This window comes from Columba livia, chromosome 13, assembly GCF_036013475.1.
Source record: "Columba livia isolate bColLiv1 breed racing homer chromosome 13, bColLiv1.pat.W.v2, whole genome shotgun sequence".
NCBI classification, from domain to species: domain Eukaryota; kingdom Metazoa; phylum Chordata; class Aves; order Columbiformes; family Columbidae; genus Columba; species Columba livia.
Window position 1 is genome coordinate 811,889 of NC_088614.1, and position 576,716 is coordinate 1,388,604.

General features: G+C 43.1%; 4 protein-coding genes and 6 long non-coding RNA genes across 24 annotated transcripts in view; 3 read left to right on the forward strand and 7 right to left on the reverse strand.

Moving 5' to 3' along the window:
* Positions 1–10,049: 10,049 nt before the first annotated feature.
* On the forward strand, positions 10,050–49,727 carry LONP2 (lon peptidase 2, peroxisomal). Its single transcript, XM_005504802.4, has 15 exons — positions 10,050–10,327; positions 11,536–11,770; positions 12,463–12,594; positions 14,384–14,506; positions 14,829–14,989; positions 15,662–15,756; positions 17,019–17,277; positions 23,000–23,141; positions 28,894–29,044; positions 29,545–29,671; positions 31,501–31,634; positions 37,971–38,113; positions 45,634–45,841; positions 47,059–47,249; positions 48,512–49,727. The coding sequence occupies exons 1-15, from the start codon at positions 10,095–10,097 to the stop codon at positions 48,731–48,733; spliced, it is 2,556 nt and encodes an 851-aa protein (XP_005504859.2). The 5' UTR covers positions 10,050–10,094; the 3' UTR covers positions 48,734–49,727.
* A 2,720-nt stretch (positions 49,728–52,447) lies between these two features.
* SIAH1 (siah E3 ubiquitin protein ligase 1) lies at positions 52,448–70,253 on the reverse strand. Of its 5 annotated transcripts, none has more exons than XM_065028583.1 (2): positions 70,119–70,253; positions 52,448–53,831 (listed from the first exon to the last, which is right to left on the reverse strand). In XM_065028583.1, exon 2 carries the CDS (start codon positions 53,827–53,829, stop codon positions 52,981–52,983), a length of 849 nt encoding a protein of 282 aa, XP_064884655.1. In that variant the 5' UTR covers positions 53,830–53,831; positions 70,119–70,253; the 3' UTR covers positions 52,448–52,980. The 5 variants fall into 5 exon arrangements, with proteins under 5 accessions (XP_064884655.1, XP_064884657.1, XP_064884656.1 ...); XM_065028585.1 differs by lacking the exon at positions 70,119–70,253 and adding an exon at positions 61,917–63,938; XM_065028584.1 differs by lacking the exon at positions 70,119–70,253 and adding an exon at positions 61,010–61,697.
* A 60,129-nt stretch (positions 70,254–130,382) lies between these two features.
* On the reverse strand, positions 130,383–151,140 carry N4BP1 (NEDD4 binding protein 1). Of its 3 annotated transcripts, XM_065028586.1 has the most exons (7): positions 150,802–151,139; positions 145,331–147,093; positions 137,530–137,660; positions 137,154–137,250; positions 134,587–134,694; positions 132,977–133,084; positions 130,383–130,894 (listed from the first exon to the last, which is right to left on the reverse strand). In XM_065028586.1, the coding sequence occupies exons 1-7, from the start codon at positions 151,045–151,047 to the stop codon at positions 130,561–130,563; spliced, it is 2,787 nt and encodes a 928-aa protein (XP_064884658.1). In that variant the 5' UTR covers positions 151,048–151,139; the 3' UTR covers positions 130,383–130,560. The 3 variants fall into 3 exon arrangements, with proteins under 3 accessions (XP_064884658.1, XP_064884659.1, XP_064884660.1); XM_065028588.1 differs by lacking the exon at positions 130,383–130,894 and having other exon boundaries at positions 133,048–133,919; positions 150,802–151,140; XM_065028587.1 differs by lacking the exons at positions 137,154–137,250; positions 137,530–137,660.
* Positions 151,141–151,157: 17 nt separating this feature from the next.
* LOC110360364 (uncharacterized) lies at positions 151,158–409,273 on the forward strand. 5 transcript variants are annotated; one of them, XR_010465861.1, is made up of 11 exons: positions 151,158–151,618; positions 228,677–228,758; positions 258,695–258,785; positions 319,767–319,832; positions 360,514–360,679; positions 362,754–362,891; positions 379,003–379,160; positions 391,599–391,943; positions 392,598–392,709; positions 397,233–400,905; positions 402,587–409,273. It is a non-coding gene; the product is annotated as an uncharacterized LOC110360364 (long non-coding RNA). The 5 variants fall into 5 exon arrangements; XR_002416200.2 differs by having other exon boundaries at positions 151,159–151,618; positions 391,599–392,709; XR_010465862.1 differs by lacking the exon at positions 392,598–392,709 and having other exon boundaries at positions 151,159–151,618.
* On the reverse strand, positions 392,091–423,393 carry LOC110360363 (uncharacterized). Its single transcript, XR_010465865.1, has 7 exons — positions 422,796–423,393; positions 421,835–421,927; positions 400,092–400,231; positions 399,352–399,447; positions 398,713–398,792; positions 395,103–395,221; positions 392,091–393,842 (listed from the first exon to the last, which is right to left on the reverse strand). It is a non-coding gene; the product is annotated as an uncharacterized LOC110360363 (long non-coding RNA).
* A 1,894-nt stretch (positions 423,394–425,287) lies between these two features.
* Positions 425,288–428,297, reverse strand: CBLN1 (cerebellin 1 precursor). Its single transcript, XM_065028590.1, has 3 exons — positions 427,676–428,297; positions 427,376–427,495; positions 425,288–426,269 (listed from the first exon to the last, which is right to left on the reverse strand). Exons 1-3 carry the CDS (start codon positions 427,940–427,942, stop codon positions 426,072–426,074), a joined length of 585 nt encoding a protein of 194 aa, XP_064884662.1. The 5' UTR covers positions 427,943–428,297; the 3' UTR covers positions 425,288–426,071.
* A 53-nt stretch (positions 428,298–428,350) lies between these two features.
* LOC110360422 (uncharacterized) lies at positions 428,351–445,450 on the forward strand. The gene is made up of 3 exons (XR_010465866.1): positions 428,351–428,484; positions 442,702–442,832; positions 443,810–445,450. It is a non-coding gene; the product is annotated as an uncharacterized LOC110360422 (long non-coding RNA).
* Positions 430,191–444,434, reverse strand: LOC110360423 (uncharacterized). Of its 2 annotated transcripts, none has more exons than XR_002416308.2 (3): positions 443,820–443,951; positions 437,455–437,563; positions 430,191–433,079 (listed from the first exon to the last, which is right to left on the reverse strand). It is a non-coding gene; the product is annotated as an uncharacterized LOC110360423 (long non-coding RNA). The 2 variants fall into 2 exon arrangements; XR_010465867.1 differs by lacking the exon at positions 430,191–433,079 and adding an exon at positions 444,303–444,434 and having other exon boundaries at positions 436,209–437,563; positions 443,820–443,964.
* A 38,070-nt stretch (positions 445,451–483,520) lies between the features above and the next one.
* On the reverse strand, positions 483,521–533,781 carry LOC110360413 (uncharacterized). Of its 4 annotated transcripts, none has more exons than XR_010465869.1 (10): positions 533,491–533,781; positions 525,034–525,167; positions 521,203–521,305; positions 513,495–518,895; positions 512,598–512,753; positions 509,778–509,922; positions 503,786–508,992; positions 497,033–497,215; positions 488,748–491,744; positions 483,521–488,046 (listed from the first exon to the last, which is right to left on the reverse strand). It is a non-coding gene; the product is annotated as an uncharacterized LOC110360413 (long non-coding RNA). The 4 variants fall into 4 exon arrangements; XR_010465871.1 differs by having other exon boundaries at positions 488,748–488,914; positions 489,319–491,744; positions 509,778–512,753; XR_010465870.1 differs by adding an exon at positions 528,144–529,331 and having other exon boundaries at positions 509,778–512,753.
* An 11,320-nt stretch (positions 533,782–545,101) lies between these two features.
* The window catches only part of LOC135575329 (uncharacterized), a 39,764-nt gene continuing 8,149 nt past the window's right edge, over positions 545,102–576,716 (reverse strand). Inside the window, exons 2-4 of the long non-coding RNA XR_010465875.1 lie at positions 573,474–573,538; positions 571,087–571,259; positions 545,102–545,617 (exon numbers count right to left, since the gene is read on the reverse strand). This is a non-coding gene — a long non-coding RNA (uncharacterized LOC135575329). The remainder of the gene's footprint in view (positions 545,618–571,086; positions 571,260–573,473; positions 573,539–576,716) is intronic.

Sequence of the window (576,716 nt, forward strand, 5' to 3'; positions counted from 1 at the left end):
CAGCCAACCGGAGCTGGATTCAGTCTGTCACTGGCCTCAGTTCGCAGGGACGACTCGCAAGGTCCTCTGCTAATGTCGCCATAAGGAAAAGGGACGAGATCCTCGTGATCTCCCATTTTTATATGAAGTATCACGTGAATGGGATGTTATACACAGTTGGTCAGTCTCTTGGTCACCTGTTTCTCGTTGCCCCTCTGGCGAGATGTGAATCTGTCCTTATCAATAACTTCACATTCCATTGCTGTGTTTACCAAAACATGTGTCTGGTTCTCCAGGAAAATGCAGCTGATATGAAGCTTTAGCTGACAGGCAAATTCACTAAAAGAGAAACTTGTTTTTAACAAAACCAGGACAAATAGCTAAAAATAACGGTACCTATATCTGCCATGTTTTATATATTCTCTACCATAATATTCTACCAGAGGGCCAACTTGGATAAAAATACCAAAATGTAGATGCTGTTGTGCTTAGCGAATACAATGATTTCTATGAAGAAGAAGGTGATTTAACTAAATATATGTACGTTAGAGAAATCAGCATGAAGTAGCAATGTTGTTGCCGCGTGCATGTGTTTCTACTATGGGAATTTCAGGATTTCACATGACGAGGTCAGTGGCCGCCTGGCCTGAATTGAGACCGCGATGTTAGAGAGGAAATGGGTTCTAGGAGATAATTTCCTGGGGCGTCCACATGGAGTACACAGTTATGATCACTTAGTGGCTTTAAATCAATGCAGCTGGAACAACATTTGTAATATTTGGCAGCTTAAAAATATATTTAAACATGAAATTATGGATAACATTTTGGCTAATGGTTCCGTTCAGTTTGTGTTGTGATCAAAACCAGTAATGCTGCATGTGTGTGTGGCACAGATTCTGCCCAATGACGGTGTGCAGGTACAATGACAATGACCAGTGTGAAAAGGAGTGTCCTGCTAATTCAGAGATAGGTAACTGCTTCTGTCCACCTTGATTTTTGAAGGGTTTTTGTCCCTGGAAAATTGAATAATGTAGATAAAATTTGGTTGAATAACTGAAAGCAGAGTAGGTCGTGCTTGATGGAGGGAATTGTTATCCTGCTGGTTTGAAAAGGATCAGCGACGGAAGCGTTCTTGAGTTGACCGACCTCCAGTGTGCAGTTAATGTGCTGTCAGACCACTGGAAACAGAGAAAAATGACTAAATCCAGACTCCTCAGAGCTCTTCTCTGAACAGGTAGGGTAGAAAGTGCATTATGTTGCAAAATGGAGAGAAGCACATACAGAGGGAGAAAGAGCAAAAATACGTGAGCCAAAGTGAAAAGGAAAGTAAAGGATCAAGGCCAAATAGAAGGAAGGGCCAGACAAGCCTGGTGTCAGGATTGCTGAACATCCTCGTGAGCTGCGGAACCTCTGCAAACACCGCAGGGAGGAGAGATCCAGGCAGGAGGAGTATCTGAACAAAAAATACTGCACCCGTGGCTGAAGGAGTAATAAGAACTAAAGTTGAAGGAGATTTTATACCGAAATAAGGTTGTGAATCCAAAAATGCCATACTAGTAGTTTATCACCGTGAATTTCACGTGAACACCAAGTTATCATGGCTTTAGTATTGATGCAAGCCCTATAATGCGGCACTGAATTAATACAGTAAATAAAATGGGCTATGTACAAATAATAGCAATCAAAACTGGGTTTGTTCTCTGGCTTGAATTTCAGAGTTAGGTTGTGAACTTGGGAGCGTCAGTGAAAAGGGCGGGTGAGCAGAACTCGCGGAGTGGAGGCTGCTCCCGCGCAGAGCCAAACCAAGCTGTGTCCATCGGCAGCACAGACGCGGCGCAGGAAACAAACCATCCCCTGGCACAGAGAGAACCCCGGGGTGTTAGAGCCTGCTTCGTGATTATAAATACTAGACAACCATTAAGTTACAGTGAGGGTGGGTGTAATCTCTTTTTTCCCGTTTTCTTTAAAAGGAACGTGGTTCCAAGTTTTAGAGGATCTCCCACCCCACAGCCAGTGGGGACTGCTTTACTAGACAAGTGGAGCATCGATTTCGTCCAGCATCCAGCTGTAATCACAGACTTTTTACTCACTTTTTGGTATCATCAAAGCTAGAAATTGCACATCTCTTTTTTTCTTTTTTTTGGTATTAAAAATAATTTACAATGTTTTACATTAATGCTAAATCAGTTAAAAGACAGCATTTCTGTTCTCATTATAGGCATGAAAAAATCTAGTATTCAGGCTTTGGACTTGCCAAATACCCCTGGTCTGAATAAGCGGCTGCTCGGGGGGCAGCAGCAGTTTGACAGTGAGAGCTGCAGCACAAGGCACTTCTGCTTCCAGTCCTTTCTCCTTTAATGTTGGCTTTTCAGCCTTAACAATATTTATTCTGCCTCGCTGGTTATTCCTCCTGATGCTCACGTCCCTTATCGCCTGCCACTCTCCGTTCTTCCTGCTTTTTTGCTGCGGGTTGTATTGTCCCCTTGCTCTGCAGCCATCGGGACACCTGCCACTTTCAATGTGCAAGGACTGGCAGCCGTGTCCCCTCTGTCCTGCTGAAGAACTGTCCCGATTTCTGGAAGAAAAAGCCAGAGAGATCTTGAGGTTTATGCTGAAAAAGCAAATGAGCTACATGACCCAGCCAAACGCTCTCTTTTGCAGTAGGATGCATGAATTTGGGAAGATGCAGTTCCCTCATCTCTGCTGAACTCCTCCAGAGACAACACAGTAAAAAAGCACAGAAAGACAACTTCGTAGCATCCTGTGTCAATAGCATGAGATTGAGTCCTTGTATCCTCTCAGAGAGCTGGCAAGCCTGGCCTGAGAGTGGCTGGTTTAGCTGCTGGATGTCAAGCCTGGCCTGGGAGTGGCTGGTTTAGGTGCTAGACATCAAGCCTAGCCTGGGAGTGGCTGATTTAGCCTCCAGATGTCAAGCCTGGCCTGAGAGAGGCCAGTTTAGCTGCTGGATGTCAGGCCTGGCCTGAGAGCAGCTGGTTTAACCTCCAGATGTCAAGCCTGCCCTGAGAGCGGCCAGTTTAGCCGCTGGATGTCAGGCCTGGCCTGAGAGCAGCCGGTTTAACCTCCAGATGTCAAGCCTGGCCTGAGAGTGGCCGGTTTAGCCTCAAGATGTCAAGCCTGGCCTGAGAGCGGCTGGTTTAGCTGCTGTTCTAAGAGCCAGGGACATGTTCGTGTCTTCTGCCATAGTGGAATATTAACCAGTTGCTAAGACGCAAAGGCAAAACTTACATTCAACCCCAAATTTAACTGCAGTTTGGTGTACATCCTGATTTTGATGACAGGCCAGAGGACTCTGTCCCACAGGCTGTGTGGGCTTTCTGTAAGGTGAAACCCAGGAGTTACTCCAGAACTTTAGCATACTATCTTTAGGTTGCAGCCAGCAAATTTCATCTGAACTATGTAAAATAAAAGGCTCCCTCTGGCCAGAGAAACATAAAAATATTACTCTGCAGCTCCTTCAAGCTGTGACTTCTTTAAAATATGGACTACGAATATGATTGAGTTTGACTCAGGAGAGTATTTACTTCAATAACTGTGGCTGTAACTCTGTTATTTTTCACATGTTTCTCTTCTTTGGTGGCTACATTCTTGATTTCAAGAGAAAATGTACTCCTCTTGGTTACAAGCCCCATTTTTTCCCGTTTATGAGGTTTAAAAAAAAGGGGTAAAGCTTACAAAACCATACCAAAGATATACGAGCCCAAACCTGGCCTGTTCGGCTCTTTCATTCAGTTACATCACACTAAGAAAACATATTTTTGTCTCTTCCTAGCAGTTCGTGTCAAAAGGCTGATTTGGCAGTATGCAGATTAAAGAGAGAAAAGATACCATAGAGCAGGCAGTGTGACCTCGTGTGGGTTCCTCACAGCTGTGTCCTCACCTGAGCACTGATCAGCGCTACTGGTGGCAATTCTCCAATTGCCCAGGGATATTCCCTGTCCCTCAGAAGTTTCCCCAAATCATTGTTTTTGTGTTTTGCGCCTGGTGTGAAAATCCCGTCTGGGCTGGCAACGCTCTGCCCCATGTCCTTCCAGCTCAGCTTTCCAATTTGAACAATACATCTGAATTTCTTTCTCTGTGCACCTTCCCCCGCACACCTTTCCTTGGAGCTCTCTCACATGTTGAATAAAAGATGAAGTCTTTTAAATCCAGCTGTTCTCGTGAGCTCTATTAGCGCTCACTCCTGAATGCGCTTTCCAATTGCCGTGGAAGAATCCTGCGCGCAGCTTTGGAAACTTCCAGAAGGTCTCGCAGTGTTCCAGGCAGGAACGCGCTGCCAGCCGTTCTTGGCTTGTGCTGTCTGTGCTCACAGAGCCAACCGGGAGCTGTTGAGTCAGGCTGATGTGAAAAACCAGAGTCTTTTGTGTGAAGAAAGAATGATTGAGGATACATAATACACTAGAAAAAAGGGCAAGCACCAGATTTTAACATTTTCACTGCAACCTTACAGTGAGTAGAAAAAATAGACATTAAAATATATGACCTTTAAAAGGCAGTTCAGTTATATTATGACATCCTTTGAATACCTTCACACAAGCTTCCTTCCTTCTTATGGTACTTTAAAGGTTTTGGAGGTGTTTGTGACACGTGCCAGGATGGTAGGAGGCAGCAGAATATACACTCCGTGCCTGCAAAAGGGGAAATATTATATTACAATTAATATGGTCCATCTTGTGCCCAGGGCATTGACCATGCCTCTACAGATAGAATTTTTCACCTCAGGAGACTGCAAAATATGTTTTTTCATCACATGTATTGCAAAATCCTGATGCTAAGTCCTTATGTGACTCCAGTCTTGCATATTCTTTATTGGATGTGTCATATCAACTGATGTATAGAAATACACCTTGAATAGATTCCAAGCATATTTTCATAACGTCTTTAAGCATAAGTGATTTGTTGGAATTGGAGCCAGAAGACGTGTTTGTTAAGAGAGGCTCTTAGATTTTCACGCAGTAGAGAGAGAATTTGAAAAGCAAATGAAACTTAAGAGAGTGTTCTTGGTTTAGAACAGTGTTTTAAATATTAATATGCAGAATGTCCCACTCTAGGCACCATGAAGCTGAACTATTTTACAACTCAGCTTTGTGAGCAAGTTCAAATGGGTGCTGGGATTAACCTCCACAGAACTTTCTATAGGTTTGAAGCTTCTACCACAACCTCCCCAAGAAAGAAATGTGTCTGGGGTAGATATAGGTTGGCAGCTGCAAAAATGACTTGGGCCGGTTTTACTGCGTTTAGAACAAGACAGGATCACTTCAGTCTGCCCTCAGATCACGAGAAAGGCTAATCCATGGAAATAAAGCCTTCATTTTTTATGTAGCCAGAGTCAAAGCATTTGTATTAGGGGAAATTTGAGGTCATAAAACTATGATCTGGAATAGAAAGACTAAAAAAAGTTAGTAGGCAGAATTTATGTCTAGTAGGTAAAATAAAAGTATCTCATAGGGATTAGAGAGAGCTAATTAAGGGCCCAGCAGCTCTAACAGCTGTGACACATTGCAGATGCACAGTCTTAGTTGAGCCCATCAAAATGCAAAGCAGTTTAAAACTCCTGTGCATCTGTAAGACTAATATTTGCTATCATTGTATTTTCTGTCTTTGTGTTACATTTCTGCCACTTTAAAGTAATGGTGTTATTGCCAAGGAGCAACAGGGGTTGCAAAATAACAGGAATGTGCTTCAAGTGAAAACGGGTAGATGTACAGCAAGTGCAGGATCTGTTTCAATTGGAAGCTTTTAGTACTATACAATGCAAATTTCCAGAAGTATAAAGTAGATTAATTACAAGAAAGCAGCTATCAGGTTTTTTTAAAGGAGCTCAGGTTTTTTTTGGAGGCTCTTCTCCAACATTTGAAGATGTTCGGGATTTCAAACGCCCCTCCTGGGAACAGGCAGGAGAACGGGCCCTGATCGGCTCCTGCGCCGGGGGCTGCTGGGCCCACTGGCTCCGACTGGGTGGGGATGGGGCGCGGGATCCAGGAGCACGTGTGGGATCTGCGCCTGCTTGGAAAAACTCGGACAATGATGATCCTGCAGAAAAGGAGACGAGTTTTCATACCAATAAGTTTGAATTTCCATTTGGATTTTTTGTAGAGTATATCTATTTCAGAATATTCAGTATTTCAGTTTGAATCAATTTTTATTTATAGTACAAATCAAGACTATGGTGTGAAACTTAAAATATGTGAGTTTCAAGTAGTTAACTTTCCAAGCATTTTTTCCCATTGGCCATAAATGTTGAGGCAAATGCATTTATATACAGTTGCACTGTCATTTATTTGTGTAATTAGTTTAAAGGTTAGCTCGAGTTAGGTTAATTTAGGCAATAATTTTATGCAATTCCCTGTTACAGCATTAATATGAACTAAAATGTCTTCATTTATATGAAAGTCAGTGTAGTGTTTGTGAAAACTAACAGCAAGAATTGTGAGAGGCTACAATTTCTATTTATCCATCATCTTGTTCTTCATTACAGGAATCACTGTGGAGTGGGTTGCTAAGGCCCCCAGGTGGGAACACCGTGTAGGGTGAGATGTATATATGATGCCCAGGAAATTATGAGATGTATTTAAAGTAGAGAATTCTGGATTAAGAATCCTGAGTGTTTGTCTGTGATTGTTCTGATACACGGTGTGCTTGGGGTATGGCTCTTCAGCAACGTGTATTCATGTCCAGCCTTCATTGTGAGGTACCCTGGTCTGGAGTTTCGGAGATACTGAACTCTCATGTTTGTGTAAACAGCAGCAGAGGTGGGGGAGAGAGGGAACAGTGATGTGAGTTTTACAGGTGTAAAATACATCTGTGAACTGCATTCCTTTTTGAAGAAGTCTGTCTTGTAGAAGATCATTATTGCGGAACGATTGGTCTGATCTTGTCCACGAGCTGAGGAAGAGCGTTGCTGTCCCCTCGGTCTCTGAAGGACGTGGCGGGAAAGAGGTGGGTTTGTGCTTTGCTGAGCTGGGGTCTAACACTGGTGTAGTCAATCAGAGCTCTGTGAGGTCCAGTTGTGTCAGTCCAGCTTCAGGAGACTCTGCAGGGCGCAGACTGAGCAGGAGCCCTGTGGTACAGCATCACCGTCCCGTGCCATGATTCACCACGTCCAGCAGTCAGGTTTGTGCCACATCCCTACCGAGGTGTTAGTACTGAGCTGCGTGAAGTAGCGCTACACCCTGGACTACAAACCTCAGGCTTAATTTCATAAGATGGGAATATTAAATGGAAATAGAGGGTATTACCCCCTTTATATGACATTTGCAAGACCAGCACTGCAATACTAGTTATAGGCCACCCACATTTAAAGGAGGATGAGATTTTATTTTATAAAAAAAGATAAATATGGCTAATAGAGAAGCTCAGAGTTAGAGTTAAGCCATGACTTGATCACGGACTGTTGGCCACATTCACAGAGGAGCAATTTTTCTGTTAGTGGGCAACTGTTCAGGTACAACAGAAACCAGTCTCTGGAAACCGAGACTATAAGCAAAGTGCAAAAAACGATTGGAAAACATAGCGATAGAGGTGGCGGCTTCCCGTTAGAGTCAGTCGTTAAGTCAAGGATGAGTGCCCTGAGAAAACCGGGGGAACTGGTGCTGAGGACGTGGTGCAGGAGTGGCTGCTGGAGCCAGAGAGGTCAGAACGTGTGGCCACTGTCCCTCCCGACCTCAAATCCGCCGAGCTGCAGGCACGGAATTGTCTCAGCACTTCACACCAGGCGTTCCTCTGTGTGTCGAGAAATGTTCCGCTAGTGCAGAGAAAAAGTTCCGAAAGGCTGTTGCTCAAATGTGATCCAGTTGTATTTAAGCAAAAAAACAATTTGGAGGATCAAGTGCAATCTAGACATCGTGATCAGGATGTGGCCCTATTGTAGTGCACACTTAGTACCTGCAGTAAAATATAGTCCTGGGTATGAACAGTTAATTAGAAATGGAAAGGAATTTTAAAGCAATCGCTGAGAATTTTGATACAGCTCCAGAATGAATCAAGAAACTATTTTTAATGATCACAGGGACTAGTCATGCTGAGGGAGTGAAAGAGCGGCAGCCTGGACAATAAACATGATCAGATTGGTAGATTCTTTCTGATGAAAACACTCAGACTGAGGAAATTCATCCCTAAATACGACAGGCAAATGTTTAACCTTTGGGTTTGGTTTGTGTTCACATTCCAAACTAACATAGTTAGAAACACTTAAACTTTGGTGAGTGCCAAACATATGTTTACAAAGTAATTATATTTAACATCAGGAAACTCATAAAACACTTTCCACATTCCTGTTTTATGTGCCCTTTTGTATTAATGTTTTCTAAATGCCATGTTGAATAGCGTACTAAATTTCAGCTTACTTCTAGGGTACCTGAGGTGGCTGCTTTAGAAGGTCTTTTTCTCAGCTATAATACTGTGATACTGTAATAACTTCTTGCATTTAAATTGGTTGTTAGTATTATATTTCCATATAATCTGTTAACTTGCATTTTTCAGTAGGCCAAGATATTGAGGTGTTAATAAACTGCACAATTAAGCAAGAGTTTTGCCGTAGCTGTACCTGTGTGTTTCAAATCCTCCATTTGTTGCCATTGTGATTTGCCCTCTGTACAGAATTACCCTTGTTCAAAACTGTTGTGCAAGCCAGCAATTCACAGGGGATTGGCTAATGGGGCTTGGTACATTGCGCAGTTTTGACATTGGACCTCTTTCCATCACGGGGGGGGCAGGGAGGAAGAAAAAAAAGGTAAAGTGTTTAAAACTGGCCCCAAATTTAAGTTTTTAAAAACCTCACCGGGGGTCCTGGGGACAGCAGGGCGACCATGAGCCAGCACTGGGCCCTTGTGGCCAGGAAGCCAATGGTACCTGGGGTGGGTTAGAAGGGGGTGGTCAGTAGGTCAGAGAGGTTCTCCTGCCCCTCTGCTCTGCCCTGGGGAGACCACACCTGGAATATTGTGTCCAGCTGTGGCCCCTCAGTTCCAGCAGGACAGGGAACTGCTGCAGAGAGTCCAGCGCAGCCACCAAGATGCTGGAGGGAGTGGAGCATCTCCCGTGTGAGGAAAGGCTGAGGGAGCTGGGGCTCTGGAGCTGGACAAGAGGAGACTGAGGGGGGACTCATTCCTGGGGATCAATATGGAAAGGGGGAGTGTCAGGAGGATGGAGCCAGGCTCTTCTGGTGACAACCAGTGACAGGACAAGGGGCAATGGGTGCAAACTGGAACACAGGAGGTTCCACTGCAAGGTGAGAAGCAACTTGTTTGGGGTGAGGGTGGCAGAGCCTGGCCCAGGCTGCCCAGGGGGGTTGTGGAGTCTCCTTCTGTGCAGACATTCCAACCCGCCTGGACACCTTCCTGTGTAACCTCATCTGGGTGTTCCTGCTCCATGGGGGGATTGCACTGCATGAGCTTTCCAGGTCACTCCCAACCCATGACACTCTGTGTAACTGCCATCGGGCCTGGGCGCTGGGAGCTCTTTCACCGGGCCGGTTGTCGCAGGGCTGGCTCGGGGATGTCGCCGGTCCCCGCTGTGCCCGGGCCGGTCGCAGCACACGCTGCGGGACGTGTCCCCGTGGGCCCGGCCCCGTCCCGGGGTTCAGCCCCGGCCCCGCTCCCCCCTCCGTCGGGGCTGCCCCAGCACCGGGGGAGCGGCTGCACCGCCCTGTGCTGGGGGACAGCGGGTCCCGAGCCCTGGGGCCACCAGCACAGACACGGGACAGCGGATTTGTGTAAAAACACGGGTTTCATTGATTAACCGGCCCGTTTAACGGATTATCCATTTGTTACACCCCCCGCAGCCCCCGTTTTACAGACCGCAACCCTCACGAAGCCCGAGCGCCGCCCGCCCCCTGCTGGCTGCGGAGCCGCGGCGCTGGGGAGCCGGGCCCGGCGCGAACCGCGGCGGCCTCTGCCCTGCAGCGGGAACAGGCACCGCGGAGCGCGGCCGCAGTGACCCGGGGTGACCGCCCGGGGCGGCGGGGCTGTGTGTGTGCGTGTGTGCGTGTCCGTGTGTCACCCCAGCAGGGCCCGGCGAGGCGGCGCCGCCTGTCCCCTGCGGGCGCCCGTAGCGGGCGGGCCGGGCCGGGCCGGGGCGGGGCGGAGCGGAGCGGAGCGGCCATGGCGGCGGGCAGCGCCATCCAGATCCCCAGCCGGCTGCCGCTGCTGCTCACCCAGGAGGGCGTCCTGCTGCCCGGCTCCACCATGCGCACCAGCGTGGACTCGCCGCGCAACATGCAGCTGGTGCGCAGCCGGCTGCTCAAGGGCACGTCGCTGCGCAGCACCATCATCGGCGTCATCCCCAACACCAGCGACCCGACCTCCGACTGCGACGACCTGCCCGCGCTGCACAGGTGCGGCCCGGAGCGGCTCCGAGCTGCGCCGTGTCCCTGCCCCGCCCCGCCCCGTCCTGTCCTGTCCTGTCCTGTCCTGTCCCCAATCCTGTCCTGTCCCTGCCCTGTCCTTTCCTGCCCTGCCCTGCCCGCTGCCATCTTGTCACCACGGGGCCGAGGGGGAAGCGCTTTTCCCTTCACGAAACTTCTCTCGCTGCAGCGGACCTGGCGGGACTGGGAGAGAACAACCCAGGAACAGCCCCAGGTTCCAGTAGAAGCTGGGAACGAGCTGTTGGAGAGCAGTGTAGGGGAAAGGGACCTGGGGGTCCTGGGGACAGCAGGGTGACCATGAGCCAGCACTGGGCCCTTGTGGCCAGGAAGCCAATGGTACCTGGGGTGGGTTAGAAGGGGGTGGTCAGTAGGTCGGAGAGGTTCTCCTGCCCCTCTGCTCTGCCCTGGGGAGACCACACCTGGAATATTGTGTCCAGTTGTGGCCCCTCAGTTCCAGCAGGACAGGGAACTGCTGCAGAGAGTCCAGCGCAGCCACCAAGATGCTGAAGGGAGTGGAGCATCTCCCGTGTGAGGAAAGGCTGAGGGAGCTGGGGCTCTGGAGCTGGACAAGAGGACACTGAGGGGGGACTCATTCCTGGGGATCAATATGGAAAGGGGGAGTGTCAGGAGGATGGAGCCAGGCTCTTCTGGTGACAACCAGTGACAGGACAAGGGGCAATGGGTGCAAACTGGAACACAGGAGGTTCCACTGAAAGGTGAGAAGCAACTTGTTGGGGGTGAGGGTGGCAGAGCCTGGCCCAGGCTGCCCAGGGGGTTGTGGAGTCTCCTTCTGTGCAGACATTCCAACCCGCCTGGACACCTTCCTGTGTAACCTCATCTGGATGTTCCTGCTCCATGGGGGGATTGCACTGGATGAGCTTTCCAGGGCCCTTCAACCCCTGACACTCTGGGATTCTGTGAAAAAAGTACACGTGTTTTGGGTGACTGTATTGTATTATCCTATTGTAGTTAGTGTTTCAGTTATTCACATTCAGATTTTAGGGTTTGGTTTTGTAACCTGTGCTACAAACGATATCGTATAGCTCAGTTGCTTTCCATGATAAGTAACTCCGAGCCAGGAGGTTTCTGCAACCCTTACCTTGGTTGCTTCTTGCTGAGCGGTACCGGAGATGTTCCGTGGAGTGTGACGGGTGACGGGCGGCCGTTCTGTGTTGCAGGATCGGCACGGCTGCGCTGGCCGTGCAGGTGGTGGGCAGCAACTGGCCCAAGCCGCACTACACGCTGCTGGTGACGGGGCTGTGCCGCTTCCAGATCCTGCAGCTGCTGAAGGAGAAGCCGTACCCCGTGGCCGAGGTCGAGCAGCTGGATCGGCTGGAGCAGTTCACTAACCAGCAAAAGCCCGAGGAGGGGCTGGGAGAGCTGTCGGAACAATGCTACAAGTACGCGGTGCAGGTAAATTGTTTTAATCCTGCGTGTGCTATGTCAGTATATTTATGGCGGCTTTGTTTGCTTCCTGTCTGCCCTTTTCTGTCTGTAGTTGTTATATATTTCAGTGACTATTGTTGTTATAGCTTAAGGTGTGTGTGTGGAGTTCCTCATTGCAGGATGAGTCTAGCTGTGTATGGTAGTGCTGTCATATGTGACAATACTAGAAACACACTCCACTTAAAGGAGTACCTTCGAATACTTTTTTCCCAGAATTAATGATACATACAATAGATTGATGTTTTGTGAGGTTCACTTTGTGGTTTTTTTTTAATTATTAAATAAAAAACACCCTTCTACAGCCTTGATTATAAACCGATGTGCCCAGGTATAAGAAATTTGAGTTTAAAGGATGTATAGAAGAAGAGTCATCATAGTGTTAACTGGGTAAGTTTTTAACTGTGGAGATGCAGGCATTGAGAAAAGTGCTGCTGACAGTGAAGATGCTTCTGAACTTCTCGAGCAAGCAGAAGGTCCAGAGTTTTGATTGCCTGCTGCTGAGGTAGTGCTGCTTCTGTGAACTTCTTAAACATGTATTTCAGTAGCTTTCTTGTTGAAGTACCTAGGCGTGTTTCGCACTGAAACATGCAGTCCTCTACGGGTCAGGTACTCAGACAATTTCAAAAGCAACACAGCTGTGCATTGTGTGCTCCTTGCAGCTGGTTGAGATGCTGGATATGTCGGTTCCTGCGGTCGCGAAGCTGAGACACCTTTTGGACAGTCTGCCCAGAGAAGCTTTGCCAGATATCCTGACTTCTATCATCCGTACGTCCAACCAGGAGAAGCTTCAGGTATTATCTTCTATAAACTTTTCTAAGGGGATGTAGGTGTTTGCTGGTTTTTTTACGGTTAATCACTTTTGAATAATTTTGAAATTGCTTACACTTGAGGCTGTACCGTGATCATGTTGTGCCGGGAGATTTGTGGTACGACTGAGCATGAATACTTATAAAAAGGTTTTTTTGCTGTTTTGAGAAGTGTTTATTTAGCTCTATCTCTGAACTCACCTAATAGATAAATCAGTCTAATTAGCACTGGAAATGGTTAATTTTATAAAACGGTAAGAAATACAACATGGACTTTTCCTTCCCATGGTCAGGATGATGAATTGAGTTGAAATCTTGCTTACTCGTCACAGCTGACAGATTACTATGCATCTCCAGTATAGGTTGGGAAATTACATATTAGAGAGCAGTGTAGGGAAAGGGACCTGGGGGTCCTGGGGACAGCAGGGTGACCATGAGCCAGTACTGGGCCCTTGTGGCCAGGAAGCCAATGGTACCTGGGGTGGGTTAGAAGGGGGTGGTCAGTAGGTCAGAGAGGTTCTCCTGCCCCTCTGCTCTGCCCTGGGGAGACCACACCTGGAATATTGTGTCCAGCTGTGGCCCCTCAGTTCCAGCAGGACAGGGAACTGCTGGAGAGAGTCCAGCGCAGCCACCAAGATGCTGAAGGGAGTGGAGCATCTCCCGTGTGAGGAAAGGCTGAGGGAGCTGGGGCTCTTTAGTTTGGAGAAGAGGAGACTAAGGGGGCACCTCATTAATGTTTATAAATATATAAAGGGTGAGTGCCATGAGGATGGAGCCAGGCTCTTCTCGGTGGCAAACAATGATAGGACAAGGGGTAATGGGATCAAGCTGGAACACAAGAGGTTCCGCTTAAATTTGAGAAAAAACTTCTTCTCAGTGAGGGTGGCAGAGCCTGGCCCAGGCTGCCCAGGGGGGTTGTGGAGTCTCCTTCTGTGCAGACATTCCAACCCGCCTGGACATGTTCCTGTGCGACCTCACCTGGGCGTTCCTGCTCCAGCAGGGGGATTGGACTGGGTGATCTTTTGAGGTCCCTTCCAATCCCAAACATACTGTGATACTGTGATACTTAATACCAACAGCTTCAGAATCAGGGTTTTTATGTCTTTTTAAAAATGTCTTGAAATGTGGAGTTTTTTGAACACTGAGACACTGGTTAAATTTGCATCGTATATCAAAATAACTTTATGCAAAAACGATGCTTATGGCTCGATGCTTCCTGGTCCCATTTCTGTGTTTGCTTGCTGCGTTCAGAAGTTTTGAGCTGAATTTTACCCTTTTCCACATATCAACATCATTAAACATGGAAATGGAGTAGCGTATAAAATTCTCAAAGACAAGCAAAACGAAACAAAACAACGAAACAAACCAAAACAGCAACAACCCCGACACTTCAGGCACCAGGTGGTTATTTCCTGTGTTAACTGTGCTGTGACTTTGTCAGAGGGCTCGCTCTTTCCTGAGCAGCACTAGCTGAAAAATAGAATGGTGGTAGATGTTTGCCACAGAAAATACACCTAAAATAAGAATGTGCTTTAAAACTAGACAGTAGAAAAGACGTTTTTCAATTTTGGAGTGTTTTGTAGTTTTGGCACCCAGACCCTTGAGGCTGCATTTTGTGTGCTGTGTTCTCCGGGCTTTTCTTGGTGCCTTTTTTCCTGAACCATTTATTCCATAACTCCGGTCCAAAGGCAGTAGCAGAACCTGCATGTTCCCCTCCCGCAGTCTGATGATCCGTCAGCGTGAACTCGTTGGGGGTTTGACTCCTTGCTCTTAGATTTTAGATGCCGTTCGGCTGGAAGAGCGGTTCAAGATGACGATACCGTTGCTCGTTAGACAGATTGAAGGCCTGAAGCTGCTGCAGAAAACAAGAAAGCCCAAACAGGACGACGATAAAAGGGTATGGACCTTTGAAGGTGTGATACTTCAAGATCTTAAATAAATATAAAGGTGCAATTAAAAAGGCTGTTCTGGTCTCTGCTGGTTAAGGGTAGATGATAAATACACTTAGGAAATACATAGAGTAAACTTAGGACTGTAACTTCTTTAAGTAGTACCAATAACACTTTGTGAAATTATTCATTGGAGATAATGATTCTGACTTATTCTGTGAAGGAGGCTCTCCCAGCCCCTCGAATGGCTGCCACTCAACCCCCAAATTCACACCTTATTTAAAATGCCAAACCCGCTACTATTCTCTGTCTCTCTTTTCCATTTGGTAGGTTGTAGCTATTCGTCCTAACAGAAGAATCAATCACATCCCAAGCACTACAGAGGATGAGGAGGAGGAAGATCAGGATGATGTTGTCATGCTGGAAAAAAAGATCAGAGCATCCAGTATGTCAGAACAAGCCCTTAAAGTTTGTCTGAAGGAAATAAAGAGGTAAGAGAGTTTCAAATGGTGGTTTCTTTTCTTATTTTATTTTTTAAACCAAATCCTGGCATTAACTTTTTCTGATTTGGTGAGTTGTTTGTGTTGGTTGTGTTTTGGAGATTGTTTTTTAAATTTAGTGGAGTGCCGGTTTTTGCCTGTAAATGTCATCATTTCATCTTTTGGCAACACCAGAGGTGATGACAGAGAATGCGGTTGATAGAGTAACGTAGCATTAAACTGTAAGCTCTAAGCCCCCATCTTATTAAGATGTCAAAAAAGCCCAAACAAACAACACAACTAAAACTGCACTTGTTAATAATTAATGAATAAACTGACCTCATTTTAAGTCTTTTTTTCCACTCCTTTTCTCTGGTGAGGGGATAACTTGCTATCCATGGTTATATGATTGTTAACAACCTCTTCTTCAGTGAGGACGCCTGTACAGTATTTCATGCATCGTCTATGAAATGTGTGCATAGGGAACTGACTCTTTTTTTCCCTTCTTTTTTTATCCTATAATAACCTATTACGCAAAGATTGATGGACTTGTGTTTTCAGTATTCTGGTTGTCAGAAGGTGTGAGGGTTTGCTGGTGACCTCAGGTTTGCCCATTGTCTATGTTGTGCAGGAGAGCCTTACTTCACCATTAATTCCTTACAAACTCTATGCACGTATTTCCAGATTAAAGAAGATGCCCCAGTCAATGCCAGAATATGCTTTGACAAGAAATTACCTGGAACTGATGGTAGAATTGCCGTGGAATAAGAGTACCAAAGGTAAACGCTTCTGTTACTGTTGATTGTCTCTTGCGCAGACGTTTCAGGCCAAGTAGCCATCCAGTAAACATTCCACATTTAGTTCTGTCTTGCAAATGTTTGTCTCATTGCCATTTTTATGATCAGGCAATGATGTGTTACTGCAGTTTTACGGTCTGCCCAGCTTGAAGTAACATCTGTAGACTGTAGTCCAGTTGTGCATCTAAGCATGTGAATTTAAAAAGTCTTAGGAGTACCTGCACAGAAAAATATGGGTGTTGTTACTTGGAATCTGTGCTAGCGTGTACCTAAAATAATGAAGAAAAGAGCAGCCAATTAGTTCCTATATGTCAGACAGAAAAGCTCTTGTACCTTTCTGAGGCATTCGTATTCCTGAAGAGAGTTCTGGTGTGTCTTAAGTCTGATTAGGAAAAAAAAGATGAGAAATCACAATTGTACTTCATTTTAACAATTACAACTTCTGGTACAATAAAAAACCTGAGTATCATGTCAGCTTTGTACCGCGGTTTTCGGAAGTTGTAAGTAGATGCTATGGGAACAGTAAGTGTAAATGGAGAGCGGGGAAAGCGTAGAAAATCAGACATGGTTTTTGCTACTGCCCAACACAAGTAGATGAAGTGGGCAAGTTGACTTTCCAGAAGGTTTACTGCTGCAGGAAAGGGTTTCATTCCTTCCAGCAGCTGCTGACCAGTGAGGCTTTTGAATAGCATTAAAAACAATCTGATCTTAAAAGAAATGTAACGTAGCACACCAGCAGAGGTGTTTGTCTGTCTTTTCCAGTTCTAGTGTCACAGGGTATTTTGTACAGTGCCAAATCACTGCAAGTGAATCCGCTCTTCAAGGCTCTTGCTCTCGGATAGTTACAGACTCTTATCGAAAGTAGATGATGAAGACAGGGGGATGAGGTTGTTCTTTGAGAAGACCTTACAGGATCACTTATTTCAGTGAGAAAGCAAATGCAGAAAAATTTGCGTATCACCAAATTGCTGTTCTAGAATAGAGTCTAAGTTCGTTTGAACCAGATTTCAATGCGTGACACAGTGACAAGGTGAGGCCTTTTAAAATCTCATTCTCAGTACTTTCGATCTATCTTATGTTAATTTCCTGATTGAGGGAGAATTATAATACCTTCATTTTAGGAAAACATCATCTGAAATGTATGTGCGTCAGGGGATTTCATTGGTGAATGTGTTTGTATCTATTGTAGAATGTATGGTTTCTGTTTTTAAAAGGAAATGTACTGATACCTCTTCTGTTGATAGATCGCCTGGAAATCCGTGCAGCTCGAATTCTGTTGGATAATGACCATTATGCTATGGAGAAGCTGAAGAAGAGAGTTTTGGAGTACTTGGCTGTCCGGCAGCTTAAAAACAACCTCAAGGGCCCCATTCTTTGTTTTGTGGGGCCCCCAGGAGTTGGTAAAACTAGTGTTGGGAGATCAGTTGCCAAGACTTTGGGACGAGAATTCCACAGGATTGCTCTCGGAGGGGTCTGTGATCAGTCTGATATTCGAGGCCACAGGTAACTACTTCTTCCTATTCTGATTGCACTTTGTTCTTTTGTTTGTTGCAGAATGTATTGATTATTATTATTGTTTAACTAATACAGATAAATTTTGCTTGTCTCAAACACTGGTAGTTAGTAATTGATTTTTTCTTGGCATTCAATTATTATTCAGGAGAGAATTTTAGTAACGGGAATGAATGTTCAGTGCGATGTGCCCTTTATTGTCACGGTGAAGAATGGAATTTCATCCTCAGTCATTTTGACACTGAAGTAAAATTCAGCAGAAAGTCTCATGGAAACTTAAATGGTAGATCTGGTTTTTCTGCTTTTTAAGAGGTGTGTAATGATGTAGTTACGCAAAGTAGCCTATGAGCAGCAGTGCAGTACTTTACACTTTGTGTTGCTAGAACAGGAGGAAGAGCTCAGGGTGATGTTTAGAAGTTGCTAGAGGATAACAACTGAGTTACTTAATATGTCAAACTTGTTACTGTACTATTTTCCCATTTCAAAAGGAAGTTTTTACAAGGACACTCAAGCTGGAAGATTTCGAAGGAGATTTTTTGAGTGAATTTCCTTAGCATTTATTTTGAGGGCGCATCTCTTTATCTACTCCTTAGTCTCTTAAACCATTTGTTTGTATCGGTCTGTTTCCCATTCCTTGCAGCTGGAAGCACAATGAATGGGTAAAGAAGTAACTGCCAAACATTAGTGCTGCATTTTTGGTTCAATTAAACATATTTTTATGCTTATTGCTTGCAGTGTAGGAAACTTGGAATAGTGAATTTATTAGTATTCTGAAAACCTGTAGAACCATGTTGTGGTTTTTTTTGTGACATTAATGAATCAGATTTCTCCTTAAAGCAGTACGTAAGTTATTGTGAAGCAAAGCTATCGGTTATTTCTTCGGTGCCGTGTAGCAGTTAATTTTTTGTGTGTGAGTACATCACAGCTCAGGAAAGAGATTGAAGTGCTGGAGCGGGTCCAGAGAAGAGCAACACGACTGGGGAAGGGACTTGAACACAAGCCCTATGGGGAGAGGCTGAGGGAGCTGGGCTTGTTTAGTCTGGAGAAGAGGAGGCTTAGAGCTGAGCTCAGCACTCTCTAGAACTACCTGAAGGGCAGTTCTAGCCAGGTGGGGATTGGTCTCTTCTCCCAGGCAGTCAGCAATAGGACAAGGGGCCGTGGGCTTCAGCTCTGCCAGGGGAAATTGAGGCTGGCTATTAGAAAGAAATTCTTTGCAGAGAGAGTGGTCAGGCATTGGAATGGCTGCCCAGGGAGGTGCTGGACTCACCGGCCCTGCAGGTTTGTAAGCTGAGATTGGACATGGCACTTAGTGCCATGATCTAGTCAATGGACTGGAGTTGGACCAAGGGTTGGACTGGATGATCTCTGAGGGCTTTTCCAACCCAGTCCATTCTGTGATTCTGTGGTCATGGTGGTGGAAGCTCCCAGTCCCAGGTGGACACTTGCTGGGAAATCTTGTGCTGAACACAGGCACAAACTTCTACAAATCTGAATATAATGCATTTCTAGGGAGCTAGTGCGTAACATAATATTGATCACTTCTTAGAACAGAACATTAGAGATGTAAAAGCAACAAACTGGTGATTTTGTACTTGATGACAACTTGTAAATTCAGAGTTGTTTCGTAACCCTTTAATTCGGCACTCTTGATAAAATAAGCAACGTGCATTTATTCCCATGTACATTCAGTGGCAAATTTTCAGGATTTTGGTTTTTCAGAGTGTTTAACGCTTACCTGGAGTTTGTAGCTGGAGGGGCTCATGTCTAAGGTTTTTACCCGTGTGGGTTGGTTGACGTACGCAGCCGCACTGGGTGTTTCCAGAAACATTGTTTTAATGCACCTTTTTTCCCGTGCAGCAGCTCTGCGCTCGTGTCATTGTCGGTAAGCCTTGGCCACAGCCCATTTTACCCATTTACATACACTGATGGAAACAAAGCAAACCTCTGTCCTCCTCCTTCACTATTGCTGTAATTCAGAAACTTCATTGTTAATCACTGTTTAATAAATAAGAATTCTGATGTTTCGGATTACTTATGGTGCGGATCCCAAAAGCACTTGAAAATGATTCAACACCATGTTGCTGTTTGAACTGAGACCACTAGAGGCTGTGGAATCCTCAGCATTACAGACTGAAGTCCCTTTCCAGGAGAGCAGGACCCTGTCATCACCTCTGACTCAGGTGCTGGTGGCTGTCGCTGTAGTATTTTTGAGGGCGTTATTCAATTATCAGTGCATGTTAGAAGCCAACCATTCTAAGTTCTATTTTGAAAATTTTCCTTGCAATTAGCTGATGGGAAGTATTTGATAAGACAGTTTGTTTTTTCATCAGCAAAGGAAAATTCTTCCCACAGTTAGCAAGAGTATCGTGTGGTTACTCTTTAACAAGCAGGTGTGGAGTTGAAAAACAAACCTTAGGGCAGTTAGTGTGAGCCCCTTGGCAAGCTTTTTGTGGGTAAAATCGAAACCAGCTGTTGCATGGAGTGGAATTACAGAGCTGGTGTGCAAGTGGAGGAGACACAGGCTGCTGTTCTCTGAGGTTTGCTGTTCATTAGGCCCATTTTCTAATATTCCATGCTAGAAGCCATTCTTGTTCTCCTTATGGCTTCTTATTAGGCTTTCAGGCTTAAGCTCAGGATTCCATTAGCGTTGCCGACTTGCGATCCTGTGTGTCCCTACCAATGTACTAAACATTAAAAGAAAAATGTACGTAAATGTACTAGAACGTCAAAGAAGAAGCTGTGGTTCGGTTTCACTTGCGAGCAGTTCTGAGTGCAAGGTGCAGGCTGAGAGCTGCAGCAAGCCCAGGCAACAGGGCAAAGTGAAAGCAAATTAAAAGAGTGTTGTGGGGTGCAGTGAGCGGGGCCAGGGGAGCGCTGGGTTTTGCCGTTTCAGGTGGTAAAGTGTGCTGGGCTGAACTGAAGAAACAAACTTCACAGCAGAGTCAGTTCTACTGTTAAGCATCATTCTTTATTTTCTCAGTGCTGAGGATCATCCTCCATCAGTGCTCCAGCGACTGGATGCTCTTGCGTTGCTTATATTCATGTAATTATTACATATGCATTACAATTTTTGGAAATTGTGACGTACATCTATGCTAAGAAATAATCGATGATGTTAGTTATGATTGTTTAGTTTCTTACTTACAATACATCTATTAATTATTAGTTAAATTTATCTTCACCTTCTGTCTCCCTCCTGTCGTGCAGAAGGATCTAAAACTTGAATAATATCCCCTTGTTCTGCAGGTGCTCAGAAAGCATTGATCTCATGTCAGTTGGTTAATGATGGGTATGTCTTTTGTACCTTAATCACAGTGTACATGAAGGTGGCAGCTGCTCTTCAGGGTCACATTTATTGTTAACTTGTATTTCAAAAAGAAAAACACAAAACCAAACCCAAAAAACCGACAACAAACCACCACAACATCAACCAACCAACACCCAGAAAACCCCATCAACCTAACAAACCCTGCAACAAATCCAGCCAAAATCCCAAACAAACAAAACCCCCTAACCCAGCAAGTTCTGAAGGAGAATTTAGGACCTTTTTCCAAGCAGCTCACTGCATTTAAGGTCTCGTCAGTACTGATATTTTGTTTTATACAGGGACTATATGATCTTCACTGCCACGTGTGCGTGTGACTTTCTGTTTTTGAAAGGAAAGCGGTAACTGTGCCGTTTATTTCTGGTGCTGGTGAGCTCGTGGGGAAACTCTGCTCTCTCCCCGTGTAAAGCACTCTGTCTTACACTGGTTTTCCTCCTTTCAACCCTGCCTAAAATAATGAAAATAAAGCCTAACATCACATTGCGTGGCTGCCGTTCACAAACTGCAGTACTGAGTTTCACGGGTTACAGATGGCCAGATAGATAAATGGCCATATTTGCTTGTAATCTTAATATATTCTAGTGGTTTTGTATGTAAATATTTGCAGGGTATGTCTTACCAGGGACTCCTGTGTTGAGGTGTGTTCCATAATAACCATTTAGAAAGGAAAAGAGGCTACCTAAGTCTGTATTTTCAAGGTAAAATACTACATTATTGTTTTTCATCATCCTACATAGGACATTTACATCAGCATTCTTTCCTTGTCTTGGAGACGTTGAGTCTTTGATTAATAGTGTAGCAAAATAGACATTGGTGCTTCTCTAATAAATGAAGATGTGTCACAGATTGAGACTAAAATGTATAGTTTCTGTTATACCTGATCAATTTACGTAAATAAATTTAAACATGCTTTATTTGAAATTTAGTGCATCGATTAACCATCTATATGGAGTTAGTTGTTTAGATTTACCACGTCTAGAGCTGCCGAGGGCTTTTCTCTTTTGTTAACACCAGTTCTGTGCAGACTGAGTGTTTTGCGGAACTGCTCCATGTTTCCAACGATAGTTCCTTTAATTTTGACCTTTGAGTTTCTTGAAAAGCTCTTGGGGCTGTATGGGGAACCCCTTCATCCTTTTTGTAGCGTTGGATCCGTTTCGCTCAGGCCGTGGTTTCTGTTGAAGTGTTCTATGCGGCAGCTCGTGACCCAAGGCTTGCTTTGGACAGGGGACGTTAAAAATACTTTAAAAAGGAGATTTTCTATCCCTGGTAGAATGTTTTTCCTATTTTCCTTTAGAAGCCTGTTTCCAGCTTCATCAACTCGCTCGTCAGAGCAGCAACAGGCAAACTGGAATTCTGTTGCATTTCTTGCTCTTTAGATCATCTTTAAAACTTCCCTTTTTGCTCAGATCTAGAATTAAATACAGTAACTGCAACTCGTTCTCTCAGCGGTCAGATACTCCAGGGCACTAACACCATTGCTGTGTGGTCTGAGGGCTGCTTGGTTTTAGTTAAAGTCTTCTCTAGTACCTTTTGAAACTACTTTGTGGTATTTTTGGTTTGTGAATGTCGTGGCGTTTGTTCCGGGCTGTATTAAAGCAGATCCCAGGGCACGGGCCTGTTTGCACATCTGCTTTGGGAGGGCCAGGCTCTGTAATTCAGCACTTCACCTATTTCTTCTTGAGTGACCAGCATTTCATACTCTTAATTATAGTATTTGATTTAGTTATGGCACAAGAAGAAAAGACTGTGATAAAGGCAGCAAACAGGGGATATATGTGCATGGAAAATGTAGTTGCTCTGTGCATTGTGAAGGAAGTTTTTACTACCTTTGCCAGATGAATTCAGACTCCTAACTTTGTTTATTCCTTTGCACTGTTTCAGTTTTTTTTATGTCAAGTTGAAATGGCGTAATAGAGTTAATTTTTGTGAGTATTAATTAAGGCATGCTGTACACACAGGGCACATTTTCAGTTCAGCGTATTTGGAACTTTGCCACAATTTGTAACTTGTTGTGTGGACCCTGTTTTGATGACAAAAGGCCCGAATCATCATCATTAAAATGTTGGTATTAATGAGGTTCCCAGATCTGATTCTGCATGTTCATATAGTGCAAGGATACTTGTACTGAATCATGTAAAATACCCACAAGCCATAACATTTGGATATAGTTTAATACATGTGTTTATCTTTCCAGACCACCATGGAACTGGGAGTTTCATCTGCTGATACAGTTGCTTATGTTAGTTCAGATGCATATTCAATGTTTTTACCAACTAGTTCCAGGAGGTTTAGCAAAAAAGCAGGAATTGTTACAATCCTGCGTATTGTTGCATTCTCCTCTGTGTTTTGTTTGCGATGTTTCTACCTGTGCTCCGTGTGTCCCTGCAGGCGCACGTACGTGGGCAGCATGCCCGGCAGGATCATCAACGGGCTGAAGACCGTGGGGGTGAACAACCCCGTGTTCCTGCTGGACGAGGTGGATAAGCTGGGCAAGAGCTTGCAGGGGGACCCGGCGGCAGCCTTGCTGGAGGTGAGGGCTCTGGCGCTGCACGCGTCGCTTCGTTGGGAGTTAATAGTAAAACACTGGACAGAAGGGAGCATGGCAGTGGCAGGGTTTGTACTGAAATACAGGTGCTGTGTTTTGACATGGTAGGTTCTGCCCGTTGTGCACAATGCGCACGGTTACAGAGCTTTAGTCTCAGAGGTCTTTACTTAAACACCAGGATGTATTTGTGTGATTTGGTACATTTAAAGACTGTTCAAGTCTTAAACATCACTTATTTGGAGGACTTCAAGGTGTTGGTTTTTAATGTCCAAATGCTGTAAGAAAGCATTGTAGAGTAGCCACGCAGTAGCTGGAATTTGTCAAGTTTTCCCTTTCTTTCATGGAACAATTTTAATATATTTTGAAGCTTTTGATGGTACAAGCTTATATTGGAACTAAGGGTTTTACCTAGTGTGTAATGTGGACTAGTTGCATGTTCTGTTAGCAGCATTTCTTTAATTAGTGTTGTAATTGCCTTTCTGAACTTAAGTATTTCATTTAAGTAACAGATCCCTGTTCCTTGACTGATTATGTTGTGGTGAGTGTTTGCTTTCTGTGAAAATCAGCTATTAAGTGTAGTTTTTCTGGAATTCTGGGACTCAGATCAAGGTATATATGAATCTAATTTTGAAGTGGATAGTGTAGTTATTTTATCACAAAATGTTTAGAGGTGTTAAAATTGACTTGCTTAAAGACACCAGACACAAGTAAGGATGATAATGTTGGAATATTTTGTAAACCCGTCAGCTGCTGAGATCCCAGAGTCCCAGCCTGGCTGGGGCTTCAGGCCCTCTGTAGATCCCCAGCCCAGCCCTGCTCACGCAGGGTCACAGAGCAGATCACACAGGTGGGTCCAGGCGGTTTGAACATCTCAGAGCAGGAGACTCCACACCCGCTCTGGGCAGCCTGGGCCAGGCTCTGGCACCTCCCAGCAAACAAGTTTCTGCTCATGTTCACATGGAGCCTCCTGTGTTTCAGTCTGTGCCCGTTGCCCCTCACCCTGGCGTTGGGCACCACTGAACAGAGTCTGGTCCATCCTCTGACACCCACCCTGAGATATTGATCCATTGATCAGATCCCTCTCAGCTTCTCTTCTCCAGCTCAACAGCCCCAGCTCTCTCAGTCTCTGCTCAGCACAAAGATGCTCCAGACCCCTCAGCATCTTTGTGTCCCTCCACGGGACTCTCTCCAGTAATTCCTTGTCCTTCTTAGACTGGGAGCCCAGATGTTGTTGGTTAAGTGGGCTGTTGGGATTTCCGGAGGCTCAGATTTGAGTGACGATGAAGATGATTGAGACTGGTGCATTGCAGGCTTTGTGTAGCAGAGAGCTGCCAGAACCGTCTTTCTGCCTTCATTGTCCCTGGAGTGTGATACAGGATGATACCCCAGCACAGTTCCTTCTTCCCCTGGCCTGCGCACTGAGCAGTTTCATTCCAGCAGTGTGTGGAGAGGCAGGAACGTCTCCCAGGGCCTGGGTGCCTTGTCCTTGCCAGCCCCGCGGAGCAGAGCCCGTGTCCCTCATCCTGCGCGGCACCGTGGGGACCAGAGGGCTGGCAGCACAGCCGGAGCGCTCGAGCACTAGTGCACTTAATGCTTCTGCTGTTGTGCGCATCTAGAAATGCCTCATACCGCTGTATTTTTACAGCCTCGCCACTGGTTTCTGTTCCCTCTGGTTGTCGGGGCTGCCGCCCGAGACTGTTTCAGCCGAGCTGCTTCTGTGGTTCTTTACCTGCTTCAGTCTAAAGGAGTTGGGCTAGTAAGAGATTTTTATCCAGTTTTATTGGCTCGCTTTTGCTGAAATGATTTAGGGCATAATCCTAGAAGCATCTCAGTTGTCAGACATAAGGTACAGTAACATCTGTAGGTGGGGATGAAAGTGGTTCTGCTAATATTTGCCTACAGAGTCGTTCTAATGACTGTTTTTGACTGACAGTGCTTGAATATGAAAAAAGCTGCTTAAATTAAGGTGTCATGAGCTCATCTGTATGCTGCATGACTTCTGCAAATGAAACGTCAGTTGACATTCTACAAATGTCATTAGTTTCTTCCTAGTTAGACAGTGTTAAAATGACTGTTTTGACAAGACCAACTAGTTCTTTGAAAAGCGGCGTGTGAACAGGTGATGGGTTGAGAGCTCTGTTTTGATCTTTGCATGTTAACATGAACCAGTGATAATGTAAATGTGCTAGCAGATACCATGGCTTCACTTCTTCAGCTTCTAAAAATGACAGTTATGGTCCTTTACCTCTGTATTTCTCAAGTGGGACATCGTACACATTCCCAGGGTGCATGAAAAGTCTCCAAGTGCAAGGAGAACAAGCAGGGGAGCGTAACAAACACTCAAAGGCATTTTCTTTGTACTTTCAACTTGCAGGATTTTATTTACTCCTTGCTGTTAATGGTAATGAGCTCTGTTTGTGAGTTTGCCGATACTACTTCTGTCATTTCTCCTGTAGATATGGAGCGAAGCTGGCTGAAATCTAGTCAGTGCGTGGATAAGAAATACCTGGCAGTCATTTTTTGGTGGCTGTTTGCTAGGCAGTCCCAATCAGTAATGAAGGAATGGCATTTCTTGGAACAGAATAGCTTTTTTGGGAGTGTTCCAGTCATTAATCCAGATCTGTACACAAATATTGTTGATTTCATGCAACCTTTGCTGTTTCTTGTCATTTATTTTTTCATTCCTTGGCTTGCAGTAGTGAATCACGCATTTCTCTTGCCCTTCTATCATGTCAAGTGTGTGAGTGCAAATGAAATTAATTTTAAAAAAATTATTTACGTTTGAATTTTTGATACTTTGTTGCTGCTTTGAGAAGTTTCTGGTTTGGGGATTTTAAAACCACATTCTAGGTGATATTCCCCTTGGCTCCGGCCATGGGTTATTGCACCAGGCTGCTCAGGTTGGCTTCCAGCCAGTCACTCATTCCAGTCACTCATTGCTAATTGACCATTAATTGCATCTGGAGGAGCAATTGCTCTCTTGCCAGTGTTGGGGCTGCTGCCCTGGGACTGTGATTGCTCTGAGCATCCCAAGGCAGGTGCTTCGCCTCTTCTGATGTTCATCTGCCTTTGGTGGGTCATTAACACACTGTTGGCGAGTCCATCTCAACGTGTAGAACACACAACAGCGTCACCCAGCTGGAACGTTTGTTTTTCAGACCGCTGCTTTTCCTTTGGTAAGTGCCGGCATTAAGTATAAAGGCAGGTCGTTTTTGCTTGGTGTGCAGGGGTGTTAGTTCTCCCTGGCTGTCTGCAATGGGGGATATTCAAGAGGAAAATTGCCTGTGAGCTTGGAAGCGAAGCTGGATGGTTTGTAATTGCCGGATACGTGTTCCCTTCCAGTGCTTCTGCAGAGTTGTTGCTTAAGCAAAACAGAACGTCTTCCTCTTCCCAGGCAGCGCTCGTCAACAAGGGGGTGGCTTAGTCTAAATTTGGATGACCTCTGTTCAAAACAGGAGAAAACAGAAATGCATCCAAGTGCCCGATAGTGAGTATTTGTATGCAGGGCAATTAGAGCAGGAGCAGAGCCAGGCAATTAAATGTGCATGGAACTTCTGGATTTTGTAGTAATAAAAGGCTGGTACAGAGAAGCCTTTGTGTGCGTGTGAGCTGCCAGCCATAAATGAACCAAGATGTTTTGTTCACTGAATGTTATTTTTGTACTTCATATTTTTGTATTCATTTAATGGCTTTGAAGACTTTTGAACTTGAACTTTAGCACGATACCTAGCTGAAAACAGTTCCATTTGCTTTGGAAAATCTGTTTGCAGTGCACAGGCATGATATTGTTTTATGTCTTCTTCCAAGAAATAGTTACAGAGACAACCAATTCTTAGTCCAGATAAATTCTAGCCCTTGTAGAAAACCTGAGATAATTAGCATTTTTAGATAGAATCCTGTGTAACCTCATCTGGGTGTTCCTGCTCCATGGGGGGATTGCACTGCATGAGCTTTCCAGGGCCCTTCAACCCCTGACACGCTGGGGTTCTGTGATTCTGTGATGACAGTTGCCTTTACCTTTATTGGATAGTGTGGTTTCCACATTAGTACAGCATCAATATTTTGCAAATAATATCATAATCACCAGCTTAGCACTTAGTAGGATTCGTAAGGGTTTCTAGTTGCAGACTAGAAGGAGAAATAGATAAAGATGCATGTAGATCAATGTTTCTAGAAAAACAACTTGGTCTGTCAGAATATCTTGTTTTCTTTGGAAGCGGTTGCAAATGCTTCAGCCAACAGACTGGAATTTTGTGGAAATACTGTGTTATCGGTGTTTAAAAAAAAGAGGTAAGTTGAATTAGGATTTGCTGTTTAAATCAGTTTTGAAAAACTGGCAAGAGTAGACTCTGAATGCAGCGAGCGGTGGGATTTAGGCGTATGCTTCGGTACGTAGTAAGGGGAACATATCATTTGCGTTTTATTACAATCACAATACATTTCCAGGTATTAGTGTTAAATGTGTGCAGCACTTCAAAATAAAGTCAGAAAGTGTTCTGTTTGTAAAAGAAGTTCTGCTGTGTTTATGGCATTTTGAAAAGTGTTTTACTAGTTTGTTGTGATCATATAGAATTAGTTTGTTGTGATCACATAGAATTAGTTAAGTATTAATAGTTGCAGAGTACTCAGGATGTTGAGGGTCAGGCTTTAGTGGTATTCGTAACATCTAATGAATGTAAAGTCAGATTTGAGAGATCCAAATGAAATATAATAAGAATGTGCATGTTTTATTTACTTCTAGTTGAGGAACTGTACCAATTCTGTGTTCTAAAGGTTTTTAACTTCTCAAAGACTGCACAGAATTTAAGAGTAATGAGAATTCAGAATTGTTTCTTTCATAAGCAACTAAGAAGTGCTCAAATTCATTTCTTTAGTGCTATCAACACTGTTCCTGGCTATAATTCAAGCTGCTAAGACAAGGGGTGCATTCATTTGGGTACAGGCAGATACATTATTTTGACAGCAGCGTGCTTTTTCTCAGGAGATGCATAGGTCCCATTATTTGTAACGTGAGAGTTATTGATGTCGGTGTAACACTGGTAATTCATCATTTGGGAAGGAGAAGTGTGGCGGTGCTGTAGGGGGTGGGATGAAGGTGGTTCGTAGGTGGTGATGCAGAAGCCAAGTGTGTTCATTGCTACATGCAGTGAGCTTTCAGTCTTCAGCACTGTTAAAAAAGCTACAAGACAGCATCTTAGTACATGATCCACATATATTTAATATTCATCACCCAATGCAGAAAAACAGCTTATTCGAGTAATAGCTTAAATATATGCAAGTGTTGTATAGCACACGTAAGTAGTACTGAAAGCAATAGGAAGACAACAGTGTTATTGCGTTTAAGTCATATTTGTGCAGTGAACTTGAGGCTGGTCAGACTGTGGTGTTATTCTTCAGTGCTTGTTTGATTTTTGTCTCTTTTTAATCACAAAATTTAGGGGGAAGAAAGGAAAAATGCAGAGGTGGTGTTAGGAAAGCCAGGGCTCCCCTAGAGTCAAGACTTGCGTGGGGTGTCTCGGGCAATAAGAAGAGCTTCTAGTAGTAGTAATAGAATTAGTTAAGTATTAATAGTTGCAGAGTACTCAGGATGTTGAGGGTCAGGCTTTAGTGGTATTCATAACATCTAATGAATGTAAAGTCAGATTTGAGAGATCCAAATGAAATATAATAAGAATGTGCATGTTTTATTTACTTCTAATTGAGGAACTGTACCAATTCTGTGTTCACTCTTGTTAAGGTCTTGGATCCGGAACAAAATCACAGTTTCACCGATCACTACTTAAATGTGGCCTTTGACCTGTCCCAAGTGCTTTTCATCGCTACAGCCAACACTACGGCTACAATCCCACCGGCTCTGCTGGACAGGATGGAGATCATTCAAGTTCCAGGTAGCACAACCATTTTCATTCAAGTGGCTGTTACAAGTCCTTCAGTGGCGTTGGGGTGTCTTTCCCTGAGCTGAAAAGCGGTTCCTTACGGTGAGTGCCGGGAATCCAGCCTGAGCGGCCAGAATCTAGAGGAGACTCATCAGGACGCCTCTGTCGTGAGAATGAAATTCAGCATTGCGCTTAGCAAAATTCAGTTCCAGGTATCTGGAGATACACGGGTACGTTCTCTAACCATATTGGTGTGTTCGTATGCTGACTGGCTGTTGGCTGATGCATCTCTTTGAGATTCCAATGAAGAAAGGAATCTTTGAAACACTAAAATTCTGTTCTTGTTACATGAAGTTATGGCTAACCGCCAAGTATCATACCAACAGCCTTTTAAATTACATCTGGGTTTTTTTGTTAAATTTGGTCAGTTACAATTATAAATGGTAAGAAATGTGATTATGTTGTAGTGTAAAAGCAAAACGATTAGTAAACATACACTTTTCCTTTTGTAGGATACACACAAGAAGAAAAAATTGAAATTGCACATAGACACTTGATTCCTAAACAGCTTGAACAGCATGGCCTGACTCCACAGCAAATACAGATTCCACAAGTAACCACTCTGGACATAATTACCAGGTAAATCTGTTATTCATTGCTTTAAATAATTTCTTTTTTGGGATAATTAGTAAATAATTTCTGAAGTGATAACGCAAATAATTTCTTAAGATCTATTGTCCTTGATAGCTTCAGGAGTTCAGCGCTCGATAATGTACAGAATTGCTCTTTCCTGAGCTCTGTGCGGCTCTGATACCCCAACCCATCGTTCCTGTCCCGAGGGTCCCGTGCTCTGGCTCTCGCGTGTCTCACCATGGGTTGGGTTGGCACAGCTGCCGAAGCGCTGTGAGAAACACGAACGCTTGGAGCTAGAATGTGATTTCCACAGCGCTCAGTGTGTGAAGCCGTGGTCTTAGCAGACAACTTTATTTTAAAGAATGAAGTTTTAGTGCTGTGATTTTCATAGAAAAAAATGGAAATTACGTGACTTGATGGGCCATGTTTGTCTAAAAATGGGAATTAGATAAAAAAAAACAACTTTTTTTTTAAATAGCTTGTATTTATTAGAACTACTTTTTTTTTTCTCAGGTGTGTGAGTAAAGATATTGATCAGAACATCTCTTGGACTTGAAAGTAGCTCACTTCCAATGGAAAAAATTCTATTCAATGAGTAGAAGTATTTTAGACCAGGAACAGCATTTTGGCATTTAGTGAGTGTGACTGTTGGGTGTTTCTTTTTAATTCATAGTCTAAAAGAAAATATTATTTTACAGTCAGTTCATCAGCTTCCAGTGAACTAGATTTGGAGGTTTAGAATGATTATTCCTTTGAATTTTTACGCATGTGAGAAGAGCTCGGTGCTCCTGGAGCGTTGTTGAGCATTTCCCTGCGGTTTGACGCCGCTCAGTCGTTCGCCTTTCTTTACGGTTTTATCAGCAAACCACAATTATTTGGGTAAAAGCACATGACGTTTCCTTCCTGTTTGAGTAGCTCGAGGTCTCGGTGCCTTGCAGACCTCGTCTTATTTGGCTATTGTCACGGTCCATTCAGTGATGGACTCGTGATGGTTCATTTACCTTGATCTCGAAGCGCAAAATTAAGGTGACCAAAATGCCAAGGGGTTATAATTCAGTCAAACAGTGTTACTTTATTATTTTACCCATAGAGCGGCACATGATAGAGAAAGCAGAGAAAAAGGAAAAGGAAAGGGGGAGAAAAGAATTGTCTACCACCAACCGAGTCCCAAGGCGTCCCTATGGTCTCAGGTCCCGTAAGCAGAGTCCTGCTGGTCCTCCGCCATGATCTGGGATCCTTTGGTGGGGAGATATCCGTGATGTCCAGTCAGGAACCATCTTTTATGCTTCTTCACCCCCATGAGTTGAGGCCAATCTCTGCCTTTGTTTCACAATCCAGGCTTAACTGCGCAGGCTTGAAGAACCCCTGCTTTGCTTGCCAGGACCTGTCTGCGCCTGCGTGGCCCCACGTTCAGGGCTCTCTTTCTGGTCCATTGGGTGACCTCAGGACTCTTGGCAAGCCTCTGCGCATGCTCTTCTTTGTTGGCCTTAATAACAGGGAGGAGGTGGAGGGCAGATCTGGCTGAAGCAGGAGGTGAAAATCCATCTTTCGGACAGCAGCTCTTGTCCCCAGGTCGGAGAGACCTGTAGAACACAATTCCTTTTAGGAGGTGGGGGCACATTTGGCTGAGGCAGCAGGTGAAGCCCACACAGCAGCCATTGTTACTGGGAGCCCCCGGGTCAGGGAGACCTGTGCAACACACTTCTTTTCCTCAGGCCTGTCTCCAAGTCACTGTCCAGTTCTTTCTGTCAGGGCATCTGTTCCCTGGTGGTGCTGTTCAGGCAAGTCCTGTTCTTCGGGCCGACTCAGAGCTGTGTGTTTCACGCGGTGCGCAGGTACACGCGGGAGGCCGGGGTGCGCTCCCTGGACCGCCGGCTGGGCGCGATCTGCCGGGCCGTGGCCGTGAAGGTGGCGGAGGGACAGCACAAGGACGCCAAGCCGGACCGCGCCGAGGGCGCCGACGGAGAAGGTTTGTGTCTTTTGCATGCTTTAGTAACAAGGAAACTTCTAACGTAGTCACTAGGACGCTGATTTATCAACCTTTTCTCCCTTTGAATGCTGCTTTAAGGGCTGTGTTTTTAAAAGCTTTGCAAATAGTGACGTTCTTATTATGCAGTGCTGAATTATGGCTTGAAACGTGAGTGATTTCAGCCTGCCAGGTGGGTAATTGAGAAGTGCAGTGGATCTGTTTCGTATCATAGGTATGGAATTATGATTTGTATATGTTGTTATATCTTCCTACGCTGTTGTACGTGAATCTTTCACCTTTTTCTTTAATAAAAGACTGAGCATGGCTTTAGTTATTGTATTTAAAGAGGTTCTTTAGCTGTGCTGTGCGTGCTCTGCCAGCTCAGAATTCAATCTGGTTGTTTTGTTGTACTTGAAATAAATGTCTACTTGAAGAGCTTTGAAATGTTATGGGGCTCTTTTGTTGTGCCTTTCAAGACTGCACTTATTCTAAGGCTCTTGGGGCTTTAGTAACTTATCAACTTCATTAAGTCTGTTCTTGTTTCCCATGTATACAGACAATAGTGATTTATCTATCTAAACTGGTTTGATGTTGTAAAACATTCCATAACTAAGCCAATGTGGAAAAGCCATCAGGTTTTAACAGCCGTACAGCTAGAACGGTTCTGGGCTGCTTTGGAGGACGACAAACAGACACTCAGTATCTGTTCCTTTAAAACAAGGCAACTTGGAAGTCTGAATGGTGCCCCCTCTTTCAGAGGGTAAATCCTGGGGGAGGAAATATAACCTGCATTTGTACAAACAGTGGTATTCATTAGAAGAAGAGTTTTACGCATAGTAGAAACTTCCGTAATTTGTCTCTGGAAGTCTGTTTATTGATGGTCTTTCCGCTTTACATTGCTGTTTTTCCCTCACTCAGTATTTCCCTTCTGAAAGTTAAATATTCTCTTACTCATTGAGTTCTCTAAAATCACCATGATGTCTGTGGAAACTGTAATATCAGGAGGTTGGATTTGGCCTGCACATCAGCGTTTGATCGGGGGGATTGAGCTCCGTTTGCTCTGAACCCTTGGCTTACAGCAAGTGAACTCTCATGGCCGTGCGTGTGTCCATGTCCGGTTTACATTAAAAGGAAGAGCTTTTACAACGTATTTATGAATGCTTTCCATTTATATAATGTGCATCTTTTCCACCTGCCTCCTCTGTGCTGGGTTTTTCTGAGTCCAGCACTGAATTAGTTGATACTCCTGTGGTACCTGAACTTGCTCTTGGCCTGGAGCACTGAGCCCTTGGGTCTTTGCCACTCTCACTTCTTCATAGGAATTTGACAAGTTGTATTTTTAAAGTATTTCTTTGCACTGAATGGTAGCTGTGTCTAAAATGTACTTAAAAGGTCTAATGCGATTGCTGAATCAAACAGTGTCATTCTGCTCTTCAAGCCTTCTGATAAAATAAAGTAGGTTCAGAGCACAACTCCTGATACTACAGGAAGAAACATTTTAATATTAAAGCAAAGAGCAAAAAGGAACTGTATTAGACTTCTCAGTCCAGCGAGAGAGGTATTTGCAATGTTAAAATTAGCACTTAGGTATTTAACGCTGTTAAAAATTACACGCTGTTAAAATTAGTGCTGGGTTTGCAGCTTGCGGAAGGTGGGAGCAGCCAGCTCAGTGCTTCCCAACAGGGCCAAACATTTGGGGCGGGACACAATTTGGGGTAAATCCAGGAGAAATGGGCTATGAAGAGTTGCCTTTGTACCTCTGGAGTGGAAAGTGTCCGTAAGAAACAGCTGTGTTGATGAAAGGGAGTCCAAGGGACATGTGGCTCTGTAGGTAAAGTTCGTATTACAGAGGCATGTATAGAATGGTGTAATCTGCAAGATGTGGTTTATTTTGTACTAATAATATGCTTCTACCCTGCTGTATTTTTAGCCCAATGTGTCACTTGGGAGCGTATGAGAGCAGGACACTTTAAAAAATATTTTTGTTTAATTTTCACTCAGTCTGTTGGAAACAACCAAGTATTTAAAATGGAACCTGGAAATATTCCCAAATATTTCCAAGTAGATGCAAATAATGGGATTTGTATTTATTTGGACCTTTTCTTCCTGTTGATTAGCAGGCATTTGTGCAGTTGCGCGTAGCAATGATGATTTTTTATTTCATATAGCGAATGGCTCTGGAAGAATAGTTGTTCGAGTTGTCTCTTAATGATTTCATTTCCAATTATTTCTTTTATATTTATTTATCTGTATAAAAACACCCGGGGGAGCGTCAGCTTGTGTCAGTCCTTGAATTCGTACAGTGAACATCAGCAACAGTCATCGTTTAGAGCTCTCCATGGAGTCAGCCTTGTGTTCATAACGCCATCCCATACGTCACTGAAGCTCTACCCTACGCTTATGAGATTTATGTCTTTGACACCAGAAGAAATTGTAGGAGTCACCAAAAAATGTGAAACTCTCCTTCCTATTTTAGTGCAACTGCCTTGAGAATATGAGACAGCAACTGTGCAGCTGCCGGGGCATTGGATGATACAGCGGCTGAAACCCAGAGTGAAAGATGATTTGTGTAATTCAGACTTGAGAGGAGGTTTAGGACAGGTAATATTTAATAACCAGAAGTAACTAAATGAGGATTCTATCTATGTTGAAACCGAGGCTTTCGAAACACTTCAATGTGTCCATAAGCCAGTTCATTGCAGTTTGTTCTGCTCCTGGTGGATGAACCAACACTTGGCTTTGAGTTTGAAAGCAAGTGTGGCTGAAATGGTCAGTGTGAACAGAAGCGTGTGGTCCTCACCGCTCTCCCGCTGCTTGGGCGTAACACATTTTATTTCACAAAACATGATTATGCCTGACTGGGGGGAGTTTCTTGGAATGTCTTTTCTGTTTTAGGCCGAAGAGGTGTAAATGCTACGAAAAGTTGGATTTATACACAAACTAATTTTCACCATGTTAACTTACCTAGATATTCCTGCGTGAAAACCTCAAATTCAAGTGCTTCATGTACACATCGTTAGTCTAGATCAGACTTGATGGAAGGTAGTTATTTTGTGCAAAGAGAAACTTTCTGATCTTGTGGGGAAAACGTGCAGAGCATTATATTGAAGTGCAGTAGGATCGGGGTCCCAGGCGGGATTTCTTTCCAAAATATCTTTGGGAAGTGACACTTCCAATACGTGGTGCATCCCACTGGAGGTGGACGATGGAAAGTTGCTTTTGAGATGGAGTTTGTGCTGTGCCGGGCTTTGGACCTGGACTCTTGTCAACAGGGCAATCCCGTCCTTCTACCTAAAGGTACAAATCTTTAGGTTGAAGACTTAGGTATTGCTGGTGCTTAATTTCAATATGTTTTATGAGCAGCTGAGAACTTGCTGCATCTTGAGGTAGTTCCAGGCTCTTTTATTTGCTCATCTCCGTTATATGTCTAGAAGAAAGCAGCAAGCTTAAATTCTTCAAGTTTTGTCTTTGTGACGTGAAATTCCTTTTTAGATTAAATCCCGAATTATATATAGTAGTTAATTGTCGGTATGTTTTCTTAGGAGTCTGATTTCTCACACATCCGATATTTACGTGCAAGGTTTTGTTTTGGGCACTTGCAAAGGCAGATTCGTGAGGATTGTTGCTCTGATCTTTGCTGAGTAGCTGCAAAGGGACCTGGGGGGACTAATGGACAGAAGCTCAACATGAGCCAACAGTGTGCCCAGGTGGCCAAGAAGGCCAATGGAATCCTGTCCTGTATCAAAAACAGCGTGGTCAGCAGGACAAGGGCAGTGATCCTTCCCCTGTGCTCTGCATTGGGGAGGCCACACCTGGAGTATTGTGTTCAGTTCTGGGCCCCTCAGCTCAGGAAAGAGATTGAAGTGCTGGAGCGGGTCCAGAGAAGAGCAACAAGGCTGGTGAAGGGACTTGAACACAAGCCCTATGGGGAGAGGCTGAGGGAGCTGGGCTTGTTTAGTCTGGAGAAGAGGAGGCTTAGAGCTGAGCTCAGCACTCTCTAGAACTACCTGAAGGGCAGTTCTAGCCAGGTGGGGATTGGTCTCTTCTCCCAGGCATCAGCAATAGGACAAGGGGCCATGGGCTTAAACTCTGCCAGGGGAAATTGAGGCTGGAGATTAGAAAGCAATTCTTTGCAGAGAGAGTGGTCAGGATTGGAATGGCTGCCCAGGGAGGTGCTGGACTCACCGGCCCTGCAGGTTTGTAAACTGAGACTGGACATGGCACTTAGTGCCGTGATCTAGTCAATGGACTGGAGTTGGACCAAGGGTTGGACTGGATGATCTCTGAGGGCTTTTCCAACCCAGTCGATTCTGTGATTCTGTGAAATTCTGATCTGAAAATTTTACAAGCAACCTGTTTTTGTTGGTTGTTTTTAGGATTTAGGAGGGGGGTGCTGTTGTATTTGTTGTGGGGAGGTTTGTCTGTTGGTTTTGTATGGTTTGTTTGTTAGTTTTTAAATGTTAAAACAACTCAGTACCGTGCTGCATTTGTGTAAGCAGTAATGTGGTATGAATAGCGGATCAGCGGGTGGTTCCTCTGATCTGTAAGATGTTGAAGCTGTTGTCCTAACCAAACGTTCTGTTTCTGCAAACTTGAATTTAACTGTCTTGCTTTAGATAAACGTGTCATTTAACTTGTAATGCGGTTTGTGGCTACTCGTCTGGGAACATGTATTTGTCGTCATTAAGTCTTAATTGCTTGTGTCTCTATAGATTCTTCATAGTCAGCATTTCTATAGAGGTTGCAAAAGCCGATGTGTTTTCCTTCAAACAAAAAGTTAGTGTTTGTAATTATATTTTCAAACATCACTGCATGTTTTTAGAGAGAATTAGGTAATGTCAGAATTTAGATTAATATTTTTAGAAGAGGTCTGGAGTTTGTTATTGTTACAGGTTATCAAATGGGGTCTACTGATTAGAGTACATCAACTCAAAGAGTTTCTGGTGCTTTTAATAGGGCAGTTGGCCTCAAACAACACCTGCTACTGTGAGAAGGCTGGCTGCTTCGGCTGTCTGGTAGAACTGGGTGAAAGAAGAGCAAACAGAGATGGAGAATTGCTTGTGAGGCAGTAAAATCCTGGTATAGAACAAAACCAGTTGGTTTTAAACTCACTTTATTTTAAAATATCAATTGTCATATCAAGTTGCGCAGGTTTTGAAGATCCGGCGTGTTGATATGTCAGTCTGGTGTGCATCATGTGGAAGGAGATGTTGTCTCTTCATCCATCCTGAGAATTACTTATTACAGGACGCTTCTTAATGTTCCATTAAACAGATGAGATCAGTGCTTTGTGTTTTTCTATAACTGTTGAAATTCCTGGATCTTCAGTTATTATTAATATGCAAAGGAAGACGGTTTCTTCGTTGAAAGTAAAAAAAAATTCAAAGAAAGGAAGCTACAGTAGGTAATTTCCCAAAATGTGCTGCAGAAATCTGGAAGCTCAACATATATATATTAGATATATATATATAATGTAGACTATGACTTTAAATGTGTCTCAGGCTCATGGTTTTGGGGTGGGAAGGACCATCTTCACTATATAATGTGTGCAGTGCTGTTCTGAACGGCTGCCAGGAAACTGGCGCAGAACCTGAGACTTCTGAGTTCTTCAGGTAGTTTTCATGTCTCTAAAATATTGAGAAATCAGAAATGTTAAGGGAATTCTGCTAAGGAAACGTTTGCCCAGGTAAGAAATACAGTCCTGCTGCAAATGGAGGCAGGAGAGAGCATGTTTTGAATCCATAACCATTGCTTTACTGATGTGATTGCTTCTTGACGGTGCTGGAGTTTATAGCATTTAAAAGTGTCATGCTAATTGGGTTTTTAGCCCTTGCTGAAGAGCGGATCGCGCCTGGAGGTGTTTCTGGAAATGCCTCATCGTTTGAACTTGGAGGGATTTTGGGTTTTTTGCAGAGTTTGGCAAATGAATGGCAAAGGCCAAAATGCACCTGCTTTATCTGGCAGAACTTAGTTGTTAGTGTTGGAAGTTAAGCATTGAAATCCTCGCAGAAAGAGACCCAGAGAGCACAGACATACAAAGAACACTGGTTATTAACCCTGCAATATTTCCACATTCAGCTCTGTATTCTATATTACACAACATTAAACACGAGCATCTCCCACAAATGCTGGTTTTGTGCATAAATCTGATGAAAAGTGCAAAATCCTAAATGAACTTAATGTTTTGCTGTTTGACCTCATTTAAAGTGCATTTGAGTTGCGTCTCTGGCAGTGCTCTGGATTTAGGATCTTTGCTGGACAGTTAGAACGTGTTTAGTCTTAATAGTTAAATTTGATGCCATATTCTATTTAATGGATGAGACTTTCTTCTCCTAGATTGCAAAGAGCACGTCGCGGAAGATGCAAAACCAGAATCCATCGGTGACGCAGCCGACCTGGCTCTGCCGCCTGAGATGCCCATTTTAATTGATTTCCACGCTTTAAAAGATATCCTGGGACCGCCCATGTATGAAATGGAGGTAACATTTCTTTCTGCTTGCCTGCTGTTTCTGTCTTGTTTGACCACTTGTCTATTTTATTGCTATTGACTGAGTTTATACCATATTTTCAAAAAACGTATTAGCAACCGAACTGTGCTGCTTTGTGTTCCAAGTGTTTTTTCACCTAAAGAAGTTCTATTCTAATTCAGTTCAGGGTACATAAATAAGCCGATGGGATGTCTGCTAGCAGAGATGCCTGCAGCAGTGCTCAAGAGTGTGTGTGGGGGTTTCAGTTTAAAACACCTTTGCGTTTGTTTGGGGATGTTTGGTGGAATCCCATCCCTTCACCATCCCACACCTCCCTGAACCAGCAGCTTTGTCATGTCAAACCAGCTCATTGTTCAGATTAACGGGACTCTTGGCTATTAAAACGTCGTATGATCCGTCGGGCAACTCAGGCATATCCTGGCCCAGCTCTGCTCCTCACTAAGGCGTTCTAGACTTTGTTCTGCGTTTCGGTCCGTGAGCTTGTGAGTTCGGGATCCTCTGTTCCCCGTTTTCCTGGTTATTACTCTCTGCATCGCTTCACATCCAGGTAAAGGGTGCGTGTGAGGGTGTGTGTAACCAGCACTGCTGATGTGACGCTTATTTTTTCTGTCTTTAACCTGGAAAAGGGATCAGTAAACCAGTAAGTTCTTGAGGAAATAGAAATGAAGGGAAAACTTTGAAGAGATAAAGTTCAAACTTCTAAGAAGTTTCCTATGGCACTAACCCCTTCCTGGGTGAGAGGAGATGGAGGGTGAGAAAGGGGATGAGGAGAAAACGGTTGCTAAGGAGTGAGCCTGAACGGAGGGGTTTGGATATGGAGATGTTCTCAAGGAAATGATTCTTAATGAAGAGACAGAAACAAGGAAGGAAGTCGATAGGGTCAGCGCTGCGGGCTGTGGTAGAGGGTGCTGATAGGACACCGTGCAGCTCTCGGCCGACGCTTCTCACATTGCTCAGTGGTGCTCTGATTTACTTCTTTTTACTTTCAGAAATTAGAAGAGATTGCTCGTTAGGCAGATGATTTTATTGTAAGCATTGTAGGCAAATGATTTTATTGTTCTTCCTCAGATGCCCAATAAAAACCTCATGCAAGGCAGTTTAAGGCCACTGTAATTGAGAAGGTAGTGTGGATATATTAATACTTGAGCTTGGTTTGGAATGACTCGCTTTGTAATAGTCCTATGGGAATTTTTACTAGGCTTTTTTTCTATCTTTTCCTCACTACCTGACTTTTAGAAACAACGACTGAAGACTGGCCTGCGGGCTTTTTGTAGAGAAATAACATTCTATCTGAATGTTCATGTTGAAGTGTGTTCTATACTGCAGACACTGGTCTTTGCAGGTAAAGTCCTGCAGGTTCATCTGGCTCTTTAGTGCTCGAATTGCAGGTGAACATTAAGCCATTGTAGAAAATGGAATGTCATATTCAAGCCAGCACTCGGATTTCTACAAACCGTGTTTATTGGTTTCATAAAGGAGCTAAAAGAGTAAGTTGAAGTTTGTGAATGTGTACAAAAGTTCTGGTTGTTGCAGCTGCACTCCCAGTTCCCAGTTGAGTAGAATTAATTCAAATAAATATGAACTTATCCTGCTTTTTAAAAATTTGTGTGTCAGCCAAGAAATGTGCTAATACGTGACTGTCCCGAGATGTTCTGCCTGGACACCTGAACTTTGATTGTTGTTGTAAACGAGGTGGTGTGGCTGTGTTGGCAAAGAATTGCTGCTGGTTTGTGGGTTTTTCTGCAGGAGTACGTAGTGCGAGTAACACGATCAAAGTGCGGTTCTTAATTCCAAGTAGTCGTATACCGAGTCGTTTTATTTCTTTGCATGAACAGTTGCCATGAATGTGCATATAAGCATTTCATGGGTCTGCTGGCCTGAATAAGTGGAATAAGCGTGACTGAAGACTTGGGCCTGTGCATCAGAGGCTTTTAAAACGTTCCATATTTAGCAGGCAGATGAAGTGGTGCATGAATAGAAGTGGAGAGGAACCCACACAGCATCAATTCCTGAGCAGCTCGGGATTTATTTTCATGTACTATTTGCTGTATTTATTAATGAGTGAATATTTTGCAGTAGGCACTTGATGAGTTTTTCAGTGTATGCTGCTCAGATGGCCACATAACTCCCGTTTTGGTGGATTTTCCCAGCTAACCTGTTATTTCTTTGAATTTTCTCAAGTGATTTCTCGATATTGTTTCCAACGTAGCTCCTGTTTGAATGACGGGCATTTCAGGTTGGCCACTGCTGGGTTTTGTGGTTCTGGAGCCCACTGTGTCTCTGTATCTCAAGCTTCACCCTTCACCTGCATTTTGCCCTTTATAATTAGTTGAAATAAAGATAAAAGAGGCAGCCGCCGTGTCAGTGCCTGGATGAGGCCGAGCAAAGAGAACTGGAGACACGACATGACTGAACTGACCCGCTGTCCTTCGGGGAATGCTTTAGAACAGGTGATTCATCTTCCCCCTCCTCAGTGCCTCGCGTGTGCGGGTTCTGCAGGGTCTCCCAGCAGAAGGCCGGACAGGACGCTCGGCTTCAGGATTAATTCATTTATCACCAAGAAATAATCTTGCGTGTCACCCTACAGAACAAATGGTGGAATAAATCACACAGTGAGGCTTTGGAAGAATAATCTTGACAGTCATTTGAAATGTAAAAGATATCATGAAATGTTTCAGCACTGCGTGCTTTGGGGGAAGGGTTTATAACAGAGCCAGAGTGTTTATAATCTGTTTCTCTTTTCCCCCCTTCTTCTTCCTTCTTCTTCCCCCTTCTTCTTCCTTCTTCTTCCCCCTTCTTCCCCCTTCTTCTTCCCCCCCTCTTTTTCTTCTTCCCCCCCTCTTTTTCTTCTTCCCCCCCTCTTTTTCTTCTTCCCCCCCTCTTTTTCTTCTTCCCCCCCTCTTTTTCTTCTTCCCCCCCTCTTTTTCTTCTTCCCCCCCTCTTTTTCTTCTTCCCCCCCTCTTTTTCTTCTTCCCCCCCTCTTTTTCTTCTTCCCCCCCTCTTTTTCTTCTTCCCCCCCTCTTTTTCTTCTTCCCCCCCTCTTTTTCTTCTTCCCCCCCTCTTTTTCTTCTTCCCCCCCTCTTTTTCTTCTTCCCCCCCTCTTTTTCTTCTTCCCCCCCTCTTTTTCTTCTTCCCCCCCTCTTTTTCTTCTTCCCCCCCTCTTTTTCTTCTTCCCCCCCTCTTTTTCTTCTTCCCCCCCTCTTTTTCTTCTTCCCCCCCTCTTTTTCTTCTTCCCCCCCTCTTTTTCTTCTTCCCCCCCTCTTTTTCTTCTTCCCCCCCTCTTTTTCTTCTTCCCCCCCTCTTTTTCTTCTTCCCCCCCTCTTTTTCTTCTTCCCCCCCTCTTTTTCTTCTTCCCCCCCTCTTTTTCTTCTTCCCCCCCTCTTTTTCTTCTTCCCCCCCTCTTTTTCTTCTTCCCCCCCTCTTTTTCTTCTTCCCCCCCTCTTTTTCTTCTTCCCCCCCTCTTTTTCTTCTTCCCCCCCTCTTTTTCTTCTTCCCCCCCTCTTTTTCTTCTTCCCCCCCTCTTTTTCTTCTTCCCCCCCTCTTTTTCTTCTTCCCCCCCTCTTTTTCTTCTTCCCCCCCTCTTTTTCTTCTTCCCCCCCTCTTTTTCTTCTTCCCCCCCTCTTTTTCTTCTTCCCCCCCTCCTCTTCTTCTTTCCCCCCCTCCTCTTCTTCTTTCCCCCCCTCCTCTTCTTCTTTCCCCCCCTCCTCTTCTTCTTTCCCCCCCTCCTCTTCTTCTTTCCCCCCCTCCTCTTCTTCTTTCCCCCCCTCCTCTTCTTCTTTCCCCCCCTCCTCTTCTTCTTTCCCCCCCTCCTCTTCTTCTTTCCCCCCCTCCTCTTCTTCTTTCCCCCCCTCCTCTTCTTCTTTCCCCCCCTCCTCTTCTTCTTTCCCCCCCTCCTCTTCTTCTTTCCCCCCCTCCTCTTCTTCTTTCCCCCCCTCCTCTTCTTCTTTCCCCCCCTCCTCTTCTTCTTTCCCCCCCTCCTCTTCTTCTTTCCCCCTTTTTTCCCCCCTTTCCCCCTCTTCCTCTCTTCCCTCCATTCTGCTCAGTTACCAAGGTGTCATTGGCGCCCCAGGAAAGCCCATCACAGTTACTCTGTGTGCTCGGGATGCGGGTGAGACTGGAGCAACAGCGGAATTGCCTCTTGTGGGAAAGTGCAGATGCCATACAATAAACGCTCTATTTTGTTGGACGTACACCATTCCGATTAAGGAACAAATTAGGTTATCTTTCAGAACCACAGCCTGTAGAAAGCACAGGTTTAGATGAGGCGTTTCGATATAAGGAATATCAGTCTTCTGGTGAAGTTTCGGGGAGATTCTCCTCCCCTCAGGGGAAGCTGCTCTCACGTACTTTGCCTGCAGCGCTTTGCTGGGCAATGAATCGAAGAGTGAACCAGAAAGAAGGTTTTGGGGGAGCCCATGGAAGGGACATAAAGATGCTCGAGGGCAGCGAGTGACTCAGGTCTCAGGACGTGCGGGTGATGTCTCATTTATCTTGGAATAACTTTAAATATTTTAAAATAAACGACTACACTAAATGTTAAGACTAATTTTGCACTGTTCAGACACGTAAAATGTATCTGAAACAAGTTCATCTACTTAGATAACAGGTAAATCATGGCTGGGTTGGTCTCATCTACAAAAATTTTCCAAAACCAAGACTGTTCATGTAGGTCAGTGGCCTGTTCGTCTCGTCAGCTGATTCTAATGCTCATTTTCAATGGAAGTTGTTATAAAGGTATAAGTAAGGATATTTTTCTCATTTAAATTCCTCTGACATTTTGCGAGAAGAAATGATTCAGAGGTGCCAGCAGTGAGTCTTGTGGAGCTCCGTGTAACACTTCACAGGTGTGGTTAGTTAATGTAATACAATGGATGGTTAACGTATTATAATGGATGGTTAACGTAATACCACGTACTCCTCTGAGCATTGTAAGGTTGGGGGCGTTGTGTCTGTCTGCCAACATCCCATCCAAAAAAGAGAAACCAAAACCCAAGCCAGCAAACCTTATTGAAACCATGACAATACACGATGGTCTGCGGCGGGAAGGTGAATGTTTCAGTGTTGTTTGGTTGCAGTGTAACCAGGATGAATTGGTTTTGTTAACCTGAGTTACTAAGCAATTACTGAGCTAATCAGAGTAAGTCACTGTAACTAATGAAATACAGGGAATAGATATAGACACTTAATAAAAATGAAAATGGTTGATAAGATGAGGTATTTGATACCATAAAAGTGAAATGCTCTATTATGTACAGTTTTCTTAAATGCTAGAAAAAGAAGGAGCCGTTCCTGTTAATTATGCTAATAAAAGCAAATGCGCGATGCTGTGGGGAAGGTGGAGCTGAGAGGCCCAGGAGAACCGAGACGAGCGGCCGCGCGGGTTCCCGGCTGCGGTGGGAGAGCGAAGGGTGAGCTTGGGCCTGGGAACAGCTCCCCCAAACCCAGACACCCCGATCCTGGCCACATTCCACATCTCGGGCGTCAAACCCTGGAGGCGGTGGCGCTTGGTAGTTCGGTCGAGTATGTGACAAAGCATAGGGAAAAAACTCGGCAGTCGTAACAAGCAACATGTACGTTTAATTTCATTTTGTAGGACTTTAAATGCTTTTTATTTTCTTCACCAACTCTCTTGCATGAGCAGGTTGTTCCTGTCATGTATCTGAGTTGTCTACGGCTACAAGATGCAGAATTTGTGTATTTGTAAATTAGCTTGTTTTCTTTAACGTGTGTCTTTGTTGAGGTTTGATTGCGGGGTGACAATCAAACCCTGGCAGGTGTATTGTTAACCTCCTCTCCCCCCTTCCCACTCAGCACAGGCGATCGGGAGGGAAAGAAGGACAGAGAAGAGAGCTGGAAACATTAAAAATGTTTTACTAATGCTGCTAATAAGAATAGAGAAAATAATACAAAATATACAAAACCAATCTGTAAAGTCCCAGCAACTGCAGAGCCGGCACCCGAAGTCCTGGACTGGACTCTGCAGCCAACCGGAGCTGGATTCAGTCTGTCACTGGCCTCAGTTCGCAGGGACGACTCGCATGGTCCTCTGCTAATGTCACCATAAGGAAAGGGGACAAAAGGGACGAGATCCTCGTGATCTCCCACTGTTATATGAAGTATCACGTGAATGGGATGTTATACACAGTTGGTCAGTCTCTTGGTCACCTGTTTCTCGTTGCCCCTCTGGCGAGATGTGAATCTGTCCTTATCAATAACTTCTCATTCCATTGCTGTGTTTACCAAAACACGTATCTGGTTCTCCAGGAAAATGCAGCTGATATGAAGCTTTAGCTGACAGGCTAATTCACTAAAAGAGAAACTTGTTTTTAACAAAACCAGGACAGTCTTTTTGGCCAGTGGTCAGGGTCACTCGCTGCATGAAACAGGAAAGAGAAACTGAGCATTAAGAATCGTGTGGTTTGGATTTTGGCTCTGTCCGGTGATGGGATGGAGTTCAGGCTCGTACTGAAGCGCTCGTGTTCGGGCAGAGATCTTGCTCCAATGGCTCACGGGAGCCACGTCTCTGTTTGTTCTGCCGCGTTGTTCTGCTCTTGCGAACCCCGGGTTGTGCAGCAGCATTTCTGGTGGCGTCACCGCCAGTGCTGTGCGGAGCCCCGTTGCTGGCTGCTCTGCCCCTTCTTGGGAGGACGCGAAACGAAGCCCTGAGCTTGTGGCAAGGTGTGCAGTGCAGAATGAGTTGATGCTGGAGGAGGAACCCGGGCGGTTGCTCTGGATTTGCCACTTCAAATGGAATTTAAATGTGCTTAGAAGGGGCAAAAATAATTTGAGAAGTTTTAATGTAACTAGAAATGCAGATTTCAGAATTGGAATTGGTACATTTCTGTTGTGAGGCTCCTTTGAATTGTTTTCTGTCCAAGAAATGCAACATTTCTGCAAATTCTGTAATCAGTTTAATGAATTCATCCCTTTCACAAATTAATCAAATTAACTTCAATTCTGCATTTCAATAAGAGACAAATTTATTTTAAAATGGGCCTATCACTTTATTTTAACAAGGAATATTTGTCTTTTGCTATGGTCACTGCCCAACTCGTCTTTTCATTATTCACAATTATTTACCAGCGTTTGCAGTGAGCAGACGCCGTGTGTGTGACGGTAGCGCAGGTGGTGCAGCTGTACTTACACAGGGTTTTAGGTGACACTCGGGAGCAGAGCTGGGTTTTCATACCAGAACAGTCGCGGCAAACCGACCTTGGGCAGATGGATTCAGTCAGCGAGCAGCCGGGCAGCGCGGGCTGAACACTGCAAATCCTTTGAAACGCCCTCATGGAACTGTGCGGGGTGGGGAAGGTTTCAAGGATGATACCCCCAGACGTTGGCCATCGCCACCTACAGCTGTTCTGCAATTAATGCTCACACATCAGGCAGAATTATTGCTCCGCCAAGATCAGACTTGGGCTCCACTTTTGTGTTTTAATGGTGCAACTATCAGGTTGTTTTTGCAAAGGTTTTGCTGGGGCTGTTTCCTAAACCGCGTTGTTTCCCCTCAGGTGTCTGAACGCTTAAGCCAGCCCGGCGTAGCGATAGGCCTGGCCTGGACGCCGCTGGGCGGGGAGATCATGTTTGTGGAGGCCAGCCGCATGGACGGCGAGGGGCAGCTCACGCTGACGGGCCAGCTCGGGGACGTCATGAAGGAGTCGGCACATCTGGCCATCAGCTGGCTGCGCAGCAACGCCAAGCGCTACCAGCTCACCAACGGTACGTGGCCAACAGCGGCGGCCCGTGTGATTGTTCGCAGCCTTTGCCCTCTTATGCAGGGGTGCATGTTAATACTGCGTGGAAATTAGGTGTCCTAAAACGTGACTTTTTCAGTAATTCAGCAGCTTGTAACGTTGCCGAGTACCAGTGGAAGTCACGCCTGTGCTTGTTGTGGTGACGTATCAAGTGTTGCTTTAACAGAGGGTTTTCTGGCAATCGGTGCTACACTGAAGACAAAACCCAATATTTCCCCCAATTTTGTAGACAAAACCCAATACTTCCCCCAATTTTGAAGACAAAACCCAATATTTCCCCCAATTCGTGCCAAGTTGTGGAGCTGGTGGCAAAGGGTCCGTCCCTGTGGCCGCTCCGGTGCTCCTCGGCTCTGGCACCTGCTGCCTCTTCCCCATTTGTACATCCAAGCTTCCAGTTGTCCTTCAGTGATGCACACATCAATATATGCAATCTGTAGTTTTCCTCTAAAACCGAGTCATCATTTCTGTTAAAAGTAGATTTTTGTAGTCTAAGTTATAATATTTGGAGCATTGGTGGGGCCGTATGGCAGCTGCAGTGCAATGGGACTGCAGCCAAGAAGCTTTAAGTCTTTTGTTTGAACCGTCCAGGAGTTCTGAGTGTGCTGTATGGTTTGATAATCTGCTGAGTAGTCAAATAACTGTCCAGCATCTGTCATCATTCCTGGAAGTTTAGATAGGTTAAGAAACTACATTGAAGTGGTGTATGAAATGCTGCCGGCATCAACCGTGTGTTTACCTCCAGTTTACACTGTTACATCCGACAGGTTAAGTAAGGTGAAAAGATGCAAATTAGAGATTTACTTTATAATTTGGGTATAATATTGGTACTGCTGGGTTGCTGTGGAGTGCTGATTTTGGGGCATGTTCTCTGAAAATTGACTTTTATAGTTTGCGAGATTAAAAAGCCCTATGTAGGAATTGCTGGTTTCTATATTAATCCCTCCCCTGAGTTTCCCAGCAGCTGCGAATGCTGGGCTGCTTGGTTAACGTGTTGTGCCTTTGTCTGGGAATCGGTTTGCTGTTTGTTTTTCCAGAGGGTCTGCGATGTCGCGGTGTTTTCTCAGCCCACTGCTGAAAACCAGCGGGTTTAGTTCTCTGCTGGGCTTTCCGAATAAAGACCAGGGACAAAAATGCGTTTAGGTTTTTCACATTCAAACCGTTCTTCTCATTTTTCCCCTTAAGCTTCTGGAAGTTTTGATCTCCTTGACAACACCGACATCCATCTGCACTTCCCAGCTGGAGCTGTCACCAAGGACGGGCCATCTGCGGGGGTTACCATAGCAACGTGCCTGGCTTCGCTCTTCAGCGGGCGGCTGGTGTGCTCGGACGTGGCCATGACCGGGGAGATCACGCTGCGGGGCCTGGTTCTGCCCGTACGCATCGCGCTGGCCGTCCCGCTGGCGCCACATCGCGCGGGAGCCGGGGCTGCTGGGCGGGCCTGGTGCTGCTCATCGTGTGTCTGGTTAAAAGGAAGCCTGGAAATGGGCACATTAAGATGGTGCCAAAATACGCGTTGCAGTTCCTCAGACTATCACTACAGAAATATCCTCGGTTTCTTTGAAAGTTGTTTCTTAAAGCTCTTATAGTAATTGCGGATGGGTAACTCTTAATACACGTGTTTTTAGGTTCTTCGTAAGTTTTGTTCCTTGTGTAGTTCAGCTGGTGTTCCCATAAAGCTTTTTCAAATGAAAGTTTCCCAACAGATCCAGTTTTGGTTTTCAGCCTCAGAGGGGCCTGGCGCAGGGGATGGAGTTACCATCTCATACCAAGGGATGGACGGAGGAAGGACCAAGCTCAAGTCAGTATTTAGTTCCAGAGGTGGCAGACCAGGTGAAAAATACACCTGGTGCAAGAAGTAAATAAATTGCCTTTATTGCACCGGTGAGCAGATTTTTCCTGCTGAAAGGTGGGTGATAAACTTTGACACCTGTAACTGCTCAACCACGTTTACCTTCCTGAGTGTTGTCAGAATCTTATTAGCACTAGTAACTGAATTCCCAGGGGCAGTTACAGGTTCCTGCTGTCAGATGGTCTTTATGCAGGCTTAGAAGAGAGTTCAAGGGGAAGAACCTACAGCTATGCCTAAGAGAGAAACTGCTTTAAGCCCCGCTTTGCACCTTGGGCCGCTGGCCGAAGCGACCCGTGTTTTTGTAGCACAAAGCCACCTCTGCAGGTTTGCAGCACAGGTTTGCTGCTCCGTGCCTTTTGTGTTGTGTAATTCCAGTTACTTATTGTGTGACATTGCATCCTTAAGACTCTTTTCCCTGTAAACCTGATACAGCCTTTATCTTGAAAGAGTCTGTTCTGCTGTGGGTGCAGCATTTCAGCAGTTAGAGCCATCCTGAAGAGGACGGACTTGTCCATTATTGATACTCTTGTACTTGCATTCCTAGATTAATATTTATTTTTTCCTTCTTCTTATTAACTGTTACAGAAAGGGAACTGTAGCATATTAACATATTTCCCTCATTAAGCACATAATGAGCTAAACTGCTGCATTCTTAATTGCTTTCCTAAATGACCAGGGAAGGGAAAGCCTTTCACTGAAATTTAACTCCTGATGTGATTTCTTACAATAATTAGCGCATTAGATTAGCGTCATGGATTTTCAGTCTCTATTTCTTCTCCTTATTAGGTCGGGGGAATCAAAGACAAAGTCCTGGCTGCGCACCGGGCGGGCCTGAAGAGAATCATCATCCCTCGGAGAAACGAGAAGGACCTGGAAGAGATCGCGGTGAACGTGCGGCAGGATTTGACGTTCGTCATGGCGAGCTGTCTCGACGAGGTTCTCAACGCGGCTTTCGACGGAGGGTTTGCAGTTCAGCCCAAAGGCGAGCGTTTGAATAGTAAACTCTAAGCAGACAAGCTGAGATTAGGTCTGTATCCCATTTAATAGAGATCAGTAACTATCAGCTGTGTACGCATCAAGTAGAACGATGAGCTAAAGGTGATTGTTTCAATGCGGGTGCAAAACGCAATCGAAATACAAAGCAGTTGGCAACCTGAAAACACATCTAAGAGGCATTTGCTGCTTTTTATCTTGAAAATAATAATCTTTTCCTGATAGATTTGAGCATAAGAGAGTGAAAGCTGTTAGAAATCATTCATGTCAGCAGCTGGTTACACCTCGAAAGAGGACAAACCCACAAACAGAATAATACACAATTCCATGAGCTCTATTCAGAGGACACAAATGGCAGCAAACGCAGCACGGCCAGAGTCCAATAGATGGGGTTGTTACCAAAAAGCAAACTGATTCAGCACAGAGTTCACTGATTTAGGAAATAGTGTTCGATATGCCAGGGAGCAAAAGCATCACAGGATAAACAAGGGGGTTGCAATCAAAAATAATGCAGCTTGACTCTGGGATGCCTGCGGTCACAGTTCAGCCTCTGAGAATTAAATCCACTTAAATGCCAAGAAAATACTGGATCAATAATCGCAGTCTGTGAGTCACGAGGTTTATGGAAGCGCATCAGCGTCCGTCTCGGCTCCGAGGACGTCACTGAAGATGGAAATGCAAACTTGTGGAAGATGCTGGAGTTCTTCGCTGGGTTTTATGGGGTCAACCACAAAAGAAGACGCAGGATGTTACAATTGTCGCGCTCTCGTTCTGACACAAACCGTGCTTATGACATGTAAATTGTAGCAGTGACAAAAGCCTAATCTAGAACAGCCTAAAATCAAAATAACAGCTTGTTTTGCTTTCATTTCCATAGATAGCAAGCTGATTTACCTGGAACATAATAGCACTGATAAGTAAAAAATGCAGTGGGTATTTCTGCACCTGCTTTACAAAGATTTTACAACTTTAACAGAAGGCTTCATCTAATAAAAAGATCAAAATAAAACGCTTGTGGTTCAGTATGTTAAGAATTCTCCTCTCGTTCCCTCGGTTCACGGTCAGGCGGCACACACGTCCGGGGATGCTCTCTGCCTTGCGCAAACACCTCCGCACAGCGCACAGAAACTCGACCATCCTACAACCCCGGAGGCTACGGGGACTATCGTGCTGCTTTGCCTCCAGTCAAACCCGGGGGGAACACAATTAGTTACCAACCGTAGTGCATCTCAGCTCACAGTGCTGTGCTGCTCTGCACTCGTGAGAACAGACACACGTGGAGTCCCAGGGCTGGCTGTTTACACGTGGAGAAAACCAGCATTTTTTGAAGATAGGAAGTACTGCTAAAAAATAGACCTTTTCCACAGCAACTTCACTACAGCAAACAGGGCGTTGTTCCCAAAAAGAGTGAAGCAATGACTTTGTCACCTCACTGCAATTCCTGAGCCCCATCCACACAGGCTGCAGGTGAGGGTTCATTCCCCTCTGGAGCCATTGGGCTCTACTTACAGCTCCTCATGTTCCTTCTTCTTAGTTGTTGAGATGATTTTTAAACAAAATTTACGCATTACCCCACTTCAGTACCTTTTCTTTTGCTTCCACTGAACGCTGTCAAGAACATCAACCTGTGCAGCAACAAGCCAGAGCTGTACAGAACTTTCATTTCAATACACTAGGGATTATTCTGCTTTGCAACGGACAAATGGACCTGATATTAAACATCCATACCTCAGAATATACCATAAGGTAGCTAAAGCTTACCCAAGGTGAAAAGCAAGCAGCAGCAGCACCTGTATCCACACTATCAATTGCTGCTGACAGTAACTACCCCACTAGTGCAGCTGGGGCTTGAATCACAGGAGCATCAAGGAAGCCCCTGGGTAACACCACCCAACAGCTCACCTGCTTTGATTCTAAAGCACGACCGCAAACAACCAGCAAGAAACCTCAGAACCCAGATACTAACATCCAGATTTGTCAATCATTTTCCTTCTAAAGCTCATTTTTTTTAAGGGCAATGACAACCAGCAGAGGTCCTGCTGACAAACAAATGCATGATCTGCTGCACTTCATCTCACCTGTTAAAGACACACGTGAATACTCTTTCCCAACACAGCAAAGTAAAACGGTGCTTTCTAAAATAAACAGCTACTGCTCAGACAATGCCAGGCTTTAACACACCATTTATTTTAGCTAAGCTCAAACTGTACAGATTTCTACTATGTTTGATTTTGTCATTTGCAACAGACTCAGCAGATCCTCCCGCTCTTTGGAGCCCCACTGAACTGGGTTTAACGCTGCTGAGGATCTGGGCCTGAGGATAATTTGCTTAATCATTCCATCTGATGACGGGCAGCAAGTGTGTTCTACACATTTTTTGTATAAACGGCAGCCCAAGGCAGCGGGGACTCCACCAGTCAGGCTGTTCCTCTAAAACACGGCGTTTAGCCAGTTTCTGTCACAGACCAGCACAGAAACCTGACGTAAATGTAGACAAGCTTAATTACTGACTTTAGAACACAGCAACCAATTAGTTGTATATTCATAAGGAAAAAAATGCTAGCTGGTGGGATGGCATTTATCTGTCACCAGTACATCTTTGAAATTAAATCTGTGCACAATTTGAACAGCCTAAATACCCAATTTTAAGAAGTGAAACTTTTACTCCATGTAGTCAACTATTTCTGTAGTACTTTATTAATCCAACCAGATGGATTTGATGCTCCTTACCTGTAGAACTACTTACCTCATCACACATCAAAGTAATAGGAACAAGAGCCGTCTTAATAGATCAACCTCTGCTAAGAGGGACGGTAAATAAGCCATAGTTTAACGTGTTACAAAAGGCAATAACCAGCCTGCCTCCCCAGACGCTCAGGTTTGACAAGGATTTCTCGCAGGTAGCTCAATGAAACAGCTTTCCACCTTCCTCTTTGTCGCGTAACACAAGCGGCACCGCGCACGGCGGGGCTACATCTGGCACGGCGGGGCTACATCTGGCACGGCGCGCAGAGCAGCGTCCTCCGCCGCCCCGCGGCCGCTGACTCGCGCCCTCAGCGCTGCCTGCACCTCCCTGCAACCACGCACAAAATCCCGTCACCACTGTTGCTTCGGTAACGACCAGAAGACGTGAGGACAAGAAACTGAGCAAGAATATCAGTGTCGATCTTTGAGCTAAAGCAAAAAGCAAAAGTGGGTGGGTTTTTTTTAATTTGCCAGATATTCTTTTAATGACAAATATAAAAAGGCTGAAAACATCTCATTCTGACTGCCTTAAAAAAAAAAAAGAGAAACAAATGGTCTGTTTTTAGAATTACAAATACTGTGTAAGACAATACCTTCTTCGTACTGCAAAACCAACAAACACAAGAATGCAATCAGTTTTCTAAGCATCTCTAAATTTGAAATGTGATTTTTTTTTTTAATTTGGAAGATTCTTAATAATTGTTCATTTTTGTTAGGAGATAACTCAAAGTACAACAACACCTCGAGCTGTTTTTAAAGGAGCTTTCTTTCCTGATACATCTCTGAACACAGGCACTCCTCTCGAGTTCAGTACATTCACAAAGCAGCTCAATTAAGGACAGTATCACCAATGAACTGACTACTGGAAGGAGACTAAATTTACCAAACATACAGAAATAGAAGCTTTACCATAGCAATTATGCATATCAAAAGATGACACGGGTAATGAGTTTTAAAAAGATACAAAAGAGAGAAAAACCTGAATTACAGAAAAGAAAGTCATATTTATTTAATGAAAAACTAGAAGTTAATAAAAATTAGCAAATACACAAAAAATATACACAAACAGCAGCAATACTATGTAGTGACTTACAAAGGGGGCGGGGAGGAGGGGAAGCAGCGGCGGACAGACCGCTCAGCATGGCTTGTCAGTCAAGGGGAGGAAAAAACACCAACGAAAACACGAAACAGTATCCTCGTCAACAGTACAATCAATCTACAAACGAGTTTTTAGAATTATTTTACAACATGTCCTGTAGAATCGATTCTTAATACAAAAGATGTCCATTTCGGGTGTATATATATTCTCAGTGGTTTACTGTGGACTTATTTTAAATATATTAGTGTTACTACATGCAACTGCTTCCTGTACTTTACCAGCCTCTCCTTTTATTTACCTTCATTTACGTCTACCCTCCATCTACCCAATAATTTGACAGTCAAAGATGGTTACCCTAGTTCAGCTAAATTAAACTCAACCTTTTTCAACACTGGCCTGAAGGGGTTTGATTGCCATTTCAACACATGGATATAGTTACGTTGATGCCTAAATTGCCGTTTTCTGCAAAGAGCTGTGCGATGCTGGTGTCAAAGACTAGGCAGTCACTATTCATGATGGCTGTCGCGATTCCCTCGTGAATGGAGCGAGGAGTCGCCTCCCAAGTCAGTCGCCGCCTGTGACCGTTCAGCTCGAGCCGATACGCAAAGTTTTCCGCTTGCTTGCGGGTTCCTATCAGCTGTACGATCGCAAAGAACTGCTGGTGACCATCATACTTCTCCTGTTTCTCCAATACTAACATGAAATGAAAGCCAAAACAAGACTGCATCATAACCCAGTCAACAGCACCAGGGAGGTTAATGTCTGTGGCGAGGAACACGATGTCTTCTCCCTGCAGCGTGGTGATGGACTTGTGCTGATGCATCAGGTGCGGCATCACGGCATCCAGGGAGCCCTGCCATTTACACGAGGCACCGGGGCACGGGCAGGAGTAAGGCCTGAACTCGCACAGCTCCTCGTGGTCTGCTTTTTCCGTGTGCGGCAAAGTTATCTCGCAGCCGGACGAGGCGTATTTACACGGGAATAGTACAGAATTGGCAACTTTCTCCATGGCCAGGTTGCGGATGGAGCCCAGCGGGCCACGGCAAGTCGGGCAGCACGTGAGTTTGGGGCGACAGTTGCTACAGACGAGGTGGCCGCTCTGACACTGCAGGATGGGCGGCAGCACATAGTCGAAGCACACGGGGCACTCGAAGAGGCTCGCCAGGTCATTGTTGGAGGCGGTGGTGCCGGTCAGCGCGGGCACCCGCTGCGACGGCGTGCACTTGGACGTACCCGTGGGCAGCGCGGTCGCCGTCTGACGGCTCATCTCTGCAACACAGGACACAAGGACAGTGAGGGGCTAAGCCAATCCTATGTTCCTCCGCATGCAGTATTTGATTTACAAAGAAGCTTCCAAATAAAATAGATACAGACAGAAGCAAAAAACCACATGTCATTCAAACTGTGGATATATTACATGTGGAACACCAGTTGTGCCACATCCAATACAGACACTGATACAACACGCAAACCTAACAGGTGAGGGAGGTTCTGCTAATCATTCTAAAGGGGAATTCACCTATTGGAAGCTGCAAGTGAGATAAGATACGCTAGAAATGTAACTGAAATCCTCAAAGGTGTTTGTTGCTGTTGTTTTGGGGTTTTTTAAATACTGCATTTATGAAATACTCCACCCACACCCCTCGTGTGTAACAACTGGGAGCGCTACGGAACAGTTTGAAGGCTGCATTTTAAGTTGCTGTGTATTTAGTGAGACGAGAAACTAGCCGTTTTTAATGAAAAACTAAACGTCCAGATGTGACCACCTCAGTAATCATGTTGCCTGTATACTGTGGGGGGCTTTCCAAGCCCAACCATGCCCTGATTCTGTGATTGTTTCTAAAAACTGGCAAACAGCAGCGAGGGAAAACACAGCTAAGAAGATTCCTGCGCTGCTTCTTTTCCCTGGATAGGATAGTGACTCTACATTTTCATTACTCTCTTACTAAGGCCTGTACTTTGCAAAGCTCATCGTTGCTTCAGCTTCATGAACTAAACCATTTGTGAAGACACCACTATGAAAAACAAAGCCATTATTTTACTGAATTTCCCAAATCAGACAAGAAATTCAAATGATCGAAAGTGAGAATCTGAACATGTCAGTCCTCAAACACTCCCAGTAACTCGACGAGATGCTCCTGACGGAGTTTTGCGGCCCGTGGAGTTCACACTGACGTTCTCTCCAATGTCTGCAGACAAAAGGGAACACCTGTCCGACCCAACCACTTGCTCAACCATTCAACAGATGCTTCACTTCTTCCTGCACCGCCTTTGTGCAAGAGACACTACTAGTACTACCAGAAAAAACAAACACTCCACTTTGAAAAAATAAACCTCGTCTCTGCAGTTCAGTAAAACGCTATCCAAAATTGGCTTCTGTTACACAGTAAAGTTCTCCAGTGCTCCTCTCCAAGCACACCAGCTCGGTCACGTATGTATAACGCTCTCAAAATAAACCTCATCTTTAATCTCCTTGCTATCTGACATGCGACTATTCGGCCATAGGCAAGCTTCCCATATTGAGCACCATTTCACCACAAATTCACTCATCGTTGGTGCCTCCAAGCAGCACGCTGTGCTTGTGCAGGACGTGCACTGCGCGAAGCACGGAGCCAGGGAACAACGGCATTCCAACAGGAAAAATAACTTATCTCTTGACATTAAAACTCATCACAGACGGGCAATTTCAAATCCTTCTACAGAAGCACCTATCCCCAGCCCAGAGCTGGAAAAACACGTGTGTCTAACATTCAGTATTCAGTCACCGATGCTGTGAGTCTCACATGCCCGGTAACAGCATCATCTCATCCCAGACGTACTAGAAATGTCCAGTTCTCACCTTAGGAAAGAAACAACAAAAAACCAAACATACAGTGGTTTTAAACACTGAGCCTTACTCATACCATGAAGGTATGACAGGAATGTTTGTATCTTTTGGCCTTATTTTCCTGCTTTCCAGCTCAGATGAGAAGTTGAAGGCACTGTGACAAATGGAACACGTGTTTGGGGAGGCGACCCGCAGCGACCCGCAGCGCCTCGCTGCGAGGAGATCCGAACGCTACGGCCGCTCTGCCAAGCGAGCGCTGCCCTGTGCTTCCCCAGCACCCACGGGTGGGCGGCTCACCGTGACACAATGCAGTTCTACGCTCTAGAACTCATTACACAGAGAACAAATTCTGATCCCGCTGTTGGCTTAGAGTGAGTTTAGCAATCCTGGACATATTCATATGTAAATTTCTAGAAGTGTTTCCCTTCAGATGTTGTAAACACACACATCTGGACAAGTTTGTGCGTGCTCCATCCTGCCGGAGGGCTGTTGGGTAACCGCAGACAGCGCCAGTGACACCCTCTGCGGGAGCAGCTCCCGGCAGCCCCGCCAGCTCTGCTCTGATCGCCCCTCAGCGCCTTCTAACAGAGAAATTAAGCAACTACAACCTCGGCAGAGGTTCTTATGCTTCCCACTCCAGCTCCGTGGGCTAGGGACAGGAGATCACGGATGCAGGGAATGGAAACGGGAACCTGCCACCCAAACCATCCCGATCGGCGTGCAAGGAACAAACTGGATAAAGCTACGAACTGTAATTACCAAGCCTAAGCCTGCTCGAAGCCTACGCTTTCATCACTAGTGTTAACATGAGGATGACTAATAAATACGTCATGATGGAAAAGTCCAACAAGTCCATTTTTTATAGCTATCTTAAAAAATACAAATCAATCCAAGGTGACAATGCAATACATTGAACCCACCAAACTATCAAAACCAGGCAATTACAAAACAAGTAAAAACAACCACCGAGCTGGAAATAAAGTTTGAAGATATTTTCAGTTACAAAATCCTTACTACACAGTTATTATTATTATGCTATCTTTGTTCACACAGACTGAGGACGAGTCTCAAAACAACAGTGACAAACGTACACTAGGTGTCACATTCAGAAGCATTAATTCCTACAACACAAATTACTCAAAAGATCGTGCAAATTTGAAAAAAACTAACCAAGAGAAAGAGAAGGGGAACATTTAAGATTTGCTTGTTGTAGATCAAGAAAAACTGTCCTTGTCGGCATCAGAACGCACCGACCTGTTGATGCAGCCGTCGCCAAGGCCATCCTAAGGCGGGGTCACGGGGATCCCCAGCCCGGCTCAGCAGTACCTGTCCCCCGGCAGGTGTCACCCCCGGCACGCAGGCCCGCAGGACGCCCCGCCAGGCGGACCTGCCCGCCATCGGCAGCGCCATCGGCAGCCCAGGCGCTCATGGCGGGCCCGCTGGAAGAGCCCCCGCGGTGCCCCGCGCTTTGCTGGTACCGCTTGGGGCCCGACCCCCCCATTTACTGCCGCGCACAGGCCCCGGCGCCCCAAGATGGTGCCCGAGCATCCCCCGCCAGGCCGGGCCGGGCCGGGCCGCGCTGGCTCCTCCGGCCCCGCCCCCCACTCCCCAGCCATTGGTTGCCCCGCTAGCCCCGCCCCCGCTAGCCCCGCCCGCCGACCCAGCCATTGGCTGTCCCCGCCCTGCCGCTGCCCGGCCCGCGGGGGCGCGCAGGGGCGGGCGCGGCCACGGGCAGCGGACGGGCGGGAGGGGCCGGGAGGGGCCGGGCTGGGCCCGCAGGGAACCGGGGACCTGCCGCCCCCGTGTCCGCACGCACGGCTCCCCGCACAGCCCGGGGGACAGCGGCCTGGGATCACACGTGCCACCACTTGTGCCTCTTCACACACTGATCTGACCATCTTCCCTAAGCAGTGATTTTTAAAATCTACAGATTCCATTCAAAACTCTTCTAATACACACATTCCACTGCTCGTTCCTGTTATTTCAAGGATGCTCCTCGAATTAGCACTTTCCACTGTGGGTCTCTACAGTACCCACCCAACAGGAATTTTTTCCGTTTATATAAAGATTATTCAATCACGCAAAAGCACAATAACCTCAACAAAAAGGCAAGTCCAACAGATTTGTAACAATGTGGCATATTTGAATATCCACATGGGCTATTACAAGAACTAGAACAGTTTAAGGATAAAGGAGTTGGAAACCCAGTCAGCCTGCTTGTGTGATGTACACACTGGGCTCAGCAAGGCTTGGGCATTATGGAATAGAGGTGTAATGACGATAAGGTCATAGAAGTACGCATTTCAGTGGAGGGAACAGAAGAAAACACTGCAATAAATTGTTCCAGTTGCATAAAAAGTAAGGCTACTGTATCTGAGCAAAGAAAATTACCTGTAAAAAGGCGCTCTTATTATTTGAACAAGTTGTGTTAAAGGAAGACTGCGGAAGTTTGTATCAGTGAGAATGGGAAGACACAACCAATTCACTGTTTGAAGTGCTCAGCCCAGGCACTTGGCCAAAATCCTCACTCGTATCAAACACAGCACACTTGGGTTTGACACTTGGTTTTTGAGAGAGTAGCTGAATATTAGTTTTGGGAAAAAAACCACAAAACTTCTGCATAGTCATCTTAATGGCTGGAAGGGGAAAAGAATGTCACTATATAACGCTGAAGAGTGATGCGAGGACAGAGAAAATGCCTTATCACAGTGTCTGTATGTGATGCAATAACATCTTCTTCAAACACATTTCAGAACTCACTGAACTCAGCTACTCCCATTCAAAATGCACTCTTCATGTATTACAGCCAGCAACAAAGTAATACAAAAATCCTTCAGCTTTTTCAACGGTACAATCATATCCAAAAATGAGCCCTGGAGACTAGAGCATTTTCAAAGCTGGAAACAATACTGACTGGTTGCTTTTTTCAAGATGCAATAAAAGCCAAAGAACTTCAAAACTCAAAAGCTAAATGAACTGTTGAAAATACTCATCAAAAGGTGTAAATAAGAACTTTTCAAAAAAATACACAGAAAGATCAACCAATATCACCAGTTATTTGTACGATTAATATTGATAACTTCTGTATATTATAAACAGTAAACCAAAGAGTCACCAATATTTCTTTGGCAGCAGAAGGAAGGTTTCATTAATACAACAGAAAAAAGCAACGTGTGTATAAATAAAAACGCAAGAAAGGGGCATGTACACATATCCAAGTACCCATGAAGTACAGAATATTGTGCACACAAAACCTCAAGTGCTACTGAAGCAAAAGTCTCAAGTGAATGTTATCTTGAGAATGAAGGTAATTAAAAAGCACACTTTGTTCTGATCAAAAAGTGGAACCAGTCTATTTTAAGTAGGGAACTTTCTTGCAATTTTTAAAGTAGTATTAGGTTAATTTTACATTAAAAATTCTTAGGATACCATATTTTTGCGCCACAGCCACTCAATTATGAAGCTTTGAACTGCTGAGGGCAACATCTCCAGCACAACGAAGCCAGATTTTAAACTACGCACACTTAATAGTTCTGAAAATAATTTTCCAAGGAATCTACCTTTTCTCTGCCTCCTCCGGCACTCCGAACTGTTCGCGTACAGCAAAAGAGAAGGCAAAAAAGGTCTAAGCAGGCTCCAGTCAAAATATTATGTATTGCCCTCGCCACCACACTTGAGCAATCCAACACATGCAACGCTAAGAGCATTATGCGCAAGCGTCCCAGAGAATAGCTTGTGAATATATTTTTTAATTAATCTTTCGATTTTCTGTTTAAATTGTAAAAGACACGTCAGGCTCAAGGCTCTTCATTCTGAAGTCTATGGATGCGTGTCCCGCAGCTCTCGGGAGATGCTGGACACCAAGGCCTGGCCGGTGAGCAGCACCCGCAGCCTGTGCACACAGCCCCTGCGCCCACTGCTCCGCTCCCACAACACAGTGCATTATATACACTATTAACCGACTACCTAGCACCTGTTAGCCTCTGTACACTCTGGTTTTGATTCATTAATGATGATTTTTTTCAACACACCATTGTCTTTAAAGGCCCTCAACTGCATGCTATGTGTTATTTCAGACACCTCGGGGCTTCTCTTTTATGATATCGTAACCAAAAGCCAGAGCAATCCAATGTAACACAATATTATAAAACAAGACCAAAAAAATTTTAGAAAATTGAAGCAAGTCTCATGATGATTTCCTTTCCCAAAATGTCATCTGTCCAGTTCATCTCCTTTTCATACCAAAAGACCACAATTTCCAGCACCCTGTAGTGACCCGGCCCACCTGAAATTGCAGGCAGTTTTTCTTCTTGCACCTCCAGACATTCCCTCCTAACCCCTCTATATCCAATCATCAGGAACGGAAATCCCACTGGATGTATATAATCACGCAGTGAGCCACCGGCCACGAACACTCCACGTTTCTGACGCTATCACGCGTTATCGCGGACACCGCACGATGAGCAGTGGAGTCATGGCTCGTGGGCAGCCCACAGCTCCTCCACACTCAGCGCCTGCTCTGTGGCACACGCAGGTACCAACAGCGCCGCGTCAACACAAACACTGTCATTATGCCCATCAAATGACGGTGACCTGTTTCTAATCCAACGCAAAACCCTGAGCCTCGGCTGGTGCTGTCTGACTCCCGCCTCATCACTATCATTAACTATTTCTCCTGTCTACCTATGCCGGAATATTAAATATCAACCCAGGAGGTGTTTTTTTCTAGCTGTCAAAGATTTTCTTTCCAACAACTTTATAACATAAAATTAAAAAGGAACAGTGTCCTGTAGAAGATACACAACAACATGAAATCATATCAGCAAGCAACTACTACCATGGCAGCATTAATTTTTAAATGCAACAAAGAATCCATTTTAAAAAGGGAATAACCCATGCTCTAGCCAACCAGCATTTTCCATATTCTAGATAATCAAAATCCGAGCTAGCATGGAATATCAGAGACTATACTACTGTGATACTCCAGGCTTGCAAAGAAAGACAAGCTGAGCAACAAAGCTCAGAGAAAAAAAACAGCTAACTGGTAAACCCCCAAATTTCATTCTAGAATTGAAAACTAGAAACGTCTGATCAATAGCAAAACCTGAGTTTGGACCACTCATTGTGTCGTATATGATCACAAAACATGTCTTATAAGTAGCAATAAATAAGAAAGCAGGTTGCTTTGTAAATTTGGCCCATCAACAACTTGTAGAGCAAAATAGGATGTTTATCTCCGCCAGCTTTTGAGCTTGAAAGGTGAGGAAGTAGGACAGAAAGCAAAAGCTAAGGGAACTATAAAGAAAATTCCTGAAAATTCAAGCTATACGAAAACCAACATATTGAATGCCAGTGCTAGAAAATGAAAATGCAGCAATACATGAAATAAGCTGGTATAAGTAACAATAGCAAAAATTATTGATATTGGGTTATCTATTATAATAAAAGTTAAGCTGCAAACTTGTGAAACAACCTTTTCAATTACAGGTAGTTAAAAATACAGAGAAAAATAATAATTCTTTAAATACAAAGCAAACCCAACCACTTGCATTAAAAAGATCATGGGTCAATTCCAAATTGGACACAACCATATTTTTCCTTTTTAAAAGCAAGCAAATACCTTATCTCAGTGCCCCTGCCGAATCCCACCTCCCGGAGAGGCGCGAAGGCGGTGCCACAGAACCCCACTGCACAGCCCGGCACCTGAGCCGCCTCTGCCACTAAAGTCACCTCTTGCCGTGTGTCCCCAGTGCGGCTTGGACACTTGAACCCCCAGCGTGCACACACATGGAACCTACGGCACGATAAACTATGGCAGGAACTCCCAGCTGTCCTGCGCTCACCCTCTCAGACACCAGACTCAAGGCGCCTTTCGCTGTAGTTTTGAGCACAGTGATAAAGCAGAAGTACAAGTTTCAAAACAAAGACGGCGGAAACCACAGAATCTAATAAAACAAAGAAAAACTTCATGTGAAAGTACAGGCAACTCTGTGCAAACAATAACAGGGACTACTGTTTGTGTTTTATTTTTCAGTAATATCTCATTTCCTTTCACCGTGCACAGAGCGCACTGAGCTGCACCAGGATGATCTTCCAACAGTAATTTCTATAAACACTGGCAGACATTTACCTCTTACCAGACATAGCATGCTGCAATAAAAAGTAAGGCAGGCACACAGGAGGATCAGCTACAAACTGAATTAGTAATAGCACTAGGAAAAAAAGCTAGTTATTTTTCATGCTGTAACATATAAAACCATTCACAAGTATCTGAAGCAGGAAGCACTTAATTCTGTTCTACAAGACACCGTAGATGGGCTCTGCATACAGTTACGCTCCATTAGTAAAGAAAGCCCTGTGTAAATGTTGACAGCAAATCCTACCGGCTGTACGGATCTGGGGGCTGTGTCTCTGCCCTGGCTCTGCTTTCGCAAGCCGGTGTTGCTCCTGCATACTGTAACTGCCGTGCGATGTTGCATCACCGCGCGGTGTCTGCGGCAGCGCAGGGTGTGCCGTGAAGCGCCTACCTTGGCTCCAGCGGGCTCCGCTCCAACACCTGCACTGCCATGCACCTCCACGTTCAAAGGCTTTTCTGCGATAACTCTTCCAATTCAAATTCCAGACCTGTTTTACACGCAATATTTTTTCCTGTATAACTAAACAGCACTAGGGAGCAGAGCACCAAAATAACCAGAGTTGATCAAGGAGGGCCTGGCCTATAAAAGAGACTCATCACCACACAGAAAGCAGCTCTGTAGGAGGCGGTGGCACAGGATTACATATGCTGCCTATTTTTATAAAGATCTCTCCATCTTGTGCATTGCTTGGGTTCGTACGTATTTCCACCTCAAATAATGATTTATTCTTTGCTCGGTGTTCCTGGAAGCAGCGCTGCTGACAGCGCAGCCCTGTGAAGAATGGCAACCTGACCTGCCGAGGGTGAGCGAACACGGAGGGAGGGCCCGCAGAGCTGAGATTCCAGGGTGCAGATCCTGAGGCATGTCAGACACGAAACCTGCACATCAGCACATTCAGCACCGCACGGCACGGAGCGGTGACACCGCAGGACTCACTTTGAACTCACCCGAAACTACTCATTTTTCAGAACTTCTCATACTAACCTACAAAGAATCTTTATCATGCACACACAATGCAAAGAGAATAAAATGCACAACATTTTAAATTCAGACCATCAACAAATTATAAAGCAAAATAGGATGTTTAAAAATTGACATTCCTACATCTTGGAAGTAACATTTTCCTTCTATGGATACCCAATTCAAAAGGAAGGCTAGGGAAATCTAAAATGGGACACAGGCTTTTGTACTTTGTTGATATGCTGTGGGTAGAAAATAAAGAGCATTGGAATTATTTGCATTGTAATAAATATACAACCTTAGTAAAAGAAGTGTGAAAACACAGTGGCATTTTCACAGTTCTGATGGTTCTAAACTTTCAGTACTTCATTTCTTTCAGTTCTCATCTTCTAATGTCTTTTATTTCTAGCATCCACACTTTGAAGTACACGTGCCTCCATTCAAACCCATACGGTTAAGTGACTTAATTTTTACCCGCTCATCAGTTCTGAATCAACTATTCCTGTAGTTTCTATAGTATTGTTGCACAAGCCTTCAACTGCCACTATTACAAATATTTTTTTCTGAACTGTTATTCGAATGTAACTCAAATTCTCAAACTTGGCTACTGACAAGTCTACCATGGCCGCACTCCCGCACAGAGCAACGGCACTGCTGCTTTCCAGGAAAACATCACTTTGAAAATGTGGCTTTATCTCACTAATAAGAGCAGTTTTCCAGCAAGTATTATCAACCTGAGGCAGAGCAAACAGAAAGGAGTTGAACTGCTGACTCCACAGACCACCATGTTACACGAACAACTGAGCATTCTTTGAAACCTTGGGGAAAAAAAAGGTTAGTGGTCTGTAACATGGGAGACCTGGATTTGGTTCCTGCTCGGTCACAAGTCTCTGAGTCACCACAGACAAGCGCTTCCCTGCCTTTTGCAGGTTTTAAAAAACCATCGGTAGCTGCGAGTCTCAGACATTAATGCAAAAGGGAAGGAATTAACTTGATAAGGACACCAAATTAACTCTGTGGACCCTATTCAAATTTACTTCAGGGTCGTAATAACTAAATATCATTATCCACTAAAAGACACTCTATTAAATTATTTAACATCTTGGTTCTTACAGTCAGCAATAGTCTTCAGTCCCTGTTTACTTCCCAGCCCCTGCTCACATACGGTAACTGCCCTCGATTCATTCCAGTGGATATCAAAGACACAACTTAGGCAACACCCTTCTCACTAATTCTGTTGTATCTAATCTGAAGGTCTCCTTCTGAGACAACAAGGCCATACTGACACTTTATGGAAAGCAAATAAAGGAAGCTTTCTTTGAGGGACCCTTGTATTGCCAAAAAAACTCCCTCAGCTTTCTCTGTGCAGATTCGACTCCCCAGCTTTTGAAGCAAGTGATGACAATGCGGCAGAAAAAGAGCTCCTGGGCAAGGGAATGATATGTTATTTTATTGCCATTAAATTCTGATCAGGTATGTCTCAAATACTAAGTAAAATGCACTCACTATGTCACTTATTTGTGTTGCTTGGGAAATGCTTCATGGCATACAAAATTAAAACTCAACCATTTTTGCTCTGAAGTCAGGCCTGAGTCTGCATCAGAAAACAGAACACAATATATTAGAAATGGTTCAGAAATGAGAGAAGATGTATCTTTCTGCTACTTCACACTTTCTTGATCAGCCCTTTCTAAATTCAAAAGCTATCACTGCGTCCTTCTCTGCAAAATATTGTCCTATCTTCTGTTATGTGCTTAAATCAAAACTTGAGTCTATGTTGTGGTGCTGAATCTTGAACATCAAGTCCTAACAATGACCAGCTACCTAGAGCAAAGCTGTAAACCTCCAGTACTTTTTAGCCTTTCTCTTTTACAGGAATGTTACAAAAATATATAAGGTTGGAAGATCTAGCATTCATAAATTAGGAAATAAAAAATTTCAAGTTTCACAGGCAACCCTAAGTCTACTTCTTCATAACCATATTAAGGAACGGCCTTCATGAAATGATCTTTTTCCCCACACTCACCGCCTTTAGTAGTTGAGCACCTGTACATTCACAGAAGAATTACCATTGCACAAGGAACAACTTTTCCTTAAATGGAACACCTGATTTTAAAGTAAAGCTCTTTAGGGTAGCAGCTGATTTTAATTCACATAAAAGTGCTCTTAAAATTCCTGCTTTACAGGTGCTGTTTTAGAAGAATCTCCATCTCAACTTCTGTTACGGAATGCACACTTTTTATTTGTAAAATCTCCTTTCTAATGACTATACTTGACCTAGCAAAAAGCCAGACTAAAATTTAATAGTACACCATCAACATCTGCCAGCCAATTTATTCCCTAGCCACACCTGTGCAACCAGTCTTCAAATTACATCCTTAATGGACTTGCGTAATCACACAGATATCGGCCATGGAGAGATGAACCCCACACAAATTAACTCGCAACCGCCTCGACACCTCCATGCACAAAAAAGGGGGAAAAATCCCCGTGAATGAGTCATTTTGTGACTCTAATGCTTTTATGTACATATTACACATATATAGTTCAAAACAAAGTCATTCGGATATCAAAATATTAGTAGAGCAGAGCATTTTGACAGCTTTTACAAGACAAAGGCCCAGCCACATAAGAAGGAAAGATACAAGACTTATGGCTCATATATAGGCAAAAGTGAACAAGTTGACCTGAATTTAAAAACTAGTCCGAGTTAAACACGAGAAGCTTGTCTTGTACAGCTTCAAGTAGGGTTATACACACAAACACATATCGAAATATGTTTCAAATATGATTAACATTAGGCTAACTTAATAGGATTAATATATCTGATCATAAGACTGTAGTAAATTCTGAGTCCTATCAAAAAATTGTCAGGAGGTATGAAATTTAAAAAACAAATAATCACAGAGTCCATTTTCACAGATCTGAGGACAGGATTCAGGTTTTGGTGCTAAGCTGATACAGAGAGTTACAGTCCTTAGTTTTCAAAGAGAAGTTGCAACATTGCCTGGTTTAGGGTTCTGAACTACTTCAACAGCACTTTTAAGAACGGGCTAGTTACAGGATTATTAATGAGCTTTCAGATCCCATTGCAAACAGCTGAAGAAAATGGTTCATCTGTAGCACAAAGCACGGCCTAGCAGACAGAGGCTCCAGGACTCCAGCCACACACACGGTGCCCGTGCAATCCCACCATTTCTACAGCTACCAACAGCAACCTGCCACCAAACCTACGAGTCCTCCCTCTCCCTCAGGTCACGGACTCAGCCAGATCCGCCTCGCACAGCTATTACACGTGAGTGCCCGCAGCAGAAGACGCCAAACGCAGTGGGCACCAGAGCACGAGCCCGCTCTGCCCCAGCAGTGGCAGCGGTGACATCTGCAGCGAGCTGCTCTGGAAACCGGGCAGTAGTTACCCAGGTGGCGAGTTTTCAACTAAGCGTGGGGTTAAAACTGGCCCGTTTCACATTCGGGGTGGTCATAGCGACGCTGTGAGTTACCACTGGCAGCCTGAGCAGAAACTCTTTACCTGTTGCAGAACTACAGCTCCTGCAGACCTACAACTTCTACTATTCTTTCCCAAAACCAATGCGTTAACAGCAACTAACCACATATTTTAGAACTAACGCAGGCTTTTAGAAAAATCATAGGAAAAACGTAACTTTGAAAACCCACTTCAAATTAGCAGCTACACCACGTTTCAGCATAAAGCAACATGTACTAAGACTTATAAAACAGAACTTAGAAACCTCATATTTGAGTTGTCATCCCCTTGCAAGAAACAGAAAACACAGAACCCTCGCTCAGGAAAGATCTGTAGTAGAGAATAAACAGAAACCACAAAGATAAGCCTTTTAATACACCTACATTTTTAAGCTCTAGCAATATTTACGTAAAGGAATTTATTTCCAAGCTTCCCCTCCTCTAATTTAACACTGAATTGTTTTAAAATGCTCCTACTCCAGTTAAAGCCTTTTCAGCCTTCGGACAACCTGTACATTAGCAAAATTTAACATACAATTTTCCTTCATATATAGTTTTCATTTGACATTTTTCATCTGAACACATATTTGGAAAGAAGCGTGGCATTCTAAATGCTCCTCCTTGACAGCATTCAAAGAAACAAACACTGAGACGCCACCGTGGTCTTTCTCAAAGACTAAATGAATTTTTGCTCCATTTAGCACTACATGCAAGAACCGCAGGAAATAACTTCACAATATTAACTTAAAGACACCATGCCACACAAACCAAAGTTCAAAGAACTGCTGCTTCACTTTACAGGAGCTGATGAGTAGTAATTCTTCAAGCAGCAGAAGTTATCACTACACTCTCCTTATTTTAATTCATATTTCAGCAATGTCATCAACTGTTACAAGAAAAGATACAAACCTGTTTCTAGATAAGGCAAACAAAAATGGAAATGGTCAACAACAACGGCCTGTAGATGAATTTGCTGCTCTTTTAAAACTGATTTCACTGTACGAATATATCTACAGTAAGCTTTAAAAATGCATTTCCACATGCAAAAGGACAAATACCATAACAATATTTTCCTTCCCCACTGAAAACACCGCCAACCTCAGCTTCCGAATGCAGTTTCTACACGGAGAAACAAGCCAAAATCAGAAGTGCACCATTTGGTTAACTATCATTATCTAGCACTTTATCTGATTAAAGTACAGTGGGATTAGTAACCAAATCTCTCATCGCTCCTGTGATAACACAAAGAATCACCCTTTTATAGATTGACTCAAACAGGCTATATTGAAAAATATATTTAAAACTATATTTAAAATAGTTGTCCTGGACATTACAGAAACATAGTATGCAGTCTGGATTAGAACATATATGAAGTGTGGCATAAAACAGAAGAGTACGAATGGGGCATTAATCTTTACCTAGTAAACAGCTAAACACACTATGGCATGGTATAAAACAACCCCAGGTCAATGACTTGGGAAGATTTCTGTTGCATACAGTTAAGCACTAACAGGAAAAACGGAGGGAAACCTGCAGTGACATCTCACAGTACCACCACCATATTTACATGTATATCTCCATTTCTAGCTCACGATGTGATACTGTCCACAGAAAACATTACACCCGAATTGCATTTTACCATGACGTGGTACATTTAAGACAAGAACAGTACATACACTTTGAAAAAGAATAAACTGCCTACAACGAATTCTCTTATTAATGAAACAAAACATCTTATTGAGATGTTTCTACCTGTGGTGTATTTCTGTTAGAGTCAAAATGGTTTTATGTTTGACTATTTTATTCCCAACTAATTTTCACTTAATGCTGATTTTCCTTCAAAAATCAAAGCAAAGGAAAAAAAAAAAAGTAAAGACAAACTCCCGCATTTATGATATTTGTGGTGTTTTAGACTGTAAACTTCACAGAAGGGATCCTAAGGTTTGGGCCCTCTGTGATGGCTGAGAGGAGCCAGGCTTGCCAGTGTGTCACCGCAGCAGGTGGCACTTGGCAGCACCGCTGAGGGCTCAGGTAACTACAGTCAGCAGCTGCAAACACAGTTTTCACTCGGGCTTCCTGCAGACTGGGTGCATGCATCAGAACCGAGTTCCTTATGTGCATGTGGAATTTCAGACACCACGGATTTACCTTGACTATTCTGCTTCAGCTTAGCTCCTCAAAACGCAGCAACCATTAAAGCAAGACACGCCGATGATCTGTCTGGCAAAACTCAGCCCAGCTTTTAAAACTGACAGTTACAAGACTTCGAACACTGTTACAAGCAGAAAAATAAAGCAAAGGGATTCTAACTTATCAGAATATCATGCTTCTCATAAGAGTTGCACGTGTTGTTTTCCATGTTTCACGTGAAGATAAGCGTTCATAAAGCTGTTTTCAGACCTAAAAGAGTTGCTTCTTGTGTGCACATGCCCAGGCTCGCCCCTCCTCCCTATTGGAGGCAGGTGTCTTTGGGCATTTGAGCAGTATCTCTTTCTCAATTCACACCAAGCAGACAGCAGCAAGTACACTCAAACCTAAGTATGGAAATCACTTGTGTTATTTAAAATACTTGCTCTCCTTACCTCACGCCTCCTTAGCCAGAGCCACTGAATTTCTGAGCTCACTCCTCCAGGACAGTCTAATTAGACTATCGCATTAAAACTTTACCAACAGAAATTACGAGTTAATGGACAAGATACTTGGTCATAACATGCACTTTCAAGACATAAACGCTCACCATTTCACCTGCTTCAGAATTCTTGGGTCGCAACAGATTTCTAACACTACACCACTGATGGATGACTCTTATCCTTGTGCCTTCCTGTATAATTTTTCACTTCTGTGAAAAGTGTTAAAGCTATTTAAGAACATTAGTTTCCATTGAAGTTAATGCAGTTATTATTTCTAGCACTCCATTTTTACACCAACATTGCAGTGTAAAATAAACAACAGAAGTAGAACTAATCGATTTATTCTTCAGATGTACTCCTCAAAGTTATTTTCTACAACAGTTGACTAGTCCTGAGATCCAAGTTTTATCCTAAAAGCCTCTGCATTAGTCTACCTGTATTCTAACACCTCAAACCTTCTCGAAGAGCAGCTTGAACAACACAGGCTGAGCCGAGTCCTTTCTGTTTTGCTTGCCCTCTGGAACGCACCGCGCTCGCCTCAGAGTTCAGAAGGGAGATAAGCAGACAACTGAAACTATGTCCCACGTGTGGAATATCCCCCGTCCTTCAGGACCTGCTCCAATTAGCTACGAGCTTCCTAACATCCACCCACCTACCACGTTCAGAAAACCAAGTCACTTTATCTACTTATTTAGTATATGCGAACTGCTTATTACAGGGAAAAAGTAGTTATTCAGCCCGACTGGTTGAAATAGAGACTGAGGAGAAAATACTGGAGAAATATTGTGTGTTTATGGTTACAAATAAAATGCGAGCTTAGAATAAAAACACTGCCAGCTCACCAGCGGAAAATAAACTTGGTTCTCCTGATAAACACTTAGGAGGCTTTGCCTTTCACTACAAACGCTATTGTTTAAACCCGTGGAGCCGGGGAAGGCACGAAGGTCTCCGGGCTTTTAATTCTGCAGGGAACCCGCAGGACGATCAAGAGTCGCCCCGCTCTTGGCTCCGACCGGATTAGAGCCGGCAGGCAGCGGCCTTCCCAGGGCATGTCACACACGGCCGACCCATTTACAACCTGCTTCCCGGGGCCGGGCCCGCTGCTGCAGCCGCCCCTCCCGCTGACCTTCTCCGGGCCCCGCTCCGCAGCACAAAGCGCCCGGCGCGGCGCAGCCCCAGCCCCACAAAGGGGCAGCCCCGCGGCGGGGCCTCCGCAGCAGCCGGGCCGGGCCGGGCCGCGCCTCAGCCCGCCGCACAATAGCCCGGCCGCAGCGCTCGGAGCCGCCGCGGGGCCGCTTCCCCCCGCCCCTGGGGACGCGGAGGCCCGGCCGGGGAGGCGCAGGCCCTGCCGCGCCCCGCTCCTCAGGCCCGGCGGCGGCGCGGGGCCCGAGCGCCAGCGGGAAACCGGGCTAGGCCGCGCCGGGGCCTTGTCCCCGCTCTCCTCCGCGGCCCCGCGCCGGAGCCGGGCGGGGAGCCGGCCCCTCGGCGGCCGCTCGGCCTCCCCCCGCGGCGCGCTTACCTGCGGGCGCTGTGCCGGGCGGGACCCCGCTGAGGCGGCCTGGCTGCCCCGATCGCGCTGCGGCCCGACTGGCTGCGCCGCTCCCGCCGACACGCTCGGAGCCCGGCCCGGCCGCGCGCCGCCCGCCCCCCTCGCGCCGCCGCCGAGACGCCGCCGCGGGGCCGCGCCCGAGCAGCCCTGCCCGCCACGCGCGCTCCCGACGCGCGCGGCCGACAGCGCCCCCGCGCACGCACACCCGGGGGGCGGCGCGCGGGCCGGGCTGCCCCGCCGGGGAACAAAGGGCGCGGGGACCCCGCGGAACCCGCCGCGCTCCGGACCCCCCGCGATCCCGAACGGGCCCGGGGCGGCACCGGCAGGCAGCGAGCCCGCGGCACGGGCCGCAGCGCCGGCCCCTCTGCAAGGGGGCTCGTCTGCGCACCGGGAGAGCCCCGAGGTGGCCGCGCAGGGGCGTCCGGTGACCTCAGGGGCTGCGCGGGAGGCTGCATTTAAATGTGAGGAGCAACTTGTTGGGGTGAGGGTGGCAGAGCCTGGCCCAGGCTGCCCAGGGGGTTGTGGAGTCTCCTTCTGTGCAGACATTCCAACCCGCCTGGACACCTTCCTGTGTAACCTCATCTGGGTGTTCCTGCTCCATGGGGGGATTGCACTGGATGAGCTTTCCAGGGCCCTTCAACCCCTGACACTCTGTGGTTCTGGGGTTCTGTGCTGCCCACAACGCAGACCCCTCCTGTGCTCAGGCCTGACACCCACCCGTAACTTCAAGCACACAAAGTCCATGAACACCGTGCTTACGTGTGTCTGCTGGAGCAGACCCTGTGCATCTACTAAAGCAATTCAGAGGTTTGCCAGGGGACAGCCACTGTTGAGTTTGTTTTCAGTAAAATATTTTTAAAATATGTATTTGCTCTCTTATTCCGACTTTTGAATGACTGAAGCGTTTTCTTGGCTAGTTTAATTGGTTATCCAGATGGTTCGCAATATCCTCCTCCTTCCTTTTGATGACCAGAAAGCACTTCATTTTGTACAGCATTTTATGTTGAATCTGCCAAGGCTGCTCTTATTCAGAGATTTTTGGGGGCTTAATTTTAAGGCAGTTCCTCAAAAATACAGCACTGTACAATATGTACCAAACCCACTGTTTAAGAATCATTGCAGGCATAGATAACATCAATTATTTATTGTCAAAGGATGCCAATTATAGGAGCGTAACTTCTCAGCACGTCATTTTTCCCTGTGCATCCCTTAGCTGTGAAGTGGTTATTGAGCCATTTCCTTTAAGTATTAATAAGGGGTGATGCATGTGGCAATGATCACAAACCCACAGCTGGGTTGGTTTACTGAATCCTGAAATACATAATGATTAGGTAAAGCATTATTTACGTTGCAGATAGGAAGGACACTGCTCTGAAGCAACATGTTATCCGTATTAGGGGGTGTTTTCCACCTTTGGTTTTAGAATCGTAGAATCATTTTGGTTGGAAGAGACCCTCAGGATCAGCGAGTCCAACCATAACGCAACCTAAGTCTGGCACTAAACCGTGTCCCTAAGAACCTCATATAAAATTTAATACAGAGCAGGGCCCATCATTTGGTGTATTTTTAAACACACAGAAGTCTATTCAGTAATGGAAACTTCAGAAGAGGTTCCTCCTATAGATGAGGAGAACAGCTTCTCTCATAGCAGCATTAGTATTTTTAGATACGAGAACCAGAACGCTTATCAGTTCCGCTAGTCTGGTTTCTTACAGAGAGTCTCTGTGGTTAAGGTTTTGATCCGGCAAACACCAACCTTTTGCTAAAAAAAGGCGAGCTGGCAGCCTTGCGGTGCCGTATCAGATCAACGTGCCGCTCGTTGGTCAGCGTTGCTGAGCATTCTTTCCGCAAACGGAAACCAGCTCTTTCAGTGAAAGTACTGAAGCCTTCCCTCAACAGGACCGCTTGTCTCTGTTTTCCTCAACAAGCCAGCACGACGCTTCACCAGAAGGTTACAGGAACGTCAGTGTCTTTGAGACCCATCGCTCCTTGCAGCTGGGGTGACGTTCGCCCAAAGCTCAAACAGGCTGGGACCAGGTGAGCTTTGACGGTCCCTTCCAACCCAACCCGTTCTGTGGGGCTCGGCTGGGGGCTGATGAGACAGACCCCACAGAAGGTCACACGTGGGTGAAAAGGTCTCTTTGGAGGTATCTAATCCATCCTCCAGCCCCGAGGGAGAACCAGCGATGCCTTCGTTATTCCTGACACACGTTTGTCCAAACAGCTCGTAGAAATCCTCCTGCAGGAGAAACCTCTGAAACCAGCTCTAGTGTTTTTCCTCTCCGTTACTTCATTTCTCCCCGTTTCTCTCCTCCACCTTCATCTCCCACTGTAATTTTAGCCCATTCTTGAAACACTCCAGTGAACACAGAAACATTTTTTTCCCTTCTCTGTTTTGAAGACTTTAACCTTCAGTTCCTTTCCATCACCAGTGCAAGCCCTCTGATCACTCTTCTGTTGCTGCATACTCTGCCACTGGCTCCTTTTATTCTTTTTTACTCTAGTTCTGGGAACTGGACACGACGCTCCAACCCAGGCCCTTTTAATGCTGATTAATAAAGGCTGACTCTATGGGGATGCCAGTAAAGTAACAGTATCAGTCAATATAACAACAGCAAACTGAAGTTAGTTCATTTTAATACCAACTTTTACTAATTATTAATTTACCGACATTACTTTTGAATGCATTGCTTAGGAGGAAAAGTACCTACCGTCATGGAAGTGGATAATACCACTGTGGTTGATAAAGTGATGTGTGTATGTAGGTCTGTAGTTTAATGGGGCTGCTGTGTTTCCTTACTAGACAGTAGTGTCTGTAAGTCCTCGGTTTCATATTAAGATGTAATAAAATATGTTTTTCTCCTCTAAACTTCAGACAGTATTCTCATTCTTAAAAGTGCTAATGTTTCGTGCTCATTTAGTAAACGGGATAAACTAGCTCACACTGAGTTGCTGTATTATTTTACAAAGTTCGGATATCATATTATAGCATACATGAGATTTGAAGCAAAAAGTAATCAGTGATGTTTGATAAGTTTCTGTCCGACACGTCCTTTGTTTCAAGAATGGCGAGTGTTGGAAACACATGGCGGCGTTCCCTTTAGGGGCGGAAATACGGTTACCCATGGCTGAACGGGACACTGCAGTTTTGGGGCTGGATTCTGGGGCAGAAACGCCTTTTCTGGTCATTCCCAGGAACTGGCAGCTCAGTGCCTGAGCAAACAACCAAACATAAACTCACGTCTAAGCTCGGCCTGAGTCCAGCAAAAACACACTGCTCAGGTGAACTTTCTACTTACAGCATTTTACAGTCTCGAAAAGTCATAAAGAATTAAATTTTACCCAGTTTTGAGTATCCACTAACTACTTTTTTGTATCAAAATGAGAACATTACGCCCTTATGAAAAATGAGTACCTAGTGTCCAACAAAACATACTTATTTTGAGGCTCGTATAAACGAAGTACCTGGAGATAACACAGGATGCCAGTTCCACACTAGTGATTACACAGATTACAAAAGGATATCTAAAATAGTTGTCCTCAAAGTACTAAATACAGTACGACTTTACAAGGAAAAAGCTTTTCTTCGCATGCAAAATGATACATTCCATCACAAAAATACAAATTCAAATATTTGTAACCTTATTTTTATTAGCCACTTAATACTGTCCCCATCTGTATTAGCACTGTTGGGTGCATTGCTAATGGTTTTTGCCACCCACAATTTCCCAGTGTCACAGAGAGGAAAATGACAAACTTTGAAAGTTTGTCTCAAACATTCAGGAGGATTCTTAAATACAATGATACTGATTGAGATGGGAGATCGGTTGCTGATCTCGCCTGATCTGTTCATCCTTTTTTTGTATTTATATTCTTCACTGCTAAACATCTCTGTTCCCAAACAGTTTGTTTAGGGACTTCCTGACAGGAAAAAGTAAAAGAACAGCTCAGCTACTGCAAGCAGTTCATTAAAAGAGAATCTTGTGTTTTCAGGTGAACATTGACGGCTGTTTCATGTGTTTGGACCATGCTCTTTGTATAGGCACAAAGTTCTGAGCTAACAACAGCTCCACAAGAAAGCAATTTGGGAATACACTGAAGACCTCCTCATATAGACTGTTGGACTAAATCTAGGACGTCAAAAAGCAACGAGGTTGTCTGAAATACGTGTGCTATCCCACGCTTAACCTGCAAGGCCTCACACATATACCAGACTGCTGGTATATCAATTTTATTGATAAATACATGACAAAAGGCTTGGGGATTTTTTTTTTTCCTCTAACATCTACAGCATTCAAGTGATTCCCTGAAATATAGACTTATACTAAAAGAAATGAACAAACAAACCCTTCAAAAATAAAAGCTGAAGTTTCGGAAGGCAAATAAATAGAATCCAAAGCTTAATAGTTAAAATAATAAATATTTCATTTTTAAGCTAATGTTACATTAGACTGGTTGGATTTGATGACCCTGATGTACCAGCCAACTTCATTGGATGTTCTCATAGAACCCATATGTCTATTATTAATTATGGTGCAGCTATGTACTGAGACTTCAAAGATGTAAAAGACATCAGCCTGATATTTTTTCAGGCTGATATTCCATATTTAATAATTACGATAATTGACTAATTTAACTGATCTCGGTTATTTTATAAAGAGACATTTTCCATTTTTGCTTTTGTTTGAACTTGATGCATTTGATTTATTTACCACCTATGTCCTTTGTTCAAGATTTATAAGAAGCGGAAATTGAAAGAAGAGGCGGGAGACGGGTTTAATTCAAAAACCAGGAAGAGAACAGGGTTTTTAGTTTAGCAATGCACACAAACAAAAATAATATTTTCAAAGTGAAAAAGATACTAAATTATTTTTAAAAGTTATTCTGGGTGGGAAAAGGTGCCTTGTTACCCTTTAAATCATAAAAATATACTAAAGTATATTACAGAACCATTTCCAGAAGTAGAGATTGTAGGCAATAGGAGATCTTTTAACTCTTCAGGAGGACTGTATGAGTTAATACAATACTTGCCTTCTTCCCCAGCCTTAAAATGAATTAAAATCTCCCGAATCATTCAGTTCTTACCATGTAAACATGCAGCCTTCATTTAACTCCTTCTGAGTCGAAAATTAGATGTTGAATTACATGACATTTGAAATGGTATAACGTCGGAAAAACTCTGTGCATACACAGCACATGACAGCAGAAATAACTTCATAACTACTTGGCAATTCAGTAAGTCGGTTACAAGACAAAAAACTGATTTTAAAATAGTGTGAAACATAGACAATAACTTCTCCAGTTTCCGAATTCGCATGCCCGTGAGGTTGGACGCGATAAGAAGGCGTTTGTGAGGGTTTTCTTTTGGCAAGGTTGTGCGTGGGTGTGAGAAATTAGTCTTACGGCAGGCCCTGAAGAGCAACCTAGGACAGTCCTAGGTAATTAGAAACAATATCAAGTAACAGGTCATCCGTTAAATAGTTGGGGGGGTTTTGTGGGGTTTGGTTGGCTGGTGGGTTGTTTTTTAAGTCAGAGACTATTACCAGATCTGAATTAGTTCGACAGATAACCTGTGTACTCAAATAATCAGGTGCCAGCTAAAGCCTGAATGGTTTAGAACCAACCTCAACATGTCTTTGGTTTTGTCCTGGTTTTGCTAAAAACAAGTTTCTCTTTTAGTGAATTTTGCCTGTCAGCTCAAGCCTTCATATTAACTGCGTTTTGCTGGAGAACCAGACACATGTTTTGGTAAACCTAGCAATGGAATGCAAACTTATTGATAAGCATGGATGGACATCTCGCGAGAGGGGCGACGAGAAACAAGTGACCGAGAAACTGACCAACTGTGTATAACATCCCATTCACGTGAATACTTCATATAAAGTGGGAGATCACGAGGATCCCTTTTGCCTTTCCTTTTCCCTTCTGCTTATGGCAGCATTAGGAGAGGACCTTGTGAGTCGTCCCTGCGAACTGAGGCCTAGTGAGAGACTGAATCCAGCTCCGGTTGGCTGCAGAGTCCAGTCCAGGACTTTGGTTGCCGGCTCTGCAGTTGCTGAGACTTTCAAGATCGGTTTTGTATATTTTGTATTATTTTCTCTATTCTTATTAGTAGCATTAGTAAAACATTGTTAATTTTTCCAACTCTCTTCTCTCTGTCCTTCTTTCCTCCCAATCGTCTCTCCTTAGTGGGAAGTGGGGAGAGGGAGGGACAAAAAGGGGGAAGTGGGGGGGAGAGGGGATTAACAATACATCTGCCAGGGTTTTATTGTCACCCCACAATCTTAACCCTCGACAGGTTTGACACAGAAACAAACTGCAAATAGTGTGTGCAGCTGGCACAAATAACTTAGTTTTCCATACAAACACAGTCCCACAACAAGTGGTTCCTATCTAAATTCTTACAGCTCATTACTCATGGTTCAGGCAAACAGCCAATATTTTGAGCCTTCCTAAAATGCTTCAATCAGGAGGAGCCTTGTCTAGGATTTAGGTACATCTTTGGCATAAGCCTATTTGTTTACAAAGTAGTTGCCTTGAACATACTGGAGGGAAAAGGAGAGCGGCCTCACTTTCCTTGCTTACAGATTGCTTTAATGCTGTTGTGAGGCACCTCCGAGAGAGGCGCACGGCTGCTCTTCAGGTTTTCTGACCTGCAAACACACACTAATCCCCTTTCCTAGACTCGGGACCAGTCTCCCGAGGCACACGGTGGGCACCTTGCTCAGACCCTGCCGCGTCTCCCAGGACACACGACTGTTCCCTTGTTCCCTTTACTGTGCGGCAGAGCACAGGCACAAGCATTTGCCAGAAGAAGAGTGTTTTGACACACCTCCAAAGAAAAGGGTCATGCTTCCACGCTTTTTTGTTTCCCTCTCTTCTTCGTCTGTCCATACAAACAGGAACAAAAAGTCTCCTGCTTTTCATTTTCTGCATGGATCAGTAAGAATGAGAGCGCTACTGTGGGGAAGCTTGGACAAAGCAGAGAGGTTTGCATTCAGCTTTAAATTAAGGGTGATTGGGGAGTTTTGATTTTTCCTCTTGTAATTTTTCAGTGGAGTTCTGTTGATCACCAAGACATGAGTTCAGCAAGATCATAAGGTACAGTGAGGCTCCACTTGATTCACATTCCTACTTATGTTCAAAATGCATTCAAAAATCATTATCATCACCAAGCAAGTCTCGTCACCAGAAATGCATCAGCAAATCACACACTGCCTAAATATAACCTCTTACGTGAGCTGTTCTGGAAACAGTAAAATTAAGGCTATTTAATATCAGGTATCCTTTGCCATGCGCCATTCCTGTTAATTTTACCAGGAGCCATGAGGATTATAGAGCTGGAGGGGGCGCCTCGCTGGAGAAGCCACAGAGAAATCTGATTGCGTGCGTTATCGCTGACACTTCTGATTTACCAGAGCCGAGGGGAAATCACAGAAGACAACACTCTGGTTTCCACACCTGAGCACAGACAGAGCTTGAGGCACGGGGATGTTCTTTGATACGAACGTATATTTGTATTGCACACGTCTATTTTCTCTCCTATTGTAACATCACTGAGCATCGCAGCCCTGGTGCTCGCAGCCGTCCCCACACGAAAGCTGTGGGATTGTGCAGGGGGGTCATTGCAGCACTGCCACCCCCACGAGAGAAAAAGTGTCATCAAAGCACAGCCTGCTTTGCAACAGGAAAATTCAAAGAATGTGATATGACAAGGACAGGTTGGCCATCCCAGTTAGCGTGGTGACACTGTCCATCAATAACGTCACATAATTTTCCCTATTAAAGATGTTGGGTTTTTAATTCCTGTTATTTTTGTGGGGTTGGGGTTTTTTGTTACATTTTCCATTTCTCTCAGTGGTGCGGAGACGGCTGCTCCCTTGCTAAGGTGAAACACTGTCTTTTTAGAAAGTTATTAGACTTGATTCATTAAAGATTAAGCACATACACCAAAGTAAGCCCCGAATTAAATATACAATCTCTTAGGTAGTTATAAATAAATCCATCCTTGTTTTGATTATTTTGTGCATTTGCTTCAAATGCAAAGCTCTTGGGAAGATCACACATTTACAGAGCTGCCGGAGAGAAAATTTATAGCCTGTCAGCTGCACGAAGATATCGTCTTCCAAAGTATTTTTGGGTGACATGGTAACAACACTCAGTAAGATGTTAAACAGAAATCCTCTGCAAGCCGTGCCTGTGTTCACTGTGATACTGCTTGAAAGTTGATTTATTTCTAAACGAAAGCAAGCGAGCACATCATTGGAACACCTGCACAGTGAAATGCGCACCCTTTCTCGGGATTCTGGAGCAAATCCTGGCCCGGATGGCGCAGCGGGATGAGGAGAAGCCTTGCAGTGGGTGTCCTCACCGCGGGATTCCAGCCGGCACACCCTGGGGAGGCACTTTGAGATGTGATAAAATACCACAGCCCTGTCTGCCTTAGATACGGACCAGGGAAACATTGGCAGGGAAAATTTAATGAAATATAACAAGGGCAAGTGTAGAGTCTTGAATCTGGGCAGGAACAACCCCAGGTTCCAGTGTAAGTTGGGGAATGACCTATTAGAGAGCAGTGTAGGGGAAAGGAACCTGGGGGTCCTGGGGACAGCAGGGTGACCATGAGCCAGCACTGGGCCCTTGTGGCCAGGAAGCCAATGGTACCTGGGGTGGGTTAGAAGGGGGTGGTCAGTAGGTCAGAGAGGTTCTCCTGCCCCTCTGCTCTGCCCTGGGGAGACCACACCTGGAATCTTGTGTCCAGCTGTGGCCCCTCAGTTCCAGCAGGACAGGGAACTGCTGGAGAGAGTCCAGCGCAGCCACCAAGATGCTGAAGGGAGTGGAGCATCTCCCGTGTGAGGAAAGGCTGAGGGAGCTGGGGCTCTGGAGCTGGACAAGAGGAGACTGAGGGGGGACTCATTCATGGGGATCAATATGGAAAGGGGGAGTGTCAGGAGGATGGAGCCAGGCTCTTCTGGTGACAACCAGTGACAGGACAAGGGGCAATGGGTGCAAACTGGAACACAGGAGGTTCCACTGAAAGGTGAGAAGCAACTTGTTGGGGGTGAGGGTGGCAGAGCCTGGCCCAGGCTGCCCAGGGAGGTTGTGGAGTCTCCTTCTGTGCAGACATTCCAACCCGCCTGGACACCTTCCTGTGTAACCTCATCTGGGTGTTCCTGCTCCATGGGGGGATTGCACTGCATGAGCTTTCCAGGGCCCTTCCAACCCCTCACATTCTGGGATTCTGTGAAACCTGCAGCATTGCCATCATCTTATTAGAAATAAAGTTGAAGGTACATCACAACAAGCACAGACCTGCCACAGTCTGTCTTGCTGTTTCTTAATGCACTATTGTGATACATGCTCCCTTAAAAATTTATTAAAAGAGGGGTAATGGACAAAATCTCTAGTTTGAACATAAGCTCTAGAATGTGGGAATTTCTCGCTGCAGAACTGTTCTCGCTGTTGGGCATCTTTGGACAGGTGGTTGGTGAAGCTACTGCCATAGCAACAGAAGCAGTCGTCTCTGTGTGGATCCTGAGCCACACTATTCTGGGACCAATTTCAAATAAATTGACTCCAGTCATTTCTACAAACATCTGTCCCTTTACTCGTCACATTACAGACAATAATTTTCACAGTCGACACGTTTTGTCTGTGAGCTTCCAAGAAATGGTGCTTAGCAGTGTATTACAATGGGAGGCCCTGGGATGTGACCTGTCCTGGCAGCGAACCAAAGCAGAATCCAACCCAGCTGCACATCCGAGCAGCTGTAAATCTGCTCTGAGCACAGACAAAAGAACCCAATACCTGATCAAAATTTCCATCGATTGCAATTCCTATAGCTCTGTATCCAAAGCTGGCGGTTGGTTTGTTTGTTTGCTTGTAGTGTTTTGTTGTTTAGGTGTTTTTTGGAGGTGAAGATAAATTTCAGTGTATTCCTGGAAAACAGGAAAGAACTTATTGATTCCAATTACTCAATCTGCCACCGCTCCCCATTTCCAGGTACATTTTCACAACTGGGCTTCCTCTTACAGTGACTGCTCTCTCTTGAGGAGTTTTATTCCATTATTCAGGTTCCAATTCTGAATTGTGCACTGTGTTTTTCAGAGGTGCATACATTCCTTTTTCTCCTTGCTTAGTCAGTCCATTAAGAAGCTACTTTAAGCCATGGCCATTTTTTTTCCCTTCTTTTAACTCCTTTTTTAAGCTCTGGATTTTATTGTCTTCTTTCCTGTTGCTTTCTGACAATTAGACATTGGAAAGCGAAATTGTATCTGGAGTTTCTAGCAAGAAGAAAGTCCCACCTGGGAATGAAAAACAACCCATGGCTGCTGCGTCTGCTGAATTCTAATGGAAATGGGTTTAATCTCGTTAGAGGACAGGCGCTGGAGCTTATTAGTGCCAGAGGCCTTCTGAAGTGTGGACATGCTTATCATAAATCCTCACAAATGATTTTAGATTTCATTTATCTTTGCAGCTTTCTAGTTTTGTAACTTGGTTATAGCGTGGCACTTAATGAAAGCATAACGAAACCCTTTTACTATGCAAAACTTTTCCCAACGTGATTTTATAGAGTGCAAACAAGCACAAAGAAGCGCTGTATCCCTGTTCATGTCAGTGCTGCTGAACACATCGTCTGTGTAACCATAGTTCAAATACCATCCCCAAAACCTGCGGACACCAAAGGGGATGGAGAAAAGACCGTATCGTAGAAAGGAGATAAATCTCCACAGATTATCAATACAAATGAAGCAGGGAGGTTATAAATTGCAATCTCTTGTGCTGATGGAGTAAAGAAGCAAGCAAAATGTCAATCTTGCCCCTAAAATTCTTGGTCCAAATGAGGCACTTTTAAAAGTCATTCCCATTTTATTGTGTTTTTACCTTGAGTTTTGAACTGCAGTTGCAACACCACCAAGATGTAAATACTGTGATCTGACTTAAGCTTGTTAAAATAACATACAACTAATTAATTTGGGACAGTAGGCTAAGAAATGCCGGTTTCTTTGCCTTTCAGGTCAGTTGCTGTATGGGTGTTTTTGTGCACCAACAGAGATCAGCTCAGACTAAGAGCTATAACTCCAGACTGTCACCCATACAGACAAATCACATGGCTAATGGAAAAATACAATTCACTGTTTTGAAGATCTGACACATATTATTTCCTACATCAAAAAGATTATACTATCTACAGCAAAAGACGCATAATCTGGGAATATCCTCTCTGAGGCGTCTCCTTTTGTGCACATACAGGACATACAGTACTGTGGTACATACAGTACCAATCTTCCATATTCTAGGATACCCTGAATTCAGACAGTTCACAAGAAAAGCAAAATAGGACCTGAAATCCTGTGTCTCTGTTCCCAAGAGCAGATTGTGTGTGTGTGCTGGGGGAAGATGGAACAGTCACTGCACTTCCCCGCTTGCAATTTTTCCATCCCTTTATGCGTGCATAAAGACTAATGTGTCTGATTCGTTATCCTCATAGTACCTCCAGGAGGACTAGGAAAATCCAGCTCTTCATGACTGTAATTCATGGAGCAACCCAGCCGAACACCCAGGACATCAGAAGGCTGATGGAGAACTCCTCATCCTTCTGCTGTCACAAAGGGACAGGCCCTGGGGAACACACGCAGCCCACGTGCGGCGGGCCCGTTCTGCCGTGGAAATCTGAATTGAGCTCTTCCTTTTGCACAGAGTGCAGCTGACCGCCCCTGCGAGTCACGGGACACCAAAGGGTATTGGGTAAAGACGTGTCAATTGGTGTTGTGTCGTGGTTTAACCCGAGCTGGCAATGCAACCACGATAACCACTCAATCACCCCCGCCCCGCACCCCCAGTTAGGGGAGACAATCCAAAGGGAAAGGAGAAACTTGGGTTGAGATGAACATTGTTTAATAAAATAACAAAATACTAATATACTACTAGTAAATATATATAAAAACAGAAATAAAAGATACTCAAGGCAATTCCTCACTGACACACCCAGCAGCCAGTCCCAGGACACGGCACCTGGTCCCAACAGCTGATCCCAAAGAGAGAAAAAGAGGCAGAAAGGCTCAGAGGCCTCTGCAAAATGGGAAAAGCTGAACTAAATGTCCCAACCAAAACTCCCCCGGCTGCACCACAGAGAGAGAGAGATATCGGAAGAGAAGGAGAACCAACTGGAAGGTCCTGATTCTCCTTATATACAAAGCATGATGCCAATGGGCTGGAACACTCTCGTTGCTCAGTCTGGGTGTCCATCCAGCTCCGTCCGTCCGTCCATCCCCTTCCCCGCTGCCTCACACCTGTGGGCAGAGCTCAGTGTCCTCAGCTCTCAGACCAGAGCAACTGAAAACATTAACCCTGTGCTGGGCTGTTATCTCTTGTCCTCAAACTAAGTCCAAATACTGAGCGTGCTGGCTATGGAAAAGAAAGTTTTCTAACTGCACAAAGAAAATCAACCCATTTTCAGTCAAACCAGCACAACTGGATTTTCAGAGATCTTGGTTTGATCATAGATTGCTTTATGTAGCCTTCCTAATATCAAGTCCAGTTTCACACCAGACTAAGTTACACAGATAACGCTGCTTTTATTGAATGCACCCGTGCCTATAAATCCTCATCACATGCCAGGGCTTCAGAGTGCCGGTTGTTCAACGAACATAAAGTTGGAAGGATATTCCTGCCCCACAGAGACCTTTGTGTAAGATGAGAGAGAGAAAGAGAATAGGGACAAAAGAAAGCGGCAAGGGAATAAAAGCTGGTGATGCAGGAAGTACTTACGGTGTGTTGACATCCTGGTATTTATCCTGTTTTGTAGGCACGGCCAAAAAATTTAAAAGGGCAAAAAGTTTACTGGGATTTGAATGAAAATAACAGAGTTTTGCAGGTGTGCAAAACCCTCTTCTGAAGCATGAATGGCATGGAAACGTGAATATTTGAATTAATTAACTAAAAAGGCACGGATCTTATTGTGCTGAGGTTACTGGGGGAAGGATTTGACCATTCAGTGCCATTCAGAGGTGACAGACAGTAGCAGAGGGGCTGTGAATGGATCCAAGAGGGAGGAGGGTCTGTTTGCTTGATGCGATGTGCAAACCAGAAACATGCGACCCTAGGAAGGGATCGTATCCTCAAAGTCGCTGTCTGGGAACAAAACAAACCAACAAACAAAAACCACACAACCAAAAAAACCCCACCAAAAGAACATTTTAGCAAGACAGACGTCAGCAGAGAGAAGTACCAGGAGACATATACCATGAAGCACACATACAAAATCTTACAAAGACAGCTTTTTTTCTTTCCTTAGCTGACATACTCTATTTGTTGAGTAGCAAATGGCTGTACTGAGAGTCAATCCTCACAATGTGGGTTAGGAAAGCTTTTCACATTCGTCAGCTATGTGTATAAGCAGAGGAATCTCTGGCATCACCAGTGGCTCGCACAGAGATTCCCTTAGAGCCGCTCCATGCTTCAGGAGGTGCCCACATCAGCCCTACCACATTCCTTACAGAGAGTCCTTGCTGACTTCTCCCTGCTGGTTTTTAGTAAGACAAGGTTTGTGTTTCCTCTGGGTCCAGCCATTTCCTCTTCATTACTTTATATCCCGAGGCGCAGAAGAGCAGCTGCTGCCTTGCATTGTGTTCTGCTGGGCGTGAGGAGCGATTCCCATGCTTGCTGTGTAAGAACCTCATTAGGAGAGACCCATTTTAGCCAGGACACCTCTCTGGTTTGGGAAAATATTAAGTTATTCTTTCTGTTTCATGAAGAAACTGTGTCAGGCCTTCCTCATTTGCTTCAAGTCTGCCTGAGTTTCATCTGCCAAAGAAGCAGATCTTCATAAGCTTGTGCTTATATAAACACAGCTACGTATTTGAACTTACACAGGACTGATTCCAGCTTACCAAAATCATTGGAATTCCCATGATATTAGAACTGTGTGAACAACAGGAAACATTTGTGCCCCATTCATGTTGTGGGGGCGCTGCCGTTTTAGCGTCCACGCAGCAGGGATGTAGGAAGATTCGGTGGCCAAGCGTGAATAGCTGAGCTACAGCCCAATGGATCTCCCAGGCTAATTCATACACTGCATTTGAAACTCCTGTTTCTGTCCCTCTGATGGTGGTGCAGTGGTGACGAAAAAGCAGTATGGATACTCTGCATCCTACTCCCAGTTTCATGGAGAGAATGGCAACTGCTGTCGCTATTCTTCTGTGCGTCTGTGTCAACAATCTGAGCTGTGATTCAGGGGAAATCTCACACAGATTTCAATAATTGGTGCAGAAGGGCTCAAAGTGTTCAGGTGTTTTACAATTTTCATCGGTAGTTTTGGGTGTTAACCCCGTTTACTCTCCATCAACACAGACACAATTTGTTGGACATCAGATCATCAGGGAGCTCCTCTGGTACTTGTTGATAGTCCTCGGGAAAAGTTCTATTTTATTGTGTTATTTTACTGAAAGATGGGCAAGAGAACTGCTTTGAACCTCTTCAGTTTTTAGGAGAATTTCTAAGAAAGCCTATGTTAGAATCCCCATGGCTTTAGTGATTTGAGCCTAACAGGCAGACTAATTGCTCAAGTTTTTCAATCTCTCAACTGGAAAGAGATTGCTACCTGTAATTTAATCTATTAACTGTGCACATACCCTTAATTCCCTGCAGGATAAGAAGGGGAATAATATATCATAAAGCCACATGTTTAAGTGGCTATGAATGAACTCCCTTGGTTACTGCATAATCCGTCATATCTTGCTTCTCTTTGCATACGACTGAAAAGCCCAACCAGATAAAAAGGGAAAGAAGGAGAACTTGTGAGGAAATGGAAAGGACCCCTGACACGTACACGTGGAACTGCACAGCAGGAAAGTAAAATAGCCAGCATCCAGGTTTTCGCTCTACCCTACCAAAATCTGGTGATTTTGCAGGTTTGGAGAGCAGGATCTGCACAGTGAGAAGGGACTTTGCAAGACACTGGACAGGATAGACCAGATGTGCTGTCTCCGTGTTGTAAAACATCTATTCAAGGTGGTGCAAATTGGCATTTGTTTCTTCACTTGAGAACAGAGAACAGCACTAGCATCTGCAGCTCTTGCCTAGGGCGTGATTTCCATAGGAAAGGAATACTCTTTTTTAAAACACAATTGAAGAACTTACAAATGATTAAATAATAAGGTCTTGGACTTCATTTAACCTGAAAGTTGTTTTCTTTCCAGTGACCACAATGTACTTTCATCTACAGTAAGATCTGAAATGTTTTCGTTACTGGAGAGATAATATATACGGCGCATCTGTAAATGACTCATGTGGGATGGAGGGAATGTTGTCATATCGCTCACACAGGAAGATGGGGTTGTGATAGATGTCATCACTTCCCACTCCATCGAACAGCGTTCTCCAGTTTAACGGACCCAGAGCTTCCTGGCTACATTGCACTTACAGCCCCTACAAAGGAGCAGCTCACAACACCACAGTAACTCCTTGGTAATAACTCGGTGAGGTTTCAAAGAGCATCTTTGTCATACTGACAAATTCCTCCCCCGCAGGGTGGCCATCGCATAAGTCTGCAAATGTAAGTCAGAGCTGGAACATCCAGAAACAAAAGGCACAGCCCCTCTTCAGCTTTCGAGGGACCATGCGGGCAGTATCCGTCGGGGCATTGTGAGCATCATATTGTTTGCTATCATCTTATTTTAACTCCCTGAATTGAATTGTCAGCATCATCATCCTCCTTTATCTCTTTGTCATCAGTCAAGTTACAAGTGAACGTGTTCACATCCTGTAATTAATATATCACTCTGTAGGGGAAATTTATGTGTTTGTATTACAATTTATAGTGCAAGAGAAAGGCTACAAGTGAACTTTATCTGCCCATCTGTCATCAAAATCTCTGAATCACATCTCATAATTCTGGTTTTCTCAAAAAATACAACTTGTGTTTCTTCTGTATTTTTCCAGCATTCTTTTTGGAGGGAGGAGGGGGAGCGTCACGGGTTCGACACGTGAACCAGGACAGATCCCGGTGAGCAATGCCGGAACAGCTCACCTCACCCAGCAGATGCACCCCACCGCGTTATGGTACAGGTGACCTTTTCCATTATTTCCCACAGAAAGAGTGGTTTTTGAAACTAAATGTAACCATATCAAATGCATATTTCTTCATTTTATAGATGTCAGACTGAAGAGTATTTAAAGCACTTTTTATTGTTATTATTAAGATAAAAGGTGTTTTCCTTTTAACATGTCTTTCATGTACTTGGATGTGATCTGGGAAACTAACCAGAATAAAAGAGCTAAATAGATTTATTTACACAGCAATATGCTGCCAACAAGTGTTGGATATGAGGGCCGAAGTCAAGATCCAATCTTCTGAGTCAAATCCACAATAGAAAATAATGTCACCACTCTGCGTTTTCTGGAAGCCTTGTCTGCCTTTTTTGCTCCCCATTTGTCAGCACTCCATCAAGCTTCTGCCACGCCATAATGAACTGTTAGCTACCTCAGATTATTTACTGTTATTAATGTAAGGTCTTCCGCTATTTGGCTAGAATTTTCTGCAGCCTCATTAGCAAAGGTTATGTCATTTGTGAAGATTTAGTCCTGGCAAGGCTTGGCCTGTTTGGAAGGCTGAGCTGTACACCGTACAGTAATTTTGCAAGTTATATTAGCTATACTTCCACACTTAGTACAACTGTGTTTATACCGGGTATTCTGTTGATATAAGAAGAAAACGTAATTACTAACAAATACTCACTCTGCAAGCAGTGAGAGCAGTCGGGTCCGGCCTCCGGATTGTCTGGAATTTGAGCACTTGTGGCATCTGATCACTTACTGTCACAAACACAGTAAAACACAAGCCCTACCTTCGTCACTTCAGTGGAAACCGGACAGTGGGGTGAAAGCTGACGACTTGAAAAGCAGCTGAAAGAGGGCAGGATCTCATAAAACTCATTTAACTGGAAGGCCGAGCAGACCTAGACCATTACACCATCAACGTGAATCGGGATTTAAGAAGAGCAATGATATTTAGAAATCTGCATATTAAATTAATATTATAATAAGTGCTTTCTAGCAACTGTGGAAAAAATAGAAGTTACAAAAGAGTGGTGAGATAGAATATGTCAACATCAAATGCTTCTTTTGAAAATACACTCAATATATCTGCTCATATCACCAACTGCAGACAGCTGCATAACGTGATACACACGGGATAAAAATAAGATAGAACTATGAAAATGTCTGCTATCTTCAACCTGCTGCCCTTCCACAGAACACTGCAGAGAAAGCCTAAACCCTGGAGTTGACTGAGATTTATTTTTCAGAGATTGTATGAGCTCCAGATGCTGTCAGAACACCTTTAATTTATCTCCAAATGCGTGAGCCAACTGTGCTTCGGTTGCTGCTGCATGTTTCCCACCATTCTTCCCGGCTGGCATTACACCCCGCAGAACCTGAGCCTGGTCTGCTGCAGCCGTTAAACTTCTCCTGACCCGTGCCAGGGGCCAGAAGAGCTGAATACACAGGCTATTTTAATTTCTTTACAGTCAGCTCGTGAAAAAGGTCAGGACGCGGAGCACGGGTGGGTCGGAGCAGCGCGGGCGCACGGGGAGGCGAGTCTGCGGGAAGCTGCAAGTCCAGTTCTTGTGTCACAGCACCTGCCATTGGTTTGGTTGATCCTGGGAAATAAATTGATTAAAAGAGGGTGGAACCATATCTACTTTCTTGGCTTTCCAGAGCAGCACAGTGCAGTGGCAGAGACTGTGGGCACTGGGATCGCTCTCACGCACCCCGAGCCGTCTCCTGCTTTCCGCTGAATTCTGTCCCAGGTCACAGCAAAAGCTCCGTCCATCCCACTCACCGTCTTGTCTGAATAGATCCCTGTCTATACATTTTGCTCTCAGAAGCATAAAAGTTTTATTTCGGCTACACAGAATCACACAGAATTGACTGGCTTGGAAAAGACCTCAGAGATCATAAAGTCCAACCCTTTCTACTCAGCATGTGTTCCAAGGAATATCAGTACCATTTGCTGAAAAGAAGGGTAATTTATATGATGCCTAAGCAGAGGCATATAACATCGCATAGAGTTACATACTATGATTAGCCTCTTGTTAAAAACAAGTTTCTCTTTCAGTGAATTTTGCCTGTCAGCTCAAGCCTTCATATTAACTGCATTTTCCTGGAGAACCAGACACATGTTTTGGTAAACCTAGCAATGGAATGCAAACTTATTGATAAGCACGGATGGACATCTCGCGAGAGGGGCGACGAGAAGCAAGTGAGCAAGAAACTGACCAACTGTGTATAACATCCCATTCACGTGAATACTTCATATAAAAGTGGGAGATCACGAGGATCTCGTCCCTTTTCCCTTTTGCCTTTGCTTTTTCCCTGCTGCTTATGGCAACATTAGGAGAGGACCTTGCTAGTCGTCCCTGCGAACTGAGGCCTAGTGAGAGACTGAATCCAGCTCCGGTTGGCTGCAGAGTCCAGTCCAGGACTTTGGGTGCCGGCTCTGCAGTTGCTGGGACTTTCCAGATTGGTTTTGTATATTTTGTATTATTTTCTCTATTCTTATTAGTAGCACTAGTAAAACATTGTTAATTTTTCCAACTCTCTTCTCTCTGTCCTTCTTTCCCTCCTGATCGCCTGTGGGAAGGGGGGAGAGGGAGGGGCAAAAAGGGGGAAGTGGGGGGGGGAGAGGAGGTTAACAATACATCTGCCAGGGTTTTATTGTCACCCCGCAATCTTAACCCTCGACACCTCTGTAGCAGCGTGTGCTTCCTAAAGCACAGGTGTGTAATTTGAACAAGGTAACTAGAATTAATCTTTGTATCCTAGCATGTACGGAAATGAAAACGTCTCCCAAAACGCGCTGTCTCAGCGCCTGATGGCTCTCCCTCTATTTCTCAGGTTGCCAACAGCAGCGTGCCTGCCCTCCCCAGGACACGCATTTATTCCCGTTTCTCGTGCGGTCCCACGATGAGGAGTTTCCCGAGGAAGGTTTCCAAGCAGCGCTCCGTGCCGGCTGGTGAGCTCAGCACAGCGGCTGGCACACCGGGATCCGCCGGGGTGACATATCTGACCCCCGATACGTGAGCACCTTGAACTCCGGGACATGTTGCCCGGATGGCGGGGATGACTCGGCCATGACACAACTCTGCTGATTTTGGGGGATTGCGTAGAGCTGTATTTGATTTGTGGAGCTCAGCGATGTTTTCATCTCTATTTTGGAAGCGTGCTGGAGAAAGACAACTCCAGGCTGCCTGATTAGCTCCATTTCTCTTTCCCCCACTGACAGCGCTCGGATAAATGTGAGTTTTAAAAACCGAAACCAGCAGCATGGCAGGTGGATACTATTCCCCTGAAGACAGGCATTCTGCTCTCTTTCTTGCACTCTCATCTTTTATACTTTTGCCATCTTCTAAATAGCTGCTACACTTTGAAATTATTACCCTTTCCCCCTTCTGTTTCTACCCCCGTATTGACTTCCTAACTTGTACAGGTAAGGACAGAGTATAATCACACTATAGACATTACAATCTAACCTTTCATATAAACAGCACATATGGATAACATCGATAAAATCATCTCCTGAGGAATTCAGTAGCAGTGTTGCAGTCCCACCAAGGTCAGTGAACATGTGGGAAAACTGCATTTGTCTCATAATAAAAATATCCCCACTATGCATAAACAAATGTTCTTCCAAGAGCCACTCAGTTTGTTTCAAATAAACTTTTTTTTTATAAAAAAACAGTAAAATATAGGCTGCCAATTACTTAGTTCCTATTTCCAGATTTAATATCCTGTGTTTGTGAAAGAGTTTCGAAACTGTTATCCCAACATTATAAAGAATAAAAGAATTTTTGAGTTGAAAATTCCCCTCTTCAGATGTAGCACAAATAAGTAGCACAACACTACTTCTTTGGGGTTTTTTTGGCATTTTTAGATAAATGGCAAATAAATGTATATTTTTTGTGGATGATCCTTAGAAGTTCAATGAACATTTTGTACTTGCAGTTTACAATCAAAACCATTTTTGCAGGATTTGCTGATTTTCCAGAAAGCTTGCAGACACTGTCCAGAACCTTCCCTGCTGCTGAGTGTTAGAAAAGTTGAAGAAAATTGTTATACTGGAAGAGTTAAAAGGACTGGTATAAAGGAAGAAGGTAAAAGCCATTATTAACCTTTCATTTCAGAAAGCAATAGCATCATCAGTGATTTGGATGAAGGAACACAGTGACTGTCAGTAGGTTTGCTGATGACACCAAGCTGGGAGGAGTGGTGACACTGGAAGCTGTGCTGCCATCAGAGACCTGGACAGGCTGGAGAGCTGGGCGGGGAGAAATTTAATGAAATGTAACAAGGGCAAGTGTAGAGTCTTGAATCTGGGCAGGAACAACCCCAGGTTCCAGTGTAAGTTGGGGAATGACCTGTTAGAGAGCAGTGTAGGGGAAAGGGACCTGGGGGTCCTGGGGACAGCAGGGTGACCATGAGCCAGCACTGGGCCCTTGTGGCCAGGAAGCCGATGGTACCTGGGGTGGGTTAGAAGGGGGTGGTCAGTAGGTCAGAGAGGTTCTCCTGCCCCTCTGCTCTGCCCTGGGGAGACCACACCTGGAATATTGTGTCCAGCTGTGGCCCCTCAGTTCCAGCAGGACAGGGAACTGCTGGAGAGAGTCCAGCGCAGCCACCAAGATGCTGAAGGGAGTGGAGCATCTCCCGTGTGAGGAAAGGCTGAGGGAGCTGGGGCTCTGGAGCTGGACAAGAGGAGACTGAGGGGGGACTCATTCCTGGGGATCAATATGGAAAGGGGAGTGTCAGGAGGATGGAGCCAGGCTCTTCTGGTGACAACCAGTGACAGGACAAGGGGCAATGGGTGCAAACTGGAACACAGGAGGTTCCACTGAAAGGTGAGAAGCAACTTGTTGGGGTGAGGGTGTCAGAGCCTGGCCCAGGCTGCCCAGGGAGGTTGTGGAGTCTCCTTCTGTGCAGACATTCCAACCCGCCTGGACACCTTCCTGTGTAACCTCATCTGGGTGTTCCTGCTCCATGGGGGGATTGCACTGCATGAGCTTTCCAGGGCCCTTCCAACCCCTGACACTCTGGGATTCTGGGATTCTGTGTGATTCATTAACCTTTCATTTCAGAAAGCAATAGCCACAATGGTATAGACTCCTGCAAAACGTTTTCCCTCTAGCGAGAGTTATAAATATGCTAAGAAGGAAGGGAAGGAGTACCAGTATCCTGGCTTTGCTTCTCACAGCGGGAGTGGGGTCACTGGTTTTGACTGGACGGTGGATAAAACTAGGAGCACAGGGACCAGAATCCTTTGTTTTCACTTGCATTGTTTGCATGAAGTCTCTGCTGCAGCAGCTAAAAACGTTGTTGAGATTAAATTTAGGAAAATAGTGTATATGTGCATATTTACAGGTATATGGGAGAGGTTTCTGTTGAGTAATGTGGAACAGCTGAAATGGAATTTCTGTGTGAGGCACACATTGCTATCATTGCTGGTCAAAATCTGTAATCTCAGCAGGGCTTTCCCCTGCTGAATTTCAAACGATGCCCTTGGTGACCCCGCTGGTCCCCACCATGGACCAAAAGCACACAAACGGGGTTTTAACACGCACGGCTGGCCAGATCAAACCAGCAAAATAGCACAATGCAGAAGCAGTTTGGTATTAGCCTGTGGTTTGTGCATGTATTATCTGTGCAATTCCTGTTAGTGCTGCAGGAGAGCAGAGAAGAAGGGAGAGGACAACGAGGTGTGATCCACAGCTGGTACATCAGGAGTCCCCCATTTGCAGGGAGACTATAAACATAATGAAGCTTTTTCAATACGGACATACTGCCCTATTCTTGTGGCAAAACCAGCAGCAGGTGTAGTAGCTTTGCTCAGTCATGGAAACACAGAGCAGCTCGGGTGCAACCCCTGCTCGGAGCAGGTGAAGCAGATGTGGTGGAACCCGCCTTTGTCCTGCGCAGTCCTGCTCTGGGCGTCTGTTCCAGTGCTCCATCACCCTCACAGGGAAAACATCTCATATGGAACTGGAATTTCCTGTGTTCCAGTTTGCCTCCATTGTCCCTCATCCTCTAGCTGTACATCTCCTGGGAAGAGTCACCCTCTAGAACTTTTCTGTATCTCCCCATTAAATAGATGTAGAGAGCAATAGTATTTCCCCTCCACTTTCTCTTCTCCAAGTTCAAATAACCCAATTCTCTCAGCCTCTCCTTGTGCATCATGTACTTCAGCCCCCTGGTTATCTTAGGGGCCTTTTAAGCCCCTTAAGGGCTCATTTAAGCTGTGTTAACTCCAAATATCCATGTGTTTCTGGTACTGGAGAGCCATTAGGAGGTTTCCAGTGCTCAGGTACACAGCCATGTATGCTAAGTGGCTGTGAAAGGCCTGAAACTCTTTCAAAAGCAGCAGTAGAACGTTTTACAAGTGCATCACAAACTGTCAGACTTTTGCGTTTTATCTCCTCCATCTTGCGCAAAGCTTTCACACACTACAATATACATGATTTAATATATATCAATACAAGAAGCTGTCAAATGCCTGTTTGCTAAAGTTTTTCTGCTGGAATTAGGAGCTAGAAACTAGGACACTTCCTGAGCAGGCTTTACCTTCACTCGCGGTAAGAAGAAATATTAACAAGGACATCAGGACTTTGAAAAGTGTCATAGCTTTGCTGTCCTAGATTTAAAAAGGAAATAGCAACGCAGTGTCTGCTACATCGAGACTGACTCCCAGGAGCCAGCGGGAAAGCAGATGAAAAGCACAGCTTTCTAAATTTAAACCTCCAAATAAAGAGATCTTGCAAAGATCTTAAAGTGATACCTTAAATACACACTCAGTTATTAAGATAGCTTTCAAACTCTGGGTTTTGCTTTTGTTTTTTAAACACCTGGAGGTAAAACGGGGATGGAAGACCCCTAAATCCCGTGTTAAATCGCTGACTAGATGACTCAGAAACACCAGCCCGCATTGTAGGCGCAAACTCTTTGACCTCATTTAAGCTACTGCAAAAACAGAAACAGAAATATGGCAGTGAAAAACATATTTAAAAATAGAGGCTGAGATAATCAGGCATCATGTGCTAAATGCTGTTTTCTTCACTGCCAGGGAGGGAGGGTGGGAATCAGGAGGTTCCATAAAAGCTGAAAATGACAGTGGCCTGTGCAGTGAGAAGGAAGCGAGACCTGATCCAGCCAGCTCCTCAGCCTGGTGACAAAACTCTTTCTGGTTGTTTCCTGTGATTCTCCCAAGAGTTTGACCCCAAACGGGTCAGGTTTTCAGCCCCCAGCAGGTCGCTGAGGCTGGTGGCGGGTGACAAGAGCTGGAGACCTGCACCTCCCTGCGTAAAAAGCTCCAGCTTGTGTGGAGGCATCTGACCTCTGCTGAAAGTCACAGCGGGCAAACCCAGTGTTGTCTTTCCATCACCAGCACTTGCATAACTTGGGCAATCCCCGGAACGCAAGCCCCTTCACAAAACACAGGGAAGCGAGACTAGAGCTGGAAATGACCCAACTCGCAAAGAATCTGTCCTTTTATTCTGCTTTCAGTCAGACCGAAGGAAATAATCGGAGAGGTTGTCGCTTCCACTGGTGTGTGTGGTGGTTCGGGAGCATCCAGCAGCTCTGCTGATTTTCTTTTTTAACTGTGGTATTGCCTGTCGCACTCAAATCTCACTTACTGGCAGGAGCTGGCGTTGTTTTCTTCAGCTCAGACTTGGTGCTTGTTTGCATTCTCCTCTTCTACCCTTAACTTTTGGGAAAGAAGATGCTAGTGGCATATCTAGTGTTGCAGACTTGTGCTGTGGCTGCTGACTGATACGCTGGTGGAGCTCTTCTATAGTATCATATGGGAAAATCATTGGGAAAAGGACTTTCCTCTGAAACACTTCAAGATACCTTGGAGGGAAACAAATCCACTCTGCAATTCAACAAGAGAAAAAATATTACAATCGATGCATGAAACTTGAAAATAAGTTACTTTTACCTCTGAAATATTGCCAGCGCCAATATTATGAATAATTTTCTGAAGGACAGGGTAAAACCTGAAACTCCATAGTGACCCAACCAGTGAAAACAATCAAAATCAGAGCCCAGAAAGTTGGTTTGGTTTGGGGTTTTCTTTAAGAACTACTAATAGAGAAAGAACGCACTGTTTTGTTTCAAACTGTTCTGTTCTTATTGTTTAATGAAATACTCGAGGGGCACACAGGTATCTGCCTCCTTGACACGATGCTCTTAAAATGGATCCCTGGTCTTGCCGAGCTCACCACATCGCTTTGGAACCTTAGTCTGTTGTGCTGTCAAATGACCCAAAAAAGGCTTAGAAATAAAAACACTGAAATGAATTCACAAAAGTCACAGGAGGAAATGGGCAGGGAGGAATCTGTTCCTTTTCAATACAACCTGTAGGAAGAGACAGAGTAAATACAGCACAATCTCAATCATTTAGATGCCAAGAAAAAGGATCAACTCTGTTTGAAACAAGTGATTTATTGTGGTTTATATAGTCCCTACAGGGATCTGGATCCATGGACCTTCACCTACTACAAACCGGGAAGGAAGCCAAGAACAGCCTTTCCACTGGCCTTTGATGGTTATCGTTCCTATCAAGCCAAAGGAAACTGCAGAGTGAGACTCAGAAAGTGAATGTATTTCTATGGTTCAAAAATCTGTATGGATTATTTTTGTAATCAGAATCTCAAAGAAAAACCCTCTTAAGATCCATGACAAGCAATGTTCACATAGTTGACCCACATGGAATGGATCCTGTATCCATGTTCTGCACACCCAGATTGCTGTACCATACAATCTTTAAAGATATTGTAAAAAAATGAATATGGAGCCCTTTGTGTTAACATTCACTGTTTGATTTCTGAGCATTATTATTCTTATATTTTCTCTTTCCTGCCAGTCAGTAAATATTTCATGGATTCCCCTGACATTGGGACATTTTAGGTGAAAGTGAGACAGCACACGTGAGCAAACGCGCCAGGAGTTGGGCTGATTCACCAGTTGGATCCCTCTGGGACAGTCGGGGCACAGGATCTTAGGATCACTCCTACAGCATTTCGCATTTAGAATGATTGTGAGACATCTACTGCTTCAAATTATTTTAAAATGTATTTCCATATAACAGAGAACATAAAGGATATCTGTTCCCTTATGAATGGGCACCTGGAGTAGAAGTGGGTCCTTGGTGACCTTGGGTCACCATGATGCCAATGGGTGTTTATATTTTGGCAACTGATTGATGCCCCAAAACTGAAGACCCACAACAGAGGTGAAGTAGGATGGAACATGCGGGATTTGTGCCCAGACTGAGCTGAGCCTAAGCAGCTGCGTGATCCTAACTGGATACTTTAGGAGGATGTAACAGTGCTTAATAAAACCGTAGGCAACACTTTCCACAATCAGAAAACTTCACAAAATTAATCTTTATAACCTGTAAGATATTGGCATATCAGAATTTCACAAACTGAAACGCAATTGTTTGATTTTCTTGACACAAAGGACTCACAAAATTTCAAGGAATCAGGATAGGAAATTTACTACAGTGGTTTATAGTCAAAACCAGAGAAGCTTAATATGGGCTGGAGCACACACGTCCAGCTGGACCTCCTCATCTCCTGACTCCCCAAATGCTTTGATTACCCATGGGAACAGCTTTCCATGTTGTTTATAAATTACAAAATGAACATGACTTGACCACGCAACTTAAATTCAATCAAGAAGGCCCATCACTTTGAAGTTACAGCTACATTTAAGGGTTTAAATTCATTAACTAAGCAACAATATCGATGTCCTTCATGGTTACTAATGCTCATGGAGGAAAACATAAATATTACAATTATCAAGGGATATTTCTTCATGGATTTACGCGCGTTGCTGTTTCGTGCTGTATTCGGTGCCTCAAAGGGAGGGACTTCTCCAATTTGGTCATAAAGGTCCAAATTCATTTATACATGGAGGAAATAAATAGGAATTTTGCCAAAGGCTGGCAAAGCAGCTTTACCAGATCCCTGTCACGACATCAAATGGGAAACAACAAAAATTGATTCAGAGAGAAAACTTCCACTCCCCAGGATCAGGAATTATTTGACTGCTGTATCTTTGCAAAGTGATTCCTGAACTTTTTGCACAACCTCTGTTACAAATCCTGTGCTTATTACACTGCAACATCACGCTGCACATTAACTTGAATTTAGTTTTCTATTTTTTCTTAAGATACTTAGTATTAAAGAGAATCAATTAGTTGGATTGATGGTGAATTTTATCTCAGAGGAGTAATGCAAACGAAGTATTCAAAGCTCCAGACACCTACTGCAGCGCATTGGAGAGCGGCCAGTTTTCACTCACAATGTTCTGTGACTAAATTGAATCCAGATGTTTACATGGAATAAAACATTAACAAATGTCTCCCAAGGGCAGCCAATCATTATTGAGTGCCTTAATAACCTAAACCAAAAATTCTTTAAGGTGACAACTAGCCTTTAGCCAGAAAGAGACTTCTGTTTATTTTACTCTATTTTTTTAATAATGTAGGGTGCATTATCCTAATTTAATTCCAGCTTGTCATCAACAAAATACTTATCTGGGGTAATTCTGAAAAAGCTGTGCAACAAACCATTTGTGAAAGCAGTAATAACTTAGTTCTCAACATATGGTTCCAATTTTTTTTTCTGTAAACCTAAATTACTTGTTGTAGTTTTATTTTTGTAACACAAATCAGATATATTTGAGAGATCAAGACATAAAAGAAAAGCCGTATTTACATCTTAAAACTGCTTCGGTAGTCCACCATTTTGTCTCTATAGCAAGGTAGTACCATTCAACAATGTTCTAGTTCTTGAAGATTAAATTCATCAAGAGGTTATTATTTAACAGGAATTTCCTGGGAAGACGTTTAATCTTTACATTTCCTGGGGAAATTACATGACACTGTCTAAACAAACTTACAGTTTATTTGTGTCTGCAGCTTGTACACATACAAATCTACATTCCAGAGTTCACAAAAGCCATCAGAAGTTGACCCGTGAGGACTCACTCGCATGTCAAGAAGCTGATGTTCGTTTCCAGTCTGCCCAAGGACACCCCGAGGTCGGGCGAGATTCTCATTTACATTTCAACCGCCTTCTTGAGTAGTTCGGCCTGATTTGCTTTATTAGGAACTTGCAATACGCAGTAAGTGATGCTCCATTTTAGTTCTGAAAAGCATTTTGATAACTAAAAATGTATACTAAATTTTCTTACGTGTTTAAAATCTATTTTTCTTTCAGGTTTTGAAAGGCACTTTCCAACCTGTATCCCCTCTAGTCCAAATACAAGCCAGGCTCCTGTCCTTGAGGACTAAGATTGCCCATTCCTGTCATACGGAGAAATCTTATCCTGAAGTGCCACAAAGTGTTTAGTCAGGAAATCTCCTTCATTACTAAGACCCTCCAGGTACAAATTCCTTTCTCCTTCAAAACTATGCTGACGAAGTTTGTGCCCTTTCCTGTCCCAGCTCTTGCAACCACTTTGCACACAAAGACTCTCCAGCCTCCTGATTCACCAGACATATTGACCACACCAGAGTGGGAAAACGCGGTTGTGTCCTGAGTAGAAACTTCTCCCAGAGGCTTCACGAGAAAGTATTTTTGTGACCCGGAAAACTATTTATATCACATGCCTATTAAAATGCAATATATGGATAGAAAAGCTGAAGTTCTGTGTGAGGCGTAGACACTTGTAGAGTATCTTTATACATAAAGCTGTGAGGAATTACCACGAAGTTCAAAGAACACTCAACAACATCAGACACACTGGAGAGTTTAACCGTCCTGTTTTATACTTCCCTAAAGCAAGAGATGGAAATGGTAATATCTGGGCCGTGTTAAAAGCTTTCAGTGAGTTTGCCACGTGAAGAGACAATGGAACATGCCGAACTGCCCCAGCTAAGGCTGCTGAGGAGCCTTCACAGAGGAACGCCGGGGAGACTTCCCCACTAGCCGCACACAGACCATGCCAACACAAACACAGATGGCGAAGCCCTTCTCAGCCCCTATCTGGTATCAAAGGCAGGAGAAGGTATCGAATGAATTGTGCAAGCTGAAAGCATGCAAGGAATCCAAATTCCTCGATCTGCTTTGCAACAACAGCGAAGTGCTGCAAACCAGACAGCGAAGAGAAGGAGACTTTCTGGTGCTGCTTTTTGGTTGCCGCCGGTGGCTCCGTTCAGAGCGGTACCGCGGTAACGCGTCACCAAACCTGCTTGCCCACAGCTACACGCGTGGTACCACCTTTGCTTCTGCTTTACTTTAACTTCAGATCAGTTACTGAAATGAGATACCAGACATGTCAATGGCAAAGTCCCATGTTACACTGACATCTGGATGTCCCAGGGTAGACTGGGTGGTGTCATGGAAAGTATTCCATATTTATACCTTTTGGAGAACAAGATGTAGGTCTACATTTTATTTTGAAGGCAGACGACAGAAAAGCAGTAACTTCCAGAAATGTCCTCAGACACTAGAGAGATAACTGCAGTACACAAATCTATACAAATCGGATTACATGTCACTCCTTCCAGGCGCCTCTCCTCCCTTGGGAATCCCAGCCTATTAGTTTAAGGGGGTTATGCCCTCAGGTTCCCAATTTATTTCCACGGGAACTCCTAATTCTTTTAGACCTTTTGCAAAGCCGTAGTCGGAGACAGATGGTACCACTCCTTTCAAACTGCAGCTGTCTCTCGCTTCCCCATTCTCAAAACTTGTTTCAAATGCCATATCTTTTAAATAAAGTTAACAGGATCTGCCCCATGTTTTTTTTCTTGATAGTTTAATGCAATCAAAAGAAGGGTGCTCAGAGAACAAGGTGTGCCTTGGTATTTAATTAATCTTCATATATTGTTAGTACCAGAGCATCTTTGAAATTTTTCAATTTGGAACTTAGATAACAGGCTGAGAGTTGCAAAGGAGTAGGATACCAACTATACTTATGGTCTGCAAGTGCTACGGAATAAAAGTAACGCGACTGTAGCATAAACAGACTGTAGCATTTTCACATGTGAAAAAACTCTGCAGCTGCTCAGAACTGAAAATATGTAATAAGTAATAAGAAGTGGAAAGCAGGCAATTTCTGACTTTGCTAGTAATGGCACTCATGTCTGCATGAAAGACAAAAAGTAGGTGAAATTACAATATTCACCCATGGTCTGACATTTTTGCCTTTGCCGTGTCACGTCATATAACACTTGTATCTTCTGTTGATTCTGGATTGGTCTGCATTTATGCAGGTGCTTTGGTAGGAAAAAGACCTTATTTTTTTCAGGTCGAAATATCTTATCCTGACCATTCATTCACAGTACCTCTAATCTCGAGGGAGTCAAGTAAAGAGAGCTCACGACTTTGCTTTTCAGTAGAGGCAAGCACTCGCAGTCCTTGAACAAAACGAGCACAACAAATGGTCAAGTCATTTTAAATTAATCACAACCAACAGAATTCCTAAGCACTTCAGAGCTTCTTGGTACCTCTAGATAAATAAATAAATAGAAATCTAAAGAATTTTATGTGTTCGTATCTTTCTACTAAGGTAGCCTCCTGCTTAGATTGTATTTGGAACCACACTTGCAGCTGTGAACTTCTACATGCCTTTTAGCTGCAGCTCTTTTGGGGTTATTGTTTTGCCCAGTTCTGCTTGGAGAGGGTATGTTCCAGCTGTCACTAAGGAAAAATACCTGGATGTTAGACCATCTAGCAGTGGTTTTGTTGCTACACACAAACTAGGAAAGGAAAGCAAAGAAGTTATCAAAATAGATGGCAGATTTGGGCACACGCACAGCAGTTAAAGACAAAATGCTGATAGCACCAGGGAAATCAGCAGGACGCTTGGCCTTAGATGGAAATGAAGAACAGCAGAGTGATTCAGCTGTAAAACTCAAGTTTTGATTTCCACGATGGTTTACCATCTTTGCTGGGCCAGATCCTGAAACAACGGAGCAGTTATCATTTGTTTAGCCCCTATCAGTTTATCTGCTCATGCCTTCACCTACCATTAGTGCATCCGAATACTTTCCATATACAAATTAGTGAAGACCAAAATCTTTGTCATGTCTCTTTCTAGTGAAATCAAATGTTTGCGAGACCTTTACTTAAAATAAAAAATATAAAATGTGATTTTTTTAAAAATAATCGTTTGGTGCTGCCTGGGTTTTCTTGGGTATCCAGATTATATGTATCATTGCAACAGTAAGAAGACTATTTCCATGATGCAGATCTTGCAGAAGCCCCCAGAGACGCTCAGTGCCTGGGTTTAGTCTGCCCTGGCAGCATGGCTTTAAGCCAGAACTACTTACATGAAAAGTCTTTATCCAGAACTTTGTGCTCTACATTGTCCCTCAGGATTGCAGCTGTTGCCGCAGCATTTCAGAGACTGAAATTCCAGCTTCAGTCTAGCTGTAGTTTGAGCTGTTAACTACTGTGTCTTGTCACCAGATTAATGAAAAAAACCTTAGAAGATAATATGTAATGTAAATTTAATCTGTGTAACAGCAGCATTATTGAGCCAAATATTACTACTGGGTAAATCCATATTTCACTGAACGTGACTGCCACCATATACAGTGTTCTGAGCTTTGTTTAGAAACAATCTGAACAGCCCCATCAGTTATATGAGACATGATAACGAACAATTCAAGCAGAGGATTGATGACAGGAGACACATCTAGAGAATATGTTTCATGTGTACTGTCCTCTCGAGAAGGAAATTATGCTGGTAAATAGGAACCACACAAGAGGCAAACTTCCTCTTGGTACCAGCACAGCTGTCATGAGGGAGGAATCAATGTCACGAGCAGTTTGAACTTCAAATAATAAAGTGCGTTAAACAGCAGAGGAAACAAGTTCAGATGCAAATACCTCTACCCCGTGCTCCACAGCCCAGACAAAGCGTGTTGCTTTAAGGCTGATACAAGTCTCCAAGGATATTGCTGGAGCTTATCTCCAAAGTTATCCCAGATGGTCCTTCTTGGCTGCACATCGCAGTAGCCGCCTCAATGACAGGAGTGATAAAACTCAGTCATTGTGTTAAGATCAGTCAGCAGCTCAGGGAGTGTTTCACCGCTTGGAAATGCCCCGGAGAGCCTCGGTGAGCCCGGTCCATGGCAGCTGCTACCAGTGTCTGACAGAGATCAGCACCGTGTGCTGGGACAAGCGCAGGGGCTTCCCGGGAGACACAGCAAATGGAGCCAACCCCCCCCAAAATGAGTAATGGGTGGCCACAGAAAAAGCCTTATTTTCAGGATATGCATCTTTATTAGTGGCCCTTTAGAAATGAAGCCTCATAACCAGAAACAAAGACCTATTCAGTATGAGAATAGCTCAAGAAACACACTCTGGAACTATTACATTCAGAGAGGAAGCAAAAATCCTCCTAAACTTTGACCCACAAACCCACAAAACCACTCTATTTGCCTAAACAAAGCACTTGAAATGGGTGTAAAAAGTCCCTTAGCGTTATTTTTTGTATTGTGACCTCCTGTCCTCCTCTTCTGCCCGTTACCATTTCTCATTGCATTGATGTTGTGTTAACTCGTAAGCTCCTTTAAGGCGTGTTCTGTCCCTGTCATGCACTACTTAGCTCCTGGTTGTAAGCTGTGGATAAATCCTGGCGTACTCTAGGAACACACCAGAATCCCATCACATAGCGACTGCGTGAGCATTCCCTAGTCGTGAACAGACTGGTAATAAATATCAACTTTATCAAACCATCTCATAGGAATTTTAGAACCAAATTCAAAGGAATATTGGCCTTTACAAAATTTCATAGGGACAGAATGATGCGTATCTTGGATATCATTCACATGAGCTTGTGATTACTCAAATGAGTCCTACTGAAAGAAAATAGTGTAAATGCATATTGAGGGAGAGCCAATATCTAATATTATGTGGTAGAAAGAAAAACTCCAGAACTTTAATCTTCCAAAATCAAAATGTTTAGAAATAGCAGAATTCTCATATTGTATTTGCAGCCACCTCAAGCATTTAATACATTGTGTTTTGAATTTTGAAACTTAAAAAGCTAAACATTGAAACCAAAACTGAATTTGCCCAAGTGAAAGTTTTAAGATTTAGTCCATCGAGAAATGTCTTTATGTATGAAAAATGTTCTTCTGTGAAGAACAACTTCTTTGGTAGCATAAGAGAAAAAAAACTCTCGGTAAATTAAATACATCTTGGGAAAAAATCTTTCAAAGGCTTCCTAACTGAACTTGCCTGGGTTCACGCTATTATTTGAAATGCCATGCAAACATTCGAAAGCCATTAGGAACAAGATGTCTCCAAGTTTTACTTCTTAAGAATTAGCAACAAATACCTATTGAAAAGACAATTTGTTTCTCATTTAGGAACAGAGGTGTCGTGTCTTTTTTAATGGTACTCTTACAGAAGCAAACCAAAAATGTGTTTCTTTTTCAAGCACTTTCAGCAAGTCTGCAGAGCCAACATAGAAAAGGTTCTAAGTATTAGAGGAAGTGTTTTTATTCCCTTTAATGAGGGATCAGTAATTGCCTTTAGGGTTGTCTTGGAATCAGTGATTGAGTTGGACTCAATGAGACTTGCGGGTCCCTTCCAACCCAGGGCATTCTGTGAGATTCCAAACACATTTTGGGGAGTCAACTCTTGCTGCATGTTCTCACACTCAAAACCAGGCCATCTACTTGCTCTGGATGAGGATATTTTAGACGAGCCCATTCCTGGGAAATCTGTCCTAGCTGCTTCTGTTAAGTCCTAAACATTTCTGAACAGTCAGAAGCACATCCCAAATCCTATTTCAAAATAAAGCAAGTCAGTTTAAACACCTCCACTGACAATGCTATGGTTAGTGCTAACTAGATCTGAACTTTCCCCAAACACAGAAAGTTTTGAAGTCAATTTTGGCTTTTGTCTCGGAAATGAGAATATTTGCATGAACTATAGCTTTGGAGCTGCCGCTGCAGTGTATTAACCGGAGAAACTACTCTCTCCATGTCCAGCTTTGCAACCCCACACGTGGACGTTTCCAGTAAAGAAATAATACAGTAGGTATAAGCCTATACTGAACTAACCAAGAATTGCACAGAAACATATTCTGAAACTCGCAACTTTTGTAATCTCTGACAAGCAAGTGCTGTGCAAGTTACTTGACCAGGCTCAAACCCTGATTTACTTATGCAGTCTGGGAGTTTTCTCCTTCCTCGTGCTAGAATGGGACTTTAAACAAAGCTACATAGCTGAGTTATGCTCCCACATCATCGCTTAAAAATAAACTTATAACTGACTTTTTGTAAATTCATTTTCAAAAGTTTTCTGTTAATTCGCATGGATTCTCAATCCCTCAGATAATTAAAATGCTCAGATTATAACCATTTACATAATTATTCGTAATTAGCTGGGCTATCTGTGTTCTACTTGTTATCTAGGACTTTCTGTTGATTACATGCACGCCAAAAAGTGGATCTCAAAAATAGAAGCTTCCATTTAATCTCCTCTGCATTACACAGAAATATTTGGCACTTGTTCATAATACATTAGCTTCTAAGTAACATAATAATAGAGCTGGCTGTCTGACTCGGGGCTATTTCTGCAGCTGCTAATTTGATTTTTTCCCAGTAAACAGAAAACTTTCCCCATTATATATACCATCATGTGGCTTTTCTGCTTGCAATGAATTATCCCAGATTGCTACATAACTAGATAACCTGATAAAACAAATTTTGTTTGTTTCAAATAACCTTCATTCAAAGCATCCACTTCATACAATGACAGATGCAAAGTGAGGATATAATGACTTTTTAATAAACACATCTTATACTTTTGACTGATTTATTTGACCGTAGTATATCTTAGGTATGAAAAGAAGAGGTGTGTGTGCTCCAGGGGCTCTGCTAACACAAATCTGTAGCACAGACAAGGCACAGATGGGCAGCTGCACACTCAGGGACACATTGGTGCAAGCTCATTGTGCAGGTGTAGTTGTTCTAGATCTACATTACTCTTGCAGATCTATTTACTTGGTCTACGTGAAGTTTATTTCCCCATATCTAAGAAAAAGCATCAATATTACAGTGTCCTTAAAAAATAAAGCATGCTGCATGCTAGTACAGCATATAAATATTCTTACATAAATAATGTGCTGCTAGTTTAAGTCACAGCTTAAAGATAAGCCCGGAGCTGTACACGTTCTGTCCCATCCTGGACTTGTTCCTGAGCTTAGTGGAACAATTTCAAGGAGAGATGGGGGTAAATGTTTTCATTTTGTGCTTAAAGAGCCGGTCAAGTAGAGCTGAGGGCCTTTAAAGGGGTAAAAGTCAGAGCTCTTGTGCAGTGAGTACATGGAAACTTACTCGGCAATTCAAAAATCTCAGATATAGGTTTTGGTTTCACTGTTAGTCATTGCAGACTCTTTCAGAACATGGAAGACTGAATTCAAAATCGAATTCGTGTCACTTTATTCACAGTTGTTTTTACTGTAAGAACTGGACTAGCAGTCCTACACAATTCAGGGAATGCAGTGCTATACAACACACTTGACCCTACACTTCTTCCAGTTAAAAACTCTGAAATTCATGTGGATTTTGCCAGTGAGGATGTAACTTTACCTCCCATCCCTGGCCCCAAACTGACAAAGATCAAATAACCCTAGAGTTCCTTAAATAACACAGATTGCATGAACAGGATGTCTGAGTAGATGAAACACTGGGGGTCCTCAATGGAGACTAGCCAGACTGTGTGCAATGAGAAGTATTTTGCCTTTTAGGTAGCCACAAATCAAAGATGTGCAGTTTCACATAACAATTTAGCTGTTGTTAATAACCTCCAAACATACCTCTTGGTTTATATTCAGCTGACATTAAGATGCATTTAAATAATAAAATCCACAGTAATCTGAGAATGTACTTCCGTTTGCTGATCCCACATCAGACAGTTTGTACAACCAAACTACTGGCTTTTCAAAATACAAATCTGAACAATTCCCGCAGAGGTTTTGTGTTATTTTTGTCAGTCCCTTAAGGAGTTGTAAGAAGGTGATTCAGAAAGATGGTCTGACCATTCAAATCCAGACTGAACATCATCACCTAGTGAATCTGAGAGACAGAAATGAAATCATTATGATACTGTGGTTAATCCAACAGTCACCTCCTTGGGCGCCAGAGAAACCACCAGATAGAAACCTCAGTCCCTCTGATTAGCACTGCAACGTTTGAGCACAATCCAGAGATTGGGAAAGGAGGCAAAAAGCGAGCCACAGTTTGTGTAAGGGAACAGCAGAGACGGTGCCCGTGCCGGTGGCAGCAGAGGATTGATGGAGAGAGTAGTACCTGAGAATTCTCCTATAGTGAGCACTTTCAGTCGAAACCTTTCCTTGCTAATGTTGCTGGCATGGGGTCCAGTTCCTGGGGACAGTGGGTTAACAATGCATAATTACATGACAACTCATATTTGTGCAACAGTTACGAAGCTTTCAGTACTATGACCACACTGCTCCTTCTGTGACTGAGAAAAGGACTTTGGCAATCACGTTTAGAATTCTTACTAATTTTCTCCATCAACTTCAAGAAGTAATATTTAAATAAATACATTTCTTTGTTTCACCTTTCACACCCGCTTTCATGAGGGGAAAGCAAATGAGTGCTAGAGACATCTTCATAGCAGATTTCATGGGATCTCGCAGAAGTGATTCTGATGTGGTGGAATGTCACCTCTTCACCAACGTTATTTTCAGAAAGACCGATCATCTGCAATCACAGCTGACAAGGGTGGGAAATGGAGATGCGGCTTTAGCTCTCTCCAAGTCACCAGCTCCCAACTGATGAGTTCTCAGAGAAACCCCAAATTTGAAACAAGCTGGGAACATTTTTTCTTGCTGGGCATGAAGATTCAGTGGAGCAGTTCAGGGACAGGAAAGAATATTAGATTGCCTCCTTCCAGTTCCTAAGGAGATTTCATCTACATACTTCTCCTACAGTTCTGTCTTTGTTCTATCCACTAGAAGATAAAATAGTAATAAAAACATTCATGCCACCTTATGCTGGAGTCCTCATATTGACCCTAAGGACCCTAAATACATATTTGCACCTACAGGCCACAAAGCAGCGCAGGACCTGGATTGAAACACACAAATACCACCCGTCAGCTGCTCTAGAATTTTCCACCAAGCTAACAAGGAGACGCATCATTTCTGTCCGGACAGAAACACACAGAGAGCGTTCAGGCATCTGGAGATGGGTAGCGTATGTTATGAAGGGAGTTGAAGAATAATAGATGGAAGTTTCTTGTTAAAGCCAGAAGAATGCGTGCCCCTAGGCTGCAATAAAGAACAAGACATCCCAGTTCCCATTGTCCTTAAGTAACCACCACAGCCATCTCCACAGACATCTTTGTGGCATTAATATTGTGCTTCCTTTCCCGGGTACACAGACTAAACCCTCTGGTTGCAGGTTTGCTCAGCTATGCTTCCGTATATAGGTCAGATAAGAAAAATTAAACTTGCAGAAACCAGCTTATTTGTGTTAAGGCCTCCAAGAAGTGCTTAGTTGGCATAATTCAATTTCTTCAGTGTTGTATCAACAAGAATTCTGCTAATAAAAGACAAAGTTTCCTGCGTGGTATGAAAAAAAAGATTTTATAAATGGTTCATTATTTGAAAAAAAGGCAGTTCCCCATATACAGAAAGATCAGGTCAAGCATCTCTTGTATGAGATTTTTTTAAAAATAATTTGGGTACCACCATTTCAGTAATTGTGTAGAAATCTGGAAGCAGTTTTTGTTATAGAAAATGCCTTATGAAAAAGGTCCTTTCAGGCTGGGAAGGAGTGTTACGCAAGCCTGCTGCTCCAGAAGCCAAAACCCTGCCCCATCCATTGCATAACCAGCTCCAAGGGAGATCTGAGCTCCGCTCCTTTAGGAAGGAGCCTCCATAGAAACTCAACAAGTTACCAGCCTTCCCAGGCAGTAAACAAGGCGTTTACTGTCACTTGCTATTTACTGGAGCCAATTGTGCGAAGTTTAATTTTTTCCCCCTTCTTATTTCACAGTGTAAACAAAGAAGCAACTTACAAAAAAGTGACACTAGGCAGCCTGTCTGCTGTTGACACCATTCTGATCTGGGAGTCGTGGTGCTCCTTTGAAATGCTGAACAAGCCTGTAGGCTGCGGGTACAATGCTGAAAGGAGGCGGGAGAGGAAGCAGCAAACCGAGATGCTCCGCGTCGGAATGCACTGAAGAAAACCAAATATTGCAACCGATATTTCAATTCCTCAAGTGTGGAACGAGGCCTACTGATCTCAGCCTTAACAACTGAAACCACTACAAAAAAACGTTGGGCTGATTTATATAGACATCAAAAAATGTCATGCTTAACTGTGGATCAAGAGACACCTTAACCATCCAGCTTTCACTGTGCTGTTCTTTCCAGCTTGCAGCTCTCAGTCCTGTTGCGGGCCATGCTGAAGTGTTCTGCCAGCTTTGTACAGCTGAAGAGGTTACAGAGGAATACAGCTGAAAATAACAGCCCGGCTTTCATTGCCCACATCCACCTGCGCTCAGTCTTGATCAGTATCAATGTTATTCTTCCTCTATGGTCAGCGCTGCCTTCCTCAGCCTTCTGCACACACATTGTTCTCATTTTCACTGGCCTGGGAGCTGATTCCACATGCAGAGTGCCGCACTGGGGCTTTCCCTTTGTAGTAGATCGAGTGCACCCTCAGGAAGTTTGCAGATGACACAAAGTTGGGTGGGAGTGTTGATGTGCTGGAGGGTGGGAAGGCCATACAGAGGGATCTGGACCAGCTGGATCAATGGGCTGAGGCCAATTGTCTGAGGTTCATCAAAGCCAAGTGCTGGGTCCTGCACTTGGGTCACAACAACCCCATGAACGCTGCAGGCTGGGGAAGAGCAGCTGGAAAAGGCCCTGGGGGTGTTGGTGACAGCGGCTGAACATGAGCCAGCGTGTGCCCAGGTGGCCAAGAGGCCACCAGCATCCTGGCTGGTACCAGCACTGGTGTGGCCAGCAGGACTAGAGAAGTGATTGTGCTGCTGTACTGGGCACTGGGGAGGCCAAACCTCGAATCCTGGGGGCAGTTTTGGGCCCCTCATCATAAGAAGGACATTGAAATACTAGAGAGAGTGGAGAGAAGGGAACGGAGCTGGTGAGGGGCTGGAGCACAAGTGTGATGGAGCGGCTGAGGGACCTGGGGGTTCAGCTGGAGAACAGGAGCTGAGGGGAGACCTTCTGATCTCTGAACTGCCTGAAAGGAGCTTGGAGCCAGGGGGGTCGGGCTCTGCTCCCCAGGAACAAGCGCCAGGAGCAGAGGAAACGGCCTCAAGTTGCGCCAGGGGAGGGTGAGGTTGGATCTGGAAACAATTTCTTCCCCAAAGGGCTGTGGGGCATTGGAACAGGCTGCCCAGGGCAGTGCTGGAGTCACCATCCCTGGAGGGGTTTAAAAGGCATTTAGATGAGGTTCTCAGGGACATGGGTTAGTGCTAGACTTACTTTATGGTTGGACACCATGATCCTGTGGGTTTCCTCCAACCTAAATGATTCTATGATTCTAAAAGGCAAAAGGAGAAAAGGAAGATTCAAATATCTCTTGAAATCTTGATAGCCCATTGGACAAGTCTGGTCTAGGGATTACGTTTTCCAGAGTCAAAACTACATAAAGGACTCATATTTAAGAGCTTGTATTTATAAGAACTTTTTCACCTGCTTATTTCTTCATGCCTTGTCCTTCCAATCTCATTCAGCTTGGAAAGCATGGCCAGAGGTTCTGCTCGAGAGCAGGCTGCAGTTCAGAATGGCAAATGTTGAAAGAGACAGGTAAAGATTGTTTAGATTTAGTTTTGCACAGAATTTTGTTTACCCTTGATTTTAAAACCAGAATTCTTAGGTCTGGCGTTACATCTTTCCAAACACCACATTTGTTGATTACTGTTTAGGGTGAAGAATTTTTGTAGAACAGGATGTAAATTTACATTGATTTCCTTCCAGCAGCAGTTTTTCAAACAATATCTCCTGGGAAAAGAAGTTTTGTTATTCATAAGATACATTGTTTTGTCAATCATTTTACTGCAAAGCATTTGGCAGAACTGAATGACCTGAATTCCATTTCTTCATTGATTTACGAAGAGAGTGAAGTATAGCAAGAATAATACCCATGTTTGAAGAAAGCAGCTGCACAGTCACCCAAAAGAAAAATTTACTCACCATGCTTACACCATTATGTGGCATATTTCACTTGAAAATAATAGCCACCGTGCTAAAAATCTAGCCCAATATATTTAAATCTTGATCAGCAATTAACTGTAAAAAGCAAAGTAATGCTGCAGTTTGAAATACAGAACCCAGCAACTAAAGATCTGTCCACTACCCCGCAGCACCTGAAGGACGGCCTTTCGAGTTTTCCGCTTCTAGGATTCATCAGGTGTGATTCATAAGATTAAAAGCGATGAAGTTGAGCATCAGCACAAATCCCCCTGTCCCTTGAATCAGATTGCACAGCACAAGTGACCGAGCAACACATCCTACCTGCCTTTCAGACACACGAATTGTCCGGGCCATGGCTCAGCGTGGCCTTTATAATAAACAATTAGACAAGCAAATGCAAAGATAAAAATCATAATATGACATACATGAACACGAGCATTATTCCACAAGGCACACAAGGCACAATGTAGCCACAAGAACTATCAAATGCTATTACTCAGCATCTACATGCAAACCAGCTCTGAGAACCTTTTCCCCTTCACAACTAATTTTTCTATTAAGTTATAATCATTAATCAGAGCCTGATGATCTAACATACAGAGCATCCCCTTTGCTTTGCTGCTCCTGATCACTTAAAAAAAATCCAGCTGCTTTCTTTGAGATGCTCAAGTCCCCTTGAAAGCCCATTTTGACCATACAAGTTCCTGGGCATCCTGGAAGTCACTTTAAACACTGACAAAACGAGGTAATGATTGAACAGAGCCCGGCAAAGGAAGGCCTTTCAGCCCTCACCTCAGCCCTCACATTGTTTTCTAATTAGTTACTGCATTTGAATCTATGCCAAACAACACACCCTTAGCTAAGCGCCCATTAAAAGTTTGGGCAGTAAATTAGTCAGGTTGTGCAATGCCTTTTAACTCTGTCAAGCCAAGTAAATATTGCACTTCGGAAGTGGAAGCACTTCGAGTAACATAAATAAAATGTGTTCAGAATATAAAAAAACCCTCTTGACAAAAGGTGTTCCAAAAGCACTTTCTTTTCCTTGAAATCAAAGGGAAGAAGCCAACTAGGCAGTTCTGAAAATTCCATTAGGTGTATCCCTGAATATTCAGTTATCAAAAATATCTTGACAGCCAGAATTTTCAATGAACTGTAGTGGTCTGGGTAAGCTGTTTATTTATGGTCCATTGTGGTAGCTAATGAAACGGATTATACTTCAAGAGACATGCATGTTCTAAAGCAAAGGGTATCCAAATGTATTACTTTAAAAATCTGAAAGAAGTCAATAGAGATTATATCATACTGTAATGTATAAATGACTCACTTTTTTGATATAAAGTATTATTTTCCCAGAAAAAAAAAAAAAAAGAAAAAGACATGAGGCCAGACATCTACAGACACATTACAGTTGGGCTAGGTCATACATAAGCAACCTGTGGACCATGTTTTTGATCTGCAATATAATTCTCAGTGTAATCGTCTCTACAAACTCAATTACACAGTCTGAGTTTAGTCTCCATCTAGGCACATGCAGTGAAATAAAAGAAATGACAGTGGTATCTAGTTACAGACAGGATTTGTGTAATGGTTACAGTCTGGGTCAACTTCTCAAAATGGAGTTATTTTATTATTTAATATATATTATTAAATGAGTGCAAATATGGGTTTTTTTTAAGCTTAAGTGTGTTTGTAATGAAGTATTCTCTGGCAGTGACTAATGAGCAGTAACTATTATTAATCTATAACCTAAGAGAAGATAAGAGGAAGAAGCTACTTCTTGTTTGATGGCTCGTCTTACCAAACCCTGACACAGTGTCAGTTATCCATCCAGTTGCATATAGAGCAGACTTGGACAAATATGTCTGTGTAATTTATAGGGGAAAACATCACTGGGAACTGTTTTATCCTGCATGTGCCAGAGCATTTCATTTATTATCATATATAGACGTATATGGTATATATACATGAGATATAGACAAGATATTTATATATATGTAATATTCTATTTGGAACAGGGAAATACTAAAAGGACTAAAAGCAGGCTGAGAACAGATCTTTAAACATAACTATCAATACTTGCAGGTTACCAGATGATCCATTCTCAGATTGTGCCATTTATGCTTGTAGAGGCCATCTAGACAGTTGTGCAAAATCTTTACAGGATGGCAAGTTACATTAATGATGCTAAACACATGGTTTGATGGTCATATTGAAAACATAACTGAGCATATTGCAATGTAGGCAGAAAAACACAAACCCACATATTTGAGGTGGAAGACATCCTGACAAGCACAATTCAGCTCTTCGTGCAACCTTGTCATACAAAGGGTCAGTAATACCTGGCTTAATCATTTTATTACTACGGTAGTTCTTTACAGGGGTTCTTTACAGACACTTTGTGTCTGTGCACACCTTTGGAAAGGCAGCTTCTTTTCAATTCTGATATCCACACTTCCAGAATGAGAATATTGTGGAAGGCTTAAGGCACAGAGGCCCCGGCAGTGACACAAGGGACATGGAGGAGAGCAAAGCTGAACTTTGTCGAGGAAAATTTTGGTAGGTGACAGTCAGTAAGCATAGTTATTTACACATTAAAAAAAGCTTTATGGTTTTGCTGTTAAACAGAAACGGATGCAAGAGAAAGCCACTGTTAATATTTCCTACCAGTGAGATTCCCCTATTTTTGATAAACATTTTTGTCAAAGTAAGTGGCACAAGAATCTCTCAACTAAGCGCTTTCTTACCAATAGATGGGCCTTAATGGCACTGTCTCTCCTCATTCTCTCCTTGCAGCATTTCACAGAATCACAGAATCCCAGAGTGTCAGGGGTTGAAGGGCCCTGGAAAGCTCATCCAGTGCAATCCCCCCATGGAGCAGGAACACCCAGATGAGGTTACACAGGAAGGTGTCCAGGCGGGTTGGAATGTCTGCACAGAAGGAGACTCCACAACCTCCCTGGGCAGCCTGGGCCAGGCTCTGCCACCCTCACCCCCAACAAGTTGCTTCTCATCTTTCAGTGGAACCTCCTGTGTTCCAGTTTGCACCCATTGCCCCTTGTCCTGTCACTGGTTGTCACCAGAAGAGCCTGGCTCCATCCTCCTGACACTCCCCCTTTCCATCTTGATCCCCAGGAATGAGTCCCCCCTCAGTCTCCTCTTGTCCAGCTCCAGAGCCCCAGCTCCCTCAGCCTTTCCTCACACGGGAGATGCTCCACTCCCTCCAGCATCTTGGTGGCTGCGCTGGACTCTCTCCAGCAGTTCCCTGTCCTGCTGGAACTGAGGGGCCACAGCTGGACACAATATTCCAGGTGTGGTCTCCCCAGGGCAGAGCAGAGGGGCAGGAGAACCTCTATGACCTACTGACCACCCCCTTCTAACCCACCCCAGGTACCATTGGCTTCCTGGCCATAAGGGCCCAGTGCTGGCTCATGGTCATCTCACAGAACGCAAAAAGCTGGACCCCAGGACAACTATCCAAATATTAGGTGAACTACAATTGCCTGTCATCTGCAGGCCAAGCTGTGTAATATTTGGCTGAAAGTACAATATAACTATCTTTACTCACTACATAACAGCATGCAGGCTAATTATGAACACAGCAGAATGCAAGCGGCTTCTGGAGAACCAGCCACAGTGATTCCTTGAATAGCAAACATGAAGTATTTAAAAATACATTACTTCATTACAATTAACTACACATAATGAAGAAGACAGGGTTAAAAAACAAGTCAGAAATTCACTTGGTATTCAGTAAGAGTAATTAAGTTGTTATATCAAGGTATCATTTTGCCTCAGGTTGCATGACAAATGGTAGTACATATTCATACACACAATAGCAGTATGTACCCTGAACAAACTTACAACATATGGATCCAATGAGCATGAATATTACACATTTTTCTTCCCTGTATCCATTAAGAATGTAACAGTATGCCCATAACACTGCCAAGCCAATCTTCTGCGTTTAGTGGTTAACAACACACATATTGAATAAGACAGAACACCAATGTCTCTATTATTATATTCAAGCGATTTACCAAGAAGTTGTGAAGTTAGTTGTTAGTATTTTCTCTTCCACCTGCAGTTTCAAAGCTGTGAAATTCAAGCCCTTTTGTGCTTTCAATGGATCTCTTTACATTTCAGAACATGAGCTACAGAACAAGGCCAGTGTGATTAAGATTATTCTGTTAAACATAATATTTTACATAGTGAAATACATGGTATACCATTTCCTATAAACCTCAAATGTGGAGAGCTATAGCTATAATACTTTAAGATTTAGTGACATCACCAGCAAAATGAGGATATTTCCAAGATACATTTGCCTTGAATTCTCTTTGTTAGGACCAACAGTAGCTCTTTCAGGCACATATTTTTAAATAAAGTAACTCATATTATTCAACTGCCAGACCAGACTTTCAGCAGATGGATTTAATTAACAAATGTAGCACACCAGGCAAGCAAAGAATGTCTCAAAAATCAGAGGTAAAAGCAAAATGGTAATCCACAGAACATTGATAAATTCCATAGCATTTGCTAATTGTGTGCTAATTAAGCAGATCTTGTCTTCCCCAGATTTACCTTGATGACTAAACAAGTGTATAATCTGTGAAATTTATACTCACTGTACCAAAAAAAACGCAGTAGCTTTCTGTTGGAAGCTTTTCCATGGCCTGTTTCCTGTTGATTTGTTCTACTTAGGTATCTAGCTAGTTTTCATTGGCAGGATTTTCTGTTGCTGAAGGACTGGAATGTTGAGGCTTTTACATTGACACACAGGTTTTCTGCGTGTGATCTCTCTGTTTTACATGTCCTGGCCGTTCTGAAAATGCCAAAGCAATCAGATTAAGATTTCCTTTCCTTAAAATATATGATGATGTGTCTGTAACTGTGTCTACCCACTAACATACATGCATAAAAACAACATGCAAAGATAATCCCACTAATAAAACAGCTGCACTTTAATTGTTTCTGGACAGAAAGATGTCATGCTTCTCAACTGAAGTTTTACTCCACAAGAAACTTAGTTGAACACTTTCAGAAAACACTTCCACAATCGCATCTAAACATGCAGTTTCATAGACTGTCATAACGAGAAAGCTCCTCAATATTTTCCACTTTATTGTAAACTTAGCTTAAAAAATTCCAATTTGAAGCCCCACCAAAACTGCAGCTTGGTTGGTGTCTGTGAAGTGGGAGAAGTGGGTCAGCAGGCTGATGGGCAGGACTCCATCCCGTGGGAGTCGGGCTGGAGGCCTGGGGCAGCAGGAACCTTGTGAAATTCAGCACGGACAAGTGCAGGGTCCTACACCTGGGCTGGATCAACCCTGTGCAAGAAGACAAGCTGAGGACAAGTCAACAGAAGCCCACAGTGTGCTCTAACAGCCACAATGGCCAATAGCAACCTGAGCAGTAGCAACAGGAATGGTGGAAGGAAGCAATTGTTCCCCTGTACTTGGTGTTCAATAGGCTGCATCCAAAATATTGTGACCCATTTGGGGTTCTCTAGTCGAGCAAGACATTGATAAACTGGAGAGAGAGAGTTCAGTGAAGGACAATGGAGACAACTGGGGCCTGGAGCTCTCATCCTGTGAGAGAAAAGAGCACTGAGAGCCCCTGGGGAAGGGAGGGACCCCATAGCAGCCCCCGGGACCTACATGTGATATCGTAAAATCGGCAAAGTGACAGACTCTTCAAACCACATTTTAAGGTTTTAAAAGTAGTATTTCTTACTCAGCACCAGGGCTGGAGTGAGGGTGTCCCTCCATAGGTCTGCTGCCGACTAGTTGGTCATACATGGCTTATGCTTACAGAAAAATTACATATTCATTACAGTTCTTGGAAACCATTAACATATTTCGTGCCTGTTCTAACACAAGCTATCCGTTAAGCAATGCTAAGCAACATTCCAATGTTTCTCAGTTACCTGTTTTAAAAGAATATGTTGTAAATCTCTGTCAATTTTAAGAATAGGGTGTGATTACTAAGTACAAAGATTCTATGTTTACAAGGTCTGCTTATACACAAGATCCTATGGTTACATTGTTGGTTAATCTTTGAAGATTGCTACCTTAATATTCTCCTTAACTGTATGTGTTCTATAATTCCTTAAAATACAGTTTAATAATTAGAAATACAGGTATCACAAGGATGTCATCAAGGAGACAGAAGCAGGCTCCTCATAGTTTTGTATAGTGGAAGGATGGGTGGTAAAAGACAAATTGAATTGAGAGAGGGTCATATGGATACGATGAAAGAATCTTTCACGCATGAGGACAGCGAAGCAGTGGAACAAGTCGCCTAATCTCAGTTCTTGGAGGTTTTCAGGGCCCAACAGAATAAGGCTCTGAGTGGAATGGTCTTGTAGCGGACCCTGCTTTCAGTATAGGGCTGGACCAGGTGATGTCCTCAGGTCCTTCCCAACCTGCATTAATCTGATGTTATATTGACTTAGCAAAACTAGGTCCTGTCTTGCACTAGTTGTTCACCAAATTAATCAGCAGGGAGAATAAAAGATGGTTGAGATCTTAGACTTCACAAAAGCATTCACTAAAGAGAACATTAAGAACATGAGTACTGATAAAGCCAAAGTAAATGAAAAATGACATTATTATTATTTTAAGAAGGAATAAGCATACTAAATGCTGGCTTTGTTGCTCTGAAAAGAGAAGGTATATAAATGTAATACTGTAATGTGCATGGAAAGACAAATTTCCACATCAAAATGTTTGTATTTATAAAGAAGGAATGATCTTGTTCCTGTCCTCCTCATCAAAGGAGGGCTCTGGAAAACCATCTTGGGGTCTGAGACACAAGCTTGGAGCCTTATTTTTGGTTCAATAACAGTAAGATTTTGCTGTTACTGTGTTCATGGGAAGTCTTGAATCCTAATTTGCATATATACAGGAGGATCCCTAAAGCTACACTGTGTTTTGTTTGCTTAGATACAAAAATATTCAAGGACTCTACAGAAGTATTTGAAGTTAAGCAGATGTAAGTTACTGTAGGCTGAAAAAAAGTTATCTAAGAGTAATTTTTTTCTAACATTTAGAACTTTATAGAGCAGTGAACAGCCATGGGGCTTTAGATGGATGCCTTGACTCTCTGGATGAAATGTATTCCTTTTATTTTCTTATTAAAGACCTTACATTTGCCATTGAGTAGAGAAATGGTCGGCCAAGCAGAGCTAATGTGCAGCATCATCACAAACATCATCAGCCTCTCCAATAATACATTTACTGGAAAAAGTTATGTCATTGAGACAGTTTTTTTTCACATCTAAAAAAATCCCCAAACATGCACGTAGTCCTATTAAGGTCAGCTGAATAAGTGCTGCAGGACCGGGCAGATGATCTGTGATATTACATGCAAATTTTAGAGTATTTAATAGACATTGTTAATGAAATTCACAAGGTTCTAAGCTTCCCAAATAGCTATTTCAGTGTCATGTGGATTCTTTCCAAAGATTGCCTTAGCAGCCAAGGTTTGCCTTTAATTTCTGACCTATTTTTGGAGAGAAAACAGTCCCAGTAAATAGATTACAATGAGAGCTGAGCCTCCTGGCTCAAATAATGAAACCTCCCACTGAGGGCCCAGGTATCCACACAGCCTTTCCCAGTGAACTCCTCGGTTCACCCCATAGATGAAGCAGCTGGGGAGGTTCTGCAGCGCTACAACCAACACCCTCTTGCACACCATATGCTCCTTCCGAGACCATCTGCCCTTTGTGACAGTCCCAGATTAACCCAGTTTGCGCGAACTCCAAACCCACACGTGGCACCTTTGTAGGCCATGGGGATAACACAGAGCGCCCTTTCCTCTCTCAAAAAAATCCCATTGAACGACTCCCCCAAAGAACCCAAGCCTACCCCTCCAAAATGCACCTCCCACCAATTAAAACAAGACACTCTGCCCCCAAAAAAGAACCCCCCACCATTTTTTTAAAAGCATTATAGACTTCCATTACACAGAGAAAGGAAGAGTTTTGTTTGTTTTGTTTTGTTTTCTTTAATCCCGGGGAAGCAGAATCAAGGGTGGAAATACTAAAAGGATATAATTTCTTTTCTCAAACCAGTTAAAATATAAAATCCCAAATTAGGGCACTTCCAAATTAAACCCAAACGGCAGACCAGTTGTGATGTCTCCGGAATTTAGAAATACATGCTTCTCTGCAAGTCTTCTTCAAACACACAACCAATTGTGTTTCACAAATGAAATAAATGGTACATTCAATATTCCATTTGCAAGTGCATCGGCTCTTGCAACTTAATTAAATGCCTCGCTAACTTCACACAGCCAAGCATTTCTGCATGGTTGCTTCATATTAAACCATTGGCAAGACACAGAAAATATCACACCACACTTCTTTAATCAGATACACCATTGTACTATAAATTACTTTTGTGTAATAGAAACTGTGCTAATAGAGACAGAGACAGCTGGTAGAGAAGCCTGTATGGTTAAACGGATCTCTCGATCACTGGTTAAGCAGAGGGGAATTCCTAAGGAGACAAACACTTGTAAGGAGCTTACCCCCCAACTGCCAGGCCAGGCGGATTAACGGCAGTGTCGGTCACACCAAATCACCATGATTGTTACTTCAGCTGCTACGCAAGCGTCCTCTTGCTTGCTGGCTTTGTATTCTAAAGCCAAAACAGCTTATTTTAAAAAGCAAACAAACAAACAAAACCAACCAAACAAAAAACAACCCCCCCTCCCCCAAACGAAACCACAACAAACACAAACCCAAGTTGTGTACCAAAATTTCAAGTAGACATTTATGGTTACTTTTGTATTGAACAGCAGTCACAAAAGGAGTTATGGCAGAGGATGAACTAAGGGCCTAGAAACTGCCAGCAAAAAAAAATCTCCTGAGGGAGACAAGGAGTTTGTCAAGAGCCTCTTTCAGGCTAAGAAGGCTCCAGCTTCATCCTACCCTGAGATGGAAGCATCAGGACATTTAACATGCCGAAGACATTCAGAATGGCTCTATGGCATGCCTCATACTGGGTAAGTATCACCCTGTGCCCCATTTACACACTTTGAAGTACACTGAAGCTTCTCTGCAAGCATTTCAGTGTTGGTTTCTGCAACAAGATAATGAACTCACGATCTTCAATGCTAGTGAGTGACAATTACAAGTCCTGATGCTCAGTATCTTAGGACTCATAACTTTCCTATAGGCTCATTGTTTGAGCACCAAACACCTGATGAACCCTCTAAAACCAATCTTGGTCTGCATCAACAATTGCAATGAAACCAGCACAGCGTTCCCTACATACTTCAAAACTCAGACTGCTTGACCCTGCTCAGCCACTGTAGCACAACCTGCTTCACGATTCACAGAAACACAGAACCCCAGAGTGTCAGGGGTTGGAAGGGAAAGCTCATCCAGTGCAATCCCCCCATGGAGCAGGAACACCCAGATGAGGTTACACAGGAAGGTGTCCAGGCGGGTTGGAATGTCTGCACAGAAGGAGACTCCACAACCTCCCTGGGCAGCCTGGGCCAGGCTCTGCCACCCTCACCCCCAACAAGTTGCTTCTCAAATTTAAGTGGAACCTCCTGTGTTCCAGTTTGCACCCATTGCCCCTTGTCCTGTCACTGGTTGTCACCAGAAGAGCCTGGCTCCATCCTCCTGACACTCCCCCTTTCCATATTGATCCCCAGGAATGAGTCCCCCCTCAGTCTCCTCTTGTCCAGCTCCAGAGCCCCAGCTCCCTCAGCCTTTCCTCACACGGGAGATGCTCCACTCCCTTCAGCATCTTGGTGGCTGCGCTGGACTCTCTCCAGCAGTTCCCCGTCCTGCTGGAACTGAGGGGCCACAGCTGGACACAATATTCCAGGTGTGGTCTCCCCAGGGCAGAGCAGAGGGGCAGGAGAACCTCTCTGACCTACTGACCACCCCCTTCTAACCCACCCCAGGTACCATTGGCTTCCTGGCCACAAGGGCCCAGTGCTGGCTCATGGTCACCCTGCTGTCCCCAGGAGCCCCAGGTCCCTTTCCCCTACACTGCTCTCCAACAGCTCGTTCCCCAACTTACACTGGAACCTGGGGTTGTTCCTGCCCAGATTCAAGACTCTACACTTGCCCTTGTTATATATAATTGAATTTTCCCATGCCCAGGTCTCCAGCCTGTCCAGGTCTCCCTGGATGGCAGCACAGCAGCACGATTGTGCCTCCAGCTTTGAGATTCCACCCACCTCCATGAAAGCAAGTTTAGTAATGATCAGAACGGGAACTACATCCAGTAAGCTTAGGAAGTCCATTACTGTGAAACCTGTTCTGTTTTTCCCCTCTCTCAGGGCACAGCGGGTGTTGCAGCAGCCCATAGCCACCTTTGGGGCAGTTTCATGGGGTGCTGCATGGCCCCGCGGCTGTGTTGTGCGTTTCCCTGGCATTTGACATACTGCTGCACATGGTGCGAATGGCACCATCTCCCACTGTAAATCCACATCTGATCTTCCTGTCCTTGGGCAGTCATGCTGCGGTGATGCTATATGGATGCAAAAGATGGGCTGTTCAGAAATGTGTCTAGGTGCTAAAGTGACACTTTCTAAAGTATCTGAAGCACTGTGGTCTTTCAAAGGTATTTATGTACCTATCCAATTCTGAATTTTCTCTGTTTTCAGACCCGCTAAGTGCCTTGTAAAGCACCAGAGTACACGCTGGAACCAAAATTGCTCTGTAAAAAAGCGTAAAATCAAAGCAAAAAACCCAAACCCAACCAATGAACCAACAAAAGCCAAAACAAAAAGGGGCTGCTGAAACTCCTGGAACACTCTCCACTATAACCGATGAGCTGGCAGTATGGAAATATATGTTTATATTTTCACATTGTCCACAAAATTCTTCTAAATTTAAAAAACAAACTCAAAGAAAAAAAAAACACCCCCCACCACCCCAAGCCAACAACCCCCCTCATAGCAAAACAAACAAACCAACCCCAACAGAGCATGATGGATAGATGAGTATCATCCCTACCGAAAAGCAGAACAAAGACAGATTGGAAAATTGAGCTCAGCTGGTTTGATTTCCTCAAATGTACATAATGTTCCCTCTTAAAAATTATTAAACACCTTCCTGTGTAACCTCATCTGGGTGTTCCTGCTCCGGTTGGGGGATTGCACTGGATGAGCTTTCCAACCCCTGACATTCTGGGATTCTGTGATTGTGTGACACTTGTCAGTGTGTAGCCTTGTTTCAGGCATCAAGGGGGACAGGGTATCCCGGGTGTCCTTAATTTGCAATCAGAAAGCTTCAGGAAACAACCTGGTTGGAGGAGGAACACAACCACCTGGTTGAAGGAGGTATATAGATGACATTTTTTCTTCTGAAATATGCACAACACCTGAAATACAAGCCCCTACTTCCAACGTTGTTCAGCATCACAGTGTCAAATCAAGTAGTGGAACAGATAGTTCTCAGGACAGCAGCTAACTCACATCAAATGTTAGAAGGTGTAAAATGTTAAGCCTGTTAAGCTTGTATTGTCCAGTAGGATGCCACTCAGTACCCAGCTCCTTCCACAATGACAGTCTGTCCAGAGTGAGACAATAGTGCTGTCTATGGCAGTTTGGGAAGTTGTACGACTCACTAACATAATCTGTTCTAATGGACAGCCTTTGTGCTTGTTTCACCCAGTAAGAAACCGGAAAGAAACCTTCATAACTTCAAACTACTACCTTTCTAGAACACAGAATCCCAGAATCCCAGCCTGGTCGGGCTGAAAGGACCTCTGTACATCCCCAGTCCTACCCCTGCTAGTGCAGAGTCACCAGAGCAGATCACACAGGTGGGTCCAGGCGGTTTGAACGTCTCAGAGCAGGAGACTCCACACCCGCTCTGGGCAGCCTGGGCCAGGCTCTGGCACCTCCCAGCAAACAAGTTTCTGCTCATGTTCAGATGGAGCCTCCTGTGTTTCAGTCTGTGCCCGTTGCCCCTCACCCTGGCGTTGGGCACCACTGAACAGAGTCTGGTCCATCCTCTGACACCCACCCTGAGATACTGATCCCATTGATCAGATCCCTCTCAGCTTCTCTTCTCCAGCTCAGCAGCCCCAGCTCTCTCAGTCTCTCTTCACAAAAAGGTGCTCTAGGCCCCTAAAATAGATAGAACAGCACACAACACCTACTGTTGGTTTTGATACCAAACAAGGTATCTCCTTGCTCAACAGCTTGCCTTCTTTTATTTAGCTGAATTCATCTTGTGTATGAGTGTTTCAGTATGTTTACAGAATTAGGAGATACCATCCTAATGACTCTTTTTCAAAGTGCACCTACCCTTTCCAAGAGGGAACGAATACATGCTTGCAACACCAGTGTTTAATCCACAACCACCTCAACTAAATAGCAGTCCTAGCAACAAGAAAGTGTCATGTATATGTTAGATGGGGAAAAAAAAAGAACTAGATTCTATTTCTGTCTCTGGCAACTCTGCCAGCTCTCCACTTCTCCTCCCGTCTGGTGAACAGACACACAATTCAAGGCAAATTCTTTACTTACTATGGATCGCTCACCATTCCTGCATTAGGACACAAACAGACAAGCAAGAGCCCGTCAGTGAGGAAAGAAATAAAGGGCCATAACATTTTTACAGGAACGTTACAAACTCCTTTAAGCTGCTTTATTATTTGTATGTAACTAAATATCATATTAAAAGAAATCATAACCTTTCCTAAATAGCTCCTCAAGCAGCAATTACATTCACCTCCTACCAGAAGCATTTGAATAATGTCCCTGAAATGCCCTGAGACTAAACCCACCAGATGGGATGGATGAGAGATCCTGGGCTTTTGCATGAATTATTTCAATCCATCATCATTTGGAAGACTCATAGCTGCTGTACTACTGGAAAGCTTAATTTGATTTCCGTTTATAAAGCAGGGCTTTGATGGATGCTGTAAAACAAAGGACAACCATTTAGCTATTATATCTGTATCTTCTCCACGATGTTGTTGACAGCAGCGAACCCAGGGCTGTGACTCACCACCCACAGCACTTTAAACCAATTTCCCAGCTGCTAATGAATCAGAGCCCTAAATAATTTTTAGTCAAAATTGACGTATTGAATGGTTTCAAACAAAAATATTCACATGATCACACTAGCATTGTCTTAAAATGTGATTTTTTAATGCTATGTCCGTATTAATGTACTCAAAAATCAGTTTCTGGCTCAGCTCTGGAAGGGAAAAAAGCTTGAGCATTGTGAAGCTGAGTGTTGATGTTACATATTTCACACTAAATTATGTTCAGGGAAGTTTCTGTTTAATGAGGTGCCAGCAGCTGATAGACATGCCTGCCAAGGGAACAAAAATTTGTATAAAGGTCAGAATATAGTAAATTCTATTTCCCTAATGTAAAGAATCCTTGCTACGAATGCAAAAAACATTAATACCAAAGCAGAAAACTTCAATTTGTTTCCAGTGTGTGTTAAATATGACTATTTTAGTGCCCCTTCAGTTCAGAATGTCAGGAATGTCCTTATCCGTATTCTTGGTGTTCTGCCAGTGGGAGATCTGGCAAAGGACTCGGATGTGCTCTTTTTAATCCAAGGCCCTCTGCTGCAAAGATCTCCCACAGAAAAGTATTTATAAACCACAATGTAGCTCCTCTTCCCTTCGGAAAGCATCGCCAGGCCTTTCAGATATTCCCAATGTTCTGTCTTTGCAAAACACACAACTGACTTGGGTTCGTCTGGATTCAACGTCCAAACAACAGCTTTCGAGTTGCAATTTTGAATTCAGAGAACTCGTATCAAAGGTAAACATATTGCCGCTATACCGATTTCATCAGTGTCTCAAAGCTGAGCTATTAGCAAACAGAAGAGTCTGAGCCAGGAAGCAAATGAAACCTGACATGCAGTGGTGAAGATACCAATAAAAGTCCACAATGATACAGTAAGACACACAGGTGAACTTCTGCACTACAACAGGGGAACTGTGCAAACACACACTATGTCCATACATCATCCCGTAAAGTTCTATATTCCCCCTAGAGGCCAAGGCCTCCTTTAAGCTGAAGTGTTAACAAGTGGCTCCCTCTGCTGCTCCCAACAGTCAGTACTGGGATTTCCTTCCAGAAACGGTTTTAAACTGGCTTGTGGCCATCAAAATCATTATATAAAGTTAAAGATATGAAACGCTCACAGTTTAGATTAATCTTCAACTTTTTGTCTTAAATTTAATAATATGAAGACTCACTACTTCGAATCTTGTATGCTAATTCAACAGCCTGGGAGAAAAATGATACATTACTTTGGATTTGAATCACAATGATTTCTATACTTAGTGACAAATGATAAGAAAATAAAAATTGATTGAAATGTTTCAGCAGAACTCTGATGTCTTGGGATCACAGTTTGTATTTTTTTTAAATTTAGAATATGTAATATTTTAGTTCTCTTACGTATGTTGAAAGTACCTTTCCTGACACGGCTGAAAATGGACTCAGTGGAGACTGAACCAGGGAACAAATGTATTCAAACCCAGTTTCCTCTTTAAAAACACTTCTTTTGAATTAGCCATTTCAAAAAGCCATCGTGCAATCTTACAGAATCTGGCTAGCCGTGAAGCAGACAGCACAACCTCATTTGTCATACCCAGCTGCAGAGTTTCAACAGTATGATGGAACCACGTTCTGAACATAAATGCATCCACTAACAGGTGAAAAATGCACGTATCCAAAATCCACCCGTGCTTTAAAACTCACCGAGTGCCTCTTCCTTTTACTTGAGTGTTGCAGTATTTCCGTAGCACGCGTAGAACTACTTATCAACACGTGTATAAAACCCAGCGCAGTAGCGGTCAGAGGCACTAGAACACTTGGAACAGAAGTAGTTGTGTTGCCCTAAGGCCCTTGGGCTCACATTCTGTGAACATATCAGAGACGCACCTACTTTTGTGACCAGACTCCTCCAAATACCAGAACACGCTACCATGGTTTATACCGCTTCACACAGCACGTTAGGTAGTCTTTGAATCTGCAAAATAATCATCATTTTAAACTGTATTTATGAAAATAACAGGTCCTAACATGAATGATAGTAGAGTTACAAGCTTCCCAATAAAACAGAGCCATCCAGAACATAAATGAGGCCCAGATCTAAACCCAGCGTTGTATGCAGCTACAAAAAAGCCCAGCAAGAAAGGCATTCATATCAAACACGAGCTCACAAACCAGCAGGGAACACCGTCAGTATTACAGACTGTATGATTCACTGTTTTCCATGGAACTTTCTCAGGCATTTGCTGCTGCAAAAGGCAGTTCAGAAATGCTTTTCCAAAACAGAGAAAGGAAAAACAGCAGCACTAGCACTGAACACCAGGACCCATCTGTAGCTTTGCCTGTTTACAATTGGAATAAAATGATTTACATTACATGAAGCCTATCTTAATACATAGAGAAAAAACTCAAAGTCTCAGGCCCTTACCGTGGAGACAGACATTTTATAAAACGTTGAAGGGAGAGGGGAACACCGTGTCCCTCACTCATAAGGGATGGTTCCCGTTATTTTCCACTGCTTCTAGTTGCGTTTTTTCAGCAACCAAAGGCTGAATAGCACAAAGCATACTCTGGGAACAAATTTTAGAGGAAGGAATAAAGATTACAACATAGGTATCTTCTCGCACCAGCACCTAAAAAGTTAACAGGTAAGCAACCAGGATACACATAAGTGCAAGCAGAAAAGTTCTTCAAGAAGGAGGCGCACACATGCAGGAGGGCGCTGGGAGTTTAAGCGAACTTACAGCTTATATCAGACCAAGTGCGAAGAGAAAAGGTCATTGCCCTTTTAGAAGCGAGAACAAACAAAGCCCAAAAATCACACTGGGGTTCTGTCTTCGCGTGATTAAGTAATTGTGTGACTTTGAAGTGATTCATCTATCCCTGATTAAGTCCAAACATGAATATTTGTCTTGGCACAAGAATGCAATACTTAACATTTTTCAGGACCAGAAAAACAAACCCCAAAAATCTCCACCATCAGTTACGGCAAACCAAATAATACGAACGGAAGCCTTGCAGTACACTGAGGAAAAAACGACTGAATCCCATCTCCTTTACTACAGAAAGCTACAGCGTTTGCACCATTACATCGCAGCTCTGACAGAAAACGTGTTTGTGGCTTTTAGTGAGAGTAGAGAAAGTGTAGAGTCTGACATCTGGGCAGGAACAGCCCCAGGTTGCAGCATAGGTTGGGGAATGACCTGTTGGAGAGCAGTGTAGGGGAAAGGGACCTGGGGGTCCTGGGGACAGCAGGGTGACCCTTGTGGCCAGGAAGCCAATGGTACCTGGGGTGGGTTAGAAGGGGGTGGTCAGTAGGTCAGAGAGGTTCTCCTGCCCCTCTGCTCTGCCCTGGGGAGACCACACCTGGAATATTGTGTCCAGCTGTGGCCCCTCAGTTCCAGCAGGACAGGGAACTGCTGCAGAGAGTCCAGCGCAGCCACCAAGATGCTGGAGGGAGTGGAGCATCTCCCGTGTGAGGAAAGGCTGAGGGAGCTGGGGCTCTGGTGCTGGACAAGAGGAGACTGAGGGGGGACTCATTCCTGGGGATCAATATGGAAAGGGGGAGTGTCAGGAGGATGGAGCCAGGCTCTTCTGGTGACAACCAGTGACAGGACAAGGGGCAATGGGTGCAAACTGGAACACAGGAGGTTCCACTGAAAGGTGAGAAGCAACTTGTTGGGGTGAGGGTGGCAGAGCCTGGCCCAGGCTGCCCAGGGAGGTTGTGGAGTCTCCTTCTGTGCAGACATTCCAACCCGCCTGGACACCTTCCTGTGTAACCTCATCTGGGTGTTCCTGCTCCATGGGGGGATTGCACTGCATGAGCTTTCCAGGGCCCTTCCAACCCCTGACACTCTGGGATTCTGTGAATTATTTAAAGATAGAAGTACAGCCTCACTTCATGTGCAGGCTGCTCCACACAGCAAGCTATCCACAGCTTGCCATCCCCGTTTAATACTGATATTACTATATATTGTCAAGCCTGGCGGTGCAGGCAGAGTAGGGTTAGAGTACGGGTAGATTTAGGCTCACCTGGAGCACATCCTGCGGGCTGTTGTCCCCACACGTCTGCACCCAGCAGGGTCCGGCTGTTGCTGCCCTGTCCCTGTGTTTTCCCGCCAGCCTCTCCCCAGCGCCCCACGCTCCCCTGCCCTCAACCTGCTGCTTCAGCTGCAGAGTGCGGCCGAGGCTCAGAAAACCAGCACAGCAGCCGCCCAGGCTGCCATACAAACTGTCCCTTGTCACTGTGTCCATCCCCAGACACCCTCCTGTTTCCCTCCCTGCCGCAGCACCCCTGAGGTGACACAAGATGGGGCCCTCAGAGGCCTCATCCTCCACACAGCGGGGCTGCCGTGGGGCGGGTTGCAGGTGGATGGTGCTGGAGCCAGCTGAGAGAAATCTTCACGTCAGCCCCGGGCCTGTGCCGGGGCACGATGGTGTCGTGGTGCGGTGAGGAGGGTTACCAAGGGCTGCCGCGGTGAGACTGAGGAGCTCGGCCACCACTGCCACCCGCCACAATGGGTTTTAGGCAAGTTGGTTCTTTCTCGTGCCTCAGTGTCTCTGTTTGAAAAATGGGAACCATTTAGCTGGTTATAGGTGTGCAAAGTTTTCACTGATAAGAAAAAAAAGAGTTTAATCAAATGTGCTCCTTGGTAATTCCATAGATCCTCATGCCAAAGCCCTTTTCTTCCATGTTTTCCACCCATTAAAACCTAAGTGTTGTCTCAGACCTACCTATAAAACTATGGGGAATTATGTAGTAATATTTGCTCTACAAATCAACCCTCTGCAGGCTCATTCTCTGCATTAAACGATAGGCAATTTACAATGATGTTGTTAGCTTATCATTAATTGATTAGCATTTTTTCAGCACCAAAAAGGACGCACGGACAGTTGCCGGACACACAGCGGGTCACCTGCTGCCACCGGCGCTCGTGTCCTCAGCAGACGTGCGGATGGACCTGTGCATGGCTACCTGGGGAACATCCTGCTCAGCCTGCAAGTCTCTCCTGACAGATTTTTACCTATTTGTATTAAGATTTTAATCTTTTTTTCAGTTTTCCCATGTATCACAGTATTTTGACATTTCTTCATATTTTTCTCCATGCAAGTTAGTATTAGGAAACAGTATTTTGCAATAATTACAACAGTATATCTCATATTTTTACACCGAGGTGCTTCTTCTCGTAGGTTCAGCCACCTCTGTCTTCCCGGGTGATGGGAAGGTGCCTGGAACACACAAGGCGTTAACGCCGGTAGGAAGGAAAACCCAAACACCACGTTATGGGACACGGTGTGACGACACTTGGTGGCACAGCGCCGGGCCAGCGGGAGTGACAAGGTCAGGTCACCACCCACGCAGGACTGGTTTGTAAACCACATCACTCACTGGATGCTGCTTTTGCCAGCACAAAACCCAATAATATCTCTGTTTGCTATGGAGCTGGGTGATTATACATATACACAGGATTTTGTGGGGTTTTTGTTGTTTGTTGCTGGGTCTTGGCGCCTTTTAATATCATGGATAAACTCAGGGCTGTCCCGTTCAGGCAAAAGCAGTTGTATGTACCTGGAATTATGAATATCTTATGCCAAACAACAAGGAAGTTCTGAGTAAGGTCAAAGAAATATTCATTTATCTTCCCATTTCAGTGGAAATAACAAGAAAGCAAAAACTGTATTAGCAATATATACCACCTTACAGAAGATGAGTTTAGTCTAGGGATCAGGAACATCGTGGCTACATTCGGACTTAGTCTTGACCTTTTCCTCTGCTCATTCCACTCTAGGCACTTTGTACAGTTGATAAAGAAAAATCACAGGCTAACTTTCTTGTATAAAAAGCATATTATTTTCAGTGACAACAGGCTTTTGGAAACACCCAGCTTTTATGGGACTGACCTTGGTGATCACAGAGCCCTTAGAAGGTCAGCGCTGCGTCTTGGCAAATGTGCTGGTCACAATGACCCTGCCCACCTATCTAACGAACTGCCCACTCATTTATAGAGAAGAAGAAATTAAGATTTGTCTATTTGGATGTAGAAACATACTGAAACCTTTTCTCCATCCTCACTTGTATTTCAGTCCTTTTGCTTTTAAGTGAAAACTGATTTCAGATCCCGGGGAACTGGAGAGAAAGCTGCTGTACTTATGCTTTAGGATAAGGCTCAGTATGACAGAAATTTAACATGAGCTTTGTAGCTTGCATTTTCTTTACAGTCTAATTTGGTTTTTCTAAGGTGAACACTTAGCACCAGAAACTGGTTAAAAGGAAGGTAAAACAGGCTTAAGCACGTACAGAGACACAGACACACAGTAATCGTCGCTCTGCTGCTGCTCTTGAAAGTGGTCCTGTCGGTCAGCTTCCCTCAACCGTGATCCTTTTTTCTCACCTTACTTTTGGGATAGATCCCAGCACAGATTCAAAGGGCTGGAGCTGACTGTTAACTACAGCACATGTGCTCCGCACAAGACAGAATGCCACTTCTACATCAACAGCATCACGTTCCTTAATAGCTTAGCACAGCATTTGGGTTTAGAACAGGCAGGCAAAGTCAAACGGGTAACAGCACAGACTATAAAAGATACTAAATTTATTCTGAAACAGCATTGATGGTAAAAAGAATTTCCAACTTCAAAACCAATGTAGGTTTCACATCTTCTAAAACATTACAAATATAGTCCGTTGAGGAGAGTTGTGTATTTGCACTTTCTAATTGAAACCTTCCCTCTCCCACCTACTCTAGCATAGTTTCTCTCAACCGGGTTGAACAGGCGAATGGATTTTCATGGTTTTCATGCCATTGGCACTAAGATTTTTCCCACATATACAAAGCTTCTTGTCTGCCTGTAATACCAGAAGGCTGCTTAGTATCCCCAAGTCATTCATATAACATACAGAATATAGAGTCCTGGAATCCTGTGTTGTCAGGGACCACAGGGATCACCTGGCCCAACCTTTCCTGGCACAAGCCCGGTCTGGCCAAGCTGGCCCAGCCCCTGTCCAGCTGCATCTTCCAAGTGCCCCATGTTGGGAACCCCCCACTGCCCCGGGGAGACGATTCCGAGGGCTGATTGTTCTCATGGGGAAAAGTTTCCCTGCGTGTCAATGGGAATCTCCCCAGGAGTAACTTGTCCCCATCGCCCCGCGGCTTTTCCACAGACTCCTTGTCCAACGGGATCTGCAGCTGATTCACAGCCTCCTTTAGATACCGGCACACGGTGCTGAGTGTCCCCTCAGCCCCTTTGCTCACGGCTGCTCCAGCCCAGGTCCCTCAGCCTTTCCTCACATCCTCGGATCATCTCGGTGGCCCTTCCCGGCCACTCTGAGCCTGTCACAGCTGCTTGGTACAGCGTGAACGAAAACTAAACACGGAGTTATCTGTAACACTCTTACAATTACCGTTATGCCTTGCGTGTCATCTTTCTTTATAGAAGAACGAGCACACCACAATTTCTCAGAGCCTTCCCGTTGATCTTTACGAAGCACCAGATGTGAATCGCCCCGTGTGGCCGCCCTTGAGTGGCACACGAACACCCGCTGCTCCCACAGTCACCGACCGGCTGCCACCACCTGCAGGAGCAGCGCCTGTTTCCACACTCCGCTGTGCGGGCGGAAGGAAAGGAGGGTCACACATACATTACATAGAACTCTTCATATGTGAAAGTATTAAAATGGCCTGTTTTATTTCCACGGAGAAATAGTTTGGAGTTTCTAAGTGCAGGAGGCACTAGCAGAGCACAGGTTTCCTATGAACCACCAGCAACGGCCTCTGACGGGCGCATGGTTTGTGTTACAGCGTGGTATGCGTGCCTTGGGAAATTGATCTGAAGCTGCAGGAGGAAGTTTTAAGCCTCTGACATGATTTTTTCCCATTTGAGGAAAGGGGTTTTTAAAAAGTGCTAACATGCTATTTAAAGTGATAACAGTTCTTTAGAACTGCTACTGCTTCAATAAGCAATTCAAGTGAAGCAGAAGATTCTTTTCTTTCACAGAAAATATTACTACAAATCTGTAGTAGCAGCAGTTTTTAATTTACCAAAAACTGGCATCTATTAGCAACAGAACAAAAAAATATCTTTGTTTTTACAAATAAAATTAGGTTCTGAATATTCACAAAGTCACTTTTTCTTCACATTGATATTCAAATTTAGTCAGATCAGTTGTGATAATAAAACCCCCGTATAAAGTTCAGTCAAGCACCATGGCAGACAGTGCGTTAAGATCTCTCATGAACGGATGATCAGCTAGGATTTGATCAATCTTCTGTCTCTGCTCATCATCAGGAAAGATGTTTATCAGGGCTTCTCGCAGCTGGACAGTTTCCAAGGCGGATCTCTGGGGCGGAATCGGCAGACAAGCCTTGATTGTTTCCATCGGCAGCCAAGCTGATGGACGATCAGCATCTCCCCTGTTTTTAGGCTGCTGACTGCTGCTGGGTGGTCTGGGGACTGGTACAAAGAATGGTGTCTTCGAAGAGTATTGTTCACTGCTCTGTAAAGTCTTTTTTGATGACCAAATACCTCTATGGAACAAAATACAAATTTGTATTAAATTAAGGTAAAGATGCCACCGGTCTGTACAAACACACAAAAGCAAAAATGCATGTAAGTCCTATAGGTCACTGCTGCTCGGCTACTTACTGATTGGAATCAAATGATAAGCATTTTTTCCAAGTGAAACAAACCAGCAGGTGTAACAGTTTTCAACTGGAATCTGGCACGACTAACAACATCACATAGGACTAGTTCCAAGATGCTGTGAGTACGTTACATGACTAAATACTGCAACAGTCAAAGCTTATTTTACGGAAGTATCAACATCAGCATTATTGAGCTAAATGGATAAAAAAGATACATTGAAGCCACGCAGACTGACTCAGGACATGTGAAAATGCTGACAGACCAAAGGGGCTTCCAGATGCTCCTCAAGACGAGCCCTCAGCTACTTCCGCTCATGACCATAAGCTGTGCCCACATTGAGGTGAAGCCCTTGATCCCGTGTAATACCCTAAAGGGGCAATGAGATTTTTCAGCAATTTCAGGATCTGAATATTCTTCCTTAATTACTGAGATTTCATTTCAGACTCTTCAGAGTTTGCTGCTCTAAACTGCGAGCGCTACAAAATCCAGAGCAAAGTCTACTGCAGATGCCACCAGGTAAGGCAGTGAACTGGGACTCCAGTTAGTCTGGTTTCCTACCACCAAGGGAAACTGTCTCTAAATTACAGAGCCCAATTTTAAAATCATTTAGGTTACGACACCTCCCATTACTCAACATGGAGAGGCTCTCTAATTGCCTGAGATCCTTCCAGGTTCTGATCTAATTCCTGGTGCCACTGGTGCTTTCTGCATCACTGAACTCAGGCAGAAAAGTCTCAGGGAAGGAATAAAATTAACTCTTTACACTCGCACCTTTTATCTGTCTTAAAAAACCCCACCACACATCCCCAAAAACCAAAGCCCAGTTCCTGGTTTAGAGATCGGAAATCAAGCTCTCCAAGTCCTCACAAAAGACTCTCTTTCCACATCTACAGCCACCGGTCACCTCTCTGAACACATTCTGGTTTCACTTTATTTTTCTTGCTCACAGGTGGCTAAAACATAGTGTTCCAAATGGTATCTCTTAAAGGTTATATATTAAAGCTTGAATACTTTCTCAGCATTTCCTACTGGAGTTGCTTTTTTCCTGTTAAAATTACATGCTTATTTTCAAATCAACCTGTGACCTACTGGTATATACATCTCACTTTCCTCAATTGTTTCTGTAGCTGAGATTCTTGCTTATTCTGGGTATTAATCCTTCAGTACAGCTTGCCTTTTCTATCGCTGATTTTTGATTACCTCTCTTGTTTCTAAAAGCTCTCTAAATACTCCTCACTCTCATTAGCATCTATGATTCCTAAGGTGGTGAAAGAAGAACAAAGAGCAGCTTATTTGCTTGTGCAAAAGAGCAAACCCATTCTCAAGTCTGGGCAGTTGATGCAAAGCAAATTCATCCTGTGAATATATGCACATTTTAAAAGTACAATTCTATTAAAGGAACAATATGTTTATTAATATTTAAAATTATGAATACAAATGCATTGAACAGCAATGCCTCTTTATGAACAGTACAGTACACAGTGACGTGAAATGCCTCTCCCGTGACAAAGAATGTGAGTGTAGAGTGTTTCTTTTGCAGCACCTATTGCCCCACTATGAGTAAGTGATTAACAAAGTAGTTTTAAATGACATCACCATAATTAACAGGATGCCAGACTCCCACAAACCAAAATCACTGGTGGTTCTGTGTGACCTTAACAGAGTCTGGACCACCTTTGTGCGAAAGCCACCACCATCAAAGCTCAGATGAAGGGACTGTCTTACTTATCTTGGCTCTGATAGAGATCTCGATTAGCTGCAAATGTCACCAGCGGTTTCTGAACAGACTGACGTAACAGGAAAAACATGGTTTTGTTAAGCTACTACATCCTGCAGTGTTCTTGCTTAATTTTACTGCACCTCTTCTGTATAGATCTAAGGAGGTCTTCAAGTGACCCAGGAAAACAGTTTATTTCAATACGAAAAAGTAACTGTCTCAAACAAAAGTGAAAACAGTCTTATACCTAGAACAGCCTTCGCTTCGAAGGAAGTCGTCTAACCCAGGTCCGTTTCTTCCCAAAGGGTCATCAGGAACCATAAATATATCACCAGCAAAAGTGTACTGGAGCAACCTGCAAGAGAGTTCTGTCAGTACTACCTGTTCCCAACGTGGGACACCGGACAGCCCCTCAACTCCGGCCAGGCCGGGCCGGGCTGCCCAGAGCAGACACTCCACACCACAGCAGGAGCCACTGAGCTCGTCATCCACTGCTCACTGTCCAAACCAGCTCATGGGAGCTTCTGTGAACTTTCCCCATTACACAGCAAGTGTTGAATGTCTGCAAATTTTTGCAAATGAGAGTGGAATTTTCTAGGTGATTAGAGAAGATTTTCAGGTTGTTCTAACTCCCCTTCCTCGTAAGGATCTTCAACTACATAGCTAAAATGCAGATGTTATCAGAAAGCCAGGCGACCAGCAAACAAACATCGCATTAGCTGTTTGCACTTAAGACACAAAGAAACGTTTTTCTTTCATTCTGGGAGGGGGGAAATCTGCATTGAAGGAAACCAGTTCAACTAAAATTTGTCTGCAAGGAGAGAATTTGGTATAGTGGAATTTCCCCAGAAGTAAAACTAATAGATGTTAACACAAGCTCTTAAAAAACCACAGACTCAGGATGACGTGCTAAGTATTCTTGCTAAAGTTCTGTAGGAGAACAGAACCGGACCAGTAGAATTCACTCAAGAAATAAATACCTACATGATGAGCCAACATCAATTCCATGTTCTCCCAGCTATCTTGTGAGAAACCAGGGCAGTTTTCAATGATTTATTTCGTTATACCTACACAGACCCCAGTGAATGAGGTAGATGTGCCCTGAGAAGAAGTCAGGGCGACTCTGAGGGATTAGTGGGAAATGTGGGCAACAGAAGATCATACCTTAATAGTCAAATGAGCTGATTTAACTGGAGGGGGGAGAAAAACAAAACAGAACAAACAAATGAGAAAAAAACCTCCAACCCAAACAACAAAAAGCAAGCAGGTGCACAGGAGAAACTAATTCCCAGAGAATCCCTAGGCTGAGGCTTGGATATTTGACAACTACATGAACTCATCCAACCCAAAGGACATTCATCAATTGCAGGGAAATGACTACAGGGATGTGTTGCAAGTATTCTTATTTTGTTTAGTGATGCTGATTCCTTATACTACAGCAAAGAGTGAGTGATTCTGGAACGTTGACACTGTGTGTCTGCATCAGCTTCATCTCTCCTTGAAGAAACGAGATGTAACCACGAACGCCTGTGAGAACGGACCACAAAGCGTCTGCTCTACAGGACCTGACACGGAGCTGCAGACGTGACATCGTGTGGCTGCTCCACCCTGCTCCCGCTTTTGTGAGCAATCAACACACGTACAGTGAAGAACGTGTGAATAACAGGGACACTGGACTAGTCAGCACACGATTATAAGGCCACGAATCAAAGCCGTGTAACACACATGGTATTTTGTTGGGCTCTACCAGAATTGCATGGCAGATGAATTAAAAATAAGAAACCTACGTGAAGGTCCAGTGCCTACAACTGTAAGGGCAGACAAGCTTCTGAGCTTTCAAGGGAACACAGTACTTACCTTTTTTGAATAATTTCTCTCCAGGCCAGTGATTCTGTCACAAATTCTCTGAAGTTATCATTAGTCACAATAACACCTCCAGTTTTATCAGCAAGGTGTAATAAAAACCTGTAAAATTAATTTTAAAGGCCGTTAAGACAATCTGCTGTGCTGAAAACTGCCCAAAGATGTAGGAAAACAAACCTCTCACCATCCAGGAGTGATCTGTGAAGTGCATGAAAACACGCACTTTGATGACTAGGAAATGGCTCTGTTTTGACCCACCATATAACTTTAAACAACATTTTAGGTAGGACTCATTTATTTAGTGAAGCAGAGTATCCATGGGAGGCTTTTTTTCCATTAAAAAACCCCCACAAGCAAAATCCCCAAAACCCACAGGATTATCAGATTGCAAATATTTGTAGAGTTAAATGGTTTGTTTTACAAAGGACTACAGTGTTCATTATACATTCCAAAACAAAGTTACTTCCATGTACTTTCGTGCTTAGCACTAATGTCGGTGTTCTGCAGGTTAGCTGTTTGCTCTGACAACGCTTGCTGTCACTTTGTTGTTAAATAAATGATGACAAAAGGTAACTTCTAATTTATTAAGGAAAGTCCATGGTTTTTTTTACCTGTCTGAAAACAAGCTTTTTGGCATTTGAATCTATTTTAGCAAAGAGACAGAATCACAGATAGAAAATGGATGGTGTCCTTCTAAAGGACCACGTACACTTTTGATGAAAGTGCAGCAACACTCATTTCCACAACTGTAAGTACTAGTATTCTATATGAAATTCCGGGTGTATATAAAACATCAGTATGTAAACAACACCAACTTGCTGCCTTGTACTTTTTTTTTTTTTTGCTACAACATTATTATTTCAGAGATCAGAATTACACAGAATCCCAGAGTGTCAGGGGTTGAAGGGCCCTGGAAAGCTCATCCAGTGCAATCCCCCCATGGAGCAGGAACACCCAGATGAGGTTACACAGGAAGGTGTCCAGGCGGGTTGGAATGTCTGCACAGAAGGAGACTCCACAACCTCCTGGGCAGCCTGGGCCAGGCTCTGCCACCCTCACCCCCAACAAGTTGCTTCTCACCTTTCAGTGGAACCTCCTGTGTTCCAGTTTGCACCCATTGCCCCTTGTCCTGTCACTGGTTGTCACCAGAAGAGCCTGGCTCCATCCTCCTGACACTCCTCCTTTCCATATTGATCCCCAGGAATGAGTCCCCCCTCAGTCTCCTCTTGTCCAGCTCCAGAGCCCCAGCTCCCTCAGCCTTTCCTCACACGGGAGATGCTCCACTCCCTTCAGCATCTTGGTGGCTGCGCTGGACTCTCTCCAGCAGTTCCCTGTCCTGCTGGAACTGAGGGGCCACAACTGGACACAATATTCCAGGTGTGGTCTCCCCAGGGCAGAGCAGAGGGGCAGGAGAACCTCTCTGACCTACTGACCACCCCCTTCTAACCCACCCCAGGTACCATTGGCTTCCTGGCCACAAGGGCCCAGTGCTGGCTCATGGTCACCCTGCTGTCCCCAGGACCCCCAGGTCCCTTTCCCCTACACTGCTCTCTAATAGGTCATTCCCCAACTTACACTGGAACCTGGGGTTGTTCTTGCCCAGATTCAAGACTCTAGGAATTGCTGTATTTTAACAAGGAAGATAAATTAAGTGCACTACTTGATATATCTTTGGTATATCAAGTTTTGCAATCAGGTCCCTGGCTGCACAATCTAACAAAACCAGGCATGCCCGTGATGAAAAACCTGACAATTTTGCAGTCAGAAAACGAAAGTAAGAACGATGATTAGTAGGAGGGAATCCAGTGTAGTGTAATGAGCTGCAAAACATCATTTCAAAGCTGTGAACTGCTCATCCATGCAGAATGCAGCTGGTTGGGGAAAAAAACTTAAGCAGTGTGTGCTTGTAACTGTGTCTCAAGACTGATAAAATCTGGTAATCTAAGCAGGTGGAAACTCCCCCAACACACAACAAAAACCCCTGACTGTTGTCTTGTTCACTGAAAGATAGTCCCCATGTTTTGAAGTTGAATTTTGGTGCTCAAATTAACTTGGAAATGTACTAATCTACACATTGTTACAAATACACTGCTCCAAATACATACCTATGTCTGTATGCCACAATGGCATTGAGGAATAAACCTAACAATATAGTCAGTAGCTGATTTATGCTAGTGCTCCCCAAACAGAAGAGAAAATTCAGGGGTAAACAGATGATCAGGAAAGCATAAAAACATTACTAGAAGACTAGTTTCTGACTCAGTGCAAGTGATGACATTTGAAATGTGTGGGTTTCTTTTCTGTTTAAAATTGCAATGAAAATTTACCATTTTCCATGAATTTCTGAAAACAGTATGTACAACATTATTAGAGAACTACATGCAGAAATGTTTCTTAGGACAGTAAAATAACAGAAGTAGAGCTCGGTCTTCAGTTGGATGCATAGCTCTCTGTCTAGACAGGTCGAAGAACCAGCTAACACAACCACTCGTGAAGTATTGAGCTTTTACAACCATTAGTCGCGTGTTTAGAAAGATTTTGAAACTATGTCCAGTCCATACCTGTCATCATGAGCAGCAATTCTTTCTCCTAAAACCATCCTGGCAGGGGTTAAAGACAATATTCCAACATCCTGGAGCTGTGTTAAGAAATCCTGCTCTGTTAAAACATGAAACAACTGTTCTTAAAAACAAAGATTTGGCCATTAGTCTGAGGTATGATTAGCAGAGAAGATGGGCTATTTAGTAGCTATTAATCTACAGAAATAACATTTCAGTGTCTCGCACTGTGTACGGAAACCCAATTACGCTGAGCAGCCAGGCTCCTGGTGCTTAATGTTTTATGAAGTGTTGCTTCTCCATTCATTCTTTACAGAAGCGTCCAAAGAAATAGTTACAATGCAATTTAATAAAAATATTAGGAAACTACTACCCTCACCTGTAATGAAAGGATCACGTCTTGTTCTCCACTGTGGAACGAACACAGTGATATTTCGGTGGCCACGTTTCCAAAAATAGTCAACAGCTATCGCAATTCCTCGACAGGAGAAGAATTTCCTTAGGCCATGACTGAGGGTGAAAGTAAGAGAACGGCGGAGAAATTCATTAGAGTTTTATTACCACTAATATAAAGAAAACAGAACAAGTCCTTGCAAAGTGAAGCTGGAAGTTACACATACGGCCCCACCGAAATAAAAGGGATATGGATGTTACAGATGAGGAATCTTAAAAGTGGAAAGATCCTCAGCAAAAGAAGAGAATAGAAACATCACCTTGCAGCTCCACAGCTCAGCTTCGTGGGCATGATATTCGAGTCATCACGAGTGGGTTTAGCTTTAAAAACAGGCCAATAGTGGTGGTTTCTGAAGTCCATTGATTATAGCTTAAAATGCCCATAATCCAGTATTGTGGTAGTTCCAAATACAGTCCCACTACAAACCAGAACAGCTCTGGTTCAACTGGTTGCCAAGGATCACATTCCAGAAGTTCTCTGATAATCTAAGATATGAGGGCCTTCACTCTCTTCATTTCCACAATCTGAGCTACTGTTTTCAAGCAAAATAATGGAATTTATTTGAAGAAAGATTTTCAAAACACTGTATTTTTGTGGCAACAATTTTTTTTTTTCCCATTTAAAAATATAAGATGCTCATGACCTGGTTTTGCAACTCAGTTAAGTGACTTCCCAGAAAAATCAGCAACTGTCTAAGACGAACATCACAGATATTGGAGCTGCTGATCTTGGGAGGTCCCAGGTCCCCCCCATCTGAACTAGCCCAATAACCCTATATGTCCATTTAACAGACAGCAGGAACTCCTCCTTTAACAATTCACTGTCTAAACAGCTTCTGGGAACTGGGCTTTGGGAGAATAACAGAATCCCAGAATAAAGCGCAGAAGACAGAATAAAAAACATCTCTAGAATAAATTCCTACAGAACACCTATTAGCATCTTACATAAGGCTAAACCCAGTTTTCACGCAGAAACTTTTCTGCTCAGGTTTTCACAGATTAGAGGCTACACTTGGACAAAACAAAGATGCACTTGGCTAGAAGAGACAGATTCAGAACTGATGGCACAAACAGGCGAAGCATTTCTTACGAGTTGCACGTACTCTATGTTTAGAGTTAGATGATGAGTCACTACAAAGTGCTCCTCATAACAGTGAGTAGTAACCAAGTGGTATTCATATTGTAAACCAGTCTCCTAGTTAACATGCAATTGTATGTTATAAGCCTACTAGTGAGCCTTCTTAGTTTGAACGGAATCTTATCTTTAAATCCCTACTTTAGCCTACCAGGAAATCTTTTAAAAGGAGAATTCTCTAAAACATCTCCATGGAAACATTTTTACAGTGAAACTCAGCCTTCAGCAGCACCGGCACACGGAAAATAAGGAAGCAATTGGTGACAGCCAGCGTGGCTTCACCAAGGGCAAATTGTGCCTGACAAACTGGGTGGCCTTCAACAGTGGGGCTGCAGCGCTGATGGATATGGGAAGAGCAAGGGACGTCATCTGACACTGTCCTGCATGACATCCTTGTCTCTACGTTGGAAAGACAAGGATTTGATGGATGGACCACTCTGTGGATAAGGAATGGTCACACTCAAAGAGCTGCCGTGAACAGTCTAAGTAGAGACCAGTGCTGGGAGGTGTTCCTCATGGCAACTGGCACTATTTGACATCTTTATTGGCGACATGGACAGTGGGATCGAGTGCACCCTCAGCCAGTTTCCTAAAGGCCCCAAGCTAAGTGTTGTGGTTGATGTGCTAGAAGGACAGGATCCATCCAGAGAGACATGGACAGGCTTGAGAGGGGGCCCATGAGAACCTCAGGAGGTTCAACAAGGCCAAGGGCAAGGTCCTGCACCTGGGCCAGTGCAATCCCCAGCACAGATACAGGCTGGGTGGAGAATGGATTGAGGGCAGCCCTGAGGAGGACTTTGGAATGTTGGTTGATGAGAAGCTCAACATGACTCAGAAATGCGCACTTGCAGCCCAGAAAGCCAACCGTGTCCTGGGCTGCATCCCCAGCAGCGTGAGCAGCAGGTCAGGGAGGTGACTCTGCTCTGCTCTGTGAGACCCCCTGCAGTGCTGGTCCAGCTCTGGGTGCTCAGCACAGGACACACATGGACCTGCTGGAGAGGGGCCAGAGGAGCCACAGGAATGACCTGAGGCTGGAACAGCTCTGCTGGGGGACAGAATCACAGAATAACAGGCTGAAAGAATTGGAGTGTTCAGCTGGAGAAGAAAAGCTCTGGGGAGACCCTACAGCAGCCTCCAGTACCTAAAGGGACCTACAGGAAAGATGGAGAGGGACTTTTTACAAACATCTGTAGTGACAGGATCACGGAAAATGGCTTTAAACTGAAAGAGGGGACATTTCGAGTAGATATAAGGAAGAAATTCCTCCCAATAAGGGTGGTGAGAGCCTGTCCCAGGTTGGCCAGAGAGGTGGTGGATGAACCATCCCTGGAGACATCCCAGGCCAGGCTGGACGGGGCTCTGAGCAACCTGAGCTGGTGAAGATGTCCCTGCTCATGGCAGGGGGCACTGGGGGAGCTTTAAGGTCCCTCCCAACCCAAACCATTCTACAATTCTATTCACACATCCTGTTCAAAATATAAATCTATTAAGGTTCTCTGAATTTGGAGAGGAATGTTTTATGTAGAAGGGCAGAAAAATCAATGTTACACCTGAACGATAAAAAGCAAGTATCTGACTTACTAACAGAGATTCTGGAGGGAAAAAAAAAAGCTATGCCACACTTGCCATAATAAAATTAAGTGTTCTTGATGTCAAGAGCAGTCAAATAAAGGAGCATAATTGTCACAGAAGAGTTATTACTTGTAAAACCTTCTAGGTAATGAACTTAGAATGCAGTCATCATCCTTCCACTTTAAGTTAGGTATCCTGTTCAATAAACTGGAAACCTCTGGTAAATACTTTCACTGTATTAATGGCTCTCAATTGGACTTCAAGAGATGCAGCAGTCTTGACGTTCATGTCGAAAACCGTGCCGTCCCTACCCGTCCATTCTCCTGCTTTGGAGCTTTAATCCTGCTGAACTAAACAGAGCACTCTGGTGTTTAAATGTTGACACCTAGAACAGCAGCTCTTGATTTGTCCTGTATGATCCAACTCTTGCTCTGCAGCAACTTAAAAAAAAAAGCTTAATATTTAACTTTAGCAAATCAGACATAGAATTAAGGTGAGCTGTAATACGCAAAAACATGTCATTGCTAGATAAGCAGAAATCTGAACTGCTTTATTTGAGCTAGGTAAACATCTGAAGGACGGCAAATTACCACAGATGGGGCATCCAACTCAAAGACTGTATCTGTTCCCCAGCTGCCATTGTAAATACCACTTTTGGCTGTCCCAGTTCTTTTAAAGAACACGGAAGACCCTACACAGGTATTTCTTAAGTTAAACAAGAGATGATAAGCAGCACAAAGCAGCAAACAGCAGGCTGCTTTCCAGGACATGTAACATTTTCCCTTTAGTTTTGTAACTAAATTAAGTACATATCATTATTTGCAAACAATTCTAGCAAGATATAATTCCATCCAATTGCTCTTTCATTCGGAGCTTCTTCCACATTTTAACAAAATTCAATTGATAACTACCCAAACAACTCCCTGGATGTTTCGGTCAGCCCTGACAGGCCTGTTTTCAGCACCTAAAAAGAGGCAATGTTAAAAGTACTTGTTAGCAGCAGAGTAAACTCTGGGCTTGCCAACGTTCGCCAAGCACACTGCAAGTGCAGCTGGCATTAATAGATCCATGTGATAGATTTAATAGATCCCTTTTCACTGGGTCACACATGCCAAGAGCAAAAATCCTTCGGCTTCTTGCAAATGTCCGTAACCCCAAGATACCGAGAAGCAAAACTGAAAACAACTGAAAGCAAAACTGAAAACAATTCTTCACTTTAAGACATAACAAAATCATGAGGCTTTATTTAGCCAGAAGGAAGCTGCTCAATACATTAAAGAACCCCAGGCCCCCATTATTTAGTAGGACATTTAAATATCTTGATGGTTCTGCTATTTTGAGGCAGAACCTGTTCTTTGCTTTTCATAAGCAGAGTTTTTCATGTGGTTAATCAACAAGAAGTCGGGAGATCACTGCTTATTCACCATCTTTTAATTCATTGCTTTCAGATGTATTTGGTTGTTCTGAAAACAAAACAAACCCCCAAACACCAAAGACAAAAAACCCCATAACAGAAACACGCAGAGGAAAAATAAAATCTCTAAATATTAAAAGAAAAAAGACAAAGAGGATGTAGTATTGTTGTTATTTTATAGATGACTTCAACAATTGGCATTTCTCTTCCACTAACACGTTTGGGAAATCGTTTTACAAAGCTTATGACTCAGCTGTGACTTGCACTTTTACATCACTATTTTCTAAGTAAGAGTCTGAACAATGAGAAAAGGAGTTTGTTTTATAAACTATTTCCTGCAACAAGCCACTGTAATTGAATTAAAGCGGTGACAAGAGTTATGGGTCATGCCAGGCTTCCCTTTTAAAGTTAGCAAGACTAGAAAATGATAGAAAACATCAAGCTATTAATTCAATTAATCCTCCAGTGATTGACCTGAAGAGATTTACTGTTGCCAGTCACTAAGGGACCAGCTCTGGGCTCTTTACCCCAGGGGCAATAAATTTGTAAGGACGATCATCACCTTCTTCACCTAATGATCCCTTGGTAGGAACAGTTACACGTTCAGAAATCTTTCCACATTCCTTCTCCTAAGCAGAAGACATTATTTAGATTGACTTTTGATGCCTTATCTGTGCTGTAGAGACTTTCTAGACTAACTGCAAACATTTCTATATCACTAGGTCCTTAAACTGCACCCAAAGCTAATAATCTTTAAAAACGTATGTTTTGTTCCGAATGGGGGAAAAAAGGGATCTAGCAGGGACACATACAAATACATGAGAGGCCTGTCAAAGAAAGAACAAGCAAAGCAAGATCTATTTTTATATGAATCAAGTTTCGTACGGATTAAGTTAAAACATCAGCGGAATTATTTCTGAATGAACAGGTCTAGGAATGTCAATCTGACAGTTTCCGTAAGTTATCAGCAAATACCAAGGTACAAACCAGAAATCCTCAGGCTGGGACTGTACATAAAGGGAAGTTCAGACTGATTCCCTGATTTGCTAAAATAATATTAACAGTTTTACTAGCGCTTCACAAAATGACAACAGGATTTATAATTTCCGTCCTCCAGCAAAATTCATTCCTATCACAGAGAAAAGGGAGTTAGAAGTATTTATTATCCCTAATAACTGAAGAAGTTTTGCTATTCCATCAATTCTGGTGAAAGGTTTAGGAGCTAAAGTAGATCTTTCATAACCAGAAAAGAACAATATCTCAGGGCACCTTTATCCCTCTCTGTGAATCCATTTTCTTCCCATTGACACAACAGTGCGTGGTGCACATGCAGATCTCATTCGCATGGTGACTGCTGGGAAATTGCACCAGCTGCCAGCCGCCCCAAACATGACATTCATTTTAGGCCAGGCTTTGACACCATTTTCTTACAATACATCACATTATAGTCTTTTAAATGATTATTTTCTTCCCCTGAACAGCATTTAAGCCCATTCTTTCGGGAAGCTTCGTTCATCTAATAGCTGGAAGTAGAAGACATATAATATATGTGTATCTGAAGCAGTCAGATGTGTTTTTTCCAGCCGAAGGGGATCACTGGTAGAACTCTGGTCTGTTCTTAGAGAACAACCTCGTCAAGAATCAGTTACAACTCAATACAATATAATACAGCCGATAGGAGGCTCTTCAGGAGTTCCCATCTCCAATAGTGAAATCAGTATTTAAAAGCAGTTCAAGCGTTTAAGAAAAATAGCCCAATCTTTTCCCCCTTTGTCTGGGGATACAGATGACGTTTCTCAGAATTGCTACTGTTTTGTTCAAGTGCTCCACTGTGGTTCTGGCAGCACGGTTTGCATCAGTGCAAACTGATTTCTGCGCTGGAAGAGTTTAGTTCAGCAGAGGAACTCAGAATGACCGAGCAAATCTTAACTAGCGAGTTCTCACAGTAAGTTTATTCTTTCTTATTGTTGCGTTGATGAGTGCAGCAGGAGTCAGGCAGTTTGTTCTTAAAAACTACCACTTCCTCACTAAAAAGAAGTATTATATTTGTCATTGCTTCTTTGCATATTCCAACAGGACAAAAAAAGCCCCATAGCAAACAATGACAAACCCTCTGGACATGCGTGCTTGCTAAATTACTTAGTGTAAAAAGAACAAATCCCAGCCTCTGCCTGGAGAACAGCAATCAACTCAGGGATAGCTGGGATGAGACAAGTGTTAAAGAATCAAGTGAAGCACAACATTTTATGTCTCTTCTAATTGATTTTTGCTATTTCAGTCAGTTATAACAAACTTGAAAACTGTAATTGGCAATGCCCTCCACAGTCATCTACAATAGAAACACTGCGGGGAAAAGAAAGGAATTAGATAATGTTGACAACAATGGAAAATCCCTGCATCACAGCCAATGAAGGGCATTTCTTGATCTTTTCAGTACTAACTGTGCCCATTTCACAGAGTTTGTTTGCACGGTACCTTGGCAGCCGATCTGTCAAAATTATCCAGCAGCTCTATAATTGCTACTATTGTTCTCCTACCCTTTTTCAGGAGGAGCAGCAGACAGGCGAGCACACCCATGCACACACTGGTCTCAAACTCCCATGCAGGGGGACACGATATTTTTGTGGCATGCCAACACTTGCAAAAAGTAACAGGACCCAAGCACTAACATGTAATGTTAAAGGGCAAATATGTTACTTCTGTATAAGAAGCTCCCCTTTAAAATTACAAGACACTAAGAGCAAAAGGTAAAGAAAAAAAAACCACAGACACCAAAAAACCCAAATGCTTTACTCTTAAGTGGATGGTAACTGGCCCAAAATCGCTTGTGATGGAGCACAGCTCAGTGCAGTTACTTACGACTGATCTCATCTGCCTCTAATGTATACCTACTTTTAGGTCTCATTGCCTATCCTGCTCAAGTGCTTTTTTTCAGATTTTTTAGTATTTGGGCTTCATAAATCTGAGTTACCCGTTTTTATACTAATTCATGAACTTCTACCAGAGCAGGAAAGTTAAGTCTTAATTGCTTGACAGAAAATATTTTCCAGAGCACTGCAATTACCAACCAAAGTTTAAACAAAAAATCAGGGATTTTCCTTATGCTATTTTAACTGATTATCGCATTTGTTCAACTTCAGACTATGTAGTTGTTTTAAGCCAAAAGTAAATGCTACAAGAATTATTTGACAATAGAATACCGTACAACCGCACTGTTCTAGCTGGATTTGTGTACTGAATTAAGTGTCACATAGTACACCTGCTAAAAACGTCTCAATTTCCTTCTACGCACAGTATCGCAAGAAAAAACAGTAACTCCAAACAAGTCAATTGAAAATTAATGCTGTCACCGAACGGAGACTAAAACAAAAATTGTTATGAGTTGGAAATTAATACGGCTACTGTCAACCTCACATAATTTTTCATTATCACGACTTATCATACCTTAGCAATGCAGCCATTACCAGAAGCTAAAACACGTGTACCCGGATGAAAAAGCAAGCTAGAAAAAACTTTACATATGCAACAGCAACTTCTTAGTCCCTATTTCATTTGAAAGTTCATTGACCGTTTAATAAAGAGATAGCTGAACAGAACAATACTTACGAAATGGCAACATTGCTTCCATCAATAATGATGTGTTTTAAATAGGGTTTCCCAGGTTCATTTTTCAACTCCAGCCTGTACGGCGTTTTCAGAGAGTCCAGGAATCGCTGCACTCCAGTGACGGAAGGGTCGGGAGGACGTCTGGGTGCTCCCGCCGTCTCTCTCTCAGGATGCGAGGGGTGGATTTGTGAAGACGAGACGTGCCCTGGGAGGGGATTTTCGGCGTTGCAGGGTTGGGAAAGGCGCTGGGTGAGAGCTCTGGCGTGAGCAGAGGAGCTGCCGTGGCCCAGCGGCTCCTCAAAGCCGGGATGACTGTTCTGTTCAGGGGAGGGCCCTGCAGATCTTTGCTGAGCTGCAGTTTTAGTCTTAGCTGAGATACACGGCACATCTGAGCTCCCTCTGGCTACAAAATCAACATCTTTGAGAGCTCCAGCTTGTACGGTGCCAATAGTTACCCCACCATCAGTTTCTAGATCACTTGACCTCGAACTGTGATTCTTAGCAGGGCAGTATCTGTCTCTCTGTTTACAGCATACAGGTGAATTTTTACTGGAAGGAGAAGCAGGTTTGCCCACCAACATCTGCATTTTATCTTCTGCATCAACGTGCAGGTTTGGTGAGTCTCTTAATTTGTGATATTCATTTTTTGTCTCCTTTGAAGTATGGCTGGATTTGAGTGGACTCTTATTGCTAGAAATTACTTTGTCTTCCAGCTTTTGTGAATTATTTGCTTTACTTCCTAAAGGAGGATTGATAGTTCTAGGCTTTTCAGACGACTGTTCATGTTCTTTTTGAAATTTTACATTTTCCTTTTCAATTTCTTCAAGCAATGTTAATGGTTCCACAGATTGTCCCAGGCTACCAATAACTTTTTCTACAATATTTTGGGAATATCCCATCGTTCTGAAGAAGTTCACAAGAATCTTATATTCCATTTCCTCACTGATATCATCACCTTCTTTAAGGCAACAACCGGGATCACCCGATTCACTGCAGCTGTCCGAAAGCAGATCAATAACTGCATTGCTGTCTGAGGGATTAGTGTGCGAAGCAGATTCCACCTCCTGATCATTTCCCCAAGAGAACTGCTTTTTAGGGAGCCTTTCCTCATCATCATCAGACCTTCTTTTACAGGACTGCCTTTCTTTAGACACCACGGCCTCTAACAGGGGGACATTTACGGGAACAAAACTTGTTTCAGGAGCATCAGAAAGCACGGTGTCCATTTGCTTTGTCAGCTCGGTTACGGGTGTCCCGGCATTGTTTCTGGCTTCCTCGCCATCTGCTCTTCCATCTCTGTTTGTAGCAATCGCTTTGTTTGGTACCAGCTCTGTCGGGCTATCAGGACCCGTGAGATCGATGACATTGCTCTCCGCTCCACAACATTCCGTCTGCGTGAGACTCAGGAGTTCTCTCTTCAGTGAGCTGGGCAAAATCAGTAAATCCATTGTATATTTATCTGCGTGTGCTTCCACAAATTGTCTGAACTGCTTTTTAACCTCCGATTCCTTGTCGCTTAGTAAGCTTTCATTGCTTTCGAAAAGCTTCACAAACTGCTGAACGTGACTTTGAGCCATAACAACAGCTTCTGCGCCCCCTTTAATGCTGAGCAATCCTATTTCCAGCACTGTTATATCAGCACAGGTATCCTGGATCAGGCTGTTGAGAAACAGGCTCTGCGCACCAACAAAGATGCAGTGGATGTCCTTTGGGTAGTGCTCCTTTTCTTCCAGTTCGGGTTCACAGAGTCCCTTGATATACTCCTAGGAGGAGAAAAAGCACAGTCAATAGTTGTGAAACGCTAATACCTACAGTTAGTTTTGGTCAGGTCAGGAGTGGGCGAGTGCATTCGAAAATCAAGCCAACTTAGCTTAAGAAAGGTGAGAAAGTAAATATTGCCGGTAAACTGGATAATAGAGACAAAACCACAGAGATCTGAAATTATTTTTAACAGATCTAGAAGGATAACTTTCTTTTGTATCCCATTGCTTATAAATAAATTTACTTGAAACTGCTAGTAACAGAGTATGTAAGTTGTAGCTCAAACAGTTTAGAAGACAAGTAAAGAGATTTACATTCCCACCCCCATTCTTTGGTCAAAGAGAACATACACTTCACGAACAAATGGCTTGCACTAAAGAATTCCACCTCGTCCATAGAACTGAACTTCTAAAAACAGTTTCTAAAGAGAATTTCCAAAGGCTCACCACAGCAGTAGCTATCGTATGTTTTAAAGGTGTCACTGTATGTTACTCATTCTACACTTGCTGACTAAAAGACGTGGATCCTGTGGCACAGCACAACATAACTAGTAGCCACAGCAGCAACCACCCGTTAAAGGATATCCTATAGTAAAAAAACAAACATGCCAAATACAAATGACTAACCCTCTATCTGGACTTTGATTCCCCTATTAAGGAAGTAAAGCATCTGTATTTTAAAACTACAATTGCCAGAACACCTACTTACAAAGAAAATCACACCCAAAAAGCTCAACAGCAAGGCAGCTTCCAACAGGAGCCTCTGAAAAGCAGCATTTTGAAAAACCAGATGATACTGACAAATGACTGAGAAACTCCAGCTCCAGGTACTTCTGTGCTCCAGAAGTTCAGGTTTTTAATAGATTTAAAAAGCAACAACCAATTGCTATTTCTGACACCTACAAAACCTTTTAAAGGGCAACAATAAAGATGTGCAATTATTTGTACTTTCTACACAATAAGCCCTCCAGATAAGGTCTGAAAACTGCTCTACGTGTAAGGTCAGTCAAGTCTCCCACACCCTTAAAAGTATTTGGAGTAGGAAATATTTTGTATGTTATTAGGAAAAGCAGAGATTAGGAGATGGAAATCTTGTGCTGTAATTCAGGCTTTAATTTTCTGGAAAAAAGGAAAGTTGTCCTGCAGCTACCTGTAAAAGTTTCTGCAGTTTTTGTGCCCAAATATACAAGCAAATAGGTTTACAGACAATTTCAGAGTCAAATAATTCAAAACTCTCAACATTCGTAGGATTTTCCTTGTTTATGCCTTACACAGTCAAGGAATCAAGATTTTGAGAGCGGGCTGCCCAGCCTGTGAATTCAAAATACATGCTGAGGATACCCGCTAAAATGTATGTGTATTTAAACATACAGACAAATGCTCATATATTGAGATTTTGGGTTTGAAAGCTGCCTTCTGCCCAGCCAGTGCCCACACTGCCGTCCTCATCCCATGATTCAAACAGCTATCACTGAGTAATATTCATTTCGTCATTACTGCTGAGCCCCATAAAGGTCAGCTGTACAACAGACTTAACAAAATACTTCTGCAAAGATACTTCACAGAATTGGCTTCAAGTCACACCAGGGGAGGTTGAGGTTGGATCTGGGAACAATTTCTTCCCCAAAGGGCTGTGGGGCATTGGAACAGGCTGCCCAGGGCAGTGCTGGAGTCACCAGCCCTGGAGGGTTGGACAGACGGACATGAGGTTCTCAGGACATGGGGCAGTGCCAGGGGTGGGTTATGGTTGGACTCCATGATCTTGAGGGTCTCTTCCAACCAAAATGGTCCTGTGGTTCACAGCAACAAGCATCACAGAACCGCAAACTGCCTAGACGACTCTCTCAGCTTGTTTAGTGGTTGGTTAAAAGGAAAACAACCTGCCCAGCAGTGAGGGGAGTGAAGCAGCCTGGACCTGCCAGCTCTGAGGCTGAGGAACATCAGCTCTGAGCCATGTCAGCAAGAGCTTTACTACAAAGCTCCTGCCCGGCATAGACTGAGGTGAGTCTGTAGAGCAGCTGTGAAACACTGCAACACCCAACCAGCCCTGAGGAACAGCTTGGCTTAGGGGTGAAGAAGGATCACAGGATCCCAGCCTGGCTGGGGTTGAAGGGACCTCAGGAGATCATACAGCCCAACACCCCTGCCAACGCAGGGTCACCAGGGCAGATCACACAGGATCACGTTGAGGCTGAGAAATAAACTTAACAGCAGAGTCAACTATGCTGTTAAGCAGCATTCTTTTATTAACAGCACTGGGGAGCTCTGGGGATCATCCTCCATCAGTGCTCCAGCGACTGGATGCTCTTGTGTTGTTTATATTCACATAATTATTACATATGCATTACAATTTTTGGAAATTTTGACATACATCTATACTAAGAAATAATTGATGATGTTAGTTATAATTGTTTAGTACTTACAATATATCTATTGACTATTAGTTAAATATAAACTAAGTGCTATGCTTCTAAACAATGTATCACTTCATCTTCTGTCTCCCTCCTGTCATGCAGAAGGATCCAAAACTTGAATAATATCCCCTTGTTCTGCAGGTGCTCAGAAAGGATTTATGGTTAACGATGGGTACGTCTTTTGTACCTTAATCACAGGGTACACTAATTTAGTGTCCAGGCGGTTTGAACGTCTCAGAGCAGGAGACTCCACACCCGCTCTGGGCAGCCTGGGCCAGGCTCTGGCACCTCCCAGCAAACAAGTTTCTGCTCATGTTCACATGGAGCCTCCTGTGTTTCAGTCTGTGTCCGTTGCCCCTCACCCTGGCGTTGGGCACCACTGAGCAGAGTCTGGTCCATCCTCTGACACTCACCCTGAGATATTGATCCATTGATCACATCCCTCTCAGCTTCTCTTCTCCAGCTCAACAGCCCCAGCTCATCGGAGAGATGCTCGCACAAGGAGCTCGACACACTGTAACCGCACTTTAACCCGCCCCTCGCCCGGTTCTCTCAGCTCCCCCCGCCCCGCTGCGCTCGGCCCCGCCCCGCGCGGCCCGTCCCGTGTCAACAGCCACACAACCGCTTCGGTTTCACAGAACTCCAGAATGTCAGGAGTTCAAGGGCCCTGGAAAGCTCATCCAGTGCAATCCCCCCATGGAGCAGGAACACCCAGATGAGGTTACACAGGAAGGTGTCCAGGCGGGTTGGAATGTCTGCACAGAAGGAGACTCCACAACCTCCCTGGGCAGCCTGGGCCAGGCTCTGCCACCCTCACCCCCAACAAGTTGCTTCTCACCTTTCAGTGGAACCTCCTGTGTTCCAGTTTGCACCCATTGCCCCTTGTCCTGTCACTGGTTGTCACCAGAAGAGCCTGGCTCCATCCTCCTGACACTCCCCCTTTCCATATTGATCCCCAGGAATGAGTCCCCCCTCAGTCTCCTCTTGTCCAGCTCCAGAGCCCCAGCTCCCTCAGCCTTTCCTCACACGGGAGATGCTCCACTCCCTTCAGCATCTTGGTGGCTGCGCTGGACTCTCTCCAGCAGTTCCCTGTCCTGCTGGAACTGAGGGGCCACAACTGGACACAATATTCCAGGTGTGGTCTCCCCAGGGCAGAGCAGAGGGGCAGGAGAACCTCTCTGACCTACTGACCACCCCCTTCTACCGCACGTATCCCCCCGGAAAGCGCTGACTCCCCCCCAACCCCCCGAGCCTCCTCCCCGCGGCCCCGTTCCTGTCCGGCTCCCCCGAGCTGTACCTTGGCGCTGCGCACGGCCTTCCCGCCGCCCTCCAGCTGCACCCAGATCCTGGCGGCGGCGGGCGGGGGGCCGGGCGGCGGGAGGGAGGCCCTCCAGTCCCCCTGCGCCCCCAGTACCGCCAGCCGCACCTCGAACAAGCCCTCGATGCGGCCTCGACTCCCCTCCAGGAGCCGGCTCTTCTCCGCCGGAACGGTGAACTCATCCAGCCCCAGCCCGGAGCCGCGGGCTGCCCAGCGAGCCGCCATCAGCGCCAGCCGTTCCGGCCCGCCATGGAGCCGGGCCGGGACAACACCGCGGGGAATCCCCGGGCTCCCTCTGTACCGCCCACGTCATCACCCTGCGACGGCACGGCCCCGCACCGGGAAGCAGCCGCGGCGCCATCTTTAGGAAGGGCGGCGGGAGCGCTCCCCTCAGAGCAGCCCGTCCGCCCCTCAGGCAACTCCCGCCCTCCTAGGAAACCTTCCCCTTTCCCAGGAAACCTTCCCCGTTTAACGCTTTCATAGCCCAAAAATTTGGGTTTAACACATAGCCGTGTTCTGGTGTCGTCTTGGATTTAATTTAAAAAGAGATGTTAAGTTTTATCTCTCGTGGTGAGCCAAGTGCAGCCCTCATCCCACAGCCTGAGCGCGGTAGAAAACAGAGGACACGTTTTTTACTTTAAAAAGGCTTGAAATGAGACGTGAACGATAAGATCTTAAAGCGTAGCTTTGGGGTTTCACCGGCCTTTTGAACGCTTGGAGTTGGCAACACTGACCAGCTGTGGCACAAAGAAGTAAATATCTTAATTTATTTCGTCTTTTCCCATCTCAGACCCAGGTAAATATCTTCCAAATTCCCCCTCTTTGATTCCCAGTTGTTTGTCCATCTCCTTATCATCACTGTGAAGTTAGTTTTTAGTAGGTGTTCATTAAATGTCGCCTCCTAAGGGAGGATGGGTCTTTTGTGGTCATGTATTTAGCTGTACATATTTTGGTTTACTGTTTATATGCTACAGCAGGAAAGGATTAATACAAAAATATAAAATATAATTTCCATGAAGCTACTTGTGTCCCTGTTTAGGAACTTTTAAACCAAAGCAGGGTTCGTAGTTCTTAGCACATTGGGAATTCACGCTCAGTGCTGACATCGAAGTGGAAATAGAGATATTTTCCTCTCTGAACGTGGTGTCTCCTTGAATCCAGTGCCATTTCTGTCTGTGGCGTGGTAAAACGTATGGACCTATATCTGTATACACACATGTACATTCTAAACAGGACGAGGTTTGGCAATGAGTGTCACATTCCAGAAGGATGCTGTACTGTTATGACGATTGTTTTCTTTTCTGGTTTTGTTGTTCACACCTTTGCATTTTGCTTTCCCAGCAAATTATTGTCCAACATTCCCATAGAAGGATGGAACCCAACAATTAGCCAGGCGGGTTCTGGAGGTGATTGGTGCCATCAGCTGTTAAAGCGCAGTCACTGCAGGCGTTGGTGCACGGTAGTCATTATTAATTGCGAATTAAATTTGAAGTAAGGAACTTCATAATAAAAATGAAGTTACTGGAATTTTGGGATACCGAGTATCATTAACAGCTGAAAGAAAATGCTTCTATTTCTGTCCACAATGTCAACACAGCATTTTGGAATATCTTAGGATGACTTAAATCTTACTGGTTTCTAAATAAAGTGGATACTGCTTGGTGCTGTGTATATTTTCTTGAGGCCTGTTTTGTCACGCTGTATGTTATAAAACCTGCTCTCGGTGCTGTATTAATTGTAATCTGTACAATTCTATATGTATTCCCCATAAATCTGTATGCAAAGGTCATTTACGTCATTCTGTTGTTCTGAAAGTGCTCTCAGGGAGGTCGTTTGGAGCCTGAATGGTTCTGTAAGACCATGACACAGTGTGCTGAGGTTGGGTAGGAGGTGACTCTGTAATGTCCAAGACAAACTAAAGCCCTTTTGAAGTGGTGCGAGACCAATGCTATGGAAAAGCTTTACATATCCTTACGAAGGTGGGGCAATCCTTAAAACAAGTTGGAACTTTATCCCTACATTGTTGTGACTAGAAAAAATATTTCGATTGTAGTGATTTTTGAAGTTTTTCTCTACGCTTAGGAGAAAATGCAAGAACAGGTGTATGAAAACAAAAGGTGAACTAAGTTGAGAAGACTAGAAACTCTCTTACATTTTATAATAGACTGCTTACAAAGAGGATTTATCAAGGGAAAAAAAAGATGTTTTTGGATAACAGCTTCTCGCAGTAAATCCAATGTGATAAACCTGTTTAGTTGGAGAGGACGTTTCAGTTTTCTGGCTCTTTGGTTGTATCTTTTAAGCTCACTTTAGGCAGGGGAACGTGCAGTGTTTATCTGCTAGCAAAGGAATTGGTTACACCTGGCGCCCGCTCTTGCATTTCTACTTGGAACACCAGTGAGGTGTTTTACATAGTCCCCTGAGTGTGATTTGTTGCCTAATTAATTATTTGTATCACTGTTGGAGAAATACTGTAATGTGTAAATAGTGGGTTTTTTTCCTTTTATAAAATAGCTTGCTTCAGCTGCCTTGTGCAACTTCTTGCTTTTAATTAAAATTTCTGCAGCCGAACACTGGTTGCATAAATGGTTTTGTGAAATTAGGCCTTCCCCAAATCTTTGGGCTTGAGCTGCAGGCTCGAAATACGAACTGTGCTCCTTGAAACAGTGTGGAAAACGAATCTTAAAACTGGCTTTCAGCTCCATGTTGCTTAAGGAGCCGTGATACTGCACTTCACCTGTGGTGCTCTGATCCTCGTTGTTAGTGCTGTGCTCTTCAGTGGGGTTATTCACATGCAGGAATTTAAATGTATGTTTGGTTGTTTGCAGGATGGTGACTTAAAATGCTAGGATTTAGAAAGTATCCTGCAGGAATTTGAATTATAGAAACTTTAATTTGTAGTCATAACACAAATAGTAGCATATTTTTTAAAAAGTGGTATCTTGAATGCATTTTATGTATTTCAGAAAGGAAAAGGAGCCCTGGCGAGAGCTCTCAAATCTTTGTGTGTAGTATAAACCTAAAACTTAAGACTGCCTCTGGTTGTATCAAGCTCTCACTAGAGGATTTTGGTGTATGCTTTAATTAAAAGTTTATTCATTTACAGAATTACAAAGCAAAAAGCCAAAAATGGTTTGAAATAAGATGACTTCGGGATGCTTTATAAAGACAAACTTCTAGATTTTATTTAAGGCTGTGAGTAACTGTGGTTATGCGGTGACAGACATTTATATTTGCTCGAAGCCGTGGTGCCGCTTGTGATTAAGAAGGTTTCCCTTTTGGAGACCTTATTGCAATGCTGACCTCTTAAAGAACTTCAAAGCTTTGGTCTTATTTCTTTAGTGTCGGAGCAAACTTTTTGAAAATAAGCCAGGGTATAGATTCTGTAATTAGTAGTTTCTATTAATGAAACTTATTCTGTCTCTTAATTTTAGAATTAATCACTTTTCTTTATTCCAAATTCCTTTCGAAAGAATCTGTTGTAAATGGAATCATTATGAAAGGAAGACAAAGCATTGCAATTCTACATGCATCAGCTGTTGAGGATGGGTAGGATTTTTCTTTTTATATAATGGAGTCCGCATTTGGGGTTTGAGGCTTGATGAGCATGTTTGCTTGAGTTTCTTAATTAGTAATAAAAAGCTGCAGGTGTATTGGCAAAGACTGTTATTTAGCCTGGGAAATGTTCCAGAAGACAATTTTGTGCATTTTTTTTTAATATAAATATTTAGCTGCATTAGTACCAGTCACTTTAAAGGTTTGAAGCTTTGTGCCTGCTGTGTATTTGAATAGTGAAGCTCCATTTGAATGACTGACAAAAGAAATGAGAAGGTAAGAGCACAGTCTTTATTTTGATGGAGGCGTGACCACTCCTGGGTGACTGGCAGCAGTGACCCGTGCTACCCGAAGCGGTGTCACCAAGTGGTACCTGAAGCGGTGTCACCGTCCTGCGGTGTCCCCAGACGCACCACCCAGGTGCTGCTCTGTGTCTCAGTTTAAAACTGGGCTACTTCATCAAAGCTTCTTCAACTGCAAAAATTAAAGCAGTAATCCCGTTAATCTTGTAACCAGGGATTTTATAAAGCTCTTTCAAGTGATTTTTATATAGTTTATCAAGAGGTAGACTTAGACTATTAAGCCCCTTTAAGGTTTTACAATTTCTACAGACAAGAGTATTTTTTTTAAATTTTCATAAATATTTTGCTCCCGTTCTGACTACAGGAGTGTAAAACCTTTTTGTAAAGCCCTAGCTTTAGTTTACAGAGCAGTTTTCTTGTGTGTGCTGGACCCGTGTGGTAGCTGACTGCTGATGAATAGGACCTTACAGCTCATTGCTGTTTGTTCTGGGAGCTTTATTTCAGTATAACAGAGTTAGTGGAGAGTGGCATCCATAGTTAAAAGGTACAAGGGGTGCAAGAAGCTTGAAAGATGTGCTTACAGGGGCTTTTTAATGCTTTGTGAGATGTGGCATGGAGTAAACCTAACTGCAGGGGCTTTGCTTTTTGCTTTGCTGTTTCTATTTGTGCAAGCAGGGTGAGAATAGGTGTAAAAACTTCAGTTTCTGAATGATATCAGATTGCAGATAGCTCGCACAAAATCTGTTATAAGGTTAAGACCAACAGAAATGAATATTATTCACCTTGATGTATGGTCCCGTTGACTTCGATGAGGCTGCTAAACTGATTAATGCTTTACATCTGAATGTGGGAAGAGCAGCGAAATGGGAGAGTGTTTTGGGACACGTAATCAATATGGACAAGCAGATGTACAGGAACAGATAAAATTGCAATAGTCCTGGTTGAACCAAATACCAAAAGCCAAGTAGTAACAACAAACAAGAGAAAAAATAATTGAGTGAATTGTCATCAAAGAAAATTAGATCATCTGTTAAGATTACAGGTGCAAGCAAAAGTAATTCTCTGGCTGGGCAATAGAGTCTTCAAGAAAATAAATAAAGTTATATAAGAGTTATATAAAGTTGGCTGAACTTTTGCATGGGTGCTCATTTACTTTAATAAGGCTTTCCAGAGCCTGGTCCGAAATTTTCATTTTAGTTTAATGTTGCAAAAATAATAGTTATGTTGGGCTTACACTTTTTTCTACAGAACAGTATTTTTAAAATTACAGAATCACAGAATCGACTGGGTTGGAAAAGCCCTCAGAGATCATCCAGTCCAACCCTTGGTCCAACTCCAGTCCGTTTACTAGATCATGGCACTAAGTGCCATGTCCAATCTCAGTTTACAAACCTCCATGGCCGGTGAGTCCAGCACCTCCCTGGGCAGCCATTCCAATCCTGACCACTCTCTCTGCAAAGAATTGCTTTCTAATAGCCAGTCTCAGTTTCCCCTGGCAGAGCTGAAGCCCATGGCCCCTTGTCCTATTGCTGACTGCCTGGGAGAAGAGCCCAATCCCCACCTGGCTAGAACTGCCCTTCCCTTTAATTCAAATAAAGAAGAGTATTTTTTTCCCTCTGAATATACCATGGTTTTTAAACTTGTAGGCTGGGCCAGACTACGTTTCACTCCATGCAACGATCTCTACTTGGTGCAAATGTGTGCAAATGTTTCTGAGCTATTGCCGTTGTAATGATGCTCTCTTGGGAGATGTGTATGCAAACACTGCCTCAAATATCAGTCTTTCTGTGAGAATCGGGTCTAATGTAATCATACTGAAATCAGGGGGATTCATCATTAGCTGTTGTAAATCAGAATATTTCCACCAGTTTCAATTAAATTCTACTGATGCCAACTGGGCGTGCTAGTTTTGTATAACAGTGGCGAAAGATGCAAATGAAGCTGACTTTCTTCACATAAAGGACAATGGTGCATTTACATTTGATTCGCGTGTGTTTTACTGAATGAATGCCTCAGAGCAAAGGCAGTTCAATTAAATACCTGTGGAGGGCTTTTTCTAGCCAGAGACCTCTGGAAATTGCTTTAACCCTTTAACATTTAGAAAGCGTATTCAGAGGAATGGGATGCTTCCCTTTACGTGCTGGCTTTCACAGCTAGGAAAATAGGAAAACGCTTTCAGGAAGATTATCATCCCATTTCGGCCACAGGCATCAGCTCTGAGTTTTGTTTTATGATAAAGACTCCTACATCAAAATTTAGGAAAAATAATTTGGAGGTGATTTGCTTTGTATGAGGGATGTAATTTTTGAAACTTCCATCAGTTATGTTATTCTCTTTTTCATACTGATGTCCTGTCAGCCTTCAGTCATCTCCAGACTATTAAATCCCAAACTGGCGCAGTTTGTTCTACATATAGAAATACATATAAGTCAGGACTACCTTCAATTGCATTTGGGTTGCACTTAAATGCAACTTTGCCATGGAAATATATATAATAATTAGAATTCCCCGTCTGGTCAATGTCTACTCTTGAATGTTTAAAAATAATTTCAATTTCTTATGCTCTGACAGTTACTAAGGTTTTTAGTTGCTCACACTCTACTGCAGGAGCATCCATGTAGGAATCAGATAAAATCTGGTCTTCTTGTATCAGCGTTTCATTGTGTGTTGAGTTGAAAATGGTCAGTGTGAGGTCATAGTAGTACTGTCTAAATAACATCAGAACACACAGTAGGATTTCTGATAAAATAGGACTTTGTAATTAAAAAGTGCCAATTCACGTCAGCTCATTAACTTTACTTGCTGATTTAATCTTGTTTATTTTTGCACCATAAACACTTGTGAGCTGCTACTGTTTCACTCTGCAAGCCTTGGACAAAGACAGGTGATAGCAGTTGTAAAATTTGATATGAACAGTCCTCTCAAGGGTGCTGAAGATCAGGTCATCAAAGGCAATAATGTAGCCAATATATATTTATGTAACGAGTTTACTTGGAAATAGAGGAGTTCAATCTGTCCAGATACCTTGAAGAGTCTGGGGATTATTTTTCACTTACACTGGTGGAAGTCAGGAGTTATTATTGATATTATTGGGCGTATTGTGGCTTAAAAGCAGAGCCAATCAAAGAGGCTTTGGTAATGGCTCTTCAGTATTTGAGCTCTCTCTTTCCCTGAGAAGTGTTTTGAACAATAACCCCGTTGCTTTCCCTGCACGTCAAGAAATTCATTCCAGCAGTAGCTGTGGACCCCGCGCTGACCAGCCGAGTGGGAACTGAAGGGGTTTTCCAGAGCTCGCATTTGTTGTCAGCTCTTCGTGAACTGTGTCAATGTGCCAGCGGCAGCAAAATCAACCCCATCAAAAACATCGTTACTATACGAAAGTTATTATTCGAAATCTGATGTATTCAGAAACACATCAAGAAAAGATATTGAATTAAATCTTAGTGCTTTCCCAGGTCTGAGAAACTTAGATGATACATTCACTCTGGCTGTTTGTGTTCTTGAGAGCCTCCTCCACAAGGCAAGACCCTTCATATATTTTAATTAAAAGCCAGAGAAGAAATAAATTGCCCTTGGCATATGTCGTGCTAATGAGCGCTGGTTAGTTAGAAAAGACATGTTCATTGGTTTTCTATGGTAATTTCCCTTTGAACCAGGCCTCGTTTCTGCTGTTTCGCCTGTGCCTGGAGCAGTAGGGGGCAACGTTTCGCTTTGGAATTCTGCAGAGACATTATGTGTGCAAACGGAATTTGCTTTTTTGTTTATGGCATTAATCCCGGGGTTAAGGTTGGCTTGTGGTGAGCAATAATAAGTTTAACCTTTGCCTTCGGACTATAAGATGTAATTTATCATTTCCAGACTCTTTTGTAAGTGCCATTACCTCACTTCTGCTTAAGGTAAATTGAGACAAGCGAACGCTTGATATTGGTGCTCTTTACATGCCAAACATAAATCTCATTTATTTATTGTCTGAGCTTAGTTCCTTAGCCTCTGATTATGTCTTTTAAATGCTACAAACATTTTTTGTTTGTTTGATGTGTTAATATGTGTTAGAGTTTTTGTAATTCATAGAATGTTGGGTCCTTCGCATAGTTGTCGAACCAGTGAATATAGATCCTGGAATGTCCAAATGCATAGAAACCTTATGAAATGTGGAAAGAAAGCAAGCAAGGTACTAGTATTCATAATATTTACTCGCTAAGTGACTGTGGTCAGGAAAACATTTTAAAATTAAATTTTAAAGCCAATTTAAAGGTGATTAAACAAGTAGCAGCATGTAAATAAATTGGTTTTGTAGTCATTGCCATTCACTAAAATATGTATGTATCTGTTATTTCCAAAAGTTCAATATTTTTTAATTTTAAGTGAAACAGTTTTAACTTTTAAAAATACTCCTTTTAAAATTTGCCTTAAATATTTAAGTTGCGTTTTGGTTTGAAGAACCAAACATGCATAGCAAGTTTAATACTCTCCATGCTCGTCAAGCCAGAAAAAGAATACACTTTGTAATTCTTTATACTATGAGTACTTCATACTTTTCTCCATGGTAAGGAAGTGCCCGTTCATCAAATACGTGTGCGTGGGGTGTGGGCTGTGAGGTCTGTGCTGATTTCGTAAGGTACATTTTGGTTCCAGGCAGGACGATTCAGGTTCGTGACCCTCAATAAGACCAGAACATTGACTTGCTCTTGCTTCCAGCTCAGGTCTTATTATGTTTTGATATTGAGAGCTGCTTTTATCATAGCGATGATCACATAAAATATTCCTCAGTATTTTTGAAGTGTGTGCAAGTTAAAAGGCAGAAAAAATTGAATAGGAATAAAACTTATGTAATGTTATTTTGGAAGAGTAGTAATGTTGATTATATTCAAAAATATATATTTCAGCCTGGATTTAATGCTTTGGGAAGAAAAAAAAACATTAAGTCACGCAGCTGTAGGAACTCAAACCATTTATAGGCCCTTCACGTGTAAACTTATACAGAAATTATATGTGTAATTGCATAATTTGCATGGCAGGGCTGCCCGTGATCAGTATATTCATTCTGCACAGCACTAAGGGCTGTTGATGGTAGTTGCTCCTCATTTTAGAGCAATTTAACCACGGAAGAGCCTGACGGTCTCCGTAATTGTGCTGGTCTTGGTTGTTTGGCTGATCGGTTCAGACCTCGCTGGCCAGCGACAGGTACGAGGTGGGTGGAATACGAGGGATCCAACGGTACCCGCCGGCTCTCGTGACACAACAGACACTGATGGATTGTCAGAGGAATTAGATTCAATACCATTTTAGAAGGATAATTTTGAAATCTTCCTGCAGCCTGCGTTGCGTAGATACACTTGGTGATTTCCCTTCAGTTTGAATTATTTTAGATAATGAAGAAGTAATAGTAAGAATCGAAGATACCATCATTTATGCTCGTTTCATACACTGCAGCTATGTTGGGTTGAATGTGCTTAAATGTGAGTTAAGGAGGAAGAAATTATGCTGGTGATACTTATGGAAAAAAGAAGGAAGAAAGGAAGTACTCTTTTTTTTTTTAAATATCACACATGTGACATTTTGAAAGATTAATTTATCTGTTAATAGTCTGGGCTGCTGTGTCTGACAACAGAAGAGCTGTGTGGAAAATGAAGGGTGTGTTGGTTGCTGGTGGACCAAGAAAATGTATTGTACTGAGCTATTATTCATACTGTAACATGCCATATCAAATTAAATGTTTGCAATAGATACCAAACCTTAAGGAGTGATGGAGCATCAAGGTATCGCAACTTCCACTTGAACCAAAGGAAAATTCTTCAGCTCTTTCTTTGCGTATTGGTCAAATACCTATGAAAATTTGAAATTTGGAGAGATAGAAATGTTTCTGCATGTCACGAGCCTGTGGAGTTGACTCATGAACCTATATTAATAATAAAGAAATGATCTGTTTTTGTGCAGCCTCCCAGTATATTAATATCTTTCCCGCATTGATTGAGAAAGTCATACCGGTAGTAGGAGGGAAAGGAATGGCAAGAGGGCTACTGGTCTGAACATGTCAGTCCTACATGCGCATGGCTGGACTTTTGTCCCGTATCCTTTCTCAGAATGTGTTGGACTGTAGCAAATGGCAGATACTGTCCAAAAATATCGTTCTGAAGCCTCTTGTTTAATTCAAATATTTTTATTTTGATCAAATGAAAGAGTTGAGAGAACAAGCAAAGTGTCTTCGTACTGGGATGTCTCCTGTGGGTAAGACATATATATATAATGCATTTCTACATACATAACATAAAGAAAATTTAAATATGTAAAAATAAGCCAACAAATTAACAAACCATTTTAAGGCTAAGGTCAAGTGGAAAGTAGCTCTGAGCCCTGATGAGCGAACATCCAACCTCATTTTTCTCATGTGTTTCTCTGTGCCCTTTTGCTACAGAAGTTGTAATCACTGAATACTTAGAAATAAATTTGCCATCTAGAGGGAAATAAAAAGCTTCCTTGTCAGAGGGTTTATATGAAGTCATGCGAGCATTTTCTTTTTGAAAATCAAACTAGTCTCAGCAGTGCTGAACGGGTATTGGGATCCTCGTTCTGTCTTCCCGTCCTGGTGAGTTTCTCCTGACTTAGAGCAGGATTTTGTAGGTCAGGAGAATGGTTGGCCTTTAAAAATCACAGGTTAACGTTTGGAGAAAAAGAAAGTTGTGGCTCATGTGGAGAAGAGAAGAACTTTGGCAGCTGATGATGAATCAAAGTGTCCCAGCAGGGACCTCGAATCGTTCTGCAGCGTTTCCGTGCCAGACACTGGATCTGGGTCCAGCCGAGTCGCGGCCGGACCTGAACTGCAGCCGCTTCTGGGGCAGAATGATTCCAACAGGAATAAATTCTGCTGCTGCAATTCCAGTATTTGCTTGTCCACACTACAAATGTGTTGGCGCTGCAGGCCGACAATGGCTTTTTATTGGGGTGTATTCCCTGTTGTAGGCAAAGACTTGAATGACGAAGAAATTCAGTGGGAAACTATAAAGAGAGTGAAAATTACCTCTCATGCAAATAAAAGTGAAATGCTGAGAATTGTTTTGCAATGGTCTTGTGTGGGAGACGCTGTACTAATGGTGGTGGTTTATTCTCTCCTCTAAAATCTGCGCTACCTTGGCCAGTGGCCAGGAGCAGAATTGCATTCTGACAGTTTTACCTTTTTATAGTCCTATCAAATACTCCTAACTACCCAATTAAGGCAGTTTCTCTTCCACTAACATGCTTTTTTCCTTGTATTTCCATCAAGATTTTTTTTCCAGAGTTTAAATACTTGAGTTACTGCTTCAAAAGGACAGTTGAACATTTTTAGATATGCTGAGATCGCGTTGGGTGTTTTTTTTCTGATAGGTTGTTATGGCTTGAGGGCTCTACAGATCCTAATGCAGTGGCACCTGAATGAAGTTTCTATGCATGCGGAGCCTGGCTGTGGTTTCAATGTGTTGTCTCTTCTCTCTATTCTTTTTGTAAAACACACACAAAATATTTCTGGGAATTTCCAAGGAGCGCAGTACACTTCATTTCTAGTTGTCAAGATAGCTGACAGTTTATTGTGGTACTATGAATAAATTATTCCACGGTTCACACTTAAAACAAAGGCAGAAATTCTTCCTTATTTTTCTTTTTTTCCCCGTCTCCCTTAAAGCTGACGTTTTGAATTTATCTTAAATATAGTATCACCTGGACACACACAGCATGAAAATGGAGAGTATTCAGAACTGTTAACCTAAAGCTTTTACCCCTTCTTAGATGCCCTGAAGTTGCTTTGCAGGATGGTACAGGGATCTGAATGTGGGAGCGAAGGGGGTTTTCCAGCGGATGCAGCCGGGCTGTGCTATCGGCAGATGTCATTGTTCAGCAGCGATTTTCTGTAAGAGAAGGTTCTTTATTGCCAAGCGCTATGCAGGGAGCTCTGACCATGTTATTGGGAGAACAGGAACGCTGTGCTTTGGGGATTCACTTGAGGTAACCGCCTGATATCTGGGGTAGCTGCAGAATCAGGGTTGTAGTTTAAATGTAAAGCTGTAATCCAGTTAGCCGCTGGATTTGGTACACCTTTTAAATAATATTTGAAGTGTGCTGTCTGGAGAGCTGCCAGTCACCATGCAGCTCTACAAAACTTTTTGAAACCATCATCTTGCTCGAAATGGAAAGAATCAGCTGTATAGATGGTATTTCAAATTAAAAGTTTGGTGGTAGGTGGTTTGGAAATAGCACAAGTGTACAGGCAGCAGCTTCCTAAATAAACATGGCAAGGTTTGTCTGTTGTTCTTCGATTTGTTTGTATTGGGTAAATAACCGAGGAGAATCAAGACAGATGGTACAAGTTCAGGAAGATTGTGGAATCATCTTCTCAGTGTCACATCACTGCTTGTCAGAAGGTGGAGGGTATTTTGGGCCTGATTCTTTTTTTCCACCGTAATTCTAGAATGGCAAAATGTATGGAGTATTTTAATTGGAAAGCTCCATAAAAGCACCATCACCTGAAAGCGTGGGAAGAATTTTCACTCCCTGCTGCTTTAATGTGTTTGTTTTAATGCCAAGACCTTATTTAAACAAAGAAAAGTCAAAAGCAGCCAAGTGACTAAGGAAAAATGAATTAATCCTGAAATAACAAAACTGTTTATATAGTTAAGATACAAGCCTCAAAACCCCCAGTTAATTGAAATACAGGGTTGGAGAAACTGAACTTCAGAGTTGGCCAAAGTTGGTAAAAAATCAGTGCAGTTGACTTAAGCTCTGCCTGTGATCATTTCGAGGATTATTTCAGGCTTCCTGAGCATCTCACCCATTAGCTGCCCAGTAGATTGTTTTCAGCCAGTGGAGTGCTGGAGTGTTCTCAGGAATTGCCAACATGATGATTACACAGAATCCCAGAGTGTCAGGGGTTGAAGGGCCCTGGAAAGCTCATCCAGTGCAATCCCCCCATGGAGCAGGAACACCCAGATGAGGTTACACAGGAAGGTGTCCAGGCGGGTTGGAATGTCTGCACAGAAGGAGACTCCACAACCTCCCTGGGCAGCCTGGGCCAGGCTCTGCCACCCTCACCCCCAACAAGTTGCTTCTCACCTTTCAGTGGAACCTCCTGTGTTCCAGTTTGCACCCATTGCCCCTTGTCCTGTCACTGGTTGTCACCAGAAGAGCCTGGCTCCATCCTCCTGACACTCCCCCTTTCCATATTGATCCCCAGGAATGAGTCCCCCCTCAGTCTCCTCTTGTCCAGCTCCAGAGCCCCAGCTCCCTCAGCCTTTCCTCACACGGGAGATGCTCCACTCCCTTCAGCATCTTGGTGGCTGCGCTGGACTCTCTCCAGCAGTTCCCTGTCCTGCTGGAACTGAGGGGCCACAGCTGGACACAATATTCCAGGTGTGGTCTCCCCAGGGCAGAGCAGAGGGGCAGGAGAACCTCTCTGACCTACTGACCACCCCCTTCTAACCCACCCCAGGTACCATTGGCTTCCTGGCCACAAGGGCCCAGTGCTGGCTCATGGTCACCCTGCTGTCCCCAGGAGCCCCAGGTCCCTTTCCCCTACACTGCTCTCTAATAGGTCATTCCCCAACTTATTGTTTTATTTTAAAATGTCTTATTTAAGTGAGATGATGCTGTCCTTCCCACTCCCGTCATCTCGGGGGAGACTCTGCTTTTATTTTTTAAATAATCATCTCCACAGTTTATTCCCTTACCTTCTTTCCATTTTGGTTGACATTTTTAACCTTGCATTACTTATTTTCCTCTCTTTATTGATTTATTTTTAAACTGTATTACTTAGAACTAACAATTTCTGAGTGCCAGTGCTATGTGACCTGTAATTCCTCAAGATCAGGCCTAAGTCTGGCATCTAGTATTACAAACAGGGGTAGAAATATGGTGCTAATGCCGTTTGAAGGGTTCTGGACTACACAGGTTCTTGTACTTACTCTTCGGTACCTTTACGGCACTATGAAGGTCCATTTGATTAGGTTCTTAGCTGCAAAAAGTTGAAATTTAGGAATTATTTTATGTCTTGTGGTAGCTGGGACTGATTTGAACTCGCGGTTTCCTTCAGCTGAAGTGCGGGATGTTGCTCTGTTCTTCAGTTGGAGTCGAGTAAGTCACAGGTGTGGCTTTAGGTGCATTGAAGAATTTAAATAAATGTGAATTTGAGTTTGAGAATAAAACCTGCAGGAATAAGCACAGTGCCCTTTTCCAGCTTTTGACTGTAGTCCGCTGCGCAGAAGCTTGAATTACCACAGATCAGAATGAATTAATAGCTCTTACTTTGTAATAATAACAATGTAACCAGGCAGGAGATATTGAAAATCTGACACAACTTTTGTTTACAGACCTATGATTCCCAGTTTCCATGGATGGTCATAATTTTTAACCAAGCAGTTATATATTTTATTTTTAAAAATATATGAACAGGTATTTTTTTCCCTGTGAAAGTCCAAAATGGACTTACTGCTGATCCGAGTGAAGGAAAATTAATTCCCCTTGATTATCAGAACCACCTTTAGTGTTACCGATGGAGAAGACAGTCAGTAAAATATATTTAATGTAAGCCACCCTCATTTGGAAGTCTCACTTTCCAGTCTCAATTCTGTTATTTCAGGGTTGCATGTTTTGTCAGACTCCAGAAGACATCATGGTATCAGCAAAAGAGTGTCGGATATGATGTTTCTTCGGAATCCCTATATTTTAGTACTATTTTCCCCACAATTTTGTTCAGCCTTCCATTTGCCATCTTCTGTTGGGTGGTATGAGATAACACGTCTTTCAACTGAAATGGGCTACCGCATCTGAGGTGGAGAATCTAAGAGGATCCTTATCATGTTGAAGAATAACATGTTTCAGGTCTTTCTGGTAAAAAGAACAGGAATAAACCCGGTTCCTGGGGAAAAAGTCTTCTCAATAAAAGTGTTTCTATTCCCTGTGAATGTCTCTGAGCTCTGCTGGGAGCGTTCCAGCTGCCGCCTTTGCTCACAGTTGGATACGGGGTTCTGAAGTGCTTTGGAACATTCTGGACATACAGAGGTACGAGACTGAACCAAACTGTGTTTCATTTGATTCCCTGAAATGATGCAATTCATTTTTCAGTGAATGCTGTTGCCAAAATGATCTGAAATCATTCAATTTAGGCATCTGACAGTGTCAACGCAACACTCTTCTGAATAGCTGATCTGCATCCTGAAGGGTAATAATAGATTACATTGGTATCATCAAGTTTGCTGATGACACCAAGCTGTGAGGAGTGCCTGACACTGGAAGCTGTGCTACCATCAGAGACCTGGAGAGAGTCCACCAAGATGCTGAAGGGAGTGGAGCATCTCCCGTGTGAGGAAAGGCTGAGGGAGCTGGGGCTCTGGAGCTGGACAAGAGGAGACTGAGGGGGGACTCATTCCTGGGGATCAATATGGAAAGGGGGAGTGTCAGGAGGATGGAGCCAGGCTCTTCTCACTGACAACCAGTGACAGGACAAGGGGCAATGGGTGCAAACTGGAACACAGGAGGTTCCACTGAAAGGTGAGAAGCAACTTGTTGGGGGTGAGGGTGGCCGAGCCTGGCCAAAATGATCTGAAATCATTCAATTTAGGCATCTGACAGTGTCAACGCAACACTCTTCTGAATAGCTGATCTGCATCCTGAAGGGTAATAATAGATTACATTGGTATCATCAAGTTTGCTGATGACACCAAGCTGAAGCTTGATGCTGATGACACCAACCAGTGACAGGACAAGGGGCAATGGGTGCAAACTGGAACACAGGAGGTTCCACTGAAAGGTGAGAAGCAACTTGTTGGGGGTGAGGGTGGCCGAGCCTGGCCCAGGCTGCCCAGGGGGGTTGTGGAGTCTCCTTCTGTGCAGACATTCCAACCCGCCTGGACACCTTCCTGTGTAACCTCATCTGGGTGTTCCTGCTCCATGGGGGGATTGCACTGGATGAGCTTTCCAGGGCCCTTCCAACCCCTGACACTCTGGGATTCTTTGGTAGAAATGGCCAAAAAATGATAAATGGTGGTTTTCAGCTGTAAAAGTTTTTCATTGTATGTAGTTGGGATTTTTCTCTCCCTAGTGTTGTTAGTGAAGGTTTTTACTACAACTTTCGCTAAGTGAAAAATCACAAACCCATAAAACTAGTGGGTTTACAGCAGCATAAAATACACATGTACATTAGAATTTTAGTGTGTTGAAATGCTGGAAGTTTTGCATGAACGTTATCTAGTGTTTTATATTTTAGTGGTTTGCAATTAAATGTGTATCTGTTATATCTTGAGCTAGTATTCCATGGCCGAAGTGGTGAAGAATTACATGTAAGGATGAGGTGGTATCCCAGTCATGTTCCTTTTGTTTCAGATATTTTATGCTGAAATCTTGTGCCGTTTATTTCCCAACTTTTGAGGTTTTGTTAGGTGTGCTGCAGAAAGCTTTTTCTTTTTGTGTTTTTGTTATTTCTGAACCAAAATCCACAGAATGAGCATCTCTGTATCATCTATGATCTCACAAGAGTCGGTAGCTATGCACTGTTTGACTAATTTCAGAAAAATAATTATTATTAAGAATATATTGCCGTGATGTGAAGTGCCTGTTTACTTAACCATCCACCAGTCCGTAATTTTCTGAGGTACTGCATATAAGAAGATTCGTTTTCTGTGGTAATGTTTTAGAAGGGTTAATAGAAAGGTGCAAAGGAGTTCTTAAGGTATTTACACCAAATATATTGTCCAGAATTCAGGTATAAATGGAGTCTTTGTTGATTACTGTATCTTGTGGTTGGACAGCAATGAATTTGTTCAGCTCGAACTGAGAACAGCTTTTGGATCGATGACTGTAGAAAGATAAACATGAGTTCAGCCCTGCAGTGAACATCCTCAGAACCAGCTTGAATTGCTATTGTGAACCTTCTGGAAACTTCACCTTCTGGCTTTAAGGATTCTTAGTTTTATAGGGAATTTTTCACGGTAACGTGGCGTTCACACTTTGCACTGTTGCCAGTGCTGACAGTTTCCCAGCAATGGAACGATTTCACATTGACTTCTCTGCCTTTGGGAAGGTTGAGATTCTGAAACAGGTAGTTCTGAACCTTCACTGCGATGATGAGAATGGTTTGGCCGTGTCTTGAGAATTTAGGCTTTTCCTTCTGACCCCTCCTGACTCTGTCCTGCTGACGTCCATATGAATTCCCTTGAAGTGATTGTGCCTGGAGCCATCCTGCTGGTCCTTACTTTGTGTGCTAATCTTGCTGAAATGGCAACAAATGCAGACTGCTATTAGGAATCTGACTGAAAATATAATTATATAGCTGTATTTTTCATTGTTTTTCTTTTCTTATCTCAGAGTTTCAGCAGTTCTGTGGAGTTAGTTTATTATACAGGAGTGATAGTGGGGTAGGAAGAGACACAACACAGTACATATCAGTGTATCAAGTTGCTGCAGACAAATGAGGGGAAACTTCATTCAGGCGCATTTAATAAGCATGAGAAATCATCTGGTTGATTGCAAATAATATATTATACAGAAAAGAGACGTATCTATCTGCTCAGCATGGTTTTATGTTTATTTTTTAATCTATTTAAGGGCTAAGGTAGATATGGCTTGATCGATGCATTCAAAACTGAAAGAGTATTTGCGTGGAACAGGGGAAGGACAAGCTTGGCTGCCAGGGTTTCACTGACATGTTCTCAGATTGTTCCTGCCGCAGGAAGGATTCAGTGCAAATTGGGGGGAAAGGTGAATAATACAAAGAAAAAAAGTGCATCTGATCGTACTCTAATATTTAAAATTAAGTGCAAATTTATTTTATTGGTGTGGAATTTAACCCCATGTCAAATAGAGGCTGCTGTCTTGGTTGGTTCTGGGAATGATCAAAACAGTTCCAAACCGGAGTCAGACTTGTTGACGTGACAAACGTGAGTGGTGCTCTGAGACTGAGCGGCACCAGAACACGGCTCTTACAAAACCAGCACGTCGGGTGGGCTGTTCAACTCGCACACCAGTGGTTTGTTGTCTGGAACCCCAGAAATTGCCATGTAACTACTCACAGTTTGCTCCCCTCTCTCTATCCCCGTATACTCTGTCATTCCGTCTCCCTCTCTCTTCCGTCCTTCAGACCTACTCTGTTGTTATCCTTTGAAAATTTATTTATTGGACATGGGATCCAGTACTTGTTGCAATATGTGTCTCCTCTTCTTCTTTAGTGCTATTGTTCTCTTCCCTTTTTAAGCTTTTCTTTGAGAAGCTTTGTGTTATTTTGTTTATGAAGAATGATGGGTAATAACACTTGAATCTTTCACAACAGCAACAACATGAAAGTATCAGAGCATCATGAAGTAAGAATACTAGCAGACCTATCTGGAAAGTATTATGGTTAGTAATGGACATAATATTGGGATGGTAATAAGTAAATGTCCTGGTATTATTAGGCAGCTCTGCTATTTTCTGTAACTGCTGTCCATTGACTAACTACTTAAAAACCATTTGCAGAACCTTGGATGCTCCTGATCTTTACTAAGCCGCTTCCCTTCTGCTCTAAAGAGTTTGAGATTGCTGACATCCCTCTCCATCCTTAACCCGAGGAAGTATGTACTTCTACCTCATACCTTCTTCATGCAGCTCTAAGACAAGATACACGTTTCCCATCCCCAGATCATGTGCGTGCAGATTTCTGTTCTTTCATTCCATACAGAAAGGACAGAAAATATTTATTTGGCTTTGTGACGTGCCCTGACTCTACTTCTGAGCCTTCTCTGAAAATCTATATGATGTAGAACAGGGTTTGGACAAAGAATATGTGCTGATACGCAGTAATCATCTGATACTGTCGGAATTCCAGGAATTTCTGAAACTCTGTTGTCTTCACTGCTTATCAATTAGAAAACCCAGGAACGACATTTCAGCAGAAGAACTCGGGGTGGTGAGGAGGTGACCCTGAGATTCTCATGTTGTGGAGCATCCCTGTGTTCTATTTACGGCAAAACAGAGAAATGGGCAAAGTCATCACCCTTGTCAGAACAAGCAAGACAAAATGGTTTGGCTCAGGATAACTTTCTGCTTGTGACTCTTTGTACAAAGATGGATGCATGAAATAAGTCTGTGTGTGTTCTCTAGAGGACATCAACCTTATTTTACCATTTTATCATTCTAAAATTAAGATCTTAATGTATGAACTATACAATACAATGGACTATAAGAATCTCATTTGCCAATTCCCATGTATAGAGCATGTAAGCCAGTAGTTTGAATATGCAACATTCAAGCTGAGTACCTGGCATTCTGACTACTTTGTAAAGCCCATGGTGGGCTCAGCCCTGCTCAGGAACCCTCGTCCTTTTGAGTGAAGAAGCCAGCAGTGCGCTGCTCTGCAAAACCTTTGCTGTTAGGGTTCTCAGCTGCATAGTCTGCTTGAAGCATCTACTCTTAGCTCCTCAGAAAAAGGCCTTATTTTTTTACTACATTTTAAAGTGGAATATCCAGCCTTGAGGGTGGATCATGAATGCAAGTGAAAATTTAGGAGCATTCACTAGCTATTTAGTAGAAGTACTTTAATAATTAGGCAATCTCGCAGTAGGCGTATTCTCTTAGAATCGAAAGGATCAACTATGAATGTATTATTTTGTTAAGGGTGCTGCCTTTTATGGAAACAAAAAAGATCTGTCATAGTCTTGTATTTTACCCATGGGAAAGTGTTTCCCAGCACTGAGAAATCCCAAACTTCCTTCTGAATCGCAGAGTATTTTCAAGTCTCGTGCTCCATTTTCAGCCCTGTTTAACTGAGTTACGGCAAAGTGGCCTCCGCTCTTTGTAAGGAGTCAAGTTGTTGGGCGCAGAAGAGCAAAAGTCAGTGTTAACAAGAGGCTGCATGAAGGATTTCCTACTATAATGATTTGCTGGGTTGTGTTTCTACCAGGGAGAAGATCTGCAGGGTCATCACGAGGAGCTGATAACTGTTCTCCGGGCAGCTCCAAGAGGAGAGCTCTGGGTCTGTCTGCAGCAAAACTTCGCTTGTGTTACAGACAGCAGAGGAAATACTGAGGGGGATTGCTTGGCATCAAGTTGATTGCAATTATTAGATTGAAAACGAAGAGGAATAATCAAACCAATCAGGGCAGTGTGCCATGGAACCTACACAAAATTTAAACGGCAAGAAATACAGGAACCTCAGTGAGGAAATGCATCATTTAATCAGGCTGGGAATGAATCTTGCTGGCATTTTTTTTGAGTTAAATTGCTTGTACAAAGTACAAAGCTGGTAGTCAGCAAGAAGCATTGGGATCATTTCTGGTCTTTATCAGATACTTTACGCTGGTTGAAGTTGAGTTATTTTAGATGGATCGGTTTTACAACTGTGTAAGTCCACACAATTGCTAGAGAGAGAGCAGTAAAAATGCTGGAAATAACATTTAAAGTGGTTTTCCACTCCAAATTTGTGAAGAGATAATATTTGTTTCCAGAGTGGTCATCCTCACATTTAGTGTTTGTCACAATTACTTTGTGACGAGTCTCTGCGATGTTTTGGAACAAGAACAATGTACACATTGTACATAGGAAGAAACAAAAGTGAAATTCAAGCAGGAGTCTCGAACCGATTCCTTTTCCATTCACTGAGCCTTGGTGAGAGGCTGATAACCTGAACTAGTTACTGTGAGCTGAGGAATAAAATGCGCTCTGCATTTATCACATGTTCATGTTTCAAATCATTATCCACTTGCTATTTTCAGGTATTTATTGTCACTACATTTTAAAAAATTCTTTCTCCCTTAGATTCATTTGCCAGATTTGCAGCTAATAAAGAACCAAACACCAAGAACGTCTTAATTTTCCAGCCAAGTTGTTTTCTTTCAAGTTCAATTAGATCCAGTGTTATTTACTTTCAAATGGCAAAGCCCTTGGATGAGTTTCAGCATCACAGTGACCAAAAGGCGGCACCTGAGCTCCCCATTGTAGTCGAGGTGTGTGTGAGAGATCCGCACGGGGAGATGCGAGAAGAGCAGGACATGAGCTATAACGTATTGATTGGGGTGTGGAACAGATGCTGCTTAGGAAAGCTCCCGTCTACTCTGCTTTTCAAAAGATCTAATGTTACTTTTGTCCGTTAACGCTTTTAAACTCCAAAAGTATAGATGGAGAGGTGTGTATCTTGTATTAGTTTGCAATTAGTTTGCATTAGTAGTTTGCAAAACAATTCCCACCCCCAAAATTCTCCTGCAGATTCACAGCACTATGAATTCGGTGGTTCGTAGGGTAATGTTTCTGTGCCTGGGCGGTCTGCGGAGTGAGAACCCACGCAAGGGATTCTCAGACAAGGCCTAAGCTTACCTAACAAATCACTTCTTAATAGCACAGCTTTAACTTATGAAAAACTTGGAGAATATCCACAGGGAAAATCTTTGGTTCTGCAGCTTCTTGTTTAGATTACAGTAGCTGGAAGTTAATTAGCCCTGCTAGCCCTTTTCTTTTAGGCTAATTAGTAAGGAAACTGGATATAAAAAAGTCAAAGTCATTTTGAGAGAAGGAACTTCAACATTTTGTACAGAACAGTCTCTTTGGAGGATATTATCTCCATAATGACCATTGGATGCTCTCCGTTCTGACACAACGTAGTTCTGCAGTCTCTGGACTCATTTAGACGACGTCTTAGTCATTAATGATTTTAGGCCGAGCTGCTTGCAATTGCCAGATGAAACCACATGACGTGTTGTTTAATTATGCAATGATCAGCAGCCTTTACATTTTAATTAGGGAGCCACTGTAATGAAGCCGTCCCACTTTACATATGGCTTATTGGGCTGAAAGGTCATCTTGACTAATTGGTTGTTTGGAAATGTGGTTTTGACACAGCAATACAGGTAGACTTCACTTCTAATGTGTTTCCTGATCTTTTTTTGATTTGGCTAATTAGTGCTAACAATTTAAAAGCTGTGTAGCATTCCCAAACTCCTGCTGTTTACTGTATGTGTCATAGTTTTGGTAGCAGATTTTAGTCCTGTTTATACACGGTGACAAACTCTAGCGCCTACTCACAATTTTCGTTGGTTTTGCAAGATTACGGGGACGTTAATGTCACATTTATTTCAATTAGCTGTGTGGGAAAGATTCCTGATGCAAAGAGTTTAAAGAACTCTGCTTTCATAACCATTTGCAGTACTCTTTAGAGAGCATTTGGAAATGTGTGATTTATTTGAGTTTAAGTTTTTCAATGATTAATTCATGAATACATCCGCAAGAATGCCAAGGTTTCCAACATAATGAAAGCCTATCCTTTCGCAGCGGTTTGTTTTCAGTTCAAATCAAAGCTGTCTTGTTTGTTTGTCTAGATTTTTAAAGAATAGTCTGTTCTTTCCACCGGGGTTTTGATATCACTTTGACAAGTAAAAGAATTAATTTACATTAAAAAATCAAATAGGCAAAGTTTCTGTCTCCCCTTGCATTATTTTATGGGATGTAATGAGCAGAAACATTTCCCAACCTGCTCCACCAATCCAGTCCATGTGTTCTGTACAGTCTCTACTTGTTGTTTCATTTTATTTCTAACAATAAAGGATGCAGAGTTCACCTTAGTTCTTCACAGGGATGGTGGTTTATGAGGGTCCTGGCTCCAAAATATTTGGCTCCGTGTCCTTTCTCCCTGAAAGCTACTTTTGCTTATATTCAGTTGTGCAAAAAAGAAGTTGCTTCAGTTCACAGAATCCCAGAGTGTCAGGGGTTGAAGGGCCCTGGAAAGCTCATCCAGTGCAATCCCCCCATGGAGCAGGAACACCCAGATGAGGTTACACAGGAAGGTGTCCAGGCGGGTTGGAATGTCTGCACAGAAGGAGACTCCACAACCCCCTGGGCAGCCTGGGCCAGGCTCTGCCACCCTCACCCCCAACAAGTTGCTTCTCACCTTTCAGTGGAACCTCCTGTGTTCCAGTTTGCACCCATTGCCCCTTGTCCTGTCACTGGTTGTCACCAGAAGAGCCTGGCTCCATCCTCCTGACACTCCCCCTTTCCATATTGATCCCCAGGAATGAGTCCCCCCTCAGTCTCCTCTTGTCCAGCTCCAGAGCCCCAGCTCCCTCAGCCTTTCCTCACACGGGAGATGCTCCACTCCCTTCAGCATCTTGGTGGCTGCGCTGGACTCTCTCCAGCAGTTCCCTGTCCTGCTGGAACTGAGGGGCCACAGCTGGACACAATATTCCAGGTGTGGTCTCACCAGTTGGTCAAGAGGCTGGGCAGGAGCGTTTCAGGCAAATGTTTTAGTCCTTGGCTCTTGGAGCTCAATTAAAGTCACACTAACATGGTTAAATCTGGGGTCAGTTCTACACAACATTCCCAACCCTTCTTTTCCCAGCCCTCCCGGAGCCCTGCTTTCGGGTTTCTTTCAGCAGGTTCTAACAGCTATTCGGGGTTTGCATCCAGACGCGCCTCTCTGAAAAGATTATTTCATTTAAAAGGTTTCCTGTGCGTTTCAGGAAATCAATCCCATCGCTCTGTAATCTGTTATGATGTAAAGTTGTTGGAACAGGGGCGTGTTTTACTGTGTGTTTTTATTGTACCTGGCAAAAAAAATATTTGAGCTTGATGATACGATTTTGCAACACTGGTAAGAATTAGTGGCAACCTATGAATCACAGAAATCTCACAAGAATGGCGAGGCGTGCTGGCTGCGGGTCGTCGTGTCTCTGTATCGTCAGTGGCTTCAGCTGGGCCAGCCACAGTCCTAACTTGCTTTGTAGGGTCAAGGCAGAAGGTTATCTTGGTAATTTCTTCCTCTGCTTAATTTTTTGGCCCTCTTGGATTAGCTTCCTAGTTGTGCAGCTCGATGTTTCCCAAACCTTTAAATGAGCGGCCCAAAGATGAGGATCATTATGTGTGCATGGAACACGGAATATCACACATAAGTAATAGCTGCATTTTTCAGTTGTGAGAAGGCCTTGGAACACTGATCATGCAAAGGACGATCTTTGCAGAAGAGCCCTCAAGTAATATGAGGTCTCTGGAATGCTAGAAAACATCCTTTTACGTTACGGAGAGATTAGGATTTGATTAGCGTGTTTTCAACCTCATGCTGCCTGGGTAGATTTTGATAACAGGGTGTAGTTCTTCCCTGTGTTTTCAGGTGTTTGGAATATATATTTTGATTAGGGTTTTCTCTGATGTATTTGGCCTATTTTTAGCTTTATAGTGACTGCATATAAACTATTTGTTAGTATAAAATCCTATTAATTAAGTTAAATAATACTGTAACAGGGCTATTTTTAAAATTAAAAGGCCAGTGCTCCTGCTTCATATAGCATCTTTGTAAGAGAAATTAAGAACTGTGGTAGTGATGTGTGTAGAAGTGTATGTATATGTGTATATATTTAAAGTTGATATCAATACATCGTCTGTTTTTGCTTCTGTAGTGCAATGGTTATTTTAAAATGTTGATATGGACGTTCCAGTGGACGAGCTTTATGTTATTAACACCTCAGCGAAAAATGGTCCCATGTAAGAGTTTTCATTTTACATTTAGCCTGTTAGAGTTTTCATTTACATTTGTGAGAGGTAAATGAGTCTCATTCCCACAGATAACCACAACATAAGCAGATGAGTATCTAATACACAGCACCTGAAATTCAGGTTCATGCAGTTTCAAGAAAGAAACCTTGCTGAGCAGAGATTGACACTTGTTTGGAAATATCTTACCTTTTAATGCCATACAGGATGTGATGAACTCTCTTACTTGGCTCTTTATAACTCTAAGCTCCTTATTTCCTTGGGTTACATTGGTGAATTTAAATATAATTAAATAGAAGCAAGTTGAATGTGTTATTTTTTTTTTAAATTCCCAGCTAACTAAAATACAAAGGAATTTATTCTGATTCTTCTTTTCTAGATATATATTGAATTTAGATATGTCCAGAGCTTATGATAAATTAAAAATCTTGCCTAGAGAATATTTAAGGTGCTTCCATATTTTAAATTGTAGCTTTTCCATTAAAAAAACACAAGACTATGTGAAAATATCCCCTAGATTTTTTTTTTTTCATCTATTCTTTTAAAATGTAGTACAGTGATAAAACAGCCTTTAGAATTACTGAGTATGATTGGCTGTAAACAGTATTTTCATCTCTTAGCAGAGTATTAGCTTATGACTAGCCTAGCCAGGTTCCAGTATAAATTGGGGAATGACCTATTAGAGAGCAGTGTAGGGGAAAGGGACCTGGGGGTCCTGGGGACAGCAGGGTGACCATGAGCCAGCACTGGGCCCTTGTGGCCAGGAAGCCAATGGTACCTGGGGTGGGTTAGAAGGGGGTGGTCAGTAGGTCAGAGAGGTTCTCCTGCCCCTCTGCTCTGCCCTGGGGAGACCACACCTGGAATATTGTGTCCAGCTGTGGCCCCTCAGTTCCAGCAGGACAGGGAACTGCTGGAGAGAGTCCAGCGCAGCCACCAAGATGCTGGAGGGAGTGGAGCATCTCCCGTGTGAGGAAAGGCTGAGGGAGCTGGGGCTCTGGAGCTGGACAAGAGGAGACTGAGGGGGGACTCATTCCTGGGGATCAAGATGGAAAGGGCAGTGTCAGGAGGATGGAGCCAGGCTCTTCTGGTGACAACCAGTGACAGGACAAGGGGCAATGGGTGCAAACTGGAACACAGGAGGTTCCACTGAAAGATGAGAAGCAACTTGTTGGGGTGAGGGTGGCAGAGCCTGGCCCAGGCTGCCCAGGGAGGTTGTGGAGTCTCCTTCTGTGCAGACATTCCAACCCGCCTGGACACCTTCCTGTGTAACCTCATCTGGGTGTTCCTGCTCCATGGGGGGATTGCACTGGATGAGCTTTCCAGGGCCCTTCAACCCCTGACATACAAGTAGATATTAGTTAAAATATGCTGTTTATTAAAAAAAAAAACCAACCCACAATTAAAGCTGGGCTAGTGCACATGAGGCGTGCAGATGAAGCAGATAATGGTGCTGATTTATCTGTTGATCGTCACTGCATTTCAGGTTTGTGACACCACCATTTGCCAGAACAGATTTCAGTTGGACACTCATGGATTCCAAAGCAACGATCCAACTCGAAACCAGCATGTCGACATTTCAGTGGTTGCGTTAGGATTTTTATGATGCTGAATTTTAATTCATCTGTATCAGCATAGCTGCTAAAATACCTGAGAGGCATCAACAGGATTATCATGCGCAATGGTTAGCTCAAAATACTAAGTATTTGCTGTCTATCTCATTTGCACATTGCACAGCACTGTCTAGCATCACATCAAAATGTCATCTAGCTTGCAAGCCAAGTGAGACTGGGGGGTATCTCCTATAAATGTTGAGCAAAGCCTGAAGCCAAAGTCCACCAAAGCCAATGGAAACACTTCTGTACATTTGAATTCAGTTTAAATCAGGACCTAAACGCTCCAGGATGATCATGGGGTCTGTAGGTCTTGGTCTCCAATCAGGTTCACTGAGGATTTCTGCAAGAAATGTCTGTATTGTGCAGCAGTGCAGGCGTGGAAATAATGGTGAAAACTCCCATTGCTTTGGAGCTGCACGTGGTTGTTGGCCATGCGAAGCCTATTTCTCCAGTCCACTTCCCTCCTTCTTGCCAGAGAGGGCAGAATATTTTATAATAGACTAATTTTTCCCAGGGTATTACATTTATTAAAAGTAACTCAGCAAATAAGGCATTAGTATACAACAACCAGAGTGCTATGTCTTGTTAACTATTGCAACTGCTTAATTTTAAACACAGAAAATATGTTTTAAACTAGTAGCTTCCATTTTAACTAGTAGAAGCAGTTGGTATCTTTTAAAAGATTATGAATGGCATGTAATCACCTACTACACAGAAATCCCTAAATGTGTGTTTGTTATGACTTCTCTCCTATTTGGGGAACATGAATGGTAGACACTAGGGTTAGTGATAACACTCATGACAGTGATCTCACGCTGTTCCACAGCATTTCGTGGGTCATGGCTATTAACACTTCATTGGCTTAAACCCGTAATTGAATTCCTCATCCCATTTCGACAAGGTTTCTAAGTCCATCATACTAAGCTCCGTCTTTCTTTTAACAACAGGTTTCTTAATTTCTTTTGATTGTAGTACACGACCAAACGACCGCGTAGTTGCTACGTTACATTAGTATGAGCTATCGTGCTGAAATTAGGAAGAATGATTTTTATAGATCTCTAAGTTAAGCCTGTGCCAGAGCCCAGGCAGGACAAACACGACAGCTAAAGCCAGGCTTAACTGGTGTAGTGGCCGCTGTTTCAGGGTGTCTTCTTGGTCTCTTTGTGTGTAATATTTACATGGCAGTTCAGGGCAGTACCAGGACCCACTTTATTGCATAATTCCTATATGTCCCCAGTGACTCTGGAGTCAAACACGGTCCTTGGTCACACAAAACGAGGCTCAAAATGTGCATCTGTGTCATCTGAAGGGGTGCCTGGATTAGTAATTTCTCTCTTTAGAAATACCTGAAAGTCTATAGCAAATTTACTGGGGTGTGTAGGTATTCTGTATAACCAACAGTCAGATCCAGCCACTCGTGTGGGAAGGTCAGCTTTCCCTTACATTCTCCATGCTCATCCCCAGCTAATGTTTGGAAATCATAGGGATTTAGTCTCTGGCAGGTGGTTTTACAGAAATAAGTCTGACAACACGTATATGGAAATACACTTTTCTCATATTTACTGTGTAAAGAGAATGAGTATCCCAGGTACCCTGAAAGTGATAGAGAAACCTTGAATGTTTTCAGCTTGTACTAAGAAAGATGCTTCACACTGCAGAACTGACCTTGGTGTATCTCCGAATGAACCTGTTGGGGGTCATTTGTACTGAGAATACTTTTGGTCATCAGGATTAAAAAAACCCTTAAAAATCACTTTGAGTAGATCAGGATGCTCTGCTGGAGAGTCCTTGTACTGAAGGATATGTGTGCGGTGGCCTGAAAAATGAAAAGTCCGCAGTCTGTTACTCAGTGTTACAACAGTGGTTGACAAACACTGTCAAAAAAGGTTGTTTTGATTGTTTCAAGCTGTTAGATACATAGTTAATTGTATCTCAGCTATTTAGGTTGGTTGACTTCATGTTAATCCAATTAAATATTTTAAGCAGTGACTTTATTAAAAAAACGTTTTTCTTCTGGCACAGCTGCCCCTGATTTTGGCAAAACAGTTTTGCTGCAGGAATGACGTTGGTTGTACAGAGTGGCTGTGCTGCTGGAATGGGGCACCGGGCTGCCTTGGTTTGTGAGGGGAGGGTGAGGCTGGATCTGGGGAACAATTTCTTCCCCAAAGGGCTGTGGGGCATTGAACAGGCTGCCCAAGGCAGTGCTGGAGTCACCAGCCCTGGAGGGCTGGACAGACGGACATGAGGTTCTCAGGACATGAGGCAGGGGTGGCCTTGGCTGGGCTGGGTTAACAATAGGTCTACTCCAGCCTAAATGATTCTGTGATTCTACATACTCTAAGGATAAGTGTGTAAATAATTCTTTAGAGTCTGTTGACATTTGCTGTATTTATTTTTTATGCTGTTGAATTTATTTTGTTTAGTTTATGGATTGTATGGTTATCTTTAATGCAGAATTCCTTAATATTGTTATAGCAATTCCCATGTGAGGAAAGGCGGAGGGAGCTGGGGCTCTGGAGCTGGACAAGAGGAGACTGAGGGGGGACTCATTCCTGGGGATCAATATGGAAAGGGGGAGTGTCAGGAGGATGGAGCCAGGCTCTTCTGGTGACAACCAGTGACAGGACAAGGGGCAATGGGTGCAAACTGGAACACAGGAGGTTCCACTGAAAGGTGAGAAGCAACTTGTTGGGGGTGAGGGTGGCAGAGCCTGGCCCAGGCTGCCCAGGGGGTTGTGGAGTCTCCTTCTGTGCAGACATTCCAACCCGCCTGGACACCTTCCTGTGTAACCTCATCTGGGTGTTCCTGCTCCATGGGGGGATTGCACTGGATGAGCTTTCCAGGGCCCTTCCAGCCCCTCACGTTCTGGGATTCTGGGATTCATTGCAGCACAGGAAAGATGCAACAGCCAAAAGAAACCTTGTTTTTTCTGAGCTTTTTGTGCTCCAAGCTGTTCTTGTTGGGTAAGGAGAAGAATCAGACTTTAAATTCAGTCCTACCTACCTACCATTGTTAATAGGAGCTTCTCCATAGGACAAGTGTAGTGTGAGTTCCTAGGTGCATTTTTTTCTGCAAACACAGACTTTTCTTGCCTAATGAAAGATATGTTTTCACCTGTGTGTCAGCGTTTGTTATTTAATTGATTCTCATTTACATACATAAAACTATTAAATCACTGGTACCAGTGAGTTACAGAAACCTTCACAAGTAGTGGATTTTTCAAACACAAGTGAAATATTTTTATAATTAATGTTAAAGGGAGAAGTGCTGAAGATTGGTTCAGGTAGAGAGAGAGAATTCAAGGAGTCAGTGGGTTTTTTATATAGTTAAAAAATAATAGCAGCCATGGTTTTCTAGGGGAAAACATGATTATTAGAGCTAGCAATAGAATAATACCACAGCTCGTCACCTCTCTGTTAATGAAGCATTTAAAATAGAACATTGAGATGTGCTGGACCGTCTTCTAAAAGCAATGTTTTGAACCTCGGTTCAATGACTCTTTTGAGCACATGCTTTATTTTAAGTATATTTTTAAAGTCCTTTTCAAACTTAAGTAATTTTCTTGAAAATATCATGAAGGGGAATGAACCTACAAGTATGGGAATATTTGTTTCTTCCTAATCAGAACCTCGTTGTTCTTTTAATTTGTGTTACTTTCTGAATGTAATTTTCCATTTTTGCAGATCAGCGTGGGAAGCATCACCAAACCCCATATTGTTTCTGCATTTCTGAAACATTTTCTACAAGGACAAAATTTTGGGGAGCTATTTGCCAAATAGTATTTTAAAGAAAAAGGGCATGTTTTGCCTCTCAAATGATTCTACCTAACAAATCCTTCCTGTAGTTCTTCACATCTTTGGAGGGCTGCTTTTGCTGGCTTGGTTGACTCCAAGGTTTAGCACATCTCTAGCAATAAACAAGCATGTTGGGCATGTTGTTTGATGAGCTTCAAAGATTTAAGCACTCAGCTTTAATTACTGATGGTTTTAGCAGCCGCACAATAAAGATGGGCCCCTGCTTCACTAAATCAAAGAAATGTGACTGAGGCCCTTCTGATCCAATTGTTCTCATTAAGCTCGGCTCTCACAAACATGGTTGTAAAATATTATTGTGGCTTGAGGTGACATGAAACACCATTGCCATCAATCAAATAAATACAAAAAAAAGTGTGAGAATCAATAACATAACACAAAAGTGGTGGTTTCAGCCACTTAATCAACTGCACATATTTTGCAATTTTGTTTCCCCCCCCTGCCCCTTTTTCTCTCCAACTTCTATTTATTTATTTTTATTTGTTTTTTAACACTTGTCATCCTGCAACCTGGTAGAGCAGAGCAGCTGTGGACATGAAAGGATCAACGTTGCCCAACCAGGATCATCCCAAAGCCACTGTCACTCTGTAACACTCAGGTGCTAATGTTCCTCAGTAAAGCTCTGTCCCTTTTAGTCCTTCGGTGATAATAATGATCTAATCTCCCTGCTGGTACCATTTCGCACCCTATATTGAATAGCGATGATTGTGAGGCTGGACCGCGTGCCGAGGTTGTGCCAGAGACCCTGCTCCAGAGACTCACCCAGGGCACTGAGCCGGGCTTAACAGGCTTGTTGGGTGAAACTCCGGGCCAGCAGGTGTCTGCTGCCTCCTAACACTGCTCAGAGACAGCCTGCTCTCAGCACGGGCTTTTGGAGGGGTCTTCTTGAGCTTTGAGGCCTGTATCTAGTGGAGTCCCTCAAGGGTTGGTACTAAGACCAGTACTATTCAATATATTCATCAACGGCTTGGATGAGGGAATAGAGTGACTGTCAGCAGGTTTGCTGATGACACCAAGCTGGGAGGAGTGGTGACACTGGAAGCTGTGCTGCCATCAGAGACCTGGACAGGCTGGAGAGCTGGGCGGGGAGAAATTTAATGAAATATAACAAGGGCAAGTGTAGAGTCTTGAATCTGGGCAGGAACAACCCCAGGTTCCAGTGTAAGTTGGGCAATGACCTATTAGAGAGCAGTGTAGGGGAAAGGGACCTGGGGGTCCTGGGGACAGCAGGGTGACCATGAGCCAGCACTGGGCCCTTGTGGCCAGGAAGCCAATGGTACCTGGGGTGGGTTAGAAGGGGGTGGTCAGTAGGTCAGAGAGGTTCTCCTGCCCCTCTGCTCTGCCCTGGGGAGACCACACCTGGAATATTGTGTCCAGCTGTGGCCCCTCAGTTCCAGCAGGACAGGGAACTGCTGGAGAGAGTCCAGCGCAGCCACCAAGATGCTGAAGGGAGTGGAGCATCTCCCGTGTGAGGAAAGGCTGAGGGAGCTGGGGCTCTGGAGCTGGACAAGAGGAGACTGAGGGGGGACTCATTCCTGGGGATCAATATGGAAAGGGGGAGTGTCAGGAGGATGGAGCCAGGCTCTTCTGGTGACAACCAGTGACAGGACAAGGGGCAATGGGTGCAAACTGGAACACAGGAGGTTCCACTGAAAGGTGAGAAGCAACTTGTTGGGGTGAGGGTGGCAGAGCCTGGCCCAGGCTGCCCAGGGGGTTGTGGAGTCTCCTTCTGTGCAGACATTCCAACCCGCCTGGACACCTTCCTGTGTAACCTCATCTGGGTGTTCCTGCTCCATGGGGGGATTGCACTGGATGAGCTTTCCAGGGCCCTTCCAACCCCTGACACTCTGGGATTCTGTCAAAACCAACTGACCGGGATTGAAGGGGGCAGCATTATCCAGAGGCAGGAGATTATATGTTCCCTGCTCTCTCAATTTAAGCTTGTGCTTAATGGATAATCTTCAGTCAAAACAACCACTGCCAGCCAGCCCATCTACTACCACGTAGATAATGCAAATAAAACTGGTGGAACCAGCCTGTTTGGTGCAAGAAGTCAGTGTCTGCAGAGAATCCAATGCATAGCTTATACAAGGACAGAGGCTTTCTTAATTTTTTTACACCCCCCCCCCCTTTTTTTAAGCAGTGCAACTTCTCATAGGAAGATTATCTCAGAATTCTCTCAGGTCATCGGATTTTTCTCTGATCTTGTTTTTTATGAATAACTATTGAATTCATTACATTTGTCCTAAAGAAACTCAAGTTACAAACCACATTTACATTTCTCGATCCCAAAAATCTCCTGCATATGTGTTTAAATACATGAATATACATTAAAGTATCTAAGCATAGTAAAAGTCCCTTGACTTCCTTGCGGTTTATGCACATGCTTAAGTGCATTTATAAAAGAACTGTTTTTTCATCTGACTACTGTATGCAAACCATTTGTTTTCTAACTGTAGCTATTCCAGAACTGAATAGAAAACCACAATGAAGCCTATAGTGTCAACAGCTGGAATGGCATTCCACCCATTAGGTGAGGACTGCCGCTGTTCTGCTGAGGAAATGCTCTGTTTCCAAAAAGATATGTTAAATTAGATAGATATTATTAAGTTTCAGAATAGTTGTTTAATATCTGTGAGAAAAAAATAGGGCTAGAAAAGCAGGAAGTAGCTGTTGAGCGTATCTGGTTTAATCTAAGTCTTGCGGATTCGAGATCTGAACCCAGATTGCTGTCTGGTTTCCTCATCTCAAAAACCTGATTATCTAGAGAGATGTGCCCGTGGCTTCTTGTCCTGGCAGCTGGGCTCACAGCCTTGCTTTTCTCTATGAAATCTTCTGTGGATCAAATATCTTCAAAATCATTCTGTACAGCTTTGAAATATTCCGATGTCTGACTTACCTGACTTTTCTAGATACCACAACGTGTCAGCCTGTGTGAGCTATTCCCTGGCAAACTGCGCCTCGGCGAGACGTTCCTCTGCACGAGCTGCTTCGGTAGCTCCCGAAAGAAACACCCATTTCAGATACCTCCAGAGAAGCCTCACCATCATCTGTGGGTAGGGCTTGAAAATTTACATAAAGCAGGCTTCCATGGGTTAGGTGAAACTTGGAGAGATGTTAGTGTATTTACATTGCATGGAAATTACAGCAGAAAGTCTGTGTTGTAATTCATGTTCTTCATCTGTCAGTGGAGGGGCAGTGGGACATGAGGAAAAGGTTCTTCACCCAGAGGTGCTGGACACTGAACAGGCTCCCAGGGAGGTGTCACGGCCAACCTGACAGTGTTCAAGAGACTGGACAACGTGCTCAGACACACGGGGTGACCTGTGGGGTGTCCTGTGCAGGGACAGGAGCTGGACTCTGATCCTTGTGGGTCCTTCCAGCTCAGGACATTCTGTGATTCTATGGTCTGTTAGCATACATTCTAGGTTATATGTTCTGTCGCAAACACATGTTCTGGAGTCGTAGTGAAGAAAGGCTTGTGTCCACGTGTTCTTGTTTCTAGCCCAAGGGGTATGTGCACCAAAGCTATGGACAGAGGTGACTAAAATAACTTCTGGCTTAAGTCAGAAAGACTTAATCCTCCCTCATGCTACCAAGGGTAGACTTTACATTAAGATTCAAGATCTTTAAGCATATTGGTTGATATAATGCCAGTAAATTATTTTTTTGTACTATAAATCTGGTATCAGTACTGGATGTCTGACACGGATAGCTTAGCAAGGCTTCTTTTGTTTAATGAGAGGTTGTATAGAAGGTGATGCAACATCCTCACGAAGCTGATTATTGCTCCACCGTTGCTTGTATTGTTATCTACCAAAACAAATGTCAGCCATGCCAAAAGCAAAAATCCCTTCTGAAATACTGTCTGCACTGCCTTCTCCAAAAATACCCCACTCAGTGCCCCGTGCGCTGTCACAGAGCTCATTGTTTCCTCCAGCCCGCGCAAGATGCTCCGAGTTTCTGCACAGGGGCCACAGAGGACGGACTTTGAAGACAAAAATGTTGTAGCCAATTAGCTGAAATGTTACAATTGGTGCATTCTAAGCTTGATGGGCTCATTAAGCATTAAAACTCCTTGACATTTCCCTGTTGTAGTGATAAATAGGAATGAACAGTTTGCTTTTTATACTTTACTAAATTGTATGTATTTTTGGCTGCTTTGCCTGTCATGTTTTACATGTTTAATTTTGCACCCATTTTATTAAGAAATTCAGCATTAAAGAGTCTTTCTTGCTTCTCCTAATTATCATCCTTTGAAAAACTCCCGGTTTTGTATCAATGATATTGTTTGGTTTTAAAGTTTAGTAGTTAATGCTCATTGTTAAATTGCCAAAAGGATATAGACTAATTTAGCATGTCACTGCTGCTTGGTGAAAATGCCATCATTAGTGATCCATGAGTTGAAGAGAAAAATAGGAAAGAAATAAGGCCAACAGTCTTATAAACACCCCAAATGATTTTAAGAAGTCTGGTTTTATTACAGGGGTTTTGCAGGGAGCCCTCCAAAGCTGCTATATTTCCTTGACACAGTCAAATACGCTTAAATGAAATATTTAAATGGAATTACAACTGCATTGCTTAATAAACAGCAAAGAACAAAAAGCAGATTGTTGATGAGATAGTGTAAGCCTTTTTATGTCAGAGAAATTAACCTCAAGATTACCTGCTTTTCTTTTTAAAAACGTATCTCCCCTTTTTGTACTATTCAGGTTCTGAAAAACCCCCACCTGGGTGGTTACTACAGGTGTGAAATGGAGAAAAAGGCTTAAAGTTTTATTGTCTTTCCTTTTATTTTTCCTTTGCTATTCACAACCGATGGGTTCAGAAATCCCCTGTTGCTGTTCCAAATGCGTTCTCTCCAGAGGAAAGCCTCCTGGGACCGCCTCGTTTTCTCTCGATCCTCACAGATCAGTAGCGGGTGAATAATTGCTGAGTGGTGCGTGGGGTGTCAGTGCAGGCCCCTGGCAACATGGGGACGATCCAGGGCTGCCCCAGGCTGGAATGTCCTGGGTTGGAAGGACCCGCAAGATCATGGAGTCCAGCTCCTGCACAGGACACCCCACAGGTCACCCCGTGTGTCTGAGCACGTTGTCCAGTCTCTTGTTGAACACTGTCAGGTTGGGCCGTGACACCTCCCTGGGGAGCCTGTTCAGTGCCCAGCACCTCTGGGTGAAGAACCTTTTCCCCATGTCCCACTGCCCCTCCCTGGCACATCTCCTGCCGTTCCCTGGGCTCTGTCACTGTCACAGAGCAGAGCTCACCCTGCCCCTCCTGCTCCTGCTGAGGAACCTGCAGCCCATGAGCTCTGCGCTCAGTCTGCTCTGCTCCAGCTGGACAAACCCAGGGGCTCAGCCGCTCCTCAGACACCTTCCCCTCCAAACCTTCCCCAACTTCGCAGCCTCCTCTGCCCCCTCTCCAGTAGCTCTATCTGGTTTTCACCCCGCAGTGCCCAGCCCTGCGCACAGGGAACGCTCCAGGTGAGGCCTCCCCAGCGCAGTTGCTGGATGGTGGAGCTGGCACGTCCCAGAGGGCCCGCAGCTCCTGGCCCAGCCCACGCTGGAGCAGATACGGCCCCGCAGGGACTCTGAGCTGTGCATAAGCCTGTGCCAGAGCGGGGTCACCGCCAAAGGGACTGCACCCTGGGCAGGACCCGTGTGGAGCTTGGGGAATGAGTGAGGAACAAGGAACACTGGCCCAGGCTGCCCAGGGAGGTTGTGGAGTCTCCTTCTGTGCAGACATTCCAACCCGCCTGGACACCTTCCTGTGTAACCTCATCTGGGTGTTCCTGCTCCATGGGGGGATTGCACTGGATGAGCTTTCCAGGGCCCTTCAACCCCTGACACTCTGGGATTCTGTGAACAGGGACGGGCCCCAGCGAGGGGCTGGGCCCTGTGGCAGCGGGTGAGCAGAGGTGTCAGGGTGCAGTCAGAAAGCTGAGCCTGCTATTTTCCCTAAATAAACATTTGTCTTCTTTGTTTTCCAACACACAAATCAATAATTAAATGTTTATGTTAACTGGCAAGAAACTAAGTTAAATTCCCCAAGCTGAGTCACTTTGCCTGCACCAGTTACTGGTGAGTGATTTCCCTGCCTTATTCGGCCCCGGGAGTTTCCGTGCTCCCCTGTTCCTGTTCTCCCCCTGGGTACCGGGCTGACCCACCACACCGTTTGCTGATCTCTTCCCTATGTACGTGTTAGTTCTGACTGGAAGACAAATTTACCTTTTGGCACCTTTATTGACATGTTGCAAAGTTCAGCCAAAGTACGTGATGCGGCAATAGCCACTTTTTCTGATCTACCACAGAATTAACTTCGGAAGTCTCTTGTTAAGTATACTGAGACCACTTTTCACAGTGCTGGGAGTCTAATGGGACTTAAATTGGGATCAGAATAGAGTCCTTAGACTGCTGGTTTTCACGCTAGCTGGACCATAGTAGTGAGCGAAGTGCCCAGCGGGTGCAGGCAGAAGTTGTTCCCGTGCTTGGTTCTCTGTCTTCACGCTGAGGGCTCCAGGCTCCCTTGACACCCCCTGTATTCTACTCCAGATGATGTACCCAGCTCATGGGATCCCTCTCCTTTAGGTGTATAGCAACTGCTGGACAGTGTTCAGTTCCAACCCCTGTACAAGAGACTGAATAAGCTTCCAAGGAGACTGAATAAACGTCCAAATAGTACTTTTCAGGTTACTCTTCATCCCCTTTCCAAGCCCTCAACCCTACTGCAACGGCAGCCGCTCCGTAGTGTGAATGACAACAAGGCCACAGCCATGTTCTGTGGGGTGGTGAGATGTGGTTATAATCTGACATGAATAATGTATGTGAGAAGAGGGACAGGTGGCTATGTTGGAAAATGTTTGTATTCGCTGTTTTAGATGTTTCAATAAGTGTAAATTACAAGGAAATTTTTTTAAAAACCGTCACAACAAACCACTTGTTGCATTATTTGTTTGGAGGAGTGTACTTGTTTTTTCTCTTTAAAATTCTACTGGTCTATGGTGTTGTCTATTACTACAAGCCATATTTGTCTGTGCTGATTCATCACTAGGTTCCCTGCGTTGTAACAGGCACGTTTGGCACCACTAACGTGATGTTTAAACTTCAGATGGCAGTTCAGTACTGGCTCATAGCAGTAAAGTGTTTTCACCTAAATGCATTAATTTTTCTATGTGTTTTTTAATCCTAATACAGACTCTCCTCCTCCAGAACAGCTTAGGAAGAGGCATCTTTGTTGAACTGACACACGTTGTCATTTTGATAGTGGGTCCTTGATACGCCATTGGAGGCTGATGAGATACTGCCTTTATTTTACACAGTATCCTGACCAGTCATGCTGAGATTTGAATTTGCTGCCATCGAGTGCAGTGGAATCAATATCTTAATTTTACATTTCGGTATCTACTGTGAGATGGAAAGCTTTCAAACAACAGTAGCCCTCCATCTGAAAGAGGGTACATGCACTAGATCAAAGTCTAGAACTGGCTGTAATACCAGAATAGGGATGCACAGCCCCTCATGGCTACAGCACACAAATGTCTTACATTTTGCCTTGTACTGACTGAAAATATGGACAATGGAAAAAGGAGACTAATGCATATTAGAGTGTGTAGTTCTTCCTAACATAAAACCCAAAGATTTTTGTGGTGCTTTTATTCATCACTGGGAAGTGTGGCATTACATAAGAGCATATTTCTTAGGTGAACCTACCCTGCCCTGCCTTCCCTGCCCATCCTCTCCCTTTGCTTGTCTCCTCCTTTCTCACCTGCTTTTTTTCTCTCCTTCTCTTTACCATCTTCTCATGGCCTTCTCCTCTCCCTCTCCCTCTCCCTCTCCCTCTCCCTCTCCCTCTCCCTCTCCCTCTCCCTCTCCCTCTCCCTCTCCCTCTCCCTCTCCCTCTCCCTCTCCCTCTCCCTCTCCCTCTCCCTCTCCCTCTCCCCTTCCCCTTCCCCTTCCCCTTCCCCCTCCCCTTCCCCCTCCCCCTCCCCTTCCCCTTCCCCTTCCCCTTCCCCTTCCCCTTCCCCTTCCCCTTCCCCTTCCCCTCTCTCCTCTCCTTCTCTTTTCTCCTCTTCCTCTCCTTTTCCTCTTCTCTTCCTCTTCTTTCTCCTCTTCTGACATTCTATTCTTTCACCTTGTCTTCTCTGACCTTTTCTCCCCTCTGACCATCACTTCTCTGACCATTTCTTCTCTGACTCCACTGGCTTCCTCTTCTGTTTTCTCTTAAGAAAATTGCACCATGGCTTGGTTGACCCAAACGGAGGAGCTTCTCTTTGTGGACAGGGTCTGCGCAGCGTGCAGGGACATCCATCCAGAGTGTGTCTGGTTATGTATAAACATGGGGTTCCCATCTTGTAAGATTTACTATTTATATTCCTCTTTTTATTCTATCATCTTAAAGCATTTATTTTATTAAGCCATTTGTTGTTGGATCTTTCTTCTTGAGACACAGAAAGAACCCTGCTGATTGTTTCTCTCTCTCACCTTCTCCCTTCCCCTGCTGCAAAACAACCACCTTTGACATTATGGTAACTATTTATCTCCTTGGAACTTGTCCCAACCTATCTTGCATTCCACTTTTTTTTAAGTGTAATTTTTATCATTTAAAGCACCTGTATATCGTTATGTAGTTCTATATTTTTCTTGGAAAAATTTCTACCATATATTAATACATCTTTGGGAAAGAGGTTCAAGCTATTAATCTGCTATACTGTGCATCTAACCATACAGTAGCCTTTCTGTATTTTGCAGAGAGAGTGAGAACAGGCAAATCCAGTTCAGGGAATGGATTTTCTTCTCCTGATGCTAAGTTTTGATTCTCCTTCCTCACAATCTCAAACTTCACGTTAATGGGCACTCATATTTCACCCAAGAAATGTCTCTAGCAATCCTAGCGTTCTAAAAGGAAAGCATTTGAAGGTATTTTCTCTGCCTTCCTATTTTAAATTGACTTTTCCTTAGCACTGCTTACAGTGGCTGTATTCATCTGTCATTGTGCTTAAGCAGTCACTCTTTAGGTCTTGATTACCCTTGCTTTGGGCAATCCCTTCTCTTTTAAATAATATGATGAAAGCAAATCCAGTGAGGCTTACACAATGAGACCTTTAAGGTGCTGCTCAATCCTATTTGGTCTTGCTGAGACAAAGATTGGTCTTTCACAGAATTCATGATCACAAATGCAGTTTTTATTATTCTTATAAAAAGCAGGCTATGCATGCAAATACATATTAACGGTGTCACCGGAATGGCTCTTTCTGGTGCTGATTGATTTACTATGAAGAGAAATGCTTCTTGGTTCCAGGAATAAAAGCATTTCCCTTGAGGGGGTCACTGCAGTCTTTCTGGACAAAACACTGTATTTGCTCTTAACATTCTTTTGATTAATGGTATAATAACAGAAATTATGACACAAGTTAAAAGACATTAAAATGTTAAGTGGGTTTTACTTGAATTGGTGAACCCCAAGATATTCAATATTCGCTGTGGTGGTTCATGTCCCTGAGCTGAATCGGTGTGGATGAACCCCATTACAGCACTGGGGTCCTCAGGTTGGATTTATTACTGACCTGTGATGGAAACACGAAAGCTGGGCCTGACAAAAATACACGGTTTTGTCTTGGATGAAGCTGATGAACCTGCGCAGCCATTTCTTTTGTCTTTGCTTCAAGAGGTTTGCACGACATAAACGGGCTCAGACTTCTAATGACAACAGAACAGTCCCCTGGTGCCACCGGCCGGCAGCTCCTTGCTCTGTGTTATCTCCGCGGTGGACTGAGCTTTGAAAGCCTTGGTTCATTGGAGAGGAAGGAAAGGTCAGCGATCTCTCTGTGTCCAACAGCGCCACGGGTTTGCTGAGACTGACAGGATGCTGCTGCGGACGGATGGACGGCACGAAGCTGCCAGCACGAGCTTGCAGAGATCAGCATTTCATACCAAAATAGCAAAGGGCTGATGTCCTTTCTAGGTCAAGGTGTGGTAGAAGTGAAATCAGGATCCTGATGACTACAAGTTGGAGAACGAACTATTAGAGAGCAGTGTAGGGGAAAGGGGCTGGGGGGGTCCTGTGGACAGCAGGGTGACCATGAGCCAGCACTGGGCCCTTGTGGCCAGGAAGCCAATGGTACCTGGGGTGGGTTAGAAGGGGGTGGTCAGTAGGTCAGAGAGGTTCTCCTGCCCCTCTGCTCTGCCCTGGGGAGACCACACCTGGAATATTGTGTCCAGTTGTGGCCCCTCAGTTCCAGCAGGACAGGGAACTGCTGGAGAGAGTCCAGCACAGCCACCAAGATGCTGAAGGGAGTGGAGCATCTCCCGTGTGAGGAAAGGCTGAGGGAGCTGGGGCTCTGGAGCTGGACAAGAGGAGACTGAGGGGGGACTCATTCCTGGGGATCAATATGGAAAGGGGGAGTGTCAGGAGGATGGAGCCAGGCTCTTCTGGTGACAACCAGGGACAGGACAAGGGGCAATGGGTGCAAACTGGAACACAGGAGGTTCCACTGAAAGGTGAGAAGCAACTTGTTGGGGGTGAGGGTGGCAGAGCCTGGCCCAGGCTGCCCAGGGGGTTGTGGAGTCTCCTTCTGTGCAGACATTCCAACCCGCCTGGACACCTTCCTGTGTAACCTCATCTGGGTGTTCCTGCTCCATGGGGGGATTGCACTGGATGAGCTTTCCAGGGCCCTTCAACCCCTGACACTCTGGGATTCTGTGACTTGAGTAGGGAAAGGCAGCTCCGGGTGCAGCGTTCCACCCGCTCCTCATGAACAGCATAGTCCTCCTTTCTTACTGTATAACAATATTTAAAGACACAAACACTGTTATGCCAGCCCTGATTTTAACAAATTGCAAATAATACAGTGCTCATCTTCATTTATTCATCTCTTAGATATAATACCAGTGAAATAAGAGCCGTCAGTGTGGACAGAGTTGATAGATCTTCCTCTCTAGTGGAATTAGTTTGACAGTGGCGATGGTCCTTTGAGATTTTTTGCTTATTCTTCCCCTGAAATGTCTTGTGTGTGTTTGAATAGACAGGAGGAGCACAGCTGAAGTACTCTGGAAGAATTTTAGATGTCTGCTATGGATTTAGAGAAAGAAAAATATTAGTAAAAGCATTAAAGATTTTGCCTGTTTTCCCCAATGTTCATCCCAACCATAGTGTATCTCACATGCGCGGGTGGAGCTGGAGGATTTCACGACGAAGGCAGCAAGAGGAGGAATCACTTCAACGGCTCCAGTTCTGAAGGGTCCGGCCCTGCTCCTCAGTTCACAAGTCTATACGTAAGGCCGCTGTTGTCTGAAGGAAAAGTCATGATCAAGAACAGGCTCAACAAGAACAGGAGCACTGAAAGGCCCTTTGAGGACCTCTTTAAGGCAGCTAATTAGTTTCTCTCCTCTAATTATTCTTTTTACCTATTTCTTAGTTGTTTTACTTTTCAGATAGTAAGAAAAACAAGGAGGTTCTGCCATTATGCAGTTCATAATATTTACTGGAGATGTATCAGCTTTAGTTCGATGCTGAGCACACTCTTCCTGGCTTTTGGCAAAATTTAAGGAAAATAATTTCTTTTTCAAAAGCTATTACAAACATTTGCCTTTCTACTATGCCTTCCTGCTCCTCCTTTGTAGAAACGAGCAGATGAGGTTAAAATAGCGGATTGTGCAGGTGGGTCGGCAGCCAGAGCTCCGCCTGGGAAGCGCTGGGGTGGCCCAGCAGCCCGGCGCCCACTGACACGCAGGGAATTGGGATCAGGTAGGAGAATCCTTTTGCTGCCAACTCAGCCCTGCTGCTGCCTAAGGCAGCGTCAAAGGAGACATACATTGATGTTTGGGCTTTATTGTGGGTATTTCTTAATTGTCTTTATTTTTATTTTGGTTATTTTTTGCCTTTTTACTCCTTATATTGTGAATCAGTTTGGGATTGTTGCCAGAGCAAAATACGGGCAGCAAATTGAGAATGTATTTGTGCATTGTGACTGCAGACAGAGGCGATGTACAAGTCTGCATTCTGAGGTCAGTTCACATTCCTCATGAGGTAAAACAGGAGGTGAGGTTATGTATTCAGATTTTGCTCCTCTCTTTGGAATAAATTAAAATGAAGCTTCTTTTAGAAAATCAAATGTATATCAAGCTTTTTAAAAATCGAATTTTATTTTCATTCTTTGCAAAAAGTCCGAGTCTTTATCCACAAGACAACTTGGAGTTGTCACCAAGCTGCCCGATAACAAGCTTATATTGTACAGGGAAATATATTACAATTTTATCTACTTGTACTGTTCAATAAAACATTAGTATCTCAGCATTTTTATTTAACAATAGTCAACCTTAGGCCAGTAATTATGCAACAATTATAATCATAAAAACTGTCCCCTGCTGCTCACCTAGAAACAAGAATATATTAAACCAGTAGTAACCGTCTAAAAGGAAAGCAACAAACTGCACTCATTTTTAATGCCCCTGCAGTGCACCATGGGAAGCTAATAATTCACCCTCTAATTAGTATCCCTTCTGCTGCTGTTGGCGCAAGGACAGACAAAGAGGTATCCGCTTCATTACAAACTTGCCTGGGTAATCTTTAAATGTCTTTCTTCTCTGCAGGCTGGATTCAGGGAACGGGGGCAAATAGAATGTGCAATTAAAGGCGGTTTGCTGGGATCGCCGGCCTGACCGTGCGGCCCAAGTCTAATGAGTGCACTACAAAATCCAAAAGAGCCATTCCAATGCGCTCTTTCTCGTTTTGACTGTCGTTCTTCATTTTTGTCCTTCGTTAGCTTCTACGTTGGCAGGAAAAAAAAAGGAATAGGCCAATGGGATAAGGATCCGCTATGTTCAGAGCATCCCTGCGATGACGGTGTCCTTCTGAATTTGAGCAGGTGGTAAACGTGACCAACCTAGCCCCGGAAAACGTGAGTGACAGCAGGCCCTAATTAATGCTTCAGAGGGGTCCGTTTGATTGTTTCAAAGAAACTGTATCAATTTTAATACGTTTCTGTTTTAAAAACCAGAATGATTTTGCCATGGGGTTTGAACTATACAAAGCACTTCTACATCATTTTTAGTGCTGTAGACATTATAGCGATAATACTCCCGATTACAGTGATAATACAGCGATGCTTTCCTTTAACTCTCTTGTTTACATATGCACAGTGTATTTGTTGATTAATTTAAGCTTATTAAAGAAGATGTTGCATGCCTGAGGGTATTTTCAACTTGCCAATACACAGATGACTGTAGTTATTATATATAGAGAAATGTCAGTTTCCACTGTGGCCTGCTGGTGCAGCAGGGAGCGAGGCCTGCCGCACACAGTGCCAAAAACCTGTGCTTCGCTTCAAATATCACCTAAATCAGTCATTTCATAGCTATGTAGTGATCTGTGTGAAGTCTCTTAGAAGCCTCATACCAAAACTAGGTGTTGCGAATATAGAAATTGTTGACTATAGAAATTAAGAGGCTGATCCAGCGTCTACTAAGGCTTTCTGGTATTCTCATGAGTGCTGCATCAGTTCCTAAGTTAGTTTTTAGTTTTAATTTTAATTAAAGGAACCACAAGGGAAGAGCCGGAGTGTTGTCTGTAGAACGAAATAAGATCTTGTTTTCTCATTCCCTCCATAAAGGTATTTCAGATTTTCTTATAGGAGAGTAAAAGGACATATGGTACATGTGACGGGAAAGAAGTCGATTTACTTCTATTAGAATAAAGCTTCACTAATTCAAATGTGGCCAAATTAATAAATGGAAAAAACTGGTATATTAGGCTGTGTGTACACTTGGAAAGGAAGTTGATGCCATTTTAGGCTATCTTAGGAATCCTGTTGTGAAATAAAGGAGCTGGAGATTGTCCTGGTTTAAAATCAAAGACGAGAAATTGCTGAAAAGCTTACAAGCTCTTATCAGAACTCTGCCTGTCTGGAGAATACATTGAGAGCTTGATCAACTGGTTCCATAAATATAACTTTAGCACTAAATTAACTTTAGAATGTCAAAATTGAATTTGGTTGGCACTCAGTCATACCAAAATTACTTTCTACAGACTTATGCGCAGTTTCTGTTATATAAGTATCTCGATAAGAAACTAATCAGATATAAATTATAACATGTTATTCTGGCGCAGCATGAAGCCACATTTTGTATGACTAAGAATGGAAGCAAAACCAAAATACCCTAATGATATTCTCTTTAAAACCAAACAGATGCTTGTAATAATGACTAAACCACGGGGCATTTGCTAAAAACCTAATGACATGGTAGATTTAATGGGTCTGGATTTAGCACTAGGACACTCCTATAACTTGCCATTAATCTCAGTGGAAATATTCTCTGCCTCAGTCATTATCGCTTATTGATCTGACACGACTAACCATAACTTCTCTTCTTATTATGTCATATAAATTGCTTCTCATCCAGTTCGGTGGTACACTACAGCAGGTTACATTGGTTTCCATAAAACACTATATTGAAGGCTCTATTTGTTAATACTGCCTGATAAAAATGTGTTATATATTTGGGACAAATGATTGAAATCATGTTTTTGAACACAGTGGCTTCTGTGGGACAGGCCAGTGTCTGCGAGGTGGGAGCGTCGACTTCAACCAGCCCCGCTACAGCTGGACTTTTCTGTGGAAAAAACTGTTGATCCTTTGCTCTGTAAGATTTTTGTCTTGAATCAAGATGATAAGCTGACCATCCCCAGTTTTTCTCCAAGGTAAAATTCTGGTTTTGAAGCATTCTTGCTCTGTGTGCTGTGAGGTGATTTACTCCTGGGCCTCCTGAGCCCCGCTCAGCCCAGGGAGCTGATTTCACAGGCGGATGAGCAGGCTGAGAAACTGGGTGACACAAAACAAATGTTATGGAGTCTAGAGAGTTCTCTGCTGAAAAAAAACCATGTCAAATGACCTATTCTTCACATAGAGTTTGTTTAGAATGTGATCCGTTGGCCATGTAACCCAAAGGATCTGGGGCCTGTGATGGCTGCGGCCTAAGGAAGCAGAGGAGACAGGCAGCTCGTCTTCAAGTCTTGACAGGAAAAAATGAGGAAAACAGAGAGTTTGACATTTCTATAGTGCTAAGTGTATTGTCAGCAAACTTCCCGTGTTTGACACACTCGTACTTTTGGATGGGCAACGGTTTTTCAATGTTCCCAGCCACGCAGGCGCTGTTGGCCTGTGCTTAAGCAGATGTCTGGCCCAGCGGAACCCGTGGTGGACAGACCCACCACCTGCGTCCTCGGTGAAACCTGCAGGTACAGCAGCCCTTGAGGGCCCAGAAAGCTATGGAATCCATATGCAAAAGTTGTGTTTTATTGTCAATCTTTTGCACAGAATCACGCCTGGCTCGCTCAAAACAATCTGTTCTCCGCAGACTCTGTTCCTTGGTTTCCGTGTCTCAGAAAGGTTTACACTCTGGAGGAGAGAACAAAAAAGCTGGGCACAAACTTCACATTTTATATTTTGTATCTCCATATATGTTGAGTCTCAAATGAGCGCTTCCCATTGATAGTCCCCGACATTCCGGCCAAACTCCTGGTTTGCATCTCCAGTGCCTTCAAAGTGTAACGCAGGGAATTGGAGCCAAACAATGAAAATGCCTCAAACATCCCTGCTTTTTCTTGGTTTTGTAATGGATGATGACGTCTGGGGGAATTATTATAATAGTAAATATATCAGAGTTATAAATATTGGTAAATACATTTGTATGGATTCCAGATTCATAGCAGCGATATTTTAATTATATTACTTTATATATGTTTGGCCTTAATCCACAGAAATATCACTATTTCTGCAAAAAATTAATCATGGAAATCAAATTAGCATTGATCATTTTTAATCTGGAGAACATTTTTTCCTAAATTTATTTCTAAACGTCGATCAAGATGATAAACAGCTTGGAGAAGGTTTTAGCTCAAGATTGGAGCTCAATTTTTAATATTATTGACTGTTCTGAAATTCTACTGTAAATACAATATTTTCCTTAAACGCACCACGTGATTCTGTTGGGTGAGATGTCAGATTTTTGCTAAGGAAAGCACAGCCCTAGAATTGTCTAATGCCTACATTGATCGTTACTTCCAGGAAATTGATTTTGTCTGTGGGTGAAACCCTCGGCGTGGCAAAAAGTGCAAAAATTTAATGGTGTGAAATTGTTGTTGGGAAGACAGAGGAGAACCATGGACTCCATCAACATCCTGTGTTAGCTTTCTGGGACAGCTGAATTCTGCTAGATCGCCTTCAGCCAGCACGCTCATTTTTGCCTCATTTTTGCTTTATAACATAGTCTTGTACCCTGTAAATCACTGCCGGTTCCCTCTCGTGGTTTCAGTGCAATTGGTTTAAATTTCTAGTTTCCGCAGGTGAGCCTAAGAATGAACAAACAGAGAAGAAAAGGGAATAGTAACTAATAAAGCAGATAAAAGATGGTCTTTTGACATCAGTCTTCGGTAGCTTTGTAGAGGCCAATACTTTGCATATTAGTTCATTATTATTCCATCTCATCTGTCTCAATTATGAAATAATTTGATTAATGGGATGCAATGTATAACGGACTGACAAGAAACAGACATCTGAAAATGTAATTAGTGTTTCCTAAGGTAACCGCTTACTGAAGTAGCCCCTCAGCAGCAAGTGTTTTATATGTTATAGTTCCTTTATATGCTATAGTTCCTAGACTACTTACATATTTTCACAAATTCTCTAGTGATAATCCACATATTGGCCTAGTACACAAAATTACAGAGTTTAAACCACTATTTCCCTCATTGTTTATATTACTTCAATATTGTAACGAGTACGGAGTTGCAGAATATTTTAGACCTAAACTTCTGAAACCCAGTAAATACACCCTTAAAGGAATTTTATTATGTACAGATGTTGGCATAATAATGCGCAGTGGAATAGTGAGTTTATAATCAGTGTTGTCACTTTGAGCTCTTGATCTGCGGCTTTGATCACGAAGTTTCTGCAGCTGATATGATTCCATTAAACCAGAATGTAATGTGTGTAACTGTACGGAATCGGGATTCCCAGCGTGTTGGGGGCTGATGTTTGGTGTGATCACTGGAAAGTCCAGACGTTCGTGGTGACCGTTCTGAGTATCTGCTCTGTGTATAGTGAGGACATGTGGCATTGTTAAAATGGATTTGTTCCTATTTTTGCACCGTTCTTGTTTGCAACTCTTCTTATTACTAGTGGATCATTTAACACGCTGCGGCCCCATTGTAAATTCCATTTCCTTTCTGAGTTTGGCTATTGTTACTGGGCTGGATATGCTGTGCATGCACAGGATCGAATGGTTATTAATAGTTCCAGTCTTTCCTGGGCTGCTCGCTGCACAATAATGAAAAAAGCAGCATGGTCAAGGTACAAATCAGAGTGAAACATCTCCCGTGAACTTCTAATTCTAAATTTATACAAAGCAATTAAAAAACCCCGTAGTTAACATATTTCTTTTGGACTGCACTAATGGTTTGGGAGTAACAAGGTAAGATAGACGTTCTGATTAGAAGAGACCAGCAGTTCCCAGATCAATAAGAACAGAATGTCCTAATACCTTCTGCACCTCTGCATGATGCGTTTTGTTCAGTTTCGAGGTACTCACAGAAATTTATAATTGTAAGATGAGAGTTCTTTGTTACGCAAATTCCAAAATAGTATACAATTTAAAAATATGTCTACAAATATAGCTGTCTTGCTGTATGCATTGCAGGAGGATTCCTGTGGCTCATATCCTATGAGCTGCACAAAGTTTTTGGTGGCAGTAGGTCTGTATTGTGGCTTTGGCAGGCAGGGGAGCTGCAGTGGAGAAAAGGACTCTGCATTCTCTCCTAATTCAGAAACGATTGCTGGGTGGAGAAGAGCTAGAGAACCCACCAGTTTTAGACAGTGAGGCATTTTCAACACATTTTCCATTTAGGGAAAATGAAAATGTTTTGTTACGAGAATTAAATAATTGATGGCGACAGTTTGGAATTAAATGGGAAAACTTTGTTGTTTAGTTTGCTTCTGACTTCCCTGCTTCATTAGACATGATGCTATCAAGCGTTGTTCACTTTTGTCAGATTTTTGGCTTGTGATTTTTTTTACATTGGCCGATCACATATGACTTCTTATTTGCCTGGTTTATTCCTGCTTTAGACTGATGAGACTTTTATTTTCTTGTAATCTGCGAAGTCATTGATGCAGCATCTTATTCTCAGTGACAGAAGCAGGCGGAGGGGTCGGGTCATGTGGCAGGATCACCGCGATGCATTACCAGTGTCTGTCTGTCTGTCTGTCTGTCTCACTCCTTCAGGAGCACTACTGGCTGCTGCCAGGTAGGGTAGTAATTATTCATTGATTTACTTCACTTCTTGAACCTCCAGCCTCCCCAATCCCTATTCTGCGAGATGAAAAGCGATAGTTTAGAGTAGTAGTTACCTAAGGAGAAGCAAAGGTTTTGATACAAGTAATGAAGAACTTGCATTATCCATCTCAGCGGCAGTATCTCTGAGATGTATTGTTTGAGCACCTGTGAAAATTAGCTGAGAAGCTGATTTCATCTCTGGAGCAGAGTCAGAAGGTGAGAGATGCCCGTCCCTGGACATCGCAGCCTCTTCCCTGCGGAATGCGCTGTGCTATTTCTGCAGCCTCAGAACCGCGCGGCCCGGCACAGACAGGCCTTGAACGCCGCGTCAGTTGGTCCTGCTGTTCCTCGCTCTCTTTCAAATGCGCTGCTCTTCAAACCCGTCTCTGCTTTTACCGTCTCGGTGCTGTTGCCTTTTTAGAGTCTTTCTGTGATTTTTCAGGTTCTTGACATGGTCTTTGACCCAGCTGCCTCCATGGGCTGCCGCTGCTCCCTTGGCTCTGCTCTTTGCTCTATTCCTGTACAGAATTTGTAGCTGGGTTGTACAGCCTCTGTCTCATCTTACAGTTTCAAACTCTGAAGTGATCTTTAACAGAAATACCTCAACCGCAGGAGTGCAGAATCAGAAGAGTGTGTGATTACTGCCATGTTCCCTCCTGCCACCTCTGAGATGCGTGTTCCACAAGGGTTGCTCCGCAGGTGGGGACAAAGCGGGTACAAAGCGGGGACAGAGGGGAGCGGGGTGTCTGCTGCCCCTCCTGTGCCAGCTCCAGCCCCGGGGCACAGGGGACACGTTTCCAGTTTGTCCCCAGGGGCTCCGCAGCAGGAGCCGCGGCACCAGCAGCCGCAGCTCGTGCGGGAAGCTGGAGTGTGCTCTCGATTCACCGTACTCTGCAAATTTAGCACCCGCAACTTCAGCAGAGCACGAGCCCCAGATATCAGCACAATATATTGATGCTCGGTGGGGAACCGCGCTGGTATGAAGTAGTCTGTCTTTCTTTCCTTCCTGCCCTGCTCACAAAACACCTGAAACAACACGAATCTTACTGTTCAGGGTATTTTGGTAGTTCATGAACTTAAACCTATTTTCTTGCCTGTAAGGAGCTATGAAGAGTTTTATTCTAAAGAAAATCTACTGTAAAATGTAAGTAGTGCTATCTAAAACTGCTGATTTCACCGTGGCCTAAAATGGCATATTATTATTATTTTTTTAACAATTGCTCATAAACTAAGATTCTTATCTGTATTTACTTGCTTTGAATTTCATGGAAGCAGCAGTTTCTCACTACAATAAACCCAGATCAAAACCTGTTTTCCTTTGAATTCAAATCAGCCAAATGGGCATCTCTTTCTGAACTCATTCATGCGGCTGATCTCTGATCTGCAGCATAGTTGGGAGTTTCATGTGCTAAAAGGGATGTAACTCATTTACACTGGATAATGTATGCATATATAATATGCGCAAAACAGCCAGAAGCCAGAGAAGTATCCTCCAGCAAACTATCTGTGGTTAATAAAAATTACTGTACTTTCATGGAACTCCAGTTTGACAAGGATATATTGGATATTTTTGACCTAAATTATTATACTATCAGATAACACCGCGCTACTGGTTTTCAGTGTGTTTGTTTTACAAAGGACTGCAAGGTTAGTTCAAAAGGATACTAATGATAATTTTGGATAACTTATGAATAACATATGAATTCCGTGCACCATTTAATAATCCATTAATTCCGGTCTATTTATTGAGATACTGAATACTAGTTCCTAAGAATTTCCATAGATATAGAAGACAAATGCAACATTTCCCATTGCAGTTACTGCTTCCTACAAGCTCTTTTCCTCTTCTATAATCTGAGAGTGCTTTCTAGAACTAAAAAGTCTTAGAATGTAGTTTTTTTCAAATTTCACTGATATTCTGTATTTTAAATGTATTTTTTCAGTCATGTCAGATTCTTACGGGAACCTCCGCAGAGGAAATGAAGGTCATTAGGCAAGTTACTATTATTAAACAATGCAAATCTTTATCAGATCCTGCTGTGGAAAAAGCTGCTGGGCCCATTAGTCATGGCTGCTGAGCACCTGTAACTCCAAGTGAAGGCAGTGGGAGGTGAAGGTGCTCAGACTCTCCCAAAGTAGGAGATATCGCATTAAAATAGATCCATCGTAGTAACTGGAGATGTTCCAAGTACAGTGAGGATTGTCCAACACTTTAAAACAGGAGCCTCTGGAGACGGGTGTCACCCCATAACCTGAGCCGCAGGTTCTTTTCTTCAGAGCAAACCCCCTAAGCAATAGGGCAGATCCCTGTTGTTCTGTCATCTCTTTTTTTGCAGACATCTGTGCTGCTTCTGCAAGCTGAAGGTGTCATTCCTCCGGTTTACCTGGTTAGGCGGTGTGTAAGTAACGTATTAAATACGTATTCCTCCAGCTCTCAGTTGTTGCTGCTCCTGGTCACTGCTGGGTCAGACACAAGTGGGGATGACGTGTTATACCGTGTGTGTCCCCACAGCTCAGCCTCACCGCCACCAACGCTGGGGTCCCCGTTTGTCCCACGTCTTTGTCCCCTGCGTGGGTCCTTACACCAGATTTGTGGCGACACCCTGAACAGAGCAGGGTGCAGCTTAGGGCTCCCAGAAAGCATCTGTGGGCATAATATGTATTTGACTTCCAGTCTACTTACCCTTATTTAGATGTGGCCGTTACCATCATTTATGCCATTTAAATGCTTCCCTGGAAGCTATTCTCTAATGACAATATTTGCTAATGCTCTGAACAGAGAAACTGTTACGTAAGTTCCCTTTCTTTGCTAATCAGAGTGAAAAAGATTGCTGAAACATTGTCAGACACTGGTTGTACAACCGGATGACCTGCATTCAACAGCTGACTGTGGTCAGCCTACACTGGGTGGCCATTTGGCAAGCCATGCCAGGTTTTCAGTTCATCCCTCTCAAAAAACAAAAGGGGTTTTAAAGGAATACGTATTGTCATGCAGGGGGAAATAATGGGCACTCGCTCTGAAGCTGGTGCTTTGCTTCCTCGGAGCCCCAGGAGCAATTCCTTAGTAACCCCTGCGGACACAGGGGTGTTTTGGTCAGTTCTGTGTGCCAAAAATAGGAAACAAACCCAATTCCTTTCCTCCTCTGTACCTCCAGCACGACACAATCTTCTGTCCCTCTTCTTTCTCTCAGGTTTGCTATTGAAACAGTATTTGGTTTGCTTTTTGTTTTGTAAAAAGCAGATTGGGACTTTTCTGTTCATCTAAACTGCTGTGTACTCTTACAATGATACAGTGCAGATGTAAAATCATGTTACGTCCATTCACTTAGCGTGTTTTAGCTAACGAGAGGGGGCCTGCCGTTGACAAAGATATTTCTTAAAATGTTTTTCATCTTGCATTCAGCAATTTGGCCCAATTGTTAATGACTTTGGGTTGTGGGCAGTGATCAAGTAACACACAGCAAATTCTTCATTTGCTTGAAACAAGCCTGTAGTTTAATGGTCTACTTAAGCCTGTCTTAGACCTTTGTCAATATCTCTCTTACTGAGAAGGATTTTTTGGAACTGATTTGAAGTGGAGGTTTATAATATTTGCCCTGAAAAGGAGCTGTTGTGCAGGAGAAGCTCCCCCAGCATCAGACACCTGCCCTTCTGATACTGCAGCTTGAAATGAAGAGGTAAAGGGGAAAAGAATGTATTCTTCTTTAGGGTCCCTTCCCTATAATGACCTTTTGCCTTTATCCTTCTATGCCCTTCATCATGCTAATTAAGCAAAATGTTCAAATGACTGATGTCAAGGGCAGTTTCTGGAATAGGATGGTACATTTTAAGAGTCAGCATTTCCTTGGCGTTAACACTATAGTTTCCTACATAAATTGCTCTGTGTTTTCGAGTGTAGGTGTTTAAAGCCACGCTGCCCGTGTCCTGAAGCGGAGGCCAGCGGCTGTGCCTGCTGAGGACAGGACCTGTCGGTTCCAGAGAGCCAGCAATATGTTATGTTGAACATTTTGCAATTACTAGAATGTGCAGGGAATGGAATTATCCTAGTTTGTGTTTTGTGCAGGCTCTTAGAGTGACTTCTACATCTGGAGTCTGATGAGGAGCGGCTGAGGGACCTGGGGGGTTCAGCTGGAGAACAGGAGCTGAGGGGAGACCTTCTGATCTCTGAACTGCCTGAAAGGAGCTTGGAGCCAGGGGGGGTCGGGCTCTGCTCCCCAGGAACAAGCGCCAGGAGCAGAGGAAACGGCCTCAAGTTGCACCAGGGGAGGGTGAGGTTGGATCTGGGGAATGATTTCTTCCCCAAAGGGCTGTGGGGCATTGGAACAGGCTGCCCAGGGCAGTGCTGGAGTCACCATCCCTGGAGGGTTGGACAGACGGACATGGGGTTCTCAGGACATGGGGCAGTGCCAGGGGTGGGTTATGGTTGGACTCGATGGTCTTGAGAGTCTCTTCCAACCAAAGCGATTCTATGATTCTATGATTCTAGATACAAGGGCCTCCTTTGTTGACAGTTTCAGCAGGAGATGTTCTGTGTTGAATGTACTTGGCTTCGGCCTAGGAGCTAAATTTGTGATTAGAATTACCCTCAGTATCTGTCTTCAGGAGGTGGAAAATATGTCTACCTAAACTAATACAAAACACGACCATCGGCTTTTTCCGTGTTGCCTCACACAAGCGTATTTTGTTGAGGCTCTGCAGTTACCACTAGTTTCCAATTGCAGCCTAAGTACAAGTTCTTGGTTTAACCTGTGAAGTCCTAAGTGCCTCGGGACTGGGCCACCTCATGATATTCCTCTTGTGATATTCCTGCAGGTGCCATCAACAGATCCCATCATCTCTACAGGAGCTGGGGGAGCTCGTGCTGTCCCATTGTCCCCAGTTCTGGTCCATACTGGGCAGCATTGTGCTTAATGCCCTGTCTTGTGTTCCCTGTGCAGCGCTTCTGCAGGCGAGTTGAAGGAATTAAGCGGTAAAAAGGAACATAGGAGAGCACAGACTGTGAATAGCAAAACCTGATAGCACATTTCGAATGAATGCAAGCTTGTAATAAATGTAATTAATAGGATTTTTGGAGAAGCTCAGAATAAGTTTTATTCATGCTTGTCAGCTAGGCTGAAAAATCTGCTTATAATAAAGGCAAAAAGATAGGAATTGCCTTTGCAAAAGATACGAATGCACTTAAAATATCTAAACAGACGATTGTGGTTTATATTATGAGCAGAAGTGTGTCTCTGGAGAACAAGAAATGCTGGTTGTCAGCACGCTCCGGCTTGGATCAGAACTTGAAAAGATGCGAGCAATAGCTTATTTTTGATGGTTGAACTTGTGTTTCTTTAAGGATATAAAAGCAAGTTTGATGTAGTACAGCAGCTCCAGAATTTTTAAATATTTTCCACAAGTAGAGTCTGACAGTCTTGTTTTGAAAAATGTGTTTTAATAATTAATTCCTATATTTTGCGAAGACATAGACTCTTCGTTCGGCCTTACGCATCTCACTGAAGACAGCGAATTTATGTATATAGAGTTAAACTGCTTATATCTTTATGCTATTGAAGACTTTGATGCTATTTATTGTTTAGCTGCCCTGTGGTGAAACTGTCTTCTGAAACCAAAATGCAGAAACGTTTATAAAGGAGAGAGGGGAAAAGAAATAAGTCCTAAATGCATGAATACTTACTTGCCACTGAGGGTTTTTCAGCGAGCTTTAGAACAAAACAGTGATGGTAATTATTCATTTACTGTCCTTTATTTCCTTGATAATAAATTAATAGATAAGCTAAGTAGATCATTACCTCTGCTTTTACATAACCAGAGATGAACTATGAGGAACAGATATCCCTGCCTTGGGATGTTGTGTTTTGCACCGACCGTGTTGGCGCGAGCAGAGGGGTCAGAGCCATTAGCAGATTGATCCGTCTCTCCCCCGCTTTATGGCCCATATCCATTGTTAGTTCCACTTCAGTGATTTTACTATTTCTCTTTGAGTCCAGCTGATTTAAATAAACAAAGTTTGGGGTTTTCAGCTCCGACGATGTGCCGCGTTCTCTCTCTGTAGTTGGCTTTTCTCTGAGCCGGCTGCTCTTCAAATAATCTTCGTTGTTACCTCCTGGCTTTCTGCTTTTCAATTCTTTTTGTTATTTTTATTACTTTTTCGATTGGGTAGAAGTGTCTTATGTTAGATCACCTCTATTTATTAATTTTGGAATGAGTGTGTTTCCAGGCTCTGTTCATTTTTCTCTTGTGGAAAGCCATACATTTCCTTAAGCATCTGCATTCAGCAAAGAGACCCAATTGTCATTTAACACACTGTTATTAGCAGCTTTAATTCTCGAGAATCTACATTTATTTCCAATTTACATGCCTATGTTTTAGTCATTCATCTTAGACTGCAGCTACAATGAGATAGAAGATGCTTTACCATAAAATTAATATTTATCCTGGCAAATGTGACTGGATTGCTCATCGCTCAGAACAATGCTTGATCAAACTGCCAGTCGTTCAGCTTATTAGTGTCAATGTTCGTTACTGATTCCTGTTGTTCTTCAAGCAGTATCGGTTTCAGTTCACCCCCCAGCACCCTTCGTTCCCAGTCCATCCTGGCGCAGTGGGGAACCAGCACCGAGTCCACAGAACCCGCTGAAATTCGGTTTATAGAGCCACAATGTAATAGGGAAAGGAAAGGAGAAATATGTATATGGGCTGGGGTGGAGTTCGCTTCCCTCATATATCCCTCGTTAACTTCCCTGCATGTATATGAGAATAATATCACGCATCGTATGGATTTGTATTTTCAGTTTTGGTCACCACATCTCACAAAGAGTATAAAGGAAAGAAAAGTAGCTCACAGAAATTATGGTGGTCATAACCAACTGATATTTTGATACTATAAGTCAGTCAGGCATAGAAAAAACCCCTTTGAATTTTATGTTTAGTGCAGTATCACAAATGCATATTAGCCCAAGGCCCTGTTTGGGTGCCCAATGCAGAAGAGCTTTGCACACACTGGAAATATTAATAAATCAAATGAGAGCTGTGTATGTGCGGTTGTGTTTTCTGCACAATAACAGGTGTTGAGTGCCCGTATCGAGGCACCTGTTTTATGTGGCTGTTATTGTCCAGAGATGCTTATTCATTCTAAATTTAGCTGGGCTGTGGCAGAGCACGGGTTCACTTGGGACTGGGAATCTGTGAAATATGCTCGCACTGGAGCATGCTGAATAATTTAACTCACTAAATCTCTTTTCCAGCTTGCCATTTAACTGTGAATAGATTTCAATTTTGATTTATTTTGTTCTTCAAGTTATTCAACAAAAGGTTTATGCAAATCCCTGGCAGCCTGAGGATAGCTCATATATTACTCAGTGACTCTGGCTTCTGCTGACGGGACCCATTCGATGCTCGTTGGAGTGATTGGAAAGGCTCCTATACATTGCACTTACAGAATCCTACAGACGATTTTTCCACTGGTTTCAGCGAGTCTGGATGAAGCTGTGTTCTCAGCTGGCTGCTCGCGCTGCGTGATGGGCCCATAGCTCATATCACAGGGTTTCTGCTGCTCCGCGAGCCTGGAAAATCCAGCGGGAGTTGTTAAAAATTGCCGTGAGACCGTGTTCTCCAAAGAGGCGCGTTTCTTCACGCTACAGCTTTCTGAAAAGTTATTTGAAACACATGCAGACTTACAAAGATGTTTGTAAAAAGTGATTTAACAATTCCATGGCACCTTCGTAATTCATTAAATGTCTTTTTAGTATCTACCGATTTAAAATCAGCTTAAAGCGTACTTATAGGACCTTATACATTATATAAAAGGCACAGTCTAATCTGGAAAGAATTTTTACCGTAGCAATAAAGCCTTTCGAAACACTTATCAACAGCATTGTTTCTAATGTTTAGGAAAGTCCCTGCTTTATTGTTAGCAGCTCAGAAAGTTTAGATTTCAGTTCTTATAGCCAGAAGTCCTGTTGGGAAATGTGTCTGGCTGAGAACCACAGGCCGCAACCTTGCAGCTAAAACATCCATACGCTTCTATATTATTTCCTTTAATGTCTGATGATTTTTTTTCCTACAAGATGAAAACGTGGAGATACAATGATCTAAAGTAAAATCTCTTGAGAAACTTAGGTTTTTTCCAGTGCTTATGATTTTTAAGAGCAATGTGTTTATTTGGATTCTGTAGCGTCAAATCTAAGAAATACCCAAAGGGTGTTTCTGAAGCTGATTTTAGGAATACTAGGAGGCCTTACTTAGTTCCTTGTAAGTTTAGAAAAAAATTGCTTCATTGTTTTCAGTGAGTAACTCCAGAATAACCTCTGATCATACAAATTGCTTAAGCGAGTGGAAGATTTGGTAATGTGGACCTTTCCTTTGTCACTTGACGTGTTTTATGGCAGTCGCTTCTTAGAATTCCCTCCTGACATGACTGATGATAAAGCATTTGTATAGAATTCATATGCGTAGGTATCATTTGATCTAGCGGTATTATTTTGGTTTGCAAAGTCCATAATAGCTCATCAGCACTTTCTCCATAGGCCGGTGTCTGTTTGACTGGTGGATCTGTACCCCTGCTCGCTCTCTGGAGGTAACGGCTGGGTTTGCAGTGGAAGGTCTAGAAGCCCTTGGCTTTTCCAGTGATTACTGAAGAGATTCATGTTGTTCAACCTCATTTCCCTCAATCTGTTCTTTCAATACCACAAAAACTTCTTTCCATCCCCATCATTTTTTCAGTTGTTTGAGATATATTCCCTTTGCATGCTGGTGGGGTGAACCCTTGGCAATCTCTTTCATCACGTTTCTTTTAATGCCATATGCTTGCACTGCTGGATTTTGGATTTCCTGGGATATTCACAAATCCAGTAAATATAGATTTATTTTTTCCTGACAAACCTCATTGCTTACACGTTCTGGGCTTCTGTTTTCTTGTGACATTTTGCAGCCAACAGCTGATTCCCCTCTGGCCTGTTCCGAGTACTCTGCGCCCATGTGAGCTTCTTGAAACCATCATTGCAAACAGTTGAAAGGAACAACCTTATTTCTTTTGTTTCGTGACTAAGCTTTTGAAACGCACTTGTGGCCAAGGAAAAACAGCAGGCGCCAAGTGATTTGAAGTGTCTGTGCTACAGCAGTTTTCTGTTAAATAAACCGGACAAGAGCTCGTCCATGTACAATAACCAGCTGATGAGAGATGATTTTGTTGGGCTGTGTTTTAAAGAGCAGAGTTAATTCAGTAGATGGCACTATTTCTCCTGAGTCACCGAGCTAATAACCCGGTAACGAGGTGGTTTTCCACTCTCACATGTCATCCTTTCTCTTTTTTTTTGTCTTTTTTCAGATGATACCGAATAAAATTTTGAGCATTTGAGGCCAGTAAGAGTTCCCATGAGATTATTTGCAAGAACATGGGAAGTTTTCTTCCCACATTCCACTGTGATTGTTAGATTCAGATAAATTTATAGTTGTATTCTTCCATATCTGAGCAGTGCCTGCACCCTTTTGTGTCCAAGTTTTCTGAGCAATGGCATGATGAATATGGGATTTCTACAAATCATGAGGCCTGCAGAACCTGTTACTGTTGCTTGCTGCTCGGTCCCAGCCGTCTGCTGCCCTCTGGTAGTTCCTGGTGGGCTGTAAACACTATTGCTGAATTCTTTTGGAAAGAACATTTAAAACTTGCTCTGGAAATGTTTCCAAATGGGCAAATTCAGGGCCTGGTTGAGGTCCTGCAGCTGGGGAGGCCCTGGTGACACAAGGGCCATCGTGTCATCAGGCCCTGATCCCTGATCACAGAATCACAGAATCAACTGGGTTGGAAAAGCCCTCAGAGATCATCAAGTCCAACCCTTGGTCCAGCTTCAGTCCATTGACAGATCATGGCACTAAGTGCCATGTCCAATCTCAAGGCAACAGGACCGCGGCTTCCTGGGGGCTGTGAACGTCCAAGTTCAAACCTTGGGCAAAGTAGCATTTGTTAAGAGAATTAAATAATGAGAAAGAAAAGTTGGATGTATTTTGTTTTTCTGTCCTCAAACATAAGCAGCAGCGTAGCCACAGCACTTTGAATAAGAACTCATATTTGTTGGTTTGGATTTTTCCCACTAAAATTGGGGCACTTTTATTGCACTTGTCTTGAAGGTCATGATTTTTGTTTCTTTCTTCCTGATTTAAATTATTCTACTTTGTTTGGTGGCTGTGAGAGTAACAGACATGGTGACAGTTTCATTGCAGTTATTCAAAGCTGCCAGAATAAATCCCGACTCTCTCTTGAAAACTATTTCAAAATGGGAGGTGAATAAAAGGAAATGAGGTGCTCCAATGGACTCAACCAATGGTCTCTGAAATACATTTCATCTCACCAGGTGTGAAGTTGCTTCTTCCATACATGAAAGACTTAAAGGATGTGGTAAAAATTTAATACTGTCCTTATTTGCAAGTTTAACCACAGGACTGCTCACATGCATGAGTAGTTTTTGCATTTGTTGCATTGTTCCCTACTAGTATCTATGAATATAACATATGCAACCGTGTTCTACATAATGTAGCTGCAACTTTTTAAACCAAGTAGAAAACAAAGGCTATTTTAGTGTATACATATAGACAATAAAAACCATTTTCCTTCCTTTCAATTATATCATATGACATCATCTAAAAAAGCCCATAGTTGTAAATAGTAAATGAATTAAGATAGTTGAGCATCTTTGAAAGGCAAGAATGGAATTGCTGCTGTGGCTCGAAGCTGCCGAATCTGCCGAATCTAGAATTCTCTTTAATCATACACAAATGTTTGTAGAGATGGGCTTTGGATACTCACGCATTTTAGTTTGTACAATAGCGACTTGTCTCCTGTAGCCACCTCCGTGAGACAGACGTCAGCGTTCGTCACAGAGACAATGATCTCGGGTTGTACGTGCTCAGGGCACTTGGATAACCTGAGCGCTGTTCCCAGTTTGGTTTCTAAGGTCAAGTTAGTAATTCAGCTACTTTATGCAGGTTGCACATGCAATGTTATGGAGCTGAGTGCTTGTAACACTGGGAGCTCCTGTGCCTGTTCCTACCGCCTCATGAAAGTGAGTGATCTTGTATCCGTATTCTCACTACACCTTCAGTACTATAATTTAGTTCTCCTTTCACTAAACAGGACTTCTTACTTTAGGAGGTTTTTATAAGTTTAACATGTTTAACTTTTCTGCTGTGATGATATGAGCAACCTCTGTTTACTATATTGACATTAAATTTTCCTAAATCAAAGGAATGATACCTGATAACAAACATGTGACAAATAAGAAAATTATAGTGTTTTTTTTCCCCCCTCAAATCAATAGATTTTAAATTTCATTTAGATCACAAGTAATGAAATGTAGACCTTTGTCTTTATTTTATTGGTAGCTTGGTCATATCCTCCTGTTACTGTGCCATGACCTAGAAGACAAAGTAGTATTGCACAATTCCGATGTGTAAATATCATGAGCTTCATTTGAAGTAATGAACCTATTAAAAAAAAACGCACACGCAACAAAATACCCACAAAAAAACCAAACAGCAAAACCTATAAAACTATTTCCTCAACTCTAAGTCCTGAGATTTGTATCTCTTTTACTTTTTCTTGAGTTTGAACCAAAATCAGCGTATTCCATTCAAACAGTATATTTCAATAGGAAGGTCCTCTAGAATAACATGAGTTGCCATAAAATATTGTGGCTTGTCAAAGCTGAGGAGTGATTCAAATACTTGTTTTAACTTGGACTATGAACCCCACTGTTTTCATCATATAAAATAGAATTTATCTTCATTTTCTGTGTTAACTGTTTATGTGTTCATGAGGATTAAAGGGAAAGGATGTACCTTTTTTTCCTTCCCTTATGTATATTTTGACATAACTGTCTATCACTTGGTGTTTTATGTGGTACAAATAGCAATCACCTCCATTTCCAAACTGGTAAAATAGAAACCAGGTAGTTAGCACTGTTTTGTATTATTTGCTCAAGGTCCAAGCAGTGATCCCCTATTGCATTAGATGCAGTGCATACAGTACTAAAAGTCTTTGCCATCCTTGCTCTGACACAAGTGTTAAGAGTTCTGCTTGTAGCAGTACAATAAATGACCAGATTTGCATTTTCTCAAATTAAAAATACCTACATTTCCAACATGGTGCCTGTTGTTTGTTCTCAAAATGTTCAAAACCAAAGGAGCCTGGCAATAAATACATTTATTTCCTGTGCAAAGCAATAATGATTTTCCTCGCATTCCTTCAAATTCCTCCTGAATGCTGTCACTCTGTTGGTCTGAAAGGATCCCGCATGGATGGAGCAAATGGCCATCGAACGCATCCTTCCCTTGTTTCTGTTGTTTAATAAGCTAATAGCGGCTCTTCAGTCAGTCCTTTCTGTCAGGTTCCTGTGTGTTCTTTTGAAAGCAGCTTCAAATTCCACAGATAAATCTCTGTTTGAGCTGTCAGCGTCTGCATTGTGTAAGACCAGCTTCTGCAACGTTCCCAAGGCAAAGCAATTAAAATGCTGCATTTCCCTTTAGCCCTTCTGGCTCTTAATGGCTCTTTAGATTTTCTGGGGGGGTGATGGAAAAATGATCAGATTTGCTCAACATCGAGCAGTGGCGTTAAATGATACTGACCTTCTTTAAAAATGCATGTTTTGTTATGCTGGGTGCTCTCTTATCCTTTCAAACCACGTTTGGCGCAGCAAATTTTTGTCCTTGCAGACAAAAAATGGTCCAGTGCTAATGAAGACTTAGTAGCTTTTTAGCTCCGGTGAGAGAAAGAAACTTCCATCCGCAGTTGTGGTGGCCGTGGAAGGCAGCGATCGCTATGGCTCCTGGCAGAATAGACCCATATGGGTGATTTAGAGTTAATTGGAGCTGCTGTTGAGGCCCTGAAAGCTTCCCCCATTTTTCCTTCTCTTTAGGGATATCCAAGGTTCTCTTGCTTCGCAGTTCGAGTTCTTCCTCTGTGTGACAGCCCATCCTCATGAAGACAAATCACTGTCTGGCCAAGGTCAGAGCTCCTCACATCCACGAGTTTTGGCAGCCACATCGCTCAGAAATAGCAGAAGTCCATCACCTGCCAGTCCCTGTCCTGTCCAAAGCTTTTCTGGACCCTGTTATGTCAGTTAGAACAGTTTTATGATGAGTATGCTGAATTAATTTGGCCAACATTTAACTGATAAAGGGATGAGAAGGATCAGAAATTAGTTTGAAGGTCCATTGTTGAAGAATGTGACTGAGAAAAAAGCAAACTTCAGAATTTTCCGGTAATGAATAACCAGGATATCTAGAAATCATTGTAGACCTGTAATTCATACGTTTAGTGATTATGCAAACTCAGAACCTCTGAAAAGGATCTATTAAGTAAAAATAAACCTTGAAGAATCCAAAGGGTAATTTTCAAGCATTTGTAGCTGGAGACAGAATTTTAAAAGCTCTTAAGTCCTATTGGGATGTAGAGCAGGACCAGGTTTTCAAATAGTCACCAGCCCAGTTCCCGTTGTGACACCTACGCCAAGAGGTCTCAAAGCCTTTGCCGCTTGCACGCCGAGTTCTTCTGAAAATGTGTCTGCAGCTGGGCAGATGTAACACAACTTCTCTCTCTGAAGTACAAACATCTAAACCCCAGAACGAGGGACATCTCGTAGAGCACGTTCCTCAGAGTTTTGGGGGTGAGTGAAATGGATTCTCCCATTCTTCTGGTATTCGCTCCCTCACATGGGGATGCCTGAAACTGCAGAGACTTTATTGAGTACCGGGAGAAATAAGATTCAAGGAGATGATGTAAGAATAATTCTTCATTCATCTGTTTTTGAGTGAATCAGGGAGAGTAGGGACCTCCTGCTCGAGTTTCTCCTCAACTTGTTGTGTTGCTTGTATTCCTTTCGGATCCTCTCCCTTTGTCATCAGTGAGACCAGGACACCCTCAGTACAAGTCAAACTGCAAAAATATGTAATGGTTACATTTAAAAATGTGCATTTCTGAAGTTGCTCGTCGACAACACAAACACCATTCATTGGAAAGGGGGCTTTTTTGGGTTCACTGCAATAGGGGCCACAGATTGTTAAGTTTTTGAATAAAAACTTGAAAGCAGCTGGCTTATCAGTAATGTCCTCCTTCCCTAGGAACTGTCAAATGAAGCATTCAGAAATTCTTTACTTTTAAGGGTAAAGGGGGCAAATTTGAGAAGAAACTTGCAACTGGAAAAACTTCCTGTATTTCTTTCAGTTATAATATACACCTGTACTAGGAGAATGTGAAGTATCTTAAGTGGAAGACAAGATGTTAAATCTTCATTTTCAATGGCACGCTAATTACAAAATAATGTACCTTGAATTAACATCAATATTTTTTTCAAACCAATGTGATTTTTATATTTCCCTTGTAATATTTAGCAGATAAAAGAGGTAGGTCTTTATACATTCTAAAATTGTATATGGTTCTTGAATGGAAACTAGAACTCATATGACAGAATGCCCTGAGTGTGTAAATATAATTAGTCTGGCTATTATGAATCAAATCCTTGGTAATCCTGGTACATACAGAGACTGAAGGATGGGATCTGTCTGCAGCTACTAAAAGAGAGCTAATTTGCAATGGCTACGCTAATTTAGCTTATCTATAAAATGAGCACATATTACAAGTGCCATTTTATAGTCTTAATGTGCTGTGATTAATTTCATAACTAATTTAAAGGCTTGGACACTAATTGGTTATTGTGCATGCACACACACAATAGACTGGCAAAAATCACACTTCCGTAAAACCTTGGGGCATGAAAATGCACCAGAGTGTCTTGTCATCTCTTCTCCTTGTTTGATGGTAATAAGAGCAACGTGCACTGTGGAAGTTTACCAAGCAGTAAAACACGTCGGTAACCGTGCTGTCCCGGTACGTCTGCTGCATTCCTTCTGCATGCCTGAAGTCACAAATGTTAGTACATCTCCAGATGGAAATACAGAGTCAAAGCCGTGGAAATACACCGCTTAGAGCTGTGTAAGGAACCTGTGGTTCCCCTCCTCCCCCCCACTATTACATTGTTACTGAGTTGAATTAATTATTTGAAGTAAATAAACTCACCCATGAAGAGGAAAAGCAACAGAATGAAAGCTGTATGGCAAATACGCTGCCTGAATATAGCCAAGCATTTTTACCATGTATATTTGAAGATGCGAATACCTGCCTACGTATTGACGTGGCAGTTTCCAGGGTGTCAGCACCGATGGGCTGGGGGAGATAACTTCTGTATCATTGGATTCGGTCACCTGGGTTTGATTTTGGCCTCAGGAAAGCGGTTTGGCTCTTGCGTGTTTAACCACGTTCTGGACACATGGGGAATTGCCTGCAGTTTTCTTACGGTAGCAGATGAAATAAAGCCTTTCAGAAAACTATGCATGATTCAAAGGGGATGATGTAAATTCATTGTTTTAAAGATGAGTAGTGTCACTATTTTATCTGACGCTTTTATTTTTTAGAAAGTGCTATTTTCATTGCATATAAGTAATTGTCTGAACATTTGCATTTGTTTTTTACAGCCGACGTAGGTTACTCCTAAAATACTGTGTCACTGACAGGTTTATAATTCTGCTGACATAGGTTGGCAGATAGATGAGCATCTCCCATGGAATATAAACATAAATTTCAATGAATAAATAGAACAGGGTCTGTTAGCACAGTCATCAAAAGAGAAAAGCCCCATAAGAAAATAACAGAAGGCTTTTGACCCTTTAAATTACAGCTCACCAGCCCAGTGCTGCCGGCAAGCGAGCTCCCCAGCGCCGGGGCTGCTCTGACCGGCCGGCGCCTGCTCCCCTCCGCCGTCCGTGGAACCTCATCCTGCTCCCCAGGTGAAGCAGACACCAGACTGCCCACATAGTCCAGGTTCTAGATCAGAGGAATTACTTGATGCTGTTCTACACTCAGGGTTGTCCTTAGCGAGCCGTAGGGAAGAGGAAGATATATTTGAATATATGCGTGTTTTCTGTTAAACTTTTGTAGGAGAAACCTTGAAGAGGTGAGTTAGAATAAGTAATTTGAATGAGCATTAAACAGGGAGGTGGCATAATATTATTAATTAGCACTTGTTTTCTCAGAAGTGTTTCTCAGGAGTGGGGTTAGAACTGTGGCTTTGCAGGGCTCAGCTGGCACTGGCTGCCAGATTAGCTGCTGCTGGGACTTCAATGAGTGTTTCTAGTGAGAAATACTGTCCCAGTCCTTAACTTCTAACACATCTTTGAGCATCACTTCCTTTTTAGGAATTAAATATTATTATTATTATTATTATTATTATTATTATTATTATTATTATTATTATTATTATTATTATTATTATTATTATTATTATTATATTAAGCGGAAGATGAACAGTATCAAGTACTTAGGTATACTGACTTCAGCAAAGTTGATCCTGCCTACACTGTTTGTGAATTTAGCCCATCAACGCTGACATAACGTTCTCCTTGCTAGATGAAAATTTTCTTTTAGAGCTAAGATTGAGCTCAGAAGTTGAAGACAATTATTTATCAAGCTAAGTCATTGCACCTTGTTTACATTTATACATAATATATGTACCTAGAAAACATCTATCTGTATATCCAGAATCCAAACATGGGCATGATGTGACTATGGCAAATGCAAAGAAGGGTTTGTCTTGGAGTCTTGAGTTTGGAATCCTCACATCTTTGAGGGTGTAATTACCATAGTACAGGATTATGGGTATTTTTTTCCCCTGTTAGGCACTTGTGCTTGGTCTCTGTCTGGAGCTCAGCCTGCGTTAGGCCTCCGAGGGCACTGCCACCTGCACTGGGACACTGTCCTCAGCAACAGTGACACATTTCCAGGGGCTTGAGATATGACTGTAAACACACCCAAGCTGAGTGAAAGCCAGCTAATTGCAGACCCGAAGCAAATGAACCCACCAGATGAGGGATCTTGCCTGGGCTGTTCCTGTCCCTCAGGACTCTGCCTCCCACAGGTCACCCCGTGTGTCTGAGCACGTTGTCCAGTCTCTTCTTGAACACTGTCAGGTTGGCCGTGACACCTCCCTGGGGAGCCTGTTCAGTGTCCAGCACCTCTGGGTGAAGAACCTTTTCCTCATGTCCCACTGCCCCTCCCTGGCACATCTCCTGCCGTTCCCTGGGCTCTGTCACTGTCACAGAGCAGAGCTCAGCCTGCCCCTCCTGCTCCTGCTGAGGAACCTGCAGCCCATGAGCTCTGCGCTCAGTCTGCTCTGCTCCAGCTGGACAAACCCAGGGGCTCAGCCGCTCCTCAGACACCTTCCCCTCCAAACCTTCCCCAACTTCGCAGCCTCCTCTGCCCCCTCTCCAGTAGCTCTATCTGGTTTTCACCCCGCAGTGCCCAGCCCTGCGCACAGGGAACGCTCCAGGTGACGCTGCCCCAGCGCAGAGCAGAACTGGTTTGTACGTGTTCACCAGCGTGACCAATATTACTCCTTTTAGAACCTGGTTTTACTTTCCTGATTGACTCACAGTCCCTTTACTGCTTGCACCGTTCCTCCTGATTGTCGTTTTCATACCTGTTACTTGTATTACTCCCATTACCATCTTTAAACCTTCAGTGAAAGGCTGGGCTGTGTTGTCAGAACAGCAAATGTGGGAATTACCATAACAAGAGACCTTTTGTGAATCAGCTCATTCAGTTATTTGCAGTGAGTGCCTTAACGCAGAGGAAAAACAGGGGCAATATTTTTTCTTGTGGAAATGCAGTATAATTCTTAATGTTTGTAATGGTTCCAGAGGCTGGAATTATTGAAGCTTTCATAGTAGATACAATAATATATATGGGAAAGCCTTGTTTTTCCTCTAAACAGGTTCAGCCTGTCAGCAGGACATTCTCACAGTGCTGGTTCTTTGATGTCTTGATGTGGGGTTGTGCGGGTTTTGTTGATTTACACGTTTTCACAGGAGTTACTGTAGCATTGCCTCTGGCTGAAATTTGTCATTGCCACTTTGCCTTTTCGTTATTGACAGGTATTTTTGAAAGGTTTTGCATATTTATATACCGCGTTTCTTAAATAAGAGTATGTTAGGCAGGTTAGGCACAATGCGTGGAAGTGTTCTTGAAGAAAATAGAGTTGGGAAATTTATAATTAATAGCAGAAAAGCTCTTTGCAAACAATTGACAAATAATAAAATAGCTGATAGATAAAAATTGTCTATATGTAATACTTCAGTTTTGTTGTAGAACAGACACGCTTCCTTAAGGGAAACAGGTCATGCTGAGAGTTGCAGTTTTTAGCAGCATTTGTAGTGATCTGTGCGGTTTCTTAGGGATGTGCTCCTTGCAGTAAATGTTGTGGTGGCTCCTGCTGCCACGTCCTGCCTTTGTGAGTGGGGTTTGTAAGGGTTTCATTAGGATTTTGGGGTGTCATGCTGACACTGAGCTGCTGTCAGCGTGCTGGCATAGCTCTAGTCCATTACCTCGGCAATCATTTCAAATATCCTTTGGCATTTATGAATAACACAATAAAATGCGTGCAGACTAACGTCATACTGACAGGCTTCCCACCTGGAAAAGGGTTCAGTGGTGAACCTTGTGATCCTCATCCCAACTAATCTTTTTTGTTGAGTTCTGTGTTAATGGCAGAAAGATGCTTTGGGTGACACCTTCGGCTGGCTTCAGTGTTTCAAATATCATCAGTTTTCTTCTCTCCTTTTTACTTCTCTTCAAAACACAGACTTATATCATGGGTTTGTATTTAATGGGAGATGCTTTCTTTGTCTTTTTGAAAATGTCTGTGTTGGATAAACATCCCATTTCAAACCAGGTGCACCGTAGGAGTCCATGTGAAGATGTAACGGATGTGCAACAAATCAAATCCAATTTACCCAGGGGTCAAAGGCGAAGAGATAGCGAGATCAGAGAGAGGAGAACAGACTTGGAAAGCTGTTCTCGTGTTTCATTGACCACGTATAATCAGGGCATGCTATTCTTCTGTTCAGAACTTTAATTACACATTTCATGTTCCTCGTGTAGGGAAGTTGTGTAGATAACTTGTGTTTGAAAGAAGGAACTGTGTTTTCACGCCTGGCCACTCCTCCTAATTTTTGAGCCCTTGTTTTAAATTCCTGTGATACAGGATTTGGGAATGTTGGGATTGCCCAGGCACAAATGTAAAAATGTGTTGCCGTTTGTAGCAACAACTTCCAGCCCCACAGTGGGTCAAGTAGTAAACTGAATCTAAGCAGTCATGTTCCATTTCAGTAACAGTATACAATAGGGCATTAGGACCATTTTCTGGTTATTACACCCACACATCTGCAGTAAGGTGAATAATGAGACATGAGATGAAAAGCAAATGCTTTCAGCAGCTACATAAGGGTGGTTAATACATAATGATTTTTCACTCTGGAATAGTTTATCCCTGAATGAGATCAAATCTGTGTTGTAACGTACCAGGATTTATGAATAAATAAACCCAAATACACTCCTATTTATGAGCACTGTGAAACCCTAGAAGCTCAAATCTTAAACATGGCAGCATTCTACTCACTCCTGCCGCAACCATCCCTCGCCCAGTCACTGATTCCCTCACTGCCTCTTCGCTACTGCGTAAAACCTTCTTTGTAATAGCAACATCTATTAATATTTACACTTCTTGGAGTTTACTTCAAGTATTATAGCCAGTGGGAAATTAACAGCATTTGGATTAGGCCGATAGCAATTTCTAATCAGTATTTAATGTTTTGCTGATGAGATTGTATTATAATAGCTTACTGTGGAAAGCCAGAACGTTCTGCTCCTGCAGACTGAAGTCTTGTCCAGGGGCTGGGGATTCCCTCTGAAGCTCTTAGCAGGAGCTCTGCTTAGAAATGAGAGGGGGCATTTGATGTTGAAATCTTTATCTCCCCAAGGCGGTTGTAAAGACAGCCCTTGACCTGACGGAAACAGGAGTGAGTGTTCAGTCTGTTCTGGCAGGACCAGCTGGATCAATGGGCTGAGGCCAGTTGTCTGAGGTTCAACAAGGCCAAGTGCCGGGTCCTGCACTTGGGTCACAACAACCCCATGAACGCTGCAGGCTGGGGAAGAGCGGCTGGAAAAGGCCCTGGGGGTGTTGGTGCCAGCGGCTGAACATGAGCCAGCGTGTGCCCAGGTGGCCAAGAGGCCACCAGCATCCTGGCTGGTACCAGCACTGGTGTGGCCAGCAGGCCCAGGGCAGTGACCGTCCCTGTGCTGGGACCTGGGGAGGAAAAACATCGAATCCTGGGGGCAGTTCTGGGCCCCTCAGCTCAGGGCTCAACATGGTGACCTCAGGGGCACCAAAATCACCTCAAAGCACAAAATGACGGCCCCAGGGGCACCAAAATCACCTCAGGGCCCAAAATGGCAGCCAGAGGGTTGGTGGGATCACCTCATAAGAAAGCCCTTGAGGTGCTGGAGCGAGTGGAGAGAAGGGAACGGAGCTGGTGAGGGGCTGGAGCACAAGTGTGATGGGAGCGGCTGAGGGACCTGGGGGGTTCAGCTGGAGAACAGGAGCTGAGGGGAGACCTTCTGATCTCTGAACTGCCTGAAAGGAGCTTGGAGCCAGGGGGGTCGGGCTCTGCTCCCCAGGAACAAGCGCCAGGAGCAGAGGAAACGGCCTCAAGTTGCGCCAGGGGAGGTTGAGGTTGGATGTGGGAACAATTTCTTCCCCAAAGGGCTGTGGGGCATTGGAACAGGCTGCCCAGGGCAGTGCTGGAGTCACCAGCCCTGGAGGGCTGGACAGATGGACATGAGGTTCTCGGGACATGGGGCAGTGCCAGAGTTGGGTAAGGTTATGGTTGGACTCGTTGATCATGAGGGTCTCCTCCAACTAAATGATTCTGTCGAGCTCTGACCCCTTTCTGTGCAAACCCGCACGTCACCTCATTGCTCTGCCCGCAGCTGATTGTCAGGAGCCACCATTACCTGCTTGCTGGTGACAGGAACAGAGCACTGGGTGGTTTTTAGTTGACTGTCTAGCACAATAGTCATAATTACCTCTACACTGAAGTTTGTAAATTCTAACCTACCAGAAGCAGCAAAAAAAATTATCACTAGGTTGAGTTTTCTGTTTAGTTTTCACCAAATGACAAATGGAAAATCCTACCAAATCTACATGCTTTTATTTTGCTTTCAGAGAGACAGAATTAGTTTTAGAGCTTATTTCCCCAAATTCTTATAGATATTAAGAAATACAATTTCCTTTTGCATTTGTGAGTTTATTGAGCTAGAGAACAAGAGGTTTCTTTAAGGCGCTGGCCTGGGATTCCCCTACGTGAGATTAGTTTCTGATGAGCTCTGAACTGCTTGCATGACAATAGATCAGTTATTACCTCATCTGTAAAAGTCAGTCTTAAAACACTTGCCTTCCTCTGTGCGGACTGACTTGTACCTATATTGGAAAACTGTACGTGCAGTGCCTCATATAGCTGCTATCTGAGTTTAAAAATCAAAACAGCACCAAAACCCAAACCATAAAGACATTACAATTATGCTATTGTAGGCTGCACGGTTCTGTTGCATTCAAAATGCTTCATCACACCAAGGTCTTTTTTGTGCTAGAATTTCATTTCCAAGAAAGAACAAAGTTTTGAAGTTGTTGATGTTTTAATGCTGATTTCATGAAGCAAAACTTTCATCCTCCCCATGCTTCTAACATCCAGTGAGCACTGGAGCTACTGGAAATACACAAAATCTTTCTCTATTCTCAATTCTCGATTAATTTAATATCCATTTTTTTCTGATCCTATTTATTTATCACCAAGTAACAAGCAGATGGAGCAATTTTTCTGCAAGCAGTTAGAGGGAGATCCATGGTTCCACGTGCTGTCACTCTGCTGATTTACAGCTCCAGATGTGCCTCTGCTCCCGTCAGTGCAGGAGACAAGGGTTTGCAGAGCTATCTCGATTTTATAGCATAACTTATACATTAAAAAATTGCAGTGAAACGTGATAGTGCTAAAGTCGGTAACATTTACTCAAATTTAAATGATCAGCTATTGCAGTTTTACAGAGACCAAGTTCTTAAGGCATTTTTCACTTAATTTTTAAATATGGTTCAGCCAGAGAGAACAAAAGATTAAACATCCATTTAAACAATGCCAATCTCCTTGTGCCAAGTGAAAACAAACTGTATCTTCAATCACATGAATGTTTGAATAGCTTCTGCACCAGGTCACTTGAAGATGATCGTACAGGCCTATTTTTACTTAAATTGCCACATAATGTTGAGATTTCTCAACTGCCACCCCTGGACAAGAGTTCTGATAATACACATGGTATTTTAGGTATTCAGAAAACCAGTTGTAGGTACTAAACAAGAAAGCTGGAGAGGGACTTCATACAAGGGCGTGTAGCGATGGAACAAGGGGTGATGGTTTGAAACCAAAGGAGAGGAAATGCAGATCAGATATAAGGAAGAAATTGTTGTCCCTGAGGGTGTTGAGAGCCTGGCCCAGGTTGCCCAGAGAGGTGGTAGATGAACCGTCCCTGGAGACATCCCAGGCCAGGCTGGACGGGGCTCTGAGCAACCTGAGCTGGTGAAGATGTCCCTGCTCATGGCAGGGGGGGCACTGGGGGGCTGGGGAGGGCCTTCAGCACAAACCATCTGTGATTTTCTGAAAGAAGGATCATCAGAAATCAGGAATTTCCATATATGAAACTCGAGCTATTGTTGTTTCAAATTTCTTATATACTAGGGCAAAAGTGTGCAAGTGACATTTGGAGAACAATTGGGACTGGGAAGTGGTGTGAAACCACAGGAAGAACAAACTGCTTTAGCATCTTTGGATCTGGTGGGTCTAGACTGGCTCGAATGATATTTATGATACGGTATGAACTTTTGTTGTAATAGTGATGGGAAAGAAGAGGAGCAAGTCAAGAGGAAATATTTGATGCATCATCCAGGTGCCCAGAAAATGTGCCGTTAAATTTGTATCAGGCACTTCTAGATTTCATACTAAATTGTGTCCTTACCAGGAATTGGAGCGGCTTCTATCAGGATAAAGAGCTGTAACCGCTTCCTGAAGGACCTGACAGGATGTTATCCACGACCTTCCCAGCAAACCTAGAGGACTGTGGGCAAATTTGCTCTGGCCATGTGAGGTGGAATGCAGATAAATACCGATTAACAGCATGAATGAAGATAGGAAAAAAACCCCACGAAAACTCCAAAACCTTAGGCGTTTTGTTGTTAGAATGAGAAATAAGGTTTGAACACATCCAAGGATATAATTTTGTGAAGTATTGAAAAAGAAACTACTGAGTGAAACTCGAGAATGGGGAAATTGAAATAAAAATAAGAAAATGCTATATTTGTAATAATGAGATCACCTATTGTACCAAAATGTTACCGCCTCCCACAGATGCTGCACGAGTGCATGTGTAACTATCAATATGCACATATATCCGTGCAGACAGTAGCGAGGGGGCTTTGGCTGAAGGGGTTACGAACATTTGAAGGGAATGCACAATACTTAAGATGTGCCATGGGGTAAGAAGTGGTATTGCTTCTTGCTAATGGCCGTAATACCAGAAAAAGTGATTAGTGGAACCACGGAGGACAAGATAAAGACAACAGAAAGATGGAAAGAAGGAGGGAGGGTGAGAATTCGGGAGGAAATACAGTGAAAGATACCGGCGATTGGTTTGATACAGAATGTATTGCTGTGGGTGAGAGCAGGAGGAAAATCAGCAATTCCAGCGGTAGGTGGCAACGCTCTGCTCCCATAGCAGCGTCAGGGACCCCAATGGGTTCATGCCTTGGCAGGACCGAATCTAGAAGACAAACCATATATTAATTCAGTTTCCTCATTCACTTCGATTTCTGCCGGCACCAGAAGACACTTTAGTGAATGTCTCCCAAGCGAGCTGATTTTTAGGGTTGTCCAGTATAAAAAGCAAAAGCAATGGAACTACTTCCCTTAACCGGTTGGACCGACACTATAAAACAACTTAGCAACCTCCAGACTTTGAAACCTGCAGAGAACAAACAGCCCAAGTTGTCCTTTGAAGGTAATTCTTAGGTTATTTTTGCAGCTGCAGGATTTCAGCGTTATTGTCTAACTTGCTCTGCAACCTGTTTGACAAACCAGATGGAGAATGGAGACGGATGCAAGGGCACCAAGGAGTAGGGGTGCGAGGGCAGCGGGCAAGGAGGGGAACATCATAGAGACAAATAGAAAAGTGAGGAAGAAAAGCCTGTGAGGAAGAAAAATTCTGAGACTTTAAGAAATAAATATAATCGATTGCTGTATTTTTCTTCTTAGACTTTAATGGGAACCTCATATTTACCTGAACAACACAAAGATTCGGGTGTGAGTGCATAGGTATATACTAATTTTTTGTGGAAGTATTTGTCCTAACGTTTCCAAATGGGCCTTTAATAGTTGTGGTTTAATTCTGCTTTCCTGTGAGGTTACATAGGGGCTTATTTCAAGTTAGTTTTCCCGTGTAGTTCCTTGAATTCAGATTGCTCACTGCAAAAAAAGCCCCAAACCCTTGCATTTCCACCCAGTATAATCCATATTCATTGTACAATATAAAATGATCAACGTGGCAGATTTGGTAGAACGTAATTTCATTCTGAAAATCTTATATTTATTTATTCAGAGAGATTCCAGAATAGTTTTGCTGAAGTCAGGGAAGTTACTCTGCCTTTAGTGTAAAGCAACAATACTGCCCAGTGTTTTGGTAAGCAGATCACTAACATTTGCTAGGTTTTCCCAGTATTTTATTTTTATTACTTAGTTTAATATTGCAAATTGGTGTTTGGCAGTTAATATAACCCATCTAATCGACATTCACACATCATTTTACTGATAATTTCATTAGCTTTAGCTGTGCTACACATTTTCATTACACTTTAATTCCTTTAGCAAGTATTTTTTAAAGGTTTGAGTGCAGTTATGATTCAGTATGATCAGTGGTTTTGCATAAGATTGCTGTTTATGTGTGATATTTAATGAAGTCTTAATACTTATGTAAGCACATTACTGGTGTGCATCCATTAAACTGTGAGACTTCAGCCCCTCCAAAGCCTTCTGGAAGAAGATAAGATGTCTTTTCATTGCTCACAAAGACTTCAGAATAGGTTAATTAACCAATCTGTATTGTAATGTGGGTACACTAACCAGGAAAGTAGCTAAATTGGGCTTAAGACAAATCCCTACTAGTTGTGCATTTCTAGCTCTGTTTGATCAGTTTTCTCACACACTTTCAAGATCAGAGAAGGATCACACCGCTAAAGAAGCATAATAATCTAATTTAGTGACGATGGGCAAAATTAACCTTCATTTGAATGTGCAAGCTCGTCTAGCATTTGGCGACTTAAACCCGACCTTCTCCAAGGGCACAGGGATGAAATTGCCCGTATTCTAACTCCAAACTTTCTTCTTAGAGGCTTTTACACACGAGTGGGTGCTAAATAATAATAATAAGCAGAGACTGAAACAAAGTGCCGGTATCTGAAGGGTGTCAGCGCAGTCAAGATAAAGAAGTGGGAGCTCTTGGAGGGAGTCGGGGTGTGACAAAACCTGTCCTGATGAATGCTGACATCCCGAATAAAATCACCGCGCGCCTTCACGTAGGTCAAGAAACTACATTGTTTCCCTGAGCCGCAATGACAGCGAGGTGACAGAGATTAATAGCTTTGTATTGACTGAGCAACTTCCAGTTCCTTATCTTTGTCAAGTCAAGGCTGTGTCCAAGAGCTGAAATTGTTATTAGACTTATAATTGCAAAGACATTTAAAGGGTTTCCCCTTAAGGGACTATGAAATCCAATAAACCTTTCATAAAACCTCAAGCATTCAAGTGCAAAACCCTTGTCTGGGAGACAGGCACGCTCACAGCCATAACAGGGGAAACCTTGAAGCCTCGTACGCTGAATAATGTTTGATTTATGAAGTTGGTTTTGAATTTGTATCAGTTGTTTTATTAAAAATATATGAAAGAATGTTTTAAATATGAGTGAGCTGTGTTCACTTCTGTCTTGATCAAGTACTCTGGTGTCAGAGCTGGAGGTCTGTCTTCACCTGTCACTTAGATTCATGAGAGCTCAGGAATACCCAATTTGTATTGCTAATTTAAGGCGCTTAATTCAATTTGGATGAGATGAAATCTCAATTCCTCACTGGAGTTTCAAAATAAAAGCTTTAAGGACCGGTCTTGGGTTCCTTTATTATTGTTGATTTGTAAGGAAATGTTTGCAGCATGTAAAGAGTTTTCAGTGCCGGGTGTCAGATTTACTTAATGAACCCTCCGAATGAGCGACTGCGGCGTTTGGAGCAGTAGATGTAACACTTCTCTCTGGTGCTTGCTTAGAGTCTGTTCCCGTACAAACCCGCGTAAATCGAGGGACGGCACTGGCCTCGGGTTCGTTCTATTTGTTTAAGAAGCTTGAGCTTTGCTGGGAAACTCCTGTGGCTTGTGAGCAATCAACTCCATGCTGGACTTTCTGTTCCACAGCCACAGCAGTGGAACCTGGCCGGCGATTTTAAATAAGGGAAATCTCACAAAACTCTACAGGGTTGCATTTAATAATTTAGAAACAGTTGATTTTTTTTTTTAAGACATTAAGAAATAAGCAGTTAACATAAATGCAAAACAGCTTCTTCGTAGCGATAATCAGATTGAAGAGCCATAACACACTCAGGCACACACCTTTCTATGAGCATTCGTTAATTCTTCACTCGCAGCAGAACTGGTTACTCCAAGTTTTACAGCTCTGAACCAGCAAGTGCAGCCACACCAGACTCCTCTTTAGGTATTTCAGAATGTATTGATGTGCATTATCTTCTTATTCCAGAAGAGCTTGCCAGCTCCCACAGTTACAAACCAGATCCCAGGACCATCAGGTTACACCTGATCTTCCATTTTGCTCCAGAGAAGACAGTTGGCGCTTTTCAACAATAAAATCTTGTTTTAGTTTCAGGGACCTGTAAACCCAAGTATTGAAATGACTGTTGTATCCACACGTATCCACTGGATTATAAGAAGGTTTGTTTTTTGTTTGTCCTGTGTCCACTTAATTCACATGCATGTGTTGGGTTAATGCGACCATTACCAGGTTCAAACCTTTTTAATACTTGCAGAATAAAGGACCTCAGTGAGATCACACAGTGTTAAATATCACTAAGAGGATCCTGTCTATAGAGTCTGATAGCTGGACAGACATAAAAACTCACAGTGGGATTTTAGAATTGACTTTTCTACCTTGGCTTGAGATTCAGCCAGAGATTTGCTGGCCAACATTGCTGGGCAGGGTAAAGAAAACCATGAATTTCAGTCAATATAAGGGCTACAATAAACACAGCTAAAACTCGTTTGTCTTCATGGCACTGAAGAGCCATAAATTGCAGGATTAGAAAGGGTCTCCAGACTGTTCCAACTGTTCGGGAGCATTTACAGATATAGAATGGGGCTGTTGTAGTTTGCCTTATGGGCAGGTTTCACTAAATATATTTTCCTTTTTTTTCTTAAACACATTTACCTTTATTAGAAATGCTCAGCTAAATAAAAATAGAATTAACCACACTTTTCTTTTGAGTCATCTTCAGTTTCTGAAGAACTCATGTGGCGATTAACGTAAGAAAAGTAAATTGCAGAAAGGTGGAGGGTTGTAACTGATATATTTCAGATGTCCAAAGGAGCTGGTATTCATTAATTCCTTTTTGACTTGACCTTTCCATAGAATGGCAAGTAATTTTCTTATTACCTGAGATTTTTTTTTCATTTATTTTCTAATTTGCTAAGTATTTTTTCCTCTAAGAATGTTCCAGTGTCTAATTCAAACGAGCAGGTTGTATTTGTCCTTTCACTATGGATATGTTTGCAGGTACATCCATACAGAAGCATGGCAGTATGTATTATAAAGAACCTCTATTCCAGCCTCAGAACCTTGAAATCTGCTTTTACGAATGATTATATAATTGCCTTATATGTAATGTATTAACAATTAGAGCTATTTTAAGCTAGTATTGAGCTGTTAAGCCCTTATGGCTTTATTTAATGCTGTCAAAAATATATATTAAAAATACAATTTGATTTATTTCATCACGTCTGTTGCATAGACATAGAAGAACAGGAAAAGATCACCATTATTTAAACCTTGTTTTATACATCTCGTGTGTGTGTGTTGTCTGGAAATCATCGAGATGATCTGAACACATCAGGAAAAACTGAAGTAAATGACATTCCATCTTAGCATGTGGTAGATGGAAGGATAGAAGGGTTTCTTACATTTGCACCACAGCACACCCTCCTCTCCTGAAATTCTGGAAGGAAAAATAGGAGTTTTGTTCTTAGGTGGCTACCAACTGGTCCTCCAGTGTAACGTAAGCAGCTTCTCCACCGCTGTCCCTTGCGTCTTGGTTTAGCATTGCTCGCTAAGGGAAGATTTGCCTTTGAGAAGGTTATTTTACCCCAAGATACCTTTCTGATCCAGCATTACATGCACGTAGTCGAAAGCAGATAAGCATGGGATCTTGTTTAGTGTGGTGATAGGAGCGTGTTGGAGCTCAGTGTGATGTACAACAACCAGCGCTTTACTCACAGGAGTATCAGGCTGTCGTACTTTGCCTGCTGTCTACACCCTGTTTCCTACAGTGAAATAATGGCCAAGGAGTAAACAGGAAGGATGTAACGATGGAATGGACACGATCTGGTGAAGAAAAGCCTCAGCGTTTTGTAGTTTGCTTATTATAATTGTCACCAGTCGCTGCAACAAGTGCAGAGCCAGGGAGCTGGTGACCTATTGATCAAATGACAACACAAGAATGGAGTGAATGGTTTGATGTCTGCGAAGCACAGGTCACATTCTCCACTCAGTTTTTTTGAAGCGAAGTTTAAATCCTGAAGCAACAACAGTTGTGTGAGAAATAGAATAAAAACTACGAGTTGGGTGGCTACTTAACTCGGCATAAAAGGCAAATTGGCAGCTGCCTTGTTGTTAATTATCTGCAGCTGGAAGACTAATTGCAGCAGTTTCTCTCCGTTTTTTTCCTTTAGATCCTTCTCCAAACATGGGTTTTATCTTGCTTCATCTGAATAGTGATGTTTCATACTTAGGGTTGGATTGATTTATTTATTGGAGTAAACACTTTAAATGCCAGCGCCATCCTTAATGAGACTTCTCTTAAATCCAGAAGGCAAAGGGGTGATTAGTCCGATAGTAGACTAATATTTTAGTGGCTATGTTTTGTTTTATCGAAACAATCACTGGTTTTAGAAATCCTTCATTTCTAGGCATTGTAGGAACAAAAGTTTCCAAACCCTATACCTGCTTTTTTATACCTGGAGGGGAGAATTAGTCAACGCAATTTCTGTTCAGCTCTGGGCTTTGCGCGGGTGTTCAAGAAGCCCATATAATTTCTGACTTTCTCTGTTATCTGTGAAATGTGGATATTATGTTAGTGACATACCTTGGAATCCATATTTAAGCAGGTCAAATAGCCACTCAAGATTTTATATAGTGCTTTTTCAACAGATTCTTACTTTTTGGGGAATAGAAAATAACATTAACATGGCCAATAGATAACTGGATGTCTCCCTGTCAAATATCACAGAATCACAGAATGTTAGGGATTGGAAGGGACCTCGAAAGATATTTCCCACAGGTTCTTACCAAAGCTTACGGATGGCAACATAATGCAGGAAGAAATGTTTTCTAGCATGAATAAAAAGATTATTGCAAAAATTTTCGGGTTCGTTCAAAATTGCGGTAGCCCTAGGAATTAGTTACGGTGCTCATTTGGTTGTCATTGCAGCATTTATTCCAACAGATGATTTACTTTTAATGATTTTTTTTCCCCTAGGATATGAAACCGTCATCACTCTGAAAGCGAAAAACCTCCAGCAGTTACCTCGCTGCATCGAATAAATAGCGTCGGCAATTTGGTGAGTAACTGGTATTCTTTTGGAGTACATTCACACCAGCCAAGGACGGCCCGGCCTGCGCAACACACTCGGTTCTGCTCAGATTTGTTTCACATTGTTTTCTTGTTCATCCTGAGGTAGATTTTATTCAAGCTGCTGAGTGCAAATGAGCTTTGCCAAGTTCCAGAGGGAGCTACAAACCAGTTCTACTCCGTTCATAACAATATTAATCTAACGTTACGGAACGGTAGAGAGGATGGGAAAGGACAGAGCAGAATTAATTGCACTTTTATCACAGGAAAATATGAGTTTTCTTCAAAAAGTTTGGATGGAAGTAGAAAGAGATGAAAAGGCAAAATTGTGCTGTTCTTCCTTCCAAGCCCTTGTTTTTTAGGATTGCACTTCATTAAGAAACCTTAGAGGACAGTCATTATTGAACCAAGTGGAGTTCCTGTTCTGTTCTAATAACATCAAGTGTTTCCTCTTCTTAATTTTGGTCATGCAAAACTTGAAAGATTGCAGAAAATGAACTTATCTTCTGCAACTGCTGCACATGTTATTTGTTGCATAAATATAAAGCTGGAAAATAATTGCTGTTATTGATTATTGATATTGCTTTTTCGGTGTAACGGAAAGCTCATTTAGGCCTGTGTGTCTGCTGAAGAGCTGTGCCGCATTCATGAGATGTGTCATCAGAGCTGATTCCTGCCCTGAAGACCTAATAGCCCCTAGGATTCAGTGACATGCACAAAATATAACTCGCATAAAGGCAATATGTTTTCAATATACCCACCACTGCACTGCAAATCCTGGAGGTAGGATGAGGACATCAGTGCTTGGCTGGGTCAGAAATGGGCTGTCATAATGGCAAGGAAACATAGCACTTTAAAAACATTTAGTAAAGAAAAACTTTTGAACCCTATTGATTGTTAATTTTTTTTTTAATATGGAAAGGGAGAAACAATTTATTTTCAGAAACTATTGACTTCAAGGATCCCTGGTCTGGGAGCAGAATCTTTATTAGTTTATATAATCAAAATGTTGAAAATGTTTCAGTTTCTGTAGCCTTAGTTCTGTTTCTACCTTAGAAGTAATAAACACTGTACACAGGAGTATTGCTCAGGTAGACTTGTGATAGCAACCTGGGGTGTTGGATAAACTTACATTGCTCTGGGAGAAAAATACAGGTATTTTTATGACTATTTCTATAGAAGAAAATACTTGGGAGGTGCTGGGGGAAGGGAACGGTATTTGAACTGCAGTTTTGAAATTGTTTGAACGTGTGGCATCATTTCTCACAGGCTGCCTAGGTAAACAGAATATTTTTTAATATATGTGGGATTAGCTGATGTACTAAAATCTTTGGAAATGATGCCAACTCTTCTGCTGACTTCCCTGCTATTACAATTTCCAAGAACAAAATCTTCGTCTCCACTTTTCCTGCCTCGCAGCCTTGCAAATTTGAGCTGAAGTTTTTAAAGTCAAAACAGATTCTCTATACATTGGGGAACGAGCTGTTGGAGAGCAGTGTAGGGGAAAGGGACCTGGGGGTTCTGGGGACAGCAGGGTGACCATGAGCCAGCACTGGGCCCTTGTGGCCAGGAAGCCAATGGTACCTGGGGTGGGTTAGAAGGGGGTGGTCAGTAGGTCAGAGAGGTTCTCCTGCCCCTCTGCTCTGCCCTGGGGAGACCACAGCTGGAATATTGTGTCCAGTTGTGGCCCCTCAGTTCCAGCAGGACAGGGAACTGCTGGAGAGAGTCCAGCGCAGCCACCAAGATGCTGAAGGGAGTGGAGCATCTCCCGTGTGAGGAAAGGCTGAGGGAGCTGGGGCTCTGGAGCTGGACAAGAGGAGACTGAGGGGGGACTCATTCCTGGGGATCAAGATGGAAAGGGGGAGTGTCAGGAGGATGGAGCCAGGCTCTTCTGGTGACAACCAGTGACAGGACAAGGGGCAATGGGTGCAAACTGGAACACAGGAGGGTCCACTGAAAGAGGAGAAGCAACTTGTTGGGGTGAGGGTGGCAGAGCCTGGCCCAGGCTGCCCAGGGGGTTGTGGAGTCTCCTTCTGTGCAGACATTCCAACCCGCCTGGACACCTTCCTGTGTAACCTCATCTGGGTGTTCCTGCTCCATGGGGGGATGGCACTGGATGAGCTTTCCAGGTCCCTTCAACCCCTGACACTCTGGGATTCCGTAACTAACCAGTACTAATGAGGATGCTCCAGAGCTGATGAAACTCATCTCCAAATAATTCCCTTTGTCTTCCCATAGTCACCCCAATGGAACAGGAAAAGAATTAATACAAAGCCTGTCAAAAAGAAAATCGTTATAGTCATGTTCAAGCATTTTCTGCTTGGTCACATTTTGACCCTGGACTTGAACTGAAGCAAATAACAGAGCAGGATGGAGCTCAAATACTTTATATTTATTGAGAAACTGCTGTAATGTATGCATACTTCTATTTTCTTACTCAGTTTAGCTATATATCGATTAGTCTTTAAAAATAACTTGTTGAATACTGTGGCTTGTGTTAGTAGTACTGTTAAAAATTTATGTCATAAGGATATGCTTGATAACAAGAAGTCTTTGGACTAACTGGAAAGTAGAGAGTAGAGAAATTGCACAATGTATTTCAAATAAAGGAATTAAAGTAACATTGGTTACTAAAATGAGTAGGTACTGAATCAAATAAACCAGGATTTATTGATCTGTGGCAGAACTGATATAGCTGTTTATATGAAATGATCTGGGATCATCTGAAATTCAGCAGCTGTCAACTGGTATGTTGGAACTTGAGAGATCAAATATCTCCCCAGGTACCAGAGGATGGTACAATTTTGCTATTTAGTGTTGTTTGTCCAAGCAATATACCAAATTTCCCTTATCTTAGTGAGAGGATAACCACCCTGAATGAAATACGGTTTATGTAGTTAGGGGCTCCTCAAGGGCAGCTCCTTGGCTGGGGTCATTGCAGAAAGAAGAGTGTTGTGTGTCCTTGGTGGGGCCACCAGCATCTCCCAGCCCGGTGCTGGGAAGTGCATGTTTTTTTAAAAAAGATAAAGCTTTCAGTTGCTAGACCAATAATCATTGCCCGAACTGATACCGTTTATTCTCTTTAAAGAAAAAGCAGCATTTCTGCTTTTCCCGTCCCATTTGCTGGTGCTGCAATGCACATTTTGGTGATCAAACAAGCAAAGCAAACTAGTGAAGGGGCTCTAAAGAATGAGCAACATCATTCCGTACAAACCCATGGATTTGCATGCAGAGGCAGTTATGGCCTAAAGGAAAAGAGGCAACGCTTAAAACAATGAGCAAAACAGCTTTGTCCGTTGCAGAGATACAACCAAGGGCTGATCAAATAAAAGGCATTTAGACGGGATTTTTAGGGATGTGGTTTAGTGCTAGAGTTGGTGAGGTTATGGTTGCACTCAATGATCCTGAGGGTCTCTTCACAGAATCGCAGGATGTCAGGGGTTGGAAGGGACCTGGAAAGCTCATCCAGTGCAATCCCCCCACGGAGGGGATTCCTGCCCAGATTCAAGACTCTACACTTGCCCTTGTTCTATTTCATTAAATTTCTCCCCGCCCAGCTCTCCAGCCTGTCCAGGTCTCTGATGGCAGCACAGCTTCCAGTGTCACCACTCCTCCCAGCTTGGTGTCATCAGCAAACCTGCTGACAGTCACTCTGTTCCCTCATCCAAATCATTGATGAATATAATGAATAGTACTAGTTCCAACCAAAATGATTCTATGATTTTAGTGGTTGCTGCTATCTCAGGAACAGGTGTTGCCTCAAGTGGAGGGGAGCTGTCTTCATCCAAGAAATTCACTGCTGCTAAGGCTTTATATAACAGTTCTGACTGAATATTCAAATATTTTACATTAGGTAAAAATACATAAAAGGGCAACTTAGTTAATTGTCTTGTTACTGGAAAATTAGGCAATGTTGTTGTCACCACAAGGCTACTTTTCTCTGATATCAGAGACTAATAATGGTAAAGAAATCTTGGGAGTTAAATGTGAAATTATGGTGAGTTCTTAATGTCCTAAAAAGGCTGCAAATTTTCATGTATTCCTCCTGCCATATGTAGCCAATAATTTCCATCACAACATCTCTGTGGAAATTTAACAAAATGTCTTGATAGGAGCAAAATTAACCCAGGTCACACATCACTCCATATGGCAAGTCGCCGTGCCAAGACAACTCAAGGTGCTCTGCAGTGGATGGAAAGTCACTAACAAACACCTTTCCCTGTCAAGCACTGTTTCTGTTGTCTAAAGAAAGTTTGACATCCGTATCTTCAGCCAAGACCCATCAGTGCTTTTCCATTACTTTATTACATTAGCTTCGTTTGACCTAGACGAAAATATAGATGCCTAAGCACAAGCTCAGTATCCTTGTGTACTCACCTCAAATACCTTGCGAAGGGGAAAAAACTTGGCATGGGAACGTTTAAAAATAATCATTATAAATTCCTCCTTGCAGTTCTGGTGCTTGACCTCTGCTGTTTTCCTCTTCCCTTCCTGCCTCTGTTCATCTCCCCCTTCCTTTGCATCCCAGCTGGGAAAAACCAGCCACGGGTGAGTTGTCGGCTGTGGACGGGAAGCTGCCTTCACCTGTGCGCAGGGACCAGGAACCACCATTTTTCTGCTGGCTGGTTCAGGCGCCCCAGGCTGCGATGGGCACGTTGTGTGACCCAGCGCGGCCAGTTCTGCCTCATAGCAGCGCCGAACAAAAGCTCCTCACTGAACTTCTGCCCACGGGGCCACGATTTTACCTCCTCTCAATGACGTCTTTCACAGAAATTTGTGTGTGAAAGCACTGCGGAGTCCATGCTCCATCTATCCTTGTGTCTGGAATTATTAAAACCCATAATACTACCCTTTGCATGGCGTTCTCCTGCTGTATCCTACATGCAGGTTTAGAATCTGTGTGTCTGAAAATGTCTCATAAATAAAGGCTGATTATGACACCCACATATTGATGTTGGTGCAAAGTCAAATGTAAATTTGCAGTATAAGCCCCTAAATGGTTTCTGGTTTGCAGAAATCACGTATTAGTTCTTAACTGGGTTTTCAGGAGACATTTTGGTATAACTCAGCTGCTCCAGCCCCTTCTGTGCACTGTGGTGTTCCTAACCTGGGAGTGTTGCTGTTCGCCAAGATTTGGCTGGGGTACTGACATAAGTTCTGGTGAGATGGTTTCAATGCTGGACGGCTTTGCATTGCTCTGATTAGATTAATCACATCCCACCCTTTTGGAGATGTGATTTCTCTAAGAACGTAGATAACACAATAGCACACTTCCTATTGCTGCTTGTAGGATTGTCAACAGAGGAAAGGTACATCTGTTCTGTGAACATCCAGTCCCCACATTTTTGATGAAGCTGATAGTGATCTAGTCCTTATGGCTACGTTCAACTGCCTTCGAAGTCAAAAAGAATTTTTCTGTTGCCTTTAATGAACTTGTATTGGACACAAACTCGATGCTAGTACTGAGTTGGGAACTAAAGGAGCTACGGAGTTTTAGTAAATCCATTTTAATATTGCTAGCAAATTTCAGGGGAATTTTTATCGAAGTGCAAATATCTTGTGTCTGTTTTCATGAATAGATGGTCAGGATGGGTAGAGGACTATATTTTCTAGCTAAGTAAACTACTCTGTATTGCCAAAAAAGTTCACAGGACTTCCACAACTGTGAAATTGATACAGAAAACAATGATTGGAATTTTTTGGTAGTATTCAGCATTGTGATTGCTTATAAATAGTTCTATTCCAAACCCTGTTACCTTTTGCATGTAATTGCTGTTGGAGACCAATGTTTGTGGACTGAGGAACTGTGCAAACTTCGGAGGTGAACATTTGAGGCACTGCAGAAAAACATATTGACCTTTCAGGCTGCTCACAGTGTGAAATAGAGGGTTATTCACTATATAATCATGACTCTAGGAATCAACATTAGAAATATTAGTGTTCTTCATGGGCTTGCTTATAGTCGCATTGTTGTTCTCATAATGCAATAACGATTTCCTGTATTAACCACCAACATTTCCTGTGTTAGAAGATGCATAATGACTAACAACAAGTCACAAAATCACAGAATCGACTGGGTTGGAAAAGCCCTCAGAGATCATCCAGTCCAACCCTTGGTCCAACTCCAGTCCATTCACTAGATCATGGCACTAAGTGCCATGTCCAATCTCAGTTTACAAACCTCCAGGGCCGGTGAGTCCAGCACCTCCCTGGGCAGCCATTCCAATGCCTGACCACTCTCTGCAAAGAATTGCTTTCTCATCTCCAGCCTCAATTTCCCCTGGCAGAGTTGAAGCCCATGGCCCCTTGTCCTATTGCTGATGCCTGGAGAAGAGACCAGTCCCCACCTGGCTAGAACTGCCCTTCAGGTAGTTCTAGAGAGTGCTGAGCTCAGCTCTAAGCCTCCTCTTCTCCAGACTAAACAAGCCCAGCTCCCTCAGCCTCTCCCCATAGGTCTTGTGTTCAAGTCCCTTCACCAGTCTTGTTGCTCTTCTCTGGACCCGCTCCAGCACTTCAATGTCTTTCCTGAGCTGAGGGGCCCAGAACTGAACACAATACTCCAGGTGTGGCCTCACCAATGCAGAGCACAGGGGAAGGATCACTGCCCTTGTCCTGCTGACCACGCTGGTTTGGATCCAGGACAGGATTCCATTGGCCTTCTTGGCCACCTGGGCACACTGTTGGCTCATGTTGAGCTTCCTGTCCATTAGTCCCCCAGGTCCCTTTCTGTCTGACTGCTCTGCAGCCACTCTGTGCCCAGCCTGGAGCGCTGCAGGGGGGTGTTGTGGCCAAAGTGCAGCACCCGGCACTTGGCCACGTTGAACTGTCACCTGTGTATTGCTCTGTCTGCTTATGTCTATAGGTAAATAAACACATAAAATATCCATATAGAAAATTTAGGTTAAAGATGGCAATGAAACAAGCTCACAGTGTGATAATGACAAATATTGCCTGATTTGCCATGTACATTACATAGACTTATTGGAAAGCAACTAATTGTAGGTTTGTATTCCTTCTGGTATCCAAATGAATACTTTGCAGAATATTTTGTGAGGTTCTCAGGGGAATTCTCTTTTCCCAGAGGGTCTGTTAACAGTAGCACCAAGGAGCAATATTTCCTGTCCAAAGTACTTTTGTATCTTTTCCCTTTGGTGTGCCGTTGAGTGAGGAGCAGACTGCACACCCATCCTCTTGTTATCCTGCATGTGGAGCTCCCGTGTTCCAACTTTGTAATCTCACAGTTCAAAATTAACTTCCGCTATGGGCTGCATTCATTTTAGGGGGATTTGCTCACAATATTGAAAGACGAGATGGTATAAATGGATTAGAACTCCTGGGTCTTGCTCCCCATACCATTCTCATTGTGCTTTGATCTTCTCTCTGCTTCCTCCAGGAAGCTCAGTATCAGCAAGAGAAAAGATTCGACCCATTAAGCGTAAAAGATCTCTGATGTGTGATGCAAGGAGAGCATCCATGTTGCTAATAGATTTGTCGGTGAGCTAAGCAAGTGCAGAGGTACTGTCTTTGTTCTCAGATAATACAGTGCCAAGTATATTTCTTATATATATATATGTATAAGAAATATACAAAAATCAGTACTGACACATGACTGCAGCTCCTGAGAATGTTTTTTATTTTACTGACTTTTCAGGGAAACTGTCCCTGTGACAATTATTTAGAAGAAGAAATACAAATGCTGTTCTGGTAACACCAAATCCCCAACACGCTGCTGGTTTATCCCCATTCTGTGCATGATTTTACCAAAGCTGAGCAAATCTTTCATGAAGGGTTCAAAACTTGTCAGCTGTTGAAAGAGCTAAAATGGGGGTCGATGCTCTTAATGTTGATTTGCTCACAGGCTACGACTCTTCTCCACAAATACATCCCTCCCATTAACAATCAGATGTCATTTGTCTGCCTTTGAATCATCCCATTCCAACTCATCCCTACCGGAAAGCCTGGATTTAACAGAGCTGCGCCTAAAGATTTAACAGATACTGTTACTCGGCACATTTCTCAGATTTTTATTGTACAGAACTTCTGAGAGTCTGGAGCCTCCTGTGTAATATAAGGTGTTAGAAACTCAGGTTATTACCAAAGTGGCAGCCTCGGGCAGGAGAGAAAATTGGCACAAGAAGACACACGCTGAGTCTTCTCCCTTTTCCTGCCTTCTGGCTTTTCCCTCAACCAATGTACCACAAACTTTCAGAACTCTGGTTTCTGAAATATAGAGACTTTTAATGTTCTCTTTCCTGTATGAAGAATGAGTATTTTAAATGGGGAAAAAAATGTATTAAAACATAATTGTCCATACTTATGTTTTTCTGTCATTCAGTCTATGAATTTTTACGTGAAATGGTAGCAGGATGACACAGCTACACAACAGTTCAGCCTTCAAGCACTTGCCTTTTCCTCTTTTCTTGCAACTTATTAGTGACACAAGATTATTCCTGCACACAAACAGCTCTTCTCCAAACCGCCTCCCCTGCCCCAGCCTCCCCAAAACCAACAAGATGACAGTTTTGTTTCCCTGAGCCACCAATTCAGTTCCTGCTGAAAACTGAAGCATTTTCACTGACTTCGGAAGGATCCAGGACGGCCTGTTTACAGACAAACCCCAAATCTCCTGCTCGATTAAACTAACGTCATACGATTAAAATCAGAAATTTGCCTGCTCCTTTGGGCTGATCAAGTATCAGAGTTTCATAAAGAGCCCTGAGAAGATGTAGTTGCTTGGCACCCAAGCCTCACAAGCTCAAAAGCTGAAAATAACCATGATTTTCCGTCTGTATCTCTCTCCTGGAACAACCGGTTCTGGTGTGTCAAAGTGCCCAGCTGGAGGGTCTGACCCATGAGCTGCATGAGGATTCATTTTCTCCCAGTTCACCCATCACACAGAAGTATAATAACCAGCCATAGTGCTACTTCTGGACTTCACACTGCCGCAGTTTTCAGTGCATTTATAGGTTTCCTGGCCTACCTCCTTTCCCTTTCCCTTTCCCTTTCCCTTTCCCTTTCCCTTTCCCTTTCCCTTTCCCTTTCCCTTTCCCTTTCCCTTTCCCTTTCCCTTTCCCTTTCCCTTTCCCTTTCCTTTTCCCTCCCCCTCCCCCTTCTTCTTCCCTTCCCCTTCCCCTTCCCCTTCCCCTTCCCCTTCCCCTTCCCCTTCCCCTTTTTTTACCCTTCCCCTTCCCTTTCCCTCCCTCTCCCCCTTCCTTTTCCCTTCCCCTTCCCCCTCCCCCTTCCTTTTCCCTTCCCCTTCCCCCTCCCCTTTCCCTACCCCTTCCCCTTCCCCTTGCCCTCCCCCTTCCCCTTCCTCTTCCTCTTCTCCTTCCCCTTTCTTTCCCCTTCCCTCCCCCTTCCCTTCTTCCCCTTCCCTTCTTCCCCTTCCCCTTCCCTTTCCCTTCTTCCCATCCCCCAGCTACTGGGTAGCTGAGGTGTTGCCGCTGTGGACAGAGGGAACCCACCGTTCCAGATGTGCTGCAGCGGTTCCCTGGTTAGTCCCAGCTGGCTGGGGTTCAATAGACGCGGTGGTTTCTCCAAGCGCAGCACCTGTCATGTCTTGTCTCCTTTTCATAACTTCAAAGATATGAAAGTCATAAAACCAAGCCCAGAAAGGGTCAGAAGTCACAAGCCGCTTTGATTGATGTTTTGTCATATTTTGGCTCATTACTTCACCGGAGATCTTCTCTTCTAAAATTTCAGAATTTATGAGCTCCCACAAAATAAATATTATTAAAAACTAGGCAAGAGGGTCGGAGTGAATCTAAACATGCGGGAATCAAAGCCTCGTGCCTCCAGGATACACTTGGAATAAGAAGATACAACAGAGATTACATTCCGTGCATTCGTTATCTATTTCTTTGACCTCACGGCCACCTTAGAGTGGCTGAACCTTTGTTGAAGGAAATGGTTTTGTTTGCTGCTGTGTACAGAAGATCCTTTTTAATGAACACCACAGGGTTTACTGATCGCTCTTAATGAGAGAGGAACAAGTGTCCTGCAGGTAAATTGTCACATATCTCAGAAATAAACCAATCAATGAAGACGATGTATAGAATGAGAGAGTTATCCGTACTTCTCTGAAAGAGAAAACAAATATATCAATGTTCTTAATGTTTTATATAAAAGAAACTTAAGGAGCTGGCAAAAACTCCGTGAGACCTGTTTTTCAGATCTTAAGAATCAATAACAGCGGTTAAGCTGAGATTTACGGACTCTTACAAACAGTACCAGCAACAATACTCAGAGAAAAGAAGAAACTGAAGGTTATCACAGGAAAAAATGGTTTGATTTTGTCACTGCTCCTCGGTGCTTTTATTCAAGAGTCATCTGGTGGGGGCAGGAGCTGCCTCTGGATGTTACTGTAGCACACTCTGCTTTATACAATAAACTCAGCATTGGGATTTACCAGTGATTTTGCCTTAATAATGTGTGATAGAAACCTGCTATTCTGCTACAATTCAACCAAGGAAATAAAAACCAATGTATACTTCCTAGCAGATGTATTTATTACTGAATATTTAAACAAGGATCTACTATTTATCACAGAATCACAGGATCGACTGGGTTGGAAAAGACCTGAGAGATCATCAAGTCCAACCCTTGGTCCAACTCCAGTCCATTGACTAGATCATGGCACTAAGTGCCATGACATTTCCATCATTCTATTGGGTTTGACATAATGGAGACATAGGCTTTTAATGTATAATACATTTAGATAGTTCTTTTTAGCCTTAAGGATACATTTATATATTTTTACATCTGCTGCTGAAGTAGAGGTGTTGGCCAGACAGCTTACGCTGCCTGATTGCAATCATAACGAACCCTACATTCCATAGTATTTATTTTAAACATTCCTTTAATCTGGGCCTCTAGTCCATGTGAGTCCATTGGAACATCTCTGGGAGAAGCCTATAAAACTGAACAAACTCTAACGTGCTCTCAGCATCATCCTACATATTTTGTGCATGATACTTAATACATTAACTCCCTTACTACTTTGCATTTTTGAATGGAAAACGATATTATTGTGCAGTTCTTTAAAATCTGCCTTTTTCACATGTGAGTGTCATTTTGCTTCATCAGATAACAGATCTGAAAGAACAAACAAGTTTTAAGGACAGAAAATGAGGATTATGTTGTGTGTGTTTTAGTGTAATGTGTCATCGACCCCCCTGCAGCAAGGGTTTTTCTAAGCTTGAACATAATTTCTTACATCTTTACATGGACTTTTTGAAATTTGTTCTATCAAACAGCATAAGATAATTTAGACTGCATAGCATAAACCCCAGACTATATCATAAATCCAGTATTACACGTGCCTTTGTAATTTTTCTCTTACATGTGAGTGTATCTCTGGTTTCTCGATGTTGGGATTCTTTTAACTTACTGTCGAGGGTTTAGATTGCGGGGTGACAATCAAACCCTGGCAGGTGTATTGTTAACCTCCTCTCCTCCCTTCCCACTCAGCACAGGCGATCGGGAGGGAAAGAAGGACAGAGAGAAGAGTTGGAAACATTAAAAATGTTTTACTAATGCTGCTAATAAGAATAGAGAAAATAACACAAAATATACAAAACCAATCTGGAAAGTCCCAGCAACTGCAGAGCCGGCACCTGAAGTCCTGGACTGGACTCTGCAGCCAACCGGAGCTGGATTCAGTCTCTCACTGGCCTCAGTTCGCAGGGGCGACTCGCAAGGTCCTCTCATAATGTCGCCATAAGGAAAAGGGACGAGATCCTCGTGATCTCCCACTGTTATATGAAGTATCACGTGAATGGGATGTTATACACAGTTGGTCAGTCTCTTGGTCACCTGTTTCTCGTTGCCCCTCTGGCGAGATGTGAATCTGTCCTTATCAATAACTTCTCATTCCATTGCTGTGTTTACCAAAACACGTATCTGGTTCTCCAGGAAAATGCAGCTCATATGAAGCTTTAGCTGACAGGCTAATTCACTAAAAGAGAAACTTGTTTTTAACAAAACCAGGACACTTACGTAAGATACTTTTTCTGAAAACAAAACGTTGTTTTACACTGTTCTTCTGTGTTATTCTTCATGCTGGAATGAATGCATAAAGAAGATGATTCTGGCTCTTTTCATGATCGGAAAAGCTTATGTTGGGATGTTTTATTGTTATGGCGGCACCTCTCTGAAATTCCTTCTTCTCACACTGTAAGGAGCAAGTAGACTAAGTTATTGTACAAGAGAGCTGCACTCCTAATTTGTTATCTAAACCATAATTACATCAGAAATGTAGAGTGTTGTAATGAAGACAGCATGAACACAGCTGCTTCTGACCTCAGGAACTGGAAAGAATTGAGGTGGTCAAAACTCTGAAGAAGCCCTTCGCTCTTTGTTTTGAACTGGAAAATTTTGAACCGGCTTTTTTGATTTTCGTGCATTGAAACTATTTTTCATTTTCGAAACATCCTTCTTTCCATCCTGTGATTGCAAGAATATGGAGGATATTTCGAATTTAGAGTGCTTTTCCTTATCGCTCCCAGATCTCTGGTTTCACGCTTTGTAACTCCAACAGAGGAAAAATTAAAGGAGAAAGAGGATGCTCTGAGCCAGCACTATAGAAACGTCAGCAAATTTAGAGTGGGAAGGCAAGAGAGAGGTGAGGCTGGAGGTCTCCAACAATATTCATGTGACTGTACTTGCCAGGCAATGGAAGAAGAAGCTCTTGGACTTCCCTGCGATGCCTTTCCATTTCTTGAGCGTCATTCTGCACCATTTGCTGTCTCACATTTTCCTTTAGAATGCTGGTGACAAACCTTTTTGCTGTTGGGTGCGGAATAAGTGGTAGAAAGCATTGCAGACCATAGTTGTTTGTGCCACATTCAGAGTGGTGCTGGTGGTGCAAATTTTAGTAGGAATGCCGGGTGTTTACCATCATGGCTGCAGAATATTCCAAAAAACACCTTCTTTCTTCCTTTTTAAACAATAGTAGAAATACTTTAGTCCCAGTGACAGAAGAACAGGCCAAGAGCTACATTTATTTATGCAAAATTACGGATTGGCATCGAATGTGTATAGATCTCATTAATCGGCATTTGCTGCCCCATAAGGAACAGAGCGCTCTGAGGTTGTTATTAACAGGTTTTTCTGACCTGGGTTTAATTCTGAGACCACTATGCTTTAAATCGTCACCTTGCATGAGAGTTTCCAAGCAAATAACTTTATTTTGAAGTGTGAGTGAAGAGCTCATGCTCGTCTCGTTCAGCGATGCCAGAACGTCCCGTAGATACTTGTCTTTTTGTTGTCCTCACTCATTCGGCTCAAGGGCGATTCATTGAGGTATATTCAGGGATTTTCTTATTGTTCAGATGCTCATTTAGTACATTTCTATGAGTGACGGACTTCCAAAGGAATCTTTGCTTGTCTGCCGTACGTATAAAGTTCATCTCCCTCTGTTGGCTTCTTTCTTGCCTGGAGAGACAATATGGAAAATGGTATTTACGGAAAAATATGTCCAGCATGCTGCATGAAAATGTCCTTAGTTCCATAGCGGTGGGGATTAGAGATGCAGACTACTCTTAATTTGCTTACAAATTTTTAGATAATAGATTCAAATATTACTTATAATTCGGTTTTGTGAATTCTGCTTGTCTGTGGAGAAGGCTTTGCGGTTTCCTAAGGTTTTGCTCTTTGGGTTTCAGTTCTGTTGGGTTGCAGAACATACCACATTATTTTATCTCCCACCATTTTTATTCTGTGTATATTTCTCTGTATTTCCATTTTTAAAATGATCTCTCGCACTGTGGAAGCACTAGAACATTTGAAATAGAAAATTCATGAGTGCATCTGTAAAAGGCACTGCTCTGAAAAAGTCAGAGGCATTCATACACACTTATTTTCTTTCATGACAGATGAGTTATTTTACAAGAGCACGACGGTATAATCTTACTTGGGTGTAATAGCTCGTTTTTTGTTGGCTCTGCTTTGTGGCATAGTTCAATTTTGATGTTATTTACCCACCTAATTATTCTGTAGAAGCTTGCGGGTTCGATTTAGAACAGAAGTTGGTCTGTAATGCAAGTTAGTCTCTGTTAGTTTTGGTAATGTTTACAGCACATTTACAGCCCGATCTTGGAGATACCTGTTCAAACGATGTGAATAATTGTATTAGTATCAGTCAACTCAGTACTACCGGTTGCAAAAGCTGATTTCACTTTGGGGAGTACAAATTTACCAAATCAAGCTTCATTTTAAAATGAAAAGAATTTGCAAAGAAAACAGTAACACGTGGATGAAACTGAGACTGGGACAAGGTGTGAGATACAAATCATGTTTATACTGAATGTGTAAGAGCAGCTCTTGAATGCTGTTATTATCTACAATATGCAGAAGCTCGGCATTCCACCTGGAATTTTTTCTAGGCTCTTTATTCAGGATAGAAAGATAATCTGGTCATTAGGGGAGCCTGGAATGCTTTGAGAGGATTATTTTGACCCCCACAGAAGAGAATAAACTTTACTTTGACTGGCTGTAGATATGAAGAATATAGCAAACCAATAGATTTCATATGAAGTCCATCACTTCGACAGGAGCGCTGGGAATACACTCCATTGTTAACTTTTTGATTTTGAAAGATGACCTAAGTAAGATTTGATTTTTCTCTAATTTGCTTTTCTTGTCTCTAATGAGCCCATGTTGTAACTGTTTGAATTGTAGAATAGCTGGTGTTTCTATTCGATCTGTTAGTTCAAATATACCACATCGCGCCCAGGAACCCTTGATTGATTTCCAGATCTCTCGCAGATGGATTTGCCAAGCAAACAATTTTCTTAGAACTATTTCCATGATTTTTGGCGCCTTGGATTAAGTGAGGACAGTGCAATAGATCACATTTTTATTAACATTTCTAAATGCGTGCATATTATACTGTATGCATCTACAGGCAAAGTCAATATTTGTGGAAGCTTGTTAAGATGACTGGTTATTGCCTGTGCCCTCCATTCCCAGCCATTCACCGACACCGACGGTTTGGCCTTAAAAATGAACTTACAAATGAACTGTCCTGAGTCTGCTCCCCAGCTTTGGAGACTCTGCTTCCTGAATTAGGGGTGTCGAGATTATTTTTCTATCAAAACAATATTGGTTTTATAATTGAGACATGTATAAGAGGTCAGACCTTTGTTTACTTAGAAAAAATTCAGTGTTTATGAACCAGCCTGACGAGTCGAAGTGTCAAATAGAAATACTTGAAATTGCTCAACGGAATTTGTTTCCTAAATCACCATGTTGGAGCAAAACAACAAGATTTCTTAAAAGCTCTTTGAAATAATCCATGTAACAGATTACAAAGTAAATACGGTTTCTGTTAATCTTGCTGCTGTTTGCTGTGTCCTCAGTGGGAAACAGGGGAATATGAAAATCACATTAAGAAAAAAAGAATCGACTGACAAACTGAACAAAACTTTCTTTTCCGTTCCTCTCGGAAAGGGCAGATCTGACAATAAGGTTATTTACATACACCAGAACAAAATCAATGAAGTAATTTTACTTTCTGGTTTGCTCCTCTGCTGCTCACAGGTGTAATAAGTCATCTTGACTGGCCGGGCAAGGAGTGATCTTGGAGGCTCCTCAACAGACTCGCTCTATATTCATTTTCTGCGTTAAAAAAACTGAATCCTACCCTTACAGAGATGATGCCCTATTGCACAGCACTTTCTGAATATCTCTCTTTTAGACTGAGGAGAGAATCTGACATTGGAATCTCACCCCGGTCACTGTTAAACCTCGGCAATGGTGCTGATTAGCAGAGCGTGCTTCCCTGCCAGTGGGGCTGAGCCATTTGATTATATTGATAGAATTAATAATACTGATAATATCACAGAATCCCAGAGTGTCAGGGGTTGAAGGGACCTGGAAAGCTCATCCAGTGCAATCCCCCTATGGAGCAGGAACACCCAGATGAGGTTACACAGGAAGGTGTCCAGGCGGGTTGGAATGTCTGCACAGAAGGAGACTCCACAACCTCCCTGGGCAGCCTGGGCCAGGCTCTGCCACCCTCACCCCCAACAAGTTGCTTCTCACCTTTCAGTGGAACCTCCTGTGTTCCAGTTTGCACCCATTGCCCCTTGTCCTGTCACTGGTTGTCACCAGAAGAGCCTGGCTCCATCCTCCTGACACTCCCCCTTTCCATCTTGATCCCCAGGAATGAGTCCCCCCTCAGTCTCCTCTTGTCCAGCTCCAGAGCCCCAGCTCCCTCAGCCTTTCCTCACACGGGAGATGCTCCACTCCCTTCAGCATCTTGGTGGCTGCGCTGGACTCTCTGCAGCAGTTCCCTGTCCTGCTGGAACTGAGGGGCCACAGCTGGACACAATATTCCAGGTGTGGTCTCACCAGGGCAGAGCAGAGAGGCAGGAGAACCTCTCTGACCTACTGACCACCCCCTTCTAACCCACCCCAGGTACCATTGGCTTCCTGGCCACAAGGGCCCAGTGCTGGCTCATGGTCACCCTGCTGTCCCCAGGACCCCCAGGTCCCTTTCCCCTACACTGCTCTCTAATAGGTCATTTCCCAACTTACACTGGAACCTGGGGTTGTTCCTGCCCAGATTCAAGACTCTACACTTGCCCTTGTTCTATTTCATTAAATTTCTCCCCGCCCAGCTCTCCAGCCTGTCCAGGTCTCTGATGGCAGCACAGCTTCCAGTGTCACCACTCCTCCCAGCTTGGTGTCATCAGCAAACCTGCTGACAGTCACTCTGTTCCCTCATCCAAATCATTGATGAATATATTGAATAACACCGGCCCCAGCGCTGACCCCTGAGACACCGCACTGGATACAGGCCTCAACTGGACTCTGCCCCATTGACCACGACTCTCTGGCCTCTTCCCTTCAGCCAGTTCGCAGTCACCTCACCACCCGATCGTCCAGACCGCACTCCCTCAGTTCAGCTGTGAGGATGCTGTGGGACACTGTGTCAGATGCCTTACTCAATGGATTCAAGGGTCTTTGTGAATGATCTCTCATATTATATCATTCTGGTTTTATTTCATTGTTTTAATATTCCCTGCCCATTTGCAGCTTTGGAACTTTGCCAAGGATCAAGCAGGAAGAAAAAGGAGTTCCAAAGGAGAGAACCTTTATTCAAAATATGTGCAACGATGGCAAAATAAGTACAGAATATTAATTGACCTAAATATCACTTTACATAAACATTCTTTTCTGAATTCTGTGAAAGCTGTTCCTTAATGTAGATATTAAAAATACAAGAGTACAGCATTGAATATCACTCCAATCTGTGGGAAATTTTCAGCTTAGGACCCCAAACAAATCATGACCGTAAGACAGAAAGGATGTAAAAAAATGTTGTTTTCATCAATCCCAGGTGAGTTTGCAAAAAAAGCCGATTCTGGCATTTATTGTTATTTAGGCAATTGCGCAAAATGAAATATTTACACAGTTGCTAAGTTTTGCATAGAGGCTATTTTTAGATATATCGCTCATTTTATTTTATCTGTATCATCCAGTTGATTCAAACTGGAGACAGAGCTGTAAGAACTGGGTAGTGTTCCCTTCAATACCAGTATCTTATGCAACATAAGAATTCTTCCTATTGTTTGTAATACGTGTTCATGTTAAACAGCAAGTAGGGACAGATACGGAACCTGGTTTTCTGGGTGTTTACTGGAAGCAATTGGAAAGAAAGGAGGTTTTGTGGGGAGGTAAATGAATAGATGCGGTGGATCAGCTGCTCTTCTGAGCAGGTAGAACGTGTCTGACCGTCTGCGTGATGGGGAAGGAGATCGTGTCCTTTTCCCGTCGATACTCAGCACGGGCAGCTCGCTATAGGGAGCAGCTGTTTCAAAGAGCAAGTGAAGATTTTGGTGAAGCTGCGGGAATTGAAGGCTTCTCTTTTCCAGCTGAAATGCCATATATGCTACAGAATACTTCAGTATCTCAACAACACACAGTATGGTCTTGGGGTGGAGAGGTTAATCAGTTTTCTGACTGTTGCAAACCACAACACACAGACCTAGGACACAACTCTTTTTGCAGCAGATGACCGTACCTACATCTTTTCACCCGCCAAGAATTCTTTCTTTGGATCAGGTATCACGATCTCCAACTTGTGCACTTCTTGGTGCACTGAACGTGGCTGGTGTCAGGGCTGCTTCTGGAGCAGTCATTTCAATTTTACCTGTGGTTTGAAGGATACAAAGGGAAGACAACAAAACTAATGTGTTATTAGGTATCAGAGACTCCACACAGACCAACCCTTGAGACATAAATCTCAACTAAGATATTGGGCTTTCATATTTTTGAGGCTCAGAAAATAATCAGATGGGGTTTAGGGAGGGTTTTTTTCCCTTCAGTTGAAAACAGCATCTATATACTTTGAATTGTAATAACTTCAGGCATTAAAACAAACAAACAAACAAACAAACAAACCAACAACATTTAAAAATTGCAATTAGATCTTTGATGAAAGCACTCAGGTCTAATTTATAACAACCCGAACTGAATATGAAATGGCGTTAAAAATAGTAGAGCACTTAGAAAACTGCAAAGGAATCACACAGCAAATGCAGATTTCCATAGTTCAAAAGAATGAATAAGGGTGGGGATTTGCTGCTGCTGTTGCTGCTGGGACTTCATCGCCCAGAGAAGAAAAGGATGAGGACTTCCCATAGAGTTTGGGGTTCAAGGGATACTAAGAGTGCGATTTGCCTTCCCTGAGTTACCATAGCACCTGGTTTCCCTGGTTACCACTGACCAAGGAAAGGACACAGGGGAAGCTGGAGGCTCTATCAGTTAGTTAGTTATTTTTTGAGGGGAAAAAAGAGAGGGGGGAGGTTAGAGAAGATTTTTGCATGTGAGAGAATGTGAGGATAGTGCTGGAGGATAACAGTTGGGAACAGATTTTATTTGAGATGGAATTGACAGATTTCTCTTCAGCATAATGAGCTGAGATGGTTGAAAGGAGAAGATTGGTTGTGAGAAACAAAAATTAGGATAAAAACTGAGGAAAAGAGCTGCTGTAAAGCTGCCTTCATCAGAGGCTGGAGATGAGAACTGGATTGTGTCAGTTCGGGTGTGATCTGAGCGGATGTTCCCTGGCTGGGCTGCAGGAGCACCGGGGGCTCCGGTCCTGGTGTGCACAGTCACCTCTGCCCTAAGGAGCACATTGTCCCATTTCTTGATCATCAACAGAGAAATGAAGTTAATAACAATTGTGGCATTGAAGAATATGACCAGGCAGACATGCAGAGCACTTCTGAGAACATGTTTTTGGAGCTCTTTTGTCAAATTATCTCGGAACCCTGCTTCAATACTCTGCGCACCAAGGAACAATCAGGTTACATTGTGCTCGGTGGTCCAATGGTATACAAGGACTGAGATTTATTATCCTGTCTGAAAAGCCACCGCACTATTTAGAAAGCAGAGTTGAAGTGTTCTTAAAAACGATGGAGAAATGCATAGAAGATATGACAGAAGAGGCCTTCCAAAAACATATCCAAGCTTTAGCAATTCATCGTCTAGACAAACCAAAGAAGCTCTCTGCAGAACGTGCTAAATATTGGGGAGAGATCATTTCCCAGCAGTGTAACTTTGACAGAGATAACATTGAAGTGGCTTATCTGAAGACCCTGACCAAGGATGATATTATACAGTTCTACAAGGTGCTGTTGGCAATAGACGGTCCCAGAAGACACAAGGTATCAGTACATGTCCCGGCCAGGGAAATGGATTCCTGCCTTGTTGTTGCAGAATTTCCATGCCAAAATGATGTGAACCTGGCCCCAGCACCGCCACTGCCACAGCCAGGTGAGATGGAAAGCATGACAGAATTCAAGCACAGATGAGGGTTTCTTTGCTAATCTTTGGTCATTCGTTTGGCTGGGACTGCTGAGTGGTTCCCAAAGGGAAATTTGAAAAGATCCCTTTAGTGTTTCCTTATGGCCAACTGTAAATGGAAAAATAAATATGGCATATTTATTTATTTTTTTATCATAGTATTGTTGAGTTCCCCTTTTGCTTTTGAATGTATGTGTTTCATGTCCAGAAAGCCTTTTCACACAGAATCACAGACTCACAAAATCAACTGGGTTGGAAAAGCCCTCAGAGATCATCCAGTCCAACCCTTGGTCCAACTCCAGTCCATTGACTAGATCAGGGCACTAAGTGCCATGTCCAGTCTCAGTTTACAAACCTCCAGGGCCGGTGAGTCCAGCACCTCCCTGGGCAGCCATTCCAATGCCTGACCACTCTCTCTGCAAAGAATTGCTTTCTAATAGCCAGTCTCAGTTTCCCCTGGCAGAGCTGAAGCCCGTGTCCCCTTGTCCTATTGCTGACTGCCTGGGAGAAGAGACCAATCCCCACCTGGCTAGAACTGCCCTTCAGGTAGTCCTAGAGAGTGCTGAGCTCAGCTCTAAGCCTCCTCTTCTCCAGACTAAACAAGCCCAGCTCCCTCAGCCTCTCCCCATAGGTCTTATGTTCAAGTCCCTTCCCCAGTCTTGTTGCTCTTCTCTGGACCCGCTCCAGCACTTCAATCTCTTTCCTGAGCTGAGGGGCCCAGAACTGAACACAATACTCCAGGTGTGGCCTCCCCAATGCAGAGCACAGGGGAAGGATCACTGCCCTTGTCCTGCTGACCACGCTCGTTTGGATCCAGGACAGGACACCGTTGGCCTTCTTGGCCACCTGGGCACACTGTTGGCTCATGTTGAGCTTCCTGTCAATTAGTCCCCCAGGTCCCTTTCTGCCTGACTGCTCTCCAGCCACTCTGTGCCCAGCCTGGAGCGCTGCAGGGGGTTGTTGTGACCAAAGTGCAGCACCCGGCACTTGGCCGTGTTGAACTTCATCCCATATTGAGCACTGTAACAGGCACTCAAACCGATGAACATCCCTACGCAGCTTCTGTTTTGGTGTTCAGTGGAAAGCAAAGGGAGGATTTTGTCCCTAGAAAGTGAATCAGAAAGGGAGAGAAGAAAAACTGCAGCAAGTCCCTCTCTTTGTCTGCCCCAGTCTGGGTCACAGGGCTCCACGATTCCTTCTCCTCCCGAGGATGATGAAGAGGAAGACAATGATGACCCACTCTTAAGTGGTTCTGGCGATGTTTCCAAAGATCCCTCAGACCCATTGGCACTTGAGCAGAGCTTAGATTTCCAGGGAGGAATTACAGAGGCGTGGAGAATTTTTTGACACCTTTACATTAGTAAAATAGCTTTTGGACATTTTAATGTTCTTATTCCACACAGACCTGCTCGTGCCAGGGAAACTCTTAACAGCAAATTCCCACAAATGCGGGAGCGTCTCTGCTGCACTAGTTCCAGTGTCAGAAACAGCTTAAATGGAAACACATTTCTGCTTTCTCCTCATGGTTTAACCATGGCACACATGTTTATTTGATTCCCTCATATTTGTGGCAAATTACAGATACTTGACTGGATCAGCTCCTCCCTATCCTTATATCAAGAGTATAGATAGGCTTAAATATAAGAATACTAAACTTTATTGTGCGTAAAGTCCTGCTTATGGCTGAAATAGTAAATCAATCTTTAATATGCTCTTTTAGTTCTTTTCATGCAGGCCAGATGGTGGGTAGCCGGAGAATTTTAAGCGGGTGATTGCAATGTTGTTAGTAAATGCATCATTTTGCCATATTTTGTTACTGGGCTTGTTGATGGTTCATTCAGTCAAAGTTTGGTAAGTAAGTTTTTTGAAGGTTTACTTAATAATTTTATTTTCAAGGTTATTTGAAATGTCAGAAAGACACTGCATTGCATGTCTTGGAAGGAAAAGACTTGGAGAGGGGGAGGGGAGGGGAGGGGAGGGGAGGGGAGGGGAGGGGAGGGGAGGGGAGGGGAGGGGAGGGGAGGGGAGGGGAGGGAGAGGAGAGGGAGAGGAGAGGGAGAGGAGAGGGAGAGGAGAGGGAGAGGAGAGGGAGAGGAGAGGAGCCCTTAAATTCATTGTTTCAAATGGGCTCTGGACTTCACCTTTAAGTTCAAGGTTCCAGATTCTCGATGACAATGGTGTGATTAATTTCATATCCTTAGGACTTCAGTAGCCTACAGAACACCTTCAGTCACAAAAGTGCTTCTGTAGTGCTGTTAGACTACCCTAACCGGGCTTATTAATAACTAATAAGTTACTAACTACCATTAGTTTGGATTAGTAATTACAGAGACTTTGGTAGACTTACCTGTGTGCAGGTTTTTTAGTAGAGTATATGAAGGTAGAATGATTCTTCAGATTTATTGTGCTCATATTCTCTTTTATTTGCCAGCATAACTCAAAATAATTTTAATTTGCTTCCAAACATGGGTTGAAATTCCCAAATGCTCTCAATTTTTCTTATTTATTAGATTTCCCCCCACCCTGTGTTTTCAAAAGGGTATTTCTGTTTTGATCCCGATTTGCCTGAGCACAATGTCAAATGTACACGTGCAAATTGGGTGTTTACAGCTGCATATGCTCACACATGCAGTCAGGTTTTGCAACAGCTGCAATGCAAACACAAACTAGACTCAGTATTGTCAAGATTCTCAATCGTGTGACGCAGATAAGAACTTCGTAAATGCTTTGGAAGAAGGTGTTGAGGGTGAACCCTGCTGGCCTTGTGGGCAACACGGCAGAATGAACAATGTGGCAGCTGGAAAATCCCAGAGGTCTGGACCAGCACCACAGGCTGATCAAAGGACAGGACCTGTTGGTCACACGTGCAGGTTCGTTATTCCCCAAATGCCCATTGTATTCAGGAAGAACTTGTGTCTGATTTGGTTGATAGACACCAGATAACTTTCAGTTAATATATTAAATACCTCTCTCTTGCTAAATGTTATTCCTTCCATGCTGCTGACAAATATTCTATTCATAATGTAACTTATTTAACATCTAATATGTGTAGATTATGTCTTCTTTGGTGGAAAGTTTTTTCCCTTTATTTTTCTTTCAACATCCAGTTGAGTTAAAAAAGAAAATAATTCATAATTACTTAACACAGTATACAATTTTCTAGAAAAATTGTCACCAAAAAGTAGAGTATATATTGGAAAGGACAGTCTTTTAGAATTCTGTCAAAAGGTTGCCACTGTTTTGTTTTTGCTACTTGTGCATAAATACTAATTTAATTTTAGTAATTTAATTTTCTCTTCTGTTTTGCTGACATATTCCAAAAATCTCCATCGGAAGAATGCGCTTTGTTGACCTTACCCTTACTCGCTACATTTTACAAGCACACTGATCATCAGTTCCCTTGAAAAGGATGTCGTTGCCAGTAATCATTGTTCAGCGTAACCCCAAATATTCCATACGTGGCAATAAAGTTTACCTCTTCAGAGGAACAAAAGCAAGAGAACCTGGGGTTCTGAACCCATGGGTCAGCAAAGCGGGACAATACTGATGTCACTCCTGCCCCCAGGTGTGAGGGGAGACCTTCTGATCTCTGAACTGCCTGAAAGGAGCTTGGAGCATGGACAGTGTTTGTTCTCTTGTCCCAAGTAGCAAACAATGGGACAAGAGGAAATGGCCTCAAGTTGCTCCAGGGGAGGTTGAGGTTGGATCTGGGGAACAATTTCTTCCCCAAAGGGCTGTGGGGCATTGGAACAGGCTGCCCAGGGCAGTGCTGGAGTCACCATCCCTGGAGGGGTTTAAAAGGTGTTTAGACGAGGTTCTCAGGGACATGGTTTAGTGCCAGAGTTGGGTTATGGCTGGACTCAATGATCCTGAGGGTCTCTTCCAACTGAAATGATTCTGTGATTCTAAATCCCAGCCTGCAGCTTGTGAAGTGGGTGCCTGATGAACACACCCAAAGCACCTGTGTTCTCACAGCTGACCTGTGTTTGTCCTCATGATCTGCAGGTGAAACCCATCCAAAGGCTGAACCGGCAGGTTAAACTGAGCTCTGGGAAGGGGTTGGAAGGGAGCATAATGGCAATCTGCTGCTTTTCCAGCTCTTCACCCAGGAGATCTCTAATTGCTGTACAAAATTTCTCCAAAGGCTTAGGAAGTATTAGTAATTGGTAAAAAGATGTTAATTTGTTTTCTGTTATGTGGCCCCTTCTGGGGAGAGAAATAGCTTTTATTTAACAGATGTGAAAATTAAAAGCTGGAAGGACAGGAAGGGGAAGTTTCCAGGTAAGTGTAACAACACTTATACGTTTTCTCTACAAATGGGCAAGAAAGCTGTGCTGATGGTTTGTTAGGAATATTTTAAAGGATTGTGCTGTGTGTAGTGTTTTTGTGAAGTGCAGTTTTTGTGTCCCGGGAGGCTGCGGAAGAGGTACAGGAGTAAACTATCTCACGTCAATTGCTAGTCTTGTTCACAAAGCTGGAGAGGCCTTACAGGTTTTTCAGAAGTGTCCTGAATGCTTTCATAGTGTGGTTTGAAAGTTACTGTAATTCATGGAAAAGATTTAGAGCATGAAGAATGAGAATGCTATGCAAGTACAAAAAGTTTAGAATGTGTGTATGTATAGATATATATACATATCTATACACATACATATCTATATCTACATATCTATATACATACATATAAATACTTATGATTTCCCAAATCTGATTTAAGTAGTCTTTTAAGTGTGATGAAGATCTGCAAATAGCTTATTGGTATTTAATATGCTGCCTTCCTATACATGATAGATAAGCTATACATTTTTATTGTTGGGGGGAAAAGGATTTCATATAAACACATTACATTAAATACTACAGTTAATCTTTTAATGACTGGTGCCTGAAGGTGCTTCTTACATTAAGAAGTAATAGCAATTGCTGTTCAATTAAAACCATCTTTTAGGAGTATGGAAACGTGCATCCAAAATATGAACTTTTTCTCAAGCGAAGTAGAGATATTGTTAAATGAAGGTGGCAAGATAGCACAACTCTGTGTTAGTATCTTCAGAGCCGCTTTGTTTTGCGCTTTCTCTCCCGAGGAGATCAATAATGGATGGCTGACATCCCTCATCCACCACTCAGAAATGAGAAAGCCGAAATGCATTTCTTTAGGGCAGGCATGTTTTCCATCCCGAGCTGCAAAGCCTGTAATTGAGTGAGGTTTATAAGTGTGACTGCTATTGGTGTGTGTTCCCGCCGACGTGCCTGTGAAAGGTTCCACTGGCATTTACCTGGCTCTGGGGAAGGTCGACCTCATCTCCAGCCCTGCCGGCATGTGAAATGTCTCTGCTGGGGGCACATCTGCAGAATTAACCTGGGGCTCAGCTTACGATCGCACTGGTGACTTTCTTAAAGTTTGCTGGTCCTGCATAATTTCCACGTGCTTTAATTTCTTATATATATATATATATATATATATATATATATATATATATTTTAATTAAAAGTAAAGATAGGAGATAACAGGTGCCCGTCCCCTTGCAGTGTTGACTTATACTTGTATCTTCCTGGTGAAGTGATTTAAGGCTTTATCAGGTTTGCTGTCAGTAAGAACACGGGAAAATTGGATGGTTTATTTACCGGGACTGTTCTGCTGCTATTCACAGGTCTAAAAAGTCAGCAGCAATGTGGACCTCTGGAATGATGTGTCTGTATAGACATGTTTGTAGCACAAGGCTCTAATTAAAGAACAGTTGCTGTTGTCAATACCGGTTGCGTTTAGGTCTCTGGTCATTAATACAAACAGAAACGTACCAAAATGGAAGTGGCAGGGACAAAGCCACAGGAATTCAGGAGGACAGGTTGAGCGTGAATCCAAAGTCACCCGTGTGGCTTGGATCCCTCATCTGTGCAAGGTGTCCGGGGGCTGCTCTCAGGGTCCCCCTGTGTCACCGGCCACCGAGGCCCTGGATGTGTTCCCTGCTGTGTGGGTGCTGGAAAGGGACAGAATGTTCTGGAACCTCCTCACTGAGGTGATTTTACTTTTACCTTTGGAAATCTTTCTATAATATATTTGCGAAATATTCTCCAGAATGTCTCATGTATGTGAGGGTCAGGTGGACTTTGTCACTGTTGAAGGCTTTTGTCCCATGTGCTTATTTCACTTATCTTTTTGTCTGGCTGGTAGTCTGCTTTCCATCGTGCACATTCCAGAAGTTTCTTGGAAAGAAAACAGCAGAATTCTGTAATTTAATGTACCAGTGTTTTCATCTGTTGATTTGGAAGGAAGTAGGTGAGACAAATGGGTTTGGAAGGTGTGTGAAATGGCGCCAGAATACAGAACACTGCACCGGGATACAAAAGTTCTTTACACAATTAATTAATAGTACTGAGAGAGAGATAAATGCAACTTAATTTTCATTTTTTGGGGGTGTGTTCTGTTGTGTGGGGGTTTTTATGACAGAAGCGATTCTGTGGGGCCTCTTGCGCATATTGGTTGGGTGTACGTGACTGAGGCGGCTGCGTGATACAAAATGAGGTTTAGCGTCATGGCCGGGCCCTGGCTGTCCCTGCATGGGCCTGTGGGGACTGAGTGGGGCTGCCCTGCCAGACATGGCTGGTTCTGGCCGGTTCCAGCCAGTTCTGGCTGATTCCAGCTGGTTCCGCAAGGGACACAGGCCAGGAGGAGCTGCCTGCGGCCTGTCCAGTTTGCTGCTCTGGGTGAGGGGGTGAACTGAGCTCCGGAGAGCTGGGGTTTGAATGTTTGTTTTACTTGCCACCTGTATCTATTTTAAACACTTAAGTTTAATAATTATCATTAATTTTAACAAATTAATTATAGTTATTTAACACACACACCCTCCCCCTCCCAGTCCTGCTGAGGGAGTGAGCAAGTGGCTGGGGGAGCTCAGCCCTGAGCCAGGCTTAGCCTGCTGGAGAGCAGGAGCTTTAGGCTTAGCCTACTGGAGACCAGGAGATTTAGGCTTAGGCTGCTGCAGAGCAGATTGTTCAGCAGTCAATATCGTGTCCTTCTGTGACTGAAGATGATGTTTTACCGTTAGTTGTGCATATAGAACTTGATCTCCAGTGGTAAAAGAACCCCCTAAATGCTGCAAACGGGCACATTTCTGAACCCCACCGTCTGCCTTTCTTGCTGTGTGAATTTGGTCCCATCAGAGCAGGGTTTCTGTGTCGGTTTTGATGCGCAGCGGAAATAAGTGCTAGTTCTCTTACGCATAAATATGCTATCTATTTGTGAATTGAGTTTCAAACTCTTTTATCAATGCTGATTGCTGCCTGGGGAAATGATTCCAATATATCAAAGTCTGAGAGAAAAGAAAGGCAGGAGTGGCTGGATAGTTCACAGCAGAATAAAAAATGAGCGCTAGAATTCACGACAAATAAAAGCAATTTGTTGTACAGAGGTAGACATATTAAATGCATTTAAAATATTGCATGTAAACAAAATACATGTCCAAGTTTAAGAAGGGAGGAGTGCTCTGCATCAGTGTTTAATAAGGTATTTGTAGGCAGTAAGAGACTTAGTTTGCAAATAAGGTTAATTTTTAAATGTGCAGAGTGAGTTATAGGTAATTTTTTCTTTATCAGTCACATTTACTCCTATTGAGTGATATTTTATTCTTAAAGTGGGCTTCATTTGCTCTCCCTCTAACATAAAATACTCTTCAGTGCTACAAACAGTGAGGAAAGATTTCTAGCAGCAAGACATTTAAAGACACAAAAAGGGAATATCTTTCACTTTATTATGGTGTGACAAGTACGGTCTACTAGAAATAAGGTGAACAATATTTTGGCTGCTAATCTGGATGACACTCAGCATTTGATTTTTTTTCTTAAGCATTTATTTTCAGCTCGTGAGTAAATCTATTGTATGTTTTCCTGTTTCCTGGTGATGTAGCAATGGCATGACAAAGCCATTTCTGATGAACAGAACCTTATTTCTCAGTGACAATTAGATAATTTTGGAAGCATGTGTTTTACTTGTAATGGTGTAACACCTACAAATGAAGCAAAATAGAGAAAAGTAATCTTTTATAAAAATAAATGAAATGACTGTATTTCTGGAACAGTTTTGGAGTGTGACTAGATTACATTGCTGTTTGTCTTAAACATTTTGGACCTGTAGAAAGACAAGAGCTAATCAGATGGATTTACCAACATAGTTATTTCCTGATGAGCAAGATGCTTTCTCTTCAAGTCTTTAAGATGCTTTTCATTTTAAAGACGTTGAGACAGCGATGCTTTCCACCATGATGTAGATGTTGTTTGGAATATGTTCACTTTTATTAGATTCCAATGGTGAGTTTTATTTAAGCGAGAGCCTGGGGGTTACTTGGTGATGTACGAAATGTGTCTGTGTATGAGGGTTGAACAAGCTGCCCCTTTCTCACTTCAAACAAAGAGCAGACGTCCAGGGTTCAAACCACTGGGTGCAATGGGCCCACGCTAGAGAAAATGACAATTAGAGAGCAATATTATCACTTGGATTTCATGACCTTAAAGTCTTTTCCAACCAAAATAACTTGATGATATTGAAATTTCCGGTTTCCTATTTTGGTAATATCTCTTCAGATTGCTCAAAAAACATCCCTGGTAAATCTAGATGTGTCTGTCTCTGTTCTGTGAGGAGTCTGTTCTGCAACCTCATTGTCACAAGTTTGGTTTTTAACCAAAATTGTTCTGTGATCACAATAAACACTTGTTAATCAGCTTTTCCTACTTTGCTGTGATTAAACTCTTGTCATTTTGTCTCACTTGTAGATAACCTATTTTTCCCTTTTCTGTCACCTTCCTGTAACTTCTGCTGTAGCAGTGTGGCCTCTTTTTTAAATTATTATTTATTTTTTAAAGAAGGATATTCCTCAGTAGCTATACTTTTGGTGGCCTGAGAAACACTAGAAGCTGCCAAGAATCTTTCAGCTCTTGCTGTTTTTCTTTTAATTTCAAAATTTCTATTTTTTTGATTAAATAAAGAAAAAATGGAAGCAGAAAATCTTCTGTGGTTTGGGCGCTTCACCAACTTTAGAGCCAGGTGACCCAGTAGGAAACATTCCAGCACTAGAGGGGCTCACAAGTTGATTTCAATCAGTTTTAATTATCGCCTGTACATCTCAAACTTTTAATAATTATTCCATCTGTGTTTAATAGGAGTAATTCTGAAAGCTTTTATTTTAACTGTGTAAAAGGACTTTTGGCTTAACTGCCCTGACAGTAAGACTGAAGTGAGGCAGAGTCTGGGCCTATTTTGGCCCATGTGGTGGTTATCCTGTGGGCTAGTTGGAGGCCTGTATCCAGTGCAGTGCCTCAGGGGGCAGTGCTGGGGCCGGTATTGTTCAATATATTCATCAGTGATTTGGATGAGGGAACAGAGTGACTGTCAGCAGGTTTGCTGATGACACCAAGCTGGGAGGAGTGGTGACACTGGAAGCTGTGCTGCCATCAGAGACCTGGACAGGCTGGAGAGTTGGGCAGGGAGAAATTTAATTAAATAGAACAAGGGCAAGTGTAGAGTCTTGAATCTGGGCAGGAACAACCCCAGGTTCCAGTGTAAGTTGGGGAATGACCTATTAGAGAGCAGTGTAGGGGAAAGGGACCTGGGGGTCCTGGGGACAGCAGGGTGACCATGAGCCAGCACTGGGCCCTTGTGGCCAGGAAGCCAATGGTACCTGGGGTGGGTTAGAAGGGGGTGGTCAGTAGGTCAGAGAGGTTCTCCTGCCCCTCTGCTCTGCCCTGGGGAGACCACACCTGGAATATTGTGTCCAGCTGTGGCCCCTCAGTTTCAGCACCTTCCTGTGTAACCTCATCTGGGTGTTACTGCTCCATGGGGGGATTGCACTGCATGAGCTTTCCAGGTCCCTTCAACCCCTGACACTCTGGGATTCTGTGACTTTGGTGTTACTGTTCAATGCATAATAATACAAATGAAGTGCTTAGGCAGGGATGCTTTTTTAAACTGGAGTTGTAAAACTGACAACAGTCAGGATCTTATTTCAATCATTATTTGGTCCTCGTAGCCAGCTCCTGTGGTACACACACTTTATAGTTTTGACTTGTCTGAGTTTCCCACACATTTACATGCCCTGTTGTTCATTTGTGAATGTTCTTTTCCAGTTGAACAGCAAGCTGGGAACCGCTCTGTGGTGAAAGTTCCAGCACTTCGAAGGACACGTAATCTGCTGTGCTTTTCAAAACTTCCGCACAGGTAAGACACAATCAAATTTTGTAGTAGGTTGTGTTTTGCCAGTCAGGCACCATTATAATTTGACAGGCGTGATGTTAGATGATGAAATCTGAGTGACATAACCCGGTGTGACATACCTGATATGCAATGTAGAAATTAAATAAATGTTTCCAATAAGCCTGCTGTACTTGGCCTGTACCATGCCCTGGGTTCTGTCGATATTTGAGTGAGGTGTTTGGTCTTAAACATTACAAAATGTAACAGTTTGCTTATTCATGAAGTGTAATAGGTGTTTTCATGTACCTTTTCGGGATTTTTCTGGACGTGAATAATGTTGCAGCTATTTCAGTATCCCAGTGTAGGCACCTGGAAATCATCCTGGTTGTAAGTGGTTGGTAGAGAAGCTGCTGAATATATGGAATCACTCAACCTACTTCCATGTCAACAGCCTGGCGCTGATTTGCTGTGTTGTGGGTAGCTATGATTGAATGTACTGCTTTCTGAAGTTCTTAGGTCAAACAAAAAGACACAGTGGCTTACTTGAAGAATTACAAGCAAGGTGTTTCCTCAGGTTCTCCTTCCCATTTATGTTCCTGCTCCCGTGAGCGGGTTCTCTTCTAATCCAGTGAAAACCAGTTGTGGTACAGCTAAACTCCCAAACCTCCAAAAGTGGTATTTCATAGCTAAAATTAACATATAATACTATTTTAAAAAAAAATCATTCATGCTATCCATTCAACCAGGTATCAGTTGGTCTTTTCTAACTAGTTAATGACTTGGAATCAGGAGGTTTTAAGTTTCTGTAGTCATTAGATTCTTTTGTTTTCAGTGGGAATTGGCAGCTTCACAAATGTAGCTCATAATTAAAATGTATTTGTTATCATATCTACATTACCTGACTGTTATATTGGAAAAAAAGCTATTAATTTGCACACCACAAAGAATATATTTGCAAATATTATTTCTAGGAACTTTAGATAAAAGCCTTGTAAATAATCTGTGATATTTTAAACAACAAACAGTATAATTAATAGCACTTATGAAAGAATTCCTTTTACAACCTGAATCAAAACTGCTGTATGGTTTCTTACTAATCAGCCGTTGTAAATGTTTGCTAGAAACGGGTTGGGTTAGAAATCAGAGGGCAATTGTTGTGCGTTACTTTAACATTTGAAATGCGGACTAATGGATCAGTGTAAACTAATTTGATATACTCCTATCACCTATTCAAAAACAACACTACATGTAAACCACTGCCAAATTTCACAGTAGTGTTTGGGGACTAAGGATAATACAAATAGGGATTCTAGGGTTCTGCTGCATGGACACCCCGCTTGTGTAAAGTCTTTTCAAAGCAAGGAATGAAATGATGGTTACATGTAAGCACACTTCTAGTTTTGAGGCTGAATTGTTGCTTGTAACTTACTATGTGGAACCGTAGGGGTGTTGTGGCAGAGGAGAGCTCCAAGAAGCATTAGAAGACAGCCCAATTCTTCTCCTTACCCAACAAGAACAGCTTGGAGCACAAAAAGCTCAGAAAAAACAAGGTTTCTTTTGGCTGTTGCATCTTTCCTGTGCTGCAATGAATCCCAGAATGTCAGGGGTTGGAAGGGCCCTGGAAAGCTCATCCAGTGCAATCCCCCCATGGAGCAGGAACACCCAGATGAGGTTACACAGGAAGGTGTCCAGGCGGGTTGGAATGTCTGCACAGAAGGAGACTCCACAACCTCCCTGGGCAGCCTGGGCCAGGCTCTGCCACCCTCACCCCCAACAAGTTGCTTCTCCTCTTGCAGTGGAACCTCCTGTGTTCCAGTTTGCACCCATTGCCCCTTGTCCTGTCCCTGGTTGTCACCAGAAGAGCCTGGCTCCATCCTCCTGACACTCCCCCTTTCCGTATTGATCCCCAGGAATGAGTCCCCCCTCAGTCTCCTCTTGTCCAGCTCCAGAGCCCCAGCTCCCTCAGCCTTTCCTCACACGGGAGATGCTCCACTCCCTTCAGCATCTTGGTGGCAGCGCTGGACTCTCTGCAGCAGTTCCCTGTCCTGCTGGAACTGAGGGGCCACAGCTGGACACAATATTCCAGGTGTGGTCTCCCCAGGGCAGAGCAGAGGGGCAGGAGAACCTCTCTGACCTACTGACCATGCCATACTATGGTATACCTGAGCCTATGGCACGGGAATGTACTCCCACCTCATCTCCCTGGATCTGTCTGGACCTGCCACAATGCGAACACAGAGGTGAATTTGGGCTGGAATTTAGGCACCAGTCTGTATTCAGACTACAGCATGAATATACCCAGCTGTTCTGTAAAAATAAAACTCTTATCTCCACATGACTCCAATTTTGAAGGTGCCTTATGCCTTCAAAATAACAGTATGCACGGAGTTGCTCTGAATACAGATTTCAGTTGAAATTCATGCCCTGCCTTATTATGGAATAACTTCATTGATGAAGGGCATTCAGGTAACTCGAGTCCTGAAGCGTCCTGGCTGAAGACAAGAATAAACTGTCCCCTGCGCAGGTACAGTCGAAGGGCTGCAGCTGTTCTACCCTGCCAACCTGACACGTCCGGGGTACCAAACCTCCACGCTCCTCCCTGCACAGGCTGGGGCGGCAGAGGTGGGCACTGGAACCTTTTCACAAGTAGCCAGATGGTCTGATTTCAGTCACCTGAATAGATAATGGGTAGCTCAGGAAAGAAGTGCACATGGTCAGCCGGGATGTAATCGCTTCTGGACACAGAATATCACCATTTAAATCTTAGTGGCTACCTGAAATAATTTTCTTAGGTGTGCTAGATTGTACAAGCTATTTAAATAAAAATAGGAATGGTACTGAATCATGGGAATGCTATTAGTGTATCTAGGGTTTTTTTTAGGAAACAAGCCTCAGGTACAAATGTTGTGATGTGGTATTACATTTAATGTAGTGATTTGTCATCATAATGCATTTCTGGGGCATTTTCCTTGAAAAGCAAGCCTTACAATAAATTTCAGTAAATTTGACATATCAATTCCTAGGGAAGAAGAGGTAAAAGACAGAATGCAGGCAACACTAGACTCTGCAAGAGTTTTGGGGTTGATGTGTCACTAATGAATACAAATCTTTGGAAGTTGTATTGAATGGTTGTGTTCAGCAAGCCCAAAATGTTTTATTCTGAAACCTTTAACTGTATTCATCTGTTTCAAGAGTCTCTAGCTGTGTTTTTGTCCATTTTCAGCCTCTCTCTTCTCTCTTATACTTGTGTCTTTATGGCTCAGCCCCACAAGGATATCCAGAGGTAGGAGCAAGACAAGTAGCATGGGCGGCTTTGCTGGAGCTGCTTCCAGCTCACTGATGCACTCGTTTTATTACAATAATTTCCTTTTTCTGTTCTTCCTCCTCCTCCTCACCTTTTGAAGATGATATGGTTCAGCAAACAATCCAGAGCTGCATTGCTAATTACAGTAGGTGCAGTTGATGTGCTTGCTGGCTACCAGCAAAACAAAAAGTGATTTTCACCAACGATCAAAGGAGCTATAGAGGCACTTTAGGATTTAACCAAAGGGCCAGATTCAGCCCTAAAGTAACTTCCCTCGACTTGGGCACGTTGGAACTGCTTAGTTTGCAACTCCATTACCTATCAAAACAGTTTCAAAACCCAGTGTTGTTATAATTAATGGCAAAACTCTTGGCAACACAACCAAGGTGAAACAATACTACAATAAGGTATTTAATTTTATGCATGTAGTAATGCAAAATTGTGTTTTGGAAGTGCTCAGTTTGTGTGAAAGGAGATGTGTAAGAGATGCTCACTGACTGGTATGATGGGGAAATTGCACGATGCGGGGGATTTGCCACGGTTCAGAAACAAATGCATTATTAATTGCCGCTAGTAAGAGACTCAGGAAGCTTGAAAGAAAAATACCTGGTTTCATGCCATTCCAAGCACAGGTTTGTTTACAGCCAAACGCCCTCCTGGTGCGTCTCCTTTCCTTTTTATCACCCCAGACGGAAAACCCACGTTCTGCTGATACATGCATTACGTGCATCTCCTTTGCTGAGGAGAGTAGAAGGTGTTTCAAAAAGATGGACCCGATTTCAAATTGGGCCCATCTTTTGAAACACCCGTTATTTCTGGCTTTTTACTTTACTTTCCATTCTATGGAAAAGTCAGTGAATTGACAATAGAACGAACCCTTCCTGATAACTAATGAATCACTTACGTGTTCTTTTCCAGATTTGTTAAGGGTTTGTCAGTACTCTGCTCTGATTATATTTGTATGTAGCGCTGGAGGAAAAGGTATTATCTGTTAAAGGTACTTTACACCTATACAAAATGCATCTTCCCTTGGAAATACGGACCTCAGTTGCTCAGCAGTGTTTATGCCATTGTTGCAAGCCTCATCTTCATGTGATTTTATTTATGCTATTTGCTATGTTGCTTTGCTATAGCTGTAACAAGGAGCTGCCTCCTTTCCCCCACCTGCCTCAATACAGACAAGCTCTAAGTTATGAATGGGATAATTAACTATATGCTACAACTCATTAAATATTCTTAATTCTGATGTGGGCACAAATGAAATTCATCATTAGCAACTGAGTTTTGGAGTGAGAGTCTATGGGTGCCTGGGAATATGTATAGTAGAAGAAATTTATGCAGATTAAATCCGTTAGCAATTTTCTGTACATCTCATTAAGCAAAATATCAAATCCCACTTAGCTCTTCTGCTGCTCTCATTAGACAATTTAAACTATACTATTCCACACCATGGAAATAAGGGACACTACACCAGGGATTTTTTTTAAGCGAATCTCAAAATGTATATGGACTAATGGTGTTGCCTCCCTGTGCTGTACGGTTGGTCAGGCTGGCAGAGATGGGCAGATTGTATGAAGGAATCAGTTACTGGGGTGGATGATGGTATCTCTGTCGTGGCTACATCTGTGTCACAGCCAGGTTTTAGCCATTGGTTTAAGTCAACAGCTGAAGTGAGTTCCCAACCTGCCCTGACCCCAGCAGCTCATCCCTGTCCTGCCTCCTGTGTTTATGCTGGCACAGAATGGACAACAAGGGGGACAAAATGGCTTAAAATCAACCTGACAAGGCTGACTTAGTTTTGATATAGTCAGGCTTGCTGATCTGGTTCACCCCCTGGCATTGCAAATACTCCAGCACAAAAGAAGGGAAGAAGGTGCAGGTTGAGGCTATGATGGAGAGGACAGAAAGTGCTGCTTTTAGTGATAATATTGTCCTGTGATGGTTTAAAATCTTGGTGAGACTGTGGCAATAATGTGATTGGCAGTTCAAAGAGAGCTCTGTAAGCCAACGTGGAACAAAAGTAGGTGGAAAACTTTAAAGGGATATAACTTAGTCTATACTGAGTGAAAATCTAAAAAGGATGGAGAAACTTTAGGCTTTCTCTTCCTGTTATTTGACTGCTCTCCCTGGTTTTGAGACCAAAAAGTGCCAAAGAGTTTTCATTTCCATGCCCAAACCACTTTGTCCAATGCAAGCTCCCACAGTCAAGAAGCAAAGTGATCTCTTAAACAGCAGGATGGTGGGGGAGAGGAACAATTCTCAGCCAAGCACTCAGTGTTGGGTGAAAAGAGCCAGAAAACACTAACAAAGGCACTTAGTTCCTCTCCATGTTAGGGCGGTATTTTACTTTTAAACTAGGTTAACTGTATTTTTAGCTTCTGTCCTCCTTGCAGATGCCAGAGCAGGTAGGATTTCTGGTTTTTACTTCTCACTGGAAACAGCCCCGTGTAAGAGAACAGATGAATTCTTGCAGCACCACATGTAGCGTCCTTTGATCCTTTGTCATTTTGATCGTTACAGTTGGAACAACGTAGCTGATCAATCCCCTCTCATCGCCATTCACACACTGCTCTATCAGCTGCCTTCATTTCCTTTCCGTTCAAAACTACAGTAAATGTTCCTGTAGGTCTCCTCAGCACTGGGTGTTCCTGCCACCAGCTGCCATCTCCCTCAGCCCTCAGGGGAGCTTTGGAGCCTCACCAGGGGTTGTGACTCCTCTGGGAAAGGTTTTGTACCTCATCATGCTTTCTGTGGGCAGAAGTGCTGAGAAAGGAGGGCCAGAGGAAGGAGTTGGCAGACAGGAAGATTTCTGGAGCACCGGCAAAGACTCTTGAACCCTCTCTCTTCCTCCATTCAGTCACACAAAAGCAGACCCAATGGGACAGATGAAAGTTTAGTGGTTTGTGCTTTTATTCACAGAGTCCCAGAATGTCAGGGGTTGAAGGGCCCTGGAAAGCTCATCCAGTGCAATCCCCCCATGGAGCAGGAACACCCAGATGAGGTTACACAGGAAGGTGTCCAGGCGGGTTGGAATGTCTGCACAGAAGGAGACTCCACAACCCCTTGGGCAGCCTGGGCCAGGCTCTGCCACCCTCACCAGGAACAAGTTTCTTCTCATCTTTCAGTGGAACCTCCTGTGTTCCAGTTTGCACCCATTGCCCCTTGTCCTGTCACTGGTTGTCACCAGAAGAGCCTGGCTCCATCCTCCTGACACTCCCCCTTTCCATCTTGATCCCCAGGAATGAGTCCCCCCTCAGTCTCCTCTTGTCCAGCTCCAGAGCCCCAGCTCCCTCAGCCTTTCCTCATAAGGGCTTTGTGGAAATGTATGGGGGTTATGGTTCCTAGATATTCTGGTGAAACCAGGTCAGTCCTGTGCGTGGACAAAGTGTAAACCTTTCCAGTTCTTTCTGTGCGAGCCCCTTGTCAGGCTGAGTCTCGGTCTTGTGGACCCCCCGTGTGAGGGAAAGGGCTTGGGGCGCAGCCTGGGGCTCTCAAAGCCACAGCCCTCTGGAATGATCTGATGAACTGAGTTTATTTCTCTAAAGACAACATCTTAGTGTTTTGTTTTGGTTTTCCTCCCTTGTGTCATCTGGCAGTCCAGCCAGGATCAGGCCCTCCCTCGGCTGCTGTGTGTTCTCTGGTTCCCCCGCTCTTGCCAAGGGAAGGGGATTTTTTCAGATGTTGGCTTATGAGCAAGTGCTCATAGTCATGGCTGAGCTCACGGTGCAGAACTGGGCCCTTCGTTGCATTGGAATCAAAGGAGGATGCAGAAGGACAGAGAGGGAAGAAGGAATCTCATCTTTGGTGTCAGGATTGCCTTTTATTCTGGACCATAACCCCTTCCAAATCCCTTTGTTTAACCATGAATGTGTTGCATGCTAACCAAATAATCTCTCCTATTATACTTTACATGCAATAGTATTCTTCAAATTCAAAGGTCACTTGCCAGACATGTAAAATGACTTCATGAACGACTTCAGCTCATTAATCATGCCTCAGTGTAGCAGTGGCTCTCCTCTGTTCATTAGAATAACATTTCTTTGCACTTTATGGCAAACCGTCATTATAATGCAGAGCAAGGACAACAGAGTGTGAAAGACTTTTTCTAATGAGACTTCATAGCTGCTCGTGGTGGGACTTCCCAGCCTGTTCGCTCTCGGAAGGGCTGACTGACAAGGGTTCGGAAGGATTTTGCCTGATGAAGAGAGTTTCCCATGGAAAGCCGTCAATGAGCTTACAGAAAGGTTGGCTGAGCTGTCAGCCTTCCAACAAACACAGAGAGAAAAGCTTTAATTGTACTCGCCACACATATGACATTTTATGCTGTATCATTGTCATTTGCAGCAGTTCAGGATCCCCAGGATCTTGAGTGAACGCTGCACTTAATAAGGACAAACTCTGTGCTTTAATAATTACCAATTATTGAAGAAAATAAACTCTTCATTAGAACCTCTAAAGTTCAGTTGCATCATCAATGCTCTTGCTGTTATTGTAATATTAGTCCTTACCTTGGATATACTGAAGAAATGGAATCATTCCAACAGTGCTGGACTGATACAACTAATTTAAATCTCCCTTAATAAATATTTAAGTGATGTTAATAATAATTTAGTATCTTTCTTCTTTGGCTGGAATAATGAAATTGCAAAAATGGCTTATAAAGTTTTGTGGGTTTTCATTTTTAATTAAAATGTTCTTCTCTGTTTTCCCTCAGGAATATAGCAACATTAAGTGCTAGAAAAGATGGCAAGGTTCTCACAAAAAGAAGCACCAGTCTGACTGTTGACCTCGTGATTCTTTAACTCTTTCATTTCCTGTCTGAGGCCAGTACAGGTTCTTCCTGCAAAAAAATATAAATACTTGCAAATCTAGACCCGCATCTTCTCTTCCTGCCCAATTTTCAACTCCTTTTGAAGGCAAATGCAGTTTTAATTCATATGGGAGCCAGCATGAGAACAGTTCTGCAGTATGCAGATAGAGGAGTAATAATATGATGAGATGTGCTTATAGTATTGCTGGCTTCAAGAGGTAAAATTGGACTTTATAGCCAGTGGAATCATAAGGTATTTGAAAATTGTGTTGTTCCTTTGGCCTGCCATCAGTTTTTATCGCCTCTCTCCAGTGTTTGTGACAGGCTATAGATACTATTTTCTCCATATACCTCTCATCTATCTATTAATTAATTTCTACATCTGAACTCCTAGTAAATTCTTAATCCTTGTGTCAGTTCCACACCTGTAAACCTTGTGAGAGCCTCCAGTCGCTGTGTCCTGCAAGAGACTCCCCGGTGGCCTCCCCAGCTCTGTGGGGACTGGCCCTGCAGCTCCTCTGTCACCAGCCCAGGTCTTGATCCACAGGCCAAGGGCACAAAATCATTGTCTCCTAGTCCTGGAGTCAGGAGCAGCGGCTGTTCTTCTCCACTCCAGTATTTCTGTCAACACTGGCTGAAGCAACAGAGGTATTGAAATGAAAGAAGCTGTTCAAAGGATAAAGTGTGGTTACTGAAATGCTCATGAGCTCCTTTCTTCAGCGGTTCCCTTCTTCAAATCACCAGGCTACTTTTTACAGTGTCTCTTGGTCTATTTTCCATCGTTCTCTCTGATAGGCCAAGAAAAGACCCTTTTTTAGCTTGTAATTTCTAGTTTCTTTCCCTCGTGTTGCTGTGATCTGCTTTGTCAAGTGATCAAAGTCCCCGAGCAGGTGAGCTGTTGCTTAGTTACCACCTGCTTGGAATTCACTCTTGAAAAATTGCTTTGTCTTGAGAAGTAGCCATGTCTTTGTTCCTTGGTGCTCCATTTAAATGGATGATCAAAGTTTATCAGCCTGCTCTATTAGCACTGTGTTCTGTGCAAAACTTTTTCTTGTCAACTTCTATGGATTTTAGATCCATCTGGAGAAAAAGAGATGGGAGAGAAGGCAAGGAGCTCTGCAGGTTAGGAGAATGTTTGCCAAGAGGAGTCTGACAGGAAACAGAACGCTTAGTGTCCAGCAGCAGACAGGCTGGACTCAGCCAGACATCCCAAATGATTACAAGAACCAATCAAGATATTTTAGTGTTGGAGTTTTAGGTTATTGCATTTAGAACTGTGTTTTCCTGTGGGCTTTGGGGAGAAGGTTGGTTAATTCCATTTAGGTCCACAAAAATACATCCCTATGATAACGTGTAAAAGTGCAACAACCTGGAATGTAGGTCGTCTTGCTCTAAATAGTGAAGCTTACCTAGAGAGAAATATCTGTACTACTGGTTGCTGCTGTTGCTCTTACTCTTTTCCAAATTACTTCTTGGAGCTGGAGCACAAGTTGTGTTTGCGGTGTTGCTGACAGTGTGCTACCTTAACTTGGTGCTTCCTTTTCAAATGTGCAACCAGGCAGATTGACCACCAGGGTTCTTCAGCAGCTGCGTGTTAAGAGACCCATTAATGTGCTTAGACCAGGCAGGAGATCAGCAGCAAACACCTGCAACAGCAGCATCAGAAGCAAAGGCAGAGTTTAGGTGAGAAATATGGTCATAGAAGAGCATTTAGCATCAACAAATGCGCAGGGCTGATTGTCACCAGGATCCCGTGTTGTACCCAGACCAGTACTGATGTGCTCTGTGCTAGATTGCACTTTATTAATTGTACCCAAAGAGATTGTATCAAAGCTGCCAGTGGCAGAAATAGAAACATCTGCTAGTGTTGTTCTCAGCCAGAAACCCAGCCCAGTGTGGTAAGTGAATGACTAATGTGCTGCTGAAATTCCTTTGATTTGTTTCAGTGAACTTGGTTAGAAAGGAAATTTAGATTTAGTGTTGGTGCAGGTTTTCTATCAAAGAATAATAAAAACTCCTGGTAATTCACTGGGTGGTGGAATTTGGATCATCTAGGCATACAGAATTATTTTTCAACCTTGGGAATAGTTCAAGTTAATTTGGATTTCTAAATCCGCTAGGTTTTCTTTAGTGAGGCTGAAAACCTGTGGCCTTGTTGTTTAAGAACCCTTTCTCCATCCTTTGTGGATATAGACCAGTACTGCAGAAAAAATATAGATGGGTTAGTTACCTCTCTTCAACATCTACTGTGTTCAATTTGAGCATTGCTATTTGAATTTACTCATCCTACCTGTATACTGGCACAGTTGGGTTGGCTGGATGAATAACAGGCATACTGAAGAGGTAGACTAGGTGTCTCAGATCTTTTGAAAGGCAGGATGTATGTTATTTGAGCCAAATTTTAAAAATACTTAAGGTTTGGGTGAAGTCCATAAGAGGTGTTCCCATGTCTTAGTTTTCAGTGCCTCTCAGTATAAAATTTATTGGAATACTTTGTGTACACATAGAAGATGCTAATGATTTTTTTGATGTGATGCAGTTAAGTTGATTATACTGACAAGTCTCTTATATTAATAACTGCTCTTGTCTTGATTTGATTTATTATACCCAGACCCACCTGAGTCAGAAGGTGCTGAGATGAGCTATAATTACAGCTCTCATTACCCTTGAGCAGTCAGGTTCAAATGCTGTTCTCACCACCGATCCAAGCCCTAGATGTGAAATATTGTGTCCAGCTGTGGCCCCTCAGTTCCAGCAGGACAGGGAACTGCTGGAGAGAGTCCAGCACAGCCACCAAGATGCTGAAGGGAGTGGAGCATCTCCCGGGTGAGGAAAGGCTGAGGGAGCTGGGGCTCTGGAGCTGGACAAGAGGAGACTGAGGGGGGACTCATTCCTGGGGATCAATATGGAAAGGGGGAGTGTCAGGAGGATGGAGCCAGGCTCTTCTGGTGACAACCAGTGACAGGACAAGGGGCAGTGGGTGCAAACTGGAACACAGGAGGTTCCACTGAAAGGTGAGAAGCAACTTGTTTGGGGTGAGGGTGGCAGAGCCTGGCCCAGGCTGCCCAGGGAGGTTGTGGAGTCTCCTTCTGTGCAGACATTCCAACCCGCCTGGACACCTTCCTGTGTAACCTCATCTGGGTGTTCCTGCTCCATGGGGGATTGCACTGGATGAGCTTTCCAGGGCCCTTCAACCCCTGACACTCTGGGATTCTGTGGTGCTGCTCCAGGTTCTCAGTGTCGTAGGGGGAACCTTGTTCCGAGTGTACCCGATGGACTTCTAGCCAAACGTACTAACAAAAGAGCCAAATGTCAACGGGTTCTACCTAGCACTTCAGTGGCAGTTGCAAGTTCCTGCTATTGTAATGTGATTACTGCAGTCTTTATGAACAAATAATGGCTTAAGACCATGAAATATAAGTAACTAAGCTTCATTTTATCATAAGTGTTAAAAGTTCGTAGACTCTGGCAGCGTTCTTGTCCTAAGAGTGGCCATTGGTATGTGTGGACTTCAGAATCAAATTCCAAGCACCTCAATAAAAGGGAGCAATCAGTACTTTTATAATCTCTAGGAATGTTTCCATCATGCAGGAAAATGGGAATGGTCAGAATTGGGATATTTCTTCCTGAAGGCTTTAAGTGTGTGCCCTGTCCATTGCTGTAAGGTTACATCATTTACAGAATGCACTGCAGCAGGTTTTTGGGGTATGATTAAACCTATTAAATTAACAGAGACAAGAGGGAGCAGAAAAAAACCCAAGGGTTAACTTCCGGATTATTTTTTAACTCCAAAATATGTCTCTTATAATGTTGCTCTTCTGTCAGTAGAGTACCTGTCTAATGTTAATGATAACCTATACCTGTGAGGCGTCTTCTACCTATGGATAAACCCTGTGCCAGAAATGTTCTTTGGCACACCTAAAGTTTCAGGATCAGGTGGTGCTTAGGCCAGTTCTTTCTCCTGGCTGGCACATTTCACTCTATGAAGTTGCAGAACACTGTGATGAGCTGCAGGATCAATTCTTCAAAATGAACTTGGATTAGAAGAGTTTTACAATTAATATTAAAGGCTTCGTATAAAACCAGTAACGTCATTGTGTGTAGATGCCTTTTTGGAAAAGTTAAATGTTGAAGGAGATTCTGTAGCACAATTATCCACATGCAAAAATATGCCATTGACACCCGTCAGCAACCATCAATGCGTGGGGGCCTTGCATTCCTTGAGTCTGGTAGAGATGATCTTGATAATCTGGTAGAGATAATCATGATTTCTAGACTCGAAATAGAGAAAGCACGGAACCCTTATATTCTGGAATTTGAGGAAAAAAACCAGAAAGGATTGGAACAAACTATTCCAACAGACCTGTGTGCTCAATCCTTCCTTCTCAACTTTTGGCGACCATCCATTTAGCAATATCTCACGTTGTTCCTCTGTCGTCTTTTATGTGGCTTATCCAGAACGGACACTCCTTCCCTTTTTCTGTCTACTTTAAGGTTTGGTTTTTGTATGTGTGGATGGGGGGTTTTGGTGCTGTGTGGCTTGTTTGGGTTGTGTTTGGTTGGTTTTTTGTGTGTGTGCTGGGGTTGGTTTTTCTTATTTTGTTGTTTGCTTAGTTTTGGGATTTTTTTGGTCTCACATGCTGGTGTGCATTTGTTTTCTGGTTTTGTTGGTTCATTTCCAAGACGCTTAGGTCAACTGCGATGCTCCAGGTGTGGCTCTGCAGTGTAAGCAAGCATTCTCCTAAGTCAATTTGTTTCCGAATAAAGCAGCCAGGAGGTTGCTTTTCCTTACAATTGAAACCAGACTGAGCTCTTGTTTTAGTGTTTCTCCCCCCCTTTATTTTATTTTCCCTAAAGAAAACTGTAAGTTATATTAACAGTCACTGAAAACTGTTCTACTTAAACCAGCAAGGAGCATATTCTTACCGCACTATTGAGCTGGTCCTGAGCTGTATTTTCACTGTATGAAGATATTGTAGAATCATTTTGGTTGGAAAAGATGTTTAAGATAATCACATCCAACCATTAACCCAACACTATCAAGTCTGCGTCAAAACCGTGTCCCTGGGAACCTCATCTACGCATCTTGTGAGGAACACACAAGGTTTTGATATTCTTATCACCCAACATATATAAATACTGATTTCTGTGACTGATAAATTAATCTAATATCTAAATATGGAATACATGATTCTCTCACACTTCTTTTTTTAAAATAGAACTATATTTTATGAGGAAGAGAATTTTACCAAAGTGGCACTTAAAACAAATGTGAGCTTCAGCTAACACATGCCATAACGCCCGGTGAATTCTCCTAACACTCTTTTTGTATTCTCTAAGGCTGTTTTTATATTAGTTAAATCTGTGTCAAGTTCTTGTTATACAGCAATTGCTGTAATTATGAATTTGTGTCTAGAATTATAGAATCACAAGCCAGTAGGAGTGTAGAGCAGCAGATGGCGATGCAGCCCCCCTGCCCAAAGCAGAGCCTGGAGGAGCACTTTGCTCGGGGATTTGTCCGGTTGAGCTCTGAGAAGTTCCAATAATGGAGATTGCACAACCTGTCTGGACAATTTAATCCAGTTTCTGTCAATCTTCACAGTAAAAAACAAACCAAAGTTGTTTTTCTTAAGGGGAATTTCCTGTGTATCAGTTTGTGTCTGTTGCCTCTCACCTGTCAACGTGCCCTGGATCCATTTCCTTCTTCCCATCAATAATTGATGTACGCTGTTAACATCTGAATAAATTTTAAAATATGCAAATCAAAACGATGATTCTGAGGTACAGCAAGATGTGCTGTAGACGTAGTAATATCCACTTTGCAGTATGGGAAACAAAAGCAGATAAAAGATTAAAACACCCAGTTAAGTTGATCCTTTGACCAATCTGTGCACCTGATTCAGGTGCAGCTGAGCAAGATTCTTTTTCTGCATAGCTAAATGTTATTGGGAAAAGGGGACGGTGATGGTATTAGCAATACAGCATCTGTTTGATATCCGTTACCAGTAATTTATTTTTTTACAGTGATAAATTTTGTGAACGATGAGGTAGTATTTAAGTATTTTTGTTAATTCTTTTGCATAGATACAATGTCAGCATAAAAGCAGCTCCTGTGGAGATCAAAGCTGGGAAGGATCAAACACTGGGAACATACTTTATTTCTGACAGTTTGTCAGAAATTACTAAGGATTGTTTCATATAAAGGTAGTACAGATTCATGAAGAACAAACAGTTTTGAAGAATATATCAAAAGAGATTTAAGTTGGAATCAAGAGTATCGATTGGAGATGCAAGATCCCTTAGATATGGGGCTTACAAAGCAGGTGGAAAAAGTGGATAAGACTAAGAGCAGCTTGTGAAACAAATGACAGAGGTTCAGAAATGGGGGCTGAGCCCAATCCTGTGTCAAGCACCAAATAGTGTTTATAGCACTGATTTCAAAAGCTCACTGAAGAATCAGGCCCTGTTCTGTTTAAAAGAGCCTGTCGGGCTCTGTTTTCCTCTTCAGCGGTGTTTCTCCGTCTCTGCCAAGCTCATGCAGGGACCCCAAGTGTTAAAGCAGAATTGCACATGGACTCTTTCTATATTAAATTTAGTTTTCATGAAGCAGCAAGATTCTGTTTAAGTTCAACACCTCACAATATCGGAACATTTTTGCTAATTTCTAGGCTGTAAATCCTCTGAGTAACCAACCGAGCACTTTCATTTTAACTCATGACAATAAGAGATACTTATTGGCTCTTGTTACTTTTGCTCCTAATAGCCTTGCAGAGTTTAAAAAGATCAAGCCTTGCTGTGGTTCCTTTGCCAGCTGATGTTTGCTGCATTTAAAAGCACCAACAAAACTTCCAGCCTTGAGGTTAATTACACATTTGGCAAACGCTTCTATAATTCTGATGTTACCATAATATTTTGCGTGATACCTGAATGTCGACACTCGGACTATGAATTTAACTAAAGAATGTCTTTTTGGCTTCTAACAGAAAATGTAAAGCCCCTTTTTCTGAATTCAGTGTGCCTGACATTATGTTCAGGTGGAGTTTGGGGTGCCTGGACCTGCTCTGCAGAGAGTTGAGCAGCTAGAGAATGGGAGTTTTGATTTAGTAAGGACACCCTTTTCCTATTTTCTCTAAGGACTGTTTGTTGTTCATTTTGCTCAGCTATCTCTGCTTTGAAATTATAAGTGGGCAAGATCTGTGTGTATTGTATGTAATCATTGGCAGCCCCTCAGAATGCAAGCAGGTTAAACAGAACAGCAAGTCTAATGGTTAATGCTGGTTTTTATCATTTCCATCTGCTGGCAAAGGGTGGAGCGGTTTGGTTGCCTGTGTTCTGCACTCACTTTTCCAAGGGAGAAGGGAGCCGGGCTCCAATCCTGCTTACCTACTGCCTTCTGAAATATCTGCTCTTTGAAAACCATTGTCAGGCACCAGGTTCCAATGTATCGATTAACAGAAACAATAGTTCTTGTGCTCAAAGAGCAGCTGACAGTGCCAAAGGCAAAAAGTGGCTTTTTATGGGAGCTCCAGAAACTTGTTAGGGATGCCTTCTGCTGTCTGGGTTGTTCATGCACAAGGTAACAGTGTGAGAACTTGGTGAATTTTGTCTGTTCTGTAATTACTAGGAGATTTATTTTTGCCATCACACAATTGAATTTTGTGAGTCATTTAATGTCTTACCCACTTCAGGTTTTTAAGAAATGAGGTGTACAATGCTACCTTCAGTATGTCTTCAGCAAAACTGCTTTTATTAACTTTGGTTTCAATATTGTTAATAATTTGCAATGGAAAAATTAAGAATACATCTCAACCAACTAAGAATTAAAAGTAACATTTTGTAGGTGGTTAATTCTTATAGCAGACTATACACCTTTGTTTTGAAAACATGAAGCCCAGCAACAGCTTTAAAGCAACAAAGGTATTTTAGTTTGGACTGTGTCTCTGCCTAAAGTACTAGAAGAACTGTTTCATAAAACTTCCCAGTCCAGTGTGCCGAATAAAAACTGCAGATATGTGTTTGGGTTATAATTCTGAGTATGGGATTCTATGCAGAGATGTTGTTGTCTTGTATTTCTCTTAATCCAACGGATGCATACACAGGTTGGATCTGCCTTGTCATGACTTCTGTCTTACAAAGCCAGGCCTGAGTGTTGTACGTTAGGCTGGACTTACACTGGCAATTTGCAGAGTCATAAATGCGAATCCGCAGCGTTGCTGAGCTGAGCGCTCGTAGCAAGATCTCACAAACCAGGGTGAGAAGCTCTCTTGAAGACCTGGTTGGTTCATTCTGAAGCTCTGGTTGCTCTGGCCTCAGCACAAGTTAGAGGAGTCCAAGGCAAGCTGAGAATTGCTAAAAGAAACCACAACCCTTTTCTCCTTGGCTGCTCGTGGGGGTGTGAACTCTTCCATTTGGAGACACCTGGAAGCTTCCCTGCCTCCATGGAGCAGAGGAAACACAGAACAGGTACATTTTGACTCTTCACACTGCTCAAGGGCACAATTTCAAATATAGAACAACGCAGCTTTTATTAGGACGTGTAAAAAGCATGTATGGATTGTCTTTTTTATCCACGGAAATGTTGGAATTTTTACATGAGACCAAGATTTCTAGTATTTATACTCTCTGACACCTCTCTAAATTATACTGGAGCGGTTTAATGCAAATGCACAGACCTATAAGAAAATAGAAAGCCTATTAATAGAGAAAAATTTGAAGTGTTGATATTGCCTGATACAAAATAGCAGCGTATTGAGTTTGAATCTGTGTGTGGGTGTGATGGGATGGTTGGTTGTTGTTTTGTTTGTTTGGCTTTGGTCTTTATGTCCTTTTTTCTGAAGTGGTTTTGTAAGGACAATCTCTTAGTTCCTATACCACTGTGCACACAAAAAGGCAGTTATCAAGCACAGAATAATTACCCAGGACCTGTTACTATACTGACCTTCAATTTTTGAAATTGAAGGTGTTAATGCACAATTGAGGGCCATACAAGAGCATCTTTTGTTCTCTTGAAACATAGGAACAGAAGACAAAAAGCTTCTGTTCCATCCCCAAGTGTTTCCATTCCTGGTGCGGAGGAGGCTGCAGATTGAGACGGTTTGGTCCCCAGACCTGCTGTCCTCTCAGGACAGCACGGATCCCAATTAATGTCAGCTCTGAGCGTGACTTTTAAGATGTGGGTTCTTTTCCACTCGAAAATGAATATAATATTATATAATATTCATATAGGGCATCGGAACAGCTGTTGAATTGTAGAAGCTTCCAACCAGTGCTGATGTGAGTCAGGTTTGAACTGATGACCCGCCTGTGAAAAGCTTGAGTCAGATTTCAGTCCCCTGAGTCATTTACACTGCCTGCAAGTGCATAATTAACATTTAGGATGCAAGGCTTTTTTTAGGAGGATGAAGGAAGGATGAAGGTAGCCAGTGTTTAACGATCTAAACCATCCTGGTGCAACACCGTGAGGAAAATGTCTATGAAGCTGGGAAGTGCAAGACTTGATGTTAAAAAGGAGATGCGTCGAGTTACGAGTCAATCAGTGTTTCACTGAAATAAATGGCAAGACTTTGTTTTCATGGATGGTTCAAGGTTTGGGAGGGAAAGAGCAGAGTGGTACGTAGAAGACTCATCTAAGTATTGGAAATATGTTTGATTTGTTTGCCTAAATAAGGTCCCCCATATCTCAAGAAAGGCCACACAGACGCTGATCTGTTCAGTGCAGGAGAATGGGGTCTCCTGCCCTTTTTCCTACATAGCGTCTCTTTCTGAAAGATTGAGTTCATCCTGGTGCAGAATGGGCCCTCTGGTTATAATCCCATGGGTTTTGTGGAAGAACTGGCCTTAGTCCGCTGAGGAAGAAGCGTGTACTGTAGTGACTTGGACAATTTCCTTCCCAACTAGTGATATTTTCTGCATGAAGCAAAGTTTCGTTTCCCATTTGCACTGGTGGAATTTCCACTGCATCGTTTAGGAGACTTTCTGATGGACTAACAGATTTTGGTGGTATTGAGGTTTTGCTGGTAAACACAGCAGCTATATCTTCTCTTAATATTATCTACGACTCCTAATTTTATAAACTCTTTGCGCTGTTTGGTTTTCTTTTGATGTGTTTCCAGATCTGCAGATTTTCATCACATGCCAGCAACAGTTATGGCCTTCAACAGTGACAGAAAGGAGGAAAACAATTATAACTTTTACACCGAAAGAAATGTATATCAACATATCAGGATAAACGAGAGGCAGTTTTCCATAAACAAGAGTAGATTTTCTTGGTGATATTTCATCATTTTGCTGTATTGAGTGAGCTGAGGTTTTTTATTACCCTCTTTCAAGCTCTTTGTGCGCCTTCTCAGTCTAATGCCCTTTCTGACGCTTTTCCAGCTTGAGTTCAACTTTCTAAACAAAGGTCACGATCAGCATTATAGATAATATTCCAGATAAGGTTTTATTTTCCTTACTCTGACAGAAATATGATTCAGTTTATAGTCTGCCAGTGTCACTGGCGGTGTCAGGATTTGGCACAGGTCAGAGAGAAATCTCCCTCCTTGCTAGAGCTGCAGATCTTCCCTCTTTCAATTTGTCTCATTGTTTCAATTACTTTTGATAATATACATGAACCAGTTTTTCATCTACAGGAACAGAAAGCAAACCAGAAATATTTTATTCATTTGGTTGTGAAGGATTTTTCCTATATTCTATCCTGAATGTTACACAAGATTAAGAAGACATGCGCTAACATTCTTTTTGTAATGAGACTGTGTATTAAGAAGCCATTGATGATCAATAAATAAGCAAGTAAACAGAAACTTTAAAATTCTTTTAAAATGTTTCTTTTATAAGTTTTAAACACACATTGCAAAGATGTTCAGTCTCTGCATGGGTGGGTGTGAAGTTTTCATAATAATCAATTTTTGGTAAACTAATTTTAGTAAGGAAACTAGTTGTAAGATATACCTGGTTAATGTACCTAGAATTAAGAAGCTTTTAAGGCCATGCTGTATGACTTTCGAAATGTCAGATTTTGCCATGGAAGCCTAAGAAATGCAGCTCCCCACTTTGTTTCATTTCATTCCACAGTTTGATAGAGGTAAATCAGATGGGAGCGAGTCCAACAAAAATAACTCTAGAAATTCATAGAATTGCTTGTGATATAAGATGCAGGTCCTACCTCAACTGAAATATAGGGGATTTTTCCATTGACATGATTAGGTAGATTTTCAATCGATGTGTATCATAATTGAGTCTTATGGCTGCTTGCTGTCAAAAGTAAAGTCACTACATATTTAATTTATTTACCTATGTTAAAAACAAATACTTTCTTTTTATTTAAATGCCTAACCAAGAAAAGTTAAGATTACATAAAAGACACAATACGAGATGAATGCTGTGGTAAGGAGGACGGTCCCACCAGGATGCACAGAGAGAAATGCTGAATTGGAAAAAAAAAAAAAAGTAAGGAAATCTGCAGTAATAATGATCTAAAAAAACCTCTGGAGGGGTCATTAATGAATGACGAACTACTCATAACGGCAGCGGAATAGTTTTCGTGTCTGCTCGTGAGGAGTCAGCCCCAGGTCAGCCCAGCACTGCGTCCTGCACCACTCGCTCCCGCTGTCCGTCCTCGGGGGAGGATTTGAAGCCAGGAGGATTCTTGGCCAGAGTCACAAACGCTCCACGAGCTGCAGATCTTGCCGTGAAGTGCCAAGCGTGGGCAATTCACACCGGTGGCAGCAGGAGCCTGAGAATCGTTACGAGGTTATGAAGACAGATCATGAGAAGCTGTTTTAAAAATGTTATTTATTCAAGTATTAATTAGCCTACTGTTAAGAAATGATTGTCTGGGTGTTACAAAAGCTCACAGAGTTGGTGTTTATCTGCTAGCTGTATTTGCCCTGCAAAATTTCGTATTATACTGGAAGGCAAAATGCAATAACATTCTTTTCCCCCGAGATCAAGTTGCCATGTTTTCATAGATTCTTGGATGAAAAATAGACACCAGTGCGAGGGGCTTTTGGGCAAGAGGGTAAACAGTCCGATCACTTTGGCTTTTATTTCATATCTTTGGTATGTAAATGAAACCAGGTAATATTTTAAATCTTTGCATTATTGGTTCACTTGCCATCCTGTCCTGCCTTGCCATGCAATATTTGGGTAATGGCAGTGCTTGGTACTTCTAGACCTCTTCAAATTGTGGTAATCTTCCTGCAATACAGAAGAATAGGGCCAGGAAATGTTAGGGGGGTTGTGTTTCAAATATTCATACTATCCATAAGTAGGAGAGGGTTAAGCATTATGCTAGTGATCTGAGAGATGTGCTTCTGTGGGGCAGTGGGTACTTAGTTCTGTCTTGTTGAAGTCACAACAGTAAGAATGACACATGTTTTGCCTTTTTGGTTTTTCTCCTCTGATAGTGCCTTTAGATGAACTTTCTTCTTTCTCTTAATTGTACCATGTTTTGTTATACATTGAACTTGTAAGGGAGGGGTCTGGATGTTGAACAATTTTAGTCAGAAAATATTTAGGCCACACAGCAATGACCCGAGGCTGGAACAGCTCTGCTGGGAGGACAGGCTGAGAGAGTTGGGGTGTTCAGCTGCTCTGGGGAGACCTTAGTGCAGCCTTTCAGTGCTTAAAAGGGCCCGTAAGAAAGATGGGGACAGACTTGAGAGCAGGGCCTGTTGTGACAGGACAAGGGGTGCAGGGAGGGAGATTCAGACATGAGGAAGGAATTGTTGCCCTGAAGGTGGTGAGAGCCTGTCCCAGGTTGGCCAGAGAGGTGGTGGATGAACCATCCCTGGAGACATCCCAGGCCAGGCTGGACGGGGCTCTGAGCAACCTGAGCTGGTGAAGATGTCCCTGCTCATGGCAGAGGTGGTTGACTAGTTGACCTTTGAAGGCCCCTTCCAACCCAAACTGTTCTCTGATTCTATGAGTAATATTAATTTCATCATTGCTGCTGAGCCCCCCTCTCCAAAGGCCAGCTGTACAAGAGATTTAACAAAATAACTCTGTGAAGATATCTCACAGCAAATAGTGTCACAGTCAGAGACAGAAACGGCCTAGACACCTCTCTCCTAACTCGTGGCAGGAGTGGGAATGGGTGAGCTTTGATGATCCTTTCAACACAAACTGTTCTGTGATTCTATGATGCAGGTTTGCTTGAAAAGTGTAGCATTTGTTCACTACTTGAACCAAAAAAAAAAATACTAGTGCTGGTAAGAAAAAGGAGAGACCGTGTAGCAATTTCTTCTATTTGTTCTTTTAAAAAATTTTATTACCGCATACGTTTCCTATCGCTTTTTTTTTTTTTTTTTTTTTTCCAAATAGCAGTAGAAGGAAATATAGGTAGAGAAATATCATCTCCCTTCCTGGCTGCACCTAAATCCTTTTTGAACAAGAGATAAGGGGCAATGAGGAAGGTGTTACTGATTCTTCAACAGTTAATTTCATTGCAAATGAAGGTCCCCTGTGAAGAGCAGCTCGCCTCACACGTGAGAGACGTTTCTTCTAGAAATAAAGTGTGTCTGGGTAACAGATCAGATCAAAGTGCTTTTGCCTAATGGAGACCACTACAAAGGAATTTCAGACAAAGGACTGGACTTAGATACGTGATGTGAAGGTGTGCAGTGTTATCTCTGGTACCTGCAAGGGAGAAATAGGAAAAACAGCATCAAGAAATAAGCACTCAATAACCTTGCCACCTTCTAGAGGATGTCGAAAGCAAACTCTGTGCCAAAATTTGCTGCCAAAATGTGTCTGGCCAACACAAAACCACTGGCTTCAGCAGTGGTGAAATGCTGGGGTGGTCTGAGTCACCTAAATGGCTTTGTGGGCCTGGTGGGAAGCGTGCTGCTGGAGCCCTTGCTGGCTGGCAGCGCTGGCACCGCTCTCGCTGTTGGTGTTAACAGATAAACCGGTGTAGAAAACACAGTCTGGTGCAGTTTTTCAGTGTTAAAGCAATCTTGGACAAGAACTGTAGTTTCTAAGGAAGGAGTTTGTTTTATACATCAATCACGCCAGCTGGCCGAGAGTCAAGAAATAATGAGTTTTTGTGTCCTCAGTAGAATTTATTTTCAAATTACAGGTGGCTTCAGATGGACTTAGTGGGTTGGGTTTTTTCCTCAATTAGTAAGATTATATCAGGACACACAGGAAAGTTACTTGTTGAAATTTATATGACTTGAGCCATAAGGTAACAGAAAAATAGAAAATGGAACGAGTTGAACTGCATGTTAGTCTGATCTGACGGCCGCTTAACCAAACGGCTCCTACACCAGCAGCATCTCACTGGATGCTGAAAGAAATCATTTACATTTCTGAAGGAGATGTTTAAACAAAAATACCGGTTATAATAATCATTAACCAGTCTGCTGAGGAAGTGCAGCAGGTGTTGAAAAGAAATGACAGTTAAAATGGGACAAAGATTAAATTTCTCGACCTCTACCACTGTTAGAGATGGACACGTGAAAAACAGCAACCAAACTGAAACCTTGGGGTTATGGATGTGCTATAATATGTCGTGTCAATGGATAAAGAGCAGGGTCTGAGCGCAACGTACTTTGTTCCCTTCCAGAACAGCAGAAGATGTGCACAGCGTGGAATAACACAATATTGGAAATAACAGTAGCTTGTGCTTTAAGTTTTGCTTTTTGTACATAGCCATTAAAAGTTTTAGGTAATTATCCTGTTAAAATGACACAGCAAACAATTGTGTGGCCCACTTAAGGAAGGTAAGGAGTAGCTGTAGTGTGCTCCAAGTAGGGTAAGTTAAAGTGTAGCCCCGTTCAGTTTATGCTGAGAATAATTTCAAGACCCAGGTAGCAGTAGAATAAAGAGCACAAAGGAGTTATGGGGACAGCTTGACTTACACTGGCAAGTTCCAAGATTACCACCCAAATTTAGTAGCAGAATTGCAGTCTGGTTCCAGAGCTGAATATCCTGGATTTCCTTTTGGCTGATAAAAGTATTCATTTCACATTTCACATTTGCTGCCAAGGTCTTTTAAGAGGGGGGAGGTGGAGAAAAAAGTCTAAAAGGTGCAAATCTGAAGTGCTTCAGCGCATTCTTGTGAACAAGCAGCTGTTTAAAATATGGAGAAAAAAGGTGACAACTTTATATTATCTATCCTGTGCTTTTGTTTTTCACTGGAGCATTATGTTTTCAGATTTTTTTCCTATGCGTAGATTAGATTAAGATCCTTATGAAAGATCAGCAAAACTAAGGGATTGTTTTGCATTTAAAAATACATATGGCCTCTTTGTGATGAAAAACGCATTAATGTAGAGATGCTATGCTCTTCGTTGTCTCATCTTTCACGCTGGTATCTTATATAGTGCCATTTTAAGCCCTGCTCTTAACTGTGTGAAAAGTGCCTTCAGACATTTGTACATCCTCGGAGCATCTTCACCTTTCCTCTGGTGTGGGTGGTTTGGCAAGTACTGCAGGAGTGATAACCTGTCATTTGGAAGACAGGAGTAGCTTTGTATCTTCTTTCCTTCTGACTTCGTTTCTTCTTCATTAATTGTTAGTGAAGAAGTTAGAGTGTGAAGTTGCATAAATCAGTGACTATGAGAGCACAATTCCAAAAGCAGGACCTAGTATGGCAGAAGGTGTTATATTAATTGTGGTGATGAACAGGGGGACAGCCACAGAGAAGCCTCTGTTATTTATTCGACTGAGAAAAATTAACACACCCAGCCAAACCAGTAACAGTTCCCGTTCTGCTGGGATGCCAGAAGTATATTGGCTTTTGTGTAATCCATAGCAGTGGCCACAGCTGTTTCAGAGGTGCCGCATTTTGCTCTGTAACGCTATTAACAGTACCATGTCCTACTCAAAGGACACAAAACAGAACATCCCTTGGAGCTTATGTTTTGGCATCATGACAAGTACAATACCCACTTTCCAGAAGTAGTGGGCAATTTCTCTCTAGTGAAAGAATTAAAAAGCACTGACTTGTTCAGACTTTTAAAATATACTTGTCAGCACCAGATACAGCATCTTTGTTAATCCAGTTTTCTTGAGTAGCAAAGAGGCTTCTCCGGAACCGTGAGGTGAACCTTTGCAATTAAATTGTCAATGCAAGAATGGAAGATGACTTGTGTTCTGGGAGCTTGGCTTCTCCCTTCTGACTTGTAGGGTCCACATTCAAGAGTCACAATTTGGTAGTGAGGCCTTGTAACTGCACATTTCTGAGGAGAAGAAGGGTTTCCCAAGGAGATATCATAGTGTTCTACTTGGAGTAGAACTAGCACCCTAGTGCACACATCTATGGACATCTTAATCTTTCAGTAGTGGGTTATATCATAGGGGCACTGAATTTGGAAGGCAAGGAGAAACCTGAGCCCCAAGCTCTGCTGTCTCATGCCTGTTCACTTGGCCTTGATCAAGGATGACTGTGAATTTCATTCTCCCATGCAGACTGAAGAAAAAAAGACTCAAATTATTGTAAATTAAGTGAGGTGGTACTATTTTTATATGTACCCGTTATAGTGCCTCTTAGTTCCAAAAAGTTTTTAACTTATTTAAATTTAGCCATATAAAATAGTAGAACTTCTAAACCAGGGATCTAGCCCATACTGCATTTTCTTTGTGACTGCGCCTAGAACAGAATGATGGTACCATAAGATTGTATATCCTTGACTTTTTGATTTATGATAAAAAAGAGGGGTAGGCTCTAGAAAATTGAAGCAACTGGATCCCTTCACTGGTTAACTGGGTGCTTTTTTTTTCTGTATGCGTAGCCAATTATAGTTACCCTGTGCTGAGTGAAGAACTGACTGGAGAGCCAGACCCAAAGAGCTGTGGTGAACAGAGCCAAATCCAGTTGGGGGCCAGTCATGAGGTTTGTTCCCCAGGGCTCAGTACTGGGTCCAGTTCTGTTTAATCACTTTATCAATGGTCTGGATGAGGGGATCGAGTGTACCCTCAGTGAGTTTGGACACCACACCAGATTGGGTGGGAGTGCTGATGTGCTGGAGGGTGGGAAGGCCATACAGAGGCATCTGGACCAGCTGGATCAATGGGCTGAGGCCAGTTGTCTGAGGTTCATCAAGGCCAAGTGCTGGGTCCTGCACTTGGGTCACAACAACCCCAAGAAAGCTGCAGGCTGGGGAAGAGCAACTGGAAAAGGCCCTGGGGGTGTTGGTGCCAGCGGCTGAACATGAGCCAGAGTGTGCCCAGGTGGCCAAGAGGCCACCAGCATCCTGGCTGGTACCAGCACTGGTGTGGCCAGCAGGCCCAGGGCAGTGACCGTCCCTGTGCTGGGACCTGGGGAGGAAAAACCTCGAATCCTGTGTTTAGTTTTGGGTCCCTCATCATAAGAGGGACATTGAAATACTAGAGAGAGTGCAGAGGAGGGAATGGAGCTGGTCAGGGACATGGGATGGTGGTGGTGGTGGCCTTGGCAGTGCTGGGTTAACGGTTGGTTTCCTCCAACCTAAATGATTCTGTGATTCTACATACTCTAATGATATCTATATAAATAATTCTTTAAAGTCTGACATTTGCTGTATTTATTTTTTAGGCCGTTGAATTTATTTTGTTTAGTTAATGGATTGTTTGAGTATCTTTAATGCAGAATTCTTTAATATTGTTATAAGAGAAACTTAATTGGGTGAATGCTAAATAAATATTTTTGGAGGCCCAGTTAACTTATTTCAGTCCCATTGAACACAGATTTCTTGATTTCTCCATTTTCAGGGGTTTACAGCCTCATCCAACTTCCCTCACCATTTCCAAGTATCAGGAGGGCCATGGAAGCTCTAAACTTGCAATTCGCTTTCTGCTACTAAGCTTAGTCAAATAATTAAAAATATATAGTAAATACATCTATGAAGAAAATATTTGAATTCATGCCGCTGTTGTTTACTTGTTAAAACATTGTTTCTGGATATAAAGTGATTGTTGAACATAATATATTCGTAGTGAAAGTCCAGTGTTTGTTATTATCCTGCAAAAGTTGCATCAGCCAGTCAGGGAGTAGAAACAATCACCAACTAATAACTATTCTGTTTCACTTCTTGCATTTTAGTAAATATAGTAAGTGTAAATATGGTTCATACCATATATAGTACTTAGAAGCTAAAACAAGCAATTTCTCTGCAGTCTGGGAATTTTCTTAAGTTCTTTGAACCCTAAAAAATATGTCATACTATAGAAATTGCAATTATTTCATATCACTCACTTTTACGTAAAAGTTGAAACTATTTCAATTTAGCAATTGTTTGGTCAACAGTTTATAGATGCTAATTGCACTTGTGTAATTCCTTCAGTGAAAATGCAGATCACATGGCTGGTGGCATCTGTACATTAGAGCTTTTAAAGAATACTTGGCCACTTTTTTTCCCCAAGTGAGATGTTATCCTCGTTTTAAAATGTATTTATTTATTGTCTGGCTGGTTAAAAGTACGTAGCTCCTGTTTAATATAATTTTCTTCAAACTTTCACATATTGTTGTGTTGTTCATACCAAAACAAAAAGAAGCAAACCCTTTTTTCCGATGATAACACGTTCTGAGCTTCCCAGGGTGTTGTGCAGGCAGAGAGGCTGGAAGGGCAGGAGGCACCAGCCTGACACGAGGAGCCTTCCTGCACCTCAGAGGCAGCGGCCACAGTTTTCTCCCTTAAAACTGAGTTTTGAAAGCTTGATATTCAAGTTTCCTTCCCAAGACATTTTCATTTCCCTACCAATCCACTGTGTTCTTCAAGTTAATATGATCTATTTGAAATCTACATGAGATGACCACATTCGCTGTATATATTTGTTGTGTATAGAGTGTCGTGGTTGAGACAGACAAACGGCATAGACCAAGTTCTTCCAGGATGAAAGTAGTGGATGCCATTTATTGCCACAAGTGCATTTTTATACAGTTTTACCAGTTCACGTGTCTGTTCACTACTGGTTACAAGTTACAGCAGTAACATCTCATTGGCTATTTTTGCTGTCATCAATGTTACTCTTTTACTTCCTTCTCTCTCCCGGGTACATCCTTAACATCTATGGATACTCCTTTACTCCCATCTTTCTCATGGGTAGGCCTTAATATCTTCAAGGCTAATTTCTGTTCCCATGCCCTCCGTCAGGGAATCCACAGACCCACCGTAGTCCTGCAATAGAGAATAGATTTGCACTGTCTGAGCAAGGAGGTTCCTGGCCCTTTGGGTTAGGGTAGGATCTATGGGTAGTTTCATATATGCGTTTAGGCTGGGGTTTAGGTCTTAACGCATTTTAGAAGCTTGTTTATTGTTTAAGTTTACTGTGCAGTCATTGAAGATAGAGAACTTTCAGAAGGTGATTAATACCACCTTAATGTCAATGTCAAAGCAACCGAAGGCCTTTCTCTTTCTCTCTTTCCATGTGTTCTCGTTGTTGGCTTTTGGGGTAACTGCAAACTAGCTTGCAATCAGGTTCCAAACTTTTAGATTAACTTAGGTGACATGTAGCTTTAGAGAACTCGGTATTTCATATCATCCATCATTCCTTGAGTTATAGTGTCTTGGCATCAACTGGATAGAAACCCTCACTTTTTCCTGAAGTTATGTCAGACTTTTGCCATAATTTTAAAATTTTCCTTCTCCCTTGACTATCTCCTTTTATTTAAGATTGCCCAACATGCTGCTAATTGGACTATATTTCATTTGATTAGCTTATTCTGGTGTGGACATATTGACATCAACAACATTTGCTCCACTATTCACATTTGCATAATGATGCGCGCATGAGATTTTTAAGGCTATTATGCAATAGTAAGCTATGTATTTCCATAATTATGTCATAAGCAATTTTGCTACAAGTCGTGTCACTGAAGTCAAATAGGAATGACAGTGCAGTCATAAAAACACTTGTCTGCGATAATATTAGTAATGACCTTACAGCTTCTGGTGCCCCAAGTGGAACCAGCTGGTTGCAGACTGCACAGTTTGGTAGGTGGGTACATCTATAAGAGGGCTTAGGAAAGTGGAAGGTTTTGATTGCGACTTTTTCATAAGACACAGTTGCTACAAGGGCTTATCCTTGTGTCGGTGTTATAAAAAACATTTGTAAAGAAGCAGCGAAATTTGGGTGTTCCTGTGATAACTTCGGGTCAGGAAGATGTGATGAAAATTCAAATTTGGAAGTGAATTTTTCCATTGAATCTTACCTGTCTGATGTATCAAAGAGGTCCTGTATCCCTCTTCCCTTTTTGTACCCTCGGCTGCTTTATAGAATCACAGAATCACACAGAATCACAGAATGGACTGGGTTGGAAAAGCCCTCAGAGATCATCCAGTCCAACCCTTGGTCCAACTCCAGTCCATTGACTAGATCAGGGCACTAAGTGCCATGTCCAATCTCAGTTTAAAAACCTCCAGGGCCGGTGAGTCCAGCACCTCCCTGGGCAGCCATTCCAATGCCTGACCACTCTCTCTGCAAAGAATTGCTTTCTAACCTCCAGCCTCTATTTCCCCTGGCAGAGTTGAAGCCCAAGGCCAGTTAGAGAATGGGGTTTTAATTCTTTGGTACAGACCCGTTTGTAATTTGAAAAGTTAAACGTGCCCCACTATGAGGCTTGTATGTTTTGTGTGTATTTTTTTTCTTTTTTTTTCTTTTTTTGAATTATTAGGGCTCTCTCTTCTTTAACTCAAAGGTTGGCTTTAATGAGACTAATCAGGATGTCAATTTTGTGCCTTTCTCTTCTATGGTTTTCTCTTTTAGTCTTTGTAATAAACATCATAAGAGATTAGCGATGAGTGACGTATGAAAATGATGTACACATCTTTAAAAGCAGCCATGTGGAAGCCCTGCCAGCAGTCAGCAGCTTTTAGAGTGAAGCTGAAGGGGAGCAGCAAGTTTTTAATCAGAGTAAATGAATAATTAGCTGACCTGCACATCCGATTGCTCCTTCCACAGGGCTAATGCAGAGACCTTGTTTCAAATAATGCTACGATATCACACCATTGCCTGTACGAGTATGCTTTATGATTATTTTTTATAGCTTTTTTATTTTGCTTCTGTACTTTATTTTGATGTTTACCAAGAATAGTAATTCTAGTTACGAATCAGTAGTATTTTGGAGTCATTATAAGATACTAAAATAATATGTAATGCAGCAAACTAGAAAACAATTTGTAGTCAAGATTATCTTAAGTGTACATGTTTGTTAATTTGGCTGTAAATGCTCACCCTGGTTTCAAATCTTGTGCTTTATTTAAGATACGATATTCAATTACTGAATGATCAGTTAAATATTATAACAATGACATTCCCCAAATTGTTACCGGGAAAAGACATTGTGGTAGAACACACACTGATCTGACATTATTGAAATAGTTACGTTGATGCTGCTTGTGAAAAGAGATGTTTCTGTTTAAAGAATTAAAAAGCTGTAGGGAAATCTGCTGAACCTTATCTACCACTTTTAATTTCTTCTAAACTAAGATACAATCAACGTATCTACAATATATTATAGTTAAAGGACAAGGATAGTCCCTTTGAGATTTTGAATACGCATACTTAGAAATATCCACGTTGGACAATCATGAAAATCAATAATTTTGGCTGTGTTCAAATGGACATTTAATCTGAACACAAACCAGGTTGTTCATACAACTGATCACGTAGCTTTTTATCCTGTTATGCTCATTTATTGCTACATATGAAATTTGTTATAGCGACTGCAAAAAACGACCCAGCCACACGCTTCTGTCTCAGATTTTGCCTGTGTGGAGCAAACTACGTATATAAAGAGATGACAAAGTGCAGCTAAGTGCACGTCTCTCTGAACGTTGCAGTAAGAGCGTTTGGAAGGCAGGGCACAGGCTGCCCGAGCACTGAGCCGTGCGCTAAAGCACAAACAGCGCAGGAAATGAGAACCCGGGGAGCAGCAGATGATGTGGGCAGGAGGCGCAGGTATCGCGCTCGGCTCGATCTGCTCCGCTCCCCAGGCTCCCCGAGAAAACTTAAACATTATTTACTCAACCGTGTGCCAGTTAAAACCAATATCTCCAGCCCATCTGTTCAGGAAGATGACCTCATGCAACTCGCTGCCCCGGCGTTACGTCAGTGTAATTCTGACTAATCAATCTCTGCTTGATCGCTTTGTCTCAGGGTTTCCTCCTCTGTAGAAAAGAAAAAGGTAGATGTAGATTTAACTGGATTTTTCAGCATCGTTTGTGAAATGGAGTTAGAGCGTTAGTTGTTATAAAGTAGCCTGACTCTGTCAGATCATCATATATACCAGATGAAGGGCTTGGTCATATATATTTAATGTATCAATCCTATAATTATACAGTCTTTCACTATGAAATGTGTTCCTTTTCAGCATTGTTTGAATCTTCAGGCTTTTCTCACATCTCACTCTTCTCATCCATTTATATATTAATATATAAATGGTATTGCTGTTATGAGAAAATATTGTGATACAGTAAAATGGTTCAAATGCTTCTGAACAGTGTTGACCTTGCAGTGTGAAGTGCAGTTGTGCATCATGGGCCTTTATGTTAAAGTGGCTATTTGTTTTAACAAAATAATCTTGCAATTAAATAAAGCAACAAGTAGGAAAACTGTTCAGTGTCCCAGCCATAGGAGTTTCCCAATGGGAAGAAGCGTGAAGGTTGCACAATGGTCTTTCAAATTCAATGTGTAAGTGCTTGGTTTCCAGTTTGGCACCAAAAGGGCTGCCTGATGAGCACCTAGGACTGAGTCAGGAGTTTTAATGGATTCTACCTCATCTATAGCATGGACGAGGTCACCAGCATCCTGGCTGGTACCAGCACTTGTGTGGCCAGCAGGCCCAGGGCAGTGACCGTCCCTGTGCTGGGACCTGGGGAGGAAAAACCTTGAATCCTGTGTTTAGTTTTGGGTCCTTCATCATAAGAGGGACATTGAAATACTAGAGAGAGTGCAGAGGAGGGAATGGAGCTGGTGAGGGGCTGGAGCACAAGTGTGATGGAGCAGCTGAGGGACCTGGGGGGTTCAGCTGGAGAACAGGAGTTGAGGGGAGACCTTCTGATCTCCGAACTGCCTGAAAGGAGCTTGGAGCCGGGGGGGTCGGGCTCTGCTCCCCAGGAACAAGCGCCAGGAGCAGAGGAAACGGCCTCAAGTTGCGCCAGGGGAGGTTGAGGTTGGATGTGGGAACAATTTCTTCCCCAAAGGGCTGTGGGGCATTGGAACAGGCTGCCCAGGGCAGTGCTGGAGTCACCAGCCCTGGAGGGTTGGACAGACGGACATGAGGTTCTCAGGACATGGGGACTTGGCAGGGCTGGGTTAATGGTTAAATTGATGATTTTAAAGTTTTTTTCCAGCCAAAATGATTCTATGATTCCATTCAAAACAGTGTTGGGTTTTTAATCTGTGTTCATACCCAGTATCCAAACTGATGAGAATAGTTTTGTTGTCTTTTTTCTGGATTTTATATTGTGCTTGTTTAGTCAGATCCAGTTCACGTGTACACACCTTCATCCTGCTCTCATGGTGAGCAGAATCTGATCTAACGTTCCCCTAGAAATGTTGTGAAAGCCTGGTCAGACATTCTAGCACTGACCCTGGTTTTACAGGGTATTTTCACATGTCCCTGTCACTTGTGTTTGTTCATTCACACCTTTGCTGCTCTCTGCTGTAGTTCCTGTTTGTTGCCAGGCAACTCCAGCTGTATTATTCAGGGTTCTGCAGTACACCCAGAGCTAAATTGCATTGCACTGTAAAGCAAGAACTGATCTCAGGCTGTACCTTTTCCCCTTGTTTTTTTTAATCACTCCATACCTTTGTTTTCCTGCTGTTTCTTTCTAATGAAGTGATATTTGTCTGAAGAGTGAAGAGTGTGTGTGTGTGTATAGCACAGTGATGTGTGGAGCTGGTGGCTGCTGCTGTTGTATCCATCAGACCTGTAAACTTCTTTAATGGATCTGGACAGGAGATTGTAGGGAATATATTTTGTGTAAGATCCCGGAAAGTCTGTCTAAAAAGACAAAAAGGAAGGAAATTTACAGTTGCATTTACTCTAATGCTGAGCGGGATAAATCTCACACAGGGGAATTAATTTACATAGTATTAAAGTTGACATGTTAATATCAAAGCATTAAAATATGTAAATAGCATAAGCATGCACAAAATCCTAATTAGTGCTTTACATTATCAACTCATTTACTCTTTATGCTGTTTTATGACTGATCAGCTGTGTCAGCAAGCAATTATAAAAACCTACCACAACTTGATGAGAACGCATTTCTGGATATTTCCTTTTGTTTCTGAACAATGTTCTTCCCGTTCTAAAAGAGAACAATGTGGAAAAGCCTCATGTTGCTGAATGTCCTTTTTGCATGAGAAACATATGCTTTGAGTTCCTAGCGGTTCAGTGCTCCCTCTTTTATCCCGCTTCCCAAAAAGGGCAGATTTATATGCAGGCTAATGAGAACTGACATTTCTTACACTATCTGCCACAGTTACAGTGCAGATTTAATCCATTGCAGGTGTTATATCGTTACAAAATAAGCTCGAGGCATATGAGCATTGAGGAAAAACTTAACAGCTATTATCAGAGAAAAAGATGCTTCGTTTTATGAAGCGTTGTACCTTTGCAGTCATAAAGTCTTTACAGCAGGGAAGAAATTTGTCATAAAATCTGTACTGCCAACCTGTTATAAGACAGTCTCTTTTCCCCCCCGCCAGTAACTTCAAACAGGTATTGACATCAGAAAGCCATAATGTGATATTTCTTGATTTCACTAGGAAAAAGAAATCTGAATTTTGATAGTGTTTTATTCATCTCAAAGAGTTGCCTTAAATTAAATGGACATGTCTTTTGGGATGTAACACGAGTCTCTGGATTTTTGATGGGAAACATTTCGCGTCACAGCAACTTGAGATACAGTGGATTGTGTGATGTCAGTGGCCTCAGTGGTGTCAGGGAGCCATTGGAAAGAGAAAACCCTGAATGTGGGGGCAGGTCCTAAACTGTTTGTATAGCAAACATTGCTGGTACAGTCAGGTTTGCGTGGTACAAACCTGGGCTGAACCCTCGGTTTGAAAAGTTTACTTCCAATTTAATTTAACTGGAAAAAACTAAATTAAAAAAAGTGTCCTGCAATGATTTTGATTAGTTGTTCATAGAGGTTTTATGTAAAGAGTTCAGTTCTTTTTGCTCTCCTGTGAGTAAACATGAAATAGTGGAGACTTGGGCTGTAACCGGAGCCTGCGATGTTCCTGAGGAACTGATGTGATAGAGAGAATAATGGGAGCCGCCAGATTGGCAGAAACACCTTCTGCTGAAGAGGAGGCTGGAGACAAAAGGCTCACACGAAACTGGTTTAAGCCAAGGGCAGATGACACAAGATTCAGAATTTAATGAGCCTTAAATGCCAGGGACTGTGCCAGATGTACAGTTACAACATACAGTCTCCGTGCAGTCGCAAACCTTCCCAAAACATTTTTAAAGGCCACTCAAAGCTCACACACTCACAAATTCAGCAGTACAGCCCAAGCCATCTCAGGTGGTTGCCGCCATCTAGTCCAGGTTAGGTGAATTGGATCTGTGGAAGTTTGCAGCTTGGTTTCCCTGCCGCCGCAGATCCCTTCTGCAGGAACATCCTTTGCATCCTCTCCCTGCTCACTCCATACGGTTTGGATCTCCAAGTACCGGTTTTATGCTGATTTTGTGCTTCAGTGCAAGAGTTGAGACTGATTTAGGCTGCTGTCAGGTTTGGTAGAGCTTGCCTGCCAATGCAGGTGATGGAGATATGTACTATATTCCATTGTTTGGAATGCAATCATAACCAGTGACCTTAGTTACCTGTCTGAATTGTTCTTTGACACTTTCATTGTGTAGGTGACACCAATATCATCCTGCTTCTGATGGTAATAAGCATTGTTGGACTACTACTGTTATAGATAGTCTGAAAACACTGGCTTTGAGGTATGGTATGGATAGGTATGCAAAGTTATCAACACTGATCTTTCAGAGGGTTTTATTTCAGTGGGCTGAAATGATCTGCTTGACGAGGCATTCAGCTGCAATGAGAAAGAGAATAAAATCCAGAAGTATGCAAAGTTTCTTGCAGTATTTTTCAAACACTGATTTTAAAATCAAGGGTGACTTTTTCAGCTCAAAATTGAGCCAATTTACAGGACGGGCGTAGGAGAATAGAAAGAAAAACACCATTTTACTTCAGGGCAAAGATTTCTGATAATGGGAATTTGTTTTCTGTTTTGTGACTCAACCACGAAGCCAAAACCAGTGCTGTCACATTCACGCTGCAGAAAGGGGCCACCAATGCTTGGAAACAAGAGCATAGCCTCTGTATATAAGCTATTTGTAATGGGAATAATGTGGGTGTGTATTTGTATTTTTGCAATTATACGATAATTTTTCGTTTTGTCCTTCAAGAATGGAATAGAAGCTCAACAGTAGATTTGGAAGAATATATGTTGCAGCACCTAAAATAAGGGAGAGTCATTACAAATGCGTGGAAATGCATTTTATGGCTATACCTTAAATACTATGTACGTGCAGTGGTTTTCCACACAGGTCTCAGTTCACATTTCGGACCTTAACAAAGAACGTGTGAAGGGGAAAGAAAAAGTGATGATGAGGTCAAAGGATGGATCATTTTATGCTTTACGTGCATATTGCCAGATCTACATATATCAAAACCAGTGAAAACATCAAGAGTGGAACTGAAATATGTGGGAAGAACAAACTTGAAACATACTGGACAGAACTGAGGAAGAGAAGAGAAATTGGAAGGGAGTGGAGCATCTCCTGTGTGAGAAAAGGCTGAGGGAGCTGGGGCTCTGGAGCTGGACAAGAGGAGACTGAGGGGGGACTCATTCCTGGGGATCAATATGGAAAGGGGGAGTGTCAGGAGGATGGAGCCAGGCTCTTCTGGTGACAACCAGTGACAGGACAAGGGGCAATGGGTGCAAACTGGAACACAGGAGGTTCCACTGAAAGGTGAGAAGCAACTTGTTGGGGTGAGGGTGGCAGAGCCTGGCCCAGGCTGCCCAGGGGGGTTGTGGAGTCTCCTTCTGTGCAGACATTCCAACCCGCCTGGACACCTTCCTGTGTAACCTCATCTGGGTGTTCCTGCTCCATGGGGGGATTGCACTGCATGAGCTTTCCAGGGCCCTTCCAACCCCTGACACTTTGGGATTCTGTGGAAGTCATTTATTTGCTTTAAAATGGGAAGTAGAAAGCGTTCTCTACTACTTGTTGGTTGTTGTTGGGTTTTTCTTCTCACATTTTATTTTACTCAGTGTACTTTGTTACACAGACCTTTCTTATGTCTCTTTAAAAAAACAACAGCACCGAACCAACCAGAACAAAACCAAACCACATTTTCTGAAGTAGAAAGCTACTTTTGCATGTCTGCACTTTGCTGTTATTCTGTGGGGTCTTGCTTTTCTGCAGTAATCGCCAGATGGAAGATGTGTGACTTGTGCCCTAAAATAATACAAATAAGATGCTACCAAATGCCAAAAGTCTGGAAACTGGGGGGGGAAAAAAGACAACTCGCAATCTCTCCTTAAGTTGTGCAGTTATGAAAACAAGGGTTCTCCACAAATATATGAATTATGGATAGAGTTTGAATCTTTACTGGAACTTTTTAGCTTTTCTTACCTCACATAAAAATCTCATTGATGAATAACTACAAATCTATGTACAACTAGGTGTGTTAGATCTATAGACTAGAACAATTAGCTAGGGAATATGAAATTTGTCATATAATCTCATGTACATCTCATATTCAACTCTTCTGCCACCCCTTCCAAACTAGATAAATCTAAGATTTTATCCTGCTATAGGACCCTGAAATTCAGTATATTTGTTCAATGGGGCATTGGCTGGGTTGGTGGAAAGAGAAAGCGGATGCCCTAAGTTTTGAGTGTTTATCTGCAATGTGCTATGCTGATAGCAACTAATTAATTACCTGTGAGATTAGGTGAGGAATATCATTCATGTGCAGTGGCTACAGGCCATAGAAGAGAGAGCTGAGTAACACTAGGCAATGATTCTGGGTTACAATAGAGATGAAATTTTCAAGGACTTTGTCTCCTGTTCTGTAAGAAACTTGAGCACGTTTGATACTTCAAGTATTTTGTCCTTGCCTGTTCAGTAGGCCATGAAATCCTGTACCTGTGGGCTCTATCACACTCACTGAGTCTGCTAAAAACATTGTGAAAAATCACCTCGAAAAGCAAGCCAAGGTAAAATCTTCAGGATTGTTGTTGTACTAAATGTATTTGAAACAAATCCCCTTTGACGTTGTTTTGGTTTTTCTGACCCTGATGGAATTTTTGCTTACGACTCAAAAATAGGTGCATGGCAAAGTGCATTTTTGTCCTGATCTCAGGGAATCTCTGTGGACTTACCTGAATTCTGCTCAAAGTCTTGATCAGAATGGATCATAACACAAACAAATGCAGTTCAATGAAAAATAAGCTAATCTTCAGTAGTAAATTAGTGTCTTGTCTTGGCATTAGTGGCTGAAGCATCGCACGTAAGTTGCTACATGGTGTTTATTGGGAGAAAATGAAAATAACTTCCGTACCACATAGCTAATAAGTTTCCAGCCATGAGTTTCTGTGCAGGACTGGGTTACTGCTGCATTTTTTTAACAGATAAAATAGAAAACCAGATTATGAAATTAATTTAATTGAAAGCGAATAAAGAAACGATATATTTTTAATCTGTAAATTCCTAAAATACACAATTGTTTTTAGAAGATGTGTCTGTGTTGTTCCAAGAAGTGAACTGAAATCAGAATGCTGAGTTGTCTCCTGATATACCCTGAGATTTGGCAGCAATTCTCCATTGGCTCCCTGATATTTGTTCAGTGGGATTACCATGTGCTTGAGAAGAGAGACAAACACAAGGGGGATTTTAATATCTGTATGACTTGGGCTTACTGGGTGTTTATCTTTTAGTCTTAAGCTGGAGATGCTGAAAGAAGTCTGCTGCTGTTGTGATGTGAAGCCCTGCCGGAGCTCGGGCACTGGCAGTGGGGTATTACCTCGGCGACTTCCACATGGCTATTGACATTAATCCACTGCCAAATACATATGAAAACCTCCTTACAGATACAACAGATCCAGCAGTATGAAGAAAGATGCGGATAACACATCACCACGTTAAAATGTTAATAAAATACTGGGCAGGGGTCACCGTTCATTTGGCGATGGACTCGTGATGGTTCTTTTACCTTGATTTTAGAGTGCAAAATTAAGGCAACCAAAACGCCAAGGAGTTATAATTCAATTAAGCAGTGTTACTTTATTAATTTGCCCCTAAAGTGGCACACGAGAGAGAGAGAGTAAAAAAAAAAGAAAGGGGAAAGAAACAGGGAAAAGTAAAGGTAAAGATGAGAAATGCGGTTGCGTTTATCACCAGTCCAGTTCCAGAAGCTCCCTCTGATCTCTGGTCCCGTGGAGTCCGGCCGGTCCTCCGTCGTGGTTTGGGATCCTCTGGCGGGAAGATCTTCAATGGTGTCCATTCTGGTCTCATCTTTTATGCTCCTTCACCCCCCTTGCTTCCATTGTTTCAGGCCAGTCTCCACCTTGATTTCGCAACCCAGCCTCATACTGCGCAGGCTCGAGAGATTCATGCTTGCTTTTGTGATTCATGCTTTCTTTTGCCAACGCTTACGTGTCCAGCATTCAGGGGTCTCTCTCTGGTCCATTGGGTGACCTCAGGACCCTTGATGAGCTTCTGGGCATGCTCCTTGTCATTGGCCATTGTTTGGGGGAGCAGGTGGGGGACACGTCTAACTGAGGCTGCAGGTGAGAACACATCTTGTGGACGGCAGCGATTGTCCCTGGGTCAAAGAGACCCTCATAACAACAGCCTTCAGGAGGCTGGGGCTGGTTTGGCTGAAGCAGCAGGCGGAGTCCACACAGCAGCCATTGTGAGCAGCAGCCGCCCCGATCGCAGAAACCAGTGCAGCACAATGCTGCCCCTCGGGCCTCTCTCCAAGTCAGTGTCCACGCGTTCTTTCTGTCAGGGCCTCGGTTCTCTCAGTTCTTGATGGCGATGCTCAGGGAAATACTGCTCCATCTTCAGACCGACTCTCACAGCAGACTGAGTTACCGAACTCACTATTTATTCTCTATTTGTTTTGTGGACAATTTGTTGTTTGTTACCGCAAGAGATCTGGGAGGAGTTGACTAGAGCGTGCATGTGGTGATACTACTGAGAGGTGCTTTGTACCTTACTGGGTAAAATACTTGTTTAATTATATAGAACTGGCTAGATTCTCAGATCAGGATAAATCAGTATGATTCACAATCTTTACTAGTCTAAGTGGTCAAGCAAATATCTCAGGTATTGTAATTGTAACGTACTTGTCACTGTGTGATCAGCTGTGTATCAGAACTTCACAGTTTGATGCACAGGGCTTATTTTTCCTTATAAAATTCAAAATTCTTCCATAAGCGTAGCCTTAAAAGTTGTATTTCTAACTGTCATCTTCTCTGGGTCATCACAATTAGATTAAAAACGAACCGGGGTAACTGTATCTGCGAAGAACTAGTTCAAATCATTTTAAAGTATGGTGTAACTTTGTATTTGAGGGGCCCGTGTACACTTGGAGGCTGGTCACAGTCTTCTGATGAGCTTCTACTCTAATTCTGTTCACATGGGAGAGCATTCATTAATTAGTTGTAATACACTTTCACTTGTGGTTTGTGAGAGAGGACTAGGCTAATTCTATCAAAAATGTCATAAACTTGTGGGGAAAAAATCAACAAAATATTGCATCATATTGTCTCATCTCTATTTTGAGAGATGAGAATCTTACTTTGAGCATGGTATTAATGGGCACGAGAAATCCTCTCCAATCAAACTGTCAGGAGACCTTTAGGTTTACCAGGGAAACAAACGTATGCAGGGTCCTGAAACTTTTCAAAGCAGTGAAGAAATTATGGACTTTCAGGAATTGTATAAAACCCCTCTGAAATATAATTTGGAATGCATTTCCTCACTTAGCTTATAAGAATGTAAAGCTTTGTGAAGTTTTACAATAATAAAATCAGTATCAGTGTTTATGCAAATTCACAGTGTGATGATGTTATCCTTTTCTCCCATAGCTCATCATTCAAAGAGAACTAAATTGAAATTGAGAGAACTAAATTGAATTGAAAGGGACCTGAGGGTCCTGGGGACAGCAGGGTGACCATGAGCCAACACTGGGCCCTTGTGGCCTGGAAGGCCAATGGTACCTGGGGTGGGTTAGAAGGGGGTGGTCAGTAGGTCAGAGAGGTTCTCCTGCCCCTCTGCTCTGCCCTGGGGAGACCACACCTGGAATATTGTGTCCAGCTGTGGCCCCTCAGTTCCAGCAGGACAGGGAACTGCTGGAGAGAGTCCAGCGCAGCCACCAAGATGCTGGAGGGAGTGGAGCATCTCCCGTGTGAGGAAAGGCTGAGGGAGCTGGGGCTCTGGAGCTGGACAAGAGGAGACTGAGGGGGGACTCATTCCTGGGGATCAGTATGGAAAGGGGGAGTGTCAGGAGGATGGAGCCAGGCTCTTCTGGTGACAACCAGTGACAGGACAAGGGGCAATGGGTGCAAACTGGAACACAGGAGGTTCCACTGAAAGGTGAGAAGCAACTTGTTGGGGTGAGGGTGGCAGAGCCTGGCCCAGGCTGCCCAGGGAGGTTGTGGAGTCTCCTTCTGTGTAGACATTCCACTCTGGGTTTCTGTGATTCTGTAAATTACAATGAATATCCTAAAGTGTAGAATTTTTGTGCCCCTAAGCAACAGAATATTGAATTCCATCGGTGCACAGGAGCAGGATTTCTGATTTACTGATGGTACGTCAATAGCGCCAATTCTTCAATAGGAGACTCAAAAAGCTATTAAGCGCGGCTTGTATTTTTTAAGTGTGCTAAATCCATAGTCTTGTACAGACTATAAATATAACATCTTTTTCATAGTTTATGCAGTAAAAATATGCAAATATCATTTTTTTTTCAAAAACCCCGGGGCCCTGCTGCTCAGAGCCCGCAGCTGCTTGGATGGGGTGATGCAGAAGCATCCGGCTGGATGGCTCGAGGAGCAGAGTCACCAGCCGCCCTCTCCAGCTTCCATCCCCAGGCCAAGTCACGCAGGCCTGAGTCTCCTGACCCCGCATGACAAAGGGGTTTGTGTTTCTGGGAACCTGCAAACATTTTCACTATTCTAGAAAAAGAGACATGCGCTACTTTGATTGCCCATGACTTTAACTAGATCTGAGGGTGCTCAGATCTTCATATAAACCCCTGTGGGTTTTGTGTGCCAGATTCGGTCTAGCTGGGGCCGTTGGTTGCTGTGTTGCTGAAAAAGCAATGTTTTTTAAAACACTGGTGCTAGCAGCAGCAACCATTAAATAAATGCAGTCAGACATGATCATTATTAACTTGCCTGCATTGCCATTGGTCTTGGAACAGCATTCTATATGAAAACTCAGTCTTTACTACTGAAACATGAACTTTCTTCACGGGGAAAAGCCGAATTATTTACAAAAGTCATTCAGATTAATCAAACTGTGATGAATCCTAGCAAAATTTGATGATATGTTTTTTGAATTCTGCACTTGAATATTCACATTAAATGTCATTATTGCTTGACACACCTTGGCAGATCAAATAAACTTCATGAGTACGGGCTGCGTTATGTTTCAAAAATGAACCTGGAAAGTCTGTTATCTAAATATACAAGTAATCCTTTTGTGACAGAAACTGTCTTACCCTTCTTGTCTGCAGTTTCATCAGGTCTCTGTTTTTGGCGGATTTAGGTAGAACAGCCTGTCTGACCATAGATCCTTCCACCACCGGGCAGGCTGTAAGTGACCCCAGTAAGCATGTGGAAGGAGAGGAGCCTGGAGCGACGCGAGTAGTTGTTTAGTGCTCTGGCATCCTGGCTGGTGCTGCCGGGAGCTGAAGGGGCTGAGCCTTTACTAATGGTTAGAAAACTTCTCATACAACTCATCTCAAATGACTAGTGAAACAAGAAAGATTGCTAAGAATTAACAAAGTCATGAGAAATAGTGTAACATAAACAAAGTTAGAAAACATTAAAATTCTTGAAAGAGAAGACAAATGTTTTCCTTTGATTTACTCCAGAAGCACGAGCAGATGTGGTGCCCTAATGGCCTTCTGTAGGACATAAAAACTGAAATGCCTTTTGTTCTGACAGTTCTTAATGAGCAGTGAGCTGTGCTTAGGGATACCAAGGAATATAGGAAAAAAGAACTGGAGCTAGAGGTGGTTTAGAGAACTATTCCAATACATTTGTGTGCTGTCTTACATTATTTATTATAAAACTTTACTGACTTGATTTGTTAATAATTTTATCTCACTGTGTTCACGATCCCCAAAGAAAGAATCGTGTTTCCTTGCATTAATGAATGATTAAACAATATGATATGGTCTGAGGAGTATATTAGGCAGAGTAACACTGAACAGACAGATTGGGATTGTGTCTCACAGGACAAAGAGAATGTTCCAAGTCCCCAAAAATGCACCAAGCCTCAGCTGGTTCAGTTTACGTCTGTGTGATTCTACTTATAGGACTTACCTAAGGACCAACAGAATGCACAGTGGACATGCCAGGTGAAGGTCCTTCTTTAAAGAATATTCAAGTAAAAGGAATCCCAGCATCCATAATAATAATAAAATGGAGGAGCAAAAGAGGCTGAGGGACCTGGGGGGTTCAGCTGGAGAACGGGAGCTGAGGGGAGACCTTCTGATCTCTGAACTGCCTGAAAGGAGCTTGGAGCCAGGGGGGGTCGGGCTCTGCTCCCCAGGAACAAGCGCCAGGAGCAGAGGAAACGGCCTCAAGTTGCGCCAGGGGAGGTTGAGGTTGGATCTGGGAACAATTTCTTCCCCAAAGGGCTGTGGGGCATTGGAACAGGCTGCCCAGGGCAGTGCTGGAGTCACCAGCCCTGGAGGGCTGGGCAGACGGACATGAGGTTCTCAGGACATGGGGTAGTTTAATGGTTGTACTCAATGATCTTAAAGGTCTTTCCCAACCAAAACTGCTCTATGATTTTATTCTATGTAACTGGTGCCTTCAGGTGGTATCCAGAAGAACTAGGGCTTTGATAGCCAATTACTTCTTTTTTCACCTGGAACTTCTGCGAAACAGTGCTGATGATTAACCTTGTTTAAACTGGTCACCTCGCCTGAGTGCAACTCCAAATGGATCTGCTAACCCTTTTAATTAGGCAAGCACTTAATCATATTGCAACAATGTTGACCCATTTATGTCTGAAACACACTGAACTACTCTGCTCTTTTTGTCCATATGCCTGAATGCTCATGAACAAGTCTGCAGAAAGATTTTTGACACGAATTTTTCTGAAGCGCCTCCTGAATGCTCTGCCTGGTTCCCCTTTGTGGAAATGACACCTTAAGACTTTGGAAGCCAGACCCGTTCTCTCAGATGATTCAGTAACTTAAACACAGCTTTTCTCAGACACCTGACTATGTGGCTGCTCTGGGTTTATAGTTTGTCTTTTCAAGGGCAGCCGTTAGGGATAACGTGTTACTCGCTTCATGTTTCTGTGTCTCTCTGGTTTCATTTTGTCCGAGGCTCCCCAGGTGAAGGGCCGTTTGTGTGCGGACTGAGCAGCAGAAGGAAATGACTGTTTGCTTTGGGAGTTTAAAATCTACGCAGACAATAGCTACACACTCCTGGACAAGGACTTAACTCCCTGGGGAACCTTTTTGCTCTAGAGTTTCTTGGACTTCGGTGGCACAATCCTCTGAGAGATCAGTTTTTCTGTCTCCCAGCTCCGTCTTTTCTCTAAGATTGACCATGAATTAAATCTTCCCATCCCTTCTCCCTCTGTCATCTCATTCCCACCGATGTTTGCCGTTACCAGCAGCTCGACCTGAACATCGAGTCACTGACCTGTACAATCTCTGTTGCTTTGAAGGCTATCATCAAGGATGGCTGAAGGTGTTTTTCTTCCAAACTAAAAAGTTTTCCGCTGCCTGAACCCCGAATTGACAGAGGAGAAGCAACTCAGCCATCCTGGTGACTTGTGGTGCCTTGTAAAAGAAACAAGTTGCGAGTGTGTGGCTGTGCTTCTCCAGTGGGCCTTGCCCTGTGGATTTCCTGGAGCGGGTCCAGAGAAGAGCAACAAGACTGGTGAAGGGACTTGAACACAAGCCCTATGGGGAGAGGCTGAGGGAGCTGGGCTTGTTTAGTCTGGAGAAGAGGAGGCTTAGAGGTGAGCTCAGCACTCTCTAGAACTACCTGAAGGGCAGTTCTAGCCAGGTGGGGATTGGGCTCTTCTCCCAGGCAGTCAGCAATAGGACAAGGGGCCATGGGCTTCAACTCTGCCAGGGGAAATTGAGGCTGGAGATTAGAAAGCAATTCTTTGCAGAGAGAGTGGTCAGGCATTGGAATGGCTGCCCAGGGAGGTGCTGGACTCACCGGCCCTGGAGGTTTTTAAACTGAGATTGGACGTGGCACTTAGTGCCATGATCCAGTCAATGGACTGGAGTTGGACCAAGGGTTGGACTGGATGATCTCTGAGGGCTTTTCCAACCCAGTCCATTCTGTGATTCTGTGCGATTATGGTGTGGACCTGTTGTTTTCCTCATTCTATTTTTTGTTTTGGAATGGAGAGCTCATTTCACGGGGCAAACTTGTAGTTTGTGGAGTTTTCTCATCATGAATAGCCACACTTTCATGCAGGAATTGATGCCTCTGTGAGCATGCACTAACTTCAGTTTGGAGGTTACACCAGAATGGTCTTTAGTTCGGATGCAGTTTAGTAAAAAATTCATGAAAGGCAAGACAGGAGGAAAATAGAGAAGAAAGGCCTGGCTGGAGTCCTTGTGTGGCGGTTCAGGCCGGTTTGGCCGCTGAGCCGCGGTGCCGGGAGCTGACAGGAGGTGCCTTGGCCAGTCTTAGTTTATTTGTTCGCATTCCAAAGCAAAGTCTTTGTCTTCAGTGGCGTCCCAGGAAAGTCGGTGTTTGTTCACCAAGCCCAGCCCTGCCACCCTCACCTAGTTAGGTGACGGCTTTGAATGGACTCGGACAAAACCGAAACAGAAGCGCTTTCAATTGTATTTATTTAACGCTGTATGATATCACTGTAGTTGTTCTTTCTGTTCCTCTACCACAATAAAACTGTAGACAATACTCTACAGGAAATTTTTATATGTTGTGAAAGGGCTTTTATGTTTGGAAGACTATAGTCCTCCACTTGGTGCTCTGTCTGTTAAAAGCAAACGGTGTTTTTAGTTTAAAACGCAGTTCAAATCAGACATTAGATACCTGTTAATGCCATTCTTGATTCTTGGACAAATGTTTTTGTGGACCAACCTGCTACATTGTACCGGAAAAACAATTTATTATATTTTTAATGTATATTGTATCATAATTATTCTGCTAAACATGATGGTAAAGAAAATATTTCTTTAGAGAAATGGAATAATAGGCGTGGAGCTGGGTCTGAGCGCAAAGTCTGCATGGTTTTTGCAGGCAGTTAAGAACTCGTTCTTCCCATGTACTTGCCCAACCAGACTGGAGGGAAGAGCACAGGAGAGCAGCAAACCCAAAATCAAACTGCTGCAGACATGCAGGGTCCATATGGACAGAGAGGAGAGAGGGGTCACAGGAGATGACACTACAGACAAAGCCTTGAGACTTAGAACAAGGACGTTTGGATGTTAAGTTGGATGCAACCACTCAAAAAGGTGGTTATAGTATTATTATAGTATATTATCAAGGCATCACAATCTACAAATTCTTAAGTTCTTTCTTTCAGAACAGATTTTCATTTGCTATATATATACACACACATGTTTTATATGTAAAGGCTTTTGGACAAAAGGCTGCTTAATAAAATAATTATATTTCTCTCCTATAATTATATTACCAGGATTTTATATGAATTATTCTGTTACGACCGTAAACTGCAGATTAATTTAGCCTAGAAAACGCAGTATATTTATTCTGAATCTAGCTCTACATTGTACATTTTTTTTACGCACCAGAGTATTATTATATATGTAATATATAATTATTAGGTACTTATAAAAAATTATATTTTGTTTTTTTTTTTTTAAGTGTGTCTACAGATTCCTGAATTCCTGTATCATGATACTTTAGAGTTAGGGTATCATTATATCTATAAATGCAGGAATTTGTAGAAATAACGATACTGTGGTTTTGTTGGTTTGTTGGTGTTTTTTTTCTGTTAGAGGCACAAATAACTGCCTGTATCTGAGTGGCTGGCAAATGTTTTTCAGAAAGGTCTCCTTGTGGACATTATTTGATCGAAAATGTTTTGTTTATTTTTCAAAGTAGGCAAGATACCCTTTTTTTGAAGCATGTATTCTGGTTTTCACATTGCATCCTCAGACACAGGGGCTGAGCTGTGGGGTGTTCTGTGCAGGGACAGCAGTTGGACTCCATGAGCCTTGTGGGTCTTTCCAACCCAGGATATGATGTGATTCCACAATTTCTTTTTGTTCATTGCAAGGTGTCAATCGAAATCCATAATTCCTCATCTCATTTCTACTTTTGCGTGTCTAGTCAGGGAGGGACAGTATATTATGGAATTGAGCTGAGCTTTGTGGTATGAAATTCTGGATTGAAGTGATGTCTGCCTCTGTAAAAGGATGATACTCCTTGACATGGGGTATGATCCAGTGTTTTAAATAAGCAGTTAAGAAAACATCCTTTTACTGTGCCAAAGAAGATTGTGCACGGTATTTTATAGCAGCTCAGTGTTTCTGACTAGAAGTTCTGTCAAGATAAAATACTTAGATGAGTATATTTTAGGCTGCTTTTTTATATCACCGAATCCCAGAGTGTCAGGGGTTGGAAGGGCCCTGGAAAGCTCATCCAGTGCAATCCCCCCATGGAGCAGGAACACCCAGATGAGGTTACACAGGAAGGTGTCCAGGCGGGTTGGAATGTCTGCACAGAAGGAGACTCCACAACCCCCTGGGCAGCCTGGGCCAGGCTCTGCCACCCTCACCCCCAACAAGTTGCTTCTCCTCTTTCACTGGAACCTCCTGTGTTCCAGTTTGCACCCATTGCCCCTTGTCCTGTCACTGGTTGTCACCAGAAGAGCCTGGCTCCATCCTCCTGACACTCCCCCTTTCCATATTGATCCCCAGGAATGAGTCCCCCCTCAGTCTCCTCTTGTCCAGCTCCAGAGCCCCAGCTCCCTCAGCCTATCTCCTGTATGTTTTCCATCCTATATCATAATATAGGATTCCATCGTCTCTTCTGTGACACCTGCGGCATGCAGTCTCATGCTCCCCTTTAGGTACAAGGAATTTTGTGGTGTGCAAAGCAGCACAGTTCACTGGAAATGTTTTTAAATGTTTGCTTAGAGTGTAGGAGGTAGGTCCAGGTCTGACAGAATGCCGAGCTGCTTTTCTGGAGTCAGTGGTGGAGAAAGGAGGAGCAGAGCACAGGACACTGTGCATCCAGGACACGTTGCACACCCCTCTTGTCCCGAGCACTGCCAGATGGGCATGAAAAGGAATTTATAAACACCTAACAACTACACTAAGAAAAATCGAGTGTTCCAAGAATTTGTGGCTTTTTGCTTTGTCAGAATATTCCTACTTGAAGTTGTAATAATAAGTGATAAAAATATTTACATTGAAGATCTTCTAGTTGATGCCTTTACTGTCCTGAATTTTACTAAATCAAATACATGAATATTTAATATTCCTCAATGTTTCCACAAAGCCTGTAGCCACTTCTAGGGTAAAATTCGATTGCCGCTGGCTGGCGCTGAAGAAGAGTTTCGTTTTGCAGCAGCTATTCTTAGCAGCAGCGCTGTGGAGCACGGAGCAGCGGAATTGCTGTGCGTGATGTTAGGGCAATTTCTTTTTGCCTCTAGGTGATCTGACCGGCTGACATTTCAGCACAAGGATCCTTCAGAGCAATGTGGGGAATTGGATGTGACAGTGTCTCTGAATCAACCACCGAACTTAAAAAAAGCGTTCGCTGTATAGACAACATATGTTCCAGCCTCTCACGTAATGCAAGAGTTTTCCCCGTCTCGTTTCCATGTGCAGTTGTCTCTTTGCTCGTTCTCATTTTTATTATCACCGAATCCCAGGGTGTCAGGGGTTGAAGGGCCCTGGAAAGCTCATCCAGTGCAATCCCCCCATGGAGCAGGAACACCCAGATGAGGTTACACAGGAAGGTGTCCAGGCGGGTTGGAATGTCTGCACAGAAGGAGACTCCACAACCCCCGTGGGCAGCCTGGGCCAGGCTCTGCCACCCTCACCCCAACAAGTTGCTTCTCAAATTTAAGTGGAGCCTCTTATGTTCCAGTTTGCACCCATTGCCTCTTGTCCCACCATTGGTTGTTTGACTGCAGTGTAGTTAAATGATCCCACCACACACTTCCCTGCCTTCCATTGGCAGGTTTATGCCTCTTCCCTTCCATTTATGGTTCCCCACCTCTTGCCTTTTGGTCGTTTTGCCGTATTTGCCGTGACTCTGGGCTGAGGGAACGTTGGACGTGCCGGAGCTGAGAGGGTGAGAGCAGGAAATGTCACCTCTGCCCTCACCTGTTTGCATTAGAGCCAGGTGGAATATTTGGCAAACGCATTGAAGACAAAGCAGAGCGTGTTGGAAGACTGTGGTTTGAACAGTTCAATTAGCAAAGGAACTATCAAACAAGTTTTTAGGAAGAAAATATTAGACAATCTTAGGTGTATGGCTTTGCTGACTTCCCATAAAATAAAAATATAAAACATTAAATACGTTTTATGTGAAAACGCACTTCATGTAATGTTCCTGAAAACTGATAATGTAATTTTTAGGGTGCTGAATGCCACAATGTCAGTGAATGGGATTGCGGGCACTCAGTTCTGTACATTAACTTGTCCTATTTCTGGCTTAGCTGCGTGGTTTGTTATTTCCAAATTCTTCTGTGGTTTATTCAAGAAGCTCAGTGGGTTCATCTGCTTTCCTAGAGCAAATAAGGTCCTTTTGGACGGGTGGAGAGCAGGAAAGTGGCAAGGCAGCAGCAATTCCTGAAAAACATGGATTTTTCTCCTCTGTGGTTTGAAAACATGTAGTCTGGTCAACACTGTCATATGTTGGTGAGAAGGTGAACGGAGGTGCTCTCCCTTTTTATCCATGCGAATCAGGGGTTGTGCAAGAGCAGGACACCGAACAGCACAGCAGTGACTTGAGGTGACGGTCCCTATAGGAGAACTTAGAAACTGGTGCGACCTTCTCATCATCTCCACATGGGTCACCCGTTCCCTTTGATTGCAGCGTTCTCTGTTTCCCGTGTTAAATAATGCATAGGTTATTTATGTGTCTCACTGTAATAGAGTCATAGCTCTTTGATCTCTAAGGTGGGTGTTGCTGCCTTTGGTAGGAGCGGAAAGCCTGAAAGTCATAAATGATTACTGTCCTTAACAATACCGTACAGGTATTTTACCATAAACCAAGGGGATGGGACATTCTGTAAATTTAATGGCACATCATTTAAAATATCATATAATTACAAGGCGTATGTTGGAATAAAAATTATACCTTTGCAGGTTAAGTAAAGAATCACTAATAAAATTGTAACGGACATACATTATTCAGCATGGGGTTCATAATGAATAATTGCTAGGTTATTAGTGCTTAACAGATTAAGGGTACTCCCATTTATTACTGTGCTCCACTAAGGAGGAGCGTTAATTTTTTTTTCAAAGCAAATTCACTGGAAACAGACAGTTTAAAATTTATGCTTGTAATGATTGCTACACGGTCCATTAAGACCACCTCTAAGTGAGCTTAATTTGTAGCAGATAAATGTACATGTCTACATATTTTTCAACGTAGTTTATGGTGCATCCTGCACAGCTGTGCCCAACTGATTAAATCCTCACAAAATTTAAATAGGAAACCCATTACATAGACAGTATTATATCCATTTATCATACACACGTTTTCAATTTAACTCTCTAAGCTTTTGTGCAGGATATTTTCACTGATTCATTAAATATGTATAGCAAGACCATTTTCCCTTCTGGTTTGTTTCGCCCTTTTGTTTTCTGGGTTTGTTTGTTTCCTACTTTTCGGTTCTATCATCCCATAATTAAGAACATCAGCAAACATCATCATTTACAACAATTAGCTCAGTAAGGATCCCAGATCTAGAGAGCTCTTATCTAGGGAAGAGAAGCAGAAGGTAGGGAAAGGTGATTGGTACCAATACCCTCCTTTAACATCTGGAGTGGCTTTGTCCTGACAGGTAGGACATCCCAGATCCTGAGCAAGATTGGGATTACAGGTATTTCCTCCCTTTCTTCAGCATTTCCCATTGATTAGCTCTGAGCATCTCCCTATTTCGTTAAAATGCTTCCAGCTTATCTCTGCCTCAGGTGTTCTGTGTCTCATATAAACCATAATTCTGGATTCTAGAAATAAGATTCAAAGCGTTTATCAAATTTTAGAGATCAAATGTAGCTGCTCTGAATTATTATCTTGAATCCCTCTCATCGTCATTGACCGCGGAGTGAATTAAAGCTGTTGACTTCACATGCCCTGTGCAAAAGAGATGGTTCGAATTCCCTGCCAGCCAAATCCCGCTCTGCTCAATTCCAGAGCATGGATCTTTCCCTGCATCTAGTGCTGTGGTAAAAGTCTAACAGAACACCACAAAATAAAGGCAACTTCCATTTAAGTTGTAGGAATATCTCTGCTTGTCTTAGAGTAACAAAAGGGAAACAAGATTCTAAAAGAGCAAGAATAACTAATTCTCGTCCATTTTTGCATTCCCCTAATTAAATGCCAGAGACAGGTTCTGTACTCCCCTACAGACTGAATAAATGTACAGAACCACCAGGAAGAGCTGCCCTCCAAAATCTTTGAGAACTGAAGATTTCATATGGAAATAAATGGCTGTTTGAATAATAGTTGACTGGTTGCTGGCTCTGTTTTCTTAATGAGTGTATAAAATTGAATTATATGGCTTTTTTTAAGCAAACATGGGTATTTTAGGGAGAAATGTAAAGGACTTATTAACTATTAATTGGACTCAAGCCCAATGGTTCAACTTCTCGCTTTGCTGCTTTTACTTTTAAAATGCCAAATTATCTGTAGGAAGCAAAGAGGATTCCCAGCTACAGAGCCCCAAATAGTGTCCTGCTGTTCTTCAACCAGGATCGAGACAAAGACAGTGGAGAACATTGGGAGCTACATCATGCTTGGAATGTCATGAGGAATGGGCTTTCCAAGTCTTGGAGAGAGAGTGGAAATGTCTTGGGAGTCTCAGGGCAAGGCAGATGTCCTTCATTCAAAGTGCAGGTGATGGAAGCAAATGCTTTTAAAATGTCATTATTTCCAACACTCGGGTGGTCTGGTCGTAGCCCCCACACCTCCAATCAGTGCTGCTGGCTCAGTGTTCCAGGTCGTTCCTCAGACAAGAAACATATTCTCACCCTAATTGTTCTCTCAGGGTATTCCTGACCCTTTAAACAAACTTTTGGAGAACCTGTTATAAAACATGAAAGTATATCTTGGAATAAGACCTATAAACGTGCTATTATAGATGGACTTGCTATCCTAGAAGATTAGTTAAATGCTTAGGAGTCCAACCATGGACAAATTACCCTGGCTATTCATTGTGGTTTGAGCATCCCACAGAAATAGGGGCTGGCTGGACTGGGCAGGTCTTGAGGAACCCATGGGTGGCGTCACAGATTTAAAGACCCCTATAGGAACAGGAGCATCAGGACCCGTGTCCCAGGGTCTGATGGTTGACTGTGAGATTGGAGTGTAGATACAGTCACCCACTTCACCAATAGGAAACCATGCGCTTGTGGTAAAACTGTTCTTTGTGTGTTTAGCGGAGCGACATTTGAACAGAAGCGTTTATTTCAAAAGGCATCACAGTGCACACGCAGGAACCTGAGGAGGTTTGTGTCACAATCTGTTAGTTTGAAACCGGACCAGGACCAACTCACTGCAGGGGAGTCTGGTGTGTTTTGCTGCTGGCAGCAAAATGATTAGTTGAAAAATAATCTTATAGAGAGCTGCTTGCTGATTAAAGAAAAAAGAGACTGTTCCCTGTGTTAGGAATCTTCCTCATTTTTGAGGAACAGCTAATGCATTATTGTTCAATAACCATTGCAATTTGAATGACTAATTTAGCTAATTATAGGTATTTAGGAACTCGTTATGTCTTCAGCTTGAAGTTAACTTTTTTGCAATAAATAGATGTATGAAAGAGGCAAACAAACTGCCTATCAGAAAATAGAAGGCTATAGAATCATTTCTGGAATATTTCCAGTGCAATGAAAGAATAATTGGTAACCAGATTATTAGAAAGAAAATGGCCCTTAATCTACTGAGGGTTTTGGAAGCAATAACGTATTAGGTCCAAATTATATTAAGTACTTAAATGTTTCAGTTCTTGGGTGCTTGGCTGGAATGTTGCCCCTATTCCATCTTACCTCAAGCTTTACAATTTAGATAAATTCACCCAAGTATGGCCATAGTCCCAGCAGGATCAGGGCAGGATCTTGTCTTAAAGCTGACCTAAATAATTCAAGTAAATGCAGTGAACAACCCAAAATTTATATATAGATTAAAATAAATCTAGAAAACATTTTGACTTTGTTTTGTTTCATTTGAGTTGGTTTGCAGTCAAATTGGAAGACATCTTCATATTTTAACCAAAAAAAAAACCTTTGAGCAAAAAGAAAATATAAATACAGCACCACTGCTACAGAGGGGGTTTGTGAAGCTGTTATTAAGACTATTTGGGATTATAGTCCCTGTGCTATTCCTTACGGTGTACGATAGTGGTTGTGGTTTCCATGCCGTTGCACCAATGGCAGTGTTACAGTTGTGTTCTTGCTTTGTGCTCCCCTGTGTGATATAGGATTCGCTTCTGATTTCTTTTTCTGCAATATTTCTTTTCCTCTCAAAGTGTTTGTTTTGGTCATTTTTTTCAAAAACGTAACTATTGTCTTATGTACCAAAACATTCCAAACATTGCTTAAATATGGTGGAAGTATGAAACGTGTTCACACAATCTAATACAAACATAATAAAACCAACTTCCTCTAAATTTAAGTCTCTTTAGAACATGTATTACTCTTATTTAGCTTTAAAACAACCAACTTTTTTTTTTTTTTAATTATTTTTTCTTTTTAAAATGGAACCTTAGTGATTGTCTGTAATTTCTTCCTTTCTGAATCCCTGTCTCCAAGTGTACATGCCTGGGAGGTTGGTGAGCTGCTTGGAGCAGATCTACAAGTCTGTCTTGTTTTAGGTGCTAGTCCCATTATGTGCTTACAATTTTGTGCCCAATTTTGACTGTGCAAAAACCAGAGTGCAGCAAGCGCTTTAGATCTGCGTGTGTGTATAAACAGGGCTGGAGAAGGTGATCCTACTCAGCAGGGAATGAACTTGGGACGATTTGGTGACTTTGCTGTGCTCTGGAGCGCAAGTTTTTTATTTGCTTAGAAGTTCTGGGGTCAGGACCAAATGTACAGAGCTGGTGAGTCCAAGGGGAAGGAGGAATAAACAGAACACGCTGGGAAGGAGGATGAGAAGTTGAGTGATAGAGGAGGGATCACAGAATCCCAGAGTGTCTGGGGTTGGAAGGGCCCTGGAAAGCTCATCCAGAGCAATCCCCCCATGGAGCAGGAACACCCAGATGAGGTTACACAGGAAGGTGTCCAGGCGGGTTGGAATGTCTGCACAGAAGGAGACTCCACAACCTCCCTGGGCAGCCAGGTCATAAACGTGCAAATTCTTTACATTTGGACACAAAATACACCTTTGTATTAAAGATCTAGATCCAGCATTGCCCTTTGAATTTATCAGCTTCCATTTCCTAATTCTTGGTGACTGTGTGCCCCGCAAGTTTGTGGATTTATCTGCTGGTGCTGATAGACCCTCAGAGCCCCCGGACTCTTGCTGACGAGCCTCCTTTGGCCATTTCAGTGGTGCAGGCACATCCAGATACGTTCTCTGCGTCAAAAACTGTTCACTGCTGAAGTGCCTTGTGGCCAGTGTCATCTTCTAAAGCACTTCTCAAGACAAGCTTATTCTTACTAAGGTCCCTTTGGCGACATGAGCAATAATTTCTGCTATGTTTTGTGGCTTGTGGTTTGAATCACCCTTTAAGGATACACTCGGGGCTGAAATTCTGTTTGCACTATTAACTCTTATTCTGTAGCAACTCGTTTAAGAACACCAGATAGTCTGTAAATAGACATTTTATTAATATTTTGTTGAAAAACGATAAATTCTGTTCCTGTTAAAACAGAGTTGTGCAGCCTCTGCAATGTAACCTTGAAATCTCAAAACTCTTTTAAAGGCCTTCCGTTGTTTTCTCTGATTAATTTTGCAGTGTAAGTATCGAAGTCTAATGTAGTTGGTCAGAATGAATGCTGTGTTTGGCAGTAGGAGGTGGTCGGTTCTTCCCAGTCAGGCTCCACACAAATAGAACAGGGACAAGAGGCACATCCATGTGCGTATCAGGACAATCTCAGGAGATTTTCCTTTTCATTCTACCCCACCATTGCACATGGCCTATTTTGTGTGAGAGTCTGATGGAGCAGAGACTGTCATTGATGTTGCTGGACCTCTGGACCTGTTTGTACTGTTATTAGAGACAATTTAAAGGGCTTTCATACATACAGAATGAGGATTTCCAAGAATTAAGCAGAAGCTCTAAGGGAAAAGGGACCTGGGGGTCCTGGGGACAGCAGGGTGACCACGAGCCAGCACTGGGCCCTTGTGGCCAGGAAGCCAATGGTACCTGGGGTGGGTTAGAAGGGGGTGGTCAGTAGGTCAGAGAGGTTCTCCTGCCCCTCTGCTCTGCCCTGGGGAGACCACACCTGGAATCTTGTGTCCAGTTGTGGCCCCTCAGTTCCAGCAGGACAGGGAACTGCTGGAGAGAGTCCAGCGCAGCCACCAAGATGCTGAAGGGAGTGGAGCATCTCCCGTGTGAGGAAAGGCTGAGGGAGCTGGGGCTCTGGAGCTGGACAAGAGGAGACTGAGGGGGGACTCATTCCAGGGGATCAATATGGAAAGGGGAGTGTCAGGAGGATGGAGCCAGGCTCTTCTGGTGACAACCAGTGACAGGACAAGGGGCAATGGGTGCAAACTGGAACACAGGAGGTTCCACTTGAATATGAGAAGCAACTTGTTTGGGGTGAGGGTGGCAGAGCCTGGCCCAGGCTGCCCAGGGAGGTTGTGGAGTCTCCTTCTGTGCAGACATTCCAACCCGCCTGGACACCTTCCTGTGTAACCTCATCTGGGTGTTCCTGCTCCATGGGGGGATTGCACTGGATGAGCTTTCCAGGGCCCTTCCAACCCCTGACCCTCTGGGATTCTGGGATTTTGTGACTCCTTAGAATGCTCTTGAATCCCAGCTTTTGTTGAGAAAATAGATGTTTTTGGTCCAGACTGGAAAGCAAAATGCAGACCAGTTTTCTTTCTGCAGGTCAGGTGGCTCCCATGCAGCAAAGAGTCAATGAGAGCACCCAAAACCTTCTGAGAATGGTTCAAATGAAATTGTGCTGTAATTAATGAACTGGAGCGTTAGCCATGGACAGCAGCAAACAGTTTGTCCAGTTCTGTGTGAGGAGGAAGCGTTTTTCCCTATTCACTCCTGTCTAGGCACCCGCAAAGCAGTTCTGACTTGGCTGCCAAACACAAGTTTATCTTGTTACAACACCTTCCTGAGCAGTCATGGAGTCCCACTGAAATATTAATATATCTTCTAACTGCAAGCTTAACGCTGTGTTTCTACTGTCGCATCCAATACGTTGCTATGAGAACTGTTGGTAAGTACTTACCTGGAATTATTGAAGGACTTGACCTTCTTCTGTGAAGCATTAGCAACATTATTGAGTTCTCTTTTAATAGTTTTTTTGTCATCTCTGCCCTTGCAAGTCCCTTCTTCCAAATCTTATAGCTTATTAGTTTATATGCTATTTTCATTGCAATTATAGCTGTTACAGGGATGTTTTGTTACCTTTTGAACACGTTGTCACCATGCATCATTTTTAGCCCCTCATTGCTCCTTATTAGAGGTTATTTAAGCTCTCGGCTCTAACTGGATAATGAAGCACGCTTAGGATATAAACTAGCAAAAGCTTATGTAAAGGTTGTCGCATAGGTGACAGTCTGCGGTGGTTTATTGGGGCTTTTGTGTGTGATCTCTTAGATTAGTTAAATGTAATAGAAATGTACATAAATGTCAGATAGCTGGTGCAGCCTCTGCTGGAAGGACTTCATGGATGTGCTGGAATACGTGAGCTCTCTGCAGCTCCAGCTCACCTCTGCTGTGCTGCCACCTTCTTCTGCTCTGTTTGCTTTCTTCACCATTGCACATCAAACAGAACAGGATGAATGTGTGAGGTGAATCGCTTTGGCTAGTTGAGGAAAACCTTGGGAGCCTAAAAAAAAATATTTCAGTTATCATTTTGCTTACATCTTGTTTGGTGAGTGTGTGGCCTCAGTGTGTATTAACCCAGCATGTCAGGATGTGGAATGTATTTATGAATTCTCACAACATCCTTGTGACATGAAGAGGTTTGAGGCACACAGCCGGACTGCAGAGATCCACCAGCACCATGCAGAGTACTTGAAAGGACCCTATAAGGATGGGGACAGACTTTTGAGCAGGGCCTGTTGCAATAGGACAAGGGGTGATGGTTTGAAACCAAAGGAGGGAGATTCAGGCTGGACATGAGGAAGGAATTGTTGGCCCTGAGGGTGGTGAGAGCCTGGCCCAGGTTGGCCAGAGAGGTGGTAGATGAACCATCCCTGGAGACATCCCAGGCCAGGCTGGACGGGGCTCTGAGCAACCTGAGCTGGTGAAGATGTCCCTGCTCATGGCAGGGGGGGCACTGGGGGAGCTGGGGAGGGCCCTTCAACACAAACCATTCTGTGACTCTGTGAGGACTGAGGACAGCCCATTGGTGGTGACATCCTGAGCATGTCCCTCAGGAGCTCCATGGATGCAGATGAAGCCCCACATGAGCCTGGTGCTGCCTGGGGAGCACTTGTGGGAGAGACCTCAAAGCATCATTAGCACAAACCTGTGTGTTCTCTGGCAACTGAGTCACTGAAACTACATCTTGAAACTGAATCCATGTCTCCTGAGTCCTACATTGACATCCTAGACCGTTCTTCTTTGCATCTCTACATGTGAGCTAATTTCACTTTGGTTTTCATCTGTCAGAGATTGTATAAACTTCAAAGTTTTCTGTTCACACCCTTTTCCTTCTCTAATTACACAGATTTCTTATGTTGTGCATTTTGAGAATTTACTCTCGGGGAATTACGGGGTGGACGCTGTGCTGCTTCCTAAAGCAACTCAGCATGAAGTGTATTGGCAGAACAGAAACCTAATCCCAGGCACTTGTACCCTTTAGAAGTGCCTTTAAAAGTTAGGGGCATCCACAAATTATCTCTGCCCATTTATTTGCAATGATTAAATTAATGAATTCCTCAGCATTCGTCCTCTTCAGTTTCAGGAGCAAGTTGCTACTATGGGCTGAATTGCTTGATTGAAATCTGCAGAATGAACCAGGGACTGCGGTACTGCCATTTCAAAAGGTTTTACCAAAAAAATCCAAGTAAAACAGAGAAATTAGCTGGTACTTGTTACCTGCTGTGTTGTGGGTGAGCGGAGCAGTCACATTTAATTGCAATAAGGTCCTCTGGCCAGAGGATACGGCACCGTCTGCAAGATATTGGCAAGTAAGCTGGTGTGTACTTCAAAATGTGCATCAGTCCTTTCAGTCTGCGGGAAGGACGTGGGGGTTAAAATGATATACTGAGACATCCCAAGAGACAGAGCAGAGTGTATGTTTCCAGAGCAATCTGTCATAGAAATCATGTTTGTGTATACTATTCCATAGTATAATATTTAATATTTAAAAAAATGCTGCAGTGGTAGCTTTCTATACGTTTTAGGACAGTTATAATATTCTGAAATATTATAGTGTTTGATTTTTAAAGTAATTCCAATAAAAGCTAATTACAAGCACTCTGAATCAATTCTGTCTGATTTTCCTGCAAATTAGTGACTATAGGCCAGGCTACACTTTTTCTATCAATCACTGTCAGATGTCAATGGATTTCCTGCTATATAACTCAGAGCAAAATGTGACCGTTTAATTCCGCAAACAGTAATAACAACAGTGAACACTAGAGAGTCTGTATTTGGATTCTGAGGAGTTGATTTTTCTCTTAAATTTCATTTATAGACTGTTGTTAATAGTATTGTTTCCTTTCTCGTCGCATCCTTGCGAGCGGGGTTCACAGACGCTCTTGCTCCTTATTATAAAATCCTTTTGCAGTGAAGTCGGGCCACCTGTGCTAATTACGGTACGGAGACACCGCCGTGTAATATACAGCGTCGCTTAAGCCCTGTTCATAAAGCCCTGATTTTCAAATGTTCGGTGCATTACAATAAGCTTTGGGTTGGGCTAAATTGCACTATTGATTTTTTTTTTTTGTAATTAGGTTCTAATGAATTGTATTCACTGAATTGTACGTCTATCAAGGGACTTGAAAGATTGGACGGTGATCATTTCATTCACTTTATTTATTTTTATTGTGTCTAACAGTAGAGAGCTCCTGGAAATCTTTTCTAGGTATCAGGACCTTTGGGGTTTTTTCAGCCTCTTTAAAGTCCAGCTCTCGCTTTTCTGTAGCATAATATTAATGGAATGTGTAAGATCATAGGAATTTCCTTGCCTGAAAGCTGTTGAAGTAATCCAGCTCGTAGAAATGTCTGTTTTCATACTGTTTTCTCCTCTGCACCATTTGGGATAAAGTGCTTGGTCAATAAGGGGTTTTGTTTGATTTATGCTCCTTTATGGTTGCTTATATTTGTTTTAATCTTAAGTGCTGGGCACTAAAAGCTGCTTTTTGTTGCTGATGCTTAATCAAGTATCATGGCAGCAGATAATGCCCCGTTCTGATTTGGTTACATGCACCATATTCTTCTACATACATGGATGAAATAGTACTTATACAGGTTAGTTTGTTCTTCAAAGGCCCACACTATCTGTTATCACTTTGTAATCCTGACTACGTTTCACTCTTCCAATGGCAAATCACATCTTTTCCTGAAATAGTGAAGTAGTTTTAAAATTCCTGTCTTTCATTAGTTATTTCTGTATGCATGTGTAAGCTTTTCTCATTTCTTGCCTAACATACCTGACTTTCCACTGTGCTGCACAGCAATCGAGTGGAGTCCTGGCTCAACTTGGGTTTGTTGTGGGTCCAGGTCAGTGTCCCCCAAAAGCAGAAGAGCTGCTGAATGCTTAATGCGATTACAGCTAATCCCAGCAGCACATTAACTCGTCCTTCCAACCACACCAGTGCTGAGGGCTCCGAGACCCCAGTTATTAATGGTAACGTGAGCTCGGATACGGGGCTGTGAGCATCTCAAAGTGGTTCTGGGGCTCTGCTGCAGCCCAGAATTGTTCGAAGGTACAAACCAACGCTAATGCATCCCACAGAGGTCTGGTGTATGAGCTGGACTTCTCTCCAGAGCTCTTGGAAGGGGATTTTGGGATGTAACACAGAGCAATACTGCGCAGGGCTGGAGGAGGGACCTTCGCATTGTTCTGGGACCTCAAGTCAACAAGTCACCGAACCTTTCCATGCTTTTGTTCCTCCTACATACCTTTATCCTGCCTTTTATAATAAATCTGTAATATTTTAGCCTTTCCTATTGAAAAAGCAGATATTTCCTAATCTATTTTACTGTTTTAACCATTGGCCATTGAAAAAAACCCCAAAATATTCCAGCTTTGTTTTATTCTGTGCGGTTTGCACTTTGTTAAGAATCAGTTCAGCCACATGCACAGGAATTCCAGCTTGCTGTATTTTACCATTTCATTTCAATAAACATGTTCATCGAGAGGATTTATATCCTTCAAACTAAATATTAGACATACCCTCAGTTCCCTGTTAGATTTAAGCAGCAACCCGGTGAATTGGCGCTTAGCTGGGAATCTGTTGTGTCTTCCAGAACTATTTGGTCAGAAGGGCCTGTATTGGGCAATTAAAACAAAGAATAGAGCTATTACAGCTGTGCCAAAAAACCACTTGGAAATTTGTGCACAGCCATTTCCACAGAGAAATACGCACTTCACACATGTGGCCGTGTGCTTTAGTGCCAGCAGTTTAGGTTTATGGTGTGAATGCACCTGTAAGGCTTGATTTTAAAATTTGCTCATGCAGAATTTTGCTTTTTAATTACGCGTTTTTTTTCCCCTCTGGATAAAATTTGCATATATTTGCATATTTGCGGTGTATTTTTAGAAGGGGTCATGGTAAATTGAACTGATAGAGTTAGGTATACGCAAGTATGGAACTTAAGTGAATATAAACCAGGATAGGTATCCCAAGGTGGAAAATTCAGATGTGGCTGAAATGTGGAAAATCTGTTTTCTCTTTGGCTAAGGAAGAAACTTCCAATCACAATAATGATTTTGTTATTACTGTCAGGATATTTAATACTGATATTAATTTGCTCTCTTTCTGGCCATGAACTAGTTTACTAATAGCGTCAGTTGTAATCATAACATAAGGGCCGTTTGTGCAAAATAGTGACAGGCTGTTCATTGGTTATTAGCAGCTGTTCACAAGCAGTGCGGGTAGTAATGATTTGTTTTCCTTTAGAACATTTTAATACAACATTAGTAATGGTGTGTATGAGCCTCTGGGGCGAGACATGGAGACAAGAACAGATCTGTGGAAGCAACAGCAGATGTTTCCACCTGAGCAGCTTCCTCCTTGTCTCCTCTTAGAAATAAAGCTTACCTCTGTCATACGTTTCATTTACAAATTCCTTTTCCTGTGTATTCCCTCAGTTTAAATCCACGCGATCGAGCAGGACAATACCTAAAGTGAAGTGAATGGGATATTTAGTGAAATAAGTAAATATTACACAGAAGCAACTCATTCTGCTCAGTTGCACTGGATGAATTTCCAAACAGGTGAAGCTTGAGTTTCTATAGATATATTAATACTTTTTAACTCTTGCTTCTGAACATTGTCTAGTCTGGTGTGTTCCACTGAAGCCAAACATGTCATTGAAGAGAGGATGAAAGTGGTAGGAAAACAATGCAACAAGGAAATGTAGAAGAAGCCGTTGTCCCCCAGCAAATAAAAAAGTCATAGAATTAAGAAAGTTCTAAATCAACAAGATTTACTTACATCATCTTGTCTATCCCTGTGTTAATACCAGAATAGTTCTTTCCAGCAAATTTGCAAATGTTCAATCCATGTTAAGGTTCCTTAGATGGCTGGGGTTCAACAGACGCGCTTAGGAGATCATTCCAGGCTCAGATACTTCTAGGTAATGTTAACATTTCTGTTCCAAGTTCAGCCTTTGCTCTGTTGCATCCTATTACTCCTTGGGCCACATTAATTTTTTCCTGTTCTTGGTATGTATGTACTTCAGACACCTAACGATGTTATCGTTGATCCCTCAGCTTAGAAACAGCTAACAAGAAAAACCTGCCTCGGTAGTACAGGACGTGGGGGACACGGCGTTTTGTACCTGCTGGGTACAGCTTCAACGGTACCACAATGCTTTTGCAAAATATAAGAGGAATTAAAATCTGGTGGCGTTTTTTTTCCTCTTCATTCTTGAGGTTTTTTTTAATTGATACGATCTTTTCAATTAATTTTTCCAATGGTTGGATCAGACTGGGATCTTTAAATCATCCAAAATGTGAAACTTGTCCTGCTTGGGAGGTTAAATACCCCGTTAAGTGCTGAGTTATTCCTGCTCAATCCTGTGTCACCAGGGGACCAAGTTCACCTTGTTTCCCAGTTGTAGATACCAAAATGGTTTTCCAGGAGGTTATTTACAACACACACACACACATGTTGCTTTGCTGAGGGTATCATTGGTTCCTTCCATTAGTGATTTTTCTGGTTTCCTTCTAACTTCTAGTTATCCACGTTGCTGCTTGTGTTGGAACTGCGGAATTTCCATAAGAGAAAGCGTGGTTTTGTCAAGGTAAGTGAGCAAAACTGTTAAGATTGCAAATACTCTGGTGGTAGGAAGGTTGGTTTGCCTGTGACACGTTGTGGTGCCGTTATCTGTGTGTAAATACCCCAGGAATGATTCAGCTGAAGAGTGAACTGGCCAGCAAACGGTGTTGGTTGCTTATGAAACTGATCTCAGAAAAGAAACGTATCAGAGCTACCAGCAAATATTTCTCCATAAACTGACAAATTTAACATTCAGATGACTATAATTTGTATAGCTTTCTGAAACTGTGTTATAACTAGCACAAAAGCTGAACACTGATGAATTTATCTATAAACTCCGAAGACATATCTTGGTCATTTCTCACAGCTCCCTCAGCTCTGAATACTCCTGGTTTACTCCCCAAACATTCTCTTCTGTTCTTCTTTATGCCATGAAATAGAACATCATCATTCTGTCAAAGTACAGACTAGTAATAAAGAAAAGAATTGAAGTTATTTGAATGAGGCTAAATAAATAACATCCCGTCTTTGATTAGCTGATTAGTTTCTGAATGTCTATTTGATCATTACCGATGCTTTCTTTTGCATGCGTTCTCTATCTGTATAGTTTTTAATACTGAACGAGCTATACCCACCGTTAAAACCTGAAAGCGCTGCAGTGGTTCGGTTCTGGTTCTGGTTCTGATCCAGGCCAGTGCTGGCTCACAAATAGGCTTTGAACTTGCTAAAATGGGTTTATGCCAATGGACCGGTGGAGTCTGGACAATAAGGCCCATCAGACAGTTTCCAGATACTGCTGGTAGCAATAACCGAGTTCCCCACTCGAGAACATGTTGGGAGGATATTTTAATTAGATTTGGCCCTCGCAGAAGCAAGTGGTGGCGATGAAATGCTGGTGAACAATGGGACAGGGAGGGAAGAAAAGGAAACAGAGGACTGAGAGGCTGTGGCGTAAAACTGGTCTATAGATTTTAATGGGTGCAAACACTGAACTGGAAGAGATCTCCTGTAGATAACTACTGTTCTAAACTTTCTGCTATCAGTGCTTTTTGGTGTTTAGTTCTGTTGCAAGTTTCAGTGGAGGCTTCTGTTCCCATCTGAGAGAAAATAATAGGTCACTGTTTTGGTGGGATTTTTTGCCTACTGAAATAAGTTAACTTATGACTGTTTACTGTCCTTCAGTACGAAAGAACTCATTTCCCTTTTGGTATTACTACTGTTCTCTGATTAAATGATCGTAACTCTTGCAATCACAAGAAAGAGTTAAGGAAAACACTGAAGCTTTGCGTTTCTAAAGAACATAACGGGATAGAATATTTAGGAAAGTGTAATCTAAGAGAGTCGTAAATATTAGTGGCATTATATCTAGAAACATAAAGCAATTTAGTAATTACGGCCCCAGTATGCCTTATATTTAATATATTAATTTTATTTGCATACATCAGGTATATACATAGAAACCCCAAAGTCATCTCTGTCAGATTGCCTGGATCTATGAGCCAGGTAAACATCTGCAGCCGGTACAAAAAGTGCGCTTAGCCCAGCGATTTCTCAGCGCCGCATAAAAAGTGCTGCTCACAAACCTTCCTGGTAATTGAGCCAGGACATAAAACAGCATCTGCAAATGGTTGACACTTGATCCCAAAGCAAGGAATCATCGCTGGGCTGCAGAGGGCACATCGAGCACCGCGTACCCAGAAATGCAGGACAGCAAACGGCCAAATACAGCCGTCTGAAATACTTGGGATAAGGCTGACTGATTAAGGTCTATGTTATTATTATTGTCAAATTCAACTTTATCCTCATTAAAAGACATATATATATATGGCTGATTCAGAAAATGTTATCCTGGCAGTAAAAATGAATGTCTGTCCAAGGCTGTCTGCCAAAGACGTCTCAACGTTGGCTCGTTTGTGTCTTGCTAATTTTAACGGTGATTTGTTAATGTAATAATTTTCAGAGTTGCTACTATAAACCAGAGCTAAAGTACTATGAGGAAGATGGGGAAGCCTGTGCATGTAAATGTAATTTCGGATGGTCTTCACCTGAGTCTAAGCATAGAATGAAAGTTTTGCCTAAACAACGTGTATTTCTCCCAACAAACCTGTTCTAAGAAGTTGCATCTTTAGCTGTGTAGGAAAGATTGATGCAGCCAAATAATTTGAATAAAAGTTGCTAATATTTTTCTAGATCCTTCGACAAACTAATATGAACTGCTTGTATAGGCTTGCTGGGTTTTCTCCAGTAGACACAAGGACAGGAATCTCAAGACAGTATATTAGTAACATAATTAAAACATCAAATTCAGAGATACCCAAACAAGTCCCAGCTGGCACTATCATTATCCCTTGAAATTACTTTGCTATTTAATAAATGTTATGTGGTGAGATCATGATCATGGGCATGTCCGATTGGCTGAACATCAGCATTTCACATGAAAATGGTCTTGAAGTTACTTGTGGAATGTAATTGTGACAAACAGTAAACCTTTCATGGTAATCAATCACCAAATTAAAGAGAAGGCTTTAAAAACTTATTTTTGTGACTATAGAATACAGATAATGGAGAAAGCATCTCTTTTTGCAGATCATATTCCATTTATGTGAATATGACTGCTGTAACTATTGTTTTTCTGATATTTTTTTTTTCTCTGATGGGTTTCTGAACTACGAAATGTATCTGGTTTTCCTCTTCCATTGGTCACCATCCTTCCTCCAGCTCCTCTCATCTCTGTCTTTTGGCTGTTATCACATTTTATAGCTTGCACATCTAGCACTTCTTCGCTCTAAGTTAGGGAATGACCTATTAGAGAGCAGTGTAGGGAAAAGGGACCTGGGGGTCCTGGGGACAGCAGGGTGACCATGAGCCAGCACTGGGCCCTTGTGGCCAGGAAGCCAATGGTACCTGGGGTGGGTTAGAAGGGGGTGGTCAGTAGGTCAGAGAGGTTCTCCTGCCCCTCTGCTCTGCCCTGGGGAGACCACACCTGGAATATTGTGTCCAGCTGTGGCCCCTCAGTTCCAGCAGGACAGGGAACTGCTGGAGAGAGTCCAGCGCAGCCACCAAGATGCTGAAGGGAGTGGAGCATCTCCCGTGTGAGGAAAGGCTGAGGGAGCTGGGGCTCTGGAGCTGGACAAGAGGAGACTGAGGGGGGACTCATTCCTGGGGATCAATATGGAAAGGAGGAGTGCCAGGAGGATGGAGCCAGGCTCTTCTGGTGACAACCAGTGACAGGACAAGGGGCAATGGGTGCAAACTGGAACACAGGAGGTTCCACTGAAAGGTGAGAAGCAACTTGTTGGGGTGAGGGTGGCAGAGCCTGGCCCAGGCTGCCCAGGGGGGTTGTGGAGTCTCCTTCTGTGCAGACATTCCAACCCGCCTGGACACCTTCCTGTGTAACCTCATCTGGGTGTTCCTGCTCCATGGGGGGATTGCACTGGATGAGCTTTCCAGGGCCCTTCAACCCCTGACACTCTGGGATCCTGTGATTCTGTGAACCTCTAAAAGGCCAAAAGGAAGATTCACGTAAGTCTGGAGACAAGTAGTCAGGTCATCTAGTTTATGTCCTTTACACTGACTTTTGCTCATCAGGTGAGCTGCCGCTTGATAGACAGCACAGTTTAATTAGGTGCAGAGTACATCATCCATAGGCAAGGTACCGTGCTTCAGTTTTAATGGGAGTCTTAGTTATAAACACTTTATCTGCCATTGTTAGGAGAAAGAAGAAAAAAGCTGGGGCAATAAATAGTTCATCCGGGTCAGCATTCTAGGAAGTTCCTTTTTGAGAAACAAAAATCTTATGTGCCATGCATAGACAACGAGTAGTCAGAGTATTTAAAAATGAGGGGTATTTCTTGTCTTTACATCCTTGCTAGTGAGCAAAGGGATGCTGGAGAGAACAGACCCACAGCAGTTGGGAAAGGAATGAAAATGTTCCTAAAGAGCTTTGCTTTCTACTACATTGTTTTAAAAATCTATTTTGAATTTCCAAAAGCAGCGTTAGAAGCAAAATAAAGCTCACTTTTTATGATACAAAAAACTCATGAAAAAACATAGAAAATCCAAGAACACTTCCAAAGTAACTGTCTCTACCCAATAAATCTGGCTTTCTTCAAACTGGAGACACTTTTATTTCGCTCCAGCTGGATGGGGTTCTGCATGAACTACTGGAACTGTCATTTGTGTGTTCTCTCCATAAAACCAGTTAGACATCCTGAATTGATCTTAGTGCTGAAAGTGCATCTTTTTTTTCCTTTTTCCTAGAATATCTGCTAAATTCAAAACGCTGGCAATATTAATGAAGATGAATAAATACAGGACTCCTTAATGATACAGACTTTTTAATTGCCACTTGAAAAATGTTCTGTTTGAAGTCTCCAAAATTTACTTAAGAGGGGAAATAATGCAGATTCAGAGCCTCACTACAATTAGTGTATATGACCTTGGGCTTTACCTGAAGCTCGTAAGTACTTACACACGGGATGCAGCCGTTTGTCCTGCTCCAAAGGAAGGTGTTTAAGATATGTCAGATAAATTCTCCTCTAGAAATGCCCATTTCTTTCCGTGAGCTGCAAAGGGACCCCATTCAGCAGAAAAATGGGAATAATCCCCCTTCTTTCTCATGATTTCAAGGCCTGAGCTCTAATCTTTTATCCTCAATTAACATAGGAATGAAAGGATGATTTTCATGTCCTTTTTACTTCTATTTTAAGAAAGGAAACAGCGGTTTTGAGGGAAATCTGGAGTTGGTTTCTGTTAGCGCCCAATTACGCATTATTTAGAGAGGGGTAAATATTAGGATTTGAGAATCCCACACACGAGCAATAGATTTTTCTTTCTCTATGGAAAATAGCCCGTTTGCTTTACTGCCAAGCAGCGGCTGTTTCAATATGTTCAAGCCTCGCAGGCTGTGGTTCCGTGGGGTCAGCAGCGTGGGGTTCAGCACCCGCATCGCTGGAAAATGTCCCCGGGATGCAGGGAAAAACATGCTGAAGAAATGCAAACCATCGTTTAGCCAATTAGTTGGGAAAACGTGGGGTTTTTCAGCACGATGGGAATTAGCTTTGTTCATTTTTATTTGTTCTCGTTAAAATTTATCCACACAGAACAAAATATTTAGTCACAGGGCTGTTATTTATGGTTAGAATAGTATGTATCAATCCAAATAAGATTTTGAATACTCTGTTTATTAAAGGGCTTATGTGTCTCCTAGGTGATTGTAGGAACAACATACTGCCTAAAAACAGGGAAAATCCTTATTGTTTTGTAATGTAGTAGCAGAGCCTATAGCATCTTTTGTATATGGAATTTATTTGACTCTTTTAAACATGTAAATCCTCATTACAAGACTACACGTATTAGATTCTTCATTCCTGGAACAGGATTATCAATGTATTGGGTTTGGGGGGAAGTGCAAGAGACTGTAGGAAAATGCTCCTCAGTTTTACAGTTCCTGCGTGATGAACTGGGGCAACCAAAAGACAGACCCATGTGGGTCCATTTTTAAAAGTATAATTATCATCTTGTTTCGTATGAGATGAAGTTCTATTAAGGTTTTCTCAGTCTCTGGATGAATCTACTATAGATGTGAGAACTTGCAGATCAAAATCAAGAGCGGTTTTACGGGGAGGACCTTCCAGGCTTTCCACATAGTGATGAAATGTGATAGAAAGCAGCACAGTGTCAATAAATCTCCAGGAGAAAGGTCAGGCTTACATCGATGGGCAGAGCCGGCAAATACATTTGTTCCTGCAATGTCTGTGTTTTAAATGCCACCCTCTGATGAACCTGGTGCAGAAATACACTTTTGGGTTTGATGAGATGTCAGTTTTGTTCAGCGCTGATCAAATAAGATGAATGAAAGTGAAACAAGAACAAAAACATTACTTCTGTCATTTATATTTTTTTCATGCATTACGGGAAGTGGGTCAGTCAGGGAGATTTCTCTTAAACAAATAGCAATCACCGCACACTATCACCCATTGATCTGTTTCACAGCAGGCAATGGCCTGTTTGTCAGAAAGGACATACAATTCAAATACCACGGGATACGTGGAAATGCCCATGACAGGTTTGAAAAGTCTCTTCCGCTCGTTCTGCTTGCCAAGCCGTCCCCCTCCATGAATCAATCTCGGCTGCAGAGGCAGCGCCTTGCAACATGCTTCCAGATCTACCCAAAAGCGTAGCTTAAAGATTCTCTAATGTAATCTAGCACTTAGCAAAAAGCATTTCTTTTTGATATTGTAAAGGTATAAAAACCACCTGGCAAAGTGGCATTTGCATGAGCTGAGCTGGCTTTTTGCCCCCCGTAGCAATTTGAAGGCCCGGTGCTTATGCCAAGCGATGTGTCCTGTCACTAATTCATCTTCACAAAACGTTATCAAATGCGAGGGTCCACACGTCCCGTAGGATTGTAAGTGTTCATTTAAGAAACAAAAGTGGATAAACCGTTTTGAAAATATGACACTTCCTTTTGCACTTAATTTGCTGGTGAGATTATTTTAAAGTGTTTAAATGTCATAATCTGCTCTGAATGATTCTAAGCAACTTTCATGTGTCTGGAATGAGACAACCAAACTCAAATATAAGCACCGAAATAAGTGGCTGGAATTCCTGAGCCTTTGTAACCTGTGTGGAGGTAAATGATATTGCCAGTTTATCACCTGCATGTCAGAACAGCTGAAAACAATACAAAAAATAGTGGTTGACAGTCAAATAGAGAATGTCTGCTTTATATGAGTTATATATTTGAATAACTAAATTACTTCACTTTGCCTGACAAGTTGTCTTAGTTGATCCTAAAATCCATATCTTCTTCTGAATATGTGTATTTGAATGCAGTGGCTCCCATAAGCAGAACAGGTTTGATTTAATTAAAAGGACTATTGTTTATTTCTTTGGCCTGTAATTTATGGAGGTCACATAAAAAACCTGTAAGTCATCGTGAATGTCTGAAATTAACATTCCTCTAGTAATGAACTGAGGTGGGTGAGAAATACTGAGAACCTCTCACCTTCCGCTGAGATCTGGGTTCACAGGGAGCCCATAATCTTCACTTGAGCATTTTCCTTTTTAGAGGCAATAAAACCGCCCCACGTTTCAGCGAGCAGGGAGGAAATAACAGCGCTTGGGAATGGGAAAGTTGGTTATAGGAGCAAGTTAAAATGAGGAGAAAGACACCTACACCACCTGGCTGATTTCTTCCTGCTCTGTCCGCTTGTTGGATTGTATACAAATAGTGAAGTATTTACTATTCAATATAAAAACACTGCAGATCTTAACCATGGTAACCATTGTATCACTTGCTATTTACTCTACCTGTCTTACCCTTGCAATGCCGAGAAATGCCATTATAAGAAAAGCCTCAAAAGTGTTGATTATATTGTAGAAGCTTTTGAGGACCAAAAAGTCCATGTATAGTTTATATTCTCAATAGTTCTCCCTTTTTGAAACATGAAGAGTCCATAATGACAAGGGAAAATCTGAGAATGACTGTTATAGTATGGAAAATCTAAAGCTTATGGGAATTACTTCTTTTTCTTTCTGCTCTTTCTCTCCACTGTGTTGTAAGAAAACATCATCATTTGTATTGAATCCTATAATCTATAAAAATTAAGTAATATTGAGATTTGGGGATTTCAGCTATGCTTTACATTATGTGATGCTGTATAGTATGTTTACTTACATAGCAGCATGAAATGAGATTGTTAGTGAAAATAAATACGTAACATTTAGGGCAGTATTACAAGATATGCATCATTATACACACTTGCATTTATTACAAAAATGAGGCAAAACCTGGATTTCTTTAAAGCTTTACATGTTTCACCCTAAAGATCTACTGTGAAGTTTTCCTTTTGTATGGGAGAGGCAAGAAAGAATCTCTTAAACATTCCTTAAACATTCCAGCTACTGGTCTGCTGGTCCCTCCCAGAAGTCAGAGACCATTTGTGTGCAGTGTTGCATAATAACCCTTGTTTGGCCCATTTGTGTGGAGCTCGGTGTCAAGGCCTGGAACACGTCCCCTCCATGGAGGGCTGGGCTGCCCGGGGCAGCGTCAGGCCCTGGTTAAGCTCGGCTCCTGAGGAGGAGCTGCCTGGACCCGCTGAGCAGCCCCATGGGGTCCCACCTCCACCTCCAGGAGCCAAAGCTTAACCTGAGGCCTTTGGGCTTGTGCCTTGTGGGTGCTCAGCGGCAGCCAGGCTTGTGTCCTGGCTGATGGACCCCATCCCAGAGATGGGACCCTCTGCCTTGCACTTAGACCTGTGTGGTGACCGGGACTTGGCTACCACTGGTTGTTCAGCCTGGAGAGGAGAAGCTCCGGGAAGACCTTATTGTGGCCTTTCTGGACTGAAAAGGGGCTGAGAAGAAAGATGGGGACAGACTTTTCAGCAGGACCTGTTGTGACAGGACGAGGGGTGATAGTTTGAACTAAAAGAGGGAGATTCAGGCTGGACATGAGGAAGGAATTGTTGGCCCTGAGGGTGGTGAGAGCCTGGCCCAGGTTGGCCAGAGAGGTGGTAGATGAACCATCCCTGGAGACATCCCAGGCCAGGCTGGACGGGGCTCTGAGCAACCTGAGCTGGTGAAGATGTCCCTGCTCATGGCAGGGGGCACTGGGGAGCTGGGGAGGGCCCTTCAACACAAACCATCTGTGATTCTGTGAGGACTGAGGACAGGTGACACGCTCAGGACTGTGGTGACTTTCTGAGTGTGTCCCTCAGGAGCACCATGGATGTAGATGGAGCCCAACACGAGCCTGGCTGGTGCTGCCTGGGGAGCACTTGTGGGAGAGATCTCAAAGCATCATTAGCACAAACCTGTGTGTTCTCTGGCAACTGAGTCACTGAAACTACATTCTGTGATTCTGTGGTTTCCCCCGCTGGATTTTCCCTGCTTGCCTTGCTCTGGTACAGTGGGACGGCCCTTTAGTCTGAATCCTCTGTGGCTGCCACCTTGTTTTCCCAGCGTTCCCGGCTGCTCCACCATGCTGGAGACATGGAGAGGAGCTCTCAGCTCCAGCCTGGACATGGAAAGGACAAAGCAGACCTGCAGGAGAACACAGACCAACCTGTGGACTGTAGGGAGCCTGGAGCATCACCTTGTTCAGTGACCTAAAAGATCTTACCTTTCTGTAGCTAGATGGAGATCTTCCAGGTACAAACCAGGCTGCCCAATGTGTGGAATCCTTCCCGTTTTCCCCCTCTGACACTGTCCACTAACTCCCTGATTTTTATCTCTGAGATCTCTGTTAGATCACTGCGCACTCTAAAGCACCTTCCTTCCCATCATTACCATGTATAACTGACCTTTTTAACAGTGACAGAGAAAGTGTTCGGTGTTCATTTTGTAGATCCATGCAGAGAGACTTTTGGCTGCGTCCTCTTTACTCCTGCAGAGAAGGTGGCTGAGAGTCTTCTAATGACAATGAACTTAGTGACTATCTTCAGGGCATATTAATATTTGTGAATATTTTGATGACAGCAAGCAGTATCAAGAAGGGAAATGTTCTTGCAGTGGCAAATAATTTGGCTCACCTTTGCTGACTAAGCAGTTGTTGTTATATACGGTTTCCATTTGTACTTTATAAATTACTTTAATTTACAGTGCATTACATGGCCATGTTTCTAAATCCCCGTGCAATAATTTGCGTCCTTTCCCTTGATAGTTTAATTGTTTGTAATTTTTTTGTTAAGGTAACTTCTTGATAATCAAATCCAATAACTTCTTTCTCTTGCTTCTGAATAATAGATCTTTAGGTGCTGTTTATTCAGGGTATCCTAGGTACTTATTTTATATCACTTTCTAATCTGGGTAACACAAACATTATTATTCTTCTTATTCCCTGGGGACAGGGAAAAGCACCACAAAACCTTATTTCTTTACATAAATAAAAACCAGAACATTTAATTAGGTTTGTTAGCGTAACTGACAAATGTCCTGTATGTACTATACATGGGGTACATATATTGTGTATTCTCACACTTTAGTTGGAACTTTACAGGATTTTAATGTATTTGTGTAAAGAACAGTTTTAGTTACAAAAACTAAAGCTTCATCGTAATCAAATCTTTACAGGAGTTTTTAGTGGTCTAAACTCCACGACATCCGTGGGATGTTAAATTTAGGTGAGAATATTTGTCTAAAGAAAACTGTGGAAAAAAAAGAATCTAGAAATAATGTATCTCTAAATAAATGTGGCTTAAAGTCCTTCCAGTTTGATCATGAGCTCTGTGATGATAGTCTAAGGAAACTTTGTCTTCACAATCTCATTAGAAAACTCACAGAAGAGCACGTAACGTAATGGGTACGGAACTTAAAAATAAAACATATTTATCATTTTTGAAGGGCAAGTCAAACCTGCCTCTTCATTCACGGAATTTTCATACATCTAATTTTCTACGTCTGACTCTGATGTCATTTCCTACCGCTTTAAAAATGAAATAGTTCATCTAATAATTGCTTTGACCCTCACTAGCTGGTGAAAAGATTTTTTTTTTAATTACAATTTTTTTTATTACTATTTCACCATTTAAGACTTAAGAAACTAATCTACTGGTTTGCATCGTTGCTAAATACCAAATATATTAAGCTAACGCCACAGCTCAAATCTTCTATTGAAGGTTTTAGGGTGTGAGAACGGTAGACCTGTCACGATTAGCAATACGTAGCAGCTTTTGTGACATTGACTTTTGTACATTTTGGGCAGTAAAACTTTCCAAAGTAATTACTGGAAAACTTGATTCACTATTCAAAGTCACTATGTGCCCAGTCATAAATAATTAGAGAAAGGGAAGAATAATATGGAGAAAGTCAATTAAAGTCTCACTGTGTCAGTTAGAATCAAACATAAGAGTAAATAATTCTATTAAAATAAATTATTAGAATAGAAGTGTTTCCTAAATTTCCACTAACACACATTTCTCATTTCCCCCCTCTATTCCTTTGCTGTCCGCTGGTCTTTGACAACATTTCCCTGTGTGCTTTTTCATTTGTTCTTACTTTCTTAGAAACCAGTCCCGACTTACTCGAAATGGATATAATTCATGGGTGAGAACTGCAAATTGACCAGAAGTTGGGTGTTTTGCCATTTAGCCGCCCTCACTTTGGGTTTTGGATGGCTTTACCCTTTATTCTCCAGGAGGGACGCAGGACCTTACTGGTTGTAGTCACAGTTGTGCAAATACAGCGTATCTGCCTGTGGGATTGAGTCTGACCGAGGTTAATAAACAAGGGAAGATTCTCGTTGGGGTAGGGTTTGGCTTGTCTCCAGTGATGTCCCATCACTTTAAAGTAGGTTAGTGACGCTGGGAATAGGAAAGGAAAGCTCAGGCCGTGTCTCTTCCCCTTCCCAGCCTCCAGAAAGTGCTCTCCTGGCAATGTGGGGATTTCCCTGGTCAGCTCAGCACAAGTAGCTGAGTCAGATGCATAAAATAACCAACCCACAGTCCCTTGCCAAAAGCTCAGGCGCATCGTACTCATTGTTTAATTAGTTTAATAGTTACCGGTTTATTGGAGCAATAAAATATGCTATAGCTGTAGCGTGTCAATTCCAAACCGCTGTTCTTTCTTCAGAAGGGGCCCGGCCAGAGAGTATCCAACTGCTCTTCAAGGAATGAGATGGCTCCATGTTGGTGTCAACATGGGGAGTCTCCATCTGCAGTTGCAGAACTTATCCCAGAGGAAACTGTGATTCAGAGATCTCATTGAATGTATCTACATTTTAAATTAAAAATGAAGAATTTGGAGACCTGGCTCTACTGAAATGTCACTGAATTACTCTTTGAGCAGATATGGCTGATGCCAGTAGTCGTTTCTGAACGCTGTAGAAGATGAAGGAGGAGCAAGAGCTGAGGGGCAGGTGGGAAGCTACCAAGACACCCCTCCCTTGTGGGGAGGGTTGAAACACCTGGAGGTGTTTAGAAGGTGCATAGATGAGGTTTTTAGGGACACAGGTGAATAGACAAAGCTAGACTATACATATGTTTTGTGCAGAAATAGCCATTTGAATACTGTGGTTTTATTGTAAACATTTTGGGGGAAAGGAGTCATTAGTGAAGATGAGAGTGATGTTCATACATCAATTCTTAACAACAATCCAACTTGTCCAAAATTAGCAAAGAACTTATGCTTCGTTGGAGTAACTCCTGTGGTATACAGGTGTACAGAGGGGAATGCTTCATGCCAAATAGTCAGTATTAGCGGTCCAGTGTTAATATTTTCCAAGAGGGGAAGATTTTTGACAAGTGCGAGTGACCTAAATGTCCCCTGAAAACTCATTAAATACAGTAACATTTCTATGGCTACTTTTGAATTTTTCTTTTTATTTCTTTTAGTATGAAACTCAAAGAATAATTTCAAATTCAATTTCTAAATGATGCCCCAAAACTTTACCCAGGGTAGAAAATAATTTAAAAAAATAGCTTTATCTGTCTGTGAATGAAAAAGATATGTTCACCTTGTTTGCTGTTCAAAACACATGTGTGGTAAAACCCCGAGCTGTCTGTTATTTTAGTTTGGCTTGTATAAATAAGGTAGCTCTGTTTAGAGAGAACTGTGAGCTCTGTTATTCATTATCCTTTTCACTCTGTGTTCTACACTCTTTGTCACGACCCTTTATTTGGTTTTCACTTTAAAGAAGAGTTGGCATCAAAGAACAATTTGCCTCTGCAGATGTGTTTGTGTTCATGTGCGACCATTGCCAGGGATCCAGATTGTAGGAGAGATTGAAGCATATATTTGACCTGGAAACTCTAGCTCTGTACATCTCTACCTATATATGTTCACAAGAGATGTGTATGGAACCTGGTCGGTGAAGTGCTGAGCCCATGGGGTCAGAGACAAGTTCTGTGCTGGCTGCAAACAGACCCATATTTTGGGCTCTAGAACACAATTTCTGCAAGCGCGAAGATGTGTGTTTCAGAGGAATATAGAGAATCTATTCCAGTTTAGGATGAAACGCAGAGGTGGTTTTGTTGGTGGGTGGAGGGGTACAAGGCTGCTCCGATGCTCACTTTTTTGGAAGGGGTTCAGTTCATTCAGTGGTACCATAAAAGGGCTGCTGAATTCTCTTTTGTCCCAGCCTAAGAGCACAAGTGGAATTTTCTTCCAATAGCTGAATATTTTTGAGAGGGCAAAAAAACCTGAATATCAGAGATTTGTTCTTCAGAACTACCTAAATGCTTCAGGAGCAGTAGTAACCTCGACTTGCATTGAATCACAAGTCTTTAAGTGCGCCTATTCTTTCTGAAAACGGGATTTCAGTGCTTTTGAAGGACTTCCCTATTAATTTACTTCATTTTAAATGGAACTGATCAAGGTAAGCTTGAATACTGTTTAAAAAGATTACTTTAGCGGCTTCCACATTTAGATTTAAGTTCAGAAAAATACACTTACAGTATTGGCAAGGTCAAACTCTTAATTCAGGTCCCATTAAACTCCATTTAAATTGAATGTAACCTTTATGAAACTGAGACAGATTGAATAAACAAGATCAGAATCGAGCCTAAGCCCTGAAGTTTATATGAACACAGGACATTATTGGCCATTATTTTTCTCCCACGTTGTACCTCTCATCACTGCTCTCAAAATTATTTGGTTTTCCTCAATATTAATAACCCAGTTCTACTTCACCTTGCTATCAGGAGATGCACAACCCTGCTTTTAAGGTTTTGAAAATTAATTTTTATTCTGTATCAGAATAAAAGTAAACTTCTTGCATTTATTTGTAAAGCAGAATAATTCAGAAACCCTTCTGAAACTGGAAGCTGAATTCATCTTTTTCAGTACCTACTGCACAAGGGCCTTGAAAGATCCTCATTTCTTGCTCTAAATTTCACACCATCTTTTTGCTCCTTCCCACAATCACACAACCCCATACCCTTCTTTTCACCTCCACGTTATCTTTTAATTCAGTATCGTTTTATTTTCGTCACACACTTGACCTTCCCAAGCCACTGCTGTTCTCAGCTGCTCTGAGAAACCCGCACGGAATGACATGGAAAAGGGAATGGAAGGAGAGTGTTGGTCCTGTGAGCAGCTCTGCTCCTACCTGGATGGGTTTCTCTTAAGGGCTCTCTCACAGAAAATTCTGTTAGGTTACAAGATCAAAAGATACCTGAGATTTTGTTGTGCGCCAGTTCTCCAGTGCTGTACTGAATTTTCAGTACCCTTCCAGTGCTCAGATGCTGCCATGGAGAAGATGGCAGTCGTACCCGGTGACAATACTTGTGTGTCTGGTACCTCCCCCAAATCTGGTTTGTAAAGTTAAGTACCATGTTCCTGATTGAGGTGCTGAGTTTACATTTAACACAGCACAGCACGTCTGGTCAGCAATGCTTGTTTTTCTAGCTTTCCCAAAAGCCGTGTTTTCATTTTTGCTGTGAAATGGAACTGGACATCTGTTCTGCAGCTGGAGCTGCCCACGAGGGCTCTGGCTGGGTCTGAGCCAGAGCCTGTGTCAGAGCTGGGATGTGGGAAGGAACAAAGTTACCGACTGAGGTCTTGTCCATGCTCCATATTCCTTGTAGATGCCTACACAACAGCTCTGTGCAGCCATGGGCTTTGGCGTCCTTGTGTAGGTCGGTGTGGGCTTTGACGTCCTTGTGTAGGTCAGTATGAGCTCTGGTGTCCTTGTGTAGGTTGGTATGGGCTTTGACGTCCTCACGTAGGTTGGTATGGGCTTTGACATCCTTGTGTAGGTTGGTATGAGCCTTGACATCCTTGTGTATGGGCTTTGACATCCTTGTGGTATGGGCTTTGATGTCCTCATATTGGTCAATATGGGCTTTAACGTCCTTGTGTAGGCAGGTATGAGCTTTGACGTCCTTGTGTAGGTTGGTATGAGCTTTGACGTGCCTGTGTAGGTTGGTATGAGCTTTCACGTCCTTGTGTAGAGTGGTATGAGCTTTGATGTCCTTGTGTAGGTTGGTATGAGCTTTGACATCCCTGGGTAGGTTGGTGTCTGCACAGAGTGCACTCAGCAGGACCTGCTTCATCATGACATACAGATGGGCTTTTCCCGGGGATGCACATCGATATGGAGTCCAGCTCTGCAAAACAGAGCGATTCTATTCATATTAATAGACTAGTTCTGTCTGACCATCCACCTGGCACCAGAGAGCTGGTGTCCCATTAAGGGAAGAACACAGATGATGCTGCATGCTTTAGCATGATCATTTTTACTCGGTAGACTTTAAATTTACTTGTGTTTCTTTTCTGTCTAATTTCCGCAGTTGCTAATCTTGTGAATTTGACATAATTTTGAATTTATTCCATGGTTCCTGTTCCCTCCCAACTCAAATACAATGTATTCCTTTCCTACGTTCTTTCTACTTATTTTATGAGAAATGCTAACAATGTGTATTTTTTATGCTCTGTTATAGTATTCCCGGCTCTTTCTGAACATTTGTTCAATTTAGTTTGCTAATCATGTTAATCAGTGGCCACACAGAGACCTCAAAGAAAATGGCAAAAAGCAGAAAAATGAGAATATGTGCTATGAATGTGCCAGCTGCCGTAATTTGGGAGATACCATTCAATACAAGCACCAGGACATTTCAGTCGAGTTTAAAACTAGACTTTAAACAAAACATCTTTTGCTAAAGTTTTTAATTGCTAATGCATATCTTTAGGATTCGTTGTTGTAGTAGTGTTTGTTATTTCTTGGTTGGCTTGTTCATTTGTTTGGTTTTAATTTCATTTCTAAATAGATGCAGAAGAACTAAGATGCTGTAAGAAATCGGCAAGATTTCCATCCCAGTCTTGAAAATCCACTATTTTATGATTTGTGTTATAAATGGAATGCACCTTGTAGTTCAACCCTCTCTTTTTAAGCATGTTTGCCCTGACACCCACTAACTCCTCACATTTCTCTTCTTCTCACAGAAGGTCTCAACCAGACTCTGAAGCCCCGGGCCTATAAATACCGAGAATTTTTTACAAGCCTATTTCCTTAATTTCTCCCATGCCATAATTGCTTTACTCGTTAAGAGATTGCTGCATTAAATTTATATTTGTGGGTTTTTTTACATCTCATATTTGAAAACCTGAATGTGTAATGTCTCCCTGGGACTCGGCACCATTGTAATGGAAGCTACAAGTGGAGTCTAAGACAGACATGTTTAATTAGTGAGCAAACTTGACATTTTCACTGTTTAGACTAGACAAGGAAAAAGCCAAGAGCAAAGTAACAGTTTGGGGTTACGAATCAACAGTTTGGAGACACGAATCAAAATGAAAATTCTCTATATTTGTAGTGGATAAAAGACCATTACAGTCAGGTTTCAATGCTTAATCACAAACCTAAATACCCTAAACACCGAAGTAGGAGCAAATATCTCATTTTGAGTGATAACCACTCAATTTCTGTGGGTGGAAATGGGAGACCTGCACCTTCGTTGATAAAATGTTTAATTCAGAGTCGGCCTCTATACAAATGCAAAATTAACTTCTCATATCTACTTTCTTCTTTTAATCAAAATTTGTTGCAAATATTCTTCTTTATTTGCTGTGTGATAGCACAAACCTTTACAGCATTATGTAAAGCTGTTAACATGGGGCAGGAAAGGAAGTTTTCAGCTATTTAATTAATTGGATTAATTTCACTTAAGTCAATTGGGACTATGTTTTAGTCAGCTTTGAATCTTTCACCCCCAGCTTCACATACATCGTTTTGGTTATATCCAATACAAGGACTAAGAATCGTGATTTTTAATTATTTTTTAAATTGATTGCTTTTAATAGAAATGTTGATCCCAATCTCAATCAACAGAAAAAGCGTAAAAGGAAAATATTCTTTCTTTTCAGTTTTTAAGAAATTCTTGAAGGCCCTAAATGTACATATCTGGAATTTTTCATTCAGAGTAGAAACAAATCTGATGTTGGCTGTGTTCTCTGTGGCGTGTAAAATAACTAAGTAAAGAAATGAAAGTCCCTACCCCACAGTGATCATCGGTGGAGTCTGCGACATATAGGGAAGGCTTTCTTTGGTGAGGTCTGAAATCAGCCTAAAGCGCTCGCTTGACATTTAGCGACCTGCTGAAATAGAAAATGTAACATGGAAAACCATCACATTCCTAGCAGTGGTTTATTACTTATTCAATAAAGTTGGCATGGTGTGTTATGGCATAGCATAAATCAATGAGATATTGGTGGAATGGTTCACATACAACTATTTTCAAGCTAATACATGTGTGTAGTGGCATTGTTTGATCAAATTTCCAAGAACTGCACTTGTTTGTTAAGGGCTCTTCCACTTTTGGCTTAAGTTCAAGCTATTCATATGTACATCTGTCAATAATCCCTTTGTTCGTCTCAGAAGCTGCTCTATTTAAAGTAGGACAGCCCTTCATTTAAACAGAACCAGCGTTTTGAGCTGTGCTTCCAGGACACGTGTTTGAGTCTGCTCAACCTTACCCGGGTACACGCGTCAGGATTTGAAATCCACTTAGACCAACTCTGTCAACCTCATTTTCTCTTTAATGGGGCAAATCATCCGATCTCAAACACAGCGTAATGGATTCTGGCCTGGACATTATTCACTGGCTGTCAGCAGGGAAGTTGGGAAATAAATGAATAGCAATTCTGTCATTTATTACTAGTGATAATAAAGGAACGTAAGGCTCTGTTATCTTAGCCATGTTTTTCCGTATTTAATATATATTAAGTCTAAGATTTGTCTAAATATTTCTAATTTGTCAAAAAATACACAGCAGACACTGCTTAGAAGCAAAGAAAGCCTTATCTTCTGAATTTCTCTTGATAATTGTGCCTTTTTCTTCCCCTTCTCTGTCAGTCTATGAGGTTCCTAATCCTCATAGTATCTTTCTTTGCTGCACTGGAGTCTTCCACCTTGGAATTAATTTCTCCCACCACAGAATGTTACAGGATCGGATCTATAGGATGTTTGTGAACAACTGTGTGACGTTTGGGCTGGCAGACTGAACGTCTTCATCTGCATCTACTGCCACTAGTTCTCTATCATATCAATATGACTTAGTAGGTCATTAAGGTGGGCGGTCAGGTTTTGGTTTCAGCAGCTGGGGACGTGGTTTTTCTCAGCTGACAATAGAGTTTTCATTCTTTGGAAGTCTGTTATTCTTTGGTGGGTAGAGTGGTTCAGTGGAAAGAAGCAGGAGTGCTTCCATTTCACATACCCTTCTAATTTAGGGTTAGAGGATGAAACAAGAACCTACAGCACCTGGGAGCTGGGGCCCTCAGGATTTAACTAAGGCCAACTTTCTCATCTGTGAAGTTGTGTTTTTCATTACATCTGACATTTTTTGAGGGTGAGTTTTGTTGCAGATTATTAGCCTATGGCACCGGGCTGGGAAGATGAGACTTCACTGAGATACAGAACACATAACAAAAAAAGCGAACAATTGAAATTACAGGGTTATTGGTATCTTGTTGTCAAGGTAGCTTGAGGTTGGTTTTGCACTGAGAGGAATTCAGCTTGCTTTTATGTCTGAGACTATGAAATGAAGTCAGTGCCCAGTGTGCCCCAACACTAATTATAAAACTTTCTAAAAACAAAGAACAAAACCAAAACAGTTCTTTCTGGCTTTCTTTCACTGTTTAACTCCTGTCCTGCATCCCTGGAACCACTGTATTGATTTACACAATTGAGGGCTTTAAATGGGATCAATTATTATATGTGTCTTGCTTCGTCCTGGATTATGTGTATTGATGGAAGGAGCAGAAAAGATCATTTTGCATCAGGGATGTTACTCAGACCACTGAAAAGTCAAGTCCCTGAGAAAAACAAACCAAAACCAAACAAAAATAATAACAAAAATTTAGATAAAATAAACCAGAATGCAATCCAACATGTATATATTCAAGCTCCTGTGTTTAGGAAAGATTACAGGGTGGGAATAGACGGCTGGGTAGCAGTTTGCATCTGAAGGCTGTGAGGTTAACGTGAGCGTTCAGAAGTGTTGCCCGGAGCCCAGCGGGTGTTCTGTGACATGTGGCAGCACATGCGTAACTGGGACTCAGAAAACTCCTTATTTTACCGTGTCTGTAGTTGTAAGACCTCACCTACAGTCCTAGGTCTGGTTTTAGTTCCTGCGTATGAAATAAAAAACTATGGGTCATCAGAGGAATGCTCTTGTCTCAAACCTCTTCAGTTTTCTCTCTGTAAAGCTGGATGGCTCCATTCTCTCAGCCCACTCATAGCTGTGTTTCCTGGATCTCTAATTTGTTTTTATCCTCCAAACTAAATCTTTAAATATGTTTTTTTAAAAAAGATCTATAAGAGGAAGGAAACAGTCTATTTGCTATATCAATGGCAATTGAACAACCAGTATTCGCTTTATAATGCAACAAGGAAAATGAGGATTAGTTACCAGAAAAAACCCTTTTAAAGGTAATGATTGTGATGCATTGGAATAGATTGCCTGAAGAGATTTTGGAATCCCCAGAGCTGGAAGTTTTTAAAAAGACAGTCTAGACAAACATCTTGGGGAATGGCCTATTAGAGAGCAGTGTAGGGGAAAGGGACCTGGGGGTCCTGGGGACAGCAGGGTGACCATGAGCCAGCACTGGGCCCTTGTGGCCAGGAAGCCAATGGTACCTGGGGTGGGTTAGAAGGGGGTGGTCAGTAGGTCAGAGAGGTTCTCCTGCCCCTCTGCTCTGCCCTGGGGAGACCACACCTGGAATATTGTGTCCAGCTGTGGCCCCTCAGTTCCAGCAGGACAGGGAACTGCTGGAGAGAGTCCAGCGCAGCCACCAAGATGCTGGAGGGAGTGGAGCATCTCCCATGTGAGGAAAGGCTGAGGGAGCTGGGGCTCTGGAGCTGGACAAGAGGAGACTGAGGGGGGACTCATTCCTGGGGATCAATATGGAAAGGGGGAGTGCCAGGAGGATGGAGCCAGGCTCTTCTGGTGACAACCAGTGACAGGACAAGGGGCAATGGGTGCAAACTGGAACACAGGAGGTTCCACTGAAAGATGAGAAGCAACTTGTTTGGGGCGATGGTGGCAGAGCCTGGCCCAGGCTGCCCAGGGAGGTTGTGGAGTCTCCTTCTGTGCAGACATTCCAACCCGCCTGGACACCTTCCTGTGTAACCTCATCTGGGTGTTCCTGCTCCATGGGGGGATTGCACTGGATGAGCTTTCCAGGGCCCTTCAACCCCTGACATTCTGGGATTCTGGAATCTGTCAAGACCGATATGTTTGATCTTGGCTTGGGACAGGGGCTGGATGAAATGACCTCCTGAGGTGCCTCCTAGTCCTGTTATGAATCTATAATGTTCGAGCTCCCAGGGCAGAAAAGAGCTGCCCAAGCACAGAGAATCTGCTACAAATGACCTTTGATATTTTCATTGACCAAAGTGTGGAAGTGGTCTGGTGTGTAGGCAGTAATGATGAGATAAAATTATCCAAACTAGCATTAATCTGTAGTTTCTTCAATGAGAACCCTATATAAATGCATTTCTAGGTCGTCTCTGTATGCACTGTGATTTAAGGCTTCTTGTAGGAAGTAAAACAGAGATTCTGTGTTTGCAGAATAAGGGTCTTAATTTAAAAAGTAAATAACATCTTTGTTATCCCGTTACCACAGAATTGCTCCTGCTCTCTCCAAGACAAGCTTGCAGAGAGAGCATACAGATAAATGTGACTCAGTCTGGAAAATGGTTTTCTGCAGAAAACTCTATTACTTGCTTGGGGAAGGATTGTTGTCCTTACTTCATGTCTATAGAGACAGCCAGAATTTGACTTTCAAAAGAGTTTGTTTATAAGGGTCTGCTCACTAAAGAAGCTCATTTCTTTCTGGAGTTCTCTAAAGCCATGGGTTTCAGCCTTTGACACTTTGAAGACCCTTAAAAATTCTTTGGAAGACGTTGACTCTAGGACAGTGACTGTAAGGTGATTAGCCTAAAGTCTGGTATTAAGGGAACTGCAACAGTAGTGGAAAAACAAACAAATGAACCAACCCAGCCTGAGCTCACAGGTGTCTGCATCACACATCTAAGACCAGCTCCTGAAGAGCTGGATCATATGTGGAGGGGAAATTGTCTGTAACTGGCCATAGGAAAAGAGCAAGATCTTCAGACAACAACCTCAAAGGTCCTATTCTATTTACCTTGCAGATGAGTCTTCTATGGGGAATACCATTGAAATGTAAGGGCAAATAATGAAAATAAAGAGGTTTTGTACAATCACAAGATATTTCTGATTGGAAGAACCCCCTGGTGGTCTCTAGTCCAGCCTCCTGCCCAAAGCAAGGTCGGCCATGGTGAAATCAGACCAGGTTTCTCAGGCCTTTAACCAGAAAGGTCTTAAAAACCTCCAAGGGCATAACATTGCACAACCTCTCTGGGCAACCTCTTCCACTGCTTCATCTCCTCTTGGGTTTGTGGGTCTTTACCTCCTTTAGACCCTTTCGAGGATGAAGGGAGATCTTTTTCTTAGTAATGACAGTGTCTATGCAACACCAAGAAGTTCTCAATATACTTTGGAAACATTAATCTTTGTTAACAAAAGTTGTGACTGGTCTTTCAACTGTCTTACGCTCGTCTGTAAAAAGAAATGATAATGCTTACTTGGCTTTGAGTGTTAGAGAACTTTTGGTACAAACTGTATTTGTGTTCATTAAGCTGTTTCTCCTGCAAACAAGGGTATTTTGCTTCTGCATAAATAAACAAAAAAATCCTCTCCTTTTTTACATTTGAAATATTCAAAACTGACGAAGTGTTAACTCAAGGACTAATTTAATAAGAAAATGCAACTACCATTATCTTTTACTGAATTAAAGGACGTTGAGACTATCAAAAAGATTAATCTACTATGTTGAAAAAAGCCTTATACATTCATCCAATTGAAAAAAATTGTGCTATTGATTTCATTGCTTTCAAATGAGTTGGTTCTGGAAATACAATTAGGTAGCGGGACACAGGAAAAAAATAGTTGATTTTGTATCATCAAAATGGAAAAACAACAAAGAGTTGAGTACACTCCCCATACATGTGAAAAGCTTTTCCTAAACAACTAAACTAATTCATCTCTACAAGAAAGCAACAGAGATAAATAGTTCCTCTGTCTTCAAAAAGGACAACTTTGCAATAACTAATATTCTTGAAAGAAAATTTATTATAATTCTTTTTCAAAGAGTATAATATAATTTTGGAGAATATTCCTTTTTCTGAGTCATTTACATAAAATATTAATTTCAAGCAAATTAATAAGGGTATCTCTCTTAAATACTGATCCAGTGTTATCAGTCAGTAGTTCAAATGAAGACGCTGTGAATAAACACACGCAAGTGCTGCAGAGCAGGAAAACAGTTGTTTAGGTCAGAGAGGTTCTCCTGCCCCTCTGCTCTGCCCTGGGGAGACCGCATCTGGAATATTGTGTCCAGCTGTGGCCCCTCAGTTCCAGCAGGACAGGGAACTGCTGCAGAGAGTCCAGCGCAGCCACCAAGATGCTGGAGGGAGTGGAGCATCTCCCGTGTGAGGAAAGGCTGAGGGAGCTGGGGCTCTGGAGCTGGACAAGAGGACACTGAGGGGGGACTCATTCCTGGGGATCAAGATGGAAAGGGGGAGTGTTAGGAGGATGGAGCCAGGCTCTTCTGGTGACAACCAGGGACAGGACAAGGGGCAATGGGTGCAAACTGGAACACAGGAGGTTCCACTGAAATATGGGAAGAATCTTCCCCTTGTGTTATAGAAATTTTCAAGTTTGGAAGAGTTATTGTAATTCATGATAAATCGCTGGACTGAACTTGTGTCTCCCTATAATGAATAGCGGGAGAAATGTCGTGTTTGCTGCCAGCGCAGCGCTGGCTCTGTGCTCGCTGCTGCACAAATGGTAAAGGACGTTTGACCTTATTTATTCCTTGGCAAGAGTCTGAAGCAAAACTGTAAGCCCCCTTGGGACACTCAACAGGGTTTTTCCATCACATAAAGCATGTTCTGAAAGTAGCAAAATGTTTTCTTGCCAGCTGAAACAGCTGTAATATGCTGCTCTCAATTTGTTGTGCCCTAATTCTTCTGCTTAAACCGTGTAAAACTTGATAGCCATCTAACCTACCTCTTTAAAAATTGTTTAGAATATGACTTAATATGTTCATTTTCTCTGTCCTGGTGCTGCAGTTTGTATCCTCCTCTGGAATATATATGAGCTTTTAAATTATTGATGATAGGCAATGTTACTGAGAAGAATATGAATCAAAATGGCAGACTTTGATAAATAAAATTACAGGATTTTTTTGCTCATTTTGCCACTGAGGAGAGAGAGAGAGAGGTTAAATGATTTTTCCTTAGGAGAACCCTATCAGAATAGGTAGTACATAGTATCAACTAGACTGTGGCTTTACATCTGTGATTAACTTTATTGCAATAAACGGAGGCATTTGCCAGCGTATTCAGTGCTGTTAAAAATTAAATCTTCTTTGATTTGGGCTCTAGTGATAACTTGAACAATAATATGTAGTAGAAAGGACAACCTGCAAGAATCCTCTCGATTTACACTTTCATTTCTCTCTGTTATTTTTCTCTGTGTCCTCAGGCTGTGTCAGGGTGACCAGTCTGGAGCATCTCCCATCCCACAAACAGACACATCCATGGGGAATTACTCTTACATCTTGCAGTTCTTTCACAATTATAGTTTTTAACCCGTATGTAAATAAGCTTGGAGATACACAAAAATGCGTGCCTGTCCTTTTTTTCCCCTCCCTCTGCTTCTCCAACAATCTAGAACCAGGAAGACTTACGTGTAGAATACAATAGGATAAAGGAGTATCAAATAGAATAGTATCAATGAGTATCAATCAGCATTAGGGTTCTGCAGCTGAATGAGGCTGCTGATCAGGATGCTAAAGTCAATAGCTGATCTCACAATTAACAGAAAGAGAAGGTCAAGGAGACTTTATTTCTTCTCTTTGCCTGGAGCTGTTGCTCCAGTCACGCAGGACAGACCAACGGACGCTCCAGCCCCCCGCACTGGGGATCTCTGTTCATCTGACAAGACTGGCGTACGTAGGGTTGGGGTTTCCTCCCCTGTGACATCTCCAGCAGCGTAAGACCCAAGAGAGCAGCTCCCCGAGCTCAGACAGCTTTGGCAATCAAGGCGTGTGGTCTGATGGACGCACGCATTCAGGTCTGTTGATCAGTGACACAATAACGAGGAGAAAAGCCATTAAGTTACTTTGTTGTCAAAGCCATAGAGGGCTTTGTTTTTATTTCTTACAGACACAGCTTATTTAAAAAAAAAAAAAACAACAAAACACATTTATGCTCTTGAGTTGCTCCAAGAAAAAGAGTTTTGAAAGCTTTTAAAATGCCAGCAACCTGAGGAAAAAGTCCGCTCCTGACAGCACTTTGTATTTGCTGCTACTCGCATTGAAGAACACGGGGACACTCGTTAGCTGGGGTAGGTATTTGGTCATTTGCCATAAATTCGGATACGTTGTTTGCTAAGTTAACCTAGAGCTGCTCAGACCCGGAGTCCCCATTAGTGGACACTGAGATGCACATCTGGGGCCATTATTCTTTGTTACAGAGAAGAGCTGTGCAATTATTGTTTTACAGATCATGGGTGGTTTTCCTTTTTAAAAAAACTGATTATCTCTCTAGCATGTAGATACATTGTAATCTCTATATATACTGCTATATCTTTCTGCTTCCTGGTAAAAATCCCATTAAGGGTTTAAGTTGCGCAATGATGCTTTTCTTATTATTTCCAGGCAAAACCTGGGAAATGAGAGATAGGAACAAAATGAGGGACATTTTATGTGCTTTTTAATATACTTTATTGTTTATCTGCTTTTTTTTTGCCACAATAGATGAGAGCAACCAAAATGCTGTTTTCTCTTTATTAAACTTGAAGCCTTTACTTTACACAGTGTGTGCAACATGAAATGTTTATTTTGGAACTACTATGTAGTATAGTAGCACTTCATATTAATAGTTCACCTGCTGTATCTTAGCGCTGCATAGGTGTGACAATATATTTAACTGTCCAAATGTTCACAATTTGGGATTTCTGTAATGTAATCATACTTTCTGTAATGAACTAAAAGGAGAAGTTCAGTTCTTCTTGTAACTTCAGGTGAATTCAAAAAAGATTGCCATGTTCTAAGGTTTGCAGCAAGCAAAGCGATGAAACTTGATATTGAAATATTCCTGGGAGAAGACTATTTTTTCTTTGCTTAGTTTGAAAGAAGAAATATTGAAGGAATGTTTTTGTATTTTGCAGTTGTCAAGGTTTAAGGCAAGGCGGCAATAAACCGTGGCAGACGCTCCCTGTTATCCCGTCATTTCCCGCCACCCCTTCCTTTAGATTGGAAAGATAAGGGGAAAGGAAGAGAGACTTAGACTTCAGGTTGCAGAGTTTTAAAGGGTTTTACTAATGCTCCTAATAAATAGAGAATATATATACAAAACATACCAAGCCGGTCTCAGGCGCTGGGTGCGGAGCTGCGTCACTGCGCAGCAGAGCTGGGGCTGCGGGGCTGGCGGCTCCAGCAGCTGCAGCTCCGGCCCCGGGAGTCCCGGGCGGGACTGCCCAGCAAAGCGGAGCCTGGCTGCAGGATGCGGGGCCTGAGGGCTGGGGATCACAGACAGACAGACAGACGGGGCCTCTGGATGCCGGCCGTGGGCCGAGAGAGCGTGACCCTGTGATCGCCCTCTTACATAGGGGTATGGCGATTATGGGATGGAATACTTCCGCTGGTCAGTTCTAGTCACCTGTTCATCCACCCTCCTCAAACGCCCCCTCACAACGGAACGGGGGAAAACTTATCAGTCTTTCTTGGCTACCATAGTCATAGATCTAAACACGAGCTTCTTCAGCATTCCCTTGGTCTCTTATCAGCACCGAGTGCAGCATCTGAGGAAAAATATGCAGCTAAAACTCAGGAAAGTACAGCCAGCTAAAGAACTGAGCTGAAAGAGAAATCACTAAAAGAGAACCGGTCTTGTTTTTAACAAAACCAGGACAGTAGTGACTGCGAGAAAATATCCAGATAAAATGAGAGTTCTACCTTTTCTTCTTTGGTCATTTATTTGCTAGTTTATTTTGTTTTTAAGAAGGAAATTCAATGCCACTGTAAACCCAGGTGCCTTGACAGGAGATGGAGGTTTGAGAGCATTACGAGTACAAAAGAATAGCGGTTGTTTCTCTTCCAGGGCTTTGCTAAGTGTATCATGTCCTGTGTGTGGCATTCTCAGATGGCCGTTCTGTAGGGAAAATTACATATTTTATGTAAATATACACACACATATATATATATATATATATATATATATATATATATATATATCTCTATACAAGATTTCTACTCGTGACTCCTGTCATTTGCAAGGAGCTCGCCCTGACCACCTCCATGGGCATCTTCCCCACTACACTTGGGGGATCACAGAAGTGCCTGACAATATGGATTTGGGGCTCCTTTTCTTTCAGGCAAAGAGAACATACCCATCAAAATTAACTTGAAACATCCCTATTTGTATTACAATAAATAGAATAAACCAAGACAATGTGGAAGCTTTTGGTGAACGTAGCAAATTGAAATAGGTGCCTATTTACTTCAGCACCGGTGGAGACTTCTAAGTAATAAATAAGATTAGGTAAGGGAACGACTCAAGATGTGAGAGAAACAGGTGTCGATTTTTCTCATCATTAATCATAGCCCATTGTTTTATTGATGACATAAGAAATTAGTGACATGAGGAGTGTAAGTTCTGGACACCTAAGAGGTTGTAGACTTATTGGATTCGGAGTATAGTCTCTTAAATTGGTTTATTTGCTATCACAAAGAATGTGAAATAAATAGCAATGTTCTTCGCCTTTTTACTCCAGAACAGGTAATTGAAAAATCTTTAAATATGTAATAAGTTTGTGCGGCAGGTCTGAAATAATGTACACGCATGAATGTCCCAGCACAGGTATGAAACCATGGCAATGGTGAGCGCACAGCTTGCGCTACCTGGGAGTCCAGAAATGGGAAAATGTACTTATTGAATCAAAAGATTCCACTGTTAGTGTGAGCTGCACAGAGGAATCAACCCCTGAAAAAGGAATATTTTACTCTTATGTAGTGCTGTTTTCCTTTGTCCCCTAAAATAAACTTTGGTTTATTGTAATTACATTTTCCATTGAAAATATGTTAAAGAGTTTAAAGCTCTGTGCAGCTTCCATCTCCAGCAGATCATACAACATGGTAAATATGTTTGAACTAAACACAAAACATAGAATGAGGCCAAGTTCTAATACTTATTGTAATCCATAAGTCATATGCACACACATACTAAATATAGATGTCCAACATGACTTTAATCTTAGACTGCTCCACATTAAATATGCATCTGAATTCCTGAGGGGATATTGTAGTCTTTTGAACAGTACCTGAGCTCTCCACCATGTAGTTTTCTGACCACCTATGATCTTATTGAACCATTTTCTAGTTAGTAGCCTCAGTGCTGGCCCTGATGTCCCTGTGCGTTGCTCAAGGCAAGACGCTCAATTCAAGAACTCCACCTTATCCCGACTCCTTGGGGAGGTTTGCAGAAAGGATTCACATGAGAAACGAAGGTGCTACTGACAGACTATAGACCTGCTTTATGAAAAGAATCCTAGTGCAAATAGAAATCAACTTTTCTATTTTAAAATGCTTCATAGATTTCAAGATATTCTTTTCCCAGCTCATCATTCACGTAACAAAACTCACAGGATTAAGCAATCTTGTCGATGATCATTCACTGTGGTAACTAATTTTTCTCTGTGTTCTATATAGACGTGTGGATATGCTCTAAGAAACAAATTCAAGATATAGCAGTTCGGCATCTGAGTTGTAAACATTCGGTGTTTCCTTTGGCTCCTGGAACAATAATGACTGCGTGTCCACAAATCACACAAGAGAGGCACAACTGTAAAGAACCGCGGATGATGAAAAACCAGAATTGCCCTTTTGCAATTCAGCCTGTGTCCCATTTTCTCTTTTTATTTGACCTTGCTTGAATAATTAATGTGGGACTGGCAAGCAGATAACTAAGGAAACAAATTCAACACGATGCGATTATGGAAAAATTGTTATTAAAACATAATATGTTTTCTATACAAAACATGGATTAATTGGCAATGTTGCACTAACCTCAACTAATTGGTCACGATGATTGGTTTGTGGACATCGCCTCCTCCTGGTTTTTGTTGGGGGGATTTTTCATTTTTTAATCAAACAATATGAAATTTCTGCAGTTGGCTGGGAAATGGTCGATGCTTTGTTCTTGCAGTTTCAAAGTAGCACGGAGATTAGTAAATGGATATTATCCTGTCATCTTCAGCCGATCTAATGGAGTCTGGTTGGCCGGAGGAGCAGCAGGTTTGGATTCTCGTACCCAAGGAGCGCAATCATGGAGCCCCACGGCACACAGACACCGCTGGAGGAAAGCACAGAGGTGATTGGGATGAGAGCTGAAGCTATAAAAAGGCTGAGTGAAATACGACATCGCTAGAACACATAGCAAAACTTGGTGTGATCTCCGTGCTGCTGGAATTGCATTCTAATTCAGCAGAAGTTTCTAGAAGGAGAGGAAAGGTCAGATACACAAAGCTGCACGGAGCATGAATATGTTTTAATCAAAGCTCGCTTTTATCGACCCAGTATTTCCTACATTTTAACATGGACATAACTCTTGTCCTTGTACTCACAAAATCTCATTTGAAATAAGATTTAGAAAATGTTGATGCCTTTCTGTGGCTTTGTAAGACAACTTTGAAATATTTCTAAACAAATGCCTGAAGTTGGAGGGAAAATTGTTACTTTAATTGCAGCACTCCTGATCTTCTGACATTAAATGGAGGTAACTAAAACACCCTTAAAGATACATTGCCACAAGTCATTTTACCTGTGGGTCCTTGTAGCACACAGCCTGAGATTCAATACTGAAGGAACAGGTACCTACCGGCTTAATTCCATCTAACATTTATTTTTTCAGAAGCAAATCTCTGTGATAATGTCTGTTTTAAGAGTTCACTAAGATGAACCTGATGCTATTCAGAAGGGTACGGTTGGCTTAGTGTCATTCCAATTCCAATCAAAGGGAGAAAAACAGAAAATAAAAGCTTTTCTCTTGCTTTACAGCTGGTAAATCCTTATGGAATAATAGAATATGCTGCAGTGTTTTTAAAATGTTAAACTTTGGGTGGTTTTTTTTTGTATCTACAAATACTTAACAAAATTTACATCACCTTTAAATCAGTCATTTGGGAGTAGAATGCCATGGTGAGAGGCACCATTCAAAGTCCATGTATCTTTAATGCACTAATTCAGCTGTATCTGCACACAGAGGTTACCTTGGTTCCCTTGGGATTTGTTGTTGCATTTTGTAGTGTTGCTGCAACAAATGTTAAGCTACAGTCCAAGCTCTTCAGAGCACACAGGACTTTAACTTGTGTGTTCTTGCCATTTATTTGCACTGAATACTCCTGATCATAAACCCAAATACTCCCATCAGGCGTACAGTTATAAGTGAGGCTAAAATGATTCTTGCAAATGATTGCAAGAGCATGTCAGTGACTTACTGGCCCTTGGAAAGTCAAATTGTTCCTGAGCTGGAATCCAACAAAGCTGAAGGAATCAAAATGTTCACAGTGAGACCTACAAATCCCCGTTTCATTTTCATGACTGATATGAAGATTTGTTTGACCCTTACTGAAGTTATTTCCTGAGAGTATTTTATACTGCAGAACACTCAGTGGGTCTCATCTGCTCCAGGGTACAGAGCATTGGGAAAAGAACCGGTTTTGGTAAGGCTTAGACTGGTGGTTTGTGGTTGCATCTTCTTTGCCAGAAGGAACAGCAGCCAGGGGAGTTATCCTTTGCCATAGGTGCTTATGCTGCCAGGTTCGCTCCTGTCTGGTCGCGATTTGGGTTAATGTAAAGGTGAGGAGAAAATATGTCAGCAAACTTGCCCATGTCTTTCTGAAAAGTATAGAATTCTTTTAAATTATGCCTCAGCAGGTGACTTCTAACTTGCTTGCGATTTGCTCACCAAAGCCCTGCCAAGGTCAGCCTGGGATCTTACTGTAGGAGCCGTTCTCTTTTGTATGTGGAAGAAGAGGCACTTCTTTGCACTTTTCTTGCTTATTTTCTGATCATTACCACCCCCCAAAAAAGGTAACATTATGGATTTGTAAAAATCCCTCTTCCACTAAAGTGGAGAAAGTAGTGAAGGTAGTGAGAATGAAGAAGGGAGCACTCGCCAGGTTCAAAAGAAAGAAAATACACAAATGAGCCACTTCTTTCTAAACTCACAACAACTCAAGCAACACAGGAGATACTGAATATTCCTCTGTCTTTACCTTCTTTTTGTTCTTTCTTTCTCCTGAAGTCAGTGTAACACACAACTGATGACTACTGGCAATTCTTGTTCCACACGCCAGTTTCCAAATAATGCTCCAATCTAGCTCTCAGAACTTTGATTTTTCCAGAATGAAATATTGGTGCTGTTTTGTACCTACAAAATAGCAAAACATGCCAGAATTTTAAAGCATTTAATCAGTTGGAACAGAGTAACAATAAGCTCTATTTGCTGAAATTTTCTTAGAAACAAACGCTAGTGGCACAAAGTCATTTCCAACCTCTCATTCCATCTAACCTAATCTCCACTTTTATTTGATCAGTATTGCCATGGTATCTGAGAAACAATCAAAAATCAAAAATAAGAATACTCCAACATCTGCCCCGCTCCTGACCTTCCCGGCGTTTATGTTGCTTAATTAAATTTCTGAAGGGTTTTCTGGGAGGAGTGACAAGAGCCACACTGAGAAGCCAGGCAAGGTGTCGAGCAAATCTTGCACTTGGTTCTGAGCTTAAGTGTTGTTCTCACCTCCAAAAAGCTCCTACAAAGTTTGATTTTTCCAACAAATAAGAGATGTGTCTCTTAGATCCTCACTTCTGAAGACACAAGGTTTTATTGCTACAGCTGTACTCCGGTTTATTGAGCTGAAGTGCGTAAAGAAATGCAGCATTTCCCTCCCTCGCTGTTGTTACCTGAATATTTAGTGCAGAGCTGCTGTGTGACTCTCTCCTTGAATTCCTAAATTGTGCTGTTCCTTCTTTATTAACACTTACTTACTTCAAACTGTAAGGGCTATTATGAAAGACTGCAAATAGTAAGGGCTCTCTACAGAAGACGATAAAATCTTTGTTCTTCACATAAGCTGATATATAAACACTACTGCAAAAATCCTCTTCAGGCTCTGTGACATTCTAGTACTTGATGTTACTTGAACATGGACTGGAAGTAGGTCAGGCTTTTGTAATCTCATTTCTTCAGATTTGGTTTGATCACCACAGAATTTCACACGAGACGCTCTGCCAGAGCAAGGCAAGTTTTAACGAAGAGACGTAACACAGAGGATTTGGGCTTTGCAGGTTGGTTTTACATAAAACGCTTTGTGTGCAGGGACTTTAGGACTAAACAAGTTGAACTTGCTTGTTTTTGCTGAAGTTGCCAGTATTGGTAAGGTATTTGGATAAATTATTTGAAGGGGACATTGTTTGGGGCCTCTTACTCAGACAGATAGGAGGTGCTAATGTCTGATGGTTCTGTCCACACTCTTGAGCTTCAGCACTTGTATTACACTTCTCCTCTCAAAATACCTCAGTTTTGGTTACACTAGCCATGCTAAGCTACCATCGCAGGTCTTGTTGGTTGAAGGCAGCTCTACTGGAAAGTGGATAGTTGGCTAACCTTAAGAAAGTGATGTCAGTTCTGAGCAGACAGGATAGACTTGGTTTTTGTTAGGATTAGCACAGGTTCAACAGCAGGGCCAAATAAAGCTGCATGAATTACTATCTCTACTGAGATGCAGAGGAAAGATTTACTGGGTGATATATTGACATAAATTGCCTTTTGTTCCGTTACCAGTGTGGACCATCCTGACCTATGGACTCTACATCTGGATGTACAGAACAAATTCATGTAGTATCTTAAAAAATAGTAAAGCTTCCAGCCATCTTGCAGAAGACTGACACAATGGTTGTGTGCTGTCGCCAAAGAAGAAAGCCAGAAGGTGAAAATCCAAAAGGAAGAAATGTGGAGGGCTTTGAGTTGGTCTCTTCTCTTTGCTAATCAAAGATGACATCAGCAGGATTTTAGAGCAATTTATTTGGTGCTGGTGACGTTCCACTGTGCAGTACCTGGATGGGAAGGCTTTCATTTCATGCTCCTCCATACTTGCAGCAGTGTTATGAGACTATGATCTGTTAAGGCTAAACTCTGTTTTATTGCTTTCCTTTCACAATCAAATTATTTTATGTAGTAATTAAGGTCTTTTGCAAAAATCATAAACATTAGCAAAATGCTAATTTAAAAAGCAGTTACTAAATAAACGCCTATCATGCAGTGCACATGTTCCACTGTGCACTTTGCTTATGTTGATATCGCTGTTTCCATCTTTGTTTCAGCTGAGTAAGAGAAGTCTACCCAAAAACTTGCTTTCCAATCAGGTGGATGGTCAAGGATATTTAAATAACAAAAGGGGGCACATAAATCACAACATTAGACACATAAATTGCAAACTTTGCCAAAGCAATCCACCTACAGTCCCTCGTAATTTTACTGTGTGAATTTCCATATCATTGCACATATAAAACACTACAGAGCTCACTAGCTATTCACATGCAAAGAAAACTCATTTTCGTGTACAACCACTGGTGCATTTCTAGGGAATGTACTGCTTCTAAAACTGTTACAAATGTGGCCCTTGAAGAAATCATTTCAGACTTTAGGGTTTATGTTTTTAAAGCTAATTAGGGGATTTTGGTGCCAAATTCTCATTTAGATCCATTTACTTATTTTGAAAAAGCTCATCTTCAGCAAGTATTGATTTTAAGATCTGAAATAAATAATGACAGCAAAACAACTACTAAATTTTCATGAAAGCAATGCCTGCTAACTTATGTTTTCTATAGAACTAGATCAGGATTGCTGTGACAAATCACTGGTATTCGACTTGCTACAGCTGGAAATAATCTTATCTATCAGATCTCTATATGACCAAAATTATCATATTTTATTGCTTATTTTCCAGTGTAGGTTAGCACTCTGAGATAGACATTGCTGACATTAAAGCTAATATCAAGATTGGGGTAATATTATTTCAAAGATCCCTATGAAATGATAACAGTGTGCGGCCTTGCTGACCCCTGTGATAAATAAGACTCCTGAGCGTCTCTTTTAATGTCCTGTATTGGAAGGTAGAATCTCAAGTTAAATAGGGTAAAATTATTAATAAATTCCTTCAGAAATGTTAAAAGCAACAGAATCAAAGTAAATTTTAGAATCAGTTGGGTTTTGCTATTGGAATAAAGGTCTGCATAATAATGTGCCGGCTTAGGGAAAACCTGTCTGCGTGGCCTTTGTTGGCCAGGCCGCCAGTTCTCCACTGTGCTTATTTTGATTCCACACTAAAAAAATATAAAGAAAAAGGTCCCAATTCTAATGTAACTCCTTACAATAAATTCTTTTAATCCCTAAAATGATTGATGGTTTTTTAGGGGAGTTATACATTGCTAATACAGATCTCGATGTTTATTGAAGATACTTCTTTTTAGTTACTCCTTGATGTCTAAAAGCATGCGGGTTTTATTAAATGTAAAATACTGAAAGGAGCACAGAATCCATATTACATGGCATGTCCTGCTGTGGTCTTGCTTTAGCAAAGAAATGTAGCGAAAACGTGCTGATAATATCCTTTGTCTTCATTATAAGAATCTGTGTAACTACATTCTTTCTGATGTAAGGCCATTTACCTTGACTCCCAACTACATTTAATCTCATTACATTCACTGTCATTATAGCAACATCTTTATTCCACTTGAAAGACTTAAAGCTCTGGAGGATGATATTACAGTGAGGGCAGAATATGCTTTATTGAGTAGGGTCCTGTGTAAATTCCAGATCTGATCACGCCATCCATTTTTATGAGCCTGCTCACACGATTCTGGGTTAATGCAGCAATTGTGATTCTTCCAGTTAAAATGGGGATGGGAAATCAGACCATGAATAAGCACCTTAAATATTTTGATATTGAAAGGACCACAAAACACATATGAAAAGATCTTAATATAGATCTTGACTTAAAAAATAACTTCTGTACTTTTCTTGCAAAAGATGCTACAAAACGAAAACGTGGATAAATACAAATACTAATGTTAGAAATAAGAGTAAATTAACTCCAAGACAGGAAATGACATCACTGCAACTTACCCTCAGTGTAGAACTCAGTATTTCAAGGATAATATTTTTTCTTGTACTTTTAATAACAAAAACTACAGTTCTGAATTGAATAAGCTTTACTCCTGGGAAAATAATTAAATGGAGTTTAGGCTGCTTGTCAAGGGATCAGCATTGGAGTGGAAATGTCAGCCAAAATGCTTCAGCAAACTGGAAAGCCAGAGAGGCAGAGTTGGGGTTTTGAATCACGACCAGCCCGTGGGGCTGCCGGGGTGTCCCTGGGGGTCCCTGGAGGTGGTAGAACACAAGGAGCTCTGCCCAGCTCTCCTAGGCCTATAGAATATATTTGTGAAAACACGTCTTAGTGCTGGATTACCTCTTTCACCCCCTGCATTCTCGTAGGTGGTTGTGTAGAATAACGAGTGCAAGGCGTGTGCAAAATTTCTTCGGGATCGGATAAACTGTGTTCTTCATGTCTTGCTCTAGACAGTGAAATAAACAGCTATGTGAAATTAATGCGTATTAAGATCTTGGTGGAAAAATAGTAAAAATGTCTTGGTGCACGTCTGAATAAAGTATTGTTGAAGCACTCAGCATGACCATGCTGATAAATAGAGTTATCCAACAACTGAAGGGCAAGTTATTGGTTCTTGCCTTTGGTCAGTGATAACGTTGTATGATCTTGTCATTTATTATGGTGGATTTTATTAGGTGTGTTATTATAGCCTGCCCATGAAATTTTATGTACTAGTAGAAAATAAAATTATAGTTTATCAGATTATTTCTCTGCCTCTAACTATGCTAGGTGAGTGAAAATAGCTTTGCAAGCTATAGAACTTCTTAATGAATACAGACCTAAAGGGTGATAATGTTAAAGATGACTCTCTCTGCTCTTGAGCCTCTTTTAGCAGCATCCAGTGCTGGTCCTGGACTGACCCAAGGGTAGCAGCAAAACCCGTGAGTTACATTGAGGTGGCTGCTAAAGTTTTCATTTTGCTGTGAGAAAGGCTAAAAATGTAAAGACTGGGTACGGATTAGGCCAATATATGCAGAATTATTATTTATTTTTAAGGGGCAAGCTTTCTGCTATATTAAGTAAATACCCATGTTGCTAATTGGTTCAGCTGGTTTAGGTAAATGGTGTTTTTTGAAGATGACTTAAAGCGCAAGATCAGTCGTATGAATAGAAATAATTGCCTATCTAGCCATTTCAGTAACTTCTGCTGTTCTCTGCCTTTTATCTCACCTCACAAAGCAACTTCATCAGGCCATAATAAGCGTTACTCACACGGGACATGTAAGTCTGGCTTTAAAGGGGCATATAAATGATGAAAGGAGACACAAGGCAGGCAGGAAATAGAACTGAGTGAGGTTATAGATTCTTGCAGATTTTTCTTCCCAGCTGTTACCCAGTGAAAAGATTTCCCCTTCCATCGTGCCGCAGAACCACAGCGCTGTGCTCCGTGTTCCCGGCTGATCCACGGCGCGGTATCTTCATCATCTTTATTGAACTGGGGAGGCGGGAGATCGGGCTGACACGGGGCTTCCTCACAAAAAGATTCATTGGTTTTTCTGCCGAACAGAGTTCTCATTACTGAGGAACACGATCTAATTTCCACTCGTACAATGGATGGGTCCCGCAGTTCACAAAAATATATGGAGGGGAAAGGCGGCGTACAAACCCATTGCTCTGTCTTTGGTTTCTCAGAGTTTATCCCCAAGTGAGTTCAACAAAATGCCGTTTGTGTTTCCTTTTCATATGTAATTCCATCCAGGCATGTCTAGAAGTGACGTTTGTCCCGGGTTGTGTGGTCACCGGTCTGTACAGTCTGTGCTCCTGGGGCATCTCCTCAGAATGATGGGTCTTTTCTCAATCACTCTTTACAGTAGTCTTTCTGTGCATTAGTATTACATTTCGTATTTGCTAGTTATTTCAGTATTTCTTTGCTCTGTAATTCAGCTAATGACTTCGTTGCTTCTCTCCTTTCTGATCAACCAGGAAAACAATTTCTTGTATTCCCACTCAAGTATGTTCTACTTTTGTGTAAAAGTTAAGAGATTTGATCCCTTGTCTTTCTCTTCTGTATTAGAATCAATCAGGTCTAGTTTAAGATGGACAGATACCAAGTAATCCCTGTTTAGAAAGTTTCGTGCTGCTCTCATCACTCCACTATCAAACAGTAGCAGGTTGGCTGGTTTTGCCACTACTTCTCCATCACGCTGCAAATACTCCAGTAAATTCTGTTGGGTTTGTAGTTCTAAGACTGGTATGGCTAAAAACAAATGGTTGATAGAATTTATTCTTTTGGGAAGAAAAAAATCTGAAAAAGGCAGGTGTACAGAATCCTAGCAACAGTTAAATCTACAGAAAAAGCTTGACCTAACCTTATTTTTTATTGGACTGCATCTAAATTTGATTATGTAGAAGCTGAAAAGAGAGAGGTACTAGGTAGACATGCTTTGACCTATCCTGACTCTTTTCAAGGATTCCTAAATTCACAATTTGGAAGGAGTATTCTTCTTTGAGAAAAAATGAGGTAGCTAAAACATTCTTCAGAGAAAATGTTTGTAGAATTGGAGTCCGAATTACTGGCTGACACACCATTTTCTCACTCCTCCTCCCAATTGCATTTTAATTCAAAAATCTGAGATATTTTTACAAAACTAATCATTTATTTTGATCCTGTGAATACATTCTCCTTGAATAAAGGCAAAATCAATAGGAGAAAACAATTGATGAGGGGAAGAAAAACCATTTTCCTATGCTCTAAAACTATAGCTGTCCATTGACAAATGGTAGCATATTCTACAATTAGCTTATAGCATATCTCAAGGAGAAAGATGCAGAAAAGACTTATGATCATCTCTCAGTGGGACACTGAGTATCTGGTTTGGGGGATGATTCAAACCCACTTTGTCCTCCACCACCTTGCCATCAATTTTCTTAACTTCAGCTCACTGCTGGAAAAGTTTTCTATTTGCCATTGATATGTGCAAGTTAATTGATACCATTAATCTGCTTTCCAGATATCTAGATATCCCCACTACTAATTCCATTTTTCCCATGCACTTGACAACCTATGGACTGCTGCATGTACGATATTATCTATCATTACAGTCTGATTTGTCTGATTATAAGAAACTGACTTCATCTTTACATTCTGTAGGAAATGCTTGGGCTTTTGGTAAAGGAAAAGCACCATATAATTCAGCTGACTGCCTTGAGTTTAATCTGCTCTAGATGATTTCCTAGAATTTCCACAGGTAAATCTGTCCCCACACAGAGCTCTTCTAACCCGCTGCTCCTGGAAGAGGACATTGCATTTACAACAGCACCAGTGTGGATGTCGCAGTTGTCTAATTGTTTCATCATAACTATTTCATTGTTTAATGCTGTATAATGAGGTTGGTTAGGTGTGCAGACTCACAGTAATGGTTTTGTTGTTGACTTTTCTTCCAAACGTACCATTAAGTGCTGATAACAGCATCGTTCCTCTGCCCAGCAGATGTTGCGGCCTACCAAGCCCGCGTGCCAGTGGAAGAAATAAACAGGACTATAGAAAGTCTTTTGATTCTAAATGTGGTTAGTGAACAGGTGCTCCTGGAGTACAGATGCTATTAAACAGAACTCTTCCACTTGAGGAGCCTAAGCCAACAATAATGCTCAATATCCAGACAGAAATTGTGTCAAAACCTGAGGCCGGGATGAGCCCAAGCGCTCCTGGCATTCCTGCGGTTCCTCTCTAAACATCGCTACCTTGGTATTAGAGGCTGCATTCTTTTCAGAGCTGGCACGTAAAAAAAAAAATATAGAAAATTGCAACTAGAAGCGTCTTCTGGGCACACCTACCAGAACAATATGTTTGGAGATAAGATTTATTAAGCATTAAATGGAGCCAAGTACATATTGCCCTGTGTTAATCATGCTTGGTCATCCTGCTGTACTATAGAGAATACTTTTTTTCTTAAATTTTTCATACACCTTTTGGGGTAAATATGTCATGATGCTGGTTGATAACACTGATTCCAACAGCTGAATCATTTTGCTTACTTTTTGCTCCAGGTATACTGAACAGTAAGCACAGACCTCATCTGTCTTTCAAATCCATTAAAAATTTCCATTGGAAACCTACTTTGAGCCCTGAAACACATTGTCAGTTGTGAAAATGATTTAGTCTGGGCAGGAACAACCCCAGGTTCCAGTATAAGTTGGGGAATGACCTGTTAGAGAGCAGCGTAGGGGAAAGGGACCTGGGGGTCCTGGGGACAGCAGGGTGACCATGAGCCAGCACTGGGCCCTTGTGGCCAGGAAGCCAATGGTACCTGGGGTGGGTTAGAAGGGGGTGGTCAGTAGGTCAGAGAGGTTCTCCTGCCCCTCTGCTCTGCCCTGGGGAGACCACACCTGGAATATTGTGTCCAGTTGTGGCCCCTCAGTTCCAGCAGGACAGGGAACTGCTGGAGAGAGTCCAGCGCAGCCACCAAGATGCTGAAGGGAGTGGAGCATCTCCCGTGTGAGGAAAGGCTGAGGGAGCTGGGGCTCTGGAGCTGGACAAGAGGACACTGAGGGGGGACTCATTCATGTTGACAGATACCTAAAGGGTGAGTGTCAGGAGGATGGAGCCAGGCTCTTCTGGTGACAACCAGTGACAGGACAAGGGGCAATGGGTGCAAACTGGAACACAGGAGGTTCCACTGAAAGGTGAGAAGCAACTTGTTGGGGGTGAGGGTGGCAGAGCCTGGCCCATGCTGCCCAGGGGGGTTGTGGAGTCTCCTTCTGTGCAGACATTCCAACCCGCCTGGACACCTTCCTGTGTAACCTCATCTGGGTGTTCCTGCTCCATGGGGGGATTGCACTGGATGAGCTTTCCAGGGCCCTTCAACTCCTGACACTCTGGGATCCTGTGATTCTATGAATTGAAGATTGACAGAGCAGCTGACAGTATGCACCAGATTGTTAGGTTTCATTCCCGGGTTTATCAGAGGAGTCTACAGAAAATAAAGATACACTGCATATCGCTCAGGAATAACTTTGAAGTTACTTGAGTGACACATTTCCTGACCTAATCCCTGCCAGTGTTTCCTAAAGGCAAACAGACCTGTAACAATTTGAGCCTGTCTTAAAGGCTGAAATACCAGTCCTTATGCTTCTCGTGGTCTGACAAGCTGCAAAAACTTGTGCAAAAGCATCTTCAGTTTTTTTCACCAGAAATTTCTACCTTTGCAGCTAAAACTATTAGTCCTTCAGATATATATTCTGCCTTGTTTCTTCTCAGTATAGAAGAAAAATATTAATTTCTCCAATTCTATTAAAAAAAAAATGCAAGTTGTTTCTTTTTGCTGGTTGTTTGGGGGGGTTTAAATGTTTTCCCTTAATTTGTGTTCATACCAGAATCTTACTATTCTCAGAAAAAAAAATGCAGATGTTTTTGCTTTCACTGTTATTTCTTGTGGGGGTCACGTGCTGCTTTTAATTACAACTTTATTCCCTACTGAGACCTGTGCAAGTGTTACGCAGAGCAACATTTTAGCCACAGCATTTAAACTGAGAAAAAAAGGGGGTTACTGTACTGGATTTATTAACACCTTCACCATCTTCACCGGTACTTTGAAATTCTTTGGCTGAAATTCATCCTAAGTGAAGTCAACCATAATGAATTCTCAGCCCGCTGGCTAATTCTGGGACAGGTGACGAGTTCTGGGGTACCACATGAAATTAGAGAGATATAACTGCAAAAGGAAAAAGTGGTTGTAAATACGCACAATAATTATGCATTAACAATGACTAATGAATAAATCAAGTAGAGGCTACAAAGAAAGGGTCCAGCGGTCAAATCAGCAGAAAGACTGTGCTTTGTGTTGTACATTCAAGGATAAATCTGTGCTTTTTAGTGAAAGTGCTCCAAATTGTTAGCTCTTTGTTTCAGAATGTAGCTTGTTTTTATGTTATATTTCATTAACTCTATGAAATATGTGCAGAAGTGCCAAGAAATTGATTCCTTCAGGTACGTTTATGTGGTGTCATTGATCTAAGTAGGAATCACATAAAGTGCCATTGATCTGAATGGGGGTCGGGTTGAAACGTCCACGGGAAGAAAACGGTACTTCAGTTCTATAGGAGCAAAACAGCCACTAGAGGAATTAATTCATGTGTACTTTTCCAAGCGAGTCACAAATTATTCGTGTAAGTCCTGGGACTGGAGACTTGTCTGTCTCACCAACACGCACATGAGTCTTGTATTTGTTGCTGCAGTGAGCAATAGATTAGCAAGAGCTGATACAATATTAACCTCCTTTAATTGCAGTCTCCTCGTTGTCTGTTTGCTCTGCTGTATCTATTTAGTTGCGCAGTCTCCGGGCGCTGTGGTGTTTCCAGTATGATCACAAATAAATGACTCTGCAGTTCATTTTCAGGCACCAGTGATGAATTTTCATCAGCCTCTAGTAACGCTTAAAGACAAATTTGACTGTTCCAAAGAATTAAAGCAAATACTTAAATTGGTTCCTATCTGTTTTTTCCGTACAGACTCTTCCAGGCACTGATGAGAGGTTAAATTCGGACTATAGATAATATATCATTTAAGCATTTTGCCAAATCCAGAAATGATCAGAGAAGACAAGGGAGAGGGCACAGATGAAAATGCAAATGGAAATCTCGAATCTGATGAATGGGAAGATGAGTGACTGAGCAGGTGGGACTCTACCGATATCCAGCTGAAATTAGAGAATACCTTATGGCTGAAAGGGGTGAATATTGGATGAAATGCAAGTTTAAGGTGCTGAAAGCTACAGTAGGTGGGGAATTCCCTGAGTTTCTAGCATATTCCAAACTAGGTGCTCTGTGTAGACACCTCATCATGATAATCAGCGCTTGAACCTTGATCAGATGGGTACGTGATGCAATTCTGCCTGAACTAACTCATCCTGCAGACCGAGTTATTTGCACTCTCTGTTGTATAGTGCTGCTGTACAAAATTAAATCACTGCCACGGTGTGTCTAGGAGACAGGATAATTTATTTGTGACTGAGAGAATGTAGTAGCATCACAGCTGATTTTGGGGGGGAGTTTCAAATCTACGTCAGAATCAGGCTGGGCACAGCCACGACTTTCTGAAGACGCTTCTGCAAGTGTGAAGTGCGGAATTACTGTGGAAAGTGATACACGCCTAAAATTAATTGCTGTGTAGCAAAGCCTTTTTATACTACTTGGCTGATCTTGAAACAAAGTTAGCGTTTCAAAAACGCTCACTGAAACCATCAGCTTTCTTGCAGTGCATTCCAGTTCAATAACTTTAATGAAGGGAAGTCATATCTTCACATTAAAATTCTAACAAGGAAAATATTTTCTAGTCATCTCTGACTCCAGAAGTTGCGGGTTTTTTCTTTGTTTTCCACTGAGTTGTATTGCTTTCCAGGAGGAAGTATCCATCATTCACCTACAATATCCTAACCTTAAAAAGACCGGATTTATATCTGTTTCCAGAGGTCTAACAGCCTGGGGCTCTTGGTGGGAAATGACTGGGAAACAGGTTCTATTGTATTATATGGCACGTTTTTGAAAGCCACAAAATAGCACAAGATTGACTTTTGCACATGCATTACTGATTGTTATTGTCTCCAAGGGTAATTATGCTGGCAGTATTTGTTTAACCGCTTAATACTTGACGTTGCAGTGCTCTGGTGCACATCCCAGGGTTGGCAGAGGGGCCACAGAGCAAGTGCGAGGGGTTAATTGACTCTTACTGAAGCAGTTTATAGCTGGCTCTGCTCTTCATCCTTAAGCACTACTGATCCACTGGAAACTCAGATCTACAGGGACAAAATTTTTAAAGGTGTTTAGTTTTCCACTAACCTATATTTTATTTGCGTCGTTTCATTTTTTCCCCAAGATACTCTAGTGATAAAAAGGATAAGGTCATTGTTACCGAGTCTCTTTTTCTTAAGGTGAACATATTAAATTCTCTTGCCCATTAAAGGGCAGATGTTGCGCATTTTTTTGGCAGAGAAATTTGCATACACTTCAGTTTGTGGAACAGAAATGGCATTAATTCAGTAGGCAGTTCCATTTGCTCAGTTTACATAAAATGCTGTAGGGAGATCTGAGGGGTGAAGTGTTACCCTTTTAAGTGATTTTTAAAATATCAAATCTTATTTCAGTTAATTCTAATGGTTTGCTACTAGTAGTATTTTACCATTATCACCGTTCTGCGTGTTTGAGATTTAGATTAAAGTTTTATGGAATACTCTTTTTTCTCATTCAGAGGATTTTATGGATTATTATTCATAACATCTGCTACTTACAGAAAAAAAAAGCCTTAAAATGCTCCTTTAATATGTATTTAATGGTTGTGATACCATTTTATATTAAATAAGATTTGTTTTATTTTAGCAGTCATGTTTGTGCAGCTGTGCAAAGATTTGTTTGCTCTAAAACCCCTTAGGCCTGAGGTTTATAGCTTGGCTATTAAAACTTTCATTACGGGGAAACTTGGTATCTCTCAGTATATAACATGTATATGTTTTTTTTGCAAAAGACGGAAGACTGGAAAAAGCATACAAAATACTTATTTTAATATTAACGAGTGCTTACTGGTAACTAAGTAAAGAAGTAACGTAGATCCTTCCTGTTTTCCTGCTGTATGTTTTATAAAACCATTTTCTCAAGAAGCAGAGCTTTGCTAGAATTTGTAGCTCCAGGAGAGATCTTGGGCGGCGTTCTAAGGGCAGACAAATCAAGCTGAAGCCCGTGTTTATTTTTACCTGCAGGAAACTCCCATTGTTCGGGTGCGTGGTTGACACTGAAGGGGCAGGTGTGTCCACAGAAGGCGCCCGGGAGGATTCGCGAGACCGAGTGACAGAACTGTGCGAAATAGCGGCGGTGGTCTGGCAGCGTCCGCAGAGCAGGTGGGTCCGAGGTGCCCGTCTCCAAAATGACAGTGCGGATAACTCCCGCTCGCCTGCTGCCTGGCCCAGGGGGCAGCAACATGCTTTCTTCCCCGCATTATTAGTCACCACGCTCCTCTTCTGTACATTTTGACGTGCCTACAATTGCCTTGCTCTTGATGTATTTGGGATGCAGAAATTCTGTGTGTGTATATATGTATGTGATGTATGGTGAACTGGAGAATTTGTATATACGTGTTGGGAGGCATAAATTTACACACAAGAGCAGGTGCTGATACTGATCTTTACTGAATACAAACAACAGTGTCCATTTAGAAGGTCTAGAAAGCCCTTTGTCCTCTTACATCATTACCTTTGTTCACCTGCATTTCCAAATGCTAATAAATTGATATGATATGATATGATATGATATGATATGATATGATATGATATGATAACAATATCACGTTAATCAGCAAGAGAGGCCTCTTTCAGAAATGTTTTTTCATCAGGAAAAAGACTGGTCAAATGGAAATGTCTAAGAAATCATGAACCTTACACTAGGGAACTTTTCCAAAAAGGATAAAGTTTGTGCTAAGTGAATAGTCTAGAACAGTCAGCGGTCTGATAATGGCACATTTATATAAGAGCGGTTGGGGCAATGCTTAGAATGTGGCCCTGAAGACCACAAGGTTGTGCCCGAGCAAAGAGGACATAGCAACTTTGAGGTGAAGTTTTCTTTCTCAAAAACTATGCATTACAAGAAGATAATTGAGAGTAGTCAATATGGACTTGAAAATGATAAATGATAAATGAAAATGATAAATTGTACTTTGTCAGCCTGAAACTATTAATCATTGCAATTAGCAATAGGACAAGGGGGCATGGGCTTCAACTCTGCCAGGGGAAATTGAGGCTGGAGGTTAGAAAGCAATTCTTTGCAGAGAGAGTGGTCAGGCATTGGAATGGCTGCCCAGGGAGGTGCTGGACTCACCGGCCCTGGAGGTTTTAAACTGAGATTGGACATGGCACTTAGTGCCATGATCTAGTGAATGGACTGGAGTTGGACCAAGGGTTGGACTGGATGATCTCTGAGGGCTTTTCCAACCCAGTCCATTCTGTGATTCTGTGAAAAGAGACCATGGTGGAGAAGGGAAGAGTAGTGAATGGAATATACCTTGATTCAAGAAAGACTTCACACTGTCTCCCACAGCATTTTCATTTGGAAACTTGGGAAATTTGGACTAGATGACTGGAGTATTAAAGAGCCTGAAAACTGGTTGCCTGCCAGGCTCAAAGGGCCAACCAGTACCTTGATGTCAGAGTATCCAGGGGTACACACTGAGGCTGTTTAGATTAAATACCTTTGTTAGTTATCTGGGTGATACAGGCAGCCAAATGGCAGATGACACTAAATCGAGGTGTGGCATGGCAGAAGATAGAGCTTCAGTGCAGATGGACCTGGAAAAACTTCAGAATTTGGCCAACATAAGCCTGGTAAAGATGAGCAAAGAGAAGCAACAAGTTTTGTAGTGGAATGGGAAACCCTGGGCCTTGGTACAGCCCAGGAACAAAGTGCAGTGGGTCCATCAAGGGGCTGTCAGGATTTGGGATCCAGAAAGCCCTGAGGTTGAGGGACATGCCCTTGTTCCACCTGGCCAAGATGCTACTAGCAGCCTGGGGCTGCTTGAACAGGAATTGCCAACATGGTGGAGTCAATCTCTTCTCAATCAATGGCACAAAAAGGGGCAACGGCCATGAACTGTGGTTTGGGGGTGTGAGTGAACCGTCCCATCAAGAGTGCCAAGGCATATACAGGTTGTGAGTGTGCTTTTCGTACTCCCAAACCTCATAATCATTTCTTTTAATATCTTTAACGCTCCAAGCAATTTCAGTTGCTTTTAACACTGAATGGGTCTAAACCAGGAGAAAACTTCCACAGTCAGTCAGTCACTCCCTCCCTCAGCTGTCTGCTGTCATCGCACTCTATTTAAGTCTCTTCTGGGAGCATTCAGATTTTCTTTTTTGAACAGTGGAATGAATTAAAGGTAAAATATCAACTTGGAATTCCCCAGGAAAGGAATTTCAGTCAGCTTTCATAACAGGCTTTAAGCAGATTCAAAGAGGGGTTTGGTTTATGGATTAATAGCACATGCAGAGCATCCGCATTGACCCAGCAGACACTAACAGCTCTGTCTGAGGTGTTTGAGTCTGTCGGGTTAATGATTAACTGATTAAAAAACCTCAGTACTTTTTGACATAATAGACTATCATATTCCATCAAGTAAACCATACAAGATTATTTAAAATTGCAATTCAGATTAAGAAGGACTATTTTTCCTAGCGTATAGTAGAGTTATGTGGAAAATAAAGCACTAATAGAATTGCCAGAATAATTTACCGTTGCATGACATGAAAGTGGCTTAAATCTCTGCTGGCAGATGAGCACACAGAGTAATGGTTCAAAGTGATCGTTACTACTTAATCACGGCACATTCTGCTGGAAGAGGTAGTTATCTTTCTCCAAAACGATGCATTTGTATTTCCTCGGCTCTTTCTCTTCTTCCTCTTTATGGCATATATCAAGTGACAAGGTGCATATTGAAATGAAATCTGTTTAAATTGTTGAATTAGTAGAAAAATGGCCATGAAATAGTTGTTTAAACTATCCTCAAATAATGAAAAGCATTTCAAATTGCAGTTATCACTGTTATCATCGACTTGAAAATCAGTGACACGTAATTCTTGTTTTTACTCCTCTTATTTATATTTTACATATATAGTTACAGATGCGATCAGGTAACACAGTGACAGTTTTGTATCATATTCCTAATGTTTGGGTTTGCTACATTACGTTTGCATTCTTTTCTTTTGCTGGCATATTGTGGAACAAAATTTAATTGTTGCTATTTTTAGTTTACCAAATTAACCTTCTTCAGGAAGAACACCTGCAGATGGACTCCCTGGAAAGGATATGCACATTTTTGCATATAGTACACAAATACCGTTGTGCATCTTAATACATGAGATGTAGTTTGAAAGAGTCAATAATAATCCATAAATCATGAAAAAATATGAATAAGATTTAAAAAATTACTAATATTTTGGATGCCACACCCAAGGGGCAATGGAGGACATGCCTACTATATTATGCCTAATAGATCTTCATGGAATTCTTTTGAATATTGTAATCAAAGTGGTTTGGTTTTCCTCATGGAAGTCATTATTTGGCCAAAGAACAGGAGTGCCCACAGCCCAGAGAAACACTGCCAGAGCTTTTCAGGGCGAGGAAGGCGGCTCGCCTGGATTCCTCAGTATCACCCTGATTCATGAAGATGACAAAGATTTGCAAGTTGGTTATAGGCTGTTAGACACCTCAGTGTTGTATCTCTTGTTATTTCTACTTAAAGAGCCAGCACTGTCTTCCAAAGCTCTAAAAATATCTACGTAACAAAAGGTATCAAGACATTTCCAGTTAATGAAAAGCACTGAATGATGGGTCATTAAGACATTGAAATGCTGGTCATGTGTGAAACTCCAAAACTATACAAAAGTTTTATATTTAATTCATTTGGTATTGATTTGTAAAGGTAATTTGCAAGACAACTGGTGAAGGGATGGACGCCTCAATATTTTGGTTATAATGGACATTGTCTTGTGTTAAAAGGAAGAAGATGATAGCTAGTGACGCCTTGTAAAGTAACTTCTGCCATGGAATTCTCTTTTGATGCATTCCTGGATTTGTGACAGTGACTGTTTAAAGTCTGTGTCTCGTGACTAGTGTTCCTCGTTGTAACAGGACCGAACCATTTCAAACATTCTGATTTCACAACCACGCAGGGTTTAAAATACAAATTTCTCCTGGATCTCATTAAGATTAGACAGAGTAGCTGTCACGTATGTTTGCAGGAGCAGATTGCTCCTAGATGGTTCAGTAGAGGTTTATTTCTTTTTTAAAAAAAAGTCTTATATTGAGCTTTGTTTTTCTTGTTTTGATTGTGTTTTCCTTCTCTCCTTTGAAGAGTCCTCCACTCTGACTCCTGGCCAGGATGGGGTGACTCTGCTCGTTCTGCCGTCCCCGTTGTGTGTCCGTTTGTTTGCTAATGTCAAACGTCCCCTGCGGTGCGTTAGCTCAAGCTGGATGAAGTCACGTCCAGGCTTCTCATACTACCAAACACATGGAAAATGCCTGTCCTGTAGGATCGTTGTAGAAATTATAACATTACAACATCTTCCTTCAAATCAGGTGTTCAATATGGCATAAGATCTTCAATGAATTATTTTGTAAATGTCTCCAAATATGAGTTTTCTGCAGACTATGTCTTGCTTATCTTTGCCTGTAAAGACCTTGTGTAAATCTTGAAGGTACAGGAGATCTACAAAATGTTATTGGGGGAAAAATTTAATGAGATACAACAAGGGCAAGTGTAGAGTCTGACATCTGGGCAGAAACAACCCCAGGTTCCAGTATAGGTTGGGGAATGACCTATTAGAGAGCAGTGTAGGGGAAAGGGACCTGGGGGTCCTGGGGACAGCAGGGTGACCATGAGCCAGTCTACTTAAAGAAGCTGATAACAAAACCAGAAATGATTGAATGGTTTGCTTACATTCAAGTTTCTTCCATTTTAACTACACTTACTTGCTCCTACTGATTTTTTGCTGTATCAGCAGCGCATTGAAAATCTTGTCCTACAGGGTGGCATCGGGGTGGATAATAATGGACAATTATTCTCACAAAAAACACCCTTTTCTAAGACTTAAAATTGAAATCCAACTCATGATGTAAAATAATAGATTGAAATCACTAATAGTTCTTCCAGGAAACATGGTTAAGGTTGTTATACCAAGCACATTCGGTTTTGACAAGACTAGGAGGTTTTCCCTTGAAATACATCACACAAATGCGTCCATTTAATTTTAGGAAATTCTGTACATTTTCTATACTGTAGCTGCTTTGGAAATTCTCTTAGTTTTCAGAAATGTGTAGAAAGAACCAAATCAATACCTCTGTCTGTCATGACTTATCCAATTAGCTGACAGGGCTGTGTGACAGGCTGCAGATATATTCAGATTTGACGCTGCTTGGTGCTTTCTCAGGTGTTTTTTCTGGCAGATTGTACCACATGTACAAAAGCCCACGTGGAGTTTGCTGGATTATATGGATTATATTGGATGAGCATGAGCCAGCACTGGGCCCTTGTGGCCAGGAAGCCAATGGTACCTGGGGTGGGTTAGAAGGGGGTGGTCAGTAGGTCAGAGAGGTTCTCCTGCCCCTCTGCTCTGCCCTGGGGAGACCACACCTGGAATATTGTGTCCAGTTGTGGCCCCTCAGTTCCAGCAGGACAGGGAACTGCTGCAGAGAGTCCAGCGCAGCCACCAAGATGCTGAAGGGAGTGGAGCATCTCCCGTGTGAGGAAAGGCTGAGGGAGCTGGGGCTCTGGAGCTGGGCAAGAGGACACTGAGGGGGGACTCATTCCTGGGGATCAAGATGGAAAGGGGGAGTGTCAGGAGGATGGAGCCAGGCTCTTCTGGTGACAACCAGTGACAGGACAAGGGGCAATGGGTGCAAACTGGAACACAGGAGGTTCCACTGAAAGGTGAGAAGCAACTTGTTGGGGGTGAGGGTGGCAGAGCCTGGCCCAGGCTGCCCAGGGAGGTTGTGGAGTCTCCTTCTGTGCAGACATTCCAACCCGCCTGGACACCTTCCTGTGTAACCTCATCTGGGTGTTCCTGCTCCATGGGGGGATTGCACTGCATGAGCTTTCCAGGGCCCTTCAACCCCTGACACTCTGGGATTCTGTGATTCCTGGGATTTTAAATTATAATTTATCAACTGAAATACCATTATTTACCACAATAGAAATTAAAAAATTGAACAAAAGCTAGTTTTTATATTTAAAAGAGGATCTCTACCAACCTGTGAGGTATCAAACACCAGGCCAGGCAGCATAAAAAAATGTTGAGTTTTGCCCCAAGTGAGTAATTGCTGAAATGCCTTGAAAAATCTGTCTCGACTTTAGGGTTTGTAGAATAATGCTCTCACTGAAAGTTTTCTCACCCAATCCTAGGATTGTAGGCAGTCAGTTAAGGGCAGCAGCAACTGGAAAAATCTAGAGAACCCGTGCTTTAAAAAATCAAGCAGCATTAATTTTGCAGTACAAATAAAATGGGTTGATATGTGATCCACAGAAAGTGATACTAATTAAAGGACTTATGGAGATCATGTCCTGATTTCACATTTCTGGGCAATATTGGGCGTTGCATTTGAGAGGATACACTGTGCTATTTTAAAGTCTGTGCACAAGATGAAAACAGTGAATGCAATGTTTTTAATTCATACAGATGGTTTTTATAACGCGTCATATAGTAAAGTTAGAATTAATTTACTCAATCCAAGGATTTAAATGATGTAGAAAAAATGATTTTGTTCTTTCAGAAAAACTACAGAGAAAAAGATTTAGAATTGTAGAACAGAGAAAGACAATTACTGTGGGCAAAATCAATGAGACTGTGCACAAGGGAGAGAGGGATACTCAGCAGGAGTGAAGGGTTAGTAGAAATAAGCCTTTAGTGTGAAATTCAATCCTGCGCTAAGTACCAACTCAGATGTGTCGCACGAACCAATTAAGGGCCGTTTAAGGCTGATGTACTTTTTCATTAAGTGTCTCTTAAATGTAAAACTTTACTAGGTCCCATCAGTCAAATATTCACTTAAAGGTGACCAATAAAGGTAGTAGAAAAGCTTTTCCTTTAAATTACCTTTTCTTTTCACCAGGAAAAATCTTGCTGGGAAGCTTGATGACAGTCTCTAGTAAGCGGAGGTTACAGAAGGTAGTCTGTGCTTTCACGAGTCCCTGGCTTATTTATAATTAAGAAACGCACTGAATTTTGCTCTGAAAGGCAGCAGTTCCTCATAGAACAGCTTGCAAATGAGTAAGAAAGAGTACTGATTGTTTGGTTGATCATTAATTAGCCATTCCGCTTTTCCATATCATCATTTAACTCCATTAAGCATAATGTTTATATATATACCATGATAATGATCTCACATACAGATAGCAGTGGAATGCATAGTGATTAGTGAAGCAATAATCACATAAAATATCATTAATTTCATCAGTGTTAATGTTAATTCCATCAATTTGCAGCATTACAATAGGGACTGGATCACAATTGGAGATGTATTTTTAGAGATGATAATTTTTTACCAGATAAAATTCTTTCCAGAGGAGCAAATCCCATGAAAATAACTGAAAACAACACCAAAAACTCCCCCAAACAACAACAACAACCAGAGAAGAGGCTGAGTGTCTAGTGACAGCAATATAATAATTAGAAGTCTCGGAGTTCTCATTTATTTTAGTCCTCATTTCGTGACATCATGATGATACAACAGTGATCCTTTTCAAGAGCCGTGTTCCTGTTTGCTACGTGTTCTTCCAAATCTTGATCGGGACGACTGAAATATCTGTGAAAACTCAATAAAGCAACAAAGCTAGTGGGGTGTACGGTGAGATATACACATAAAGACCACAGTGGTTCAGAAGGTACAAACTGATGCCCCTTTGGATCATTTACCAGCACTGGGATTCCCACCCCACAGTGGTTCTGTCTGGGAAGAGTGGGCAGTCGTGGGGACACAATTTGGAATAGTGACGCGGACATTCTCTGCATTGCACATCTCAGTGAGAGAAATGCGCTGTGGAATGAAAGGCCGGTGCATTTAGCACAAAGAAAATATGTTATGCAGAAAATAGTTAGCCCGTGGACTTTTCAATGGCAAAAAAAAAGACAGATAACATGTCTGTAGTAATGGGGATGGGTAATTTTTGTTTGCTAATACTATTTGTAGCTATGATAATACAGATGATCTAATCTCATGTGTCATTTCAGTCAGTTAGATGTCTTATGGGTATATAAAGCAGGGACATAAAGTATGAGAGGAGCTGTAGAACAGTAGATGGGCCCATCATGAGAAATTCTCTGTTACTTGCTCCGTGAATACCCAATCCACAGTGCCCAAATGTTACCAAAGTGCAGAAAGTATTTCTATTCTAAGAGTTAGTTTGTGCAAGCAAAGCTGATAAATAGAGCCAAAATAAAACTATGGAACAGAGCTAAGTGACCCAACAATAACATCTGGCAACTTTATTCATATGACACCTGATTTATACAGCTGTAGTTCCCACTGCTTTCAATGGTTCCTTATGATTTACATTCCTGTAAATGACAATGCAATCAATCCTTGCACAAAGAGGCACTTCCAGTTGAGATTTTTCTGTCTCCATTCTTTGCTGCACAGGTTCAAATGCTGTTTTCTCTTTTGTGGCTTTTAGGCCAAGACATATTCTCTGTAAAACGTTCTGAGAGACTTCTGTCACATTAATACTTTCTCGCTGAAGACATCATTTGCCAGAGCCTATATTCAGTGTCACACTCTTTAAAAGAATCGCCCTTGGCATCGCAGCCTAATGGCATTACAAATCCTGTCACCAGATCAACCGGGGAGCGGTAAGAGAGGTAGAAATATTAGAATGGGGATCCGTAGTCATAGAGCTTGGCAAAGAATAATCTGACTCATCCCAATGAAATGTTGTCAATCTCAGCCCTCCTGATTTACAGTCTGACTGAAGACCACCGTAATCAATCGTCACCTGTCCAAGGGGAGCAAAGAATTCCAATTTAAGTGCTCTGCAGTGTTCGAAATAAGAAGAAACTTGAACTTAGTGTGTGAAAAAATCAGTGGCATCATCACTTGTTTCAGACTTAACAAGGAAGTAAATCACCTTAGCGAAGTATTCTTTTTGGATAAATTGTAAAACAAGATCACAGAATCCCAGAATCCCAGAATGTCAGGGATTGGAAGGGCCCTGGAAAGCTCATCCAGTGCAATCCCCCCATGGAGCAGGAACACCCAGATGAGGTTACACAGGAAGGTGTCCAGGCGGGTTGGAATGTCTGCACAGAAGGAGACTCCACAACCTCCCTGGGCAGCCTGGGCCAGGCTCTGCCACCCTCACCCCCAACAAGTTGCTTCTCATCTTTCAGTGGAACCTCCTGTGTTCCAGTTTGCACCCATTGCCCCTTGTCCTGTCACTGGTTGTCACCAGAAGAGCCTGGCTCCATCCTCCTGACACTCCCCTTTCCATATTGATCCCCAGGAATGAGTCCCCCCTCAGTCTCCTCTTGTCCAGCTCCAGAGCCCCAGCTCCCTCAGCCTTTCCTCACACGGGAGATGCTCCACTCCCTTCAGCATCTTGGTGGCTGCGCTGGACTCTCTCCAGCAGTTCCCTGTCCTGCTGGAACTGAGGGGCCACAACTGGACACAATATTCCAGGTGTGGTCTCCCCAGGGCAGAGCAGAGGGGCAGGAGAACCTCTCTGACCTACTGACCACCCCCTTCTAACCCACCCCAGGTACCATTGGCTTCCTGGCCACAAGGGCCCAGTGCTGGCTCATGCTCATCCAATATAATCCATATAATCCAGCAAACTCCACGTGGGCTTTTGTACATGTGGTACAGTCTGCCAGAAAAAACACCTGAGAAAGCACCAAGCAGCGTCAAATCTGAATATATCTGCAGCCTGTCACACAGCCCTGTCAGCTAATTGGATAAGTCATGACAGACAGAGGTATTGATTTGGTTCTTTCTACACATTTCTGAAAACTAAGAGAATTTCCAAAGCAGCTACAGTATAGAAAATGTACAGAATTTCCTAAAATTAAATGGACACATTTGTGTGATGTATTTCAAGGGAAAACCTCCTAGTCTTGTCAAAACTGAATGTGCTTGGTATAACAAACTTAACCATGTTTCCTGGAAGAACTATTAGTGATTTCAATCTATTATTTTACATCATGAGTTGGATTTCAATTTTAAGTCTTAGAAAAGGGTGTTTTTTGTGAGAATAATTGTCCATTATTATCCACACTGATGCCACCCTGTAGGACAAGATTTTCAATGCGCTGCTGATACAGCAAAAAATCAGTAGGAGCAAGTAAGTGTAGTTAAAATGGAAGAAACTTGAATGTAAGCAAACCATTCAATCATTTCTGGTTTTGTTATCAGCTTCTTTAAGTAGACTGGTTCAAATGTTTACCAAAGAAAACAGTGAAAGCACTGATGGAAATAAACCTTCTCGGACAGTTGTGTTGTACAGATGCACTTAGTTTCCCTTCTGTAAAACCATCAGAAAACTTAATGGCTCCCTAAGGTATATTTAAATATCCTTTGATGAATTTTCTTGTGTCATGCTTGGTTGTGCATGTGTCGCACCATTCCAAAGATGTGTACAGTGGGAGCAATCAGTTCTCCTGGATAACTTTATATAGCTTCATATATAATCACGAACGATTTACACGTGTTAGATGTGTGCAGGAACAACCCTATTTGCTCCAGTCCTTCAGTGAAAAGATTCTTGTCCATCATTTTCTTATGCCAAGATTGTTACCTACAAAGCAAATGTTCAGTCTGAATGTAAGGAAGAGGTTGGGCCCTGTGTCTGTAGCATGTTTAAGTGAATTAGCAATGCTGAAACCAATGGAAGTGTTTCTTAAAACTCTTCTTTTTATGTGTCAACCAGTCACTAACTGAGGAAGCAAATGTCATCTTCTGTTGGACTCAACATCCCTGCGAACACTGGACAGCATCCCTGCCAATGACCATTGGTATAACGCTTCCTTCATTCTGCTAACGAGTTACTCATTACTCATTGCTGCTACCAACTTAAAATCATCCATTCTCCTTAGAGGTCTAATGTGATTTTCACTGGTTATCATTCTTTTTTTCCGCATGTGTTGTGCCAGCAGTGCCTGGTTAGCACCACACAGAACTGACATCCTCTTGATTCCGGGCACCTAGAAAAGAATCAACTTTTAACATTTTGTTAGAGGCTATAGAAAGAAAATCAAGAATCTTCACTAATTAAGATACCGCAGACAACTTATTTTCAATTTGTGACCTATATGCATAGAAATACATGAGAACTACTGCTTACATTTTCCATAGCATTGGGATTCTGGTGTCACATTAATCACAGAATCACAGAATCCCAGAGTGTCAGGGGTTGAAGGGCCCTGGAAAGCTCATGCAGTGCAATCCCCCCATGGAGCAGGAACACCCAGATGAGGTTACACAGGAAGGTGTCCAGGCGGGTTGGAATGTCTGCACAGAAGGAGACTCCACAACCTCCCTGGGCAGCCTGGGCCAGGCTCTGCCACCCTCACCCCAACAAGTTGCTTCTCATCTTTCGGTGAACCTCCTGTGTTCCAGTTTGCACCCATTGCCCCTTGTCCTGTCACTGGTTGTCACCAGAAGAGCCTGGCTCCATCCTCCTGACACTCCCCCTTTCCATCTTGATCCCCAGGAATGAGTCCCCCCTCAGTCTCCTCTTGTCCAGCTCCAGAGCCCCAGCTCCCTCAGCCTTTCCTCACACGGGAGATGCTCCACTCCCTTCAGCATCTTGGTGGCTGCGCTGGACTCTCTCCAGCAGTTCCCTGTCCTGCTGGAACTGAGGGGCCACAGCTGGACACAATATTCCAGGTGTGGTCTCCCCAGGGCAGAGCAGAGGGGCAGGAGAACCTCTCTGACCTACTGACCACCCCCTTCTAACCCACCCCAGGTACCATTGGCTTCCTGGCCACAAGGGCCCAGTGCTGGCTCATGGTCACCCTGCTGTCCCCAGGACCCCCAGGTCCCTTTCCCCTACGCTGCTCTCTAACAGGTCATTCCCCAACTTATACTGGAACCTGGGGTTGTTCCTGCCCAGATTCAAGACTCTACACTTGCCCTTGTTATATTTCATTAAATTTGTCCTTGGGGTCTGTTCTTCAGCCTGGGTGAGCACAGCCCATTTCGCTGCGACACCCAGGTCCCTCTCTCCTGAAATTTTCAAAAATCAGCCCAAGAGTCTTAGAAATTTCCTAGAAACTTACAATCTAAATTCTTCTGTTTTGTGAAGCTGTGAGCAATTGCTGGGATGACTTCTCGGTGGTAATCATTAACAACCTCAACAGGAGATGGCCTTTTAGCCTTGCCTTTCAGCTCTGCCAAATAATAGTTTTGACTCATTGTTATGCCTCATTATGCCATTAGTTCACAATATATGATTTCACTGAAATAGCCTGTTCTTGTTACCATGAAAATTAGTGACAACATCATCACCGCTGGCGCTCTTTTGCTGTGCTTTAAATTTATTCACATAGATCACTGGTATCAAAATATAGCTGTTGTACATCCACGTTTAAACGAAGTCTTGTAGAGAGAATGTATAAATGGAGGACTGAGCAGAAACAGCACTTTTTATTACTACAAATGCATCTTTTTTCTTTAAAAACAGGAGGGGAAAGTAAGTTCTTTGATGCTAATTCTATTTTTAATTAATTTTTAGGGTCATGAATTAACATTACCAGAAGGTGTGAAGACTGAAGTTTCACTTTGACGCTGTACATTAAGATTTAATGACCCAGACTTATTTACACCTAAATGAGTTTTTAATGGTCTAATTAACAAAATGTATCAGTTTGCCTCTTCAAACTAAGCCACTCTGAGGTAGTATCTTTTAGTAATTTCAAATGTTTAATAAAAGATTAAAGCCTTCCATAATTTTAAGTGACTACTTTTCTGTCAAGCCATTTCATTCTAACACACTACTGCTGCCTCAAAAAATTGGACTTTGCCTTCAGAATAAATTTAAATTAGGATAAATTCAAGTTAAATTCAGAGGAATTTGAGCTTTTGGTGGAGGAAAAAGGTAAAGAAATGTTTAGACCTTGATACGTTTTTGTATGAGAAAGTATTTCCAGTCTGTGAAAGTGTGTTGAGAAGAACGAGTCCTCTGTTTCTCTTGGCTGCTGAGTCAGACTTGATCCATGGTGGATTAAGTCCAGTTCTATGGGTTTGGTTTTAATAGGAAATCTAATTATGAAATAGTTGTCACTGATTTTTAAGCATTCTTTACAGCTGTGTTAGCTAGAATTCAATTTACATCAGAAGAACACACTATATTAATTACATAATCTTTTGTCTGGAGGCTTCCAAGTGCATTGCAGAGACAAATTTGACCCCCATTTTGAAAGAGCAGGGAGCTGGGATATGGGACGATTCAGGACTTGCCCAAGATCACAGAGAAAATGAGCTCGTCATTCTTAGCTAATTCTTACTATTGTGGCACAGGGTGACACTTCTGATGTGCAACAGTAACTTAGAGAAGCACAAACTTCAAGTACCAGAGGAACCCCACTGCTTTCCGTGGGGCTGCTGCAATGAATCAAGTTGAGCATTCACATAAGGTATTGGCAGGATTAAGGCTTTGCATATGGTGGAGAATCGAGCTTTCTATAAGCTTTAAATAGATCCCCACTCCTTTGTGCTTCCCATTGTCCCGCGCTGCCTCTGGCTCTGAAATAGGGCACGTCAGGCAGCGCGGCGCGGGGAACTGCAAGGGAGAGGCTGCCTCCTGTGAATTAAAAATCTAAAGGCTGACCCCCCAAATCATACGCTTCCGTTTCAATAACTTCCACGGCTTTGATATCAACCCTGTGAATCTATTTTGGTTCGGCTTCTGATTGTTGAGCTCCTGGGGCTGGCTATGCTGACATCATCTCTAAATCTGGTGGGGAGAGGGAAAGGCAAGTATTGTCAGGGCGAGGAGCCTGAGCAGCCGCGGCTGCTGATCCGCTCAGTCAACACAGGCGATGTTATCGCACGGCTGGAGATTGAAGGTTTCTCAACTATATTTTTAGCGCATTAAGTAAAAGCTTGTTTGTTTTTTGGCTGAGGTGATTATGCCCTTGATGAGGTGCTACTGCTTGTTCTGCAAAATAATAAAGACTGTTAATCTTATGATAAACTCAGGGGTGCAAGACGAGCGTCACTCAAACCTCTGTTATGTTACATTCATGGCCAGAATGTTCAGAAAGCAGACCCGCACCTCTCAAATTGTGATTATCTCTGCTTTAATGTGCATTGCATCAGTTACAAAGGATAAAAAATGAGTTGCCCGAGTCTCCTGTTAGGGCTGGGGAGCTCTGCAATTTGAGTAAATAATAACATAGAACACAGCAAGATCGGAACGGGGGACATGTCTGTTTATGAGCTCTACCTCAGGAGTATTTTTAGCCTTCCTTAGAGAAAGATTTGTAGCAAGAACTACAGTATGTTAAGGGAATCCGCTGTCATCTGAGCAGCACTGGAGGCCACGAAGTATTGTGGACCGTAATGAATCCTTCACCTTCCACCAGCGGCACGTCAGTAGTTTTGTGGCAGAGTGGTGAATTCCGGCGGGTTGTGAACCCCCTACCTGTAACGTGTTCCTTGTCAGTTCTATAGAACCCCCTGAGCTGCGGCTGTCCCCACACAGCCCCACGCAACATCACCCAGAAACACCCATCAGCGGGTGCGGAGCGAGAAGCAGGAGCCACCCAGCAGCAATAGCTCTGTGCAGGTTTATTGCTCCAATAGGAACAATACGTCAATACCACAATTCTGCTTTTAGTACCAAGCGAATTTGGAAGTAGCGCTGGGTAACACTGCGTTATGCTCTGCAGACATGTACCTGGTGAAATGGGACCAGAAAGGGGAAATTCTGGCTTGGTACTTCATGGTTCTTCAGTTGGTTCAGCATTGCACCTGTGTTTTTTTTACTGGTTTGGGGTTTCCCACCCACATCTGGGTTCATCCCACAGCTGATTTCATTACAGCCTATTCATTGTCATTCTTATTCTTCATCCAAGTTGTTTGGCAACTGTTATAAACTGAAGAATAAAAGCTAGATCTCTGTCTGTTTAGACAGAAAGGTCTTTGGGAGCAAGGACTGCCTTTTGCTGGCTGTTGCTATAGTGCCAAGCACAATAGGGGCCTGGGTCTGAGCTGGAGTCAATGCAGTATCCTCATTGTGGTAATAAATGTTCCTGAGGAGACAGGAAAATACAACAGCTGCTCTGTAATGCAGCCGCGCACCACAATGGCGTGAAATAACTCGACATACAGACTAGCGACATTATGTGTGGCGTTACACCTTGCTATGCAAGAACTTCTCGGGCACTAAAAATAACCCTTCGTGTAGCACTGACGATGTTGCAGTAACCCATATGGTTTTACAGACCCCAAGGCACTGTTTCACAGGTATGCAGAGAGCACGGGCTCCCACGGAGCGCTGAACTCAGGGAAACGCAGCCACACCGGGGACAACACGCAGAAAATACGTAACAGTGCCAGAGCTGCAAGACAGAATGTGGGCTGAAAAGATGCGCTCCGTTAATGTGGTGAGGTGGATTTAAATAGGTAGGAAATTATCTGCTGGGATGAATTTTGGCAAGAAGACCAAAGACCACTTCTTTGGCAAGAAGGACCCAATTTAATATTCCCTCATGTCGTCCAAAATGTGTCATGTCTGTCTGAATAATGTCCTCCCAGATGGAAATAGGCATAAATTTTCCAGTAAGCAATGCTTCATTAGAAAATGCTGACTTACTGAAAACAAAATTTAATATTTCTCAGGAAATTCACTGTGTCGTTGGGTTTTCTTGTCATTTGTTTGTTTTCTTCTTCCCTTTATTTCCCTCTGCCCCCTGCCAAAACTCAGGCAGCTCTCCTTTATTCATTGTTCTGCACCAAACCTTCCGTGTGTCTGTCCTGGCTCAGGGTGCCCAGCAGCCCAAACTGGAGCTGAACCCAGAGCTCCCGTACCTTCCAAATAGAAACTCTGAATTTCTGATGTCTCTGACACAAGCGGGGGCTCCTCAGCTTGGACTCCTCTCTTCACAACAAGTAATTTGGATGTCTTAATTACTGACCCCGGCCCATGGGGGTGGAAGCCCTGGGAGAGGGCTCAGCAGTTGCCTGTTCTTTGGCACCTCCAGCTCTGGGCACTGTAAATACCAGGCATGCTGGTTCAAGTGTGGGTGTCCACATTGCTGAGGTGAGAAACAATCAATCCTGGGAGCCCCGAGGCTCTCGGATCTGCTGCTTTCATCATGCAACGTTTCCTGGGTTCATCCAAGGTTTGTACAGTTGACCCCGTTTGTTTCAGACAAAATAATCAGCACCAAAACTGTCTAATTTTTCCCATGGAAAATTTTCAGTCCATTGGAAATGTTGAGAATCCTCTTTTTTTCTTCTATTTCAAAACAGAAGCGTGGAGCACAGACCTTGGATTTGAGCGACAGTATCTCCAAGCACTGTCTGGAGAGTCACTCGGTGCTCAGTCCTTGGACCAAGGGCTCCGTACGGAATTGGCAGCGTCACTCCAAACTCGTCAGCTTGCTGGTTTGCCGTCTGAGGCTGGTTAGGTTAGTCGTTCTCAGTCTGTGAGACGCGGCATCTCGAGAGTGGGAGGCTGGTAATGTTTGGCACTTAATGCTTGGTAGTATATTGTTTACGCTACAGCCATTAAATGTTCTATAACCTTCAGGTATCTTGTTTTTTAACCATGACTTTGATAGTGTTGAGGCGTGTTGAAGCGTATGTACAGTATGTTCTGTCATGGTGTGTGCAGAGTTCAAAGCTTTGTGACTCTGCTACACAAAGTCTCCCTGTGCCTTCACAGTTAGAATCCTTCCTCTTGACAGGAACATTAAAATATAATAGCTGTGCAAGTTAAAGATGCTCCCTGCTACCCATAACAACAACGTTTCGTTGCATCAGAGTTAATAGCTGGGGAAGGACTGAGCGCAGCTGCCCGGTGCTGTGAAATGTCGCTGTATTTGCATTGGATTTTCCGTCCTGTGCCAACGCGGGAGAACGCTGACAGCCCTTTACATTAACAGTCTCTGATATGCATGCGATTCGGATGAAGTTTGCACTGGATGTGGTAAATAACAATAATTACAGCTCTCAAAACACGCACTAAATATTCAAGAACTGTATTAATTGACCAGCAATCAATTGTGAGCAAATTTTGTTAGAAATCAAGAGATGTATAGCACCTGAATGTGCATATACGTAAAAGCCGGGGTGGCCAAGGCTGCAGATTGGTCCCTTGTCCCTCCGCGTAGACCAGGTGCCGTGGTAACCCTTGCCATGCCAAAGCTGCATTTGCAGGTCATTTGTAGGAAGATGTGCCTGGGAGCCCTGTGCCAGGGCACGTCTCGCTCTGCAGAACCTGAGAAAGCAAATGGATTTGGCACTTAACGCAGGCAAGAGTCCCGAGTACTGAACACCCACCACTTGGCCGTAGTAGGACTGCTCCTGTGTGGCAAAGTGTTTGCAGGATCAGGACTGGAAAAAGCTTCGACCAGGATTAGAATCTGTCAATTCCCAGAATCAGAAAATTCAGAAGATAGTGGAGCCCTTATTCAAGGCAGGGCGATGAAATTTCCCTGCCAACTGTTTTGCAAAAATTATATTAATAAACAGTTAATCTGGGAATTATTCCAGCAGATCATGCATAGGGACATCAAAAAAGAAGTGGTGCTGGCATCATTTTGTGTATAATGAGTGAGTTGTCAACATTATGCAGAGATTTGAGCGCTCTGGTGCCTAACGAGAGAGGAAAAGTGTATGCTGGGGGAAAGGGAGGACAAAGAAAAGTTCGAGAAGGTATTTGTTTAAAGAAAGAAATCCATCATATGGCTTTTTTAAATGAGGATAAAACTACTCTCTCCAGCTGCATACAAATGGGAGAGCATCTCACATATTAAAATGGAACTGGGACTTTCAAGTACTTTACTCAACATGCAGAAAGTGATACTGGATGTTGACAGCTTTTCTCCGCAAAGGAGACAGCTGTGGGGGTCCTTTTATTAGACAGTGTATTAAAAAAGAATCCTAAAGTGAAGTTTTCCCAAGCAGACAGGCAAATATTCAATAAAACAATCAAGTGCTGGTTTTATTTTGCTGTTCAGCATGGAGTTTGCTACATTTCCTGCAAATAGTACACAAAACAAATCCCTTTTTAGGACTGTGGGAAGTGCTCACACATGACAAATGGTGATTGGTGTGTGGATGTGCTGAGCTGGTAATGTCTGTGCTCTCCAGAGCCCGTGAATCATCTGACAGCGCCAGTGGGGTGTTACAGGAGAACAATATTCTCCTTTTCCATTCTGGAACACCCTGAACTTTCCAGAACCTCCCTTAGAATTAGAGATGAGGACCCACAAACCCTGTCCAGTCTCAAAATCTCTGTCTGGTTCCATGTGTGAGCTCAACATACTGCGTGTGTGAACTGTACGTCTTGCCCTTGTTCTTACACAGGTACCTCTAAGCAGAGGGCCAAATCCTGGCTTCAAACACTCAGAATTAAGTGCTAGCTGGCTCAAAACTGCATCATCCCCGTCACTTCATGGCTGGGACCAGTCTGGGAGCTGCTCCTAAGGGTAGGCTCGGGTTTAGGTGCAAAGTGAGACTCATGGAAGAGCGTTGGCCCAGGAGCTGCTTCTCCACGTCCCGCTCAGCCAGTGCTGAAAACGTTCATTCTAAACTAGTTTTTCAGGGATTTTTTGAGTCTTCTCCAAGAGCAGAGGGAGATGTTTGGGAACAGTTTATACTGTTGAAAGTGATGGTTGTGTCTTTCACAAAATGTTTATGATCCTTGTGTGAGCATCTGGGACACAAACCAGTTAATATGCAAACACCAGAGCTAACTGGGATATTAGAGAACATCAGCAAACATATACAGTGTAAATTTGACAGGTGATACATGGAAATGAAAAGCAGCCTGACAGCCCTTAATTTCTCTTCCAAAGACAGCTTCCCCGGGATGAAGTATGGCTCCAACACCCAGCTGCACTTTCCCATGCTTTCCCTCTCACAGATTCAAGAAGGGACTTTGCATTTCAGGAAGGAATGCCTTCTTCCCTAAAAAGCACAGATTATCTGCCATGCTTTCTCCTCTCTTATTCTCTTTCAGTCAAACCAGATGTTTCTTTGTTGTTTGTCTTTCTGTGTTTGCTTGCAGAGCTACAGTTCAACACCGATTACAACCTGGGTATGTGAGAATGTAATGGCATTCCTGTTTAACCCGCTTTTTCAAGTCTTGATAACGTGTGTCTTAGTCATAGCAACTGGTATGGCATGGAAAGCCAAATGTATCAAATATAGATGCTATTACATGGTTTAAAATTGCCGCTATTTAAGAAAAGCAAAAGGACTGATGAAACTGATATAGTGAGAAGGTTTTGTAAATCTCTGCAGGAATGCATTGCATAGTGCAACCTGAGTAACATCTGCAGCCAGTTCCCATTTGGAAAATCCTTACACAGATTTGAAAACACACCCCATTTTGTCTCCTTAACATGTGTCCTTTGTTCCTCACTTTCTACAGTGGTAGAAATGAGAGGCTAAAACCGTCTTCATGGCTTGTGGTGTGACAGGCTATTCCTCTAGTGCAATACAAGCATCTCTCTTTGGCACACGGACCCTGTGAAGCTTGCCCCGTTCTCCCTGGCTATTTGACTCCTGTGTCTGACCTCCATCAGCACTTAATCAAGGCATGTTCTCTAGCTTAATTAGCCAATACTGCATTTTCTGTCAAACCTCTCGTAACCTCTTTTGCCACCTCTATACAAGGCCCAGATCCTCAGCAAGGTGCAAACTGCAGCTGTTTTCCCCGGACTTACGTTTCTCTATTCCTCTTGTATACCCACAGATCTAACCCGGGTGAGACAACTTATTGCCACTTTATTGACTCTTATGCTGTGTTCCCACTGGGATTTCAGTGCCACCTGGGGCTTCTCGGTACTAAAATAACATAAATGTTTCATAAGGTTACTATTGAGAAGGAAGGGGAGCAGGTAAGAGTCAGGTTGCCACAAACGTTGAATAACGGGACTGGCAGAAATGCTGCGAGTCTGTAAGCTGCAAGCTTACATTAACATCTCTATTGTATAATTACATGGTGTACTCAACGGTTGTTAGCTTTGGTGGGCGTTGCACAGTAAAGATGCATTAGAGTAATTATATTGTAATGACAGAAGATCATGAGTTAAAGATGTTGTGGATCCTGTTAGTACACACATCTGAAATTGTTTGGAGCTGGTGCGGGAGGTGTATCCACATGGAATTTGATAGCACGATATTGTAATTAAAGCTGAGGAGAAGGGGTTTGTACTTATTTCCTGCTGCTGCCTGTGAATATTAATTAGCTGGTGTAACCACCTGACCCCAGCAATAATCAGCAGATAGAGCAGGGGGAAAAATGCGAATTGCCCACTTAATATTTATTGAGAAAGCCAAGACGAAAACCACCCGGTTGTGATAGAGAATAGAGGCTCCTGGAAGCCCAAGTGCCTCCTCCCCGCTGAAAGCAACAGCAGAACCTTCCCCATTCCCTCTGGCCTCTGCTGCATGGAGAACAAGGACATTTCTGGCACCATGCAGATGGCAGAAACACACCCGGTTTGGCACAAGAACGAGTAAGAGAATCAGAGGTCTGCAGAGATCTCTGGTTTCTGCAGGCAGCAGAGACTCTGTTTTCTGCTCGCCTCCCTGCCTGGGCTGTAGGGAGGAGAGGTAACTCCAGCAGGCCAAAAATGTATGTCTGAGCTGAAGAGCTTCCCTAAGTCAGGACAGACATACGTTATTCTTTCTGAGGGCTTCAGCATCACCCTCCAAGAGAAGGAAAGTCAAAGAGGGGATGAAAAAGTACGTGGGGAAGCCCTGCATTTTGGGCTGGGGAAAGCCCTGAGAATTAAACTAGATTAGACTAAAATTCTAGCCCTAGGCTCTTGGCTGCCTGGCGGAGCAATGCTTTTCACTACTGATAGTGCAGGCTTTGGGGATACCCAGAAAATAGGGTTCGGGGGGAAATTTGATGGTGTGCTTTTTAAAGATGGCAAGGAAAACCATGGAGAAAATGAAGATTAGTCTCTATCTGTAGCTCTGTTTCTCTCCCCGTCAGGTCCTGGTCTTGTTTGCTGCAGCAGCCACCTTCCTAATTGTTTCCTGATAAAACTTATTCTAGAGTTCACATTCCTCACATCTCCCTCATCTCTTCCTATCACAGTTCCCTCCCTCGTAAGGATTTGCTCCCCTGTGATTTACAGCCTTTGCAGTCTGTGTGGAGGGACAGGCTGTGCTAAAAAAGCGGTGTGTTCCTAATCACTTTAGGGTTGGCGAGGCGGTAATTGTCAGCAAAGGTGGTGGAGCACGATGCTGCTGCTGTGCTGAGTCCTCCTCCCGCTGCCCGACAGCACCGCGGCACCCGGCTCCTCATCGGTGCCCGTCGGACGGTGTCACAGGCTCCGCGCGCTCCTCGGAGCTCAGCACAGCACCAACACCTCCCTGCTGCTGGTAGCTTAGGTTACCATCACTAGGCTGAGCCGCCTGATCTAACGCTTAAATGCTCCAGGCTGAAATCCCGAGAAGCGTCGGCACCAACATGCGATGGGAGCAGGACCCTCCGCAGCCCTTCTGAGCCCCCGTGACTCCGGCGGACGCTGCCACCCCGTCACCCGGCTGGTGACAGCACAGACAGGAGGCAGAACTGCTGCTGGGAGCGGGGACACGTGGAAAAGGTCATTGCTGGGGCGGTTGGTACGATATTAGCCGCATCTGTTACAGAGAATGAGGAATTCCTGTATGTTTTCTACTAAAATATTGCATGCCTCTTGAGTTGTCTGATTTTAACTGGCATGATTTAAATCAGAAAGGGTGAAGGGGGAAACCTGGCCAAAATGAAACGGTGACATAAGGAAGAGTTCCAAAGGAAACAACGGAATAGCTGACTATGGGGAATAATTGTAGCTCCATCAAAGTTCGAGTGGTTTACTGTTCCCAGCGGTGAGTCTGGCATCAAAGGGAACCTGAAACCCTTGGGAAGAAGTGGGTTATCAGCAGAAACAGGTTCATGGAGAGAACTAAAAGAACATTTTGTGAGTGGGCCAGCCTGGCTTGTCCCAGCTCGGTGCCAGCGCTCCCCTCCCTGAGCACGAGGGGTCAACCTTGGCCTTTCGGACCTTTTAGCATGGGAACACGCGTTCCTCGAGGCCCTGTGTACCTTCAGTGCATCAATAACTAAGGCTTTATTTTTTAAAACATTCTGTAAGTTCAGAGGATCCTGCTGGGAATGTTTCCAAGTTCCAGAAGCAAGTTGGGCCTGTGGCGTTAACACAGGAGTCTGGGGAACCGCGGTCACCATGGGCACCGAATATTTACAGCGGCTTGATTAAACTTTGGGCTAAACTTTGGGCGTCGAAATGCTTTACAGAATAAGGGCCACCAGTGATAAGCTTCAGCAACTTGACTTTATCTGTTGGTTACCACTTTATGGACCCTCCTGATGCTGTTGTGTGTGGAAGAGAAAGAATTGATTATTGGAGCAACCCTGCTAGTAACAGCACAGGCAGGAGGCAAAGCTGGCAGAAGGGAGAGGTCATCGTTGTGGTGGCTGATGTAATATTAGTTGTGTATGTTATAGAGAATGAAGAAACTGGGTTTAATTAGTGTGGGAACGCAGAGGAGCGATGGTGGCGTTGCACTAGGTGTTCCAGTTCGGCTGGGTCTGTCCTCCTCCGCACAGAGGATCTTCATGTGCAGCTGTCGCGGATGACTGGAAAGCAACTCGCTCAAAGAGAGGAGCAGTAATGTGTTTTATTGAGGTAAAAGAATAATTGGACAGAGTCCGATAAATCTGATGGAATTTAACAAAGTTTAACAGTGGTTTACCAAAGTTCAGTCAGTTTGATTGCAAGGTTCACCTTATTAATTACTGCATGGAGGAAAAATACAAAGGGAAATTGAGTTAGAATGATTCACAGAGTGACCAGAGATACAAAAGGGTATGGAAGACGTTCTGATGGAGTCAGGAGGTTCAGAGTGGACCCCTTGTTTTCTAATCTCCTATGTGGCTGGGTCCAAACTTAGCCTCAGACTTGGTCAGTGGGTTGTGTCTAAGGCTAAGGAGTACAAAGGTCATAATAAATAATATTGAGTGGCTATATTACATCAGTCATCTTTTATTAGTGTCAATTCAGCATGCCGTCACGGTTACCATGGCAAAATCAAAGTTGCTGTACTACAAGGTTGTGTGGCATCGGTCGCTTACCAAAGATGGTAAAAGGTGTCTGTGCTCCGAGGATCAACCATGAGAGGTGTCCCAGCTCCAAGGGAGGTCACCACACACAAAGCCACCTGCTTTCCCAACAGCCGTGTCCTCCACAGCACAGTCCAGCACTTGGCAGATGTACCCGTGTCTCCTGTAGATGACAGAATGGCACCTTCAAGATGTCTCCTGCGAAACGTGCAAAAGGGGATGCAGAAATCAGCGGCGTGTTGGGTTTCTTTACAAGCGTAAGGCCATCACCCATTTGAGCTGTCGCAGGATTGAGACCTTGTTTAGAAACAAGATATTCAGTAAAAAATACTCCATTTTCAATTTAAAAACCTTATACAGATTGTAAATGTTTTGGAAATGGGAATGAACACAAAAATGCTCAAGTACTGCATATTCAGAGGCCTCAGCTCGAGTGAAATATTATGGTTTAAGAGGCGACCTTATAATTCATTTCAGCTGCCCCAGAAGTAAAAAGACAGTGGTGTTTCAGGGGCTGATTGCAGAGGTCACAACCTTCTGCACACAATATATTGAACAATTCCATCATTCCTGCCTTCAAAGTGAGTTTAGACTGACATAGCGGAACAGAAGAAAATGCTTAATAACTGAAGGGTTTTATTGTACACACACAGTCTCGTAGGTCTGTATTCAGAAAAGAGCGGGCATGGCTCTGAAACAGGCATGCTAAAAAAAGCCATGTTTGTATTAATATCCCCTTTCGCCACGCTGAGTGAAAAAAGACCTTTTCGGTTATTTTATTCTTCATTCTCATCAGCTTTACATTTGTTTGGCTATAGTAAAAGAAACCTTGTTATGCAGAGCGATGAGATGTGAGAGGATGGATGTTGTCTGGGCGCAGTGGCTGAGGTGTCCCCAGCCAAGGGGGCTGGGGGATGCTGCCCTGTGTGTCCCCTGGCCAGGACAGGACCTGTCCCTTGTGCCTCCCCCGGAGCAGCGAAGGCACTTCCAGGGGCCGACTTGTCACCCAGATGCTGATCAGCCCAAGAATCTGTAACTGCAGGAGAACGGGTCACACCGGGGGGTTTTCTCCTTGAGGAGAACTTCACCCTGTTCTAATCAGAGATGGACATTTCTGAGGTGTTCTGAACATCTTCAACAGGCAGTTCAGCGCGGTACAAAATGGAAATCAGGGCCGCGCACTTTTCACCTTCGGCATGAGCGTTAGTTAACCCTTTGATGTGATGAGGTCTGTAAGGAAAATCCCACAGGCTTTCATGCCCTTGAACAGACCCATAGCAAAACCCAGCCTTTAGCAGCCTGCCCTCCAGCGCGGCCCCGGGGAGAAAGAGAAGCTTCTGGATCCCTCATTTCCAGAGGAGCAGGTGAGCTCCAGGGGACCAAAACGTCCAGGACATCAGCACTTCTGAGACCATGGGCCCAACCGCCCCTCCAGAGGCTGGGACAAAGGATGGGGAGCAAAGCCTTAAATCCAAGGCCTTAATGCCTCAAATGCTGATCAGAAACACAGCACTATCCTTCTCCTATAGAGAAGTCCCTAGCTGTAAATAATTCTTCGTTACCGACACTCGTTTGCTAATTGCTTTTGCTTTGCAGCCTCACTGTTTCATTTTCATGTCGTACAGCCACCGCTACCTTACTTTTCAGCAGCATGGTGTCAGTCATATATTCGCTTCTTCTTGCTGTGTTGTTGTCAGGCTCTAAGTGGTTTACGAGTCCCTGCGATGTGAAATGTTGGTCTCGTTCGGTCTCCAGCTAACCCTGCTGCTCAGATGCAGGAATATCACATTTACCATACAGAGAGATTTATTTAAAAACCAACTGCGAATTACACTAAGGAACCTTCGGTAAACCATGGCAATAAGTAATGAGAGGATGTTTGCCTGGAGGACTTCTCCCTAATGAGGTTTGGTCTTCGGCAGGCATTCTGTTTGGAAGTCAGATACCTTTCTTGAGATTTTCATGTTTCTCCCTACATAACGGCGCTTTCTGTGAGATTTTGTTAATAATTCACCGTGGGGTCACTAATAATTACACATGATGGGAAAAGGCACGACCGTGAACATACTTGGGTGAAAAAGAATTTTCTGTACAATTCCAGTGTCTAATATTTGAGCAGAAAATCTCAACGAGGTAGCCCAGTTGTTTTGGAAGCGGGCACAGCCCAGTGTGCCAAGGGGAAAACATCCTTATGGTCCATGTTTCTTCAGAGAGGCGGTTCTGCTCTGAGGTGCACGTCCTGCTCTTGTTACAGTCCTGAGTAGCGTCTGTTCTCAAATGATGATCCCTCGCTTTGGTGGCTGTGGCGTCAGCTCACCCTCCCAAACCTGCCGGGATCTGTGGGAGCCACACGGGTGAACGTTGGTGCCCCAGGAAGTCCAACCGTTCAAACCTTCATCACTCTGTAAGGTGCACTAATAATTTCCAGCACGGTGTTTTGGACCCTCTATAATAATGAGATATATGTAATAGCATATGTACCGGTGGAGGTTTGTACGATGCAGGCGCAGGAAGATCTGTAGGGAATGGTGTATGGCTGATGATGTTTGGGGCAGATGGTGCCGTTCTGCTCCTTAAAACCCCTGGCATCCTGTATCACAAGCCTGTACAGGAATTTAACATCTGTTCACAGTAATATAATGTTTACTTAAAGCCTGATACAAATAAGAGAGTGAAGCAGTTTTTTTACCTGAACAGTGAGGGGCATGAGCGTAATTTCCGCGAGCCCCGGGGTCCCTGGGCAGTTCATGGGGAGCTCCTTACTGGGTGCTTCTTGGATTCTGCAGAACAGATGGACACCCAGTTAGTGGGATAGGAAAGTCACCAGACTTAAGGGTTCCCCTTTGGACAAATCCCCACCGATATTAAAGGGTAGCCAGAACATACATATGGCAGGACACAGTTATCTAAAGGTATGTGTATGGCAAACTCTTTTGGTTGGATCTTTCAAGCTAAATTAACCATCATTTTGAATGGATGTATCCAGGATGAATTCTTCCTTCCTAGATGAGAAATTTCACCACTGCTCATTAGTAGCTCTTTCCCATACTCAGCAGAACTCTCCTTAAAGAAGAGCAAGAGGGAAGAAGTATATCGCCAGATGCCTAAATGAGTAAAGCTCTCCCCTGATCTGAAGCAGCCCAAGCGTTTACATACTGCTGATTGCAGCACGGGCTCGAGGTACAGAGATCCGCAACGGGAAGGGTTGTCTCTTCGCCCCGGCTGCACGTCTGATGGGCCTGGGGTAGGGATGGAGCTGAACTGCTGTCCCTGGGGCAGGAACGGGGTTGAACTGCTGTCCCTGGGGCAGGGACGGGGTTGAACTGCTGTCCCTGGGGCAGGGATGGAGCTGAACTGCTGTCCCTGGGGCAGGGATGGAGCTGAACTGCTGTCCCTGGGGCAGGGATGGGGTTGAACTGCTGTCCCTGGGGCAGGGATGGGGCTGAACTGCTGTCCCTGGGGCAGGGATGGGGCTGAACTGCTGTCCCTGGGGCAGGGATGGGGTTGAACAGTGTCCGACCAGGATCTACACCGTGTCGGGTTGTTTGGTAGCAGCAGGTTCAGCAGCCACGTGAAAGCAGCATCACCCCCTCGCCTCTGGCAACATCTGCTCAGGTGACAAAGTGAAAGCTCAGGAGTTCTGCACTTCAAAAACCAGTTTGATGTCTGAGTTGCATTCAGTGCTCGGTAACTGCGCTTTGCACTTCCCGAACTGGTTTAATCTCTCACAGCGCAAGCAACTTGATAACGTAATAATCAAACGAGATTGACAGAGGATGCAGCAAGCTCAACACATCCTTCTGATTCTCCTACCGCAGAGCAATAGATACTTCAAGAACAAAAGAATTCCCCTAACAGCTTCATTGTTTTCCAGGCATCTTTCTAGATGAACTTTTCCAACGGTAAAATCATTACAAAGTAGAAATGCAATGTCTCTAAGGGCTAACTTGAAAACCTAGTCCAATATAAGGAGCTGTAATGTAGTAATGAATCCTATAGGCAAAACAGGACATGGGAGAAATGGGAGAAAATGTTGCATTAGGAGAGTTAAACTCGAGTGTTAGTTTTGACCTGCTAATTTGGGATGTTACAAACCCAAGGTCTTTCCAAAAGCTGGAGCCCAAACTCGGAAATGAAAAGCTCCCTGAAAAAGGCGCTCTCATCTATATTGTAGATTCAAAATGCTGAGAATGCTGATATTCGAATCTCAAACTGGGTTCAGATGTTACCTCTTGGTGTTAGATAGTGAGTAACAGATTTAGAATGAGGGGTCAGCAAACAGCCAGAGGTCTGCACAAAGTACTGAGAGTTAGACACACTTTTCAAAGAAATATTATTTGCTTTCATCCTTCTTAGGAAAAGAAGCAATTGCAATTAATTATGTTGTAATTTTAATACGGACCTCAAAATATTTATAAATTTACTTTGTGTTTAATAATGCAGCACTGTTTGAGAATTGCAGTTGTACTGGATGGACATCCGGGCTCGAGTCCTTGAGTTAAATGTGTGTGTAGTGTGAATGGGATTTCCTTTTCAGAAAGTTTGATAAAAATAGCATTGCATCTTCCTTCCTTTTTATACAATAAATGTTACACTTCTAGGAACAATATGTGTCCTCTTCCGATATTGCAGAAGTCATTATTAGGAGAGAGCATTTTTTAAAATGCATACATATATGTATATATATATATATATATACACACACAAGTATATATATGAAATTATATGACTTATACATTTGTTACAATTGTATTATTGGTATTTATATAATTTGTCTTTATATATTTATATGCATATATTTTATGTATGTACTATTTCTTATATTAGTATTTATACAGTATTTGGTTTATATGCTTATATATCATATATATAGTAGGTAAATATGTGTATCATGTTATATGTTACCTTTTCTATGGCTTCTATACATCTAAAATGACAATGTGAAGGCCACAGGTGCTTTCCACCTCCCTGGCTGTGTGGGAAGGGCAGGCGGTAGGAGCGAGTTTTGGTTTAAATGAGTCAGTACCAGCGGCCGCCTCCCTGGTCTAAGATCTGACTCGGTGGGGGTGACACGGGAACATGTGGGCAGCCAGCTCGTGCTGCTCTCGCAGGGTTTCACCGCGGTGGGTGCTGTGGGTGTATCTGCTTGCGTTAAGCACAGCTCTGTGCTGTACATCCAGGGGCGATGCTCCTGAACGAGCAGCCAGAACCTGCCCCAGGGCCATGAGGATGGGGACATCGGCTCTTGTCCAGGCCCACGGGGACGTTCGGCTGCTCGGCTGGGATGGGATGGAGCAGGATTTTGATGCTGCAGAATTCCCCATCTATTCTCAGGATTTAGAATTTCCTGCACACCTTCAGCGATCCAGAATGGGGAGGTGTTTGCCTCTTGGATTGCTCAGGTGACACAAGCCACTCCACAAACTGCAGAAGTGCCGTCTCCTCGCTGTGGTTTACAGCATTCACCACGTGCAGTTGTTTGGAACCGTGGCTGATTCTGAGGATATTTGCGGTGATTTTAGCTCAGGGGTTCTTTACTATCCTGAAGTGCCAGCAGATGGCACTGATCCCAGGCACCCACCCTGCCCCGGCTGCACTTTGCCTACTGTGCTCATTATTTACCAACTGGCTTGTGGCTCCAAGAGCACCCAGCTTGTCGTGGCTATGAAATGCTGGGATTCTGTGACAATGACGTGAAGCCTTGGGATTTAGATTTAATTAGCTTATGTCATATGTGATGGCTGTTTGTTTTTTTAAGGCCTGAGCCAAACTGTACAGCAGCACATGAAGACCAGACTGCGGTACGTCCCCTGAGAGCTGACACTGGTGAGTTCTTCTCAAGAGGTAGAACCCAGCAGCCGTGGGACACTCACCAGAGCAAGACTGGCTGCTGGAGCAGTGGCTGAAGAAGCGCTTGGGCCGCTGCTGGAACACAGCTCGCTGCTCTTCTCTCTGGAGCCTCCTCCTGCTGCCACACTGCTGAGGCCAACACAGCCGCTCGCTTCCTAAAGCATCTCCTGTACTTTAGCGTTAGACGCTCGTCTCTAGATTCTCCAGGTGCTCCCAGCTCGTTCAACGCATCTCTCATCATTTTGCTATAATGGTAAGATATTGTTCATCGCTGTTGGCCAAGCTGTGCCCTTCGGGCTGGTTGCAGCACCCTGAACGGTGCCCCAGCGGCTCATTTGACTGATGAGCTGCAGTAACTGCTTTGGAATCCCTGTGTTGTGACACCCTCACAAACACAGTGTATTATTTCATTCCTTTATTAAGTCATTTTTTAGACTTCAAGTTCTTTAACTGCATCAGAAAAGTTTCTGGATGAAACCAATTTACTGTCATGGTTTAACACGCTGCTCTTACATGGTTCATTTTCAGTAAATCCATGCAGTATGAAGCCTGCCCAACACTAAACCAATAGTCTTCTCATTTAACAAACTTCTAGTAAAATCAAATTTTTATTTTGCCTGGTTACCAAAAGAGAAAAAAAAAAAAATCCCACACTTTTCCTGGGTTTCAATCAAATTCTTAGTCAAGAGAAAGTATAAGGAATACAGACAGTACATAGAACAGATGTTTACGTGTAAACTTATGCCATTCAGCTCTTAATAAAAATGATTCGGACACCAACATATCAAAGGCGTCTCACTGACATATGGTGTCCGACACGCTCCCACAAATGAATACATGCTGGCTTTGATGACAACCACACAAATTGTATCATTCTGGGGGAACAGTCAGATTTGTGCCTGTACAGGAACACAGAACTTGAATTTCTTCAGGAGGCCGCACCACGTTGTAACCAGAGAGTGTCGGCTGAGGAGAACATGTCCAGTCATTCGCTGCCTCCTGTTTCTGCTCAGACCCAGGTAAGACTGGAGCACAAGAGCCCAGGAGGGAGGCAGAGCTGTTCTGGAGACACACTCGGCTGATGAGGAGACACTGAGAGAGCTGGGGCTGTTGAGCTGGAGAAGAGAAGCTGAGAGGGATCTGATCAATGGATCGATATCTCAGGGTGGGTGTCAGAGGATGGACCAGACTCTGCTCAGTGGTGCCCAACGCCAGGGTGAGGGGCAACGGGCACAGACTGAAACACAGGAGGCTCCATCTGAACATGAGCAGAAACTTGTTTGCTGGGAGGTGCCAGAGCCTGGCCCAGGCTGCCCAGAGCGGGTGTGGAGTCTCCTGCTCTGAGACGTTCAGACCGCCTGGACCCACCTGTGTGACCTGCTCTGGTGACTCTGTGTGAGCAGGGCTGGGCTGGGGATCTACAGAGGTTCTGCAACCCAACCAGGCTGGGATTCTGTGACCCCGCCTCCAAAAGCAGGGTCAGGGGAATGTATCCTCTAAACAAGCCAGACAACAGTGGCAAACTTCAGCCAGCCACACAAGGTTGTTTTTTTCCCTCTGCAGTGAAGATCTGCCCTAGTTCCTGCAGTGCCTTGGCATCAGTAAGAGCACAAAACCCGAGCAGTGTCTCCCATCAGTTGTCACAACACAGTCCCCGTTTGCTCAAACCATCCCGTACCACGTTACCCACCTGGAACAGCAGCGCACAGCATGGCTGCTGCTGGGCTGCTCTCCTGGGCAGGCAGAGGAAATCGGACACAACAGGCCGCTCCCCAGCTGTTCTCACAACTGATGGCTTCATCTCCTTGGAGTATGGTTGGTGGGTCCAGCCCGTGGCAGGTTACTCTCTTGCCATAGGAGAAAAAGGTTTATGAATATTGTGGGGATCTGTCAGGCTCATGTGGGGTGACACACCAAGGCACTCAAGTTCTGTCTAGACTTAAGTGTGTTCCAGCAGCAAAAGTTTCATTTCAGGTGCTGGGAGAGCTCTGGTGGCCAACACTTGAGGTACCAATGTGGAAGCTCTTGAGGGCCCCCTGAGTCAAACATAGGGTTAAAGAACTTTGAAGACTTCAGCTCGGAATTCAGTGGCTAAATTTCGCCTGCGTTCCTTTCTAGGAAGTCCTCAGGGAGCAGCTGTTCAGCTCAGAGCCTGTGAAAACAAGAATAAACTAAGCAAAAGCCACACTAAAGTTTACGCAGATACCAGCTGAGGAAGGTCAGGCTGTTGAGAGAGAGACTGTACTGTGCCTGCATTTGTCAACAGACAAGGAAAAAACAAAACCAAACACTTGCTTACAGCTAAATCAGCCCTACGGTCCTTGCTTCCCCAAAACAGCTCCAACCTTAAATTCAAGTTCCTGAGCGCTACCTAATTCATGTGTTCCAAATACAAGTTTTTCTCTATCAAATAACACATTTCTGTATCAGAATATCCTTAAGTCTAGCAGTTAATGCATCGTTTTAAACAAATCCATTCAACTGAGGGGGGGTTTCCCAGGAATGCACTAAATAAGGAGAAATTCCCAAGTTGTTCCTTCTCTGGCTCCATTTAGAGCCTGATGGGCACACAGGCTGATGGCAGCGCTGCTGGGGCATGGCTCTGGTCTCACAGCTGGCTCACATCTGTCCCTGCAGAGCACCGACACCACGCTGTCCTCCATCCCTGGGGACAAGAGCAAGGAGCTGCACACAGCCAGCGCTGCCCAGCCTTCAGCCCAGCAAACTAAGCTAGGCTTAGGCTGCAAGAGGGTCTGCCTTGATTTTTTCTGTTCTTGTAATCCCCAGCTTTCTGCCCTTAAATAAAAATACTGTTAGTGTTTATAGAATTTCCACAGTTTATTTTACCAGCCTCTCCTGTGTGTTCTCCCTGGCATAAAAAGGAGAGAAAAAAAAAAAGCCATATATTGTCTTCTAGTCACTAGCTGGTCCTCCTTTAAGGACCTTGTAAGACATTTTTTGTGTATTGTTTCCCTGCATATGTGGGCAGCTTTACTACTTCATCCCCCTCAGGACCACTTAACAACATCAGCAAAGCAATTAAGTGTAGTTTTCAGGAAAATGCCAGAGGCATTACACTGTCTGGATGGGAGTCTCAACCCAATTATTTTCAGCTAGTTGTGAACTGTGGAAAGTGGACTTTACTTCATTATAACTTCAGTTCCCACTGATTAAAAGTCTAGTGTGTTACAGACAGTAAGGAAAAATGAAACAATTAAACTTTCCATCAATAAAATTGCTGCATATTCTTCAACATAGGGGTTTACTTCTCTCTAGAGAAGTGATTAAAATGAACTGATTGAACTATAATTTGATTGACTGAAGAGCCTCAATCCATTGCACTAAGGCTTAAATTCCATCTTATTGCTCTATTTAACTCTGAATATAAAAAATTAGTGGCGATCTTGCAAACCCCTTGCGCAGTCATCCAGCTGAAACGTCGTGCTGCTCGCAGGCTGCGGTGGGTGGTTCTTTCTCTGCTGCGTGTGCGTGATTCACAACCCACTGACGCTGGAGAAGAGGCGATGGCACCTAAGAAATGACAGTAATCCAGCTTTCAAAAACAATAGGAAAGGTCTGTTCTATTGTCAGATATCTTGAACCAATATGTAAACATCTGGAGATTCTAAACTCAACCACAGACAATGTTAATCCAAGAGACTGGAGAAAATAATTGTCAGGTAATACAGTAGCTGCAGCAAAAATTAGCGTATTCTCCTGATGGAAAATGCAGCTGTGATGCACATTCCTGCTGCAGAGCTGGCGTCAGGCAAGGGATGCACAGGTCTGTATGCAAACGTATATGCAGCTCTTTCCTTCCAGGAGCACAATGAGGTCTGAAAGAAGCCAGGTAGGAAACAATGAGCTGCTGTCAACAGGCTACTATTGTGTTTTGATACAGAAAACACCCAGAATATCATTCCTACTCTGAAAATGTAATTGAAATGCCATTAGGAGGTTGCCTCTCTGGTGTATGACACCTGCTTTCTCTATTCCCACCTTGTATTTTGAAATAAAAGTATTTGACCTACAACTGCACCGCAGTTACATTAAGGCTACATTGTAGAGTAAGGTTGCAGCAAGAACACGTTATATTGGTAATGAAATGAATCAGGCTGGGTAAGATGTGCAGATAAAGATGGGCAACCGCTGGGTTAAATACTTAATGCACTTCCTTGCACAGGCAGCTCAAACTCCAGACCAAGTCAACAGATGCTTTTCCATTAACATGACCAAGAACGGGCCCGTACTCCTGAGCCAGAATATTTACCGTTTGCTGTCGAGCGCTGCACTCGTGGCTGTGGCTGATCTACAAGGTTGGCTCCATCGCTAATCAGGCCGCAGATGTGATTTGTATCTCTCCCAAACCTCAGACATTGTCAATCCCAGTTCTACAGCGATTTCTGACCACAGTCAAGGGTCAGTAATTCACCGAGTTCTTTGGTGTTATTGTTTAAGCACAGGGCATTCCACAATTCTTCATATTTGTTAGTCAAAAGAACCACAGGATCCCAGAGTGTCAGGGGTTGGGAGTGACCTGGAAAGCTCATCCAGTGCAATCCCCCCATGGAGCAGGAACACCCAGATGAGGTTACACAGGAGGGTGTCCAGGCGGGTTGGAATGTCTGCACAGAAGGAGACTCCACAACCCCCTGGGCAGCCTGGGCCAGGCTCTGACACCCTCACCCCAACAAGTTGCTTCTCACCTTTCAGTGGAACCTCCTGTGTTCCAGTTTGCACCCATTGCCCCTTGTCCTGTCACTGGTTGTCACCAGAAGAGCCTGGCTCCATCCTCCTGACACTCCTCCTTTCCATATTGATCCCCAGGAATGAGTCCCCCCTCAGTCTCCTCTTGTCCAGCTCCAGAGCCCCAGCTCCCTCAGCCTTTCCTCACACGGGAGATGCTCCACTCCCTTCAGCATCTTGGTGGCTGCGCTGGACTCTCTCCAGCAGTTCCCTGTCCTGCTGGAACTGAGGGGCCACAGCTGGACACAATATTCCAGGTGTGAAAAAGCTACCAAGACTGTACTGGAGTCACTGAGGCAACACTGATCTCATGAAATAGTGCCGCTATCTAATCTAGAAGGAACACCTTTGCCAAATTACATTTGGCACTTAATGATAGTCTTGCATTATCGGCCTTTTGTTTCCTCTTTCATTTTGATGACCAATTACTATAAACAACGTCCTCTACTCCACCTCACCACGTGTAACCTGGAATAAAGATGTGCAGCACCACCAGTACCGGCAGCGTTTCAAGGGAGCCCAGGGCAGACGCAGAACCACAGATGTGCAGGTGTCTCTGGAGGCTGCGCGATGGTTGTTCCCTGAGCCCGGCTTTATGGGGCTACACAGGGCGCCTGACGGCTTAAATGCTACTTAATGTCTAATTAATCCTTCAGTTCTTACACATTCTCTCAATTGTAATAACATATATATCTGTATATAAAAATAACATAAATATATATATATATAAATATAATAGCATAAAAGCTGCAGAAGGTGGTGTGTTTGAAGTAATTTATATCTCATTTTCTTTCAGGACAAAAAAAGAGCAAAAAGAGGAGTCCCATGTGTAAAACCAGCCCCAAGACTTCTCTTATTCCTAAATGAGAAATCGCCAGGGATCTTTTTAATTTTTGCTCTGGATTTTTGCTATGGATGCTGCAGATCACACAAGTGACTTCTCTGTGCTTACCCTCTTAGGGAGAGGGAGCAGAATTTTCTAGTTTTCAACAACAAGTTGATTTTGAAATCTCTAATTACAAAAAAAATGTATAAAAATGTATTAGCCAGCAGATTTATGTTTGAAAAATACAGCAGTTTAATTACAGAGATATCGTAATTCTCTATTTTTGAGGAAACGTGATTACTGCAATTTCTTCGTTAGGTTATAGTTTCACTAGTTAAAACATTATTTGAAAGGTATGGTGTAATCTGTTTATTCCACACTGTTGAAACCACAGCACAACATAAGCAAACACTTGAATACTCTCTTCCTAGCAACCAAGGTCCTTCATCAGAAAAGCAGCACATTTGTCTTTTTTCTGTACCTTGTATTAAGCCAAATTTCCAGTTTGCAATCCTTTGGGCCATTCAACAGCCATCAGATTCCTGGAATATAATTTTAGTTGAAAGTCTAAGCCAGTGACTAAGCCAATCATCTCCTTGTTAATTTTCTAAAAGAATTTAATTGAGCTTTCTTTCCAAAAACACCATGTGAGTAACTAGAGTGTCCTTGGGTTTAATGTTAGAGGAAAACCATCTATCAAGATACCCAAAATGACTTGGGGCCAAAATTCCACACTGGATACATCCAAATCTCTATCGGAATGCACTGAGCTGCTTTATATTTAGTAACCTGCCGCATCACTTAACTCTTCACATTCCCAGCAGCAGTTCCTGAAGTGCCGAGTTTCTGCAGGTCCCACTGCAGTGAGGACAAGGTACACATACCGAGTTACTCCCTCGGGATTTCGCGTTGTCTTTATAGGCTGGGATAGTGGGGATGGTTTTACTGAAGAAACAGGTGACAAGATCCTGACTGAGGTGACTTGTGCTAAATGCGCATTATCACACACATCCCCCAGCGCATTATGCGTCTGTTCGCCACCACTTCGCATTTGCAGAGCTTATTTCAGTATTTTTGCATTTTTTTCCACCCTTGATAATTTATTTATGAGTTTCGGATTATTAACAATTTGAAGCTTCATTACAAACTATCCTGGGGGAATCTCACCTGCTTCATCCCACTAAATTATTATTCCCAAATATCTAATTTACATTTAATAAGACATCAATTGAACATCAATAAAATAATAATGCATTAATAAACTACAGCCTCCCAGAAATACTAGTAGCTTACATAGGTAAGCAGTGCGCAGTCTGCAGGTCAGTCGTCAAATCTCTCTGCGAATATTTGTCAGAATCATTTAGTATTTAGCACATGATAATAAACCAGAAAAATATTTAATTCCTATGGTCTTCAACTAATTCTTGTGATGACTGTGAACCACACCAACCTGTGGACCTGCAGGGCAGAGCCGGGCAGTACCCAGGTGTCCCATGTGAGTAGCGCAGCCACCTCAGAACATGTAACTGCCTAAGAAATGGCAACAGAATTCTGGTTAGGGTAAATACTTTTTTATTATTATTTTAACATAATCTCTTAAACAGAAATACTTTATTTTTCTATACAGAAAGCTGAACTACACCCTTCTTTAAACTGACTTAAACTTCCGTCGAAGAACATTAAATTGCGTTGTTCAACATTGCTGGCTGGGTGTTCCGTTTTAACAAAATATCAACCCCAAAGATGAGCTTTGGCAAATATTTCTATCCAGACAAAAGTGGCATTATTTCACCTTGGAGAACTTCGGTGAAGGCTCTAACCCTATTCCAGCCTGTAGCTCCACAGCGCTGTTTATCCCTAACTGGTAACAACTTCCATGTGCATTTCCTGGGCTCGTGCAAAGCCCAGGAAGAAGGGGAAGCACAAGAGCCAAGGTTTTAATTCTGCATTTTTTTTTTTCTTTATTTCACCAACTTCTTATTATGTACTTTATGGTTCAAATTTTATCAGGGCTTGAAAAAGAGCCTCCGATGGAAAAGCTGCCCATGTTGGGCAGGCTTCTCCATCACAGTCACTGAGAATCACTTACCCTGTTCTGCATCATGATTCCTCTGGTGAGCAGAACTGCGCCAGCCTCCCACTTCAGTGGGATTTACACGGGGGCTGTAAATGCCCATCTGTGGAACTGAAGCCGAAAGACAGTATTATCGCTCTGTGACAGTCTGATTGTTTTAATGTTCATTGACTCCTTTTCATCCACAACACAACTGTCAATTTTTAACTGCTCATGTCCACTGTCTGGACATCTCCATTGCACAAGCAAGGATGAGAAGGCCAGCCATCCTTCATGCAAACATTACAGCCCCACTGCAAACCTTAATGCCGCTTGCAGTGTTTACAAGTCCACCGAGATGTGCTGTGCAAACCCTAACACAGAGAGAGGTTTTAGTTTAACATTTAAAATAAATGTTAAGGTCTAAAGGGGCCATCAGAAATGCCGGTCTGACTGCTTATATCAGATTTTTACCCAGTTAGTTCTGTTTGACTAAACCGCATCTTCCTGAAATACTTCCAGTCTTCAGCTGTAAATGGAAAATCCATCATCTCTTCTCAGCAGTTTACACTAGTGTTAATAACCCCAAGCATTTACACTAGCATTAATTAATCTGCTCCTCCTGAACAAATCCACATACATACCTTTTTTTGGGGCACTCTCATGCAGAGAGCACTTGCCCACAGCTTTGAGGGATGCTTCTAATTTTAGGGCAACCCACTTACCAGATTTTCCATTTCCTCTCATTCAAGTTTTGGAAGAAAAATACCACTCACCTCTCTTTTTTAAAAAACTTCCACCGTGGAAGAGTTTCACTGCCCTCATTCAATCAAACTACTCCATGACTTGAATAGACATTTTTCTTGAGTATGGAAGAATAAAGCCTTCACTTTCTGGGCCTTTTTCACAATGGAACCTGTGAAAATCAAAATAAATAATGTACACGGATTCATCCTTAGTGAGTGCAAAAATAGTCCCTCAGAGTGATAGGAATCGGCTTGTCTCCGGTGGGAGCTGTATAACCTCTTCTGTAAACACGACAATGAATAATGATCGGTCTCATACTCCTCTCTCACACTCTTGTGTGACAGACCCTTAATAATGGCTATTACATTATTAATTGCTTCAGAGAATTCTCCATGGCTAAAGCTGTGTTGTCTGGACATCAAGGACAGCATAAAAACCCTCCTTAGGAAAGCTCCTCAGAAGCATCTGCTGATGTTCAGCCCACCTAAGGTGTGCTCTGTTCTAGACAGAAAACGCATCGCTTCAGCTTGCTGCCTCCTACAAAAACTGATACACCACTGAAAATTCAGGGGAAGATTTCCACCTGAAAACACTGAGGGAAAGGAAAAGCCATTCTCTCACTAAGCTCTGAAAAACTTCAGATTTCTGTCATCTTAGCCTCTAGATCCTGCAAAGCTCACCCATCCTTAAGAAGTTCCTGACCGCTGGGGCTTGCACCGCAACAGTGCTAAAGCAGAACCACACATTCTGACTGTGTAACAGAAAACTGAACCAGAAACCACCCACTGAGGCACTGTACCACCAGCATCTATTACAGCACCACTGCTGGAACATTTTAATTGGGTATGTACAGCATTTATGGGCATCGTTCAGGGATAAATGTAACTCTGAGCTTCTACAGTCAGCTGGGAAGGAACAACAGGGCAGAATCAAGATTGTTTGCACCAAGCAATGAACGAATAATAATAATATAAACCTATTTATATGTAGGTAACATGAATCAATTCTTTCATAGTAATTACTAGAAAATTAATGTTAACTGCCTCTCTAGAGAATTACTGGACAACACAATCTTACCTTGTGCAGGGATGTAGATGCTAAAGGTAATTGTACGTAAAGGTGATGATAACAACATATTTGGTTTCAATTTGTTTTGGAGTATGTAGCAACTTCTTGATAGCCAACACCTTACAACATTACCTCTGTGGAAAGTAATGCCTGGCAATTAATCAATTCTTAAAGCTCTGTGCTTCCGCATCTTACTGTTGATGCTGCTCTTGATTTTGATTCAGCTGATTTTAGTCTGGGCTCAGCACTGTGCCTCATCCATGGCTCCCTCAGGATTTGCAAATACAAATTCCTACTTAATGAGCCTGTTAAAAAAATTAAGAACTGTATATGCAGCACCCCCCTTGTCTGTCCATGAAACCAGATGCCAGAAAGGCACGTGTGCACTGAAAGCTGCGGTTCCAAGATGAACCTTGCGTTATCCATGCTAAAAGCACGGTCAAGGTGCTCACGCACCTAAGCCAGTACCTGCCATGCAGGAAAAGAGTTTTCAGCTAAACCACATCTGTAAAGGTTTCTTCAGAACTTCACAGCCACATAGTGACGAAGCAAAAATAAGTAGATTTAAAACAGCTCTCTGTCAAAACTTAAGCCTGTTCCATACCTGTGTTATAATACTTTAGATGAGTAAAGCATGACTGCGTTCCAAGCAGAGTTTAATTATGTCACACATCTCAATTATCAAGAGGTGCTCCAAGCAATTGTGATGTCCTTATATCCTTATTGCGATACCAGTTCTGTCTTTAGCCCACAGTAACATTTCTCTGTGAACCTTCCCTTTCCAGTATCTCCTACCAACGTCATGGCAGCTACTCCATGGGCCACGTTCCGCAGCTTCCCACTGATTTACTCAGCTGTGGGGACGACTAAAGATCAGGTCTCGTGTGATTCTGAGTTCACAAAAGCGTTACGAAAAAGGACATTTCACCTATTTACAATTCTTGTTGCAGTTTAAGTCCTGCATAATATTTTTGAGGGAGTTTTGTGACTCCAAAAATCCACAGTCTAAGTGAAGGACTGGTTAAAAACTCCGATTTGCAACAAAAATCGATCTTCCACTGCCCAATTCCATTCTTAATGAAAGAGACAATTCAGAAAGCTACAGGAACATGCTTTATTGATTCATTCGCAAGTCACTAAAGCCTGCTGCCTGTGTTGCCTCCAATATGACTAACCACATAGCGCTTCCCAGGGACTGAACTGCAGGAAAAGACGATGACCCCCGATCTGTTCTGCTGGAAGTCCAGTGAGACTAAACATACCCAATAAATAGTAAACACAGCAAGCCACTAAGTTAATGATAAATGTGTGTAAGAGACAAAGAGACTTACATTTCCTCTTTATTATCCCTTCAGCTGAGCCGCTGCCTCCTCTGTAATTTATTTAGCCAGGACAGTTGGGCCCAGATGCAGAGGTGTTTTTTTCACGGAGGTACTTGTTTTTCTCGGTTTTGCAGGTGGATTAAAGAAGCCAGAAGAAGGCCAACCTCCGTGTGAGGCCACACGAAGAACTGTAATCTGCACTGCAGCAGGAGCCTGAATCCAGTCAGGTTTGAGACCTAATCTGGCACGAACCTGGTGTGTAGCTGTACTGCATTGGGTGTCTTATAAACACAACTTTCAATAATATGTTCTTCTTATGAAAGCAATAACAAGCGGTAAGAGGAGAAGAGCCTATACCCGGCAAGCTTTCCTATTAAATTCCACTAATGCGTCTCAGCCGTGACCCATAGTAATTTGGGTAACCCAGTAAGGCTGAATGCCCCTAAGAACCTGGGATGATGTACGGCCTACCTGCAAGAGATGAGGACGTACAAGAGAGCAACTAGACACCAAGTATCACCTTGCACTCAGAACAAAAGTGAACTTAAAAAACAGATGTAAGAAAATTCATTATCAAGAATAAGAAAACCTGCTTTACGTAGTCCTACAGGTGCTTTCAATGCCACCAACTCAGCACTCGTTTCCAATTGCAACATTACATCCACTGTCCTGCTTAATGGAATACGCAACACTCAGGTTACTCTCAGGCTTTATAGTAACTACAGTTATTCCAATACAAATACCTTGAAGGATCGTGTTTTCTCAGATTCATTCATGTTTCGCCAGAACCCCAAAGTCTTCTACCTTATCACACAATAGGTTTTAGAGAGCCCACTCCTCTTAAATCATTCTAATACTCTTCTTCATTTCCATATGCTTTGGATAAGTGTGCACAGACCCAGTGAAGCATTAATACTCTCTCCTGAAAAATTCATCTGCTCACCTGAATTATGATTTCAGGCCCTTAGCGGCTTAAGTACAACTCTAGGTAGGGAATGGCTTCGGGAAGCAGCCTCTGCTCTCAGGTTACTTGGGAAAATAAGGTAACAAGCAATGTAGTGGTGTAGGCAGGAATTACAAGACTTTTTATGCTCTTTAATATTTCCCTTAATTCTAAAATCAACCAAAGCCCCAGCAAAAGAATCACTTTTCCTTTAGAATTGTCTCTCAGCAGGGTAGTGCGCGCTGCCAAGTTATCGCTTTGTGCCATATCGGATTTTCAAAGCCATCCGTATTCAATGTGCTAAGAAGCGACACTGAATCCCGCAATTACAAATAAAACCAAAAGTTTCAAAAAGATTTTGGAATTTAGAGGAATATAAACGGCTGCTTTGAAGCTGCTTTTACAGATTTACATTTTAGTCCATTTTGAATGGATAAACAGACAAAAATATGTTTTGTAAAGGAACAATAAGATCTCCAGTTTAACACTTTCCATAGTTAGATAGTAAGAAATACCAGGAGCCACAGAAAGAATAATTTATATTCACTGTGTGGAATGCTTATGTTTCATTTCTGCTTATTACTTGAGCTGCTGAAAAGCACCTCGTTTTCTAACCTTAACGACTTAATGTAAGGCAGGAGACTCCTGCAAATGTACATTCCCACCATCATTTCCACCTTCATCTTTCCCACCCAACTGCAAGGATGATCCAGAACAATCAGGGCACGATTACTGTTCAGTCAAGAGATTCACAAAGTTTATCAAAGGTTTCTTTTTTTTTCTTCTGAAAGACACAGCTAACATTGCCAAAGCATCCATACACACTTCGAATTAAAGATGTGGAGAAAAGGGCTCTGAAAGGAAAATTAATTAGGAAGATTCATTCTCTAACATTGCTTGCTGTCACTTCACTCCTAACGATTGAAGTGTTTTCATGGTTTTCTGCATTCTCCCTCAGTGCTGTGTAATTTGATTTCCAAATCCCCTGAGCTTTGCCACAAACCTCCGGGGTGTCTCCGGGATGCAAAGGTCAGAGCCAGAGATGATGGGGATGGGGGATGCAGAGGACAAGTCTCAGAGCCTCTTGCTTCAAACCCATCGCTGCCACAGGAACCCGGGGCAGGGAAGCACACCAGACAATCTCCCAAAGGAAAATCAACCACAGCAGGAACTTCCCGAGGAAAAACCAGCCCTGGTGGTGACTGATCCTAGAGTCACTGCCAGCAGAATCCAAGTGGCGTTCCCTAAACTAAAGGAACAAGACAGCTTTCCCAGAGATCTTCTGCACGGAAATCAAACAGGCTCCCAGATTTCTTGAACAAAAATCCTACACTGGGAAGCCCAAACAAGTTAACTTGCATGTTTGGCTGATGTATTTAGGGAAAGGCTTTGGTGCTGTGTTCCACCCACCCTCCAGAGACACCCTTCAGCGCCAGCTCCTCCACAGCCCCCACATTCCCAATACGGTGCTGCCGTGGTCTCGACATGACGGGTAACCAAGTGCCAGCCAGCCTCTAGCTTAGGCTTCCCGAACAACCTTCTTTTCTTTTTTATTGGTTAATTAACATAATCACTTCTTAAGAACAACTGTAATAGCAGTCAGCGGAACAGGTGGTGTGACTAGTAAAAAGTCTATAAAGAGAAAAATCAATATCCCACCAGAGGTATGCAGAGGATGTACCTTTTAAGATCACAAATTCCCTTGTGGGGACCTAAATAATTCTCTGCCGCTTTTGCATGATGTGCTTCCGTTTTACCTTATTTGTTATTGTCTGTTTAATCGAGTTCTTCTGTAGTATAAGCGTGATCACCATTATGCTAATCTCTGCACTAGACATGCATATATATAAACATTTGTGTGCCAAATTATTAAGGTTCTGTCTATAATGTTATGCTCCTATTCACTATCTATATTTTATGTCTTATGGATTTCTAAACATTTAAATTTATATCAGTGCTGTCACATATCTGCAAGCAGAGACAGTTTTATGAGCACTAAAAAAGCTGCAACACACAGCCACTAAATACTAATGACATAAATGGTATCCACTAATGGTCTCTATTTTTATTACAATACAAAACTTCAATATATTGCAATTACCACTGCTCTCAGACGGAACCATACACACTGTATAATGCCAACTTCCATCTCTATAGCGTAAAATGGCATTATTTGTTGTATATAGTTCAGCCCTGTACTGTAGATGTTGACTGAATGCTCAAGTCAGCAGTTGTAGCTAAAATTCACTCTATTTACAGAGTCTTACTGTTAACTAATACCCTAAGTTGTCAAATATGCCAATGCATTAGACATTTTTCAAAGCCTGCTGCACTAATAGCATGTAAGTGTAGCACGTCTTGTTGTACCTGTCAACAGCCCAGAAACTTTGCAAAGGTAAAGCATGTCAAAAAAAGGAAATTATCTTCCTGTGCTTCTGTGTTAAAAAATCTTTACTGAGTGATTTTTTGAAAATATTGTAATACAACAGTGCAGTCAACAAAGCTCGCTCTCATGAAACTCAGCTCCTGTTTTACCTTTTTCATGTTAAATTTGAAATTCTTCATTCACAATTAGAACAGTCTCTCTTTTTACTTCAGCTATCAAAGAGACAAAAACTTGCTCTTAGGATTTTGGGACAGTGGAAACCTCAATGTTGTCCATAAAACTGGATGAAAAAAAGCGTACCGCAGAAATCCCTCATACGTGAACCAGGGAGGAGTGGAGTTAATCTCATTCCATCTACGCATTTTACTTGCCAGAAATTTTCACCCAAACAGGAGAGCTAAGGTCGCCTCCCGAGCTCTCTCACGCCTGTTTATCTCATGCAAAACAAGCCCTAGTTATACTCCCTTTCACTGACTTAGCTGAGAATAACCTCCAGAAGGCTGGAGTTCTGTCTGAACCAGGAGACGTTTCCCTATTCCCATGCAGCTGGGCAGTCACTTACCCAAGGAAAACGCTGGAGACAAAGTAGGTGTCAGACCTGGTAGCGTTTTACATGCATTTGCTGACACAAGGCAGACAACACAAACGTGCACGCAAAATATTTCCCGAGGGCTGACTAGTGAGAACAGCAAAAAACTGGAAGACAGTGTAATTACTGCAGAGTTACCAAATACTGCTTGTGCTTAAAAATACAATGCAAAGATCACCCTTAACTTTTAGTCTGGAAAGCCACTCCACCTGAAAGTAGGATTTTCTTTAAATGTTCTCACTCACACTGCGTAAATCTAAACACACATGACTGACTATACAAGAATGAATGATGGAAAATATGTAGAATAATATCTAAACCTCACAACTGGGAATACTGGTATGGTATCACTTATTTTTTCATCTTCCTTTTTCTGCCAATAATATTCAATATGACAAGTGCTTTCTAATGTCATCTGAACCCACTTCAGCGTGCTAATATTTTGACTAAACAGATTTTATCTAGGATCCCAGTCAACTCTGTTCTACAATTAATAAAATGTTCCAACTGAAAATTCAATGGCAGTTTAATTTCAGAATATGGGATTTATCAGGAGAACAAATTCATTAGTTTAAGTATTTGTATTAAAATACAGTTTTTCCAAATAAGTAAAATATTCTACCTCATCTTCTCAAGAATTTGAAATAATGGCTCACTTTTGCCATTCAAAACGTTGGGTTTTTTTCATTTTTAATCCTCTCCACGCATCTCAAAACTTGAAACAAACCACACTGACTGACTTCACTAATAAAAAAAGGAAACATTTGAGTCCATGAGAAGCATTTAATTTTTTAATGATTTCCCCATTTTTCTTGAGGAAACTGCTGGGTCACTACAACCCATTTTGAGGCGTATTTTTGGACATTTGGAAATGCCATCTTTGACAACCTGTATCGTTCACTGCAATTCTTTCTCCTTACTTAACAATCACATTGTACCAAGGGAGAAAATGAGCTCTTTTAAATCTGAAGCATATCAACTTGAAAGAAAATGTTGAAGTTTTTAATGCCTGCAACAGAAAAATAGCAATAGGTTGCAGGTCTGGTAATTCCAAGCCAACAAGTGCCTGACTCATTTTGTTTGGTTTTCTTTCTCTTTCTTTCTTTTATCCCTCCTAACTTGGGGTTCCCATTTTTGCCATTATAACTCTCGGTGCAGCAAAGCTCAATGTTATTCCCCCAATGGATGGAATTTTGATGAAGTCCCTAATTTAGGAAAGTGGTTGCCCTGGAAATGCTGTAATATCAAGTAGAGTGAGACATGTGCAGAGGACAAAGCCAAGGTCTCCACACCAGATTGTTCCCAGCTCCTCATCCAGGTGGCTCAGATACCCGAGTTATATGGTCTGAATGCAGCCCAGGATCTAAACTCTCCTCTCCTAAAAAATATGCAGGAATAAGTTTTGTGCATAGAATCATTTTGGCTGGAAGTGACCCTTTAAGATCATTGAGTCCAACCATAACCCACCCCTGGCACTGCCCCATGTCCTGAGAACCTCATGTCCGTCTGTCCAGCCCTCCAGGGATGGTGACTCCAGCACTGCCCTGGGGAGCCTGTTCCAATGCCCCACAGCCCTTTGGGGAAGAAATTGTTCCCCACATCCAACCTCAACCTCCCCCGGCACAACTTGAGGCCGTTTCCTCTGCTCCTGGCGCTTGTTCCTGGGGAGCAGAGCCCGACCCCCCTGGCTCCAAGCTCCTTTCAGGCAGTTCAGAGATCAGAAGGTCTCCCCTCAGCTCCTGTTCTCCAGCTGAACCCCCAGGTCCCTCAGCCGCTCCATCACACTTGTGCTCCAGCCCCTCACCAGCTCCGTTCCCTTCTCTCCACTCGCTCCAGCACCTCAAGGCCTTTCTTGGTGTGAGGGGCCCAGAACCGGCCCCAGGATTCGAGGTTTTTCCTCCCCAGGTCCCAGCACAGGGACGGTCACTGCCCTGGGCCTGCTGGCCACACCAGTGCTGGAACCAGCCAGGATGCTGGTGGCCTCTTGGCCACCTGGGCACACGCTGGCTCATGTTCAGCCGCTGGCACCAACACCCCCAGGGCCTTTTCCTCTAGGTCAACATCCCCAGATCCTTTTCCACCAGAATAAGGATTTCTATTTCAGCCTTAGAAGTGTCTGTTCGCCCGGGGCACTGACACAGCACCCAGCTACCAGCATAGCTGCCCCCATAACCAGAATGACAGAGGATGGGACGTACTTTCACACAGCAACGTGTCCAATGGGTTTCTGACCTCGCAGACTCACAGACACATCTCCCACACAGCTGCTGAAGTCTCTTCCACAGGAAAAAAAGACAGACAGCTCTACCCAGGTACACACAGGGAAACCTCTGCTGAAACAGTAAAAAACCCATGGAAAACAACAAGAGCCTTTCTGTGCACTCCAATGGGTGGAAGCCTCTTGCCTCCATTACCTGTTTGGAATACGTGGCTATAGACAGTTTTGTTTTCACATGTAAAGACATTATTTAAAAAGCACCCTGGGAAGGATGGCTGTCCAGATCTGCATTCCCTCCAAAGGGATTGGGGTGGAATATTTACACCCAAGGCTATGGTTTTTTAAGGTATTCCTTCTTATTATAACAACACAATGAAAGAGCTATAATATCTGGAAGGTTTAGACTTTTGTCTTGTAACCCTGCAGATGAATAGCTTCAACCTTTGAAAGAAATTGCAGCGTGAATGTCTGTTTTATTCCAGAGTTGTGTCTGAGCAGACTATTAGTAGAATACTGATAAATGCTACAATAACTATTCTTTTTCCCCCCCTTCTGCTTTTATGCCATTTCCAATACCTATTCTTCCCCTGGTGCTGTCAGCTGATGTCTGTCTCATAACTCTCCGGGTAACAGCATTAGAAGAAAAAGAAATTAAGTTCAAATAAAACTGCCAGGTAGAATTCAACATTATCAGATTACGGACTGAATTGTTTTCTGAAGCAGGCACATATATGCAGAGTTATACCACTAATGACCTACAAAGAACTTACGCATTAAAATTTAATTACTATAACATTATTTAAGAGAAGGGAAAAGATACTAAAGCTGATTATTTTTCTTTTTCTAGTAGCTCTGCAGTTTTTAATGGCAAGTAATAACTAACTTCATCTTCTCGGTATATTTGCTGGGGACCATGTTTGTAGCACCATACATTGCACCATGTTCACATGAAATCAACAGGTGTCATGACATCTTTGTAATATGTGCATGTACCTACTAGGACATTTAACAAGGCCTTTGCAAATCCCACCAGGCATTCTTATGCACAGAGTTGCATTTGTACAATTTCCTTGTTTGCATTTGCTCTTGTGTAATAAATCTAAAATGATAAGGAGCTGCAATTGTTGGTCCTGGGAGTAAAAATAAATCAGTGAGATTACGGAGAAGAACACGAAATATAAAGACTACACAATAATTAGTAAGGAATCAAAAAAGTAAATGAAAGCCATGCAAGTCAGAATAGGTGAGTGCTTGATGATGATACCAACAGCTTTAAATTATCAGTACAGAGTTGTACTTGTGAAGCGCCTTTAACATATAGCAGAAAAGTTATCTGTGCTGTAATTTATGTCACATATCTTAAAATCACAGTCAGATACTTCACTGGGATTGCAGCAACTGCTATCGCCATCAGAAACAACCGGCTCCTTAACTGGCTGTTTCAAGGAAGCCAAATAATGAAGTGCCATGGAGAACAAATACAGTGCTTGTTCCCCGCAGCAATGTCTTCACTGAGTTAGAGTAACAGCTTCATCCCAGGGAACCTTATAAGGCTGTAACCGATGCTTCATTTGCTTTAAAAATTTCTATTTTCTATAGGTCCCACACAATTAGGGTTAGAGCAAAAATAACACACATAAAAGACACGAAGAGAAAGAAAAATATTTTTTCTCAGAAATAGCCAAATAAATTTTGAAATATTATAAACGTCTAGATATTCATCCAATCTTAATGCAATCCAACACAGCAATATTTTGTTGAAAAGGCTCTAGCATGGTTAAAAGTAACAGTTCTACCGAGTAATAAGTATTTCTCTTTTAAGATGATGGTGGTAAGTGCTGTTGAAACATGCAACTTAGGAACAGCTCACGTTTGCCCATGGCTGGGAAGCTGTCGTGGTGCAGACAAACAATCTTATAAAGAAGCAGGACAGCCAAGGGAAAGAAGAGAGTATGAGGCAATTTGAGTTTTCGGGAAAGCCGAGCGAGCTGTGGCTCTGTTAGCTGGAAGCCTGGACAAGAAGAGACATCAATGGAAACCCTGCATGACTGCCCACCAAAAAGTATCTGACTTGTGGGGACTTCAGCGCACAATCAACAAATAACTAGACCCTATAACTGCATTATAACACTATTATGGGACTGAAAAATATTAGCAATGCTAATGGCTGAATGCCAGTGAATGCAAAAAGTGTAGGAAATTAGAGGGATGCAGTAGTCATGGTGAAGCAGATATCAAAAGATGAAAGAAAATCTAAGTAGATCTGGGAAGGCAGACAAAACTGATAAATGGTACATTAAACAGGAGCCAGCGGAAAAGGGGGACTGGCAGTTAAGATGCAGAAGAAACAAAAAGAAATTGGAACATTTATCAGGAGACTTACATAAAGTGATTTGTAAATATATCACAACATTTATAAAAGGCAAGGATTCCTCTTCAACTATTTTCTTTGTGTACTTATCTGTAGTTTTAGAGACTGTCAGTTTCAGAGATTACATCATATGCTGTACTAACTGTATTAGTCTTTCAACATACCGAAACATTTCTTTTTACCTTTCCTGAACAACAAGAGGTATGTTTATGGAATTTAGGCTGATTCACTGTAATTCCCAACCTTTGTCATCATATCAAATACCTTAAAGATACTGGGCATGCTCCCCATAGCACAACTATTTCAAAGAATGAACAAACTGAGAGGAAATAAACACTGGTATCTTTAATGATTACCCAAAGAGTCATTTGGAAATTGTGTTTTAAACGTTTTGGAAATTGGCTGTTTCTCTCCCAGACGGCACTTCTCACATCCCATGGCCGCTCACCTCGATTTCTGTTCCAACAAAACCCAAAACATTTGATTCTTCTAACTCAGGCTAAGGGACACTGCAAGGCACAACACAGGAAGCATTTGTGGCATTAAGCTGAGCTCCGTTGAAAGCTGTTCTCCTGCCCTTTCCTCAGTGGAAAATGCCTAACAAATGGCACTAAGCGAGAATACTGCTTTCCTTTAAGTTTGTGCACCAAAATGATCCCAGCCACACCCCCCACACCCCCACTTCTCCTTTACGATGGCTGAATCCAACAGCCACAGCCCGTACACAAGCAAGAGAGCTCCTGAGGGTGTTGAGACAGCAGGTGTGCTGACTGGTGAGCTCACACAGCACTCCCACCAGATCCATCGTATGAGCTCAGGAAAACCTCTGGTTCATTCCCTTACCCCATCTTACATTCATGTTGCAGAAACGGCATTCGAGTTTCTCCTCTCCCCATCCACACCTTTAACACTACAGCCAAGGAGAACACAAAACCACTGAAGCTCTAAACTGCGAATCACAGGATCGTTTTGGTTGGAAGAGACGCTTAAGATCATTGAGTCCAACCATAACCCACCCCTGGCACTGCCCCATGTCCTGAGAACCTCATGTCCGTCTGTCCAACCAGCCAGGGATGGTGACTCCACCCTGGGCAGCCTGTTCCAGTGCTTCGCACAACCTTCCACGAATAAATTTTTCCTAATATCCAACCTGAGAGCCCACCAGACAGCATCTGGCTACTTTTTATATAAATTCAGTCTTCCCAACCTGCGTTCACAGGAGTTAACTGGAGCTGACCTTCTACAGCCAGCTTCACCTAATGTCTTCTTCACTTCTTTCGTATTTACCTTAAATCCCAAATATCTGAGACATCTAACTATGGGAAGGAATTATATTTAAAGATGTCTGCACTATGAAGGTTAAGAACTGGGGATTTCTTCGCACAGTTGTGCACTAAGCAGTAAGAAGCTGAATGAAACGCAATCGTAAAGCAGAGCTGAACTTCCAAACGCATCCCCTGCACTTGCTGTCTCTCCTAGTAACAGAGGCACTGCTTGAAACCATAAAACCCAACTAGCTGGTATAAACTAACTTTACATAACCAGTTATGACCTAAACAAAGTTTGAACAGTACACAGCCTCTGGGTACTCTTGCCCCACTAAGACATTTTGAGTTTAAATTTAGATTTTTATTGCCCTTGGAATGCTGAGATAAACTTTCAGTCCCACTGGTGCAACTCCAGGAAGAGACTATATTAAATTTTGCTGTTCGTGAAGGAATGCGCCTTCCTTCTATTCATTACCAGGCATGCAAGCCACGTAATAAAGCTGAGCTGGTTTTATTCCTATACAATGTGCACCTTATTATGGCTAGCGGAATTCTGCAGTAGCAGCTCCTATTATTAGCAGGTGGGATCACACAGGAGCTGAGAATTACACCAGGGATCTGTGGGGTTGAAAACACAGACCTGACACACACCAGGGCCCATCAGGGAACGGTCAAACATTTTATTCTTCTCCTGGGATGGGTATCTTATCTCAAGCTTCCCTGTTTCCACAGCAGAACATTTAGAAGTAAAACACATATGAATCAACTCACTAAGATGGCAATGTGAAAACACATAATTAAACATATGAGTTTTGAAAAGCCAAACCTACAATTTGCTTATCTGACAAGAAGAGAGTCTTGAGTACCCTAACATTACTAACATGCATTAGTCTTAGGTGCCTAAGGTTTTACTAGCAAAAGAAAAAAGGAGACATTGTTAAAGCCCAAGTAGAAGTAACGCCTCTCACCCAGGAACGACCCCAGATACTAAAGAAATTAAAAACCCACTGTTTAGTCCAAGGTTTCTTGGTCCCTTCCCGAACTGAGTCTGTCCTTGACTCAAAACAGTTCAGTTAACTGGCTAGAGGTAAAGAGCAGCCTTTCTCTTAAAAGTCGCAAGAAATACTCACCTACTGCATCACTGTTCGAGTTGTGTAACTGCAAGAAACTTATTTCCAATGTAGCAATCCAAACTCTGCACAAGCCCAAGGCAGCAGGGTTAAGGTAACAGTTGTATTATGCAACGAAGCAGGGATTCCTGCACATGAGAACCAATGCAAACCATCATTTGCCTCAATAAACTCACAAAGCAACTTGCTCAGACAGATTCCAATAACCTAAAAACAGCCTTCGGGGCAGAATAATGGTAACCATCCCTAAGACAAAGAAACTAAGTGTGGCCTATCTCATGATGCAACCTGTCATTACCTTACTCATGTTCTCTCATGAAAACCTCATTCAGTTCTGCTTTTGTTTCAAACACAAGGCCATGGGCCTTCAAGGCACTGTGCCCATGCTGTGAGATGGGACACAAACAGTTCAGTTTTGGGGGAACCGGACAGAGGTTCTCCAGACCTGTACCTTGCCAACAGTGGCTGCAGCTGCTAGGAAATGCAGTGTTAGGAGTAGAGCATGACAGATGTAGTGCTCCACTGCATGGCTTGCTTTTCGAGGTGGTACAGAAGGGAATCCCTATGGTTTTAATTGTGTTCATTATCAGGGAAGATAATTTGTGATCTAACCTCTAAAGCTTAAAGGAGAATCTGTTGTTCTGACTGATCATTTTTTGACATTTATATTTTGTGGGGTCTGTTGGTTGGCTTTTTGTTATTTAAAGACAGAGTGGAAGTTTGAAGAGAAAGCTGAGAGCTGGTTTATTTCTGAAACATTGTCTCAGCAATACAGCCAAACTGACAGTGCTTTTCTGATCACCTTTACCCACAGGAAAGTTTGTGATTATCTTCTTTCTGCATCCATCATAAACCAAAATTGCTTAACATTCCCTTCCTCCCCAGTTCCTAACCTACTGAGCTAGAACTGGCTTAGATGGGTTTCTCTTTTGCTGGTTTGGGGGCTTCCTCCATCTTTAACTTCACTTTCAGATCCTTCCAAAGCTGTTTTTTTCCAGAATAGCCTGCGATCTGTGGTTCTGGTCCTGGCCCTTTCTCCTCTTCTACAGTATTTTGAAGTTTAATTTTATACCTTTTATGAGGCTTTTGATTTTATTATATATTTGTAACTCCTACTGTCTTTTCTTTATGCTTTTATAGACATTGATAACATTATGAATTACATTATACAGTACAGAAATAAAGCTCACTATAATTGAAACTCACTGCCGTTTTCTTCCAGTTTTTGCAAGGGGTTGAGACTCCCTCTGAATTTATTTAAAAATCTCCTTTAATCCTCCTGCCGGACTGATGTTTCCTTTCAGAAAAGGAGGACGCTGTACCAGCCAGAAGAAATGACATAGCATGAAGGGAAAGAGAAAAAAAGTCCTGAGTCATGAAAGAGAAGAAGAAATACAAGTGAAACAGAACCGAGAGAGGATTAAACTCCACAAACTGAAGGGACAGAAATGTAGGATGGAGCTCTAATTGAAAGGAAATTGAGGGCTGATTCCACATAAGGACCAGGGAGATCAAGGAGGGAGAACTCGAGCAAGGGAGAGCTGAACTAGAAGACACCTCTCACCTTTCAGCTCTCATCGTTATCCCTGTGTGCTGCTCCCGCGAGGGCTGGGACCCTCCTACAAACCTGCTCGGCCGTGGGACACGCTGAGGCTGGAGAGCAAAGCGCCCGCACCAGGAGCTGCTCTCGGAGGGTCACGGGTGCAGCGATGGACCTGCGCTCTCCTCCCACTGCGGGACGAACACCTGAGCTCCAAGGAACAGAAGTTAAGTTGGTTCTTGTTCCCACATCACTGAGCAAAGGGAAGATCCATACCTAAACTTTGTGAGTCGACACATTTTGTGAGTCTGTCCTTCCTTCTTTCCTGGTATTCTGGAAGCTGTGGAGGCACAAAACCACTGCTACGAGCTTGAAAAGGGCACTATTTCCTGTAATTGTTGCCATCAAACTCACGATTGGATTAAAAAAAACCAAACCTATGATCTTTTAACATTCATCCTTCTGAACTGGATGTTAAAAAGTAAATCCCTTTGAGCATCATGGCTGCACTTTGAAGATGAGTCCATATTTCCTATGGCTAATTGATATATTTTCTGCTAGTTGGAGAAAAAAAAAATATCCTAAGGTATGACAAGTTTGCTGTATAGGTGATATACGACAGTAATTGACAGCCTAACAATAGGAGACTATAAAGATATCCTGAAATTATTTTCTTCTCTATTTCTTCCCTATCTGCTCTTCCTCCTCTGTTTCTTCAGTGACCAGATTTGCCAGCGAGGCCATTTAATCCTCCAGGGCTAAAGAAAGACTTCATTGTCAAAGACAAATAAAAACTTCAACTGATCAGGGACAGAAAGCCCAAGAGGAGGAATTATCTCCTGACAGTGAGCTATGTTTTCTTATCTCTAGGAACGGAAGCAGCAGTATTCTGGAAGAAATAACATTGATTTAGCTAGAATGTAAGGAAGACCTCTTCTGTTTGATGTATGCTGCTTTCTGGACAAGGGTAGGACAACAGCCTGTATTCCCTGAACTAAATACCTCCCACTGTGTTTCCACTATCGTTCAGTGCAAAGTGTTTTATTTCCTGGTAACATTAAACTCTGAACCATGGGAAACTTCATGCTCAGTCATGAACCCGGATGGACGCTTATTTAAGGAGCTACCAACAGGGTGATTGTTCTGCACTCACACCATGTGTAACCGGGAGAGGGAAGAGCCATTGTCCTATCCTGTACAGGTAATAAAATAAACCATGCCAGCCAAAGAAACAGGTACAATTTACCTCCTTGGTAAAACACACACAGAACAAACCTCAACTATTGCCTAAATTTACAATCCAGAGCAACCTTTTGTCACCATTTTTGTCACTGCACGCAACAACATAGCAGAACGCCAACCAGAGTCAAGACAGTAATGTTTAATAAAGTAACTTGTTAGGCAAAGAAACAAACTTGCTAAATTGCGCTGAAATGTAAATACAGAACAAATCTCCACATCTGTCTTCTTCTCAAACACAAATCATTTGCAATCTTGTCAAGATGCACCTTAAGAGCAGCCGACTGTTGCCTGTGATTCCTTATAAAAGAACGTTCCAGTTTTTAAAAGGCCACTTTAATCTACTGGTTTAAATATAAAACAACCCTCTCACTTCTGCTATCTGGCCTGAAAGCATACATGGCTTGTGAGCTTACTCTTAAGTGCTTTGAGAATGCGAAGCACCTTGTTGCTTTCAGCTGGATGAACATTTTTCACATCAAGCACATTCTTAAGTGTTTTGCAAAACTGTCGGCTTCTCAACAGAATAACTATATTTATCGGTATCTGCCTGCACCATTTCCTGAGGAACCAATGAGAGATGTGGGTAGCCAATACTTCAGCCAGAATTACCATATTACTGGTTTCCAGCAGATTTCCTAATACTGTAGATCAACAGGGTTCTTCCAAACAAGAAAAAAAATTAAGTTAGAAAAGGAAAAGCCCAGCATGAACAACTTACAAAGGTAGTGGAGCAAACTGGAAAGGGCCACTAAAGGAATAATGATTTTAAGTGAACCTCAGCTATGCCAGGAAGCAGATATACAAAGAGGCAGACATCAACCCAATTAATGCAGTGAAGGGGTCTCCTGATTGGCAAGGCTGAAGTCCTGGGCTTTATGAGAAGAAAGACGACTAAAGCAGTTAAAACTGAAAAGCTGCACAACTTGGAGAGGAAAACTCAGCAGATGAACAACTGCATCAGATGGAATGTACAAAAAATGTCTCAAGATAGAAAGGACTGGGCTTCTACAGCACATTACCAAGGTTGTGGGCAAAGACATAAACGCTGTGGCGAAGGGTTTAAAAATCTACAAGCTGTCATGAGCGGCCAGACCTGGCCTTGCTTGCTCTGAAGTGCTTAATGCTTCCTACCAGGTAACAGCCCCTTTGCTTCCAGCTTGCAAAAATACCTTCCTGCTGCACAGATGCAGAAAGAAGCGTCTTGCGTTCTTCCTCCGACCCAGGAAGGGACAAAGGGCTGATGCAACCGGGCCGCGGCGTAACGGGAGGGAAATTTCCACAACCTGCAGAGGGAAAGGGCTGAGCGAAGAGCACTGTGTACAGCAGCCTTAGTGCAGGAGAATTCATTAGACACAGAAACACACTGTGGCATGATGTGCTGTCACCATTAAGGTAGGATATGACAGCTATATTCGGAAACTATAAAATATATTCACACAATTTCAAATTAAGAGAATACATGTGAAGCCGAGCTGAATAGAGAGTCCTCCCTTCTTTGGAACGTGCTGACATGAGCAGCACTAATCAGCCAGCTCCTAATTATATCAATTTAGAAACAACAGCCCAATGTTGTGTAATATTTGCAACATCATCCAGCTTTGCCGAAAACACATTACAATAAGGGAAACATTAAAAATATGCCTAAACGTTAAACTAAAATAATCATTCTGCAGTTGATCCGTGGTTATACAAGACTCATCTTCCCAGATAACCAAAGGGGTTTGGCTGCTTTACCAGCATGGTTAGCACAGAGCAGTGATGCCCAAACCTGCAGCTCTGGACTAGCTGGCCTGGAGAACCAGAGCACCAGTTTGCCCAGTCTTAGAGGAGCCAATAACACATTATACTATGACCATCTGAAAAGACGCAGAAATGTGTCAGAAACAAAAACTGGATTTCTGCCCTTGATATTGTGTTCTCCACACTTTCGTAAGCACTTGTTTTGACTTAAAACAGCTCCAGGCCTATCCAACTACTTCCTTTCCCATACAAGACAAGTATTGAAGTCTCCAGTACCATCTACATGACCGCTGGTAGACAGAGTAGAGATGGTTTCTTTATAAAACCATCTCTACTTTGAAGAGAAAATAGTAATGAATACCTTACTTGTTATGTTATGTTTCAATGCTTTTAACTGTCTTTCTTCTTTTTCTCATCTTTAATAAAATACAAATATTTCACGCAGGCAAATTTTGTCACAGAAATAGAACAGGTTATGCACCCAAAGCCCTACACTGATGGAACTTAACGTGAGCAGCACCAGAAAACACTGCACAGCTTCGACCCTGTAACATTACAATTGTTTTCAAAAAGCTATCCTAGACATCTTAATTTTTGGACAACTGCATCCTTCTACGATGCATTTGCCACTGAAACTATTAAATACCTCCACAGCTATCCAGAAATTTTACATGATCTTGAAAACATGGCCAAAATAATTCAGTTCAGTTATGTAAGGCCACAGGACAAGAAAAAACAAAATGGCAGAAGAAGAAATATGGATGTGCTCCTTACACATTTCTAGTTACCCAAATAATCCTTGGCTCACGCAAGGATATCTGCTGCTTGCAACGGCGGTAGCAGGACTGGGATGTATTTCTGTAATGACGCTGTTTCCCGGCTTCTGCCATAAGATCCCACAGGCAAAATAAGTTGCAAGAATTTGCACTGCAACACAGCTATGCAAATTTATGTCAGCAGAAAAATCTCATTTAACGACCTGCTGGAATTTAAAACCTTATCTTGAAAACTGAGCCCTGGCACCTCTGCTTTAACAATGAAAGATCCTCCTTTTCTCATTATAGAAAGCAGCTGATTCTTCTCTCAATGTATTTGTTCCAAAGCCTTTTCTAGTCAATTAAGTCTTTCCACTATGTATATTAGGAAAATAAATATGACTTTCACAGGTCAAAATGTTACGTTAAAGCAGCGCTTCAAGACTCAGTCATGTCTTAGCTTGGTCTCGGAAAACAATTTAATTCTGAGTTGGGTCAGACCTGCACAATTCTTCATGTATGCGATAAGCTAAATGCAAAGCTGGTAAATTTATGTACATTAACGGTGGTGAATTACTAGCAAGGCTCTCATTTAACTTAATCAAGCCACAAGAGAGACATGGGAATATCGCAGGCAACTCGGTGAAGATCTCTGCTCAATACATCACTACAAGACATTGGCCACAAGACAAACCGCACGGCTACCAGAATTTCTGTTGTGTATTTAATAACTGCTGAGCCTCAGCCCTCTATTCTGGACAGAACTGGTCTTGCCATTGCAGAGGAGGCGTTTCAAAACCAGAGGCTGCAATCCTCTGGGTTGTAAGAACAATCAGCCCTTTGGAAAGGCTAAAATAGAGAGATTAATCACTCGGAAAGGAGACAACAAAGGAACAATAAAACCAGATTAAAAAGAGAGACATCAGAAGCTTCTCCTTCCTTACACCTCAACCAACACTGAGCTCTGTTGACAGCTGGGAAATACAAAACCAGGTAAAGAAATAATAAAAACATTGAGAAGGGAGTTATGGATCCATGCCAATCAATGCCTTAAAACCATGACTCAACATATGCCCAAGAATTTGCAGAGAATCAAAGCAGGAAGGAGGACTGACCCATGAAATTTCAAGTCCTGTAGACCAGATTTTAACAATTATGAAATCAGGAATAGTACCACATGCACAGGAAAGGACAAAATGCTGCTCCATTCGTTCAATGGAAATGGTGTTTATCAGCTCAGCAGATCGGGCAGCCTGATCAATTTGCGGTGTTTCACATGAAATTTTGAAGGAAAGGACTGTTAAGAGTGAGCAATATGTTCATAATTTTTTAAGAGTCAGAAATACAGCCGTGCTTTGGTGACAGCAACACCCAGAACAACTGTCGTACAATTAGTGGCGTTGGATTTTTATTAACAGAAAAGGCTCAACATTATGTTCATTTTCACTACGATATTTATCTTTTCAAAACGGTTATTTGCTACTGACAAATTGGGAAACACTGTCAGTACATAAAAACAGCTCAAGGAGGATGGCCGTGACTTGAATGACCCTGAAACCCAAACCATCAAAAGCACATTAAAATTTATTAGCATGACGTACAACAATGAAATGAGAATTTCCACTATAAACTGGATGACTATTAATTGCAAACAAAGCAGGACTCCTCCTATGATCCTCTAGCCCTTGAATGAGTATTGTATAGAGAAAAAACCAAACAAACAGCCCTACTGCTGAATGTCTCTGGCAAGAAATTTTCAACACTTCTGATCAGAAATATAACTGAAGTTGATGCACCGATAGTTCTTCTAACATATTGTGCACAACATGAATTACTAACATGAATGACAATTATTCACATCTTCGGGCTTCATTTTGCTCAAACTCTTCCAACATCTTTTCCTCGGGTCTTCTTTCTTCTGACAGCTTAGCAGAATTTCACTGTCTCCCCCAGCTAGAATTACTCCCCAAAATTCACTAGAAACACACACAAGAGAAGGTATGAGGATAAGATCGAAATACGTATGACTTGCTACTCTACAGTAGAATAAAAATTAAAAGGTCACTAATAACAAGAGTGCGGGGAGCAGCACTGTGCCAGGAACACTCACGACCCTGAGCCCGTTTTGGTTAGTGATCTAGGCACAAGAAGCAGCAGATCCTTCAGAATCTTTTGCAAGTCCAGAAGCCTGTGCATGTCAGAACCGTCCTCCAATAGCTCCCCAACTCCTTCCTAAAGGAAAATTCCCCTAACAGGGTTTTCCAGCATCCCAGACATGTCCTGAGTTCAGAACAGCACCTGTTTCATTTCAGGAATCCCATGCTGTAAGAAACTAAATGCAAGTGGTGAAACGTAAAATGGCTCATTACTGGATCTCCCCATCGCCACAGGTATAAAGCTGCGGACGGACAAATGGCATCATATTCCTCACATGTCCAACAGAAGGCTCAAAGTTGCCACAGGGGAGAGGGAGAAAGCTCTGCGCCCAGATGTGCACAGCTGTTTACACTGGGATCAACACTGTTACCGACCAGGACGCCTGGAGCAGAGGCGCCCACTGCCCTGCACCCTGGGAACCCCGCAGGTGCTGGTGGAAGCGCGGGGGAAAAGAACCTAATTGGGGGACCCCCAGTGCAGACAACGCAGCCTCAAGCCCACACTGCATTTCCAGCGAGAGCCATGAGAGCAGACAGAACCAATGCCCCAAGACACGGGAAGTGATTCCTGCCAGCCTTGCCCGAGCCCTGTTCTCACAGAGTAAGGCACACGGCTTGTTTCACTCTGCACAAAAGCACAAGGCCTCATTTCTTTCTGAGCAAGCAACAAGAGAGACATTTTGGCGACTCAGAGTATACTCCATGCTTCTCCCACTGACTCTGCCCGAGGGGAGGCAACAAAATCAGCTCTGCCAGTCCCCCCTACCCCTGGGATCTCTGCACTACAGGGGTTCCCACAGAATCTGCACCTTCCCCCTGGTGCTTCCAGCAAAACACTCTGACACTCCCCTCCCAAACCACCTTCCAATTTAAGTGGGCAGCCCCAGAGGTCACCCTCGGGGACACAGAGCACAGACGTGGCACTGCTGAGGTACACAAACTGCTCCCAACTTGCTCTGCCCTGGTCCCACAGCGCTGTCCCCTCCCTCCCGGCCTCCAAACCCCAGCCGCTGGCTGCCCACGCAGCCCCGTCCGCTCCCTTACCTGAGCAGCCTTCACCCCGCTCCGGCCAGGGCTCCATCTCCATCTGCTCCAAACGGCCTCTTCCCGCAGAACTTATTGGGCTTCGAGCTGCACCTGGGGCGTAGAAGAGGAGAAATCGTTTCGCAATGTGGAGTGTGCGTTAACTATCCCCAGAGCTCGCTGCGTTCGACCTGTTCTTCTTTCGGGCCAAACTCCTGATGGAGTTATTAATCTCTACGTTCCATCATTTGTGCGGAAGCGAGTTGGTTTGAGTGTCTCTTTCCACCCCCTCACCCCCACACACACTGCCTAAGAACCCAACAATTAAAAACGTGGGGGTTTTTTTCCTTTAATTCCCCTACACTGAGTAATTATATTCACATTAGGAATCAATCAACTCTGGTCATTACCATTAGTGATATGCTCATAAACCAAACACTAGTCATGCTAATGAACCGAATGAAACATAATTTCTGGTTGTGTAAACCGATGCTCAACCCTAATCAGCACTAAATTCAGTCAGACGTTACTTACATCAACTGAAAAACACATTAAACCCGGGGAAGGCGCTCATGTCCGTGGGACGCGGGGACCCAGCGGGCTCGGCAGCCCCGCGGCTGCGGGGCCGGTTCGGGGCCACCGGCGGCGGGAGGGCCCCTCGGTGGCGGGGAGCGGGCGGGACAGGCCGCAGCCCCGGGTGCCCCGACCCGCCGGGCCGCGCCCCGCTCCCCTGAGCCCTTCCCGCCCAATGCTCACCGGTCGCGGCACGGCCGCCGAGAAGAGCCGAGGGCGACCCCGCCGGTGCTTCAGCCGCCCCGCTACCCGGCGGGGGCTCCACGCAGCCCGGGCCGCCGTCCGGAGGCCGCGCTCGGCTCCGCCGCTCAACATGGCGGCTGAGGCCTGCGGGCCAGGACGGCCTCAGGAGCGGGGCGAGCCCGTCCGAGGGCGGCCGGCCGGGCAGAGACGGTCCCGGCGCGCTTACCCGCTGCTGCACCCGGGCCCGGTTTCCTTCAGCTCGGTCACCCCTCGGAGACCGTTCTCCTTCTGGAAAACGCCCGAGGCCCCGCGGCTGGCCAGGCCCGGCACCGCGCCGTCGGGAAAATGGCGCCGCCTCAGTGGGCTCGTCTGCGCGCCCAGCGGGAGCCCGGCCCGGGGCGGCCCAGCGCCGAGCTGCGAGCGCTGAACCAGAATGGCCTCACGCACAGGGCGAAAGCCCCGGCTGCGCCCGGAGACGGCTGCGCCCGGCCGGGCCGGGGCTGCCCTGCCCACTCCGTCGGGGCACCGCTGGCCCAGGGCGCTCCGCCGCGCACGGCCCAGCCCCGCTCCCCCGGCGGCTCCGCGTAAGCGGGTCCCTGCGGCTGCCGCCGCACCCTCCAGCCGGACCTGGGGGCTCCTTCTTGGCCTTCCCCTCCCCGGGCCGGGCCCGCTCTCCCGACCGCGGCGGGAGACGGGGATGATAGAAAGGTGGGGGCTTTTTTAAACACAGCCCGTCCGCTGAAGTCAAAACACCCGGCGGCAACTCCCCCGCGGCTGCTCGGACGTTCTCCGCTTCCAGACCCCGCGGCTGGGGAATGTCCTGGCCGAGCGGGGGCGGGAGCAGCAGCGGCCGCGGGACGGGCCGCCTCCCCGGGGCGCAGGCGGCGGTCCCGGCGCGGCGGGCGGCCGAGCGCCACCGGGACTGCGGGGCGGCGGCTTTACCTCCAAAGGCGAGGATGCGGTGATGCTCTCCCCTCCGCGAGGGCTCCGGACGGCCCCGCCGCGCTGCTCCGCGCCCCGCGGTGCGCCCGTGGGCAGCGCCGCCCTCAGCCCGCGTTAATGCCCGCGGCGCGGAGCGGGAAAGGCTTTTCCAGGCAGCCACGGCGGCGTTTTGTACCAGCCGCAGAGCGTTGATTTGCTGCGATTGGAAGTAATATAATTTCCAGCTGCACAATATTAATGAGACTCTCGCAACCAGGGGAAAACTTTCAGCAGAAGGTGGCGGGTTTATTAGCTTCGCGTTAAGGGAGCGGAGAGAGGAAAAAAATTGAAAAGACAAGCATCAGCAACATCAGCCCCCGCACCTGCGCTGGCCGGGGCAGCCCCGCAGCCCGGGCTGCAGGCGGGTGAGGGCGCGGGGCCAGCGCGCGTTCTTTTGCAACCCGGTAATATGTGTTTCCCCTCCTTTTTAATTTTGTTTTCCTCACTTTACCCCCTCGCCGCGTTCAGAGGAGGCAGCAGCGGCCTCGTTCGCCTTGTCCGTACCCATCTCTCGTGGGTGAGCGTTGCCGGGCTGGTGCGGAGAGCCGCGCTGCGCGGAGAGGGGCGCGCAGAGACGGGCAGGGAGCACAGCGCGGTGCGGGAGCGGTGAAAGGCTTCGGGGGGAAGTAATAAAGTGTTTCATATTGAGAGAGGAGCGTGTAGCCCGGAGAATCCGATATGCGGGCTGTCGTGGGCAGGTTATAACTCCGAGTGAAAGCAGCCCGGCTGCCTGCCGGCATTAACCCTTCTTCAGAAATCTCAATTGTTTCCTTGCACGGCTCCTGGCCAGCGGCCGCAGGTGCGGAGGCTCCCGAAGAGCTGCTGGCGGGGGGGGGGGGGTCGCTCCACGTCTTCCCCTCTGCTGCGGGGCGACAGTCGCGACATGCACCAGTCGGCAACGGCGTGGCCCCCGCACCGCTTTGTGACAGAGGAGCAGGTGCTGACATGCGGCTGATGTGTTTCAGCTGGAAAGGAGGGACCGCGGCCATTCCCGGCTCGGACAGAACCCGCGCTGGGCCCGCTCCCCTCCGCGGAGCTGCGTGGAGCAGCCGGGCCTCGGAAAGGCTGATCCGGCGGGGCTGTGTCTGGGGCAGAACCTGTGAACAAAGCGAGGAGCGTTGCTGATTGTGCTCCTATTAATTCCCTCCTTGGAGCTAATTAAATCCCGTCCCCGCAGGCGGGAACTGGTGCGCCCGGCGGTTTCGCACCGGGGCGCGGAGCAGCCGCTCGCCGCCGCGCCACGCACACACCCAGGGGCTCGTTTCACCGGTTTATTTTACGTTAAAGTTTAGATACAGTCGAAATCCTCGTACGCACCTTTTAATAAAAGTAGTAATCTCTTTGAGTACTGCAAAATTATAGCATTTACATCTTTTAAAAGACTGTAAACAAAATAATACTAGCGAATAAATGATACCAGCATCGGAGTGTACATTGTCAGGTATTTTTAGACGGCCGTATAAAATGCGATCTGGTTTATAGAATATAATACAGATAAATGCTATAAATAAGCGGGGAACTTCCCAGCAACGAATCGGCTCGGGCTCCGGCACCGCCCGCGGGGTTTGCGCGGCCGCGCAGAGGGACCCGCGCAGGACGCGTCGGGAGGGGAAGGGGGAAGCTGCGCAGGGCGACACGGCCACGGCCGCACCCGCGGCCCCATCCAGCCCCACGCCCCCCAGAGCTGCTTCCCCCCGGCCGCCTGCATTGAGAAACCTTCTTTCTGGTTAAGAAAAATAAAAGTCCCATTGAAACTTTATTGAATTAAAGCAAAAATTAATTTTCGATATTCACACATATATTACAGAGTAATAGTAAAAGTTCAATATACTTCCTGGCGTTTAGTCGGGCCACATTGTACGAGAGCAAAAACAAGCATCAAAACATTTAGCAGCCTTAAATTTCACAATCACTCAGAATTACATAGAAATATTGAAATACTCTAGTCAGCCTGGGCTGTGAATAGTTCTTCGTGTATAAAGTTTTCCTTTTGCCAGCCAGTACACAGCAAGAATTGCATTTTCCCTTCCATCATGGCATCCATGTATTCAAAAATACTTTGCCTTTTTTGTTTGTTTTTTTTTTTTTTGTTTTTTTTCCTTAAAAGTTAAACTCAGAGAAAGAGTCAAGATTAACATGTCTTAAAAACAAAACTACAAAATATGCTGTAAAGGACAATGAAAATATCTAAAGTCTACTTGTGTGAGGCAGAAACCATGGGGGAATGGTGGCAGATTACACCAGTGACACAGAGATGGGAACTAATTTTGTGGGAGGAGAGAGAGAAGAATATAAATGGGGGGTTGATCAATTATAGCGTCTCCCGCCTGTTGGCTGCAACACAACAAAAATAAGTAGTAATTCTTCAAAGCAGATGTACACAAACCTAAGCAGGATTTAGCTTCTTTAATATTTGAATGTAAAAAGTCTGCTGTCCACGACTCCTTAAACCCGGCTACAACTTGGGAATTCGTAAGAGATTCTGACTGCCGCCTCTCCATTTTCTTGGATGAGAAGTGATTTAAAGCGGGAACACTAGAAATCCAGAGAATGTTGAATACTTCCAGCCTCCCATCAAGTTTCCTCTCTCCAGTTTTAGATAAGCTCTGTCTCCTTTCTCCATCTGAATGAGGACTCCATTGCTAGCAGCTTCTCGGGTCACATCTTGGTCCCCTGCAAAGGCAGAAATCACTGGCCACCCATTTAGCATCAAACTCACCTAAAGAGCAAGATAAAACAAAGCCCTCCGTCAATTAAAGTCAGACAATAACACCGCTGGGACTCACCTAGCAGGCAAAATGTTTAGTTAAGAAAGGCCTCTTTTGACAGCTGAAACTCCAGCCCCGTAACAATGAAATATCAATCTGAACCCAGCTAAGGTATGCACTCTAAAGGAAGAAGCCTTTCACCGCTGTTTTAGACCAACCACATCAAAACAGCCTGTGCATATAAAACAGGACATTGATCCTATTTTGAAGAATTTCAATAGGGTGCCTGTGTTTTCAGGCTATGAAAAGAGGTCTGCTCATACTTATTGAAAGATGGCTTTATGCAAAAGCTCAGAGGCAGCGAGGAGCAGAGCCACAGCCGCCGGAGTCAGCGTGTTTGAAGTGTATTCAAGAGGTAGTTTTCCTTTGTTAGGCAGCAAAGACAATATGCCACAACAGAGTCAATAAGCTCTGCTCAGCTCGCATTAATGATCCCGGGACTGCATACCCCACGTTAATAATACACTACCTGCCCACCCCAGAGGTGTGAAGCTGCTCACACCAGAACGGTGCCATATAGCTGTACATTCACCTTCGCATTGCTCTGCAGACAGATTTCCTGTCTAGGTTATGCTACCTGGCTTCAGGCCCATAATACATTATCCCTACCTAGAGGTGCGGATGCATCGAACCACACACAAAAGGCGTGTATAGAGTAGCTGCATGCATACACACAGAGCTATATTCACTAGCGTATCCATGCCATAGGCATCTCCCTGCACCCCAAATCCCTATGAAACCTTCTGCCACTCGAGAGCGGGTGCTGAGCCCCCGGGGGTGGTGGCTCCGAAGGGCTCAGCGCAGGGATGCTCCCCCCGGCGCTCTGCGGTTCGGGGCAGCCTGGGCAGGCTGGGAGGGGATGGCAGGTGGCCGGGGGGGTGTCACCTCCCGGCCCCGGACGGCTGATGCAGGTCGGGCCCGGGCAGAGGCCTGGTGGGACTGCACCGTCCCCTCGGGCAGTGCATTCCCCCGCCCGCACCGTTCCTGTTCTCGTCGGGCCGCGGACCCGGGTCCGCTCCCACCCGCGGCGCCCGCGGCGACGGCGCTGGGAGCTGACCTGGATGGTTTGCCTGTTGTACACTTTCACCACGTGAAAATTAAAACTGTAAATCCCTTTCCTGGGCGCGATAAAAGTGCTCCGCTCCGAGTCGAAGTTGCTGCCGATATTCACTAGTACCTGGAAGGGAAGGGCACCCACCATCAGCACCTCCGCGGGGCCGCCGCCGCCGCCCGCCCCGCTGCCTCCCCCGGCCCCCGGCGTTCCCCCCTCCCCCGGGCAGGGCCCCGCGTCCCCGGTCCGGCCCCGCCACCTTCCCCGGCAACTTCTCCCTGCCCGCGGCGGCGCGCCCGGCCCCACCTGGTCGAAGTAGATGATCATGGTGCGGTTGCTCATCTCGGAGGGCTCGTGGTTGGTGCTGCGGATGGCGGAGAAGGCGACCTTGGCGCTGCCGGAGCGCACGGAGATGCCGAGCGCCGTGCCGGTGGGGTCGGAGGTGGGGTTGGAGTCGCACACCACCAGGCACTTCCCCTCCAGCACGATGGGCTCCGTCTCGTTCTGCCCGCACGCCAGCCACGCCGCGCCCAGCAGCAGCCCCAGCCTCAGCCCCAGCCCCGGGCCCCGCATGGCGCCGCGCTCCCTTCGCTCCCGGGCGGCACGTCCGGGCTGCGCTGCGCTCCGCTCGCTCCCTGCCCCGCCGCGCTCTCAGAGCGGGGCCGGGAGCGCCCCGCCGGCTGGGAAGCGGCCGCGAGGAGGCACGGGAGCGCCGGCACACATAGCGCGGGGCGGCGCGGGCGGGCCGGCGCGCAGCGCTGCGGAGCGGTGCGGGGCTGCGCGGAGCGGTGCGGGGCTGCGCGGAGCCGCCCGCCGCGCGGGGCTGAGGGAGGCGGCGGGAGGCGGAGGCGGCGGCGCTGCCGGAGCTGCCGGCGAGCACAAAGACGGCGCGAGGCGCGGCCCCGCCTCCCCACCGGCCCCGCGCTGGCGTCAGCGCCCGCGCCCGCCCCGCCGCGCCCGGCGCAGCCAATGGCCGCGCAGTCCGTCTGCCGCCGCCTCGCGCCGCGGCTTTTGTGAGGCGGCGCGGGCGCGGGCGCGGGAGCAGGTGCCGAGCAGCCGCCCGCACCGCACCGCGCACCCACCGCACCGAGCCGCGCACCCACCGCACCGCGCAGGTAGGAGCGCCGGGCCGCGGCGACACCGTGGGGAACGCGGGGCGGGAGGGCCCCCGCGGAAGCTCGGCGGGGACAGGGGTGTCGGGCCCGCGTCGCGGAATGTGGCCGCCGCTCCCCGTGCTGCTCCTGGGCGGGGAAGGCTGGGAGGGACGGGGCAGTAGCGCGGCGGGACAAGGGCCGGCCGTCCCCCAGCAGGAGTAGCATCCCCGGGAGTGCTCCGAGCCGCGGGCGGGACCGCCCCCCGCGCCCGCCCCGCCGGCGATCGCGCCGAGGGACGGGGTACGAAGGGTCCCCCTGCCCGGGGTGCCCGATCTCCTTCAGCCGCCTCCTTCACCCCCTGGGGCGAGACAAACCGCGGGGCCTCCGGCTGGGCTTCCCGAGCCGCAACCTGGCAGCAGAAAGAGATTTTGCGGCCGGCAGAGCCCCCGCTGTCGGAGACAGTCGCCCCGGTGCCGGGACAGTCGCCCCGGTGCCCGCCCAGCCCGCAGCGCGGCTGTAGGGCCGCTGCCGTTTTCCAAAGTGCAAAGACTGCTTTGTCTCGGTGGACGTTGTGCGGTGTTCATTCTGGATGTGCTGTCAAAAACTCAGAACCCGGCACTGCAAAAGAAGAGATTTACTGATGAACCATTAGAAACGAACCACTGGAACAACATGGTTTTCTGTTTGCAAAATTTAACTTAGAGATTAAAATGTGTGGATTTGTCGCATCGTCCCTGGGAAATTTAACATCATCCGGTGCAAATCATTATGAATTTTGGTAAAGGCTTTAATTTGTTTGACTGTGCTGTTCCAGTTGTGTGATTCATAAGGTTTTACCTGAGAAACGGATCTCTCTCTGCAAACTGCTACAAATAAAACGTAATTCGCGTTACTGCCCTGTGAAGTGAAACGTGTCTGTGAAGTTGCTCAGAGGGAAGTTTGTGAACTCCCAGAGTTGGCCCGTGGGTTGGCACTGGCTGGCGCTGAGGGGACGCGATGGAGCTACGACCAATGGCATCATCCCTCGGGAAGCATCAGCACACCCCGCGTTATTCTAGACGTGGAGCAGTCTGGGAACCAGTGTGGTGGTGAAATGATTGCAGGGGAAGGAAAGTGGTCAGTAAGGAGCTGGACAGATAATAAAAGAGAAACAAAAACTCTCCTGAGAAGGAGAAAATGAGATAAAATGGAGTGGGTGGAGCCACAACCTGTTAGAGGGTGTGTTGTGTTTTACTGCAAGACATAAGGTCCTGATTTACAATGTATTATTAGTGCTGACCTTCTTAACTGAGCCAAAAATCAGAAACTTTTTAAAAATGAAATTAATATTTGTAAGGGGTACTAATAAGGCTAAAGCAAATAAAAACCAGAAAAAATGCGCATTTTGCATACTTGTCAATATTGCTGAAAAGACATGGAGAAATGCAAATGGAAGGAGCACAACTCTGCCCTTTTACATTTTTTTGAGTGCTTGACTGTGTGTTCTTCCAACATACATGGCTCTTTTTCATGTAAAATAAAATAATAGATTTCTCTTTTAAGATACTTCTTGTGTGTGACAGAAGCTGTTTCTCTTGTGCTATAGATACTTTGATTTGTAGCTTGTCCCTTTGAACCCAGGAGGTGTTTCACACAGGTTTTGCCCTGGGTGTTTGGTGGTGATCCCCTGGGAGGAGGCGGCGTCACGGGCGGAGTTAACGAAAGAACAAGAACAGATGGGCCTGGGAAAATGAACAAATCTGGCATTTTAGCAGGAGCGCGATGGGTCACAGAGGAGATGGGCGAGGGGGATGCAGTGTCCCATGCCAGACGCCGCGGGTGCCGCAGACTGTCAGCCCTGCACACCTGCAGCACCCAGCTTTAATAAAGTCACCCCAGCCATGCAAATTAGACGCTACTTCATTTTCATTAAGTGTCACATGCGGCGCTAGGCAGTTATGCTGGTTTTCTCTGCACTGACAACAGCCTCTGACTGGTGCTGGGAACAAAGAAGAGACGCTCAGCAGGAGCCTAGAGGTTCTGATATATTAGAATGTGGCGTAATTAGTGATGTGTGGCAGAGAGCTCCCAAACTTGGAGTGCAGATTTGCAAATCCAGATGTTTACACAGGGCAAGGAGTACATTCCCCCAGCTAATTACAAACGGCCTTGTTAATCGATGTCATTGAGAAACAATAGGGCAGTTGTCATTCAGATGCAGTTCTGTACCAAGGATTTGTCGAGGTATTGACAAACTGCAAGAGATGTAGATATTAGACTGGAAAGGAGGTATTTGTCAAGCAGGGCTTTTTGTTGGTTTGATGTTTGCTTTTGAGAAATGCTTTTGTGGATATGGAGAAAATGTGCTGACTGTCCATTGCAGGGTAACCAGCCATGACCTTGATGTTGACAGACTGACCACAGTCTATTAGTTTGTAGAACTCCCTTGATGTCTCACCTATGGTTAAAGAAAGAAAGAAAACCAAACCAACCAAACGAAAAAAGCTTTGAAATAATCTGGAGGGAAAAAATTAATGGAATCATCCTCCTTAGTCTCTGAGGAACCACTTCAGGACAGGTTACTATCTTGCTCAGATCATGAGAGGATTGCTTATTTTGTTCCAGAAAAAGAAAATTGAGAGACCCAAATAACCCATTTTTTTACCTCTTATAGAAGCAAGTTTGAAGCTCAGAGGCACTGAACCATTATCAGTAGAAATCAAGATGCAGTTTAGCCACAAAACAGTTTAAACCATGAGCAGCAGCGTTACCTGCCCTGCATTCCACTGGCAGTGAGCCTTAATCCTGTGTTAGCAAAATCATCCTTAGAAACTGGGCCTCACTAGACATTTAGCTTCAGCTTCACTTCTGAAGAAAGCCTCGAGGGGGGCAAGCGAAAGCTGCTCTCAAAACAAGTACAGGGAAATCTGCTGGAAACCTTCATTTTCCTTCAAGAAGATAATTTATCAAGGGTTCGGCTGGCTGTGTATAAACCCACCTTTTCACAGACTACTTGCCTTTTGATTTAATCCTTCCTGCGTAAGAAATGCAAGGCCTGGCCCATAACTGGATAACTTCTATGAAATGCAGTTTGTTCACAGTTCTGCAAATGAAGTTTGTTCACTGCTATATTAGTTTATGAAGTATAAACAGCAGAAAGTAATTCAGGGATTTATATATGCCCATATAAACTTAAGCTACTTGTCTTCCCAGGCATCTGCTGGGATTCTATACCGGGGCTGAAGATGTGTGAAAATGAGATTTAGAGCAAAACGGCTCTTGCTGATCCGCACTCTGCGCCATCTATGACCGTCTCGTTTGCTGTTGTAAGAGAGGTTTGCATGTGTTTATGGTGATTTGCTTCTGGTGTCACCTTCAGCTTCCGCGGTGAGCAATTAAGGAACTCAGAGAGCAGCCTGGGTTCAGCGAGAGCCCAGCAGGAGCAGATAACGGCGCAGGTGCCATCCAGCAGCAATGATCTGCAATGTTCCTCACCCCGGAGAATCAGCAAGGCCCAGAGACGCGCCGTGCCGCACGCTGCCAGCGCGGGGCGGACACGGGACAGACAGAGGGACAGACAAAGGGACAGACAGGCCAAGGGCGTTCTCTTGTCACGCCTCGTGCTTGCGGGGCAAGGTGGCATCACTGAGGGTAGAACCCATCAGTAGCACGGACACCTAAACAGTGCATGTGCTTTCCAGGGTGAATAAATGAATGTGAGAATAACTGCCAGGTGATCATTTGGGTGCGTTCGTATCCAAACGATCTGTAATTTTATTTGATCAAATGAAAGCAGGTGTCTCCCCCAAATTAGTCATGCACTCCTTCCTGCAGAGAAATAGTTCTGAGTTTTGCTTTCAGATCTCACCTCTGGCCAGCGAATAGAAAACAAAATAAGCTTAAGATTTTTTCCCCCGTACCTTCCTGTGTTTTGAAATGTTAAAAAAGATCGTCATAAAATATTGAAATAAAAATTCACCTTTTGCAGTCGCAGTCATGGAAACCTGAGTCTCACAAGTGGGAATTTTTGATGGGTATGGGTGGTTGCAAGCAGAAGGTCCAAGGGGAAACTACTACACAATCTTCACCAAACTGGGATTGCAGCAGTAAATGGATATAAAATGGTCTACCTTGGAGGATGACTAGGCTGCACAGATACTGGGGTTTGTATATTTTGAAGAACACCACAGTTTATTGAGGTAATGTGGATAATGTCATCTGCTGCTCTTTATCAACTGCCTGCAATACAGCATCTGACTTTTAATCTCCCATTTATATATTACAGAGGGCAGCTTTAAAACTGGGAAAGAATATTAGCTCTAAATAGAATATTAGCTGCTAAAGATATTTGAAAACACCATTCTTGAGATAACTATTATACTAAGCATTCTGGTTTACACAACCATAATTGTCCATATGTAGTATAGTGTTGTCAATCTTTTCTTTTGTAAGAAAGTAACATTGGTTTTCAGTCTTAGCTTAAGAGGTGTCTGCTTTCCAGCTCGATCTCTGGTGTTGTGTTCACTGATTACATGCAAGTTAATTCATTACTTGGATATTAGAAGGTTACAAAAAATCCCCAAGTGAGCGACGCTGCCAAGGTCAGGAGCTTGATTTGTTTTTCTCGTCGTGGACTTCTGTCAAAACAAGCACATTGTTATAAATAAATAACTCAAACTGGAAATTAGTCGCCATTCAGATAGGTAATTATATTTTAACAGGGCAAAATCCCAGCGCGGGCTGCCAGAGAACACTGAGCTGAAGCCAGCGTGGGCTGGAGCAGCCTGTGTGTTCACTGTAATTGCGAGCGTGGCCACCCCGGTCGTGCTGCCTCTTCAAACTTAAAAGAATTAAGACCAAAGCTGTCCAAATGTTAACAGAAACTCCTAATAATTAGGGGTTATTAGGGGCTGTTAGCTGGCTTTATTTTCTGCCACAGTACTCTTGTATTTGTGGATTCTATTTATACACAGAATTAAGAGCTCTGTTTGAACAGGTAATCCAATCTCCTCTGTGTAATTTAGCCAACGATTTTTTTTTCCCTGGCCCCTAATTTTGGCCGTGTTTCAGGATGCACGGTGAAGCTGCAATACTAAAAATAATCTCATTCAATGTATTTTATCTGAAAGGATAAAGCAAGTCACCTTACAAACGCTGGGTAAAATTCTGAGTGTTATTTTTACTCACAGAGGAAGCACCAGAAGTGCCGAGGGGATCTTCGTGTGCATCCTTCTCTCTAGCGGCTGCTCTTACAGAAAAGGAGCAACACTTCAGTGCGTCTGTATTGGGTACCAAGCGATGGGTTTGGGACGTAGACACAAACTTTTAGATACCAAAAAATTAAATCTTGGGATGAGCCATATCAAGACAAGATATCAATACAAGAACTATGGGTTTGACGATATTTTTGTGAAAAATGAGATGTGTTCTTGAAAGATGGTTGTAATTGTGATCACTGACATGCAAGACCAGCTTCTTGGCTGGCAGTCTCTCACACTGATGCTTTTTGGTGGTCTGCTTTGTTTTCTCATATACCCAGTGCTTGCAGGACTCATGGAGTTACAAAATACATCAGTAACAGCCCCTAAACCAGCTGTCCCTCTTACTGTCAGTTGTCATTCATGGGGATCAATATGGAAAGGGGGAGTGTCAGGAGGATGGAGCCAGGCTCTTCTGGTGACAACCAGTGACAGGACAAGGGGCAATGGGTGCAAACTGGAACACAGGAGGTTCCACTGAAAGGTGAGAAGCAACTTGTTGGGGGTGAGGGTGGCAGAGCCTGGCCCAGGCTGCCCAGGGAGGTTGTGGAGTCTCCTTCTGTGCAGACATTCCAACCCGCCTGGACACCTTCCTGTGTAACCTCATCTGGGTGTTCCTGCTCCATGGGGGGATTGCACTGGATGAGCTTTCCAGGGCCCTTCCAACCCCTGACATTCTGGGATTCTGTAACCAGGGGCTCTGTGGGGTTTAAACATCTCAAATGGAGTGGGTAGGCTGAAAATAAAAACCAAACTAAACCAACCAACAAAACAAAGGGGGAGAGAAAACATGCTGGAATTTCATTCTTGTCTCATATGAATGCCAAACTGCATGAGTTTTCCAGCCCTTCAGCTGGAGACACCTCTGTTCTCTCTGCTTACTCTCACTCATTGCTTTCTGCCCTTTTCCCTAGTTTCATGGCAGGGTTATTCTCTCCAGCCAGACCCATTTGTTCTGGTTCTGAACAGAACGGTCTAGGTGTTTGTAATCTACGGACTGAGATACTCTCCTACCACTTGTCATTTACTGCCCCGACAGAACATGATGACAAAAGCTCTTGGATACCCCCCTTTTCCCTGCACATATTGGACATCTGTGGGACCTGGCACAGAAATCATGACAGGACCACCCCAGGGTGCATCCTGGTGCACATTTCCATCAAAATCCAAATCTGACAGCACAATGATGGGGTTAACTTTTAACCATAAGCTACCAGCAATTAGCATCCTGATATTCATATTTCATTAAGGGCTTCTCCTTCTGAATAACTAATACACTGTTCAACAGTTAAAAGTGGCTATAGCCTTCCCAGCAGAATTTAGACTAACCCATGATTAAAGAATAAATCTTTAAAATAATGGATTAGTTTACAAGAACTTTGAACTTCTACTGGGACAATTCTTGCTGCGTTTATTTCTCTCTAGGTTTGGATGGCAAAATTATTAGTAGTTATGTGTATTTTCAGCAAAAACATGAAATGGTAAATTCCATCAAACACTGACTACAGCTACTTTTCATCATAAAATTTTACAAATTCCCCACCAGTGAGCTCATTAGTGTAAATGATAGAGCCTTATCTGTGGTTTAAAGTCAGCATTTTTCCTTAGCTACCAAACATCCTTCCATGGCATGGTAACGGAGGACTTTACTCCAGAGAGCGGGGAAATATTCCTCTCCGTTCTTGCAGGGCAGCCGAGCAGGGCTGGTGGAAACCGAGCAGAGCCAGTGGGATTGCAGTGCTGCCGGCAGCCGGGCAGCCCGTCCGAAAAGCTGCGGAGTCTGCGCCGGGCACATCGCACCACCAGCCTGCGGTGAGGGGCAGACGCCAAGGGACCGCTATTTCTAAAGAAAATATTACTAACGGGCTCTCCCTATTCTCCCTCCCTATTCTACCTTCCAAAATCTCTGTGCAAATCAGCACTAAATGACATATGCGGCAGTATCCTGGGATCACATCAGCATTGCTCAGCACAGGCGGGTACCTCGGTTTTCAGCTGAAGATGATGACTTCAGCGGCAGAGAGAGGGGAAAGGGAGGGCACAGCCCTGAGTACCAAGCAAATTCTCCTGACTTACGGCTGGAAATTACTTGTGACTGTGCGGTAAAGCTGTCAGCCAGCACACGAACCCCATTGCATCCCACCTCTTGGACTCTGCTTTTCATCGCAGTATATTAAGATAACAATGAACACGGCCAGGGCTAAAGCTGGATGTTCAGGGGGCTCGCCGTGTTTGGGTTAGGGAAGGGGATGTCATTCTGGCCAGTGTTATTTGCTGCTTTCTGAAATTGCAGTATAGCAAATTGCCATCATCTGAACGCTCCGGGGATCTGAATGAGAGCCCCATCCTCCAGTGCTCATTCAGGACGAGGGGTGCCTGGGGCAACGAGGGGTGCCTGGGGATGCTGAGGGGTGCCTGGGGGAATGAGGGGTGCCTGGGGCAACGAGGGGTGCCTGGGGATGCTGAGGGGTGCCTGGGGGAATGAGGGGTGCCTGGGGCAACGAGGGGTGCCTGGGGATGCTGAGGGATGCCTGGGGGACAGGCAAAGCTGCAGGACAGTTTCCTTGGGTGAGATGAGAAGGCACATCTGTTAGCTGTGGACTGGGGAGCCTTTTCTGGTGAAACACAAGCAGGCTCCAGCAGGGCAACAAACAAAATGACAACCAAGGGGATGTGAGCACGGAGGTTTTGCAAGTCTGAGCTAATAAAGGCTGGAGGGATGCAGCTGTTTGTGCTCTAAACTCAGCAAAGATTTCTGAAGGAAACCTTCTGTCCCTAGAGTCAAGTGCAATCTAGTTCAAAAACAAATCCTGAAAGGAAGAAGATACATTAGTTTGGGGAGGAAAGAATATACAGGGTGTTTCAAAAAGATGGACCCAATTTGAAATCACTGTCTCTTTGAAATTGGGTCCATCTCTTTGAAACACCGTGTATCTCAGATAGAACAAAAAGTCTTCATTCACTAATTGCAGCAATATTGTTTAAATGTTAGGAAGCTGTGAAACAAAGTATTGTTATTAATTTGGCTTGGGACTGGCTTTGGATTTCTCAGCGAGCTGGGCCTGCGTTTCCCCATTGTCCTTTCAGCTGCCGATTCCCTGTGAAGCTCCATCCAAAGCCCATCAGGCTCAGAGGCCATTTTTTCCTTCATCTTCTCTCAACCTTTAATTTACCTGACCATCTGTGGATTTGGGTGTTTTATGTCATTTCTGGAACTGCATTTGCACTACAAGATAGCGGGGGGGAAAAGAATAAAGAGAACTGCTTCCCATGAAGAGCAGCCTTTTAGCTATTTCCTTTCCTTTTGGGCTCGCAGAGCACAGGGGGTTGTTGCTGTCAGCTCTGGGCCTGCCACGAGGCTCAGGGTGGAGGAAAAGGGACTTGTTCATTTACTGAGCATCGATGGCACCGGTGTGGAGAGCGGCTGGGATACGTGGGCCGGTCTGCTCTTCCCCAGGGGCCAAACCTACTTGTTTGGGAAGCTGCTGATGTACGTGGACTTCAGAGGAGACCCAAATCGCACCTCATGTAGCCGTGCCCACCAGCTGGGCCAAACTCATTTACACTGGAGTAATTTTTGCATGTATATTCAATACCAGCGAGGCGGAAAGAACTGTTGATGAATGTGGGTACCTAGTTCTTCATCTCTACTACCTCCACGTGTGCATTTCATCCCCTGAAAAAAGAATTTCCAACTTAAGCCTGTCACAAATATCGTATTTTCTTACATATTCCTCCCTCTACCTGTACCCACCAGCAGACTGTCCATTGGTGCCGCCAGCAGCTCGTGACAAACTGCTGTTCCCGTAATTACTGCAGGTCTGTGCTCCGCATGGGATGCTGTTCACCGGAGGGGTTCAAGCCTGGAAAGACAGGCGTCATTATTTTTCGTTTGAAGCCGAGACCAAGCCCGAGTCACTGGGCCGGACAGTCACTGGCTCGGCGGATCAGCAGTGGCACCAAGCATATTGTATTTATTGAATGTTGCGGAGGGGAACAATGAGGTATAGGCTGGTCACAGCAGTGGTGGAAAGGGGACGAGACAGCACGGGGTAAGCAACCCAGTCAGGTGCTGGCCAGTCACCAGCATGAGCATATTTATAACAGAGATCATTTGAGGGTCAGAATCAGGACATAAAGGGAATCTGCTTTGTTTGCAGTCCCCTGCATTTGGAGTGATCCACACTTTGCCATCGCTCAGAACATCTTGAGGGTACAAAACTGCTTATGTGTATACTAAGATTTTAATTAAAAAAATATGTTTTTCTTTTTGCTCTTGATGCCTTATTTATTCTTCTAGCTTTTCAAATAAGCTGGGATTTCTTCACTCGGGTTATGTAAAATCTTCCCCTATGGAGAAGCCTGGCTGCGCCCAGTGACTCTGCACCACACCATTGTCTTACAGGGTCAGCAAAATTCTTAAAGGCTGGAGTGTAAAAATGGTGTTGCATTGCATCTGCGCGTTGCCTTTCCTTTATCCCCAGAAACTCACCTCACTTGCCCAAGTCCCTTTGCACACCAGGTTTTATTTACAAATTGGCAGTAAAGTGCTGTAGTCTCTTTGACAGTTTGCAATTAATTGCGCACAATCTGTCTAGGCTTCAAGATGCATCTTTCATAAACGATGATATATTCCAAAAGGCAGTCCAATTGGCTGCTTTGCATATTGCATATATTTTTCATATTTCCAGGACAGGACATATGCAAAATCATTTTACTGTGGCACAAAAACAGGAAAGATGATTTGGAAGAAAGGCCAGAGGCCAGAGGTTCTGATTCTCATTCTTCCACTCACCTCCTGCAGACTGTGGTAAGTCATCTAATATTTCTCTGCCTTTCTTCTGCATCTGCACAAGGTTGTTTATTCTTCTAAGAGCTGGAATTCAGCGAATGAAACTCTAATTTATTATTATTAATATATTCCAATAAATGGTTGCATTGCTTTGAAGTCAGTCAAATAAGTATTAAAGAAATAGTGAATTGTAAGAAGCGGCAGTTCAGCCCATCTGATACGTCTGCATTGAAATGTTACTTGTGGGATGACCTCCTCAGAACAAGAAACTCATAAAGCTGTGTGTGCTAAAAGCAACTTTTACAACATAAAGCATTTAAATGTGCCAGTAAATGCCTTATATTGGCATCATACCTATCACCATTCTTACAACTAGCTCTTACTTACTTTCATCATTTTCTTCTTCCTCCCACCCTGTCTTGCTGGCTTGAATTATGGACAACTCTTGGAAAAGTGACATACACTTTAATTATACATGTAATACTATAATTGAATTGAATTACTTTGTATCCCAAAAAGGCGATCCTTTATTTGCTGGCAGGCTGCTTGTTTGTGATGCTAGCTAGCATTGTCAGTCACGTCAGGAAAGCCATCTTAGTTATAAAATAGCTATTGTAGAAGAAATATTATTGGTTCCGTAAAGGGCTCTTTAGCAGTGATTATGTACAGCTTTTAGTAATTTTGAGAGTCACCCAAGAATCATTGATCCAAACCATTTGCAGTGACATGCAATGATGCCTGTGCAGCATCTTTACAAGCAAACTAAAACAAGACATTTTGGTGGTAACATGTAAATTAGCCTTGAGGCTTGCAATGCAATGCTCATCAAGTGTGTAACATTTAATTACAAGACCACTGAGCATGAGGGAGGTCCTCTGAGCTTTTTATCCCTACAACAGAAAGATTCTCCCGCTGAACTGACAATTTGGATCCTCTCATCAGATTTGGAGCCAGACTGGCGTTTATGGGACTTTCAGGACCCTGTTTGGTAAAGTCCTTCCTGGAGCTATAGGTGCTTGTTGAATCCCACCTGCGAGGAGCTGAGAGCTGCAACACCTGTAACCCCAGGGAGAAGAGCTCAGTCTGGGCCATTCTGATTTCTACCTAAATTGTACTGTGCTTCGGGGAACATGTCATGTGCAGTGTCTTTATAGATTCCCGCAGAACCGGTTGGTTCCGACGTGCCTGAGTGTTCAGGAGCACAGGGAACTCCAGCGGTTCTGTGTTCTGCTCTGAATCGGTGCAACTGCATCCGCTTGTGTGTGAAGTATGGATTAGATCTTTCATTGGCTCTAGCCCCCAGCACAAACAGAACTAAATCATTATTTGTCTCAGCTTTTCCTTCTGCCTGCTTCTGAAAAAGCAGTGAAGGTTTTATTGTGGGCTCTAGGTTTCAGGCTGGGTTCCTGTTTGCTAAATCTTGGACTCTGATGCTCGTAAGGTGGCTGGTGTGGCCAAAGAGTGGCAAAATAAGGGAAAAATGCCACAAGAGAGATTAAATACAGGGACATAGAAACACAGAATCATGGAATCATTTTGGTTGGAAAAGACCCTGAAGATCATTGAGTCCAACCATAACCCACCCCTGGCACTGCCCCATGTCCTGAGAACCTCATGTCCGTCTGTCCAACCCTCCAGGGATGGTGACTCCAGCACTGCCCTGGGCAGCCTGTTCCAATGCCCCACAGCCCTTTGGGGAAGAAATTGTTCCCAGATCCAACCTCAACCTCCCCTGGGCAACTTGAGGCCGTTTCCTCTGCTCCTGGCGCTTGTTCCTGGGGAGCAGAGCCCGACCCCCCTGGCTCCAAGCTCCTTTCAGGCAGTTCAGAGATCAGAAGGTCTCCCCTCAGCTCCTGTTCTCCAGCTGAACCCCCAGGTCCCTCAGCCGCTCCATCACACTTGTGCTCCAGCCCCTCACCAGCTCCATTCCCTTCTCTCCTCTCACTCCAATAAGTCATAAGAATATAATAATAAGAATAATAGTACAAATATTATAATAATAACTCCTAAAAGACATAATAATAATAAGACATAGGTCCTCCCAGCCCATTCCGAGCGCTATAACCGCAGTTCCCAGGTCAGGTGCCCGGGGCTGTGGATAATGCAGAGAACGAGCAGGTGCCTCAGAAGATGCCCCAAGAGGTTCCACTTGGTCATGGGCTCCCACCCAGACTGACCACGCGTGATACGTAATGAACAACCATCCTCCATCTGTTTCTGTTAGCAGCTGCTTACCCAAATACTTTCTATATTGTGAGCTTTGATTTGGGGCTCAAAGACTCTGTATGAACATGGTTTGGTTTCTGGCTGTGCACATAGCTCTCCAAGTGACACCCCCAATGGCTGCACTCATGGGTGGTTCGGATGAGTAACTCTACCAGCTTAGCAACTAAACTAGAAAAGTGGAAATTGCAAAGTATCTCACGTAGGTAAACCCTGTGGCAAACGTTTACAGCTTACTAAGTTTTACCTAGGCTGAGAATGAACGCCGTCACTTCATATGTGTTTTCTTAAAGTCATAAAGCTTGGACCCACATAAATATGCGCAAAATTTGGTCTTTGTTTTAAAAAAGGATAGCATGTTTCTATCCACATTTTGGTCTCTGTCTTTGATAGAGAGACATTTAAAAACAGACAAAGAAACCCAGAAAGATAAAGGGGGAAAGAAAAGAAGCTAATATTGTTGTGAAATGGTAAACTGTGTAAGAGTCTAGTCTTACTCAAAATTTGGGGGTTTTGAATACTAGAAGTTGACAAAATTAGCATGTCAGCAGGAAGGAAAGTTTACAAGAATTTGATTACAAGAATTGCATGAAATTATTTGACTTAACTTCTTGAATGAAGAACAAAATAGAAAATCAGTCAGCCATTTCAACAGCCAAACCTGATGCTGTTTTCACGTACGCTTGAGAGAGAAAAGCGTCTGTAAGTTCACTAGAGACAGGATTTTCCTTTTCAGTATCTATCTAGTGTAGCAAGTGTATTGTATTTCCTAACTTACTTGTTCAGACAAGATCGTGTGTTGTCCCAGTGCTCTAGACGCTGGAACTGAGCACCGAGGAACTGACTGCGGTGCGGGATGTGGGAAGGGTTGTGGCTTGGTCTGGGACAGCAGCTGCTAACACTCTGAAAAAATCTGGCTGCCCAAAAGCGAAGCGTTACCTTTCTATGCAAACAGGAGTCGCAGCGGCACGCTTGGTCTTTGCTATTTCATGATTAGTGTTCTCATGTGCAATCAATAAATCCCCAGAGTCTCTCCCTGGAATGGCCACTTCTGCTCAGTCTCTCCAGCAGAGGCATCTATTTAGCAGCAGTTTTTCAGCAGACCAAAATATGGAATCGATAGCCGGAGAATAATCTGCCTGCTTGTCCCTATGAAATATTTGTATTTTTCCATGCAAGTTCTAACAGACCAAATGACTTTTCCGATACATAAGGGTTTAGTGCCTCGTGTGGAAATGCAGCAACTACACAATTGCCAGCGCACTTTACGGGATCTCTCAAGGTCACGAGTGAACTGGCTGAAGAGCTTCATTAAAGCTTTAAAATTGAGTCATGCAGATAAAGAACAACCACTGAAATGGTGACGAGTTGCCTGGGAGTGACTCTGACAAAAATCCAAACTCTCTCTGCTGGCTATACTGTACTATACTATACTATACTATACTATACTATACTATACTATACTATACTATACTATACCTGGGGATGGAACGCTGATGCCAGCCGCTCTTATCAGGTGTTTTCAGCCACCTGCGTGGGCCAGAAGAGCAGCCAACTCCTCGGCCTGTCCCTCGAGCCCAGCTGGGGAGCACATCTGCACACACACCTGCATTCTGCCCCGCAGGTGCCCCTCTCTGCTTTTCACCATACCATGGGACCATTTTTTCCTTTGCAAAGTAAAGACCATAAAATCCATATTAATAATTGTAATAATAATAATAGCGATTTAAGAGGACTTAAAAGCTATTCACAATTAGTTTCTTTTCTTGACTCCTTTAATATAAGTCACAAGAATCCAGTAATCTCAACGTGTCTTTTCTGATTGGGGATATATCTGTTCTTATGGTGGTTTTCAAAGGAGGAGCCCTCAGCAAAGGGTCTGAGGTTACATTTTCATTTTTAGCTTGGTTTCCTAAGGAAATAAGGGTCATGCCATTGCTGTCTGTTTGTCTGTCCTTATTTTTCTCTCATGTTGTTGCCTTACAGGAACTTTTGAGCCAGGAAAAATAAAAAAGGCATTGTAATTCTCAAGAATAAATCCATGCCTGTGAGACTTCATGGATGTTCTTGGTTGAGGAGCAGAAGGAAACACAAATTAGGGCGCTCGCTGAGCAAAGGTGAGGAAAAGGCAGCCAGTGCCATTTATATAGGGATATAAATTATATTAATTCCTAAAAAATGTCTAAATGTTGAGTGGAATGTAATCTTGCTGTATCAAAAACATCCAGCTGTTCTCAGACAGGGCCTGATCCTTTATTTTAATGTCGCCAAAGCAAAGTTCTCATTGAGTTTAGTGAGGCAGGACCAAACTGGGGCTGTGCTGCTTGGTCTGTGGTCAGTGGATCTTGACAGGAGATTGTATGGAGAATCTCGTATAGTATAGATATTTGTATATACATATATGTATATATATAGCATATATACTTGTATAGTAGCATGTATACTTGTATAGTAGATCTTGACAGGAGAATATATGGTATATACTCCATATGTAATAGCACTGTGAGGTAGGCAAAGCAGTGAGAGAAATCCTCACAAAAATAATTAAAACCCCAAACAACTGATGGTAGCAAAGAAAAACAATTCACCATGAGAAAACCCCACAAAATCAATAGTTTATGAAGCTACTCTGAGGCTTCCACTGCTATCATCCCAAGGCTTTATTATCAAATATCAAAAAATCATTACCGCAATATCAAAACATTCATAGTAATAATATAAAAACTCCACTCAATCTGTTCCTGCAGGGATCTGATCTAAAAATCCACAAGAAAAAAGAATAATTGCTGTGCAAATGGCAGTTAGCCAGTTCAATCATTCGGCCAGCCTGGTTCTATTATTGTACACCAGGCTCTGCATTTCAGCGGGTAACTTCAAAAGAATCGCTCGGGCAAACAAACTATAACCAAATCAGACAAAATATGAAGCCTTTTAGAAAAGCTCCTGAGTGCTGTTATCAGGTGCTCTATTTGTGGTTTCGTGTCTTTTTATACCCAGCATGACTGATTCCCTGTCGTTTAGAAATGATCATTTATACACCCTACCTTGTGTCCTCCTGAAAAAGACCAATTCTTATCAACTCAACTTTCCCCAGATTTCCTCACCTCAGAACTCCAGACGGCACGGGGACGATGTTTTAAGGAAACCAGGTTTCTATGTGGAAGACTTCTATTGTTTGAGACGAATTCTGCACCTTTCACGTGTATTTATGCACAGTCCCTTCAAAACCAACGTAACTCCTTTTTGAACCTGCACACAAACAGAGCTTGCAGTTCATAATGGCAGTATTTGGCAGGGGGGATCGTTCTCCATTTGCTGGTATAACAAGAAAAGCAAAGAACATTTTCTGGTCCAGCTCATCCAGGGTGATCAGCTTCGTTCTTGTTTGACACTGAAACCCCAAGTCTGACTTGAGATTTATTAATATAGCCCTGCTCAGCTCTTTGCAGTGCACCATTGTATTTAACAGACATTTATAAAAGCATCCCGTACTCGTTGACAAATCATAGATACACATTAGTAACAGATGTTTGTCTTTCCTTAAGCTTAAAATAAGTAAAACACATTGTAACTTGTGAAATTTGTACCTTTTTTGGGTGGCTTTCCTCTTGAATGCGTGGGTAGCAGATGGCCCTTCTGTATCCCAGAAAATGCACGGGGTCGACTGACTGGAACCAAGCAAGAAGGTTTAAAGCTGAGGGGTGGACGCAGGGTTAAACCAGGATGCTTTCAGTTAGACAAGCTCATGCGAGCTCAGTGTGGTTTTACACAGGAGAAAAGACCTGTGGGAAAAGCACCCAGGCTCCCCAAAATGAGATCTTTGTGTGTGAGGAACATCAAATCAAACCAGGTTGTGAGCGGAGTGCAGATCTGCTTGTATCCACGATAAACTGCCTCCGCGTCCTTGGCTTTCCTTCTGCTCCAGGCGGGCTGGCTGCAGTCGCCCCCCAGCCTTCCGCGGATAATCTCCCCCCGACAATAACCAGCAAAAGGCTCACGTTGCGCCGGGCTCCAAACAGCCCCCGGCACGGCACGGGGTCAGCGTGCTGCTCGCCCGCCTCTTTATTTTGGTTGACATTTGCCTTTGTCGAGAAGCTGTTCCTTGTTATTCAGCACGTCCAGCCCTGCACGTATCCGATCTGTTTAACCGGCTTTGGATACAAGTGGGTATTTTCCCATGTCAATAAATGCTCTGGTGGGAAGCTGCGAGCTGGCCGCCCAGAGAACGACCCCCTGCCGGGGATCTCACTTCGGCATTGAGTTTTCTTTGTTAATCAGGTGCAAAATAAGAAGGCTTTCTGTCTAGCAAAAACCCATCATTAATTTTTCATATAAGCACTAAAGTCTTGAACAGAATCCTTGAGTGGCTTCAAAGAAAAAGGAATAATAAAACCAAGGAGCCACATTTTCCTTTTCCCCATCTTAGTTATTTGATATTTTAAGAAGACTTTTAAATGCAGAATTCCAGCTCTCCCTGCTTAGTGGTGACACATTCATTCTGAAAACTACATTTGACCTTCAACTTTGTCCTTCATTAGCAGGATTACACCTAAACACTCCTTCATTCTCCTGCAAATGAGACAGATGCAATGTGTATTCTGGTCGGCCCCAGCATTAGGATTATCCCAAGAGTGGCATTTATGTTCTTGTAGTTCTTCGGTATAAATAAATATCAAAGTAGGAAGACCAATCTGTACTCCGCTAGGAATAATAAACTAAAATAATATGGCACTGATTCTGTTTGGGTTGTCTAAATGTGTTTTTATGATTGTATATGTTTATGGCTTTCTCGCACAGCCACCATGAATTCCAGGCAATTAAAAAGGACATGAGTTCTGAAGCATTTTAAAAGGGGCTTTGCTTTCCAAATGGTGGGTATTAAAAGTAGAATATATATTTTTTGACAGGGCTACTGCCAAGTCAACAGTCCCACATTTCCCCTGCTCCAAATTTCTTCCCCTTCTTCTCCCACCTGAAACAACTCATTAGAATATTTCTGTAAGTCGAGTAGAAAGGGAAGGAAAGATCCCTTTTATGTTTGCACATATATTAAATGCATTGCAAGCTTAAAAATTGGCCTGCGGGCCCCGGATTTGACAGGAGCTCAGAGGGAGCAAATAGCGGGTTTTGCATTGGGTGTATCAACCCACCCACACGCTGTACCAGTTGCTTGTCCAGCTTGGACAATTCTGGTGTCTGGTTTAATTGGATAAATAAGTAATTCTGCTGGAACCTACCTTGAACTGCACGGTCTGTATGGCATCATGACTTACTGAACAATTAAATAAAAATAAGAGCAGTGACGAAGCAGAACTTTTGATCAGGCTGTTAAACAGTGTTGGCTTGCTTTTCTTATTTACATCAATCCAAATACAGAGTGAAGGGCCGAGAGGAAAACAAAACAAAACACAACTTTAAACAATTTTCCCATTATGAACTAAGCTCAATATCAAATGTTTGTGTTCAATAAATACTTTGGAAAACTAGATTTAATAAGTAAATCAAACAGGTAGATTTTTAAAAGGTAAAAATGCATTGTTCCTCCCTCCGGTCAAACTGTCCCTCACCACATGACTTTATACAGGAGAAAAATGGAAGAGAGAGGGTGATAAAACTTGATATTTTACTTTTTTCCAGTAATTTTTAGAGACGATTATGATTCCTTGATTGTAAGTAATCTGTACCCTGCTCCACAAAGTCTCCCACAGCGGTTGGGGGAACAACGCATGGACTTGTGTTAACAGCATAAAATTCCGAAATTTGGCCAGATTCATCATGAAGGGAGAATTTATTAGATCATACGGCTACGGCAGTCACTGAGCTGTTCACAACACACCTGGATAAGCACCTGAAATCCCCATGAGCTCTGGGCACACGGCATCGCGGTTCCAGCACCCGCGTCCTCTGACACGCGGTGGTTGTGGGTGAACACAGAGGAATTCTGGCTCAAGAGTCCACGATTCTGAAATTCTTTCAGAGTCCAGAAACAGCCGCATTTTATAGGAGAGTCCCTAAGGATTTCTGCCACTTCGGTCACAAAGCATCGCCTCTTCCACACTCCTCACCGGAGTCCATCTGCCTATTACATGAGTATTTTCCTGGGTGCAGAGCCATGAACACAGAATCCCAGAATCCCAGAGTGTCAGGGGTTGAAGGGCCCTGGAAAGCTCATCCAGTGCAATCCCCCCATGGAGCAGGAACACCCAGATGAGGTTACACAGGAAGGTGTCCAGGCGGGTTGGAATGTCTGCACAGAAGGAGACTCCACAACCCCCTGGGCAGCCTGGGCCAGGCTCTGCCACCCTCACCCCCAACAAGTTGCTTCTCATCTTTCAGTGGAACCTCTTGTGTTCCAGTTTGCACCCATTGCCCCTTGTCCTGTCACTGGTTGTCAAACAGAATGATTATCCCATTGTGCTTAAGCGCAGTGTCAGCTCTGTGAACAGAAATGTATCATCGTGCCATTATTCCATATGTATACTGTCGTAGCACCGAGAGACCAATCCTGTCAGGCTTCCTTTGGTAAACTTTTAACGAACGACAGTCCCTGACAAGCTGACCTGAGTCTGTGACCGAGCAGGAGCTGACACAAGTTTCTCGTGTTCACAGAGGATGGATGGAAATCCTGCCCAGGGCTCCTGTTCAGCAATGAGATCCCTTCTGGAGCCCCAGCCGGCCTTTGAAACAACCTCTGCCGGAGGCACCGCAAAGAGGGACAACCCTCAGGAGCCAAAAGTGGCTCCCAAGGCACGAAGCAGCAAGTCCTGTCCCCACGGGCAGGTTGGGAGCGAGGAAAATAAAATAAGCAGAATGGGGGAAGTCTCGGCTCGTTATTTGAAAATTACAGCTTGATTTTTACGTGTTTATTTAAACTGATTCCCGAGCCCAGCAAAATCACCCATCACTAATGAAGAGCTGGGTGCCGCTCTCCTCACCCGGCCGAACGGCTCTCGCTTGTCTAGTTGGGCAGGAAATGTTTTGAAATGTGAACAATGCAGGAGATGTGAGGGCAGACGGCACAGATAATGAAAAGAGAAAAAGAACTATTACTTGGAAATGATTGTTGCTTTGTCACTTTGCCTTAATTTCCTCAGTAACTGGTAGGAACCGTTCCTTAGAAAATGTTTAGGAAATAACATCCATCACACCATTTCCCTGCCTCAGTCTCAGCCATTGTTTCCAGCCTTTTACTTTTGATGACAGGTGAGTTTCAATTGTGGTCCTTTTTATGAATAGTCGGTGTATAAATTATGCAGATTAAAGTCTCTAATTTCAGAGTAAATGTCAAAGCTTCTCCTCACCTTGAGCTGTGTAACAACTGCGTAACTTTTTACTGTAGTTCTTCAAAGCCTTTATGATCAACATTTTTGTTTCAAACGATGCCCATAAAATCCCGACATTCACTTATGAAAACGGAAACTGGAAGGATTAAATAACAAGGTTTAATCTTCAGTTAATTTGTTAAACTCAGGTAAAAAATACTGCTGTTCACGCCGTAACATGTAATTTGAACGGAAAACTGCTTTTTTGTAGTTTTTAATTGGATAGAAAAAACTGACCGGGAGGCAGATCTTGGTGCAAAGGATTTTTGAAGTCAATGCTGCAAAAGCAATGGACATCAACAAAGAATTAAAGTATTATCCAGGCTCTGATTCTGGACAAACCCTTTGCTGATCTGTGGGAACTGCATGTAGGGGACAAGGATTCCGCTGTTTGGATTTTTAGGTTCAGGGCTCGAGGTTGGGAAACAATTTCCTGCGTTGACGGTCTCCTTTTTGCGCCTTCCCTGGCTGTTTGGTGCTCAGCTCACTGCCACGTTTCTCTGCAATACAATGAAGAATCTTTCCTCATCCCACAAAAAGGTTTTGGATTTTACAATAAACTTCTTGTCAGATGTTGGCATCTCTCAAAATCACAGACTACACCAGAATAGCAAATACTTCCCCAGGACATAGGAGGCCAGCTTCCAGTGGATACTTAATCAATGTAAAATGAAGCAGCTTGATCAGGAGCGATTGACCAAGGCTCTGCAGTGGGCAGGTAACTTCGTAAGGATGTGAAGGTGTATGTTTGTGTGTCAGGTTGAAACAGGCGGAGACACCTGAACAGTCGTTCTCTGCATTTCTTGCAGGAGTTACCCCCACCACCGACAAAGGCCTCGCTCTGTTTCAACCTTAAAAATCAGGATTTTGGCTCCTACCAAATGCCTTTGGCTTTAGAATTCGATGCTTTCCAATGACACACCATTTATTGGAACATTCCCAGTTAACCTGATTTGCATGCTTTGAAATTAAGCCCCAAAATGTTAATATGGCACCAAACCAGAAAAATATGGAATTACGTTGAAAATCACACGTACCTCCCTGTTTGTGTTGCATGACAGTTAAACAGCTGAAGGCCGCTGCAGTCTTACAGCTATTAGATGTGGATTGCTGTGCGTCAGGAGCCTTTTCACAAGGACCTGACAAATCTCCCTCATTAATAACAAACGACAACCTCACCGGTGCTACAATGCATGTTAGATTGGATCAATCTGTCATTTGTATTCATTATGTACTTCTCCTATTTTGAGTCATGAAAAATTGAAAAGTAATTACAACATGGAAGAGCATCTTGGATAACAAAGGAGATAAGATGAGAAAAAGTACTATTAATTGGTCAGTTGTGCTTGTCAGTACATTTAAAGTAATTAAGGCAGGGAATGAGATAAGACAATTTTATGCCTTTGAAGTAAAACAGAGCATCAGGATAACCACTGGTTATGACAAAAATTCAATCATCTAAACATAGACAGTCTTAAGCTTTAAAGAGCTGTTTAACTACAGCTTTTACTTAGAGAAGTCACAGTAACTTCCCTGAGTGCAATGTAATTGTGATGCCCGGTAGCATGACCATGCTATAAATAAGTCTGTCAGCATCTCCATTACCGCCCCGCTGCCAGGGGCTGCTAACTCGTCTCTTTTACATCTCAACAGCCTCGGAGAGGGCAAAGAAATTAGTGGCTCAGATGTCTAGTTCTGTACTAAAAAAGGAAGAACAATTTGAACTGGTTTTAAGCAAGAGAATATCAAGATGCTTACAATTTTTTAGGATTTCATTTGCATTTTCCTGTGAACCAGAGCTTAATGTAAGCATTACCTTAAAAAATGGAAGCGGAACAGTAAATGTGCCTGATTTAATCTTGAACGGAACTTTGAGGAGCTTACATGTCCATGGCCAAGCAGCAGCCCTGGGATGTGTCCTCTGTCCAGCCCTGGATGTACAAACCCAACTGGGCTCCCCAGCTTGGGCCGGGTTCAACCGAGCAGCACATGCACATTTAGACCCAAGCAGTGCAAGCAGCAAGCGCCCCAGGGGCGAGTCCTGGCGTGCACACTGGCTTGGGCTTCCTAAAAATGCAATGATGAACTTCAAATTGAAATATCCAATGCCTGAGATAGTGCTCAGAAGAGTAGAGTGAAGACTGGGCTGGTCCCAGGCAGTAGTGTGTCCACATGGTAGATCTTCCTGAAAAAAGAGTGGAATTTGAGTTAATACATCAAGTTCTTAATAACTACTTCTTGTGCTTCAGAATTAAAATTCATGCTTATAATTAAGCGTCAGGAGAGGCAGCGGTCAGAGATTCCTGCTGTGCAGAGTCACAGGTGTAAACTTGAGACCGTTTCTGCTGAACAGGGTTAAGGTTAAGGTTGAATTTGAGCAGAAAACAGAGTAAAGACAGAAGAACAGAAAAAGCCATGGCTGACAATCACTTTCTTGAGCAAGAGAACCACAGTGACAAGGGAGGGCAAAAGTGCTGAGGAAGGTGATGCCCGTATTGCTGTGACATCTGGGAAGTAGAGTTTGGTCATAAAAGAACTGCTCAGCGTTAGCAATTATAGTAGCTTTTCTTTGACATTGCCCCTGACGTTTAGAGGGAATATCATTGATTTCATAATGAAAGCTATTCATTTTGCAACGGTTTATTGTAAAGCGTCATGAGGAAAGGCATCCTCAAGACACTAAGAAATATAATGAGAAACCTGCAAACAAGTGTTAAGAATTCTAAATCACTGCATTGTCTAGATATTAATGTAAGTAGGTACTAAGTGCACCGGCTGATTAATGCTTCCTTCCGCTTAAGAAAGAAGAATTACTAAAACAACATTTAAAGAAATGCAGGAGTGAATAAAACCAGCACTAGCAGCATAATGATTACATGGGAAACAAGACCCAGTGCTAATGTGCTCTCTCAGATAGGATTTGATGTAGAAATTGATGGCTAAAGCTGTTCAGCTAGGCAACACATCTTTGTTACCTTCACATAAAACATTTTTATCACTACGTACCTTGCCAGCTGTGTGTGTGTATACACTGTACAGTCTTTTCCCCATCAGAAGTGGGGTGTGAAAATTCTTGACTTAAGTCATTCCAGGAAAGTGTTTCAGCTTCACAGGGAGCTTTTTAAAACTACTTGTTCAAAAGGATTGCAACTGTTTACTTGTCATCATCCTGTAGTCAAGCAAAGTGTTAGGGTGTTGCGAAATGATAGGAGTCTGAGCTTTCCAAAGAAGAGAGTCCACGTGCTCTGAAGACCTTCTCAAGGAGGACAAGGATGTCTGTGTCCTAGATACAGCGTTTTGTAAATAAGGCTTTGGAGAGCTCATTGGTATAAACAAAAGAGTGAAGGCAAAGCTAAAAAAGGCAGTGATATACAGGATAGGATTTTCTAGACTGGTGTGAACTTCAAATGGAAGAAGAAGAGTTTTTGGTGGTTTATAGGACATGTCCCCATCAGCCTCAGCACATTCTGGCTCCCAGCACCTCCCAGTGTTTGCTTGGCCACAAAGACCTTGATCCCACTTCCACGTGTCCAACTGCTGCATCGGCTCTGTATATTTTATATCCAAATGCATAACAGATATTTCAAGTACTACAAATCTTAGAGGGTGTAATTATCTAACTTAGGACCGTGCATCTGGATTCCTAAATGTATTAATATATTGTAGGTCTGGTGTTTATTTGGAAGGAAATTTATATATCAAGCACTCTGAGCAGTGGTACGTACTCAACGTCTATTGACTCACAGCTGGTTGGAAGTAATTATATGATTTCTCAATAAGCATCAGAATTCAGCCATAAAGTTCAATTATTTTGACACGAGAGATCAATGGCAGGAATCTGAAGCAATTACAGGTCCATGATTCAGAAGCTGCTTGGCTACAAATGATCACGCGGTGAGTGAGTCCCTGACTGCAGCCACAAGTTCAATCGGTGGTGTGGTTTTGCACATCAAAGCACATGTAAATCAATGGTTTATGCTATTAACATAAGCTGTTATTATTTTGCATTTCCAGAGCACACCTCGCACCATGGGCTGAACACATCCCTTCCCAGAGTAACTCTGAGTGGAAGATTGAGATCTGCCATCATTCCCATCTGTGCAAGGCACAGTGATAACGGTGTCTTTTCTAAATCAGCATCAACACGCTGTCTCACATTAAATATTGATGAAAATTCTGAGTCAACACATTTCACCGCTGAAGCAAACAGAAGGCGGTACTGGGGTGCCCAGCGTCAGGGCCAAGTGCACTGGATGCTCTTCCAAATGGCTCCCGCTGCCCTTTCTCCCCAGAGAGGGGACCAGCGGCCACAGCCCAGCCCTGCGGCCATGTCCTCCCCTGCTGCCACCTCCCGCTATCCCAAAGCGACACCGCCAACACCTCAAAGTGTCAGTAATGCAGAGGTACCCTCTCTCTTTAACGGCTGCCTCGCTCCTGGTGTCCTCTCCCGGTTCCTCGGCTGCAATGAGCAGACAGCTGGCACTAAACGCCGGTGGTTTTTCCTGAGTTTGATAACGATTTGACATAAAAGATAATGCTAGACGCAGTTAGGTACAGATGTGACCTTGGCAGTTTCCCTCCTTTCCAATTTCCTTCTGCTGTCTTTGAAACACGCAGGCAAAAATGAGCAATGAAGGATTGCTGCTCTCTATTTTCTTTTATTTACTAGTGCTGCTGCATCTGGGCAGAGTTCGACTTGTGTCTCATGTGGACGGGCCCAAACAGGATCCACCCTTAGGAAACGGAGACATTTCCACTTTTGCATTGCAATCGTCATATTCCAAGAATGTGGAGGAGAGTGCTGGAGTGCAACACATTAGCCTTCGATGCAAAAAAAGGTAAAAATATGTGTAATTTAGGCTCCACCATTTGGTGCTTAGGGTCACAGTATAGGCTGCTCAGTAATGTATTAAACAGCAGATGGTGTGTGTAACAATTTGACTAAGCAAACCATAGGGCTATGCTCAAAATGCAGTGCTCTTGACTTATTCAACTAAGTTAAAAAACCCCAACCTAACAACAAAAGCACCAAAACACCAAGCCCCCAAACATAAGAATGATTGATTTTAGTAGGTTCCATAGCTTGGATGTTGTCCTCCTTCAGAATGAACAAGTACTGAGTCCTTGCGCAGATAATTAGGAGTTTTTCCGTGTCCCTCTATGGCTGAAGGTCACCAGAGACCATGGCTGCAAAAAGACAAGACAATTGAATTAAGATAGAAAGTAAGCAAGAAGAGAAAGGTTTTTGTCTTGTTGTCAAGTTGACTATCAAGAAACCAGAGGTTTCTTTAGAAGCAACCAGAAAGACTGTGTGTAGACAAACACTTGAGGACTACAGCCTGCAAGGAAAATAGCATCTCTTACATTTTAAGCATTGCATCTAATACTGGTTTATACCCTTAAGAGCGATAAATGAAGTTGTTTGTTTTACACTAGTATCACCACAATACCAGTGTTGCCATTAGCATGTAAAAGAATTAATCCTGTTGGCAATTGCTAGCCTAAAGATATGTAAATCCTTTCAGTTTTAGGTCAATCTGACAAAGATAAAAGTGACTTGCAAAACACCTAATCACCAACTACAGACACTTCTGACCTTGCAGCTTTAGACCTCCTGGAGACCACACGATTAGTTGAGTCTTGCTTTAACGCAAATCTTGATACTGTTGGATAAAGTGTCCTTTAGCTGAACGTTGCTCATTATACACTAAAATGATTATGGAACCAGTATGCAAATGTGTAACCAACTGGCTCTTTAGGACTGCCCTGAGTAGTGATAGGATTTTGTATATAATGGCTGTTACTTTTCTTTCTGGTGTGCTGGCTTTGTTCCAGCATCCAGCCTTGTGCAACTCCGTAATAAACAATATCTCACCTCTGTGTGCTCAGTTTGGCTCATTTTTATGCGCACTGGGTCAAGAACCCTGGTTTTGGGACACCACCAGTGTGGTCTTCATCAGTCATCATAATAGCACATGTCTAATTTTCAAGTGTGGGTTCATTAACTGTTCAGAAAGGTCCAACTTAGAATCATGGAATCACAGAATCATTTCGGTTGGAAGAGACCCTTAGGATCATCAGTGTCCCTGAGAACCTCGTCTAAATGCCTTCTAAACCCCTCCAGGGATGGTGACTCCCCCACTGCCCTTGGCAGCCTGTTCCAATGCCCGACAGCCATTCCCATGAAGAATTTTTTCCTAATATCCAATCTAAACCTCCCCTGGTGCAACTTGAGGCCGTTTCCTCTTGTCCTATCGCTTGCTAGTTGGGAGAAGGGACCAACACCCTCCATGCTTCAACCTCCTTTCAGGTAGTTGTAGGCAACGAGAAGGTCTCCCCTCAGTCTCCTGTTCTTCAGGCTGAACAGCCCATTCAAATCGCACCCCGAAGCGACGTGGTTCTGTGCTGATGGTGCTGCCTAGGGACTTCTCAAGTTAGAGCTTTGTACATGGGACTCTGTATTGTCCCAAAGGCTGCTCCTGTCAGCCGCCACCCATGGGTGCAAGGTCACCCCAACAGCTATGTGTTGAGCTCTCCTGTGAGCAAACTTGCTCAGAGGTTCCCATGCCAGCAACGCAAGCGGCTGGGCAGCTCTGCAGAGGAATGTCCCAGGTTCAGCATCACCTGTGCCCTTTGTCCAGGGACAGAACCTTTGTTTCAGGAAACTGGAGCAACCCGTGTAACTCAACAGCCAAACCAGGTCGCCCGGTTGTGCCTCTGCCACCCGCTGCCAGGCCAAGGCTCATCCGCTCACCACACGAGGCTCCCGAAAGCAAACTCCTTTCCTGCCTGTCCCCACGAGCCGCCCGCTCCTCGGCTTTCCCTGACCACAGGGACACATGAGGCAGCAGAAGTGAGACTCGGACCACCTCTGCTAAAGGAAGGTCACTTCTGCCACTTGACACCGGGGTGCCGGTTTAGCACTGTCCTCTGTTTCTTTGCTCTTTCATAAATATTCATATGTGTATTTTACTTGTGGTTTTTGGTTAATTTGTAAAATTTGAGCTGGAGTTTTTGTACTTTTCCCTCCTTGGGCTCTGTGGAAGGTATCTGTGCTATTCTGATGGTGTGGGCACCAACAAATCCATCCCCTGAGAGACAACTAATTAGTCACAGAGAGGTTTAAGTCTCATTCCTAAGGAAGGGAGTAATTGTCATGGCAGCAAAATCAGCCACCTTTACCTGGGCAGCTTGAAGGGAAAAAGGCTGTTACTGTGCAGCCCAGTCCATTTGTGTGGCAGGGGAAACGATACTGACTTATCTAGGGTGGAAAATGTAATAATCGGAATATATTCAAAGATGAATTATATCTCCAAGCAGCACTAACATTTTCACAGGCAGCTGTTCCAGTGCCACAAACAAATCAGAGTATCAGCAACTAAGTGAGGGGCAGTTATTTAATGAGTTAATCTCATTAGGATATTTGAACTCTCAGAAGAGGCTCAACCCATTAGCTGTGTGAGAGCTTTGAAATAAGCCTTTCGAAAGGACAATAAGCATATATTAAAAAGCGGTTAAGGCACTGTGGGCTCTGTCAGGCTGGCCGGCAGGAGGGAGGTCGCCGCTGGTGGCCCTGCGGCCACGGTGGCCACGGACCTGTCATCCCACAGCCATCAAGTCACACCGCTAACAGCTGGGCTTCCTGTGCTTCTAAGGACAGATTTGATATTCCGTGCAATTTCACCTTGCTGCCCAGTTCTGAATCCTACAACTTTACCTGATCTGAATAGTTAAACCTGGACTAGTCTTACTTTGTATGTAAAAAAAAAACCCCATAATAGTAGTCTTAACTTAAAGTTACTTAATCTCACATCCTCCATCATGATGGCATCCCCTCTAAACCTTTCTTTTCAACTTGAATTTAATTAACATATACACAGATTCTAATTAACTAAATTAAGAAGAACAGCAGAGTCTCATCTAGAAGAACATCATGTTGCTACATGGATTTCAGTGGAATACCACAGCTTACACAATCGTACCTCTGGAATTTGCATTGTAAACTGGTTTCTGCTCTTCGTATTTATTAATACTTATATTAGCTTCAGTAGAATTATTCACATCAATAAAATGAACAGTATTTGACCCTATAACACTAAACGAAAGGCATTAATAGGAGAACCTAGAGAATGTCTTCCAGCAATAATTAAAACTCAGGGCAGAATAATTTTTTCCATCGTCATAAATTGCAATAAAATGTGGATACCTAATGTCTGATTATTCAGATCTTCTCCACAAAATAGACAAGAAATGTCCACCACTTAATTGCTAATTCTGATTGCATTTAGTCTATGGTTTTAAAAGCAGTGATATGAAAGGCTCATATTGTTTAGAGTATTGTAAAATGCAACTGTTAAGTAATTCATTTTCAAGAGTTTGGGGAACATTATTAAAGTTCATTTCCATGCTGCAGCTGCAGGAGTTGGAATTATGAAAGTGAAGAAGCTGTAAAATTGAAAAGGTCAGGAATGACATTCATCTATTCCAGCTGTCAAATCAAGGGAATGTTAACAAAACTAGTCTCTGGTAGAAAAGCTAATTGTCTACTTGTATTTTGACTGCCCCAATACACGTATTCTACTGTGGCTGATCTATAGGAAAGACCACACTGGAGCAACACGTCATTTTCTCAACAGGCCTCTTGTAAACAAATGAACCTCATTTCCCTAAATTAGCAAGCTCTAATGATTCTGTAACCCGAATCGGCCTACGAAGCAGCCAAATGTTTCCAATCAGTGTTTAAAGAAAGGAAGTTCGAGTATTCCTGGAAGCTGAGTTCAGTTGTCAGAGTACAGGGCAAATTTCACATTTTAGTCTAACGTAATGCAAGCAGCATTTCTACTGTGTCTCCTACCAAGGCATGCTCTATTATAACAACATATAGAAAAGTTTCTGTCACAGACCAGGTCTTTTCTAGCTGACCTGGATTTAACGATCTCCCAGTGTGAAGGACCTTCTCTTCAACAGCCCGTTTGCTCGAGGTGAGACAGGCCAGACGTCACACACCCAAACCCAGAGCCCCAGTGGAGATGGAGCCCAAGACCTTTGTTCTTGCGCGACAGACGCCTGCTGGGTGCGAGAAGAGCCCTCAGCAAGGAACAGAGGGACTTGGGCTTTTCATGATGGCCAAATGCTGCCCTACACCAAGAACGAGCCTGCGCAGCAACCCGAAGCAATGGCCACGGGGCTGCAGCACGCCACGCATCCAAGGGAATGCAGGGATTCATCGACACAACTCCATTGCAGGCTCCTCTGGCTACTTTCTGTTGCTCTTTGGGTTTGTGTTTTTACCCTACATGCTGCAGCTGTTACCAGAGGTCTGCACGTACAACCTGAACAACACAGGTTGCTGACACTGTGTGACGACTCAATTCCCACACTGCTCATATACACCACCTCAAATCGTGATTTGTCCTGTGTTATACCCAACAGATGTGACAGAAACAATCCAACTCGGCCTGTGATAACATAATATTAGGTCAGGATGTAGCTTTCTGGATGACGTTTTAAAAATGGTTCTGTTATCTGTCTTTTTTTCCTATGGGGAGGTATTGCAGAAGCTAGAAACAGTGCTGACAATTCATGAAATATTCAGGTGTACAGTTGCAGTCCTTTAATAAATGGAAGTGACCTTCAAAATGGACATCTCAAAGATTAAGAGAACTTCTCAAAAGATGGCATTTGTCACTAATCAATGACTTGAGGAATTTACACTCTTCCTAGAGATGAATACAAAAAAAGCCTTTCAGAATTACCCCACGTTAAGAGCAGATAATTCACAAAACCCACACAAAAGAACATTAATGAGCTAACAAAACAAGAGAACAAAACATCAAACAAGGAAATTGAAAGGAAAAATCCCCTTGTTGTCTATCAGTACCCACGTCCATGCCTGGAGTGCTGGAAAGCCGTCCGCCCGCCGTTCCCAGGGGCTGGACAGCGCTACCAGCATCGACTGCTTTTCTTTTAGTGTGATACTGTACGTCAAAATACTTAAAACATTTTACAAATGGGTTTCCTTTTTCATAGTGACACAGGTATCTTGGCTCTAACTGGGTCACTGTATTGGAACAGATGTAATCTCAGCAGAATTCCATGAGAAATCTGGGCTGCATTAATAACTGATCCAATTACAGCGGAAATCTCTAGAAAATCCAGATTTATTAAGAACCAGGAGATAATTAGAAGATACTTCTAAGGACGGGCAGATGGACAAGCCAGGCTCAAGCCCTTGAAGGGGGCTGGAGCTGAACTGGAGGTGCCCATGCCATTGCCTACGTAGCTGGAGAAATTCCCATTCCGAGGGGACGATGCAAAAGAGCTCTTCATGATTTCATATCAAGTCCTCTTGAAAAGCTGCATTTTCTCTCCTGAATAGGAAAGAAATTCCACCTTCCAAGCACCAACCTGATCCCACGCTGCAGTAAACCCAACAATCTACCACAGATTTGCACCCAGAAAAAAGAGAATGCAAAATACTTGAGAAACCTGAGTATAAACAGCTCCTTTTACCGCTCCAAAGGCAGTAAAGCTTCACAGCATCCCGTGATCTTGGTAACGGGCTTCATCAGAGGGACCTGCCCTCGCCTTCAGTCAGACTGCATGTCTGAGTAGCCCCGTTGAAGTAATTTGGATCTAAGAGGATGTCTGAGGTTAAACATTAGGTTAATCAGGAACTTTGCTAAATCAAGGTGATTTTTTGTTTTCAGCTAAATATTTTACTTGAAAAGATACATTAAACAGTAGAAGAGAATAGTTCTCATTTATAGATCTCCTCGCCTGCTCCCAGCTAGTAAATATTTACATTTCAGCCACTCTGATAGCTAATGTGACCTTTCTGTTGTACACTTTACACCTGTGCTGTATTTCACTTTCGGTGTTAACATTCTTCCTGGTCCATCTTACATTAACAAGCAGTATTTAAATATATGCAAATTTCATATTTCAGCTGATGTTTTAGGAACATTTTTAAGGTCACCCTGTTTGATCTATCACACAGACACAGCAAATTTATGCATCACATATCCTAGCTCTACTTGTTTTTTACCTACATCTGTCTTCTCTGATTGCATTTGAATGGGGTTATTTTCTCTTTTAAATAAAAGATTTATGCCTTAGCTGTCAGTTTGCCTTTATTTGAAAATTTAATTTTGTATCTAGAAGTCTAGATTAACTTATTAGATTTAACTGTCCCTTGTGCGTTGCAGCTATAGCAGAAGTATATTTTCCCTGGCGGATAGAGTGCATAAACAAAATGCTCTTGACTTAAAAATAAAGAACGTTATTACCCAGACCAATACAACACAGTCAGTCCAGGATACAAAAAACGGTGTTGCCATTTTTAATAATGACGGTGAGCAGTGGGAATTGACTAATAAATACAACAACTCGCAAATCCAGGAGCCTCCAAAACCTGGGAAATGCTGTGCAGGAAAGGCGCGTTCGCCTCAATGTCCCTTACACTGAGGTTAGTGAACATCCTGGGAGGAGTGGCTGATACGCCAGAGGGCTGTGTCACCATCCAGAGACCTGGACAGGCTGGAGAGTTGGGCAGGGAAAAATCTAATTAAATATAACAAAGGAAAGTGTAGAGTCTTGAATCTGGGCAGGAACAACCCCAGGTTCCAGTATAAGTTGGGGAACGACCTGTTAGAGAGCAGTGTAGGGGAAAGGGACCTGGGGGTCCTGGGGACAGCAGGGTGACCATGAGCCAGCACTGGGCCCTTGTGGCCAGGAAGCCAATGGTACCTGGGGTGGGTTAGAAGGGGGTGGTCAGTAGGTCAGAGAGGTTCTCCTGCCCCTCTGCTCTGCCCTGGGGAGACCACACCTGGAATATTGTGTCCAGTTGTGGCCCCTCAGTTCCAGCAGGACAGGGAACTGCTGCAGAGAGTCCAGCGCAGCCACCAAGATGCTGCAGGGAGTGGAGCATCTCCCGTGTGAGGAAAGGCTGAGGGAGCTGGGGCTCTGGAGCTGGACAAGAGGAGACTGAGGGGGGACTCATTCCTGGGGATCAATATGGAAAGGGGGAGTGTCAGGAGGATGGAGCCAGGCTCTTCTGGTGACAACCAGTGACAGGACAAGGGGCAATGGGTGCAAACTGGAACACAGGAGGTTCCACTTGAAGATGAGAAGCAACTTGTTGGGGGTGAGGGTGGCAGAGCCTGGCCCAGGCTGCCCAGGGGGGTTGTGGAGTCTCCTTCTGTGCAGACATTCCAACCCGCCTGGACACCTTCCTGTGTAACCTCATCTGGGTGTTCCTGCTCCATGGGGGGATTGCACTGGATGAGCTTTCCAGGGCCCTTTCAACCCCTGACACTCTGGGATTCTGTGATCCTTCCGTGACACAGCACTGCTGGGACACACAACTTGTTCTCTGACACTCAGGAATTCATTTAAATGAAGCAGGAATGAGAATCTGCACCGCTGTTTCCAGACTGAGCGTGGTGTTTCACATCTGCAGTGTGAAATGTCCTTTACCATCTCTCAGCAGTGCCGCACTCACAATATTGTTTCTCAAGCCCCGGATAACCCACTCATTGCAATCACTGCCTGTGGTCCTTGCAACGCCTGAACACCAGAGTTCCCGAGGAGGGGTAAGTGTTTGGGAAAGGTTCATATTTTCAAATGCATTCACACATTTTGACCCTTTTTCTCCATTTCTCAGTTCTATAAACACCTGGGCTTCTGACCAGTTCTGTTATTTTCCTTTCACAGTGCGACAACCAAGTAGACACGGACAGAACCTGATTTTAATCAACACTAAAAACCTCTGGCTTGTGATTCTGCACTCTCAATAATATGCACTGCTTTTGAAAGGAATTCAAGTGTTCCCGTATCAATGAAGTTCATAGTCAGGACCACCGAGATGTTCCAGTATAATGATGCCAAGAACAGAGAAAGCAAAAAGATGAAGGACGGGTATTTATTTGGCTCTGTTAGTAAACCCTAAGTTGCATAGTGGCAAACTGGGTCCTGACTCACTTTGTTAAATACTGAACATCAAGAGCACAGAGAAATAGGAATTCCTTATACGCAGGAAACGAAACCATGTAGATGATGGCTTTTACCATGCATAAAGTATCAGATAAGAGTTAAATGGCTACAAGGCCCTTTATTCTCCCATTCAAGGCAACACAGCAGCTATTTAATATAAACAGGGATGAACAGCAGCATGGCCACCAGTGAAAAACAAGGCATTTTAGGACAGGGAAAACAGGGCAAAGCTGAACCTGTTTGGCAGCCTTCAGTCTGTGCCACTATAGGCATAAAGTGCTGTCAGCTCCAAGCAACCACTGCAGTAACCAGTCAATCTTGACATCATCCCCGTAAAAATTGAGTGAATATACACAGAGCACATTCTCCACGTACACAACGCCGTCAACACAAAAGTGGGGCCTTCCCGACATTCTTGAAAAATCTCGTTAGCTCAGAAACACAGCCATGAACATGAGCCTCCCACTGTCACAGCAGGGACAGATACATGGAAACCTTATAATGTCACTTCTGGCCCAGTGTGAGCAGCGGGGAGGCACTGGGACAACTCACACTTAACTGCTCTCTCCATAGCAGGTTATCCTGCCAAGGGGGAGCCCATTCCAGCCCATCCCTTGTGCTATGAGAGCAAACATTTATCAAGCATGTGTTACGTTAAATCCTATGCAAACGGCCTTTCGAAGCACCATACGAGACAGAAAATAAAAGGGTAAGACCTGCAAAGAACTGTACACTACACATTTAAGGGTTCCTTCATCATGCTTACGAAGTAGGATATACTATAATATCATGACAATTATTTTGTTACAGAAAGCACCTTTGAGTACCAAATCAGTTGTACAAACCACTGCACCCACAGACTGCTCCTCCCCCAAAGTAATGTGGCTTTGATTTAACAAGTAATTAATGAATACATAAACCCTGGACAGAACTTCAATCTACCCCAGTGCCAAATAATTAATCATTCATTCCACATTTAATCCTGTTCTGATAAACGTAATTAATATTTCAGCGCGGCGCTGCAGAATAGAGCGGTACCTGGGAGCAGAGCCTTCCGTTCCCCCTGGCTGGAACTCCGCACTGACGGGCGCTGTCTGCAGCTGACAGCTCGTCCAGGACACAGGGCTCCTCTGCAGTCGCAAATTAGGGTTGATTTGTGGTGTATGTTGTGATTGCAACAAGGCTCTGACCTATAATAATAAAAAAAAAAAAAATCAAAATTAAAAGCAAACAAACAAAACACACACACACAAAAAAACCAAATCAAACCAAACAACCGAACCAAACCACAAATAATACCCAGACAAAACACAACTATGAAAAATAAGTCAACCGTTTTTCTGATCTGACAGCATTTGGGAAAACGATGTCTTGGTCTATCCAATGTCACTGAGCATATGCCAGGGCTGTGGGCAGAGAACAAAGCGTGCGCAGGTTGTCTGCTCCTGTCCACAGAGTGCTGTGCTGTGAGCAACAACGACGGCGGGGGAGGTTTAAGTCCTAATTTTACCGCAGGAAAACACCGGCATCTTTTCTGAAAGCTTGAAGTGCAATCACAAAATGTGTTGATACGTACAAAACTAAATTGCAGGAGACCCTATGTTGATTTTGTTCCGGGTGACACAGCTCAGGAATCCACGTATTTCTGCAAAGACTTTTGTGAGGAAGATTCTATAACCCAACAAATTGCCTTGGGATCCTGCTGCCCAATTACTCCGAAGCAGAGAGCCACCCCTTCAGCCTCATCTCCTCGCTCAGCATTCTCCCGTATGGCCACAAATTCTTCTCTCTAAACAAATTAAAACTATGCTTTTTTCTCATTTAAATGCAGAAAAAAACTGCCTTGATCAATAATGCCAGTTGCCCTGACAAGTTTTTACAGTCCTTACAAGAAATCCAGCTTGTGGCACAAAACTCCCAGCATCACGTACTGACACTCAGACAAAGGAGCTGGAATTTCTCCCCTTCCTAAGATCCTGTGTTATGCCACTATCCCAGCTATCATTAATCTAATTCTGCATTGTGTCCCGAATCAGCAAGGAGACAACTTTCAGATGCGGGTGGCTGATGGAGTAAGACTAAATAGAGCCACATGGAACCAGGCAGTTTGCATTTGGGGACCTGTCACGAGCCATTTTATATGCAAACTAATCTGCACAACTGATAACTGCTCATGTGCAGTGACTGATCTCTTTATCTTCTAGAGGGCAACTCTAACCAGTTATGCTGGACAGCACTTGCACATTTGCAGAGAACTTTGATTTTGGATCGCGGTTTTATCATCTGAGATTAATTTCAAAAGACTCTGTTTTCCACCAAATACTCTAAAAATGCATCTAATTTCTTGCTATTTGGATGTAAAACTGTTACGAACCCGACTCATACCCCTTTCTCAGAACAGTGTCGTGTGATGTTTCATATACATACGCACACATGGCACTAGTGTGTCTTTGCCATCACATGTGGATTTTATTTCTATTCATTCATTCTAATTATTTAAACTGGGGGGAAGATTAAATAATTGATAGATGCGAATATACCGTTTTACATTAGATTTTATGAGATTGCATTATGAAGAGTAACTCCTGCAGCAAAAACATATTTCTGCTTTGTAAGAAAAGCAATGTCAAATTGAAACGGGAGCTATCAGCCAAGGTTAGACCCATTCATGCTAATATGACCTTCAATTAGTGAAGCGCACATCTCGAGATCCAGCTATTTTATCAGTGTAGGATGAGGAAATGTTGGTATCCTTGAAAAACTCTACTTTGAGGTAACCTTCTATTTAGCCAGGCTCATTAGGCAAAACAAAAATAATTGTGCAGCTTCTTCCTTGTCTCTCTTTAGAAGGTTTACAGGAAACCTCGAATTACAAATAATGATTTAACACATGTATTCAGGCTCATCTGCAGCAGCTCAGTCACCACGTTCATCCCGTGCGGTTCCCCAGAGACAGTGGTTTACAGCCTTTTCTTTTACTCAGCACCAGCAGCTATTGCTTTTACTGCGAAAACACTACAAATCCACTTGGGTCCGGATTTTTGAAACAGTAAACACCATCGTGACATCCCTAAATCAGCACAGATGGACTCAGCGCTCCCCTTGTTTTCAGCACCCAATGGGTTTGTCACTGAGGCAGAACTGGTCGACCTCAGTGCTTAAGGAGCTGAATCATGAGAATTCTTTTCTTCTCATCCACAAATATAACACCTTTGACATGGCAAACAAGTAGATATCTATGTACTCCATTTGTAAGCTTTGTTAAAAAAAAGTTTGTGGCTGCTGAACGAATATTTATCCTGGCCAAAAAGCAAATTAATATGATTATCATGTGATTTTTCTCTTTTCTCTGATTTTCAGTTGAGCCCTTTGAGCAACATGCTGTGGGCAAGAGAGGAGTTACATGCAATGCTTATTCATGAACAGTCGTATTTCTTTTAAGTTACCTATTAAAATAAAGAGAATTAAATTAGAGACAGATGCTTAACTACGTAAGTAGAAAAGACAAACGCAGGCGAGAGATGTTAAGGAAACAAGTGGAAGGCTGACGAGTAGAAAACAACGAGCAGGGCTAAGAACAGTGCAAACTTCATGGGACTGAAGGGGATGTTCAATCATCCCGGACGCGGCACGGAAAGGCAGAGCTGCTCAAACAAAGGATTGCTTCCCACAAAAGAGGGAGAGCTGGCAGGGTGCAGGGGCTGCAGGAGGGAGACAGCCGGGAGACGTTGCCATTGCTCGCTGAGACACCACAGCTTTACATTAGACTCGAGGAGCTGGCTGTGCAAACCCCATAGATAACGTGCTGATGCAAATGGCCCATTTTATATTCTTAGTGCAGTGGAGAGAATCTGAAATCAACTTTGTTTTATAATACCTATACCCGTTAGTTTACTGGCATATCCTGAGCACCCAAGTATGTCACAATACTTTTCTTTCCAAACCTCTCTTTTCTCCTGAAACTGTTCCATTTATATCCCTCTTTGTCATCACCTATGTGCACAGGTTTGTGCAGCTCTTTCCCAGTCAGGTGAGGATGGAGACATTCCTGGCTCTGTTTCCTGGTTTTGTTTGTTTGTTTGGGTTTCTTTTTGGGGGGTGGGGTGGTAGGTCATTTTGTTTTGGTTTGTTTTGGGGTTTTTTTGTGTGTTGTTTTTTTTCTTCTCCCTCCCCTCCCTCCCCCCCTTTATTTTGTTGTTTGTTTGGGGGGTTTTGTTTGTTTTTGTTGTTGATGATGGTTTTTTGTTGTCGCTTGGGCCTTTGGATTTTTTATGTGTTGTTGTTTGTTGTTATTGTGTTTTGGTTTTTTGTCGTTGCATTCTGGGTTGTGGGTTGTTTTTGTGTGGTTTTCGTTTGCTTTTACTTAGTTAAATAAGTCCTTTGAAAACAACAGAGCACTGCATTTTCAGCATAGCTTTATGGTGTGCTTAATCAAATTGTTAGACACACAGATTGCTATTTAATACATTTTTGAATGAAAGTTCTTAATAGAATATTTACCACCTCTTTTTTTTCCTTCTTCCCTGAACGATATTAACTCTGGCAGCCCGAGAAACGAGCCGGTGACTGCACACCGGCCTCCCCGGTTTCCCGAAGCCGGCAGCCCCGCAGCCCCGGGCCGGGCGGGGGGGCCGGAGCGCGGCCGTTCCTGCAGCACCAGCCCCACCTGCTGCCCCGGAACCGCAATCACAGACTCATTTCGGCTGGAAAAGCCCCTCAAGATCATCGAGTCCAACCATAACCCACCCCGGCACTGCCCAATGTCCTGAGAACCTCATGTCCGTCTGTCCAACCCTCCAGGGCTGGTGACTCCAGCACTGCCCTGGGCAGCCTGTTCCAATGCCCCACAGCCCTTTGGGGAAGAAATTGTTCCCACATCCAACCTCAACCTCCCCTGGTGCAACTTGAGGCCGTTTCCTCTGCTCCTGGCGCTTGTTCCTGGGGAGCAGAGCCCGACCCCCCTGGCTCCAAGCTCCTTTCAGGCAGTTCAGAGATCAGAAGGTCTCCCCTCAGCTCCTGTTCTCCAGCTGAACCCCCCAGGTCCCTCAGCCGCTCCATCACACTTGTGCTCCAGCCCCTCACCAGCTCCATTCCCTTCTCTCCACTCGCTCCAGCACCTCAAGGCCTTTCTTGGCGCGAGGGGCCCAGAACTGCCCCCAGGATTCGAGGTTTGGCCTCCCCAGAGCCCAGCACAGGGACGGTCACTGCCCTGGGCCTGCTGGCCACAATATTCTTGATGCACATGTTGTACAAACATAGAATCACACTATCATTTTGGTTGGAATAGACCTTTAAGATCATTAAATCCAACCGTTAACCCAACACTGCCAAGTCCACCCCTAACCTATATCCCTAAGAACCTCATCTCTGTGTGTTATAAACCCCTCCAGGGATGGCGACTCCATCACTTCCCCAGGTAAGTATCCATCCTATTGCAGGTAAAGACAAGAATCAGACAGAAACATCTCACCCCTTCACAAAGTGAGTGTGTCGTTAGAACTAAGAAGGATGTGAAAAGAAAACAGAAGAAATCACAAGTATGTGAGAACTCTTGAATCCCACAGCTGCTCCAGGCCTGAGTCTGAGATGTCAAGTACTTGGCAAAGACAACTTTCAGGTAAGCCAGAGGTTATTCTGCATTCTTATCAGAACATTCAAAACTTTGTATTCTCATGTTAACAGCATCCTGACACTACGAGATTACAGAGCTATACATTATTACCATAGAGTCCCTGGAAATCCAGTCTCTTCTCTCACTTTAACCGTCACACAAGGGTCTGAAATACCCAGCTGGAGACAACGTCCCACAATCAGCTATTTCAGCACCCAGGACCTTTCAGCAAAGGTGACAGATGAGTAACTGGGCCCATCTAATCACTTGGATTAATTTATAGTGACATTGGCCTTGCATCCTTGTGAGGCAAAGCTCTCGATAACTTTGTATTTAGGCTTCACCCCAGACCTTTCCTCCAGCCTGGCCTTGCTTGTCCCGCCGCCCGGTCAGACAGTCTGATCCCCTTTGCAAAGCTCCTGCTGCTTTCAGGGGACAGCAATATTTACGTGACATTTTCCAGCAGAGCCGTTCTGAAAACTTGACTTTCTTTGCACTAGTGAAAAAAGAACAAAACCAACAAAGGAAAAAACCTCTGCTGTGATTATGATTAAGTCCAACCATTAATGTAAACACTAAAGCAGGAGCCTGTCAAGTCACTGCCCAGCAACAGGCCCGGCACCTCTGTCCCCTCTGTCCCCTCTGTCGGAGCGTCCCGGGGCTGGCGGAGCTGGGGGACGTGCACACCAGGACAGAAGACTGTAGCTGTAGTTCCTAAAATAATATTTCCAAATCGTGTCTTTAGACCAAAGAAATATCTCATCTTCCTAAGATCATGTTCGGTCAAGCTGCCACAATAATTTAATTTACCACCAATTAAGCGACATAAACTGCCAATTTCACATACACACACATTTTGCTTGCACTCGTGGGAATGCATGTGGGCTGGTTGAAGAGGAGGTTTTTGTCTCTTCAGCGCTGTTTGGCAGAAGGCCTTCTGATGTCTTCCAGAGCAGCAGCGGCCCAAGACCACAGCCGGAGAAACCGCCCCATCGATGGAGCTGCCGGGACCCTTCACTTATCAGCTGCTTGAGTCATTTGATGCGGGCTGATACTTGCTCTTGGCTTTGCTCTTTGTTGTGATTGTGTTTTGTTGTTGTTTGTTGTTGCCTTTTACTTTATTTAACTTGTGTTTATAAAAACATCTGTGGCAGCTTCTTTTATGTAGAAAAACATCAGCTCATGTCTTGAGCACAGGTAGTAAAAGCACTGATTTGCCAGTGTGGTGTCTTTCTCAAACTAGTTGGGTTCGTTTTGGCAACGTACTTTATCAAAGCTGTATTTTGCCTGCAGCAAGACAAACTGTCAGCTGTTAGAGAGGAATAATTATTTTTCATATTAAAAAGTGGCTATATGACAGTTCATTGTACCCATTAAACAGCAACCTATTCTTCAGGCTGGAACCAGAACTGCTTTCAGAGAGTATCCAGCTTGCTACTGAAATGATTTAAATAGGTCGAGTGTGACACTGTAAATATGATCAAGGCAAAAAGCCAGTCAATAAAACTGTCAGTTTTACCCTAATAAAGCAGGAAGGCCGTTGCTATTTTGCTGCAGCAGACAGTTTATTGTCCAGCTGTATACCACAACTTCAGGACATCTGGCCACTTAACCAATGAGTATGAAGTCCAGAATGCCAAAGGGGCCATAAGCAAAATAATCAGTGGTCTAATTCTTGTTTGCACTGAAGACCCTGCACACAGCTCTGACATCAACAGCCTGCCTGGGTTTGGTGTAAAATGCACAAAATTTCAACATTCCTGGGAGCTGTCAGAACGTGAGGTCTTCGAATCATAGAATCACAGAATAGTTTGTGTTGAAGGGCCTCCCCAGCTCCCCCAGTGCCCCCTGCCATGAGCAGGGACATCTTCACCAGCTCAGGTTGCTCAGAGCCCCGTCCAGCCTGGCCTGGGATGTCTCCAGGGATGGTTCATCTACCACCTCTCTGGCCAACCTGGGCCAGGCTCTCACCACCCTCAGGGCCAACAATTTCTTCCTCGTGTCCAGCCTGAATCTCCCTCCTTTAGTTTAAAACCACCCCCGCCTTGTCCTATTGTAACACACCCTTCTAAATCAAGGCAATGATGTTCTTTGCTGTGGTTATCCTACAAGCATCTGCTGCTCAGACCGAACATCCACCAACTTACACAACTAACACAACCAGCTCCTTCACCTTGCAAACCCTTCTGAAAGGCCTCAGGCAGTCCTGTGCACATAGAAATCCCCTTGCTTTAGCAAACACATCAAACTCTCACCTCCACTGCTACAGATTAGGGCTTAAAAATAGACTTGATATCTGGATTTTCTGGTTTATACAACAGAGTAAAGGTTCAATATATTGATATGAGCTGTAAGGCTTATTTCCTTCAGGGTGCAATCAAAGCATGTGGACGTCTCCAGCTGTGAGTGCACATCTTGGGTACAGCTGCAGGTACCATAGCTGGCGTGGTAGCCCGCAGGCAGCTGCTGTTAGCCCAGCCCGTGAGAGCACGGCGGTGGGTAACACAGGCACATCGCTGTGTTTTCACTTTCACATCCTGCGCTTCAACCAGCTTCCTCCAGGATCGTTCTGGAAAGCAATGATGCATCCTGACGACACCTGCCCCTGTCACCATTGTCTCAGGACACATTGCTCCCCCCTGGGTCTAACGCAGGGACCTATGTTGTCTCACAAAAAGGGCAGTGCTGGATTTGGAAAGCCAAGAGGCTTAAGTGATCTTCTTCCCACAGCTCTGCGCTGAGAGGCTCCGTTCCAAGGTGGCTGCGCTAACACAGGCACTGAATTTGCTGGAGAACTGATGAGAAGTGGTTACTGACTCACATGTTTAATTATTGTAGTAAGCGGTTACACAGCCTTCAGGCACCCTCAGAATAGGAGAATTCCAAAATATGGAAAGGAAGCACTAACTCATTACACAGAAGAGGAAAACAAGAGAAGGATACAGTGAGTACGGGGTAATAAATCCCAAACATCTCTCTTCTCCAAGTGAGTTCTTCCTATACTGAAATAGAGCTGTCCTTTGTCACCTACCATTTTGTTTGTGCTTGTTCCGTCATGGAGAATCTGTCTGATGAAATGAAACTTCTCCTCCCAGCAATGAGGTGGCTGCTAAGTGAGAGTGCTGCCTTCAGACAGTCGTCAAGGCAGACGCCTCCGGACTGAGCTGTTCCACCTGCAATGGCAAACCATTTTGCTTTTTTCCTTCCCACTGGGCATAAGTCTTCCCTGTCTCTCTGTTGTGCTAGTGAAAGCAAATTTAACTGGAAACTGAATCCATTTACAAATATTTTGACAGATTGACACAGTTGCTTAGGAAAAAAATGATTAAATGTATGCAGATAAAATATAGTGTCATGAGAACAGCTGCTGCACAGACCCACAGCCTGTGCGGACTTCATTTTATTTATGCTTTTTAAAGGATATGTAGGTGTCCCTGTAAACCAGAAACAAAGCGAACATTATTCCTGGTGGTGATAAATTAAAGAAAAACCTCAGATGATTAATCGTCTAAAATGTGCAGTGTTGACTTCTTTTTTTAACTTTCTTGGCAGGAAGATATACATGCAAAATTGCATGAGCACCGCTCTTGTATACACTCACACGTCTCATTCCACGGATCTCGTTGGCAACTCCCTTTGAGGCTGTCTCCATTTCTGACTGAAACAGGTCATTATGTGTGTGCCTCAATCCATCACTTTTGAAGTACCCTGCGAAGAGATTGCCATTAGAAGCCAGTGCAGCGAAACCAACTGTCTTCCATCTAAAACATGACTTGCATTTTTGTATCGCAGCTTATTTTTTTCTATTCCTAATGTTATATTACCTGTCTATAGAGTTACTTTCCTGTAGAGGCAGAGATCATGCTGTACCTGCTTTTTCTGCACCAATTACTGTGATTTTAAGACTGTGTAGAAATGTCTGCAAATAAACATCAGCTGAAAGTTCCTGATGCTTCCCCTGACACTGTCGTTGGAACATTATGACCATAAACCCCCCCTGCCTATAGCAGTTATAACTGATTTTGTTTCAAATTCTGGACACCTGAGCAGTGAAACACTCGGAGTGTTTCAAATACCAGGATCAGCCTATGAGCAAAGGGCAACAAATTTCAGATGCAGCTGTTGCACTGAGCGACACGAACGGCCAAACTGCTTCTCCATAAATGCCAGCGCTTACCGTAACCTCTCCTGCCCAGGCTCTACACAGAGTAATCGCCATCTGCACAGATCTGTGATGCTGACTGCATCTATACAGCCACATTTTCTCACCTTTACAGAACTTGAGATACATGTTTTGACACCCAAATTCACATAATCCAATGCTAGAAAACAAAACATCAGTGCGGGAGAAGTAGCTCACCGTGCATTGCTCCCTGAGAGTTCAAATAATCTTCTCATGCAGTAAGACTGCAATACACAGGTAAGAACATGCTAGTTCAGCTGGGTCACCACTTAAACAGAAAATGGGAGTGCAGGCTGCTCAGACAACAACCGTGGGCCATGACATGATCCGTGGGTGGGAGAGCAATGGACTCGGGAGTTTGCTGCCTCCTGCCCACCCCTGCCCAGCCCAGATGATGTTCCAGGGCCTCGCGGAGCCGAACCAGCTCCTGCTCTTCAGACAACCAGCACCACAGGACACCTTTGCTCTCACACACGAGACACCACGCAGCACCCAGCATGAGGCCGTACAGGATTTCGGAGGAAAGGGGATACACTCACCCCAAGGCAAACCTCGCAAGGATAACGTTGATTCTTGGCGCAGCGCTGCAAGTTTTTAAAGGGGCAACCACTTCATGGCAAAAAAGAAGCTGATAATAACAATATTCTATAAATGTCCTATTCAAATGTACAAGATGTCTCTTATTGCTTGCACTTCTGTTGTCAAATTCTACTTTGCGACTGATGAAAAAGAATATCTCCGGTGTTTCCTAATGGCAGGGCACAGCTGCTTTAAGTCTGCCAATGAATAAGAAGGCCTTGAACACCGCTCTGACGGTGCGGCGTTTGTTTGTCACATCAGGAAACAAACACCAAAGCACTTCATTCAGGGTCTTCTATTCATCAACCTCTTAAAAAAAATCAACAAACCAGGAACAAGGGACTGGGACTAGAAAAAACACTGTGGAACAACATTCTAAACACCAGTGCTGGCTTACTGGGGAGCTGCTGCTCGTGAACGGGTACGCCAGCTTGCAACCGTGCACAGAACAGGGACCATTTAGCCTATATTTTATTTTACCTTGAAGGTCTGGTGAGCGACACCTGAGCTCATATTTAAGAAACTTGTTCATAGGGTTGGCCACCAATAGCCAGATTATCTCTTTGTATTGTTTGTCTTTTGAAATTGTGCCATTCTATATCAAGTAATTTTGCGTTTGCCACCCCTTGATTAAAATGCTTTTTCAGATCAGGGTTGAAAGACAAAAAATACCTACATGTTCACACAGGATGGTAAGAAAACATGTCACATCCCAGCAAGGAGAACGAAGGGAACAGCTCCCGGTGTACCTGGGACACTGCCACTGAAGAGAAGTTCCTGAATTAATGTATACTGTGATTAAGTTATAAGAGATATACTGACATACAACAAATGCTTTCGAACAACCTGCAAAATGAGGGGATATTTTTCAAGTTCAAATCTTTTTGCATGACAAGAGGGAGACAAAAGATGAAGTGATACGTTGTTTAGAAGCAGAGTGCTTAGTTTATATTTAACTAATAATTAATAGATGTATTGTAAGTAAGAAGCTAAACACATAACTAAAATCCTCAATTATTTCTTAGTATAGATGTATGTCAAAATTTTCAAAAATTGTAATGCATGTGTAATGATTATGTGAATATAAGCAACGCAAGAGCATCCAGTCACTGGAGCACTGATGGAGGATGATCCCCAGAGCTGATAAAATAGAGAATGATGCCTAACAGTACAACTGACTCTGCTGTGAAGTTTGTTTCTCCATTTCACCAGCTCACCAACAGGCCGTGAGCAGGGACGGGCTCAGGGGCGGAAACCTGGGAACCCAAACCAGAATTCACCCTTTTGGTCCCTTCAGGGAAAATTCTGTGACTTCTAACCTTACAGCAACAGTTCCAAATTAATTTTATAAAGACGGCTTTCTGAGCCACAGAAAAATGTTTTTGTGTAGAAATACTAAGTGGGTGTATTTACCACAAAATTTCTTCATAACAACACATTCCAGCTTTATGAAGAAGTTTATTCTACTGCTAATTAAGATGAATCGTTTCAGGAGATGCTGAGGAAAATAACATCTATAGTCCTAAAACTTGATGACAACACCTGATGCATTAGAGAGAAAGTGATTACTCTAATGCATTATAATGCTTGATACGTGGTCTCACAGCTCTCCCCGCTGTGTTCCTTATAACCTAGGAACTCAACAAAGCACAGATAAAGAAACAAATCAAAGGTAAGACGCACATGATTCATATCTCAGTAAAGGGGAATTAAAATAGATAATGGCTCCCAGGCAACGAAGAAGAAAAAAAAGGCATTTCAGCCCTGACCCCATTAGAACTTTGTGATGCTGCAGATCCATCCTCCCTCTAATTAGTCCATACTTCAACTGTTAAGACTCACCTGGCTTCCATATATGTCTTCTTTTTCTTTCCTTTTTTAAACAACGACCTTGCTGCTTCCAGTTCTATAATAGTTTTAATCAGAAGAGTTTTCATGAGCAGTGCTTCCCATCTATCTCAAATACATTGTGGTTTTTGGTTTCTCCCCGCGGCTGTGCTCACCCCAGCATGGTGCCTTCTCAGCTCTGTAATGATGAACAGCCACGGGTGAAAGAACAATTAAAACATACCTGGATTGTCACGTTAATTTGATGGACATTATCTGCAAATATACTCAGCCTTCGGGAAAAAAAGAATATGTGCAAGGGACACATCACAACACAGGACCACAGGTGGGTTGGTGATGTTTGATATGAGACCTAGAGCAGCAGGGTTGCTGCTTTTAAATCTCATTGACTTCATTTGCATGGCCTCCTCAATTCACAGGTCTCTTTTGCCCTTTGGGACACCCTTCCTTGGACTTTGAGCACAGCTATTCCACAACAGACGATCCGGGCACCCACAGACAACTGTGTGTGGTAACCAAAGCGCCGTTAGGGGAAAGCTGAACATCTCCGTGGTCTTTAGATTATTGAGACACCACAATGGGATTCTTGCTAGCGTGGAACAGCAGAACTCAACAGCACAGTTACAAAAAGCACCAATCACTCCTGCGTCCTCTTAAGTATCAATCTCATTCATTGCAAAATGAAGTATTTTAGGTGTTTAAAACAACCGTTAATAGAAGAGCAAGAATTCAGACAGCAAAGGGGCTCAAACCAAGGGATTTTCAAAGCACTTGGCAAACCCACAAAGCCCCATCTGGTAACACCCCACACGGGTGGCAAACTGACACACGGGAGGTTTTAAAAGCCTGTAACACACATACACACAAGTAGAGCCAGTTTCTACTGTCTTGAACACTCCACAGCCATTCACATGGGGGTAAAGTGGGCTGAAAAGGATCAGAACAACAACTGTTAGTGCTGTTAAACTCTTCGTGTCAGCCTAAATACCTCACGAAATGCAAAAGAAAACCCTCCCCATAAACACTTTATTTTTAATCTTTTGAACGGCAGGAGAAAAGAGAAAAATAAACCAATTGGCAAATAGCACATTTGAAACGCATGTCATTCCTGGTTTAAATGGTCTGATGAATGTTTGAGAATCTCTACCTTTTGCTAGAGATCTACATCTTCAGCAAGCCTGAATGGTTGTCCTTAACCTCCCCCTCATCCCATGAAATAGTAAAGGGACCTCATTGAACATTGCTTTCCATTTTCATCTGCATCCTCCTAAACTCATCCCTCTCAATGGCAAAGAAACAAAGAGACTGTAGAATTGCTTAAATGAGCAGGTGAAAGGCAGAATCTGACCGCTTACCGACGCACCACACTAACAAGAATCACATCATGTACTCCTTTGTTTTGTGAGCGCACGGATTTGCTTTGGTGCCAAAGCTGCGATGGCACTGACAGCCTCGCGTGGGGCACAACAGCACCAACGCTTCTCCTAAGAGAAACCTCGGTAGTGCTGCCCAGGAGCCCACAGCTCTGAGTATCACGAAAAGGAGCTTTTCTGTACAACAGAAGTACTCACGGCTACCAGCTGCTGATACACACTTGCCAAAGACATCAGCTCCGCTCTCTAGGCAAGATGCTGGAAGTGCCACAGGAAACTTCAAAGGCTTTTCTGCGATGACTCTTGCTAATTATAACAGAACACATACACGTCATCATCGTGTTTAAATATGTCATTTTGGATATAGAATCATGTGCCTAGATACACCTTTTATTTCTCCTTTTCTCGGCACGATGCAGCAGGATGCACTTTAACTTATTCACTGTCTAAAACATCTATATGTGCATCCATGGCTCGATGATGGGATTCTGCTGAACACGTTCTGCACTGCATAGCTGGGCACAACAGAGATTAATTGTTCAAAATGTGCTCTCCCACTCCAAGGTAAACAATAAAAACTGACTTCAGTAAATATTTGTACTGTGTTATAGCAGCTGAGCATTTCACATGGTCTGTGTTAGGCAAATGAGCTGCCCCAGGGTATTAAGCTTCATGGACTGTTTGCAGTTCTGTAAAAGTCTATCAGCTCTCGCCACATCTACTCGCTAAAATAATTTGGGATATTGAACATTACAAGGCTCCGCAAGGCAAACAGTCATAGTTTCCATTGTAATGCGTATAGTTTGTCAGCTATGAGAGCACTTACTGGAATTAAACCAGGTGTGGGCAGGTGTTCTGCTTTTGTCCTGGGTGCTGGCGGGTGCTGATGGACATGTCTGGGGATCTGGGATAAACCACAGCAACCTGAAGCTGTTCCAGGCAACAAGGAACTGGGAACAGCAGTTTGCTGGGTTGTTACTTCAACTGCCAAGGGAAACCTTCAAACAAACCTTACATAAATGTACGCTTTGGTGACACAGGCACTTCTTTCCCTCACCCTGTTTCTGTTTCTGGACCTCTTTGTCTAATTTATAGAAAATAATAAAGTTAACCTGCAATAATGGCAAAGTCGCTCTTCTCTGCTTGCCTCATGTCTTTCACACCTCCTCTTCCAGAAACACCCAAGGCAAGAGGCTCGATTTGCAGTAAAGTCCTGAAATGAGCAAAACAAATGGGTAGCTGTCAGAAAATGACAGCTGAAGAGCTGGAGCTTGCTCCAAGCCGGCAGCCTGCTGCAGGTCCCGGCCCTCGGGCCAAGGTTTGCTCCGGCTCTTCTGCTGGGACTCCTGGGGACAGCAGCAGCCTTCAGTCTGTCCATACGGAACAGAGAGCTTGGCTGGGGACAGCAAAAAAAAACGACTCAAACACTGCTGAGAAAGCTGTGTGGGCCACTCACAGGGTCATAGAGAATTAAGGGAAAATTTCCCTGTTATTATACCTCTTTTCCAGATACAAACTGAGCAATACACTTTTCTCTCAGATGAATTATTTTGTGCAGAAAAATGTCCCTCATTGCTCACATGAAGTACTTTGCCAAGAACCACAGAGAAAAGGAAACCAACACTTTTATGTACAGATATATATATATATATATATATATATAATTCTGATAGTTGGGGTATATAGTTGGTTGGTATAAAGATCCACTCCAGAAACTAAAAAACAGGTGACCAAATCAACAAGGAGGACACAATGGCACGCTGGTGTGCTCGTATCTAAACTACCCGAAAGGAAAACTGAACTTTTCACAAGATATTTTACCTTGTGCATTTTTGCTGAGAAAAACAGACACTTGCCAGCATGTATCTGTAGTGATAACCCTTCGCATGTCTGGGACTACAAGAAACGCTGCAGGAGGGAAGCAGCAAGCCCTGGTGATGAGGTAGAGAGAAGAGCTATTTCCCACATAGCCCAGACCTCCATCTGCAAATGTATTTCTGGTTCAGAATCCTTTACCCTGCAGATAACCAAGAACAGAGCAGCAAATGAAAAATGTGTAGCAACAAACAACAACAGGCAAGGACTCTGTCCTCAATGATCAGGTCAGGATCTAACTCTGCCCAAAGTTCAGCAACATTCAGCTCGAGGGTTTTCTTCAAGGCCAAATCTGGGATAGAGAGAGAATGAAAGATCTCATTATATATGTCCATTGCATGGAAAAATCTCTTCGACACGGCATGTGAAACGCTTTATATTTGAGAAATCTATCAACCAGATCTAGCGCACATTGAAGTTAACAGGAAGCCTCCCACAGGCTTTACTGGGCTTTGGTTTAGGTTTCTGTGTTTTAATTCCTTTTTGCCTACCCCAGAGAAGCACAGTAAATTACAGAGGTTCTCCTTGTTCTGTTCCCCTCCAGCATCTCTCCATCTTCTTCCATGTTCATCTTTGATGGGGGCTCCATTCAACTCGCCCAGTTGTTACTGCTCAGAAGGATTTAATGACTGGTGTTCAACCCTGATAGCACTTGAAAATAGCATTTCACGTAAGGAATTTATGCAAAAATGGTTTTATGGCTTGCATGAGAATGTAGGAGCTATAATAGTAATAAACCAGACAGCAATGTCTTTTTTAATTCAAACTCTAAGGCAGGCAGATGTCACTACTCGTAATAGTCAAGGCAAGTGAAAACATAATCTTGAATCATAATCTCTCATAATACCATTTTCACAATTAAAATTCAGGAAAAAAAAAAAAAGCTATTTTCCTGTGCTTATCATAATGGAGATTATAGAAACATGTTGTTTAATTTTTGGGGTAAGTTATAGTGAATACCAGAAGAAATAAATCCCAGCAGCGTTCCACGGTCAAACCCCAACCCTCCCAAACTTCTGTATAGTGCCCTGGGGGCCAAGACTCCTGAGTGTTTGTAATCAAGCATTTTAAAAGACCAAAGATTGAAGTTTGGTGATTCAATGCCCCACTTAGCCCTGGGACAAGCGTTCAACATATGCTGCTTCTGTGGCATTATAGATTCATTTTATTTCATCACATCCATAGCATGTTTTATTACTTCTAAGCAGCATCCTCTAATGTATACAACTGCCAGACAGTGGGTCTGAAAATAAGAATTGGTATTTGGTGGGAAGAGACATGAGAGAGGCCATTTCCTGCTTTAAAGCCCAGTAGATGAATGACCAGTGAAATCATCCATTCCAAGGGAATTTTCTTCCTTTCCTACTAAAAGGTTTCATCCCCTTGCATAGGGTGCTCAGTTAAAGAAAAATGCAGATAGTTCTTCATGATGATGCACCAAACAAGGTTTGAGACCTTTGTTGTTGTGGTGGGTTTTCTTTTTTTCCCTTCCATTTTTGGTTGGTTGTTTTTCGTTTTGTTTTGGTGGGGGTTTTGGTTTTTTGTTGTTTTGTGTGTGCCTTTTGTTGTTTTGTTGTTGTTTTGTGTGTGTGTTCTGTTGGGATTTTTGAACACATTTGAGCATTACCAGGTTTCTAAACCAGAGCAGTCCCAAATGTCTCTCTGTGACACATTTTCAGGGAGGAAGCAGAGACCGTTCCTTGGTTTTCTTGCTATCAAGAAGTTTAGTCTGATTAAAAACATAAAAACAATCTTGAAGTACTTTTAGAAAGCACGCCCAGCCTCATCAGCATTAGAAACATTGCTCAGATCAAATGTATTTAAGCGCCCTTACACAACTCTTTGCAGCCAGGCTCCCTGCCATCTCTTGGCAGCTCCACGGGACAATCTACTTGCTTTGTTCCACGTTTTGACTGTCTTCAAAACCCTCTTGCCAACCTTCCCTTGGTTTAAATTCACCTCTCCCCAGGTGCCCAACCACACGCTGCCTTCTCTCCCCTCTGCCGCTCTTTCTCCGTGGCCACAGCTGTTGGCGCAGCCGAGGAGCAGCGCCGCTGAATTTTGCACGAGGAGAGCGAGCGCGGCCCCGGCTCCGCTCCGAGCCCCTCTGCATTATTTGTGTCCGAGGCGCTCAGATTTCCAAAGGGGAGAGGGGAATTAGGCAAGCAGGCAGATGTCTGAGTAAAAAAAAGCCCTTTCTTATAAATAAATCTTCCAAACTGTTGCTTACAAACTAGATTAATAATGCAACTACCAGACAGAATTTAGGGGAATTTTGAACAAAGATTTTTAAAAATAAAGTAATAAACCCCGTAGTATACAAACACTCTGTTTCACTATTAATGCATCTCACCTTGGTAACAGGAAGAAGTATTGCTTTTTTCGTTTAAAACATAACAGGTTCTCATCAATATAGACTACCACGCTATCCGGTTAACGGAGTGGTTTATGTCCTCTAAGCATCTGAGCATCTGCTCGGTGCTTGAGGATTGATTCACAGGCTGCCACAATGAGGCAGTAGTAAGTTGTGGTGAATGCAGAATTTACAGCACAAATGATGCTGAAGTGCTAATTAGTGCTAATTTGACTTGGCCCGGTTTGGATCTCTGACAATCACAGCACTTCAAAAGCAAGCAGGTCTGGCATATGCTCATCTAAGGAAAATCCCCCCCTCATCTATAATGATATTTCTAAGGCAAAACATCAAGAAATTTAAAATATCGGTGTTTCCCTAAACCGGCCCAGGCAGCTGCTACCGCAGATTGATTTCTACAAGAAAACTTTATATATACTTGGTTTAATGGGGACTGTCAAAAGTATTAGAGCAAAGCCAGGAAGAAAACCTCACTGACTATAGGTCTGTGTGTTGAGATACATACTTATTCAGAACTTAATTTAAAAATACCTTTTTTGTTGTTGTTTTCCTTTAGGTAAGCAAAAGTTGTTTCCCAAAGAGAGAGTCAGGATCAGGTGAAGCCCATTTCTCTGCTTTCATCCTCCGCCTTTGGGCCCTGATAACTGTACCTGCCTTCCCAACGTTTTCACTGGTGAAGGAAAACAGCTTAGAGATTCAGTGGATTCATCCTCTGAGAAACGTGACGCAGTAAACTCTCTTGATCGGGAGTATTTTTCTACTAAGGTGAGCTACATAATTAGGTTCCTTTAAAAAAGAGGACTTTGAAGCTACACTCTGCCTCCAAATACTTGTCATTTGACCCAGAAGGCAACAAATGAAAAATTCTGAGCAAATATATCAAAAAAGCTGACACATTTTTCTGGTGGTAAAGCTTTTGTGTGCTAAGGACAGGCTCAATTCCCAGGGCTTTTGATATCTGTGCTTAAATACTTTAAATACCTAAAGAATAAAAAATACTTCAATAATCCTGCTTCGTGTTTGACCAACTGCATTTGTGTTTTACATCTTCATCGTAACAAAAGGAAGAGGCAAAATGTTAGATAGATAATTTCTGGACAAACAATTGGTATTAAAAATGAGTGGCTCCAGCATCCTCACAGAGGGGTGGGAAATAAATAAAGATAAATTAAAATCACGAGATGGTGCATTGCAACATTTAATACATTAAAAGTGGGAAAATATTTTTGTTGATTGAAATCCTACAGATCCTACAGTTGAGAAGAGGTAATAGATATACACTGAATTAAAATAGAAATAATTTAAAAGACTATGGAACAGCATTAGGAATAATATAAATCTATTTTTCCATTTTTTCTGCTAAACTTACCAGAAAAAAAAAGCACTAAACTATGAAAGATGTAATTAAAACTTGTGTTGTTGTGGTGTTGTCCTAAGAGATCATTCTGTCATGTGTCAGAGCATGTTCATCAAACTCACCCAGGGCTTTTACATTGAAACATTTTCCCTCACGACAGGAAAGGCCTTGAGATGCTGGAGCGAGTGGAGAGAAGGGAACGGAGCTGGTGAGGGGCTGGAGCTCAAGTGTGATGGAGCGGCTGAGGGACCTGGGGGGTTCAGCTGGAGAACAGGAGCTGAGGGGAGACCTTCTGATCTCTGAACTGCCTGAAAGGAGCTTGGAGCCAGGGGGGTCGGGCTCTGCTCCCCAGGAACAAGCGCCAGGAGCAGAGGAAACGGCCTCAGGTTGCGCCAGGGGAGGGTGAGGTTGGATGTGGGAACAATTTCTTCCCCAAAGGGCTGTGGGGCATTGGAACAGGCTGCCCAGGGCAGTGCTGGAGTCACCATCCCTGGAGGGCTGGACAGACGGACATGAGGTTCTCGGGACATGGGGCAGTGCCAGGGCTGTGTTTTGGTTGAACTCCATGATCTTCAGGGTCTCTTCCAAGCAAAATGATTCCATGATTCTATGGTTCCACCAGTCTCGAGGCCGTTTGCTGATCTACGACAGAAATAATGCTCACAGTTGCCTTATACCTGCACTTAAACCTTTTATGCCCACTGCATCATTTCCCAGATACCTATACCAATACAAGCTTTGATGTGACTGTACCTGATACAGCTGTAAAGCGTTCATCACTGGATACGTATTTCTGTGTTTATGCAGAACTTGCAGTACCAGAACCAGCCCACCTGTACGGACTCGAGGCGTTGCATCGCTGCAGGATAACTCCTGCTCTCTTTGCTGAGACATAAAGTTTGACATATATCATACTTTGATACCTGAAAAACATTCAGTGTTCCTCAGCTAAATTGTACGTTTAGAGGTGGTTTCATTTTGTTTCGTGTTCTGCAGTTCCAGCCACCCAGGGAATCCAGGATGAAGGGGACTGCAGAACAGAGTAACACAAGGCAGAACACAACATTCTCTTTTCCCTTCATTGTTAAAAATATTACTTATGCAATAGATCAGGAACTGGCCAAAGACCATCTGATAAATTATCTCTGAAAACGCCAATTTGTGAAAATAAACATAGCAGCACGCATTTAATTGAATTTCAGGTTTTATCCTCTCCCTTCTTCCTACATAAATGCTTATTTTTCTGCCTTCTTCTAATGAGAACTATAAAAACATCAATAGAGGAATCTTTTTTGATGCATACACATGCACATACTGGTGATAATGTCCTGCAAATACAATGAGATTCTAAGTTTTTCTTTTACATTTTCCTTGACTCGGACAACCAATCCCTCCTAATGCCACACAAGATAAAGATACACAGGCTGGGAACCTGGCTTTGCAGAGGACAATGCACTTCAGCTGTTCTTTGTGGTTAAGTTCTATTCCAGCTTTCTGTAGTCTTGTACCATCTATGGCCATGGAGCACTTGTACCCCTGGAGATCCCTGCGAGCAGCAATGGGATAGCTTACACATCAGAGCATCCTTTCTCTCTGCTCTCTGAAGGATGAGATCACATTTTAATGACTCCAAAAATCAAGCAGTCTCCTCAAAAAGTAGACAAATACTGCGATAGCAGAAAGTCTTACAAGAAAAATTTGGGTTGCTACTTATTTTTCAGTGACCATAGAAGACTGCTAAATTAATTTCTTTAACATATTTGACAGCACACAAATTTTTGAAGCTCTGATTTCAGGTTTGCAGGTGTGAGGATTCAGTTGCACAAATGACTGTTACCACAGGCATCTAAGGGGTGCGTGCAAGGCAACGTGCTCGAGAAGATACTCACAAAACACCACCCTGTCATCCATATACTTTTAACGTTCCTAATGGCTTATGGGCTTTAGAGTTGTCCTGTGCAAAATAATACATCTGGGACTCTTGTATGTCCCCATTTTACACAGGAAAAAAGAAAAGGTGGGTTTAACTTGTAAAATTCGTGTTGTGACTCGGTAACACAGGAGCTCTTCATCCCTCTCAGCAGCAGGGGGCTCCTGGAAGTGAGAAATCCAGAGTTCACGGACTTCTCAGAAAAATGCTTTAGATGTGCTCGCTGCAGGACGGTCAGGGTGTCTGTGCTGCAGGAGAGATGCTCCGGGAGCCGGGCTGGACACCCACCACTGGCCCAGAGCTTCTCTTCATCAACAAAAACCCCTCGCTATGCACTAATGAGATGAGCAAAGCCCTTCTGTGCACACCTGAACTAATTCTCTTCCATATTTAAATCAGACAGTTCAGAGAGATGTCACCTGTAACTAGGACTAAAGCTGTCTTCAAATAAAGGTCTCACATGTAGAACATAAGACAAACCTACTGTGGAGCTGCTTGTGCCAACACATTTTCAGTTTTGGGCCCCTCACACCAAGAAAGGCCTTGAGGTGCTGGAGCGAGTTGAGAGAAGGGAATGGAGCTGGTGAGGGGCTGGAGCACAAGTGTGATGGAGCGGCTGAGGGACCTGGGGGTTCAGCTGGAGAACAGGAGCTGAGGGGAGACCTTCTGATCTCTGAACTGCCTGAAAGGAGCTTGGAGCCAGGGGGGTCGGGCTCTGCTCCCCAGGAACAAGCGCCAGGAGCAGAGGAAACGGCCTCAAGTTGTGCCAGGGGAGGCTGAGGTTGGATGTGGGAACAATTTCTTCCCCAAAGGGCTGTGGGGCATTGGAACAGGCTGCCCAGGGCAGTGCTGGAGTCACCAGCCCTGGAGGGTTGGACAGACGGACATGAGGTTCTCAGGACATGGGGCAGTGGTGGCCTTGGCAGTGTTGGGTTGACAGTTGAACTTGATGATCCTAAAGGTCTCCTCCAACCAAAACAATTCTATGATTCTATTCTCAGTCCCCTTTCTGCCTTCCATGAGTGTCTTTTCCCCACTAGTGCTCTGCGTTCAGCAGGTCACACCTATTTCTAACACTGGGTGCAAAGAGCACAGCTGCTGCACGGGTGTACAACCCACACACGTGCTGACAAGACGGAATACAGCACAAGTCAGAGAACGAGTTGGCAAAGATGATAAACAACTGTGGGCAGCTTAATTCAGGCAAGTCAAATACTGCTCCAAAAATGCCTCGGCTGAAAACAAAGCTTTAGGATAGGCTGAGAAGTGGACATCATTCACAAAGAACAACTGTTGGAATCCGGGGATATTTTGTAAAAGGAATTTTAAAAGAGGCAATAAGCACAATTAACCATGAGGATACATTTTATTTTAAAACAGAAACAGCCCAGACAACTCTCAGATCCAGAGTGCAGAAGCCATCTACATACACAACTAACAGTTTTCATGCCCAATGGCCTTGTTATTTGAAGGATACTAATGATTGCAATGCATGTAGGGTGAAATTTAATGCTCTGGGGAATAGCTCATGCATGGTCTAGGAGCTATTAAATACCAGTTTGCTGAGGTGTTAAATGAAACATTGCTTAATGGATGAATTCCGCTGGAGTCAAGTATTACCCTCTGTTGATGCAGCTCCAGGTTGATCAGCCCTGGAAACTGGGTACTTGTAATGCTGAATAAATGGCATTTCTAGAGATAAAACCTTGGCTCTGTTTCAGACAGGAATGATTTTTGTGTTTAAAAAACAAAATCAAACCCTAAACCAACAAAAAAACCTACAACAACAAAACACAACCAAAACCATGCATTTTAAATTCCTTTTGTGTGCAGGTGGCTTTTCCTCCAAAATATTAAATAAGCGTGAGGATGTTTTTAGTCCTTGTTGCTGCAGTGAACTTATGGCTGAAATCACTCTCTACTGACCTGCTCAAAATGCGAGTTTTGCTTCCATACGTATTGAAGAACTGGTTTTTAACAGGTAGGTCTGCAACAGAATTAACTGAAAAAAAAGCTTCTAGATCCAAACATACATTCAAAATTTCCAGTGTTCAGCTCATGGATCGAACATGTTCCCCTAAAACAGAACCCAAGTTACCCCGTGCATTCCAGCACCAGCAGCAGAGGCCGGGGGCCAGACTTAACTAACACTGGGGAAAAAGAAAGGATCTTAACACAATAAAAATATTGTTAAATAATTTTAAGCTCAACATCTTGTGCTTGGATTTTTAAAGAGCTCCGAGTGTGTGTCAGATGGGGGATAACCCATGGCGATACCGCTCGAGTGCAGTTTCAGTATGACCTGCCTCCACTTCTCTCTCCATTAGAGCAACTTTTCTTTTAAGCTGTCCCCTCTGCTTCTCAAACGCTTTTCGAGAAAGAAAACTAAAAGTTCTTGACAGTGCTATTAAGGCAAGTAACTCGTGCTTCCCGTTCCCTTCTCCCACCAGCAGCCTGACTCACCTCTGGATGTACATGTGCACACAGAAGCCACTTTGGTGCTTCGTCTCCTGAAGTCCCCACAGACACGTCCTCACAGATACACCTACGTGACCTTGTCACGGTCCATTCAGTGATGGTCTTGTGATGGTTCTTTTACTTTGATCTGAGGGTGCAAAATTAAGGCAACCAAAATGCCAAGGGGTTATAATTCAATCAAGCAGTGTTACTTTATTAATTTGCCCGTAAAGCAGCACGCAATAGAAAGAAAAAGTGAGAAAAATTAAAGGAAAAAGAAATGGGGAAAAAGTAAGAGTAAAGATGAGAAATGAGGTTGCATTTATCACCAGTCCAGTTCCAGAAGCTCCCTCTGGTCTCCGGTCCCGTGGAGTCCGGCCGGTCCTCCGTCATGGTTTGGGATCCTCTGGCGGGAAGATCTTCAACGGTGTCCATTCTGGAGTCACCTTTTATGCTTCTTCACCCCCCTTGCTTCCATTGTTTCAGGCCAGTCTCCACCTTGATTTCGCAACCCAGGCTCGTACTGCGCAGGCTCAAAAGATTCACGCTTTCTTTTGCCAGCGTTTATGTGTCCAGCATTCAGGGGTCTTTCTCTGGTCCATTGGTGACCTCAGGACCCTTGACGAGCTTCTGGGCATGCTCCTTGTCATTGGCCATTGTTTGGGGGAGCAGGTGGGGGACACGTCTAACTGAGGCTGCAGGTGAGAACACATCTTCTGGACGGCAGCGATTGTCCCTGGGTCAAAGAGACCCTCATAACAACAGCCTTCAGGAGGCTGGGGCTGGTTTGGCTGAAGCAGCAGGCGAAGTCCACACAGCAGCCATTGTGAGCAGCAGCCGCCCCGATCGCAGAAACCAGTGCAGCACAATGCTGCCCCTCCGGCCTCTCTCCAAGTCAGTGTCCACGCGTTCTTTCTGTCAGGGCCTCGGTTCTCTCCGTTATTGATGGTGATGCTCAGGGAAATACTGCTCCATCTTCAGACCGACTCTCACAGACCTTCACTGTGTTAATGTAACCCTAAACCGGTCCTAAGAAACCAGCTGAGAGAGCAGGATATTAAGCTGACACCTAAACCCAGCAATTAGTAATAAAATAAGTTAATACGAATAAGGGTCATAGATTTTAGGCACTTACTAAGTTAATAAGGTTCACAGGTGTGTTTTAGGCACTGATTTGGTGTTAAGTCACAAGAACGGTATTTGTTAAGATAAGCAGAAGGTTCGGAGACAATGCCCTTCTCTCAGAAGATAAGGTGGCGACACCAGCACAAGCAGGTTACAGCCGAATAACAAAGGAATGTAATGTATAGGCAAAAGATTTATTGGAAATGTAATGAATACGCATGATCTGTTCGGATATAACCTGTGTCTGGGAATTGTCCAGGGGCCCCACTAGGCAGAGCGATCCCCGTGGGTGTGCCGGTACACCAATAAGGGATGGTTGCTTGTAAAACCTTAAACCCTGGTTTTAGAAGTTTCTTCAATGAGCCAATTTTACGGCATCGAGCTAGGCAGGGTATTAAGCTAGGCAAGCCGACCATGGCTACACGTTTTTTAAGCCGGGACAAATCACAGGCAAATCTCACTCAAGAGCGAGTGGGTTCAAGAGACATTTTAGACTCACCTATACACAAGTAATGCATTTTGCCTTTACAGTGTGGTAAGGAAGGACTCCTCGTTTTACAAGGGGGAAGAAAAGTACGGTCAAGTTCAAAGACTGACCCAGCTGACCTGGGAAACTTCCAGAAAACTCTCAGCCTTTTATCAGTCACTCGTGCTGACCCCAGTGCCTCCCTGCTTTCCATATATATCCAGACTGCTCTTTAGCAGTACAAGCGATGCCATGTATTTCTTCAATAAGAGCAGTGGACACTAAGCTGAACAGAGTTCATAATTTCTCTTTTACTCTGTTACTGTCTGCCTGTGTAGAGTTTCTTGCCTGAAAAAGAAACCAGAAGGGACCAGTAAGGTGAGGTCACTGTCTCCAGGGTCCCGACTGCTCTTCTCCTTGGCCAAGGGAAACCCAAACCATCTGCATCTCTTTTAGTGCTCACACACTATTCACTTACTCTGAAACCAGCTACAGCCCCTGGCATGGGGTGCTTGGGACTCAGACACATGGGAAAAGAACTGACTGCAAAACCTCTCTCTCTGCTTAGAATCTCAATTGTAGTAACTTGTTACACCAGCTCTATTTTCTAGCTAAAGGTTAGTTTGCCCATAGCTTTGAAAATAGGCCTGATTCAGGAACATGCACCAGAATGTCTTAGACCCACCAGTTGATATTTCTATTTCGAGATTATTGCTTAAAGGAAAAAAAGTGGTAGCTTTTGATGAAAGGATTGAGATGTTTCTCCAAAAACAAGAAGGGCTTGCACCATGGGTGCAGACAGTGCTGCTATGGGGTGGAAGGCTGGACTCAGTTATTAATTTTGATTCATTTCCCAGCTCTCAGTTCCGAAGTCTTGTTGAACCCTTGTCTCAGTCACCATCCACTTCCTCCACCCTTTCCTGCTTTGCCTGTTTAGGTTGCAGATCCATGGAGCAAGAACATTTTATCCAGCAGCAGTACAGCACCTCACACAATGCACACCTTTTATCTAGAACATGAAGACCCACCTCAGGTATGCAAAGATGTACAGGAGCAGAGGCTACAACAGAAGCTGCTTGGCATGAAGGCTGAATGGGTTACCGAGTGGACAAGGAAATGTCAAAAGCGTTAAATATCATCAGTTAATGGAGTAAACTCCTCTCCCACAAAAGTAACGCGGGAATGTATAAAATATCCCTCACATCATTAGAAGAGCTCTCGTTCAGTTAACTGTCACAGTACTGCACATCCTTGTGAAGATTAAATGGACAATTCAGAGAATTGTCTTTTAGCTCCATGCGTAATTCTTTAAATAATTACACATGCAATAAATTAATGAAAATCAAAGAAACTGCCTGTGCTTAGAAAACCAGCTTAATTTGGCACGCTCTGCTGCACACTTCTGACTGCTCAAAATCTTTCAGGCCCCGCTTAAACCAAACGCGACCACGCTGTGCAAATAATCTTTATTTAAAAAATAGTAAATTAAATCTGGCGCTAAGTTAGGTGTGAAATTCTTAAGCTGCCTCCTAAGAAAGGAGATATTGGGGTCAGATAGGGGCTGCCACCCTGGTGTCTCCAAGCACACGTGTTTCTTTAGAAAGGAAAACTCGCCAACAATCGTTGTGTTAGGTAGAAAATAACTGTTGTTACACATGCCTCCTCTTTCCGCAAGAGTCACAGGATGGTGTTTGAAGTGTTCTTCTGAAATCTGCTCATTCCGTGGCTTGTACTGATGTGGCTGAGCTATCTGTGCTTGTCTTCCTCGAGCTGTGCTCCGAGGTGCCTCTGCCGGCTTCTGCTGCTTCGTGGATCCCCCCAGCGTGCTGTGCCACACTCTGGAAACAGAAAATGTCCCATTTTGCACATCACGCCTTTCAGTAGCTACCAGAGGACCCCTTCATGTGCCTTCGCTGTCACTGGGCAGCAGCTGGGCCTTCATCAGGGTATTTATTGAGGGAACTGCAGCTCTGCGGTGCCTCCCCACAGCCTGAGCCTGCGATCGCGAGAGTGGGTGGCACAGCCTGGGCACCCACTTGCTCGGTTCTGCACGCTGGGAAGGCATCTCATGGGTGTTCGGTATGATGGGGAAGTCTTTGAGACAAAAACAAACCACAAAAAAACCCCAAATAAAAAACAAAACAACATCCTCCCCTACTATAAAAAAGCCAAACAAACCATAGAAGGAGTAGAAATCTGATTAAAACATGACAGCACATCACTTCTTGAATTATAAATGTGCAGAACATTGTTTTTCCTAAAATCAAATACATTTAAAGAGTAGTATAGATATGGAAATAAGTAAGACTTGTCTGTTACCAAATCTAACAAAATATTTGAATTCTTGAACTTTGAAACACTCCATAAACACACGTTTAGACTGGAGACATGAAGGAGCTCAGAAGTTTTGAAGTTCTACCACTTCCAGGCCAGAACTTTTTCAGGGCTCTGAACTGCATCGATTAACATTTCAAATCCACGTGAGTCTCCCTGGGGTGCATGGAATCAGCTCTCCGTCTGTACAGTGTTTTCTACTTACAGGAGGCAAGGCCGGGAGGACCAGACGCTGCGTTGGCATGTCCACTCCATTTCAGAAGGAGTCTGACAGTGCGGTATCACTTAAATAATGAAGCGCACATCTGGCAGGAGATTGCTGAGGTTGGCAAAGTTTGTACAAGGTCAGTTCATCCTCTAAGCTTCTGCAGGCTGAAAATTAAGCAAGACGTTTACATGGCAACAAGCAGAAGCAACTGATCGATCTCAGGGTTTGTTTTCCAAGTAGTATGTCTTTCTTTTTAAATCGGTCTTTATTGTCTAGAAATAGGAGGGAGTACTATTGTATTGCTCTGAGTCACATATTCTGAAGCCTTTCATTAGTCAATGCATACCCACTCAAAAATATGTTCTTTTTCTTTATAAGGAAGGTAGAAAAATGGCAAAACGCCACAGAGGGTGAACTTAACTCTATTTACCCCATTATTGTGCTTTGCAAGTTATGGGCTAGTCTTAACAAAGGATGGATAATCCTTGAAGGAAGTGGAAATAATACAGGATCAGGCTTCAGAAAATGTATTTACTTAGTGCTTTCACTAAGTTTCACAGGATAATACCTGCTCAATACGACACATGGTATCCAGTGTCTTTACACCTGGTTATCATCTTACTTGATGGAAAATGATTGGTCCTGATGCAAAGTTTCACCTAGAAATTCTGTATTAAAAGAAAAAAACCACCACATTTTTATAACTCAGAGTAAATGAGACAACATAATAAACAATTATTTTTATCACTCAATAAATGACACTGATGGTTGACAGCATGAAGAAACAATTCAGCGAGTAAGGGGTGTAGGTTAAAGCCCAGATCTCAATGATTTTTCACATTCTAACTATTACCCAGAGCAGCTTTTCTTCAGCACTGGTGCAAAGGAGCTGTCTGCACCCCAGCTCAATGATTTAGCTGCAAGCAATTGTTTCGTCTGACTCTTTGACATTCAAAAAAGATACTCAAATCCTTCTGTTTTCTGGAGTTTGGTCCTGAAGTGACTGAAAATCTAGAGGAGAATCCTGACATAAACACACGTAGAAGTCTGAAACAAGGTAAATTTTTCCTTTCTTGGCTTTTTCCAGTGCTCTTGGTTTTATGTTACTATCCTGTGAGACAGGTCAGCCTCCTCTACACCCAGAATACTGAAATATGGACTTTCACACTGTAAGATCCCATTAAAACTATGGCCTTTTCAATGAGCTGCTAATCTTGGTTTTATGAGTCACTTAAAACAAATAAAAGCAATTCTGATGACCATGGGAAGTTCTGATATGTTGGCACAAGTCCATGGTGATGCCAAGTGACACCCCACAATGGAAAAGCAATCCGAAGGGTGTCTCACCCATGGTGTGCCTGGTGGTTTATCCCAGCACACACCCAGAGTATAGTCAAGATGCTTCTTTCCTTTGGGGTTCAAGAGCATCCTATAAACCTTACCACCAAAAAGATTATATTAATGCAATACGTTACCATGGAGAGGAGCCACTTCACACTTCTCTCACATTGAACTTCTTCCCTCTGTTTTTCTACCTTGAAAACAAGGACACTATATTCCTCCATATGTGGAAAGCACCAAGCACATTCATTTTAGCACCAATTTTGTTTACTCCTTTTTCTGTTCAGAGCAGCAAAGATCTACTGTCAGATCGGTTTGTGCTAACATTTGATTTCCTTCTTGCTTCAGCTCGGTCAGTCACTGACTAAAACTATTATTTTGCTTTCTTAATAGACAGTCAGCCGCTCTTGCCAAACTTATTGACAGTTCCATCTCCACTGGTGTCTTCCCTCCCAGAAAAATGGAAGGGGAAAAACAGCTGGAAAGTTACAGGAATAGGCTGGTAGCCCTTTGGAAAAGAGGTGACACAATTTAGAGATTCAGGCACCTACCATGCTCTGCAGCAGAAGGGCAGCAGCACCGCCAGCCCTGAGCCCCATGGCCGTGCTGCGGTCTGGTAGCCCTGGGGCTGCCGCTCTTCTGAGGGGCTGGAAACAACTTCACCGTAGCAATGACGATGCTGTAAAAATCACTAGTGCAGGGATGGGGTCAGTTTTGACAGGAAAGGTCTTGAGGTACTGGAGCGAGTGGAGAGAAGGGAACGGAGCTGGTGAGGGGCTGGAGCACAAGTGTGATGGAGCGGCTGAGGGACCTGGGGGTTCAGCTGGAGAACAGGAGCTGAGGGGAGACCTTCTGATCTCTGAACTGCCTGAAAGGAGCTTGGAGCCAGGGGGGTCGGGCTCTGCTCCCCAGGAACAAGCGCCAGGAGCAGAGGAAATGGCCTCAAGTTGCGCCAGGGGAGGTTGAGGTTGGATGTGGGGAACAATTTCTTCCCCAAAGGGCTGTGGGGCATTGGAACAGGCTGCCCAGGGCAGTGCTGGAGTCACCATCCCTGGAGGGCTGGACAGACGGACATGAGGTTCTCAGGACATGGGGCAGTGCCAGGGGTGGGTTATGGTTGGACTCTATGATCTTGAGGGTCTTTTCCAACCAAAATGATTCTATGATTCTATGACTTTGCATTGGCTTCTCCATAGTGTAACCAGGGACCTGAAATGAAAAAAATCAAGAGATTTTACAAGTGCTTTACCTTTTAAGGCTTCTGGACAGTGACCAAGAACCCTTGGCCTGCCCTGTCCATGTCTTCCACTCAGCACAGGAAAATCCCTGGGTCAAGGTCTCAGCTCTGCAGTTACATGCCAACAGCCATGAGCAGAACACATTCGTCCTGCCAGCTGCAGCATCAGAAAACTGCAGCAGTGCCACGTGGATCTGGAGAAGAACAGCCTGGCTTTGAGTTGACACCTTTATCTTCTGTGCTTCACCCACAGTTCACTGCTTGTCTTCTTTGCTGCAGAAGGGGCGGTTGGTGCTGCAAGACTGGACGAAGGCAGCAGAGGGGATTTCAGGGCGATGAGGGGATGCAAACCTGGTTTGACAGGAACGGACGCTGAACGGCTGTTGCCACCGCAGGGACACTGGGCAGTCTTGTCCCTGAAAAAGAAAAGCTCACTGTTTATACTTCTGAAAACTCTGCTTTGGGAAAGGTAATTTCACGTTGAGGCACAGCATGTGCAGACCAGTTGGCCATGGCATTATGGACAATGGAGGTAATGAATGTAATCTTTTTCCTGAATTAGACCTAACTGCAAAGAAGAAAATAATATTCAAACTACATGAAGAGAATAAGACCGAGTTTGCCTTGGTGTTGGGTGTGATAGGCAAGAATCTCTTGAGCACAGTGTACATGCTTAAACACTTCAAGCATCTCTTTCCATGTTGGATAGACATGAGGAAGGAATTGTTGGCCCTGAGGGTGGTGAGAGCCTGTCCCAGGTTGGCCAGAGAGGTGGTGGATGAACCAACCCTGGAGACATCCCAGGCCAGGCTGGACGGGGCTCTGAGCAACCTGAGCTGGTGAAGATGTCCCTGCTCATGGCAGGGGGGGCACTGGGGAGCTGGGGAGGACCCTTCAACACAAACTGTTCTGTGATTCTACTGCTACCTACGAATTTGAGAAAGGAGAAGACTGAGGCTCTTGTATCCCCCGTGAGTCAGGAGCAGGACCCAGAAACCCGCACAGCCAGGCAGAGTCCTTCACCGCTGCAAAAAGGAGCTGGTTTATGTTGCCAAACATGCTCTCATTGGAGCAATTATCTTTTGCAATCTCCGACAATAATTTTTAAATGTTCTCTTCAGTATCATCACTGAATTCAAACTGCATTTTTTTTTAATCCACTGTCATTCTCCTTTCCAGCTCTAATTATCTGGATTGTGTCCACACCATGAAGCAGAATTGTGACAAGAAAGCAATCACCCCAGAGGTTTCCCAGAAATTTGCTTTCTAATTGGGTTGAAAATGCCTCAGCTTTCTGCATCACATTTTGCACATAACTGGGTTTTCTATGAACATAATCTACGAAATGCAGGAATGCAATACTGTGATTATTCGAGCTGTCGCACCACAAGATCTTATGGTGCTGCACAGAAATTCAGGCAAAAAGACAATCAGTTCCTGTGCAAAAGAAATTAATATTTGAGGGCAAGATTTAAAACAAATACTGGAGAAAGACATTAAGAAGATAACATTGAAATGAATGGGTGTTGCACTGTAAGCGTGATCTATAATTCTATTGCAAAGAAAATAAACATCATCTGTTGAACAAAAGCCAGAACTTTCCAGACTGTTACTTACAGACATGTCATTTATGTCATGTAACCTCTCTGTCCCTTATTTACTTCTTGGTAGACTGGAAATAATACTTAATATATCTCCCTCGTGAAGCAAGATTAAATGTTCACAGTGCTTTGCAATCATTTGTTTGACAATATGGCTGTGGAATACTATTGCGAAAGACAAACTGTGCAATATTCATAGCTGATACAGTATTGACTAAGCTCATCTTTTCTGTTTTTCAAGTTTTAACTAAGCAATGCTTAATGAAATTTGCTAGACTAACGGCTCGTGTTGTCTCTGCTGGTAATGCAAAAGCAAACGGCTGTAAGTGCGGTACCCTGAAGGCAGACATTAGGAGTTTCTCTGCTGAATCCAGCAGAGAAGTTTCTTGCATCTCCGTTGAATGCCATCATGCTGTGATTAGTTAATCATTAAGTACATAGTGCTTTTAATTAACTGCCAACTCTGCTTGGGCATCTGTTCTGAAAATCACATCCGATCATGCTTTTCCCAGTCTGTGGCTATGGAGCTCTTCAATAATACAGTTGTTGCTCCATCCTCCAGCTCTCTCTGCTGCAAGACAGCTCAAGTCCAGAGTGTCCTACGTGAAATGAAATATAAACGAACTATTCTTCCAAGGGAATAAAAGGAAATGGGAATTAAGCAAAGTTATTTGCAGCAATAGGTAATAAATGTTGCGACTTAAAAGTAGATCAAGCCAACTAACGTGTTTATTGCAATTTTATCAGCTAGCCTTTTTATTTTTTCCCCACAAACACTAATCTTATCTGTAGAAAATAATCCTTTCTATTCTATAAGGTGCAGGGAGACCGATAATAAATACAACAGATTCTACAAAATATTTCATTTTACTTAAAGTGAGATAAAGATCCACAGTGCAAATATTCCCTTCCAAATGCTCAATTTCTCCATCTACACAGCTCAGCCTCTGCTGCCTTCAAAATGCTCTATTCTAAGTGTATTTTAAAATAAACATCAACATCTTTGGAGCATGTATTGCTGGAAATAATGAGATGGTAAGGCATATTAGGCAGCACATTCTGTTTGAAAGGCCGTAGGAAAAAAGCACCGTCAGAGGCAGGAGCACACGGAGAGAGGCTGGTTGTGCATGTCCTCGCAGAACCCATTGCCTGGCTCTTATGGTTGTGTTTGGTTTGGAGGGGAAGGTGTCTGAGGAGCAGCTGAGCCCCTGGGTTTGTCCAGCTGGAGCAGAGCAGACTGAGCGCAGAGCTCATGGGCTGCAGGTTCCTCAGCAGGAGCAGGAGGGGCAGGGTGAGCTCTGCTCTGTGACAGTGACACAGCCCAGGGAACGGCAGGAGATGTGCCAGGGAGGGGCAGTGGGACATGGGGAAAAGGTTCTTCACCCAGAGGTGCTGGACACTGAACAGGCTCCCCAGGGAGGTGTCACGGCCCCAACCTGACAGTGTTCAAGAGACTGGACAACGTGCTCAGACACACGGGGTGACCTGTGGGGTGTCCTGTGCAGGGACAGCAGTTGGACTCGATGAGCCTTGTGTGTCCCTTCCAACCCACGACATTCTATGATTCTATGATTCTATCACATACAGATCTGGGCTAGTTAAAAGGTAGAATTCATAAAGCTCCCATTATTTCTCTACAGAACTGTATGTCAAGGAAAAGGGCACCCTTTGTCAAGTACTGAGAATGGAGAAGAATAAACCATCATGAAGCTTGTGGTTCTTTCAGGAGTGGAGTGAAGAAACTCATAGCAACCTTGCAACATGGAATAAAATATTGCAGTTAAACAATAGCCAGACCACAGCACAGCGGCATGTAATGGTTATGGTTAATGTAACAAACACTCACTGCCAGCTACACGTTTTACATAATAACCCTTTTTCAACAAGTTCAAAGTCATTCTCTTGTTTGCTTTAAAAATTCCACTGTGGATGTCAAGATGTTCCAGCACACAGAAAAGAAGTATTTCATAATGATATAAAAACATGCATTTCTAATTGTTTCCATACTGAACTACACCGAGGGCAGCACTTTTATATACGGAGTTCAAGGTATTCCCGGGAACAGGCTGTTTTCTGGTGACATCATCACAACACTGTCACTCAGGCAACAACTTGCTGCCATGGCAACCACCGCTTTTACCAATGCTGAATGCCAGCGAGGTTAAAAACACCATTTGGAGATTTGCTAGTTAAAAGTTTGCTAATATTTGATGAAAGAAGCCACAAGGAGTCTGTTGCAGATGCACAGCTTTGTGCGGTTCTCTCCCCGTTATGGGGAAGCTGAGAACAATCAGTTTGATCTTCCAGCCAGGGAGTTCCAGGGGCAATCGCACTTCTAGACACATCCTTAAATGCCACTGCAGATAGAAATGGGCCCGAAGACCAACTTTGTGATCTGGGGGCAGCTGAAAGAAAACAACTCTTGCCTTATCTAAAAGAGTCCCCAAAAATGTAAAGATTTGGAGATCTAGAGATCTCAGAGCATAGACCACACAGAGTGTCAAGATATTGTACTAAGACATGTCTTTGGAAAACAAGTGGATTCCACCATACCACCTGCAAAGAATTATAAGATATGAGATAAAAACATCTGGTTTTGTAAGCAGTTGCTCTCTCTGCTGAGACTGCTGTCAGATGAAATCAGTTACAAAACGTTTTAAAACGAAAAGCCACATGTTTCTGTTCCAGGACTTTATGCATTTTACTAACCACAGGCAAATCTTAGAGCCTCTAGAACACTGTCAAATTAAAGACACCAACCTGGCCAATAACCCACCCTCTGCAGGACATCAGACAATTTCCTAACTTTAATCATTAATGTGTTCAGCTGGTTTTGTCCCCATCCAATACAACAGAGGTTCGCAGCCAACATTCCCAGGAAATCAAATTTCCGGTATTGAAAGGGTCATAAGCACAATCCAGTCGGAACCCACTCTGAAACCCGACTGAATATCAGCACACTATTTTTCATTTTGCAGCAGCAAACCTCATCTCACTGAGATGCTCCAGGAGCTGCCATGGGGAGGAAGAACCGGGAGGGGTGTGGAATGTACAGGTTTATCCCTCTGGCTTCTTTTCTTGGCAACACCTTACAGGGAAGGTCTTCACTGAAAACCTTAAAGTGGAATTTAAATGGGCATGTTAGAAGTGCAAAACCTAAAGTCTATTTGTTTATAATGTTTACTGCCACATTTGAACTAACTTGCCACTACCAACAGTCTCGAAGGAATAGCTAAAGCCAAATGATAACACTTATTTGTGGGGTGTTCTCAACAATGGGATACTGAGATCATGGAATCCCAGAGTGCCAGGGGTTGAAGGGCCCTGGAAAGCTCATCCAGTGCAATCCCCCCATGGAGCAGGAACACCCAGATGAGGTTACACAGGAAGGTGTCCAGGCGGGTTGGAATGTCTGCACAGAAGGAGACTCCACAACCCCCCTGGGCAGCCTGGGCCAGGCTCTGCCACCCTCACCCCCAACAAGTTGCTTCTCACCTTTCAGTGGAACCTCCTGTGTTCCAGTTTGCACCCATTGCCCCTTGTCCTGTCACTGGTTGTCACCAGAAGAGCCTGGCTCCATCCTCCTGACACTCCCCCTTTCCATCTTGATCCCCAGGAATGAGTCCCCCCTCAGTCTCCTCTTGTCCAGCTCCAGAGCCCCAGCTCCCTCAGCCTTTCCTCACACGGGAGATGCTCCACTCCCTTCAGCATCTTGGTGGCTGCGCTGGACTCTCTCCAGCAGTTCCCTGTCCTGCTGGAACTGAGGGGCCACAACTGGACACAATATTCCAGGTGTGGTCTCCCCAGGGCAGAGCAGAGGGGCAGGAGAACCTCTCTGACCTACTGACCACCCCCCTTCTAATCCACCCCAGGTACCATTGGCCTTCCTGGCCACAAGGGCCCAGTGCTGGCTCATGGTCATCCTGCTGTTCCCCAGGACCCCCAGGTCCCTTTTCCGGCACTGCTCTCCAACAGGTCTTTCCCCAACTTATATTGATGTATGAGATGTAACAGCAAGCTTTGGGAATTGCTCCTGTTCTGGGTCTGTAGGAAAGACATTCAACTCCAGAGCAATGAAGACAACATGCTTTGAACTCACCCACCTACTGTACTTCAGGTGCTTTTCCATATGCATCCTACTGGGCATTTTGTCGTGTTCAGGACATTTCCTTTTTGGTCCAGGAGAAGATGAAGGCCATTGCTGGTTTTCATTTCCACACATTATCCAGTGATCCTGGCTCCTATTGGTGGTGAAACACCCTTTCCACGCAATCCTCCCCCATCATCTGCGAGAACAGAGATGTGGAAGAGGCCAATTACCTTTTGGAGAGAAGGAAATTACTTGCTTATAATTGAGTTCTCTGAGCATGGTGTCCGCTATTAGAGCCACACTCATCCTCCAACCTCCCCCTGAGAGCTGGGGTTTTATTCCTATTTAAGTTCTAATTATTATAATTAGTCTGAAACGGATTTGGGAGTTAGGGGCTATGATATGCCATATAGACCCCTCAAGGCATCTTTTTGTACTAACTCATTATGACCAGTTCTAAACTTTACCATTTAATCTAGTCATTCAGTACCCAAGGTCACAACAGCTGAGACCCCCTGAGCATCGATCCACAGAGACTCCCACCTTCAGAGAACTACAATTAAAAGGTAAATAATTCCCTTGCTGCCTTCTCTGTGAGGCAATGCTATAAGTCAGAGAATGGAATCCAACCTCAGCCTAATTACTACTTCGGTAATTTACACGTTTGCAATGAAAAAGTTGGCAAACACTTTTTCATTTGTCAAAACTGAAACCCAAGGCCAGCTACAGCTCATTTCAGACTGGACTTGCCAAGACTCGGCCTTACAACAGTCAAGTTGCAAACTTTGTTAGTCTGTATTGCTCAAACGCCAAGAAATTCTGAAAAGCCACGCTCCAAGAGAGCCAAATCATCACCACAACATGCAGGCCATGCAACGGCATTCTTCACCATGCTAATTAAACATGCAATTGAATCAATACACTACAACTTCTAAATTAGTTGAATCAGACTGTGCGTAAAAGGATTTGAAACGCTCAAAGCTGAACCAAAGTATGAGCGAGTACAAATTTAAAAACACCATCACCCAAGTTGACAGATTCCAAGCAGTTCCACAGACGCTGGTATTTTCCTGAATGACAGCAGCCTCCAGGCCTGAAAACTCTAAAGCAAACCTTTGAGTTTCACAGGAAAGAGCATGAAATGCTATTAAGCACAGCAGCTTGTGACAGTGCCAGCAGCTGGAGCCCGGCACACTGAGCCAGTAATGGAGAAGGAGGCAGTTTCAAATTCTTCTATTGCTGATTCTTTGAAAGATAAGTGAATTACATCAAATCAGAAAAATGCATCCACTTTTCCACTAACAAAATACACTGTGCAACAAAGCAATTCTTGCTAATCATGCATACCATTAACCTCGAGTACAAAAACCAGTTGCTGAACTGAAGTCTTAGTGAAAAGGTGGCTCTTTGAATCAGAATTTAGACAGTGTAAGTAATAATGTGCACCAATTTCTTGATAAACAAACCCAAGTCCATTACAGAAAAAAAAAAAATAATGGTAAACAAACCGCATTCTAGATATGTTTTATAATGAGCAAATCACAATTTAGTCTATGTTATTGTAAGTTTATTACAATGCAGCGCATACAACTCCCGCACTGGTTTGGCCATGCAAGCTAACATCACACTTGAAGATCTGACAACTCTAAATCTTTGGTTGCAAACAAGTGCATCTAGAGGAGGGGAAAACAAAATAAGTACTGTATTTGTTCTCATTTTCTGCTAGAACTATGAGTGCCAATTCTTCACCCTGGCAGCAAGCTGAAAGTGCCCATGGGGTGCCGGGCACCATGGGGCAGCTCTGGCCCTAAGTAGGGACCCCAAAATGAATTCTCTGCCTCCTGGCCAACATCAGCATCACACTAGGGACCACTCTCAAGAAGTCTGCACTGTTGCTGACTGAGCTCTGTGTTTGCAGGTGACAAATAGACTTCAATGCCCAACATTGCTGGGTGAGGAATAGCCCTCCAATTTTCCTAAATTAAATTACAGGCTACAGTCATATTTGTAGCCAGGTACATTAACTACAGAAGCAATATTTCAGCTGCTGCTGTTTCTTCCTCTAAGAAAATAAAGTAGGAGAGAAAGTCGAAGGACAGAGGCAAGGGTGTGGGTCAAATATTGCTACCTGAATCTGGACATCAAGCTGCTCTTGTAGCTGTTCAAATGGCCGAGGCCCCATATAAGAATTGTGGCAAGACTAAAAATTAGTCCCAGCCATTGTGCTACTTACAGTTCCTGAAAATCAGTTTTTACTGGTGGCTATTCAGCTTTAATTAGACACACACAGACCTCTGGGGGCATCATTTAGGAGAGAACACACTTCTGTTTTCACCTGTTGACTGAGAAGATTGCATGTCACGGGCTGCACAAACAAACTGCACAGGCAAAAGTTACTTTCCCCTCCTAAAGGATGAGGAATGAAGTAATAAATTTTGTATATTGGCAGCCACAAAAGCCCACAGGAGGCTGGGGTTGCCCGGGAGACACGTTGTGCTCCAGGGAGGGTTGCCAGCTCTCCCGAATCTCCAAGCTGCTCCCATGCCTCCATCCTTCCCCCTCCGAACGGCACCAAAACCAGGAGTTCGGGAGGAGTCGTGTGCGGAATGCCCAGCAGATGCACAGGACTCAAGCAGACTATAATTCTAAATTCAAGGGGAAAATTAAGGTGCCAAATTTTTGATTTGTACTGCAGGCAGCAATGTGTCAATGACACGGAAAGCTGTGAGTTTGGTTTTTTCCCATATGTGGATTTACTTTCAACAAGAAGACAAACATGGAGAAAAATATTCCTCCAGAAGCATGTTTGTAGTGTGTTTTCTCAGGCATCATCTCCTCTTGTACCTATAGGTCACTTAAAGCAGAACTGCACAGTGAACCCAGGTCTTTTTATGAAGTCTTAAGAATCGATACCATGTAATATTCCCCTGTGTGCTGAAGTTCTCATCTAATAACAAATACATTATTTAATCTCTCAGGTCTGATGTCTAGCATATCATATAATCCTAAAAAGCCACAGGTCTCCCCCATAAAGCTGCCCTCGGTGTATTGTGAAGGCTCATCGCTATCGGTATCTCCACCCCAGCAGCAGCATTTTCCTTGGAGCTGCTCTGTTTCATCAAGCTATTAGATGACCCGACGTCCCTGGGAGCCCGTGATTAGTGAATCCAGACTTTTCTGTGAGTATTTTATTCCTGAATTTCCACCTTTGGAGGGATGGTTGGAGGGGAATGATTTTTCTGCTGCATCAAAAGACATATCGGTTTAATTTAACACATTCCTGCAAGCAGAGTCTGGTCTTCTTCATAAATAGCTACAGTTGCTCTAGGTTTTTTGCTTCATTTGTGCAAGGATAATATTTCACAAGAAAATTGTGAGCCAAATCAAAAACTAAATGCAGAAGAATAAAAAAATGTGAGCCAAAAGAGTTTCTGAGATGGCAATTATGGCACTCACGGCTGAGGATGCCCAGGCCGTGCAGGATCAGGAAGCTGTGACAAGGCCTATTTTTTGTTTGCTTATTTTTTAAAAAAGCAGGTGATACTGCAGAGAGAAGAATGCTTCTTTTCATATAACATTTGTTAACTGTACTTTCGCAGCATTTGTGGGGTTTAATGTGTGTAAATCACATGGTAAAATAGAAGCATGAAATGTGGATGTAATTTCATGAATCAGAGGGATTTAGAGAGTTACATGATAAGAAAGTGTGAAGAACATAAAGTTTTGCTTTGCTTTTAAACAGCCGCTATAGCAGCCTCTCCACACACAACGCTGGGTAAAGGTCTAGTGGCTTTTCAACACACACAAACCAAAATTAATTGCTTCACTTGCCTCTAGACCTAAATCTCTCACTTATTGTCAAGCTGATGCTTCCTTCTGGGGAAAGGTACCATGAAAGGAATTACCATTTCTCCTCTCTGAGTACTGCATTCATTTTGGGGGGAGATGGATCTAATCTGCCTCTGGAGTTTCTAAGGTCCTGGTGTCCTCAAGTAGCAGATCTGCATCCCCTGGGAAACAATGCTCACGCATGTACCTCCTGTGGTTGCTTGGGAATACAAAGGTAAGTGATTCTTTCAAAATATAAGATAGATAAGAAGATAAGATAAGATAAGATAAGACAAGACAAGACAAGACAAGACAAGACAAGACAAGACAAGACAAGATGCTAAGATAAGGGATAAGATAAGATGATTGATAAGATGATAAGATATCCAGTGTTTTTGCATACCTTCAGTCAAGGTAAAGAGCAGCACACTGCTAAGTTAGGCTTCTTTTAAATGCCTATTTATTCTGTTAATCAATACATACTGATAAGGATTATATGCCCTACACCTACATTTACCTTGGCTGATACCAGCAACCTGTTAAGTGCTGCTACAGCCTGTCTAAAGTATTAAAAAAATCTGGTACACTTTCCATACATTATGACCACTCAAACCATTCTAGTTTGATGAGTCTGAATATCCCAAGTGATTTATAACTCTGCAGCAAATGGACCAAATTATCCTTCCTGTCTCCCCACACCTGAGAGGGCACAAACCCCATCCCCACACCCTGGACCTGCCTCCGGACTCCTCGATATTTTCCATCCAGACAGGATTGTAGTTACATACGCCTGCCCACACTAAACATTAACAACACATTTCCAACTAATGTAAAGGTGCATTAACATTAGAGTAAAATCATTACAGGGGTGCTGGAAATAATAACTATAAGAACCCTTCCTGCTATAAACACCCAAACGGCAGAATTAACCTTAAACTTCCAAATAAACAGCTTTTACCAGTATAGAAATGAACAGGATTGATTCACAGACAATAATAACTGTGTGCCTTAGTGTGGGATGACCAATTTGGACCCATTCATGTTGGAAAAGAGTTGGTGGCTGTTTGGAGAAATGGCTTCTGTTAAAAAATAAAGGTATTAAAAAATAAAATAAAATAAAATAAAATAAAATAAAATAAAATAAAATAAAATAAAATAAAATAAAATAAAATAAAATAAAATAAAATAACATAACATAGCATAACATAAACCAACACTTTTTTTACCCTCCCTCCTTTTTCAGCCCAGAAGGAGGTGGTAGACAGTTTGGATAAAAGCACTTTGACATAAAATTATCTGAGGAAAAAACACTGTTAATTAAACCCCTGCAGAAGGTGAAAGCTTCACTTACTGAGAACAATCCAAAGTTATGTCCTTTGTTCCCTGCACAGCTTATAACTGTTATTTTAACAGGACAGATTAGAGGATTCTGTCCTTACAGCAAAGACTAAAACTGAGGGGAGAAAATTATTTGACCTGGGGAACTAAATGTTCTGAAAGACATGTGCTTAATTAATTTTTAATCTGTAAACTGAATTAAGTCTCTAGTTTAAATAAAGTGTTTTGGAATTATAAAAACATAGTATTATTCACACGTAAAAGAGAGGTGGGTGGGTCAACCCTAATTCACATGCAAAATTCAATTATTTCATACTTATGAAACCATGTCCAGTTTTTAGATAGTCTGTTCCCCCACTCCAGTTCAAGCTCATCCTTGTAGCATCTGCTGCTTCTGAGGAATGAATGCAAAGTCCTTTCTGGGCGCACCCAGCGGTGGTTAAAAGGGCGGCTGCCATTCGGACACTGCCAGTAATGCACAGGATTTCAAACACAGTAATAAGGAAAAGGTCAACTCCATCCCAACTGGCCTGCAGTTCAAGCTGCAAGAGGGGCCTGTCATTTCTCCAGGTCATTATTATCGCTGTTGGGTGTGGGAGAACTTAATTTGAAATTGTCTCGTATTTTATTTCTCTTCAATGTTTTAATTCCTTGGAATGAGTATCTTAAACATTTAGTTTGTAATTGTAGGATCTGATGAAAACTGCCTAGCCACAAAATGAAATAAAATTAAATTTAAAAAGGGAGAGGGAGAGGGAGAGGGAGAGGGAGAGGGAGAGGGAGAGGGAGAGGGAGAGGGAGAGGGAGAGGGAGAGGGAGAGGGAGAGGGAGAGGGAGAGGAGAAGAGAAGAGAAGAGAAGAGAAGAGAAGAGAAGAGAAGAGAAGAGAAGAGAAGAGAAGAGAAGAGAAGAGAAGAGAAGAGAAGAGAAGAGAGGAGAGGAGAGGAGAGGAGAGGAGAGGAGAGGAGAGGAGAGGAGAGGAGAGGAGAGGAGAGGAGAGGAGAGGAGAGGAGAGGAGAGGAGAGGAGAGGAGAGGAGAGGAGAGGAGAGGAGAGGAGAGGAGAGGAGAGGAGAGGAGAGGAGAGGAGAGGAGAGGAGAGGAGAGGAGAGGAGAGGAGAGGAGAGGAGAGGAGAGGAGAGGAGAGGAGAGAAGAGAAGAGAAGAGAAGAGAAGAGAAGAGAAGAGAAGAGAAGAGAAGAGAAGAGAAGAGAAGAGAAGAGAAGAGAAGAGAAGAGAAGAGAAGAGAAGAGAAGAGAAGAGAAGAGAGAAGAGAAGAGAAGAGAAGAGAAGAGAAGAGAAGAGAAGAGAGAGAGAAGAGAAGAGAAGAGAAGAGAAGAGAAGAGAAGAGAAGAGAAGAGAAGAGAAGAGAAGAGAAGAGAAGAGAAGAGAAGAGAAGAGAAGAGAAGGAGAAGAGGAAGAGAAAGAGGAAGAGGAAGAGGAAGAGAAAGAGGAAGAGAAAGAGGAAGAGAAAGAGGAAGAGAAAGAGGAAGAGGGAGAGAAAAGAGGGAGAGGAAGAGGAGAAGCAAAGAGAAGGAGAAGTAAGGAACTACATGACTATGACTTGTCTTGGCGGTGAAAAGTAAAGGAAGGTGCCAACCCACCATATTTGATCTCCGAGGCTCCAGTAAAAGCGCTTTAGTGACCATCCACCCAACTTCATCAGCTTCCTACAACTATGAACCAAAAGAGCAGGATCAGACATAGGACATTGGAACACTCATGCCATTTTTGTGAGGATCGATTTAACAGATCAAGAGACATAATACATTTTCGTTACCACAGCAATTACATCTGACGAACATCCTGCCTCTGCTTTATTGACACAATCCTTTAAATATAAATAATAGTTTTAGAAATTATTCCTGAATAGTAAAATACTAGTTTTTCCTCTTCTCTTTCATTTGAAGATAATTAAGAGATAATGTCAATGGAACAGAACCTTGCCAGGAGATAATGATCTCATGCTGATAGACAAATAGTAAGGTGAAAAAAGCATTTAGTGAAAGCATATTTTTTTAATCCAGTTATTTAAATTACTACTATACCAACTGATTAGCATCTAGGTACAACAGACCAGCAGATCAATGGAGTGACAAAGCTGGTAGCACAAACATTTATTGATTCATATTCTCATTGGAGATGGCAGCAGCCAGGCGAACGCTCACCTCAGCCACGCTGGATGATGTTCCTTTGCACGCAAGGGCATCTAAGGAGTTCAAATGACAAAAATTAAGCATCTTGTCATCAAAACACTGATTTGATGATTACCGAATTTCTGCACTCTTGCACGCTGAGGGAGGAGGAGACCTGGATGCCCCGGTCCTGCCTCCCCGCTCACTGGGGACAGACGGAGTGACAGCCTTTCGCGGGACATGCAGAGTTACCAACAGGCTCCGCTTTGAACCACTTTTTCCTTCTCGGTTTTCATCTAATTTCAGCCCTGAATTAAGGCCTGTTACTTCTCTATAAATACGACAAGAGACACCATTCTGCTCTGGATGTATTCGGTGCAAAAGCAATAGGAAATGCAGCAGGTCCCTCTAGGAAACCTGCCAAACATCAGTACAAGATCTCCCAGCCCAGCGCTCACCATTGTTCCTCTTACAACATCAACTCTCCTACAGCATCTGATCCACACTGTGGAGTGTCTTCAATACCAGAATGATATATTTTTAATATCCTGCTGGAAGAACGATTCTAAGACCTACTAGTATCATGGCAAATATTGTCTTCACATCAAATACTCAGCTTTTGCCATAAAGGACCTTTCAGATTAAAGGAATTGATGATTCATTCCTCTATCTCCAGCCTTTTGTGCATAGCTTGTAGGAGTAATACCGGCTCCTCAACTTTTCAAACGTGTGAGCAAAGCAGTGGTTGGGCAGGTGAATTCTTAGTGACATGGATGTGTTTGCATTTCTTAGACCCCATATGCAGGTATTTGTAATAAAAGTCGGTTTTGCTTTTGAGAAGTAACATGTATTTCTCACCACATAGTCATATTTCAGTATCTGTGGACATAGTGGACCCTATATACTGTCCACATTTGGGCAGGCGCAAGATGGCCTAAAATACTGACAACTAAGGTCAAATAAAAAAAAAAAAAATATATATATTTATATATATATATAAATTGTATAAAAAGCAAATGGAGACCAGCAAGAAAAAACATACTTAAAGCATAAAGCTTGAATTTTAACTATAAAAGTAGAACCAAACAGCACTAGCATTGTGGTATAAGATACACAGAGGCAGAGGATTTAATATTTGATAGCAGGCGACAAAATGGGAGCATACAATAGTGTGTGCAAGGGCACAAGCCAGGATTGGTCTGGGATGAATTCAAGGGAAAGTGAATATTAAGCAGGCATTAATAGCATTGCCCTGCTTCGTGATACACTACAGCTGGCTCAGGTGCTTGGAGTTTAGGAAAAGTGTTTAAAATATTAGAGGAAATACAAAGAGGCAAGAGAGGAATTAGAGGGTAAGATGTGTGAGCAGGGACTGCGGGAGCTAAACTTACATAGTCTCAAAGAGAGAAGACTCAGGGGGCCCCAATCACAGTCTATAAATACCTTCAAGGTAATAATATAAATGAAGGAAGGGAATTCTCCGGTCTCAGAAGATGGCAGGACAAGGAGCAATGGCCTGGAGCGAAGGAAGCAGGAGCGGGTGCCAGGGAACGGTTCTTCACTCCGGCCTCCGCTGAGCCAGATGAACCCGCCGCGGGGAGCAGGAATCGCTCTCCTCCCAGCGACGCCGGGACGGTGCCCACACACCCGCTGTGCTCGATGCATCCACGGCGTTGGAACCAGCCACACACCCAGCCGTACACCGCACAGCCGGGGATCCATACGTGGCGCGGGCTGTGACCGTCTGCAAGCGCGGGGTTGTCACTCTGGAGCGATTTCAGAGTGACGGCATTCATTAACCCGGCACCACTTTTGCAAGCAAAGAAATAGCGTTGCGTTTCTCCACGGCCGCACTTCGCTACACTGGGATTTTTTCTCCTTCTGACGGTTACAAGGGCTGGTTTTGCACATTCTGCAAAGGGTGAATAAAGCTCAAACCACATATTAGCTAGCACACACAGTGATTTGACTTCCATTTATGCACTTGGTTCAGTGGAGAACAAAAATTCAGAGCATTGTACCAGTTAAAAAGAATGAGCCCTCATGTGGCTTAACTACTCCTAGGATAAAAACACACAGTAAAAAACACGACTCCTCCATTTTTCAGGGAAGATCTTTCTTTGTCCTGGGAAAAGACTATCCCAGCACTTTCATCTTTTCTGCCAGTTTACAATCAAATCTCTGGCTATTTTCTTATCCTCCAAACCAGCTGAAATTGTGATGGTGGAGGAAGGACTGCAGAGACTGCGACAATAACTCGAAGTGGGCTGACTGCCATGGCTGGTGGTGGACGAGAAAGCAACCTAGAGAACATCAGCAAAGCAGAGCAAAAATAACCATAGCAGCAGTCTCAAGTACGGTGCGAAGGGTTCAAACAAGAGAGTAAATGAAAATGCCTCTTACTGCAGTGGCCCACAAAGAATTCACTGTACATTAAGGGGTGGATTCCCAACAAATCAGCTCCTCTCTTCTGGACAGAAGAAATCAACCTCTTCCATTTTCTAGGAAGCCCATTTCAGCTTTACTGGAGTCCTGACATAACACTCAACACAGAACGAAACAAAAGCCCCAACACTTCACAACACCTTGTCTATTCAATCTGTTTACGTTGCCCCTGCTCTGATCACAGGGAAGAAGTTCAAGCAAAGGGATATAACGTGTATGCTGCAGGCATTAGCAATGTTAATTCATTTTATTTAACAAGAGTTTCACTGTTTTATTCAGAAAACATCATCCTTCCTGCATTAGGTGCTCATCTACCAAGCTAATGTATCAGCTTAGTGCCAGGCGGGAAAGAGGTTGCAGTCAACCACATCATTTTATGTCCAACCAGATCACTCGTCTGTAACCTGGTCAGCCACGCTCCTCCTTAAATCAACAGTGGAAAGAGGTGAGGAAACACTTTGGTGTTGTACCAAGCTGGCTTTTTGAGCTCCTCTACATCTTCTGCTTCGCCATCTCCTGATGTTGTGCTTTATGTTTGTAACCTTGCTGGGAACTTGAATCTTGAATGCCTCAGCCCAAAAGCTACTACGCCTATTAGCAAAGATTTTTGTTTAAAAACACCTAAGCTGTTATTAATGACATGCAATTTAATTACGGTTGGACACTTCATATATGGTGCTTGGCATCTCTGAAAAAACAGACCTGTCCGTATGGCACTGACACGTGGAAAAACTCCACAGGCAGATTATTCTGAAGTGGAAACCTGGGAAAGACTTGTCACCTTGTTAAACATAATGGCCTCAAGTTGCGCCAGGGGAGGTTGAGGTTGGATGTGGGGAACGATTTCTTCCCCAAAGGGCTGTGGGGCATTGGAACAGGCTGCCCAGGGCAGTGCTGGAGTCATCAGCCCTGGAGGGCTGGACAGACGGACATGAGGTTCTCAGGACATGGGGCAGTGCCAGGGGTGGGTTATGGTTGGACTCCATGATCTTGAGGGGCTTTTCCAACCAAAATGATTCTATAATCACTCCCCACTTCAAACAGGGAGTCCGAACAGAGTCCCGGTACAAGATCTATTCATTTTAAAAGGTGGGGTTTGTGCTACTGTATTCCCCAAGTAAATACCGTTACTATTAAAAATCTTTGAGCTGCTGTTAAGACAGATATATTTGAGAGTTTAAAAACTGGTTTGTACATTTATAATTGAACATCCACAGCAGTATCAGCTCTAGTGAGGGCTTCCCAGTTGGTATTTGCATGCTGCAAGTTACAGTTTAAATGTACTAAAGTATATATTTGTACAAGACACCATCCCACAGACTGACTGAAAGGCTAGGCAGCCTCATAAATACACACTGAAAAAACTATCTGCCTTATTTGTGTGTTGTCAAGAGACTGGAATAACTTCTGGGTAAATAAGATGCATTTTTAAAATTATCTAATGATATACAGTATTTAACTTGAAAGACCTGTAGTCATTTGAGCCTCTTAGGAAAAAGAGCATACATGTTTTATAGCTCTAAAATAATGATTTCTAATAAAATATTAGGAAATATTGCAGCCTCAAAAAATTACATAGTCCATATTGGAAAGACTACATCAAACAATACATGAGAGTTTGGCTGGTAACATTAATTTTCATTCTGAATCCCTTCTTTTCTATAACTTCTTTTTTACCTTTAATGGTAGTAAGTAACATAACTTTTCCTTTATATATTTTAAAGCAGTGGAAGAAAATCTCTGGTTTTGGTACCTATCACAACATGGTAGCAGTGACAACTACTTTTATACTTAGCATATCCCAGAGATTTTCAATACACATAAAACACCACATAACTCAGTAGCAGCTCTTAACAAAGGACAGTTTTGTTTTTCAAATACCAATCACTGAATATGTGTCTGTCCTAAGTAGCTGCTCTGGAAAAAAAGATAGCAAGAAAACTGGCAAGCGTTTTAAGCTGAAAAACATTGACCCATTATTAGAGGTCTTTGTTTTATCATTTCGCAATCCTGCTCACTAGCAGCAGGGATCCAGAGCCCATCAAGTGATGCAAACTGATGCAGAACTATGTCACCGTCCTCTGACATCCATCACCACCCAGCCTCTCCTTGGAGCGGTATCCTCTGTGCATCCAGATTGGATTTTTATTTAGGACACATTTCTAAGTGGCAATCCGTAGTCAGAGGCTATCTATGTCTACCTTCCACCGTGCAGGGCACATCTCTCCAACCTGGCAAAGAAAAGGAGAAGAATAAAATGGGGGGAAAGGGAGAGAGAGAGAGAAAAATAATACGGCCCAGTAAGTACGGAGGGAATCTCAGGCCCTGGAGACATGCGTTCAACTCTCTGCTCTGCCAAGTTCCCTGCATAATGCGAGGAAATCAATTAGTACCTTATCTGTGAAATGGGGATACTCAACTACACACAAGGGGATTATGAGACTAAATAAATAGTCACAAATTTCAAGTGATTTAGACAGTACGGAAGTAAAAGACAAAACAGGACCAACCAACAGAGAAGCATATTAGTATTTCTGTTCTCCACACAACAAAATTACTCGGTGATTTTATCCCCTTTCACAGGAACAACGCCTCTGCACCATCAACTACCAGTTCCAGTGGCCCAGAAAGCAGCTCTCACATTGTGTCGCCCATGCCCAGCATCTCCAGGACAGGCAGCAGCATCAACCACTTTTAACACGGGTAACAGTAGCTTACCCAACCAAGAACCTACAGCAACGTTTCCTTCCTTGCAAAATTATCAGAAAGGGGAGAGAAGCTGCCGTCTCCTCGGCTTCCCAGGCGTGAAGCAGCTCCTGCATCTCCAGCTGCCAAAAGCTGGAAGATGATCTCTGAAAGCACTTGCACCCAAAACAAATTTCACCCAAGACCCCGGCGCCAATGAGACCTGAAGAATTACTGAGCTGCAGGTTAGACTGTTGATCTGAAAAAGGAGAACATCTCCAAGATGTACAGTGAAAAAAAATAGGTATAACGGGTGTCATTAAGAACTCACCGGTTCCCAGCGGCGAGCGGCCAATGTCCCATCAGCTGCTGTATCTGGAGTCAGCCCGGGCACCAACCCACACAGCGCCGTGAGCTGCTGCCGGCAAATGATCTTTTAATGGCACCAGCAATACGGGGTGGCTTCCTTTCAGCTACTGCATCGCAAAATGATGATAAATGATAATGAGAAATGATTACAACTATCAGAAGTATTAGTAAACATTCCTACTGCTTGGTGTTATAAATCCAGAGAAGTCTTCAAGAAAGATGTTGAACCACATGACGCACACCACACAATTAATTTTACAGCTGGTAACTTGAATTTGGGGAGAAAATTCTACACTAGTGGAGCAGGAATGTCTTATTTCTTTAGCATGCCATAGCAATGTTTAAGTCAGCAGTGAAGGAACTTCAAACACATGATGCAGTAGTATCTTGACAGTAAAAACTAGCTGAGGATTGGTGCAGAGGGTGCCAGCTTTTCTGTCAAGCGATAAGACTAATTTATGTCTTCTTGTTACGCCACCTCCCACAGCAGACACACACCCACGTTTTCGGTGGCAGCTTTTAAAATCTTCTTCGAATCACTGCATAATTTAGGTTAGAATGGATCTCTAGAGAACATCTGGTGGGAGAGAAAGAAGTAAGCGCGTGTGCTCTTGTAAAGATTAAACCAAAAAGCCCAGACCAACCACGACCTCCACACCCCCAGCTCCTGAGCCTCGGGTGATGCCGTGGCCTGGGCAGGGCCGTGTCCTGCTCCCTCGTGTCTGGCTCTGCGTGGGTCCCCGTGCTCCCGGGGCACAGGTGGGATGCAGTGAGACGCTTTCCAGATGGCTGAAAATTGTTTCCCTTAATAGCGCTGTCGCTAGGGACTGAAATCGGAAAGGCCTCAGTGTGGCATTTTTGCCCACCAAGAAAGGTCGTTTATTAGAAATAAATCATGGAATTATTTTCTTTTTTTAAGATGATGCTAAATAACCCGCTGACAAAATGTTTCCCTTTTTTTGTTGCTGTTTTTCAGCTAGTAAACCGTGTGGGCTGTTGGGGATTTTTCAGTGATCTGGCTACTCATTAAAACAATATAAAACAATAATCCAGCATTTTCAGGCACCAATAATTCAAACCAGGCATATTAATAGGTTACCTTATTCTCCAAACACTGCTGAGCATGCCGTAGGCAGCCATCAACTTGAAATGATGTTTATTAAAGAAGGATGTGTGTGCCTACAGCACACAACTCCAGAAACATCTCCAATGAGGCAACACGAAACCATTTAGTGACGACTACGTTAGAAAAAGCCAGCCAAAACATTACAAACCATTTGTAAGACATTCTGTTGCGTCTTCTTCTGTGTGGGTATCTGGCCCTGTCTTGGGGCAATATTACCAAGAAGGTGTCAGGAGCTCAGGTAGACGTTCCTCTTCACATGAGAGAATCCAAACTCAACATCAACGCCGCTCTCTCCTCAAAGCCCAGCACAGCACTACAGAGCTTAAATTCTCCCAGCTAGCATTTACTGTCATTAGAGCAGCTTTTAATTATCTGAAGTTATGACAACAGCATGTTAAATGGATTCCCATCTCTTATAAGCCTTGAAAGCAACTGTGTTTGCTTACTTTGTTCTTTCAAGAAAGATCACCTCTCAGTCCACTAGTATAGGGCTCTGAAATAATTTCTTTACTCAGGATGAGAAGCTGATAAAAGACATATTTGGAAAACAACATTCTCGCAAATTAAACTTAATTTTCAACAAGCTTTCAAACGATAATAACTACTGAAAAAGGACAGTGTTAGTTCAGGCTGAGATATATCTAGTGGAAATTAAAAATACTTATTGCAAGGCTGTTTTCCGTTTACCCCATGAATACAGATTACAGACCGGCTGCTTGGTGTTAGAGCAACTCATCTGCTTTTGCACTCACTTCTGCCTCGGAACAGACTGGTCAGAGATACAATGAGCAATATCAAACTGTAAGAGGGACCTCTGAGGGGAACCAAACCAACCCAGACACCCATGCCATGTGGTGGCTGAAACAACAGCTCCCGGTAAGCTTAGAAATTTGTTCAGAATTAGATTCAGTACTTCACTTTATTAAGACTTTGTTCCCCATACATGATTCATTGAATTTGCTGCCTTTTTATCACTGCTGAAATGCAATTAAAAATCATCTTCTTGAAACCACACAAGATCTGTGTTCAAATTAATGCTCGGACCTTGAACCTCTAAAGTACAAAGCCTCTTGGCTCCTCAGAATTGAGCACCTGAAAAAGCTGTGCCCAGTCCTCCCAAGGGTCACGTTAGAAGAAGTCTGAAATCATCGCACCGTGTGTTCTGGTTTTGTCACCTTCCTCATGGCACATCCTGGCCTCTGAGCTGGCACCAGCTCGGGCTCATTCCGGCCATGCAGAGGGGGCGATATTTTCAAAAACACGTTAAAGACCAAAGAGGTCCAGCCTTGTAGACCTAAATGGGTGCTCTTGACAACTGTTAACCACAGTTCAGAATACGCTTGCGTTTTAGAAGCAGCAAGATGACTGAGAAAAAAGGAATAACCACGGAGTTTTACCTCTGTTTGATATTTCATGGCATTTGGCAGTGATCCATCTCTAGGATCGTTGCCGTGCAGGGTGAATAGAATTAAAGAAGTGCTGCCAACTTGTGTTGTGTTTTATCAGCCTTAAAGAAGAGGTAAAATTCCTCTTGGTTTCTACATGACAGGCTGTTTCCAAAACAAAGACACCTTGCTTTCTCATCGGACACCAGCAGTTACAGACAAAAGCATCCCTTCCAGCTTTCCCAGCTACTTTATTCATGCCGTAACTCACCATGATGCCCATTTCTTACAGTTGAAATCTTGGCTCTTTCAAGACACAAAACCTACTCCCCCATATTTTTTGTGGGGGAGGGAGAGGGATTTCAGGCTTGAGAATGAGACCTGATGCTCATTAAGTATCCATCAGGCTTAACTTTATTTCACCAGTCTGAAAAACATTAAAACAGAAACAAGCCAAAAGTTAGAGATATGGAAAATCCATTTCAAGCACTACCGAAAAAACCTTCCAATACCTTGGAAAGATACTTAAACTATTCAGGAACACTGTGAACACATTTCTCTCCTCCTAATAGACAAATGCCTTTAAAAGACAAGACGTTTGCTAATTTCTCAAGATATTGAAGCAGAACTACTAACTACACCATGTGGTTGCTGTTCATCTCCTCCAGCCCTAACGCAGTGCTGGAGCCCACTGTGTCACTACAATAATATTACAATATATACATTGCATAGGAACCAACAACAGCTTTCTTAGGGTAAAAAAGAAGGAAGAAAAAAAACACACCAGGAAAAACAACCAAACAACTAAGGACATGATTATTAATTCAGGTCCGCCCTGCTGCTACTGCAATGTTTGCATCAGCTGTAGATTACACCTACATTTTATAATTATAATATATATCCAAGAAAACAAATTAATTGACCAAAAGCAATGGATAAGAAACTCAATTAAAAATAATATACTGAGTAAACCACCACAACGTCTCGATCACATGTACTTTCAGCATTTGTTTTTATCCATATCTATAGGGAGATATATGTGTGTGATATATTGAATTTATTTGCAAAAGATTTATTTTTCAAGATTTCTTCCTTGGAAAGTATTTGTTACTATTGACAGCAATGGTGACAACACACTTTGTGGTATGAAATACTATTTTACATTTACCTCTGTTTTATCCTTAAAGGAAAGTGCTGTCACTTGTGAACTTCCAGCTCAGAGGGCTTCCTGTATGCAATGAGTAGTTTCAGCACTTGATCGAAAGAGATGACAAAGATACAATGCGTACTATAAAATAATATATGCATTACTTTCTAATATGCATTTTAAAACGATCGTTCTCGAAATTGTAATGAAATCAAAATCAGAAGAAAAAATTCAGCTTGCTTATACATATTCACTCCCACCTCCCCCCCCAAAAAAAACACAATTAAGAAGGTATGGTTTTGTGGAAATCTTCCACTTTAACAAAATTCGCATTTTCGCACAGAATCTGGTTTTGATGAGCACGTTCTTGCAGGCAGCAGGGAACCATTCCGAAAAGCTGGCAGAAAACCCCCTAAATAGCTCGGGCAGAAATCAGGTCCACTCAAATCAAGACCTAGTGACTCACTCCTCTGCCCACTGATGTACCGCGTTACCTAAAGCAAACAATACAAACTCTTCAGTATACAAACGCCACACAACCAGCTTCTATTTCTTACTTACATTGCCCCAAAGCATGCTTTATATCAATTAACATTAAAAATCAACTTATAAGGCTTTCTTTTTCCCTGGGCACATTCATAACGTTGAATTCACTGTGCGTATCCATCCCAATACAGTAACACAGGAGAGAACAGCTAACAAATACAACTGTAGGAATCACAGCCTCTTAAAAGCAATCAGGATCAGCAATTATGTTTCATGGTTGTGTGCTCCAAATATCATTGTGCTCCAGCTCCTAAGGAGATCCAAACGCTTGGACTTGGCCACCCCTCTGCATACAGTGAGTGCTGAAGCAAACTGCAAATTCTTTATAAACTCATTCTGCTCAGAGTCAAGATTCCCTAAGCCAAAGACTTAGTTCTGCACGAAGGTGCTTTATTCAAACTTCTGTGTCCACTATAAACCATCAGTGAGGTCTGGGGGCTGTTAATGCTTCTATAATATCTTCTGTTGGTCTCAAAAATGCTGTTCTATTAAAGGGTAATTTACCCAGCCTGAAAGATGGAATGGTGGTTTGAGTTTCAATATTTTTAATAAGATTTCCCAAATCACACCTTCTGTTCCCCTCAGTCTAGCTCTTTTCCTGCTAATCCATCATTTAATACACTATTTCTGCTCTTAGACTAGATTGCACCCACCCTATTGCTGCCCACCCATAACATTACTGGTGCTGCTTGAAATCCATCGCAGCTGCCACTGCAAGGCAACCTGGGCTTCCTCTGTCCTCTTCTCCTTTCCAATTTCCTCCTGACCAGGGGTTACAACCACCTGATGCTTGACAGCTCTTATTTTACCTGGTGATATGAAAACAGGCCTCACAACACACCAGCTGACACATTCTGTGGTGTTTCCTGGGTCGAATGATGAGCGGATCTCAAAATCTGTGACCCCAAGTGTTATAGCGCCTGTGTCAAACCCAACTGGTGCGGACGTAAAGCACTCCTGGACTTCAGGTTCATCTCTAGGTTGTGCGAAGGGATGAGCAGATCCAACTGAAACCCAGAGGGCTTTTTAAAAGCAACAGGTAGAAAAGAATGAGGTTGCATTATTAAACAACGCATCGCAGCTCTGATTTCGACAGCTACCAGTATCAATTCAAAACCAAACTCAAAGTTAATACACCACTGATCCATTTACTTAAGTCTAAACCAGAAATGGATAACTTTGACCCTTAGAGAGACACCGGTGTTATTTTCGGTTTGGAGACCTAAAATCCTAATGAAAAACTTGGACTACACATTGTATAATAGTTGCAGGTACCATTACATAAATTACACTTAAAAACTTCCACTTTCATTGCAATGTAAGCATGTTTTTTAAGATGTCACAGGTGAAACAGGTCAAAAGAGAAGGGTAAACCCTAGCACAGAAATTAGTCTCTGTGAGAAATGCCAAGTACTGTTGTGTGAAGTGATTTCACTCAGCCTAGACAGCCTGGAATTCACAGCCTCCCCAGCCCTCCAGCAAAGTGGGAAAAGGGTTAAGTTTACCCAATTTGTACAGCGCAGGAAGATGGTGCTGAAGGGAAAAGAAGGATCTCATAAAATCCCCATACACAGAGCTTCGTGAAATAGCTTCTCTACGGAGATTCGCAGCAAATTCACAGTACCAGATAGCACAAAATGGTCTAAATATTAGTTCAAGTGGGGATGTGAAATGCGTGGTTAACCCAGCCATAACTCAATTTCTCAGTCTTCTAAGATGTTCTCAAACGGAAAACCCGTTCTGAGTTGTTCAGAAGAACAGCACGCACTGAAAGCAGTCCTCAAATTGGTGTTATAATTAACAGGTAAAACTGAGAGCCATGCAGTTCACTAACAAAAAGTAGAACAAAAAGAAAGTGATTTAGCTCGAACTAACAGAACTGTAAGAGAAGACCTACAGAAGAGCAGTTGGCACATTACTGAGTAACACTATGTGCTGTGCAAGCTTCCCAAACTACCCCCACAGAACTTGCAAGTTACAACAGACATTTCCTCCAGGCAAAAGGAGTTCAGCCCTACCTCTTTCCCAGGAATTCTCCCTAAATTGTCAGGGGTAAATGCAAAGGAATAAAACAAAACTTGAAATGTTCAACCACAGAGGTAACGATGCCATGGCCAAAGAAGTAAAAACATCAGTGCAGCGTGGACTAATACCTGCGGAAAAAGAGAGGCCAGATGAGCGGCATGCAGCAGTCTGTGTTCAGAAAGGGAAAGCCAGCAGCCAGGGTTCATGCTGGTACCCGCGAGACCCCAATAGTACCTGTGTTCCATCTCTGTGACAAACACACCAACAGCGCGGGCACTCCAACTCGGCTCACAACAGAACCAACGACTCACCAACCACTTGAGCGTTCATAGAAACACAGAATCATCTTGGTTGGAAGAGACCCCCAAGACCATCGAGTCCAACCATAACCCACCCCTGGCACTGCCCCATGTCCTGAGAACCTCATGTCTGTCTGTCCAGCCCTCCAGGGATGGTGACTCCAGCACTGCCCTGGGCAGCCTGTTCCAATGCCCCACAGCCCTTTGGGGAAGAAATTGTTCCCCACATCCAACCTCAACCTCCCCTGGCGCAACTTGAGGCCGTTTCCTCTGCTCCTGGTGCTTGTTCCTGGGGAGCAGAGCCCGACCCCCCTGGCTCCAAGCTCCTTTCAGGCAGTTCAGAGATCAGAAGGTCTCCCCTCAGCTCCTGTTCTCCAGCTGAACCCCCCAGGTCCCTCAGCCGCTCCATCACACTTGTGCTTCAGCCCCTCACCAGCTCCGTTCCCTTCTTTCCACTCGCTCCAGCATCTCAAGGCCTTTCTTGGCGTGAGGGGCCCAAAACTGCTCCCAGGATTCAAGGTGAGGCCTCCCCAGTGCCCAGGACAAGGGGACAATCACTTCCCTAGTTGTCCTGGCCACACTACTCTTGATGCACGCCAGGATGCCGGTGGCTTTTTTGGCCACCTGGGCACACACTGGCTCATGCTTACCGATTCACAAGTGTAATAAACTTACCCATTGCATTTATAAAACCACATCATGCATCATTTTTGTATTACATAAAACTAGAGCCAATATGGGCCATCCAAGGCTGTACAGAGGTATAGAGCTATAAACACCTAAACTTCAAGAAGGGTATAAAAACATGCCTATTTTGAGAAATGAATGAGAATTAAACTCCTTCCTGTGGAATAATAAAGAACTGAAACAGATCACTCGGGATGCTCAACCCCAGCCCAGCTCTCCATGCCGCTGGAGAGGCTCCATGCAGGTCACCCTGGACCAGCTCCAGGGATGGAACATGACAGAGGTGCCCAACTTGAACTTCCCAGGCACAGCCTGTCAGTGTTGCCCTTCCAGTCATTCTTCTGGCCTACAGTACACTGTTTCCCATAAAATAAGCCCTACCCTGAAAATAAGCCCTATTGCGATTTTTCAGGATTTTTGAGGATGTTCAAAACATAAGCCCTACTGCAAAAATAAGCCCTAGTTACAGTTCATTAAAAAGTCAATTTAAATAATGTCCAGGCAGCTATACATGTAAAAAGTAAGTATCTTTTGGAGCAAAAATTGTATAAGACCCTGTCTTATTTTTGGGGAAACGGGGTAGGTGCTGCACTACTACTGTGGGGCACAGCAAAACCACAGGAGCTGCTGAGCATTATATTTTCCCACAAACAAAAGCCAATTCAGTGTTATTTTTCTAAGATGAAGTAATCGCTGACATCTATTTGAATCAGAAACGTGAAAAAGCGACCACACCACAAGCATTTATATTAAAAGTCAATCCCTACAAAAAAAAAAAAGCTATCTGAAAACCTTCCAAAAACACCCTTTCATTCTTTATGAAGATACAGCTACTAGTTTGAACTGTAGAGCTGAGCAGTTTTTAGAAGTTTAGAGGTTATCTTACACCTATATGTATATATAGCGTTTATATAGTTAAATCTTTGATCTTTTGAAAAGAGATTCAGAGGTTTAGGTGAATGTTTTCCCTGCAGTTTCAGTTGTTTCTTTCCATCACCACCAGATGGGGCTCAGTTATAGCTGAAATCATGGGACATTACACAATTTTATAATACATTCACAGTTTATGTTGTAGGGTCACACACATCTCTCCTGCATGCACATGCATTTTCACAGCATATTTGCACACTTTTCATCTCATGAAAAAAAATCCATATTTTTAATTTACCAATACAACTGGTTATGGATTTTTTTTAATAACTATATTAATCTCAGAACTACTATTACACTGTACGGCCAGTTTAGATCAAGTTGATAGCAGCAAGAGGAGGGGTGTATTGCTCGAGAATTACAGTGCCAGATTTCTAACTAGTTCCCAGGTTCACAGGATCCATGATGGGGACTATCTCAAGATATACCTCAGAATTACAGAATGCTTTCAAACATGCTGCTTCCAGTTCCAGCGTAATCACTAGCAGCAAAATAAATTCCAATTCTTTTGAGCATTACTTCATTCCATTAAGGAACGTCCAATATTGTGTTGATGTACAAACATCCCTCCCTCCCCTTTTACTTTCCTTAAGGTCAAAAAAGGAGGAGTGAAACCTCTTGCTGTACAGCCTGGAAATTCAGTCAGGGAAATGCCCTATTTTTATCACCTACTTTCTCTCTTTCTGAAGGCTTTCCTTGCTATGTTATTTTCTCCCCTCTTCCCAGTTATACATGAGCAGGAATTCCCATAGAAAATAACTGAGCTTCCATTTTTGCTGTTTGAATTTCTGAGGATTTGGAGAGTGAGGAAGAGCCTGTTTCTTCAGCCCAGGTGAGCAGTGCTGGGGACTCTCCGGTTGGTGTCGATCAGGAAGGGACGGTGCTCAGGTCCAGCAGCAGCAGGGACACCCAAATGTCTACTTGATAGAGAGATGCTATAATGGCAGATAAATAAAGGAGACAAGAATTGTAAAATGGGACAGAATAGCTTAAAGTCCCTCAGATGCTTAGCCACAGTGGGGAGAATATAAAACTAAAATTAATGTAAATCCATGTTATTATTGATAGTTTTGAGACATAGTATATTAACAAAATTCTGTGACTTCATCGCCAGGGGGTTTATCACACAGGCTAATCCAATTCTGCATTAACAACTGGATTTCCAAGACGGTCTGGGAGCACCCACCGGGTTCACGTGGTACCTGCCGCTGCAGCGCTCCATCGATAGTTTTCAAACATTATCACAAAAGCATCTTTTCAGACAGGGAAATTTCAGACAGCGATTGATTAGCTCTCAAGACTCATCAGATTTTAGTTAAAATCTGTATGCAGAAAAGAGTCTTTCCTACAACAGCACCAACGTACGGTGACAAAAATCAGCCCTAAAATGACAAATGTTTTGATGTCAGTTCCTTCCTCTAAATGGATGCTGAATTCAACACCCCTCAGTCCTCGGACAGGGCTCAACAGAAACAGAGTTTGCAGATCACATCACTTGTTAAGGGGAATGAGAAGTTAAGATTCTAAATAATTAGGCACTTAAAAAATAGTCAGCTTCTAAAATATTTTCATTCAGTAGATGCTGGATTTTCCCCTCGCATTTTGAATTTTATTTCGCATAATTATACTTTTGAGATAAAAATCTCTGAACCTGTGAAGTCAGCAAAGCATCAGTGCTATGGAAAGTAACTCAAGACTTCATGATGATGCTTCCTCATTTCTGCCTTTCGCAAAATGTTGCTAGAGCTGCCCCACTCAGAGAGACCTTCATTTCCTACTCAATGCTGGAGAGACGTCTCTGACTGCTGAGATGCACCCACTGATCCCGGGCACCTCCCGAGCCCTTTGTCCCCAGCCCTGGCTGTCCCCATGTCACCTGGCAGAGGTGACAGAGGGCTGAGCGGGCCCAGTCTGCCACAAACATCACCCAGATACAGGATGAGGAAAAGAATTATTTTAAATGAGAAACATGGCCAAAGCTCCCCTGTAATTCCTCGCGAGGCAAATTTCCCTCGCACATTTCAACTTCTCAGCGTCGGCAGATAGTTAAAGAAGTTCAACAGTGACTGTCTCCTTCACTAGCAACACTGTTTTATTTAATATGTTATAATTAGAATGGATGTGGAGGGGAAAAATCAAAGTTATTCTGCAGCTAGTACAGCAGCAGAGATAGCCAAACACAACCAGTATTTAATTTCTCATATATTCCAAACCAAAAGTGGCAACAAAACAGCTGCTGTTGAGCAACTTGAGAGGCTGAATGAATTCACTGCACTAAACACCTTCAATCCATACCCCAGTTCATTTATTTCTGGTTTCGACCGGGCAACCCCACACCTGAAATCTCTGTTCCTTTCTTCTTTTATGCTCCGGATTGGCACAATCCAGCCCCACAGGTACATCTCTGAAATGGAGATGCTGTGTTGCTGGCGTATGCCTAAGTGGTCATCAGATCCAATTGCTCCCTTTTTCCATAACATATAAACATGTTTTTCAGCTTTCACGCTGACACCGTTGCTGCCTGACCCCTATGAACAGGGTGCCACGCAATCTGTCACAAATTTGTGTTCCACATTTGCATGACCGAGGCATTATTTCTCTCTCCAGAGTCCTGGTAGATAGGGCCAGATCCAGACAGCCGCTCTCAGCCCCAGCTGTGTCCTTCAGCTCATGACTCAAACGCATCTGAAAATGGGTTATCTTCTGATGTAACAGCCCTGTGGTAAGTTGAGCAACAGGAAAAGCTTTGACCGCTGTTGAAATATTTTATATTGAATTCATAATTTGGCAGTTAAGGCCATAAAGAAATCTTAGAATTTGGTCATTCTTCTGGAACCAAAAAGCAAGAGAGTTTGGCGCATCAAATAAACTTTAGCAGACTGACCTCGAACATTGACTTACTTTTACAGTGCACCAGTAGCTATAAAGAAACATTAAAACATAAAGCTCTTCCCCAAAGAGCTCACATTTGAATGCCTGACAAGACCAGGACGAGCAGTAGGAAGGCAGAGGGATGCACACTGAGTAAAGGAAGAATCACAGTAACAGCATCACAACTTCACTCAGCAAGGGAACAGTTTGCAGGTCTACGAGCTTTCCAAGAACTAATAACTGCTCTTGTGGGCGAGAAAATCAAAATGAGCACTTAAGAGTTTCAAATGGAGCTGAATAAACATGCAGAAAGAAATAACGTTGGAGGTGAAGTGTGAAAAGGAAAAGGTCTCGAGGCTCATCTAACTTACAGAGGAAGTAAACAAGAACTGATAGGTCACAGACACAGGCCAGGGCTGGAACCAGGTTTGGAGAAGGCAAGAATAAGCCGCAGCACTTCTCTCAGGGCTGAGTCTGAAAGGGTCAGAGAAAAAACACATAAAAAGCTCATTTTGAGACAATGCAATAAAGTACTAAAAAGGCAAGTACTGAAATGTGGCATTTGTACTGAGCACACTTGACTGTCAACGCAAATGCCATAAAGTTTAGCATTTTAGTTTGAACAGATGCTTAATTGTATGCACTTAATGAACCATCATAAAGCAGGAAGATTCCTGATATGGTTGTAAGCAACATGTTACTCTGCAAACGGCAGGGACAGATAAAGGAATCTCAACCTGATTGCAGAGAACGGGACGTGGCCGACACAACCAGAAAACTAATAAGGTCCTGATTTTTAACAAAAGCGTCCGCTTTGCTTTTACCCATTTTACATACTGGCTTCTGTCAACTTTTGGAACAGTTTGTTAAACTAAGGTCATGTCTAAAGGAAAATGTTCATGTCGCCAAGGCGTGCAGCACCAAGGGAAGGCAAGAATAGCAACAGGCACAGCCCTCAGCTGCAGCTGCCCCTTCCATAGGAAACCATCACACAGCGGAAACACGGCAAAGGAAGATGCTTTAAACGTGTCGAAGGAAAAACAAGAAAATAATGGAAAGCATAAAGACATGTGCTACTAGTGTACGAAAGTAACAGGCACTTGAATGTCACCCAGGACTTCGAATCATAGAATCACAGAATAGTTTGTGTTGAAGGTCCTCCCCAGCTCCCCAGTGCCCCCTGCCATGGCAGGGACATCTTCACCAGCTCAGGTTGCTCAGAGCCCCGTCCAGCCTGGCCTGGGATGTCTCCAGGGATGGTTCATCCACCACCTCTCTGGCCAACCTGGGCCAGGCTCTCACCGCCCTCATGGTCAACAACTCCTTCCTCACATCCAGTCTGAATCTCCCTCCTTTAGTTTAAAACAGTCACCCCTTGTCCTGTCACAACAGGTCCAGCTCAAAAGTCTGTTCCCATCTTTCTCATGAGCCCCTTTTCAGTCCAGAAAGGCCACAATAAGGTCTCCCTGGAGCTTCTCCTCTCCATACTGAACACCCCAACTCTCTCAGCCCATGGGATGCACAAGGAGGTGAGATGAGGTGACACAGAGCAAGCTGAAGCCCATGAGAGTCAACTCACTACAGGTTCTCAGGGTGAACAGCTATTAATTTTGGCATCACCTACATGCTGGTTTGCTATCAATATGTTGCACATTGCTGCATGAGGACATTACACAACATCTCAGGGCTGGATCGGCAAGACCTTGATTTTTCTGACCTCAGTTACAGATAGTATTAGATTTGTATCGTGAACACATGCACGTTATTAATAACTACATTAATTATCTGAAGAGAAGTTAATCAAAAGGTTACACACTACACTCTCACCGACATTGTTTAATTTTTATGTGCAATTCGCATACTAAACGAATCCGCAGCTCCTGCACCGAACAGCCAGAGATGCGGGACTCTAAAGATGAGACTGCTGAAGCAGGATCATTTCTCATACTTGAGCTTCAGCATCTGTGCATTTGCTGAAATCCTTTATTCTTTTTTTTGTTTTAAGGATCCAGCTATGGAAACACAGTTTGTCAAAGTGCTATTGATCTGTATGCACACCCCTTCACCCCCTTAAATGAGCTGCAAGAGGGAGCTGGGGTGCCTGTTAAACCTAAACCACTTAAATATATTTAAAGGGAACTTGTGACACGCACTTGAAGGAGCGGTTGCTCGGCATGTTTCCCGGCTTGCGGCTCCTTGATGCTCGGCTGCCATGCTGCAGGTGGCATTCAATCAGAGCCACCGCCACCGAGGGCCGGGCCGTTTATTTTATATTCCAGCTAGAGCGCAGGGAATGTAAAGCAGCAAGTGTGTACGGCACGAATAATGAGTTGTACTAATTCACAGAAATCCACTTTTTTTATTTGCTATCACACACTGCTCCTTTTTCTATAGACCAAGACTTTGAAAGTTCATTTTTATGTGTCATTTACTTCCCCAGGGTGTAACGCCTACTAAAAATATCACCATTTCTTCTCCTCTGATAACAGATTATTTATGCAAAGGCAGAATAATTATTCTGGACATACTAGAAGGCTCCCCCCCCTGAAACTAAGGTAGTTTCAAATGATACCTTCATAAAACACAGCGAAGGTCAATATTGTTGCCTAAAGCTCAACATCGAACGCAAGTCTTCTGAACTTGGAATACTAGAAGGCTTGTTAAAGGAAAGAAATGATTTTGCAGTTGTACAGGGCGTTTGATTTGAAAGCATGAAGGGAACATGACTGGGACAATGAGGTTTCTGTAACCAGTTACCCCATTCAACCCTGAAGAAAATGAAGATCTGTGTGGCGTAGAAACATAGTAGCAATTAAACCAGGCAGAAATATATGTGGGGGAAATCCTGACAACTGGCATCAAGAGGTTAACTCTTCTTTTCTTTTTAATCAGTAACTAGTTCTGTCATCTTTTGGTTCAGTGCAAAATCTCCCCAGAGAAGCGCCTCTATTCTTTGAATGTCCATAAGGCAATTAGGTTTTACATTTTTAAAACTGAAGGGTTTTACAGGATGAGCCAATTTATATGTTTCCATAATAAGAAAAGACTCAGGGCTACTGAAGTATCTATTTCAAAATGGCTTAGGTGGAGCGTTATTGAATCCTACAAAGCCAAGGGGCTTCCAGCTCCCAGAGTCTTTAACAGTCATTTTGAGGGAACTACCTGGGCAGAATACAGAACAGCTTCGTTTTTGGAAACCTGAAAAGCAGCCATTTGCTATTTGGAGTTCCTTCAATGGGAGGAGTGCAGAGCAGGGCCAAGCGAGCTCCTGGTTTGAAAACAGGCACCCAGAGGCCGGTCGGTGCTGCCACAGCGCTGGGCGGTTACGTTTCTTTTGCTTCTGAGCCTCTTTATTGTCTTAATAAACATTGGTCAAGTCCCAATCATGAAAAAAATCGGGTGGATATAGCTGTGAGCAAAAATGGGTGATAGCTTTCAAACTGGAATAGTGTAACAGCTCTATCTACCAATTAAAGCCATTCAGTGAACAAATCTGATGATTAACTGGATATGTAATTAAGCCTTTATTATTAGTCTAATTGGATGGTTAGGGGAATTATTAAAGCTGTTAAGATTCTGTGTAGCAAGCTGACTGTGCAGTACAGGCAATATGAAATTCAGCTCATTACAAGCAAGGCCAAACGAACATATTTGAGTGGAAATTCGAGGCAGCTGCATCCAAGTCTTTCAAAACAAACCCAAACAGACCTTAAAGTCACGAGTTCAGCGCTGCAGCGAGCACTGTGATGCCCCAATGGAACACGCATGGCAATGAGCCAAGCACAGACCCATTCCTGAGAGGCTGGGGGGAGTTTTTCCTGGGATGCTGCCTAAAGCATCTTCCCCAGATCCCATCCCCATCATTTCTGACACCAGCATAAGGAGGAACTTTGGCAAAAGCTAGGCAGATGAAATACAACTCCTCCTAAAGTGTTAAGAGGAGGGAAAATGTGATTCCTTAAAGAACTTGGTGCTCCAAAATCCAGTCTTGGGAACATAAAAGAAGGAAGGTACGTGCGGGCTGCTGTGTAGGCTGAGCAAAACATTGAGCTTTCCATGATCTTTTAGTCTACGTTCCACTTGTCCTGGTCCTATGTCTGGACTCAGCACTAGTAACATGCCGAGTTGAGTCCTCACAGCCCCCACCCATCTTTACCAAAAATTAATAATAAAGGAACTAATAAGGAAATTCCCAGCCTTACCTGGTGATTGAGATGCAATTTACGTAGCATGAATAGAGGAATAATGGCTGCTGAAAAGTCATCTCTGTTGGCCTCAATGAAGTAAAGCCTCATAGTTGTTGGATCAATATGATGCTAAGTGGCCTGGTACAAGCCTGTTGGAGGAAAAAAAAAATAATTGATTTTTTTCCAACAATGAAAGCAAACTCCCCCTAAATTAGTATGTTCACTGAACATGTCAGCTGTTGTCCTCCCATCTGAAGACGTGCAATAATAAGAAAGTATTCTAGAAGTACAAGTCAAATGAGCATAGATGGAGAACAATTAACCAAGAATAACAGTTGTTGGAACTGAAGATGAAACAGGTACTGATCAGCACAATCAGAAGAGCCCACATTCCAAGGACTACACTGCAGTACCGTCCTCCCTGCTTGCCTATCCTTCTAGACCCAGGTGCCAGCTCAATAAAACAGCAACAGAACTCCAAGTCCCAGTCACACATGTGCACACACACAGATTGTGCCCAAGGGAAGCCCCTCAGTTCTGCTATCAGCAGCACAAACACGTCACAAAAACCTACCGACCACAGGTATACAGATGTATTTGGGCCGTATTTCTAATAGCGACCTCTTTGCTTGCAATTAATGCCAATGAAACCCTACCGACCACAGGTATACAGATGTATTTGGGCCGTATTTCTAATAGCGACCTCTTTGCTTGCAATTAATGCCAATGAAACCCTACCGACCACAGGTATACAGATGTATTTGGGCCGTATTTCTAATAGCGACCTCTTTGCTTGCAATTAATGCCAATGAAACCCTACCGACCACAGGTATACAGATGTATTTGGGCCGTATTTCTAATAGCGACCTCTCTGCTTGCAATTAATGCCACACTCCCATCACAATCAAACTGGTTTACAAACACCGAAAGTGAGATGCTGAGGGATTGCGATGCTGCTGCAAGCGGAATGTGTGCGACCCTCTTCAGAAACCAGCGATGGAGATGATAACGCTTTAAACGGATCAGATAAACCTTGTAAGTGGCTGTAAAAATGATACAAAACCTTACAGAACTCACAGAGTGTGTTTTGGGGCTGATTTAAGTTCTTCTCTTCCCCTGTATGAGCCGCACGCTATCGCTGCTATGAACGGATTTCATTTAGAGGCAATTGTAACAAACAATATTACTCTCTGTGAGAAAGCCTGGCATGGACCAGGCATTGACACCTCCAATAAATAAACATCATGAAGCGAAAGAAAACAACACAAGGTTCTATTCATTCAGAAACTTGTTTTCTAGAATAACACTAAGAAATTGTAACTAAGATATACGGTGACCACAAATAAATATGCATAAAGAGCACACAATAATATTAATAATCAAAATCAAAAAAGCCTCAAATTTATCTATGCATGTGAGATTAGTTTTGTGTCGGTAAAGATCTCCAAAACCAAAATAATATGGTAAGGTGAAAATAAATTAAAATAAAAGGGCGTGTTCAGTATGAAAACAAAACAGACTTTCAGTTTCCATTTGCTATAAAGAAACATATAAAGATCTTAAAAGAAAAACCTTTTCTGTTGTCCATTAAAACACAACAGTTACTTTCTACTTTTATGTATCAAAATGGTTCCTTACCCCGTAGAGTATCATGCCACAAGGTTTACTGAAATAAACAGACATTGTTAGAGGGGGAAAAGGGGAGAAGAGAAGAAGGGGAGAAGAAGGGGAGAAGAAGGGGAGAAGAAGGGGAGAAGAAGGGGAGAAGAAGGGGAGAAGAAGGGGAGAAGAAGGGGGGAAGAAGGGGGGAAGAAGGGGGGAAAGGGGGGGAAAGGGGGGAAAGGGGGGGAGGGGGAAAAAGGGGGGGAGGGGGGGGAGGGGGGGGGAAGGGGGGGAAGGGGGGGAAGGGGGGGAAGGGGGGGAAGGGGGGGAAATAAAGGTAAAAGGGGAAAAAAAGGAAAAAAAAGGAAAAAAAAGGAAAAAAAAAGGAAAAAAAAAAGGAAAAAAAAGGAAAAAAAAAGGGAAAAAAAGGAAAAAAAGGAAAAAAAGGAAAAAAAAAGGAAAAAAAAGGAAAAAAAAGGAAAAAAAAGGAAAAAAAAAGGAAAAAAAGGAAAAAAAGGAAAAAAGGGAAAAAAGGGAAAAAAAGGGAAAAAAAAGGAAAAAAAGGGAAAAAAAAGGGAAAAAAAGGAAAAAAAGGGAAAAAAAGGGAAAAAAAATGGAAAAAAGGGAAAAAAAGGGAAAAAAAGTGAAAAAAAGTGAAAAAAAAGGGAAAAAAAAGGAAAAAAAGGAAAAAAAGGAAAAAAAAGGAAAAAAAAAGGAAAAAAAAGGAAAAAAAAAGGAAAAAAAAGGAAAAAAAGAAAAAAAAGGAAAAAAAAGGAAAAAAAGGAAAAAAAAGGAAAAAAAGGAAAAAAAAGGAAAAAAAAAGGAAAAAAAGGAAAAAGAAAAAAGGAAAAAAAAGGAAAAAAGGAAAAAAAAAGGAAAAAAAAAAGGAAAAAAAAAAGGAAAAAAAAAGGAAAAAAAAGGAAAAAAAGGAAAAAAAAAGGAAAAAAAAAGGAAAAAAAAAAGGAAAAAAAAGGAAAAAAAAAGGAAAAAAAAAGAAAAAAAAAGAAAAAAAAAGAAAAAAAAAGAAAAAAAGAAAAAAAGGAAAAAAAAAGGAAAAAAAAGGAAAAAAAAAAAAAAAAAAAGGAAAAAAAAGAAAAAAAGGAAAAAAAATGAAAAAAAAATGAAAAAAAAGGAAAAAAAAGGAAAAAAAAAAGGAAAAAAAAAGGAAAAAAAAGGTAAAAAAAGGAAAAAAAAGGGAAAAAAAAGGAAAAAAAAAGGAAAAAAAAGGAAAAAAGGAAAAAAGGAAAAAAAGGGAAAAAAAGGAAAAAAAAAGGAAAAAAAGGAAAAAAAAGGAAAAAAAGGAAAAGAAAAAAGGAAAAAAAGGGAAAAAAAGGAAAAAAAGGAAAAAAAGGAAAAAAAGGAAAAAAAAGGAAAAAAATAGCAATAAAATCCCAACAAAACCAAAACACACACAGTCCACCACCAAGATTTCAGTTTGGGTGCCAACTCATAATCTCTAGGGCAGGGTGAGTGTTCCTGAGCTCCGTCTGCCAGGAAGAAGCAGAAGAAGAAAGTAAAATTACCAAAAGGCAATTATGTTGCTGAGGCTGTGTTAGAACCGTGGAACGTCCTTCACAAAAAGAAGCTTCTTCAAGAAACAGGAATGGGTGGCTGGTGATCACTGGGCAGTGTGCTGGAAAACTCCAAGAAAACTATATGTCAATAATAAATGCATCTTTAAATATTGTTTGGCTTTTGCAGCTGTTAACCATAGTTTAGAAGCAAGGTAATTGAGAACCGTCACATAGAGCAATACCATCAATGTTTTCAGGTATAAAATCTCCCAGCATCCAAGAGATGACGACCGGTATACGCCAAAAAAGAGAAGCCACCCAGAAAAGTGTCACTGCTCAGCATTTCCAGGAGCCTCATAAAACTGTGAAAACAGATGTGAAATCACTAGAAATCCAGAAACGGCTTCTTAATCGCTAGATTTGTATCATTAACTAAAGTAACAGCAACTATGTATAGATGCCAAAGGAAAAAAATAACACTGGTTCAGCCTGCAAGCGTAAAGGGTGGTCAGAATTATTTTGATTTACTGCTTCTCACAGAAGAAAGATTTCAAGCCTTAAAAGCCTAGTCAGCGTTAATTACTCATGTAGATGAGATTTTATTTCTATGCCTCTGCATCCAGCACTCTTCCCAGCAATTCTTTTCTCAGGCTGAACTCCAGGACGTTAATTATTTTCCAGCCCGTTCCTCCCAATATCTTCATTCAGGAAATCTAGAGAAGTCTCTGCCCTTTGCTCTGTATCAGTTCTATGACCCCAAAGCTCCTGATAGCCACCTCTGCAGAAGGCTTCAGAAGCTCAGAATTGAATGTATTAATTGGGTACCAAACCATATTAAATCACTGGTACAGAGTTCAAAAATTTTGGCCAAACGCATTTAGCTATTTCTTGTCATCTTCCAGCTCAAACATTCAGCCAATAGGTCAGAAATTGAAAAAGTCTGTGAAAAGGGATTCCTTGTGTACTGAAGAGTTTCTGTCCTGCAATGCGGTGTAAATATTTAGGAGAAGCTGTAGGAATAAATAGCTACAATTCTGGCATCATGTTAAAAAAGACGTTTGCAAATCAGAGGAGGTACCTGTATGGTTCATGCACACGCATTGTGTTCATGTTTTGCTGTAAATCCACCCGTTTATTGCAATTGTTACTACATGCAAACAGCAGCTGTCAGGATAAACGCTTTCACAGGAGTGTAGTCTGAAAGTGAAGAAAATACAAACATTACTGTGAAGGAAAGACCTTGCAAGGTCAACTGCAGAGCGAGGGCAAAAGCAGCAGCTCCACGCAGAGGCACGGAGCTGCAGCCTGGCTGCTTCACATGCAGCACTCCAAGGAACTCCGAAAACTGTGGGTCAAAGGAGGAAAAAGGAAGAAGTATTGCAGCATCAGCTAGGTCATGGTCTGCATAGCTGAGCAGCAAGAGATACGTGAGGACTGCTGCGAATGAGGGGGGAAAAAAGGAACAATAAATCCCAAGCACTCTGCCAGCTCTTGAATTCAGTCTCAGACCCATCAGTGTCTTGTGGCTGATTTGTAAAGAGGGAGCTAGAAAGCGCTTAGCAACCACAAGCACCAAACACAGCACTGAAAGGTCAAGAAACATAGTATAAAAATAATCATCTCAATGTAAAGGGCAAATTCTCACTTGTGGTTTTTTTTCTGCTGAACAGAGCCGCCCCTTAATCAAGAACAGTTCAAATAAATGTACAGGGCAGCCTTGATTACCCCACCTCCAGTCACTCGACATTACAGGATAACCTAGGATATATTGCCCCACAATCACTGAAGCTACTTGTACAAAGAAAACTGTTTTTCTTAACGATCTTAAGAAATTTGGTGTGTAACATGGAAGGAAAAACACAAGGATATCCCCTAGTGTTTAGCAACAATAATACTTGCTGTTTCTATACAAAGCTTTCCAGATCCATGTCAATGTGCTTAAAGAAAGGCAGAAATGGGCCGGACCGTCGTGGTCTGAGAGCTGCTGTGTGGAGATACAGAGAAACGTGCTCAGCGTCAAGCACAGAAACACGCAGACCCACCTTCCCGACTCCAAACATGTCTCATAGACCGGGTGTAAGCCACATGGAGGAGCACAGCGGCTTCCGATCAGCACAGAGCGAGCCCAGGACAAGCACAAGATGTAAGGGCAGCAGCAGGTTGTCCTGTGCATGGCAGGGACGCCTGCGGGCACAGAGCGGTGCCAGCAAACCTGTATCCATTTGGGATCCATTTGAGTTACAAGTGTCTGCATCTGGGTCTGGGCAGTCCCGGTATCAATCCAGGCTGGGGGTGAAAGGATGACCTGTGGAGAAGAACCTGAGGGTGCTGGGGGATGAAAGATTGGACATGAGCCAGCCATGTGCACTTGCAGCTCAGAAACCACCTGTGTCCTGAGCTGTATCCCCAGCAGCAGCTCAGGGATGTGACTCCGCTCTGTGAGACCCCCTGCAGTGCTGCTCCAGCTCTGGGTGCTCAGCACAGGACACACATGGACCTGCTGGAGAGGGGCCAGAGGAGCCCCAGAAATTACCTGAGGCTGGAACAGCTCTGCTGGGAGGACAGGCTGAGAGAGTTGGGTGTTCAGCTGGAGAAGAGAAGCTCTGGGGAGACCTTATTGCAGCCTTTCCGGACTTAAAAGGGCCCATAAGAAAGATAGGGACAGACTTTTCAGCAGGGTCTGTTGTGACAGAACAAGGGATGATGGTTTTAAACTAAAGGAGGGAGATTCAGGCTGGACATGAGGAAGGAATTGTTGTCCCTGAGGGTGGTGAGAGCCTGGCCCAGGTTGGCCAGAGAGGTGGTGGATGAACCATCCCTGGAGACATCCCAGGCCAGGCTGGACGGGGCTCTGAGCAACCTGAGCTGGTGAAGATGTCCCTGCTCATGGCAGGGGGCACTGGGGGAGCTGGGGAGGGCCTTCAGCACAAACCATCTGTGATTCTGTGATTATGTATGTCATGCTGTAGTCACAGTACACACTCCATCCCCAGCTGCACCATGTTAAACCACACCGACCGTCACCACCTCACGGAGACTCTGTCCCCATTATACACACTGCCACAGCAGCTACTGGTAACGGACAACACTCAAAATATGGAAACAAGCACCCAGAAGACCCATGCCCTCCATTTTGAAAACTTAAATACCTTCATTTAAAAATAAAAAAAAGCAAACCACCTCACCATCCTCAATGTCTTCAACATGCACTGATTAGTTCAGTATCATTTACAGGAGATATTTCAATCCAAGGGGAGTTTTATACCCTGCATTTTTTTTTTATTTTGTTAGGTCTTGGTCATCTTCCTCCCTGGCCTTTGAGGTTAAACAGCTGTTAATCATCTCCCTTGATGAAGTTAATGAGAACACCACACCCTCAGCTGAATCCCATCTACTGAGAAAGAATCCACCACAGATCCTAGTCTAAGGGAGAGTGAAACTCTTCTGCCCCGTGTTAAACCTCACAATTATATTAAAGCCACACAATTATCTGTGCAGATAGCGGCCACCTGAGTAAATCTGCAAGGCCTCTCCCATACCCCGAATTATATTCCTTCTAAATACCAACTTCTCTCTTTCCCGAGGAAAACCTATTCTGTTTATATAACTTGTCCTTGCTGGTTATTCCAAAAGTACCTAAATTCTGTTTGTGTGTTTAGCTGTGAGCTTAGAAAACAGAGAGTCCTTTCATAAGAGTCTGAAAATACTCTAGAAAAACTATGTAAGTAAGTACATAATTAAAAAAAAATAAAGGCAGACAGTTCAAAGAAGTTTAAATTTGCATGAAAATACTTCATTAATGTCAATGGAACATTGTGGCTTAGTAAATATAAAAATTGTTTGCATTATGAAACAGGTGTGAAATATTTGCATTAATTACCTACCACAGCAGCCTGATTCTGAATTGTAACAATTTGATAGCCTGTAAACATAAATGAGTTTTGAAGGTGTAATTTATGCACATACACACACAGAGATTCACATGTAATATCTATGATAGGACCCAAATCATTGCTATGTGGACAGAAGGGACAGTGAGCAAGCCACATATACTGTGTGTTTGTATAAACCTCACATATACAATCTTGGCCCTCTTATGTTTGTTAACACATTTTATTCAGTGACAGGAATGCATACGTTTTTGTAACAAACAGATTTTGAAGACTTGGGTTTTTTTTAATTTACATGAGGTCAGTACTCCTCAAACATAACATTCATACAACTAAATAGATTCATAAATAGTATTTTGATGATCTAATTAAGTGCCAGAGCTCGCTCACACACATAAAATGAAGATAAGGTAGATTCTTTTGTCAAAGATGTATTTCAGATTAATGGCAAGCTGGCAGAGCAAATGGGTTCCACTGCACTCAGGCAATTACAGTAGTAGGTAAAGCGAGTGATAAAGATTTATTTAGTCCAAGGCTGATATTCATTAATCTCTTTAAAGCCCATGTTAAGGTTGTTTAAAGTACTGTAGCTCTTCTCTGGAAAGGTCTGTTGAATCTATGACAGAAAAGGCAGACCTGCATAAATGCAGTGCAGGTCTCCGCGGACTATGACATTTCTATACCTCCGCGGGGAGGCGAGTATTTCAGATTGGTTTGGTTAGCACTGCAGATGCAGCATGCTGATTTACTCAACTCTGCTGCAAGTTCCAGAAATAATTAGCTTCTCAAAGATCCACTTTCCTTCCTCTCTTTATTAGTGTGCTAAATATGGCATTGTTGCAAGGAAATCATCCGTCTCGCTAGTATTTGGATACTAAGCACAGACTTGTCAAAACTGAGTCTTCTGAAAGACGCTCATGTTACGTGGCTGACTAAACAAATGTCATTCAGCTGTATAACTCCTTTCACGCTATTAAAAATAATTTTCTAAAAAAGGAATTAGCAAGCATTTCTGAAAATCAAGTTATTTTGTTTGGCCAACATCATCACAACACACAAGCTTTTTATGAACCAGGTTTGAGACACCGCACAACAGACTTGTCGAATGGAGAAGAGGCTACAATGTCATACTTCTGTGGTAGAGTTTTTGTTACAGATATCATTTAGGAAGGCTTTTTTCCAAGTAAAAAAATATATATACGTTTTGATTTTGCATACAGAAAATACTCCCTTTACAATAGGTTAGTTCCTTCAGTGTTTAAAGCAAAAGTTGTTTCTCAGCACCTCAGTGAGAGAGAATATTATTTCAAGAACCATGGTCAAGGTTCTCAGATACCCCTGGCGTGCATATAAATAATCAGCAAGACATCCACTCCCCCTCCTAATTTTTTATCTTCAGAAAGCATATTAAAATGATTTATTTCTAGCCTGCTCCTCATAGCGAATGCAAGTCAAGCTCTCCTTACCTTGGCACTGACAGGGATATCAACGGAACCCCAGGTACCAGCTCCCTGGTGAATGGTGCCTGGGGCAAAATCAGCTGCAATCATTCCAGCAACTGGAAAGCAAAAGGAATGGTAACAGTAGAAGCTAATCCAGCACACACTGAAGTTACATCGACGGCTTACACTGTGTAGCAGATAAAAATAAACCCCACCGATCCTAAATGCAAAAATACGTTCCCCTGAGACCACGCAAAAGCAGAGAAACACATTTGAATCAATTTCAATTAGGAGATATTTCAAGTCTATATTAAGACTTCGTCGACTACTAGAATCATGGAGGAACGGAACTGTAAAAAACAGGTTTGCGCAGAAAATCAGAGCGAGTCAGCAGGTATCATCTTCATTTTAATAGTAATACACTAACCATTTGTTGTTGTTATTTTCTGTACTTTTTAAATAAAAGGTGTCATACTGCAGGCTTACTTAACCCAAGTTAGCACAAAATAATGGGGCTGGCCCACTGTTCCTCTAACATTTTTTCACCTTATCTCTTCCCCGCTCTCCCTCTCTCTATGTGGCCTCTACTTCATTGAAATGCCTTCCAGAAATGCCTTTTATTCCAGCAACATGAGATGGTTCCATTGTGCTGACAGAGTTGCCTTTTCCAAAAGAGCAAAATTCTCCGGGGACCGGGGTTTCCAGATCTGAATGCTTAATTTCATATTCCAGCCCAGCAAGGGCGAGGATTCAAAAGTACCGGCTCAGGTGATCAAACTACAAGAGCCAGTTGTGTTGAAATATTCCCTCATTTTCCAGCGCTGTTTCAATATTAACATCTAGCAACATATTTTTGAAGGTCTGTATTAACGTTTCATAAGCTTAATATCCAGCCTATCAGTGACCCAACCCACAGAACTCTGCCAGTTACTAAATGAAACTGAAAAGAAAGGATATTTTTACTGCACTAAAAATGTTTTCTAAAAGAAATAATAAACCAAACCAACCCAACAACACACAACACTCATAAACAAAAAAAGAGGCAAACTCCACACAAACACCAACAGCACTGCCCCCCCAGTAAACCCCCAAACCCCCAGTTTGCTAGTCAAACAACTGCAAATATTCGTATTGACCACCAGCTTCTTGTATCCCAGTTAGTACTTGCTTTGCTTTCCTTGGCGATGAGGTAAATAAACCATGTTTTGAATAAACAAAATATCAATTAAAATAATACAATAATAATAATATTAATAGTAATAATAATGAAAAATCAAACAAACAATACAAACTTTGCACTGAATCTAAGGACAAAAAACCCCTCAGCATCACATACCTCACGCCGGTGTTACAGTGAGATTGAATTGCCAACTTCAGTTTGCATTCAGCTTAGAGAATTTCTAATAATGATTTTTTTTCCCCATGTCTTCTATGGTGATTCTAATATTTGAAAGGGATCTTTATTAGTTGCCAGGCCAAAATCTAGAAATCAATTTATCTGACTGAACCAGAGTTACATAAAAGAATTATTGAAGTCTCTAATGAGCAAAATACTTCCTCATCTTTCAGGTTATTTCTTGAATGCTGAAGGTATAGATTATTCCAATGGAAGGAGAATTAGGTGTTTCATGTCATCTGTCTTCGGTTTCAAACTGTATCTCCAATAAAAACAGCATTATAAAAATAATTCCATGAATTACGTTTACGCGATCGTTACCAACCACAAAATATCCCTGCTTCTCAGCAACAGATAATTAAGACATTGAAAATTTTCACAGTCATCATTGCCTTCTGATAAACAATATAAAAAGAAATCTCCTAGACAACAACCGACCGATCTGTGTGACACAGGGCCTGCTTCTCAACACTGCCTTCTCAACACCCCTCACAGGCCCTTTTCTTACTTGAGATACCTCAGGTATCATAGCCAAGCATAAGCCAACTAAACAGCGAGGCTAAACAAAACCAGAAAAGCCATTTTTGTAAAACTGCACGTTGCTAAGGTCCCCTGAGGCCCCTCAGAGAGGCTCCGGTCCCTCCTCTGCGGCCTTGGCTGGGCCGGCAGCAGCTCCAGCTGCCGCCATCACTCCTGGCAAACACGAGAGGGGGAGAATTCACGGGGCTAGAGAAGTTGTTACGACAAATTAAACATGGTCGTGTTCCTCATCAAAGGTGAAATCACCTGTGAATTTCTTCATCAAGAGCGCTTGCCAAGCCACGGCGCCAGCCGATCACATTTTCTGTGTGAAGCAAATCATTTACAGAAAAGCTATTTTAAACACTGCTTATAAGAATTTCCAATATTTTCATGTCCCAATACCTCTCAAGTCAGGCTCCCTCAGTGCCCTTAGTCAAATGATATCAGCCGCGGAATGAGAGAAAGATTTTAACAAATACATTTTAGAAATCTCCAAGTGATTAAAGTAGTTTTTCTATGCATAGTAATGAGGCGGTTTTCAGGTTTGCTGTTAAAGGGCTCACAGCAAGTTTGAAGATGTGATCTCAGAGCTGAAAGGGACGTGCCCGCTGCAAAGCTGGTTCTGTCCCCTTTACATTATTTCTGACCTAGTGGATTTTAAAATACCTGACTTCAAACTCAGCATTACCACTAAAACAGACCCTGGGCACCAGGCCAAGGTTCTTAAGTCGCAAATTCCACTTGAGGAAAGTGGCAAAATATTTCCTAGTAGGTGGATTTGAAAAGATTGAATAAATAAAATACTAATAATTAATAAATCAATAAAAAACAATCATTTAAAGTCACACCTGAAGGTTAAGATCCGAAATGACAATAGCAGACTCATCACTCGCTAAAGGAGCTCGAGTATTTGACAAGCATTTGTCACCTGGCTGTGTAATTAGCACTATTTCTCTGCTACGTAGGCATTAAGTATTTATTCCAGAGACAGGTATCACTGTGCAACTATATGTAAAATAAACTCAATCCCAAGATTCAAAGGAATTACAAAAAAAATGTTTGCTAGAATTAGTTGTACTTTCTTGGCAGCTTTTTTTCGTATCCTTTATTTAAAAGGGATTTCTTGAAAATGCTGAAAAACTGCAATACGAAAAACCTAAAAGATCCTAAAAAAACAGGACAACCTCAGGCTTCTAGGTCTAGCTGTCAAGGTCAACTGATATCATTAGACTGACTTGAACTCAATTCGAGTTACAGCAGGGAAATCACGTTAGGAAATATGGGTCAAGTCATCACGCAGTAATAAAGCTGTTACCTCCAGACTCCGTTTTTGAAATATTCTTTAAAACCTGTCACCGTTTAGTATCTCTAACATTAAAGTCATCATTCAACAATAAAGTGTTTAGAAAGGGCCACTTAAATATTCATTTGGATGTTTCAAAGAAACAAACAAAAACCAAATTCCACCCCCCAAAACACATCAACATGCAAATCTAAACAATCTCTCAGTTTAGTCCACAACCATTTTGTCCCTTAACATGTACAAAGATAATGGTGTGCTTATGAACCCTGAAATAGCTGGATAAAGAGGTTCTTAAATGTCTATGTGGCTACGTGGACTGATACGACCACTCCAGTAAACACAGAAGGATCAAAGAGACAAAAAGAATAAATCCCATGTAAATCTGAATTACAGTGCCAAATTCAGACAGGGTGCTGAAGTGACATAATCAGGTAGCTACAGCACTAAATCTAGGGCACCCAGTTACTACCATCACAAGCTCGGTACAAAAATTAGGTTGCGGCATTCTCCAATGTGTATTCTCATTTCCAGTTGCGGGAGGCAGCTCCCAAGCTCTGCCTGTCGGCGTCACGACTCCCACCCAAGTCACGAGGACCTTCATGACTGGTTGTTAAGGAAGCAGGGTTAGGATGAGCACCCTTGGAGTCCCACTGTAAATGATTTACGTGGAGAAAACCCGAGCTCGTGTGGCATCCTTAGGATTATAAGCACCTCCAAGGGCTAAAAAAAGATATATTAGATACAAAGTGCATGGTCACAGAATGAGTCTGGCAGGGTTGCGGCCACTGCAAAAGATTTAGACACGTACAAAAAGCTTCTGAATACTCTCAAATGAGGTGCCAGACATGCTGACAGCATTTGAGTCAATCACAGCTAAATTGCTACATCTTTTTAATATTATCTTTGTATTTTTACAGACATGCTAAATGTAACATCTTTTCCAAGTTTGGTATGTAAGCACGTGCACGATTGTTCTAGATGTTGCTCATATTTAGGCCTCGAAATAATAGTTGGATCTCTTTTGCAGAAACTAAACACAGTGGAAGCCATTTAAATGAATTATGCATTTTCTTTTTAATGGAACAGCAAAGTAATATAAGTGGGGCATGTTAATTCCCAGGCATGTGAAATTTATTGTCACTTAGGTGCCCACTGGGAATAATTTCGGCATCCTCGATTAAGAAAATATTTTTAATTTGAATTTGCATCCTTTCCTCATTATGCCTGACCTCGACACAATCCTTTTGGAGGTGCCATGCCCTCAGGTGGGAGCTTGCAAAATGTCCACTTACCAGAAGAAATAAAGAAACAAAGATGCACATGTTTTCTAACAAGAGAAAGGAACGATCTGTTGGAGAGCAATGTAGGGGAAATGGACCTGGGGGTCCTGGGGACAGCAGGGTGACCATGAGCCAGCACTGGGCCCTTGTGGCCAGGAAGCCAATGGTACCTGGGGTGGGTTAGAAGGGGGTGGTCAGTAGGTCAGAGAGGTTCTCCTGCCCCTCTGCTCTGCCCTGGGGAGACCACACCTGGAATATTGTGTCCAGTTGTGGCCCCTCAGTTCCAGCAGGACAGGGAACTGCTGCAGAGAGTCCAGCGCAGCCACCAAGATGCTGAAGGGAGTGGAGCATCTCCCGTGTGAGGAAAGGCTGAGGGAGCTGGGGCTCTGGAGCTGGACAAGAGGAGACTGAGGGGGGACTCATTCCTGGGGATCAAGATGGAAAGGGGCAGTGTCAGGAGGATGGAGCCAGGCTCTTCTGGTGACAACCAGTGACAGGACAAGGGGCAATGGGTGCAAACTGGAACACAGGAGGTTCCACTGAAAGGTGAGAAGCAACTTGTTGGGGGTGAGGGTGGCAGAGCCTGGCCCAGGCTGCCCAGGGAGGTTGTGGAGTCTCCTTCTGTGCAGACATTCCAACCCGCCTGGACACCTTCCTGTGTAACCTCATCTGGGTGTTCCTGCTCCATGGGGGGATTGCACTGGATGAGCTTTCCAGGGCCCTTCCAGCCCCTGACATGCTGGGATTCTGTGATTCTGTGATTCTGTGAAGGAATGTGTGTCCTGGACAGCGGACACCCTGGGCTTGCAACAGGCTTTAGCTTTGTCTAGTACAATCAAAACCAGGTTAGATTTGATTCTTCCTTCTTTAAAGGAGACATTTAGTCAAGTGCAAGAAATCAAGGTAATTCAAAGATAGTATGGTAAATTCCAGCACAAGATAACAACTTCAAAAAAAAATCACAAAATCACAAGGGTCAAGGTGAGAGAGAAAAAAATTTTAATAAAATTAATGAACCAATGTCTCCATCATCTGTCATTACAACAAAATACACACCCCAGTAGCATTCAGGCTTCACCTTCCTTCTGACAGGTCTATGGAACTCTGAGATTTATGAAACCAGACTTTAAAATGTTCTCATTAAACCGCAGTCAAAGTCAATATCAAAACCTGGTCTCTCAAACATTCAGAAGCACATATGCGCCTGAAGTTTTAGAAACAATGATAGAGCCATTTACACCTCAAAACTACACCTTGCCAAACTTCAGGGTTCTTGTGGCCTCTATCTGGACGCATAGAGGGAAGCAACATTGGGAAGAAAAGAAGAATCGCCAAAACCCTTTACATTAAAGAAAAGCTGTTTTCTGGAAATCAAAGACATTCAACTCCAAATATGGAAGGATAGCCTGTGCATTCACAAGCATTCCTGAATAATCCAACATATTCTCCAAGCAGATTAATCCTTATTTTAACTACCAAAAGGAAGAACAAAATCAAAAAACAAAGAGGGGAGGAAACTGCCATGGAAGATGAGATGAAATTCCAGGCCACTTCAAAGGCTTCTGAAGTATACATTTTAAAGTTCTAACTGTTTTACTATGAACTTCCTAGAGAAAGAGGCCGTAATAAAAAATCTGCATTCTCTTAGCACTAAATCAATGGTGTTATAGTTTTACAGAACAATTTTGTAGACAAACTGCACTAGAAAATAGGCAGACTCTGCAGACCACATCATTTACCAAGCCCTTATTTAGAACTACCACCTCCCAAATATTAGGTTGGCACAAAAGTGATTGCAGTTTTGGACCGTGAATTTTCAGTCATTGTAAGTAGGCTCAAACACATCTTTATTAATCAGCTACACCCAGCCAGCTGGTAGGCACTGATTTTAGAAAGTAGTGCTCTTAATTCTGTGCATGCTTTCAGAAACCTTATATGACATGTTCTTAAGGTCGTGGAAACTTAAGAAGAATTTGGTAATGAAAAGCATGAAAATAACGTAATATGAAGATGCTACCTTTCTCCTCTTATTCTTTCACACGCATATTTGACCCATCCATACTGCTGCAGTAGATTATAGGAATTTCAAACCACACAGAGATGCATAGATTACTTAGGAGACGATAAGGCTAGAAAGGTACTGACAGTGATGCTTTGATTGTGGTGTGTGTGGGGCTACAATGGGTCCGTGGATTCCCTGACAGAGGGCATGGGAACAGAAATTAGCCTTGAAGATATTAAGACCTACCCGTGAGAAAGATGGGAGTATAGGAGTATCCATAGATGTTAAGGATGTACCCGTGAGAGAGAAGGGAGTAGAGTAACATTGACAGCAAAAACAGCCAATGAGATGTTACTGCTGTAACTTGTAACCAATAGTGAAGAAGACATATGAACTGGTAAAACTGTATAAAAATGCACTTGTGGCAATAAATGGCATCTACTACTTTCATCCTGGAAGAACCTGGTCTATGTAATTTGTTTGTCTCAACCACAACAGGTGTGCAATAGGGGATGGCACAGTAACGTGTTAAAGTTGCCTTGATAGCAAATATAATACCTTATGCAATATATTTAAAAAATGAAACTGAAGAACATCTTTTAAAGGTGCCTAAGAATTACCTAAAGCATGGGATGCTGTGGTTTCGCAGCCACGGCTTGACTCAGAAAACCCCCTTGTGCTCTCCTCGGCACTCAAAACTTTCTCATAGCTTCTTCATAGGCTACATCTCCTTTTCCGAATTAAATCCGTGGCAAAGTTCCTGAGCAGCACAGTATTCTCAGTGCCCTGGTGCGGCCCAGAGGAAACATTTCTACTGCCTCCGTACCTCACTATGTGCCTCTCGAGCTGATTTGGTTGGGTGTATGGAGATCACAATGGCAAAGCCAGGGAGCTTCATTAGAGGCAAACAGCTGCTGCTTTCACAGGACACCTTTCAACCAAAATACGCACAGCCCCTTGGGAATAACTCTGTATTTAAAAGCTCTGTAGAGTTAATTTACTAGTTAGACCAGTGGAATTACTGAACAAGGTATTCTTCACTTCTTGTTTACAACAGCACCGACAGTATAAATACCTTCTTTCTATGTGCACGTGTGTGTTTTGTACGTACATTGCTGCAGTTCAAAGCTTGCTTTACTTCATCATCGAAGTTTTCAATTTCCTGTAATACGTACCTGCCCGGGATTTCTTGCTACATTTCCAATAAATACTTATAATAGAGGGATGAAATAGACATTAGAAGTCCTACCAAAACACTTATAAAATGACATGTAAATGCCAGAAAGCAGTTCACAGGGGATGAAATGCATCTCTGCTCTAACCTGACAGTTTCCCCGCGACGCGGTACCCCAGCAAATCCCAGCTGCACAACACCTGAGAGAAAAAAGTGACCAAAAGAGGGTGTGATAACCAAACGGTGCCCTTAAAACAGATATCCCAAAATACACACCTGCTACACACAAAGCCATCCTTAAGAGTGCAGTGCAGAGTCTAAACCAGGCGTTTTCTCAATGAAAACTCCCCGACTACGCAACCGCTGCACTAGTTGAAGATTCCTTCCCTCCTCCTCATACGGTGTGTGCCACGTGCTACGAAACCTGAGATTCCAAAGGAGGACAATTTCATAAAGCCTGTAAGATCCCTGGGAATATCACCAATAGAAAAGCAGCGCTGAAAATATCTTTTACGTATTATTTCATGAATAACAAAAATCCAGGAACCGAGCCTGATTTTTCACATACACAGACACAGAACGTAGAGGTTTTGCTGAATCACTGTGCTTGATTCTTGCAAGTGCCCTTTAAAGAGCCATTCTTCCTAAGAATATCCAGTTTAACCTGATTTCCTAAGTTCCACATTTCTCTATACCATCTTTAGACTATTAAACAGCTTAATTAGAATCTAAATAAAATATACGTCATTTTCCACCTGGCTGAAAGAGTGAAGGATTTAAAGCATTTTCTTTTGATACATTAAGACTTGAAATAATAACCTGTGTCTACTAGCTTCAAAAAATGATTTGTTGAAAAATACATAGAACAGAGCGGTAAGTTAATTGCAATGAAACTTAGGCAAATAGTAACGGAAGTCCATTCTCATAAGGTCTTACCTAAACAGAAACAAAAATCTTATGTAAACTGAGCAAAGGAAAGAGGAAAAGAAGCAATAAGAAAAAAACTGAGAAAAATTAATAAGATAGAAGACGTTAGTATTTGTTTTATAAACTTATTTGTTCTTTTGCAGCATTTCTCCACTGAATCTTGCCAAGAAAATAGAGGTTAAAAGGCGTGTGAACGAAAAAAAACCCTCAGTCTTAAAAATGAATAATCTTGCAATCAGGATGTTTTGCCTAAAGGTTAAATGTTGTATGAAGAACGGTAAAGTAAAAGGTCTTGGGTGCAGAGCTTCACCTTCCTATGGGACTTCTCTCCCCTGACTCCTCCGTGGGAGGACTGAGCAGAACAGAAACTCACGGAGCAGCAACTTGGTGCTTCTGAAACCTGCAGGAGATAAAAGGTAAGGCCTTGGTTTTGCACTGTGATCACTGACTGTTTCCCTGTCTTCAAGAGAAAAGGTGATGTGATGTTGGAAGGGAAGGGATGCTTCTCAGCCTGGGTTGTCTGATCTCTGGGAGTTCTCCCCAAATGAGATTAAACCCATTTCTAAGACTCTGTCCTACAAAGTTATCGAAAAAAAGCACCAGAAATTAATCATGGAATGTAGAGTTTCTAATTCAGTTAGTTTAAAGACACACAAGCTATAAGAAACATCAAGAAAGTGGGAAAGGGAAAGGAAAAGGAAAAAGGAAAAAGGAGAACACAACATGGTACCAGACCATTGCTACCTAAGCCCTGTTGTTGTAATGGGGAGATGCTCACTGGCCACAACACAACAGTTCTTGCAAGGACAGGGTCACAGAATCCCAGAGTCCCAGCCTGGCTGGGTTGAAGGGACCTCTGTACATCCCCAGCCCAGCCCTGCTCACGCAGGGTCACAGAGCAGATCACGCAGGTGGGTCCAGGCGGTTTGAACGTCTCAGAGCAGGAGACTCCACACCCGCTCTGGGCAGCCTGGGCCAGGCTCTGGCACCTCCCAGCAAACAAGTTTCTGCTCATGTTCAGATGGAGCCTCCTGTGTTTCAGTCTGTGCCCGTTGCCCCTCACCCTGGCGTTGGGCACCACTGAGCAGAGTCTGGTCCATCCTCTGACACCCACCCTGAGATATTGATCCCATGGATCAGATCCCTCTCAGCTTCTCTTCTCCAGCTCAACAACCCCAGCATTTCCTGACCACCTTGCCCCAAGAAATGCTGCATGGCACATGACGTGTCCCTGTGTCCCATCATTGGCACCTAAATGTCCTGCCTGGTGCCAGCAGGACCTGCTGCTCCCAGAGCCGGTGGCTGCTCATTGGGGGAAAACAGAGAAATGGGATGTCCCGGCACTGAGGCAGCCCAGGAGCAGGACTGGGACTATGGGAGTCAGTCCGTCTTACTAAAGCTGACAGTCAGTTCACCTCAGTATCATTAGTTGAATGGATTTTACATTTTAGATCTTCGAAACCATTTGTGACTACTGTAAAACCCACAGCAAATTTTAAAACACAAGTAACTACAAAAATTTACATCAGCTACAGCCTAAAAAGTTGCATTTTGAACATTTTAATCGAATTCTCGTGGAGACTCAGAAGACAAACTGAGACACTTCTTGTAAATAATGATTTATGAAGCCCAATGGCCCACAGAACAAAAATTCATCTTTTCGTGTACCTCCCGGAAAAATCACCTCGTGTGCTGAGAGGACAGAAGACATGAAATCTTTCATCAACTTCAGAACTGGTTTCAGTTAAGAAAATAAAATAGGTTTAATCTTACAGAAGATGGACACTGTCTTGTTGGTCCTGTTCTTTCTACATGTAGGACATGCCCTTTATAAAGCGTTTTACTACTAGTTTACAACCACTTTTACAGGAAACAGACTGAATGAAAGGAGAAACCCTCCCACCAGCCCATTGCCTTCCCCAGGAAAGCTGGTCTAAATCCAATAGCAGAGCAGGTCTGGTCCTGGGTCAGCAGTTCACCCAATATAAATTGTCGATATTGCAGTTTTTGTAAGAAACAAAATTGTTTCATTTATTTTAATTGCTTAAGGAGTCACAAGCACTTTAGCACTGATACTGCCAGCCTTCCATGTGCTAAAACACAGTCCGGACTCGATCTTTGATGCATGTTACACCATGTGGGGGATTTGGAATTAAGTTCCAGCATTGCATATGGCAGAATATTAAATCATGCACAATGCACTATAAGCAATCCTCTGCTGGCCCAATCTACTCAAATGATTTATGCACGGAAAGTTTAACTGTACAGCAGGGAGACTGCTGCACATTTGCACCTTCACAAAGAACCCTTGTCAAGCAAGTCGCTGGTATAAATGCCATTTGGGCAGGTTTTAGACCGGCGTGAGATTTAGAGTTTTGAAATAAACCCACCTTCTTTCAATACGAAAGGACAACCAACATATTATATGGAAAGTATGCAGTTTCTTATGCACAAACATATAAATACATTTTATGGCAGTCACATAACAAAAAAACCCCCGTCAGCATTAAATAGAAGACCTGCCATAATGCAACCTGTTGTTACTCCTCAGAGTGATTAAAATATGACTTCACCACGATGAAGTGTCTCTCCTCCCCCCTACACCACAAACCCTTTCTTCTTCTGCATTTGTTATGCATTCTCATTCCTATTATCTGTCTAGCTGTCCAGCCTCAGATTGTCTCTGCTTAGAACAGGCGCTTCTCCTTCTCGGCCATTCAGTCAGCGCTGCAGTTGGCGATACCACGGACAAATATTAAATGAACCTCTCTGAAAAGAGACAACTGTCAGAGGGAATTCTATTGTGTAACACAAACGTTCCCACGGAAGAGAGCGAAGGTGCTTAACTGAACGAGTTTTTACTCAAAAGACTATTCAAAATATTTAAATGCTCCTCTGCACTTTGCTTGCACGGAGACATGCACGGTGCATTTTTAAGGGCCTCATCCTGACAGCCTTTCAGAAGCACAAGCTTCCATTGATATTTTAACAAGAGATGTGACTCGTGTAACTGTTTTGGGAAATGTAATCAACGCCTTTAAAAATAAGTCAACACCGGCAACGCCAGTTGGTTGGTGATTCCTCTTTAAAAAGCTGGTTATAGAGTACAGGAAAGATTTTTAAGCAAAACCATATTTCATCTTGCAAAGGGAACAGGGCATGAATGAAAAATGGGGGCTACCGGCTGACAGTATCTCTAGAGCACCTGCTTTCTGCCCTGCTGTAAATTCCAGTAACCTTGCAGCATGCAGTACCTCTGAAATTAGAACCTGTCACAAAAGACTTTCTGTGTTATTTGTGTTAGTGCCTGCAAGTTTAGCTTTTCTGTTTGAGGATCTCCATCTAGTTTTACAACATTTGTCAGAAAAGTTATTTCCGTGAAGCTAAAGGGGTGAAACAATTCCACATTTAAAAACCTCATAAAAAAAATAACCCAGGAGTTGTATGCAGGTAGAACAGTGAAAAGGGTACTCACAATTTTCTGTGGAGCAGCACAGAAACCCCCTCCAATCCAGTACCCTTTTGCCCTCAGCATCCACCTTCTCCCCTGTTGAAATCAAGAATGCAGAGTGAATATTGAAATTAAGTAGTACAGTAAGTGAACTGCAGAATTAGTGCCGGTCTAGCAAATTAAACAAGGGAATAACCTAAATTTTTTTCCACTTTTCTCTTTTTATTTCCAACAAATTAGAGGGCTCCAGTAGATTTTATCAAATACTGAGCTCCCCACACTCTTTCTCCAACTGCATAAATGCCTTGAACTCCCCGAAGAACATCACCATTCCTTAGCCCCGTGGAGTTCTCTCTCATTTACCCACTTCCACAGCACCATTTTCAAAGACTTATTTTAGCCAAAGGGAACAGAAGCGGAAATCCTGAAAGGAGATCTGCAGAATTTTCCAGAAATTTTCCTGCCCCCTCCACCAACTGTCCCCAAGAGCTCACCCCCCACGCTGGGACATCCTTTGTGGGTGACTCCTGAGGAGCCTGAGGATTAACACAAAGGACGAGCCTCACAAGTCTTGCACTGCGACGGAGCCACTATAGTTTAGTTGTCTTCTCTAAGCACAAAAGAGAAGCCAAGCCTCACCATTGAAGATGTGAACCTTAGTCAAATTCTGGAAAAAAGCAGACACAAATTACACGATGTAATTTATTTTGTGAAGTACAGAGGCACACATGCACTCTGATCGGATGCAAGAGCAAAACACAAACGACCAGGCTGGAAGCGTTTTCTTTAAAAGGTCGTACTACACTAAGCAACTCAAATTTACAAATAGCCTCATGAAGCAACGTTGTAAACATTGAGAAAAATAAGGAAAGGGTCTCTTTAATGCATAAGCTGTTCAAAATTGGGCCCCGAGTGCTGCGCGAGGCTGAGTACAATAGAGCGCCGGCAGGCTGCTTCACAACCACTGAATGCAAAAAAGAGCCACGGTGCTTCCACGGTGGCATCAGCTCCAATTCAAGCACTATAATAGGGCAGAGCATGGTATTCTTCACTTGCATCACAAAAGGAAAAGGCCAGCAATCCCGAATTTTGTCTACATGCCCTAAAACGGATGCTAAAAATCCCACAGCACAAAACCACAACTGTATTTTACACAGGACTCCCCACACACGAATTACAAACCTCTACATTATACATGCAACTGATTAATTTATTGCAAATCTTCCTTCCCTATACCATAATTTTCTTTGCTTTCAAATAACCCATAATTTCCAACCACTCCCATGGCACAACTTAACCTAAATAAATCCATTCAGGTATGCTTCCGTCATCAGTTATTTTGCAGAGTGCTAAATTCCAACTATGGATTACAGAGTGAATTTTGTACGTAGGTATGACATTAATTGGTGATACAAATAGGCCAGTTTCAGTGATAAATTTCTCCTGGTGATAGCTGAAAGTTTTACCTACAGCTCCTTCTCTGTGACTCCAGAACGGGACAACACGCTGTGCCCACGGTGGTACCTTGCACATGGAAAAGGAGAAGATTTAGAGAGATGACAAATCTGGCCGTGCATGGAGCCGATGCTACACGCTGCACCTCTAGAGTGGCAATGTCCTTCAGGATCAGGAAACAGCTCACTAAGTCATACAAACGCAGATCTCGACAAGATGGCAAGACTAATAAATACTGGGATGTCTTTTACCAAGTCTAAGCTATGCAGAACTGAGTGAGGCTTTTTTGTTTTAATCTGCAGAAAAGCTCATATCTCTGAAAGAAGAGGCAGAGATGATTTTAAAGAAGGAAGCATGGAGACCGCTGGAAACAGGAGTTCTGGAAGACAGCTGACGAGATAGATACAGTCTGATGGGAGCCTCTGCTCACTCGTTTGCAAAGAATCCAATGTCTTGTTTTGCAGCACCCCTTAAGAAACAGCCTATCGGTAACATGATGGCTGAGTGCAACAGATGAGCACGTGGGCTGATATCTTGATATAGCCATACATGTGTTTTTTAAAGCTAATAAAGAGCATTTTGATGATTCACTCTGAGGAAAAAGGACATAGACTTTAACTCAGCAACACCTCTGTTGAGCTCTCCAGATCTTAGAAACATTAGAACATGTCCCTCAAGAAAATTACGCTGTTTAAATCAAGACTTCAAGTGACAGAGAACCTACTGGGGCAACATGTTCCAATGGTTAATTACACTATGTTCATTATGGTACACAGGGCAAAACTACTCTGCTCAGGAGACATATTAAAGTCACTAGAGGACAACAACCTAATCTGCTAGCTCCAATTTACTTTGTGAAAGAAATTCAGGCTAAAAAGACAAGGCATACACGCTCTTTCTCAAAGCAGGAGGTGACATACTCTGTTCCACAAATGAGTGTAACCTCCTCTTGTCTCCTTAGTTATGACCAACATATCATCCATCTCTGTTTAAAATATGTATTCTTTCCTGTGTAACCCAATGTGAAGTCCCAAGTCTGAAAGGACTGTATAGTTCAGCATTTCAGGTTGGATGAGGCAGGGAAGACGACACAAACAAATGCTCTCCATCTACAAATATGGAATAGCATGCAAAATAATAATCTAATAACCTAATGCAATGCAAGTCCTCAGGAGCTGCAACACAGCAGCTCTTTAGCAACACGAACTGTTTAGGACAAGAAGAGATTAATATTTTATCCCAACTGAATTTCATGGGGAATTATGATAAGACTGTAATTTCCCAAGCTGACTAATGAGCCAGGGTTGTGAGGAGGTGTGACACCCCTGCGGTACGTGACGCAGCCTCCAATCTATAGTTCACACACACGTTAAAGTGCTTAGTTTCACATATCACCCAAAGTCAGCACTCCAGCTACACAGTGGCTGCTCACACTCTCCTTGGCACAGTTTCCAAGCAGCGTGCCATTCAATTTTGTCTTGAGCATCATCTAAATGCTTTGCACAAGACATTTATGCTAAGGGACATGCCAGATGACGATGCTCATCTTCTAAAATCTGGCAAGGTTACAAAAGAATAGCACGCGGAATATACTACAGAAATTTCAACTGGCTGGGTAAAATACCTGTTCAGACTTCTTCGTCTTTAGTTTTGACACATTGTGCACACAACATGCATTAACAATGGCATGTTTCAATTCAGCTGCATTGTGGTTATGATGTAAACATCCTGGTGTTGAAAACGAGAAACAAAATGATAATTTTACTGAAGACACTTTGATCTGAAATAAAACCCTCTTCAAAAGAAAGTAAATGCTTACAGAGAACAAATGAAGTGATTCTCATATCAATCCTTTTCAAATAACAGTTTTACATCTTCTGAAGCTGTTTTTTAATGGAAATCCTTTTTCTGTTACAGGCACATACGGGTTAATTAGAAATACTCTATGAAAGGACATTTTTGTTTGATTTCTCTGTAATTATACCTGTCTTCCAAGAAGTTTTAGTACTATGATTATAAATAAACATTTAACCTAACAGAGTACTGCAATTTCTGTACTGAAGCCTTTTCCACATTGAAAACATTTGCAGTGATGTAGGTTTATGCATGAAGTTATACAAATCCATACTATTAAATCACTTTAAGAGAGTAATTCAGACAGAAATTCATTCTAAAAAGCTTTTAGTGCACATTTTCGGATATTCAGCACAACATAACAAATCGCTGCAGTAGCAGGATGCAAAGCATTCTGTGGTCATCACATCACTCCAGTGGATCGATATCGTTCAAAGAGTTTTGAAGAGGAAAACCTCACAAGGATCATGTAAGTGCAATCTTCAGCCTGAGCATGTCTGATAGCCCACAGCTCTTTGCATCAGTTTCTTCTTATCCTCTTCTCACTATTAATGTTCCCCGACCATTCATTGTCACTTGATTTTCTCTCTTACCACCCCAGGGTGCCAGGTGCTCCCTCAGGTCCCTGCACACCACCAGACCCCAAACAAACTGGCCTCCAGCCCTCAACACCAGTACAGCTCCACTGGCCGAGCAGAGGCAGCGGTAAGAAAGAACATGTGGCTTTTGAACGTATTTCTCTATCTAAGAGGGGTTCTGGCAGAGCAGGATGAACAACTATGATGGTTTTCTCAAAAGGTGACATCTAAGCAAGCTGCCTACTGTTATGAACAGGACTGGCCCTGTATGGCACAAGGTGTGAGGGAGCAGATAAGATGAAAGGCAACCTGGGACAGCACTTGACTCTAGCCCTGGTGACATGGTAACTCGCTGTGTGCTCACAGCTCATCTGGAGGAATTTGTGATGCCGTGTGAGCAGTCAGGGCACTGACGCTGAGCTGCAATCCACTGACTAACGATCTGGAGAGCATCGATACACAAGCTTTACGTCAGGGTAACTACACCGATACACTCATAGTGGTGTCAATGGCCTATCATGCTGTGCTATAGTTTACACTCAAGGACAAAAATCCTGAACAACCCCACATGAACAACCCCCATACGGGATGCTATCTGGTAAGCATCAAAGCCCAGCAAACACCAACACATTATGTGCTGATTTGAAAAAGTACATTCTGTTAAGCTATTCAGTTTCACACAGAGGTCCAAAATTAGGCTAATTTCCTTGGCTGGGAAAGCAGATTGTCAGAAGAGTGTTGACCTTATAAAATAGGCACTCACGTGTCTGGAATTTCTTGTGCAGATGCCTTTTCAGATAGAAAAGTGAAGCCATCTTGTACTCTAGGTTCAGCCAAGATTTCCAGATATCCAGATACATCCCAGGAATACAGCCCAGGAAATGCCAGACAGGTTCAGATACATTTTTGCCCAGGTGGTCTGAATCTGTTCAGCAAACCCAGTATATTTGCAGCGTACTACATTTCTGTACACAATCAGCACGTCGGCAGTGATTTGGGTTTAAAGTCCTAAACACACAACAGGGTTTTATTCTAAGAAGATGTAAGTGGGTATCACGGTTCAACCCCAGCTGGCAATCAAAAGCACGACAGCCGCTCCCTCGCTCCTCCAGCCCCAACACACACCCAAGGAAGAGATCAAAAGAGTTTAATAAACTAACAAAATAATACAAATATACTATTACTGTTCCTAATAATAATTATAGATATAAAATAAAACACTCAGAAAGACCTTGGCTCCCAGACAACATCTACGAAAACGCTAAGTTCTTACATTCTCTCCAATTGAACTCAAAGCAATGTTTCCAGTTCCTTGGGTTGAGAACCTCAGTAAGAGATGTGGATGGTAAAGCCAGAATTCACCTTTGGGGGGGATATGTTGCAGGGTCTCACATTAAAAAGGAAATACCCATGTGATAGACATGTGAAAGCTGGATGCAAACTTGCCTTGTGCATTGGAGATACTTAACACAAACAAAATGTGACAATGATAGGATCAGTAATGCTTTATATCAATCCAAGGCACAATATATTCCTGGATCTCTCCTAAATAATAGTGAATGCCATAACAACAGGAAATTTTGCAAGTTGCTGAGCTTCTGCTGAGCACAGAATGTCTGTATTAAATAAAACCTATGCACTAAAATCTATATTTAAAAGCATTTTCCTTGTTGTTTTTAAGTTTGCTTTCATTTATGTTTGTTTGCTTTTCCCACCAGAAGGTAATGATCACATACCCAAAGACAATGAAATGGAAGCAATAGTGCTGATCTAGATTTTAGAAGTTCTATATGAACTACAATTTAAAGCAAGTTTGATTTCAGTCTTTATCTAATTAAGAAGATGGTCTATATTTCTTTAACATGTATAAGCTAGTAACCCACATTCCAGAGTTAGCAATTTAATGAACTGAAAGAACAGCTCAAAAAAAACCCCAAATTGGGGAAGATAGCATGACTTACTAACTCAGAATATAAAACATTATTATTATTATTATTATTATTATTATTATTATTATTATTATTATTATTATTATCAACATAGAGGTATCACATGAACTTTGAATTAAATGTCTATATTGAGCAGGAAGCCAAAGTAAACAGGGTATGGCATTTTACCATGCTTACTGAGACCTGTGTCATTGTCAGACTTCAAAACCAGCTACAAACCAGACATCTCGACAGGAAAAATAAAAACAAACTAAAGATTCCCCGCGGCTCAGATCCAGCCATCAGACATAAAGTCGAAGAATCAAAACCCGCGCAGCTGAATTGCTCCTTCACAAGTGGCCAGTAAGGTACTTTGTGAAAATTACTGCTTTTCAAATGATATTTAAGTCTTACTTCGAGAGGAAAAACTCTTTCAAAGAATAATAGATTTTTTTATTCTATCTTCAATGGTCCGATTTCCATAATATGAACTGCTTGATAGTCACTTTCCCTTTAAATTATTTTTTAACCATACAGGCAGTCACATCTGATTTCTGATTCTCCTTCCCTTACTTTTCCTTTCAATTACTTCAGTTCTTAATACGAACAATAAGAGTGCTCATCGCATGTCCTCTGTGGGACTCCTGGAACTTAGATACTCAATAGACAGGTGCATAGATAAGGATTCAAAGTCTTTGTTCCACTGTCCAGACAGAATATGTTTAATCTTTTTTTCTACCTTTTCTATGCCATTTAAACTTTAACCTAGTAGTAACTTTTACTGCCTTGATTCGCAATTCAAAGGTATAAAGATGAAAAGTCCTTGCCTTGGAACGTAGCTTGAAAACTTCATTCTTAGTCTGGATTTCTTTTGAACTTCTTCTTGTGGTTTTTGTCTTTATTTTTCCAGGGTGCCAACTTTACAGTACAGGACTTTCCAAACCTAACAGCAGGGCTGCTTGGAAGGAAGAAAAGTAGAGCAAATTTGCCCAGAATCAGCTCACCTTAATGGCAAATATTTAAATGACTGACCAGGGTTGATAAGAGCCCATTCTCCCTCCATCTTTTAAAACATGCCACTAGTGATGGACTCTTGCATATAACTGTAAATATACGCATTAGCCCACCAAGCATGGGACAAAGACCCAGTATAACAGTAATAGAAGAACCACACTGTACAGCGCAAAAAACATCACAACTAATTGTATAGAAATAACAATTTAAAATCACAAGCATGATATATCAGTAATGTATCTGGGTAGCTAAAAGAAGGAATGTTTTACAGTAGCTGAGATATTTAAAGCATACTTGTTTCAGAGCAGATAAAGACTCACATTTCCGGGAAGCTCGGATATGTCACAGGAGCACGAAAGTTGGTGCTGCCGTACGCCACAGGGACTCGTGCCCATTCACGACCTGGTGTCCTGCACCGAGGGACTGGCCACCAACAGAAGGACCGGCTGCCAACCAGCTCAGTTTGCCAGAGTCACCTGCGAGAGCCCATCAGGCCTTTTCGAACTCTGTACGGGAGCTAGTTGAGGAAACAAAAGGGTTGAGACCACACCTGGAATATTGTGTCCAGTTGTGGCCCCTCAGTTCCAGCAGGACAGGGAACTGCTGGAGAGAGTCCAGCGCAGCCACCAAGACGCTGAAGGGAGTGGAGCATCTCCCGTGTGAGGAAAGGCTGAGGGAGCTGGGGCGCTGGAGCTGGACAAGAGGAGACTGAGGGGGGACTCATTCCTGGGGATCAATATGGAAAGGGGGAGTGTCAGGAGGATGGAGCCAGGCTCTTCTGGTGACAACCAGTGACAGGACAAGGGGCAATGGGTGCAAACTGGAACACAGGAGGGTCCACTGAAAGGTGAGAAGCAACTTGTTGGGGGTGAGGGTGGCAGAGCCTGGCCCAGGCTGCCCAGGGAGGTTGTGGAGTCTCCTTCTGTGCAGACATTCCAACCCGCCTGGACACCTTCCTGTGTAACCTCATCTGGGTGTTCCTGCTCCATGGGGGGATTGCACTGGATGAGCTTTCCAGGGCCCTTCAACCCCTGACATCCTGGGATTCTGTGATTTCTCAGGTTCTTAAAGTCCTTCACCTCTCGCTTGTTTCAAGGAGGAAAGAAAGTAAAGTTGGAAATGGTGTATAATGCCCATTATCTGAACTGCTTTTCAAAGCTATTAGCTAGAAGAGATCACTTTTTTAGCTCGTTTAAGACCTTCTAAGACTGTCACTCAGCTATGAAAAGTGGTGTTGCCTGCCCACTGCCAAGGAGAAAACCCAGCGAGGCCAGGATGATGCTCTGCCCCTCTCCCAGCATAGGTCCCAGGAGCCCAAGTACCACGTCCCATGGTCGGGCCAGCTGAAGAGCAACCTGCACTTCTACGTAAAAATAAAACCAGCTTTATATAGCCAAAGCCAAGCGGTTGCGTGTTCCTTGGAATAAGGCAAGTAGAGATGGTGATCCAGGTCAGCTGCAGAGTTTTCCAGGGCCCTACAACACTTTCAGAGACCGAGCTGGGATATTTTCATCCATATAACACAAACAGCATTCATATATTTTCTCACAATGCAAGGATTTTAATGAGCACAAAGCAAAAAGTAGTTGTGTCCTTTAATCAATTACTATACTTTCCTGCCAGGAAACAATGTTCTATCCCCTCTCTTTAAAGAACTATCATTAAATCTCAAAATTATACGTGGTGAAATGTAGCCCAAGTATTGCTCAGCATCTTATTAAAGCTACTATTCTGAGAATAAAAACTGAAAGTCAGTAAGTTGCTTATAGATTGTAACACAGGATTTAAACTACTTCAGAGTTACTAGAGCACTGTTCATTACCGAAGTTGTCTTTCCCAATTAAAGGCAGAACAAATGAATGCCCCTTCAACAAGGTGAAAGCCATTGGGAAGGCAGGATTCCAGCATGCAGACTGTCAGGTAGCAATGTGATTACCAACATAAATCCTGAAGCTATAAAAAGCATTTAAAGTAATTATGTAAAGGATATGTCCTCACACTCTATCATTTAAAAGCCATTTAACTCATCATTTAAATTTACTAACAGATGTAAACTCTTTTCAAACACAAACCTGATGTCCATCACTGCATTCTCTGTGCCTTTAAAGAGAGCTCAGTTTTAATTTATAGAGCCATACATACTTCTGAAGTGCTTCACTCAGCGTTCAGTCTAGATTTATAACCAGGCAATAAAAAAATTAAAGGGCATATGAATACTGTACTTACCAACATCTGACATGAAACAAAAAAGCCATTAATATAGATCTTCCTTAAGTGTGAGGGACTTTGAGAACAAACAGTAGCTCTGGAGAAGTCAGAGGGACTATTCCACCTCTCTCAAAAATCAGAAGTCTTCAAAAATCTATTTAGAACAATTTAGAGTAGGAGTTAACTCGGTCTTTACTGAGGGGAAGTGCATCAAAAGTTATAAAGGAAAGGCATGAAAGGTTCCGGATCTTGCCTGGTGGTGTGTTCAGGCATCCTCCACACCCAGAGCATCTCCAGCGAGATCCCTGGATCAGCAGCTCCTCTTGCTGTTCATTTTCTGAAGGATGGGAACGGGCACTGTGGGTCTCTTTTAACCTCTTTCCTACCTGTTATTTAAATACCCATTGAGCAAGTGATGCTTGGTGAACTCTGGCCATTCCAAGTACCACTGCTCTGGTTAAATGCTGCTGCTCTTACTGCCCGTCGTGGCTCTTCCTTATTTTTAGGACTCTTCTAGACAGATGCTAAAAACTGAAGTAATTTGGAATATAAACTATTAAGAAACAGCCCAAAATACAAGAGGCAAAAAAGGGAAGGTTAAAGACCTGACTGTGACCCATAAATCAAATGGCCACGTTTCCTATGAAAACATACATCGACTAGTTTTAAACAGTTTGCTTTTCACTTGTAGCTCTCAGTCTGATCTGAAAAAGCAGTTCTTGGCTATTCAAACTAACATACAGTCCATACAGACTGTACAAAAATGAGGCCTGAGCCTTCCTCATTTAGATTTACACGATTACCTGAGAAACATGGAAGTTTATACAAAAGTATTGAATGAATTCTGAAAAAGTCCAGAGAGACCTTTTCAGTGCTCTGGGATGTCTATAAAGAAGGCTTGATGGGTATTAATTTACGTTATCTATTCAATTCACACCTGAAAATTTTGTAGGTATGTTAAGCCTATTCTTCCCTGGTTTTCCTGCTTGATTTAGAGCTGATACACTTTCAAATTAAAGATATTAATGAATATCTCTCAAATATTACCCAAAGATATGTTTAGGTATTTTATACATCGATATGAGTCAAAGAAATCCACAAAATTCAGATTTTAAATCGCTTATTCCCTTTGGCATACTCAGTCTTCAGTTTTGTTATGCTCACGTTGGCACCAATTCTTTCATTTTTCCGGCTTTCACAGAATCACAGAATCACAGAATCGACTGGGTTGGAAAAGACCTCAGAGATCATCCCGTCCAACCCTTGGTCCAACTCCAGTCCGTTTACTAGATCATGGCACTAAGTGCCATGTCCAATCTCAGTTTACAAACCTCCAGGGCCGGTGAGTCCAGCACCTCCCTGGGCAGCCATTCCAATGCCTGACCACTCTCTCTGTAAAGAATTTCTTTCTAATATCCAGCCTAAATTTCCCCTGGTAGAGTTTAAGCCCATGGCCCCTTGTCCTATTGCTAACTGCCTGGGAGAAGAGACCAATCCCCACCTGGCTATAACTTCCCTTCAGGTAGTTCTAGAGAGTGCTGAGCTCAGCTCTAAGCCTCCTCTTCTCCAGACTAAACAAGCCCAGCTCCCTCAGCCTCTCCCCATAGGTCTTGTGTTCAAGTCCCTTCACCAGTCTTGTTGCTCTTCTCTGGACCCGCTCCAGCACTTCAATCTCTTTCCTGAGCTGAGGGCCCAGAACTGAACACAATACTCCAGGTGTGGCCTCACCAATGCAGAGCACAGGGGAAGGATCACTGCCCTTGTCCTGCTGACCACGCTGGTTTGGATACAGGACAGGATTCCATTGGCCTTCTTGGCCACCTGGGCACACTGTTAGCTCATGTTGAGCTTCCTGTCCATTAGTCCCCCAGGTCCCTTTCTGTCTGACTGCTCTCCAGCCACTCTGTGCCCAGCCTGGAGCGCTGCAGGGGGTTGTTCACACTCTGCTCCACATACCCTCCAATTCTATAGGAAAACAAAAGGAAAAACTGTGACAAATAAAACACACTCCTTGGTTGACAGACAGGGCCCTTGGCTGTGTAGTACCTGAGCCCCTAACCAGTGTCCAAACCTGTGCTTTATAATATTGTCAGAGTGCTGAATAATTTTGGATAATCCCCAGAAAGAAAAACCCCCCATGAAGTTGGTTTCCAGGCCATTTATGATTCCCCTCCACCCTGTTCTCTCGGGTGCAGAGAAAACCTGCATGTTTTCTCCATGTTTCGAATCACTCAGGTAATACAGTCACTTCTAAGGCAATTCCGAACATTACAGAAATTTTAAAGTGTACCAATCTAAGTAGTAACTTGAGTCAAGCAGTCAACATACAAAAGCTAATCCTAAAAGTACAAAGATTTATTTGCATTTAGAGCCAGACTTGTCTATCTGCACTGACACCCCCCCCCCCCCCCCCCCCCCTTTTTATTTAACAAATGTGGTTTTATTTGGTAGTCTTGAGACAGTTAGAAATCAATGAATTGGAATCGGAGAGTGCAGTATGTTTTGTCTAACAAGAAGTTGAATATATTTCCTTGCAAGCATTCAGCAGCTTTAAAAAGTGCTTCCTTTACCCTTCTTATGAAAGCAAAAAGTCCTAATGAATATATTTCCCCCCATATTCATCCAGATACCAGACACTAATTATATCTCAGGCTCAAGCATCACTGCCTTGAACACCGAGCGAGTCGGAAGTGGCAGTCAATAGATGGATTATTTAGTGATTTAGTGATTCTTTAGCGAAGCTGGGACACGGCTTACAACTTACAGCTTACAAAACTGTCACCAGCAATATCAGTTCTGCAGATCGTGTCCAAGAGGTTCACGTTCATTCTGGCTTCACCTACGACTTTCCACACATTTTGTTACTACAGGCAGTGAACTCACACAACAGCCCAGCCCAGCTATGTCCTGTACTCTTAATTCAGAGACAGATATTTAGCCTTTTACAATCTATCCCCAAAGGTATAGCAGAATTGCCTTGTAAATGTACAACTATTGTGTTTTCTTCACATTACATTAGCACACAGGGCTGTGTTGCTTAGGGCTTAACCCGTTGAACACCAACACACAGAGAAAAACATAAAAGTCTGCCTCCCTGTTAAAAGTATCAAGCGCGACAGTTGTCTCAAAACACCCTCATAAAACCTGTATGATATAAACGGAATGAAAACTATATCTTAACCTCAAGCTGATTTACAATCCCTAAGCATGCAATGGAATTGCTGTGGGTAGTTACGACAGCACTTTCAAGGACAATCATTGACATCTACCAGTGTGCTCAAACTATGTTAAAAAAAATAAATTAATCATTACAGAGGATCATGAAGTTATCTAAAAGAGACGGCAGATTTAGTACTGTTAACCTGGTTAAATTGAGCGAGAATTGTACGCTGAGACATTTTAATCTCCTAGAAGGAATCACTGACCTGAAAAATTGCAGCACTTGGAACGGTACCTTCTGGTGTCCTCTTTCTCTTTGGTGATGTACACAGCAAAACCAGCCAAAATTCTGTAGGCTTCAAGATATTAACCAGATGTGAAACAGCACAATCCAGAAAAAGCAGACTGTGGGAAGGGTCCGCAAAAGGAGATACATCCTGCCCTTGGGTCTCCCCGTTGTGTCTGCTACTGCGTACTAACTACTGCAACAGGCACAGCCTTTGGTTTGAAGTAGTAATAATTATATATATATATATACATTCCTGTGTCCTTAGGGAATGCCGAAACCAGGTGAACGTGTCATTGCCATCAGCTGTGGTCACTGTTTCTTCTCAAAGGCGACTTGCAGGGTGTGAAGGGGGAAAAACCATAGCGCTGATCAGCAGGGCTCACTGGGCCCAGGCATTTTTTAGCAAGTAGTTTCAGCCCTATTTCCTTGACTTACTAAACCAACCATGGAAGGAACAGTTCTCTGCTCCGTGCTACGGTTGATGTATCCCAACAAACAGCTACCTCAAATGTAACGGACAGAAAGAGGAAAAAGTCAAAGGCAAAGGACATCCTCGCCTAGGGTAGCTCCTGATGGGTGGCATTCAAATAAAGCATATGGAAAACTGTACAACAGTTGGGCAGAGGTTATAAACTGATGTCTAAAATTTCCCCACTACTACGAAATGATAGTCCCAAAGAACCCTGTTGACTGCCTTCTCTAAACCTAATTATAGGAGGCAGCAACTTTTATTCTCTCGGTTAACGTGATCAATGTGTTTAATGCTTCTTGAAGTTTATGAATTGTAGCTGCTCCTGGACTAGAGCCAGACTGGTCAGTGCGGGTGAGCTGGAAGGGCTGGAGACAGTTTGTTAAGATTTGCACTTGTATTTCACAGACTAGTTTACTCAATTATGCTCAGCAAGGCTTTTGGATGAAAGATTTGATGCATCTGAAATAAGAGAAAAATACGTAGCACTTCCACCCAGATCTAGGCAGCTCCTGAAAGGTTTCCAATGGTATTTGCCATAGAACTTCCGGTGATCTCAATTTCCAGCCTTTTGTTTGTTTGTTTTCTTTGGTTTGGTTTTGTTTTTTGTTTGTGTTTTTTTTTAGAAGGATTGATGTGTCCTTTCAAGGTGAACTGCTTTGCTAAAGGGGTCTTCCGAATCCCTTGAGTAACACTGCAGGTCCAGAAAGCACATGGGGTGGGCACTCCTCTGATCAGTACTGCTTATAGAATCTGTACTGAGACAAAAGTTCTCTTTGTATACAGAAGAATTTCTGTTGGGTTTGATAGCCTCGTCCAAGCTTGAATATGCCTGAAGACCCTGTAATTTCTCTGTTTGAAACACAGTTACCTCATCTGTATTAAGAAAAAAACAAAGGCAACATGAATTCTACAAGAATCCCTCAAACCATCGCTGGGCTTCCTCTACCACAGATATTGCTTTCCATCTTTCACCTCTCACAACAGTAGAACAACTTCCGTGCAGCAAAGTGAAAGAAATCAAGTTAGTTTCCATGCATATGGTAAAGTTAAAATGAAACTCATATTGGTTCCATAAACTTGCACATACATCTTCTATCTAGTTTAGAGCCACTTTTCCATTCTATTCCATACTGCATACAGAAAGCATATTATAGTATGGCTGTACCAGTGACTGTTTCCAGGTTCAATTTCAAGTGTAGCCTTGAGTGTATAGATGCTGCTTTAACCTGTCAGACGCCCCTCTCTGCCTGGGTAGGAGGTCAGCATTTAAACATATAGGTGCTTCCCACGAGTCTGGGTCAGCAACTGGCAGCACAAAGCCCAATGCCGGCCACGTCAGCCAGAGCCTGAAACAGAACCCCAAAAGATCTTCAGAATAAAACCACATAGTGTTAGCCCATCATGTTCCTCAAGTGAGGCTTCCTGTTTGGGGGACAATTATAGGGGCATGAGGTTTTATTACAATATTGGTGCGAATCCCATTCCTGAAGAATGAAGAACGCGTGCAGCAAAGTGCCCAGGAAGCCCTGGAAAGCTCTTGTGCTCAAACCAAAGAACAGAAGATTAGTCACCGCCACTTTAAACACCACCACAGCAGTTGTTTGAACAGAAACCTGGTGTCTGATGTTCCCTGGGACTGTTTGCAGGAGGAACATCTAATTTCTAGAAAACTGGCATAAGCAGAAGCCAGCAACATTTAATAGTGTCACTCCCAAATGTTAAGAAAGTAACACTTGTCCATAGAAGGAAAGAGGTCAAACTTTCAATTTCACCTGGTATTAAATGAGCACCTTTATTAAAGACAATCAGTCCACTGCTTCACCACTTAAGGAAAAATATAAATTATATCAAATACAGTTACTTTTGCATTTCTTGTCATGTTTACTACTCTGTACATCTGTTTTAACCACCACTGAGTAAGCCAGCTCTGTAAGACCTGCCCTGCCTCCTGCACACCCCAATTAGGCATCTGATATCAGGGTCATTTAGGTTACAGCTGAATTACTCGTTGATCATGCATAAAGAGACTTAAGCCTCCTTAGCCCAGCAGCCTCGGTTATACCCAAAAAGGGTTGCAAACAGCACAATGAAGAGTAACATCTTCAGAATCCAAACCAGGACACCTCAAATCTCACACCACATGTATCCCCTCCAACACCCATGGGACCTTTCCCTGCTTAGTTTAAGAAATTCAGCGTCATGTTATCAACATGTGGTAGAATCAAATTAAATGTTAGAGTTTCATTTTTGCCTTTTTTTTTTTCCTGAACGATAACTGAAAAATCAAAACCAATGTTCAAGATTCCTTCCAGAAAGTCAATTTTCATTTTCAAAGGCTGTATTTCCAGAGGATGATAGTATTTGGTTTCTGAGGCTTTTTTAATCCAGCCTTTGTTCTTTACCCATTTGTCACATGGTCATGATCTGAAATGTTAAGGACAGAAAGACTTCATAAATTTCTTCATACTAATTAGCAAGATGAAAACGCTACAAAAGAAGTTCTATCTTGAAACAAGTAATTCTTTAAAATTAAGAAAAAAGTGTATGGACAGATAGTGGTGAGAATAAAGCTGATCTCAAAGAAATATTGTAAAACTTCTAGACTCCTGAAAACATAAAACAATCAGAGATGAGAGAATACCAGAAGTACAGATAAAAAAACACAGCGTAAAAGCTTAAGCAAAGAGGACGAAGAAAGGTAAAAGATCAAAAACTAAGTCAACCTCAAAGTAGACGCCCAATATAAAGAATTGAAATTTTAGAGTTTATGTAAGAGTTAGTAAATGTCCTTCTAAAGAAGTGGTTTGTAACTTTAAGGAACGTTTGCCCATTTAGCTAGAAGGCTTTTATGTGTTACTTCATTATTAAGGATTATCAAGAGAATTACAGTAAAAGCCATTTTCCTTTTACTTGAAAAGTTCATCTAGCATAGCATGTCCTTTAAAATTATTACAACTTTAGGTCCTTCTAGGAAAGCTTAAAAGGATAAGACTGAAGATAATACTGTACAGCCTCTATTACAGGGTGCATCAAAAACAAACACGACATGTTTTGAGGTCCCTTCCAATCTCAAACATACTGTGATACTGTGATACTGTGATGTTTAAATCTACTTTCTGTCTAACCAACTTACGAGACACTGTAGGACCTGAACTAACTGAGCTTTATGGTTTTTATTGAAAAGACACTGATAAGATGTTAAAGAAATGAAGAAAACCACACAATAATATATTTCTTTCATGCAATAAAAATGAGCTGTGTTGAACTTCAAATGCTCTCCTTCGATCTCTGCCTTCGAAACATTACACTCTTCAGTTTAGCTGCCAGTGTTGTGTTGTCTGTCACTTCAGTTAATGAGCCACAGAACACAAATGGGTAAAACAAATGGTGAAACAAAGCTCTGAAGTACAAGTTCACTTCCTTGGGATGTGATGAAGAGTAAAGCTCAACTTAGTACTGTGCAAATGACTTTGTACTCACCATACAAGACAGCAATCTAAATACTGCCCTAATTTTCACTAGCAGCCATTTGCTGCTGGTAAGGATGAAAAAGGCAACTGAGAATGAGTAAGACCTATGGAATCTTAGAATAGTTTGTGTTGGAAGGGACCTTCAAAGGTCACCTAGTCCAACCCCAGTGCTCAGGCTCCTTCACAGCCACGTCTGCTCACACTAGCAAGGAGAGCGCATTAACCGTTATATAACTTAACAAATTATCTCGTGGAGTTCCTTTGGTTGTCACTCTGCTACAGCACAGCCTATTCTCACTGTGCAGCACGATTCCTCCAGCTCTCCTTGAGTAAATTACACGTTGAGTAATTTCCAGCATAAGGCTCAATTCAGGCACATGCAAACCACCCTCCTCTGAAGCAGCAACCACAAAAGACAAACCTGCCAACAGAATCCCGTACTCTCTTCTGTTGCTTCTCTTCAAAGTGCTCCTGCCTCTTCTAGGCTGTGACAGCTACAGCTTGCGACTTCTGCTCCTTTGCTTTAAACACAACACCAGCAAGCACAGCCCCAAAATGTGAATTCAACAGTGCATTTGTTTTTATTTATAAAGACTTTGTCAGAATAGCAAGCAAGAGCATCCAGAGCAGCAAGCCCACCAAAGTCTGTTGCAAATTTTGGAATTATAAACAGAATGAAAAGCTCAAGATCAGCCTGCACTGCATATCTACGATGGGCTGAAACACACATTCAGTGAAGACCTACACATTGCTTCCCCCTCCAGGTTGCTCAGAAGTCATTTAATGAGGAAACTACACCCACACTAGCCTACAAAATGGGAATGATGCTTAGGGAAGTGCAATGGCAAATTTAAGCATTTTGCAAGCAAGGTGCAGGCTAAATCGTTTTAATTCCAGTAATCTCTCAAAACATCTTTCCTACCATTCTCAAAGAAGGACAGAAACATTTTCCATGACCCAGCAAATATAGACAAATGAAAAATTCAAAGCTAAAGCATCTAAATACACAAAAAAGACAGGGATATGTAGCTAGAAGCAGGGATGACTGCCTTATCTTCCAACAGCTTGTTCATACCAAAAACTACTGCAAATGCTTGTAAAAAGCTTGAGAAAGAAAAGGCAGCTGTCTCATTTAAGGTGGTGTTGCAAGACTGCAACAGAAACTAGCCAAATGCTCAAAATTGTAGTCCATTATCATAATCACAAGGCCCTCTGTAATCTCTGATCTTCGGATTAATAAACTCACTTGAACAGGCACTGACGAACACCATCCTATGCCCAAAACCCTGGATGCTTTGGGAACAGCAACACAGCCAACATGCAATTTTTCTGAGCACTCTTAAAGACAGAAAGAAGGTTGCAAGTTACACGGTGTATTCTAAATTATTTTCTACTGCGTAACGGGAGGTAGAACTAAACCTTTTTCTTACTTTTGTCGACTTGGATTATTAATTTATTTTATGTCACTTTAAACATGCTGAAGGATGTTAAAATGTATCTAGCAACTGACATCAAGCACATGTAGTGGAATCTTATTCACCTGAAGGGAAGGGAAGGGAAGGGAAGGGAAGGGAAGGGGAAGGGGAAGGGGAAGGGGAAGGGGAAGGGGAAGGGGAAGGGGAAGGGGAAGGGGAAGGGGAAGGGGAAGGGGAAGGGGAAGGGGAAGGGGAAGGGGAAGGGGAAGGGGAAGGGGAAGGGAGGTATTTGACAAAACCAGAGTGGCCTCAATATCTCAGGGTAACCACACACCCAAAAAACCCCAAAATACCACCAAAAATACCCCTCAAAACTCAAAGACATTTGAGCTCCAATGAGGATTATACAAACCCAGATGAGGAAACATCGCCCACACAGGCTGGAGTCCTGTGCTCAGACTGACAAATGTCCAGCAAGGGGAAGAGCAGAGAATGCTGCCCATGAAAGGTGCTCCACAAAGACTGTGTGTCTCTTTATTGCAGGGCCCCTCCAAAAAAGTATCCAGCATGGCTTCAAAATGAATTTATGGAAATATTCGAGCCTGTACTGTTAAAGGACTGCATGAAATGGAGAAAGAACTAGACTACTTATGAATAACTGGCTGTGCCCACATTGTTTGTATTTAGCCTGGGGAAAGAAGGGTTTTATTTCTTTGGGGGGGGGTTCACGAACGTTTGAATACTTGCTAAAGCAACAGTTATTGCTGAAAATACCTTCTTTGAAAACACAGTAACAGCTGTGTGTTCTACAGCCATACATTGCAGTGAAAGCTGCTGGTTATTTAAACGCAAAACATAACCCCCACAAGCGAGAGAGCTCTCTAAATTCTAATAAAAAGTGCCGGCAGTGTGTAGGAGCAGTGAGTGCGCTGCAATGGTGCGCACGTACACACACCCACCGGTGTGGTGAGGGGAAAGAGCTCCTAATTGGGTCCTGCAGATGCAGCGTGTGAGCTTTGCCAACCTTGAGAAGATCTCTGCAGGAGACACCCACCACAGAGCCACATCTGTGGACTTCGGCGCCACAAAAGTAGTGGTCCTTTGCTGCTTAACAGAACTCGGTGAGATTAAGATAAAATGCTTCCTCTCTACGTGGTTCTTTTAACAAATCAAGGATTTTGCATGTGACAATAGACAGTTAAACCATTTCTTTCGTCTTTTTATTTCTTTTTGGTAAATGAATAGAATTATTTTAATATTAAAAAAACTATACCACTTGTGAAAGCAAAGAGTATACCTGCAGTAGACAGCAACTTCTGAGAAATTAATACATGCAATTAGTGAATATCTTATTAGCTGAATATACTCTCCCCTCACAAAAGAATACCAATAAGATGGTCTTAGTTTCACCTCATAGTTATTCACCAGAGCTGCATGTAAAAGCCTTCTCTTCACCACAGGATCCAGAAGTCTCCCCTTGAAGAATTCAGTAAGTGATGTGCTGGGCCATATTTGAAAAGAAAATTGACACAGTGCACAAAACAGCAGAAAACACGTTCCAAAGAACATTTCTGTTACAGAAGAATCATATTCAAACTTTCCAACAGACCAGTATTATGCACAGTTTAGTACAACCAGCCGATGGCATTTTGGACTTATCAACTGGAAATACACAGAGGTATGTAGACATATTGATTGAGTAATCCCATATTTTATTATCTGTTCCCTACCCAGTTCAAACAGCGCACTCAAACTAAAGGACAGTCTGCTAGGCTGCACCTGTGCTAAGAAGAGGAGAACATTGCAATTATTTTTGAACTTTGTTGCTTTTCTAATAGTATTAGTAGATTCAGTAGTAGGTTCATTGACTATTGTGTCTCAGGTGTAATGGAATATTTACATTATCCATGCCTTTAGAAATCTGTTTCTGGAAAGGAATCGCAGTTTAAAATATAATGCTGCTTAATGGAATAAGAACAGAAGAAGAGCGTGTCGCAACAGGACAAGGGGTGATGGCTTTAAACTAAAAGAGGGGAAATTTAAATGAGATGAGGACTAGAGGATCTTTAAGGTCTCTCCCAACCCAAACCATCCTATGATTTTACGCTTCTTCAAGCATAAAACTCCTGTGTTCTAAGAAAAAGAACGTGAGGTGCGGCCAGCCCAACCATTGGGATTTGGAGGAGGTTTTGCTTTCTTCAGCACAAGCAAGAAACCCCAGCACCTACAACTGCAATGGTGCAACTACAGCAGCATCTTTAAGGTCTTTGCTACAACAAATGCAAGGGTCTGACTGATATGATAATCAGTGAGGACCCAGTACACAGAAGTAACTAGGTTCTTATTGTACTGAGCCGAGTGACATCTATCACATAAGTACTATCATGATGGAAGACTTTCATACTACCTGCACAGTCATATTAGGAAGGATACTGGCTTTTGAAGAAGGAACAGGGAACACATTCCCACATAAACTACTACATGCTTTTCAATAGAAGGCAGAAAACAGAATTGCTGAAAAAAAACAAACAAAACAACACAAACCCCACACAACTGACCTAACAGCAGACTCACGGATCCTGACTGTTCAGGGTTTGGGCACTAAGGAGGTTGTACTGCAAGTAAACAATTAAAGTATAGCAAATCGGATGCTATGAGAGATTTCAGAATTGATTGTTCCCATCCCTAAATTCATTGTCACGTGAACAATTCCAACTAGAATCACTCTTCTGAACAACTACATGGAACTGAGATTGCTACATACATTTAGGTGACAACACTTTTTAACCACAATTGTGAGGACAGTGTCTGATCTAGTCCAGCAGGCTAGATGGCAGCTGCACGTTAACAGCACACTCGTTTTCATCCCTGGGACTCCAGGACTAAAATTAACAGCTTTCCTGTGACCTCTTGCACTATCCTGGAAAACTGGATGTCCTATGGAGAACACAAAGGGTGACAGCACACCTTCTCCACGGTGCAATCCTTCCTGGAGCTCATCTTGAAGCAGCATAAGTTTTCTCTACTCTTAATGCAAGCCAGTGCCTTCAAGGAGGGAGGCAGGGCCAGGGAATTGCTGCTTGCCCCCAGTAATTTAATCTGCGTTTCACAGCAGTCTCACAATCCAAGGAAGTTGCCGCTTGCTGCTCCAGAAGTGCTGAATGGCTCTGCTGGCCAAGGAGGTAAGCAGATTTTTATGATCTGGTAAAACAACCATCTTGTTTCCCCAAATCCACAAGTTTTTCTCCCCCTAAAGCAAACAGTGTTATAAAAACTCAGCAGTCAAGTCTATAAATTAGAGTCATCATTCTAAGATCCTGTTTTCCCCAGCACATAACTGCTAAACTTCAAACATTTTGACAGAAAGAATCCACTTGCTACTGATGTTTCCAAGAGTGGGGAGTTGCTGGGAGGGTGGAGAGGATGTGACAACACACATTGGGCACATAATGAAATCTTGTCACCAAGAAGCTCCAGCATTAACGAACTTCATGAAGGACTTGAGAAGCAATAAATAAGGCTCACAAAAACAACCTTAACATACTTCAGTGCTGTTGCTTTGTGTGAAACGATGAAGGCTCTTCTGAAGGCAACGTAACGAACAAAAGCAAAACATGATGGCTACTGGTGAAACTCACAGCTTGACAGAAAAATTAGAAATTAAGTTTCCAGATGTCTACTGTTTCTATGACAAGGCTGGAAGTGGAAGGCGACAAATAAATCCACAGTCACAGAGCATTCTTGAGGCACGATCAACAAGGGAGCCTAGATCCTCTGTCACCTTGATACAGTCAACATCTCAAAACCAATAGATAAATATCAAAAGTGTTATAATTTTTCCAATCTCCCCCATCCTATATCGCTCCTTTGCCTAGTTTAAAACCCAAAATATTTCAGGAGACAGAAGTTCAGTGCGTTTTGAAATAAGGTTTGATAAAACAATATGAATACAGATTGCTATGGTTTTCTGTTATCATGAAAAACAGTTAATTGCTCGGTCTTATTCTGCAGGAATTTATACTGTGCTCATCCCTGTGAATCTTGACCAGTCTTAACTGTCCCAATACAGGTGGCAATATCAAAAGAGCAAAGCACAAAGAAGTTTTTGACAAAAATAGAGACAAATCTCCTACTTTAAAACAGTACACCAAACGTATCGCCTCAATTTGCACTTATTTTCTGTGTATTGCGTAAAAACCAAAGGTGTTAACAAGGAGAAAGAGAACCCTATTTCTCTAAAACATTCCACATTAAAAATGGAGAGGAGTTGGAAGTGAAGAGTTACACGGAATGCATCTCACCAGCAGAGTTTTCCATCTAGTAAATTAGCCTGAATTTAATTCAGGCACTGTGATAATAAGACAATCTACCTGCTCAGCTACCATGAGAACGATACTAATGGAATTACCTAGACAATCTGGACACATCGAATATACTTGAGAGGCTGTTTCACAGTGAGGTCACCCAGTACTAAAGTCTGATGAACTAATTTTGCTAAGAGATTTCAGTGCTCTAGTTTACAGAAGATTGTGTCACTTGAGAAAAATCTCCTGGGAAACTTGGCCTTAGGAAAGAGAATGTCAGTAGGTGAAGATTGCTAAAGCTGGGCAACTGGAAGCAGATACTGTTCGTGAAGCATCTTTGGAACAAACCATATTAAAGGACCTAAAAATTGCATGATGATGGCCATTAGAGAGCTTTAACATGTTAACTCTGGAATCAAAAAGGCAACCTAACAGGCAACCTCAGCCTTCCGCGGTGGTTTTAGAAATACGGATGGTACCGGTGTGAAGTGCTACAAATGGGATGGTCTGAAGATTTTTGACAATGGCTCCAGGAAGTCAATATGCAAAACAAAAAAGGAAGAAAGCAAGCAAGCTAACACAGAAACCCCACCAGTTCGCTTTAGTTGTTAGAGGACATTTCTAAAAGTCACGGGGGGGAGGGGGGGCGAAAAATAGGAAAGCTGTAGGAAATACCTTAAAAAAAACCCCAAAAAAGTCTGACAGAATCAGTAGGGGACGCCTGTAACTAATGAGAAAATACAGGCATGCTAGAGAGGAAGATCAGGTCAGAAATGCCAGATATGATGGAAGAACTGAATGATGTGACAGTGGAGGCCCTGGAGACAACAGACAAAGGCAGAAAAAGCAGAGAAAGAGCCGGCGCTCGAGAGATGGTGCCGAGAGAGAGAAAAGAGCGGGTTTTCTAGCAGAGAGAGGGGTGTGGGGGGGGAATGCTGAGGAGCCAGGGAGAGCCGATATCTAAGAACCCAAAACTGTTTGCCAAGCCTATTTACAGTGGTTTAATCACGCAGAGTTGACAGATCTCAAACTAGGAGCGTGGTGGGGAGGGAACAGTGAAGATAAGAACAGGCAAGAAGGTAGATGGTAGATTGCGTTAAGTTTTTGAAAGAGCTTTTGCTAACGCAGTTTTAAAGAAAGGTGGCCACCATATGCAGCAGAGATCTTGTGAAGGATGAAAGGAAGAAAGAGCGAAGCTGCAGATCATGCTGATGCCAAACAGACAATGAGCGTGGAGAAAGCGGCCTCAGAAAAGCCAGAGAAAACACTAAACCCAAAAAAGAGGGATAAGAAAGACCACCCAAGAACATGAGGAATCAAAGTACTAAAGAACAGCAGATTAGAGGACAGAAAAGAGACTGTAGATCAGTGGCCAGAAGCAGAGAAATCTCATTTTATAATCTGTGCTGCCTGAAGAGCAAACAGGCAATACAGAGCTAGAAAAAAAATTTCATTATAATACCGTACAAGAAGGAAATTAAAGTAGCATTAAGAATGTCCATGAAAAAGCCCTGCCACAAGTACCGAAGAAAATTAATTAAAAAGTTATTTTATAAAGGACTCAGGTCATCAGAAAAAGAAAAGCAATGTTTAGTTGATTCTCCACCTATTCATTTGTTTTTTAATGGGAAAGCATCAAACTTTCAGCTTGTCTTCTGGACTTCAAGCTCCCATGATTTTCTTCGCAGACAGTAGAGTATGCCAGCAGCAGTCATACAGGTACTCAGAATTAAACCAGAATTAAACTAAAACTTACATTAGAATAATGGATACAGGCTGTATCCCTCTTCACTACACTTTTCAGCACCATAGAAACACAGTTGTTTAATCAGTATTGGGCCAAAAACAAATGAGAAAAACAAACCAAAAACTCAGCTCATAACTGCCCACATTCCCCAGGTCTTACGGCGGAGATCCCAGCTTAGGAAAGGAAGGAGGGATGTTCAGTTGAGAGAACAGCTGTAATGTGAAGCATGTTAAATGAATCTTAAACATTTGAAGGAGAAGAGAGAATTAGGAATCTAAAGACTACACACAGCTGATTTTGCTGTGAAACATTACGTCCTCAAATACAACAAAACCATTGTTCATGTATTGCTACAAGAAGGTGAAAAAAACCCAACCAAGCAAAACTGAAAATCACACGAGAGACAGAATCACAGAGGTAGGGGCACTTTTGAGCAACAAGTGTTCACAGAATTTAGGCAGTTACTACAAAGAGACACTTTTGGTAGAACACAAAAGCACCAAAGTGGAGCAATTCCACCACCCTTGCTCTTACAGGGAGCATCACAAACTGCCCTTTATCAGCACTTCTGTTCTCCTGAAGAAGAAATCCTCAGTGTGAGCAACGTCACTGCATCAGGTGTCTCCTGAGTCATGACGCTTCCCTCCACAAATAATCAGAAATATTGATTGAGATGTAATTTAGAAATAAATAACTTAGACGACAAACATCAAAGCATACAGAAAATTTCAAGACTAGCTGCTGGTGACAATTGCAGTTCTGTGCTGCTTGAGAATCACCTAAAGCAGCTTTAGCACTCTGCATGCTATGCGACAGATCTTATGGAGTGGGGAAAAGCTGTTTGGAGTTTTTAGTGCTACAGCTGAAGGCCTGGATTCGCACGCACACCAGCTGAGTGAAGAAATTCAGCTCCACTCAGTCTTACACTGGTGAAGATTTCTCCTTGATACAGGCTGGGTGAGTTTTGTAACAGCTGGCTATGCCTGTATTTTTATTTATCTAGTAACACCTGAGTAGTACAAGTAGATGTAGTGTATTTTAAAAAAATGCAAACTAATCACCCATCGGACTGTTGATTTTATAGATAGCATCTGAAACTGCTCATTTTTATACACAGCACAAATTAAAAGCAAATTCCACCTCAATCTTGTTTCTGTAAAACTTGTTTCCATAAAGTCTTTAATGCAGGCACCAACGGCTGCATAATGTGTGTGCACTACTAAATGTGGGTGAATTCATACCAGCTTCTCTCACACACGCAGTTGCTTTAGGAGTGACAAAAGCCTTTCCAGTACAATCAATGCAGTGGAACAGTAGACTCCCACCAAAGGGATGGTTCTATTCCCACACTTTCCAGCCCCTCCCTTGCATGAGATGTGGACATCGTGCCATCGCTATATAAATCAGTTCTCCCACATGACAGAAGACTAAATTTCTGCTTAGTTTTGGGGAGTCTAGTTTTCTATCAGATGGGCTTGCTGGACCAATCCTTCTCCCTCCTGCATCCACACCACTGGATTTTACGCAAAGGGACAGGCGAGGTAAACGATAAGCAGAATGGGAGCAGAAACAAGCAGTGCAGCTCCTTTCACTAGGAACCTGCAGCTGCTCCGAGCAAAGGGAAACAAGAAACAACACTGGAGTACAGGTGCAAAGCTCTGTCAAAACATACCTGTGTGTAAGGCCGGGACCTGCAAACGGAGTCACGCTCTTTACTTGCAGTCTCCCACTGAAACATCTCTCCTCACTCAGGTCCTTGAGGAACCTTTTCCAAATGCTGGTTCTGCTTTACAGTGTGTAGTTAATAGCAGCATTAAATAAAAAATATTAAAGACATGAAAACATCTGCAAAACAAATTCACAAAAGAGCACTTTTAGTTTGTATTTATTTGTCTACCTCTGTTCTACTCTGAAGCAAACAGCCTTGTAACAGCTGCATGAATAACATCACTGTCTCTTGGTTAAGACTTGCTCTTATTCCCTAGTTAAAAATGCAATAAAGTACGAATGCATTTACATTTCTGGAGAATTACTATGCCATCTTATGACCAGTATGTACAATTTAGACCAACTGTTTGTATCACTGTTGCCACATGAAGTGAGAAAACTCATCTCTACCGTAATAGAGGAGTAGGATTCACGTAGCCAGGTACACATTAAGTGCTACCAAGGCCTGTCAACACACAGCAGAATTACCTCTGAGATGTACTGAAAGGCCCGTAAGAAAATACAAGTTACCCTCAATCCAGAAAGAAAACCTGTGCAAAGAGCAGGACTAGCACGCAACAGATACATCTGGACACCACAGTAAGAACTAGCTGTCCCACACCAAAGAATATATATGTATATATACACTAGGAATTTACATTACAAGCCTGTACACATCTTGAGTTGGTGTGCTTTGCCATTCTGACATACGAACATATTTGGGTTGACTGAAAAAATGCAGCGCCTTTTGAAAGGCTGTTTTGTGTCACTGCAAACATCTGCTGCATATATTGCTCCCCATAAGAATAAACCTCTAAAAGGAACCTAAATTCAGTGGATGAGCCAGAACACCTACAAGACAAGACACAAGCAGAGGGCAAACCCCACCACAGAACTGCTGCCCGGGCTCTTTGGGCAGAGGGGCTCACATGGAACTGTACCCAGGATGCTCAGGGACAGCCTGAGCATAAATACATCTATACACAACTAGGACCTGCTAACTGCCAAACCCCACAAAAAGTTGATTTGTGGCTAATGGTTACACATTTTAAACCTTTCCCTCCCTAACTCCTCCTTCATCCATGCTAGTTTTTAAGGCAACTTACTCCTTCTCAAGATTATACAGGACACTTACTCTACTGATTCCTGATCTCACCTCTCCCTGTCTCTGTATCTCTGACATTTCTTTCTGGATATGCCACCATTACCTTCAGTTTACCAAGCTAAAAATCAGACTACTTACTCTCTGTCCATAGGACTGTCATTTTTTTTGCTGTATTTCATTTACTGCTCTCCCTAATAATGCAGATGTTCTGCTCTGCTCACCGTGATTACTTTCAACATCAAAAATATTATTATAAAAAATGCCAAGAACCATCCTGCATAAACCATGGGAACATAGTAACCTTTCAATGATCATCTCTGAATCCAGGTTCAGCGATCTCACTCCTCGCCCACCCTACCAAGCTATCCCTTACTGCTCTTTTTCCAGCTTTTTCCACTCTTATGCTTCTCTCCTAAGCCAAATACCCCCTAGCACCACCTTGCCAACCCCTCCTCTGCATTCCTGTCATCCTGTTTTCACCGAGTGTCATCTTTTGTTTTTCTACATCAGCCCCGAGTGACCACACCTGACCCAACCTCCGGCGAGACCGACAGTTCTTAGCATCTTTTGTAATAACATTTTTAATGTTGAAAGAAATCAGGAGTTGATGAACAAGCAGCTCCTGCTGGGGCTCTGTTTCCAGTTGGGTACGTCCCGTCCGAGGCTGTGTGAGGGTACAGGCAGGTATTTCAAAAGACAAATGCAAATCGAGATCTCCCAGACCCCCAGAAAATGTAAATTTTATGTCATCTTTAAGTACCTTACATTTACCCCTCATTTGTGGGGCCATCTTGTTCAGTGTCCATCTTGCACATGCCTTTTCACTCAGGAGCCTTAAATACCCTGGGCCTCAGACTTTTTTTTTTCAGTGTTACAGGTTAGAAACTCCTACTTTATTTCAGCGGCATAGTCCTCTGCTGTCATCACAGGAAAATAATACAAATACTTTAAACACTGATCATTAATAACTCCTAACACAAACAGTGGTTTTCACCTCCTTCTGCAAGTATGAATTAGCGTATTTGGGGCTGCCAGAGAGATTTGGGTTTCCTAAGATTACACCTTCACCATTTCCCAAAGCTGTAGGCTTCAAGAGAGAGGGCACAGCAAACATCATGTTCTCCGTTTTGCAGACTGCCCGGCAGCCCCATCGCCATCTGCCTGCCCCTCCTGTTTATTGTAAGGCTGCATCAATTCCTCCCGACATCTGTAATTCTGTTCTCCATTAGCTCCACCAACTGCCATACCTTCCAGTGTAATCAGCGTCACTCCTGCCTCCACAATCTTCCTTGGGTTTCTCACTCCTGTTAACCTGAAAACAGATGAGAAAGAGAGTTAATACTGACACTAGGAGCATCATATTAAAGGCCTTTTTGATCTCCATTTGCTTAGTGGAACAAGTGGCAGCTTGCTCAGACCTTACCAGTCATCTTCTCAGATCACCTACTAATGATTCAGGTGCCAGATCCATTTTACTTGACTATCTTATTTGCCCTGAGGTGCTGAGCAGTCAGCAGGCCAAGTGGACCAGCAATACTACTTGGTGTGTGGTGGGAGCGCAGGTGTAGAAGCCAGTGCAAATGTGGCCGTAGTGGTTCAGCCCCAATACTTGGCTCTGTTCCCTGTATGGAAGAAATTGTCCACTTCTGATAAAAAAAATGAAATATGTAGACATGAAGAATTTGCCCTGAATTTGACCCCTTTTAGATAAAGTCACCAAGACTCTGGGTTTAGGTCCCACCAGTCTGTACGCTGGTCCTCTGAACTGGGAACCGAGTGAGCTCCACAAAAACAGGCTGTTCCCTGCTCTCCTCCTGGGCCATTAGCTATTCCTTTGATTAGTTTGCCTTCTTCCCTCAGGGTCTCACATTTCTTCTCCCTACATAACATGTCATACATTGTATTGCTCTTAGCTCAGTTTTAGAGCACTGTAGAAACACATTTTTCTTTCTGGGCTTGCCCAACATGAGCTCATACACTTCAGGTCTCTTTTTCTTCCCCTGATCATTGCAAATAAAATTTCACAAGTAACCTCGTATTTTCGGATCCATCCAAAGCCTTAAAAGTCGTGGTAAATCCTGACATCATGGAGATGAGTGAGAATTACACCTGGAGTACCCACAGAAATCAAATGTATGATGATACTCTGTGCGGTTCAGGGCTTCAAATGAGCCTGTCAGGTTTGCACGTACGACTTGGGCTGACTTCAGTGGGAATTGCACAGATGAAACCAACAGAATAATCAGGCCTTGCAAATTTGAGCTTATGTCCCCAAGCATAGCTCCTGCATTTTTAACCGATTCAGTGTGAGATGCATCTGTGACCCTTGAGCAACAGCAACAGCTGGGAGTATGTGCTGGCACCCAGAAAGCTAGTGCTGGCTTTCCACATGGGATAACGCAGCAAGCTCCAACCTGGCCTGCTTGGATTTAAACCACAAACTTAGATATAATAGAAAGGAGGTGTTTCTGTTACCATGACATCGAGCAAGAAAATAAACATTATGCTCCCTAGAAAATGAAATACAAGGTAACAGAGCATTTTAGCAAGTCTAATGGCAGAAGTCGGAGCCATCATAACACATTATAGACAACAAATGAAAAGGTTGATTTTGATAGCTTGAAATAAGAGAGGGAAATATTGAAATGTTTTGCATACAGAAAAAGACACACTCTAGATACTGTTTGTTCCAACCAAGTGTTAGAAGAGCACTATTTTCATTTTCATCTTCTGTTTCTGAAAAGCTGGTTTTCTTTTCTTTTTTCTCTGAATTCCCCAACACAGGGATAGGACTAGATGTAAAACTCAATAGGTACTTCCTGCAAATCTCCCAAGCAGAAATTAGATTATTAAAAAAAAAAAAAAAAACCAGAACAAACAGGAGCAAATAATTCCCATCTAAAGCACAGGGAGTTTTAGCTATTATCAGTAAGATGTTGCATTATTCCTGAAAGAAATACATATTCGAGTATTTCCTAACTGCTATTATTGGTTCAGCATCCCAGTTCCTCAAATTCAGGCTGCCTAGTGATTCAGGAAAGCAGAAGTTTTGTAGATTATCGGATCTAAGTGTGAAGGCGACATAAGCAGCTAGTGTTACACAAACACACAGAAGCCAGTTCAACTCATTGGAAGAAAAACTAAATAACAATATTTCAGACCAAGGCTTTAAATCGAGCTTCCAGGATACATGCATTATAGTCTTTTTTTGTTAAAGTTATTGATTTGATATTCAAATTCCAGTCTTTATTTCTATATTTAAAGTCCACTTTGTAACAGATGGTAGGTAACTTCCAATGGTAATTCAGCAGAAATCACTTAATTCAACAGATACAGGACTTACACTGAGTGCTGGGCTCAAAAATGTTGCAACATTTCTGTGCATCTCTCCTCGGGACAGCAATGAAATCCTAATTCAATAGGTGTAACTTTAAGGATCTGACCTTGCAGTGGTACATTATTCAAACACATCACACACGTGAGTCCCATTTTATACTGTTTCAATTGTAACGTGAAATAAGACGCTTTCCTAAAAGAAACAGGAATCTACCAAGTAAAATCCTGCCCGCCCAACTTGATGTTAATGCTTTATTTCGTGAAGTTGTCCATTTTAGAGCTGAATTAGCGCAGTGCAAGTGAAGGGAGCCAAAGGCCTTGGCTGCCATTTTGCCGTTCTCTTCGGGGAAAAGCTGCTGTAAACACCCATCCTCGATTCACATGCATGGGCTCTTGGTCGCCTACAGTAATGCCCATCTGTTCGAATGGCACCGTGCCCACCGCGCTTGCTCCAGGGAATCCAGGCTGGGCAGCGATTGGCTTAGGTAAGGATTTTTCAAACTGGGTCTGTGTCGACCTCCTTTTGGGAAGGCCCAAGAGGAAAAGGAAACAAAAAGAATGTTCATTTTTTATTTTAATGGATTGTTTTCATTTAACATTCAGAGAAACCACCACCATCTATTAAACATTCAGGAGATGGGTTTGCTGATTCCTTGGTACCTGTGACCCCAGCAAGGAAAAATAAATTCGACTATATTATCTTTTTTTTTTAAATAAATGAGTTTAACCTGTTAGAAAGTCACAGTCCATGTAACATCAAGACCATCTCATCTGCAGAAAATAAACCTGTCTCAGCAGGCATTGCCACATTCTGACAACTGATCTAATTTCTTTTGTTGATGAATATTGGTCAACACTCAAATATCTGAATTCATAGGTATTCTTACCAAAAGCCACGGCTTGAATTTTGCGGAAAGAGCGGTGAGCAACACTGCATCCCAAATTATTAGTCTGATCGAATGTATGTTATTGTACAAAAACGCAATTCCAAAATATACAACAAATGCACAAAGATACAGACGACTGATGTGCAGTATCATGAAAGGATTAACCCCTTTTGGTTCCTTAGTTGGCATGCTTTTCAAATATAACCTTTTACTTCTCCAAAGCCAAAGAACTTTGCTCTAGTGAAGTGCAGTGTACATGAAGCCATT

What these genes read in the sequence shown, in the direction of transcription:
- LONP2 (XM_005504802.4), top strand. Translation starts at nt 10,095, where the DNA reads ATGGCGGCGGGCAGCGCCATCCAGATCCCCAGCCGGCTGCCGCTGCTG. An exon ending in CCAACCAGGAGAAGCTTCAG is followed by an intron (nt 12,595 to 14,383) that starts GTATTATCTTCT and finishes CCTTGCTCTTAG; the next exon opens with ATTTTAGATGCCGTTCGGCT. An exon ending in GTGGAATAAGAGTACCAAAG is followed by an intron (nt 15,757 to 17,018) that starts GTAAACGCTTCT and finishes TTCTGTTGATAG; the next exon opens with ATCGCCTGGAAATCCGTGCA.
- CBLN1 (XM_065028590.1), bottom strand. Translation starts at nt 427,942, where the DNA reads ATGCGGGGCCCGGGGCTGGGGCTGAGGCTGGGGCTGCTGCTGGGCGCG. An exon ending in TGATCATCTACTTCGACCAG is followed by an intron (nt 427,496 to 427,675) that starts GTGGGGCCGGGC and finishes CTTCCCTTCCAG; the next exon opens with GTACTAGTGAATATCGGCAG. An exon ending in ACAACAGGCAAACCATCCAG is followed by an intron (nt 426,270 to 427,375) that starts GTCAGCTCCCAG and finishes CTTGCTCTTTAG; the next exon opens with GTGAGTTTGATGCTAAATGG.
- SIAH1 (XM_005504683.4), bottom strand. Translation starts at nt 56,671, where the DNA reads ATGGCCTTGGCGACGGCTGCATCAACAGGTCGGTGCGTTCTGATGCCG. An exon ending in TTCCCCTTCTCTTTCTCTTG is followed by an intron (nt 53,832 to 56,559) that starts GTTAGTTTTTTT and finishes CCTGTGTTGCAG; the next exon opens with AGATGAGCCGTCAGACGGCG.
- N4BP1 (XM_065028586.1), bottom strand. Translation starts at nt 151,047, where the DNA reads ATGGCGGCTCGCTGGGCAGCCCGCGGCTCCGGGCTGGGGCTGGATGAG. An exon ending in AGGCCGTGCGCAGCGCCAAG is followed by an intron (nt 147,094 to 150,801) that starts GTACAGCTCGGG and finishes TTCTCCTCCTAG; the next exon opens with GAGTATATCAAGGGACTCTG. An exon ending in CGAAGCGAAGGCTGTTCTAG is followed by an intron (nt 130,895 to 132,976) that starts GTATAAGACTGT and finishes TTTGTTCCATAG; the next exon opens with AGGTATTTGGTCATCAAAAA.